We start from the raw sequence: 518,075 nt of genomic DNA, 5'->3' as shown, positions 1-518,075 counted from the left end.
CCTCAGAGGACTCTGTCTGCAGCTCAAGCGATTGTGCCTTTTTAGAGAAACTGGGGCAAAAATAGTGTGGGAGGCTTAACCTGTTTTTATCTGCCAGACCAAACAGCACCTGATGCTTGCATGCGAAGGATACGCTTATTCAAATGACAGACGTGCATTAAATGAATCCAAAACCTCTTTTTTTTTACTCTTAAACTTAAAAGGGGAAACGAAACATAAACAGTGAATGAGTGAAGAGCACACTTACAAGTGTAAAGATGGAATTTCCCCTCTCATGTGAGGGGGGGTGGGGGATACAAATAACTTCCCTAATACTTGTCACTCTTTCCAAGAAAGTGCAGGCATCTGAATGACCGGTGAGACCTGGTGTCTTTGTGTGCACGACAGCCATCCTCCTTTATCTGTATGGGTAACCGTGGCTGCACAGTCACACGCTATCTCTCAGCTGGTCACGAATCTCTTGCAAAAGACGGTTATTAAGGGTGCAATTCCTCTTTGTAACCTTTTCATAACAGGAATATGACATCAGGGTATTTTTGATCTATTTTCCCCCCTTCACTAGTTTACAGATATTATCATCACCTGTTTTTCTTGTGACCCTCACTCGGCTCTTTAGATCCGAGGTGCTCATCTGTGTTTCTGATCTCTTTATGTGTGTGTGTTTGTGCTTTTGGCGTGTCTTCTGCTCTCTCTGGACTAAGTCTGGGTCAGGCCTACAAGTCATAGGGACAGGTGAGTGTAGGATATCAAAAGAAGGTGGTGATCATTTGTTATTAAATGGATTTTGCTGCTCCGCCTCATTATTAACAGCAGGTGAATATGGTCACCTGAACTTTACAGGCATGTTCTGAGTGCTATGTGACACCAGGCATGAATCATAGGAATTGTGCAGGTCAAAAGATATGAGGATCCCCTCACTTCATCTGCACTTCTCATGACCAGGTGACACAACGTTTCATTAAATCATTGAAATATCTAAATGCTCTTCAGTCCTGAAAGATTTGGATCTGTCATGCACGCTGTGTTAAGAAGGATAACTGAAACCCAGTTGTCCCTACTTTGTAAAGTTGCCTCCAACAAACCTCCCTCTGATATAGAGACAAACTATGGCCACGCGCACATATATGGGGGGAGTATGGTTGCAAAGCTGAAACTTTGAGGAATTGACGGAAGGGCACCACCAGGAGTGGAGCCTGCGGCTTAATTTGACCCAACACGGGAAAGCCCGGACACGGAAAGGATTGACAGATTGATAGAAACAAGTGAGATTTAATCGAGTGTAGGGGAATGCATGAACTACAGTCTAAATAGAGAAACACCGGTGTGTCAAATGGCACTTCTCATGGAAGCAATGGGATGACTTTTGAGCTGCACGTACACACAAACAAAATCAACACGATCCGGGACAGGATGGTGCCTCCTCGGGCGGTTACGAAATGCTCTCTGTGATCAAGGAGCGATACGCCTTTCTGCACAGCTTATATAAATCGTGTGACCTATAGAAGTGTCTCCTCTACAAGCAGCAAATCTCAATAGTCAAATTTTAAGCTTCATGCGTCAGTCTCTTGGGTACTAAAAAAATCCAAATGCACATAAACTGTCCACTTTCTTAGTGTTTTTTTTCTTTTTGTGGCTGATTATCATCTGAAATGTGGCTACTATGAGTGTTCCTGTGTAGGAGAATATAGGACCTCCCATAGTAGTCTGGCTGGTTGCCAGTTCTTCCACTAGTCTCGGTTTCTGTGCTGATGCACCTGAGCTCTCCTGACCGGCCACTGAACCAGCACACCAGCAGGGAGGCAGGCAAACTATGTGTGGGCACTGGAGTATAGCACTGAGAACATCAGAGCCATCAACACAGCAATCGAAAGCCAGTATCCAGAGGGCCATGTATGAATTTATGCTGTGCACATTGTCAGTGCTTTTTTTTTGTATTTGAAATCATAAAGTTGTACTCTGCATCAGATAAATGAAACTTCTATGATAAAAAAAAGACAAATTTGAGGTTAATAATTGCTGCTGTTGTCTTGAATTTATATCTTTCAACCTAAACAAATGCTTAAACAACTATCTAGTCAAAATTGGTGTCAAATATATTTAGTTTATTATACGATTTTCATAAAACAATCTGTATTTAAATTCACCCTCCTAAGTGTTTACTTTTAAATCCCACATCTCCAGTTTGTAAAGCACTTTTTTTTTTTTTTTTTACTGCAAATTACTACAAATACAAAGGAAAGACACAGATCAAATCAACAGGCTCAACGTATTAAAATCTCAAAGAAAATTTCCCAATAAAATTATTTCATTTTGTACATTTTCCAGCTCATCGAGTTTTCATTTCCATGAGCTGAAAGTGATGTCATTTCCCTAACACCTATAAAGATGTTGTATTTTATTATTACGGGCCTATTAAATCAGGGACGCTTGTTTTTTTTTTGTGTATTTGTTCCTGGCAGGCCTACAAAAAAAATAAATAAAAAAATCCACCTAACGAATAATTCTCAGATTTCAGAAGAGGTGTGTTAATCTTAACAGTAAGCCCTGGACGGTGACTCCCTTCCTCGTTTCTGTTTAGGCAGGAACAAAGTCGCACGAATGACTCAGGATGTTAAAAATACACAGAAATGCTGCGTAACCGTGACTTGAAATAATCTGTGACTGCTGGTTTCACGAGAACGGCCAAGAAGTTGCAACAAACTGAAAAGTTCCCCTGCGCTGCTCTGCTGGCATGTCGCTGACATTAATTATAATGTCACATTTTTACAAGAGAGCAAAGTAAACTGCCAGCAGAGTGAACCAGCTGACATATGTTTCCATGCATCCAATTACTTTTGCTTTTCAAAATGTACATTTATGTCTCTTTAGGTGTGGTCAAAATATGGCTTTTTGTCCCATTTTTAATTATTGGAAAAATCTGATATATTTTGAGGTGACTGAGTGAGATTCAGACTCACAAAACACTAAAACTACCTCAAAATACACAATAGGTATTCCTGTTATACATTCATGTTGTGAATATAATGAATATCGTGGATATCGTGTGTGTGATGACACAGCAGTGATGCTGAATGATTCTACATCGTGTCACTGTATCCCAGTGGTGCAGTTTTTCAGACTGACTGGATGAAGACGAGATGGGGGAGGCTGGGACAGATGAGTGGATGAAGTGGATCCGAGGCTCTGATGGTTCCTTCTCACATGTGCAAGGAAAAACACAACACACATGAAACCATAGCCAGTCGCTTGTACTGCAGCTCCTGAAAAGCAATTTAATCTCTTATCAAATTATTTTTTTCTATCTAGGACTCTTTCAGTCTTATTTAGAGTTTTATAGCATTTTTATAGCACTGCTTCCAGTAAGAACGAAAGGAAAGGCTGAAAATGTAATACAACACTGGAAACAGAGTCGACTTTGTAGCCAAAAATCTGTCAACTTTAGCAGGTGATTTGCAACTCCTACTTTCCCATGTAATCTTGAAACTCTGACATCATGGGTTGTCGCACGCCATTTTCCTTGGAAAAACCCCCGGTGGGACATTTAGAAAGTTCCAATCAACTGACAGCAGTTGATTGGTGAAGTCCCATGACTTATCACAGGTTTCCGACCCATTAAAGATGATGATAAAATCTTAAAAAAATCTAATGGCCCCTATCATGACTGAGGGGTTAGATATAAGATATGTTGTGCGTTTCAAGATTCTGTTTCTTTTTGAGGTTTTCCCTAATTAGTTTTCATTTCTGGGAAATATGATTTTTTTTAAGTAAAAGTTCAGCGTTTGTTATTTTGCACCAGGGTATTTCCTCATTTTCTTCTTGTTTTGTTCTTTTTTTCTGTAAAATGTTTACTAGACATAACTTTGCAATATTATTTTCACTAATTCTAAAAACAAAATGACACGTTTGAGGAATTTGTTTGTTTGTATTTGTTGACTTTTAAAACAGATTTACAAAGCAGCACACAGAAATTGCTCCATTTCAGACAGTCGGTTACTTTTACATGGACATTAAAAACCCCATTATGAGTACTCTCCTGACTGGGAGTCATATTTGGGATCTGGCATTTACACTGAACTTGGTCAAGCAGTCTTCTGATTGTGTGACTGCCCTCAGTGTCATAACTGTAGCACGCCAGGCTGTTCCAAACCAGGATCAGGCCTTATCCAGGTTTTCTGAAACCAGCAAGCATATGGCAACACATTTTAGGATCCTCCACTCCTTTTCTTTTAAAAGGCCACTGTGGGTAAACTGAAAGCTCAGCTCAGCATATAGTAAATGATAAATGGCTTTTTTCTTGTCTTATTGCCCAATCAAAGCACTTTAACGCTGCCAAATTAATAACTTTTCTTATCGACAGCTGGAAAGCTTACAGATTAGCAAGTTATGTCATGTTTGTTTTATCTGTAAAAACCACTGAGTAAGAATTACAACATGTGGTGTTATAAGTGTTAATTATCACACACTGTAACTTTATAAAAACTTTGTGTTTTGATTTTATGGATGCTGAGAAGACAAGTAAAGTGGCCAAATGCCCTCAAAACAACCTAAATAATTATTATTGTACATGAATTAAAAAAAATAATAAAAATGTTTCAACAGAATTGGGGGCGAAACATTACCTCATGTATACACACACCACAGTGCGCTGTGTGTATAATGTGCAGGGCTCTTCTCTAATATGACAAAAAACCCGCCCCCGATCAAATCTCCCTTTCCATGCGCTCTCAAACTGGATCATCTGCTTGAAAAAAACCTGGAGGTGGAGAGAACAGATGGCGTTTAGCTGCTTGACACTTTCCATCTGATGTTTTTTTTTTCCTTCATCAGGGAGGAGTGTTGATGACATGACATGCCCCAGTGTCGTTGCAGAGGTTTTAAAAGAGGCTTCCAGATGGAAGCTCTGGCACTGACGTGGAGGAGACATGACTCTGTATGGATTTTGTGTGTCATTCCTGCCTGTCCCTGTCTATGGGCTCACTATGAGATCACCCACCAGTCGCCTCCAAACGTATGACTTTAGAGGCATGACAAATAAGCGTGTCCTCTTTCAGTATGGAATAAAAGAGTGATCATTTAAAGGAAAAGTCACAGTCTTTTTCTGTTCATTATGACTCTGTGTGTAAATTTACTTCAATGTATAAACTGAAATGAATGTAATAATCAGTGCATCAGATTGAAATAACTCATTTTGCATGTCTACGTCATGTCACAGTGAGTTGCAGAAACCTTTGTAGGTAAAATGAAAACTAAACAAATGAATTGTGGGATAATATTTTGTATAATGTGTCCCCAAATGGCACACATTACTAGTATGATGCAAAAACAGGTTGCTGTAATTTGGATTGTGCATGGAGTTGTGTTTCTTGTGCATCCTGTGCCTCGGGGATTTGGAAAAGTCTACTTTTAGCAGGGACTATATGGCTTATGTCATTACATAATTGGATCAAGTAGGTTTTGTTACCTGGGCGATGAAATCAAGCATGCTCCAAACTATACTAACCAGTTCCCATTAACACACCCCTGAAAATGCTGCTGGCAGAGACTATGTGATTTATTTCAAACTTAAATCTAAAGTACATATCAGAAGAGAAACTGTTTGCGTTTTAAAGATGCTTTTTTTGACTCGTTGGCATTAACCAAAGGTTCAAAAATGCTGGTGGGTTACATTCCACGCTCAACATCCTGTGGGTCTTTTGACAGAGCTCTCTCGTGAAGTAGGACACCAGATCTGGATAAGGGTGGTGACGGATGGCCCCCAGGAAGACTGTTAGCTGGACCCTCCTTTTATCTCACCTGGCTGGGAAGAACGAGGCCTCTGACCTTGGATGCAGAAGCTGAAGGGAGCCTTTGTTGTCAGTGTGGCATGGGAATAACGTTGGATAACAAAGAGGCCCTCTCTGCCGGGCAGCAGCCTCCTCTTTTCATCTGTAACTTCTACACTGGAGAGAGTTACACCTGTGCCTTTGTGCAGGCTGTCAATGAGGTTATACAGCAGCACTGTTTATCTGCTGTTGGCTAAAACGATTCCAGCATGTGGAGCAGAGGGATGCAGAGTCTTAAAAGAAAAAAAAGGAAATATAAAAATAAGAGATAGGAAACATGAAGCTGTGACAACAAACAAAAAGCAGCCTAGGCCTATTGCAGTGTAACAAACGGAGGACCTTATCCAGCACTAACGATATGCTTTATCAAAAAAGGAAATTTTAAATCTAATTTTAAAAGCAGGAAGGGCGTCTGTCTCCAGAATCGAAACTGGGAGCTGGTTCCACAGAAGAGGGCCCTGAAAGCTGAAGGCTCTGCCTCCCATTCTACTTTTGATATCCAATTATAAGCCCGCAGTCTGAAAGCAACGTGCTCTGTTGGGGTGATGTGGTGTTATGGGGTCTTTGTGAGGTCTTTACCAAGACCATGGTGCATTCATGATAAGCAGGGTGTAATGTGTCCTGCCAGCCAAGAGAGAAATGGATCTCCCACTTTATGTTACATGTAAACGATATTGCAACATGAATTTCCCAACACGGCCTGGAGTTCATGCGTGAACTTTAGTGGGGCGTTTTTTCTTTCTTTCTTGATGAGGCACAAAGATAAGTCTAAATAAATCCTAATGTTGCACCATGTGTGCTGGATCTGTCAGCACAGGTGATTCTGTGCTAACGTGAGAAAAAGTAAAAGCAAAAAAAAAGTAATAGAAACTAGTAATATCCAGCCTTTTTTTGGTAATCATTCGGTTTTTATCTGCCTTTAAGTGCTTCATGTTCATATTCCAGATGGGAACTGTGAACCAGCTGAAAAGCATAAGGAGTGTCTATTGGTCAAGTGGCCACAACCAATTCAGACTTGGTAGGAATGACAGTAGGACAGAGAGGCCAAAAGACATCAGTCACTATTTGAAATGAAAGCCAGTGCAGAAGTACTTTGAAATGCTTTACACATGGGCTGCCCCCACAAAAGCTTTGGCTCTATGTTAGTAAGTTTTTTCCCCCACAAGTCAATGTGACATTATGTAAATGCACTCTTCAGATCAATGTGCTGGTATTCATTTTGAAAATAATCCTATAATTAGGAAGGTTTTAAATGTTTGGGGATGTGATTGGCTTCACTGACGTGCTTGGTCTGAAGCGACTGACTGGGCACAGCAGGTCAGGAGGCTTGTTCACGGGTAAATCCAAGTCACATTCAAACAGTTTCAGTTGCAGTGTAATGTAAAGCCTGCAATCATGCGTCATCTGTTGGTGAAGTAGCCAGGAGTTTTTCCACAAACAGCTTTGCTGTTCCTTAGCAATCATTTGAATCAGCTTTCCATTCACTGTTATTATAGCTGTTAATTGTACAAACAGTCCCTCGGTGAAGTCTAATATTCATTTTTGTTTCAGTAAGTAAATGTTTGTGCATCTTACACTTTATCTACCTCAATCCCACTAACCAGAAAAGATGGCCTGACCATAAAGCTATTTTTCGAACTTTCATTTGTCTCCAATGTGTGAACCAATGCGTGCCACCATCAGACGGCTGAGATCACAGCACTTCACTTCAGAGTTTAGAAAATGAAGTGTAACCATGTTCTTGTTTTTCAGCTTGTATTAAAGAACACGAGGAGTGTCTGCTGTGTACATGGCACATTCAGCCTGTACCTGCTTTAGCGGTGACTATGCTTTGGAGAATTTTTGTATTTGTTCTCAATGATTGATGCATATCCTGAAGGTACATAAAGTACAAGCTGCAAAAGCACTTAGATCATTTTCTGTGACTAAGAAATGGTGAGTAAGCTGATAGTGATGTGTTGGGGCTTGGGTTTGTAAGGGCCGCTATCTTTGCTAGTAAGCTAATGATGACCCAGACTATGGTTACATTCCAGGAGGGATGTTAGGGACTCAAACGCCTCTGAACAGGAACACCGTGTTTGGAGCAGAGATAATTGGTAGGTCGTAAAAACATAATCCTGTTACTGGATTATGTTTCTCATGACATGAGAGTTATACTATAAATGTGTACATTTTATCAGGTTTCATTGTACCTGCATTGCCAAAAGCACTCATACATTACACGTTTATAACTGACTAGTGCATCTATAAAATAAGAAAAAGTGTCCCAGTGGACGTTTGGTCTTTTTCTTTCCCTCTCTTTATGTTATTATCACTTCACTTCTCTTTTGCTAACCTGGCCTTCACCCCCTGTCAGCTCCGGTATAATAAGCGCAGAGATAATCATAATGAATAATAGATAAAGTAAAATAAAATAATAAATAAATATAATAAAAAGAGAAGCCCATAGAAAGTCTATAGTGCTGCTATGAACTCTCTTTAGAAGCAATGAACCCTTAAGAAACAGCCCAAAGAGACCACATGGGACCGCCCTCCTGTAGGCCCACCACCTGCCGGAGGCGCCGTAGGGGACGGGTGCACTGTCAGGGGCAGAGCCTCTGGATGGCCAATCCCTGGCTATCAAGGTTGGCTATTTAATAATTTAAATCATGGAATGTTGATTTGAATTTGTAAAAATAAATATTGTAAAAAAAAAAAAAACTTTCAAAATTTAATTCACAAGGATATTTTTAAACATTTTATATTAATTACACACAAAGCAAAAATATTTCAAGGCCTTTTTTTTGAGAGATGATAATGGCTTATAGCTTATGGAAATCCCAAATCCAGTCCAGGGTCTCAAATTACTAAAGATCCCATGTAGATTTTGGACATTTCTCATTTACAATACAGAAAAGTCCAACTTGTGCATTGACTTTGGACGTGATCAAACACTGGACCAACAATGCAAGAAGATGAGATGGCACAGACTGCAAAAACGTCACACGGGATTGCAAACACTTTGGATTCAGTGCCTCTCCAATCTTTCTCTGAAATCTAGGAGAAAGACAAGTCCAGATAAGAAGCCTGCGATGCTCTAACTGGTTTAGGAGTTGGTTGACTCTTAAAACAGATATGGTTTTTGTTGCAGAGCCATTAGCCTTTCAGGGCTGTTCTGAAAGGCTAATGTTTCCCAAAAAACACATTTTTCTTAATTTGCAGTGCGTTTGACCTCTCACCATAGAAAAGACTTACTGTGCCTTTCCCTACTCATGGAGAGTGTTTATGACCGCCTGGAAAACTTTCAAGTGTTCTCCATGATCAGGGTTTTATGTATGGAATTAGACTGAGGGATACACCATGTTTATGCCTTTTGAATAGTTATAAGCTGAAACTAAAATGTTTTTCAATAATGTGAGATACTGGATTTATAGCTACAACAAATAAAGGCATGAAATATTTTACTTGAGAAAGGTTTATGGAATATACAGTCCAGACCAAAAGTTTGCGACCACTTGAAAAATGGCAAAAAAACATAATTTGCATGGCTGGATCTTAACAAGGTTCCAAGTAGAGCTTCAACATGCAACAAAAAGAAATGAGCATGCAAATTATTGAAAACCTTTTTTTTTTTGATATTCTACATTGTTGAGATGCACAAGTATTTGTGGATGAATCTTAACCCCTTACAAAATTGTATATATTTTTTTTACTTAATTACTTTTAACATCTTTTGTGCTAATTTTTAATTTAATGAATTAAAAATGCCCAAGGCTGAAGGTTCCTTCCGTCTTCCTGGTCAGTCACAGATATACAAAAAACACCTTAATGCATTTGCCTTCATGAGAAAAAATATATATGCAAGAGTGGGTAAGAAATGTGGTGTAGAAGATATTTTCCCATCCCTCCCCAAATCCAAAACCAGGAAGCTGTAAATAGTTTGATAAAAAGACTCAGACAAAATGGCACCACATTGTTGTTTACTGTACCTGGCCTGACGGTTATTTTCCGACTAAACGCCAGAGCAACAAAACTGAGCCAACTGTGCAAACACAATGGCAGCCAACAGTGAATACAAGGCAGCGATAAAAATAGAAATGTGGATATATCACGTACTGCACAGGTAGACGATCCATTTTTAGGAAATATGTCAAGTGATGCATGGGGGTAGGCGGGATATGCAGGCTGTGACACACACTGAATTTTATTCCATTATCCTCTGCCACCAGGGTTCTTCTCTCTCTTTCACAGAGAGTTCCAGTTGAGGTGCATTGCTTTCTTTCTCAGGGTGGGACAGCGGTTGCCTTAACACACTTAAGTGCTTGTAAAAACATACAGACCATAGTGACTGCCTTGTTGTGTGAAGGTGAAATCACGCCATACAGTATTTAAATGAGGTCCACTCAAACCCTCTGGTTTACAACATAATGGATCCATAAAGTAACAAACATACTGAGCACGTAGCGTTCCCATCAACACCCTAATCACACGATTCTTGGATCATTACTGGGTTTCGATATGTTGCGTGTTCTTGTGTTCCCATACACTTACACTACAGCTGAGGGATTGCAGCAGATGTTGACATCAATTAGCAACGAACAAACATGCGAAAACAAAGGTGTGTCACAAAGTTCTGAGGAAAGTGTTAAATTCAGCAGGCGCATGTAAACACTGAGACTTTACACACCACGGTGGGAAGCTGTCAGTGCCACTCTCAGCAGCCTGATAATTACCAAACACTATTTTAGTTGCACTGGCAGGAGACACCTGGCTCCACTGTCACTAAAAAGGCCTCGATGCCCAAGAGAGGCAGGGTACGTTTGAACATTTGGTAAAGATATGCAGCTGGATTATTTGTAAGAGTTACTTTAACCAAGTAGAGTAACAGTAGCAATAACAGATATTACTATTCTCTGGCAGGTATCTGCAAATTAAAGCATAAATGCACATTTTTTAAATAATTGCATAGGAGGCCTGCCTGACCTACTGGTTCAGGGGGCTCAGGGAACTTTAAAAAAACAAAAAAGAGTGGTGCCAACAAGAAACATTGATTAACTCCTTGGACATGCAAAACTGACAAAAAACGAGAGGAAGATGCCAAACAACTACTAAGAGATGAAAACAAATCCTCTGACTGAAATACACATTTACAATTATTCAAACAGGAAATTAACCTCTTAAGCCCCAACGCCCCCTGAAATGGGGGTTAACTATAAATGATGGATGCGACTAAAAAGACATTCTGTGCCTTTGTGTGTGCATGCATGCTGTTCTCTCTCCAGCTGTAGGACTGAGAGCCACTCGAATTGTGCTTCAATCTTTTTTCTTCCATGGAGCAGCAGCTTTCCGAGTTCCTGTTTCAACTAGACTGATGACTTGAATGCCTCAAGCTATACAATTGGATTCAAGTGTTGCACTTGAGTCTAGTTTTGAGGTACTTCTTCAATTTTCACACTCCAATACATTTCAAAAGGACTTGTTCCTCTGCATTTACAGGGCACCTGCAGTGCTTTAAAACAAAAGTCTAATGAATATTAAGTTAAACACTGAGAAAACTTACATGCTGGCTGATTTTTAAACACTACTGACAGACATTAACCTTATAAAATTATAGGTTTATTATTTAAGCAGCACCCGTGTCCCAGCTGTGTCCGGTAATCATTTTGCAATCAATTTTTTCTGTGTTGGGGCAATGAGGTGACTAACTTGAACTCAGGACGACAGCAAGTAAGTCCTGCTGCCTTTAAGAAGAATAAAATAGAGTAAATAATAATCAGAACCATAATCATGTGTTACTGTGCTCTCTCTTGTTTAAGCTGACATGTTTAACAGACTTGAATATCATTACTGATGATAAGTATTAAAAAAAACTTTTATGAAAGAGCAGCTTAACAAGAAAAAAATGCTAAAGAAAATCACATATTTACATAAACAAGAACAGGAACATGAACAAATAGATGTGACATTACATATCTCAGTGCATATTGACTTTACTCACTATTTTAAATAACATTGCATTGTTTGTTCCCTTAATGCACTTATTTTTCATTTATTATAGTATTTAGTTACAAGAGCTCAGACATATATATATATATATATATATATATATATATATATATATATATATATATATATATATATATATATATATATATATATATATATATGGGTGGGTGGGGGGCGGCGGCTGATGACAGGATCTAAACAACATCTTAAGGTTACTAATGAGCTTCTCTAATCTCTGGGCTTTGACCCACCAGCATCACCTAACTATGATTCGTAGCTGCTACCCTATAACAGCAGGTTGCAACTAGCCTTGATCTTGATTGCAACACAATTAGCATTTAAATCTAGTGAAGACTTATTTTACAGCATTTTATTGTTCTTTCAAAACTCTGTTTCATTTTGTACCTGTTTTTATGTGTTTGGACTGACTCATTATATTCTGTGCACTACAGCAGGTCTCTGCTCTGTGCACTGTCCCTGCCAAGTACACTAGCTGAATTTTATAAATAGATTTTATATATAAATTTTATATTCCTCCCACCGTCCAAAGACATGCAGCTTGTGGGGATAGGTTAATTGGATAATCCAAATTGTCACTAGGTATGAATGTGAGTGTGAATGGTTGTCTGTCCCTGTGTGTTAGCCCTGCGACAGACTGGCGACCTGTCCAGGGTGTACCCTGCCTCTCGCTCTATGACAGCTGGGATAGGCTCCAGCGCCCCCCGCGACCCTGAAAAGGATAAGCGGAAGAGAATGGATGGATGGATGGATTTTATATATAATGCTTCTTAATATTTCTTTTTTCGTAGATTTGCAAGCTACCATGCAGGGAGGTAATCCCTTTTGGTTAAGCAGATAATTAGAGCAGTGATAAGTTCAAACTATGCTTCACCATTCTGCTGAAACACACACATATAATGGTTTGTCATCTGCGAGTCTCCTTAATAATGTTTTTTTGCTCAGTTTTTATTCTAAACTCAATATAAACTCAGCATCGCACGTCATTTTAAAACACAGCAACCACCCGAGTACAAGAACAAAAGACTGCTGAATCTGCTTTGTGTTGTTGCCTTCAGATAATAGATAACAAATATTCGGACCAAGCCTACACCCATGAAACTCGGTGTTTGCATAACTTTAGGGAGCAAACAAAACCTCGATAAGTTCATATTTAGGCCAACTAAGAAAATATTACTTGGCCACTCATTGATCGTGCTGATCTCAGCCTCCTGTTGCCCTGTTACCCTCCTGAGGCTCACACAGACATCCCTCTGACTCACTGAGGTAAGCACTTGTAAGGCTTTTAACTAAAATCTTGATATGCATGCGAGCAGCATTCATCTGATGTCGTGGAGTCTTAATAGCTGCTTCTGAAAGATTCCTCATTAGATATCGCACCGCCCTGCAAATCCTCCCCTCCCTCGCTCGATCTTTTCGTGAGAAGAAGGCGCAACAGAGAGCTGTCAGGGCAGAGCTCCACACGTGATGGTTGCAGTGTAACAATAACTCTCCGACAGCTCATCTTACCATCTTACCTGCTCCTGTCTAGTGAGCGTAAATCAGACACAGGCTACAAGCATTTGCAAAACAGGGAGTTTGTGCTGTTAAAAGGGAATGAATGCATTTAAATATATTGTTAAAAATCCTGATGCTAATTTCAAAAGCCCTTCAAAAGTATTTGTGGCTGCAGAGCAAATGTCTCAGCGGGCGTGTTTGCGTGTATACATGAAAGCAGGAGTTGAAGATTACAGAGCATTGCGTGCTGCTGCAACCTTGTCCATCCAGTTTGGTATGTTTCATTCAGCCTGACACACACACTCAATTAGCTGGTTATAAACAGGAATGTAAACTACAAGGAATGTCGACGGAAACAAAAAAAACCCTACAGGACAGAACACAGGGACTTTTATGAATGGAAAAAAAAGCTGTTCTCACATACCATTCATAAATTTGCTTCAATGCACTCGCAAGACAATCCAAGCCTGTAGAGAGAGGCTAATACAATAAGCTGTATTGTTGTGATATTAAAATTACTCAGTGTTAGTTTTGGGGGAAATTACATCTTACAATCTAAAAGAAGTAAAAATAACCCGAAGTTGCGACAGATATTTTTCATCTGCTGATCAAGTTGCTTGTGTGCTGTAAATGCACTCATTTGAATGTTCTTCCTGCTTGTAAAAGTTATCTGAGGCTGTCACAGCACATCAAAGTCTCACTGAGACGGAGTTAATCCAGAGTGACAGGCCAGATTTTCACCTCTCTGCCAGAGTACCAAAGCCATGACAACATTTTCTCTTTTTTTTTTTTGTTCCACCGAGACAAAAGTCAAACAAACAAACAGTCCCATACAATCCTAGTGGTGCTTTATGCTCCTTGACAACCAACCGGCAGAGGTTTCGATGGGAGTTGATGCAGCAGCACAGGAAGTTATGTCACAAAGGCTCTGAAAAGATGCTTCTGCTCAACCTATTACAATTCACATGATTTTGTAAATGGAGGATTGCCAGACCTGCTTTAAGGTCTCAGTGGGAACACAACAGAAAGAAATTCTCAGTGTTCTCAGTGGATGTGCTGCAGCGCACTAGAACCAGGCACTTATTGAATAAAATGGCAGTTAGAGGTCCTTCTGTCAATCCAGACAAGAGGAGAAGATTCAGTTCAACTAAATGAGTACCAGACAACGCCACTAATTAGAGTCCAGTCTGAATTAGTAGAGCATGTCGAGAAACACTCAAACAATGTTTGACATATATATACATCAATTAGACCAATCAATCAACAGCAGTATTGTAAGTTCATCCCCGCAGTCACGAAGGTTTTACACAAAATTACGTGAACGTGTAAACTTGGTTTTTTTGAGAATAAAGGATGTTAAATGTTGAGAAGTGGTGTCTTAGAAAAACAAAACTAAGCTTGTGGTTTTACTCCAGCCTGCTCTCAGACAGGAACTAAACATCAAAGGATATTACAAGCATAAGACTGTGTTACAGTGAATTTAACCTTTAGGTAAAAAAGCAACACTGGGGGCAACAAAGCAAACACTGATAGTCATCTTGCGATGATAAGGTTGTTTTTGTTCACAAACTCTTGTCTGTCGGCACATCCAGAAGACGTGTAGTAACCCAAACACCTGACAAATGTGCTACAGACTCTCACTCGAGCCATAATCTGGCCTCCTCCACCTCTGAGGAACATCCTGTATTTTGGCTAACTGCTGTTAAGCCAACAGAATCCAGCAGTTTATTTGGGATTTCCCTCAAAAACGAGCGTGTTTTTGAAAATAACACTGATGAGCACTGTGAGACTGAACCAAACTATGAAGCACAAAGCATGTGGGTTACAGAACCAACACAACATGCTGAAAGATGCCAAAATGTTTTGTAGAGCTAAAGGTACAGCTGCAGTCATTTCATAATTATTACACATAATCGTCTGATTATTTGTTAACAGACAATAATATATTCACTCAAATAAAGTAAAGCATGCACACACACACACACACACACACACACACACACACACACACACACACACACACACACACAATGCTGATTCGGGCCCCCTCCACCCTCCACATGCTGAGGAGCTCTGGTAGTTTTGACAATGTTGTGACAACACGATGAGGACATTATGCTTGAGAGCACTGTCACCGCTGTCTCACAGTCAGTTTGGATCTTTTCTCCGTGTGTGTGGTTGTGCGTACATGTAAAAATGTTTCATCCTAATTTGTGGTACAGGGGCCAAATCCCCACTATTCTCTTATTGCTTTGACTCCCAAAGATCCGGGGTCGTGACTCTTAGTTTCAACTTTGGCTTTATTTCTACAACTTTGCTTTCCTTCTATTTAACTCCATTTACCTCATCTGCCATTAGTGAAAATACACAACAGCTAAAATGAACACAGACCTTTTTGGATAACTAAAAAAAAAGATAACTTTATCGTCATTCAGTGGTGTCTTCTCTAGCCAATTAACTTCCTTAGAGACTCTTAGACTTCCTGCCACTTAAGTAAAGAGTTTTATATTATACAGAAATTTATTAGACCACCTGTAATAAAAACAATCTTCTTTCTTAAATTAATTTTTTACTAAATTCACTGAACTGATTTCCCTTTTTTATACCCAAAGTTGAGCCGACACACAAACCAACCACTAAAATGCAAGTAATTAAATGTAATTTGCATGTTAATTAAAGAAAAAATACTGGTAGATTAACCATTTCAGAAACATTAAAAATGATTTTTGGTAAATTAACAATACTCTTAATTTAAGACAGATGTGCTGCACAATTTGTATATATTACAATACATTGAGTGGTGGGCAAATAAATCTGTTAAGCACAGTAGCTGTGAGGCTTTTGAATGATGAATTGAAGTTATCCAAACAGTAAATGTACATGTATTAAAAATAATTAAATAATGATGGCTTGATTAAGAGCTCCTTTTGTTAAATTGACCACATTACACATACAAAAAGAGAATGTGCATACGTGAACTCAGATGATGTGTTTTGCTGTGTTGCTGTTTCTGTATCCCTCCACCCTTCCTTCTCTCAATAGAATCAGATCCACTGGGACTCTATTATATTTCTGTCAGGGGTTTTTTCAGTCTAAGGGGTAGGGTGTGGGTGGAGAGGAAGTAGTTTTCAGCTTAGGAAACAAACTACTTATTGCACGGTGGTATTTATTGCTCTTTGTAGGACTTTTTTTTTTAACTTGATGTACCACCCTCATCTATAAATGTTTGTCTTGATTCTTTATGTATTTGTTATACATCAATAATTCATGACATTTCATAGAGAAGAATATAAAAACACTGCGATCAATTGAATGAAAGTGTAAACAGTTAATTTCAGTAAGAGGATTTAGGATTTAGGATATAGGATATATGTCCCAGCAATAAAAAACATCAAACAAAAGTTAAATAAAGTAAAATAATTATAAATAAATATAGCAGCGGACAGTGAAACAAAAACAAAAAACATTTAACAGAACAAATGGGCAATGAATGTACATACATGTTTCCATATACAGTACACAGGATTATTTGTAACTGCACAACGTCAAATATATGCCAGATGTCAATAATTACTTGGACGCTATTCTGTGATATTAAAAAATCTACATAAAAGAGCTGTGTTGCCTTTTTTATTTACCGTGCTGGACTTTTCTAGATTGACAGCATCTCCTGTGTTATCATGACGCCTGGATGAAAAGCTCACACATTTTAAATGAAGTGAATAAAGTGAAGTTTCAGACACAAAGAATCTGATGAGGAAAGCAGTTGTAGACAGTTCAAACACTGCACAAGCTGATGAGCGAGGCGTCTGTGCATGATCCCCTTTTTACTTTGCCCTGATTTCTTTTCTTTCTTTTCTGTTTGCTCGGTTGTTCTTCTAAATCTGCAGAAACTTGCTGCGCTGCGTGGACAGAGAACAGACACCTTAACAGAAACTAAGAATCAGTCGATAATTAATTAACTCATGAAACAAAATTCAGAGACAGAATGGCTGTTACTTAATTTTGTTTCAAAAAACAAATCCTTTCTGACCTCTAAAATTTGTATTTACTTCATTATGCATTATGCCCATGCCTGTGCTGAAGTACAGTTTGTAAGTGATGATATTCTTTGTTTTTCTCAACTGCCTGATGCCAGCAAAAAAACAACAACCCTGAACTACTTCCATATGACACTGTCTGATAGACTGTGAGTGCTGCATCAGCAGGAACTGCGGGCCCAAAGGAAATACCAATCCCCCAATGAAACAATAAGCTAAGAATATACAGTTCAGAGCTTGAGTTCAGTATAATAGAGGATCTCATGTGGCTTCTTCCTGCTAGCCTCATGGCTCGGCACTGTCCTTGATGAACTGCACACAACTGTATTTCGCATCAGCTGATTTACAGAAAATGCAACGCGATCTGTAAAATAACCTAAATTATGATCACACCAAATATTCAACATGCTCCTCACTACACCTGAATTCATGTCACTTTTATATTTACTTGCCCGAAGCATTTCAGAGTTTTGAATGTGCATATTTCAGCCGTTCACTGGTTCCATTCATAATTCTGCCAAACAGCCCAAGCAAGTTTCAGGTCTGCTTTACATGGTGTAATCATACATGTTCCTGCTTTAACCGTTGTGGGATTAATACAAGTGATGTAATGATGTTGCTAATGCCCCAAAACAAAAATCCAGCCCTACTTCCGTAAGTATTGTTCCAGTACAATCAGTGCTTTATTCGTTCCAAGCGTCATCGTGGCCAGCAATTACGAGCTAATACTTGTTCCAATTGCCATGATTGTGTAGAACCAAACTACAGAAGGGTAGAGTCACTATTTTTTAGCTGTTGGTATCCAGCAATTAGAAAGACATCGAGAATCCCAGATAAAAGTAGCAGAAGTACAGCCGAGCAGGCGACCTGTGAGACGACCTTCTGATTACACTTCTCAAAATGAACCTAGGATGTTCATCTAAAAGCACAAAATCCCCGTTTCTGTGAAACTTAAAAGCAGTTTCAAACACCAAAAAGTTTAAAAGAAGGAAGAAAAAGACAATCATTTCCACGGAAACCAATGTTCTGTCCGCACCATCCACCTTCTTGGGCACCAGATCATTTCAGTGTTGTGGCTGGGCATTTTATACACCCTTTGTTTTCACATGACTGGCAAAATATGTCACAGTTTAATGCTTCAGAGGACTGATGCTGGATTTGTTTGGGGTTTACCAGCCATGAAGACACAAACATAAGACAACAATGTAATGTGATACAAAGAATGAGAGCGTTTGCATAGCTTCAGTATACTGCATTTGTCCTTTCAAAAACCATGTTGTTAAATTGATAGGATGGAAATAAAAACCAGAGAGCATGCCATTTTATTTTTTTTAAAAGCTTGAATTTGATGTCAGCAACACTTTTGAAAAATTTTGGGATAGGGACAAGTTCATACTGTGTTACACAACTTCTTCGTGGCTGCAGGCATTAGAGACAAGGAGGGCAAATTCAGTAGTTTTGAAAAGCCATTGTTGCTTCATATTTTTCAGCTTGTTTGCAGAAGCTTTGTGGCTGCTGGATGTGATAAAGTAAATGCAGAGGAACAGATGAAATGAAGGTATGAATCAGCTCATTATTGTCACAGTAAACAATCCAAATATTAGACTGGCACATCCTTCATTTCCATGACAGAATCATATCTATTTCCATTTTCATCCAAGTCACTTGGATGAGTGACGAAATGTTTCTCCCACTGAAAACGCTACGTCCCGATAAACAGAATCAACCTTTGGAGATCTATTTTCATTATTGCTTTGACGATCAAGACTATTCACTGCTAGTTTTCAGCTTGTCCCTTCTCTACAGAGATTACCTGAATCTTTTATCACATTATGTTCTGTATATAATGATTTTTAATTTAAGAAGCTTTTTTTTTTAAAATTGTTCAACTCTTGCAGGTTTTTTTTCCAATGCATTTCCTGTCCTAGCATTTCTAAAATGATGGCACAATTCTTTTTTTCAGATAAGTAAATTAATAAATACATTTTACACTTTAACCTTATGTTATCCAGATAAATATGGGACTTTAAATGATCTGGAAATCAATTTGCTTTCCATTGTCAGCTATTATACACAGACTGTATATAAAGGATGGACAAATCTTTGGGGTCTAAAAAGTGTAGCTAATGCAGCACAGGCAAAAAGCATGACGTTTACAGAAGTCTAGAAAATTTCCCTTTTTCTCACTTTATTTATGACATCAATAATAATAATTTATATCATGTCAGTGGTAAGTGACTGACTTCACGTAACAATAAGTGACGTCAAGGTGGCTACATCAAACTTTTAGATACCGTCTATAATTACAAAGCGCCCGCTACTTTCATAAACTAATGCTATGCTAAATGTAACTCCAGTTTTTGTGTTACTTATATTTGAACTTCAATGTTAACGTCATACATCAATTATTACATACAGTAACACAAGGACAAAACTTTGGATAATTCCTTGCTTTGCATTTCTGAAAGTAACCCCTCATGATGACATTATTATGATCTCAAAGCTATGCTAAATTACAGCATTTACTGGGAAATTGGGTTTGAAAGAAACTGGTATTAGTGAGAAGGGAAGCTAAAGTGAACAGATGATTTATGTTTTGGAAATGTAGGGTCAACATTTGGTTTTGGAGCCAGATATGTGTGTGGCCATTTGTCCTCTGATTGTTTTTGCTCTGGGAGCTTTCTGCTTGGCTACTTACAGCCAACCACAGCTGCCTATTTTCTCCTCCTTCAAATATCCCTGGTCTGGTTCTTATAGTCTATAGGAGCTCTGTATGGGACAAGAGGCCACACTTCGCGTGACTTCCTCCTCTGCGGGCAACAGCCTATCGTGCGTGACTGTCCGTCATCATTAATTTCTTGTAAAAACACCAAAGACAGGACCCGGGAGGGGGTCGTAGAGAAGCGGGTTAGCTTCCCTTTGAGTGCTGCTTCACCTTTCACCTTGCACAGGGAGGAAAAGATAAACACAAGGGGGGAGACAAGTAAGCTTCAGTGACTTTTAATGACAGAGCCGGTTTGGGTTAGAATAGCAACTCTGTAATCCTGCAGAGACTAGATAAGATTAGGCCTCATCAAGCAAGTAGGAAGAAATGGCAGCCTCTCATGTTCTGTTTTCCTCTGCATTTGTCTGTATGTATTTGCACAGATTTGTGTTTTGTGCACGAGGTGGATTTAGATATACACACTGTGCACGAACATCAGAGGTCATGTGGTTATCACTTCCTGAAGGATGCAGTCGCTTGTAACAACAGCTCTACTTGGAGCAGCACTCGGTAAATGCGCTTTGGGACAAAACCCACAAAGAGCAAAAGCATGTCTTCACCAATTTTCATATCAGAGGTCTTGATCAAACTTGTCGTCAAAATGAATTTTCACATAATCCTCACCCCATTCCATTCACACAGTAATCTGCAAAAACAAAACACCTCCACATTCATTAAAAACTATTCACTTTCTATTCACTGGTTATTTTCCATGGGCTTCTTGTCAGTCTCTTCAATTAAGCCAATAAAAACAACGACTGACAACAGTTGCGAGGATGGAGGCAGGCAAGGCTGTTTTTAGTTGGCGTGGATTTGAAAAGCGCAGTCATGCGGCTGAACACGTAATAAGCTTCCCATTCTTCTCAAAGAAACACCAACAGTTCAGTCGGACTCCGCAAACTCTTGAAAAGGTTTCCACCACCAGTAACACAAAAAATCCGACATGGACGCCGATTCAGAATTCAGGGGGAAAATGCCCTTTCAGTGTGAGAATGGAGAAGAGACGCCTTCACGGGCTGCTGATTACACTTTGGCAAGGGCCTCCTTAGAACTTGGCCGGACAAGAAAAGACCGTACAGATAGAAGTACCTCAATGAGCGCTCAGTTAATCCGCAAGGTCATTAGGATACTTGAAGCACTCATTAGCATCATTCTCATGCTTTTACATGGAAAGCTGGTGCTTTTTTTTCACCGTCAGTTAAGAGAAGATAAACATGGGATTTGTGGACTTCTGGGAATTATTGGGGTGAGAGTTGGGGGGGAAGGTTGTTGTGGGACAGTTTGACATTTGGAGTCACTGAGGTCGCTCTGTTGTAATGAGGCGCTCGCGGGCGGACCAAAGTAAAGGGTTTGCCCTGGCGCTCAACTCTCCCTGTCTCATCGCAAGCCAGATGACAGTTTCGTTTGGTGTAGGAGTAGTTAGACCAATCACACGGCGGCGGGCCGATTCATCTCTAATGGAAAGTAATTAACAAGACAGGGCCATACAGACAATCCTAATGTGTGTTTTTTCTGTGTTTTTGTTAGTGTGTGTATCTGCACTTCTTGAACTTACTTTTATTTCCTCTACTAAAATCTTGCACCAACAAAGCAATAGAGAGAGTAAAGAATAGAGCTCAATAGAGCTCAACAGTGATGCTGGAAAATGCCATTTATATTCTCCATAGAAACTGTGAAATCTAAAGTAGATTTACTATGTGTGACACTGTGAGTTTTGTACTCCATTAGAAACCACAAGTCTTTATGGCATCAGACTTTTTTTTTTTAAAAAGTGCATTGTATTTGCGAAGTCGTGGAAAAAATCCTATCCATCCTGATTGGAAACAATGATGTCTTTGATTTGCAGAGGCTGCTGTGAAGTGTGTGAAACTTCAGGAAAAAACAAAGCATTGTACCATATTGCTAACTGGACTGTACTGCTATTAGTTACAATACACACTCTTCTTTATTTTCCTTTATTTTTTTATTTTTTTTTATCTAAGTCTAATCCTGTTGTGTCATGGCAACTTGTAGCTGGTTGGCTCTTTATGTAAGGATTTCTAAAATATAAAAAGTAAATAATAAATATGAAAATAAATGTGGAAATTCACTTGTGGAAATGGAGTGTTCACAGTTTTGTCCTATGGAGGCTAAGGTCAGCTAAATGCTAAATGCTTAGCATAGTAGAAGATTATAACTATTTTGGGAATTTATTGTTACTGTTGTTAGACATATTAACCAGGTAATAACTGGTAATAACTTAAATCAAAATCTTTATATTTACCTTTGGCTATTTGGAAGAATTAAAATAAAGTGATTGTGCCTTTAGCTGTTAGCATGATCATATAGCTTATTTAGCAAAACATGCTAACATCCGCTCCTTAAAGGAATCTGTAAATCTAGTTTTTAAGTTTTAGATTATACTTTTGGCCTCTTTGGGGCTGTAGAGTAATGTGTAAAAGCAACTTTAATGATGTAATTGAATAATGCCATTAACAACAGTGCTAAACAAAAGCAGTTAGCACAATACTGACCTTAATTTTGAGCATTTTTTCAATCCCTCATATATATTCATTTTCCTTTTTCTTTTTCCTCTGGGCTGATCTTTACCAACTCCTTGGAGGAAATATCTAGCAGTAATGTTTCATTATGTTCATGAGATAGCTGCTTACTTTGCCTTAGCATATATACAGTTCCTAAGAGCGTTTTCACTTATATTAGCGGCTTGCTATTCAAAGGTTTGTAAAAGTGCTAAGACTGAATCAAAATGGTAACAGGAAGTTATACTGCAAGAACAATGATGCTAAACTGCTTTATGAGCTCTGTAGGTACGTCGTTTTACACGAATACATTACAAAGTATTCATCTGAACCACTGTCTACACAAAAATATTGACTTGTGCAGCTTTTAAATAACTTTGCATACAGCTCTGAGCAAACTGTTTTGTTGTTTTGAAGCTGTTTTCTTGCTGCACTGAAAACTCAGAACAAAGTGCTGACTCAGGTAGAGTTTCTGTGGGGTTATTTTCAAGTCCACTTTCAAGAACTGCATTGTGTTCTAGTCCTTGTAGATGCCAAAGCCCCCATTGTGTTATAAATCACAGAAAACTGGCCACTGACATAATGAGTTACTGCCTTTTGAATTACTTTCAGGGTTTAATAATCAGCATAACTAATCCCTCTGTTCATTTTTATGAGAATATCTCAAAGATAACATTTATCTTAAGACCATAAATCTGATGATGTTTTAATTTAAGCATGACCTGTAAACTCTCATGGGCATGCCAAGATTGGAATAAAATATCTTTATATATTTACCAAGCCTCTGTTATATATTTACCAGCTTAGCAGCTCTTTTCTGTGCCTATCCATGACATGCAGATGGAGGGAGACCTGTGTTTAGTGAAGCTGTCAGCAGCTTTCTCTTCAGTTGTCACCCCTGTGATGAAGCACATGTGCGTGACTGCACGGCACCTTTAGAATAGCCTTGGGCAGTCCCCTCTATTCACAGCACTGATTCACAGAACACGATAAGGCCCACAAGTGCTCTAAAAGGCATTCTTTTCGTCCAAGGTCGTGCATTGCTCCACTAATAATAGACATAAATCAGTGTAATGGCCTAGTTTATTAATTATTTGTGTTTGCAGGTTATGTAATTTTCTTACCTTGATTTTCCTTGCACAAAACTATGCTCTGAATGTGAAAAATGTTGCTGGAAGTAGAACTGCTCTGTGCTGTGCTAGGCTGGAACTTTACAGTGCAACTGTACCTTTACCGTCTAAGCAAATCATCACCTGCACACACCTTTGTGAGCTCCTCCCCGAGCTCCATGCTCACTCACACGCGATGAGCAATTGAGCTGTCAGTCAAACAGGAAGGGAAACTGGTATCAGAGCTGCTAGCAAGGAGAAGCTTCGATGAAACGCTTGCAGAGTTGTGTAGGCCTGTATTTCCTTTTGCAGCTTTGAAAGGATTAACATAAATGCCATACACTAGTAAATTTCAGGTTTAAGGACTTTGTAACCCAGAGTTTATACAATATATTTGAAAATGCAGTGATACTAATAAAGATTAAAGGTTGCTTACTAAAAATATAGACTTCAAATACTGGCAACATGACGTGTTAATGAGATAGATCATTGATGAATAACTTTTTTTTTAGACAAATAAAGATTATAAAGGATGTTTCTTGATATATACTGTAATTGAAAGGCATGTTGAGAGACTGACTTGGACACTTAGGAATATTTGATTTCTTTTCCTTAAGAAGAACTCGGCTTGTTTTTCCAATATGTTTGAACTCATTGTCATTGCATTGTGAAGCAGTCTCAAGAGTTTTTATTTTAGGATTTGACTAAAAATGTAGCGCTAAACACTAAACATTATTCTGGACATTTTCACCTTGCCAATAAACACTTCCTGTTCAGTAGCTGCACTTTTTAAAAAGATGTTTAGCCTGGCTTTTTAGTTTGGTTTGAATCTTAAAGTAAACAAGTAAACTGTCTGTATTTAGATTCATGACGGCAACTTTATGCTTAAACTGTTGATTTGGCCTCCTAAAGTTCCTACTGTCTCTGTAATAGGTCCTTCTGTCTTTTTTTTTATTTTTTTATCTCCAATAGGCTTTGATTTAGTAATGTTGGTAAATTCCCTTCACTTGAAGCTGAAACCGTCACTCTTCAAAAAGGGATTCGACTCTAATATAGGCTTCAGAAGAAGGAAGTTGTAACTATGATACCCCATTTAATCCCATTTGCCTCAATTTTTTGTTGCAGAAAGAAGCGGTAACATATTATCATTTTGTATTTTAACAGCAACAGGAAATAAGCATATGCCTACAAGAGCAGATAAATGAGTCCACATTTCCTCTCACCATTCAGTGGTACAGGGTTAAACCTATAACCTGCTGAGCAAAAGAAGTCAGCAGTCCCAGTTTTTTGGATATATTGTGTTTAGAATGATTATGATGAGGTCACGTTTGGGATTATTTACACTCTGGAATAAAAGGCGGATGGACGTGCTTGGTCTAATAGCCGGATCCTGCCAGCCAAGGAGGGGGCCAGGCACTGCACTGACTTGTCCCCACCCTCGTGTATCGGTTCATTATTGGAATAAAAGATCACACACTGTCACCTTATGAGAAGTTTTTCAAGCAGCAGCAACAGCAGCAGTGGAGGGTCTCGTCTCAGTAAGTCTCTACGCCCTTTACATTCATTTCATCTGAATACATTAACATTACATTAACAACCTGCTTTTACACACTTTATTTATAACTCTGCAGCTTAACAACTTGATAATGAGAAAATGTGTGTTTTAATTAAAACACACCACATGGACTAAAGTGATTGGGGGAAATATTTTTTAAAGGCCGTCAGACCCTTTTCTAGATATCATGTTAGGCCACAGGCTCTGACAAAGTATACGCTTAATTAACGCAGAATTTTCAAGGAAATTTGAAGTGTTATTGACCCGTAATTTTCTATCCTAATGAAATTTGTTTAAATGTGGTTTTGCGTGTACTTCTATAACATAGTTTAGACATGTAAATATCTGATTACGTATATACGACCAGTATTGTAAAATCCTTTTTCTGGTCCTCGGAGAGTCCTTAATAATTTGGATTACATCTCGTCACAGGAAAAAAGGGGGAAAGAGATGGAGTTAAACTGGCCGTATTTGATGGAGTTGGATATTTCTGAATTTAATTTGAAGATACAACAAACAGTTCAAATTTGCGCCTGCAGCTTCTCTGTGAAAGTTTTGGGTCACGGGACACAAGCCATCGTCTGAGCCGCTGTCCGCGGTGCTGAAGCGGGTTTCCCGAATCACGTCATTTCAAAACCAGACCAGATGTTAGCAGGAAGGCTCGAGCGGGGCTCTGACAGTTGAACAATACTTGCTGATTCAAGAAAACTGAAAAAGATTGAAACTAAATCTACACATAATTTAATAGGAGAGCTACAAAATCAACCCGAACTCCGGATTCTATTTTTTAGAATAAATCTTAGAGGGGAACAAATATTTCTGTCATTTAAGACTTGACCAGAACCAGCTAAATATCTGGACAGTAGATCTAAAGTTCCCGTTCGTCCATACATGTTTGTCATTTGAAGATCTGAGAGAGAAACGAGGGTGTATAACCTGCTGCTGGAGCAGGGCTGGAGGGCTGTTAATTGGGGGGAATTAATGAGTCACAACACGGGGTTCGCCTCCTCCTGGTGGCTCGAGCGAAAAGCGCACCCTCACACCGTCACCCTCAAGCATCAAGAGAAGTACTCCGCCGACACACCGAGCCGTGCGCCACGGACATGTGAGCCGGGAGTTTGTAGAAACGAGAATTTTTATTCTCAAAGCCGAAACACCAAAACGAGTAAAGGAGCAGCAAACATGGATTCTACATTCCTTTAGCATTTTAAAGCGTCCCCATCACCCCGACTGCGTTTCTACATTTGCAACATACAGACTGTTTGATCACACGCGACCAGTTTGCAAAACTAAATATATTATATTATTTGATTTGATCAATATATTTATATAATATATATTAATGTATATATATTTTAAATATAATATAAAATATATTTTTAAAAACTATGTTTTCATAAAAAAGTAAAGTAGCAGTTAACAGTTAACGGGTCCGGACTATATAAATTATTTGAAAAGACTGAGACTGTGTCGGGTGTTACATAATTCCCTCAGGCAGACTCGCACGTCGTTACAAGCACTTTGACTTGAAGCCATATTCTTTAATACCGCATAGAAAGACTACTTATTCTACTTATTCCTCGTATTATTATTATCACTATTAATAATAATAATAATAATAGTAATAATAGTAATACTACTACTACTACTACTACTACTACTAATAATAATAATAATAAGAAGAAGATGGCAAACTATATTTAGGACTTGTAACTGGCAGTCCTGCTTTTATATTTTCTTAGAAGAATATCCAGTCATATAATTAACGTAGTGTTTAGGTCCCACTGCCTGGGCGTGAGCTTTCATAAGAAAGAGAGTAAAAGAAAAAGAGTCAGTGAGAGAGAGAGAGAGAGAGGTGTTGGTGGTGGGGGTGACACCCTTTTGCAACAAACCTGCCCACTGTAACAAAGCCGTGATGTTGCGCTGTGTGGGGATAAATTACTTCGCCTGGTGTTGTGGGGCTTCAAAGCATGAGCAGGCTGCGGACAGAGAGGACGGAGCTCCCACACAAGCTGCTGCACTGCCTGTGGATGCACAGCAGGCTGCTCACAGTCTGTTACTTTAAATCAGGCTGTGTGTGAGAGATATGCGCTAACCGGACTCTTTTTTTTTTTTTGGAATGATTATTTTATTTGTCGAGGTTCTAGTGCGGTCCTTCGGCTCACAGAGAAACGTGTTTGATTTTTTTTAATTTTTATTTTAAAGAACATATTTTTTTATTTTTTGGATCAGGCGCATTCAATATTTTAGAAAAAAGTTAAAATATAATATTTTGCCATGAGGGAAAATACTAGGTACTTAATTATGCCTTTTTTCTACCCCATTTAATTGGGGTATCATATTTCAAGTCTTTAATCTGCAAACATATGCCTTTAACAATGATTTTATGTCTTGCCTGCAGCATGTCTATCATGGATGTGACAGTGGAGGGAGTGAGCCCAGCGACTCCGAGGGCTCTGTTAGTGACATGCATGACTCTGCTGGTGTCCCTGCACCTGTTTCGGTGGCTGTGTCGGCAGCGGTCCCATTCCTGGCCGCCCGGCCCCCTCGCCTGGCCGGTCATCGGGAACGCACCGCAGCTTGGTAACGCACCGCACTTGTATTTTACGCGCATGGTGAAAAAATACGGCGACGTCTTCCAGATCAAGCTCGGCAATCGGACGGTGGTGGTGCTGAACGGAGGGTCAATCAAACAGGCGCTGGTCAAGCAGGGCTCCCACTTCTCCGGAAGACCGGACTTCACCTCCTTCCAGTATATCTCCAATGGGAACAGCATGGCGTTTGGCAACTCCACGGGCTGGTGGAAGGTGCACCGCAAAGTGGCCCAGTCCACAGTCCGGATGTTTTCCACAGGAAACCCCCAAACTAAGAAGACATTTGAAAATCACGTGCTCAGCGAGGGCAAAGAGCTGCTGCGGCTGTTTCTGAGGAAAACGAAGGAGGACAAATACTTCCAGCCCATGACCTACGTCGTGGTGTCCACTGCCAATATAATGAGCGCGGTTTGCTTTGGGAAGAGGTACTCCCATGAAGATGAGGAGTTTCAGCAGGTGGTGGGCAGGAACGACCAGTTCACCAAGACTGTAGGCGCAGGGAGCATAGTGGACGTTATGCCCTGGCTGCAGTACTTCCCCAACCCCATCAAAACCATCTTTGAAAATTTTAAGAAGCTCAACCTGGAGTTTAATGAATTCATTCGAGATAAAGTTGTGGAGCACAGAAAAACAATCGATTCAAGCACCATCAGAGACATGACTGATGCCTTTATAGTGGCGCTGGACCAAATACGAGATAAGATGGGACTTTCTGAGAAAGACTATGTGTCCTCCACAGTCGGGGATGTGTTTGGAGCAAGTCAAGACACACTGTCGACTGCCCTACAGTGGATCATCCTCATTCTCGTCAAGTAAGAAACATTTTTTTTTTTTATCATTTTAAAGAAGGATTTTATAGAAGGAGTTATTTATATGGATAAATAACTGCACGATGAATGACAGTTTATCCTCAACTTGTTGCTAAGGCTGCAGAATTGAGGAAGTTTAGCTGCATTTGAGTTATGTAACAGCCCACTGGAGGTGTGTGTGTTTATGTGTGTGTACGTGTACTGGCACTAATAAGCTGAAACTTCACACCAGTGAATGAAAGAGAACAAAATGCCCAGTCAGCGTTTTAAAATCTTTAGTGCCATTTAATCCGTCCTGTGCCTGATACCTTTATCAGTGGATGCCTGAATTACAGAGCCACTATTTTTTTTTTCTGCGTGAGTTGTGGCAAGGACTACTTGTGTCTATGGACTATCTAACATGATCCATTTAAGCTGTTAACAACCTACAGGTCACCAGTCATGCATCTAGGTGTAGGCAGTTTAATTAAACCTCATTTTAGTTGGAGGTGGGGGGGGGGGGGGGGGGTGGTGTTAACGGCAGAAACCATTTTCTAACGAAAAAGATTCCTCATTCCACTTTTTTCACCAAAAAGAGTGTTTAACTTCTATCCTGGCAGTAGTCACCTTAAATGTGTGTTCACCTGTGATTGCAGGCATCCAGAGATACAGGTGCGTCTCCAGCAGGAGGTGGACAAAGTGGTGGACCGGAGCCGTGTCCCTGCTATCGAGGACCAGCAGCAGCTGCCTTATGTCATAGCCTTCATCTACGAGGTGATGCGCTTCACAAGTTTCGTCCCTCTCACCATCCCCCACTCCACCACCACAGACACATCCATCATGGGCTACACCATACCAAAGAACACAGTCATCTTCATCAACCAGTGGTCCGTCAACCATGACCCAAACATTTGGTCCCAACCAGATATCTTTGACCCAGAGCGCTTCCTGGACCAGAGCGGAATGCTGAATAAAGACTTGACCAGCAACGTGCTCCTCTTCTCCCTGGGCAAGCGGCGGTGCATCGGCGAGGAGCTGTCCAAGATGCAGCTGTTCCTGCTCACGGCTCTCATAGCGCACCAGTGCAACATCACAGCCGACCCTGCAGTGCCGGTGAAACTGGACTACAACTATGGCCTGACTCTGAAGCCTCACCCTTTCTCTGTAGCCGTGTCTGTGCGCGATGATATGAAGTTGCTGGAAGCAGCTACCAGTCAGCCCTCATCAGACTCACAAACAAAAGAATAAATTAGATTCAAACTATAAGGTGCTAAAAGACATGAAGGCAGAGGAAAACGTAGAAACTTTAGCTTTTGTTTTAAGGCTGAGCACCATATTTAATGTCTGGAAATCTCAGGCCACTGCTTTTGCATTTTGATCTCATATACACTGTTTAAAATGTTTCATGTACCAGAGTCGAGACTGCTTTAACAGCCTTTGATTACTGACTTATTCTAATCAGGGCCAGAAAGAAACAGCCTTGGTATCCAAATCAAAGAAGATGTACATCTTGTAGACGCCATCTCACCTGGATCAATCTCACATCTAACTTCAAAAACAGTCTCACATGCCAGCCAGCAATTAGGCACACTCCTTTGATTCGTCAGATTAGAGGACTGCAGCACATAGCCAGCTGTGAACGGGACTTTCAAAGCAAGTCACACTGCGGTTACCTGAGTTCCAGTTTACTGAAAAGCAGAAAGTTAATGCTGTCAGTTAATTTGTTTTATTGTTGTTGTTTTTTTGCTGTTCTTTTGTGCTGTCAGTTAAAAGAAAACCAAAAAAAAAAAAAAAAAAACCCAACAAAAAACAAAATCTGATTTTCAGGAAACTCTTAAATTGTCTTTTTCTCTGTATTCTTTGTGTTTGTGTTTATTTTCCTAATTAGGGCTCCAAACCCTTTCCAGTGCAATATCGAACTTGTAAAAGCAAAAATACGTGACATTTGAAGGTAAGCACTAAAGATTGGAGTTAATCCATTTCTGTGTGACGAAATAGAAAGTGCCAAGGTCAGACATCTTGCCAATAAATAAGCTAATAGCGGAGCCTAAAGCTTCGTATCTGCTAATATTAAATACCTGACTAACACATAGTTGTTGTTGTTTTAATATAAGGTATATATGTGTAGATTCTCAGGAATAAGGCTGATAAAAGCCAAATAGTACCTTTTAAGTGCTAATGTGATACATCTATATTCTGAAACCTATTGTAGATGCTGTTTTAAAGAACGAGGCAAAGGAGGAAAACAAGGAGTACCCCGAGCAGACATGCTGAAGGGAACACTTGTCTCTTCTTGCTGCCCAGTTCATGTATGAGAAAGTTAATAAAGCTAATATTAGATCAGTGTTGAATTAGGGATTAGCTTCTCCTTTTGTTTAAATTTCAGTAATGAACCGAACCAGTTATGTCCTCTTTGGATTTCCACACTCATGTTGCCAGTAACCAAATTTCTTTTACTTTTTTTTTAATCCTATTTTTCTGTTACAGAAATGCTGTTGAAATTGGCTTTGAGACAATACAAGTACTTTATTAATTTTGTTTATAGACTCATCTAATTGCTGTGTGAGCACTGGAGACTAATAGACTGACTGTAAACTCTTGGATTTGAGCATTTGTTGGCTTGCTGCTGATGCATTTGAATGAAATTCTGGCTAAAAAACAACAACCGATTTTAGGTGTTAATGCATTTACAGCAGGCGGAAAAGCACGATGTCTGTGGACTTGTTCCACTGATGCTGTAATTCGCTTGATGAGATCAGAAAAAAGTAGTATTGAAGATTAAAGCCGAAAGCATGACGAAAGTCAAGAAATACCTCAAATCCAACAATTTACATTACCTTTACCTCAAATGCGTTTTTTAAAATAGAAATATATACATTTGTGTAGATTTTTGGCACAAACAAGACATTTAGCCCTGCTTAATGTAACAATACAGTGCTTTATGCTTCTGACTAATGCTGCAGCTGTGATGTTATCTTGAGTTAGTCTGTAATGAGATTGTACAGTTGTATAATAAAAAGATTTCTTTTTGTTTTTCACATTTGTAGTTGGCTCTGTTGTAATCAGCTTAAAGGGAGAACTGATAACATTTAAAAATCTGTATTTAAAGCTCATAAATCCGATCTGATTAATAAATCACTCTGAAAGTGAAGGACCCTTCGCCGGGTATCATGTCAGGTGGGAACAAAGGAGAAGTGTTGGCGAGGTGCCTTTCCCTTCTCAGCATTTTATCTCACTCTGTCAGAACATCCTGTCCTTGATCAGCTGGATGATTATAGAAAGCTAGCCAGTGCACGGCCAGTTCAGACAGTAGTTGATTACTGATATGCCGTTCTCCACGCAACCCTTTGTCCATTTCTAATAATACAAAGTGAAATCTGAAGACTAAATAGTGCCAGTGAAGTCATGTGTGGCAATGCTCCAAGCATAATCTTTATGAATGGGAAGGAAAACAGTGGGCTTTCTTCAGCTGAAATGAGACGACAGATGATAAATGAGTTAAAAAAGAGCAAAGAAGTGGACAATATTGTGGTTAATGCACCCAGTGCAGCTGCACAGCAACTTCAGGTATAACTGCAGGGACGGGACAAAAGCAGTAACCCACTGAAGGCTGATATCGTCTGTCACCTTGCATTTCAGGAAGCTGCAGAAGGAAGCAAATATTCTTCTGTACAGTAACAGAGAGTGAAACATACAGACAAAGTGCATGGTGACTGAATGAAGGTGACGAGAAATATCATGCCTTGCACAGATGGGCGCATGCTCTGTACAAGCTTGGTGTGCACAAACCATAATAAGAAGGGCTGTGGTGGTTTTATCCTGCTAAGAAATTCAAAATATTGCAAGAAGTGGCGCTAAGACGCATCCTATGTCATTACAGCTTAGACTTGTCAAGGCTGCATTAACAAGATTAGCATGAAAGCTTGTATCCTTCATTGGCTGAAGATAAAGCACGTACACATGCGGCCCATTCACAGAAGATCCATCTGCTGTTGATTGCAAGTTGTGTAACTTAGACATAGCTGAGCTTAGATTGTGAATGGAGGGATATATGGAGATCTGAATGAATGTGAGTGAGATTAAAACAGATGTTGTATTCAGACAGAAGGCAGCCGAACTGTTGAAGCCCGCTGCTAGTAATGGTGTGATAGAACTGTAATGACACTGCACGGTTAAGTTAAAATGATCTTAACCGAGCAAGTTATCACCAGGCTGAGCAGCAGGGGTCAAAACCTTCATAAAGGGGTTAAGTTGCGATCAAGACAAGATCAGATTGGTCAAGATATAAAGACACGAACAGAGATCAGTAGGAAGTATGAAAACAATTTAGAAATTTTTGAAGAAGGTGATACTTGCAGTGTTATATAAATGCGGTCCTCTCTTGTGGAGGGACACCTGATTTGAAGACTAATTTATGTAGGTCAAATATGGACCTATAGCTCTAAAGTAGCTGGGCCTATAACAGGGTTAAAAGAACTTACTGTAAGTTTGTTTGACTCTCTAAACAACTTCAAAATGGCATAGGTACCATTTAATGAAGATAATGAGGAGCTGGGAATGTCATACAATCACTCTGTTACTGAATGATTAAACGGACTATGTAGCTCATAACCTACAGAGGTACATAAATGTACCACATGAATTGTATGACATTTGTGTAGCTAAAATCTTTTTAGCTCTTTATGAATACATCCAGGATTCAATAGCTTGCAGAACCACCTTTAGCAGCGATGACTTAAGTAATTGTTTTCAGTCTCTCTCTATCAGTTTCTCACATAGTTGTGGTGGAATTTTGGCCCACTCTTCTTCACAGTGTTGTTTCAGTTTATCGAGGCTCGCGGTCATATTCGTTTATATGCAGCTCTCGTAAACTCTTTTGTCCAAGCTTTAGTTGTCAAACAGATGGCCTCACATTTCATTCTAGCATACGTTGGTATACACAGGAGTTCACGATTGACTCCTGTGGCGGCAAAACAAGCCCGAATCTCCACCCAACCACCACCGTGCTTGACAGTTGGTATGAGGTGTTTCTCTGAATGTGCTGTGTTTAGTTTTTGCCAAATGTGGTGCTGTGCATTATGGTCAAATATCTCTACTTTGTTTTCATCTGCCCAAAGGGCATTGCTCCAGAAATCTGGTAGTTTTTTAGGATACAATTTATAAACTTAAACCATGCTGCTGTTGGCAGGCTTCCTAAACAAGCCTGTAGACCACAAGTGTCAAACTCCAGGCCTTGAGGGATTTTAGATGTGTCCTTGATACAACACAGCTGATTTCAATGGCTAAATGACCTCCTCAACATGTCTCGAAGTTCTCCAGAAGCCTGGTAATGAACTAATCATTTGATTCAGGTGTATTGACCCAGGGTGAGATCTAAAACCTGCAGGACACTGGCCCTTGAGGCCTGGAGTTCGAGTTGTACATCTAAGGTTTGAACCTGCAGTTTGCTGAGATGTGCACTCACCAACACACACCAAATGTCCCAGATCAGCAAAAATATTAACACAACTGTTATTTTTATAGAGGTGCTCACTCTTGCTGATGATCAGTTATTTAAGTGCAATTATTAAGTATCAGCGACTGGCTGCCAATTACCCTTTTAATTCCCATGGAAGCAACAACAGCATGTACCTTGTTTTACCGTAGGACTGCAAACAGTTCTGTCAAGGTTTTATTTTTCATGACTGCACAAATAGATAGTAAATTATCCTTTGAACAACATGTAAATAAGTTGAGCACCAGATAAGTAATTGCTGTCCTTAAAAACTTGTTTGGACAAACTTGAATCTTGTGGGATGACAGGGGATCAGCAGAGAACAACTAGCCTAGCTAAGCTTGGTCACATATATACATAGAACTGCACTTATTTACATTTCAGTCATAGAAAAAAACATTAGTTTCTCTAAAAGAAAACAAACCAGCAATAAACTCTAAATAAAAATGTAACCCGTTTGACTCTTTAACTCCTCCAACCTTCTAAATGCAACACCCTGTCTGCAAAACCATTAAACAAAAAGTTTGATAAACTGCACGTCTGTTTTATGATCAAAAACATAAATGACAGCCCGTCAGTTTCCTGGATAACAAACAGGTTATAAATCTGTTATGCAACAATGGACAGCTAGTGTGTGCACACACATCCAGACCAACGTGTAAGTGATTTCTGCAGCTGTCTCAACTCAGACTTTTGATTAAAGAGCACAGGAGGCTCATAAAATCAGCCAGGAAAGGTGAAGTTTTCATTCCTGTATAAACAAACACCTGTACTCACTTGGGAGGCACCCTTTTAAAATGGCTCTACTGCGGGGGAAAAGAAAAGAAAAGTTGAAACATGACTAGGCGGGTGGGAAGTTAGCCTGAATGTGATCCAGTAACAAACTCTGAATTGCCCTGGCACAAAATGTACAGTCAAAGCAATCATGTAGGCTCCAGCAGGAGCTTGTTACACTCTGTTGATTCTGGATTAAGATCAATTTAGAGTATAAGAAAAAAGAAAAAAACTAAATAAATAAATCACTGTATAGCTTAATTATAAGTTACAGCTTACATAACTTTACTCCTCAGCAATAAAACCTCAAAAAACATAAACAAGACAGACAGGCTGGCAAATTTGATCAGGATTGCACAGATTTAATTGTAGATTCCAGTACCATCAATCATTAAACACACACTGTCTAAAATACAGCACAAGTATAATGCATAATCTCCATCCGATGCGATACAACCATGAGGAACTCGTTATGGCATTAGAAAAAAAGAAAAACATTTGTAGTGTTGGTAGAAAAATACATGAAGCGACAAATCTAAATAATTCATTTTGTAAGTAGACTTAAAAAAATACAATGAAATACAAAATAAAAGCCCTAAACTAATTTCCAGTATCAACAGCACCAACGTTTTCAATCAATATGCACGTTTTTCTTCATTGAGTGGAGATAATAATAAAAAATAACAGCTGAGAATATGTAAAAGAGTAATAAAAGGAAACATTCAAACTTCATTTCAATCTGATTGGGTCACGTTTTAGTGGCATTACGCAACCAGGAATTCACCGCTGTGTCATGATAAACAACGAGTCTGCAATCTGGCATTATTGATCGGTTTTAATGGACAGCCATCAGTCCTGTGGTTTTTGTTGTTGTTGTTTTTGTTTTTGATGGCAAAAAAACAAAAAACACAAAACACAGCCTCAAATTTCCTGTCAGTGACTCTTTTTACATGAACACCAGATTCATTTGTTTTTTTAAGTTCTGTTCAATCCTCGAATCCCAAGTCAGGTTTGGTTTTCCATAGTAACTGAAACATATCCATTTCACAGTAACCAGTACAATAAGGTGTGCTATATATGCAGTATAATGACACCTCTCTATATACATCAAACACCTTTTCGGTTTCCTGATTCATGTGGTACATGTTACATAGCTCTCAAAAAAAATGCTGACTCAGAAAAATTCCTAACATGTTTCAAACTAATCACATGTGAGTGTGTCAGAGCTCAATTTAAAAGGTTAAAAAAAAAATGAAAGCGTGGAAAATCAAATGTTTTTGGTGACCTATGAGAGGAGGAAACCTTCCAGGAATAGGAACTCTGGAGTAAAAGGCGCTTCTGTTAAAAAACAAAAACAAACCTGTTGTGTTCCTGTACAGGTGCTCTTTGAATCTATTAAGAGGAAGTCACTGACATCATTTATGGTTTCATTTTTTCCATGATCTGGCAAACATGCAAAAGGGCACATTAAATACAGGACTTCAGGTGTGTGGTGTACACACAGAACTTACTGCTGTCCAATACTACACTTCATTTGGTGGTACTGCTGTCACAGAAACTGAGGAGCAGGAGGTAAACGAGTTTGAGTCATGATCAGAGAATATATCTGTGAGAAAATCATCTCATTAAGTCTGCATGTGAATGTTAAAAGAGACTATTACTGCTGGTTTGTATCGGGAGGGTGGTGGTGGCCGTTCAGTGGTCACAGCAATGCAAAATGTTTGGCTGCGTCATTATCTGATGTGATAGGACGGAACAACAAACCCTGTTTGTCACTTTCCCAAAAGGCGACAGGTCTGTGTTATCAACCTGAGACACACTGGAATTAAGTTTCCTATCAGAGCAATCAGACCTCAGAGAATGTCTGCTACGCACTGCTATAAACTGAAGAAAGCTGGTTTAGCTCACTCATTTAGCTGGAATCCTTTATGATGATTGGTTTCTACTTTTAAAAATTTCATAATACAAATATGACTGGAAAGGTACAACAGATGATCTGGATGCAGTAGCCTTTTACACCCACGGGCGCTATCTACACTCACAGAGTGAAATAACACGATGGTCTATCACATGCAGCTGCAGTACTCGCAAACTGATTCCCAAAAACCTTTATTCTGCTGTCACACTCCAAGTGCTGGGCACAGTAAACTCAGCTCCTTTTGTGCCTCTTCATTCTGAAGGTAAAACACATGATACTGAATGAGTAACAGCTTCAAACAGTTAAATATCTTGGTTTAATTTGCATATTACAGCAGGCTATGATTAGGGATGGGTATCGATTGATATCTGGTTCCCACTCTTTCAATTCCTTGGAATTGTTTGCCATTTTCGCGAACGATTCTCGTATCGATTCCAGTCGACAACTTTTCTCCATGCCCTTGGTACACTGCGCAGAAACACTTTGCCACACACATTCCTCGTGCATATGGTACGACAACTTTTCTCCATGCCCCCGGTACACTGCTGAATGACGTCACCACATTGCGGAGCGTCATTTACCTGGCAGGAAACACGGCGCCTAAGCGGCTCAAACGCTACAAAGTTTGGTCATACTTTACGAGAACGGATGACAACAGGGCAACTTGCAATACTTGCAAGTAGATATTTCATTTAAGGGAGGAAACACTATGAATATGCAAAAGCATTTGCTCACAAAACACACGATAACCTTAAATGAATGTCGTGTTTTTAATTCTGCTCCGGACTCGTGAATCAACCCAGCAGCAGCGGTAACGTTCGCACGTCCTCTCCCGTTAATGCGGCAGGTAAATAATCAACTAACAGTGCATATTATGTTAGCGCGATCTGCCTTATTACCAAACTTGCCATTACTGTGCATTTAGGCGACCATGATGAGAGAGACAGAGTCTGGCTGGCTCAGATGGTTGCAGTTCTTGCTGCAGTCTACCGTTTACGTCTCCTTTTAGGCCAGGATAGACAAATGTCACCGAGCAGTGACTAAGTTTGTGGTCAAAGGCTTGCACCCATTTGCCACAGCAGATGCCCCCAATTTTCAGTAAGTGAATGTGTTTAATTGTAAGCAGGGACATTACTGGATATTCTTGTGTAATTGCTACAGAATACTTTATGTTACACTTTGTTATTGCTACAGAAGAATATTTATTTTATTATTTTACATTTACAATTTTTTTCCTGGGGACCCAGTGACACCCCATTGAAGAGCCATAGGCTGGATCTCTTAAGATCTCACTGTTGGGTTTGTAAGGCCATGCTACTCCTAAATTTCTATCTTGTTCAAAGAGAAGATATAAAACAAAGTTCTAAGCTAAGCGACCTTAGTGTTCTCCTTTGTTTTAAAAAGGAATCGATAAGAGAATCGATAAAGAATCGAATCGTTAAACAGAATCGAAAATGGAATCGGAATCGTGAAAATCTTAGCTATGATGCGTTCTTGCTAGCTGGATTAGATGAGGCAAAGACAAACAGATCTGAATACAGACGGTCCTGAAGTGTACCTCTTTGGATTCAGCACTCATTGAACAAGCAGCTTGACACATCTTCTTAGCCTTTTCACACTGGCCCAAGTCTTTGTAGCACTACCAAAGAAAAGACCCAGAACTGTCAAACGACTGTTTTGTCCTATTAGCATCCTGTAAAACAGTTTATATTTCACAATCCAAGTACTGATATGTCCAGTACTAACCTTAGCCAGAAACACATAGTTGAGTTTAGAATAAGCTGGATGGAGCTCCTCGACCTGGTTAAAAACACAGACAAGAAAAGTTTCACAAGACTTAGTTAGACATAGTTTTCCAACGACCGCAAAAGACGCTAACATTTGTAGCATAGAAATAAAAAGCTAAGGTGCAAGTGCAAAAAAACAAAAGAGGTTAGAAGCAGCACCAAAAGGAATTCAATCCCCAAAGACACCACATGAGCCCATGTCCAATTTCAGAGAAGAAATAAAATACTTTTAAAACCTGTTACAACAGTTTTGACCTCTTAAGTCTTTTTCTCCGTTAGCTAACCAGAGCTAGTAATCAATGAGAAGTCCCAAGAACAAACGTTGACTTCAAATACCAACATGTCTACTGTGAAAGAAACAAACAACTAAACACATGCTGGAGTCATAAATAAGGCACCACAATAAAAGTCCACAAAATAAACGTCCATGTTTTATATACAGTTTATAGATTAGGTCAAAAACATTCAGATCACAGTCTGGACCTACACCAGAACTATTACTAGATTTTGACAGACCAGACTTTATCTTTCTATTTTAATCTGTGCAGCTTTTTCGTTGTTTTTTTTTCTTATGGTAACTAACGTGTGTACACGTGTGATATTCAGCCAATCAAATCCTTTATTCAGCATATGAATACAGAAAATCCCACAAGACAGCCAGCTGTTGACTACATACAGACACTGATACAGATATAGTGATATACTGTTAAGCTACTTCAAAATATGTTGCATTGCATTAAAATGTATGCAATGCAACACAATGCAAGTTTGTTCAGTTGAGTTGAGGCGCTCCAACTCAGTTTTTAGACAAAAGCAGACATATCAGCAAATTCCTCTGAACTGAGTGTCAAGCTAATCACACAGACAGAATCACTGTCTAAAAACGATAAAAGCCATGCTGTCACGACTTTCATTCACGTCTGTAATAACAGCTTCTGTTACTAACTGAAGCGTGTGCTTTTGGACTACACATGAATATTTTGGTTTCACAGAGCTTGCTTTCATTCTGAGAATTCGATCTTCACACAGAAGGAGTAACAAGTTTAGTCTGCAGCATTAAATATGTCAAGAACGGAGCCGCATCTCTTCACTAAGCTCTAGCAAAGCTGGGGAGGTGTATAATGCTTTAGTTAAAGCTTCTCCAGGTCACTGGTGACATGTTGTAACTGTGACCACCTGAATCAAGCTTATGGTCTAGAAGACATGAAGATGAGGAATGCATAGGAATATTGGCCAAAAGCGAAAGTAATTTCCCCCACTACATAAACATTTCCAATGTAGGAACAGAGATTAAGCCTTTCTAAATACAGAGGGTTTGGGCTTTAAAAACAGGGAACAGATGCAACCTGCAGGCAAATTGCAACGTAGCACACGTTAAACAGGGGTGTGATTTATGTGTTTCATAACTGAGGTCAGAACAAGCATTCAGTTAAAAAGTACAAAAACATAAACCACTGAATAAGAAATAAGTCTCACTTCTTGGTTTGAGGACATGGACTGAATATTACATATAACCATCATGCCTACTTTATGCACTTTAGTTCAATGTGCTTAACTTTCTTGGTAAACTTTAAACCTCAGACGGCTACGCGCATCGTTTGTGTTCAGAAATGATTGTTTCATCGTGTTTCACCCCACTCTCTGACTTTGCCGCAAACACTTTATTCAGATGTGGACAGCATATTGCTTCAAGTAAATAAAAAAATAATAAATAAATAAATATATATATATATATATATATATATATATATATCGCAGAATAGCTTAAGAAAGAAAACACCAGTACCTTAAGGAAATTCTTCAGTGCGTCTTCAACTGTGGCGCTTGGTGGTTCTCCAAACAGAGTTGAAGCAACTTTCCTCTCAATCCACGATAACTGAGACACCTGAAAACAAACATCACCAATCAGAAGAAAATTGGCCACCTTGGCTTAACATTAATGGATGAGAGGGGTAATGCTACAGTCAAAGGCATCAAGTCAGTGATGAAATAGTAACAAGTTGGAGTCAGTCTAATTTCAGTTTGCAGCTGAATTGGTTGATTACAACATGACGATTAAATGTGATAAAATGGCAAATCTTTGCCACTATTCTAACAACTCATCTGCATAATGTCTCTTTGCAATAGGGGACTGAACTCTTGTTGCCAGCATGTTGTATTCTAGTTATATTTCTATGTAAAAGCAGGGTTTCTGTGGGCCGCTCTTATTTTGCAGCGATTGTGTCACTATTTGTGGATGAATTTCTGAAGTTCTGTTTCACACCTATCAGGATCCGACTAAACTCTGAATGTACAGTGATGGAAAAAGTATTTTCGCCTTTGTGATTTCTTATTTTTTTCCACATTTTCACACTTAAATGTTTCAGCTCATCTATCTTTGTCTGATTCAAAAAATTTAATGTGAAAATCTTCGCAAGAAGTGCAAAAAATTTCCATCCAGTATTGACTCGTGTGACTAAGCCATAAAAAGCAGTGCATCACCGCCCCTTGTAGCTAATATTTAAAAGCCTATTTTCTGACAGTGAATGAAAATTAAAGAACTGTTGTGAATAACAAAGACAATTAAACTTTCACAAACTTTCACACATCCTCTGACTTTTGACATAAAAAACAAACAAATAAACCCCCCAAAGAATTAGGTCTAGGTACAAACTTCTAAAGAACACTTAGTAATGTATGTATATATGTATACATGTGAGCCAATATTTATAACGTTGACCCTATGTGGATCATAGAAATCTAGAATAAAGTCAAACATGCGCACACAATTCTTAATTTTTAGAGTTATTAAAGATGAATGTTGTAGAATCTAGAGAAAGAACAGTTCTAAGAAATCATTAAAAGCCCAAAATGACCCTGACATTCATGCCAGTGATGATTGTATGTAAACGTATGACCACAGCTGTATTGCTGCCATCTCTTGAGCTGTTTAGGTAATGTTGATGTTCAGTATGTGACATCCAAAACACCCTGGATAATGTATAAAACAGCAGCATCTCAGACCAAAACAAATGGTCTAATTTGACTCTGATATATACAACATGTAATAGAAATGACATCTCTGAACAAATATGAAGAAATGTAACAGTTAAAACATAAATTCAAATAATCTGCACCCATTTACCAGCAGGACTGGTTAAATATAATTTTTCAGAACTCTTACAGCCAATTTCCTGTTATTTTACTAGTATTTCCATGACAACGGGCACCCCCGTCCACTTCTTCTCTGCTACTGACACCTTTTGCAGAAGAATGTCACTAGCCAGCAGCAGCTTGAGCCAAACATGTAATATGTTTGCCTCACACAGTCATCAGAGCCGTATCTAACTCCAGGTGTAGAATTGCTCTGGCAACATCAGGAAATTTCAAACAGAGATGCTGGCTGAACGTGAACAGTAGGTCATTGTTTAACATGAATGCCCCGTAGACAGCCCATAAAATACAACCCCTGAAAATATCAGGTGTTATGAGCAGCTCATAAAACAACAGGAACCGTCAAAAGCAGAACGTCTGGAAATTTCGATCTAAACAACAGCAATTCATCATGTTACGTGCGTTTCTGAAAAGACTAGACAGTTACAGAAACAATCACGTGCTGCATCCCAAATGACTGCAGCTACTGAGCGAACACGAGCCAAACAGAAACAGGATGAAATTATCTCCCTGGCACAATCTGATTTAAAGCTAACAATGGATGGTGTTAACCTCCCATAGCGCTCTCTGTGAATATCGCAGAGGGAAAAACAAACCTTGAGGAAACCTAAACAGTGGAAATGAATGAGGGGAAACCGTGGGTGGGTTAGCATAGGGAGGTGGGAGGCCACGCAGACACGCTAGCCTTCATAAATGTACATCATGTTGAGCAGAGATAGAGATGTGCTGCACTGGTCACATACAGCGTAGCACCAGCGGCCCAGAAGGTAGTAGGACAGCGGGTCCTGCGGCTTCAGCTCAATGGCTTTATCCAGATGATCCTGAGAAGAGAAGCAGACAGAGAGAAGATTTTCACTGTTGATTCATAGCACAGCTGCACCGCCTTCTGTTCTGACCTGATCTGTCCTGCTTCACCAACCCACAAGTATTTCACAAACACCTCTCACACACGCGATCTAGTCGAGCTACCGCACACTCCTGGCTCTCACGCACCCTCCCTCGTTCTTTCCATTCTTCTTCTGTTTTTTTTTTTTTTTTTTTAATATCTTCCCTCTCCAGGGCTCTATCTCTCACTTTCACCTGTCAAAGAGTTTTGAGGGCAAACAGTGTTTGCTAGAGGCTGCTGACAGAAGATAAAACGCTACGTGCTGCTGTTCCACACTCTATCTGATGCAACTTAATGACTGTAGGAGGGTCTTATTGGCTTAAACTGTGAAAATGACCATTCCTCTTTAGCCTAAGCACATCGAGAATGCAATGCCCAATATGCATAATAAGATGTATAATGCATTGTTTGCATTATATTATTATTTGACCATTCCAAGAATTTGCAAGGTCAAAACTAGCTCTCCGTTCACATGCCTTACCTTAAAGACGTATCCGTTCTTTATCTTGTTTTGGATGGTGTCATATTCGGCCATAATTCCACACATGATGGCATACCTGTGGGGAGACACTGCTATTAGAGGTTCAGGCCATCCTACTCTTAAACAAGCTATGTGAAGAAACAGCCCAAATAACCCTAAACAAACAAATCGTACCAAACAGCAAATTAATATTTAATGTTTTCAAGCCTGTATGATATCATTAAGGGTTCGAGGAGCTGAAGTTGCAGGAACCGTATTGGCAATTCTTTTAACCCTTCTGCTTATTTATTATTTGGCACCAAATTTGTTGTGTGCAATAAAAACCTTTGAGTTCTGGAAACATGAAAGTTCATAAAGTGCTTCCAGGTTATCCAACAATCAGACCCAAACACTTGAGGTGGTGCTGAAATAAGTTTTACAATTACCATTCTACCCTTATAAATATATTGAATGGAATGAAAACAGCCAGATCCTAGGATCCAAACTGCATATTTTTAGTAATTATATTCTGTATTTGTTTTTATTGCGTAAACCATCCATGCAACTGGGACATTTGTCACACCACCGTTCTATAACACTGCAACTTGAGCCTTGGCTCTCTGTGCTTGGTGCTTCTTCAGGCATAGTACAAGTTTCTAAACAACAGAGGGGCCATGACTAAATTCAGGTGTAAAATGTAGTTATTGTTGTAAAGGTTGTGTGGTTTATTGGCAGCAAAACTCAGTTTCTATCTATATTCTTTACCAGATTGAAAGGAAACTAGCCTTAAAAGGAAAACCTAACCTCTAACATCTTTAGCTTTTCACACAATTTGGATTTTAAGCAAAACAATGGCAGCATCAGGCATTCTCGGTTCCCCAATTCTGACAAAACAGAAGTTAAACAATGATATTTTGCTGGGGGCGGTGAGAAGCACAGAGATGGTCAGCAGCACCTCACAGTCACACCACCTTTTCTTTGGGTCACTAACAACCAAAGGGCCTCCAAAAAACCCACCATACTCAGTAGTCTGTGGAAAGACTCCTCATTAGACAGCACCAGCAAAGATAAGCTGCTCCACCTTATTCCCCCGCTCTCTAATTAATACGCTGGCCTTGGACCAGTGGGCAGGTGGAAGCGAAACAAAGGGCGATTTCAGCTCTGGGATCTGTAAGTCAGCATGACGCCGAGGGTTCGGAGAGGAGAGGCGTGAGCTGATCAAAGCCTTTTCACTGCACGGCTGCTTTAATCCTGCTGGTACTCTGTCAAACACCACCGAGCAACATAAACACCTTGTTATATGAAGGATCACTGTGTGCAAAGGTCATCTGACAGCGTCGCCTGACACGGTGGCGGTGATGGGAGATGGAATCTACAACTGTACGTGTGTACTACGGTATCTGGTATGTGTGAGTAGATTTTTTTTTAGCACAGTATAATGAAATGATGGGGGCTATGAAGTAAACTGCAGAGTATACTACACGATTAGCAGGTAATTACTAAATTAAGATCATGACGGCAGAAAGATTAATCTTATGAGCAAACGAGGAGATGTCATTCAGCTGAGAATGTTCCAACTATTATCTGATCGGTATCTGATGAAAATAAATTCCCAATCATTGTGGTTATGGTTGGATGAAACATCATAAAACATGAATCTTCACACGAACTACTCACACTTACTGGAAAATTGTCAGAGATGAGACACGTGTTAATCACATCACTTTTAAATGCTTTAAATTGGCCAAACACGGGCAGATGTAACTTTAAACAAAAAAGACGTGTTTATTTTTCTTAAGCGGAGCAGGGTGTGCCCATGCGCCCACTGGTTGGCACTTGATGAGTGGAGCGCTCTACAACATCAGAGGAGCAGAGATGCTATCTGTCTGCAGTTGTGCTGCCTGGCTTCCAATGAAAACACACAGCTGGATGTAAATGCTTTGAGCAAATCTTTGACTGGCAACTAAATATCTGCAGATATGAAACCAAGCCACGACACGGTTGGTTTGCACGTGACCGTTTCACTTTAAAAAAAAGTAAATTAGTAGCTAAAAGCTGCTCACAGTATTTAATGGTTCACTGTTAGCAAAGAGTTAAGTTTTTCGTTGGACATTGGCTGCTTTTATAGTCACTTCCAGTCCGCTCCTTATAACTGACCATTTTTTTTCTCCCTTGCTTTTTAAGATGCTCAACGGTGACCTATGAATCGTTCAGGCACAAAAAAAAAAGAATAACCCAGTGTTGAGTCTACAGATAACAGACAACTTAGCAAAGAACAATTTTAAATTGCATCTTTAGGCACTTTGTTTCTACCATCCTGTTGCAAAAACACTTAATTTGTTCCAATTTCTTTAGCTGATCATCTATAAAAAATGCCACAGAGTTTGACAGGCTTAGGATATTTATTTTACACCATTAAGATGATTCTTAAAGGGGTATTACCTGAAAACTAAACAGTAACTCAAAGTCATCTCCTTAAGAACTGGGAGACACTGACACAGGGCCTGAGAGAGCCATCTGGCCCTTCATTTTATCCATCTACTGTTGACTGAAGCCGTATCAATAAAGGTCTCAGAGGAGAAGCAGCGTTCAAAGAGTGATTCTTAACTAAAGAAAACATGGAGCAAAGGTTGAACGATGGTTAATCAAACAATAACTTGTCTTAAAATCAGTTGCAACATGTTTTATGGAGTGATGAATCCAAATATGAAGTTTTTGGTTCAAATTGTAACCAGAATAGATGGAGATGGCCAGTGGAGAGGTACAACAGTGAGTATTTACAGCTCGAAAACATAGTGGAGGCTCTGGCATGGACTAAATTATTGACAAATTTTCATCCACAATGCACAATGATTGCTTAATTTTTCCGCATGACAATGATCCCAAACAGAACAAAAAGGCAACCAACAAGACAGAGCTTTGAATGTCCTGTAAGAAATATGGAGAACTATTCCTGAAAACTACTTGAAGTACTGAAAAATAAAGGTGTGCGTGCTATGTGTGTAGATTGCTCCTGTATAAAATGTCTCAAATCTCTTGAATGGATTAAATAAATTCAACAATTTGATATTTTTTGTAAATTTATAAATAGTCATTGCTTCAGCGTCTCAACACATTAGCTGTTTTGGTGTTTGTTACCCAATCTCTGTAAATTAAATTCTGCTATGATTAAACTATAAAGCAATGTTTTGACATTGTGGCAGCAATTTTTGAAATACTTTTAGACAATAATAATTAACCATGAAAATCTATCTACAAATACGTAGATCAAAAAGTCTAATGGGCTCTAATAACGTACATGCATTATGTACGTGTTGCAATATGCTGATGTGATTAAATGCAATAAATCTAGACAGTAATAACACGAGGAGACCAAATACAACCAAAGAAGAGCAACTAAGATCAATTATTTCCCAGGTGACAGCTGTGGGAAAGATTGCCCAACATTCAGATTACTGCAAAGACATATTTCAGCCTCCCACTCAATGATTAACACCAACATTCAGCATGGAGCAATTCAAACAGTGTTTACTAACACACACGTTCCCCAAGAAAATAATTGGTACAGTAGCTAATTATTGGACCATTATTGGACCAGCAGCTGGACTGTGGGAAGTAAGCAGATGTCTGTCTGTGTTAGAATCTGAATCTCCATACAGGAGATCAAGTGTGGCATTTTGGGGTTTATTGTCACTCTGTGAAAACAGGATTGAAATGCACCAGATCCTCAGTGGAGTGTGGGCAGAGGGTAAGTGGAAGGAGTGTATGAGGAAATTAGATGCGAAGGTGTACAAAGGTGCGTTTGCCCTCAGGGCCTACCTGCTGTTGTTTATCCTTTCATTTTTACTGATAGTTGAAATTCTATCTCATATTTGAGTCTCTATGGCAAGAAAAGAAAAAGGAATCAGGAAAGAGTACAATAACAAAGCTCTTAATTGTGCAAGGTCAGCCCATGTTGTTAACAGACTCATTGACATCACCGACTATACTTGGCAAAAAGCCCAAGTCTTAGCTGCATGGAAGAAGAAGCAGATTGACTTTCACATCCAAACACACAGAGGTCATTGAACTTTACACCATCAGGCACCTGTTCAGACTAAAAGCTGTACAGAAACAGGAGGAGAAACTTGAGGAATTTAGGCTAACCTGTGTGAGAGGATGCGAGTTTGCCCAAGACAAAATTAGTTGATTTTGTTTTTCTATGCGTGGGAGACAGAATTCATGGCACGATAAGGGTTCCAACGGTGTACAAAGAGGTGTGAAGTTTAAGCAGACACAGGCTTTCCAAGGCTGCTGGGAACACAGCACAGTGCTGCCACCAATTATGAGGCACGTGTTTAAAATTAGGGTTGTCATTGCAAAGTTCAAAGTTACTCCATCCTCCTGTCCTCCTCTGTCTCCCTGCTTAATCCGTGGGTCTTTGTATCATCAGTGAGGCTCTAAAGTCGGGGATTTACTTTGGATCAATGAAAATGCACCTATATACAAAGCCAGAGATACAAGAATGCCATCACGCCTCCCGTCAGTCAGATTACACAAACCGGCCTCCACGCTCAATGTCCCCAAAGCCCCACACATATGCGTATGCATTCATCTAATGTCATACACGTGGTCAATACATTAGCCCTGTAAATAGACACAATGGCTATAGACTGAGTGCTTTTGAAAACTGAAACCTGGGAGAGGAGAAATTGAAGTATTAAGAGTTGACATGGACATAAAATTAATTTTAGCAGCTCACAGTGTGGAGTACACTGGTAGCATGCAGGGGTAGAGGTGCTCTTTGAATAAGTTAAGCGCCTCTATACACATCCAACTTCAAAAGAGTCCTTATTCACCTTCTACTCAAAGAGACTCGGCGCATGACATAGTGGGAAAGTATGTGTAATCTCTCCTAAGGTGACCACTGTTACCTCATCACTTAAAGCCTTAAACAACCATAAAACCCCAGAGAGGATGTGTTTTGTTCTTGTATGAGGTCCTACTGTCTCCAAACTTTGGTTAGTTATTATTTTTTAACAATAGTTTTAAATAAGGAAGTCATTTGTTTTTAGTATAATCCTTGTTTTTGATGTAGGTGTAATGATGACATCAACATCAATGTTATCAAACGTAGACAAATAAAAAGAGGTTTCTTGATTTCTTTTTTTAAAACAAAATGTTGTTTCTTAATTTTTTAACAATATTATTTAATTCATTATTTATATTGTACCAAATCACAACAACAGTTGCCTCAAGGTGCTTTTAGAGTATAGCTACTATAGCAAGGTCATAACTTTAGCATTAACTTTATTCTACATAACCACATGTAAATATACACACAATGAAGACCCTTTGATCTATAACTTGTTACCGACATATTCCTAACTACATTTGCTTATATACAAATATACAAAATGTATTTGCTAGCAATTTGCGAGCAACAGATATGGTTGATACACTGGTCATTCGTCATTTCATTACTGTCAGTCTCACTGCTTTAAAAAAAATGAAAACAAAACAGAAACACAAAACAGTGCTTCACTGAAACTGTGAACCAAGCTGAAACAGAAAACTAAGAGTTCAGTAAAGTTTTTCTAGTATTTCTGCAGAATGTGTCACCTCTCTTAACTCTTGGCACAATCAGTCAATGCATCATTAAAAGGCAGACCAAGCTTCCAGGTTGGATTCACTTGTCATGCCGTTTGTACCAGGTAACAAAAATCGGGAGTTTCCCTAGAAGAAGAAGAAATACTGAAGCATGCCAGCAGGTGTGACATCATTTAAGGTGGGTGACACTGACAACAGTAAGGATTTGCTTACCTCATTAATTGAAACTTTAAACATAACACAGCAAATTGTAATTTTTTTTGCATTAGATCTATTTTGATCTGGTAACATTCAGAGTATACAGTATTGGCTGGGTGTAATGAATGAAGTAACATAACGGGTGGGGTCCTATAAGGAGTAGTTCTGACTGTGGCAGTCCAAACATGTCAAAAGCTTGACCAAAAAAGATAACACCCATCTGTTGAAGATGAGACAACCAGAAGATACTGCTTATTGTCCACGTGTTAGCTGTGTAATGGATTCAGTATGTGTCCAAGTCTTGGTCATGATAGCGAAAAGTGCTGAAAAGTAAAAGGCTTGGAAGATTTTTTTGGCAAAAAATATTCAGTTATGTTTTTAAATAGTTTGAATTTGAATATACAAATATTTAATTTGAGCATCTTGACATTTTCCAATAGAAATTTGCAGCAACATTTACTTTGCATTTACGTTGGAGAATTCTCCTCACATTCTCCTCTCCGCTGTGCGTACGTTATCTGAAAGGTAAGAATGTCAAATCTTGTTATAAGAAATTGTTTTCCTCCAAGTGAAAGTGGGTATTTTCTAAGGCTTTGATGCAAGTGAGAAATGCTACTTTAATGTCCATTAAACCTTGATCACGTTTCTCAAAATAATGTCCTTTAATGACCTTGTAGTACCATATCACCCCATTAGAGCACTTCGCTCTCGCACTGCACGCTTGCTTGTTGTTCCTAGAGTATTTAAAAGTAGAATGGGAGGGAGAGCCTTCAGTTTTCAGGCCCCTCTTCTGTGGAACCAACTTCCAGTTTTGATTCGGAAGACAGACACTATCTCTACTTTTAAGATTAGGCTTCAAACTTTCCTTTCTGCTAAAGCATATAGTTAGGGCTGGACCAGGTGACCCTGAATCCTCCCTTAGTTATGGTGCAATAAGCGTAGGCTGCTGGGGGATTTCCATGATGCATTGAGTTTTTCCTTTCCAGTCATCTTTCTCACTCACTATGTGTTAATAGACCTCTCTGCACTGAATCACACTTGTTGTTAACCTCTGTCTCTCTTCCACAGCATGTCTTTATCCTGTCTTCCTTCTCTCACCCCAACCAGTAGCAACAGATGGCCGCCCCTCCCTGAGCCTGGTTCTGCCGGAGGTTTCTTCCTGTTAAAAGGGAGTTTTTCCTTCCCACTGGTCATACCATTGTTGGGTTTTTCACTGTACCTATTATTGTAGGATCTACTGTACAATATAAAGCGCCTTGAGGTGACTGTTGTTGTGATTTGGCGCTATATAAATAAAATTGAATTAGAATTGAATTATATTATGAGCAGTAAGAGATACAGTAAAGGTAACAAAATTGTTTATGTTGTCTGTTTTTGAATTATCTTCAAGTTCCCTACAATAAATGTTATGTAGTAAAGAATACTAGGGATTCCAAACATTTTCTTCCATGATCCAAACGTAATTTCCTGATGGAGAAATCATGTAATTTAGAACTGCTGTCAAGGGGAAAGGCAAAGTCCTTCGAAGTAAACTAGACAGTTGACTAGTTATTCATTTCAGTGAGCCACTGGCTCGATGTTTCGGTTAGACTTTTGAATCATTTTACCACTTAGAGTAGACCAACCAATTTGTCCCTTTCTAATCATGATGCCCTATTACACTACCTGGAATACTGTTGGCTCCAATAGACACACCCCACCGTTAAGCATATTTGGCCTAGAAAAGGCCAGGGTAGTTGCACCTTTGACAGAGACGCAGAGTATTAAGAGACTTACTTTATGTGATATGCCATGCAAACTGCAGATACAACAAAGCAGGTTTGTTTAGACAGTCCCCCTCACCCAACCTGCTCGACTGTCACTCATAGATGCAAGGGTGACAGGAGTTTACTGGCAGCCATTTATAAATCCACTGCAATTTCAATAACGATTTGGGCTTTCAATTTTCAGTTGTGCCTACACCGTTTATCGCTTTTACATCTTTGACTTCCAGGTAAATCGCAATCAATCAATTTAAACACCTTAAATGAGGTCACACGGCAGAAAAAGGTCCAAAAAGACATTCTTTCACTGGTATGTAAAGTCTATAAGTAGTTTCAGTGGCTGAGCAGAAACTGACTGGCAGCCTGTTTAATCAACATCTGTGAAACTGTGACAAGCTGAACAGCATTCAGGAAAACAGGTGACAAGTTTTCTCACGGCATCAGTACACTAAGTAAACAGTTACCTCAGACATAAACTTCCTTGCAACACTGCCTGGCACCATCCCCACTCCCTGCCTCCTCCCTTCTCAAAGTGCAGCTTTACCTACTTTGCTCTGTCCGTTCAACTTAGATGCTGTTTATGCTCGGTTTAAGAATCTTACAAATTCCATCAGTGGATACAGGATTAAGAATTAAGGTTTTTTCAAAGCTGTTCCTCTTAATTAGCTAAACAAACACAGCCTTCTTTTTCACCTGCTGTCTCGAGTGTTGCGGTATGTGCATGAGCTAATGCTAAGATTCTGGTGCAAGTGGGCAGTTTTCTGTGAGAGAACATTGTGTGCCTATACATAAAGTAACCACATAATCTCAACTACACTGGACACTCAATTATGCAATGCAAGTACCAGTAAACACTTTAAATTGGAAACGTTTTTTAGAATGGCCTCCATCAAGGACCAGTTTTAAAAAAAAAGCTAGATAAATGTGCTCGCATTTTATCGGAGCTGTGAGCGTGTGTGTTCTGAAGAAATCATAACTGTATCTAGTGCAATTTTCATCTCTCCGTTTCAGCCACAGATTCCATCAGTCAAGTTTTGACATGAGCAGTGTTTCAGATGAGGAATGCATTGGGGCCTGCACAAATACAAACGGGATGCACGCCATCAGGCCCACTATGCAGAGCTAATTAAAAGCAAGGGGATTTTTGCTTGAGTCACAGACTGACTGGGGTGGTGTACAAGTGGAGAGGAGGTATTCCTGATATCCTTTCCTTTAATTTGTCCGGGAATAATCTGTGACTGCCACTTACACTAAGGACCACAGAGGACAAATAATAGTCATTTTGAAAGGTCTGTTAGCGTCAGATTCAACAAAGGTATCATTAAATTATGCTGTTGTTTTGTGACAAGAACATGTAAAATGAAAATAAATGCCTTGGAGCGACCTGTTCAGTAGCACATCCCTAAGCGCTGAATATGTACGGCTACAAACAATGCATGTACAACTTGCACTGCTGTGAAGCAACTAACAACCTGCAGAAAAGGTTCACTGTTGCAACTTCTGCAGACACGAGTTACTCCACTATAACCGTCAGTCGAACTGAGCCAAACTGGTGTTTACATTCCTAAATTGGATGTGATGCTATCAGGTGGATGAGGGGCTGATCCGAAGGAAGGAGATGTTTGAGATGTAAGCTACTACTATCTGACAAACATGCATGCTTTCAAAGGATGCGGCAGTGCTCTGCTGAAGGACACCATTTCACTCGTATTTTACATATTGCAGGGCTTTCTGGTTGGGTGTAAAGCATAAACCAACAAATTCATATTTAAATTGCTTTTTTCATTTACCCGTGTGAGTTTTCTCTTTTCTTGTTCAAGCTGCATTTAGTAGGCTACCCAAAGGAAATGCCTGAGTCAGACGTTCATCTATTCAAACACAGAGGAACAGGCGCTCCAGGGTAACAAGTCACTCAACCCTACTGACACCTCTAATCTGGGGAAAGTACCTGCATTTGTGCTTTCATTTGGTCTCATAGCATTTAACTTAAAATTAGCTGGATTAGAAATCTGCATAACATTGATTCTCACATCTTTCATTGCGAAAATCAGAAAGAGTTTATTGAACAGAAGAAAGTTGCATTTAAATGATAACAAGCACAAGGAAACGGCTCAGACCTACCACTGATGACTTTCAGCACATGTAGGATTTAAGCTCACTGCTTCCTCGCCAACTTTCTTCCCTGAGAGGAAAGAGAAAAAGACAGATAAACAGATAATGATCCTCTGCTGAAACATAAATCTGACACACACTCTGCAACCTGGACATTCTTGTTCTACGGGACGAAAGAACAGAGACTGGATTAGTACAATCAAGGGGTGTGTTGACTAAGAAAGCACAACAGGATACACATAAATCAAGAAGCATCAATGGGCACTGGATTAAAGCAATAAAACAGAAGTTACATCAAATGCAATCCAGGAAGACAGCTCAGTTTTTAATCCTTCATCACTTAGTGGAATGCGTTTCATTTTGGCCGCTCTATTAATATCTAAAAGAATGTTAAACATGATGCTTTGCTACTTATGCTTTGAGACAGGTGCCTTAGCAGGAAGCACCTGGCTGGCTCTGATTAGAGGTACAATGATGAGAAAGGATTACAGAGAAACAGGTCAATCCAGTATGAAAACAAAAACAAACAAACAAAAACAAAACAGCCTCTGTTTGGAAAAATAAAACCCACTGTGGTCAAATGTAAATGATTAAGAATAAAGCAAATTAGGTCAAAGAACAAAGTGTTTGTTACCATTAAGTTAATATGAAAGTATCCTCTTTTTTGAACGTATTACCTATGTACACAGGACAAAGATGGCAACATAAAAGGACAATTTTCTGAACTTCAGACACAAGTATTGTAAATGCTCCTAGGGTCACCTAATCTTTTTAACACTTAAAGTAGCTCATAGGAGACATTTTGTTGTTACATTTTTTTTAATTTATAGATAAAAATACACAAATGTCAGTTTTCATCTGGAACAGTCCAATCGTCAATTGAAAAACTGTCTTTGTTTCATTTAAGTGTACAGTACCATTAGCTCCACTGAGCCTACACTCACCTGCCACCTCATGGATTACACCTTGCTAGTATTGCTGCTTTGTGGCACAGATTCAACAAGATGCTAGAAACATTCCTCACATTTTAGTCCACACAGCACTATCATACAGTGACACAGCACTATCATACACGAGTGAATCTGCTGTTCCAGGAAATCCCAAAGCCACTCTAATGGACTGAGCTCTGGTTACAGTGGAGGGTATTTTGAAGTCAGTGAACTCTGCCACGTTAGAGAAACCACTAACATCACTGAGATGACACGTTATCCTGCTGAAAGCAGCCATCCGAAGATGCACTTTGGTCATGACGGGATGGACACGGCCAACAACAATACTCAGATAGGTTGTTGCATCACACCACCGCCAACTGCCTGAACCTTTGATACAAGGCAGGATGGATCCAAGATTTTAATGTTGCTGACACCAAATTCTGACACAGCCAATCATTTTGTCAATCTTCTATTGTGTAGTTCTGGTGAGCCTCTGTGAACTGTAGCCTGACCTTTCTCTGTTTTCAGACCTAAAGATGGCTGTGTGGAACAATCCCAGTAGATCAGCAGTTTCTGAAATACTCCGACCAGCCTGTGCTACAACAACGACTACACCACATTCAAAATCACCTTCAGTACTCATTCTGATGCTGAGTTTAAACTTCAGCAGTTTGTCTTGATCATGTCTACATTACTAAATGCACTAAGTTACTGATTACCTGATTAGATATCCATGTTAATGGGCATCTGTACAGATGTATTGTATTTATTAGAATTAGAACCTAGACTTGTTGTAATTAAATAGATGAGGTACTAGACACCAATGTTTGGGGGTTTACCTTGAATAGAAATTAGAGTAAATGACTAGAATATAACACTATACAAGGATCTTTGCACTGGTCATGGCAGAAGTTGTGACTCAGTGCTGTTTAAAGAACTGAATTTTTCTAGAAGTGTTGCGTAATTAACTTAAGCAATATGCTATTATACTGAAGATACATGAACGTGTTGCATCCAAGCTAGTATGACAGATAAATACCAATCCAGGGCTATGTTTGGTCCAAGCTTGCCAAGCACTCCTGCCAATTCCCTGAAATTGCTTAAAACCACATTTGGATTTGGGTATTCCAGATGAGACACTGACTTTTGGGGGTTGGCCAGTATAACAGTCGGATTTATTATAAGATAACATCTCATATCCAGCGTAGAATGCTAGTCAAACGAGGCATGAAACAAGTTTTAGTAAATTACCAGTCTCTGCGTAGGTCTTCTTCTCCTCCAGAGTCAAGCTGATGTCATGGACGTCACAGTAAGCTCGGGTTAGCCGCCAAAGAAATGTCGAGTTTTGTCCAAACTAGAGAAGTACATGAAAGTACACAACTCCATCACACTGTTTTGTATTTATTATGGAGACAAACACGAATTAATGTATACACACCTCTTCTCTTTGTTCCAAAAGGATATTAAGACTTTCCCGTTTGTCAGACTCACAGCCCTGATGCAAACGGTCAATCTGCTCAATGAGGAGAGACAACTTGTCCACAGGATGCTCTTGATCCCTCTCTTCTGCATCACTTAGCTCATCCTCCTCTGAGTCTGTCAGCGCAGTCATGTACCTGTAAGTACAAACAAATGGCAAAAGAATGAGGTGCAGCTTCATTTTGCTGTCAGCGTGTGCAATTAAACGTTACTGATGTGGATTAGAAAGCTGTGCTGAACGCGTACATGCAGACCACACCGTCTCCATCCTGCTATCAGCAAAGTGCATACGCTGACCTCAAGAAGAATTAATAAACCGCCCTACATGTGAGGTGAACTCACCCCAGCTGAGGAGCTTTTCAGATCAATCAAAATCCTGTCATCATGAGAATTTTTACAAGCCACTCTGTGCCAGATGCTGATTATAAAGAAGCCCTATTCACTGCCTGTTTATGCACAAAAAAAAAAGGCACCAGGTTTGTTTATATAAGTTGGTCTGTTAATTGTTTAAAAATGCTAGCTCTTAAGGAATTCCTAAAGTCTAACTTTAGTTACCTGAAGGCTTTTTCACAAACACAAGGAGACTTGTTTAGCACTGTGAGGCACGCAATGCCTGTGTTAGAAGTTTTATGGTGCCCTTTCAATGACTGCACACACACACTGACTCCCTAAGCTAACACTTAAGTAGCAATGGCAGAGAAAAAAAATACCCATATTAAAAAGGCAGGTGAAAATGAAAGACAGACAAAGGTAAAAAATATGAAAGGCTTCTATTAAGTGTTGGCAGTGGCTGCATGTGCGTCATTGGTGGTTAAGAGAATGTTTTGGGCTGTGAGCCATGGTTCTGAAGGGATGTGTCGGAGCGGGCCTCAGACATAAACCCCGTGGACCCAACAGGTGCCTTGTGCCGCAGGGCTGCTTGCCAGCTCCACCCCATAACACACACACACACACCACACACACACACCATACACCACACACACACACACAGCCCTGAGTGCAGTGATTACAGGAGTAATATGAGGGCATTTGAACTGCAGAGATTTTTCTTAGCCAAGAAAGCAACTGTTGACAATAAAGTGCCACTACAGTAAAAGTCAAGTGCACAAATCGACTTATACACTGAAATTATGGGAGTTTTTCCCACTTTTCAATCTACTTTACTTCAATGAAAATGCTTTTTAACCCCTATTGTCAATAATTTTATACAAACAGTTAAGTGCATGATAGTATACACTGTAGGAAAGGTGACCAGCTACCGAGAAATATTACATGACGTGGAGGGGTTTATGTGTCCCAGGGATCCCAGAGGCTATGTTGTCGGGGGGCTTTTTCCCCGTGGTAGGCTCTCCCATGGCAAATTGCTCCTGGGTGAGGGACCAGACAAAGAGTGATTCAAAAACCCCAATGAGTGAAAGATCTAGAGAACATCTCACCCTGCCCGGGATAGGGTTACTGGGGCCCTGCCCTCGAGACAGGTGGGGAAGGTGCCCAAGGGCGAGTGCCTGGGGATGGGCCTTAGTCTAAGACACACCAGGCAGGCACATCCCAAATGAGGGACATGGGCCCACCCTGCAGTAGGCCCGCCACTCGCAAGAACTATACAGCAGTATTTATACAGGGACACTAAATGTTGATATTTTATTAAATACATTTAAATAACAGTCATTCAGTCAAATAGTCACAGCCTGACTTGAACTGACTGAAATAAATCTCAGAGAGATTGTTGAAGGTTTACAAATAATTGCTGTATAATTTATAAATGCCGACAGATTGCCAACATGTTGTCAGTCTAAATGAACACAACCTGAAGGGCGTCAACTCAGCTGGCTGCCAGCTGGATGCATCTGGTTATAGTCCTATAAAAGAGGAAGGTTCCTTAGCACAAAATGAATAACTGAATGTGAATTTCTGTTAAATGTTAATTGCTCTCTATTTAGTTTATTGCTAACTGTGCTGATATTTATTCCTGAGAAAAAAAGCATGTCTTATTTTTTGAAATAAGACATGATATTGAAATAAACTGACTAATTGTTTTTAGAACGGAGCATATTTTTCCCCATTAAGTGAATCTGGCTTTTCATGTGTTGCACATAACAAATATCCAAATATCTAAATAAATACATAATAATAAAAAATAAAATCAGATATATGTATTAAAACTTGGGTCATTAGAAACATTAGTTAGCACAGTTTAAAACAAGGTTGCAAGAGTGTTTTCAGCAAAGGTAAATCTTATAACTACAGGATTGATTTTTATTTTTTTAGCATTAGTCGGGAGTTTAAATAACTGATTCATTGGCTTGTCACATTCAGCAGCTTAGCAGGAAACAGAGAATGTCTGTAACTGCAAAAGAAACCAGACTTTGCCTCATATATATTTTAATCTCCGTTTGTTTTTATACCATCATTTTGAGATAGTCTGCCAAAGCCTTGCTACAATCTCCCTCTGCACACTAACCCCAAAGTAAACCCTAATACCTGCAGGCGAAGCTCAAATCATTTATTGGCCAATACATTTCAGCTTAAAAGAATTTGAATGTGGTGCTTTTGTGTTCTTACTTTTTTTTGGTCTAGCTGCAACACAGCATGCTGCACTAACTTTCACCAAAAAAAAAAAAAAGCCTTGCATTTATCTTTAGCCTCACTGCACTAGTCATTCATTCTCTCATTCATTCATCCTTTTGTCTTTTTAATTCATTCAACAGCCCTTTTTCCCTCCCTCACTCCCTCTCGGGTGGAGAGACAGGCAGTGGCGTACTGAGTGATCAACGCATTCCTGTCACGCCATTCCACGGCTCATGAATCACTTGAGTTGAAAGAAAAAGAAGCTAAGGATCTATTTGTATTACTGTGTGTTTATGTAATGTACATATGTTTGTACAGGAACCATTATTATGTTGGCGGTGTTACTAGCAGCGCACAGCTCTGAAAGAACAAGTCTATATATTGCCCCTACTATTTCAACATCGGCCACGAACATAACATACAGAAACTGTTACTTGCATGCAAATTAAGTTTGGGTTAGGGTGTGTGGAAAGGACCTCACAAACAAAGACAACAGTATTACAAGAGAGAGAGAGAAAGGGAGAGAGACCTTCTGTGACTATAATCATGGTGCAGATTAGTGAAAAAGAATGGCTGACTTCGATCATAATCTTTGACGCCTTGGGATGACCCTGAAAATTGACCATTTGGTCGAAGCATTTAACAGATAATGTAGCAAACATGGATAATTATGTATTAGATTTTGCACAGCATCACACAGAATGATAAATGGTAAATGCACTGGTTCTTCTATAGTGCTTTTCTAATCCACCTGAGCACCCATTCACAACCATTCATACATGCATTTTTTTCTATGCTTGAGTTCTTTCTAATTAAAATTCACACACATTCATACTCTGACGGATACATCCGAAACTAACTTGGGGTAAGTATCTTGGATATTTAGCATGCAGACTGGAGCAGCCAGGGATCAAACCACCGACGTTCTAAGTAGTAGATGCTCTACACTTGAGCTACAGCCACCCCCATATAGCGTGACAATGAGAAAAGTGAATCATGTCTTCACTTTACGATTACATCATTCAGCTCTGATTAAGAGTCCAGCCCAGGTCCAAGTGAAGTGTTACAAAGATGAATTTATAACAAATAGCTTTACAAGCTTAAATTCATGGAGATTACTGTTATATGGAAACACCTAAAGAAAATAATAACAATATACAGGGAAAAAGCAAGCGCTGCATGGCTCTAAGCAGGGGTGTCAAACTCAAATACACAGTGGGCCAAAATTCAAAACTGGAACAAAGTTGCGGGCTAACATTAATATTTATTGAAATATATTTATTCCTCCAGATATAAGAATGAATCTTTTCTTATGGACTCAAACACTTTTGCTGAAAAACTGAATATGGAACAAGCAAAGCTTAATACTAAACAATATATATATTAGCTGTATAATACCAGTAGGCCAGCTCTAATAGTAATTTGGTATGGCTTCACGGGCCAAATGTAATTAGGCCAAATTTGGCCCGCGGGCCAGAGTTTGACACCTATGCTCTAGAGGTTTATCCAACAGGTGTTTATTAGTAGTGTGAACACAAGCTCAATATAAAAAAAATTAAATTAAAAAGGAATTGCTAAATATAATTGCCAAAAATCATGTAACAAGTTTATTCTTGGTCTGTTTTGCCTGCTGAATTGCTCCAAGAATGAACTTGCTACATGATTTTACCCTAAACAGAGTGGCTCAGCAACCCCTCCTCCTCCCCTCCGCCTCCTCCCCCCCTTGTTGTTTTTTTTAAAAAAAAGTAGAGCTTTGGTAACACAGCATGGAGGTTCAAACGCTGCTAATTGAAAGAAACCCCCTAAAAATGGGTTCATAATTAATTGTATCCAGTCAGTACTGGATCCTGTAAAAAGAGAACTTCTTGCTTTGTAATCAGCACCATGCACAAAGCTGTGAACAACACTTTAACTCCCCACTGCAACGTTAATGGTTCCTGAAGCTTTACTTTCATTTTCAAACAGGCTGTGCGCTCCCTAGGGGAGATCATTCAGTGTGCAGAGCCTAAGGGGCCAAAGAAGGAACCTCTTAATAGAGCTTAGTAATGGCAGTTTCCACGGTTACCGCCTTCAAAACAAAACCCCAGTTACCATCCCAACATCACCGGGCCTAAGAGCATGCAGCTCAGCTTATTCAGAGTCTGGTGACAGGTCCAATGAAAGCCTGCTGTGAAACAATGCCCGACTGACTGGAGCAAATCCAGTTATTTATTCTCCATCCCTCCCCCTAAAAACGCTGATGTCACCTTTCACTTTCCCTACCGACCTACAAGCCAGCTGACAGCGTCACTGACTTTCTCAACATGACCCCCTGCGTTGTGTTGGAAAAAGATGTGGGTGATAAACAACGCATCATTCATTTCTCACAGTCACAAGATGACACTGCACATTAATAAAGAATAGAGCCATTCATTCCAGCCACGTTATTTTTAGCTCTACCGTGTTTCCATAAATAGCACTTCTATTAGGATATGATAAAACGTTGTTCCTGAAATAGCAGATGAATAAACAAGTTTTGACAGTGGGGATGTACACAGCTGCACATTTGACATTTAACTGCAATGTCGCCAAAAGTAAACAGGAAAGAAACACGTGTATGAGAGTCATCAATGTGACCAATAAACCTGTTAGAAGGTCACAAAGATATTTAAGATAAAATAAATTACTGCAGAGTGTTTTGCAATACACAGTAAATAAGGAACAGAGTATAGAATAAGCAATTTATCCAACAGGTTACTCTTTTTGTGTGTTTTATTACACAACTTCCTGAGTTTGATGTGTTGTGATGGATTGCTTCCATCACCTGGAACAGTTTTTAATCAGCTAGGAAAGATCATAACTCTAGTGACAGAGGATTTGACAGCAGGGTGGCAGCAGCACGTTTCTTGAGAATACCAAATGTAGCTTTGTTCTTGTAGCAAAACAAATAAGAATAGCAAAGAGTAAAGAACACAATGTAGGCCCATAAAGCCCACAGAGCAAACTGGAGGTCAGTGAATGACTAGATTTGGTATTTTTAGATATATTCACACTATGATTATATACATAATTGCTGACTTGAAATGATGACTGACCCACAGACTCTGTGCACCTTGGTCTGATTAGTTGTAATAGCTAAATCACTGTCCTGATCGACCTCTGTCTGCATTATTAATGCTGAAGCAGACTAAAATTAGTACTGGGAAGCAAACTGGAACAGTATCGGTATTCCAGTTTTTCAAGCTTGACGTGAATTTTTCAAATACTACTATACCGATGAACGGGAAAATAGACAAAACACCCACTGTGGCTTTTCAAGGGTTTCAACATACAAAATTACCGACTACCAGGAGCGTCATGGAGCAAACTCAGAGGTTCTAATTATATGACACAACAATTATTAGCAAACACTTCACTCTAAATGAGAAAACAACAAAGCAACATAAATCATTTGTTACTAGGGCCTGATTAATACAGGATTTTTAATGCCGATAACATTACTGCCCTCTATTGGGCAAACTATGCAATGTAACACTCTTTATATAGTTGAAGGGTGTTTCTGTCATTTTTTATCCGTTGTAAATTCTGACACCAATAGGTTATCAAGTAGCTAATAACAGCCAATATAATCAACTTGCTGATAAATTGACTTATTATTTTTTCATGACGACAGTAAAATTCATTATATTCTAGAAAGTCCTGAAAGGTGAATGGGCCAACTAGCAAGAGTTCTATACATCTGGAGGAGCAATTGCTGGTCAAAAGTGCTGGTGCTAATGGCCACCTGCAAAATAACCGATCTCATTAAGAAAAGTGAGCATCAACCTTTACTCTCTATACCACATCATCTGAATATAAATTAGAGATGGACCAATCCGATATTACATATCGGTCCGATACTGACCTAAATTACTGGATCCGATATCGGAGAGAAATAAAAAATGTAATCCAATCCATTAAATATCACAAAAGCACCTCACAAAACTAGCGACACAGCGTAACCTGGCTCATGACCTTAGCACGTCGGAGCAGTGTGCGTCTCGTGATAGAGTGGCGTGCGAGACCAGTTGGCGGTCTGGTTGAACATTTGGAGCCTCACTACGTACTTCTAAACCAGAATTTCATTTTGGAGAAAGCTATCCCAGAGAAGTAAAGCAAGTGTGTAAGTTCATCTCTGAATGTTCGTAAAGCATTCCCACGTTAAGCTTAACAACCGATATATGGAGCGACTGCCTCTCTCTCCCTTCCTCTCCTGCTGCTACTTCAAATTGAAACTGATCAACGATCAGCTGATCGGCTATTCTGTCGCGACCCCCATCTCTCTTGTTTGTTTATCACCCACTTTGCGCCAGAAAGAGGAAACCAGGCTGAACAACAGCAGCACGTTTAAGCTTGATAAGCTGTTGTTAGAGTTTATTTAAGATTACTTTCTACACCAGGATCTAGCAAAGTTTTGCCAGGGGGCCAGGCAGGGCATTAACAGGGAAAGGGGGGCACAAAAACATAATTTTCTTTCTAATTCTCATGTCTAGATTTGAATAAATAATTATCTGAATCTTACAACCACAGTTTTCGTCTGATGTAAAATGTATAGAAACCCATTATTGTATATAGTAACTATTAAGTCAACTTTATAACCTAGAAACCTACCCTATTTCTTTCTTCTTCTTTTTTTGCTGGCAACCCTATTAGTTAGGTTGTTTAATATTTCCACTAAGTACTCTTTAAAATACCAGAATAGGGAGGATGGTGTAGGTTTAAGTTTATTAGATTCATCAGTGTTGCTGAACTATGAAATATTTTGGATGCAGTGTATTTTTTGCACACAGGTTTAACAGACTGGCTTTAGTGGGGGGGGGGGTGGGGGGTGGGGTGGGGGGTTTAAACTCGAGTATGAACTTATACAAAATGCATATTTAAAAAAAAACATTTTATTGATTATGAAATACCCTATATCGGATTTATATTGGTATCGGCAGATATCCAAATTCATGATATCGGTATCGGACATAAAAAAGTAGTATCGTGCCATCTCTAATATAAATACGGATTAAATACTGTACAGCGAAAACTTGATTAAACAATGTTTGACTGAAAGTGTTTAACGGATTAAAATGCTAATGGAAAAAAATGCCTTTTTTGCATCACGTTTATAAGATCGGGTCTTTAAAGAAGCAACCTAAAAGGGAGACGTGGGTGGTCAAACTTAACAGATATAGGTCAGAGACCAGCCAACTTGACGAGGAATGCATCAGACAGCTGAAATGGGTGCATAGTATAAACTATTTTCCTCGAGATGTGTTTGTTTGACTAATAGCCTTTCATTGAAGAATGAATCTGAGGACATAGACGTGAATGTAGTGGATATGGACAGCTGCGAAGCAACACCTGCATGACGTCACAGGGAAGTTAGACTAAATCTTTTAATCACAAAGCAGACAATGAACTTCTTTTTCTAAACATTTCTGTGTGTTGATCAGGCTTGCCCGCCGCTAAACAAAACTCCTTCTTAAATCTGCTTAAATCAACAACTATCTGATGTCATAAATGCTTGTTTTTTTGGAAGAGGAAAAAAAGAAGTGGTAATATCCTTGAGCTACAGCGACGAGATGTGAATAAACTCAGTGGGAACTGTTCGAGGATTTACAAGTTCCTACAAGACACCTTTAAATGAGGCCTCTGACAGCTTGGCACAAAGACAGTGTGATTGATGGGTCTGCTTACCTGCAGAAAGGTAGCTTTGAGGAAGTCGCCGTGACACATGAGCAGTGAATGGAGTAAACAGCTGGAACTTTTGACCCTGTACCCGCTTTTGATCGACACTACGCCGCTCTGTAACTCTGCCGTTAAGTCAGACTAATTGTTCTCTTCTTTGAGTAAAACACATTATTGCACTCAGGTTGGAGGCAGGCTGTACTGCCAACACTGGTCACACTTGAAGTCTCTTTGTAAACAGAGGACAAAATTGATTCATAAAAATAATCTTTGCAATTATGCAAACAGAAAAGCATTACACTTGAAGGAATGACCTCCAGAAAGGTAGAAAAAAGTGCCTTTGCCTGGTCACGATGTGCACATATCATGTTTTGCAGCAGAGCTTGCTTTCGGATTGGTTGAAGGTCCTGTTTACACTTGCACGATGCCCTCTGTTGGAAACCTGCTTCTTTCTCCTCTGTGCTGTTAGTAAATCATAAAGATTAAGATAGTTTTTCTTTTTCACCCGCTTTTTCTGGAGGAGAGGTAAAATGTTAACCTGAAATGTTTATGTGAAAAAAAATGCACTAATCTTGCTAATCTTGAGGATTTGGATTTCAGCAATATCTTCTACTTAATGCTTAGAGTGTGGGTTTTACGGGGATAATTTGTGGAGATATTGTGCTTCGAGACGGCTGAAAAGACACGAAGAGGCTTTTGAAAATGGATGTGAGGATTAGAAATCTTAACTAGGAGGGGGACGCCGCTCACTCCCTAAGGGGCTGGAATTTCTTCACTCCACTGTTCCCAGCTAACCCTCACACCCTCTGCTCTTACAAATAACAGAGCGGCAGGACAGGCTCTTTAATTATAGGAGGTGTGTGCGTGATGTGATGTCTTTTAAAGCATAATAACCCCAACTGTAATTAGGAGCATTTGATGCGGCCGATGGCTGTCACTCAAAACCTGTGAACACATTTGCTAGAGGGCAGTCTGATACCTCCCAACTGTTTCTTTAGCCAATCAGGAGGGCAGTGGTAGCGACCTGAAAAGTTTATACATCATAAAAAAGGGCTCCTGGTGTCTTCTAAATAAGATCCAACTAAAGTAATTCATGCGCTACTGGCACAAGCAACAAGCACACCACTAATTAAACACTCAGAGCACGCTGGATGTTCAGTTGGCCTACTTTAAGTTGTTTTTTGAAAAATCTGCTCCAAGGCAGTACATTAATCACTGGGAGGATGGTAACAGAGATGGGGAGGAGTCATGCACCTCTGATCCAAGGCTCACTGCACACCTAAAAAGAGCGCGGCTAGGATGTGAATAGAGCTGCACCCAGTGTTGTGATGTCTCTTTGGCACTTGACATGCTTCACTTCCTCCATAAATAAAGCAGGGGGTCAATCCAGGTTAAGTGGCTGGATAAAGCGTGCTAAAATATCCTCTTTCTGGTTTGGTGCTCGCAGTTTATACAAGTTTGAGAGTTTGCGTGTTCAGATTGTCTCTGTTGGGTCCAACAAAAACTTAAGTGCACCTAACCGGTGAAAATATTAAGGCCCCGGATTAATCGTCCTTATTTAACTCCTGATAATGTTTTGATAAGATGAGATTTTAGCTGGTTGTCCATTCACAATAGACACTCCTGTTGTTTATGTTATCTATGGCTGGCATGAGTTCAAGGCATCTTGGCAGGGGGTGGAGGTGGATGACTGGGCATGCGGTGTTTGATTGGTCTGCTGTTATCTGCAGCACCTGAGGCCTTTCTACATACTGTCACATATCTAATTTAGTGCAAAAAAACAGCAAGCGGGTTTAACTGGTAAAGTAGGTGGGCCAAAAGTCTCCTAAAAGCAGATAATGATCAACAAATACGGCTGTTAACATGTAAACTAACCCGAAACTAATTTACCAGTCACCACCTGTTAAGATATTTATCTGTTTGCTTCTTTGTGATTAGAACTACTTTCAGTAAGAAATTACTACAGCCTGATGATTGTGTGGATATAGATAATTAGCATAATTATAATATAATTACATTTATTGCTCTTCAACCATAAAGTGAGGCAGATATTGTTATATTCTACAGGCTCATGGAGTGTAACTGAGTGAAGTGTGCTGGACAAACGGTGTAACAATGTCACAGATTCTTTGTGTCCATATAAAAACATATTCATACTCTATACTTTATGAAGATAAAAAAAGTTGCATTTCTCATGAGTCAAAATAAAAATACAACCTCATATGAACAGCACATATTATTGTGCACTTATTTTGGAGCAGTGTATGGAGAAACAAACGACACCCCAGGATTCAGTCACTTGTAGCACCACCTTTAGCAGCAATAAACTGAATTAATCGTTTTCTGTACAACTATCAGTGTCGTCACATCGTTGTGGAGGACTTTTGGCCCACTCTTGCTTCAGGTCAGGGAGGTTTGTGGGCATTCACTTATGCACAGCATTTTAGATTGAAATCTGGACTTTGACTGGACTGTTTTTTCAGTCACTCTGTTGCAGATTTGCTACTTTGCTTGGGATCATTGTCCGGTGGCATGGCTAATATTTAACATTCTAACTGAGGAGTTTTGTCTGAGATTCTTTGAGCACTGCAGAGCCTGACTTTGTGGTGAATTTTCTGGGATGTCCACTCCTGGGAATATTGATATTCGTCTTGAAGGTTATTCACTTGTGAATAATCCTTCTCATTGTATGAATGATGAACTCCAAATTGTTTGGAAACAACTATATAACCCTTCCCAGACTGAACAAACAGCTGATATCCGTCCTCCTCAGCAACTAACACACCTGAAGCCTCCAGACCTGCAACCTGACAAAACATCAGCGTTCAGCATATTCACAGTTGCTGATGCTCAGATAATCAAGTACATGTGATTAGCAGCAGATAACTCCTCTGGATACCTATATGATTTCACACACTGGTTCTATAGTTTGCCTTAGTTTTTGTTAAATGACACATTAATGACATTAATGGCTAAAGACCAGATGATTTTTTTATGTCTTGATACATAAAACATTAGAACTGAAAGAAGATGTACTCAGAACATCACTGAGGTTTTGGAGATCTTATTCAATTTTGTTCTGCTGAATTCCTTTCTTAATTCCTGTTATTCTAGTGATGTTGAGTTTTGAATTCTTGTGTTTTTGTTGAGTTTTTCTAATTTTTTGGCTCCTCTTTTAATGTCATATTTATTATTTATTTCTAATGCTCCAGGTGTTTTCCCGTTTGCCCTTCCTCTGTCTCATCTATGTGTTAAGAGCTCATTATAGTCACCACAATGGTTGTGTTACAGGCACAGTCACAGTTTCCACATCTGGTTCTAAACCCTAATCAGTCCCATCTTCCCCTTCATCTTTATCAAACTGTCTGTTTTGTTGTATTAAATTGGAACTCTTGATTTTTTTTGCGTGTGCTTTCTGTTTCATTTTGGGCTTTTGCTTTAGCCAGATCACAGGTTCCCTTTTTGCTCAGTGACTCACTTCACGTCACTTTAATCTAACTAGCTGTTTGGCTCCCAGGAAACCACAGAAAACCATATACTTTTCCCTTCACAGAACATGAAATAAAAGTGAGATTAGAATTCTTCTTAAGCGCCTTTTCGTTCCCACATCTTAAAACAGACCACAAGTGTGCACTATCTTTTGTTTAACTTTAATTGCAGCACATGCTTTTCTTACACCACAGATTCACTTCTGTGATAATGTTAAGATTTGTTAAGGGTGTAACAATTATGAAACCAAGCCAGAAACTGCAATAGAGAAGTCTGTAACTTAGTTATGGAGACAAACTAAGTGTTACTCACTTAATCCCTATTCTATAATTCACAAAGAAAGAACAGTGAAGGACACTATAGTCTTACTTTACAAATATGTCATTATTATTGAGCCACTGCACTTCCTGCATCAGCGTAACAGCATTAGTACCGTGATATTGGCAGATTGGCCACATGCAGTGTGTGTTCCTTAACAGCACATGAGGTGCACATAAAATAACTGAAAAGATGTATCGATTTATTAGATCTAGCGGCGTCTTCATAACTTAAAATTCAAAACTGCTGCAGCTAGTGAGGCTGGTGTAATGGGATGGAATTGTAAGTAAAAAGTAGCATTTGTTTAGGTTGGGCATAATTTTGTGTGTGAATCCTGTTAATCTGATATTTTCAGTTTAAGTCTATATGTATCTATGTGTATGTGAGCAAAAGAGCGCATCGGAGGAAGTCAAATGACTTCTATGGCTTGCTGAGAGACAGACAATTCAGGAAAGCATATTACTATCATAGAATCTGTTAATGGAAAAGATTCTGATGTTGTTGTACATTTGCTCAGACATTTTTAAGAAATCTCTAACCAGATAATAAAAAGGGAAAACTGAATTTCTCAGTTTTTAAAGTACTCACCCTCCTTCACTCTCTGCTTCCTCTGAGCTCCGGCCTGTAGCTCTGGCCTCAGCGACAGTGGCTGCAGTTCTTTTCCTTCGTGTTGGCGTAGTCCTGTGCAGAGAGCCAGTTCGCCGCGCCTCTTCACGTCCCCTGAACTCCTCTCTGACCTGGTCTTGCAGCGATGGCAGAGCGTTCTTCAGCGCCTTCATTTCATCCTTCAGCTCCGACACACACTGAATCAGGGCTTCAAGGCGATCCAGCACTTCGGCCTGACCGCTGGGCAGACCAGGACCATCCACCAGCGTGAGACCATACCCTTGCTCATTAGTGCGGTGAAATTGGAATCCTGGGCACGAGCCTCTTCGCCGAGACCTAAAACTTTGGTAACACACCACAGCCAAGCTGACACCAGCCACTCCAGCCAACGCTCCCAAAACCAGTACCTTGCTGTCTGTCTGGGCCATCCTGCAAACCTGAAGATACGCAAAGAAAAAAAACAACCTGAGGGTCACTGACTGCAGAAACCTTGCTGTGAAAGGAAGATTGTAGTTAATGGATTACTAATTCTTTTGAGGCTGCGGCCATCCCTTTTGCTTTCACACCTTTTCTTACCACACTTCTCCCTTCTAGTCAGCTTTGCATGAGTACATTTTGATACAACACTATTGCCAACAAGCAGCCATTTCAGCATTGACCTTCTGTGGCTCACCCTCCCCATGAAGGGTGTCTATAATTGTCATAAGCGCAGCTCTCATGCCAGCATTCTTCTACATGACTGTGGTTTTGTGAACTGAACTAAACTCAGAGATATATTGTATTTATACTGTTTGAACAGCCATTTCCTCAAACTCAAAATGAGTTTAATATGTTATGATAAGTTTGCTACATTTTTCGAGCTTTTAAAGTGCTTGAAACACTATAGCTTCAATGTAATGGGTTTAAAATATATTTGATTTTCACATCCTTAAAAAAAATGATGGAAAATATTGAAAATTTTCCATGATATAATTTTTTACACCATGCTAACAGAGAAAAACAAAAGCCCTTTCACTCACATGTGTCTCATGACTTGCATGAACGATCAGTGTCTGAAAGGAGCATTGTCAACACTGATTTCAATATGTACTTAGTTCTTGCAGAAAGATTTGCCTGCACAGGGTCTACTTAAAGTGAAGCAAGGACACAACAGCGAGAGTTTAACTATATGGAAAACAACATTCTCCTGTTTGGATAATAGGCTATACTTTGCTTTCTTTAAGACAAATGATCATGACATTTAAATTCACATTACACTTCCGACCAACTTCAGCATTTGAACCCCATTCTGATTAACGAAGCACCAGATATGAAACACATAAAACGAGACTCTGCCAGCACTGAAAATGTCTGACATTAGTCAGCAACAAAGTGTTTACAAAGACATATGCTAGTAGTGGCTAGCCTCAGATAATTGGATCAACACATAATCTTCAAGGGAGCGTGTCAGCCAGCAGTCAAACAGCAGCTAATGCAGCCCGAGCACATTAAGAAATTTAAAAGCTTTCACGGTTTTCTTTAGCAGTACCCTGTGAGATACCACAGCTTCACTAGAAGCACAGAAGATATTTGTGTTAATTAATTAGCTTACAATATCATGAAGTTATGCTGCTAGCTCTTAGTCGCCAGTTACCAAACGATACGTTAAAAACGTTAAAAACAGAGCGACACGCTAACGTCACACAGATACAAAAACATAAATTGATTGCTTTCAGTAACAGAGAATCATCTCGAGGTCTTATATGAACAAAATGTACGTAAAAGTAATGAAAGGTGACATTAAGATACACCTTACTGTAAGGTAAGGAAGGAGGCACTTGTCGGCTTGACAGCTATCTGGTGCGACAGCAAAAACATTCCGTGCTGGCTCAGACGCCGAAAGGAAGAGTTCCGGTTATGTGCCAAAAACAAAAATTGATTGCTGATGGTTCTGTGTGCTTATATTTGGTTAAACTGGTAAATAGAATGCTGTCGACGAGTTTATGAATGGGTTATATATATATGAAAAAAAGAAAATAATAATAATAAAGAAAGCCTGTATTGCAATGACTTTTGTCACTGTGCGGTATTGTGCCTTATCTGTGTTCTACATTATATTTTATTGAGCCCTTTTTGGCCACTTCAGATATTTAATGCATAGCTATTATAATATATCTGTTGTAATTTCTGCTACCGCTACAGTTTCTGCTGTCACAAGATTTCTCTTGAAAATCACATTTTAAATTTCAATGAGACATTTCTAAAATTATTAATTAATTTATTCATCTATCCCTTTTCTTAACCTCTTATTCTGAGGGGACAGAAGGTTCTCATGGCATAGCTGTCATAGGGTGATAAGCAAGATACTCCCTGCACAGGTCACTAATGCATCACAGGGCCACTAATGACATGTTTAGTAGAAAGAAAACTCCAAATTTACATTAGGTCTGCTTCCCTGTCTGTATTTAAGCCATTCATAAAAACAATCCTTTCTACCCTCTACCCTCAGTGCACAAGAAACTTTATTTTGTTAGTTACTGATTTCTTTTGAGTATGTTCATTTGGGAGAAGCAAGGATGTAATAGCCACTGCTTCTATTTCACCAGGCAGAATATGGGTGGACCATTTCAGTTACTCCCACTGATGCAGCTAAAACCCTGTTGGCTGTCAAATATGCTTATCTGTGCTACACTGTGCTTACATGCATAGAGCACAATGTGGCTTTGATGGAAGAGACTTCTCAGGCTCCAGCTCTAATTTTAACAGTTCTAATACTGCTTACTGTGTAGTGTGCAAAAGCATTGATCTAGCCCTGTCTTATTTTTATTTTTCTTCCCAAGAGACAGACTATATTGTTTTGAAGGCTCTCCAGATTGTCTAAAGGGCCTTCAAAGTTTTCACATAATGGAACACTATCAACCATGGATTGGCTGAGTACAGAACAAAAGGCAGCAAACACATAAAGAAGAGCTTTGACATCTTTCAAGAATCTTGGAAAACTATTTCTGAAGAATAAGAAAAGGAAATACGGTTGACTAAAGATTGTTGCACATTACTGTATATTCAGCTGAATGTGTGCTCACATATGCTCTATGTCATAGGTGTCAAACTCTGGCCTGCGGGCCAAATTTGGCCCGCAGCCTAATTACATTTGGCCCGCGAAGCCATGCCAAATTACTATTAGAGCTGGCCTACTGGTATTATACAGCTAATATATATCGTTTAGTATTAAGCTTTGCTTGTTCCATATTCAGTTTTTCAGCAAAACGTGTTTGAGTCCATAAGAAAAGATTCATTCTTATATCTGGAGGAAGATTTTTTTTTCAATAAATATTAACGTTAGCCCGTGACTTTGTTCCAGTTTTGAATTTTGGCCCACTGTGTATTTGAGTTTGACACCCCTGCTCTATGTGGTAGTACAGGGGTATGGTAGTACACTAGTGATGGGTCGGTCGCGAACGAAATGCCTCTTAGAGCTGGATGTTTGACGTGAACGACACGAGCCGGCTCCTTATCGCGAGCGGTGGGGTTTTTTTTCTTTCTCTCACCCTCTCTCTCTCGCACTTTTTTCTGCTTCACTCCGCACGCAAGCCTTGTGCTTTGCGCTGGGCAGAGGGGGGAGGGGCGGTAGTTGCACTGGCAGTAGCACAGGAACAGAGCCCGAGGGAGAGGGAGAGAGAGAGAGCCAGGGGCAACAATGTCACATTAGAAAGGTATAGTAATCATCCACAACTATTTTCAGTTGCAAATGATAAAGGATTCAGAAAGTTTATTCATGCAGGCGTATATGACAGAGAATATGCATGTTCTTTCTGTTTTCATATTTTAATTTATATTTAATTCTGTTGTGGTTTGCAGTGTTTTGTGTTGTTTCACTTTAAAAAAATTTAAAAGGAAAAACCTGAAAATTTAAATAGTTAAAAGTTGAAATGTGAATAGTTGGTTTTTGTATTATATGATTTATTTATTACATTTTATGTGGAGTGAATAAATAAAAGTATATTTACCATGGCCCCTAGAGACAAAGCACATACAAGCTTCAAAACACGTATGAACTCTGAAGCACGTACAAACCCTGAAGCACGTACAAACTCCAAAACACGTACAAAGCACGACAGAAGTGCTCCAGGATGCTAGGCTCAGTGTTGAGCTTTTGTTACCTAGTGGCTGCACAAGCCAGCAACAGGTAACAGGTAAATTAACTTTTTTTTTTAATTGTTTGAATATATATGAGTGCTTGTGTATAAATACACAAACAATACACATATGCTTTCAATTGTGTAATTTAAGTGATCTAGGTAGCTCTGTTTTGGAAGTTCAGTTAACGCTAGAAATGTGTTTTGGAGTTTGTACATGCTTTGTCTCTAGGGGCAACCGTATATATTTATATATAAACATATATAAATAAAACCACTTTTCTTTTTACATTAGTAATTCCTTTTCTGCATAATTTTATATTATTGTTAATAATTAATTAATTAAAGCAACAAAACAACCTCAAGAGCCGGTTCGGAGCCGAAAGAGCCGGCTCTTTTTAGTGAGCCGAGCCGAAAGAGCCAGTTCTCTAAAAAGAGCCAGAAATCCCATCACTAGCCTACACTCTAACAGAACAAAAACAAATCACAGAACATGCCTTTTCCTATCTTCCAACTATCTCTGTGAAACATGTCCTTCATGTCTATAAAGTGAGATTTGATATGAAATGGATAATGCACAAACAACATCCTTATATGCCATTCAGATCTTTTTCCTTCTTGTTGCACTCCAATGTTTGCACTGCAGTCACCTTTTTTAAACTTTACTTGTAGCATCTGTCAATTTATTTTTCAGTTTTTAAACATTCCTCGCTTCAATTTTTTCTCAACTTGGCTTCAACATGCGAGTTAATAATCAGGCACGGAGTGATCAAGGTCCACTACAATAGCAAATGTGCCAGAACTGCATTTAGAAAACACAGATAATAACTGCTTCAAAATGTTATGTTCTTTACAATTACAATCTCTAACGAAAGTGCAAAGGCTTTGTCATCTAACTAGTTTTTAAAAATCCTTTTATGTAAAACTAGTAGCAATTATTCTGAAATATTAAGCGCAAACAATGACTCACCGCTGTGTATGCTTCAGTCACACAAGTGTCTCTGCAGTGAGCCTGAGCAGAATGTCCTCCAGGATTTAAAAAACTGCTAAGCACACGTATTATCACTGCATAAACCTTGAACCTGCACTCTGCAATCACGGAACTGTCCTTACATGGTCTGATTAAACAGAGAAGCACTAAAGCAAAAATGATCTTTAAGGATATCAAGCTTAATCTGATAGATTTTCCCTAGTTATCTAGTTATCAACATATATCATGTCCAATATAAATCCCCAAAAATGTGACCTTGAATTATGGCAAAGGCCAAAAATCATTGAGTTTTGTATTTTTTTTAAATCATCCTTTTCTGTTTATTTACATTAGTATTAGCTGATCTTCTTCTTCCTTCATGCTTTTTTTTAAATCTGCACATAAAGACAAGTTCATGATTAATGGTTTGAGAAACATTTCATTCAGGGGAGGGAAAAGAAAACAACCACAATGTCCTTGATGACCTTACGAGCAGGTGAGTTACATAAATGACTTCTTTCTAAGTTGACTGTGTTTATTTGATTTGGAAGATGAACATGAGATCTCTAAAAGGATGTTTCCTTTAGCCTATAGAGAGGGAGGTAAGCACACTTTCTTGAAAACAGGGGTAATGAGGAGTTCCCTTGCATAATATGCCGTGGGAATCGCTACGTGCAGTTTCTTCCTTGCTCTCTGAAAGCGGTATTGTTCTTTAGCCCACAGCCTGCATCCAGTTACCACAGGGAACAAAAAGCCCACCTGAAACCCAGAGGCATGGTGGTGCAAAAAGGAGAAGAAAAAAAAAACAAAGCTTGGCCAGCAGCTCTGGGTTGGCCTCACAGATGAAGATATGGCGATAAGAGAGGCGCACCCAGCCATGGCCTTGCTCCCGTCGGGTCAAAGCTTGGAGATGAGCAGATATTGTCAGCGATTTTGTTTTATCCACTCAGCACACATCTGCCAAAACTTTCATATCGCACGGCCCCAGAATTGCCTTTGTGCACACACAGAAGCTCATCACAGCTGTCAAACAATATGTGGGAGAAATAAGACATCGCTCTCAGAACTGCACACACAAACCACAGTGTGAAGCCTCATTGTTCCCTGTCGGTCTTGTAGTAGGAGTGTTCATGCGCATGACATGCCTACCTCAGTGGGAGGAAAAACTTCTGTATCAGTTGCGTGCCGTGTTAACAGATAGTTTAAAGACTCATTCAGCCATGAAGATGTGGCTACTGTTGTGTAACAGAATGCACAACATCATGTTCGTGAGGAGCTGGGGAAGTCTAACTCATAGGTCTGCACTTGCACTACCTGATGACTATCTCAGCTGCAAGCACTCAGTGTTCTTATCCTCAGGTCTGCCAAGAGTCTCAGCTGTAGTGAATTAATGTGTACGTCCCCCCAAGGTTAGAAAACCAACAAAAATCAACACAAACCTGTGAGTTGCATCCCAGTTAAACTGAAATTCCTCCTGCTGAAAGTCATGGTCCTGCTTGTGCGGGGGCTTATGCTACGGTGTCTGGCAGGTTAACTGGGTTAACCAAAATTCGTTTTTCAGGCTTCATCTGTGGATGAAACATGAATATTTTTCCAAGACATGATCCCAGTTTAAAAGTATTCCCGTCAGTCTGCAATAGCGGCTTCCAACTGCGGTATTACTCAGCAGCATGAATAGCATTCCTGCATGTTTGCATGGCGAGCTGTCTTCCCTTTTCCCATTGCCAAATGAATCAGTGTCCGTTTCCTACATAATTTTGGCTTGAGCTGTAAAAGTATGCACAAGTAATGACTATTTTTCTAACGGAATGCAGTCAAAGTATAGACGATAACAGAGATTAAGTAAACATTAAGTGGCCTTGAACTTCTGTCTACTCATCATTTTCAAATTAATCATCTCTTCTTGCATTAATTTTTTTATGCTCTCTTTTTTTCTTTATGGCAGGTTAACCATAACCCCAGCATTTTCATGTTGATGTTGTATGGACATTTACATAAAATCCCAAGTCTGTTTTTGTCTTTTGTTGTTTGATTGGATCCCTCATAAGCTGATAAAATATGTAAAACTGCCACACAAGACATGACAAGCACAAAACCTTGTAATAAAGCAAATGTAAAAAGAAAATAAAAATGATAATAATAACAAAAAGATACCAAAAATAAGTAACTAGAAGTAATTTTTTGTGTTAGTGATAAGTGACCTGCTCTTTTTAACTTAAAGTCTTGGAGGAGATTAAAGGACTGCAGCAGAGTTTAGTCTCAAGAGTCAACAGAAACACAATGTTTTAAAAATGTTAATTCATTGTATATTCAATTATCTTCAGACAAAATGAGTATTTCAGCTGTTTCCTGTTGTTTTCTTCTTAATATATATTGGTAGAAACATAGGTTCAACAGGAAAACATCATCATCTTCGTTGTCTAATCAAACTCCTGTTCCCTTCTCTGACGGTCACTGCACCACGGCAAACAGAAATAAATACACTCTATGTTCTGAAACAAAAATGATTATAATTGCGATACCGAAAACTGTGAACATATTCTACCATAGCCAGAATATATATTTGCATCCTCTTCCAGGTTCAGAAGTGAGATCCACCCAGGTCAAGTTTGGTAATGGCGACCCTGTTACATACATGACTTTTAATTTGTAATTTATTTGCTACATCTGACGGCTTGTTTTTTAAATGCTTAAAATGCAATTTATTCAGGTTTTCGTTTCAAAATTCAACCAACAGCAGCTTTAAGGGGGATTTTGAGGTTAACAAGTTATGAATTCTAGGAAAACCTAAGACAGGCCGATTGCATCGAGAGACCTCTCTGTGACTTTTGATTGCGTAGTTTAATGATTTCTTCCTTCCTTGTATCCTCCCCTGCAGTGACAATCAGTCATGCAATCAGACACTGAGCATTCCTCCAGAAGGCGATACACATCACTCGCAAATTTGTGGGCCAGATTTCTCTTGAGATTTTTGTCCACAACAATAAAAATGTTTATCTACTCAAAACATGGAGTACTTGGTAGGACTACATGATTGCCTAACAGCACAGCCAAATACAACAGCAGCACATACAGTAGCTGTCCTTGAACTTTGATCAAACCTCCCTGTCCTCTCCATTTACTATGTAAACACACAAGGTCATGACACTTAGAGATTAATGCAGTCTATCAACAACATTTCAGCTGTCAGTATTTTACATTTATGTATAAAGGTCATCCTGTGCTGTAAAGGGGAAAAATATGTTAATTATTTATCTCATTGAAATTACTCTGCATGTATGTAGTAAGCTAAAAGTCAGTGGTAAAATGAAAGTGAAAGTGCTTTTTTTCCCTTTTTTATATGTAGGCAAGATGTGGCCAGAAGGTGGCGCCTAAAGAATTAGTGTTGAGATGCACCAGATGGACGAGCTGTGGATGAGGAGCACTGTCAGGACTGGATATTTGATGCAACGGGACACATTGCTCATCCTCAGCATCCTCCGCAAGTCTTTATTTTAATAGAACAAACTAAGTTTTATCACTAGTCTCTGCTGACTGAGACACAACAGCCCTGTGTGGCTGAGAAGAGAATAAGTCCAAGATCAAGATAATCTGCTCTTAAACACAGCCTGCACTTGATGTCGACAGCTCCAGACACATTATCCAGTCAGCATTTCTGCATGTCAAGGTGAGGACAGTATGAGTCATGTCTATCTGGTTACATTATGTCTGCTCTACTCAGGTAGACCAAAATAAGATAATTAGATATTATCAAGTGCAAATCAAGCTCCACTTACTGTCTGTACAAAACACCAAAGCCATAATGCCATGCAAGTCTGTAATGTGTTTTAAAATATCTTTTTTGAGCTTTTACGCCTATCATTACCAATATAGGAAACAGATGTCAGAATAGCACTTTCCCAGATGACCAAATAATCAAAAAATAATTCATTGTCTAATAAAATCAACTGGATTTTTAAACTGCACATCATAAAAAAATAAAAAGATATGAAGAATTTGAACATTTGGGTCGCCTGTGGATCAGGTGGAGCCATTTAGGGCGGGACCAATCAGAAGGTCAGTAGTTTGATCCCCGATTCCTACAGTCCATGTATCAAACACTCCTTGGGCAAGGTGCTAAACCCTAGAGTTTAGCATCTTGCCCAAACTTTAGCCTCTGTGCTTCTGTGTGAGAGAGCGGGGATCTTAGTTAAAAGTGTTTAGTTGGAAGTAAAAACACTGTATGAATATGTGAGTCTTTAGGTAAATAAGACTCACATTTATTCAACTGAGTAGAAAGTTGCTAAATAACCATGTTAGCTGCTAGTAAACATTACACTAACATCTAAGGTAATGTGAATGCTAACCTGCTAGCTGATGTTAACCTTGTTTGTATTACTAGCAAAAGCCCACCCAGGTTTTCAATTTATTTTTTAAGAAGTTCCAAATTCCATATTTAGTGGTGACTTAAACATAATTCCATCATCGAAATTTTGGAGAACAATTTTTTTGAAACACTTTAACTACAGTATACACCAACGAGAACATAACATGAATGAATCCCAATTTTTTTTGAACCACTAATGCGAGGCAGGATGGATCGAAGCATCTAAGCTTTTAGGTTGTTTACATCAAATCCTTAAACTAAGATCTGAATTTCACAGCAGAAATCAAGACTCTTCAGACCAGGAAACATTTTCAAAAGGATACTTAGACTGTGATGTCTATGTTACCATGTCCTCATAAAGTTTTTTGTCTCTATTACAATATCAGGGCTGAACTTCTTAAAGCTTGCCCCTAAAAATACCCCCATAATTTAATAAAGGAAAAAACCCAGTCAAACTAGTAAAATAAAAGAAAAAAGAAACTGTAAGATGTAATAACATAGCCTGACTTAAATAACATTTAATTACACTGGAATCATGCCCTCAGTTGCAGACTGTACTATAGAGTGTGAACAATGAAATGAAGTCAAATACAGCGAGAAGCTAATAATTCAGCATGTGCAGTAGTCTCAGGAGACTCTGTTGCTTCAAAGAGCAACAGAAGTTGTAGTGCTTCCTTGTTTTCTTTTAATCAATCTTTAATGATTTCATAAAAAATGGAACGGTCAATCTACTGAATTCACTATTACGGCGAGAAAGAGGTGAGTCGTACACAACATCACAGAGTTCACAGCTATTAATGTTGTCTGTCCTCAGTCGGTGTAAATCGTGCTTTTTATGCTGATGGAATGTAGACACAGTATAAAAGGTAAGAAGAAAGAAAGGAACTACAAAGAGCTTGTTTCGTGTAGTTGCAAATGTTTTATTCATCTCACATTGAACTGCTGCACCATCCGACACTTTGTCTGAAATCTTTAAATCATTGTGTTTTCTTCTTTTTCCTAAAGTGCTACTGTCAGAGGACATAGAGGTTACATTCTAGTTCGCACTGGCCAAACTCATGTCAGACTTTCTCCAACATTGATCGTCATGACAATATCATTACACACTAGCAGCTAGGACAGTAAAAACTTTGATTCTTCTGTCTTGTGAGCTCATGTCCGGCCATAGTGAGATACTTTTAACCAGAGGATATAAAATACATGAAAAGTGGCTCCCAGATGTGCACATATGCGGAAGTAGTCCAACCAAGAGTTAAAGTAGCATTATGAAGATTTTACTAGAGATCTGAACAAAGATTTAAAAATACAAATAATTCAATCAACCTCCTCAAGAGGACTTAGAGAAAATAAGAAAGTGGCTATAGACAGAAAGAGGAGCAGAGTTTATCTGTACTTGTAGTCAGTGTTGACAGTGTTAGCCAGCAGCCAGAGGAAGCCCACCCACAAAAATTCCACAACAAGCAAAGACACTTCAGTCGGAGTCAGGACAAGCTGGACCCTAGCTGGAATGCTCAGTCACAGTGTTTCTTGTTTATTGAAATGCTAGCTGTGCTTCTGCCTGTTCTTTGTCACATATACTAAGCTGAGGGTCATCCTAACCTACAGTTAAGCTGGCAATTATTCATACGCCTTCCCTGTTTTTATGTATTGTGAAACAATGTCTATCCTTTATGTTTATCTGCAAAAATATATAAGTAATGGTGATACAATAAGTATAAACACTTTTTTAGTTTTATTGACATCGATAATTATCCTCTAATTTTAAGGCGAAATACAAAAATTCTTATAAACGTCACAACTTCAAAACATTTTTGTTTTGATTAAAAATCTAAATTTCCTGCACCATGATTCTAAAATCACATGCTGCCAATATATCAAATGTTACTGTGATGAAGACTGAGGAGCTCAGTGTTGACTTGAGGTCAAGATTTTGCTAGCCCCCCATGATGCTACGTGGATTCTCTTTTATAATTATTTATTTATGTGTGTGTTTTGAAAATGTGGATGGATGATTTATTTACTGCAGACCAAAAATTCTTGTGGACGAAAGTAAGTAACCTGAACCTTGTGACTGCCCATAAAGAGGTTCAAAGCTAAAACACGGCTTCAAAACGATTCCAAGTTCACAAGGCTACTGTACAATCCATCATAGGAAGCTCAAGAACGCTCAGACACTTTGAAAGTTCCAGGTCGGAAGCTCAAAGTGTCCCCATTCTTGGCATGGAAGTCATTAGCAAGCCAATAACCACTTCCAAGGCCATCCTGAAGAATCTGTCAAACTGGATACAAATTTCAAGGGCTACACTTCAGTGAACTCTTCATTATGTTTGTGCTCAAGCCCATGCTTCTGAAAGCACATTTGGCATTTTCAAAGCAGCACTTGGAGAAGGGAGAAGCTTTCTGGTTATTTATTTTGTGGTCTTAGGAAACAAAACTTGAGCTTTCTGGACACATGGGCACAGCCTTTGTATGGAGGATAAAAGCAAGGAAGCATGGTGGTGGGAACTGTGGTCAAGGTCGAATGGATCATGATCACGACCCTTGAAGAAAGTGCAAGATATTCAACCTCTAATCTGGGTTTATGCCGTAACTTCACAGCAGTAAGTTCACCAATAATCGTGTGAAGGTTTAGAAGTGGGCATTTCAAAGTCCCGACCTCAGCGGCAATGAAAATTTGCTGAAGGAGCTGAAATTCAAGGCCTTCAACCTAACTCAGCCAGAGGTCTATGGCAAGAAGGAGTGGTTTAGGATACAGGAAGTTAAATGCAGGATCATGGTTATGAACTACAATAACAAAGTAGAAGATGTGATTAACCAAAAAGAATATTCTATTGATTGCTATCAGGGGTATGTGTAATTGTAAACACATACATTTTGCATTATTCTTAACTGTCCATGTTAAAAGTTAAAAAGCATTAAATCGTACTATTCTACTGTTATGCATTTGAGTCCTTTGGCAGATTAATTAGGTAAATGATAGACACTGCTTCACAAAAAACAAACAAGCAGGGTATGAATAACTACGGGCTTAGCTGTATATTCTGCCACTCGCATCTCGCTTCTGTGAAATACTACTTTTTATGTTTGTTTATTGTACTTTTGAAACATTAGACATGACCATATCTTGGCCCGAGACAGTTTTAATCCCAAGGATTTCACTTCCTCTTTAGGTAAACGTTAAAACAAATGCTTGTGTTGTGCGTCACATTTGAATCCCACACATCTGCATCCAGATTTACTCATGTTTTTACTACTAATTCCACATCCCCACGGATAAATCATTAAACACGAATGAGAAGAATCTCTGGCACCGCCTCCCAGTGGGAGTTCGAACAGTTCATGCTCTTGGTGACGCTGATTTATTGGCCACAGGTTCTTATATCACAGTACGATGACTTAAGAGACTATTGTGAAATGATGAGTGTATTTTTATTGCATGACAAATATTCTGACGTGACTTTTTATACTCTTTTATCAAATTTAGTCCTTTAAGTTTAATAGGAATTAGTAATAACGTTTTTAAAAGAATCTTAAAAAAATAAACTCTATGCTCATTGAATCTACTTATGGTAAAGTAGTCAGTTTTTACTGCTCACTCGCTACTATTGACTTGTGATAGCATCTGATTTGCTCATTTCCTGTGGACAGACAAGTGACCACGCCACATCCTAGAATTTTAGCTATGTTATCAGTATTTTAACAGCAGAGTAATGAAAATAAGACTCGCATAATTTAACTGTAACTTGGGCGGTGCTTCCTTTTTAAAGGATCATTCCGAGTCTTATTTTCCATCCTTCGTAAAAGCTTTAATGACACCGTACTCGCCAAGTTGATAGCTGACACTGGGAATGTGGTGATACTGTGAGCAAGAAACACGAGTGACATGAAACATGATCGCATATGTTCAAAAACTAACCATCCGGTTAGATAACCGTATCTAAAAAGAAAGCAAGTGCCCAAGCTGATGATTGCCAATCACTGATTATCATCTAACTTTGAGTTTAACTTTGACCTCCCGTACTTACCTTCTCACCTACTGAGAACAACATCATGACAGAAAAAATAAGACTTCAGTTACATAAAGCAGATTTATCCTTTAAACCTTTGGGAGATGCTCGTGCCAGCTTATTGTAAACTCCAGCAAGATGACTTTGTTTTAGCGATGCCGCAGTCCCGTAAATCAGCTCCCTAACCATATGTTGGCAAGTGGGAATTAAAAAAAAAAAACAAGATAAACAGTAAACAATGCATCTCCTCCCCCTCCTCTCCTCTACCTCCAGTTTCTCATGTTTTTCTTGCTCAGGCTTTATTTGTGTGGTTGCTGAGTGAAAGCCACCACAGTGGCAAAGAGGCCCAGAATAGCCGAGGGTGGGGAAGGCCAGTGGACTTGCATGTGGGCTGCTGAGCTGTGTGCTCTGTAGTGTCTCTAAACCATCCGCTGGCCTGTGGAATGGAGGCTGCTTCCTCATGCATGCCAGTGGTCAGAGCCGGGCCTACACACCCTCAACTATTTCTGTCCTCTTCTCTTACTCTTTTTTCACAGACTTACCTCGTCTTTCTTTTCTTCCTTTTCTGCCTTTAAGGCTTTTAAAATATGTGAAAATGCACTGGAAGCATGCACGAGGATGAAAGGTAGGAGGAAAATAGAGTCCGAGGGGGAAAATAACTAGATTGACTTTGCCCTCTACCCTAATTTCCACTTGATTTTGTGTCAGCCTGAACAGATATAAATATATATATTCCTGTTCCTATTTTATAATTTATTATGAGCTAAATAACTTTCTGCCAAAGTTATTTGGCTCATTTATTCCACATACTCTCTGTTTTCAACCAGTCCCATCTTATTTTTGGCAGCTGTGCTGTAATATAACACCAGTGACACAGGAATATTTATCTATTTTTTCCTCCTCCTGCTGTAAAATGCTCAGGAGAGGGAAACACTTAAATTTAAGTGGAAGAAAAATATAGTCACAGAGTTAAATGCACAATGCTATTTCTAGATGTTAAAGAAACAGTAAGTGCTACGGGGAAAAGGATAAACACACCCCGTAGTGCCGTTAATCACAGCGTAGGTCATCAGCGTTAACGATAACACCGACATTCCTGGGGCGTTTCTGCAGCTGATCACACAGTGATGTGGAGCTGATTAAGTCTAATTCAGTGACTAATGAATGTTTAGCTACCTCAGGGCAGCACGAGAGAAATGCAAACCATTCCTTTTTGTTTGGTATCCGAATGTGTCGGCAAAGTGCGCCTCTGGGAAATATAAATTCTAAACAATGTAATGGCAGGCTGCTGGGGAATTTTTCATGCGTACAGAGAGAGGCATTGTTTCAGGGAGGCCTTAAGTTAACATTTGTTACTCTCAGGCTTTCTTTGCTGGCCTAAATGTGCACCGTTCAGCGACACAAAAGACCATACGAGTGAAATATTGCCTGTTTGCTTAGATGCATTCCAGACACCTGGTGAAGCAGAAATGCACACACATACTCGACACACAAGAACGTGTCGACTGAAAACCTGTACAGAACTTAAATTGTTGCTATATCTCCCACTCAAACACTCTCACTCCCTCTGTCATCCTCTTTATTCACAAATGTATACACAGGCTTACTGTATTTTACTGGTCTGGATGCACGCCAGCCAGGCCCACCGTATTTCTAAAAGTAGAGGCCCACTCATTGTGGGTTAGTAACCTGAATTGCCCCTGTTGTCAAACCCAACACATTTCAACCAAGAAATGAAAAGAAATCCTGTCAGAGAATAACTGAATGTCAGGCACCAATGCCATGCCCTCACATCTCACACAAACGCTGCTTTTATATTTTCATATATAAATGTGTAACTTTGTGAATGCTTTTATTTATTTTTTCATTCTTTTCTGCAAGAAGCACACAAAGACAAAAAAACAACCAACTGTTAACTCACATTATTGTGCACATAAGAATGTCCTCGGAGTAGGATCCTTTGAAGGCCAAGTGAGTTCAAGACTGAAATACAGGCTGATCATATAATACAGCGAAATAGTAATAACAAAAACATGTGCAATAAAATATTCTCTGTTCTCTAGAAAACTGGGGTGGGCACTGAACAGAGTCTAAAGTGACTGCCATGCAAAAAATGTAGTCTTGTTGCAGTGCTCTGGGAAGAGTCCTCGGAGGAGATTTTGGGTAACCAATATCACAGAGACTTCTGGGATTAGCTGTCGGCTCTGTGTGCTGCTGTACAAATGAAAACTGTCTTCCCAGAAAGTCATAAGCTTGCAGCAACAGCAGAGACTTTTCACAGGTAGCAGAACAAAAAGAGAAACATACGACACTGAGTTGAACCCAATCGTAGAACATAGTTTTATCCCTTATAGTCCTTTTGCCAAGAACTCATCCATAATCGCCTCACCAGTATCCTTAATCCACACATCTTTAATGTGGGGAGAAGAGGCTGCCAAAGAAAAAAAGACCAAAGGACTGTGAGATTCTTCTTGTTTAGAGGGAAGCTGAATATTCAGAGACCAGCTGGGAGATCTTTTATGGTCCTCACACCCAACCGGTCGCGACAGATGATTGCCCCTCATTGAGTCTGGTTCTGCAGGAAGTTTCTTCCTGTTAAAATTCAGCTTTTCCTTCCATCTGTCACCAAAGCACTTGCTTATAGGTTTATAGGTTATAGGTTATATAGGTTATATGAATGTTGGGGCTCTCTGTTTTCTTTGCATTATTGTAAGGTCTTTATCTGACAATATAAAACGCCTTAAGGCAACTCTTTTTTTGATTTGGCGCTATATAAATAAAAATGAATTGATTCTAAAAGAATGATATTTTCAGAAAGATGTTGGATGTGAGCAACATACAAGGCAACATTTATTTGTTTGAGCTTTAGAATCTTTCCAACATGCTCTCCAAAAATATGTTTAAATCAATATTTTATTTTCTTAATAGCATTTGGGTCTTTTTTTGGATTGTTTTTGTAAATGGGCCAAACATTTTGAATGACTCAGTCATTCAGTTGACAGTTAGTCACAAAAAGATTTCCATTTATAGCGACGTACAGAGCCGCCAAAATTGATTTTCACTGAGAGAAACACATGGTCAGTTCAGACACTTCTGTATATCAGTGGCCGTAGGTTTGGATTTGATGACAAGCCCTGGCTCCAGAAACTTGGTGATAACCAAGCACAGATGGGGCAGGTCAGATATGTCTTCCCACATGATTCAGCCCTGATATTGGGATGGCGGGGACCAACACTGACCTTGCACCCCCCCCCCCCCCCCCCCCTCCCCTCCCCAATCCCATGTCAAATACATACCACATGGGAGAAGTGTAGATATTCGTTTGATCAGCCCTGTGGGGGGATTTGATTCCCAGATGGGGATGGGGTGTTTCTCTGTCTTCAGCCTTTGTATGACCCAGCTACCATGAGCAGAAGAAAGCTGTTGGCTTGGACTTGAGCCTGACTCTCATCCTTTTAGAGTTTGGTTTTCCATGACTGATTTGACTTGTAAGGTTAGGAAGGTGCTGCAGCGGAACAAAGCAGGATGAAAAATCCCTGCTAATCATAGCAGAAGAACATAAAGAGTGGCTGAGCAATGGTAACAGATGCATGTGAAATTAAATGTTTCTCTCTGCCCTGGCTGAATTAAAGGTTACTTCATCATCATCCATTATTTTGCAATAAACTGTAATAGATACAAAGTCACTGTCTGTCCGGAGACAGAAGACTGGAGTCTGATTTGATAAAAGAAATCCCAGACTGTACTGTATGCAGCTATCTCTAATATCACTATAATTTATTGCCTTCTAAATCAAAGCAACATTGTATAGGGCAAATGCTGTAGTACAGTATATTGCATAAGATTTACAGATAAGCCTCACTCATCTATCATGTCTACCTCAAAAGCTCTATAACAGAACAAAAGTCTTTACTTCTCCAGTAGCTTTCAGCCTAATTAGTCTTTAAGGTGTTCATGCCAAAAATCCTGTAAACTACTATTATAGTTTGAAGTGATTATGAGTCGTTTTAATGTGTGAGTTGCTCAAAGGTGGGAAAAGTACCAAAGAGGAAAAAGAAGTGCAATTTATCGCCAAAGACAAACTTAGTAGTAAGTAAATAAGTCAGTAAGTGCTTTACATGACTAAGGCCAGGATTATACATCAAAGTTCCCGTTGAATGAGGATATATGCATAACTGTTGTGAAACAATCTGCTCATCACCCATTGATTTGTAGCTGATGGCTGCTCATTGGTGGACAGTCCAGACAGCAGTTGCCTTTATAAGGCTTTGATCCTACAGCAACACTGGGAACCTGGGGACAAAGGTGTATTCTCTGACCGGTTAACCGACTGCAGGAGGTTACAAGCTGTTGCTGGGTGTAACTGGTCAGAACACTGACTTGTCTGCAAACACTTGCTAACTGACTGCTAAGCAGTACTGAAAGCTAAAGAAATCCAAGGAATTTGATATCAAAGTAAAATTGTCCCTTACCATGAATCCAAAAATTTGCAACTTTTATTTTGAAGGCAAATGGTCTCTATTTTCAGTTTATGTTATACTCTTTTTCGTTTCACTACAGCTGTAGTAGCTGGCGACAAACCATAGGCAACTGCAGAAATCTACCAGTGACCAAAGCAATCGCAACTAGTTTCACTTACCAATAGCCAGCAACCACTCGCCAACCAGTTGGGGAATATATATTTTTCTCTAGTGACCAGTGATTACTAGCAGAACACTGACTGGTCTCTAGGCCTGTAAAACTAGAGCTTTAGCAATAGATTTCACACCACCAGTAACCTCAAGCAACAACTTGCAAGCAGTCAAGTAATACTCGTTTTTACCTAAATACTGGTTGTTGTCAGGTGGTTACCAAGAAGTCTCTAGGCCTGTGTGGCTGGGGGCTAACCATCTGCTATCCTTCACTCTCATTGGGAGTTACTTCAATCACTTGCTTCAAAGTTGAGCAAAACTGGGGACTCACCAACTTTATATCACCATTAATTCGCCCACTTGCACTTGAAGTCACTGAATGTCACTGCCATGTCTCTGCTAGTTGGTTCCATCAGGTTTGTTGCATTTTAAGGCCCAATGAGTGTTTTTATCCAGTGCGTGTTACTATGTTGCAACAACCCTTATCTTTTCCAACTTTTCTCCTCATTATTCCAAAAGGTAAACTATTTTCAGCTGAGAGTCACGTGGTTTAAAGAGGGAAAAGAAATCTGCTCTGATGGCAAGTTTACTGAGGACTGTCAACCTCTAACCTCATCTGATTTGTTTTGAAAACAGATGCTACCAGCACAAAACTGCTGTTATAGTCAGATGTAGCAGCTAAATGCTAATGTTTCAGTGCTAACAGGCACATTAGCCAAAGTACACAGCAGAATCTTGATTAGTTCAGTTATATCAACCCTTCAAAAGAATCAAACAATTCAGTTACTATTAGCAGCTTTTCACTGAAATGTGCTGTCCTGCTATGATCATTGCTAAATTACAGCAACATAAGGTCCTTTATTTCATTACTACAAGAACCGACTTTATGTTTAGGTATTTTCTGGCTCTGAGCACTCAGATCATTCCAGGACATTCATTAACTAAACCTTTAATCGAGAATATTGGATGCTTACAGGCAACATTAGATCATAATTAGATCAGTCAAATGGGTCAGAAACTACTAATTTGTTAACTGGAAAGATGCAATTGTGAGTTAATTATCAGCGCACCTTCCAATCAGAGTCCTCTTTGATGGTCTCAGTTGATACCACACACGTTCCTGTATCCAAATGATCAAATGCCCTTCCAGCTCTTTTCTGGCCTCTGTGTCATGGCTGTTGGCACACGCTCAGTTTGACTGCACACGCTCGGTGTCTCAAACCTTCTGCACACGCTCACTGGCTCTGAATACAATAAAGGCTGAGGTATCCCTGGCATTTGTGCAGCCCCCACATCAGCTCCCTCTCTGCCTGCTTTTGACACATACTAGAGTTTCTGAGGCGCGAGCCGTTATTACAGGCCTCCAGACAATCCTTTCTGAGCTAATTTCTGTCTTTAAGCTGAGAAACACAGAGTATGATACTCTGTGCGGCATGTATTGTTACATAAAGTAAAGGGACACCTAAATAGAGGTGGAGTGGAATGTCAGTCAGAGGGATTCATTTGGTGTTTAGGTGTCAAGTTGAAATACCTGTGGTGTTCCTGCCTTCTGGCAACAGGTTTGGGCAGGCAGCCGCATCTATCACCAGACTCAGCGTTTAAACTACAGAGTCAACGTTACCTAACAGTTACAGCAGGTAGCATTTCAGAAACACAGTTTGAAAATAGACAAAATACTCATCACTGCATGTTTTCTCAATTCAACAAACAATCAATGAGATCAGCACCAACTACAATAACCACCGTCAGAGGTCAGGGGAGCAGACAAGGGGAACAAGATTATGTTAAGCTCACACCATCTCCTTCAACTAGGCTACCAAGAGCCCAAAAGAGATTTATCCTTGGTAAAGTAACATAAGGACAACTGTAACATCTCTAAAGTTGGAAGGAGAAAAATGAGAGAAGTCTGACTGCACAGGGTCACCATAACAAGCAACACTGCTTGAATCCAAAGTCCTGGGGGTTTAGTCATCCTTCTTCCTGTCATCTCTCTTTTCTTTGTTTAGCACCAGATTTTGTTGCTTTGACTTCTTAAACACAATTTATAGTGATGTTGTGCCGAGTAACTTGCTCATGGTATTTTCATGCTATGCTATTTATACAATGTGATTTTGTGGTTTATTGGAATTCAGACATTTTCTTCCAGAGTTAAATGGAAACCAAGGAAAAGCTACAAGGACAGTGGAATACTGGATCCATTATCAGATGACCAAACATGCCGTGACTCCACATCTTGATAAGAATATTCTGCTCTGTATAAATGTTGTTTGCTAACATGTTAAGAATTACTGTAGCATGTGGCCATGACTTTATCTGATGGGTTCTGGAAAAAACAAAAATAAACTACAGTGATAAATTAGGCCTATTAGGAGAGACAGGAGTTCCACGCTGACTTACATTCGCTGTTTAAAAGAATGAAATTGTCAAATTAAACCTATTTAGATAATAAGTACAGCAGATGGAGTCCTGGCTCACATCTTCCCGTGCCTTTCTGGCTTTGCGTGCTCAGCGCTAGTTTGGAGCCAGTCGTGTGCTTTGCTGCGGGATGTGCGCCATACGCGGAGCTGCCGCTAAAATGATCACCAAATGCATCGCCCCCCGCCCTAAAAAATCTCACAGGAATGTGTTTCTTATTTTTAAATAACAATAAAGCAATTTTAAAAGAAGTATGGATGCAATCAGCTCAAAGTGATTCTAAGTCAGCAGCTGGAAACCTCAAACGCCTGTAATGAACCGAGCTTTTGGAGATAATCTCACCAGATGTTACGAAGCACATTTCTGTTGCTGGAAATGAAACCATACATGCTTCTATGTAAAGCTGATGAAAAGTGGCCAACACACACACACATGCAGATGTTCTGATAATGTAAAGTTCAGAAGAAAGATTTTAGATATCATAAAAACTCATTATAATCACCTGTGTTATAACTTTTGCTAAATTTAATGAACAACATAATTATGGATCAGTGATTCATCTCATCAGTTGATGCTTCCAGTAGCAACAAATAAATTTAATGGTTCAACTTTAAACAGAAGCATTTTCCTCTTCAATCAGGGAATGTTATTTACTGAGTGAGCAGATAAGATTTTTATAAATCAAACTCAAGCGACAAATAGATTCCCAGCGGGCATCCGAAGAAGCGTGAAGAAAAACAGGAAGCAATCATTCCATCAGATTGGAGGTAGCTCAGCAATGTTGGGTTTCAGCCAATCATGTAATACACTCCACGTTCAGAAACAGAACTAAGCAGCTATTCACTTGTTATCTTACAGAAATGCTGAAGTTTTTTCCTGTTTCCCTTGTGACCCATACCACTAAAGCTTCACTGTCTGGGTTGATGCCACATAATTGCATCCAAACATCAGTTTACTGATATTATTTAATCACATTAGAATTATATAACCACTGCTGAGAGCATGCTCCAAATTCCAAGACTTTCCCAGAATCTGCCAGGAGCAAAAGAATAAAGATCTGCTGAGGACATCGTGTCTCCCAACCTATCTAAAGATCTCTAACAACACAACATGAGACATACAGTGAGTTTTGTTAGTGCTGGCATACTCCTCCCAACCCCTCACTAAAACAGGTCGGACCTTTGCTGGCCTCAGCTTGACTTTAGCTGGTATTCTATTCAGCTCATCCCTATATCATATGGGCGAGGGCAGCCTGCCAGTTCTCATAGAGTTAATAGTCCTTTGGCTGTGGATGGAGCAGGATGTATGCTGGTGGAACCACAATCTGATTGTAAGAGGGTGGCCTGTGGCACAGCTACTGGAATTCCAGTGGGAAGACTCACTCCTTGCCCTGTGATGTATCGCTTGCTCTCTTTCCACGGATACGAGCCAGACATCAACACGTTAGCGTGGACGCGGTCAGATAGCCTAATTGTAGAAGAGAGAATATGTCTCTGCAAAGTTAAGAGGAAAAAGAGAAAAAAAAAGCTCTTCAACTACTCCTACGCTATCATTAATCTGACATGTTCAGTGCATTCCTGGAGTTACTTTGTGATGAACTGTTACGTGAAAGTAAAATTACTCGTACATTTTCCCCCAGAGTGTTTTCTTGTTTCCATCTCCTGAAAGCTATCCTTCACTCTGCTGTGGTTTGTAGGACGTTGTGCTGGTGGAGAGATGCATAAAAGTAATGACCGGAGAAAATAACATTAATTTCAGAGTATTGGCAATCCAGCTAGAAAATAAAACAGTCATGCCCTTTACTCCAAATGCAGCATGACTGAAGTTGCATTGTGCAGTGGTCTGTTTATGCCCTACTATTTTAGCACCAGTAGGCCAGAAAAAAAATTCTGTAAACCTGGGGTGATGAGACTTAAATTGATATCCATTTTAAAAATGCTTACCTCCACAGCTTAAAAAAACATGTTACATATTAAAAACATTTTTGTCTCTTTAAGTCATCAAAAATGTGACTGCTCTTCTATTTGTATGGTTTGTTTTTTTTCCACAGATTACCTTTTTAATTTTTATTGCATTGCTAATTCCAGTCACTGATCTGGACCTCTGAACTACACTGTTGTCTTTGTTGGACAAAGACAAAAATTATGGTCTGTTCAAAGGTTTTTTATCAGCTACAAAGAAATAATTACTGTAAGTACGTTTAGGTAGTGCATAGCTTCAGTTATTTTACAGCAAAGGAGGCACAGATTGTACTATTTTAAGTAGCGTGTAATTACCTCTTAATTTAGCAAATAATGCACATCTTACATTGTAAATACATTGAATTTCTATTTAATGACAGGAGGATTCTGCCCCTGGTTGCACTATTATAAAGTGTTGCCATTTATTATTACTAATTAGTCAAAATCTGTGCCTCACCTTGCTAACCGAACCAAGGTACCTGATTTGGCAGGTTTTTAAAAAGGGGACCTTGGTGTAAACCACCACACTATGAAGCCTTATTAACCTTATTAAAGGTGCAGGTGTAAAACTGAAGCAAGGAGCACCCAATTAGAGCTGTGGGGAAGATTGACTGAGACTCATTGTAGGCTAGTTGTTTGAGCCTTGACTTACTGGACATAGTCATTTTACTTATTGTTGAAGCAAAAACATTGATTAGTATATTATTATAAAACACAAGATGATCGATAGAAATACAATGCCGCTTCTTATCACTGTGTTGAACATGAAGGATGGTTTCTGGAGGTGTGTTTTACATCTACAGAAGGTTATTTTTTGAAAATAGCCTGAAAATGAGTCAGACACCTCCAGCTCTGACCTGTTGCATTCCACCTTTCACCTTAAGCAAAGTTTGTACAGTTGCTAAAATAGACACAAAAGCTACCTCTGGTGTGTGTGGTCTGCTGTAATTCAGGATTGCACGTCACCCACACACACTCAGAAAAACATTTTGGGAGCTGGCCACAGAGCAAGACAGTGTTTAGACTACCCACAATCCCCTCCTCTCCTCCGCTCGGCTGCACAGCTTCTGCAGTTGGAACGCTGGCCAGTGCCCTCAGGACTGGGTCCCTCCCTTTGTCCTGCCTGTGAGGCCGAAAACATTGCGAAATGTTCTCTGTCAAGATGAAAATAATGAGGACACGAGCACCTCTGCACTTCTGAGGAAAACTATGATAAGTACATGTTTGGATTTGTTTGCAGAAGATTTTGCTCATAGTTCCGGTATTAACAGTTGTGAAATGTGTTGACAAATGCCTCTGAGATCCCCCTCGAGGACAGAAGGATGAATGATATTGTTCTAGAGAAATATTTCTACTATTTCAGAGTTGTTCCTTTTGGAAACTATCTGAGTGCTCCTTATATTTAATCAGGGAAAAGCAGACTTTCAAGTTGGCCCTGAAAACCGTATATCATATGTCTCTCATGGTTTGGATTATTATCTTACCCACAATATATGTTTCCATTTCAAATAATATTTCAAGTTATCTGCACAAAAGGAACAGAAACATATGTGAATAAATATGACCTAATGTGAACTCCTTCATCAGCCCTGCAGATCAGAGTAGCTTCACCCCTTAAATGCTGGTGCTTTCTTGACATGAACTATTGGCCTTCATGAGGATTTTTACTTTGCCATTCTCAGTGTTAGCTTTATGCTTTTTTTTAAAAATAGTTTTTAGACTATTTTTTTTTTAGCTATTCTTTGATTGGTGGGCTGAAAAACTTGTTCTTTAAATTCAGTACACCTGCAGGTGACCTGGTGAACCCTTTTGGCCTAGATTTAGCAAAACAAACAGTTACACTACCACCACGCTTCACAGACGAGATAAAGTGCTGATGCTCAAATGCATTATTTTTCCCTTCTCTAAAGACAACACTTTGCATTTAAACCGAGACGTTCTACTTTGGACTATTTAGGCCTTTTGGCTTGTCCATGTTATCATTAGCAAACTGCAGATGGGCAGCAGCATTGTTTCTCTATCTCCTGACCTTTGTGGCATTGTAAGGCAGTGCAAACCTTCAAACTCACAGCTAAATTGGACGCTCACTCCTTTTCTGAAATGTATTTGAATTTTTTTAACTCTATCTCTGAGCCTGTAACAATGATCACATCACCTGAGAAAGGAATTTTTCCCCGTTGCTTTTAAACCAGCTTTCATTAAATAACTTTTATAGAAATCAAACTTAGATGCTAATAAAGAGCAAATCACAGCCCAGAGACAGATAGTTAGTGAACTCTGACTAAATTATGATGCTAATAAGGTTTCTGTCCTATTTTACTGAAGTGCAGCGTTTGATATGACAGATCGTGAAAGACTCATTCACCATCTGGAGCACTGAGTTGTTCTTGAATTGTTTCAATCACATATCCTTGATGAGAATTCTTCACCCAAAACTCTGATGATCAATAAAGAAACTCATTCCCATTAATATTGCCCCTTTGCTTCTGTTCATCTTTCTCTGTTTGTGTTTCTGTATGATTTATTTTACTTATATATTATGTATATATCTGTAATGGGTTGCTTGTTTAAATATGACCTTTAATATACAAGTGGCCTTGTTACTTTTCTGTCTGTGAAGCTCTTTGAATCTACACGATCAGTCAAAAGTCATTCAATGTTTTTTCTTTATTTTCACTACTTTCTACATTGTAGATACAAACTGAACACATCCAATATACGAAGCAAGATATATGGAATTGAAATGAAAACTCTAAATATGTCTTATATTTTAGATTCCTCAAAGTAGCCACCCTTTGCTTTGCTGGCAGCGCTGCAACCCCTTGGCCTTCTCTCAGTGAACTTTATGATGTAGTCACCTGAAATGGTTTTCACTTCACAGGTGTGCCTTGTCAGGGTTCATTTGTGGAGTTTCTTGCCTTCTTATTGGGGAAGTCAGGTTGGTACACAGCCGAAAGCACTATGTGGCAACTGTTAGAATTTATATTATGGCAAGAACCAATCAACTAAGTAAAGAGAAACTACAGTCCATCATTGGTTTGAGAGCTAAAGATCAGTCAGTCTGGAAAATTGCTAAAAGTTGTCCTAAATGTCCCCAAGTGCAGCCAAAAAACCCATCAAGCGCTACGACAAAACTGGCTCACATAAATACCGCCCCAGGAAAGGAAGACCAAGAGTCACCTCTGCTGCTGAGGATAAATTCATCCGAGTCACCAGCCTCAGAGCTCCAGCAGCAGACACATATACTGTTCAGAGGAGACTGCGTGACTCAGGCCTTTATGATCAAATAGCTGCTAAGAAAAGCAACAAACAGAAGAGATTCATTTGGGCCAAGAAACACAAGAAATGGACACTAGGCCAGTGGAAATTTGTGCTTTGTTCTGATAAGTTCAAATTTGAAATCCTTGGTTCCACCCGCCATGTCTTTGTGCGACAAAGAAAAGGTGACTGCATCGTCTCTGCATGCATGGTTCCCACTGTGAAGCATGTAGGAGGAGGTGTGATGGTGTGATGGTGTGGGGTGTTGACACTGTTGGGGATGTAGTCAAAACTGAAGGCACACTGAACCAGCATGGCTGCCATAGCATCCCATCCAGTTTGTGTTTAATTAGACCATCATTAATTTTTCAACAGGACAATGACCCCAAACATGCCTCCAGGATGTGTAAGAGCTATTTGACCAAGAAGGAGAGTGATGGAGTGCAGTGCCAGGCTGCCTGGCCTCCACAGTCACCTGACCTAAACCCAGTCGAGATGGTTTGGGATGAGATGGACTTCAGTGTGAAGGCATATGTGATACTACGTCATACAGCTAAAATCAAATTAGAGAGCAGTGGCTTTCTCCTTGCAATCCATGCCCACCATTGTAATTTACTATCCTCTTGATGGCATCTCAAATCCACACAGGTTATTACACTCTCATTAAGTGATATTTGTATTGTCGTCCACTATTAAGGAGGTTTACTGTAATCTTCTGTGTCCCCTATTTAAACACAATCTGCCTAACTGCGTATTAATGGAATCCAAACTCATAGTTTTGTACTTTTTGTAGGCCAGTGGGCATAAACAATTCTCTTTTGAAGTCCTCAGAAACTCCATTTTTTTTCTCCCGTCCTTAAACACGTGCTCTTAAAAACCAGGTTGCCCACTTACACCTGATGCTGAAGAGCACCTGAATGTCACCTTCAGATATAATTCTGATCATGATATTATAATATTTTTTCCTTAATAAATGTTTTATTCTATTAATTGTATTCAATTTGTTGAACTCTTAACCTTAGGGGTTTTGTTAAGACTTTATGTTTTTGATCATATTTAAATATAGAACATCTCAAAGAGTTCACACACTTGTTTGGCAGCTGTAGCATCACTTTAGTGTCAGTGTTTCGAATTGCATGCCTTAGAAGCGTACCCTCCCTTATTAAGCAAGAGATAACGCTGTTGCATTTACCATAATGGGTGTGAAAATGAGTCACATAGCAGCTAGAAGAGGAAGGGTGAAGCCAGTGGATGTGTCAACAGAGTGATGTGTTAACAATCTTAAGCTGTAAGATGGAAGAAATTCATCAAACACACCCAGTGTTGAACCGTCTTACTCCTTGTGAGGTACTACAAGCAGCAGAGCGGCAGATATGTTAATATTCTGTATTCGTCTTTAAACCTTCATTCGGCAGACAAGAACAGGCTTGTTTACCTGACCTACGATCAGTACGTGGTGTGTCCGTTGGAGGAAAGTGACATCAGTGTAACCGTTCGGATAGGACAGCTAAACACAGACAGAGAAACCAAACAGGTTTCACCTCACAGAGCCTTCTTGTTGAAGAGGCCGAGACACGAGCCAAAGCAGACCGAGGAAAATTAGTCTTGAACTGGAATTTCTTAAAAGCCTAATTCCACCCACAGGGTAACCCAAAACATAACTTGTGATGGAAAAGCAAAAATAATATGACATGCATCTTCCTGGCAAATGCTGTATACTCAAACGAGCGCACTGTAGAGCACACTGTGTGCTTGTGATGCTGCCACTGGTTCGGAAGAAGACTATTTGAGAAAGGTAGAGGGGTAGAATACAGCGTTAGGTTGTGCAGTCTTTTCAAGTCTTTTTGACCAATTGTTACAGTATCCTTGGACTATATATAAAAACTATATATTTGGCTACATTTATTTATCTGGTTAGGTTTATTGGTCCTGGTATTAACCATGGTTGTCTGTGTCCCACTGTCATGACTTGCAGGAAGAGGCATTTTAGTACGCCGAAGCCTTTGTTGAAGACAAGTTTTAATGTCTGTTGTTGAAAAAAAAAGTCTTTAGGATGTCTTGCCAGAGGCTGAATTTCCCATCTCTTTGCCAATAAGAAACGTATCTTTTGTGGGAAATTACTTACTGTTTCCTTTTTCAGCATGGTTTAATGAGAAGACAGGGTTGTGTGTTCTACTTACAGATCATGTGCAGGCCACACGGATGCCGCGATGACATCACCCTGGGGCGACATGACAGCATGACGCTAACAGGGCTCCATTCACAACTGCGGTTTAACTGGTGCTAAATAACGCCTGTGTAAGTTAAATAGAGGGTGTCTTTCAAACCGTGAGCTGGTCGCAAGCAGACGCAACCCATCTGCATTTAGTCCAGTGTGAGACTTTGCAAAGAAGTATACAAGGCTAGTTATTAAAATGCTCCATCAATCATTTATAATATAGCAGCAGGGAGAAAGCAGATTAAGGAGTAATGAGCTACCCAAGCCAAATTAACCAGGAACCACAAGTGGACTGTTTGCAGAAGGATGTGCTGCTTTATATTCCAGACAAGACTGGGATTTTTTTTAAGTGCTATGACGAGATTTGAAGACAACATCAGACACACACAAGCACTGTCTGAGCCTTCAGCACCCCTTCCCTCCTCTACCTTCACCCGTTTTTCTTTTGTAATACAAGCAGAGATGCACACCTCTCCACCTCTAAGCTGTGCCAGTTACCAAGGTGATAGGGGTTTTATCCCATACATGAGTAAAACCTAAAAGAAATGGAAGCACAGGCAACAATACCTTGACTTTAGGGCATAATGTTAGAAAATGATCATACACTGCCTCATGTCTCTGTCTATGCACATTTAAAACCTTTGCAGGGAAAAAGAGCTGTCCTTGTGCTTCCTGTAAGTCTGACTGTAAATGTCCCCTGCACGTGCTGCAGTGTTGCAGCACTCTGCAGTAATTAGTTCAGTCACACGGTGATGCCTCAGCCTGCTGCAATTTTTTTTTTTTTCAAAATGTCTATGCACAACATGAACAAATTTTTTTTTAAAAGGCACTGGAGTGCAGGCTTTCAGCTTGAGAGAAAAAATTGGAGAGTATGGGTGTGCACGTGTCATAGACAGATAAGGTTAGAGAGGCTCTGGAGACAGCCAGCGTGAATCCAATCTACGTGTCTGCCGGCTATGTTAACAGAGAAGTTCTTATCAGATATGGAGAGACAGAAAAGCAGTGAGGGGAACGCAAACTCCCAGCGTATATCACGGAGGACTAATTTAGAAAGGAGACAGCCAGACATGCCCTAAGGAATTTGCTCTTCTCCACGCAGTGCTAATTTTTTTGGGACTGCGAGACCAGAGCTTGCGCTCGCTCAGCGCCGCAACTCCACCAAGAAACAGGAAGCAAGGATGATCCTCAAACACCGCAGAGCAGCCTAAAAAATCCCAGCTCGGGGGAGGAGAGAGGACAGACATGCACAGGTGCTGCTAGAGGGAGAGAGACAGCGAGAGGAGAGAGAGAGAGAGAGAGAGGAAGAAGCAGTGGGAGTCAGGGGAGGAGACTTGACTTGTTTCAGTGAGAAATCGGAGAGCAATTCCAAAACAGCTGTCCGGCAGACGTCCCAGTCGACAGAAGTGCAGCCTCGAGGCAGAGACGTTAGGGCAGTGTCAACAAGCCACAGGAGCAGCACAGCAGCACAGCAGCCGCTGAGCTCTCACACACACACACACACATACACATACAAGCACGCATATCAACCAGGAGCTGCAGCTTTCAGGAGAATCGCAGCGACACCAAGGAGACTCCAGATCTCCCCCGACAAAACATCTGAGGTGAGTGGCAGAAGGAACTTGTTTCATTTCTCACTCTCTTGCTGTACTGTAATCTGAATTGGAGAACAGTAATGGGATTTTTTTCCTCCTGCTGTCATGTAAGTGAGTTTCTTTGGGTCTGAGTGAGTATCTGTAGCAGAATGAAATATTGCTTGGTAACAGTAAAAGCGTGCATGGTAAGTTAAGCATTTGCCTGGCATACATGTAACACAAGAGCTGAACTGTTCAGAGCAACATGATACCCTTGCCGCTTTCCAAGAGAGACATTTTTAGTCCGACTACACGCTTAAGGCATGTTCCTGTGAAACGCAGAGCTGGCTTAGCCCTCATCTGTCTAGGGACGCAGATTCTTGAGGAGATTTTTATGGTTATATTGAAGAGGAAGGGGGAAAAAAAACACCTTTTCTTTGCCAGTATGTGTTTATTTTCTCTTCATGTTTCATACTTTTCCTGCTCATCTCTGCCAAGGATAACTCTAGCAAGTGTTGGCCATGCTTGCGGGTGGCACAAGGGGAGTGAAAAAGAGGGGCAGAGCAAATACTCCACCCTGCTATTCAGCCGACTCCCAGCACCACCACCAGGCCCCTCGAAAGTAAGGCCTTTGCCTATAATTGAGGGTGTTTTTTTGGTCTTTTTTTTATGTAACAAAGAGTTCGGGCTATTTTGTAAGGCTACCATTACCCTGTGTGGTATGTGCATTTGCTTTTTATAACAGCCCCAGAGTGAGGGTCTTTCTGCTATTCAAAGGCGTAACAGAAGTCAAGGCCATGGTTAGATGTCAGAGGAGTATGTGGAGACTTGAAACTTTCATGAAGTTGCTTTGTAGAGACAGTGGGAGGAACTGAGACCAGCTACAACTGCTAATAGCATGCTATTTATTTTTCAGCAGCACTGATGATATGCCAGCACGGTAATCCCATCACTGGAGGGATATTTTTGGGGATGCCAAGTTTCTATTTTAAAAACAGGTGAAGTCATATACCGGTCATATTTTAAGCAGCTGCACCCGCTCAGTTTTAGAGCACCGGTGAACCCTAAAGTGTCATCAAACTGTTGCATTTATTTAGGTCACAGTAAAGTTACACAGCCTCTCTAAATATACTGGCCCAGTTATACTGCACGTGACTTTTAGATATCCAGAAATAACCAGACAAATCACGAGCCGTTAGTTTAATTACCAGATGCCAACCCCATTTTCATCACCTCGCTCCTTCTGCTGCCCCCTTGTTTGTATCTAAGCCTCCGCCCTTGAACTGATGAGGCAAAGCTCTACTTTTAAAGAGGCTGGAGTGGCTCCAGATCACTTCATGCCCAGACAGATAGCTGTTGCTGACCCAATGACACAGTCGTTTTATCCAGCAGCTGAATGACCGGCTGCTGGGGCAAGCTATTCTGAAAGGAAGGTGCCATCGTAGCCTCACTTCCTGGGCAGTGGAAATGCTCTGATCGGCATTCTGCAGCAGTGGCGCCAGAAGGTTGTCAGACCTCTCAGCACATGCTTGCCTTGCAGCATGTTTTTGGAGTAGCTCCAAAATGAGGGTGCAAATCTAGACTTGGCTGTGAGATACACTAGAATATACCTGCTCAACTATTTACAGCCTGCCGAGTCACAAATGGATTCATTAGGTTGGGAGCCCACGAGGGTCCATCCTGGAACACCCTGAGGAGCTGCAATTGATTGATTACCACTTGGGCCAACACAAGCTTAGCCTACCATTGCTGTGATTCCCCACATACGCACAAATCAATAGTAAATTAGTCAATTTCTCATTAAGTTAACGTCCATATGGAGTTTCCACTGTAGGCATGCACAGGCAACCAATACTTGAAAGACCAACATGAGGACATTTTTTTTCCTCGTACTTTGCTGGTGGCCTTTGAAATTCCAGTCATATTTGCCATATAAGCCAACTGAGCCACCAGCAGGATGACTGATGTGAAGGTCAGACCTTCAGGCTTTCACCGTACCAGCTGACTTCTTACAGGCCACAAGTGTTGACCTTGGCTAGAACATAAAGCATATGTCTCCTTGTGAGAGTTGCAAGTGTTGATCCGCTCTGTGGCTAGACCGTTTCTGTCCATACTATTGATTTAGGCCGACATCATCATCTGCTGCAATGCACGGGCTGTCCAGAGAATAGCACAGCCAGGCATTTGGAATAATTTAATCAGAACAGTGCAATAATCAATAAGGATTTACGAGAGGAAGTTTTTCGTCCAGGAAGTGCAGCTGTGACCTCCTGCTCTTGGGAAGAGCAGTAAAAAAAAATGTATAACACATGTGGATGTGCTGTGCACTTGGAGTGCACAGGAAGCCTTTTGGCTTGGTGCTCTATTTGTTCCGCTTCCTACCCAAGCCCAGTTTCCCACTGCAGTGAGCATCAGCTGTCAAGGTCAGAAAGAACAGAGGAGAGATGCTTAAAAAAAAACTGGAAAAAAGAGAAAAGGAAGAAAACAAGATACAGTATGAGAAATGCTTGAGCTAAACAAGTACAGGATTTTGCCATGCTCCCCCTACACTGACACCCCCATTAAATACTGCAGCACATCCTCTACTCCCTCCCCTCTTGTCCTTCCCTTTCTCCCCCTTCACTATTAGCAAACAAACACGCTCTTCGCACACATGGCATGCATTCAAAAATGCTATCTCAGGCACCTCGCGCAAACACTCACTCTCACACCGGCACTCAAATAAGACAAGAACCCTCAGAGAGCAGAGCTGCCATTTAACACACTCACACATGTCATAGCTATGTATAGCTCACCAGTGGATGATGATAGATATATTTGTCTTCCAATTACAGCTTCTACAGTAAGAAGATTTAATCTTGTACTCCAAATCATATACACTTTATTAAAGATGTAGTGGAAAGATTTTGATGCTGCACCAGCTCAGCAAAACAGGTTGGAGACACAGGAAGTCATGGTCAAAACGGGTGATTTCCAGGCTGCAGTTTGGATTCAAATTCACAGCAAGTGTCTGTCTCTCTGGCTGCATGCTGATTTGCCTCCTGAATAATCACAGCCTACTTAAAGTGGCTGTGATAAGGCTGTTGCAGGGTGTCTGTATGCGTCGGTAGCAGCAGGAATGTGGATGTTTTGTCAGTGAGACGTTTCTTTTTTTCTCTCTCTCTCTCATTTTTTTAGTGGGGGTGGACTTGACCGCCCAGGCACTTTTGTGCAGCGGTGCTCTCTGTCAGACAGTCACTGCTGACAGACCTCTCATAAGTAAATATGTCTATAAATGGGCAAGCTCTCTTCTCACTGGTGCTCCCTCCCACCCCCCTCATCACCCACACACCCTTCCTTTATACTCCTTTCCCTTTCTCTTCGGTTCCTGCGTCATTTCAAATGTTCTTTTTACTTACACCAAACTACACGATAGGCAACGTGGTGATATTCTCAAAACGGCGGCATGCAATCAGGCACTTTGTAACCAATCCAAAATCTCTTTAATAGTTTCTACTCAGTCTTATGTGCTGCAACCTAACTGCTATCTCCCACTTATTAATCAGAGCCAACCTCATCAAAGCCAAATCAATTCACAGTGTGCACCATCTTCTTTCTTAACATCCACTTACAGTGTAATCCCTCGCTCTCTCCCTCATTCACACAATCCCCCCTAAACCCCTTCATCGCCCCCCACTCCCTCCTCTGGGTCTCCACCTTCTTCCATCACTCTGTGCGTGTCTGAGCAGTAGCTCGCTCCTAAAAAAAGACCGTCCGGCTCTTATCCTTCTAAAGCCTTCCTTTGCCTCTTCTCTCTCAATCTGCGGTCCAGCTGTTCCACATTAGCACGTCCAGATCTGCGGAGGCCAAAGCTGGCTCACGTGTGGAAATGCCTAGAGACCCAGCCCTCCTCTTCTTTGTGCTAGCTTGCTAAATGCAAAGTGCGGATGAGGGTCTTATTTTCTTGTAGTATTTGGTATTAGAGTTTATTTCTGGGACCGGTGTTGACTTCTTTTTGTTGAGTAGAGGTTTTGTATCGGCTGCAGTTCTCATCAAACAACTTCCTTTCATTGCTGAGCTCAAGTTTTAGAAAAATGCTGACACATACTGCTTTTGTCTCTGATTTCAGGAAAGCGCCCATTCGACCTTTCTACATTGCTGAACATCACCAGCCCTGCTTGCAAAGCCAGTTGCTGATCAATGCTGCGATCATTTTTGGAGTCCTGTGTGGAGGCGTGCAACTGAGAATGTAACTTGAGCTTCTCCCCTGGTGGATCTGCAACATCAAGAACTTATAGAGGACTTCCAACTGTTCTAACCTGCATATCTGAGATTTCCTCTTTAGAGACAGCCATGCCAGCAAAAGCACCTATATATCTTAAACCCACCAATAATAAGAAGGGAAAAAAATGTCGCCTGAGAGATATTTTGTCACCTGATATGATCAGTCCACCTCTCGGAGATTTTCGCCACACCATCCACATTGGCAAGGGCGGGGAAAGAGATGCCTTCGGAGACATGTCCTTCCTTCAGGGACAGTATGAGCTCCTACCGGGAAAAAGAGACGTCCACCCACAATACAGCGTCCAGAGTGAGTTTCTGCGAGCGAACAGCACAGGCGACGCTTCCTTCGTCGAGACTCCCTCACCAGTACTCAAGAACGCAATCTCCCTCCCAGCTATCGGTGGCTGCCAGGCCCTCACCCTTCCAGTGATCTCTTCTGCCGTGTTCTCCATGCAACCAGAGCCATTGGAGGACATCATGGGACCGGCACCTTCCACGAAACCTGACACAGCTGAAGATGTAGAGATCCTGCAGATGGATGCTCTGTTGCGCTCCATGAACATCTTCAACAATGAGCCCTCATCACCCCCCACAGATTTCCAGTCAAAGCCTGACGTGCTCTTGGATCTGCTTGAGAACACAGATAAGTCCCCTTCTAAGGAGGTTGCCAAAGCTAACAAAATAAACAAGAGTGAAAGCAGATTTGACAATCCATCATCCTATTATATCAATGGTCACAGCAACAGCATCTGTAAAGCTAATGGAAGCTTGAACAGCAACACAAGCAGCTTTGACAGCTTGAGCGGGAAAGGAGACTTCCAGGGCAAGAGCTACGATGGGAGCGGGAGTCTCATCGGCAACGGTAACTGCAACGGTTACGGACACTTTAACGATGACATTACAATTGGTTTTAAGCAGGAGCTTTCCAAGTACAATGGAGAGTGGGTGGACAGGGACAGTGGGGTGGAAGATGGCCGCATTTGTGATTTCGAGTTTGAGTTTACCAAAGAGAAGAGCACATCACAGGATTCCCTAGCCAAGATCACAGGGTCATTCCTCTCCCTCGAACTCGATCTGGGCCCATCCATCCTGGACGATGTGCTCAACATAATGGATAAACCCGCAGCAAAGAGCAGGCCTTGAGCTGCACTGAGTCCCCAAGAGGAGAATGGGAATTATTAAAATATAGCCATGAGGAGAGAAAGACTCATAAAGCAATCAAAATGGTGTCTGGATATATCATTGAGATGAAAACCAGCTACAATAGACAAAGCTGCTTATGTTTTTATTGTCAAAACATTTAAGTATTCTTAAATTCTAGCTTCTATGGAGTGTTGAGTCTTCTTCTTTGTTTTGTTTGCCATGCCAGTAGCATGTTTAAGATGCATGTGCTTTTTGAGTTACAGCTAAAACAGCCATTCTGTCTTTGATTTTAAATGACTGTAACAACGCTACATGATAGACTGACGCTCTTATGTTGAAAATATGACAGTTTTTAGGTCCTTTTTTTACACTCGGTCTCGATTCTCACACTCTCTAAGAACATACTGCATTTTGTGACTTCAAGTTTGTTAAACAAAGCACGGTTTCGTTTGTCACACAACTCATTTGCCACATTTCAAACAACCAAACACTATGCATATTTGTGTTTTTAAAACTTTAACACAAATAAATTCATTTTCCCTGTAATCTGGCTATCTTTTCTTACAGGGAATGTGTGCAGCAGCAGGAATAAGAGTAGAGTCCCAAGATGATTACATAAGGTACATTTCATGATGTACTGACAAAACATTTTGTGTCAAAAAAAAAAAAAAAAACAATTCTAGAAAAATTATATTTCTCATGACATAGTGAGCAAAGACAGCTATGCCCATAAAACAAACAACAATTAAATATGGCCTAATTAGAAAATTATTTGAGCCTTTATAATTATGACACAAAACACTGAGCTCAGAGGAGTATACATTTACTGGGGCCTTCTATAAATATATAGTTTTATTTTATTACAAGGTAGTTTATCCCCATTGAGTGATGCCTTACTGTAAATTGAAGTTACTGGGTAAATTAAAGACAGGCAGGGCTGCCTCACAGCAAAGAGGTCCTAAGTTCAAATCCAGGCCTTTTATTTTTGGAGTATGCACTTCCACAACCCAAAGACATGGATGGGTTTAGGTTAACTGGTGATTCAGAATTGGTCATAGACGTGAACGTGAGTATGGATGGTTGCAACAGGCTGGCGACCTGTCCGACCCCAGTAGTCTAATATCATTAGACGTTCTTAGAGTATGTGACACATTATAACAGAAAAGAACTGTTGTAATGTGGGTAGATCTGTTGTAGTACAGCTTCTTACGTCTTCTTTATCTTAAAATAAAGGTCAACTGATAAATCAAGTCTGAAAATCCAAGAAAAACAGGCAGACTGACTGAACCGAATGGATCTCTCTTCTTGCCTCTTCCATTCCTTACATTCTCCCTCCCTGCCCCGCTGTGGGAGTACTGGTGGGCTTTCATCTGCCCAGGCAGGCGCCTGCTCCATTTGTTTGCGTGAGGATGGGACAGGCAGAGGAGGGGGGATCTTTGAAATTCTTTGCATTCCAGCCAAAGAGCACAAGTGTCCAGGACCAGACATAAATCAGCTGTTCCGAGTAAGGGGGGGGGGGGGGGGGGGGCACTGTCTTACAACCTTCAGGCAAACCTTGAGCCAGCAGTGTTGAAGCAACAGCCTGAAAGAACAGGACATCAGTGATTACCTCTCCATGCAGTCCTTTGCAATTACCCATCAGCACTTGCCCCCACAGTTGAATTTGCTGTCTGTACAGGTCCTTGAGTGTAGACAAACAGGTCTAAGTCATAACAAGACCCTATGGAGGGCAGGTTTCCCCCAACACCCACATATCCCCGTGCCATAATATTTTAGAGAAAAACAAGTCCACCTCAATTTGGTTTGTGTTAACTCGCTAATTCCATATGCAAATAATTATCTGGCTCCAATTCTGCTTCTGTCATTTACTGAGGCAATGTGGCAAACCGTTCAGAATCCATCAAAGGCCTCAGAATGTCCACAAACAACCGCGACTGGCTCAGCCGAGGCATCCGAAGCCGCTGTGAAACCAGATGTTGTAGGAGACATGAGCATTTCCCCACGCAAGAAAAACCCATGCCATGGCAGATACCCCAACCACTGGAAAATCCCAACGCTAGTGCTGAAGCATTTGCGTATACTTAGCTGGAGTGCACAACCTCTGAAGATGAGTAATGAAAACCTTAGCTGTCAAGGTAATTGCTATGCTCGTGTCTTCACTGGTCCAACGCTAACTTGATGACAGCCTTCATTTTGACAGGTGTGGACCCCAAGCAGGCTGTTTTTACAAAACAGCTTGTAACCACAGCCCTTCAGTGTGTTGTGTAACATATTAGACATATTTCCACGTACATTCCAAAGTTCTCTCATAAAAAAAAAAAATGCCAGGAAATACCAGCATTTGATGAAATCCAACACAAATACTCAACATATGTTACACTCTGTTTATTGCTGAGAGTTCAGCACCCTACACGAGATGAACATTTCTTTAGCTCACCACCTGGGGCTCTGCCTTTAAAGTTAGACAGGCTTTGTGTCATGTGAGATTGATTTTATGTCATTTCAGAGCCTGAATAATAGTTACTGCATTTCAAGTATACAACTAGATCAGGAGTCTCTTGTGTCTTGTTTCTGGGCTTAAAGGTCTCCTGGGGCCTGAGGGCAGATGAGAAAAAAGCGGGGAGGGAAGGTGGAAGTAGTCCTGGTGGACTGTTTCTCATTACCACAAGGCCAAGGTGGAGGGTTGACCTGAAGAAACCTCAACTCCAACTGCCTCTGATATTCCGTGATAACACCACACACATGCTACGCAGCAGCACAATCAGGCAGCTCATTGTGCGACACCCACAGATGTAGTACAATATTCCACTTGTTTCGCTAGCAAGCCACTGCTTAGCATATCTTGATATTGTGTTTTTGTTTCAGTTAGTCAGACTCTCTCTTGGGCTTGATTCACAGCAATGTTCATTTTGTAAAACCTCTATACAAACATTTTTGCTCAGGCAAAACAGTGTTACAGGGAACGGAGGAGCAAATTAGCGATGTTTGCCGAGATAGGGAGGGCACGGGTGTAGCCACCTGCTGCCTTGTAATTTCCCCAACCGCTTGGTGTCTCGACAAAAACAGAAACGGACTCTGATGCTGTGCTCTAGTAGAACGGTACACCACACAAGAAAGAAAAACAGGAAAATAGGAAATATACTTTGACTGAGTCTGCTGGGGCAAATATTGTCATATAAAAAGCAAGCAAAGCTTTTTCCCTCCAAACACCTGGCCTTACATTGCGTTTCTCCACAGCAATCCCAGGGATCCGACTTCTTAGTTTCCCGGGCTAAGGTGAAGCTGTCATTTCCTAGATGAACAGGCTTTGGCCCAGAGGCCACCAGTGCCAAAGAAAGCACAGCTAAGACCAAGCAAAATTTTCCACCCTACCTCTATAACAGAGCTGTATAATGCACGCACTGTCTTCTGAACATAGAGGTGTCCCTCATAGTCGGACTTGAGCTGCGTTCAGGCAGATGAGAGCGGAAAGTTAAATAAGATGTTTCCCTATTCACGGTCCCTGGGGACATATGAGATGCAAGCATCAGGATAAAGCTTCTTATGTCTTCACCTGCTGTAACTGTCCTACAGCAGAGCCCAAACTCAAACAAAGTACTTTTCATGCGGCCCAGAGTCTGGACAGGATAAAATATCTGAGTTATGAGCACAGCTTCTCACAGAGATATTATTGTTAAATATTTCTTTTGCTTGCTGGAGAGATATCATTCAATGTTGATACACACTGTACACGTTCCAAAGCTGACTGCCATGATAATCGGGGCCTTGGTTATAGAAGTTTCTTGGGAACATTTTCTTTGGGATGCTGAGCATAGCGCTTGGACTCAAGTGTTCTGTAGATCTGCTGATTTAGCAGCGTAGTGCCGCGGCGCCCTTCCAAAAGACAACAGGAGAGAGCAAAGAAAGTTTATTCTTGCGGCTGAATAAAATGAGCTTGAGCAGGAGGTGATGCAGTGCAGATATGAGCGAGCTCACATGCAGTTTGGTCTGGCAGGCAGCGTACACTTCAGGTTCACGGCACTGTTGACTATTGTTTGGCTGACGGTAACCATAGAGAGTTGAGTTTGTATCTTTAGCACGTGAGGGCCGAGCTGAAAGGAGGGCAGAAAGAGGAGGACAGTTAAACAGAGCAGTGTCACCTCACAGGCACCAGAATGCCTCTTTGACAAACCCCAGGCAGGTTTGATTATGGTGCCAGGAGTGTACGACTCATTCATCTGCATCTTTTTTCTTCAGTGTGTAGTTACAGTAGAAGCTTCACAGGTGTCTTAATAGGACCGAGACCAAAACATACCAAGAACTGTCCAAATAACTTCAATCTGAGTTTTCATCTTTCAATATAGATATAGATATATAGAAATGTAAGCTATCTTATTGACTTTTTACAGTTAGTGTTGAAAAAGGTAAGGCCTGAGAAGTAACACAAGCTCCCAATCAAGACACGCTCCACACAAATGACACTTCCCTACTCGTGCCTCTCTATGAATGTGTTAGTTGTGTTCTATTTGTGTAGTCTTGATAAGGGTACAGTGGTAACTTTACCATCTTCAAACTTCAATTTCTGAATACTTTGAATGACTATTTTTAAAAGCTCTACATGAGGGGGGTTATTTGCTAACTGACAAATTTTAAAGCCTGCAATGTATTCTTTTTCTCTTTAGACACAACACAACAAGCATTAATCTACAAGGGTCACCATCCTTTGTCTTTGCTTAATTAGTGTATGGATACTCCAAGATATCTTCTCCATCCATCTGTTTATCCTTTTTCAGGGTCGCCAGGCAGGCTGGGGCCTATCCCAGCTGTCCTAAGGCAAGAGACAGGGTACAGCCTGGACAGGTCTGCAGTCTGTCGCAGAGCTAACACATAGACAAAGACAACCATTCACACTTACATTTACTCCTGCATTCATACCTATGGGCAATTCAGAGTTTCCAATTGTACTCTCTGGGTACTCTGGCTTCCTCCCACAATCCAAAGACATGCAGTTAGTGGGGATAGGTTAAAGGGAAATTATAAACAAACACAGACAACATGCAAACTCCACACAGAAAGTCCTTGGCCTGATGGTGGAATTGAAGTCAGGACCTTCTTTCTGTGAGACACCACTGCTAGCCACCGTGCCACCCGTCTACTTTGCAAAAGTGTCTTCTTCTACTTTATAAAAGATATCTTCTACTACAAAAAGTCTGTGCTAACCCTACAGTACAAAGTCTCTGAGTTATTCATTTTTATTCATATTTATTCCTGTCTTGGGAGACAGAGAAGGAAACTGATCCCAGACAGCAATGCATGTTGTCTTCTAAGGCTGCCAGGAAGTGAAACCAAATACAGCAAGTCTTTCTAAGATCACATGTGCCTCTATTTTTTCTCTTTTTTTATGGCATGTCCCTCAACCCAGGGCAGCAACTGCCCATAAGTGTGTTTTTCTGGGTCAGCGATCTATATTCACACATAGGTGGTATTTATATATTTGCTCTTTAATGCATATCATCCAAACAGCCCTCTGAAAAGTCCTTCAGTGTCATGTAGATGGAAGGTAGTGGGAGGGGAATGGGCTTAGAGTTATCTCCCCTTATAGATGTCAATGACATCACTTACCATCTTTTCCTATGGCAAGTCAACAACATCTGTAAGACAAATAAGACGACTGCCCCGAGTCACCATCTAGGATCCGATAATCGTGGCCTGGGAGTGGTGTTTACTGGGGAATACATAGCACTCCTAAGAATAGTTTGGAAGGTGTTTACAAGTTAGCAATTCACTTTACAGTTTGGTAATAAGTGTGCAATATCATGCCTATAAATGGTTAGTTTGAGGGGCTGCATGCTGGCTAAATTTTGATCACAATGCCACTAACCTACAAATAAATTTTCAGCATGAGACAGTGTTTTTGGTTGACCGACTAGAAAAGGAGGCTTTAAATTTTCCTGTATTTAAACTGGCTAACTGCTATCAATTGACCTACATAATACTAGCTAGCTACTTCAAAAAGTTAGTCTAACATGTGCTCAATTGAATACGTTGCTAATGTGGTGCCCAACTAATGATTCAATCTTAGTTTGTAGACAAATTTGACCTGTTTAGAACTTTTTTAGACAGGTAAGTGCATACTTACGTATGTTGTCAGGCTTCAAGATAATAGCTGATGTCCTGGTCTTTCCCATAAGCAGTATAAGCCACTGCAGAATGCATTACGTAAATCTGCATTCAGCTTCAAGTGGTCGTAGCTGTGGTCACAAAAAGACTGTATACTTTCTCAGTCTTGAATTAATTAAAGTTCAATCCAATCTCTAAATCTTGGTCATACTGAGCTTCAGAAGCCAATGGATAAAAATTTCCACCTTTTTATAATGTCTTCCCTCTTCTGCGGATCTACTTCCGGACATTGCCAAAACTCCTCACCTGGAAGGCACCCTACAAATTCCCAACTGTATGTCATAAAACACTAACAAATTGCCATTGTGAACTGGTTATGTCAATGAGATGCTACGTGCTCCTGACCAGATCAATAGATAGCTGCTGACTGTAGCATCATATTTAAGAATAATATGTATCATCTAAATCTTTATCTTTTAAAATTTTGACTGGTTGCTTCAGCTTTGCTGACACTGAACAGGGTGCTGACTGCGATGTTTCATGGCCGTTACGACCTGCCTGGCACGCATTAGCCTAGTGCCTTTAAGTCTCAGAAGACCACTGCAAAGCTCACGGCTCACAACAAGCAAATCTAAAACATTGCCAGAAAATTACATTGGATTTATAAAGTTAGTTTGCTGTTTATTGTCTCTTAAAATATCTGAATTTCCCAAATCTTGCTTGTACATAAGGGATGAGTAAAGTGCTGATCTACTTTTTGGAACTGACAGTGGTTTAGTTTTATTTTATCACGTTTATGTAGCAAAAATAAAATGTGAGAGAGAGTTACGGTTATAGAAAGAAGAGTGCATGAAATCACCAAGCCCTAAGTTTCAGGTCATAGAAACATTCCTCCCGGTATGGTCTACAGCCTTCAGGATTCTGCCTTTTAAGGTAAGATCCCTCTATGTTTTTCCTTGTCCCTGTGCAAGCTTGATCCCTCTGTCCCCCAAAGGCTCACTGGGTGCCCCCAGAGTCTCTTTTTTTAATAAGTTGTCACCAGCCAGTCATGCGATCACATCTGTAGAAAATTTCCATGCAGGTTCCTTTCCTGCAGCCCTAAATATAAACAGCAGCTGGTGGCCATTTGTTTTATGCTTTGTTTGCAGGAGCTTTTACACTTTGTCTTTGCACAGTTGAATTGCTGCTGGGCCAGTAAATGGAACAACACGCAGGGAGAGATTAAAAAAGAAAAAAGAAGAATTATGAATGAGTGCTGATCACATTCTCATGGTGTTGTGACCTCTGTCCTGCTCTCAAGAGCTGCATTGTGCTTCTACCTGAAACACACTGTGCCGCGTCTGTGAAATCCATCTCGTTTCTATTTGACTCCATGGGGAGCAAAGCAATATAACAGCTTATACTTCAGCCTTGTTTCATGGGATTGTCAATCATCTGAGTACTGGTTGTCCTCATAACCCCAGTCAGTGTTAAAAATGTCTTTGGCAGAGTCCCAGTTAGCATCAGGATCAACATTAAATGACTCGAAAGAGTCCAAAAACTGAACAATACAATAGGAGCCAGTGTCTGGATGTGTATGTCTCAGAAGATGTCTCAATAACTCAACTCTGAATAGTTTCTTCAAATATTTCCTCGTAAAAATAAACCTTAAAATCTCTTCCCCATAGGTTTGTAATTGAAGTCTATCCGTCATCGAGCTGTCAAAAGAAAAACAATAAATCTACTGGGCCAGCTTGTGCCACGGCAGTGAATTACACAGCATGTGGAATATCATTTTGAACATTTATGTTCCCACTTATCTCAGGTTTCCCACACATCACCTATAACATAGCTGACCTTTCTCAGGGATCACAGCTCAAAGGGTCTTCTCCTTTTGAAGGGGATCAGGTTCAGTGATGACCTCACCCAGTGGCAAGGTTGTTATTTGACTGGGTTTAAAGAATGTGGTATGTGTATAGGAATTTCTTTTACCTAGGTATTTAATCGCATTATTTATTGTATTAACATGTCTGACACTCATACTTGAGACAAATGGTAGGGGGTGTAGTAAGGATGTTGGGGGGAAACAGGAACTCCAGAGGACCAGTCTTTTGTCTCTTGAGGACTCTGGGAAGTAGCAAGGGAGTGTGAACCTTAAGGTGTGAAACAGCTGTGTACTGCCTTTTGTTCCTGGAGAAGGTATTTAACTGAGAGCCATGCTAGGCTCAGTGAGGACTCTGCTGACCGTCTGTCCCGCGGCCATGGAGGGCTCCACAAGCTTGTTTGTCTGTTCTTTGTGTGCATGAATTAAAGAATGTTAGCTACCGCTCACCGCTCGTCTGCAGGCTTTATTTAAGTGGAAAACTTCCACAACATATGTTTAAAGGAATGTCCATAGACTGTAAAAAAAAATGTTTTTAATTGAACTGTGGAGCAGATCACTAATCAATAATCCTTAATGATTGTAGCATGTCTTTAAGGATGAGCCAGGGGCCAATAACCATGCATACGCATAAACAGTTGAGTGCTTGCAGGTGTAGATGCTACTGCCTGCAGCCTTTCTCTCTTTTACTGTCTTCATGTGGATTACACCATTTTGTACTCACGGTTCAGGTAAATGCTGGACTGTCATTTTTTCTGTTTATTAATTATACATTAAAAAAATATATTTTTAACATTATTATAGGGGTGTGATTATCTTGATATGCTGTTTGCTAAATTGTGGGCTTGCAACAGCTTTTATCATAGGGAGAAAAATAAAGAAATGCATATAGATTATTACCCAAAACCTAATTTTCTAACAATGTTGTATTTATTTGCAGAGAGTAATCTTTATTAAATATTAATTGTTAATGTAATGTTAGAACATAATTTAGGAATTTTAGGACTATACAGGTTTTTTTTTAAATCTTTTTGTTTATAGCACTGTTTTTAGTGATTTCTGTATTGCTTAATGTTTTAATCATCTTCCTCTCTCTTTCTATTGCTTTGGCTTGACTTCACTTTTGCTATTGATATGATTTTAATTTGCAGACAAAAGTGTTGGACAGCAGGTGGGAGGTGCTCCCGTGCTGACAGCCTAATAAGAGGAAATGTGAAATGAGATAAAATGACTGCACTAAAATAAAGCTCCAAGTCAGTTTATGAGTTATTTGTTAAGCGAGTACAAAATAGTTGTAGACGTGTCATTATTTCTCTCTTCACCCTGTATCGGCATCTGTTCTAACCTGTACAACCCCAAATTTCTTCACCATGTGGTGAAACCTGTATGCAGTCTGCTACTCCAGCTGTCTAAAGGTGATGTTGTCTCTCATACAACATACAACGTATGAAAATCATTCCAAAATAACAACAGTCGGGGGGAAGTGATGTTTTGAAATGAATCCTATCAACCTGTCAACCTTTCTAATAACCTGAAGTTTTGCATTTTGCTGTGTTAAATACAAACTCTAAATTTAAAGTTCCTATTTTTCCTATAATCAAACACTGATGCTGTCATTTTACAAGTGAAAATATGACCTAGACTTTTATTCTGTGTCTGTATTGAAATCAGATGAAGGCTCTGATGTAAACAGATGAAGCTAAAAATTCAGCTGATATTCAACATTTAAAATTGCAGCATGTCAGAACTTGTCAGAATCAGAAAATGGCGAGCAGCGCCCTCTGCTGTTCAGTTTGTGTCGGATGCTCTCAATATCAAGCAAATAATCACTGTCTAAGCACAGTCACATTCACAGACACAACTCAACCTTTAACAGAAGGGTCTCTTAGGGTGTTGGCGTGAAGCCGATGGGATGTCCATGATCGCCCTGACTGATCTTACTTGTCTAGACGATCCAGTGCCGCCTTGGGACGAGTTGTTGTTGTTTCTTTTAGTTTTTGGTTTGTTTGTTTTTTAGCGCTAGATAACTGTGTTTTTAAGGTTTTATCCTAAAATATCAACATTCTTTTTTTTTGTCTCTTCACATCCAGTATTACACTTTGCACTTTAAAAAAAAATATTTATTTACCTCCTTTTGAAAGTGAATACTTAAAATACTTATTTAATTTCTTTTGTGTTATTTTGCAACATTTGTTCAATCACCAGTCAATAATATAACACAATTTTTTTCCTATTCCCAATATCTGCAGAACTCTTTATCCCAATAAAGAGGACACACAGAAGAATCTGCTCAAAGCATAATATAGGTATGACCACAAATGTGAGGCAAAAACAGAGAACTTTACAGAGATGATGGTGCCTCTGATTCCACTGTAAGCATGAGTTCATGTAGAAATACTTTAAGCCCATTCGCCTCTCATGTTGTTACCTATTGAAAAAATAAGGTTTGGCTGTTTGGTTGGCATCTACATAATGATACTTGAGCATCAGTCTGGGTCCAGGGGCCTCTCGCTGCTGACAGATTGTGTATAAAAGCATTATCTACTTTTTATCATCACATTCTTGTCCCTTGGTCCAGTAAATTAGAATCAGAGTCCATCTATTCACTCTGCAAAAAACAAAAACAAACAAACAAAAAAAACTCTCATGGGCTTGACAAAAACTCGTAAATACTGAGATTTCAGTAATTTCCATAATAAAAACATAGATGATGATACAGATAATACCTCCATAATTGAGCTGTGAGCCTGCTGGATGCTAAATTGGCCGTTGAGAGCAGGAAGATAAGTAACAAATAGAGCGTAAAGAACATAACAGGAAGATGATATAAGTTGATATATGTGAAGTGTGATATGTAGCACAGCTCTGAGCTGCCAGTCAAGGGTTACTCTAAAGCTCCTTTTGAAAAAGTTATGTTTTACTAATGAGATTATCTGCATTTGCATTTCAGGGCAGGGAGAGGAAGAATGAAAACGACTCAACTACTTTGTGGTCTGGCCTGATCCCAAGTCCTTTGCATGCAACCTGCTAATTCGACCGCCTGGCTAATGGCCCCTTTGCGTGCCACGCGATCATTAGCGCCCCATCAAAATCGGTCACCAAACATGTCACATGGGCACAACAGCTTCACCTTCTCCCCACCCACCGAGTCACCCAAGGTCCAACTGCTTTGGGGGAGGGGGGGGGGGCTGTGTGTGAAGGAGTGGTGCCCCCCCCCCCCCCCACACACACACACACACACAGGCAAAGAAAATATATTAAATTAATCTTTAATCTGAAATAACAAGACGAAACGCGAGGCTAATAGAAACACCAAGAACTAATGTTTCTGGGCCGTTTCCTTCAGTTTATTTATTCCTATGTTAAACAAATTAGCGCTCTAGGAAAGAATGACCACTCATATGTGGTAATGCTAGTCAAAGAAACAGGTGGACTGCCCATTAAACTGATTAAAAGTCATTTTTATTGATATGTCAACCACTGACCCATGTAAAAATGGGGTGAGGAATATTTCCTGTCCATCAGCGATCAAGTGAGGATCATAAATGACAGGAAGACTTTTTAAACCTCATAATACCAAATACCAATATTGTGCCACTGCCTTATCAGAGTGTGGATACAAGTGTAAAATTATTTTACTCACTGTTTATAAAGTGAAAAAAACTAAGTAAAGAAACATAAATTACCAACATGGTTTCAGAGTCTTTCAGGTAACATAAAGTGGGATCACAGTTATGGCCTGAAGTCCTACACTGCAGTGAAAGGTAACCCAAGCAATCTAAACTCAGAATACTGTGATCTGTGCTGTGCCTCTATCAGCTGGTGTGGAGCTGACAGATCAACAAGGTATTCAAAGCATGCTCTAATTTGCACGCAGTCATATGAGTGTACACTGGTGCTGTATATTTATTTTGTGTGGTCTGTACATGTGGCTGTAATCTCGGCACATACAGACAACTGGAACACATTTTGCACATTTCTGCACACAGAACAAGAAGAGAAGAGAAGGCGGGCAGTCATGATCTGATGATCGCTACGGCGTGTGCAAATCTGCTCTGCATCTCTGACGCAATGCAAAGCCGATGTCAAATATTCTGTTACTGGAAATCTTGGCAAGAGAGCCGCAATGTAAGAATGTTTACAGGAAGATTAAAAAGAAAAAGAATAGGCTTGTCATGTAATTATTATGATAAATATATAATACTTTTATTCAGTAACAACTGTTGGATAACAGCCATTTTTACACAAAGTGCCCTTTTTCAGAGTCTTGACGTGATGTCACTGTTACAATGATGGGTTATATTAAAGTTATATTAAACTTTAATGAGGTCAGTGTCTGTACAGTTCTTACCTGTTCTTGGTTTGGAATTATGTCACAGAGAGAGGGGCACCCAATCAGAGGAGAGTTCTGTTAAAAGGACCGGATGAGAATGAAAGCGTTTGTCTAAAACATAGAGCCTGAAAAAATAATTTTGAACTGTGTATTAATTATAGCGAGATATTCCAGTAGAGTGTAGTGGGCAGACGTGGCAGCTGCTGGTAAAACTGTTTTTTTGGGTGGGGGGAATCCACAGAATGGATTCTGGGAGGCACATGCAGGCAACCACACATGTTGTATGAGCAAACTGTACTTATGTGTCTTATTTTTGTAATTAAAGGTTTGTTATGGATTTTCTTCCTATTGATGAGCCCAAACTGGTGCACAGTGTCAATCTGAAGTAGCTAACCAAACAGATGAAAGACAAGTATGAGAGTAAATGGATGTTGCACTGACTCGGCTTTAACGCTATCTGTGGAACCACTGGGTGGCAGCCTGCTATCTTTGAATACTTACATGAAAGACCATCATTTCTCTGCCATTCATGGGAGCTATGACTTCCAACTAGTACATAATCCCAACTATGGCCTAAGTTTTCACAGGAATACTGGAAAATACTGGAAAAGAGCAATTTTATTCAGCATCATCCATCTTCCATCATTTATGCAAAGCAATCCTGTGTGTTCTTCAAGAGTGCTTGGCTTTCCTCCTACGCTCTGGTAATCTATCATATAAACTATGTTTAACTGGGATTTCAGTGTTTTGTAAATTATTGCAGAGTAATGTCTCAGTCAGAGGGTCAGTCAGCTGCTTTGGGTGCAACAGGAGAGGAGGCGTCAGGGTTTATTGAAAAAAACCTACCAGCGAACAGGTTAAGTTGACAGAGTTTTTAACCCTGGTTTCTGGAACAGGCCCCGACTCTCAATCAGAAGAATGCTGTGAATATGCTGCAGGAGTATAATTTTCAGGAGTGCAATACTCACCCATCTGTTTGGGAACGTGAACAATACAAATAACAAGATAGCATCTTGTGAAATAAGCTGTAAAAAAAAATGAAGCACTTATGGCCCTTCATCATAGTTCAGCTCCCAAGTGTAGATATGAACTGTAGCACCCCAACAAAGCACTTTAGAATAGGAGGTAGAGTCTTTCAGGCCCCTCTGCTCTGAAACCAGACACCAGGAGATAAACACCCTCTCTACTAGGCTTTAAAGTTTCCTCTTTGATAAAGCTTATATTTAATGTTGGATGGCGTGACCCTGAATCCTCCCTTAGTTACCCTGCAATTATTCCTAGGTTGCTTCTTCACTTGCCTCTTAACACTCTGTGTTATACACCACTCTGCATTTAATCATATATTGTTATATATGATTATCATATATTATATGTATAATTGGTTATATATAGTTATACTATTCTCTCTTCACACTGTCTTTTCTTCTGTTTTCCTACTTTCACCCTCAACTGGTCGCAGTAGAGGTTTCTTCTTCAACATGGACATTGTGGAGGACTATAAATACCTTGGAGCATACATAGACAATAAACTGGACTCGAGGTTTTAGATCTCACCCTGGGTCAACACACCTGAATCAAATGATTAGTTCATTAATAGGCTTCTGGAGAACTTCAAGACATGATGAGGAGGTAATTTAGCCTTTAAATCAGCTGTGTTTAATCAAGGACACATCCAAAACCTGTGCTTTATTCTGTTGCATGCTGGAGGAGCAGGTTGAGGGTCGCAGACACCAACAGACTTAATAAACTGATCCGCACATGCTCTTTTCTACTCAGTAATGTTGCTGTCAGTATTCTAGATATTTATTTATAATCACCTCTGTCAATCCTTGATATTTATTATTGAGTGATTTGTATATATTGTGCTATTTCTTAGAACTGTAAATCTTTAACATATTGTATTGTTAAATAGTGTAGTCTGTTTCTGTTACTGTTATTGTACTGGAGCAACTGTAACCCATATCATTTCCTTAGGGATTAATAAAGTATGTTGATTCTGATTCCTGTTAAAAAGGGAATTTTTTCTTCTGTCACCAAGTGCTTATTTATAGGGGAATAATCAGATTGTTGGGGTTTTCTCTTATTGCAGGGCTTTTACTTTTCAGTATAAATGACCATTGTGATAAATAAATAAACTGGGACACAAAAGGTAATTTGTTACATTGTTTTGTTTTTTTTTTAAAACCAGTGACTTCTTTAGTTTGCTCCAAAGGAAACATCTCCATCATGTCTGCCTCCGTCTTTCCTCTGAGACTGAAAACAGGGATAGAACCTAAAGCCGAGCGTGAGCAGAGTTGTGAACAACATAGTGCCATTTTAACGCCTTCTCATAATGAGCTGCCCTGTGTTTGTATTATGAAAAGCCTCCAGCTGACACTGAACATTAGGAGGGAATATTTCAGCAGCTTAATCCTTGCATGCTAACTTATCCATTAAAACCCTAAAATGATCCGATCCAAGTCAGCTTTTCTAAATTACATAAACCTTATTAGAAGACTTTAATAACTCAGAAAGTGGAGCGGTCACAACACGCTCGCCATATGACTGAAATCTCACTTGTGAATGCAGTAAAAATGATGTTGTTTTCGAAATCTCTGCTGTAATCACTTTGTTGAATTTGCACTGACTTAGCAAGCCATGTGGAAAGTTTTTGTTTGGTCTTAAGTGGTTAGAGTTCAGTTTTCTAGCCTGATTTCTGTTACACACTGAAGGACACCATTTTGTCACATACTCCTCGTAGCTTAATTGCTGTTCCTGTGAAGGCAGGTTGAACAAGATGTCTATAGGAAGTCTTGGAGTATGACCAAACAACAAATAGTACGGGGAAAACCCAGTAGCCTCATTCCGAGTGCAGCTGTAGGCGTGCACCACGTTTGTCCAGTCTGCTTTTTCCAGGTCAGTTAGTGTTCTCAACATGGACAATAAAGTTCTGTTAAACGCTACACTTGCCCATTACCTTGTGGATGATATGGGGTAGTGTGAGAGCCACGTAGACCACAGACTTTTTGCAACTGGGAAAACATCTGATTCTCAAATTCCCTGCCCATGTCATGGTGGATTCGTGCTGGGAAACCAAAGTTCAGAGCAAAGTGATTGAAGACCTTAACCACCACTGTTTTTGCAGATTTGTTTTTTGTTGCATAAGCTTGTGCAAAACGTGTGAAGTGGTCCATCACTACCAGTATGTACTCATATCCCTGTTTACAAGTCTCAAGGTGCAAAAAGTCTATGGACACAAGCTCAAATGGGAATGTCGTTGTAATGGTGGTCAGTGGGGCCCTGGTAATCTTACTTGGCCGTTTTCTCTTGAGGCATTCACAGGCATGCATTACAAAATGCTCCACATCGCTTTGCATTCGAGGCCAGTAGAACCTGTCCCTTATTAAACACAGAGTTCTTTCTGCCCCCAAATGTCCCATCTCTTTGTGCAGTTCCCTGAACACAGTATCACGATGCTCTTTAGGGAGAAGGAGCTGATCTCTGCCTTTCACGCTCCTATAGAGGACTCCATCATCATTTATGTGCACTCTGCTCCACAGCAAAATTCTGACATCAGGGGGTTCTGCTGTTAGGGCACGACCTTTTGGTAAGTAGTTGTTGATTTTGTGTTGTAAAAAGCGACCGATGATGGGATCTTTCTCCTGACTCACTCGGATTTCCTCTGGTGACAGAGACTTTCCAGCAGACAGTGTGACCGCGTCTTGCACTAAACTGACGGTACTCAGGCTGACAACAACAATTTCATGCAGCAGATTCTCCCTCTGCAATACTACACTTTCAACAGCAGCTCTAGTGACACCCTGTTTTACTTCTGATGGGCACTGTGCCATATACTGCTCAATGTTTAGTGGTAAGCGGGATAGGCCATCTGCATCAGCATTTTTCTTCCCTGGCCGGTATTTGATAGTAAAGTTGAAGTCAGCCAGTTCACTCACCCAGCGGTGGCCTATGGCAATCAGCTTTGCTGTCGTGAGAACATATGTCAAAGGGTTATTGTCTGTGTAGACAACAAAATGTGGGGCGTAATATAGGTAGTCCCGAAAGCGTTCACAGACTGCCCATTTTAAGGCCAAGAATTCCAGCGGCTTTATCTGGAGGCAGTGTCAGCAACTGGTACAGGGGTTTTGCCACTTTTGAAAAGTTTGGGATATAGGATCTATAGTAGGACAGGAATCCTAGGACCCAATTCAGTTCCCCCACTGTGGATGGTGGTTTGTCTCTGAGAGCTTGTACAGGGACTATTTCCGCTGGGTCCTTGGTATATCCCTCTTCGGACACCATCCGACCAAGGAAACGTACCTTTCTCTTGAAGATGTCACATTTCTGTGGGCTGAGTTTGTACCATGTTTTTGGTATCTCTGAAGGACGGCTCTGATGTGTTCAAGATGAGTATCAAATGAAGGAGAGTGGACTAAGTTGTCATCCTAGAGTATTTAAAAATAGAATGGGAGGGAGAGCCTTCAGTTTTCAGGCCCCTCTTCTGTGGAACCAGCTTCCAGTTTGGATTCGGGAGACAGACACTATCGCTACTTTTAAGATTAGGCTTAAAACTTTCCTTTTTGCTAAATCATATAGTTAGGGCTGGACCAGGTGACCCTGAATCCCCCCTTAGTTATGCTGCAATAGACGTAGGCTGCCGGGGGATTCCCATGATGCATTGAGTTTTTCCTTTCCAGTCACCTTTCTCACTCACTATGTATTAACAGACCTCTCTGCATTGAATCATATCTGTTATTAACCTCTGTCTCTCTTCCACAGCATGTCTTTTATCCTGTCTTCCTTCTCTCACCCCAACCGGTCGCAGCAGATGGCCGCCCCTCCCTGAGCCTGGTTCTGCCGGAGGTTTCTTCCTGTTAAAAGGGAGTTTTTCCTCCCCACTGTTGCCAAAGTGCTTGCTCATAGGGGGTCATATGATTGTTGGGTTTTTCTCTGTATCTATGAAGCGCCTTGAGGCGACTTTTGTTGTGATTTGGCGCTATATAAATAAAATTGAATTGAATTGAATTCAAATATGGCTGACAGATTACATCCCGCAGTCCCCTTAAACAGTCCTCCATGCTCCGCTGAAACTCTGCTGGGGCTGAGCTGAGGCCAAAGGGTATGCGGTTCCACTGGTACAAGCCCCAAGGTGTGATGAAGGCTGTCAGGGGACAACTTTCAGGGTCCAGGAACCCCTGATGGTATGCTTTCCCCTGATCAAGAACAGAGAACCAGGAGCTGCCATGAAGGAAATCTAGCATGTCCTGAATTCTGGGAATTGGGTGTCTGTCTGGTACTGACTTCCGGTTGAGTTCCCTGTAATCACAGCACAATCTCAATTCACCTGACTTCTTCCGAACGTAGACGATTGGAGATGAGTAGGGTGACCTGGACTCTGAAATCCACCCACAGTTCAGCAGGTCTTGAAGATAGTCTCTCACCTCTTGGTGCAGAGGCTTTGGCACAGATATGTAGGTCTTTCGAACAGGTGTTGTGTCATGCAATGTGATGTGCATGTTTAAACTGCACCCAACAGCTTTATCATCATAAGCAAAAGCATGACATTCCTCTCTTAACAGCTGTCTCACCGTTTGTTGTTCATTTTTACTGAGACGGTCCAACTTAACTGGAGGGTCCCACTGAGGTGGCTTATGGCTGGAGGAGGGTGTGTTCATAACCTCAGTCACCTGTATAGGAGGCTGTGACAAAATCTGCTCCACTGAGTCTTGTGTCTTTTCAGGGGTGATAGGGTACACAGCTTTTATTTCTTCCAGATGTCCCAGATCAGTGTGAGGAATTAAGTTGACATCCCGCTTGTTGGTATTAGCTATCGCGACTGGGATGTACACTGACCTGCCCTCCATTATTGTGACCAGTCCCTCTTGAATGACAAGACCCTCAGGCAACTGTGATGGTTCATTCGGAACAAACAACAGACTCTGTCCTGAAAACTGGGCTCCAATGTGTGCACGGACATATGTGGTGGTAATCTGTTCAGCAGCCAGACATAGTCCCCTCTTTCCTGCCAGTACTGTGCACACACTTTGGTTTTGGTTTGGTGACTGCAATAGTTTTAGTACTGATTTAGCAGTGTGTACTGATACTGAGAGGATTTGGCTGATTTTTCGAACGTTGCGTGATCTTGGTTGTCACTTGCTCCAATTACTCACAACTTCCTCTATTACATTCAATCCAATAATGGGCAGCTGTGCAACATTGGGGTCACTGGATACAAGCATTGGGACTAGAAGACAATTTTCAGGGTTACAGTCCAAATAGAATTCTGTCTCTACCCACCCATCATATGGGATTTCACTACCATTAGCTGCTAAAGCTACTAGAGGTTCTGTTCCCAACAGCTCAGCAAGTGGCCTGACAGTGCTGTGCGGTAGGTATTGTTCTCGCCATTCATTGTTAATAAGACTTGCCTGAGCTCCGGTGTCCCACAGGGCCTCTACTGGTGCCCTATCTAGGTGGCACTGAACTGTGCATCTTTTCCCAATGAGACTAATGAGCTTGGTTTGCCATTGTAAGGGTACATAACCATTAGATGTGTCACTTGTCAATTTGTTGCTGTTTGGCTCTTTGGGGCCAGTTTCAGTGCGGGTGGAGTCATTTTGTGGTGCTTGTTGATGCGAGGTGTTTTGCACATAGACAGGATTTACCTGGGACCTGGGTGATGAGTGGGCTACTGTGGGTCCCGGCTCAGTAGCCCCCTCCCGTTTCCCTGGGTGATCCTAGCCTGACTGCACCCTCGGGAAAGGTGACCCTCCTGACCACAGCGGTAGCAGTGTCTACACAGGTCACCAAGCTGAGCCTCTCTGCACATTTGACAACCTCTAGCACGTCTTGTTGTAGGAGAGAACCGACTGTCCATACTTGACCTTACCTTTGTTGCTTCTAAAGTCTCATTAAACATTTTCTTTACTTCAAGCACATCAGCTTTCAGGCCTTCAATCAGTTTAGCTGTCTCTGAATCCAGGCCCTTATTCTGTCCTTGCTTTTTCTTTATGGCACCTCCTTCACCCCCCTTTGTCTGAGTTTCATCCTTTCTGTCAGGTTCACTGTTCAAAGGTGGCTGAGTGTGGTTGTGCTGCTCTGTGCTCTGTGTGTACCTCATTTATCCTTGGTGTTTTTACAGTAGTATTTCTCCTCAGTTTATTTTGTCGCTCTAATTCAAGGCTGGCTGCTTCATTTATCTTCTCAATCAGAACCTCATCTGTTACTTGGTAGTTGCTAAGATAAGGCTTTAACTGAAACTTCACGGCTTCACTGAGGAGACCAGTCTCTAATGAGCGCAGGAACTTGCGCTGAATTAAGTCTGGGCTGAACTGCTCCCCTTCATCATCATCACCAGACTTGCAGAGCAATTTCTCTCTGAGTTCTATTACCCTGAACAGAAAGCACTGAGCAGATTCTTTGGGGTGTTGGGATATGCTCATGAGTTGATGAAGCAGGTCAGCTGACGAGTCTACTTTGTAATGTCCCTTTAGTATAGTTCTTAGTGTGGGAAGTGTGAGGTCCCGCTTCACTTCCAGCAAGTCTCGAAGGTGAAGGCCAGGGCTTACTGCCTTAATCACAGCTTCAATGATTTCAGTCTCTGAGTAGCCTTTCTTAAGCCCGGAATCAATTTGGTTGGTCAAGCTAGTGAAAGATAATTTGTCTTTTTGTCCTGCTTCCCCAATCTGACCCCAGATCCGAAAGTCTTTTCTCAGAGTCACTTCTGGTGTAGTAAAGGGTGCAGGCTGACTTACTTGTTTTTCACTTATCCTAGCTGCACCTCTAAACTCTGGCCCCAACGCTTCAATTTTTTCTTCCAGAACACGTCGTGCTTCTGCTTGAGCTTGTTGGAGCTGACTGTACTCTTGTTTCAGTCTCTCTATCTCACTGAGCTCTGCACGTTGTATCTCCACTTCAGTCGCAGGATGTTCTTGTAATGACTGTACGAATGACTGGAGATCATGGATGAACTACTGAAACACTTCAGATTCCTCTGCTTTTTCAATTTCGTCCAGAGTACTTTCTGCCAGCCGAATCAGATCATGCCGGGACTGTCCTTTAAAACCCACCCCTGCTAGTTCGCTGCACTTAAGATGCTGACACACCTTGGTGAGTTCTGGTTTCGCAAGTGTCCACAATGCTGTGCTGATCTCATCCTGTAGTTGTTCCATCTTTACCAGATGTTGATTTAACGTGTTCTAGGTTGTTGTCTGGAGCAGGAAATACTCCTGGCTGGCTCGCCAAATTATGTTACACACTGAAGGACGACAGCAAAACAATTCAGTGTTACTGGCGGCTTCCATTGTAATAACTGGCCTGCGTTACTTTTGTAGCATTACGTGTCATGGCCCTGTATTAATCAGCCCTTAACACACCGAGAAAATGACCAGTAAACAATAAACAACATAACATGTACTAGCTGGTCTATTTCCTATAACTTTAACTGAAACCAGCTAACAGTTTCCTTTCACATCACTGATGGAACAACACGGTTACAGAGATTAATGCAGGAGGCTAACATGACTTAGCTAGCACACAAACGTTACTAGCATTATACCACAGATGACGTGAAACAACTCCCTTATTCGCTCACATTAAACACCATATAAACAAGAATTACACTCCAAACATCAACTTTACATAAATGTATGTAGTGCTCGTATATTGCTCTCACCTGAAACACAGCAAAACGATTCAGTGTTACTGGCGACTTCCATTGTAATAACTGGCCTGCGTTACTTTTGTGAAGGATTATTTTGCCTGTTACCCGTTTGGCTGAGCCGCCACTGCCACCTACTGGCGAAACTAAATATCGCCCCAACATCACATCAGGTGGGAGCAAATGAGCTTTTCGCTCTGTGTTATGATGCAAACTATTGTCACAACAAATAGCAAAAAAGATGATGGGGGGGGGGGGGGGGGGCACGAACACATAAGGAACACATCTGAGACTTGTTCTTAATACTCAAAATACTCAGGGTGCCACATTTCTTTTGGTGGGTTTATGCCAGGTTTATGCAGGTGCTAACTCTAAATAAATATTAACACGTGTATATCTGCTCTTGCTCTTGACGAAGGCGGTCGCACTTTTCTCCTCTCCTCCTCCTCTCCCTTAGCTTCCCTGCTTAGCCTCTTATGTCCTTGTCTAGTCTCGTGTTTTTTGTATTACTTTTCCCTGGAACATTCTCTCACAGTTTATTCTCTAAAACCTATAGGAATTATGGATTTGATCAACTGGTCCCTAAATGCAATTGACACCCCTTTCTCAACGAGAAGTTTGGGCTTGGGTGAGCCTGAGTGCTGAAGATATCTACCTATTCGGAACCATGGTAACAGGGTTCTGGCTGATCGGAGCTGGCTTGGCCCTGACTTATCAAAGAATTAAGAAAGCGGAACCGGCTGTTCAAACCCCCACAAGGTTGCCCGCTGGGATTGGAACGATGGGAGAGGCGTGAGTTTCTCAAAATGGGCTCATTGAGTGCAGCACGGATAAGATCTTGGAAAGGCTACGGCTGCTGTGAATACTCAGAATAAGATCTCTGACTGCAGACTGGATACATCTCGGAAGGGCTAGCTCGGAATAACATCTCTGGGCGCAAATTGGATGACATCTCGGGGAGGCACACTGCCGTGAGTTCTCAGAATCGGCTCCTTGAGCACAAGAAATGACAACATCACAGAACGCAAGTATGGCAAAGCTCGCAGCTCTCCAACGGGAGATTGGGAGACCAGTGTTGGACTGTAGAACTGCTTTGAAATTCATATGAGCTGTTCGCACTAAAGTAAAAACCACCATCACTTATGCGGATACCCCTTTGGCGCCAGCTCCGGTCTCAAGGCTGGAGCTGAACAACAACACCCTGATAACGACTGTGTTTAGTCTGTTCCTTCCCATTCCATGCAAGGCCACCTGGGTTGGCTGGAAGACTGTTTACTTAGCCTGGCAGGGCGAAGGACACTGTCTCAGCTGAACTCTGGACACGCACACAGATACATATACACTGATATGCACACACTCATCCCCCCTCCCTTTCCAAACGCCTTCAACGCTTTTTCCCTTCCAATGCTGACGGTGGATCAAGGAGCACGCAGGCCCGGATGTACTGTCTAATTCGGCTGTCTCTCACCCTTTACCCACCCCTGTTGCTTGTCATGTGTTTCTTTGGTGTATTAAGTTTTTTTCATGTGCTATGTGCAGAGGTGTTTTTTTCTGTTCTCAAACTGATCTTCCTGTTGGAGCTCAGTCTGGGGGGAGTTATTTTTTTCTCCTTATCTTTCCTCATGTGGTGCATTTTCCATTGTTATACCTCTTTGACCTGTCTTCCCCATGTGATGTTTTGTGTAATGTATGTATGGTCGGAGGGTAAGATGGCGCCGCCATTGCGTGCAATAGGTCGGCAGCCTTATGAAATTTCTCCTTGTGGGACTAATAAAGGTATATCAAAATTTACTGAGCTGAACGGTGTCTTGAGGTGATGGATCATAGAGGAGGTTGCTTATGTAACACAGAATTTAAATGTCCACCCATAAATGTGATGAACCCATAACTTGCTTTCCATCAGATAGCTTTTCTCCAAAAGAAAAAAAAAAACAAACACTTTGTAAATCCACAAGCTGTGTGTGTCAGACAGCCTTGGTGTTTGAAGTTGTAGTTGCCTACAGTCACGCAGATTTTTCTGAGGCTGAAAAAGAGCCTGAAAATCAAAAGGAGTTAGTGATAATAAGAATGTTTTAAAAATCATTTTACACTTTGAGACCGTCTTATTAGCTAACCTCATATGCCATCTAGTGTCCAGATCAACGTGGTGCAACTAGTCTATGTTACCGGGCAGCTCACAGGCAGTAAATATGACATCTGGCAGTTATTTAAGGGTGAGAAACACAAATCTTTCATTCAGCAGGAAAAATGATGACAAAGCAACTAACTGTGACTGACATTTCAATTAAGAGCCCAGAGTTATGTACTTAATGTAATTTTTATTATGAACAACAGCTTCCATTCTTCCTGCACATCCTTTATTAAACGTCCCACTGCCACAGAATGAATGTAAGTGGGTCAGAATGTTTTAGTCAACCTATAATTCATATCTGACTCCACAGTAAAACCTGAGCTCAGTAAACTTGTGTAACTGGAGGTACTTGACTTATCAAGGGGTGGTTGCTCTGTACGCTAAGCCTCAGTCCTTGGTCTCTTCCCATGACATGGTTTACTCTGCTGATTGAGATTGGATCAGGTGTTTTGTGTCAGACTATCACCTGGTGACTTGCATTCTAATTGGCCTTGATCAATAATGACACAGAAAAGGTTGCATGGGCAGGAAAGGTAAGAGACGTGCAGCTTTGCATATAAAACAAGGAGCACTCCGACAGCACAAACCACCACAAAACAGCTCACTTACTTTTAAAGGAATAGTATTATATTTTGTATATATTCATTTTTTTCTTTGTTGGTTTTAAACAACAAAAAGAACTTTAAGAAGTTTATAGTGCAGCAAAACTCAAATACGTTTAGTGTGATGTTTACTCTGATTACACAAAGAGTACGTAGTAGGAGTAGGTCATGGATATTGAACTGGACATAATAATAACTTGAGCTTATTATATTGTATTCTACTAAGGTGTATTTCTAACTAACTTGGCAGCCCGTTCTCTTTTTCTGGACAATGCATTCTTTAAAGATATAAAGCATTTTGGGGTCAACTCGAAGAAAAAGCAGATATAAAATGTAAAAGTGAGAGCTGAGGTCAAATGTGGCATGATATTTGGATGCAAACTAATGTGACATTTAGAATCCCCATTTATCATTCTCTATATCCCATAGCTTTAATAAGTAGCTCTGTATAGCATTATTATTACTTTGACCTTCAGATCAATCAGTGGACCTTGAAGAATAGGCCAGAGGTCGAAGGCCACGTCACATTTTAAATCTTTATACAGTACACAGACACACACACACACACTTGTAAGAATATAGCTTTTTGTCAATTTTCGACCAATAAATCACTGAGTTGACCTTGAAGATCTTGGTGGATGTAAACCAGATTGAGTCTGTGGAAATGATAAGACAACAATCAAGGATTAGTTCATCATATACTGATTGCAATCAAGAGAAACAACACATTCATTTAAGATTTTTATCCATTTGATGGACCCATTTATAACCACAAACCATGAAGGTAGCTTTTATTCTCTCTTTGTATGCATCTTTCTTATTTCATCTATCTTTCAATTTTGTAGGGTTTTTATACACAGATAAGACTCATGTGTTGGTTCAAAAGAAGAACAGTTGATTTGAAAGACTTGCCAAACTGAAACGTAAATGTAAAAATAAAGTAAAAGAAATGACATAGAAGTAAACAAATAAAAAATTCTCAATGGGTTGTTGCTTTGTTGCTTGACTTGAGCGTTGCACATTTATGAAATGAACATCAAAAACCCGAAATCAGCTGTGGAGGCCCAGCTGGGTTCTGCGAGTAATGAGTAATTGTGATGCATGCAGTGAAAATTAACTGTTTTGCTCCGACTACACCCTTACACATGTACGGTTTATCTGTAGGAGGTCATTGTGAATTCATTCTGCATTACTCTAAAAAGGTCAGTAGACCTATAGCTACTTTCTCATGGGAAAAGGGGATAATGGGATGCACCAACATGTGGCTAAATTTAATTAAATGTTATTTTACAAGGCTGATAGGAGAAGGTAAAAAGCATGCCGAAACCTCGTCACTGCAAGGTCATCCATCAACATATCTGTACAAATGAGTCTGAGAAGATGTACGACTATGACCCCCAGGTACCATCTTCTGTGTTGCCCTGTGACTCAGCTGTCATAAATCACCGGTCATCAGAAATGATCCATGGCATCATTACTTTTCTTGAGGTCCTTGACCAATGAATTTATAACCGAGGATTATGCCGATTAAAAAAGACATTCTATTTCAAGGCTCTGATTCTCACAGTGGTGTCTATACTGACAGTGTGTCAGACCATTTTACAACTTTACAATGTGCAAATCACAAATGATTTAACATTATCCACTTCAGTATGTTCGTTTTTCCAATAGAATAAGATGCCATAGAAGTAATTGGACACCTAATTAGCCTCTGTAGAGTAACCATGTTCATAATATAACAGAAAATGAATCATCCCCATCATATTTTATTCAGTGGCTTTCCCTGAGTTCAGGAGTTCTGGGCGCCGTGCTACTGTCAGACAATCTCATTTTACTGACCAGAATTATTGCAGCTACATTTATCTGTTTGATACTGATTGCAGACAGTCTAAGTTGAATTGTGATTGTTTGGAGACAGGTTGCCTCCCACTACGCAACCTATGCAGCCAGCTCTTGATCAAAAGTAGTCACCCAGAGCATAGCATATTGCTGGGAATCCAGATGGTCACAACTAATTGCAATCGACCACCAAATGTGAAAAATTAAATGCAAACACCAGACGACCGCTAATTTTTTCTAGTCACAAAGAGGTTGTGTCCTTTTTTTCACTCCAGTGTGAGTGAATCATAATCTTGCTAAAAGGCAAAACTATTTTTCTTCTTTTTAATATTTGCAGTGTTTCTGTTTAGTTTCAGTGTTTTTAGATTCAACTGAAAAAACTTTCATTATAAAATCAGATGCTTGCATATTTGCATTTGGGTTCCCTGCCAATATGGCACAAAACAAAATGATACATTCTGCCAACAGCAAAGTAAACACAGCATTTCAGGCTAAACACATTTCTCCTCTAGCTTCCCCCACTTGCTGTGATTTCTATCACTGACAGGTGGAAGTGGGAATGTGGGTGGAATTGCTGATATTCATATGCACCAGCACCTCTATGCATGCAATCATATGGCGACCAGCTGCCTACCCCAAAGGGAGTCCCGCAGTGCTGCGGTGCTGCCTCTGTGATCAGCAGCTGAGATTCTCTACAGCAGAGATGAGTCAGAGAGCGGAAAATGAGGGGGAAGTTGCCCAAGTGTTAGACTCAAACACTCTTTTTTTTTACCATATTCAATTATTGTTTTACAATTAGTTAAGAAACACTATTCTGACACGTTATGGTATTAAACACTCACATGACATTCCTAACAAGAATAAGGTAAAATAAAGAAAAACAAGACAAGTAGTTGATTAATTCAGTCTCTAACCCCCTTAATCCCCAGACATGTAAACAGACATGCAGCAGCTTTAACATGTGACCATCATGACGTCTGTTAAGCACTTCTGCTGAATTCTAATCCAAGCCAGCCTCCTTTTGAGATAAATACCACTGAATCTTAATAGATGTTTAGTTGCCTGTGAAATAGCTGTTTGGAAAAGGAGTCAGATATGACTAACTGTAATTTCATGCAAAGCTAAGCAAACGAAAGCGAATACCAGCCCACGTCTAGTATGTATGTTTTACCTGCTTTCCTTCTACGTTTCGACTCAAGGCTGTTTTTAGTGACTAACACTCAGCCTCTTCCATTACAAGAGGACAGCACAAAAGAGTAATTTGTGTGTTTCTCTTGCCCCCGACCTCTCGTCTTGTATTGTGGTATTGCTCCTGATGTGCTCTTTTGGAAGCAGAGCAGCATGTAATAAGAACAAGCATTTTCAAAGTGTTCTCATATCTGGGGAGAGCTGTCAGGGATTTGAGAAGGAGACTGCACCTGAGGGTTGCAATGACAGAAACACGGACAATCAATTATCTGAACTGCTTTTCAAAGCACGCAGCAGCTCCTCATCTATACACCTGAGGTTCACTTCTAGTACTTCTGCTGAGCTGTTGTAGTAGCAGGAAAGAAAATGGGCGATGACAGACGCGACCCTCTGGGAGAGTTTGCACAAAGTCAACGTGATGCATTTAAGAGTCGACCTGCGGAGCCGTTTGGGCCAAAAAGAACAGCTCAGGCACTTAAGGTCTGATTTAGAGTCATCAGATCATTTAAAGAACAGAAGCTTCTTGGCTTTAGTAACAGACTAAAAATGTACTAGAATAATTTTCCAAACATGAAGCTTTAAGTTCTTGGTTAGCCAATCCCACACAGTAGGGTGGTTGTATTAAAATGCTCCAGAAGGCACCAACACCAACACAAAGTCGTGCTGCTGATCAGCAGATGTTGATGAGCTGCAGCTCCCACTGTCACTATACTTCATCCTTAAAGTGGGATTTGCACATCTGCGTCAAATCAACAACTGCGTTTGGCCACTTCACAATATGTCTTCCAGTCACTTTGTCAAATTCATTCATTCATTCATCCATTCATTCTTAACCAGTTCATACACCACATGTACAGCAAATATTGAATCAACAGTTAACCAAACACCAAACATTATAGTCTTTGGACTATGGGTGGAATCTGTTGTACCCATGCAGACACAGGGAGAAAGTGCAAACTTATTATGAAGACATGACAAGAAAGTTTATTACAGGTGAAAAGTGACAAACAACCAGCTTTTGCACAGCTCTTCTCCTCTGTGTAGCAGTTGTGAAGCAAAGTCTTCAGCAACAGTGACATTTTATCATGGCCTCATTAAAGGTTAGTGTTGAGCACTGGCTCACACTGTCATTACAAATCCTCCCCCCAGCCCTGACAGAGCTGCAAATGTCACAAGCATCATTTAGATGCAACACCAGAAACAGCAGAGCATGCAGTTTTCATGTCCAATTTTCAAGCCAGAGAGAAAGAAAAACCCCTGTTATTACTCAAATGAATCCAGGGTCAGGTGGCTTTATCTGTCTCTGCCTTTGATCACACTGCCGCTTAGTTAAAAAGCTGAGAGAAAGCAATCAGTTCCTTTTTTTGTTTGTTTGTTTTTTATATATATATATATATATTTAAATCCCAAACTCTCGCATGGAAGTTAGCTACTTCCCGCCTATGGCTATATACACTGCGTTCCAAATTATTATGCAAATGATATTTTTCTCTGTTTTTCCTAAATAGTCGATTCAAATGACAGTCGGCATAACGTTCGAGTCATCGACTAATAGAGTATAATTCAAATGTTACTGAACAAAACTCCCAAGGAAAAGTATGTTTTTCAAAAATAAAAAACTTAAAATGCACTGTTCCAAATTATTACACACACAGAGTTTCAAAAGATTTTATAGGTGGTAGAGAATTGAAAATGGTCATTTGTTGAATTTGCAGCATTAGTAGATTAATTTCACTGAAATCAAAAGCTATTTCGATCAAAAACATCTTAACAGGCCAAGTTACATATTAACATGCTGCTGTTTGGATGTGAACTGCCTCCCACCCTCATATTTGTTTTGCTTGAGGATGCTCCAAAGGTTGTTAATAGGATTGAAGTCAGGGAAGAATGGGGGCCACACCATGAATTCCTCTCTCTTTGCATTATCTTGCATGAAGATGGTTGTGTTGCAGAAGGCACAGTTCTTCTCTTTCTACCATGGAAGAAAGTGGTCAGTCAGAAACTCCACACGCGTTGCAGAGGTCATTTTCACACCTTCAGGGACCCTAAAGAGGCCAACGAGCTCTCTACCTGTGATTCTGGCTCAAAACATGACTCCACCACCTCCTTGCTGACGACGCAGCCTTGTTGGGACATGGTGGCCGTCCACCATTGCATCCATCTGGACCATCCAGGGTTGCACTGCACTCATCAGTGAACAAGACTGTCTGAAAATTAGTCTTCATGTAATTCTGTGCCCACTGAAGCCGTTTCTGCTTGTGAGCACTGGTTAGGGGTGGCCAAATATAAGGTTTGTGCACAACTGCAAGTCTCTGGAGGATCCTACACCTTGATGTTCGCAGGGCTCCAGAGGCACCAGCAGCTTCAAATATCTGTTTGCTGCTTTGTAATGGCCTTTTAGCAGCTGCCCCCCTGATGTATTTGTCTGGCAGAAACCTTCATCATTGTGCCTTTATCTGCACGAACCCATGTGTGCTCTGACTCAGCCACAAATCTCTTAAGATTATGGTGATCACACTTAAATCTTCGTGAAATATCTGAGGTTTTCATTACGTGCCCAAGGCATTCAACTATTTCACGCTTTTCAGCAGCAGAGAGATCATTTTTTTTCTTCCTATATTGCTTGAAAATGGTGGTCTGCTTAATAATGTGGAACATCCTTCTTTAGTAGTTTTTCCTTTAATTGAGCTCACCTGGCAAACTAATGATCACAGGTGTCCGAGATTGTTTTCAGTGATACAAAGAGTCCTGAGACACAATTCCATCCATGGGTTTAATTGAAAAACAACTAATTTAATCTTTATGACACTTAAACACAATTTGCATAATAATTTGGAATGTTTTTAAGTTAGCTACAAGACTAAAATCAGGTTTTGTATTATAAAGGAATATGGCCTCCCTACAATTGGAATTATTTACAGAAGTTCAGGAACTCTTTGATTATGTCTGTACAGTTTCTGCCTTCCAAACCAAAACAACACTGCTGAGGATACAGAGATACTACACTCTACTATACTGTTATACTGCAGATGGATTCTTGGGCTTCTTCTACAGAAGTGAATAAATTGTTATAAATATTGTAAAGTTTATTTTATATATAATATTCTAAACTACTTATGATGTCTTTGTGTAACGCATACAAATGGCACATAGTCTTTGAGTTGGTTAATAGTTCTATCCTCAGTTTTTGCTTTGCTCCTATGTTTGTGTCTCCCATGTCCTTTCTGTGAGTCTGATTCTGCTTTTTTGTTTTTCAGTTAATATCGGTTATTTTTCCTTTTTTTTTTTTTACTGATGTGACATCCTGAGACTGAGCTTTCTCCTTTTTTCTCTTTCTCCTTTTTTTTTTGTTATTGTCTTGCAAAATAGTCTTGCATATTGCACATTTCCTTTTCTTTTAGTTGATTGTATGAGCTATAGCCCAATAGATGAAGCCAGGCTTTGAAGACAGGCACCAGGTCTGTCACCACTCACAATTCAATTCAGTTCAGTTCAGTTCAGTTCAGTTCAGTTCAGTTCCATGTTATTTATATAGCACCAAATCATAACAGCAGTTGCCTCGAGGCACTTTATATTGTAATGCAAAGACCCTCAGTAATACAGAGAACACTCAAAATCAGACAGACGCCTATGAGCAAAAACTTGGTGAAGAAAAATTCCCTCTTAACAGGAAGAAACCTCCAGCAGAACCAGGCTCAGGGAGGGGCAGCTGTCTGTCCCAACCAGTTGGGGGTGAGTAGACAAAACACACTGTGAGCCACAGATTAATAATAACTAATGATTCAGTGCAGAGAGCTGTATAAGCACACAGTGCATCGTGGGAGGCCACCAGCAGCCTAGGCATAATGCAGCACAACTAATCAGGGTCACCTGATCCAGCCCCAACTATATGCTGTATAAAAAAAAAAGTTGCATGCAATATTAAGAGTAGAGAGGGATTCTGTGTCCTGAATCCAAACTGAGAACTGGTCCACAGAATAGAATAGAATAGAATAGAATAGAATAGAATAGAATAGAATAGAATAGAATAGAATAGACCTTTGTTGTACATGTACAAAGAAACTGTGGATAGGGACCTGAAAGCTTAAGGCTCTGCCTCTCATTCTACATTAAATGTCCTAGGAGCCACATTTAAAACTGCAGTCTGAGAGCAAAGTGCTCTACGTATGTAAAATGACAATTTAACTGCAGAATGACATAGGTATTCAGCAACCTTGGTTTTGTATAGGAATACCTGAATCAATTCTCCTATTGTAACGAGATGCATTGCAGATGAGTCGTGCTCATTGTCGCTGAAATGTTGGCAGTTCTGTCCTCGTTTATAAATCACACAATTATCTGCAAACCTTTGCCCGTCTGAGAGTGGTTGCAGTCAGTCCAAGTCAGACTTTAGCTGGTTGGAGACAGGTTGCTTCATTACCTTATCTAACTCCTGATAAGTAAGTAAGTGTAATTTTCAAAATGTTGAATTATCCTTTTAACTCAGCCCATTTTGGAATTGTTAAGGCGGCTGACAATGATCTATGAGCAACCCTCAACTGAACAGCAGGTAAGTTTGAAGGATCACCTGAAACACTTGCTTCTCAATAGGCCTGGTAGCTTTGTATGTACATTTCTTATTCTTTTTTATGGAGAAATACATAAAAGGTCCAACATGTGCTATCAAAGTGGGTCCTCAGAAAGGTGCCTTGCCATGTAAGGTTATACACAGTGAACAGACGTGAGTGCTCAAGAAAAAAACAAGCACCTCTAATGTATAATCAAGAAATATCCATCGAGGCTTCCATTAGAAAGGGTGTTTGGTTAAAACAAAAGGACCTTTAAGAGGCATGAATAACACATTTGATGGATTACTTTAAAGCATTTTTTATTCAGCGTTTAGCAGGAAAATGTCTCACTGAAAACAAAGAGTTTGAATATCAAGGTTACGTTAAATAGCTTACTTTCCAGCTATGTCAACATTCTGGGTAATCATTCATTGTTATTCTTGCCGAGAATGTCTTTCTGCAAATCAAAGCTTTTCATACATCAAAGGGAAAAAAAATAATGTTAGACAGGATTGTAATTTTAAAGCGCTCAGAGATAAAAACGCAGTGTTTTCTATTTTTAACTGAGCAGGATTTCATCACAAAGATACGTGTCTTTTGCAGGCATATGTGGCTTTAAATCCCTGTAAGCTTAGAACCACATCACATCTTATTTGGTTTCTCTGAGAATTGTTAATTGTGATGAAGGGGAGAAAAATAGGTGATGAAAAAGGGTAAAAGTGGCTCAAACAGTTTAACAGTCAACTTTCAAAGGATAAAATATTAAATTTAATGGTCTGTCACAGAAGGTCTGCCAAGGAGGCAGATTAGAGGGAGACTAATTTCTCTCTGCAGAGGAGTTAAATGAAGACACGTAATTTAAGGTTCAACAGCACAGGTCAAAGGTTTGCACATTTTATGGGACTAATTGGCAGCTTAAGAGGAAATTTTAAGACCTCTAAGACATTCTGCATAACATTGTAACATTGTAAATGTTAGAAAAAGATCAATATAATCTGAAATAACTTTAACATTGAAATCTAAATATCACATTTATACTATTGCCTTTCAGATTTCAGATTTTGAAGTACTCCCAAGACCATTCATGGTAGCTCAGTTTAAGGTGTCATGGATCCAGATCTTTAGCCGAGTGTTTTGTGTTTGTGGACTTTCTGAATTGTGTTTAGTTATCATTGTGTATTCCTGAAAAGTGATTTATGTTTCCTAGTTCAGTTTTCTTGTGCTGATGAGTTTCTGATTATGTTGTTTATCTCTGGTGATCAGCTTTACTTGAGATTGTTTACTTTCCTTTCTCGTTTCCCTTTCTGTCTCATCCTCAGTGCCGTTTCTCCATGCTTTTTTACCTCGCCACGTCTCTCCCTCTGTCGCTGTGTTGCTCTCACCTCCTCTGTGTCTCTGCATCTCTCTTCCTCGTCTCAGTCATGCCTCTGTGTTTTGTCTCCTTTACCTGTTTCCACCTTCTTCTCTGTGTTTTATTCCCTGTCTCTCTAGTTTTTGTGCCTGTCCCCGTCTTGTGTCTTGGTCTGAGTCTCAGTCTTCGTACTACTTCCTGTCTCATGTGCATTGTGTTCATTTTTCCAAGGAGCTTGAAAAGAAAATCGATTGGAATTTTCAAGAAACCTAAAGAAATCAAGTCTTCAAGCTCCTTAGATTATTATGACCTGGATGACTGAGAGTCTAAACAGACAAATGTGTTTAGTTTTGCTTCCCCGGTTTCATTATGTCTAATTTGTTCCTGCCGTGTTCCCACGTGTTTCCTTTCCTAATCACTCTATTGTGTACGTGTCAGTCTGCCTTTGTTGGATTGTCTGTGCTGTCCTTGAAGTTTCCTAGTGTCTGTGTGTTCCAGTTTAGTTTTCAGTTTTTAGTGTTCAATGTTCACCATTTTTTGCATCCAGTTATCAGCCTCATTAAATGACTCATCTTTTGTTAAGTCTTCTACCTCTAAGCATCTGCATGTGGGTCGTCACTCCATGCATCACTGAGTCTGCATATCTCACAGACTGACATAGGATACTTAAAAATAAAATGGGAGGCTTCAGATTTAAGGTTTCTGTGAAACCAGCTCACAGTTTGGATTTGGGAGACAGACACGTTCATTCTGGAGCTTTCCCATACTTTTGTTAGTGATTCTTTACGTGATGATGACAGACCTTCTGACCTTGTATAGAGGCCCCTACTGGCTACCTCTATGGGGCTGATTACTGCTAATAAAGTCCATTGACTGGACTGATAACACCTGGTTGCACCCTCTCTACCTTTTAGTTCTAAGATTAAGATTTAACATTTCTGTTTATTAAAGCTTGTTGTAATGGATGAAGTGCTTTTTGTCTTGTCTTCCTCCCCTCACCTCCAACCAGTCACAAAGATGGCTGCCTCTCCCTGAGCCTGAGGTTTCTTCCTGTTAAAAGAGTGTTTTTCCTTTCCACTGTCACCAAGTGCTTGCTCATATCAGGGTTGTCTGATTGTTGGGTATTTACAGTATAAAACACATATACATATTCTGTAAAACTGAATTAAATTGAATTAAATTTATACATGTGCTCTTTTCCCAGTTTAACCATGTGAATTTCAGTTCATCTTTAGTTTGATACAATAAATATTTCTAACCGAGTGTCTCCAACTCAGCCTAATAATCAGTAATAATGCCTTAATTTTACTCCACAGGCACACAACTGCATATTGCAGCTGTTTGTTTTCAATGATACTTTGCAGTGTGACAAATTCTATGAGTATTTCACCTGCGTCAGCATTAAAATACCCTCTCTCTCCTGCGTTGTGGGCGGCTGATTTGGTCACAGCAGAGAGTCACAATTCTCCTGAGGCACAGGACGGTTGAAAAATACATTGAGCATTTGCAGTGCAATTAGATACGCACTGTGAAGGCCATCTGCCATTAGTCAAGGCCACCCTGTCATAAAAGCAAGCGCATTTGCTGACACCTATACGGCATATCGGAAAGTGCAGCAGATCTCCCACAGCACTGTCCCACAGCAATCTTGGGTCATTTTAATCCTTTGGAAAAGTCTTTAAAAGATAATAACATAACATGTAAAGCTAAAATTAAACAGTTTTTGATGACAGGCATAATTCTGAATTAATACCCAGTTTGAAATAACTGAACCACTGTGGACCAAATGGATTACTGCAAAATCACTGTGTAATGGCTGGATATAAGTTTATGGACTGTTCTAGAAAAGAAGGGCTGTATGAGTAAGTGGATGTGCTCTAAACTCTAAAAGCACTGTGAGTGGTCAGTAAGACTATCAAAAATGCTGCATATTTACAAACATTTATCTGCTTTTAGCCAAAAACCTGTCCATTCATAAGCTAAACATTTATCTGCTTTCAGGAACCATTACTGTCAGGGTTTCTGTGTGTCTGCTGGACCACAAATAGTTTTATCAGCTTTAAAATATGTGCATGTTTTCATTACATGTTTCTTTTTGCAGCTTGTTTCTAGCAGATAAGCTAGGTTTAAATTTCCAAGCAGATTTAAAAACCCAGGATAGCAGGAACATTTCTCACTTACAATTTGGCATTTAATTTAAAATACGACATTGCCACATATTAATATTAATTGGAAATAAAATTAATTAACCTAAAACCCACCACTAGTAAAATCTAAGTTTGGTGAGCCTTTGCTGAAATCCGCACAGGCAGCCAGGTAGCACCGGCCAAAACTGTGTGAGTGTTTGAGATGGACTGCAGCAGAGAGCCCTCACAGGATGTAGTGCTGTGCTCTTGTTATTTCAATGTCTTTCAAGTAGGTCACTGGTGGAAAAGTGCTCGGTATTGATCTGCAAACACGGTGGGAAACAGCGTGTGTCCTCCAATACAAATGCAGGCTGCCACCTCCAGCACCACCTCCCTCTTTCTGCTGCCCATTTGCTGCCTCCTTCTCGGTCTGTTTCTATCACCCGATTGCAGGCAGGCATATTGAGGTTTGACTTCCTGTTTTTTTATGATTTCCACTTAAACTCAAAAAACTGCTCCAAGAAATACCTTTTCCTTTCTTCACCACGGCTTTGCCATATTATCAAGATGTCTCGGGTAGCAGTGGTCAAAGACATCAGAAACAATTAACTTTAGACAGAGTGTGTGGGTGCGTGTCAGTGCGCGTGTCTCGCCCCATTAAAAGTGTGAAACAGGCAGCTGCAGGAGGAGTCTGTCTCTCGTTTGTCTCAGCAGTGCTTTCCCCTGCTTGTGCCAATAGCTACCTCCGACCAGAGTGTGATGGAGGAGGAGGATCACGGGAGAAGAAAGGAGGTGGCAAATGAGAAAACTGGACTCAAAGGATAGAACGGGGGGTTGGGGGAGTAATGAATGCAGATGAAAAATCAATCTTGCCATTGCTGACTACTGTTACCCACCCACACCATCAGCACCAGTGTAAAAATAAAGGCATATGAGAGTTTGCTTTTGCTGCACTGCAGTGCAAACAGTCAAGCTTCGGTGTTGAGATTGAACTTGTACGGGGAGTAAGGAATCTTAGAGAACTCTCAGCACAAGGCTGTTGGGTAAAAAATACGCCTGTGGATAGATGTGTCAGCGCATGTACCACTTATGTTAAGCACACTGCAAGCCACTTTTCTCAATTTGACTATCTGTGCTCTGTCATCATCATCCTCCTCCTGCAGCATCTTCTACACTGACCTTGAGATACTGTACTCCCCTCACACAAGCAACCCCCTCCTAGCTGTAGCACCTCAATTCACATACACACCCATGTCTCCTTCCAGCCAACAGGATCTGCCAGGAGGACTCCTTCACATCCAATGAAGAGTAATAAATTTCATTTGCAGATAATCTGTCATGCCCCCACAGTTTAACACTCTTTTATTCTAACAGTCCAAGTTTACATGCATGTATTACGTTCAAGTGTGTGTATAAGAGGGTGTGTGTGTGTGTGTGTGTGTGTGTATATGTCCTCAAAACATTGCAGCTGTTTAGTGTGTTAGATTTATGGTCATACATTCCCTTGGCTGTAACTGAACAGTGTTGTAGTTTCTCGTACAAATGGATTGCAGAGATTTAGTGTAGCAGTAGTGTAATCCTCTCCTGAGATTACAACAGACAGTATTGTTTAGCAGCTGGGCACCATGAAAATGAGTGGGCTCCAATCAATGGCTTGTGTGATGAGAACAAACCCTTAGATAGGATTAACACAGAGGAAAAAAAGACAGGGAGACACTTATTGATCAAAGGATCTGAACTCCTTTTGGCCAAAACATTAAACCGCTGATACAAAATTCATTACAAATGCAATGTTTTCTCGGGAAGCCTTGGGCCCTGGCATTTAGATTGATTTGACTTTGACATGAATTTCCATCTTAAACACTGTTGTAGGCCAAATGAACTCCCTTTAGGCAGTCTCTACCTAAGACAACCTAATGAACATGCCACACTGCAAAAACTGCAAAGAACATGTGAAAGAGCCCAAGGCATTCACACAGCCTTCAAACTCCCCTGCTCCTAATTCAGCCAAACATCAGCAGGGTGTGCTGGAATAAGCTTGATCCCTGCAACCTACAGGAACCTAAAGATGTCATCCCAGTGTTCTTGGACCAGCCTCCAGAGGAAACCCCCAGAGATCTCACGTTCACACCCCAAAAAAGCTGTTTGGGTATCACGAAGGGCACTTATAAAATATTAACCAGGTGGTATTAAAATTCTGGCTGAACGGTGTGTCCTGGTCTTCTATTGCCAAATGCAAAATCATTGTTTATCAGCTCCAAGTGCAATACAGCAACATATTTTACTGTCTTTTCTTGTGACGAACAGTATTCAGGCACCAAATATTGATTTTTTATTTTTTTTTTAAATTAAACTTAGCTGTGAAAAACCCGTCCTCATGCAGCTGAGCTAAAACACACAAACCACAGCCGTAAGCATTTCGTTGAGATTGACATGTGTGTTGTTTGAGCAGACTATCAGAGACGTTTACATGAAGATTTAAAGCAAAACGAGGTCACTATGTCACTTGCTGATTTGTTTCCCTAGCAGCCTTGAAAATCATCAGTTCAACCACCTGCTCAGCCTAGACGATAGAGATCAGACACTGCCTACTGACCAATCACTTCTCAGGCTGATAGCTGTGAGGGGGTGGCGTTGTTTGTTTTGTTTTTATTATTTTAATTAACAAATTCTTATTTTTTCTTTTAGTTTTTTGATTCTACATGAAACCTTTTTTTCTTGAGGACACCTACTGTAGTTGTTACTAGTCAAATTTGCACACACTTTCTCTGACTGTCAAATATAAAAAAAATATGCCCAAATTGCTGACTTTAATTTAATTACATTTAAAGTTTCCATGTCATTTTGTTGCATAAGTACAATGTAAAATATTACATTTAATGGAATTTGGTCAAATGAACTTGAAATTATCGCTTCATTTTTAGTAGTTATTTATTATTTATTTATTTATTAATGGAAGTGAAAAATCTTTTTTTTATATGCATCACAGGCAGAATGAAATAAAAATTAAAACAGTCTTTTAAACATTAATTTAATGTAATAATTGATTATAATCCATTAGATTTTCCAGTGTCTCAGTAATGGGGCTTCCTTCATTAAATCAGTCAATCTGAGATCTGTTATTTGAAAGTAAACAAAGCTACGAAATTCTAATAAATGAATAGCAGCAAACGTAATGACTCGGAAAAGCACTTACAAGGTGGAACATAATTATACGTAATCATAATAGTGTGCTGCGTGGAGGTTTGGGGTGCTACTTACAACATAATCTTCACAAAAAGATTCACACTGCTACATATTACACACATTATTAATTAATTAAAGTGAGTTAACATCATTTCACTGGTTTGTCTGGTTCACTGTATTTGTCAAATTTTTCCGTGCAAGTGAACATCCTTATTTATCCCAAAGTGTGTGCACTGGGAGATATCCAGGCATGCAAAGAGCTGCATTGCTGATCTTATTTCAACTATGTCCTTTTTAAATATCCCAACGCTAGACAGCTGTTATTGCCCCTCTGTTCCAGGCGGAGGTCCTGCACGGCAGCTTGGATCAATGCTTCAGAGCTTGTAGTCCACCAGTGATGCCATTTCCCTGAGTGCCTCTCATGTCCCACTCGCAGCTGATACTGAGTGCTTGGTGTGAAGGACAGGCATGCTTCGCAAACTGATTGATTGATTGATTGATTGATTGATTGATTGATTGATTGATTGATTGATTGATTGATTGATCGATCGATCGATCGATCGATCGATTGATCAATGAATTGATGTATTTCCTAATGTTAGAAGGGATCAAAAGATCATAAACATAAAGTGTTTGTTTCACCTCATTACACCCATAGAACTCCTTCCCTGAATTCTTTTGCCCTTGGCTTTGGCTCTCACAGCTGTCACGCTACAGTAATGACATTAACTGCCACAAATGTTACATGATCCCATCACGTCATCATGTGAGAGGCGAGCAGCGTATTGATCTCAGTTTATTTTCTGTTTCGGTTGCTGTTTTCTCAGGATAATTTTCTGATGCAGGCGGCATGCCTGCTTCAGCCCTGTTTGAAACCAACGTAGGAGTCAGAGGGAACTTGGCTTGCAATAAAGCTAAGATTATTTGTGCACAAGCCACCGCTCCTAATTGTCAGTCACAGTACACTAGTCATGAAAGACTGCATGAAACTGCTGTGACAGTATCAATTGAGGCATTGCTGTGCAATGTAGATACAGATGTAGGTGGACATCAGATCATAAATGTGCATAATTTCCTACCTTAAATACTGTGTGTAGCATTATCACATTTTGTGCATCCTACACAGAGACACACACCTTTTCAACATCTGACAGAGATGCATTTAATCTCCCAGCCGAGCTCATCAACTATGATTAGAATGTCAAGGATGCAATCACATCAGGGGGTCAAACTTAACTTTTGCAAAAGTGATTCATGATATTAGATTCCTAACAAATGGGTCTCTACAGATGCACTGATGCAGTAGCAACTGCAAATGATCGTCAGTACATAACAAAAGCAATGGCTCATAGATCTGCCTGATACAGCAGGTCAACTCCCTCAGATATTCTGTTGTCTGTAATGACCAATGACCTCAATATGGTACATCTTAAATAAAATTTTGCTGTGCACGCAGTTAATGACACAATGTGCAGATTTATTGGCATCATTTTGTCACAAACATTATGAATAAAACGATAAAAAGGTTTTGTTGTTTATGTTTTCAAGTGATGTGACAGAACCAAAGCAGCATTATGAGTTTTTAGCCATAAAAAGAGAAATGTTGTTAAAAAACTCCAACATCAGCCTGGTGTTGGTTAGTCAGGACACAGAAACAGTTTAAACTTCTGTAGGAATGAAAATATACATTAAGACTGAAACATAATTATCCCACTGCTCAACACTTTATAAAAAAAAGCTTTTGGCATTTAAACCACTAGCATGTTGTTATTTTGGAGCTAGAAGTGACATTTAGATATAGAGTGTGAAAGTATGAGCTAATGATAGTAAGCTTGATACGAAGCTCTATCCACAAACTGCATGAGTGAAATGCACAGTTACAAATATTTTCTGTTTTATTATATCCTTTGAAGCTAAAGCTGGAATATCAGCCACACACAGCAGGTTGTTTTATTATTCTGCTAATTGAATAAAATGTTCCAAAAAGCAGCCGCACCACAAATAGTGGAGAGGTCTGGTTCAGTGACTCTGATGAGCGGAGGTGAGAGCAGGCGGCAGCAGACAGCTGCCATGTTTGTGTCGGCTCACTTTTCAATCAAAGCGTCTTCACGCTTCACTTTTCAGCTCGGAAGGCTCCAACTTAGCACAACACCATTAAACTTCTCACCTGATGCACTGCCTTCAGGCTTGGCTACTTACTGACACTTCCCCTGAAAGTTGCTATTATGCCTAAGGTCATAGCTGGAGACCCAGCTCTTATCACTTGCATATGAAATAAATTGCTGCTTTACTGGCCTGACACATATATAGCACTAAACTTCACCCCATTAGAGCACTTCGCTCTCGCACTGCACGCTTGCTTGTTTTTCCCAGAGTATTTAAAAGTAGAATGGGAGGGAGAGCCTTCAGTTTTCAGGCCCCTCTTCTGTGGAACCAGCTTCCAGTTTGGATTCGGGAGACAGACACTATCTCTACTTTTAAGATTAGGCTTCAAACTTTCCTTTTTGCTAAAGCATATAGTTAGGGCTGGATCAGGTGACCCTGAATCCCCCCTTAGTTATGCTGCTATAGGTGTAGGCAGCCGGGGATTCCCATGATGCACTGAGTTTTTCCTTTCCAGTCACCTTTCTCACTGAACATCTTTTAATAGACCTCTCTGCTGAATCATACTTGTTATTAATCTCTGTCTCTCTTCCACAGCATGTCTTTCATCCTGTCTTCCTTCTCTCACCCCAACCGGTCGCAGCAGATGGCCCCGCCCCTCCCTGAGCCTGGTTCTGCTGGAGGTTTCTTCCTGTTAAACGAGAGTTTGTCCTTCCCACTGTCGCCAAAGTGCTTGACCATAGGGGGTCATATGATTGTTGGGTTTTTTCTCAGTATGTATTATTGTAGGGTCTACCCATTGTGATTTGGCGCTATATAAATAAAATTGAATTGAATTAAAAAATTGAAAAAACAAACTATGTAGCCATCTCCCCCAAATGTCATGGCAACCCATCGAAGATTTTAGTCTGAACCTTGTAATGTGGACAAAAACAAGAGTGACCTGCGTCAATGAACACAGCAAACAAGGCAAATCTTGTCAAACTCTAGTCTATTTTATAAACTCAGAGTGATCACCTCTTATACAGCAACTAAAAGTGTCATTATTTCACTCAGGATTAACTGTCCAGTATTATAAAGATTCTAAAGAATATCACTGTGATATACAATAGTGCAATAGCCCCTTTGTGCCTTTGTGCAATATAGTACAAGGCTTTCGAAGGTCACAGGAACTAATCACTAAAATCAAGACCAAAAGGCCAAACCCAATATGTGGATGTGAGACAAAGCCATTACTATAGGTTTATTGGAGATGTCTGAACCTATATATCCTTCTGGACTTCTGAGATGACACCATAAAAAATATATAGGTGTTTATAAATCAAGTATGAAGTATAAATAATACGTTATACTTACAGGTGCATTTTTTTTTTTTTTTGCTTAAAAAAAGAGAAACAGCTTATTTCATAAAATTGAGACTGATATTCCTGTTTCACTTTCAACATGTTAATTACTGAGACTTTGAGGCACTGTCAGTTGTTTAAAAATGATATGACTATGATATGATGATATGACACATTATCTTTAGAACCAAGATTGGGTCAGGCTCTAATCTTATACTAATCTTTAAAGGAAATGAAAAAAAAACTTATGTTAGGTATAGATGCTGTGAGTGCTTGATCTACTTGGACACCTTTCGTGGAAATATTGCTTCAGAGAAGAAGCAATTTTAAACACCTATTTTAAAAGAGCGCTCGATCTGAACTACAAACAGACTGGAGACATTGTTGCAAAAAAAGCAAAAATGCACAAGAGGAGCTAATAGCATGCTAAGATCATGTCACCTGACATAGACATGTAACTCTGAAAGTTTAAAAACCATGTTGTACTCTGCACATTAAGTGTCTGATGTAAAAGCTCCAGTATTTGTTAACCTTTATAAACACATTAACTTATTACAAATTATAATAAGAAAAAATAATGTAGACAAAATTTGAGGTTGTTGAAAAGCTTTAAGAGCACAAACAGGTAGTCAGTACACTATTCTGATTTTTAATCAATATAAGGTTAATATAGCTGGGGAGACTACTATAAGCTGACTTTAGCTGACACACTAAGAAATATAAATTTACTTGTCAGTTTGCATCTATCCCACTTAATGACGCCATTAAGGTCTTTAAAACCTCCAGCAAGCTGTAACAAACAGGTTTCTTATTTCACACATCGAAATCAGCCTACCGATCTCTCACTCTGCTAGACGGCACATTTTTCAACCATTCGTATGCAAAAGACAGGTTTCCATGCGCTTTTAGCTAGTCATTTCACTGTTACTAATTTTAGAATAAAGGGTGCTTCCCTCATTTACAGATGAATGGATGGCAGCAGGGAGGATTGTTAAGGTGTTGCTTACTCATTCAGATATAGCATGAAGACTGCTGCCAGGAAATGAGAGACTGATGCAGCACTGAGGTTGCCTTCTTTAGCTCTGAAATTGATTTTGAACAACCATTAAACTCAAGTACCTTTGCCATGGTTATAACAGTAAATCTTTGCAAGAGAGACCGAAAAGATGTGCATTCAAAGCACCATGAGGCGAATCTAAATGAAGAGTAAAGAAAGATTATTATCAGTTTAGTTTTATTAATGCTCAGTTTTCAACACCTTTAAGACTTATGAACCACATGAGCTATTACCATGTCCTAAAACCTGAAATAAACTAGTCTGCACCCCTCTTTAAAATAACTTTCCCACTTTCATCTTTTTTCATTGCTTCAAGATTGCTCCTGTCACCATCGACATTCGTCTCTAACACAGGACTACACTACATGGGCAGGTCATTTCCAGCACAAACAACTATCCATAAAGAGAATTCATTATCCCGTCAAAGACTTTTCCTCTGAGACTCATCACTATGACACTAAACAGGGAGAAAAATTCCATCCTGCACACAGTCTAGGCCTGTAATCCCAGCAAGATGGAAACACCTGCTGTTAGTGAGTATGTCATTACCAAAACAGACACTACATTTTAGTCAAGAGAACTGTTCACTGCTGCATTACAATGTGCCAATTTAAGGGACTAGGCAAGAAAGACTGAAATAAAATGTAAAACTGCTGCTTCACCCTGGATTTTCAAATTAATAATCACAGCAAATGTTGTTGATACTACTTATAAAACTGTGTGGTTTGAAAAAAAATCTGATATTTAGGTATATTGTTGTGCTTGTGTTTGCTCCTGTGAATGAGTTCAGAAGAGATGAGTTTCCACAGTGGATCAACCTCCTGGCAAGAAACACACAATCCCCTCGATGCGAACATCAAAGAAGCATCCAAACCCGCTCCTTTAGTCTTACTCCTCACAGGCAGGCACGAGAACAGACTCAATTCCCCAAAAGCAAGCCAGTTCCTAATGAGGTTGGGAGATTTCAAACAGGGCTCAGACTCAGCTCTGCCCCTACAAAGATGAGAAGCAATGCATAAAATATGAGATGAACTGATCTTCTTTTACTTGCCGCTGTCTTCCGTTGGCACTTCGAGACACATTCATTGCTCTAGATTCACACGTTTGACCTAGATCTTTTGTGAATGATGAAAATCCTTAGAGCAGATGTTTTAAAAGATGTGCGCTTAGATTTCTACAGCTACCTCTTCCTTTATCCAGAATTATAAAATTTGGAACATTTTCTAACAGACTCAAGCAGCTTCTTAATGGATTTTTCCTACTTCATTACTCATTAACATTAACTATAAATCAAGGTGTGTAATTCCCTTATGGCAATTGCCGTTTATTAACTGATTATCTGCTGTATTATTATTGACAGGCACATGCAATGATTAATCAACCCTGGTAAAACTTTGCATGCTTGTTTAATAATGATGGGATAAAAAACAGAAGACAAAAGTCTGTAGTTTTTGTGGGGGTACAACTAATGGTCTAGTCTACATACTCTCACCAACTTACTGGAAAAAAGGGTAGTAAACACATCAAACAAGTCTTGTGGTTATTTATTTAACGTTTAAGAGAACAGGAGGTTTGTAAGAAAATATTTAAACACCACACAGAAAATTAGTGCATTAAGCTTTTTTCGATCTATTCTATATTCTAGATTTACCTTTATACACTCAAATTAATGTTGAAAGTAATAATCATCTTAAGTTGGTTTCCACTAAGATGACTTTGAATGAATGTATTCACAATTAGCATGCAAATGGCACCATTCACTTATGGCTTCTTCTTTATATGATAGCACTTTAACCTGTATTTGTGAGTGACACAGAAAACTGCATTCACATACAGTGATTTCCATGAGCCCAATAACTTCAATGACAGAATCATCCCTGTTTTATTGCCATATTCTGCGAGAGCCCAAACATCACCTGCTTCATCTGTGTGCCCTTGGTATCTGACTCGCTTGCTCCCCCTTGTATTTTAAAGAATCATTCTTTTTAGCATGACATTGTGGCGCAACCGCTTTAGTGTCTGCATTACAGACATATGGTCAGAGAATACAGCATCCTCGACATGTAAGTTACATACAGATAACCCATAAGTTACTTGACTGTGCTTTAAAAACAACAGCTAACCCCCTTCCACCATCAGAAGCTCTCGGGGCACTAAAATAAGCACAGCCAGCCGGCAGAAAAGGCACAAGTCCAAGTTTCAGTCAGACGGAGGAAACTCAACGCATGGGAAGAAAAGAAATCCTTCAAAATGAAAGTTTTGTTTGCCACCGATCTGGCATTTATTAAACCCAACCTGAGGGGAGCTGGGTCAGAGACTTCTGCGGGAGCGACTACCCGATCCACCGGTCGAAGGTTTGATTGATCCGCTCCCCACCAACGCAGATGTCGATGGGAAGGATTTAAGAGGGTTCCTCCCGATAGAGCCGACAACGGGAACCAACCGGGAGTCCACAGAGTCCAGAGCAAGTGATGGCACCAGGAGTCATGGAAAAGATTGACGAATGGAGTGAAGATTGTGGGGAAGGTAAGAAATCCAGATTCTCAGCTTAACGAGGCGACCTCCATGGGTACCCCGTATCCTGCGTCGCTTCCGCGTAGCTGGTGGCATTGGAATGGCACAACACCGGCACGATGGTTTTGCTTCCAGATAGGGAGGCAAAGAACCCTGGCTTCATCAAGCTGAACTAAAACTTTGGTGGATGAACCTGTTTTCAATAACGTCTGGCGATCATAAGACAGTGTGGAACTGACATCTTGCACAACGTTGGCTAAAAATAATAAAATGAGACAAATAAGAAAGAGTGGTAGACGGTGTGCCAAACACACAGGTGCCACCTTTACTTCAATCAGTTCATCAAATAAAATCAGTCGTTGATCGACTCAGTTTGACTGACAGGACATATGATCAGAGGTGAAGAGTTGTTACCACCCTGATTCAGATAGGGACTGAAGTATGGGTGGAGTTTGTGAGTGAAGGAGCAGCCAGTAAAGGAGTAGATCAGAGCTCCAGTACCTACATCATAGAAGGAGGCCAGACCCTCCTCATAATCCACAAACACCCCCACCTTCTCAGGGCCAGAATAAAGACAGAGACGGAATGAAGGCCCTGCACAAGCTCTGTATTCATTTCCATTCCTCAGCACTACAGTCCAGAGACCATACTGAGGTCTCAGCATAACATTTCCCTTCCTGTTGATCGACTCTCTGGCCACTCCCAAGTCCCAGTCAGTCTTTCCCTTAACCTGAACCTCAAAGTAAAATCTGCCTGAAGAGAAACTCTGCGCTCCTAAAACACAAACACAAGCAGAAAATCTCTCTGGGTTGTCTGGAACATTCATCCTCACATCACCACAGTATACTTGCTTCCCATCATCAGACAGGATGAGATTAGGATACGCTGTATCAGGATCCAGAGTCACATCCACTGCATACTGCTGGACCGTCTTCAGCTCAGCCTCAAACAGCTTCTTCAAGTCTTTCCTGAGTGTCTCCTCCAGCTGAGCCACAGCTCTCACCACAGTCCCCTCATATGATGGTGGATGGACTCTGACCTCTGTCCAGTCCTTGGTGGGTGGAGCAGCTTTCAGGGACGAGAAGCTTTGGAGGAGGTGGAGGGGGTCTTCAGAGTGTAAGAGCTGCCCCACCTCAAAGCTTCTCTTCATCAGCTCAGAGACTTCCCATTCCAGATCTTTGATGAGACCTTCAGCCTGTTTCTCTGTAGTTTCCTGTTTGTCTTCGATCTCCTTTTTGAGCTCCTTCAGGCGTCTCTCAACAGACTCCTTCAGAGCAGTGAGGACCTGAACACCTTCTGCTTTCTGTCTGTCTGCAGCACCTTTACTCGTCTTCACTGACTCTTTGATCTCTTGAATTTTCAGTCGTCTCTTCTGGATCATCTGCTGAATCACAGCCTCTGTCTTCCCCAGCTCTGCCTTCTTTCCTTCATATTCTTCTCTCAGAGGAACAAACTCGTGGTTCTTGTGCTCTAAAACAGAGCAGAGCATGCAGACACATGTCTGGTCAGTCTTACAGAACAGCTCCAGAGGTTTTTCATGCTTCTTGCACATCTTGTCTTCCAGGTTCTCCACTGCATTAATCAGCTGATGTCCTCTCAGAGCTTTCTTTGTCAGATGAGGCTCCAGGTGAGTCTGACAGTAGGAAGTCTGACACACCAGGCAGGACTTCAGGGCCTTCAGTCTGGTTCCAGTGCAGAAGTCACAGGGAACTTCTCCTGGTTTAGCAGCTTGTTGCTCTGAGCTGCTGCTGCTGGCTTTCTGCTGAGCTTCACGTCTGAACTGAGCAACCATCTCAGAGAACAAAGTGTTGATGTCTAGTTCGGGTCGTCTCTTGAACATCCTGTTACACATAGGACATTTATGTCTGCCATTAGTGTTCCAGTGCTGAGTGATGCAGTTTTTGCAGAAGTTGTGTCCACATGGTGTGCTGACTGGATCAGTGAACACATCCAGACAGATGGAGCACAGAAACTGATCTTCAGATGGCAGATTACTGGCAGCAGCCATGTCTGCACTCTGAGGGAGAAGGAAAAAAATAGAGTTTTAATTCAATTTTAATTTCATGTTTAAGAAGAAAGAAATAGGAGCGTGTCAGTTTTTAATCTTTACATGTGTCCATCAGCCGTTTTGAGTTATTGCTGTGATGAGCAGATGAAGCACTTTAACCCTCTGAATTAACAAACCTCCAGGTGAGAGTGAAAAATGTGGAAATCACCAGAATGATGCCATTTGTCAAGGCCACAACAGACATGATTGGCAGAGTTTCTACTTTGTGATGGTTCTTGGACCATAACGTTCTTGGGCAAAGTAAAGCAGCAGAAAATGTTCTAAAATTTTACCTGGTATTGAAAACAAAACGTGTTCTCAGTTAAAATTTGAGTAGAATTTGGAAACTCCAGAATATTGATCTATTGGTCTGGAGTCTGCGAGTCAGTGTTTGATGTTCTGGTTCAGTTTCTATTCTTTGATGTTAGTCATGGTTCTGTTTCCTTGCTCTTCCCAGTTTAATCATTTGTGTTTCCTGTTCGCTTATTTTATTAGTCTTTAGGTTCTTGTTACTGTGTCTCACCTGTGAAGTGTGCCACTTCCTGTTTTATTTTGACAGTCCCCTGTCTCACATGCTTTGTGTTCAGATGCTTAACTTTTGCTCTTTGTCAGGTTGTCTGTTCATCTTCCCCATGTTCCCAGTCTCTAGTTTTTTCCGCCTTCCTTGTGCGGTGCTCTGACTTGAGCTTCTCCCAGTTTACATTAGTTATTAGTTTTTCTTATTTTTGTAGCCTTGTGTATTTTGGCTAAATAAACGCCCGCCTTTTGTTAATAAGTTCCAGTCTCCCTGTGTTGTCAGTACCTGGGTCCTCACCCTCATCTTTGATGACAGTCTACTGATATTGTTGGTGTAGTGGTAAACTTGTTCACAGTAGCTCAGTTCAGAATGAAATTTGAAAGGAAAAAGTATTTTATTTATTTTTTCTAAGAAATCCATGTTAAAAGTGTTGAACATATATTGTTTGCAATATTTTGAAATTCAACTATATAGAATTAAGAAATTGTCATTTGTTGTCTTTTGCATTGTTCAGATTTTTATTAGTGTGTGTCCAAATGAGACTTTACAGGATGAGTTTGCTCAGCAGCATTAGACATGCAGTAGCCTGGCAACCTGTCCAGGGTGTATCCCGCCTCTCAGCCTGTATCATCTGGAAGCCTGAATTTGATCAGTAGTCATGAAAATGGATAGATGAGTTTTGCTGATGGTGATGCACCACCCTTTATTTAACTTCCTGTTCCTGTTTCAATTGTTCATGATGAAAATGGTGGTATGTGAGACAGCTCAGCTAACAAAACTCTCCTCACTGTGTGACAAACACACTATTTCCTCTCAATGCTTCACAATAAAAGTTTGCCTGCACTTTGCTTTTAATGTGAAAGAGCTAAAGGAAACAGAAGCACTAATAAGAAGAGGAAATGTGGAGTCAGCCTGAAGTCAAAAAGATAGAAGGTGCGTTCCAAAGAAACAAGGTCACTGAGGCACGCAAACCCTCTGACTACGTTAACTGAAAAATAAAACAACAAAAAACAAAATAAAATATTTCTCATCAGATTCTGACAACTAAAAACATGACATTTACCTTAATTGGATGGCCTATATCAAATATAACAATAACATTTCTCGCTATTGCCAATATTAAGAAAACTAAAAAAGGATTGCCATGGTAATAAAATAAATCACCATGTCTTTTCCTACATTTTTAAAATTAATGTGTAGAGCACAGCAGGTTCAGAACAGAACATTTGAACTTTTTTCGTCTTGTTTTAAGCTTGTTTGTTTTGCAAGGAACTGAACTCTGTTTGCAACTGAACAGCTCCACTCTCCTTTCTCTTCAATCCACTCTACAACAACAATCTCCTGCTTCCCTTACAGATTCATCCCTATCCAAGTTGTTTGTTTTGCTCTGCCCTGCCCTCTGAGAAACCTGACACTGGCTCATTTGCACACTAACAGTGATTGGATGTTTAGCTGCAGGGAGTGCAGCTAAACTCACACAGCACTGCGGAGTGCTGTGTGAGTCTGCGCACAAACTAGTGGTGGGAATTCTGGCTCTTTTTAGAGAGCCGACTCTTGGCTCCCAAGCGGTTGTTGAGGTTATTTTGTTGCTATAATTAATTTATTATGAACAACAATATAAAATTATGCACAAAATGAATTACTAATGTAAAAAAAAAACGTGTTTTTATTTATATATGTTTATTATACACATATACTTTTATTTATTCACTCCACATAAAATGTAAAAAATTATAAAATATTATAATTATATTATATAAATTATAAAATACAAAAACAAACTGTTTACAATTCAACTTTTAACTCTTTAAATTTTCAGCTTTTTCCTTTTAAACAAATTTAAAGTGAAACAACACAAAACACTGCAAACCACAACACAATAAAATATAGATTAAAATATGCAAAACCAAAAGAAAAAAAATACACCTCCATTAATATCACACTCAGCTGTCTGTGTGTGATCTTCCCATTGCACTGATGGGCAGACAGTTCTCAGGTGCCTGTGCAGGTTGTTTGTGGAGCCGGCTCTCTATGATATCCTTTTCTTGCAGACTCTACACTCTGCCTTTGCGTTGTCAGTAAAATTGAAATGGTTTCAGATTTTGCTTCTTTTCTTGGCGTCACTCATTTTCTTTATGATACCTCTCTAATGTGTCGATGTTGTTGTCCCTGGCTCTCTTTCCCTCTCTTCCTCCTGCTCTGTTTGTGTGCTACTGCTGCTGCCAGTGTAACTACCGCCCCTCCCCCCAGAGGGGGGTGAGAGAAAGAATAGAGATTGAAAATGTGACATCATTTCCGGGGCAAAGCTGCAAAGGATTGTAGGTACGAGTGGCAAGTGGTACTAGCCACTATTGCTGAAAACAGTCACACAGCGATAAAAAGAAACACAAAGAATGGCAAGAAGCTGTTGTATTATTAACTGCAATAGCCGGTCGCATGACAGCCACAGGAAGCCGACGGGTAAAGAGATCGGATTTAATTGGATTCCGTCGAGGAAGAGAAATTGTTCAAGCCGTGTTTCCGAAGTAACAAAGAGCCGACGGATGGCCTGGATTGCAGCCATTCGAAGACCAAATATAACGTTTCAGAACACTCCAGCTCACATGTTAGTCTGCTCCAAGCATTTCCACAAAGGTCAGTCTTCTGTTGTAGCTATTACGTATTTTATCATAACATAATTGTTGATGTAGGTTACAAATAAGACGTATATGGATTTGAATTGAATTCGTTGTGCTATGCTGCTTTGTTTACTGTGGCTTTGCAGGCTAATGTTTGTTGTGTTTTGTAGGAAAAACAGCCTACAAAATGCTGGAATGCGATCCAGACTGGGCACCCTCTATCAACCTGGGTCATACCGAGTTTAAAGCTGCTACCACAGCGAGATTTGCTCGGTTAAGAGAGAGAGCGAGATCAAAACAGCCACAAAAAGTCCTGCATATATGTGCTCAAGTGTTGTATTGAAGCAATCAAGTGATGAATAACTGTTTTCCAGTATGTTGTTTTGATATGTTTTTTTTTGTTTGTTTGTTTTGCATTGTTGATTTGTATTTCACCGAAGCAGCTAATAAAGCATCCATCCATCCATCCATCCATCCATCCGTCCATTCTCTTCCGCTTATCCTTTTCAGGGGCACGGAGGGCGCTGGACCCTATCCCAGCTGTCATAGGGCGAGAGGCGGGGTACACCCTGGACAGGTCGCCAGTCTGTCGCAGGGCCAACACACAGGAACAGACAACCATAATAAAGCATAATGGAATATAATTTTGCCTCTTTCTTGTAAGATTCTATAATAGAATGAAACAATAATGCCAGTTATAAATCAAGACAATAAATTGAATGAATTACGAAACACTTATTTTATTTCTATTGGATCTGAAAATGTTGTGTAACAGTACAACCTGAAACGACAAATAGATTGCGTTGGCCTGTACAGGAGATAAAGAAAAAGATTTAACAACAGCTGTGAAATGGACTAGTCCAAATCACCAAAGTAAACTGGACCTGAGCTTGTTGCAGGGATCTGAAGTTACTAAACATTTTATGAGTGTATGCACTCACACTTAGGACCATATAATTATAAATATGTGCATGATGCAAGTTGGGCAGCACACTAATGTCTCCTTCCGGTTATCATCAGGTTCCCCCAGTTCTCCAGTTCTGCAAGTTGTTTATGTGCCCCACCCTCCCTCCCTCCCTCCTTGTTTTCAATTCTGTAACTTCTTCATTTCTATTTAATAAATGGGGATCTGCCAGGCCCGGGAGCCATCGCCAGTCCCCTTCGAGGTCTTCCCCAAACCGCAGCTCAATTCATGTCAAAGCATTCACTTCTACTAAATGCTGTCAAACTTAAAATAAGGATGTGGGCCCAGCTAGTGAAATTTTCTTTCTCAACTTCTAAAAGCTTGACTTAAGGGGCGTTGCCTCCTCTTGTACCAGTGTAGAGCCAGCCCCGTTCATATGACTCATTTAAATGTCCTCCTGAAAGTGAAACTCTTACACACATATGGTTTAAGGCCAGCTACAAAAATACGTCTGTGCACAATTTTCAGTCTCAAACTGACTCTGAGCCTCTTCCTTAGGTTTTTGTTTGTTTTTTATGACCTCCGTAAAACACTGGTGTTTAAGTAAGATCAGTGTTTTCTAGTCTTCTGCAGTTCTCAGTGCACAGCTCTTCTCTTTTCCTAAGTCCTTATCATATCTCCTAACAACTTTTCCTTGACCTCAGTGTTTTCATTGAGGTCAAGGAAAGCAGGTTAGGAATTTGAGATAGGAGGTACTTGTGGACACCCAGAGGTTTATTCTCCTGAGCAGTGCCACAGTGAGACTCTTTCAAACAGAAGCTCCATGTTTCTACAGTAGATCAGTGGCTATATGAGCACATTTCTATTGAACCAATGTGACTGTGATGAACAGAGTGATCAGCTGCACTCACCACTGTTGCTGAGAGAAACTTGATGGACTCGGCTGAATCTTCTTTCAAAGACAAAGAGGACGCAACTGCAGCTCTGCTCCCTCATACATTCCACTTCTTGCTCCGCCTCTGCTTGTACATGTTTGCATTTCCTGCATTAGAGGATCAGCTGGTTTGTAGCCGCTAACTGGTGTAGCAGGGGGCAGGAGTGGATCCTGAATTTACACAGTAATGACGGCGTCAGGGGATCAGGAGAAACTCAGCTGTTTTCTCTGAGCTGAAATGATGCTTGAAATTTAAGATGTTAGAAATTCTCTCCTTTCAGCCTGCTGCAGGTACAGGTGACATCAGGTTAAAAGTTGTTCATCTACATTTCTGTATTTTTATTACTCAAAATATGTAAATATACTTTTATGTTCATATATATTTGTATTTTCTTATTAGTGTTCTTATGATTAATTACAGTATATTATAATTATCATTATAATGTTATCATTATTATTATCATTATTAGTAGTAGTAATCTGGATTAACCAACTAGCCTGGCTCTGGTCGTTGATGCTGTGAAGGGAAGTATGGTGTACTTCCAGCGCATCACTACTACCAGCGCGTTTCAGCCTGCCAGCCACCGTACTGGTGATGGGAATTCTCAATTCTCTTTCTCGTTCTAGAGAACCAAAAGAGCTGGCTCTTTCGACTCCCAACCGGCTCTTCAGGTTGTTTTGTTGCTTTAATTAATTTATCAACAACAATATAAAATTATGCACAAAAGGAATTACTAATGTAAAAAATGTGGTTTTATTTATATATGTTTATATATAAATATATTCAATTAAATTTTATTTATATACCACCAAATCACAACAACAGTCGCCTCAAGGCGAGTTTTGCAGTTTGTGCGGTAGCCCCTAGAGACAAAGCACCTACAAACTCTAAAACACGTATAAACTGTAAAAAGCATGTACAAACTCCAAAGCACATTGCTAACGTTAACTGAACTTCCAAAACAGAGCTACCTAGATCACTTAAATTACACAGTTGAAAGCATGTGTGTATTGTTTGTGTATTTATACACAAACACTCATATATATTCAAATAGTTTAAAAAAAAATGTTCATTTACGTGTTACTACCACACACCAAAACTGGTCGTTGGTACTTCCTGGCTTGTGTAGCCACTAGGTCACAAAAGCTCAACACTGCCCCTAGCATCCTGGAGCACTTCCGTTGTGTGCTCCAGGATGAGTTTGTACGTGTTTTGGAATTTGCATGTGTTTTGGAGTTTGTATGTGTTTTGGACTTGGTACGTGCTTTGTCTCTAGGGGCCATAGTAAATATACTTTTATTTATTCACTCCACATAAAATGTAATAAATAAATCATATAATACAAAAAACAACTATTTACATTTCGACTTTTAACTATTTAAATTTTCAGCTTTTTCCTTTTAAACAAATTTAAAGTGAAACAACACAAAACACTGCAAACCACAACACAATACAATATAAATTAAAATATGCAAAACAAAAAGAAGATGCAGATTCTCTGTCATATGGGCCTGCATGATATAATAGTTGTGGATGATTACTCTACCTTTCTAATGTGACGTTGTTGTCCTTGGCTCTATTTCTCTCTCTTTCCCTCCGCCTCTGTTCCTGTGCTACTGCGAGTGTAACTACCGCTCCTTCCCCCTCTGCTCAGCACAAGCACAAGGCTCTTGTGCAGAGTGAAGCGGAAAAAAGTGAGCAAGAGAGGGTGAGAGAAAGAAGAGAAAAAAAACACGGCTCCCAATAAGGAACGGGCTGGTGTTGTTCACATCAAAGAGTCGGCTCTAAGAGCCGTTTCGTTTGCAACTGACACATTAGTGATGGTAAATTCGATTCTTTTTACTGAATCGAGTTTGAATGAGTCACTGACCAAAATGAATCGGTTTATTTGAGTCATTTGAGTCACTGAGTCAGTTGCCCAGAGAGTGAAAAAATGTACATTTTCGCTCAAACTTAATATGTTTCTCTTTTCATGTAAATCCTACTGCTAAGATGAGTGATTGGAAAAGAAAAACAACTATTTTTATAGAGCAAAAAAATTAAGATTTCTCAAAGGGAACATTTATTTTATTTATTTTTATTTTATTTTATTAGTATTTTCCTCAAATGTGTCAAATATATATTTTCTCATCTAAATGTCGACTGAGCTGTGAGCCAAGGGGCAGCAATGCGCCTTAATATTGGTTGCCAACCAAAACGAAGAAGAAGAAGCTGTGAACCAGGAGGGAGGGGCTGAGTGAGTAAGTGGCCCTCAATTCTCAAGTACGCAAGTCAGTACTCACATTCTCGGCAAGTCCGGACTCGCCGAGAATGCAAGCACGGACTCGCAATTTGTACAATTGGAACACCAACGTACTTGATGATGTCACAGCTCCAGAGTTTTTACTGCCGTCCCCTCTTAATTTAACTGTGAGTAATATGTTATGAAGCTTTAATCACAGCCAAACCGATTTACTTAGGAACAAATAAAACACTGAAATAAACCAAACATTGACATTTTGAAGTTACCTAAGAGACTTATATATCATGTTTAACCTGAGCAGCGAAAAACAGCGGGGTGGGGGGGCTGTTGTCGCCGGCTCTAGTAATCCTCGACCTCCTGGTCTGCTATGGAGCTGGCAGGTCACAGACGTCTCCGAAAACATCGGAGCACATTTGGAAATATATCTTGATAAATCAAGCAGATATTTAAAGTTTACACCGCTACATTCTCGCTTGAAAATAACTTAAAAGTTATTTTGTGACCCAGAAAGAGTAATATTTAAAAGTTTTTAGCCGCGCTCGTCCGCCATTGCCGGGTTTGAGTTTTGGACAAAATGCATTCTGGGATATTCAGCTGTACCTAGTCCACACACGTCACCACCGATGCTTGCTCAATAAAACAGGCGGAGCGAGAACACATCCGGGAATTTTTCGCGTTTTCAGCTTGATGCGTACTTTGAATTGGAACAGTACTTGGTCTCCGACTGATGACGTATCACGAGTACACGAGAACCCAAGTACGCACAAGTACGCATATTGAGACAGGCCCAGTGATTCGTTTACGCTACAATTCAGCACAGGAAGGGAAGGGGTGAGTAACTCAAATGTGCTGTTAGCATGTTAGCAGAGCGATGCTACTGTGAACAGAGGAGCTATTGTCTTGATGTGAGCTTCTACTCAGGGTTTTTTTCTTCCAGTTCAGAGCAGAAATGTTTCTGTTAAGTAACTGGATGTTGTTTTTTCCCCACAATTTTAATTATACGCTAGATATATTTCTACTAATAAAATTTGTTTGCTAACAGCAACAGGGATGAGTCAGTGAATGAGTCAGTTGGGCTTGTGAATCATGATTCACGAGTCAGTAAAGTGATTCTCGAGCGTTGAACGATTCGTTCATGATTCGCACATCACTACGATACATCGCTAAAACAGAGACTTAACTGAAAAACACACATACAATTTCCACAAAGAATATTTTATTTTATAATATTTGATTCATTCACACAGCCAGGTTATGTGTCTTTATAACAACCTTCAACTGAATTAGATTATACACAGTGTTTTATGTGTGCTATTCTTTAGGAGTTCATTTTAATATAGAGCTTGTGAGTCATGTCCAAAAGGTAAAACGCGGCTGCTTCTGAATTTCATTGTGAATTATCCTCAAATCTTCATCCCAGTGACCCAAATTTTAAGTCTATATTTAAGACTTCTGTTTGTTTTCCAGAAGAAAATTCAGTTGGACACTGGGCTGTCTGGTGCTCTTCTGTTTCCAGTGTGCATCATGAAACCAAAAAATTAGTTCTTACATAGCTGCTGGGATCTGGGTCACATGTGTTGTGTCATATGTGGTGTTGTATACAGCATACATCGGCTCTTCCTGACCTAAAAATAAATAAACTGCTAGGCTGTGAGGGTGCAAAAATTTAATTAGAACATCTTAGTCACAAATATTACTAGAAACTTTCTCCTTCTAAAAAGCTGGTTTAGATTTGGGATATGGTGTCATAACTATCACACTGAAGCGGAATGAAAATGTGTAGGTTTTTGGGGTTTTTTGCACTCTAATGTTTTAATGAGACAAATGTCTGACTGGAAATCCAAGTATCGTATAGACTGGGAGACCTTATTGTTTGAGCCATGCTACCAAACAAATACCATAAAGCATTTGAAGAACCTTTACCTCAACTAATTTTTAAGATAATGGCATCCAACTTTCCTTTTAAGAAGCATATCTTTTCCCTTTTTTTGTTTTTTCAGGATGATCTGAAATTGGTCAGGTTAGAGGCATTTGATGAAATAAACATAGGATGACCCAGTGAAGAGCTTCCAGCTGTGAATCATAGGCACAAAGTTAAGCCTTCAGATTCAAAAAGAAACAACACTTTCCTTACGAATTTTCGTCAAATCTTTGTTCCACTGACCCAATTTTAGGCCCAAATTTAAGGCTGCTGTTGTTTTGTTTTTTTACAAGAAAACTCAGTCGGCTGGACTTTGTGCTGTGTGGCACTGTTCTGCTTCAGCTGTGCATCATGAAAACCAAAAAGGAATTCTTGTATAGCGGTAGGTATCTGGGTCACTCTGCTGCTATTTTACTTGAAAGCGCTCAAATAATCTTTTTCAGGACTTTGCTCCATATGTCTTTCCCTCATGTCTTTCCACTTTTCTATAAAATGAAGCTCACTGCTGAATAATTCACCACCACTTGGAGTTGAGTTATAGAACCAGAGAGGGAATATTGTTTTCTCATAGCTGATACCCTAACAGAGCGATCTCTTTGAGGAAACAAAGTACTCACGCATATAATATTCCAAGTTCAATATTAATATTTTAGTAATCTGACCAGCGTCTTAAAAAATAATCGAAGCTATGGCTCCCATAATACATTAAAAGAATACTAACACACACACACACACACACAATGTAGCTCAATTTAATGTGCTTTGAGGCCACACAGCAAAAATGGTACATTCTTAATCTTCATGCCAGATAAGTTTACACACAGATTTCTTTATGCTGCAAAGTTGTTTTTTGGGGTATAATAACTCAGGGCTCATTTATCTCTACAGAAATATCAAATTAATTTGTCACTTTGAAATTTGATAGCAGGTGATTAGTACTTTAAAAATGTAGGCTAAATTATTTGCAAACCTTTACTATGGTTATCATGCAAGCAGTGGTTTCTAATCTCCTACTGAGGTCTTTACGGGTTTTTACACCGTGAATAGCTTACTGTAGTATTTATGCTAGGCGAGGCTATTAGCTACCACGCTCTCCATCTAAGTGACTTGTGAAATTTTGTTGCAACTGTCTTTGTAAAAGAGCTAAAGACATTTATTTTTTAACAAAATATCAAGTTGTGGATTTAGACTATCCAGCTTTCTTCACCATGTTTGTGTTCAGGATATTTTTTTAACACACTGTAACCTGAGGGTTCACTAGATGGTTTGGAATCTCTCTGAATAATTAGAAACCGCAAGCTGGAGACGGATAACTTTTTAGCAGCCTCTTTACTCTCAGCACACAGCAACAACAACCCACACTTCCTGTGTGCCGCCCTCATGAATACTTCACTGACCTGTCAGAAGCCAGGGAATCTTATACTCAGATCAAAACAGGGAAAACAACCAGGTAGATATAACACATACTTATTACTGGTTTGAACATGCATGTCTAAACATTCAAACGTGTAAACATGTAAATATCAAAACACGTAACTACCAAATAGCTACATAACTAGCTTTATAACCTTTGTAAACACCTCTTTGTATATCAAATTAGATTTAAATTTACTTCTACACTTTACAACACTTAGCATAGCTACCTAATGCTAAAGCATGATAAAAAACTACACATTAGCATCAGTGGTTCTTGACTGCAGCCTGCAGTGTCCTAAGTAGCTACTTTCCTACAAAGGCAACTTCCCTTGATGTCATAATTTTACTGAATGGCTCCTTTTTAAGAATTGATGAGATTTAGCTGAATCGGTTTGTTGAGAGGTACAGTAATAGAGATCTGGGGGTGGGGGAATTGGCAAATTTCAATTAGTTAATGTCCAAACAGCTTCTAACCAAGCTTGCTAGTTGCCGCTGATAATTTAGAACTTTAGAATAATTTAGAAAAAGCAATATAGCAGCAGCCAAAATGCTATTAGTGAGTTCAAAACTGAATGTTTGAAAGCTTACTAACCAGGTAAACATCATTTATTTAATATGTGTCAAAAAGTGACTGAATGATCTCACATTGTCTGCACCAAAATGTACAGTCACATCTAATATCGCACCAAGATACCCAGTTTGTAAAACTGTAGGTAAAGAACTATAAATTTGATATAAATGACAGTGATTATTTAAAGCAGTGGGGTCTTAAATGACAGCATGACAGTGGGAGCTTTACATCCCAGAATGCTAAATGGCTGTTTAACTGCAGGTCCCTCCATCTCACCCACCTGCTCCAGATGGAGGTAAGGGATATCACAGTGTGTGGGCTTCACTGCTGGAAGCAGTTAATTCCACTAAGCAATGGGATGGTTTGTCAGTCTAGCTTGCATGTCTTTTGTATTTGCCTCTCAAATGGCTGCATTTAATTCAAACGTAAAAGGGGAGTGTGCGTCATTACAGAGGTCACATTTCTTCACACTGAGATGATCATTTTCTATATGTAGCGTAAACAAACAAGCCTTCAAATGTGAAAAATCAGTTCCCAATAAATTAGTTTTAATAATTACTTACTAAAATAACAATTTGCAAGTAATGAAGTGATTCTTATTTTTAAAGTATCAAAAGTAACTTTCCAGATGAGCTAGCCTAACCTTCATTCACCCCAAACCTGACCAGGACATAGCTGGAAGCCTAGTCTCATTATGAGGAGATTAGCTGTACAGCTAGGGTGACTCTAAGAGGATCGGATGGCCTCGAAATTCTCACTCTCTTCTGACTTTGTTATCTGGTTTCACCCCCACCTGTCTATCTAGGTTTTCCAACGCAGTGGGGGTCGGAAAACCTAGTTCTAGTTCTAATTTCTTTTCATTATCTATCATCAGTTTCACTGCAGGGGCCATGCTGTTATATCAACTGCCAGACTCTTCTTCTTTCTGGCTGTTGGAGGTTAATGCAATGTATTTGCCAACGGCAACAGTTGCCTCAGTGTATCCCCCATTCTGTAATGCATTTGTATTTGAGCTGGTGTACATTTTTCTCTTGTGTCAGTGTTTCTCTGCATCAAGATTGACAAAGAAAATCATTGAGCGTTCAAAGCTGGTTGTCTTTCAGGAGGTTATTTAACTGCAGCAATCAATCTGCAGTGCCAACATAATCAACCACGGGCACTGCACAGACTAATATTGAATATACCGTTCGCAGTAAAACCTGAACATCAATAGAAGTAATGAGATATTCTGCGGATAGCTCCTTTGTCAATACTTGTCGTATTCCAGTTGACGTGTGACATTTACCTGACTTTTAAATGCTGAGTGTGTTTCTATCTACTTCCTGTCCTAGTCCTCCAGAACATGAACATGAAATACAGAGTTACTATATTATCTGCCACCAACTCGCACTAATCCAGGATTTTGCAGTCCCGTTGCTTGGATGGTTCTCATCTAGTCTGTTATGACCTTTTGTCTTAGAACTCCTCACTGTTAGTGCACTGTGTTCTTACTTTGTAGCTTTAAACTTCTAATTCTTGTCTCAGACTGTTTCTTTTAAATCTTTTGCTATTATTACTCAGCACACATTGTTACTTAATATTGTCTATTTATCTGAATGCTTCAGTGCATTTCACTCTGCTTGGTCAAAGCTGGTTTACTGACCCTGCAAACTGCTGAGCAGTAGTGCAGGACCACATTGCAGCAGTGTGATGATTTTTCAGACTGAGAGTTGTTTTCCATGTGCCTGTGGGTTTGTTTTTCCTTTCTCCCATAGTCCAAAAACATGCATGTCAATTGGTGATTCTAAAGTAGCTGTAGGTGTTAGTTTTGTGTGCACTATTAAACCAAATTAATTTCGTAGATGATGTAGCAGCTTCTCCCTTCTTGAGTTAATGAATCCATTTGTGATTAACTTGAAGTGTTAGCGCTACTAAAGGTATAATTTCACAGTATATCTCCACTTGTCCATTAATGTTGTAGCATCCAAAGAAAAGTTTCTGAAGGTATTAATAAGCTGTTCTGTGTTTCCTACAGTTCAGTTGCTAAGGAAACTTATATTTACCTTCATGCTATGAGAGGTTGGGTTGATTGCTGCACTGAGGTAGTACAGAGTGTGCAGAATTGTAACAAAAACAAGTTCAAGCAGTATAGATCTACCAGTAGGTAATTATCATAAATGTTTCATGCAGCACAAAAGCACATATATAAATGTATAAGATGTCATTTGAGAAAGTATGCTAACGTTACTTGTGGCGGTAATGGAATGTGTTTTGAATTACAGTACTTTTGTGTCAACAGAAAATGAAAACAAAAAAGTATGTATGAAAATGACATTTTTTTTAGGATTTTGGAAAGCAGGGCAGCACGGTGGTTAGCACTGTTTCCTTACAGCAACAAGGTCCTGGGTTTGAATCCAACAACTGGCTTTCTGTGTGGAGATTCCCTGTTTTCCCTGTGTCTGTGCTTGTTCTCTCCAGGTACTCAAGCTTCTCCTCACAGTCCAAAGACATGCAGTTGGTGGGGTTAGGTTAATTGGTGACTCTAAATTCCCCATAGGTGCGAATGATTGTCTGTCTCTCTGTGTTAACCCTCTGACAGACTGAGGGTGTACCGTACCGCTCGCCCCATGGCACCTGGTATAGGCTCGAGCTCACATGCAACCCTGAAATGGACAAACAGAAGAAAATGGACGATGAATGGATGGTTGGACTGTTAAGTTAGTCTGCTTTTTAATCAAATATTTTCCGGCTTTCTTGGTGTGAGAAGGCAGACAATGGTAAACAGCAAGTATTACCGTGTGTGCTCGTCGACAAAGATTGACATATGTTTGTACTGGCTTATGTGGAGTTGGTTTGGTAGGGATTGGATCCTATTATTCAAAATATTGTTTTTTTATTTGTAATTCTGTGATTTTAATGCTAAAATGTGTCTAGCTAACCTCCAGACTAAAAATCCAATCCACAGTACCATGCTGGTCTGATCGGTGATACCAGATTTGATTGATCAAAAGTAACCAAGTCTAAATATGAAACTTATTTCTTAATTTTTTCTTTCATTTTGGAGGCTGATTAAAAGCAAAAATGAAAAGAAGCAGCATTTGTTATCAGTATACATCAATAACCCAACACCAGGATTTCTTTCCTATGCACTCCTTTGTATAATATGTTAAAAGGTTTCAGTCTTTGAACAGAATGAACAGTGTTAAACAAATCTGACGAGGACACCTGACCCTGTCAGAGTAAGGACACTCTGGATATTATGAAAGAAGCTTGCCCAAAATCATTTGAATATCTTAACTTTTTTATCCAAACTACAAAAAGCATGTAAAAAGCAAATAAAATTAACACAATCATTCCAAAACATGCTTTATGTGTTAAAATGAGTCAAAATAAGTAAATTTGGGGTGGAAAAACATCAAATGGGGCATTCTATCGGAGCACTAGGAGGATGTTTTTGCAGGAAAAAGTGAATCCTGATAAATATGATGAAGATATCTCAGAAAGCATCCACTAGCTCAGATGTTGAGCTAGATTCAGTGATATATAATCACCATGTTTTTGCGTTTTATCACAGACACACCAAAAAATGGTGCACACCTCTTCCTCCTCATAGGCCATTGTTTCCTCTGACAACACATTTAACATATACCATTATTAATCATGAGCAATTATTAGCTTTTGAATAAATTGCCACTCAACCTAGAACAGGCTCGCGGCCAGTAACAAAAGACCGTTGGTGTTTACTATACGTTCGCTTCACTTTGTGTTGTTTATCTGTGAGTTCACTTAATGTTCATTTGTACAAAGAAAATAAGAGTGTGTCAATCAGAAAGAAGAGTGCGTCCTTGGAGACAAGAGCAGCGTCTCCTCTGGCTAATGTGGCTTGTCACACAGCCAGCTGCACAGGCCAACGCCAGAGGAGGAGGTGAAATGAGGAGCACGGTCACTGATAAAGAGAAGAGAAAGCAGCATGAGGAAGTTTGAAAATGTAGAAGCAATTTTCCAAAAAAGAAAACTGAAACTCAAAGTATCTTTGACATGTCTGAATTAGCACAAAGACCAGCTGATTCTGTATGGATTCAACAAATATCTAGCAATGTGTTGCAATTAGGTGATGGTGTGGTTTACAGATTAACATATAATAATTAAAATATTATTTCTATAATTTCTTGCAACACTAGAACTACAGTGTGCTTCACAAATTCACAAGAGAGCAGCTTCAAAGCACCAAACAGACAAAAACCCAAAACCGAGTAGCATTATTCATAGAGACCATTTTTTAAAATGCATTACACAAATGCCGGTGTGTACAAGTAGGCTTCAAATGCTTTTCAGACTGAGTCACAAGCTGATCTGATAGTGAAGGAACAGTTAGTGTCACAGTATTGAACTAAAAGATAAAAAGCACGGTCATTAAGCTCATTAAATCAGCTTCTATCCTGTTATGTTGAATCAGTTTAACTATCAATAACCAGGTCAGCTCCAGACCCTTTCACTTCTGCACATGACGTTCAGATCACTTCTGATTGTCTGATGTAGAATCCAGTGGTCATGTACAGAGACAAATTTACAAAAATACATAACCTTTTGCCTGATAAACTATAACAGGAGCTGCTGACGCGGAGCAGAATTAAAACAGCAACTCAAACTGAAAGCTTGTCCCGAAGCAATTAATTAAGCAATTACATTTTTATGATGTTTATTCTGGATTCTTGTTCATTTTTCTGCCTCTTCATCTGCAAACAGAGCCACGTGTAGTAAGTCACCTCGAGCGGGATGTGCCGCGCTGCTGGAAGCAGTTACATAAATTATCACATCTAACCTACTGACGGGGGTGCCGTGATTTTCTGGCTTGTGAGACTGAGGGTAATTCGGATATTAATTATGCAAATCAAATGTGTGAAATTGCAGAAAATTGTTTTCAAGTAGCCATCATCTTCTCTGCGAAGCATCCTCCGGATTCCCCTGTGTGGAGTTTAGATGAAATTTTTTGGGATGAGCACCAATCCTAAAGACGCATTTTTGATAATGACGTGCACACGCCTGTGTGAGGCTGTGAACATCAATCCAATTAATGTGACGTGGACGAGCATCCTCGACATTTCTCACATGACAGCGAAGGACATCGAAGATGACACTGAGGGGTTGCTTGCAGTGCATGTTTCAAAGTGAGGTGGTAAGACATTGTTGGCAAAGATGATATTTATATAATGATGACCACTGCAGAGAAGTTAGCCTGAGACGAGCATGAGGACTTATTCTCATGGCAGATTCAGAAAACAGAGTCCAAGTGGCATGAGATCACCCAGGGATGAGGTGAGGACAGAGGCTGATGGAGACAAGCAGAAAATAGACAGCTGACACTGACAGGTCCCAGTGGGTGACTTTGTGTTTGAATGTATTTAATGTCCACAGGCTCTGAAGACAGCATCTGCAAAAAAAAAAAAAAAAACAATAACAAAAGAAAAAAACTAATTACAAAGATAAATCTTTGACACTTCTAGCATGCAGTGAGTCAGTCAGCATCTGCATTTGTGCAGGAGTAGGTGTGTGCTGACGTCAAAGCTTTTGCAGGGAAGTTGAAAGAACCGTTGGGGAGTGACGGGGGCTCAAAAGAGAGATCGGCAGAAGAAACAGACGTGCACAAAAGCGAGTGCTGATGCACCAACATTATAGCTTCAAACTGCATCTGTGAAGAGAGATTTAGGTCAAGAGTGTGTGTGCGGGATCAGAAAAATGAAGCAACATGTATTCCAGCACCTTGAAACACAAACATATTTAAATATCACTGAAAATACATAAAATTAAGGTGGAGAAACCAAGCTGAGGATGTGTACACAAACAAGCAGAAATATTTGTGAAAATAAACCAAGAATCTCTGCAAACAAAATGATTAGAGAGGATTTTTCTTCTTCTACTTAAGCAAACAAACGTTTTGGAAATAACTGAGGAAAATAAACTCTTCCATTTCCACTGACTTTGCCTGAGTCGCTTTTATGCAATTAAAATGAAATGAATACTACATTTCACATTATCTCACCCTCAACTGCCTGTGGAAGAGTCCAGCTCTTTTGCTGCTAAATTCCCCACTGTTAGCTCCGTCCCATTTAGGCACAGCCAATTCTGCCTCGGTGCCTTTTGAAAACCAGCATACGCTTCTACAGGTTAGAGAGTTGGGAGTAATGTGTTGTGATGGACCAAGTTGAAAAAACAGGAGGAGTCACAGGAATTGTTAGAAAAATAGGGTATTCATTTATTTAACCCAACAATTATATTTACAAAAGTAATAAATGTTGAACTCATAAAAGAGGTCAAAGAAACAAAACTAGACTCAGGCAAAGAACTGTGAACTCAACAAACATAACTGACCTAAACAGGGGTATATATACTGCAGAGCAGACCACTACGACACAACAGGGGTAACTAAACAAAACACAATCATAAACAACAAAAGCAATGCAGTACAGTCCAGTTTGTTAATAAACTAAACATCAAAGAAGAAACTCAAAACCACTAACCCGAAACTCAAATATTGAATTAAGTACAAAAGCGTTTTTTTTTTTAATTAAAGAAAATACACATTCTCCCCTTCAGCAGGAAGTGGTGGTGCGGTCCAATTATCCTTCTTTGTATTTAACGGCTTTAAACCCTGGCCACCACCTTTTGTCTGGCAACTCCCAGGGATCATGGCAGGTAAGAAACAGGTAAAAGAAACAAAGTAATCAACTGGTATGCATACATAAGTAAACTAAATGTGTGTGCTTACAAATAGGACAAATGTACTTGTAACGTTGGACCCAAGAAACATACGCTGGAGCGAATATGATGACAGCAGAACTTTTATTTAATACTGTGGTTTATTGACTGGGACACAGACACTCCCGCTCCCCCTCCGACTGTCACTGCCAACATATAAAGAGACACAATCACTGTCAGATCCCAGCACACCTGTTCACCCCGCCCCTGCACCGCCCCGGGAGCTCACTGCGTCACCCCTCCTCTGCAGCTGGCCAGAGACCACACCCACGCCACAAATAAAAATACACAAGAGTTACCGACTTTAGAGTCTGGCCATGGTTTTGGCCATCACTGTGTTAAAGTGGGTCCAAACAACATTTTTGCCTCCTGATCTTTCTGATAACTACAGAGATTGTACAGGTAGTCCAACTTCTCCAGGATGGCACATCATTAAAAGTCCTCAACCCATCAGCAGGACTGGTATTTGCTCCTTTGTGCAAGGAAGACGCTGGTGTGAATATCTCTTCCCAAACAATCAGAAACAGACTTCATGAGGATGGCCTGAGAATCCGATGTCCTACAGTGGACCTTGTGCTCACTGCCTGCCGTTTGCCATAGAATACCAGAACTGGCAGGTCCACCGATGGCACCCTGTGCTTTTCACAGCAGGTTCTTTCTGAGCACATGTGACAGTCGTGAAAGGGTCAGGAGAAGTCGTGGAGAACATTATGCTGTGTGTAACATCATTCAGCATGAGCTGAGTTGGTGGTGGGTCAGTAATGGTCTGGGGAGGCATATTCATGCAGAGATGAGCAATGGCGCCCCGAATGCCATTAGGTATCAGCATAAAATCCTTAATAATATATATATTTTGGTAGCTATTAATAAAATATATTTTATATATTAATAAAATATATTTTATATATTTTATTAATAGCTTTTATTTTATTTTATTTTATTATTTATTATAAAATATTATATAATAATAATAATAATAATAATAATAATAATATTATAAAATAAAATTATTTATTTTATTTTATTAATTTATATATTTATATTAATTAATAAAATATATTTTATTAATAGCCACCAGCCACCAAGTTTGGAAACATTGTGCAATATAACACGGGTGTGGCAGCTAAAACCCTTTTGGATCCATGACTCAATGAGGACACAGAGCATCCAAGAACACTCTTACTTCTCCTTTGCGGCTCTGGGACTTGCAGACCACGGAATCAACAAAGGTGTTCTATCTCTCACAATGGCATCTTATAATTTCCATTTCTGACAGCTCTGATGAAATGCTCATTCACACATGCACACGTGTCTATCTTATCCAATTACTGTGAGGACAAGCTATGGTTTACTGTAATGAATTATTCATAGCGCAATAAGGATGCACCACAGAGGATAGTGTGTCAGTCTAAAGTGTGCTCCTCAGAATCCCTTTAAAAGATTATTTCTCGAATTCAGCTGCCACAATTGCCCGCCGTAATTAAGTTGCTCTTTGCAGGGGCAGAATCGAGCCCACCAATCTGTGACTCGCTGCGATTAGAGTTTAATTCTGGCTGCCCTTGTAGCTGCACATGGACTTTGACTTGTGAAACGTTAAAATGAGATTTTAAAGGAGGAAGACTCATGACGTGTTATCACCGTGTCGCCATGCACACGTGCACATCCCTGTTCTCCAGTGACGCTAACGTTTTTATTTATTTCTGACAGAAGAGATTCTTTGGCAAATTTTCAAAGACGCTTATCCGTGGCTGTGAAGAGGCACTGAACATAAGCATGTCAATAATAATGACAGCCGCTATCCACAGAGAATTGTTTACGCAATTAAAAAGCTTATGTCCAGCAGCGAGCTTGAAAATGAACAATTATTTTAGCTGTAAGAACGAGGCTGGAAACGTGAAAAAACACACAGACAGCACACTTTTTTAAACTTGAGAATGCGCTGCATCTACAGCAATGTGTTAAAGCTGCAGTATGCTCTGTCCTCAACTTCCAAGTTCAAATCCTCTCCTCTGTTAATCCCTCGGAGAGGGCAGGGATGATGGGACATACGGCCTTTAGAGAGAACCTGGTTTTGGCCACATGCTTTATTCTGCTATTTAACAAAATGAGCAGACGCCAGCTGTTGCAGCAGTGGATGTGGGCTGAGTGTAAGTCAGGAGCCACGTCATACATGACAGCTGTTTGTGGCATCAGACGATCTGAATTTGTGACTCGTCAAATTGCCCATCTGGGTCAAAGCAATAGTAAATAAATAATCAGTGGGTTTTAGTCATGTGGTAAGTTATTATTTTAAAAAAATGAACATCATTAGTTGCAAAAGTACTGGGCTGTTTTTCTCCTCAATAATTTCACTAGATATTGTGCTTGGAGCTAAGAGCAGCAGAGGTAAATTGCTTGGCCCCACAAAACAGTCTGTGTTAACAGGTCTGTAATCCATAAATTAACCTATTATTCATGTCATGGTGAATTATTGTATTAAGCATATCCACAGTTAGATAAAATGAAATAAGTATAGCTACAAGCAATCCCTATCCACCAAGGATTCAGGCTTCAATTTCTTCCAAATGCTCTGTTTAGGACAGTTTTTCTACTCTTAGCTCTGCATGATGTCATTTAGAACGCATATCCTTAATATGATCACCTAAGACATACGCACCACTGTTCACTTATTATGTTTTAGTGTTTTAGCTCCGCTCATAAAGAGAGTGGAGCTAAAATGGTTTGTTTCAGGGAGAAACTGAGGGTCTGCACCAAGACCCAGAATAAGCTACACAAAGCTTAATAAAACTCTGAAGTATGTAAGGGAGAAAACAGGGGATTTAAAATGAGCACGTGTCTTCTTTGAATTATCTTTAAACGAGTTAATATTTGTGTGTAGATGCATATTCATCAGGGGTCCAATGTTTGCTTCCCCCTTTAGTGAAATCACATTTGGAAAACCCAAGTAGGGGTGCAGCGAGTTCATTAAGCCAAGCTGTTTCACATAAATTTTACATTCAGTTGTTTAATAACTTCAAAGAACCAAACTTAATGGCTTTGAAATTAAAAGTCTTTGAGGGAAAAAATTAAAACATAATGAAAAAAAAAGTTCTGTGTGAAAATGAACAAAGCAAAGAGAGAACATGTGAACTCACAGTCTCACATAGACGGAGCTTATATGCTGTGGCTTTGATTATTGCATTTGTACGACACTTTTATGGACAATTGTTTTTCTAGCTTACTTTGGCTGTCTTAACAATCCATCAAGTCTACCAGGTTTACACACAATTAGGTTAATCGTCTGCCGGTTTATTCTTCATATATATAATACAAACATGAGAGTATTCATTTTCTTTTTAAACTCATAGCAAGAAAGAGGAGCTTATAAGCTGCATTTCCCCCCCTCATCTCTGTATTTCAAAGGCTACAGTTTTGTGTGTTCTTCTTGTTCACCACTTCCCGCTACAGGACTTTGCTTTGTCCATTTCAGATAAGGACTGTAATTTTGAGTGAAGAATAAATTACTTGAATTGCCTTTCAGAAGGCCAAGAAGAAAAAGAAAAAGTCAGCAAGCAATCAGCTTTATTTCAGCCAAAAGCCGTGTGGCCATGCATGAAAGTAGGTGTAATGATTGAACGAGCTCATAGGGTCTGAATATCACCTCTGGAGCCCCACACGGGTTTCTCTAAAAGACACCGGAGGGTAGCCGGGTTCACCGCTGCAGCCTGACTGGAGAGAGTCAGGAAGCGTGTGTTGATGCTTATAGATGTCTGAGTGATGGTAGAACTGCCAGAGATAGAGCTCGGTCATGTTTGAAGTGCTTTAAAGTTCATTATGGAGCTAATTCCCAGCACAGTGAGAATAGCGTTACAATAATTGCATCTCCGGGGAGAAAAGCAGTGGGTGATTTTGTACATTCAAGCAGATGTGCATTGCTGAAATTTGCTCATAGATCACCTTTAGAGGGATTCCATTTAATTAAACATATGGCCTCTCGCTAAATTAAGAGAGAAGGTCTGATCGGATAGAAAAAGAGGAGAAAAAACATTAAAGACTTGTCTAAATTTAAATACTTATGGATAGCAGTAAAAGCAATAAGATTAAACCTAAAAAGGATGCCTACACAGAACAAAAACCTAACAACATATCTATATCTGAATGCTGTTGACCTATTTATTGATAATTGTTTAATTTCAAGTGCTGCTGGTCTGAACAATATATTGATGGACCACTGTTTCCCAGCATAACAGCACAATTGCATGTGCTGCATAGTGTGTTTTAAGGGGGAGATGGGTGTTAGTAATAATCACAGGCTTACGACTTACCCTCCTTTACAATATCCTTGGCAAGAAAGGAGAACATATTTTATTACAGAGTCGAGCTGTGGCATAAATCCCTGCTGTATGGAGGGGGAACATAAAGCTCCTTCTGTGCCTTGAATGAAAAACCTTTAAGTGTTGAATGAACGGCAAGTGCGTCAGTGGGTGAACGGCACAATTTAAGCACTTCCAGTCTGTGCGACATCCCCACGTCTTAAAGAGAATTCTGCTATTTTAAATCAACCTGTAGGCGCAGAGAAACGAGGTCAGACACAAACAACGTCGCCGTGGGAACCCTGCGCTTCAGCAGCACGGTGACATTTCTCTGTGGAAAAAAACGAGGTGGAGGAAGACCACCTCAAAATGTCACAGGAGGAAAATCAGAACAGTTAATGAACTGTCACCATTTGGTTTCGAGTGCACGTGAGACTGAGTGTGAGAAGTTTCCTATAGAGTTTCACAATACAGAATATAAGCATGTATGTGAAATCTCATCATTACCCCTTTTTACACTGGTAATATAAAAACAGTTGGAGAACATCCCCATCCTCTCTAATCTGTCAGGCATAAGATTACTGTTCAATCAATTACCAGCAGGTGTTAGGGACATGACTTCAGGTGTTCCTCATTAGTGTTTTGACCTTTATCTCACAATACACCCTTAGTTGACGTAGACCCAGCCACAGGATTGTGAAGTCTGGGTGTGTGTTCCTAACAACCCTCCTCATCCACAGCTCAGAAATTAATGCTAGTAGATGCTGGGCAAAGAGAAAATTTTTAAGGTCTGCATTATACTTATTGTGATATAATTAGCCTATGTGCATCACAAGAAATTTGGGGGTTTAATTGGATTACAGCAGTCCTCAATTAAAAGTCATGAATGAATTTCCATTTTAAAACATGCGGAGGCCTTAAACGGAAATAGAAGTAGGGTAAAATAAAGGCATGTAAGTAATGCTGATGTTTGCTAAATTGGTTCGTTTCATCTGCCTGTCAGGACCTGGAGATTGAGATGATATTTTCATTTCAAAATAAAAGCGGTGGATTGAAAGCACAAGTCAAATTAAAGGGTCAGCTGCATTATCTGTTAACTGTTTGAGCTATGAGGTAATTCAAGAAAGAAAGAACGCCTTTATTTCAACATGTATGTCTTTGTTTTACTTTTTATTTTATTTTATTTTTTTCGAAGTACAGCCAAACTCCTAATCTCAGTAGACCTAAATATAGACCTAAGAATACAAAAAGTCTTACTTTGAAAGTATAAAAGGATGCCTGACGTTCCTGTTGGGTCTGACTTGTCACTGGTATATTGACCTAGTTTCAGCAAACAGCAGTCTCAGGTTGGCTTTTGAATTAGCGGCGCGCGAGGACCCGGTGTCGGAGCGCCGACGAGCGCACAGCCTCTCGTGCCCAGAGACTCGCGCAGCACAATGCTGGAAACCAAGTTTCCATCCGCGAAATGAATCTCCCTAACGAAACCAGAGCCGGGAGAAGTACAGAACATTACATTTTCGCACTTGGCACCTACAAACTTCTGGCTTTTACTATTGGGACTATCGGAGTATTCGGCTTTTGCAATAACGTCTTTGTCATAATACTCTACTGTAGGTTCAAAAGACTCCGGACGCCTACCAATTTGTTGCTGGTCAACATAAGTTTGAGCGATTTTCTAGTTTCTGTCATCGGAATAAACTTTACCTTCGCTTCGTGCGTTAAAGGCGGATGGATTTGGAGCCAGTCGACGTGCATCTGGGACGGCTTCAGCAACAGCTTATTTGGTGAGAGGAGAAAAAAATTAAGTCATTTAATCGTTTATGCTAGCATTTCTTAACATTTAATGATATTTTTTATTTACAAATAAAATTATTTAACCCTGTTACATTTTTGTGTGTCTCGCACCATATGCAAGGAAATAGCGGCTCAGTGTAAATAGGCAGAAGGCGGAGAGAAGCTCATTAATAACAAAGAATGCACTACGAAGGTATGAAGGACGTTATCAGTAACATAAATCTAAATATAATTGTTGTTTTTTTATTTTTTTCAAATGACACTTTTTCTACGAGTTCTTGTGCAAATTTCCTCTCTTCACTTGTATTAAAATACAGAGTAAACCATGCAGTCCCTCCCCATGATGAGCTGTAGTAATATCTAGCTGCTATGCTGAGCTTTATATTGTGTATTTTTTCTTCCTGTATTTATACTTGCACCATACAGTGAGGAATCTTTTGACACCTCCCTGCGCCTGCCCTTCTATGTTAGCAAAAGTGTCCATTTATTTCCAGCATAAGTCTATTCAGCTGGGAAGTGTGAATAAACATTGAGGGTCATTGTCTGGGTCCCACCAGCATAGGAATTAGAGCTCAGCAGGACTCATGTGTAGTAATGAGCTCATTAGTGATAGCCTCCAAGTCTTCTTCTTTTATTTTTTTTTCTCCCGCTTCAGCAAATGAAACCCAGCGAACCGGCTGGACTTCTGTCATCCTGCTGTCCTTTAAGTGACATTGTCTTCTTTCCACATATTCCAAAGGGCACACTTGCCCGCCTGTGTCCGGTGTGCAGCACTGCAGCAGTGGTTGTGGCTTGCAATGTACATGTCACAGGAGAATTCAGAACCAAAACGCATACAAAGATAGTGTTGATATAACAGTTTATATAAGATGAAGTCTTTCATGACTAAAGTGGCATTGAAGAAAGAAGATGCTGCGTTCTGTCTCTTTGGCCCTTAGATAACCTCCCTTTCCCCCTCGTCAAAAGGGGGGGAAAGGATTCTTTGTGATATTTGATATGTGAAAAACTCAAGGTCATGCAGGTTGTCGTGGCTTGATTGGGTGTGAGCACTGCAAATCCAGAGAACCTGCTTACACTGAGCATACTGTTACAATTGAGGCATATAAAAATAACCCCCTTGGCTTGACAGTACGTGTGCCCTCCAATAATCTATGCACAAATAAGATGTCTTCTTTGCACATTACTTTAAGTGTGACTCAGTAACTGACACACAAAGGGCCACAGGAGCTGCAGCAGTAAGCGCTGGCTGTTCTGTCCAAGCACGTCCTTCCTTCAGCTGGTTTGCTGTGGCTCAAACTTAGCGCATACTATATAACGTCTCCCTTTGTAATCTGTGCATCCACCTATTGATGCTGTATCTGTCTCATTCGTATGTAACAAAAGAATAATAAACCTATCTGAGCTTACATAACTGCCTATACATGTATATAGGTTAGGGGAGTGTGTATGATGAAGTTTGACTGAAAATATTTTCCCTGGCATATTGACCTAATTTCAGCAAAGTTATCGTAGATGCTATACCAGGGCTTTAAGAGGTGCTCTTAAGATTGCATGCTTATAAGTAAAATGATGCACAGGATGAACAAAAGTGCGACAGCTATGCACACAAGCCACTTCAGTACGTGTGGTAAAAGCAGGCTGTGTAATGCAGATGCGGGTCCTAAAGGTGTGTGTGCGTAGGAGTCAAGAGCCTCTTTCTGTGCATCTTCACAGGGTTTTGCACCAAAATGATTGAATGTGATGTCCAGACACAAGATGTTCAGATTTGTGTTTACACTGAGTGCGATGTACACTCAACCCAGACACGGTGAGTAGCCACTGACCCAGATCCTGCAGTGCGCGGTCTGCATTACTCAGCGTGGTTGTCTCTCTCCCTTTGCTGCCAGGCATCGTTTCCATCATGACTCTGGCGGCCCTGGCTTATGAGCGCTATATCCGGGTGGTCCATGCACAGGTGGTGGACTTCCCCTGGGCATGGCGAGCCATCGCCCACATCTGGCTCTACTCCCTGGCCTGGACAGGTGCTCCCCTGCTTGGGTGGAACCGCTACACTCTAGAGATCCACAGGCTGGGCTGCTCTCTGGACTGGACCTCGAAGGACCCAAACGATGCCTCGTTCATCCTCTTATTCCTCCTGGCATGTTTCTTTGTGCCTGTTGGTGTCATGATCTACTGCTATGGGAACATCCTGTATACAGTGCAAAGGGTAAGGAATAAATAGGATTGTTTGGGGGTTTTTATTGCTTGCTTCTCTTAGAAACAATAAGATTAATAAACTGAATGAACAACATGGGATTGTTAATGAAGGCTAGCCTATCAAAACATTAACCACGACGGTCGAAACTTATGGTACACATCTCCACAAAAATACATCTCTATTCAAATATTAACCCCCATTTCAGATGCTTATCGATTTATTGATGTAGAGTTTTGTATGTTGTTATTTCTCACTTCCAGAATAGTAGACTTCAGCTGTTTTAAGATTTTGCACAAAACACATTTTTATTTTTGGGTCATACTTCTGAAACAGCTTTTTTTTTTTGCTGTAACTTGAATTTTCACTGCTGTTTTCTTTCCTTGTCTTATAACTGACAGCTCAACTGTGCAAGCATGTAGAATAAAAGTGAGACATCAGAGAACAATACAAAAACAAAACTCCAGCTCTTATACCCGACAACAAATTCCAGTGTGTAAACACACTCCAGCTGCTTTGAGTGCTAACACCTCAGTTCATGTGACACTTGAAGTGTCGCTGTCTTTCAGCTTACACATGAATTAGCACTGATGTGTCGCAGGACTTCCACTTCAGCTGACTTTGAGGTCAGTTCATCACATGCAGCGAAAGAACATTTCAGCGTTTTATACCACTTGCAAAGGATATTTCAATGTCATCACTTGATCTCCAAATTGACAAATCAATTGTTTAAAAGAAGAGAAAAAAGTGGAACTAAAAAGAAAAAGCTAGAGGAACAACAGGTACCTAAGCAGAAACCACTTAAGTTAAGTGGCAACAGGTAAAAAACATAACTGGGTATAAAAACACCATCTTAGGCTAAGTCCACACTAGCCCGGACAGATTTGAAAACGGCATTTTCGTCTGAAAACACTCCGCGTCCAACTATCGTTTTCATAGAGTTGTGCGTCCAGATTGAAATGGACGAAAACGCTTATGTTCCAGTACTGCACATGCGTGAAAAGCAAGACGATTCGACCTGCCTCATTTCTGTCTGCCGCTTATTTACTTTCCGGCTCTTTGAAACGTCGCGGCAAAATGTCGAGGAAAAGCGCCAAGTTTTTTAAATGGACTGACAATGAGGTGGAGTTGTTGCTGCGAGTAACACAAAAGTACAAAGTTGCAAAAGCGAATGAGAATTTAAAAATCTGAAGAAAAGCTATCTGAAGCATGTACAAACTGATATTAATCTTTAATAGGGCTGTCGAAATTGAGAGCAAACAAAACAACTGCTGTATAATGCCCTCCGCTATCTTAGTTTAATTGGTCACATGACTAAAATGTGTCATCGTTTTCGAAAAGGCTCCGGGTTCGTTGTCCACACTGCGACGTAAAAACGGCGTTTTCAAATGTATCTGCTTTGGAGAGCGTTTTCAAAATGCTGCGTCTTCCTTGACCGAAAACACCGTCTCGGTGTGGACGAAAGGCCAAAACAGAGAGAAAAAGATGCGTTTTCATTTGAAAACGTTGAAATGTTCTGTCATGTAAATTGTTACATGGGCTCAGGAAAAGTTCCAGAAATCATTATCTGTGAACATTTCACCATGCTATCCTCAAGTGCAGATTAAAGCTCTGTCATGCAAAGAAGAAACCATATGTGAACATGATCCAGAAATGCTGCTGTTTATTCTGCCCTAAATTTAATTTCAAATAGACTAAGGCAAAATGGAAAATTGTTCCGTGGTCAAGCAACCTTAAAATCTGACATTATTTTTGGAAAACATGGAAACTGTTTTCAAAAAAAGCATAAAGAGGAGGGCGTCCCTCAGTGCTTAGTTTAAAAGCCTGCCTCTGGTGTTATGGGGCTACATTAGGGAATATTGAATTAGGAGCTTGCAGATCTGAAAACACACCCCAAATCTACAGGTTTCAGAGCAACACATATACCCACCCAGATTACATCTTTTTCAGAGAAGGCCTTGCTTATTTTAGAAAGACAATGCCAAAACACATACTGCAGACATTACAACAGCGCAGCTTTGTAGTAGAAGATGCTGAACTGAACTCTGCAGACTTTACACCAATAGAACAAATGATACGCCAGACATATTCAATCAGTATCAGCTTCTATAGCAGCTGATAAATAAAAAAGTAATAAAGACAGGGGAAAACCATGTTATGAGTCTTGGCATTGCATTGTTTTTCTACCAGCTCTCTGCGACTGCACTGTTGGAAACATAACCAATATTAGGGAAATCTGTTTATGTACTTACTTTGTAAGTATTGGCTGAAATATTGGAATATCACTAAATATTTGTCTAGTTTCAGCTGAGGGGTTTCATTGAGTGAAATCTAATCTAAAAGACATCTGACAATTTAAATTTTTAGTTGGTTTAAAACAGAACATCAGTCATGTGGCTCCACCTCACAGTCTATCACACTTCACAGGTTATTGTAATGTGTGGAGTGGATTGTAGATCGACACTTTGCCGTGGTATAAGCTCACTGGGCCTTTAGTCGAATGCCCTAAAAATGGTCGGCATTTACAAACTGTGATTGGCGAATGGAACAGGAAGTCTTAGTCAAGAAGCCACAACAAACAAGTCGTCACTTCCAGACGCTAAGTAAGCATACTAGTCAATAGCTTCCCAAATTGTTAGTACTTAAACTCAGTTACTGTTGCAAAAGTCTTTTTTTTTTTTATCTCTTTGCATGATTATTTTATACCTTTAGCCAGAGACTGAAAACGCAGACTCTGCGGCGTTCATTTGAATAAAAAACACTCCTTGACCTTAAAGGGTTAAGTGCTGCCTTTCACACATTTTTCATTAACGGCTGTTTTATCATTACATTCCTCTGTGCCTTTGGGACCTGTCCTGTACGCTGGAACTCATCCAGAAAACTCACTATTGTGCTTCTTAGAAGCATTGCCTTAAATTCTTGTGGCAAAGGACAAGTGATATGAGTTCAGTTCATTTTAATAATTTCACGAAAAAATACTTTGTCTGTGAAGGACTCTGCAGTCATCATTCAGGAGATGACTGCTGAAGTGACACAGCATATTTTGTAATGAAACATGTAAATGAGAAAGGGACTAACTGATTTCCAAGCCTTCCTGCATCAGTTTCCTTTCTTAAATATGCACAAATCATGCAGGAAGTGTGAGCTGCTGCGTTCTTGGAGCACCTCAGAGGCCTGGGTGGCTTTGTCACATGTCACAGTATTTTGGGAACATCTTCAAAGAGGAATAACTCAGTACCCTGCAGACTATTTCTGGTTTGATATGAGAGCAGCTGGCCAGCTTTGCTACAGCAAGAAAATCTTATTGTAGATATGTGAAGGCCTGGAGAAACAATAGAATTTAAGCATGCAAAAGGTTGTGGATTAATAAGAAAAGAGCACAAATTGTAAAGTCATAAATATTGTATTCACGTCTACGTTCAGATGCTGTGTTCTTTTTTTGAGCGAGTCTAGAGAATAGCTATATTGTTTATCATGACATCTCGTTAGCTGAAGGGTAGGTTTGATCTGCAGTGTCATGAACCCAGCCTGTTACCAAGGCATTATCATGCTTTCACAACTTTTACGATGTTACCAACATCTTAAGATACAATTCTCAAGAGGAGAAGAGAGATAAAACGGGAAATTAATGTAATCTATCTTATTGTAACCAGTAAACTAGCCTGACAGCTGTAGAGCTTTGGTGTGTTTAAATATAAAAATAAATAGAGAGAACTCCCAATGAAAATGAAAACTAACTTTCTGTTTCTTAACTATCCTTCCATCCATCCATGTGGCTACTAAACCAATAAATTTACCACAAGAGACAGAACCGGGATGGCCACTCCAAATAACAGCCGTCCTGACACAGAGCTTAAATTGATCTGAGTCGAGAGCTGGACTCGGCAGCTGTCCAATCACCATCTTAGTGATGGCAGCCAGGAGAGAGATTGTGTCATGTCTTAGAATCAGAGGCCAATCATAACATGGGGAGCACACACTGTGCTCGCACAAAAGCTAGTGGTTAAACTATAAAGTCACAAGCTAAAGTTTTACAATGATTAACAGGCAAAGAGCTCAAAATGACTACACATTTATTGATTTCTACTTAAATGCTGCCCAAACAGTAACAGTATACACTAAATATTTCAGTGCAGGGAAACTGGATTGAATGTGCACAGAATCACAGTGTTAGAAAGAAAGACACTGCAAAGGTTTGATTCTGAGACGAGAATGAAATCCACATTGTCCACGTGCTCTGTGTCTGTCTAAAGGCAGTTGAAGATACTTCTTGGATAACAAAATAACATCTTACCAATATTTGTTTGTGGATGTACACAAGCAGCTCCTGCGAAGTTAGCAGGAGGGGAGGTTTGTTGTACAAATCCTACCGGCAAGAGGGTTAGGTTCACAAAGTCTGTTGCCATGGTAACTGACCCAGAGTTTAAATAACCGTCTCTTTGACTAAGCCTGCTTCCTGGAACAGGCCCCAAGATGAAACACAGACAAAAGCCCTAAGGATGATAAAAAATAAAACAAAGAAAAACTGAATAAAAACCACTGAAATGTGACTATCGAAGTAGAAGAGCTGCTGAGGGAACAAGACAGACAGGGGAGAATAGGGAGATCAGTAATACAGCACAGGTTGATATATATATCCCAAAGTTGAGAAATTACTTTGGTGCAGCAGGTAGAAATTAGGATTAATCCCCCCCAAAGAACATAAAATTGTCTTAAATAAGGAGAATAAACTAATGAGGCTAAGCAAACAAACAAAATCAAAGACTGTGACATAAATTTACTTTATGACAAAGTGTCACTGTGACTTGTTTGCTTGATAAAGAAATATCCCATCATGTCAGCATCCTGCTCTGTCCTGTTTCTTATAGCTGCGCTCTCTCCAAGACCTCCAAACGGGTCAAATCATCAAGATTTTGCGTTATGAGAAGAAAGTCGCCGTGATGTTTCTCCTGATGATAACCTGCTTCCTGGTTTGCTGGACACCCTACGCTGTCGTCTCCATGATGGAGGCCTTCGGCAGGAAGAGCATGGTCTCTCCCACTCTGGCCATCATCCCATCATTCTTTGCCAAGTCGAGCACGGCGTACAACCCCCTCATTTACGTCTTTATGAGCAGAAAGGTTTGTAATCAAATTATTTTTCTTTCTTTTTTTTAAATGTTTGGGGCAAGGCTACCTCTCCAGCACCAATCTCTTTGTGTTGCTGCTCGAAAATTAGCCCAGGTTAGGCTGCTGTCTAGAATACATGATATATTTCACTTGAGAGTTCTGAATAGCCGCTTGCTGTGTAGTTTGTCATCCCTCCCCCGGAGTAACCACAGCTGACCCATAATTAAATATGGACAAACACAACAAATCGATAGCATCTCAATGTGAGGGGACGGTTTCGTCTCCTGTTGTGTAACTGCTGCTTTAAGTAGCAAATTGCAGGAATATTTTCCCACAAAATGTCACTATTTTTAAAATATTTTTCCATTCCTTAATATGGTGAGCATAAGAATTAATTTTATTTTGTATGTCAGAGTGAAATGGTCTGGACCACTAGTTTTGGTTTGCTGGCTAGAGGCTGATCTCTTGTGTGTTTGACATACTAATGAGTGAAGAAAGGAGGCTGTTGTTAAATACCAGCCTTTGCTTCTGTTTCTCAGTTCCGCCGCTGTTTGCTGCAGCTGCTCTGCTCTCGGATCTCTTGGCTGCAGCGCAACCTCAAAGAGCGCCCCCTGGCTCCGATCGAGCGTCCCATCCGACCGATCGTTGTTTCCAGTGCGTGCAGCAGCGCCAAGGCGCGACCCAAGAAGAGGGTGACCTTCAATTCCTCCTCAATCGTCTTCATCATCACCAGCGATGACTTCCAGCACCTGGATGTGACCTCCAAGGCTGGAAACTCCACGCAGTTCAATGTTATCCAAGTGAGGCCACTGTGAGCCAAAAACACCGGACTTCTCACCCCACCAATCCGTATGCCTTAGGACCTAACATGCAACTCCAAGCCAAAATAATCCTGTCTGACCTCCCTGGCTGTTTCTGTGTCCACACGTTTTTACAGCCTGGTTACAGCTTCATGTATAAACCCAACTGTAAGCCCAAGTTCTCAAATAAACCAATTTGAGTAGTATGAAAGTTTGACATCCTCATCTAACATCGGCTATTGTGATATAAGTAACTTAATGTAGTAGTGGTGGTATTTTTCTCACACGTATTTGTCAGATATGCCATACAGTATATGTGACAGCTGTAGGACTTTGTTATATGAAACGCAGTTGAGGACCTGAGTTTGGCTTAACATGTGGTAGCATTTTCATTTTTTGGTTGGTACCCAACTGTGTATAATGGAATACAAGCCTTAGATTCTTAGCCATAACCCATAATGCACAAACTGACATTACTGTGTATGGATTCAATAAAGAGACCCTATTTTAAGCTATCTAGCCTGTTTTCTTAAGCTCATCTTATTTCAATGTAAATATCAAGTGAGACAAGATCAGTCACTGTGAAATTACACTTGGTAGATTTGCATGTATTAGGACGATGGGAGTAGCCCTACTTGAAGACTAAGAGGAAATGAGACTAAGACCTTAGTGACACGCTCCTTTCATTTCCTCCTGAGCTGTCAGCTATGAATAGATTTAATGAATGGTTTTCCTTAGCTGATAAAAACCCTTTTAACTGTGGATGTGAGAACAAGTGAGAGGGACTTTGTCTTTTTAGACAGTTGGAAAACTGGGACTTGGTTGATTTCTTACTGTATTTTCACTATGAAGCATATCTTATAATAAAGACTGGAAACCGGAAAAAAATAAACTTGCCTAGCTGTGTCCACAGGTGACAAAACTGGAAATTTAACATTTATGCTTTTTGCCAGAGAGTGAAAATGATCAATGAGTTTCATGAAGGGTAAATAAAAGTCCTTAAAACAAGTCATCTTCACTTGTTTTATATAGATTATAGCCTGGTGAGCATAGCAGCACATTTGAAGTGGACAAACCAGCCAAACTCCAAGCCCAAAGAGAGGAAATACTACATTGCCGGTTGGTCAGAAGTACAGGTGTAAAATTGTATCTTTGTTACCAGCAGGCTGTTGTAAAAGTTTCTTTAGTTAAATCTACAAAAAAGATAAACAGATAAAATCAAAGATAACACAGTCTGACAGGCAGAAAATACCTATCACATCTCAGAGTGGTGTGAAGTGTCTTTAAAAAAGTGGAGGCCTGGCAGATTTAAACCTATACTGCAGGTGAACAGCGTTTGATAGTCATATCCTTAATAAATAGGAAACTTTCACCTTTCTTGAAGCAGTGTGACGCGATCTTGACAGACCACAGAACAAAACATCCAAAGAGTTGTACACAATTCTGTCGTCTATATTTGCATTTATGTTTTAGCATGTTTTAATGAATCACTGCACCTATTTCCCTGCACCTATATAAAGAAATAAGGGTTGGCTCAATATATTTGCATGTAGTAATGTATGTATAAGTGAAACATTGCAAAAACATCAGGTAAAATAGCTCAGATTATTTAATGCAGCTCTAAAAACAAAAACAAATCCCAGATTTTGCATGAAGTAAATGTCACTGGGCCCAGTGGAGAAAAATAGCTGACAAGAATGATTCTTGTGTAAAAACAGTAAAAACTTCTACACACACCTAAAACTGACCCTGTGTTCTTGAATTAAACTTGCTTAATAATTAAAACAGCAGTGTTCTGCTCACCGCTGCTGATCATTATCGGTTTAACACTAATGAAATGGTGTCATTCTGATCAATCACTGTAAGTCCTTGAAGTGAGGGCAGCCATTATTGGAGTAATTTGCCATTACTGGAGTTATAGCTGTGAATTAGATAATTCAATTCAAATCAAGATTAGTCAAAATCTAATCAATATTTGGGCGCCTCTAAATTCTTTTCTAGTGTTTAACTCTAAGTCTGTACACCTGTCTGTCAGATCAGTGACGATGCCTGTGCTCAGAGCGTCCTGAGAGCCACAAGCCTGTCCCACATTTTCTCAGCAGAGATGATGAGCTTGTTGATATCTGGAGGATTTTTAATGAGCAGGTAGGAACCACCAAGAAGAGCCGCCACAGCACTGAGCAGCAGGCCACGGTTTATCACCTGTGAAGAAATTAATAGATAATTAGTTTGAATTCAGTTATTTGCTTCACAAATCACACAAAGGTTGGTAAATTGCTTCCAGTTTCATAAACATTAGTATCCCAAACATAACTGCAAAGAAAACACCCAGGCTTTGTTTCCCTGGAGATCTATGGCAGTATATGTGGCAGGAGTGTGGTCTCTGGCTCTGCTGCAGTGGAGGGATGGTGCAGTGGGCTTGAGGGGCAGTGCCAGCGAGGCTGAGGGTGGAAGGGATTTAATTAATGAACGCTCCTCTTTTTATAGTGACGCAGAGGACCAGAGATGAGGTGCAGAGATGTGCGGAGACTGGAGTTATTGAGGTGCCAACCAGCAAACTCTGTGGCTGAGCTGCCCGGAGGAAAGCATCTAGCTTTTGAAACACTGTACAAATAAAACTGTTGCAATATATGCAAAATGCTCAGATTTCAGCCATTCTCACCTGGCCTGTTAGACAAATTAGCAGTTCTTGGGAGGCTTTTATTTAAGCGGTAACATAAATTTATTTCAGCCAAGCATTGCAATCTTCTTTTTTCCCCACTGGTCTTCCCTGTCTAACTGATAACATGACATTACATCTAAATATGGCACCATTGTATATGTACATACATAACTTAATGTCAAGATGATCCCTGTTAGGTGGAGACATAACAATGGTTCCTTGAGTTATGTTATAACTGAATGATTTGTAGGTCATTTATTGTCATAGGGTTAATAAACAACGTGTTTGTTTCAAAAATTTAAAGTAAATTAAATAATTTGACAACTTTTTAAAATCTTTTTTATATGTAATTAAAATACAATAAAACTTTATTGATCCTGAAGGTTGACCCTGAAGGAAATTGGGTAATTGTTGTAGTTCAGTTGCTTACCTAAAGTGAAGCAATCCCTTCACCCAATCAGTGACCTTGCTGTTACTGACACTTTTATAATATATCCTTACACTTCACTGCCACCCTGTCTCTGACCTATATTTTTACCTGTCATTCCATATTCAGTATCACACCACATAATTGTGTTAACTGTAATGCTTCAGAGATAATATTTCTTTTCTTTCTCCCATGAAGGTCATTTCACCCTTTGCCCAAACAGCCCTACGGGTTGAATCAATTTACAAGGGAGGCTGTGAAAATCCCGGCTGTCCAACTGTCTATTAGAGCAGAAGCCGCCAGCACAGGCAAATCAGACAGTTCAACACAGAGCCAAGGACTAACAGCCTTATCTACAGCCCAGCGAGAGAAACCACAAACGTGTACGGCTGTGTTAAATGGAGAACTGTTAACTCAGAGTCGCAGCCGCCTTTAGTGCTGCTTCCGATAACACTGTCACTTTGCTAATTACAGTGCTTAGCTGTTCAAAGGTACGAAAAGTCCCATCAAAATTAAATTGCATTCATGTGTAGTGCACATTTTTCCAAGTATTTTACTTTGTTTTGCCAGTGCCACCGCTTGACTGCTTCGTGGTATCTGGTCCTAGTGAAAGTGACCTAGAGACAAGAAAACAGAAAGAATAGCAGATTTAGTTTTCAGACAAAATGATGTGGAAACAGTTACTATTCATTAGTGATACTGTATCCAACTTACCATTGTGTAAAGTGGAATCATTGTCTTTGGCATGAAGAAGTAGAGGATGTTGTCAACATATTTTCTGAAAAGGAACCATTTGGAGTTGACGTGTGCTCGCATCTATGAAACAATACAACAAATGTGTTTGTGAGCCATTTGTCCATTTTATGATATCATTAGGTAGATCTTTCAGCCATATGAGAAACTTTCTTTCTTCCTGCCTTTCGATATAATTGCAGCAGTGGAAGATCAAGAGTATTGTTAAGCCAACACGTAGTCCTGCTATCAGTTTTAATTGCTTTATCCATTACTTTTGAGAGCGAGACTTTAAATGCACAGAAGGTTAGAGAACTGTTCCGCTTCAGAAGTGATGAAGAATCAAAATATTTATAGGTTTAGAAGCCAAGCAGATTTTCTTATGCCCATCAACACCTTTTTGTTTTTCAGTTTTCAGTTCAGCGGAAATACATTTTATTGAGCAGTTTAGATTCACTTGAATAAATGGTTCTAGTGAAAGTGGTACTGCACATGCTTCTTATCAAAATGTACTTCAATGAGACATTTTTTCTAATCACCAAAATGGCTTTAAGAAGTTTCATGGGTCACTTCTGTCTCCCTCAGATGAGAGGAAATTGGTTAGGATGTTTAGGAACAACCAAAGAACCACCAAGGATCAAGCCTGCCAAAAACTGGAAACTGTTGGAACAGCAGTGTCACTGTCCACCCTTCAAGTGAGTTTTACGTCACTATGGTCTGAGACGTTGCTGACCAAGAAATAAGCCCCTGCCCCAAAACTGATACATTCAAGCTCACCTGCAATTCACAGGTTCCCAAATGGACAAGCAAAATGCCTTCTGGAGAAAATTTCTATGGTCAGATGAGACAATGATCAATGATCAAGTGGTATGTTTGAAGGTATAAAGGCGAGGCGTGCAAACCTAACAACACTGTAACAACTCTCATGCATAGTGGTGGTAGTGGGGCTGTTTTGCTGCCAGTGCTACTGGTACATTGCACAAAATGGATGGAGTAATGAAGAACAAGGGAAATTCTTCAACTTCACCTCAAACAGCTCAACAGCTGAAACTTGGACACAAGTGGATATTACAACAGGAGAATGTTTGGAAAAAGCAAACATCAAAACAGGATTTGGAACAGATAAAGCAGGCTTACATTAAGCCTTTTCTTCACAAAAACTGAAACTTCAACCCACTGTACTTAGAAGCTGTGCTGTGGCAAGAAACCAACCAATCTATGTGACATTTAACCAAATATTAGTGGGAGCATATGTCACGGTACTGGGCCTGTGACCCAGTGTTTTGGGTTTTTGGATTAAGTTATATTATTTGATTTGTTGTTTTTCGCATTTTTGGTTCTCTTTATCATTTTCTCCTTGTGCTATATTTTTAGTTTTCTGTCACTGTGCCTTCCATATTCCACGGTTAGTTACTCTTGTCTCTGTGTTTCTGGTTCCCTAGTTAGTCATGCCTCCATGTCACAGTGTCAAGTCAGTTTCTTTGTGTAGGTCTCTTGTTTCCTGTTTTACTTTGACAGTCTCAGTGTTTTCAGTTTTGCTTCCTCCCTGTCTCATTTTGTCAGATTAGTCCCAGCTGTGTTTCCCTGCCGTTTCTCATTCCTTCGTTACACCCTTGTGTATTTAAGTCCTGTGTTCTCCTCTCCCGGTTGTCGTGTCATTCCCATTTGCTGTGTATGTTTCTCCATGCTCATCATTTCCCTGGTTTCTTCAGAGTCTGCTCCTAGTTCCTTAGTTTTCTAGTTTTCCTGTTCTTGTTCCTAGTTTCCAGTTTTAGGTTTTGTTTCTTGTATTCTGTATGTTAGTTTTCTTCAGCACAATAAAGCTGCCTCCCTTAATTCATCCCTTTGTGTTTTGCGAGTCCTGTGTTTGGGTCCAATCCTGCCTGCCACACAGTGTGACATGACAGTATAAGTATATATTTGACCATTTGTGGAGTAGAGAAAATCGAAATTAAAAAATAAAAAATCTAACTTGTGCACCCAATTCTTTTTTTAAATTCATTAAAGATGTATGTTGTACAATCATCCCACTATGTAAAAAACAAAAACAAAAAACAGCTCAACAAATTCATACACTGTAAATCATATAGTGTATAAAAGTTTGACCACAACTTCCTGCTTTCATATTTAAAAAAAAAAAATATATATATATATATATATATATGTGTGTGTGGATTACTTCAATGTAGTTGTACATGGCCAAGTCAGCAATTGCGTGGTCGTCTGGAACCCGAACTCTGGTATACTCAGGCAGAACAGCACCTAGCGGGATACACAAAGGGCCGTATGGAAATTATTCTGTATGCTCAGCTTTTCTCTCTTCGTTAATCTTTGGTCATTTAAAAAGTGCTTACTGAAATCCTCATTGAATTGATCCATTATCTCGTCAAAGACAATGCAGTCCTCAAAGCCCTATAAAACATGAATAGATGAATTAGTCTCTGTCTAATTCTGCCTTTTCCTCTCCTCATTTAGTGCTACTTACAGCATTCATTCCTTGTCCATAGAAAGGCACTACTGCATGGGCTGCATCACCCATAAGGACGCACGCGTCACCAATGTGATATGGGTTGCATTTGACAGACACCATGGCCTGCGCAGGCAATCGGAAATAATCTCTCCGGAGAGTATCCCTGCAACACAAAAATTGAAATTCAAGAATTACAAACTCATTTTGCACAATTTAATCTGACAGTTGCAACAGACTGTTTTGTGTTTGCCAAAACAGCATTTATCACAAGACACAAACACAGCTATGCTCTGTCTGTCTAACTAAGCAGCTAAACTGAGAAATTAAAGCAGGCACTTAGCCGTTTATGCCTAAACACTCTGAATGAGTAACTGAATGAAAGCTTCAAGTGTTTCTGCACCTCACACAGCCCTCCACCTCTGTCACCCGCAACATATGGTTCACCTCAAATTAGAACCTCACCTCACAAAATCCATGTAACTGTAAGTCTGCAATTTCACACTTCACAGAACAGAGCTGTGGATGTGGCTGGAGCTGATGGGATGACGGGAAATAAAAGACCTTTTGAAGACACTTTGGCAGGTCGGATGAAGAGATAAAGGCAGAGATGAGAGACGGGGGATTCAGGGAAATGGGTGGGGAGGGAGAAAGTCACTTACGCTCCTATTAGTGGTATGGTGTCAGGCAAGTATTTCTGGAAAAACTCGATGACTTCATCTCCTGTGGTGATCTTCTCAAAATCTTCAAAGGGCATGAAAAGGGTACAGGTGAATGTCTTGTCCTAAATCAGAAAGTAAACAGAGTACACAGAGACGTTAGCTCCCAAATCCATCGTGACACTCTTGACCACAGGATGCTTCACATGATTAACCTTTTACCGCCCGTTGTTCCAGCAGAGATACATGAGCACTGAACTGTTAGCATCACGCCAAGTTATACATCCAAATGAAAGATTAGACTGTTGTGTGGTCTCACTAATTTTGGCACATTGGGGGGGAAAAAGGAGATTCAAACTATGCTAACAGCATACTAACTGCATACTAACAGGCCAAAATAAGTACACCTTTATTACAACATCGGTAAATGTAGGAGATTACCATAAAAACAAAGTACCCAAAGCACTTATTTTGCAGAATGGTCAGTTTCAGAATAATATCCAATTATCTTCTGTATTTATTATTTATGCTAATGCTGCTGTTAATGTGAGTTTAACTGCAGGTTTTACACTGCCAGCTATGCATTGAACTTTTTAATAATATGGCTTTAATCATCTAAATCTGGAAAATAGACCAGCTAAATAAACATAGATAATTATCGTATATTGATAGCAATAATAATGATTAACATTTAATTATCAAAAGATGTTAAAGTTTTAAGCATTAGCATAATGTGTCTCCTTATGTAACAGTACAGTTAAGGACGAATGTTATTAGTTTTACTGATATTTGGTCGTAAAGCATTAGTTAACATGTTTGTGTTTTAATCTGTGTTGTCCTCTGGGACATAGGAAGAGATGTTTCTATAAAGAAATACCATTAGTCCATAAGGATTGTTCTTTCTTTTTTCCATTCCCAGAACTCTTTCATGGATTGCCACTGAATAGTAGTTTCAGGGATATTCTACTTAAAGTGATTGGCCAATGAACCTACAAACAAGGATAAATTCTGCTACCATTTGGTGTCACCAGTTTGGTGGTGACGATTAAGTCATGCAACTGTGATATAGTTTTCTAATGTTAGCATTTTACTAATGATAATTTCATTTAGGCTTCAATAAAAGTTGAGCTATTTTTGAAGACTTTTCTAAACCAAAAGGTAAAAGTGTTGTTGCTGTTGACCCCTCTGTGACCCTGATAAGGATAAGCAGAAGAGGATGAATGGATGGACGGAATGCCAACTTTCCTGGCATGTACAAAAAAGAAAGAAAATCTTGAGTTAATGCAGAAACTGTGTAATGGGGAAAGGTAACAGCCATTGTGATTTACATGTGATGTACATGTACATATTTAGTGGGTCTCAATAAAGTTCCTGTTCCTTTTTGGAAGCAAGTTCAAGTAAAAGTAAGATCAAGAAAAACTGAAGGCCACTGTGTTCATTCCTCCTTCATCATTATCGTTCTGGTTGAAGTAAACAAAATCACTCACACATTGCATACCACACAGTACACAAATGGCAATATAATCAACACAGTTTGACTATTAAAAGCCTTAAAAACATTCATCTTAAATTCATCACAAATGTTTAATGAAAAAAAATGAATTAGGCAGATGACATATTAAAACATCAGGCAGTTAAACGGGTACCTCACACACTAAACACTTGCATAAAGTGAATCACATCAATGTCCAGATTGCAAGTGTCAGCAACTTTGTCTAAATGCTTCAGTGGGTTTCCAGAGATGCACGGCCATTCCAACGCTTGAGTACCCAAAGCGTTACCAAAAAATTAGCATCCTGGTGCATATAAGGCAGCAGGAAGCAGCATTTAAAGTTTAAATAGATTTTTTACTTGATTTTATATGTTTGATTCACATTCATATCTATGGGCAATTTAGAGTTTCCAATTAACCTATCCCCACTAACTAACTGCATGTCTTTGGACAGTGAGAGGAAGCCGGAATACCCGACGAGAATCCACGCAAACATGGGGTGAACATGCAACTCCATACAGAAAGAGCCCAGCCTGATGGTGGAAATAAACTCAGGACCTTATTGCTGTGAGGCAACACTGCTAACCACCGTGCCACAGTGCTGTATCCCGCCGCTCGCCCTAAGACAGCTGGGATAAGCTCCAACCACCCCCCACCCCCACGCGACCCTGAAAAAGGATAAGTAGAAGAGAATGGAAGGATGAATTTATATGTTTGAGAAATCTTCCCTGCTGATCATAGTTTAGAATTTTCCATCCTCAATGTCAACGTAATGCCAGACACCACTGGATGGAAGTTCACTGAGGTTGTGTATGTGCCATTATCTGTCCTTCTGAGAAGGTGTCATCTATCAACATCACAAAGTCCTCCCCGTGGACATTTTAGCACTGTTACCATGGTATCCACAGCAGGGAAGACAATTTTTTTCACAGCCATGTGAAATGTGTTTCTGGGAAATGGGGAGTGAGTGACAGTGTGAAGGAACTCAAAAGTCCGTTGCCTTAACCTAGTCTCCTTTAGGTGAGGAAAAGAGTTGTGCTGATTCAGCCACGCAGACAAATCTTTATGGGATTAACCAGATAAAGGAAAGACAGAGAGTGTGTGAGTCAGAGAAAAAGATGCAGAGGCACAGGTGGGAAGGAGTGCAACACTGCTGTGTGAAAAGTAGGGTGAACCTCAGGGTGCCAAGATACTTCTGATGAGTAAGCCTCACTTCATGGTTATGAAGTGAGGCTAATTAACTCCATGAGGACATCCCAGAGGTCAGTCAAGCTCTGAAATTTGCTAGTGTTTGTTTCCTTTAGCTTGCCACATAATATGCAGCAGTAACTTTACAAATAAACAAATCTTGAATTGCTTAATTCACTGATATAGTTTAGAAATCAGTTCACACTTACCAAGTTGGGCAGGGCGATCATCATAAATGTGTTTCGTGGCCAGATGTGTAGATAATTAGGCTTCATAGCAAACTGGGGATAATGAAGGCAGCCAGCAGAAATTAAATGAGCAGAAAGATAACTACCACTGCAGCCGAATTTTGCTGAGCCAAATACTAGAAGCGTGCTGACCTCTCCATTAATGGGTAGCATGGTGAGCTCCATGTAGCCATGAGGGATGTAGGTCTGGCTATAGTCAAAGCGGCTACGTCGAAGGAACTGCTTGCGTATGGCAGAGAAAGCCCCATCACACCCCACAATCAGGTGTGCCTTGACCTGCTCCTTGGACCCGTCCAACCTGAGAAACACATTAGCAACATGACAAGTTAACTTCATTAAAAACTAAGTAACATGGAGGTTATTTTTAAGAATTAACTGCTTTAATGATTAAGCCACAGAGTTCCTAATTACACAAAAAATACCCATAAGAATTGAATCGTGTAATGAGCAAAGGCTTACTGGAAGCAGTGTCCAATCGCGTACAGAGCTGTCACTGCTTGGCTTTATAGAAAGCCTCTCTTTTCTGATACTTGAGAAAATAAGGTAACTGCTCAGCCTCGAGGCTATTAGCTTAAGGCAGTGGTTCCCAAACTTTTTTTGCTGGGCCCCCCTTGTTTTACAAGAAAAATGTTCGCGCCCCCCCTCGCGCGCACGCACGAACACATACTCCAACCACACACGCCCATATTTTGCTCCATTGCGGTTTATTTCACACCTCAAACATTTAGTAAACAATTAAGGAAATACAAGTAATCTGCAATAAATTACAGGTAGTAAGAAAATAAACTACTAAGTCTTTTACGCTACGTCCACACCTACACGGGTATTTTTGAAAACTCAGCTGTTTCGTCCACACGTAAACGGCGTTTCGAATCACCGAGAACAGAGATTTTTTAAAACTCCTTTTTTGCGTTTACGTGTGGACGAGGAATACAGAGTTCATCACACAATGTCAAAGGTATGTGCCTTTTTTCACCTCACGCTGTGTGCACGTTATTGTTTACATGAGATGAATTGCAGAATGGCAGACAGAGACGAAATACTGTTAATCTGACTATCTACAGGTTTTACACGCAGTTACTGTCCCTCCATTTAGAAAGGCAGAGGCATCATGGTGTAATTATTTTACATGTAGTTGTTTGTTTTTTTCCTGTGTAATAATATTCAACATTGCTATCAATACATTTTTAAAAAAATCCCTCTGCAAAATGGGTTCAAAAACATAAACAACTGTTGGATGCTGTTTGTCCGTGATTTGAACCGGGGTACAAATTGTGGCAGGATGAGCCTGATGTTATTTGTATCCCACTGTAACTTTACTGTATAAAGAGCTAACATCTCCAAAATGTCAGGAGTAGTTAGTCATTACAACAAGTGTTTATGAACTACAAATCAAGAATGTGGGATACTGTTTGTCCGTGATTTAAACAGCCCAGCGCTGCTCCCAATGAAGGGAAAACCAATCCTGCAGGGAGACCTACCTCGGCACTTGTGCAGGTGAAACCAAACGGAAGATATGCTTCACCATAGAATGAAGTTGGTTTGGAAACATATTCAGCTATGCTTCATCTCCTGCTTTGCGTTCGTGTGGGCGCCCGTGCTAGCAGTGTCCAAGCGTTGTTTTTTTTGTTTTTTTTCCCTTTTCATGTCGCGCCCCCCCCTGCAATGGCTCTGCGTCCCCCCTAGGGGGCGGGCCCCACACTTTGGGAACGTCTGGCTTACGGTCTGAATGAGACACAAACGAAGTACTGACTCAAAGCCTGAGTTGACTTAAACTATCTTCTTGAATGTTCTATTAGATACAGCAGATTTATATTAAATTTACAATGTTAGAATGTCACTATTTTTATAATCAAAAGCCACATGATGATCATTTAGTGGTCATTAAAAACTTTTACTTAGATGAATGATGGTAAAGGATGGTTGCGTTTTTGCCGTCACCTATAAAAGCTGCTGTACAGAACAAGAGTCACACAGTCTGGTGTGCTATATGCAAAGATTTTTCTCTTAAGTTCCAGACCTTGCATACAATCACAGATCCGATGCTGCTCACAGGACAGCATGTGTAGGTGGATGCTGCTGCATCTGTCAAACTCAAAGTTAACTACCTCTGAATATTTTCTTGGCAACCCATCTTCATATTTAATGATGCTTGCAGAATACATGATGTGATGTTTACACACACATAAATGATGTTTAGCACTGCCAAATTGCTTGAGCACTATACACCAGTAAATAATGTGGCAGAATGTAATTTATTTGGGTGCATTTAATTATTTTTTGGCCCATATGTATTCATTTGTTTCAGGTGACTTCTTCTGTAAAGCAATGCATCATTGCTTGTGGTGGAAACATACTGAACTGCCTGCTGCCTAAATCTGAACTGGGTCTTTAAAAAACTAAAGTCTGCCTAAAATGAGTGCATGCAAGCTAAGTTAGCTGCCCAGGAGACTGGAATTGATGGGGTCCTAAAGCTAAGTTAACCTTAATCTAGTTAAAGTTTAGCAAGTTCAACTTAATGATAACACTTTATAATATATATAGCCTGGTTTGATTTAAATAGATTCCTTTGTCTGTAACTACATCTTAGAAAATCTTTCTGGCAGAAAGTTCTGAAGACAACATTTCAGTTTTTGTCCATCTATTCAGAAAAAAAACAGTTAGCTTATTACTTTATTATTAACAACACACACGACTGACAAATATTTCATGTTAGATGTGTTTTCTCAAGAATTAAAGTGCTTGACCAATCAAAGCTGAGGTGGAGTACATAAAACCTCAAAACCAAAAAAATCTTGATAATACAAGATTTCTTTTAGATATTAACAAAGCAATTTTTTTGGAAATTCATTTTTGACCATGAATGTCAACACAATATTCAGAGAGTGTGTGTGTGTGTGTGTGTGTGTGTGTGTGTGTGTGTGTGTGTGTGTGTGTGCATCCCTCTACTGCATAGCGTTGCCCTGAGGCAACAAACCACATTTCCATGCCTCACACTGGCCCTTCAAGAAAAAAACTTTTTTTTAAAAATAATGCTACCAGGCACATCTCTTTCCAATAAAATGATGAGTGTGACTTTCATTTGGGGGGGGGGACCCCTTTCCACAAGCTGCACTACATGAGAGACATCTCCATTAGGAGGCAAGATAAAGATCACTATTTTACATGTTTATAGTGAAATAAATGTATATTAAAAAAATACTTGTATGTGCATGAATATGTTAAGAAGCATATTAGAAGCAAATTTATTTATGCAGTAAAACTGTTAATTTTCATTTTCATTCATTGCCTCAAGGCAACACTGCGCAGTTAGCCCAGTTTTCTTCAGGCAATATAATGCATTAGCATGTGTGTAGAGATGAGTTTGTGTGCATTTATATGATCATAGTCAATGTTTTTTACTTTACAATCTACTCATAATTACAGGACATGGATGTAAATACCTTTTATGGAAGGAAACCAAGGGAATGTGCACTTTCTGTCCTCAGAAAGTGAGCTTTCAGGAAGTGACAATGAAGTAGAGGAGTGGATCCTTGAATGAGGTTTGAAGGACACTTAGGAGCTCAGGGGTCAGGGGTCAGTTGGTAAAGTAACTGTGTCTGTGTGTGTGTTAGTGGCCACATAGCAAGCAGGTCTGGCCAGGATCTGGTATCAAGTCGGCACTGCTGGCTGACTTCTGGCATGATAAAACGTATGTCATCCAGATATGGGCCAGGCCTGGCATAGATGGCACTATGTGATGGCATGCCATATCTGGCTTGATTGCGGCTTGGTTTATGTGGCCCAGGCCTACAGAAAACAGGTCTGGCCCAGATCTGGCACCAAGCTGGCACTTCTGACTGACTGGTGTTTTGGCAGAGTGTATGTCAACCAGATGTGTGCTAGGTCTGGCAATGACGCCACCGTTTATGCGATGGCATGCCATATCTCAGGTGGTAGAGCAGGTCACAAACTGATCGGAAGGTTAGTGGTTCGATCCCTGGCTCCTCCAGTCTGCATGTCAAGAATGTGTATGAATGTAGTAAGGAAGCACTCAGTTAAGCTAAAGTGGGTAAATGTGTCATGTTGTATAGAGCACTTTGAGTAATCTGGGAGAGTAGAAAAGCGCTATATAAAAATCAGTCCATTGTCTGAACAGAGTTTCGGCATGTTACTTTTGCATGTTCTGGCACATTTTGTTACTGCATGGCTTGATTAAGGTACAAATTAGGCTGACATCTGGGGCCAGAGCTGAAACTGTTCTGGGCCAGCACAGGGCCAGCAGTGTGTCTACAACTGGCCCGTGGCTGCACACCACCTACAGATGGCCCACATACCGCAATGAATGATGGCCCTTTGGTGGCCCAGATCAGGTTTGCCAGAGTTAATCCAAACATGGGCCAGCACAGGCCCACCAGTGTGTCTGAAACTGGCCTTGTGCTGGCCCATGTGTGGGCCACCTCTGGCAAACCAGGTCTGGGCCACCAAAGGGCCGTCATTTTTTGTGGTATGTGGGCCATGTGTAAGCACATTGTGTGAGCCTGATCCGGGCCATACCAATTTTGCTGTGTGTGTGTGTGTGTGTGTGTGTGTGTGTGTGTGTGTGTGTGTGTGTGTGTGTGGTCATGTATTACTTATTGTTGTGGGGACAAAAATTTGTGGACACACTCACATTGTGAGGTCTCGCCTACTTTATGGGGACAAATTGCAGGTTAAATCATTCAATTTTAGGGTGAAGGCTTGAGTCAGGGTTAGGGTAAGGTTCAGGCAGGGACTTGTGATGGGTAGAGTCAGGATAAGTCTCCAGGAAATGAATGTAAGTTAATGTAATGTCCTCAAAAGTGATGGAAACACAATGTGTGCGTGCGCAGGGTTAGGGTCAAATGTTGGATGCATTTTGGTGTTTTATTGTTCTGTGAAATGTTTACATTGTTTATTTGTTGTTTATTTATTTGTTCATCCTTGTTGTACTAATGCAACTTATTATAGAATAACTTGGCATTTTACTACCCTTATCGCACAGTGTTGCCTTGAAGCAACAAACCAATATCTGTTTGGAAGTGGGGAGGGGGGGGTGTCAAATTTTATGATTGATATATTATTAGGGACCCTAAAGCTCCCCCAAAATAGGGAGAATATTTTTTTCTCCAAAATTTAAAAAGTCATGCAGTAGAGGGATATGGTAGTATTACTTCCATTAGCCAACATGCTAAGTCAAGAAGAGTGAGGAGTCAGGGCTCCATTTTAGTCCTGATGCAGATGGAGTTAAAATGCTAACACTCCTAATAAAAGATCATTAAATCTTTCATTTGGTTGCCATACATACTTTGAATGCAGTTTCCAGTCTACACAGTAATGAGAGTTTAGGTCACAGGAACATCTGAATACAGATAGTTGCTTAAATGCCATTACAACACTATTACCTAAGTGGATTTATTATTGTTAATGACCAGCTATAAAGCCGTGCATAATTACCCAGTGTATAGTAAATCTAACAGCATCTGGTTTTGTAATGATGAGAGTCTGGCTTCAGATTGTTTTTAATTTACATTTGCAGCACTGCATGGCTTTAAGGGAGTTGCACTCTGTGACTAGAGGTCATCTGCATTTACGCATTTCATGCCGATGGCTTTCTGTTGTACATTTCCCACCTGGTATGGGATGATGCAACTACAGGCAGGACCAGCAGATTATTCGGGTGCTTTAAATTATATACACTTGAGAGAGCAAATACATCCTGCTGCAGTTCAGCCACAGCAGAACAGGAGAGACGTGCCCTGGATGCATAAGGTGTGTGAGACTGGGTGGCATTTGGAGCCTTTACAAAAGACTTCTTTTAATCAAAGTGGGGTTTTTTTTTTTAAGTGCAGTAACTTGACAGTGACTCATTCAAGCAGATAGGGCAGCATAGACATCAAATGTTTGTTGTTGTTGTTGCTGTTAAACACATTATAGATAAGGCTCCTTTCAATTTAGGACCCTCTGATCAGACTGAGCGGAGTTTGTGCTCGTGCATCCTGTGTTAATATTTTACAGCATGGATATGTTGATCATGACTAAAAAGATTCTGTGTCAGAGGCCAATAGGCAGATATGTGGAAGTGGACCCAAAAGCAGACTGAAGAGACAACTGACTAGCAGTTAACAGTGCTTTATTGAACACAGAGAAACTGCTGCAGGTGAGTTGAGGAAAATGTAGCATGAGCATCTCTGACGTGGGGACCACTAAAACGGGGGGGGGGGGGGGGGGGGGGGGGGGGGGGGATTCATTCCTGAAGTTTGGAAGTTTGGCTAAAAGGTGAGCAGTGAGTTAGGAGTAATGGCTTACTATTCAGGTGAAGCGAAATGAGCTCCATGGAGTGAGTGAGTGTCCCAGCTGAGAAGCGGGATGAGAGAGGTGGTTGATCCAATCCTTTATTTTCAGTAATTCACAAGGACAGGCAGGTGAGGTGGATGCTGCCGTAGCGTGAAGACTGAGTGATGGCAGATAGCCAGTGATGATTGTGCAGCCACAGAAGTGGCAGAGGACGTGCAAAGCGAGCTGCAGGTGAGTTGAGTATTGTTCCAGGAATGGCAAAACAAAAAACAAAAAAACAAAAACATAGGAGTAGTTGACAGACAGGCAATGAGTGGAAGGCTGAGCTGGTCTTAAATGAGCCAGTCTGCTGATTGCCACTGATGGACCACAGGTGTAGAAATGAACCTCCACCCCAATGTGTGGATGCTGGAATCAGCATGGCAAAACAAAACAAAACAGCATGAACCTCATGAAACTGAGGGGGTGGGGGTCAATGGCACAATCACAGGGCCTGCAAAAGTTTTCTTTAGCTCTTGAAGGCTGGAGGCTGGTGAGCAGCAGGTGTGACCTCAGAACAGAGCCCCTGAACTGCAGAAAGAATCTCCCCCTCCTTGTCATGGGTTTACATCATAGAAACTGGAGGCCCACTCGGGCCAACCGATAATGGCAACTTGTTTGGATATTGTGGTCAGAATTAGATCTGCTGGGTTCATTCTTTTAGGCCATTCTGTACTGTCAGTGGACAGAAGGCCGATACGTCGGAGTGGAGCCAAAAACAGACCCTAGAGACAACTAACGAGCAGTTGACAGTGCTTTATTGAACACAGGGAAACAAAACTGGAAACAAGGAAAATGTAATGCGAGTCTCTGACGTGTGGACCACTGGCTAAAAGTGAGTTAGGAGCAATGGCTTACTTTTCAGCTGAAGGGAAATTAACTCTGTGAAGGGAGGGAGTGTCCCGGCTGCGAAGCGGGATGAGAGAGGTGGTTGATCCAATCCTTATTTCCAGTGAGTGACAATGGAGAGGCAGGTGACGTGGATGCGGCTGTAGCGTGTAGCCTGAGTGGATGAGTAGGGATGGGTATCGTTTAGGTTTTATCCGATACCGGTGCCAACCGGTACTTAAAGAATGGAGAACACAAAATTGGTCCAAAAAACCTCATGTTCAGCTGTTTTTTTGTAAAAAGATAACAATGTTAGCCTTTTCTGCAGCTATAGGGCATATATGGTATCATTCTTGGCTGGAAGCAGTGCTTAAACAATGGAAAAAACAAACTTTGTCCAAAAACCTCTCATGTTTAACTGTTTTCCACTTTTTCTTTGGTCATTTTAGCCTTTTTGGCCAGGGTGAAGGGAGTATCTGCCATCAAACAAGAAGACAGCCGCATGTAGCTATGATGATGTTTGCTAGTTCACCTTACATACATTAATGTAATAACGTGGTTAGCCTACTCAACGTAAATTACACACGAACAACATTAAGCTACTCACGCAGAGAAGAACGGCTGCTGCTGCCATCATCATCATCATTTCTGCTTCACTGGCAGGGCTACGGCTACACACGCAGTAGATGTGCACGGTGTGAGGTCTCGCAGCAAGCTATTAAATACGGCGCATTTCTCGGCTTTAAAAAAAACCCCGCTATGCGTCGCCAGGTGTTTCATCGGATTTGAGGTGTTACCTCCTTTCCACAGTATCAGCTTAAAGCACTTGTTGCAGGCTGCTGAGTTTGCATATTTTGCTGTGAAGTACAGCCAGACTTTGACCGCTTCGCCTTGGGCGTTTTTAATCTGTAGCTCTGCTCTAAAAGAACGTACGTACCTGGACCCGCCTACTATCCTCGGAAACGTAAAATGATTGGCTAGAATTCAAAGTGTATCACAGCTCAGGAAAAAAAAGCACCGAAATAAAGCACCGAAATGTGCGCTGCTTTTCGGTCTGGTTACTACCGTTTATGTCAGAACCGGTGCCATCATGGCACCGGACACCGGTACCCATCCCTATGGATGAGTGATGGCAGATAGCCAACGATGATTGTGCAGCCACAGTAGTGGCAGAGGATGTGCAAAGCGAGCTGCAGGTGAGTTGAGTATTGTTCCACGAACGGCAAAACTAAACATAGGAGTAGCTGACAGGCAGCCAACACACACCCAAACAGCAGACACTCACTCGGATTATGACACCCAGAGGTATTTCAGTGTTAATTGAGTTGTAAATTCAGTGTCACATTTACCTCAAGCAGAACCAATTACAGAGCAACTAGAAAGTCCCACCACAAGGTTTCAAGTACAGCTTGTTTTTCACCGACTCCAGCCTTAGGCGTTTAACATGTACAGGCCCATAGTCAATAAATCCAGAGTTAAAACAAGGAATCCCAAAGTGCAGACCCCCTACTTAGGTGACCGTCTGCATGTGGCATGTGTAAGATTAGTGACTGTTTACCTGACAAAGGTCATCAGGCCCATTTCAGCATTACAGTCCTGCAGTTTGTGGTCGAAGTTCATCTTTGTGTTTGGATATGTCTCTGCCGCTGTGAGGGGAAAATGTTACAAAAACAGTTTATAGCACTGGTACAAGCATGACACAACAGCAACAGTTTAATATGACCACTCTATACTTCATTAAAACAATCAGGAAATGTTCAGCCACTGAGGGAATACGGCCTCATGGCAATTAGGATGAATCTCATGAACAACACAGCACAGCTGACAGTGGTTTTATGAAAACCTATGTTTAGACTGTCACACTTTCCAAAATCTCTCTATCTCGGCGTTCGCTCCAGAAGCTTGGATGGACCCTGATAAGAGTGACAGCTTTGTAATCAGCCTCTCTTTCAGCACGAGCAGGCAATCTAATTAAATGTAGACCCATGCTGTCGCGCATTATCTCCAAACGTACACTGAGGCTCTTCATTAAATATTAGGCAAAATCCTTTTTGGCTGAAACACTAACATATCCTCTGACGTCACGTGACGCACTCAGCCGGTTCGAAGACGTGCATAAAGCTACTGCACAGCGGGTCGAGGCTCAGCTCAATAACAATCAAACAAAATTAGGACAACTTCTGAAAGAGAGTATCCTTTAACATGAACGAATCCACTTGTTTATTTCTGCATCACATTTCATCATCAAAGCTCATTAGCCAGCACAAAGCACTTAATGACAAGACATATAGTTGGGACTCTTGTTAAATGCTGATTAATTCATGTACTCTACTTTAAGTTTGATCTGAATTTTTTGTGTCTTTTGGGATTTGCAGGTCAGGTGTGGCAAAGATGTCATTGTAACATTTATGTCTTATTTCAGTGCCTCATTTTACATCGTGGGTTGCATGCAGCCCACTTTGATCTTAAGTGGGGTGGACCGGTGAAACTCGCCTTTCTGTCATTGTAGAAAAGATTAAGTACACATTAAATCCCTGAGATGTATAAATAAAAGAAAAAAGAGAAATTTCAACAGTTCTTCTACATGATGAAAAAGTGCTGCTGTAATAACTGAAAAATGTGTCAGTATGACTGGGCTTAAATTCAGAAAGAATGTCCCTTTTTTTCCTCCAGTAATTTATTTTCATTTAATTATTTATCAATTAATCACTTTGACGTTGTGTGAATAGCTACAAGGGAGCACTTGATCATGAGGAACGGCTGTAAAACTTATGAAAATGCTATTAAAAGTCCAAAGTTAGTCCCATCCAAGTCATCCAGTCGACTGGATTGGAGTCTTTTGTGGTGTCGATTCTGGCCCTCGGGCCTTCTGTTTGACACCCCTGTATTATTTGAACCCCAACAAGTTAAACTGCCCATATAAGGCTGTATGTCGGAAAGAAGGAAAACCTATGCCCAAAAAAAAAAAATCCCATTTTGATGCATTTCTTTGTAACAAAGACTCAGCGTTTGGCTGATAAAAATTCAATTTTGGTGTGACAGTTGCTTGGTAATGTCATCTCACTTCCAGAGACACTATTTATGTTCTTACCTGTTAGCAGCTCTTTGTTCAAATTGGCTCGGTCTACCGACAGGATGTACTGAAAGGAGAACAATCTGTAATGTAGTGCAATTGTACAGCTACAGCTTATCAACTCTGCTCATTTTCATATGGGAACAGGAAGTCTCTAGGGTTTAGAATGCTTGCCTCTGCTTTCACTATCTTCACTGTATAATTTTGTTTTTTTTCCCCAACCACGAGGTGAAGAATCCTCGCCATACTGTCAGCACTCTAATCAAACAACCACTTCCAGACACCCTAAAAGTCTGCAGTCTGTAGAGGAAAACAAACTATACTGTCGTGTGACAAAAACTCAAGTCTCACTGCACAGCCTGTCACTTGTAGTCGTCATACTTTGGTGAATTCTTGTGTTACTTCACCAAACAACTACCAGTGTGTGTGTGTGTGTGTGTGTTAACACGGGCGAGATTTAGCAAGCAAAGTAAATTATTCATCTGCAGGCTGTATCTGTACACATGATGCAATTCTTACAGTATGTTTAGCAAAAACCAGACTCTTATGTAACATTATTTTTCAGCAAACTAATGATAGAAAATAATGTGCAGTCAGTTAAACAGCCCTCAAAAAGAAACAGTAATGAGCAGCATAACATATAAGTAACATATTTTCTGCTCGTTAATCAGTCTTTACAGTGTAATCTGGTTCATTTAGACTTTTTGGTTTTGTGTAAGTGTGAGACATCACAGAATTAGAAAATTCTGTACTTATCTGACAGCAGTCATGCACTTGGTAAGGTTTACCTGGCCTTTCCTGCCATAAGGGATTGGGGACTGTTTCCCATTCAGCGAATGGATCATTCTTGCGTGCATCGGGATTCCTTGGGCAACAATCTAAGAAAGAAAAAATTTGCAGAACATCTTAAATGTTAAAACTGGACCATTTGGGATAAATAATTATTTATAACGGCAGACATTTCTGCACAAAAGTTAAACAAGGGCAATCTATCGACAGCCAGCTTGTGACTCAGTGTCTGCCCTTTAGAGTATATGTGAAAACGTGGCGGAGCGGGCCTTATTCTGTCAACCTGAAAAAGTCATGCATGTGTAAAAATAAGGGACTGATGCAGAGTTTGCTCATGACGTGATCAGCGCAGCAAATTTGGAGCACCAAAAAAAGGGTCAATGACCTTAGATGCTATTATAAAGCATCCTGAGTGGACTCAAGCAAAAAAAAAAGAAAGAAAGAAAGAAAGAAAAATAGGAAAGTGGGAGATTTCCCGGAGAATGGCTTCATGCTATTTTGTTGCTAGAAATCAAAAGGAGGTTTGCCTCCGTGCACTTTGGTCTTTCATTTGGGCCAATAAACAAGTGGGAGGGGTGGGGAGTTGCAGCAGGGGGTCACCAAGCCCCCCTCCTGTAAACTTTGCCTTACCTCTGCTTTACTACTTAAAAAGTGAATGAATCGGCATACCTTCTCCTCCAGTCCAACATGTTTCAGTGCTTGCCGGCCTCGATGAGACAAGGCCAGGTTGATGCTTCTCCCCTTCACAATCTTAGCACGTCGGATATCTGACCAAGGACCACATGCACAGGTTTTACACGTTTGTGTAATGTTCTTTAGTGTGTGGGTATATTTGTCAGAGAGTAGTGTGTGATGATAGCAATTACAGAGAAAACCAAAGTTTAAAGAAAAAAAATGCTTTGACTGCTACCTTCCCGACTTTCAAAGAGTTCCACATCAAAGCCTCTTTTTGCAAAGAAGCAGGCATTCAGTGCCCCAACCTAAAGGATAGATTGCAGAAACTTTGTGCAATCCTATTCTGCATGGTCATGTATACATAATTATCTTATGGTCAAACAAGTAACAATATTAATATGTAAGCTGCATATACCCACTGCTAAACAATCTTTCCCCTTAAATGAAGCCTTTAAAATGCAAATACACTTTCTAAAGTGTGAAAGTCAAAGGCCACACGGCGTGAGAAAAAGCACATTAATAATACTTCACTTTGAGTTTCTTGTCTTACCAAACCACCTCCCACCACTGCTACAACTTTTTTCCTGCTCTGTCTGCTTGCTGGTCTCTCCATTGTGCTCAGGGTGCTCCAGCTCTCTGATCCACACGGTGTCCAGTCCAAACTGACGGGATAGCTGAGTTAAGATTTAAAAGAGGAGGAGCGTTTTACTTTCATAATCAGTTCCCCTTTTGAAAGCAAATACGTGCAACGGATAACAGGATTGTCCAAACAGTGTTGGGCACTCATCTCTGCTGACACAAAGCATCAGATGTCCCTCGGTTAAACTTATGCATGAGTTGCATAAGTTTAACTTTATGACAATTTCTACCTTATTGCGCAATATTAATCCTGAAAGTGAAAACATTCACCTTCCTCACGTCCAAAAGCCCCTTAGACTAGACTTTGCAGATTTTCCCGAGTTCAGTGAGTTCATTCGTAATAGGAGTGACCACAAATTCACAACAGACATATGTTTTTGGGGAGGACGTTACCTGAATCTTTAACGGAAAAGGTGCCTGGTGAGACGGATTAGAGCTCCTGATTAGAACAGATGATGTCAATTATAGATATATGAGGAAAGAAATCTGCTGCCATCTAGTGGCTACAGGTTCCTATATCGCTTTGGCAAAATGACCACACACATATATATATATATATATATATGATTCTAAGTTGGCCATATGTGTGGATGGACATCTGTTTCTCTGTATTTACACTGCAGTAGACTGTAAACCTGTCTAGGGTATTCACTGCCTTTCCCCCTGTGACATGGTATATGTCATATAAAAACATGGCAAATTTTTAAACTGAGTAAAAAAACTGCAATAACAAGCTTGAAAAGCAAGTCATACTAAAAAGAAATAGCTGGAAGAACACTGTGCAACTAATTAGGTAACCGGCAATAAGTCAGTAACATGACTGGATATGAAATGAGATTCTTAGAGAGGCAGAGTTTATCAGTAAACACGGGCAAAAGCTCAACCACCGTAAAAACCTGTGTTACCAACTGTGTAACAATTTCATATTAATATTCCTTAATGTAAAATGTGTTGTGCATTGAGACATGCTCTTCTACATACCTTAATGATGTCTTCCTATCAGAAGGTATCAGCAAAGCATTTTCAACCAAAGAACTGCCACTCAGTGGATGTTTTCTTTTTGGACCATTCTCTATAAACCCTACAGATTGTTCTGTGGACAAAATCAGTAATTTTAGAAATACTCAGACAGCGTGCCACATAAAGTCACTTAATTTCACCTTTCTTTCACATTCTGATGCTCAGTTTGAAATTTCGCAGGTTGTCTTGATCATGTCTACATGCCTAAATGTACTGAATTGGTTCCATGTTGTTGGCTGATTAGATATATATTTAGCTGAACGGGTGGACCTAAAGAAGTGGCCAGTGAGTGTAGAAAGGATCATGCAGAGAGAGACCCAAAGCACAGTACAGAGCAGCAATTTTTGGTTATTTAAATTCATTCTTAACGACTGAGTCATATTTTCTTCTTGTCATCCTTCAGTCTTACATTTCCACTTTAAAATATCACAGTGACACTGTAATTGTAAAATTAAAAAACACACAACAACCATAATATTATGCAAACGTATAGTCATACACAGTTTTCAAATGTATATAGGCTAATATAGTAATTTCTTTTGAGACTTTAAAATCAAATATTAACTACCGATTGCTTGTATTATACATTTAGAGGAGCTGGAGGACCACGGAGAAGCCTTGTGATTTTTTAAAATTATTATTAATAATAATATTTTTTCAGGAAAACCAAATGATAAAATTTCCTGTTTTTTTCCCTAGCAGCTTTATTCATTTTTCACTCTGACAAAGGGCTGGAAACTTGATCTGTCATGCTTAACGTAAAAGGAAATCTACACGCAGACTGTCTAATCGGTTTCCGAATCAATGACAGTGCTTAATATTCTGAACTACTCTAGCCAGTTTGGCGCTTCGTTGCCGTTTTAATCTTAAGTATTTGGCTTTCCCACTGACGCTGTCGTGGTTTAAGGCGTCAGTGGCAGAATCTATTAAATATTTGACAACCTGCCTCTATGGGGTGCGCTCTGCTCTTCTATCGATTGTTTGTGTCTAGTCAAAGATGGCGCCGTAACAGCCCAGGTTTGTTTTTCATGGGTGCAAAGTATGTTTAAGTGCATTAACCGAACGGCCCAGTTTACGAGATATCTTCAGTCAGCAGGCTACGTTTTCTGTCTTAACCGACCTTTTAGGTGAGCTCTTTTAGGTAAGTGTTGTAACTGAAAAATAGGAGAGTTATTTTTACACCGAGCAGCGAGCTGGCTAAACACCAAACTAATCTTAGCGGCTCGAGCCGGTTTTTTGACCCAGCTAACCTCACTAGCTAAAGCGAAATGTTAGCTGATCCTACATTGTGTATTTGTGTCAGGAGCTTCCGTGATCGCTTACAATACACTTTTTAGCTTTGCGGAACCAAATGTTTGCCAGCGAGTTAGACAAGACATCCCGTTTCTCACATGGTTGCTTGGTAACTTTTCTGAAGCTTTTATCCCTCATTAAATAAGCTAGCGCGACTTTGCTCTCTGCTTAATGGATTAATTTATGTCCTCTACTGAGTCACTGTAGCACACTGTAATCCCCGTTGCGCTCAGTACCAGAGAGATGTATTAATGTTTCCACACATCTACGTCGTGGCTGTCTTTTAACTGTCATTGCTGTTTAGCTTACTGTACGTAAGTAGCAATTACACCAAGGCAGTGATAATAGCTGGTTATCTAAACTGTGTTGCTGGTTTCGTTTAATTTTTTGTTGTTCAAAAACAGTGTTACCGAAAATCATTAAAGATTTCATGTAATATTTCAGTAAAACTGCAGTAAACGAGCCATGTGTTGCTTAACAGCTCTTACAGTGATGTGTGGAAACTACGTGAGTCACGGCACCTGTTAAAACACAGCTTCCTTTAATCCTTATGGGGTTTTTTTCATATTCATTCAGACAGATAATTTATTTATACACAACTATCTAGAAACACTCTACTTCTTTATGCTTCCAAGGAACCAGACTTTCTTTCATTCATTTATTTATTTATTTATTTATTTTTATTGGTCTTGAGCAGTAGTTCTCCAGGCTTTCTTACATTTTTCTGACACAAGTTTTTATTTGGACTCTGGCAGCTTTTTGAGTCGGTTTTAGCCCTTGTACATGATCATTTTCACAATGATGTTGGTTTTTAAATTTTGTTAAGACACTTAACACTAACCAGGTGATTCCCATAGAGCTATTAGCTGAAAACATATGACATATGTTAACATCTTGTGCAGTGTATCCTGCAATTTGAGGAAATCGGTTAAAAGAAGTTTTAGGCCTGTCACTTTTATCTGCCACAGATGAACCGTATCTTAAAGTCATGTCTTTAAGGAATAGGGGAAAAAACATCCTGTCAGTACTTGAAAGATGCATCTGGGACCTTCAGATGATCCATCTGCTCGTCGCTGCGCTCTCATTAGAAACATGCTCAGTGGAAGAATGGATGTCAGCATGTTTTACTTCTTAAAGAATGCAAAATTACACAAGAACAAGACTTAAAACCAGTGGAAGAACAAAATATTCTTACACAGTGATGAATCCAAATTTGAACATTTCAGTTCAAGTCGTCAGCAGTATATATGGAGGTGGTTGGGAGAGGTCCAACTGTGAGTTTCTACAGTCATCTGTGAAACATGTTGGAGGCTATGTCATGGTTTGTGACTGTGATGTTGGCAATAATGTAAAAGCTGATGAATTATTACTAACCTAATTAACAAACTGTGCAGTACTATCTGGAACGTATCTGATTGGTTCATTTTTAGCATGACCGTGTGTTTAAGAATAAAGGTGGTCATACCAAATATAGACTTCTAAGCTCACTTGCATTTAGAGGCATCTTTAGTCCTAAAATCTCCTTTGGCCATTATGTCACGTTAAATCAAAACATATTAAAAATTTTAATTGTAAGTGTCCATTTGATTTTCTTTGCTTGCAGACTGGTGTCATCCTTGTCAGTCAGAATGACCGACCCGGCTGTGAGGAGGGTGGTTAGTGATGTTATTCGCTCACCTGAGGATAAGCGGGAGTACAGGGGCCTGGAGTTTATCAATGGCCTGAAGGCAGTGCTCATCAGTGACCCGACCACAGACAAATCTTCAGCTGCTTTGGATGTCCACATAGGTAAATAGGTTTTAATTTTCTTTGTCCTGCCAGGTGACCATGATTTTTTTTCGTGTTCTATCACACCATTTGGAAAAGCAGACAATTTTCCCACATCATAATATAACTGTGCCTTGCTGACCAATATACTTTCATGCATAGAGTTGCCTCATTAGTTGCCAGATGTCTTTTAAGCTTTGGATGGGTATTTTTGATGTCTATTATCTAGTATTTCTGTTTGCAAACTAGATATGACATTATGTACTTATCTGGTTTCTCTATTATACCTTTTCACCAGCAAATAACATGTAACTGTTGTGACCCACAGCTTAAAGTTCTCACTGACTAAGCATTAGATAGTTGTTTTGAATGTCTGAGGAAGTTGTGAAATTCCTGTGACATTCTTTTTATCTGTTGAATAAAAATGATAAAGAATTTAGTCATGTACATCTCATTGTATATAAATCCTCCTGTTCTGGTGTCGTTACAGATCTGTTTTTCTCACCTGGCAAACATTAAAAGTCACAACTGTTGCATTGATGAAAGAGAAGCAGCACCATTAACTACATTTCTCTGGGAATTTCTTTCCAATTTGCAGGTTCTCTGTCTGACCCACCAAACATCTCAGGGCTTGCGCACTTTTGTGAACACATGCTGTTCCTGGGAACAGAGAAGTACCCCAAGGAGAACGAGTACAGCCAGTTCCTCAGTGAGCACGCAGGCAGCTCCAATGCCTTCACCAGCGGAGAACATACCAACTATTATTTTGATGTTTCCCATGAGCACTTGCAAGGAGCATTAGATAGGTATGTTGGTGTTCATTTGATGGTATTAATTTTGGCAGAAACATCAAAGTGATACATGATACACATTTAAAAGCTCAGTGGTCTTAAATTTCTAGTAGGTAGGTAGATAGATAGATAAAAAAATTTATATAAATTTTTTTTTTTTGGTGACATTGTCTAATTGTTCCCTTGTGCCATTCAAGCCACCTGGACTTCAGTGGTAGGAAAGAACTGTGAGGAGTGATCTGAATTATTGATGATGATTCCCTTGTGGAAAATTAAAGGATCATATAATTTAGTTAGTCAGCCTGTTTTTCCTATTCTTATTAAAAAATGTATACAGACTAGATATCTGAATATTATGGTTTTTCTTTTAAAATTATAGTTACTTAATTCAACAAACATTTCTAGGTTTTTAGGAGTTAAACTGTGAAAGATTATGAGTATTTTGGAGTGTGTATGTTAAGAATACAACATCTATTAAAATAAGTTTATGGTCCATTTCCTTTGCAATAATGTTGATTTTTTTTTTTTTTTTTTTTAAGCAGCCTCATGATGTGACAGAACTACAGTGATTACTTTTTACAGTATAATGGTTGCTGTGTACATCTTTAGATGCACACTATGAATTTTAGAGTGTGCTTAGCATTTCCTCATTTGCATGGCAGTTGCTCTGACTTTGTACTCTTGCAAAGCTTTTGTTCATTTTCCAAACGCATTTTCCAAAGTATAATCTGTATTTAATATAAACAAGATTGTACACACCAGAAAATGCTGAAAATCTGAACTCTATTAGTGTTATCACACACCTCTGTGGTTTTTCTACATGCTGAAATGTACTCCTTGATAACAGCAACTTCTGACCTTTGTAGGTTTGCCCAGTTCTTTCTGTGCCCATTGTTTGACGAGAGCTGCAAGGACCGCGAGGTGAACGCTGTGGACTCTGAGCATGAGAAAAACCTGATGAATGATGCCTGGAGGCTGTTTCAGTTGGAAAAGGCCACTGGCAACCCAAAACACCCTTTCAGTAAATTTGGAACAGGTAGAAACTGTTCTTGCCAGACTTCACTTTAAAACTATCTCATTACATCATTCATTCTGACTGCTTAGTCTATCGCATTTCAGTTGTTATAGCAGAATATTTTGACTGGAGAGCAAAACCGCCCTGCACAGAATATTTAAGCAAGAATTCCCTTCATAGGGTCGATATGATGTGTTTTAGATTTTGTATTAGACTACTAATATAGAGCAGAATCCAGTTGCATATGTGAACTCTGGCTAATATTTGATTAAATTAGGTTTACATTCATGCAGCCTACTTATTATAAGAGATGGCTGTTTTAGCCCAGCAATACTTCTTAATGGCTTTGGTTTTTTATTTTAAACATGAACTAATTTCATTTTGTTTTTTGAGAAAGCAGTTTAGGAGTTTTCTGATAGTCATTCCAGATCAGAGTGACTTATACTCAGAGCAGCTCTGAGCTCAAAATAGCCATCTGATGGCAGTCTTGAATTATACCGTCTGTATTCACATTGAGAACAAGAGAGGATCAGACGTATCTGAAAGCAGTGCACTCAGCAGACTAACATAGCTTCTCTTGACTGCTGCTTTGATGGTGTCTCTTTTAAAAAAAAAAAAAACACTTAGTTTGCCTTAGAAGTGCTTCACGTAGACTGTAGCACTTGTTTTAGGGGGTTGATTTTATAATATAGAAATTGATTATGGAATGTAATTTCACTGAATCTCACTACGGGAGTGTGTTGCCTTTTCTTAATTACATTAAAATGTACATTGCTGATCTTTTTTTTCCTTCTTCTTCTTCTTCTAGGAAATAAATTGACACTAGAGACCAGACCATCTAAAGAGGGGGTTGATGTCCGTCAGGAACTTCTGAAATTCCACTCCACGTATTACTCTTCTAACCTCATGGGACTGTGTGTGTTAGGAAGAGGTAAGATGACATTGCTCACGCATGTGATGTTTTAAATGTTGCAAAATAATCATCTGACCTGAACAATGTGCAAGTCATGCATGAATGTCGCCTGAATTCTAGTATTGCACATTTCATTGTAGAGCAAAACGATGTGTTGTTCTCAAATCAGCTGTGACAATGTGCCTTGGTGTCACTGCCAAAAACGAGAGACTTTCAAGATAACTTATCTGTTTCGTTCCATCGAATAACGTGAAAGTGATGAGAGACTTGAGTTACTGGCTTTTAGGGACATTAAACCTGTTGTCGAACATTTTTGACTTAGTGGTACCATGGACAAGTGCTGCTGCCATGCCTTAAAAAAAGAGATAATTTTGTATAAAGAAAGCTATATTAATGTATTTTCATTTATTAATAGATTTATATAAGTAATCTTAAGTTGCAAAATAACTTGAAATTAAAGCTTTAAAATGAGTAAATGAATGCTGGACTTGTAGACTTACCATCCTTCCAGTCCTTACAGGACACGTGATCCTGCATACCACAGTTCACCCACGCATGTAGTTACTAATTAGAAATAAAGATGTGTTATAAGTCATGTGGGTGTGGTATCATACAGATTTTTGTTTTTCTTTTCTTGTCCTCCTGTACTAAGCTGTATTAATCAGTGAGCGTTCTTAATATTTAAAACTTCAAGACTCAGTTTGATTTCAAAGTTGTTAGCTTCACTTTGTAGAGAAATATTTTGTAGCATTAAATCCTACTTAAAAATTGTGTTGGTTTGATAGAGTTTATATTACCTAGGAACACCTTGGGTTAATTATAAATATGACTCAAACACTACTAAAATGTATTACCTATCCAAATTAATACATTTTAGTAAGCTGAACTATTACTTCAAATACTCTTAGACAAAGAGCATGTAGATTTAAAAAAAAAAAAAAAAAACTAGATTTAAAAAAACAAAACAAAATACAAATGTTTAGTGCCAAATGTTCAGCAATATACTTTTAACTTAAAAGTTAACAGTGTCTAATTTCAAACCAGGATACACACAGTTCTTTGTGGCATTTGTTTTCCAGTCCATTATAGGCCTTTAAGAATGGCCTATAATCTGCTTTATTGTTAAAATACAGACTGCAAGCAAGGTTTACTTGAACCAGTTGGTTTGACAGCTAAAAGTTACAGGCTTGAAATGCTAATAGCTAGCCAATCAACTGTTTTGGGGTTTTGTTTTATTTTTTTTTAGGGGGGGACTTTATTGTAAATTCAGTATCTGTGATTTTTTTTTTATTTTTTATTTTTTTAAAACCCTTTGTTGGCAGAATCACTGGATGAGTTGACGGCCATGGTGGTTAAATTATTTGGAGAAGTGGAAAACAAAAACGTGCCTGTTCCAGAATTTCCCGAACACCCCTTCCAGGAACAACACCTTAAAGTCAGCTGCTTACTTCTCACTCCTTTACATTTTTACTGCATTGCAAAATGTCTGTAAACATTTTTTCCCCTAACATGTTACTGTGGGATTCATAAATTCTTCTGTTTACTACAGTCATTGACGTGTCAGATGAAAGAGCCCTTAGTAACACATTTCTGGTTGGTGGTGTTCTTCTTTTTTCCTGTTACAGCAATTCTACAAAGTGGTTCCCATCAAAGACATCAGAAATCTTTATGTGACTTTCCCCATCCCAGACCTACAGAAGTACTACAAATCAAACCCAGGACATTATCTGGGACATCTGATTGGTCACGAAGGACCTGGAAGTTTGTTATCTGAGCTGAAATCTAAAGGTAGCAGACTGCAAGCTGGTGACAAATATTATTAGAGCAAGTGATACACTTAGTAAAACCATATCCTAAAATATATGATTGGCTCCAAGGTTACTTAATTATGTGTTTTGTGACATAACAAAAAAAGTTTCATCATTGAACCATAAAATGTAACACCAGGAGACCTGTGTTCGTCTAATTTAGTGATTGGAATAGATGTAAATTTTCTTTTAGGACAGAAGCCTTCACAGTAACAGTTTCTTTTATCATAAAAATGAAAGAAACACCTTACTAAATTTTCACAATAATTACTTTCTAAGGCTGGGTGAACACACTTGTTGGAGGTCAGAAAGAGGGAGCCAGAGGATTCATGTTCTTCATCATCAATGTGGACTTGACTGAGGAGGGCCTCTGTAAGTCATGCATCTCACTACTTTACATGAATTGTACCTAGTTTGTGTGTTTTGCATGTGATTATGATCAATCCCAGTATGTGTAGGGAAAAGAAATGTAAATATTAAATCTCGGGGCATGATCTGTGTGTCACTGCAGTGCACGTTGAGGACATAATCTTCCACATGTTCCAGTACATCCAGAAACTACGTACTGAAGGGCCTCAAGAGTGGGTGTTTGAGGAGTGCAAGGTGATTTATGTTGTTAGTTCAGTGATGCTTTCTAAGAGTCGGTATAAACGGATTTCCTATTCCTCACTGTAAAAGCTAGTTTTAAAAAAGAAATTAGAATAGCATATGGATTCCATTATGTGCATCACAGTTAATAGATCTGGATCAATAAGCTAAATGAATGTAGTCATTGTATGTTTGGTGATTTCAGCTGTTACACCTTCAACCTTTTTGTCTCTCTATAGGATTTAAACAATGTTGCCTTCAGGTTCAAAGACAAGGAGCGTCCCCGTGGCTACACTTCCAAAATTGCAGGTTTACTACATGTAGGTCCCTCTTTTATCTGCAGTCATTGTTTCCAGGCAGCCTTGTCAGAATCAGGCTAGTTTTTATTTGTATCAAAATGCACACTATGTGATTGTTGCAGCAGGTGGAGTAAGGTACCAAATGTTTAATTTACTTTTGGGTTCTGGGGACAACAGTCTAAGGAGGAAACCCAAGACTTATCTCACATTAGCCAGTTTTTCCTGCTAATCCAGGGAGATAAAGAGTCCTTCTCTTGTCAGACAGGAGATCTCCAGTGAGTCTTGGGTAAGGGCATGCGGTCAAATGCATGCAAAATACCCACCCCTGCCGCTGTTTCTCACCCTAGTGCAGCTCCAAAGTGGAACAGAGTCCAGCCCTTCCCCAGGAGCTTTGTTCCAGAGCCCAAGCTATGTGTTGAGGCGAGCCCACTATATCCAGTTCATGTACCACAAGCAAGTACAGGGAAGCCGGGGATTGTGTTGGGACCTTCACCTTTGAAGGTCCCACTCAACAAGGGCCCCTACAGCCCTTTTAGACCCATGTAGGCTTCTTTGGGCAAAGGCCAGCTGGATCCCATGGGCTAAAGCACATGGCTCCAAAGTGGGGCCTTGGTCCTTTATTTTATTTATTTTATTTTTAATACAAGGGGTTGCTTTTGCATATTTAAGATGGAATACATGCACATCTCCATACATTTGGGAGCTTGCAGTCATTGTAAGATATTATGTAACAACTTTGTATATCTACTGTGCTACCAAAAACACAGTGAGGTTTTAATAGTAAATGAGATCCATCGTCGGTCCTTTTAAGTAGAAGTTTAGAATTTACTTTATGGAGGCCTTTTAAGCATTTGTGTTTTCAAGCAGTGCAATGCCAACAGCTTTCTTTGTGTGTCGTAGTACTACCCTCTCGAAGAAGTTCTAGCAGCAGAGTACCTCTTGGAAGAGTTCAGGCCAGATCTGATCGAGATGGTGCTGGACAAGCTGAGACCAGAACACGTCAGGTCAGTGTGACTTTGCAATGTGTAGTGATGCTCACTTTACCTTTTCTGTTACCAAGTAATAAACTGCACAAAACTAGAAGTAGATTGAGGCAATAACAACAGTTTTAAAAGAAGACTGTGAGTTTTGTGTTTATCAAGCGAAAAATAACCTGCTGATTAGATCATTTCTGCAGCAGTGAACTTGTTGGGCAAATTTCTGTTTGCTTCTTTTACTTTAATCTGAGTGTTTAACCGCTCAGAGGAAGATGTGGGCACATGGTGTGATAAACTTTAAGCTAAACTTTACAGCTGCAGTCCCACTTGGATAACTGGACTGAAATAAAAGTGGGCCTGGTGTAGCTTTAATTCATTTTCTGGGTTGCAGCTGCTGTGCCAAGCAAAGTCCAGACTTGTAACCGGTCCATTCCTTAATGCGTATTAAGGAGACGACAGCATGCAGTCATTGGTTGACCCTGACAGTTTGCATGCCAGTCTCTTCCTTTACTGAAGTGGCCATTTAATTCTGGGCTTTTGCCAAAACTGCTTTAAATTCATGAACGAATGCTTCTTTATTTATCCATCTCATTCCAGCTGCAAGTGAACTTACAGAGAAACACCATTTCCTTTTACACTGAGTCCTTCAACTTAAACTAAAACATACTGATGGGATAAATGTTCAAACTTAGGAAAAACCCGCACTCTGATGGTCTGACAGCTCCAGCCAAACAATGTGTCAATGGCTGTGCACCACCTGAAACATGATCGAAATGGAAAAGCACTCACATCTTGTGCAGATAACAGGCACTAAGTAGCACAGAGGGCTTTTTGTGTAGATCTATAATGTGACCTGTTGTCTTCTTACTTTTCCAGAGTTGCAGTGGTGTCAAAATCATTTGAAGGACAAACAGACATGACAGAAGAGTGGTACGGCACGCAGTACAAACAGGAGGCCATCTCTGAGGAGACCATCAAGGTGAATGATTGTGTCCAGTTTTTCTGCTGTGTAATCAGCGTATAACCGCTACATCAGTTATATAAGGCTCTGATTGTTTATCTTTTTCTGTTGTAGAAATGGGCAAATGCAGACCTCAACGGCAAATTCAAATTGCCAATGAAAAATGAGTTCATCCCTACAAACTTCGAGATCTACCCTCTTGAGAAAGACTCTCCGTCAGTTCCCACTTTAATCAAGGCAAGTGTTTTCTCTGCACAGCTCCATCATCAAAGTGTTGTCACTTTTCATTGTCTCACTGCACTGGACGGTCCCTGCTTACCTGCTTCTTCTGAAGTCTCTTATGCTTTCATATGGAAATGTGGTATTGTGATTTAGACATCAAGCATTAGTTGTTGTTATGTCAGGATCAGAGGAACTAAGCAGCTAATAAAAGCTTACATTTCCCATCTCTGTTGGAACAACTGAATAAAAGTTAGTATGGCTTTTCTTGTTTGTTGCTAAGAGACCTATTAAAGTAACACTGTTAGATTTCTGTGATTAAATGAGCGTCGTCTGCTTGTACAGTTTACCTTCTGCTTGCATTTCAATGCTTTACTTTGTTAAGACTTTCCATGAATATGAAATTAAGTTTGGTTTTCATTTCTTCCAGGACACTGCTATGAGCAAGGTGTGGTTCAAGCAGGATGACAAATTCTTCCTCCCCAAGGCTTGCCTGAACTTTGAGTTCTTCAGGTGAGTAGTAAATACAGAGGATTTGTTCTGCAGCTGGAGTGTGGACGCAAATTCTTACCAAGTAAATTGTGTCTCTTAAGATTAACTCAATAATGAGAAATAGTAAATGTACTGCTGCTACAACAGTGCATAATTAGCTTTAAAGTAATCAGATAACAAAGTGCAAAAATAATTATCAAAATATTCATTTATTAGTGTCATCAGGTTTCCCAATATGATATGGAGACACACATTTTCTCTGAAGTTGTGTCAGATGTAAAATTGCCAAAGTTACCTACTTTGGTGACCCCTTGTGACAAGGGAGCAACTAAAAGTAGCTTTTACGACTGTACCGGAGAGTAGATCTCATATTGGTTACACTTAAAATGCAGATCTTCTGGAAAATAAGTCCAGGTTTGACTGTGGATGGTCACAGGTCAGCATGTTAAAAGCAACAAAGTTAAATGAGTGCCATGTGTAACTCCACATAAATGGACACACCATTCTACTGGTTGTCTTCTTTATTCAAGGCAGGTGGCTCTTCCCTTGTTCAGTGTTGATTTAATTTAGTAGGATTAAATGCTTCTGGAATTAGCTACTGTGTAATATAGGATCGTTTGGATTAACTTGGATCAGCTTCTTGACAAACACTGCCAAACCCTTCTAGGTGGGACTGCAATTAGACAGTATTAGTCTGTAAGTAATTCCACTGTTATACTGCTGACAGCTACAGTTAATTATATGTTCATAAATTGTGAAACATGCTACACAGTAGTTGCAGTTTGCATCAGCTCGTGCAGCTTTATTTGTATGCTTTGTGTGACATTTTCTCTACAGCCCGTTTGCGTACGTGGACCCATTGCATTGTAACATGGCATATTTATACCTGGAGCTCCTCAAGGACTCCCTCAACGAGTATGCATATGCAGCCGAGCTAGCTGGCTTGAACTATGACCTCCAAAATACCGTCTATGGGATGTATGTAAGTATTCATAATCCCTCCCCATCTCCAACCTCATGCCGCCTTCCCTTTATTATCCTCAAACTGGGCTACAGTGGCTCAGGCAGGCCTGGGTCAATAGCTGACGTTAACCTTTCAATCTGACCGCGTCTGTGGCCAGACTGCAAGTTACAATAACAGGAAACTGCTGTATATTAAAAGTTAATTGTTTGTTATTGTTTGACATGCTTGATCATTTGAGACGGTTTTGTAGAGATTTTGAACCTGCGTGTGTTTTACATCACCTTCTAACCTGTACCCGGCTGGCATAGTATCTGTTTTATTTACAACTCCCTCTTTTATAACTGCTCATCAACCTCCTGTTAAAACACCATGCCTACCTGTGAGGGCTGTTATTCTCTCCATATCAAATCATCCTTTAGGTGTGCTGGGGTTAAACACACACCTGTAATTAAGGCATCAGGTTTGAAAGTCAGCCACTATTCTTCCATCAAAACGTTTTTGTCAGTCAGTGCAGAACAGAAAGCCGGTCATGTGGCTGCATATACATACTCTTCATTATCATTCTTCTCATATGTGTTTTTATTTGGTGTTGGGCAACACTTGATTCCCAACAAACATATTTATTTGTTTCATTTCTTTCTTTTTTTCCTTCCATTAGTCGCTACCTTTACGCAGACCCCCTGCACTGCAACATGACCTACTTGTTGCTCAGGTTACTGAAGGATGATTTAAAAGAGTATACATATGCAGCCCGCCTGGCTGGGCTGGTGTATGGTGTAGCCTCAGGGATGAATGCCATCCTCGTAAGTAAGCCGTTTGAAGTCTGGAGGGAAGATGGGGTGCCAGTGAAGGCTGCACTTTGAGGCTTTAACAGAGTGAAAATAACTTGGCGGTTGTGGTTTCTATACTCTTGATTGTGTGAAATCCTCCTTGTTCAGTCTGAGAGAGAAGTCTAATATGCATTTGCTTGCAAATAACAAAACTGGGAGTGACATCACTCCTTTGTTCTGAGATATGTGGAACGCGGCATTAAATTTAAAGATCTGTGCAGGTTTATCTAGGAGGTTTAACATCCTTAGGAGTGTATCACTAAATCAGGTGTTTTTCTGTTTCCTTGATTTATGAATGAGCAATTTGCTTGTGTGCGTATGTCTGAGATTTAATGTTGTACATCAAAGTAATGGCCTGAATCAATCTGGTTTGCTGTGGTGTTGTCTCTCCAGTGTTCTTTAAAACCTGTTGGCTTCTAACAACTCTTCAGCTGTCATAATGACCAACTAACCTGCATTCATTAGCTCCCTTCTCACCTGTGAATTCATGACTGTGGTGTGTCCTTACAGAGGGCTGTGTAGCTGTGTGATGGGCTGCAAGTAATTGATCTGTGTCAGCAGTATTAGTGTGGATGCTGGCCGTTTGTCAAGGTTAACAATGTTTGGAGAGATTACTTTTAACAGGTGTCACTGCAGGGGCTTGGCCACAAGGTGAGGTGAGCTGTGGGATGAAAGTGACAGTGAAGCCCTGGGAGGTTATGCTGAATCCTGAAGGGCCATTAGGTGTGCGTGATGCAGGAAAATTCATTTATGCCCAAGCACGTGCAGTAAACTCAGGCAGAACATTGACATTCTTTTTGTTTTTGAGTATCTAGAGATTCAGATTATTGTTCACCATGAGGAGTCGGTCTAATCTGGAAAGATTTTCTTCACAATAGTTTGGCCAGCCCACGATTGAATTAAATGGAGAACACATTCATGTATTCATGGTAGCAAATGAATGCAAAACCTTCAATAACAACAAATGTTAACTGTTATGCTAATAAGCTTAATGTATCCTTTTGTCTGTTGATGATGTGCCGCCTGTCTCCTGTCACTGTGTGCTGCAGCTGTCTGTTAAAGGCTACAGTGACAAACAGCACATCCTGCTGAAGAAGATCATCGAGAAGATGGCCACTTTTGAGATAGACGAGAAGCGCTTTGACATCATCAAGGAAGCCGTAAGTTCAGACTCACTGACTCAGTAATAGTTTAGCTTCCAGTCTCAGTTTTAATGGTGATCTGATTCTGCCTTCTTTCTTTCTGCAGTACATGAGGTCTTTGAATAACTTCAGAGCTGAGCAGCCTCACCAGCATGCCATGTACTACCTCCGTCTTCTAATGACCGAGGTCGCTTGGACCAAAGATGAGCTCAGAGAGGCTCTAGATGGTGAGACTCTTAATGTTTCTCTTCTGTCTCAGCAGGAATGCTTACTAGCTGCTTTTTCATCTGTGGACTAAACAGAGTTAATTGAAACACAGAATTCAGAGCATTTCTTACATTTTAAAAAAACAACTTGTTTTTGGAGTGGTAGAAAACCAAGCATGTGTGGAACTTCCACAGGCATTTTCCAGACTCACTGAAAGGTCAGTTCAGGTCCCAGGATGGTGCAGTAGTTGGCGCAACCCACTCGCAGGGAGGTTCCTGGGAAGAAGGTTCCAACTCCTTTCTGTGTGGAGTTGGCATGTTTTTCCTGTGCTCCCTGACTTCTTCCCACAGTCCAAAGACATGCATTTTTGGTAAAGTGGTGACTCTAAATTGGCCCTGAATGTGAAGTACTTGAAGCGTGTGGACTAAACCCAGTAAAGCAATCAAATTGACCTGAATTACTCTAGTCAAGTCTCAGAACAGGTCAAATTTAACCCAGACACTGTAAAGGTTAAATAACATAGCTGCAGTGAAAAATGTAAAACTATCACTGAAGGTTTCAGGTTTCTGCACACAGTAGAGGCCTCTCCTCTCACCTTGGGTCTTTTCTTCTTTTCAGTTTTTCTCCTTTAATTCTCATTTAAATGCTGAAGCTGTCCTCTAGCAGTTGCTTCCCTAGCTGCAGTCTTTCCCATGCACAGTGCCAGTCTGGAGCCTGCAGGGCAGCTTGTTTAAAAAAAATAAAAAATTCTGATTTTTAACCATGGAGCTTACACAGAGTATCCTCAGATTCACACGAGACTCAATTAACCTGCTGGGTCAGGACCTGGAGCTCAGTCACCTGGGCCTCCAGTTAGCACTGCTTGTTTTTGTTATCAGTCCCTTTAGCCCGCCGTCCTCCTCTGTCTGGAATCTCTGAGACACTGTGAGTGTCATGACTTAAATTTAAACTTTTATGCACATGTAACTGAATCTTTAGGTATGATTTTTACCACCATGCAATGTGATGTGCTGATTTCTTAATGGCAGGAAGACTGTCCGATGAAATTGCCACACTCAGCAGTTATTCTTTTAATCAGTCTGTTACCAGCCTTGGAAAATTACTCTTTGATTGATTGCTTTTGCCTGTGATCTGTATTGTAGATGTAACTCTCCCACGCCTTAAGGCCTTCATACCTCAGCTGTTGTCACGGTTACATATTGAAGCCCTTCTTCATGGCAACATCACCAAGGAGGTTTGTTTGGAGTCACTACTTATTACTACTTATTTATCCATATCGCAGAGGTTTATTGTCTCATAAGATCCTGTGAACCAGCTGCACTTCAACCTGCTCGTCGGAGAATAACACTCATAAAATGGAGGAATGATCCCTTTTGTGATCATCAAATTATAATAATGACCAGCTTCTCTAACAGCAAAAGATGAACTAACTGAAGGGTTTATGTGAGAAGGTTTGTACTCTGAGGTTTTATGATAGTTGGGAATCCAGGTAGTAAAGAAGCCATATAGACGAAAAGGAAAAGGGCCAAACAAAACTGATTTAGTTATATCAGTGGAAAAATTTATAGATAAACATAAACTACTCACCGAGAGTCAGTACGGATTCAGATCAAGCAGATCAACATCATTGGCACTATTAGATTCAATAGAATAATCACAAATTCCATAGACAAAAAGCAATATGTGGCTGGGTTATTCATAGACTTGACAAAGGCATTTGACACTATAGATCATGATATATTAATAAGAAAACTGGAACATTATGGTGTCAAAGGGGTAGCTTTAGATTGGGTCCGGAGTTATTTAGGTGACAGGAAGCAGTTTGTGAAATTAAATGGTGGTTGCTCCTTATGTATGGACATTGCTTGTGGTGTACCCCAAGGGTCAGTTTTGGGTCCAAAATTCTTCAACTTGTACATTAACAACATCTGTAAAGTGTCCAAAGTATTAAAAATGGTACTCTTTGCTGACGATACAAACAGTTTTTGCTCTGGTGAAGATCTGCAGAATTTATTGGAGGATATGACTAATGAAATAAGTAAAGTGAAGTTCTGGCTTGATAAAAACAAATTATCATTAAATTTGAATAAATCTAAACTTATGTTATTTGGAAATAGTAGTTTAAATACAAATGCAAAGATTCAAATAAATGGTCTTGATATTGAAAGAGTCAGTGAAAATAAATTTCTGGGGGTAATAATAGATGAAAAACTTAACTAGAGAGCTCACGTAAGATATTCATTCCAAAGTATCACAAAGCATTGCAATACTAAACAAGGCAAAACAGGTATTCGACAGAACATCACTTCATATTCTATACTGTTCACTGGTTTCACCATACTTAAGCTATTGTGCAGAGGTCTGGGGCAATAGCTATAAAACCACATTACATTCACTTTTTACTCTTCAAAAAAAAAGCAATTCGAATCATCCACAATGCAGGTTATAGGGAACATACAAACTCACTATTTTTGCAGTCTGAAATATATACTCTATACTCACTATACTCACTATACTCTAGTGAAATTCCAAACAGCACAAATTCTATTCAAAGCAAAAAATAAAGAACTGCCAGGTAATATTCAGAGTATGTTTTTTTTGAAAGAAGGAAGTTATAATTTAAGGGATTTTTGTAACTTCAAAACAGGGAAGGTACGTACAACAAGAAAAGGCTTTTGTTTCTGTTCATGGAGTGAAACTATGGAACAGTCTGAATATGGAATTAAAGCAATGTCCAAACATAAAACTGTTCAAAAAGAGTTATAAAAATATGATCTTCTCGAACTATAAAGAAAAGGAAAATATTGAAATTAAGTGAATGTCTCTATTTTTAAAAAAAACAAAAACAAAAATAAAACTCATGATGTGATATTATAGTATATAGTATATCAGAAATCTGTTCACTATTTTTATTACAAATTATATCAGTAAGGAAGCTGACTAAATATTAACTGATAATTTATGGCAAAGGGGTGGGATTAAATAAGTGTTTACTTCTTCCCACTCCCTTTCAACATGTAAATTAATCAGAACATTTTTTTGTGTGTATTTTGTATAGTATTTTTTCTCTCTCTTATTTTCTTTTTTAAATGTACCTGTATATTGTTCACATGTTGAAATAAATTACCAATCATATCACAATTAATGTTATAAAATATACAATGTTTAATTTTTTAAGGAAATTCCTTTGGCAAAATGTCTACACTGTATATCAGTGAAGTCAAGATGCTTACCACGCATATTGAGAATAACTTCTATCACAGTGCTCACAAGTGCTCCTAAAAAGAACCTGCTGGTTATTTTGAGTAATGTAGTAAATGGTGGTAGGTACAATAAATGTAAAATTCTTGAATCTCTAACAAATGTTTTTCTGAGAGTTCAGCTGGTGTTACTCAAGAGTTTGTGGACTGAAATGTTTGAATTTCATTTCCATCTGTCACTCCTCTAGTCTGCTCTTGGCATGATGCAAATGGTGGAGGACACGCTCATTGAGCATGCTCACACAAAGCCTCTCCTCCCGAGCCAGCTGATTCGCTACAGAGAGGTGCAGGTTCCAGACGGTAGGTCCTCTACTCCTCCAAACCACATACACAAACGCACACACACACGCACAGACACACACACACACACACACACACAGATTAAGCACTGTAAATCTTCATCTGCCAGTCATGACTGTCTCCACGGCGACCACGCAGATGGGTTCTTGTCCAACGCTCTCGCCCTCGTCATCAGTGACGCCATCGTGTGTTTGTCGAAAGAAGACCTGATTAAATTCAGCATCCCACATTTACCTCAAAGGAACATAATGGCCACTGAGTGGAAATGGACGTCATTGGCTACAATACATACACACCTTACTGTCAGCAGCTCAGACAATGAACACACACAGGCAAACCTGCACTGCCTTTCACATCACATTAGGAAAGCTGAATGATGTGGAGGAGAAAAGCAGAGCTATAAATTATACAGAAAATTATCAACAGTTTCCCTGTGACTCAACAAAGTCTACAATGAGAAACTCACATTTTCACACATCACATTAGTATTTTGAGTATTCAAAGGATGCATCCGACCGCAATGTCGAGCTATTGCTTGCTTCAGTGTGTGTGGAACTTTTGACATGTTGAGAACAATGAGTTCGGTGCTCAGGGAGCGTCAGGTCCAGAGTGCTCAGTCAGCATGTGCATAAAGACACCTGCATTACCCAGCCTGCACTCGTCCTGCATTCAGAGCAGACTCGATCACAGTGGATTTAAACAAACTAGAGTTATTGCTGTTGGCATTCAACGGGCTGTTTCTGTCTTACTGAAGTGTCCCCTGTCCTCTATCTGAACTGTGCTGGTTTTACTGTACAGTACTTATCTATGGCTCAAGCAATGTACTGAAGTTCAGCTGTAAAACTACAATGAAACAGCTCATGTGCTTTTTGTAGGAATTGCTTGTGCAAGTTTCTAATGCAGCACTGAAAGACCTGATTAAGTGTACAGCACAGCTGGTGAAATTCATTTCTAAGCTTATCAGAGTTCATGAGTCAGTGGATTTTGGGTTAATGAAAAGGATTGTGCTTTAAATGACTTCAGATGGTTTTGCTCACTCACATGCCAAGTTTAGTTCTCAGCGTATCTCAGTGAGGTCCTGTTGAACCTTCACAGACCAAAAAGCAAAGCCAGAAGAATTACAGGTGCTCATATTTTTACATCTAGTCTTTCTGTTTCCTGTTTTTAGTCTGTTTGATATTGCATGTAACTGATTAAGTACAAAAAGAAGGCGAGTAAATGGGGTCAAAGTTGATAAATGAATTTTTAAAAAAAAACCAAACTAATAAAATACATTGATGTGAAGTGTCATTCAGTTTCCCCATAAAATGAAATGGTTTTTATCGCCACATGAATGAAGGCGGTCCAGTTATTTTGCTTTGTGGGGATTTTTTGGTGATGTTTGTTTGTGGTCATCTTTTCATAGCGTGTATATGATTTGTCTTCCATGATTACAGCATAAATGTATATTCTTGTGTTCCTCTCAGGTGGCTGGTATGTTTACCAGCAAAGGAATGAGGTACACAACAATTGTGGCATCGAAATCTACTACCAAACAGACATGCAGACCACCCACGACAACATGCTGCTAGAGCTGTTCTGTCAGATCATCTCTGAGCCCTGCTTCAACACACTGAGAACCAAAGAACAGCTGGGTGAGGCTGCAAAACACACATGATAGGGCATGACACAGAACGTGGGTACCTTTTTCCAGACCATTTCAAGTTTATACAAACAGTGTCAGCTTTATCAAGTTTATAATTTATATTATTCATGCATCTAGTTGGTCCACAGTGGAATGGTTTACAAAAACCTTTCTGGAACAGTGTTTACAGCAGTCTGGAGCTCTTACCTACTTCCTCTCTTAATCCCCCAAAAGGCTACATTGTCTTCAGCGGGCCACGGCGGGCTAATGGAGTGCAAGGGCTGCGTTTCATCATCCAGTCGGAGAAGGCGCCCCACTACCTGGAGAGCCGAGTGGAAGCCTTCCTGTGTACTATGGAGAAAGCTGTGGAGGAAATGAGCGAGGAAGCCTTCCAGAAACACATCCAAGCCCTGGCCATCCGCCGCCTGGACAAACCGAAGAAGCTGTCCGCTGAGTGTGCTAAATACTGGGGAGAGATCATCTCTCAGCAGTACAATTTTGATAGAGGTGAGGCTTCCCAACAGTCCAGTTCACCTCTCTGATAACTCTTAATTATGTTTAGTTTAGTTTGCAGGCCAAATGGGTTTTTCCTGATCTACCAGCTTGTGTAACACAAAAAGACAGCAATCCGCCCAGTTGTGGCAAATGGCTGCCCCTCCCTGGGCCTGGTTCAGCCAGAGGTTTCTTCCTTTAATCGTATATAAAAGGATAATTAAAATAGCCCACCTTATTTAATCATGGATTCACTCTTGAGTCCATCTTTTAAGCATTGCAAACTGGAACTATTGTCTTTTTCTTTCTTTTCTTTTCTTTTCTTTTCTTTTCTATTTTTTTTTTTTTTTTTTTTTTTTTTATTGAATTAATTTACTTCTGTTTTTCCTGCTGTTTTGCAGACAACATTGAAGTGGCGTATCTGAAGACGTTGACAAAAGAAAACGTAATGGAGTTTTACAGAGTAAGTAGTACAGCTTTATGTCTCATGATGCCTCTTCCTTGGAAGACTTTTAACAGCATGAGACATGTCCTTGTGTCTCATGCTGGATTGCTCAGTCTGACATCTGTTTGAGACAAAACTATTTGTAGCTTTTTTTAGGGTAACTGTAGCAACTCCTAATCATAGTTTAGACACTGGCAGGTTCGTTAAGCAGGATCAATTTGTGCACTAGATGAGATTCAGTTCATTTACTCAGCTGCTACCTGCAGCTCCCTGGTCAGCATACCTGTCAAAGTGACCACGCCCCTCGCTGTAAGCCTGATGAAGTTTCAAAGGATACATTATGAATAGGGCTGCCACAAACAATTATTTTGGTAGTCGACTAGTCACAGATTATTTTTGCGATTAGTCGACTAATCAGATCATGCATCCATTGGACGTAAAACGTACAGCTTATTGCACCAGCATGCATCTGCTCTTATATAACTATCATTAGCTTACAGCTTTAAGTGTTTAACTCAGACGTCTGCTCCTTGCTATCTAAAATATAACAGGACATCGGAGTATATTCTCGAGCATCTCACACTTCTGATAATCAGTTGTCTTCTTGATGTTTATTCAGCTGTGTAAAAACTATAACTTTAATCTCAGCCAAACCGATTTACTCAGGAACAAATAAAATACTAAAAAAAAACCAAACAATAACATTTTGAAGTTATCTAAGTGACATATATATCATGTTTAACCTGAGTAGCAAAAGACGGCGGTGGGTTTGAAAACGATTTCCGTCAACTATTAAATTAGTCGTCGACAATTTTGATAGTTGATGTAATCGTGACTAGTGGACTAATCGTGGCCGCCCTAATTATGAAAAGTTTGGCCACTCAAAGAACTACAGTTTTTCATCAGCATCTTTATTTTCAAATGTCACATATCCTCGCCCCCACGTTTTGCACTGCTTAAAGAATATATGTCAGACAAAACTCCATTAGTATCTACTCAGGTTGACTCTGCTCGACATGTTTTGAGGGTATTCCATCAGGTGGTAGTACCTGGTACTAGGTACTTTTTTTAGTACCTTTTCAACCGGAGTTCATAGCTATCAGAGCTGATCTGAAAATGTCACATCAATAGACTGCATGTCATCGATTGGGTAGTCAGTAGCATCACTCGATGAGTAACGAGTGTTTTCTGTATGAAAATCATATTTACCATTTCTGAAACCCAGCATAAGAGAAATGGCTACACAGAAACAACACTGTGGTCCCCATGTCTGACAGAAAGCCACAGACTTGGCAGCAGGTATAACATCGCCTCCAGGTCCACCTCTGTTGTAGCGTTCATGTCACATACGTGACGTCACGGGATGTTCGGTTGCGTTGCTAATAATGACCCCACACACATTAGGTGGTACTCGATTGTAATGGAAAACGAGTCGAGCTGAGTTGCATAAAGCTGATCCGAGAAGGAACTAATGGGAAAAAGGACTTTATTCAGCACCACCTACTCTGTTTGTGTGTTCACACATACACAGATCCGCTGCATTCATTCTGCCCTCCTAGCTTTCATCTCATCCAGCCTCCTGCTTCTATTCATAGCTGTGGAGGTGACACTGACACAGGACGCTCACAGCATATCAGCGGCAATAATGACAGCCAGCCGGCTTGTTTCGGGGGGATAAAGAGCCCAAGGACACCTGGCCCCAGAAAGAATTGGCATTATCGGAGCCCTGCAGAAACCATTACAGCCCCCATGCAGTAAACCTAATGCATTTCTAATGTCATATCAGCAGCAATCACACAAGCTGCGTCTTTTCTTTTTTTATTATTATTTAATTTCTGGCATCCACAGTTGACGGCGTCTGACTGCAGATGAGCCAAATGTTCAGTCTAATATAATCCTCCATCCAGAGTCAGAGATGAAGCCCGACTGTGTCGCTAAATCTCCACAGGGCTGTCACAACTGATCACACACTCAGTGGGGAAACACACACAGCCATCCTGTCTGTGCTGGGTTTCTTTTCTGTGGTAGCAAAGCTCCTTCCCAAAAGTGATGAGTCATTCCATTAATGGAGGGAATAGTTTCTGGTGATGATGTTCCCTGACAACCTCCATGCATCATCCTCACCTGTCTGTCTGTCTATCCAGGAGCGACTGACGGTCGAAGCCCCAAAGAGACACAAAGTGTCGGTGCACGTGCTGTCCAGGGAGATGGACACCTGTGAGTATCTGTAGACACAAGATGATAACATGGGCTTCATGTAGACACCCCCTGAGGTCACTCACTGACAGTCTGACCTGTCTGTGTGTACATCAGGTCCAGTAGTGGGAGAGTTCCCCGCTCAGAATGATGTCAACCTGGCTCCTGCTCCTTCCCTGCCACAGGTAAGGATCAAACTTTTTCTTTTTTCTTGATATGCACTTACGAGGACATTATACTACCACTGTTCTATTGAAATATAAAAAAATGTCCTCATATGTGGATCTCATTTTTCTCAGAAACAAAAATTGGGTTAAAAAAAAAAAAATCTGGTAATTATTTGTTTCCAAGCAAAGAGAAATTAAAAATGCATGCCATGAAAGAGTTCGGGTCTTAGGAGGTTAAATGTGAAAAGGTGACAATAACCAGGACATCCCAATACATCTCATCTGTGTCTGTTAACCAATAACTGAAGGGTAGAACTGCGAGCCACACCATTAACCTGGGTTGATTTGTAGCTTGTCTGTGTCTCGCACACCAAATTGCTCAAATAGATGTTATCATCACTTTTTTTTTTTTAATATAAATTAAAATTCTTCACTCTGACATTTTTTGTTTGTTAATCATCAGCTTGTGTCAAATGAGGTGGACATACCTTTCAATTGCATCTTCTTCTTGCTATTCTAGCCATGCTCAGTGACGACATTCAGGCAGCTCCTTTAATGTCCTGGAGGCCTCTTGGCAGCCTCTTTTGATCAGTTTTTCCTTTTCTCCATTTGTTGATGACAGTATTCATTGTGTTCTGTAGTGTCTAATACTTTGTCCAAACTTATAACATGTCATTTAGAAAGAGAACACCATTTGTTTGTTTCTGGACTATTTCTGGAGTTTCTGGAGGGGGTCGTTTTTCAGCCTCCCTTTGATCTGATCTTTTTTGCAGCCCACAGTGATTCAAGACATGACGGAGTTCAAGAGGAGTCTGCCTCTGTTCCCCCTGGTCAAACCTCACATCAACTTCATGGCAGCCAAACTGTGAGCGAGGCCGGCAGGTCGACACAGCAGGGAGGCACGGAGGACGGCCCTGCTCTTTTTCACATCTAACCACTTCACCTCCTCCTGCCACTAGGAAGACCTTCATCTGACGGAGCCTGCATGAGTGTGTGTTTGTTTGCGTGGATGCATGTTGAATGCGAGGGTGTGCACGTGTAGCAGGGAGGAGCCACTCAAAGAGGAAACAAAAGAATCACAAAGTTGTTGACGTAGCTGTGATAATTATAGAGGTAACACCAGAATCACCTCATGTAACGTCTCTAATAGGAGACGTAAGCTCACGCTTCACAGCACTGTGTAGGCTGCTGTAGATGAAAAAGAAGCAAAACGACAAAAAAAAAGAAAAAAGCTGAGGGCCAGGACCCTTTAATGAGTTCAAGTGTACTGCAGAAGCTTCACAGTAGGAGGCTTTTTATTTGGATTATTCAGAGACATCCTGCTTTGAGGATGGATTGTGGGTTTATTGTGATGAGCTGTTGAGGTTAAAGACAGTAGCTCCATGAAGGTTTTTGCTTTTATTTGTTTGGACTGGTGTGTTTGTAACTCTGAGAGGAACCACAGCTCTCCTGGGGGGGAGAAATCCCAGAAGATGCACTCGGGAAAATGAAATCTTTTAAGTCAAATTTCTGAATTTTAACGTGTTTGCCTGTAAACTGCTAAAATATTGGGATCCTATGAGGAGCTGTTTTTAAATTGCTAACCACTAAACCATGCCCGTACATTTCTTCTTTTTTAATGCGTTTCACAGTAGTATGTCACTCAGACATCTCAGGGGTATGTCCATGCTGTTTTGTTTTTTATTATTCAATTTTATTAGTAATTAAAAAATAAACATTTAGTCTGTCATCTACATTAGTACGTTATTCAATTTACAGTGTGATCGGTTTCTGAAAACTGAAAAGTAACGGCTGTAGAGACATTTTGTTTCTCTCTGATAAAGCTTTGGGGAGGTCGTCAGGATCCATTCACTCTGCATGAGAGACTTTCTGCAGCTGCTGCCTTCAGATTAGTTTGTATCCTGGTCTGATTTGAGGCACAATCCTGGAGGATCCATCCTGTCCCCAGCATAATTCTGGGTGAGCATTAGCTCTTAAAGCATAGATGTCAAACAAAGCAGCTTGAACTTTTTCTCTAAAAACAAGAAAACATTTCATATTGATGTCTGAAGGCGAGAGTTTGGTAAAACGCTCCAGTCTGGATCCTTTTACCGAAATATATGCACTTCTCTCACTAAGCAATAAACTCAGTGCTGTGCAGAGGAAACAGCGTGGGCCTAAACCCCAGAGAGGACCGCCTCCTGCCTGATTGCTTTGTTGGCCCTGCATGGTGCAGTGCTAACGTGACCTGCTCTCTTGGTGCTAACCAGTTTCACAGTGTAAAAACTACTGCTGGTGGAGCCACGAATCTTAATTTATGTTTTCCCATTCCCCTAACATATCTGCTCTCAGGTAGAGTTCATGAATAGTCCTGCTTTTTCAAAAGTTTCTTAAATATTTCCCGGCATTTTACTGTCTCAATTAGATCCAAACTATTTCATTTTTTTAAGTTCAAACAAGTCCTCTTCATTATCAACTTCTACTGCTTTAAAAGGCACTATATTACCTTGTGGTGAAAACCCAAAGAACCAGCAGCAGAAGCATGCCTTAGTCTATTACTTACACAGCATGTAGCTCCACAGCGTCTCGGGAGAGCCGGTGATAAAGCAGTTTTCACACAGCATTCTAGATGAAACCAATGTTACATATCAGGCTTGGGCGGGCCGTGCACTGTTTGACGTGAATTACCTAGTGAGTGGTTTTCATTTAGAAATTCAAATTTTTAATTTTTGGATGTATTTAGCAACTCAGAATGACTGTGATTGGCTGGTGGGGGGCATGGGCAGGTGAAGAGTGCTGAGTTTGGTCTTTTTATGTTTCTTGTGTGTTTCTAATTAATAAACAGCTGAATGGAAGCTTGTCTGTCGCACTTTTCCAGTCTCAACACATGCACGTCAACATTTGGAAAATACATTTATTCACAGAGCTCATACTGTAGAAGTCTAACGTTAGAAGCATCGTGTGCAGTTCAGCCTCTTGACATAGAGGAGATCTGATGGGAAAGGTTTAGTCTGCAGATCTCACAACACCTGTACAGAAGTTGACATGTGCAGGTTAAATATTCCAGGTGGTTTGTTATACAGTGTGTTAAACAGGCTCTCTCACTCAGATTCTCATCTCAGCAATAACTTGTTAATTCAAAGCCACGTTATTTACACATGAACAAAGGAGTTTGATACATTAGGCTTCACGTCTTATAAACCAAACTGTTTTGGTCGGTTTACTCAAATCACAGAGCTCTATATTTATCCGTCCTAATATCTCAACATTTCAATACATTTGCCAGAAATTGTGGATAAACTTGAACATTACCTCACAGTATATAACTGAAACAGGAGCACTGTGATGGAGTTTGAAAATTGGAGATGACTTAGGCACCAGGGTTTTATCCTGCTCACCAAAGCCATGTGCAAAACAATTGTGATCATGCTTGTTGACAGTGTAAGTGTATTTGGACCCACCAGGTCCTCTGCAAGTTCGAGTTGACGCTGCTGAACATGAGTTTCCCTACGATGGTGGGGAAGACCAGGGCGCCGCACAGGATCCGTGTGGCCCACATATGGTCTTCCAATATCCTCTGCGGGGATCCGAGGAACTGGACAGCCGATCCCTGCACACACACGAGTATTAGTTTTATTCCTGCATAAACCTGAGGGCAGCCGATATTCACCTGATTTCGCCAACCCTGTTTTATTTTCCTTTCCAAGAACTCCAGCCCGTGTGCGTGTTTTTGCCCAAGGACCTCCCCTGCATCAATTTACATACCTCAGTAAATACAGCTGTTAAGAACAGAGCAGTGGGAGCCCACAGGAAACCAGAATATTTACTCAGAAATAAAATCAGCATAGAAAACATTTAGCATGAGCATTAGCATTTCCATGCTGCACCCTTGTGTCCTATTACAGACTTATTATGTCAAAGTGGTGCTGCACAGGAGTTTTGTGTTGTATAATTTGTGTTGTATAATTAATTGTTTTGCAAATTGTAAAAAAGTATTGAGAGTTATTTAGATTAATTTAAAGTTATAATCCTGCTTTACCACATTAATAGTTTTCAAGATGTATAATCAAAATATTATTATTATTATTATTATTATGTTTAAAAAACAAAGTAACAGTGCTCATTATGTATTATTAACGTGTTACAGAAAATGGGCCACCTGAGTTCTGTTCTCGGCTATTTGTTTGTGCCTGCTGGTGTGCCTTTCTGTATGTGCACAAGCATGCATATAAACACAAAGTTGTGCGCACATGAGCTCACAATCACTGAAAAGAGAGTGGTTGTTTTTGTTTGTTTGTTTGTTTTCCCGTTATTTTTCAGCAGCTTTTCATTTTCACCCATACAAAACGCTGAACCCCTCACACCGGCAGTGTAATCGATGTCAGATTCACTGATAGTGCGCAATATTATGAACTACTACTCTGTAGGATCTGATGCTTCCCGTCTGTTTCACCTTCAGCTATACCAGGATGTAAGTGTCAGAATTTACCGAAGACACATTTACAGAAATGTGACATCCTGCCCTGGTGAGGCGCTCGCTCTTCTGCTATCGATTGCTTGCGTCTGTTAAACGTTGACGCTACAGACATTAAGGTTTCGTTTTCTATATGCATAAATCCAAACAGTTCAAAACTGTTTTCATACTGTCTCAGGCTACAAAGTGTGTATAGGTGCATTTACCAAAAGCTCCAGTCAACAAGAGTCAGCAGGCTACTTCTTCTGTTTTAACCGAACTGTTAGGTAAGCCCTATCAGGCAATAATTGTTACTTTTATTTAAAAATAAGCGTTTTTTTTTTACACCAAACTAATCCTAGCAGCTCGTGCCGGGTTTAGCCAGCTAACCTCGCTAAAGCGAAACTGTTAGCCGTGCCTATCTTATGTGGAGGCTAGAAGCTCACATTAACAATTACACTTTTCAACATTGCGAACCTTTCTGAAGCTTCTGTCTTTAATACGATAAAATGTTTCTTTGCTGAATTAATTAATGTCCCCTAGTCAGTTACTGTAGCTAATCCCTGGCAGGTGTGTTGTTTTTCTTGTTCAGCCGGACAGTTGTCTTCATCTTCCTACGGGATTTTTCCCCTCGTCTTGACTGCCTTTACCTGTTTTTGCTGTTTCAATTACTGTACTTAGATTTTTTTTTTAAGTAGCATCTACACCCGGGGAGCCATGATAATATAATAACTGCTTTTTAAATTACTTTGTAGGCTGTATAGAAAGACTGTGCTTCAGTTCACGTCTTATAAAGCACTACAGGTGTTAGACCTTGATCATATTGTTGCGGATAGCTGGACGGCAAAGTAAATCATTTCTATTCAATAAACTGAGAGGCACACGGAAGTCCGCGAGGACTACTACTTAAAAAAATAATAGGAAAGAGTCGGCTGATAATGTGCTTCCACAGTGTAGTACTACACTGTGTGGCATACGTATGCCAGCATTTAGAGGCATGTTTAGTACTAAAATCCCCTTTGGCCATTATGTCACGTTAAATCAGAATATAACAAACTTCAAAAGTTGGTTTTCTTTGCTTGCAGGCTGGTGTCATCCTTGTCACTCAGAATGACCAACCAGGTTGTGAGGAGGGTAGTTATTGATGTCATTCGCTCACCTGAGGATAAGCGGGAGTACAGGGGCCTGGAGTTTACCAATGGCCTGAAGGCAATGCTCATCAGTGACCCGACCACAGACAAATCTTCAGCTGCTTTGGATGTCCACATAGGTAATTAGGCATTCATTGCTGTTGTCCTGCAGGTGATCATGACTTCCTTTTTTTATGTTGCTTTCTACACAAAGAACATCTGGAAAACAAATGGAAAAGGAAGTGAAATTTTCCCCATCATACTCTAACTGTGCTTTGCCGAGCAGGATAATTCCATTCATAGTTGCTCATTAGTTGCCAAACTTCCTTTAAGCTTTGGATGGCTATTTTTTTTGTATTATCTGGTATTTCTGTTTATAATGGCAAGTATATTATTATATGCTCATGCTTAAATCCGCAAGCTGCACTTCTCAAACAGTGAGTCCCTACCAGTTTGGAAACCTTATTTCATTACAGTGTGTAAATGTAACATAGTTCAGTTCTAGTTTCAGATACTAGTAAACAGCAGGTACAAACAACACCACATGTAATGCAGTAACTTTAATAATAACAGATGAAGAGCATTATAGAAACGTTAACAGTGAATACCTGTGGTATTTGCCTAAAGTAAAGAAGGTATAAAAAGCACTGTGAAGCAGATTGAATCAGTCATTGGCTACATTTTAAAACTGCCCTCACACTTTGCTAGAGCAAATAAGAAACACATTTTAAGAAGTTTATAATTGTAAAGGTAGAACATTGTAAGTTTAACATCTCCTCCATTTCACCAAACCTTCAGCTTCACAGCTCTGCCTCAGTCTGCAGGGCCTCTCCTCAGATCTGAGACTGTTTGAATCACTTGTTCTCCTCCAGCTTTCATTCTTTATTTGCTTGAAATAGGACACTACACTCTTCAGTTCAGCCGCTCAGCACAGTCAGCAACCTGTCCAATTCACTCGTCTGGTCTCATAGTCTGCCCCGAGGGCAAAGCTCAACACAGTCAGGCTTTCTTTGGCTTAGCTGGTTTAACTCCAGGTTTAACTTCCCTAAAACTCCAGTTCAAGATAACTGGTTTCTTGACTGATTATCATCTTTCTCTGTTGAGCAGGGTTTTGTGCTTCGGGCTTCAGGTTTTATGACTCTTCTTTTGCACAAAATGATCCGTATGCCTGCAAAAAAGAAATTTGGAACATAACCTGCCACCGACCAGATTATGTTCAGCAGGTTCAGCATAAGTTATTATGGTGAAAAGAGAGCAAGTTTGGTGAATGCAGAAAACTGCCTGACATAGCTCATTAAGCCATTTATCTCATTTCGCAATAAAACTGTCTGCTCATCTTTGATCTGCTGTGGCTCAACATACCATCTGTGAGCCATTCAGCTCTGCAGTACTTATCCTTTTATCAAACCACAGTCTCCTATATATTTATCAGTTGATCACATCTAGCTAGCTCTTGGTCGTGTTATAGCAGTCTTCATATCAAAATGTTTGTAAACAATACATGCTGCAAAGCAACCAGCTATGCTAGAAATGTTTTACATTGATTTCTATGGGATTGAAATGACTCCCTCAGCAGTTCTGGAGTACAAGTCTTGTTTTGTTTATTTACAGCTTACCAGCATGCATCTCATTGCTTATAAATCCTCCTGTTCTGGTGCCATTACAGATCTGTTTTTCTCACCTGGCAAAGTCACAACTGTTGCATTGAACAAATTTCACTGATCAAAGAGAAGCAGCACCATTAACTACATTTCTCTGGGAATTTCTCTTAATTTGCAGGTTCTCTGTCTGACCCACCAAACATCTCAGGGCTGGCACACTTTTGTGAACACATGCTGTTCCTGGGAACAGAGAAGTACCCCAAGGAGAACGAGTACAGCCAGTTCCTCAGTGAGCACGCAGGCAGCTCCAATGCCTTCACCAGCAGAGAACATACCAACTATTACTTTGATGTTTCCCATGAGCACTTGAAAGGAGCATTAGATAGGTACTTTGATGTTCATTTGATGGTATTAATTTTGGCAGAAACTTCAAAGTGATAGAGAATGCACTATTAAAAGCTCAGGGTTGTTTGTGTTTAGGTTGCCTTTTTACCCCTTAGCTGTAAAAGTCTGATGGGGTATTATGTTGTTGCACTGCCGGACAGGGGGGTGAGTGCCGTGGACATCTACATTTGTGAATGTGATAACTTGAGAACGAGGCGATGTAGGTGCTTTAAATTGATACCATAGGTATCAATCTCAGATGAATCTACTAAAAATCTCAGAGTAATTTGAATCTGAGTTACCTCAGCTTCAATGTCAATGTCAAGGTCAAGTTTTCTGAAAATCTTGTGAATGCGATAACTCAAGAAGGAAGTCACTTAGGATTTTCAAATTGGTACCATAGCTGCATCTACTAAAAATCTCAGATGAGTTTGAATCTCAGTGACAAAATTCTTTTTCTGAAAATCATCTGAATGTGATAACTTGAGAATAAGGCAACACAGGATTTGTAAAGTGATACCACAGGCGTGTCTACTTAGAGGCTGAGGGATAGCACTGGTAGTTACCAGTGTTTTTCAAATTATGGGAGGTGTCTAAATATCTAGTTATCAGTATACAGTGTAGCCCTTGGGACTCAAGGTTTGGAAAGGACGTTCAGGTGGTAGGAAATGAACCTACAGTATAGACTTACCTAATTAGAAATGAATGATGGTTCTAGCAAGCATCTGTTTCTGTCGCATAGGCTAATTGTTCCCTTCCACCACTGAATCGTGAAGGCCACCTGGGCTTCAGTGGTAGGAAAGAACTGTGAGGAGTGATCTGAATTATTGATGATGATTCCTTTCTGGAAAATGAAAGGATCGTATGTGTTGATTAGTTAGCCTTATTCTCTTATGCCTTTTCATAATATCTGTGTGCCTCATTTTTTGTAATCATGGCAGACTGCCTTTTTATTTGAATTTCTCCCTCTATGTTTGTAGTGTATAATCTGTATTTAAAATAAACATGATTATGCATTTTACAATACTGAGCCACAGGCTAGGCCATAAATATTATCACACCCTGTGGTTTTTCTACATGCTGAAATGTACTCCTTGATAACAGCAACTTCTGACCTTTGTAGGTTTGCCCAGTTCTTTCTGTGCCCATTGTTTGACGAGAGCTGCAAGGACCGCGAGGTGAACGCTGTGGACTCTGAGTACGAGAAGAACCTGAAGAATGATACCTGGAGGCTGTTTCAGTTGGAAAAGGCCACTGGCAACCCAAAACACCCTTTCAGTAAATTTGGAACAGGTAGAGACCGTTCTTGCCAGAATTCACTTTAAAACTATCTCATTACATCATTCATTCTGACTGCTTAGTCCATCGCATTTCAGTTGTTATAGCAGAATATTTTGACTGGGGAGCAAAACTTCCCTGCACAGAATATTTAAGCAAGGATTCCCTTCATAGGGTCGATATGATGTGTTTTAGATTTTGTATTAGACTACTAAAGAGTTTAATTTGTTAAAGTCATCCCAGATTAAAGTGACGTATACTCAGAGCAGCTGTGAACTCAAAATAGCCACCTGATGGCAGTCTTGAATTATACCATCTGTATTCACATTAAGAACAGGAGAGGATCAGACAGACCTGAAAGCAGTGCACTCAGCAGACTAACATAAGCTTCTTCTGACTGCTGCTTTGATGGTGTCTGTGTTAACAAATACAGTGCTACATGTAGACTGTAATCAAGTTTATTTACATACGCTTTAGCTTGTAGTTAATAAGCAATTTTTACTGCAACTTTGATTTGTTTGCTGACAATTTCATTTAGACTCTTTGAAAAACTATAACAACAGAAAATGATCATTAGTTAACTGTACAATTGGAAAATGTGTGTGCTTAATAAAGGGGCTGATAACCTTTTCTTATAGGTAATAAAATGACACTAGAGACAAGACCATCTAAAGAGGGGATTGATATCCGTCAGGAGCTCCTGAAGTTCCACTCCACGTATTACTCATCCAACCTCATGGGACTGTGTGTGTTAGGAAGAGGTAAGATGTCAATGCTCACATGGGTGATGGTTACACCCAACCCATGCAGCGAGTAACTGGATGCTATTAAAGAGGATGTTGTTATAGAATGGGTGAGGTCCTGGCTTCTTAAGGCCTACCATACTAACCAATGAATTGATAAATGATAAATGAGTTAAAAATGTTGTTGCCTCCACTTGGTAGAGTAACGGTGATTAGTATTAAAACCTACTAAGAAATGGCGTAATGTAATTTACTACCAGAAACAACTCTTTTAAAAATTCTTAAAACACCTTAAACGAATAGTAAATATGACTCAAAAATGCTTTTGGACAACATAATAAATAAAAATAATACATTTTAAGTTTTAATTTTATTTTAAATAAGATTTTACAAATTCTTAGTAGCATCACAACATGTTTTATATATTTACTAGCTTGCTTACCAGCCAAGGACCAGGGCACTGTGGGTAATTATGATGAGTACTAACATCCTTAAAGCTTTTCTTTGAACAGCACATCCTTACTGCTTTTTTTTAACCCTTTGCTGACAGAGTCGTTGGATGAGTTGACGGCCATGGTGGTTAAGTTATTTGGAGAAGTGGAAAACAAGAATGTGCCTATTCCCGAATTCCCTGAACACCCTTTACAAGAAGAACACCTTAAAGTGAGCTGCTTACCTATCACTCCTTTACATTTTTTTGCATTGCAAAATGACTGTCAACGTTTTTTATCATGTTACTGTGGGAATCACACACGCTTCTGTTTATTACAGAAATTCTACAAAGTGGTTCCTGTCAAAGACATTAGGAAACTTTATGTGACTTTCCCCATCCCAGACCTACAGAAGTACTACAAATCGAAGCCGGGACGTTATCTGGGGCATCTGATTGGTCACGAAGGACCTGGAAGTTTGTTATCTGAACTAAAATCTAAAGGTAGCAGACTGCAAGCTGGTGACAAATATTATAAAGAGAAAGAGATACACATAGTAAAACCATAAAATGTTTTTTAAATCCTAAAATATATGATTGACTCAGTGTTGTTTATTGCCTCAGAGGTTACTTAATTATGTGTTTTGCGACCATAAAATGTAACACAACATTACCCAGCAGAGCGGTGCGCCTCTAATTTAGTGATTGGGATAGAAGTTAATTTTCTTTTAGTACAGAAACATTCACAGTAATGGTTTCTGTCATCATAAAAATAAAAGAAACACATTACTAAATTGTAACGGTAATTACTTTCTAAGGCTGGGTGAACACACTCCTTGGAGGACACAAAGAGGGAGCCAGAGGATTCATGTTCTTCAACATCAAGATGGACTTGACTGAGGAGGGCCTCTGTAAGTCATGCATCTCACTACTTTACATGTATTGTATCTAGTTTGTGTGTTTTGCATGTGATTATGATCATTCCTCACTATGCACAAGTAAAAGAAATAAAGCAACAAGAAATATGTGAATATTAAATCTTGGGGCATGATCTGTGTGTCACTGCAGTGCACATTGAGGACATAATCTTCCACATGTTCCAGTACATCCAGAAACTCCGTTCTGAAGGGCCTCAAGAGTGGGTGTTTGAGGAGTACAAGGTGATTCATGTTGTCAGTTCAGTAATACTGTTTCTGGAGGGCAGTATAAACTTACTTTCTATTCCTCACTGTAAAAACTAGTTTAAAAAGTCATAAAAATGAGAATAGCATATAGATGGATTATTGATTGAGTTCTATTAAGGGTACATAGTTAAACTGAATGTAACAATTGTATGTTTTGTGACTTCAGCTGTTATACCATCAACCTTTCTGCCTCTCTCTCTGCAGGATTTAAAAAAAGTTGCTTTCAGGTTTAAAGACAAGGAGCGTCCTCGTGACTACACTTCCAAAATAGCAGGTTTACTACAGGTAGGTCCAACAGCCAATTTATCAGGTGTCCAGTTGAAACTAAAGATTCGATTTATGGAGGTCTTTAGAAAAATTGCAGAATTGAAGATTTGTGTTTTCAAGCAGTACAGTACTAACAAGTTTCTTTGGGTGTTGCAGCACTACCCTCTCGAAGAAGTTCTATCAGCAGAGTACTTCATGGAAGACTTCAGGCCAGATCTGATCGAGATGGTGCTGGATAAGCTGAGACCAGAACACGTCAGGTCAGTGTGACTTGGTGATGTGTAGTCAGGCTCACCTTGCTTTTTCTGTTACCAAGTATGAAGTACCTCTCAGAGGAAGATGTGGGCACACGGTGTGATAAACTTTAAGCTAAACTTTACAGCTGCAGTGAACTTGGATAACTGGGCTGAAATAAAAGTGGGCCTGGTGTAGCTTTAATTCATTTTCTGGATTGCAGCTGCTGTGCCAAGAAAAGTCCAGACTTGTAACCGGTCCATTTCTTAATGCGTATTAAGGAGACGACAGCATGCAGTCATTGGTTGACCCTGACAGTTTGCATGCCAGTCTCTTCCTTTACTGAAGTGGCCATTTAATTCTGGGCTGTTGCCAAAACTGCTTTAAATTCATGAACGAATGCTTCTTTATTTATCCATCACATTCCAGCTGCAAGTGAAGTCACCGAGAAACACCATTTCCTTTTACACTGAGTCCTTCAACTTTGTTTAACTAAAACATACTGATGGGATAAATGTTCAAACTTAGGAAAAACCCGCACTCTGATGGTCTGACAGCGCCAGCCAAACAATGTGTCAATGGCTGTGCACCACCTGAAACATGATCGAAATGGAAAAGCACTCACATCTTGTGCAGATAACAGGCACTAAGTAGCACAGAGGGCTTTTTGTGTAGATCTATAATGTGACCTGTCGTCTTCTTACTTTTCCAGAGTTATAGTTGTGTCAAAATCATTTGAAGGACAAACAGACATGACAGAAGAGTGGTACGGCACGCAGTACAAACAGGAGGCCATCTCTGAGGAGACCATCAAGGTGAATGACTGTGTCCAGTTTTTCTGCTGTGTAATCAGCATATAACCGCTACATCAGTTATATAAGGCTCTGATTGTTTATCTTTTTCTGTTGTAGAAATGGGCAAATGCAGACCTCAACGGCAAATTCAAATTGCCAATGAAAAATGAGTTCATCCCTACCAACTTCGAGATCTACCCTCTTGAGAAAGACTCTCCGTCAGTTCCCACTTTAATCAAGGCAAGTGTTTTCTCTGCACAGCTCCATCATCAAAGTGTTGTCACTTTTCATTGTCTCACTGCACTGGACGGTCCCTGCTTACCTGCTTCTTCTGAAGTCTCTTATGCTTTCATATGGAAATGTGGTATTGTGATTTAGACATCAAGCATTAGTTGTTGTTATGTCAGGATCAGAGGAACTAAGCAGCTAATAAAAGCTTACATTTCCCATCTCTGTTGGAACAACTGAATAAAAGTTAGTATGGCTTTTTTTGTTTGTTGCTAAGAGACCTATTAAAGTAACACTGTTAGATTTCTGTGATTAAATGAGCGTCGTCTGCTTGTACAGTTTACCTTCTGCTTGAAGCCTTTCTGTGAAAATGAAATTAATTTAGTGTTCATTTCTTCCAGGACACTGCTACGAGCAAGGTGTGGTTCAAGCAGGATGACAAATTCTTCCTCCCCAAGGCTTGCCTGAACTTTGAGTTCTTCAGGTGAGTAGTAAATACAGAGGATTTGTTCTGCAGCTGGAGTGTGGACGCAAATTCTTACAAAGTAAATTGTGTCTCTTAAGATTAACTCAATAATAAGAAATAGTAAATGTACTGCTGCTACAACAGTGCATAATAAGTTTTAAAGTAATCAGATAACAAAGTGCAAAAATAAATATCGAATTATGCATGAGTGTTATCAGGTTTGTAAGTCAGCAACCCCTGTAGCTGAAATGAATCCAATTCAAACCTAAATGGAATAATAACCAGTGCCAGTGCTTGTTACACATGAAGAGATGAAATATGCAAAAAGCCTCTAATAGTTGTACAGGTTGTATTTCCCAGAGAGAGAAAATACTGATAGATAACTTTAGATGTGGAGAAAGGCATAGGAAGTAAAGAAGAAAGCGAGGAAGAAGAGAGATTTCGTTTTGTTTTGTTTTACAGATGTTTAATCTATACATGAAGTGTTGAGGTTATATTTTTTCGTATTGTGAAATATATTGCAAAACATACGCAATATACTTACTTTGTGTTATACAAAGGTTTGATGAAAGTACTCAACAATTAGGTGCAGGCTACACTGGTCAGTTTGCAGTGCTGTGGTGACGATTACAGTAATGCACTATGTTGGACTGGTCCAGAGTGGCTGTAGTGTTAATAGTGAATGTTAGTTTACATCAGGGGTAGCAGACATCAAAGTAATTCAAGGTGATAATGCTAATTAGACATTTGAAACCTAGTGGTGGGAAATCTGGCATGATTGCTTGTTTGATATCCGCTTATATTTGGTGCAAGCATTTCTTTTCCCCACACTGCACCACTACAGCCAATTTTAGGGTTACCCCAAGAACTGAATCCCACTTTAGCCCTTGGCTACACTCATTTATCTGTTTGGTGTAGAGGCAAAGCCCCCATCTAAAATTTAGGCAACAGCAAATAGAGTTGTACTGTTGTACTTTTGCCACCTCAGAGGATAGGTTGGGTTAGCTTAGATCAGCCAATCCCTGCTGAAATTAGACAGTTTTAGTTTATAAGTAATTCCACTGTTACACTCCTGATAGCTACAATTAATTATATGTTCATAAATTGTGAAACATGCTATACAGTAGTTGCAGTTTGCATCAGCTCGTGCAGCTTTATTTGTATGCTTTGTGTGGCATTTTCTCTACAGCCCGTTTGCGTACGTGGACCCATTGCATTGTAACATGGCATATTTATACCTGGAGCTCCTCAAGGACTCCCTCAACGAGTATGCATATGCAGCCGAGCTAGCTGGCTTGAACTATGAACTCCAAAATACCGCCTATGGAATGCATGTAAGTATTCATAATCCCTTCCCGTCTCCGACCTCATGCTCCCTTCCCTTTATTATCCTCAGACCGGGCTACAGTGGCTCAGGCAGGCCTGGGTTGATGGGCGACTTTAACCTTCCAATCTGACCACATCTGTGGCCAGACTGCAAGTTACAATAACAGGAAACTGCTGTATATTGAATGTTTTCTCTAATGTCTCTAATGATCAATGTAACTTGATCATTAGAGACTGTTTTGTAGAGATTTTGAACCTGCGTGTGTTTTACATCACTTCAGAAAACCTTTTAACCCAGCGGTCCCCAACCCCCGGGCCACGGACCGGTATCGGTCAGTGAGTCGTTTGGTACCGGGCTGCAAGAGTTGAGGCTCCGCTGTGAAATTTATGGTTTTCTGGGATTTTATTGTTAACTCGGTTTCCCTGGGTCTTTTCCCGTGTTGTAGTTGTGTGTCTTATATTTATGCGTTACCATAGCAACCAGAGAGCATTAAGGGACAGAGAGGAGGATGTTACTCTAATTGTTGTTGGGGCATTTCAGGAGGACGCTGCTAATAAAGTTACACAATTACACAGTGAATTCTCGTTTATTATTATATTTACAAAAATACCACAGTTTTTGTTTTGCTCGTATCATTTTATATTGTTGTATTTATCCGCGATACCTTAAAGGCCGGTCCGTGAAAATATTGTCTGACATTAAACCGATCCGTGGTGCAAAAAAGGTTGGGGAGCGCTGCTGTAAAGCACCGTACTGGCATATTATCTTCATATTATCATCTAAGGATAAATCTTTGACTTCTTTCTTTTCATTTTTTAACATTTCTATGGCGTGCCAACATCTTTGTTTTAAAGTATACTGATAATAAAATGTCAAGTTTTGTGCAGACTTTAATAGTACGCAAAACCCTGCCTATGTAATTCTGTTTAGTGCCTTTTGCTGCCATTATTACGGTTATCTACACAAGTTTGCCTAACAAGCAAAAGTTCCCTAAATGAAACGGAGGTTCCCAGAGGGAGGCCCCCTTGTGAATAACAGAGCAGGCAAAAGTAGCCATCTATTTTTATTTCTTATTTTTTGGCACTTCTATTGTGAATGTAATACCAGGCAGTGAATGAGAAGGCATCTGTGCCACAGAATATAAGGGATAAGGTCAGTTGATGCAGATACCCTGTTTGTTTGTTTGTTTTTGAAGTGATATTTGCTGGTTTGCTGTGGTGTTGTCTTTCCACTGTTCTTTAAAACCTGCTGACTTCTAACAACTCTTCAGCTGTCATAATGACCAACTAACCTGCATTCATTAGCTTCTCACCTGTGAATTCATGACTGTGGTGTGTCCTTACAGAGGGCTGTGTAGCTGTGTGATGGGCTGCAAGTAATTGATCTGAGTCAGTAGTATTAGTGTGGATGCTGGCCGTTTGTCAAGGTTAACGATGTTTGGAGAGATTACTTTTAACAGGTGTCACTGCAGGGGCTTGGCCACAAGGTGAGGTGAGCTGTGGGATGAAAGTGACAGTGAAGCCCTGGGAGGTTATGCTGAATCCTGAAGGGCCATTAGGTGTGCGTGATGCAGGAAAATTGAGGGTTTAAATAACCCTAAACATTTTTTTTGCCGTTTGTTCTCTGTCTCTTTTTGAGAATCATTTAAGATATTTACAGTGTATGAGAGGAAATGATGCTTTCTCAATTTTATCATCATGCCTGACAACTCAAGCAGAGCATTGACATCGTTTTGTTTTTGAACCTCTGGAGATTCAGATTATTGTTCACCATGAGGAGTCGGTCTAATCTGGAAAGATTTTCTTCACAATAGTTTAGCCAGCCCACGACTGAATTAAATGGAGAACACATTCATGTATTCATGGTAGGAAATGAATGCAAAACCGTCAATAACAACAAATGTTAACTGTTATGCTAATACAAACAGCTTTAGTGAAGGTTACAAATGATCTTCTTATGGCCTCTGACAGTGGACTCATCTCTGTGCTTGTCCTTCTTGACCTTAGTGCAGCATTCGATACTGTTGACCATAATATCCTATTAGAGCGATTAGAACATGCTGTAGGTATTACAGGTATTGCACTGCAGTGGTTTGTATCATATCTATCTAATAGACTCCAATTTGTGCATGTAAATGGAGAGTCCTCTTCACACACTGAGGTTAATTATGGAGTTCCACAGGGTTCAGTGCTAGGACCAATTCTGTTTACATTATACATGCTTCCCCTAGGCAGCATCATTAGAAGACATAGCATACATTTTCACTGCTATGCAGATGACACCCAGCTCTATCTGTCCATGAAGCCAGATAACACACACCAATTAGTTAAACTGCAGGAATGTCTTAAAGACATAAAGACTTGGATGGCCACTAACTTTCTGCTTCTTAACTCAGATAAAACTGAGGTCATTGTACTCGGCGCTGAAAAGCTTACAAATATGGTATCTAACCAGATTCTTACTCTGGATGGCATTACCTTGGCCTCCAGTAACACTGTGAGGAACCTTGGAGTCATTTTTGACCAGGATATGTCCTTCAACGCACATATTAAACAAATATGTAAGACTGCGTTCTTCCATTTGCGCAACATCTCTAAAATTAGAAATATCCTGTCTCAGAGTGACGCTGAAAAACTAGTTCATGCATTTATTACTTCCAGGCTGGACTACTGCAATTCATTATTATCAGGATGTCCAAAAAACTCACTGAAAAGCCTTCAGTTAATCCAAAATGCTGCAGCAAGAGTACTGACAGGGACTAGAAAGAGAGAGCATATTTCTCCTGTTTTGGCTTCCCTTCATTGGCTTCCTGTTAAATCCAGAATTGAATTCAAAATCCTGCTCCTCACATACAAGGTCTTAAATAATCAGGCCCCATCTTATCTTAATGACCTTGTAGTACCATATTACCCTATTAGAGCACTTCGCTCCCACTCTGCAGGCCTACTTGTTGTTCCTAGAGTATTTAAAAGTAGAATGGGAGGGAGAGCCTTCAGTTTTCAGGCCCCTCTTCTGTGGAACCAGCTTCCAGTTTGGATTCGGGAGACAGACACTATCTCTACTTTTAAGATTAGGCTTCAAACTTTCCTTTTTGCTAAAGCATATAGTTAGGGCTGGATCAGGTGACCCTGAATCCTCCCTTAGTTATGCTGCAATAGATGTAGGCTGCCGGGGGATTCCCATGATGCATTGAGTTTTTCCTTTCCAGTCACCTTTCTCGCTCACTATGTGTTAATAGACCTCTCTGTATTGAATCATATCTGTTATTAATCTCTGTCTCTCTTCCACAGCATGTCTTTTATCCTGTCTTCCTTCTCTCACCCCAACCGGTCGCAGCAGATGGCCGCCCCTCCCTGAGCCTGGTTCTGCCGGAGGTTTCTTCCTGTTAAAAGGGAGTTTTTCCTTCCCACTGTCGCCAAAGTGCTTGCTCATAGGGGGTCATATGATTGTTGGGCTTTTCTCTGTATCTATGAAGCGCCTTGAGGCGACATTTGTTGTGATTTGGCGCTATATAAATAAAATTGAATTGAATTGAATTGAATTAATAAGCTTAATGTATCCTTTTGTTTGTTGATGATGTGCCGCCTGTCTCCTGTCACTGTGTGCTGCAGCTGTCTGTTAAAGGCTACAGTGACAAACAGCACATTCTGCTGAAGAAGATCATCGAGAAGATGGCCACTTTTGAGATAGACGAGAAGCGCTTTGACATCATCAAGGAAGCCGTAAGTTCAGACTCACTGACTCAGTAATAGTTTAGCTTCCAGTCTCAGTTTTAATGGTGATCTAATTCGGCCTTCTTTTTTTCTGCAGTACATGAGGTCTTTGAATAACTTCAGAGCTGAGAGGCCTAACTATCATGCCATGTACTACCTCCATCTTCTAATGACTGAGGTTGTTTGGACCAAAGATGAGCTCAGAGAGGCTCTAGATGGTGAGACTCTTAATGTTTCTCTTCTGTCTCAGCAGGAATGCTTACCAGCTGCTTTTTCATCTGTGGACCAAACAGAGTTAATTGAAACACAGAATAAACACATAGCCAAGCTTTACTTCAGGCCATAGCTGAGGAAATGAAAAGTGAGCCTTAAATTAATTGCGTGAGGTTAACATAATAGCCAGTGTTGGGAAGGTTACTTTTAAAATGTATTCCATTACAGATTACAGATTACATGCCCCAAAATGTATTTTGTAACGTATTCTGAATACTTTGGATTACTTAACATATTATCATGCTGTTTACAACTACATGAATGTACTATTGCTGTGATTTATTACTGTTACTGAAGGTCTGCGGCTCCGAACCGTAGTAAAGGGACCTCTGACTAATACGTCGGGTTCTGTGTCGGGCTTGTAGCCGAAAACTAGCTTTACTTTGTTGTCTGGGTCAACTTTGCTAGCGAGAGACAGAGAGAGGCGTTGAAAGGCTGCTCCAACGGAACTTATTGTTTCAGAGGAAAACACGAACACGGTGTACAGTCGAGTCTTAATAGCTTACTTACAACTGGGCTCGTCAGGCACTCTTCTTGGCTGCAGTGGTTATTATTATATTTACATGCTTCCAGCTCCCGTTTCTGCTCAATGACAGCTCGTACTTTTCCACTCAAATTTTTCTCCCTCCTCGCGCTCACAGACACATAACGGGTATGGCAGTCCATTCTCGATGTAGCACAGACTACACTGCCTATGATGCTACATTCTTTAGGGCTATGCCTGTAGCATTCTGCCTATTAGCTTAACACAACAACAACAAAAAGGCGCTCTCTCACCGAGGAAACACACAGTCGCAGAGAGAGTGCGTCACCATGGCAACCGTAACGCTGCCGCCTGGAACAACAGAACGTAGCTGTCAAACAAAACCCAAACAGTCCTGACCCGCCACAATATGAAACAGGGAAGTACCGCCGTGTAATCCATTTATTTCAACAAAGTAACTGTATTCTAAATACCACCTTTTTAAACGGTAACTGTAACGGAATACAGTTACTCATATTTTGTATTTTAAATACGTAACGGCGGTACATGTATTCCGTTACTCCCCAACACTGATAATAGCTGCAGTGAAAAATGTAAAACTATCACTGAAGTTTTCAGGTTTCTGCACACAGTAGAGGCCTCTCCTCTCACCTTGGGTCTTTTCTTCTTTTCAGTTTTTCTCCTTAAATTCTCCTTTAAATGCTGAAGCTGTCCTCTAGCAGTTGCTTCCCTAGCTGCAGTCTTTCCCGTGCACAGTGCCAGTCTGGAGCCTGCAGGGCAGCTTGTTATATTTTTAACCACAGAGCTTACACAGAGTATCCTCAGATTCACACGAGACTCAATTAACCTGCTGGGTCAGGACCTGGAGCTCAGTCACCTGGGCCTCCAATTAGCACAGCTCGTTTTTGCTATCAGTCCCTTTAGCCCGCCGTCCTTCTCTGTCTGGAATCTCTGAGACACTGCGAGTCTCCTGCTTCCTGCTGTGTTGGTGCTGCTACAGGCAACTAATCAGTGTTTGTGTGCTGATTTAGCCCATCCACCAGTTGCTTAAATTTAAACTTTTATGCACATGTAACTGAATCTTTAGGTATGATTTTTACCACCATGCAATGTGATGTGCTGATTTCTTAATGGCAGGAAGACTGTCCGATGAAATCACCACACTCAGCAGTTATTCTTTTAATCAGTCTGTTACCAGCCTTGGAAAATTACTCTTTGATTGATTGCGTTTGCCTGTGATCTGTATTGCAGATGTAACTCTCCCACGCCTTAACATCTTCATACCTCAGCTGTTGTCGCGGTTACATATCAAAGTCCTTCTTCATGGCAACATCACCAAGGAGGTTAGTTGGTGTTTGGAGTCACTACTTAATTATTTTACTACCAGTTTAAAGTTAAAAGTTTCCTAAATCTGTGGCGTCTACGTTTGTAATAATGCAGCTTTCCTTTCATACCTGCTTTAGTGATGTGTAAGAACTCATATAAGATCCTGTGATCCAGTTGCACTTTTTGTTATACAGCTCCAACATTATCATGTAATGACAGTGTCACAGTCTGCTGGAGGGAGAATTAGACTCATAAAATAGACCAATGATCCCTTCGACTAACGATCATCATTGAACTACAGTACTGACTGGTTCGGGGGTGGTCATGGAAAAATCAATGTTATATACATCTGCCATCACTGGAAATTGGTTGTATAAATGGTTCCAGTTTGGACAGAGCCAGTTGGGTTATTCTGAGTAATGTACATAGAAAATTTTTAAATTCTTGAATCTCTACAAAATGTTTTTCTGAGAGTTCAGCTGGTGTTACTCAAGAGTTTGTGGACTGAAATGTTTGAATTTCATTTCCATCTGTCACTCCTCTAGTCTGCTCTTGGCATGATGCAAATGGTGGAGGACACGCTCACTGAGCATGCTCACACAAAGCCTCTCCTCCCGAGCCAGCTGATTCGCTACAGACAGGTGCAGGTTCCAGACGGTAGGTCCTCTACTCCTACAAACCCCCCCCCCACACACACACACACACACAGGTTAAGCTCTCTAAATCTTCATCTGTCAGTCATGACTGTCTCCACGGCGACCGTGCAGATGGGTTTTTGTCCAACGCTCTCGCCCTCGTCATCAGTGGCACCATCATGCGTTTGTTGAGAAAAGACCTGATTAAATTTAGCATCCCACATTTACCTCAAAGGAACATAATGGTCACTGAGTGGAAATGGACGTCATTGGCTACAATACATACACACCTTACTGTCAGCAGCTCAGACAATGAACACACACAGGCAAACCTGCACTGCCTTTCACATCACATTAGGAAAGCTGAATGATGTGGAGGCGAAAAGCAGAGCTGTGCGAGGCCACCTGGAGAAATCCTGTGTCTCTCTGAGGGACTTTCCAGGCTGGGCTCCAGACTGCCAGTAAGACGCAGAGCAAGAGGACATACAGGACGTGAACACAAGTTTACTGTCTAAGAAACATAGTTTTACTCCCTCATCTCAAAGCTTCAAACAGAAAGTTGTCATAAATGTGGCCAGTCAGACATCCATCACTGGTAGTGGTACTGTGTAATTTAAATGCAGATAAGCAAAGCACATTGTGTAAAATTCAGACAGCTGGAGACAGCTGTCACTTTTACACTGATGGACTAAGACTAGAAAACAGCTAAATATACACATATTCTGTTTGGAGTTTTCACATTCCCTCTGGGGGGCACTCTTAACCTTGCGCATATGGGTTGCCTGCTCAACCCAGTGAGTTACTCTAGTGCTGCTGAGTAGAACTTTTGACATGTTGAGAACAATGCGAGAGGAGCTGTGGCTCGGTGCTCAGGGAGTGTCAGGTCCAGAGTGCTCAGTCAGCATGTGCATAAAGACACCTGCATTACCCAGCCTGCACTCGTCCTGCATTCAGAGCAGACTTGATCACAGTGGATTTAAACAAACTAGAGTTATTGCTGTTGGCATTCAACGGGCTGTTTCTGTCTTACTGAAGTGTCCCCTGTCCTCTATCTGAACTGTGCTGGTTTTACTGTACAGTACTTATCTATGGCTCAAGCAATGTACTGAAGTTCAGCTGTAAAACTACAATGAAACAGCTCATGTGCTTTTTGTAGGAATTGCTTGTGCAAGTTTCTAATGCAGCACTGAAAGACCTGATTAAGTGTGCAGGGATGGATTGTATTAAGTTGTACAGCACAGCTGGTGAAATTCATTTCTAAGCTTATCAGAGTTCATGAGTCAGTGGATTTTGGGTTAATGAAAAGGATTGTGCTTTAAATGACTTCAGATGGTTTTGCTCACTCACATGCCAAGTTTAGTTCTCAGCGTATCTCAGTGAGGTCCTGTTGAACCTTCACAGACCAAAAAGCAAAGCCAGAAGAATTACAGGTGCTCATATTTTTACATCTAGTCTTTCTGTTTCCTGTTTTTAGTCTTTTTAATATTACATATAACTGCACAAGTACAACAACAAGGTGAGTACATGGGGTTAAAGGCCACATGAAGCAAGCCGGCCCTTTTCTTTCTTCCTCTCTCACTGTGGATGTGCTTCTGTTTTTCATGATTGCAGGTGGCTGGTATGTTTACCAGCAAAAGAACGAGGTGCACAATGATTGTGGCATCGATATCTACTACCAAATAGACATGCAGAGTACACATGACAACATGCTGCTGGAGCTGTTCGCTCAGATCATCTCTGAGCCCTGCTATAGTACACTGAGAACCAAAGAACAGCTGGGTGAGGCTGCAAAACACAGACAATAAGGCAATATTGCCATTATATAACATGGGTACCATTTTCCAGAGATCGAGTGTTTATACAGACAGAAAAAATGTGGCAGCTGTATTAAGTTTGCTAAATTAGATGTTTTATTCCTTTTAATATTTATGCATTTTATTGAGAATTACAGTGCAATGAAATTTGCAAAGTACTGTCAGCTGTGGGAATGTTTATTAACTTTGAGAATGAATGGGTTGCACCTCTTAACCACATCTTAAGTATCACTGTAATGAGAGTTATAAAAAGCAATAAAAAAGTAGACATATTATACTCATCCTTATTCGTGTTTTTGTGTGCAGGCGTATTGTTATTAACCCTCTCAAGGCAGACGTTGCCGATTTGCAACAGTTAAAAACTAACAACCTGATTACCCCACATACATATTTTATGAGTTTTTTTTACTCAGAAGTACCACTGCAGGACTTGGTTGTGCATTAGCAACAAAAAGTTTAATTTGAGCCTGAGAGGGTTAATGATAATATAAATGTGCTTTGAATAGTTTTTTTGCACTGTGACTCCATTTCCTAAGCTCTTACATACTTTTTCTCTTAATCCCCTAAAAGGCTACAGCGTGCATAGCGGGCCACGTCGGGCTAACGGAGTGCAAGGTCTCTACTTCCTCATCCAGTCGGAGAAGGCGCCCCACTACCTGGAGAGCCGAGTGGAAGCCTTCCTGTGTACTATGGAGAAAGCTGTGGAGGAGATGAGCGAGGAAGCCATCCAGAAACACATCCAAGCCCTGGCCATCCGCCGCCTGGACAAACCGAAGAAGCTGTCTGCTGAGTGTGCTAAATATTGGGCAGAGATCATCTCTCAGCAGTACAATTTTGATAGAGGTGAGGCTTCCCAGCAGTCCTCTTCACCTCCTGAATAACTCTTAATTACGTCTGTGAAGGTTCTCAGTCATCCAGGTCATCGTAGTCAAAGGAGCTTGCAAAGAAAAGCGTCTGGACTTCTTTAAGTTACTTGAAGACGTTTCACCTCTCATCCGAGAAGCTTCTTCAGTTCTAAGGTCAAATGGTGGAGAGTCCCAGATATAAACCTAGTGGGAGTGTCCCCCCACAGAGGGACAAAAGGACCCCCTGATGATCCTCTAATCGCCTGAGCCAAGGTGTGGAACTGGGTGTGGGTCCCAATCAGCCAGAGTTTCGGGTGAGTTCATTGTGAAACCTGGCCCCACCTTATCATGCGAATTCCTGAGGTCAGATGGCCCAGGGTGTGAGTGGGCGTTAAGGCGTCTGGGAAGGGATCTCAAAACTGGATTATAGATGGCAGACAGTTGGTGTCGTAAACCACCGCCTCTGTTCAAAGATGGTCGCTCACAGTGGACATAGATGGCTTCTTTCACTCCTCTTTCAAACCATCTGTCCTCTCTGTCCAAAATGTGAACATTGGCATCCTCGAAAGAGTGTCCTTTATCCTTAAGATGCAGATAGACAGCTGAATCTTGTCCTGTGGAGGTGGCTCTTCTGTGTTGTGCCATGCGCTTGTGAAGTGGCTGTTTGGTCTCTCCAATGTAGAGGTCTGGGCATTCCTCGCTGCACTGTACGGCATACACCACATTGTTAAGTCTGTGTTTTGCCGTTTTGTCTTTAGGGTGAACCAGTTTTTGTCTGAGTGTGTTGCTGGGTCTGAAGTACACCGGGATGTCATGCTTGGAGAAAACCCTCCTGAGTTTCTCTGATACACCGGCTACATAGGGGATGACAATGTTGTTGCGTCTGTCCTTCTTATCCTCCCTCGCTGGTGTCTGATCTTCTTTTCTGTGCCTCTTTGCTGACTTTAAGAACGCGGTGGCGCAGAGGCGGTGGTTTACGACACCAACTGTCTGCCATCTATAATCCAGTTTTGAGATCCCTTCCCAGACGCCTTAACGCCCACTCACACCCTGGGCCATCTGACCTCAGGAATTCGCATGATAAGGTGGGGCCAGGTTTCACAATGAACTCACCCGAAACTCTGGCTGATTGGGACCCACACCCAGTTCCACACCTTGGCTCAGGCGATTAGAGGATCATCAGGGGGTCCTTTTGTCCCTCTGTGGGGGGACACTCCCACTAGGTTTATATCTGGGACTCTCCACCATTTGACCTTAGAACTGAAGAAGCTTCTCGGATGAGAGGTGAAACGTCTTCAAGCAACTTAAAGAAGTCCAGACGCTTTTCTTTGCAAGCTCCTTTGACAACTCTTAATTATGTTTAGTTTGCAGGCCAAATGGTTTTTTCCTGATTGCTTGCCTAAGTGTTTAAGTACAAGTTCTTATATTTCAGTATATTTCAGACACTCCCCGAGGGGAGCGGAATGTTACTTCGACAAGCACAACCTGAGATCGATTAAAGCCTGAAATAATCTGCAGCCACAGCACACCTCTCCCATCCAGCACTCTGCTGAGTGTAATGGATTATAATGGGCCTGATTCACTAGTAATCTGCCCAAAGCCCCAAGTGATGGCAACACTGTAGTGCTGCCAAGGGAGTGGTGATACTAGCTGTGTTAGAGGAGACGGGGGTGTCGGGAGAACATGCTAACAGGCTTAATACCAAGAGCTCAGAGAAACATGCAACACAATTTATGAATAAGAGCTTACACAAGGTCTGCTTCATGGAAGCGCAGAAGAGTGGCTGTTAGTTTCATGTTTCCAGTGAAATGTAATCATGAACATTTGGGCAAAAAGTTGCTCATTTGAGTTTAATTTATATGAAAGCATCCATCCACTTATCCTTTTCTGGGTCGCTGGAGCCTATCCCAGCTGTCAACCATTTACACTCACATTCATACCTAGTGATAATTTGGATTATCCAATTAACCTATCCCCACAAGCTGCATGTCTTTGGCCTGATGTTGGAATTGAACTCAGGATCTTCTTGCTGTGCGGCAACAGTGCTAACCACCGTGCCACCGTGCTGCCTATATATACGAAAGCATTTGATATCAATATGTTGCACAGGCAAAAGACTGAACTCAATTTTAAACATCCAAGTGCTGTAGTAATAACTGACACAAGTAGCTGACTTTCACCGTGATGGCTCACTCTTGAATTCTTGGTTTGGTGCTGCAGTATTTAGGATGCTGGCTGCACTCTTTAAAAAGTTTTTAAATAATTTACTTCTGTTTTTCCTGCTGTTTTGCAGACAACATTGAAGTGGCGTATCTGAAGACTCTGACAAAAGAAAACATAATGGAGTTTTACAGAGTAAGTAGTACAGCTTTATGTCTCATGATGCCTCTTCACTGGAATACGTTTTGTAGACGTTTAACAGCACAAGACAATGGTAACTATGGAAACTCATAATCAAAGACTATATGTAAAAGATAGACTTGAACATTTTGAACTTTAGCAATTTGGCTGCTGACATTTTTTTTGGGGGGGGGGGAGCCATAAGTGACCACTGTCGTAGGAGCCTGTGTTACGGCTAATTCTAGCAGGCTTGTTTAGCTGGAAGCATTTGTGCAGTGTATGAGTGCATCACGCAGACTTGGATCGCTAAATTGCAACATGTTAATAAAATATTAGACCTCGACTTCTTGGATGGGCCGTACCTCACTGCAGACCACTGTCAGATTATTCAAATCAAAAATCCTCTAAAAGGCTTAAAAGCAAAAACACAGATGAGTATCACTTCAGATCAAGGAGCTTCTATCTGCAGTTCCTTGATCAGCATACCTGTCACTCACTGTAAGCCTTGATCAAGAAAGTGTCATGAAAAAATTCACCCTACCCATCCTGTTCTCAATGTCCTTTTTTAACATGGGACTGTATGGGGGATTGAGATGCCTCAAGTGGCATGAACTGGCAGTGTTTCTAGTAAAACTGGATATACTCGACCCCGCGTGTTGCAGCGCTGAAATGATAAATGTCAGACAAATCTGAATTTGTGAGGTTATCTTATCTAACAAGAAAATTATGGTGTAAAATAAGTATAAAAACTGCTCTCAGCACCACCTACTCTGTTTGTGTGTTCACACATACACAGATCCGCTGCATTCATTCTGCCCTCCTAGCTTTCATCTCATCCAGCCTCCTGCTTCTATTCATAGCTGTGGAGGTGACACTGACACAGGACGCTCACAGCATATCAGCGGCAATAATGACAGCCAGCCGGCTTGTTTCGGGGGGATAAAGAGCCCACGGACACCTGGCCCCAGAAAGAATTGGCATTATCGGAGCCCTGCAGAAACCATTACAGCCCCCATGCAGTAAACCTAATGCATTTCTAATGTCATATCAGCAGCAATCGCACAAGCTGCGTCTTTTCTTTTTTTATTATTATTTAATTTCTGGCATCCACAGTTGACGGCGTCTGACTGCAGATGAGCCAAATGTTCAGTCTAATATAATCCTCCATCCAGAGTCAGAGATGAAGCCCGACTGTGTCGCTAAATCTCCACAGGGCTGTCACAACTGATCACACACTCAGTGGGGAAACACACACAGCCATCCTGTCTGTGCTGGGTTTCTTTTCTGTGGTAGCAAAGCTCTTTCCCAAAAGTGATGAGTCATTCCATTAATGGAGGGAATAGTTTCTGGTGATGATGTTCCCTGACAACCTCCATGCATCATCCTCACCTGTCTGTCTGTCTATCCAGGAGCGACTGACGGTCGAAGCCCCAAAGAGACACAAAGTGTCGGTGCACGTGCTGTCCAGGGAGATGGACACCTGTGAGTATCTGTAGACACAAGGTGATAACATGGGCTTCATTTAGACACCCCCTGAGGTCACTCACTGACAGTCTGACCTGTCTGTGTGTACATCAGGTCCAGTAGTGGGAGAGTTCCCCGCTCAGAATGATGTCAACCTGGCTCCTGCTCCTTCCCTGCCACAGGTAAAGATCAAACTTTTTATTTTTATTTGTTAACCTGACAGATTCCCCAGCTGCTGATATTCAGTCAGATTTTAACATTACTATAAATGCGCAGCTTAAATGTGAAACGGTGAAGGTGAAAACCCAAAGGACCTGAAACGGTGACAATAACCAGGATATCCCAATACGTCTAACCAATAACTGACTGGAATGGCAGGCTTGTTTCTCATACAAACAAAACAGCAAATAATGAACCTGTCACTCAACTCAAAAACCTTAAAATATGTTTGTGAACCAAACCTTTAAAGTGAGTTTATGTGTAATGTCTTCAGTGTCACACACACCATCCTGCTTTTTTGGCTCATGTGCAGTGTGTGTGTGTTACATTTGACTTTTATAATTCTATGCTCTTATAATTTTCTATGATCTGTTCATGTGACCAAAGTAGGCAGCTCCTAATTGGTTCATTTTGTTTTGAAAGCGATGTGTTAAAAGCCCCAGTTATGTGAAGGCATACAGAACCGGATCAGAGAAGCCTGGGTTAAATAAGAACGTTCAACCCACTCTCAGACGTTCATATCCATTACGCTGTGATAGGTTGAGCCAGCCAACTTATACAAAGTCCAGCTATGTTGAACTTGATTTGTAGAGGGGTCTTTACATTTGTCAGCCTCCCTCTGATCTCATCTTTTTCTTTTTTGCAGCCCACAGTGATTCAGGGCATAACAGAGTTCAAGAGGAGTCTGCCTCTGTTCCCCCTGGTCAAACCTCACATCAACCTCAAGGCAGCCAAACTGTGAGCGAAGCCGGCAGGTCGACACAGCACGGAGGGTAGCTCCTGCCATCAGGAAGACCTGCATAAGTGTGTTTGTTTGCGTGGATGCATGTTGAATGCGGGTGTGTGCGTGTAGCAGGGAGGAGCCACTCAAAGAGGAAACAAAAGAATCACAAAGTTGTTGACGTAGCTGTGATAATTATAGAGGTAACACCAGAATCACCTCATGTAACGTCTCTAATAGGAGACGTAAGCTCACGCTTCACAGCACTGTGTAGGCTGCTGTAGACGAAAAAGAAGCAAAAAACAAAGAGAGACCTTTTAGGTCCATGCCTGCATGGAAACGTGTTTGCCTGTAAACTGCTCAAATTTATGAGATGTTTTTAAATTTCTAACTACTAAACCATGCTCATACATCTTTCTTTTTCTACTGCATTTTACAGTAGCGTGTCACTCAGACATCTCAGGGGTATGTCCATGCCGTTTGTTTTGGGGGTTTTTTAAATTACATTTTATTAGTAAAGAAAATAAAAATATTCAATCTGTCATCTACATTAGTACGTTATTCAAGTTACAGTGTGAAAAGTAGCCGCTGTAGAGACATTTTGTTTCTCTCTGTTAAAGCTTTGGGGAGGTCGTCAGGATCCATTCACTCTGCATGAGAGACTTTCTGCAGCTGCTGCCTTCAGATTAGTTTGTATCCTGGTCTGATTTGAGACACAACCCTGGAAGATCCAAAGAACCAGCAGCAGAAGCACGCCTTAGTCTATTACTTACACAGCATGTAGCTCCACAGTGTCTCAGGAGAGCCGGTGATAAAACAGTTTTCACAGAGAGGGTTAGAAGAAACATATCAGGCTTGGGGGGGGCCGTGCACTGTTTGACGTGAAGTACCTAGTGAGTGGTTTTCATTTAGAAAATCAAATTTTTAATTTCTGGATGTATTGAATGACTGTGATTGGCTGGTGGGGATCATGGGCAGGTGAAGAGTGCTGAGTTTGGTCTTTTTATGTTGTTTTTGTGTGTTTCTAATTAATAAACAGTTTAATGGAAGCTAGTCTGTCGCACTTTTCCAGTCTCAACACATGCACGTCAACATTTGGAAAATACATTTATTCACAGAGCTCATACTGTAGAAGTCTAACGTTAGAAGCATCGTGTGCAGTTCAGCCTCTTGGCATAGAGGAGATCTGATGGGAAAGGTTTAGTCTGCAGATCTCAGAACACCAGGTTAAATATTCCAGGTGGTTGGTTATACAGTGTGTTAAACAGGCTCTCTCACTCAGATTCTCATCTCAGCAATAACTTGTTAATTCAAAGCCACGTTATTTACACATGAACAAAGGAGTTTGATACATTAGGCTTCACGTCTTATAAACCAAACTGTTTTGGTCGGTTCACTCAAATCACAGAACTCTATATTCATCTGTCCTAATATCTCAACATTTCAATACATTTGCCAGAAATTGTGGATAAACTTGAACATCTCCCTATATTTTTTTCCACCGTTTCAAACCAATAAAATCCTACTTGAAAACTAAAAATCAGAGTGTCTGTACACCACTTGGGCAGGACAATACGGCTCAGTATTTGAGTGAACTGACCCTTTAATTTCCTCAAGTGTCCATTCAGAAGTGCTGGCTGCTGCAGTGAGTCATCTTTAGTTACCAGTGTCTGAGGTCATTCAGAGAGAAGTACCTGAGTCTGACCTGAGCTGGTCCAAGCTCAGGCAACTGAAGTCCCATCATGGCAAGCCGAGGGGGTGGAGGGTATGAACTGCCTCTAAAATCTGGAGGCAACGGCTTTAACTCAAGTGTCCGTCTCCTGTAAGCGCTGCACTGAATGTTGAGTCAGGCACCCCAAGGTTTTCTAATATATGTATTATCCACACATCACGGCACAGTGCTCACCTGCACTGTGACGGGTGACAAGGCTTCAAGACACATCACATGAGAGCGTTTTGAAAAGTAGAGATGAGGAATACTGGACGAAGCACGTGAACAAAGTAAACAGCAGTGTATCAGCTTCTGATCTGCGCTCGGCATGTTAGCCGTTAGATAATCAGCTGCAGTGGCACAATGACGTGGCGAGGCTAGTTTTCTGTTCTGCGTCAGGATTCACATCACATCATTTTACTGTTTGCTCACGAGTACATTCCTTATGCTCAATATTAGTCTTCTTTGAACATAAGCCACTATCATCAGCCAATGGGGTGCTGCGGAATAAACAATATAAAACAATTTGTATTTTTATAAAACTAATTACACATGCCCCACATTTTAATTCTTTAAAATACAGTAGGTTTACAATAGTTAACGTGATTGCTGAAGCTCATCCACCCTGCAGTCGTACTCAGGAAACAGGTGTGTGTGTGTGTGTGTGTGTGTGTGTGACTGTAACTGCACATCAACTGCTAACATGCTCCAGTCCGCACGTCTCCATCTTCACTTTAAGCCAGCGTCACAAAATGTCAGCGAAGAGTCACACCGGAGCGATGAGAGGGGCGAGGTGTGGGGAGGAGGAAGAGGTGGTAATGAGGATGACACGATCAAAAGTCTGTTTCAACAGCACTTCCTGCTCACTGAGCTTTCATCCCACCCACCCACCCCCTCAAGCGGAGGCGTGTAGTTCCTCCATCCATCTGTCCTCCCTTCTGACGGCCTCCTTTAGGCCTCTTCCTGCTCGGGGAAGTTGAGGATCTTGCGGTGAGCTTGCCTCAGGTACTGCTGTTGTTTGAAGTACACCTTAAACGCCCCCTTGATGGCCACAAAGGCGATACCTCCCTGTAGGTGGAGGAAAGCAAAATGGTGTTGAAAGTGGACTTAAAGACAGATTCAGCTCAACACATCAAAGCTCTCCCCCCACAGCGGACTCTAGGAGGATTTACTTTAATTTCCCACCGACTATCACACACACGACAGCATCTCATAAACAAACATGCAGATGATTCCCGTTTCCTGCTCAGCTGTGACCAGGAATGCTAGAGCACTTACAGATATTTTGGGTAAAAAGGATCATTCAAGAGTAAAGGTGGAGGTTTCTGGAGAGTGAAGCCTTCCAACCCAAACAGGAAACTGGCTCATTTATGGCAGCCTGTCTGAACAAAGGTGTGTGGATGTCTGAACGGCCAACCTGAATGAATATTACAGCGTATCTAAATAATATTCAAGCCGGGGCTGTTCTTCCAGTATGTGCGCCTTTGAGTGCAAACAAAAAATTAATCCATTTAATCAGCAAATGTGATGACTCATTAATCGTCACAGGAAGCCTGAAAATCTTCCTTCACTTTGTTTTATATTAGTTGTGATCTTATGGCTGGACTGCTAGGGGCACTTTCACAATTTCTCGAGTACACGGTTAATAACAGAGACTAAAAAGCAATAAAAATGAATGCTTATAGTGATCGTTTACTCCAAATAAACAGTATTTACTGTTGAAAATTTAAAAGCTAAGACTGAACTTAAACCAGCGGTCCCCAACCCCCGGGCCTCGAACCAGTACCGGTCCGTGAACCGTTTGGTACCGGGCTGTGAGAGTTGAGGCTCAGGTGTGAAATGTATAGTTTTCAGGGTTTTTAATCGGTTTTCTGGGTTATTTTGTTATTGTTTTTATCATTTACTCGGTTTTCCTTGGTCTTTTCACGTGTGTTATGAATAAATTTTCTTTTTTTCGGTACCGGTACTAGTTTTATTTTGTTGTATTTATCCACGACACATTAAAGGACGGTCCATGAAAATATTGTCGGGCATAAACCGGTCCGTGGCGCAAAAAAGGTTGGGGACCGCTGACTTAAACGACAAAAATCTATTTAGAAGAAGAAAAGTGGAAACAATTTTTTGAATCCTGACCTCAATACTAACCAACCAAACCCACCAAGCTGAGGGCCTTTAAATTAGGCAGGAGTGTCCAAGCTGTCAGTGGTTGTGATTGTGTAAAACTAAACAAACATGGGCTCCGGGATAACTTCTGACACACTTGAGTTAGTAAAAGTAAACCGAGGCGTCGACACTGGCACTTTGACTAATACAGCATGTGATAAATACTGATGTGAAGTTTCAGTCGTCTCCACTCTGGCTCAACACAAGAGGAACAAAGCACCATCTTGTGGGAATATTCATTAATTGCGCTTTAAAAGTTAATTATTTACAGTGGTGTGTTTTTCTTTTTTGTCTCACAGTGATCGATCGCGCCGAGAACAAATAAAGGTTTGACTGATGATGCAGCTCATCTGTTCGCTCTCCTTCCTGCAGGTTTGCTAGGTGAGGACAGAGTGTTCAGCAGTATCAGTGCAGCCCAGATCGCATGAGCCGCTATGGTTACCTTTCTGTCCTCCCATTTAAGGTTTCTCTTATGTCTAAATGGCTCATACGATGCACAATTAGGCCAAATTAGAGGAGGTCGTTTACTCAATAGTAGGGCTAAAACAAGGGGGTGGATATACTAGTTGTTTGTACTCTGCTCATCGAACCCCCTGCAGAACTATTGCTACTGTCAGGTGAGTCATACGGTGAGTCTGGTTGGACCCACCAGGATGGTCCTCTGCAGGTTCGAGTTGACGCTGCTGAACATGAGCTTCCCCACGATGGTGGCGATGGTGGGGAAGACCAGGGCGCCGCACAGGATCCGTGTGGCTGACACATGGTCTGCCAGGGGGCTGGCCTCTGCGGGGATCCGAGGAACTGGACAGCCGATCCCTGCAGACACACAAGTATTAGTTTTATTCCTGCGTAAACCTGAGGGCGCAGCTGCTGACACAGTTGAGTTTCAGAGGCTGAGGAGTGATTTATTTATCTGTTTTGTGGCTGTGATGAAGTGAACACAGACCAGCTGCAGTGAGGATTTTTGTGATGGATGAGGAGATGGTGTTTGAGGAGTTAGTAACTCCATATTATTTGTTTTTGTCTGAAACTTTTCTGCTATCATCAGGTTGTGATAATCAAGTTTCTGACTCAGCTCCTTACATGGATTTATATTATTGTCCTTTGAAAAGACATCATGTCTGTCCAGCAGTGATGGCTGTTCTTTAGCAGCAGCAGACATTAGAGCATCATCGTTTCATACTGACAGTTAAACCGGAGTAAGGTTAGACTCACACAGTGCAGTATACAACACAATATAAAGACAGATACACATTCTCAGGATCAAACGTAAGGAGTGTGTCCTGACCGGGGAAGATGCTGTTGAGGATCTGCAGTTTGTTAGAGTACTTCCTCCACAGGCGCAGGACGTAGTCTTCCCAGCGGATCATCTTGCCGAGGATCAGCATGACAGGAATGGTAGGCAGCCCGATGAGAAGGAACAGAGGATCAGCCCGCTCCATAACATCCAGGCCCTCCTTATGGCCGACGACCTGGAGGAGACGGCACAGGAGATGGTCAGAGTGGCAAACAGCTGCACACAAGTATATACTCGTTTTATCTAGTATATCTTTACCTGCATGACAGTCACTGCTCCATATGTGACAGCGGTCCAGTAGATGGAGCCCACCATGATGCCAGCTGCAGCAAAGGGGCCAGCCTTGGAGATGAGGCGGTCAGCCAGGTCCAGCACATAAACCACAGGACCTGATGGAGGCATCATCAGACTTAAGTCACAACTAAGAAAAATATATTTACCTACAACACGTAAAACTGTTGGCTAACATAAATATAACTTATCCATAGTTTTAGAGAGCTACTTCAACCATTACTGCATTCTTCTGACTGAGAATCTGAACTTCAGGGATTATTATCCACTGATCACTTTTCATCGTCAATGCCCTGTACCAACACAGAGCAGAGCAGCTATCTGAACGCTACCCCAACAGAGGTCGATTATCTTGTTAATAATTTCACCTCCTCACTACGTACGACTCTGGATACTGTAGCTCCAGTGAAAACTAAGGTCTCTAATCAGAAGTACCTGACCCCGTGGTATAATTCTCAAACACGTACCCTAAAGCAGATGACTCGTAATCTGGAGAGGAAATGGCGTGTCACAAATTTAGAGGATCATCATTTAGCCTGGAGAAATAGTTTGTTGCTTTATAAGAAAGCCCTCCGCAAAGCCAGAACAGCTTACTACTCATCACTGATTGAAGAAAATAAGAACAACCCCAGGTTTCTCTTCAGCACTGTAGCCAGGCTGACAAAAAGTCAGAGCTCTGTTGAGCCAACCATCCCTTTAACGTTAACTAGTGATGACTTCATGAACTTCTTCACAAATAAAATTTTTATCATTAGAGAAAAAATTACCAATAATCATCCCACAGATGTAATATTATCTACAGCTACTCTTAGTTTCATTGATGTTAAGTTAGACTCTTTTTTTCCAATCGATCTTTCTGAGTTAACTTCAATAATTACTTCCTCCAAACCATCAACGTGTCTTTTAGACCCCATTCCTACAAAACTGCTCAAAGAAGTCCTGCCATTGATTAATTCTTCGATCTTATATATGATCAACCTATCTCTAATAATCGGCTATGTACCACAGGCCTTCAAGGTGGCTGCAGTTAAACCTTTACTCAAAAAGCCATCTCTAGACCCAGCAGTCTTAGCTAATTATAGGCCAATCTCCAACCTTCCTTTCATATCAAAAATCCTTGAAAGAGTAGTTGTCAAACAGCTAACAGATCATCTGCAGAGGAATGGTTTATTTGAAGAGTTTCAGTCAGGTTTCAGAGTTCATCACAGCACAGAAACAGCTTTATTGAAGGTTACAAATGATCTTCTTATGGCCTCTGACAGTGGACTCATCTCTGTGCTTGTCCTTCTTGACCTTAGTGCAGCATTCGATACTGTTGACCATAATATCCTATTAGAGCGATTAGAACATGCTGTAGGTATTACAGGTATTGCACTGCAGTGGTTTGTATCATATCTATCTAATAGACTCCAATTTGTGCATGTAAATGGAGAGTCCTCTTCACACACTGAGGTTAATTATGGAGTTCCACAGGGTTCAGTGCTAGGACCAATTCTGTTTACATTATACATGCTTCCCCTAGGCAGCATCATTAGAAGACATAGCATACATTTTCACTGCTATGCAGATGACACCCAGCTCTATCTGTCCATGAAGCCAGATAACACACACCAATTAGTTAAACTGCAGGAATGTCTTAAAGACATAAAGACTTGGATAGCCACTAACTTTCTGCTTCTTAACTCAGATAAAACTGAGGTCATTGTACTCGGCGCTGAAAAGCTTAGAAATATGGTATCTAACCAGATTCTTACTCTGGATGGCATTACCTTGGCCTCCAGTAACACTGTGAGGAACCTTGGAGTCATTTTTGACCAGGATATGTCCTTCAACGCACATATTAAACAAATATGTAAGACTGCGTTCTTCCATTTGCGCAACATCTCTAAAATTAGAAATATCCTGTCTCAGAGTGACGCTGAAAAACTAGTTCATGCATTTATTACTTCCAGGCTAGACTACTGCAATTCATTATTATCAGGATGTCCAAAAAACTCACTGAAAAGCCTTCAGTTAATCCAAAATGCTGCAGCAAGAGTACTGACAGGGACTAGAAGGAGAGAGCATATTTCTCCTGTTTTGGCTTCCCTTCATTGGCTTCCTGTTAAATCCAGAATTGAATTCAAAATCCTGCTCCTCACATACAAGGTCTTAAATAATCAGGCCCCATCTTATCTTAATGACCTTGTAGTACCATATCACCCTATTAGAGCACTTCGCTCCCGCTCTGCAGGCCTACTTGTTGTTCCTAGAGTATTTAAAAGTAGAATGGGAGGGAGAGCCTTCAGTTTTCAGGCCCCTCTTCTGTGGAACCAGCTTCCAGTTTGGATTCAGGAGACAGACACTATCTCTACTTTTAAGATTAGGCTTAAAACCTTCCTTTTTGCTAAAGCATATAGTTAGGGCTGGACCAGGTGACCCTGAATCCTCCCTTAGTTATGCTGCAATAGATGTAGGCTGCCGGGGGATTCCCATGATGCATTGAGTTTTTCCTTTCCAGTCACCTTTCTCACTCACTATGTATTAACAGACCTCTCTGTATTGAATCGTATCTGTTATTAATCTCTGTCTCTCTTCCACAGCATGTCTTTATCCTGTCTTCCTTCTCTCACCCCAACCGGTCGCAGCAGATGGCCGCCCCTCCCTGAGCCTGGTTCTGCCGGAGGTTTCTTCCTGTTAAAAGGGAGTTTTTCCTTCCCACTGTCGCCAAAGTGCTTGCTCATAGGGGGTCATATGATTGTTGGGCTTTTCTCTGTATCTATGAAGCGCCTTGAGGCGACATTTGTTGTGATTTGGCGCTATATAAATAAAATTGAATTGAATTGAATTGATCTGATAATCCTCCTAATGTAATGATCATTTTGTGCATCAAAGGTCAGGAAAATGTCCCTCATTATTTCCCCTGACAGCTCAAGTTGTCAAAATATCCTCATTTCCAACCAATTAGATGCACCTCTCTCCCCTCTACAGAAACAGGGTTACTGGGTGTGCTATGCTTGGAGGCACATTACGACAGTGCAGTGACATCAAAAGCAAACTTTCTTCCTCAGACTTTTCCTAAGTTTAAAGCAGGCTGTGTAAGGTGCACGCCTTGTTTTGCAGGTTTATTGACACTTAAGGAGGAGCTTCAAGGGCAGGGCCCACTGAGATTAAAAAGAACTGGGATGCCTCTCGACCAGCATGTAATAAGAAAGTAATCTGAAGTTCAAACTTGCCTTTGGAGTAGTGACATCCCTGTCTGACACCAGGAGCAGGACCTTAAAAAACATCTCTGCTGCATTCCCGTCTCTTGCATTCTGGGCCCACTCGAGGGAAATCATGAAATATTTACAGGAAGGCAACCTGATTTCCTCACCCAGACAGAGCCATCCACATCCTATTAATAACTAGCCCAGGAGTCAGTGGGAGGGGAGCGGGGAGGCTGCCAGAGGGACTGAGCGCAAGACAGTGCTGGGCCTCTGTGTGCGTGCTGCTTTGGCACTTGGTAAACTGCAAAATTAGATCCACAGAGCACAGCAGTTTGGGCTTCCAGGCTCTGAAAAACCTACACTCTCAAACACCTTACTATAATATCAGTGTTACACATGCACGGTTCTCATTTCCAGCAGACGGTGACTGAAATCCTACTTCAGACAGAGATACCACTGCATCTCTTCTCTAGTTTAGAAATGAAGCAGTCAAGTTGTTTCAGAAACAGTGCTGAGTCACTGCTCATTATGAAAGCAGGACTTTGTTCAAGAACACCTTTCCTCAGGCCATGTCAGCAGCTGACTGATAAATATATTGCACAGCAAGTAAAAAGAGCCTGATTGACCTTATAGCACAGAAAGCTGCCATCACTTAGAGTTAAGGACAGCTGCGGCGGTGGGTTACAGGCCGTTACTGGGAAAGGGATTACTGCCAGGTCCCAGTCAGGCACAAGGACAGATTTCAAACAAACACCTGAGCAGATACATTTTTGAAGGAAGGGAAAGTGGTGACACATCTCTAACTACAACCTTAACAACATGAGCTTAGAGTAAAAGGACTCAGCTTCCTGAAATAACTCCAGGGGTGCCGTGAGGAGTTTTACAGTTTCTGGACTGGCTTCATTAAACTGTTTGTGCAGCCTGGCCACTATGAGGCTGGTGCCCGTAAGTACCTGCCACACGCTGCATACAATCCATCCACTGTTAGCAGTGCACGTATTTCTACAGCTGAGTGCATTCACTGTGCTGGTCTGTGCTGAATGTCTTTACTGCAGCGCTGCAGTCCACTTGTTGAGGAAAGAGCTCAAAGTGAGCGAGGTGCATTTATCACTTCTAAAGAGTATCCGAGTCTGAGACAGTTTTTAATGCAGCAGCTGTCTCTTATCTGCCAGCAGCCATTTGATGCTTTCAGGCCTCCTGTTACTGCGCCCATGTTTGCCTTTGGGACTGACCTCACAATGCTCGAGAGCATTAATATGCCATATTTTGATGACAGCACTGGGATCTCTTCCGCTTTCTTCCTGCCTAAGCATTACGCCATCCTGGGCAAAGGGGACTAGACTGCCCTTAATGGCTGCTGGTAGCAGATTCCATAATTAAGATTATTAAATAAGGAGGGAGGGAGAGGAAAGTTAGGAGGGGGCCCCGTGCAACTGCAATACCTCGGTAGTGGGCACGCACATTGGCACGCTGTTCCAGCTCACTTGTTTACTCTCTGGGCTGAGTGTCAGAAAAGGAGCAGCAAGGACACGCCGTCCTCAAGAGTTATATAGCGAGCCAAATTAGCATGATGGGCTAGCTTTGGCTCTGCAGCAGCTGCTGGTGGGAGTACAGCCAGAAAAAAAGAGAAAAAAATGATGTGTATCTCAGAATCCACCCACTCATTTGCTCCAACAGCAGGCAGGGGTCCCCGCGCAGAGAGCAATACTGTGACCAAACCCTATCCAGCCTCTAGAAATGAGCTAGCCTCCGTGACCGGTCAGTGCTCCCCATCTCTACCCGTCCACAGATTTAACGCCATCCGCCCAGACTGAATGCTGTTATTGCTGAGCTGTAAAACTGATAGTATTCATTGGGTTCATTAAAACCGGAGCAAACACAGCAAAAAAGGAGTGCATCTGAGCTTTAACAGGTTTTGTGCATTAGGTGACCAAAGACACTGGGTCTCTGTACTAGACATGGCGTTGTATAATAAAGAGAACGAGGCTAGAATAAAAATTATGTGAGAGGAACACTGCAGCAATGATGCAGCAAAACCAAAAGCGCTGTACTCCTCCGCCTTGCTTTGAAGTGGACTAATGCCCAGCGTATCCTGCAGCCAGGGTCTCAAGTCCTCAGTCAGAACAAAGAAAAATCTCATGGAAATTCAAACCCTGACAAAGCAGTCGTGTGAGTAAAAACCCTGCGTAACAAATCCAAATGCTTTGCAAATTCAGTCTGACCCAAGTCTGACGTCACGCGGTGCCACAGATGCAAATCAGTGATCGCCACTTAATGTTTGCATGTGCTGCCCTGCTGGAAAGGACAACACGGCGGTACATCCTCTCCTCATCACCTAGAAACGCTGTGATTTCATGAATCCATCAGCAGCTCTGCTCATCTCCTCTGTCGCTGTGGGCCTTTGATGAGCTGCTCTGTTTGCTCTTTCCGTGACCCAATTTCACTCCCACTCCTCTCATCCAGACACATCCAACATCCCCGCACACCACCTCCGTCTGACCCTCACTAAAGGGATTTGGGGGTCGGTGGGTGGGTGGGTGGGGGTGAGGTAAACTCAACAAACACTGTGCACATAACCAACCACTGCTCTACTATCCATTTCCTATTCAAACACTTTCAGCATTTAAAAAAATAATGCAAAAGTGAAAAAACAAAACCCCTAAAAACACATTTGCCTGCTACAGTAAATTGCAGGAAAAAAACGTCTTATGACACACACACACACACACACACACACACACAGACACACACACAGACACACACACACACAGGACAGTGTGCTAACTGCAGCCTATTAATTCACTTCCAACTCTCAACCAAAAATTGGAATAAGTGGCAAAACAAAGTTTAGGCTACTTCGTCTGCAGAAATCTTCCCAAAACATCCTGAGGCTAAAACTCCACCGCACATCCTCACAGTCTGTCATCTAAACTGAAGGGAAACCAAAGAAAGTTACATCAAAGGCAACACCAACCTCAGCAAATGAAGAGTGATGGTGGCACGCTGTTTCTGTGTCATTCTCCGAGGGCAACGTCACCCAGCAGATCAGAAACGAGGAAGCTCTTTCAAAATAAACCGCTGGCCTATCCATCACCATGCTCTAAACCACTTCAGTATTTGAACACATGACTAAAGAACACAAACTGTGGAGTGGGCATCAGGAGACTGAGGGTAAACATTTAGCCACAAGTCACTTCTATGACTGGCTTTTTATAAAGAGCTGTCCAAAAATAACAAGCCATCATAATAATATGGCACAGTGTGAGAAACACTGATGCAGTCAGTCTAAAGTGTAAATTCCACTGGCGCACTGTACAGAGGCTCAATTCATAAAGTGCCTCAAAGCCAGAACATGTGAGACACTAACATTAGATAACAAACATACTTATATATACGAAATTTCAATAAACAGCGAAATCAGATCAAACAGATCCATTAGGACAATTCTGATTTCACAAACAGAATGAGCAGGGCATGTTACAGCCAACAATCCCAAAGATTGCTCAAAGAGAAGTGAAACACTATGAGAGGTTGACTTTATAACTTACTGTATGGATATTTTGTTTCACTTTTACTCAGCTGCTACATATGCTGCACATGGACAAGACGTAACCACGTCAGAGCCCCAGTGAAAGCTAAAGTATGATATCCATTTCTATCTGTATTCTTTTTATGCTTTGGGGCAGAGGTCTCAAACCTGTGGCGATTTCCTCCTCTGTCTAATGTGGCTTCCCATAAATCTAGTAACAGGAAAATGAACAATTTCCAACTGAACCTCAACAGCAGTGGCCAAGAAGCCGCAAAGAAGGATTGAGAATTTAACTGGTTTAACAATGGTTTTGCAAAGATGTCATTCTTGACTATTCCTTCCCCGTTCACATATTTTACAAAAATAAATATTCCTGAGGGAAGGGGATCAAACTTGTTTGTTATCCACTGATTATTTTGTCACAATTTCTACCAATTTCACAACCAACCTTAGTAGAAATTGCCCCATATTGGCTGCATGCTTTTGTCTGCAGAAATGTTTCAAATTTGCGAATAAATAAAACTTGGTCCATAAAACTTTGCGCTACTGAATGTTTTTGGTTTGTTTGTTTTTTTACTTCCAAGTAGGGCTGCTCGATTATGGCAAAAATGATAATCACGATTATTTTCACTGAAATTCAGATGTCGATTATTTGACGATATTTATTTAACAATAACAATGTATTGAATAATGACTTTAAAGATTGTCAAAAAAATAATATAAAATAGTGTGCAAATACTGATAACAGTGCAAATGTTTGCAATATAAGAAGTAAATGAAAAATGTAAACATCTGTTTAGTGAACTTTGCAGTGTTGCTCTGTGGTGCAGCTACGACACTGTAGCAAGGTTTACACACTATGTCTACTTGATCCACGTCTGACTCCGCGAACCCATAATGTTTCCACACCACTGAAGTTTTTTTACCTCTCTTTTCAACCAACGGCAGTCACTCTCCTCTCCAAATAACTTCTGCTTAGCTTTCCGAGCTTCCCTCGGGTCCTCTTAATCAGCGGTCCCCAACCCCCGGGCCTCGGATCGGTACCGGTCCGTGAGTCGTTGGGTAACGGGCCGCGAGAGTTGAGGCTCAGGTGTGAAATGTATAGTTTTCAGGGTTTTTATCGGTTTTCAGCATTATTTTGTTATCGTTTTTACCGTTTACTCGGTTTTCCTGGGTCTTTTCACGTGTGTTATGAATAAATTTTCTTTTTTTCGGTACCGGTACTAGTTTTATTTTGTTGTATTTATCCGCGACACCTTAAAGGCCGGTCCATGAAAATATTGTCAGGCATAAACCGGTCCGTGGCGCAAAAAAGTTTGGGGCCCGCTGCTCTTAATTGTTGTGACACGTGTTCAAAATGCAGAGAGGTGCGCTCGATTTGCCACACGGAGCAGCGCGAGAGTAAAGCACGAGGGAGGGGCTAATAATCGGCTCAGTCATTTTTAATGATCGTTGAAAGCCCAGATCGTAATCGAGATTAAAATTCGATTAATTGAGCAGCCCTACTTCCAAGTACTGATTAACTGTGCTTCTAGGAATTGAGTCAATACAAATACAAAAGGGCTGTAGACACATTCACATATACCCAGCAACCACATTCCAATAATGAGCTCGTAGATAGAGTTCAGACAAATACTTGAGGTTGGAGAAGCATGCACAGAAGCTCAGCTTAAAGCACCAAAGTGAGTGACAGCACAGCATTGGTCACTATAAATATACATGAACCTGTTTACCAGTTGGGCCGAACCTCTAACACTATGTTTGCTTCTGTCTCAAATTTCAACGTCTCACTCTCTATGAAATGGCAATGGGCCAGTGGCTGATGGGTAACCAAGTGACAAGTACACAAGTTCAAATATGCCCAAGTCTTCACATCCAGCAGCAAAAAATCTAACAGATAAAACCAACTTCCCTGTGATGCAACGGCAGTGTGTTCTGTGAGAGTCGTTCACTGTCTCAGAAAGGTATGAAGTGAGCTGTGAGCAGCTTGTGTCCAAATAAGCACAGCTCTGCATGCTGTATCTTCACTAGGTGAGTCATAGCTTTTGAGAACAATCGAAGCCCTCGCCACTCTGACGTGTCAAGTTAATTGAGGCAGCCGCTGCTGGTCAGTCAGCGAGCACGCCCGTGTTCGTCGTCACAATGAAATGAAACATTTACCCAGATCGCCACAGAACTTATGCTGGATCTGGAGTAAATAAACTGAGGCAAGACAAACTCAACAGTTCCCAGAGTTCGGATACAGTTGCAGGCAGTGACTCAAACAGGAGTTTATTTACATGGAAATGTGCTCTGTAATTCTGCTTTGATGTTGACAACTGCCAGAAAGGCTGTATGAGAGCTCAGCAATACACTATATTAAATTTAGATTTGTGAACAAGAAATTTATCTCAGCTTCTCAGCAGTGGGGCTATAAGTTAACCACCCTTATATTTTAACCATGCTGTACATCACACACTACTCTAAAGGATCTAAAGCCTTTCAATTTTAAATGATCCTGAATATACCTGATCCTCATTTTGAAAATCTATGCCACAGACATAAATCACACATAGCTTCAAAGACTGGAGTACTGCAATCACTCAAAGTTTTGCAGTAGACCTTGAAAAACATAGCTGAAGAAATAATTATCCTCTTAATTTCCTCAAGCACAGGATCCTCTCAGCCCAACAAGACAACAAAAGCTAGTGACATTTCAAGGCCATCTCATCACGCTTCCACAAGGTTTTATCTTCAGAGAAATGCAACCCACCCAGTTTGGGAAAGACAATGAGGTATTCTGCATTGCACTGTGGGCAGGCTACGCGTGCTGTGCTGTTGCCTCGCTGTTTCTCGTCCACCCAGCGTTGCAGGCAGGTCTGGTGAACCCACTTGGTGGAGCCGCGGCAGCGACACGGGCGAACCCACTCTGCCGTGCGGTCATCTTCGTCCGTGGCAAAGCACACCCAGCAGCTCCTAAAACAAACACACACGCCCAAATTCAGGATGAGACACTGAAACAAACATGGCTGCAAAAAATGAATAAAAATACTAGCAGCCACCAGCTGTACCCCTCAGTCTCCTAGTAGACAAACTTATGCCATTCATTTCAAAATCGTACGTCACCTTGTTCTCAAGTTATCGCATTCACAAGATTTTCAGAAAACTTACTCTGACCTTGAGGTGAAGGTCACTGAGATTTGAACTCGTGTGAGATTTTTAGTAGATACACCTATGGTATCAATTCGAATCTCCTACATCACCTCATTCTCTGCGCCCCATCAGCCTTGTACAGCTGAAGGGTAAAAGAAAGACATGGTTGTAAATAGAGCTGCAAATATTGATTATTTTAGTAATCGAGTAATCTTATAATCTAATAATTCAGTGTCCAACCTAACAACCCCCAGGTCAGTGGCTCAGAGTTTAATGGCTAATGGTTTGGGGTTTTTTGGTTTGTGAAAAAAACGTTTGTGTTTTTATATTTTTAAATATTAATGCAATTTAATGAATACAATGTTTTAAAATATTTTACTTTTAATCTGAAATGTTACAAAAGTCTTGAAATTAATATAGTCTAGTACACCCTGTGCCCCCCTTTAGACTCACCCCTGTTTGCTGCAGGTATCTCATGTAAAATAGGACGGCTGCTGTCAGCCTTCATTAAGATGTATCGTTTAAACATGCTATCAGACCAAGTTATCATTTCATCTGCATATTTTAATACAGCTTCTGGAGACTTGGTGCAGATTTTTCTCTGTGTAAAACAAACGGCAGATGATGGAGCAGCTACAAAGTGCTTTGATGAAGGACTCCTGCTAGCTCTTTCCCAGTAATGGTTTCAATGGTGATTATAGGAACAGAGTTGTTGTTTTAGATGCTAGAAACAGGTTTTCCTTCACTCAACCTGTCAAGACCTACCTAAATACGTTTGCATTACAGGTCTGTTTTTAGTCGGGTGAAAGGCTCATGTGTACATTATTTAACACACATTTAAAGCATCGAAACAAAGAATTTGTGTTGAGAATTTTTTGCAATCAAATGATTTGAAATACTCAAATTGTTGCAGCTCTAAAAGTAACAACAATTTATCACAACTGAATGCATGATTTAAAAATAGAAAAACTGATTAGATGTGGCTTCATAATTGTGACTGATACAAGAGACAAAATGACCAGAGTCTATGCTGAATGAAAGCTAGGATTACATTTAAGTGAACTAAACAACTGAGGCGTCACTATACAGACGAGGGTGAGCCCATGCAATGAAATCAACACAGCGCTCGCAAAATCGCTAGCCCGACGTCCCGGGGCTAGCGATTTTTCCAGTCGGGCTACCAAAATCTAACTCAGCCCTGCCCGTCGGGCTATCATAGGAAAATATATGTCAGTGTTTTTGCATTCTTTCGCCAATGTAGCTGAGTAATTATGTCATTGGCATCGATGAGCCACTGTCAATATGTGACATATTGAAATCGCATTTGAATTTGCGCTTGTTTTTTGCTTTCATTTTCATTTTGCGATCGCGCGAACGGTGTATAGAGAGCGGCAGCACTGATTGGTGAGTGACGATTAATTGCGCACCAATTCCTCTGACATCGTCTTATCACTCATTAGCTTACTATTCAAACGCGACAAGTGAAATCTGTCGCAGCAAGCTTAAACATGTGAGAGGTTGAGTGCGCAAAGAATCGCTGATCATTATGTAAGTACGTGTGTAAAAGCAGCAGGATTTACGCTGGTATTTTAGTTCTGCAGAGCCAAATAAAACAGGTCAGGGTGAAGAAGGGGCAGCCAAAGAAAAGCCGATCACAAAACGGAAAAGATATGACAAATCGAGCCCGTTCTCACTCCCGAGGCGTAACATGGCGACGTTTTGTCACGTCCCGCGGCATTCCTGAGGAACGCGAAAGGAGACTTTCGGCGTTCTTATGGTACGCGGCGGGTTATGGCTGAAATCCAGTGCAATGACGCTCCCGCGGTAATAGATGTTCCAGCCCTGTATTCCAGCCCTAACCATAAGCTTATCCCTAGCCCTAACCATAACCTTTTTCCTCACCTTAAACAGGACTTTAATGATGTTAAATAGCGTGTTTCTAAGCTATTTGAAGGAAAAGAGCGAACATGTGTAAATTGAGTCCATACGGTTCTCATTTTTCCTCATTTTTCCGAGGTCGTCATTTAGGAACGTGGTGGGTAGCCGAAAACGTAATATGTTGACGATTTGTCACCTAGCCTAAAATGTTACGCTTTGGGAGTGAGAAGATGTTGGACAAATCAGACTATGAGGCAAAAAGAAAGCGCAGCTTTTTTGGTTTCATGGACAAAAGAATTTCTGTGGCTGGAATATGACGAGCTAAATAACATGATGTTCTGCCAGGTGTGTTGTGAGTTTCATTTGATTTCTGAGTCGACAAGCGCCTTTGTTACTGGGACCAGTCATTTTAAGAAAGACCCCATCAGAACCCATGAGAAATGCAAGAAATGCATTATTGCCCAGTCTGCAATATCTTTCCCAGAACAAACACCAATTGCAAAAAAACATACTACAAATAAACCAAGCACAACAAGAACTCCTGAAAAAGCTGTTTAGAACAGCGTGCTATATTGCAAAGAGTGAACTACCATTGGCAGAATTTAGCAGTCTTTGCAAACTTCAAAAAGCAAATGGCCTAGATCTTGGTTCCACTTACTTCTTACCCGTGACTTCAGTGAAAATTTCAGATTCAGGATCTGACACAGACTAATTCATGTTCTACACGGTTCTTACAAGTTCATAGAAATTTCTGTTCAATTAGAACCAAGTATTTGAGTTGATGGTTTTAATTGTTATACAGTTGTTGTGATTTGTATTTTAACAATTTTTTTGATTAATTTTTGTTTCCGTTACAATATTATACTTTAATGTATAATATTGTAAAGGAAACAAAACGTAAAAAAAAATTCTTTTTTTATTCGGGCTACTTAAATTTATTTTGGGCTACCAAAAACTGAAGAATGCCTGCCCGAAGGGCTACCAGAGATTTTGAAATTTTGCGAGCCTTGCAACAGAGACAAAGTTAGAATATCTTGCATCTGACAATTAACAGGCTTAAAGTCATGGAGCTGTATGTGTGTGGTTGATGAGAGAAGAGTAAAAGACAAGTGAAACCAAAGTAACCTTTCACCTTTAAGAGAAAATCTCACCGAGTGTTACCACAGTCGTTTTCAGCATTCACACAAAGCTGATAGAAGTAGTTAATAAAGTCTTTCTTACAAGTCTACATTGAGTGGCCTTGATGAACACACCCGCACAAACAGCATTGCACTGTGTTGGTGTCTCTACATGAAATCAGCCAATCAATACATAAACCCTATAGGCAAACAAGCTGCAATGCTGACTGAATCAAGCATATCTGACAGGAAGTGTTCAATGGACACACAGCAGCTCAAACAAACAGGCCCTTCACCCTGCCATTAGAATACAAGACAATTTACAAGGGATTGCATTTCAGATCACATCAGTGTCAGCTTCCTTTTCTAACAAGCATTGGTAAAAGAAGCAACCTATGCTCCACATATACCGATTCTCTACTTCCGTTGATCCTAGCCATAGCTGTACATTTCTGACTTTGACGTCAGCATTATTCACAATGCTACTCATACACTGAATCAACAGGTCAGTGTTCATTTTGACAGCTGATTTTATTTTAATTCTTTTTAGTTTTACTCAAACTATAGTATTATTATCCTAAATCTAAAGTGATTCAGTTGACTAAAATATAAAGTGTAAAAGCTTGTTGTGTTTTTACTGGTGAGAGTGAATCCACACAGTTTACAAAGCATCTTATTTTCCTTGACTTCAAATGTGAAATGTGGGTATATCTCCACTCTTCTTTTCCTCCCCAAGCTTGTCTTGTTGTTGTTGTGAGAAAAAAAAAGGTCATTGATGAAAACTATGACAACGTAATTCAAGCCAAACCACATTTTATCCTGTGACATCTTCCGTCCCTGTTCCCTTACATACAGAGATGGGAGTAAACATTCTCTTTACTTAAGAAGCGCTGTACCTCTTAGGAAGGTTCTCTCGGTCTTTTACAACCTTACCCTCCTCCACTGCAAAGCAACGCAACATGTGCAAGACAATTTGATATCGAACTTCCCTGACCTTACCAAAACACATCTCCTAGTGTGACATATTGCATTTCCATAATTAATCAGCAACGTGCGACTGGCTGGATGGGTCACCACCAGGGTGTCTCACTGCATATAGCTCAGTTTGAGAATCCGCAGAACCTCACTTCAGCTGCCATCAACTCATGAAAACCTTCACAGGTTAGATCTGAATAATTGATGTAAGTAAATCAACAGCATGTCTAGAGTCTCGACTCTGCCAAGCTCAAGGGAGTTCTACTGGTTCTCCGGTTGCAACAGTATACTGGTTTTCAAGGATTAATATGATATGAAACTTGATGGCTATCATACCATGAACATTTGCCTATGAACAGTATCTTGCTGTGCGCATCTCCTTTCCTCATTGACAACCTGTCAGACAACTTGCGCCACACATGCACATCCGGAGGAGAAATGTCAGCAAGAAACAAGGCTGATGCCACCGATCTGCACTGTCCGCCTGAAAAGAACCTAAAAGCAGAGTGCAATTACTTTAGATATCCCAAAATAATCAGCTTTCGTGGATTTGTTTATCCGGGGGGGGGGGGGAGTCCTTCCAAGTTACTCATCTGTGTAATACTGTGATACTGTCTGGGGTACATATCATATCATCAAAATATACTGATTATGGTTTTCTAATCATCCATCCATCCACTTCCGCTTATCCTTTTCAGGGTCGCAGGGGGGCTGAGTCTATTCCAGCTGTCTTAGGGCGAGAGGCAGGGTACATCCTGGACAGGTTGCCATTCTGTCGCAGAGCTAACAGATAGACAAAGACTTCTATTTGGCAGTTTGCAGAAATGAAGGAAAACCACTTAAAAATGTGGTTTTAAAAACTTAAAAATGTTTTAAATTTAGGGTTTTTTTTAAACTAGCCTGTTGCTAGGCGATCCACTGGTTTGGTAGCTGACTGCTGCCTGTGACCCATTTGTGTGTGAGATTTATGATCTCATTTTCATAATTACTCTGAACCTTGAACAGCTGGCATTTCACTGGATGAATGAAAAAATTATTAGTCTACACACACCTCCCATAAATCTCTGGCATACACACAGTAGAAAAACACTGATTAAGAACCCCCCCCCCCCCGGCCCCCTTCCCACCCATAGTTTGTGATGATCTAATTTTGGTATCATTCACATTATGAATTATTTGTGCTCAGAATTCTAGCAGATTACTATTCCAAAGGTCAACCCAACAGTAAGACACCTAACCAAAGCACACCGCAGAAGAAGGTGCCTGTGTCTGACCTGCTGTAGCTACAGTTTACTCTTCCATTTCCTGTTTTTAAACCACAGGTATAACAGGAACAGGGAAAACCTCTTTACTTTCACAAGGAAGTAAAAAATGTTTCTTACACCAGGAATTTTAGAAATACCCCCACCCCAGCTCCATTTGTTGAATCCCTTCATGGCATGCAGAAGTACTATTTTTTTAAAAAGAACTTCATTGCATGCATAGCAGGGATGAAGCATGGAAACAATTTGGTGACTTTCCTTAACTTTATTCAAGAGAGGGGAAAAAAAACTGGTTAGTTTAGAGCAACATTTTCCTTGTTGACCACCACTAGCAACACTCAGCATATCCCTATGTAACACCATAATGGATGCCAAATCTGTAGGCTCCCACCACCATACTGACAGCTAGATGTGCTCCATTACTGGGGCCACAGCAGAGTATTGGGGGGGGGGGGGGGGGGTCCTCTGTCAAAGACAGCATGACCAACATTTGAATTATTTGCTCAGGTAGCTACCTCCAATGAATTATTTGTCAATACTCCCCTGGTGTTGAATAAAATATGACAACGCAGGAGAGGACACTCCAGGTCGAGGTGATCAGATGACATGTCAGTGAGAATGTGTGGTGTGATGGAAACATCACCCCCCATTCAAGATCATATCTACAGTCTTTACTGCGGTTCACCCTATAGCTGACCCCTCCCTATGTATGTGTACTGGCATCATACTCAATTTAATTCAAATAGGGTTCTCGCGTTGATCTGCAATGCAAAACTGAAAAAAACAAATATAAAAAATGCATCATAGGAATCTATGTGCGACACCACGGGATCTTCAAAGACACTGCAGACTGAAAATGAGGCTGCCGTTTAAAAAAAAAAAAAAAAAGTGATGATGAGACGCAGAGTAGAACGGTGGACAGACGTCTCCACAGAAACACAACAGCGGAGAACAAAACCCAGCTCTACCTTAGATTCACTGGCTCTTGTTCCTGTAACCCAGCCCCAGAGCATGACAGAACCTATTACAACAGCAGTGAAACACTATCTTCTGTGCGAAACCTTAATCTCTGGCTTGCCGTCGCCTCAGCCCTGTTTAACAGAACAGTCAGCCAGATAAGCCAAAATGACGACTGCATACTGAGAAATCCTGTGCAGTCTGATATATAAAAAAAAAACAAAAAAAAAACCAACCAGGCTTGTATATCAGAATGCAACAATTTTCTAAATATGTTAACCCTATATGCAATGAAAAGATCAATTTTAAATGTTGAAACGATGACGTAAAATCTGCAGATTGACATGCTGAATTATTGCTAATAAAGTTGCTGAAGGACTTTCAAGAACACAGAGACTCGATGATGGTGACGAGGCTGAAATCCACTGAAGGAAGGTGACCTCCTGTATCACCAAGTTATTTACATGTTAAACAGGCAAACTCATGTGGGTCTCTGCTGTTTTTACAATAAAGCTTTAATCCACCTAATGCACAGAGACTGCTTTGAAACTTCAAGGGCGGGCGAGCAGCAATGCATATTATCATTTTTATTTCGGCAGTTATTTTGAAAACCCTTCAAGCTCGCGGGATCAAAAGAATGTGCAGCACAGAGACACTGTGGATCCTGTCGAGCAGCGTCACTGTCACGCGTTTCACCTCAGCTGTGGATTTTATTCTGATAATAGAAGAAAGCTCCAAGCTGACACAGACATGGGGTCTTAAGGTACACTATGCAGGAATGGCCATGATGTGATTGACACTGAGATATTAAGGCCAATCTTAATATTAGTATTAAGTGTGACTTTCTCATCGTCTCACAAGCCAGGCTCCTGTCCTCAAGAAGAGCATAAGCCACCCCACAAAGGCTCCTTTAACTCAGCAATGATCATGTGACTGTGGGAAGACTGGAAGCTCCCCACTATAAAGGCAGAGCACCAGACTCTGGTCCACAAAGATCTTAAAGTAAAGTTAAGTCCTTGAATGGCTTTTATGAAATCACAATGTAGTCTTGTCCAAGCTGGTCAAATAACAGCTCAAAGCGTTAGTATTGCATTAAGCTTTGTGTGTCAGTATCAAATTAACCCTCTGGGGTCGATAGACGAGCCAGTATGTCCAAATCACATACCCAATTTAAGATTCCATAGCAACAAGATGCACGCCAAGTCTCCATTTCAACTTGTGTTGAAAGTGCAGACTTCAAACTACATGCTAGTTTTTAAAATTGTGTATGTATAAAATGCTTTTTTCTGAATACTATCGCAACGGTAAGTTGCGATAGTATTCAGTACGGTAAGACAGCAAGTTCTTGCGAGAAAAACAAAAACACACATGACGCCTTTTTCCCATTTGTGGAAAAATTTACCATGTGAACCAATCAAAAAATTAATAAGGTGACACGTGACATTTGGTTGTTTAGGAAGAATGATGGCAGTGAGAGAGCGAGTGAGAGAGTGAGGGATTTGGATAGCGATTTTTAAGACGAGAGAGATTTGTGACATTTAGTGTGTTTGGAATATTGCTGGTGTGTTTTTTTGTCTTGTGTATTTAGTGTATAGCCTATGTGCACGTTAGCATATGCTACTTCCGGTGCGGAAACTCCTGTGGGGAGCTTTGTTTCCGGTGTCCTATTCGCGCCCTGTTTACGGTCCAAAACAAGTTAAGCAAATGAATAAATCAAGCGGCGATTTACATTTCTATAGATGTCTCGGGCATTCACCCAATATATCTGTAAATGATGTCATGAATCATGATGTCATCGACTTGTCGATATTTATCCACGCGCCTCAGGGCAAAAGAGAAAAGGGATTCAAATGTTATATTTCTCAGCTGTCCCTCGTTTATCGCGGGTGTTATGTTCTAAAAATAACCAGTGATGGGTGAAATCAAGTAGCCAATTTTATTTTTTGACGGTGCAAAACGTTTCGTGGACATACAGTACTGCACTTCAGAGTCACACTGCTAGTGATCGATGCAGCGAATCTGTACTGTACAGGAGAGACGTCACGGAGGAGATCGTCTGCAGCGATCAGGACGCAGGACACAATGTGACGTAAAAAAAAAATAAGCATGCAAACTTGCACTAAAAAATCTGTGAAACAGCGAGGTGAAAGGTGAACCGCGTTATAGCGAGGGACCGCTGTAATTTTGAAGGTAAGTCACAACATACCCTTCGTAAATACTAATGTATAGAAACCGTTACCAGCAATCATTAATTTTTTGTGTGGCTTTTTTTCACGGTTCATTAACATGCTGTGTACGTGTGTACTTGACTAGCTGATCTCGACATAACGGGGAAACATCTGTTTGACTATTCTTCACCTGTAGTTTGAATGCTGAACATTTGCCTGTTTAAATCATAAGACCAGTCACTATACAGAGATACTTCTGAATGTGGACGATGTGTCTTCTGCTGCAGTAATGCAGTTCTGCTTATGTTGAGTGATGTAAACAACTGATCGATTTAAACTCTTTAAATGTCAAAATTGATCATTAGATTTTTTTATGACAACAGTGGTGAGTGTTCCCACCTTCTGCTCTTTGTAACTTAACGCGATCTTTCCGTTTTCGAGTTTTGGACATGATTTTGGAGTATATCTTCGCAGTAGCGATTGACCGCAAAGTAAAGCTACCGGAAATATACAACCCCACATCCGGTCTCAAACCAGGAAGTTAGCATTTTCTCGTGCACAGGGTCAATTGCGGTTGTTTGAGTGTCAAAACAATGAGGGCACTACTGTTTCCAGCCAAAAAGCCACCAAAGGCAGATTGCAATGTAAACACTGTTTCCAGGAGAAAAAACACGAGGTGTGTTGTCAGGTCTTCAGGTTTTAGGCCTTTCATGTGCTCTTAAATTTATCTTTTAAATTTATATTTGCATTCCAAGTTATGAAAACGATATGTTAAACATGTTTGTGGTTGAGTTCTTTGGGATTTTAGATCAACTGTGTTAATGCAGTATACCAAAACGAAAAAAACATAAGGGTAACTTCAGACATGTAAGGTTGTGCTGAAAAGAATAATATCAAACAAGGAGGGGTAAATACTTTTAAAGGTGAAATATAAATGTACTATCAAAAGTAGTGAAAAACAGCCAATTAAACCCCGGACGCCAGAGGGTTAAACAAGTCATTAGCTGGAATAATGACTCTAAAAGTCTCCATGGTTTTAGAGTGATGGGTCTTTAATAAACAAGTCTGATAACATAACACAGTGTCCTCCTTTCAATATTGTGCAACTGAATGTAGCAACTTCAGCTTCTAAAAATACCAATACCAATCAACACTTCAATGACAGTCTCTGGAAAAACATTTTAATCATTACAGCTATTTTATTAGTCTGAGGCTTATTTATATTAATATCCAGTGTGTAAGAGTCTGACATGAAACACAGCAGAATCTCAAATTTAAGTAAAGTTCAGTTCAATGAAATATCAAACAAGGAAACTATTACAACATGAGGGCACTACCTAAGGAAAGAAATGCATGTGCTTTTAGTATCGCCACAAAGCGTTGTGATCTGTGGTGTACGACAAAGTAAAAGGATGCTTTAAATAGCCTTTGAGTGGCTAGTGTCCAAAGTTAACACACACAAAAAGCCAAGTGGTGAATTACTCCACTTTATTAATAAAAACCTTTTGCAGTGACGTGCCACAGATTCAATGTTTAAATGTAATTTTTGGTGGTACATAAAAACCTATGAAGGCTCAAACAGCACTGAGAAAGCATTGATTTGGGGCAAACAACAGATACAGGATATTCTTGTTAGTTTGTGATTTAAATAACTCAAGCCTGTTATCTAAACCAGCTATCTTAAAATGTGGCATGAGCTTCCACTGGCATTAATGCTGGCTAATACAGCTTATTTATGCAAACTGTGGGTTACCAAGGAAAGACATGCTGACCAGCCACTGATTTGTTTCTTGGAACATGTCATTAATCTACTCCATGCAAACAAAATAACCAAGTCTCTGCAGTTGTTTTCCATTAAAAGGAAAAAATATCAAATCATCACTCAACTGTTTGATAAGGTCAAAAAAGAGCCTGCAGAAGCTGACAATGTTCCATATTAAAACTGCAAAATCATGACTGTAAGGTCAGTTGTTCTTAGCGCACGCACAGCACATATTTATCGACCCATTCACGCAGAGATCAATGGGGTCAGCAAGAAAAGAATAAAACATGTAGGTTCTGTATAAATAAATAAAATAAAAAAGGTAAGGCTGGATTAAAATGTGCTTCCTACTTCCATTTGTGAAACACTGCATTGCAGAGGCAGCTGGCTGTTTGTGGCAGGTCCAAATAAGAGCCTCTGGAGCCTCATGTTTGTCAGTGATAGAGGCTGGGTACACAACTGTCTAGGAGTAAGCAGACATGACATACATCTTCCTGCCTTTGGCTACTCAAACATTGCACGGGTTATTGCCTCTGCTACGCACCAGCAACACGCAGCTAAAGCACGTTTCACAATGATCATGGGCCCTTCCTTTCTTTTCTGCCACTGTACTATGTGCCTGGGAAATGATTTCAAAGTCCAATGTTCAATATTGACTCAATATTGCTGCGTTACTTGTGTGCCAAGTCTTTTACAGACAGCATACGCTATTTTAAAGGAAATGGCACACATCACCTCACCCCCAACAAACAAAGATTCAGGTCACACATGCAACATGAGAAGACTTGGAAAGGGTGTCATGTCACTGTGACATAAACAAAGAAGTTAATCATACCCATGAACGCCCGTTGTGTTTTTGCATACTGAAAAAAAACCCACAGGCAGTCTGATTAGTAATATTTAAGATTCACCAACGTCCAAATTAAAAACATAACTCCCTCCTTTCTTGAACGATAAGATTTTATCACAACTAACAATATATAGCACTCAAGGATTTGTCTGTGTCCTTTACTTTTGTGTATTGCCAATATAAACAGAGGTAACATAATAACTTGCATGACTTGGCCTTTTTCACAGACATTTTGTAACCCCAACAAAACACTCCTCCAAATCTCTGACTTGGATTACTTTGTATTTCAAAACATATCACAAAGCAAGTGCTGTTGTTGACCGATCTTTCTGGGCAGATGAGATCACAACTCTGAAATGGTGATTTAACTGAAGGCCGCGTGACGCCAACTACCCACTCAGGTTTGTTTAGCTGATTAAATTGACGCTTTTTACTAGAATTGTTGAATTGAGTGCAGTACGAATAAAGGCCACCAAGTCAGTAAACTAAAATTGAGTTTTCCCTATCGTACATATGCAGGGGCTTTTAACTAAAAACTTGGTGATGTAAGAAATCACTGCAAATGAGAAAGTTTATCTGGCAGCAGGAGCCAAACCTACACGACATCATATCAACCCACGGCCACAAACACAATGCTCCAAACACGTGCAAAATTTATACTTCTTTTGTGTCTCATTAAATGTCTCTTAGGCTACGTTCACACTGCAGGCGAAAACGCATCAAATCCGACTTTTTTGACCCTATGCGACCCATATCCGATCATGGTATGACAGTGTGAACAGCACAAATCCGATATTTTCAAATCCGACCTGGGTCACTTTTGTATGTGGTACTGAATCCGATACATATCTGATGTTTTAGAAAGCGACTGCTGTTTGAACCGTCATTTCACATGAAATCCGTCTTTTACGTCACTGACACAAGACAGACGCCAATTATCAGCGCCGGAGAAGACATCGCGAACACTTCCTGGCCATCCAGTGTAGATGTTAGGGAAACTGTTGGGAAGACAACGTTGGAGAAACGTGAACATTTTATTTGTACTGTATAATCTGCAGATTCTGACAGAAATCTGCAACTATCCTTTGAAGCACTACTCCTCTCTAAAACAGCAATAAGGATAATTATTAGGCCATATGTAAATAACAAAATAACTTTATAACTTAAAGCAAAATTGGGAAACGTAAAGTCCAAAACAAGTCTTTATATTAAGGGCCATCAGTCAAACAATACTGTTTGCTCTGGGTCTAAACATAGCGCGCTGTGTGACGTCTTCTTTTGCTCATGCGGGCCGCTTTGAGGGTTCACACTAGAGCGTTTGCTGCCACATTTTATTTGTAGTGTGAACAAGCAGACGAAAAATTTGATCAAAAAATCGGAACTGAGCATTAAGACCTGCAGTGTGAAGGTAGCCTTACAGTATATAAACCTGTTAGGTGAGTTAAGCTTTAGCCTCATTACTTAAACTACAATATGGTAGGTATTTGCAAAGCAAAAGTATAGCTGCTTTGACAGGGAAATTGTTTAACTTCTGTTTTAAGAATTGCATCATGAATTACACTTTGCCACGTAAAGTTATCTTTTCTCTTCATCCTTTATAAGCAATGACTAAAAGCAATTCGAAATGCTGAAAGTAAGATTAAACAAAAACAAAGTTGAACACAAGCTGATTAATTCTTTTCTGAAAAGGAATTTAACTTGTCGCTGCAGGAGTTTGGCAGATGACAAATATTGAAAATGCCTTCAAGGTGTGGATCTGAAGGCAAACTATAGGGAAGCTGTGTCTATACTAGAGAATAAAAGCACCTTTGATCAAGTGTAGACCTCATACAGCTTCAAGTGAACTAAAAGCTTTCTATTCTGTGGCTTTACACTCCATAACGCCACTGAGGTTCGGCCTGTTGATAAACTTCTACTCTCTGTCATGATGAAAGTGAAAGGAGACCCTTTTTGACCAGAATGCTGCCTCACAGAAACCATGGTTGAACTTCTTCTTTCTGTTGTGAAATATCCCAGCTATAACATGGTGATAAAGCATTGATGAAAATATGTTTAAGCAGACTTGCTTTGTTGCTGGCTACAGAAACAGCTTCTCATCTGCTTCCAATTACATTTGCGTCTGTTGACGCTGATTGTATAACATAAAATTATTCCCCATGATGTAAGTGTTTTGTATTCTTTTCTTATATATGAGTGTGTATAGTATATGAACTTGTGGAGTTCTGATCTTGCTCCTCGGTTACATTCACGTGTTCTCCTTTTGTTCTACTTGACCGCAAACATTTTAGAGCACCTTGTATCTGATTTTCGCTTTTGTACAAGTACGTAAAAACAAACTTTGTTCAGACATCTTACTAAAGAAAGGATTCTCCTCGAAATTAATGAACGTTTCAGCTGCCACAGAAATTACATTCAGTGTCTGATGTAACACAGATAAGCATGTTTGTTCTGAACTATGAACGTGACATTTTCAGGTATTTTACTGGACGCGGGGTCCTGCCTAAGGGTCAATAGTTAATAAGCCAAATATTTGGACATTTCTCCATGGCCTTATGAATTGTATCCAGTTTGAGAACACAAAAGAACTGGCCATAGAAAGTTAAAGTGATTACTTAACACAATATCCACCAATTCATTGGCAGAGCTAGGAGTCCAGGACTTCCTTTGTAAACTAAAAATACCCTGGCCAGGCAAACTTAATGATATCCAGAGCTGAGTTGAAAGTTCGTGTCCTGTTAAAAAATGATAGTGTCTCACTTAAAGCCTAAATTGGGGGACGGTATTCTGACAATACCATCCCCCAATTTTTCTTGACGACTGTTTTGTTTTGAAGTTTAGCTATGTGGCTTCCATTAGCATGCTAGCCCCAAACTTGAACTCACCTGTCCAAATTCTGCTGCATACCAACTGCGTTCTGTTCCGCCATTGTCGTAGAGGCCAAAAAGGTTCAGACGTTGTCTTCTTGGCGGAAATTAATTGCGTTACAGGTAAAACATTCAAAATTTAGTTCTCGTTAATTTGTTGCAGCTAAAGTCGACGTAGAAAAAACCCCACAAAAAAACAAAAAGCACCTGCTAGCAAGTTAGCTGTTGAACTAATGCTAACAAGCTACATAGGCCTTCGTCGAGATGCGGTGCAACACCCGCAAACGAACCGGTATTTTTTTAATCAAAAAAATATTCCTCCTCCTCCGACGCAGTCTACGTAACACTTATATGCGTTCGACGGGTTATTTCGGGCAAAATTCTTCTTTACATCTGCCACGGCCTCGTTTGGCGTGACCGTTTGACTCCATTGACAGGCTGTCTCTGAGGTAACGCAAAGACACCACGTCGGTGCGCATCTACGTAATCAAAACAAAGCAAGCGCCGCAAAGTCGAGCATGGGAAATGTAGTTTCACAATGTCTCTCTCTCCTCTCGCTTTATTTATCTCTTCGCCGAATGCCCAAATAAAAGCTCTGAATCATCTCCAGAGTTGCCAAGAAAGACTATTAGAGGTGTATAGCCATTACTAGTACGCACTGCGAATGTAGTTATTCCCGTTCGCACATGCGTGTACGCGAGTGTGAACCACGACAAATACAATAATGTGACAAATACGGTCCAATAATCTCAGAGAGGAAACCTTATCCATAATGTGATTGCGTGAGAACTGATTATACATATTTAGAAGACAATCTGTGAATGTGAGAACATATTTTTAAAACATAATGTTTTTCTATCTTTTGTGCTCGTTTGTTTTCCTATAATGTGTCTGTTTAAAAAAAGTATACAGTATAAGTTACACTAAATTCAATGGAACTGACAGACAGAAAGACAGACACCTTTGCTGACCGGCCACTTTATCGTTTGAAACTACAACTCCCAGCAGGCTACTCGCCAGCGTCCATGCGCCGCAGTCAATCAGCTGTTCAAGCAACTGCTGACTACCTCGGCACAAGGGTAGCTCGTTTGTCATATCTAAACCCAGACGAGGCAAACAAGAAATATCTTTATTTACAGAGTCCCCAAAAGGTGAACGATAAAGGTAAATTCAAACTTCATGTTAGGCAAAGAGAAAACCAGACTGTGTGTGCATGCTGTTTTGTCGTTTTTGTGGAGGGAGGGGGAGCATGTGGATTATACAGAGGGATTTCAAGACAAGACAGCTTGATGAAATGTATATCGGGTGCCTCGATCAGCGCGATAAACAGGCAGCTGAAGGGTCAGGTTTTGCCTTGTGTGTGTGGTAAAGAGCCGGTGAGGTGAGCCACTGTACAGCCTGCTGATTGTGCTTCTTTGATGACCTTGGAATCGGGAGATCCTGGAGGAGAAAACACGGATTAACTGGTGGGGTGGGTGAGAGTGTATCTGTAACGAATGCTGTTGCGATTAAACATGAAATTCTTACTTGTGTTGCTGTCATTATAGCACTGAAATGGTCTGTTATGTCAGTCTAGAGACTACTATTGACAGGCCTGTGTGTAGGTTGTATGTTAGCTCTCTGGAGACAGTTTCCGATCAACAGACCAGATGAGTCTGACAATGATTTGAAACCAAAGTGTCATATCTCATAGTTGTGCCTTTTGCTCCAGCTGGCAGAATATATACTCAGCTGCTTAATTTCGTTTCCCTGATCAGAGTATCTTGCTGTGTTTGACATTTCTGCTTGCCCTGCCTGCTCATTGTTGAGATTACCAGGCGTGTTTGGCACTTAATGTAATTCTAAATGTAAATTTGCTGACGGGATAATAGTGCAGGTCGTGTATGTTAATTGGGCTTTTCCAAGGCGTTGTCTCCAAATGCAAAGAGGGGATAATTTGGCATGAAAGGTAAAGCCTCTTACTTTAGACAGAGTAGACTTTCAGTTAAATTCCAGCCCTAGTTTAAAAGTTATTGACTGCAAATGCAAGGTACATATTGTACTATGTAAATGCCAACCCGTGGCTGTGTCAATGCGGACCTCGGGCAGAGTCTCTCTTTGCGCTCTAAATCCCTTCTAGGAGTCTAAAGCAGAAGCTATTATTTTCTTTATGATCGTATTTGCTCAGTAAACTTCGTCGTCTTTATTAAATGATTGTATATCCACTTTGTTTTTTTATTCTAGAGACATTGTATTTTTTTATGACAACCGATTCAATTGGTTCAGGTGCGTCACCTAATTTCTGATGCGTAAAAAAGACCGTGTGCGCCTTTTTGGGTGTTATTTAAAAATAAATTAAAAATAAAAACCCTCTGTGGTCGTGTGTGTGTGTAGGTTAAGGTAGAAGTGGCTTTAACCTTGTTGAAGGACAGCTGTATTTACTGACGTATGTAAATGAATATAGGGGAGGTCCTTGGGCAAAAACACGCACACAGGCACACACACTGAATCAGTTTCACGTTGCAGCTCCGGAGTTCCTGTGTGGAAGGGAAAAACGAGACGTGGCGAAATCTGGTGAATATCTGCTGCCATACTATGCTCCGTGTATAATTTGCGGGATTTCTGAATCATTCTGGTCTTGGGAAGTGGGGCTTTTTCCTCGTCCTCGTCTTCTTCTCCTTCTTCTTCTTTTCGTCTAAATGGGTGATCACGCATTCGCTTTGCAGCTGGCTGGTCCCTCTAACATCATATCCTTCTCGGAGTTGTCCCAGTTCATCAGATTCTACAGAAGCCCGGCAAGCCCGGTGCATGAGCTCCTGAGTTACAATAATAATAATAACTCCTCGTATCTTTTCCCCCCTGTTGCAGCTCAGCAAACCATGCAGGATGATTTACTGATGGACAAAAACAAAGCCCAGCCTCACCATCAGCAAGATCCGACACAAGCAGACCCTCCTCCCTCCACCCCGACCCCGTCATCGGAGCCCGCTTCTTCTTCATCCGAGTCGGAGAGTCCGTCGACCGGGAACAACCAAGCGGCTTCAGCGCTGAGCAGCGGCAGCAAGGACAAAGCGCCGATGGAGTCGCCGATCCTACCCGGCTTGAGCTTCCACCACCAGCCGCAGGAGACCGGCGGCCCCCTTTCCTCCCCTCCGTCATCGTTTGGGAGCACTTGGTCCACTGGAACCACAAATGCCGTGGACGATAGCTTTTTCCAGGGAATACCCTCCGTGAACGGGACGATGCTTTTCCAGAACTTCCCCCACCACGTCAACCCGGTATTCGGGGGTAATTTCTCTCCGCAGATCGGTCTGGCTCCCCAGTCGCAACAGCATCAGCAGCAAGCCCAGCAGCAGCAGCCCCAGCAGAGGAGATCCCCCGTCAGCCCCAACCAAGGGCCGTTCCCACAGAGAAACGCTTATCAGACCATCATGAATAACAGCAAGGGGACCTCGTCGTCGTCTTCTCCTTCGTCGTCCGCTTGGAATAATCACCAAAACGCGGCGTGGAGCACAGCCTCGAACCCCTGGAGCGGGCTGCAGCCAGGCAGGGACCCACGCAGAGCGGTGGGTGTCGGGGTAGGGGTCGGGGTTGGAGTCGGCGTCGGAGTGCCGTCACCCCTGAACCCAATCTCCCCAATGAAAAAGCCCTATAGCAGCAATGTTATAGCACCCCCAAAATTCCCACGACCCGGTCCACTCGGCCCCAAACCCTGGATGGAGGACGGCGCATTCAGGACTGACAACAGCAACAGCATACTGCCTTTCCAGGTAAACACTTCCCCTGGTGTAAGAGAAGGCCCAGTATAGGCCCAGGCTTTATGTTTCAGTCTGTGATTGCTCTCCCTGGCACTATAAGTGCCATGTGAGGGTCTGTTTATATATATAAATATATGTCTATCTATATAAGCCAAAAGTGCCTGAGATAGAACTACAGAAAAGTTAGATCACCCTGAGCTCAGCAGCACCACGAAGTCCTTACAGGTCATCAGCGTACGTGAATGTTTTTTAGTTATTCAAATTACTTCCCCACATCCATCATAAACGTGGTCAAATGTCTGTGGGCTTTGTTGTTGTTGTTGGTTTTAAAAAAACTGACTCCCATATCAATTTCAACGTTTACGTTAAATGCGGACAGTTTCTAAGCAGCGACTTGATGCGGTTTACTTGAAAGTCGGGTTTTGCCGGTGTTGTGCCAAAAAGTGATTGTCTGCCAAAAACTGATTTCCGGTATTTGCCAAAAACTGATTGCTTGTATTTAAACTGCTATAAGTAACTTGTTGGGCTATAATATGTGAAACATATGTCAAATGCATCGCTTATGGATGACATAAAGTCATCTTGAGCCACAAACAACATTCGTGTAACAGGGTAGAAGCCGCAATCAGTTTTTGGCAGCGACATTTATATAACCTTTATTTATGCAGTTAAAAAAAATCTCATTAACATTAAAATGTCTTTTGTAAGAGTGAGCTGGCCAAGAGGACAGCAGAAATGGCAGCAAATATTACAATAGTTCTGTAAAAATATTTTAAGTGGGGATAAAGGACCGGATTGGTTATAATGTAAGTACAATAACACAGAGTTGTAAAGATACTTGAAAAACGGATAATTTTTTAATTCTCTATATAACCCCTCTGTAAACCCTATTCACCGAAGTGTATTTACGAACATACGTAAAGATATTACACAGAAAAAATACACAGAAACATTGGAAATCAGTTTTTGGCAGACAATCACTTTTTGGCACAACACCGGTAGCTGTCAGCGTTATGTGGCTTGTATGTGCCGGGAGATTGTGTTTGTTTAAGTCGATTCACAGTCAGATACAACAGTGACCTTTAAGTATTAATCACGGATTGTTTATGCAGTCGAAAAGAAACATGCCAAATCAGTGCTAGAAATAGACACGATTCATTGGACTTAATAGTTATTTTTCCTGCGCCAGCTCACGCTCAGTGGGGTTTAAAGGACACACGATGCATTCAAGTGCTCCTCGTTACCCTCTATATTCGCATATTTACGGCAGCGCTATAGACTTTCAGTGCGGCGGGGTCGTGTCCGCTTGATCACTGAATAAGTGACATGTTGTGTTTAAGTCAGTAAATAATATGTCGTAACTAATGCTGGCAACTGAAGGCTGCATTATGTTTGAGAAAATATGTATCAGTACCGTCTTCGTTATCATGTAAGCTTCGTCATTATTGCAAACATTTTTCACAGTACTTGAAGGTAACATACAATGATTTGATTGGCCTGTGGTGGAAAAGTAGGCGGTATGAAAATGACTCGCAGGTCCAACCCGGAAGATAGCAAGAGTGTTATTCAGGGTCAAAAAATCCGCACGGGCGGGGTATACAAATTAATTAGTTCTTATGTTAAGACAGAAAGCTGTCAGTAATTGTTATTTTAAAAAGTCCAAATACAACGTACTACTACTACTTGAGGCTGTAGATTAATAGCACCAGCATCAGCCACAGTAACGGTAACAGATAAACGGGTAAAGGTATCAGGGGCATAAACACCCACATAAAGACTGTATATCTGGCTTTAAAGTGAAATGTTCCGCACTGGCATGTTAGCAGTGTTACTTCCCGTCGCTTGGCCCATACTTAAGATTGTATGTGTGAAAACTCGAGAGCAGGGTCTCTTTGAGCCGGCCTTCATTAACTTGTCTGTTGGAAGAAGAGACATTGCCAGTCCAAATACTGCATTACCTTCTCAAATGGGTAATCACGTGTCTGCCTTGTTTGTTCTTTTCCAAATAAGCCAACTTAAAATGTGATCAGATATTGTCTGTAAGGACCCTACAGCTCCCAGGCGTCTGGTAGAGGACCCGAGCTTGAAGGACCCAAGCTCAATTTGTATATATATTACATTGTTTTGGCTTAAGCTGCATCAATATAACTGTAACTGGACTCACTGTGCATATTTCCCAGTCATCCAATTTCTATATTACACTTCTACGACTCACATCTTTCATAAAATGTGGGATATTTGGAGATTCCCACAGACCGTACACAAGAGTTAGCTTAATAGGAGGTCTATACATCCTCAATCACGTAACCCATTTGTACTGAAGTTGTTTAAAATAAACAAAAACACCTACATGGTTAGGTTTAACATAAGATCATGGTTTGGATAGGAGGCAGTTTCGGTAATGTTAACCATGTATTATAAAACCTGCAAACTTGTGTATGTAAATACCAGAGCAATTAATACAGTGTGACAACTATGCCGGAGTTTGCACACTTGTATAAATTGTGTGTCTGGTAATGATGCAGATGGTGCATGCTAAGGAGTCGTGAAACATTAATTCATTACACTCTAGTTTTTAAATCCAGGCAAGGATATTAAACACGAGAAAAGACGGATAAACTCCGGAAACAACCGGTACTACAGTCCGGCCTGTGATCAAATAAATGACACGCCTAATTATGAGCAGCAAACATTTATTTGGCCTCTGTTATAGGGTTACAAAAGATTTGAAATTTTACCCAATTTGCAACTTGGCAATAAGCTGAACGACACAAAGTTGTGAGTCATGCGTATTTGCACATTATGACCGCTTATTTCAGATAAGTAGCCGCAGATGCATGTGACCTGAGTGGTACATGCAGATGAACAGAGAGGACAGATGAAATGTGACTCGACACGGGGTGAAATTCCAGCCGGCTTGAAATGTATAGGCCTTTCAGGAGATAGTGATTGTGTTTGTCAGTCCGACTCTTTAGGCTTTTTTACTCGGTTCCCTTGACCCGAGAGCCTCTGCCCGAGCTCTCTTGACTTGGCTGGATTACAGCTGGAGTTATCACCAGGAGACAAGGTCAGGGGGGCACATGTCACACTGTATGGAGTGGTCTGTTTACTGAAGTGAAACTCAGGCAGACCGCAGAGATGAAGTATAGCAGCCTTGTGCTTTCATGTGGTGCCAGATGAATAATTAGGGTAGTGACTTATATACAGTCAGCTGATTCTAGTTCGTTTTTTGTTATATTATGTATTGTGATATCTGGTCACCATGATATTGCTGTTATGATCAAGGTTTCTCTTCAGGAAACAAAACAAAATGTTTACAACTCACAGCTCCTGTGGCAGTGACTTTTATTGCACCAGTAATGTTGTTGTTTTTAAGCTATTTTGAGACATTTCTTAGTCAGACAGGCTCATTGCTCTTTCGTGTGTTTTGTTCACACTTAGCTGTTTGGCAATAACGCCATAATTGGAGAGGAGTTATCACCAGGATGCAAGGTCAGAATGCCACATGTCGACTGGCCTGTTTACCGAAGTGAAACTCAGGGAAATTGCTGCATGAGCAGCAGGCAGGGTACACACCCTGTGGTAACCACGCGGACAGCTGGTGACAGGTGTGCTTGCTGTCATAGTTTAGATCTCCCTCGGTATTACTCACATGCTCCCGATGAAGCGCAGGCTGAAGGTTCAGTCACGTGTGCGCCTGACACTGGCTGCTGCTCGGAAGGTAGGAGAATGTGTGGAATTCACTTTAATATGTCAGTGTGAACCCTGACACACACATTCACATGATCTTCCAGGGCGATACCCTGGCCTTCTGTGATTGTAATCACATACAGATTCAGAAGGGTGTTAGTAGACAGGCGGACAGGTGGAATCTTGTATTCAAATGCATCTAAAAAGGTATAGCTGGCATGGAGTTTTCCTTTTTTTTCCCATGGCAGCTTGAGCCAGATAAAAGGTTCATGCCGTTTGTTAACTGACAACTCCAAGGCCTCCACCCTAGGAACTTTCCTCCGGGATTAAGAACCTTTAAAGCAACTTTGTGCTTCGACCAAAAGGACTAGGGTCTAAATTTCTGGGGGAAATCAAAGTATCTTCTCAAAACTTCCTTCTTTTGAGTAATCAAACATTTTGATAGATCGTATTTGCTTGATTTTATTTTATTCTGTCTTAAATTCAACAATCAAATCAAAAGAATTGTAGAACAAACCGTTCAGATTAATTTATGATGGGGTATAGGTGTGCGCACACATGGCATGTAAAAACAAGTGTTCCTTTTTCATATGCCAGACAGACTTGTGAAAGAATGGCTCATCCTAAAAGACTCATCGAATTTTGAGCAGCATGGTGTAATAGGATGCCATGACTGCAACAAGTCAGTTCTTGATATTTCTTCCCTGCTTGACATTCTGTGATCGTCTGTAAGTGGTGTTATTGTAAAGTGGAAGCATTTAGGAACCACAGCAGCTCAGCCACAAAGAGTCTGACCACGTAAAGTTACAGAGTGGGGTCACCGAGTGCTGCGGCGCACAGTGCATTAAAGTCGCCAACGCTCTGCTGACTCAATAACTGCAGAGCTCCAAACCACCCCTGTCATTAACATCAGCGCAAAAACTGCACTGGGAGCTTCATGGTATTGGTTTCCACAGCCAAGCAGCTCCTACAGGTGTAATGTGTACACTTCGCTTTAGTTTTGTCTATTATAGTGCGTGTGTGTGTATACTTGTATACAGTATACTGACAGTGTACTAAGTATATATACACAGTAAAGTTTTGCTGGAAAGGGGAAATCTTTGAATCATTGTTTAACTTTCCAGTAGTGTATTGCATAAACTAGAAAGCTGCTTATCATGATGACATCATGACTCAGCAGATCCACTTGCATAAATGTGATGCTACTCTGCTGCATGTGCTGCAGACATTTAGTTCATGAATTTATTATGCCTATGTAAAATATGTTGCTCAGTGGAAAGCACATATTGAATTTAATCATTCTTAATTCAGTATTAGGAAGGCTCATTATAATGCTGTTTAAGAGAAACAGGAGCCTGTAATTTAATCATAACGATTATGCTCTCTTGTTACCTTTGGGACTTTTCTCATCGATCGCTTTCTTGCGCTATAGAGAAGACGTCGTGAAGGTCACAATGATGCATAACTTATAAAAAATATATTAATGATAAATCTGCCAGCCCTCTACCTTATGAGCACCCTTCATTTATTACAAACAAATAGTCATGCTTGGCTTTTTTCTTATCTTGATCTCCCCGATAAATGCTCTTATGTCTTATGTGTGGATCACAAGGAAAGATGAGCTGCAGCATAGTCAAGCTAGATGAAGTCGGCCCTGCATTCCACGCTCTGGGAACTCGCATAAAGAGTTCAAGAATGAGCTCTGTCTGCGATTTATAGTGCATAATATCTCACTGTTGCGAGTTCTCCGACCTGCTACCCATCACCGCGTCCATCCATATGTGTCAGAAAGGAGGGGTGGGAGAGGAAACTAAAAGCTCAGCGTTTTAAGTGTTTACGGTTTGTACCAAGTGGGCAGATTTTTATCTGTGTGGCGCTGTCAGGTCCAGAGTGAGGGGAATAACACTTTTGAATGCTCAGCCGAATGGGCAACAATAGCTGTGGTGTGCAAACAATGTAGGCCCAGCTCAGGCAGCGGACACAGGACACAGCTGCCAAGGCCGCGCCACTCTAGCTCCGGTTGGGCGCTTTCAGGCCTTACCTTTGGCACACATGTTGTTCTCATGAATTCATTCACACCTAACAGGAATACATGCACTTCATCAGCAGGGAGCTGTTTAACCTTGAGGTGTCTGATATAGTACTAAACTGACTGTTTGGGATGTAGTAGAACGACCTGCCTTACAAGATCTGAAAGTTCGAGAGGTTTCGTGAACAGTCGGGCAGAAATGCATGCCAAAAGACACACGAACAAAAGTTCTCAGTACCTCATGACAGCTGCAGCATCTAACTTTAATTATTGAGGGAAGTTTCAAAACCAGTTTTCTCAAGTGAAGCTGAGTTCCTGTCTGATTGACTTGACAAGAAGGAACAGCTTTTATAACCTTTACATAATAATCTGGGGTTCAGTTTTAGACTGCTTTAAGTCCTTGTATGCTTGATTTATTATTTAGATTTATTGGCTTTATTAGCTTTATAAACAGAGAAACAACTTCACAGTTCTTCAGTATATGGTATCCAAAAAAGTTTCACTCTAGTATGAAAGTGAAAGGTTGAAAGTTGGATCTTATCCCAGCACCAGGTCTTAATCTGTTCACAAATGATCCTGTTTGTTGAATCAAGAGCTGAGGCAAGCGTTGACTGATTTCCTAATTGGTTGTGAAAGTGAAAAAGACTAGAAGATGTGCATGTGTCACCTTGTGCAAACAAGCAATAGACAATTAAAATGAAGGAACATCTCAACAACACAATAGTGACATTTTATTTTTCTACACTGGAAACCATAGGCTGAAAACAGTAAATGTGAAATACTAAAATGCTTTAAGGATAGCCCAGCAACTGACTCATAGATCATTGCTTAGTATCACCTGTTTACTGGCATCTCCAGGGCCTACATCACCTACTTAAGATCAAGTCCAGATCCCTTATTTCCATTAAGGACTGAGTCCTGTGACTCAGAAGACACGCTGCATTTGAATGGGGAAAGCAAGAATGTTCTTTCTTTTTAACACACAAAAAAGGGAGTTGCCGACAGATGCAAGTCGTTGCTAGCGATCTGCCCTTGAGCAGGGTACCTAACCAGAAATTCAACAGCTCAACATGCCAGTTAAAGTTTGCCACGTTTTCAAGAAAGTAAAGCAGATCACGACTAGAATGCAGGGCTGTTCCCACAATGATGACGAGGCAGAAATAGAAACCTATCGTCCCTCTTCAGTGTATATATTTATTTTTAATAAGAATTATTTTTATTTCAAGTTTTATTCTAAATAACTATCTGCAAGATCTAAATCTTCTCTACATTTTAAAAATTGTCACCTCAAATCATAGTTTTTTGTTTTGTTCTTTTTTTCAGGTTTATAATTTTACTGTCTTATCATTTTCAAATGTGTGTTAAACAGGTAGTACAGTACAGGTTGTGCTCCCATTGTAGCATTACAGGATACTTTCCCATCTTTGTTTTGCGTGCGATCTACTGTGATGACTCTAATGCGAACGCTCTTCCTGTTTTGCTGTGTTGCAGGACCGGAATCGGCCCTTTGATGCTTTTAGCTTGCACTCTTTGGAGAATTCCTTAATGGATATGATAAGGACTGACCATGACAAAGGTAAACCACACCCTGCCGGTGGCCCACCAATGACTATCGCTGATATTATATGGAGGAATCATTTTGCAGGTTAGGAATATTCATACGTCCATGCTTGCAGTTTTTAGGTTGCTTAATTATTATTTTTTTTAATTTAAATTTTTGCGCTTGGGCATATGTCATCTCTGGATACATCTGTTTTTCATTTGCTCTATTTGCCGATCTCTTAACCAATCCAGTATGAATCATTACACTCTGTTTAAAATTAAAGTGAATCTGAATCATTATGAACCTTACCTGCAAAACCTCACATATGTTTTGTGTGTCTGTGTCTGTGTGTGCACTCTAAACCAGAGGTGAACCTAGTGGTCCTTTGTACAAATGTTTTGTTGTTTTCTTTTACTTCCTCTTTTTGTCTTTGTTGCCTCCTGTACATGGTGATAACAATCAATGGATAAAGAGATAATGTCACAAGACTCGTAATTTGTTGGGTAAACGTGTTGCGCAATTGAGTGTATTTGTGGTTAATGTTTTATTTGCCTGTAATTTTGGACTTAGATGTGTCATAGATGAAATAGAGACATAGCATATCAGTCGATTTGAAACACAACACAAAGATGAATTCAGACTAACATGTATTTAAAAAAAAAAAATACAATTGCATTTCTCAAAAGTATTGTCAGATTGTGAAATCAAGGTTAAAAGTTCCTCTTTGTAGAATTCTTGGGCCGTGTGGTGTATGTCAGGTCTTCTGAGTCAATATTTTTGTAGCACCAGTCACGTGTCAATTGTAAAAACTCCTGTTTCCCAGATGGGGCCCTGTCAGGTTGGGTGTAGGTTTTTTATACCCTCTCTGTCCTCCTATCTTAACAATGGAAAGGTTGGTGGGAGGGGTACATAATGAGCGGAGAATGTCATTTTCCCATGCATAAAGTCTGTTTTCCTAATCTTGTGCTGAGCGAGCATTGTTGCGCGCTCATCACATCCCCGGCTTAACTTTACTGGAAAGGTGTCGTAATGTCCTGCAGGGCTTCTCTTGGGATTGTTTGTGAAAGCACAACGGACATGTTGGAGATATGAGCAAAGTAGGGCGGGTGGATCGTGAAAATGGGTGTGTGTGTTCCTGATTCTCTCCTGGCTTGTTTGCCCCTCACATTGTCATGTAGACAGCACGGGGCTGTAGTAAACTGCAGTGCCAACCACAGAACAGCTCCACCCTGCTAGCGTACCTTCTCACTGTTTGAAAAGGGCCCTGTGCCCCGGCCCTGTCTGCTGAATAATCTGTTGCTGGTGCTTTTTTTTTCTGGCTCAGAAGGTATTTTAACTCTAATTATCTGACCCGTCCTAGATTGAAATCTTCCTGACAATGTTTAATTAGTATTGAAGTAACACTAATACAACCACATTATGTAAAGAAACCTTTTTGCAATATAATGTGTTGATAATTCAGGGCCATTTAGTTGTGTAAATCTTTCAGTTGTGTAATTTTCAAAAGTAATTCATTAAGAAATTCTGCGTCTGTGGTCATGTGCAGCATTTGTTGCAAGCAGAAGTGTAAGGGCCAGAGGGAACAGGGTAAGAGGCAGGATTTCCCAAATGGGTTGACGAGCAAAATTGCAGTAATTGAAGAAATGTTGCAAAAATGTAACTTTGGCTCATAAATTTTGAAAGCACCACTTGGTACTTGCTCCAAATATGGGGTCATGTTCAGGTCAGCGTGACAAGTTGACAGATTGCAGTTTTGTTTTTCCACCGTTTAAAAACCTCATGTTAGCTGATTTTCTGTTTTTGTTCTGTTTTTTGTTTGGTTTTGACTGGTTGGTTGCAAGCAAATGTATCTAGCCCAGAAATATCATTTTTAGTTAACAATGAAGTTGTAACGAAATTTTCAAAATTTTGCTACAACTTTAAGGTTTTGTATATCTTTTCTGGACACCAGCCAACAAAGATGTACTCATGTCAGACATTAGCTAGTTGTTAACTTCCCGGCTCACTTGTTAAAATCTGCATGTAATACTTTCTGTTTGGTTAGCTTGCAGAGTTTGGCTAATCTTACCAGTATTAGCAGCAATAGCCTTGGTTTATTTCGTGTCAGCACAAAATATGTTTACACAGTTGCTTGGTTATATTCCAATTTATTCTGACAAAGCTAACCTACACAATGTTTGTGCAATGCTTCATTCAAATTGGCCTACCTGTTAAGGAGGAAATGTGGAAATACATTTAACAGACTACTACAAGTGGGCAAAATGTGGGCTGCCTTCCATGGCTGAAACCATACTGAATATTTTAAATAGCAAACTTGGTTGTTTTCTGCTGCAATATGTGATCAAGAATAACGTTGAGAAAATACCCCAACTTGACATTACCAGAAATTAAAAGCAGCTTATGCCTTGATTAAGGCTACCTAGAAAATTAGCCATGTAGGTAGAAGATCCTAACCCTGACTGTTCAAATCTGATTGGTTGATCATTTTTGAATGGAGGAATCAATTTTCCGTAAGCACAATGCTAGACCTAAATGTGTGAAATACAGCAAAGAACATGAATAAAAGTAGTCTGTGTTTCTGGTTGGTTCACTTTTTTTTTTTTTTTTAAACTTGCCCCATATAATTATATGTAACTTTCTAAATTTGTGAAAGTTTGTGTGTGTTTGTGCACATAAGTTTTATTAGTCTGTGGATTAAGATCATCTTTCACATTTGGGTAGTGCCAGGCTAGCATGAATGGCAATAGGAACAGGAGGTTTTGTTCCAGAGGCACTGAGGCCTGACCTTTCGAACCTGATCAAACTTTCTGACACTCAAAACGAGAGTATCTCTGAAAAACTAGAAAAAATATCCACGATAACATTGTCATTCCTTAGGAATCCACATATCTGATCAGTAAATCTTAACTGAATGTACACTTATTGTTGTTTCACAGGCAAGTTACTGCTGTAGCGACTCCAACATTTTGCTCTTCACCAGCTGAAAGCCACCAGTCAAAACAAATTAACCCAGTAGGCTCAGTTTTGCATTCCCAACCGAATGGGTACCGCCCACATCAATCCCATCAAAGACATTTCTCACATAGTTCTCATTGTGCCTGGAATAGTTGTTTTTCCTTGAGTGTTTTATGAGTCCCTGCGCCGCCTTTTCTTTCTTAAGAAGAAAAAGTACTCAGTATTGTGATGTGTGTATCAGTGAGGTGTGTGGTGACCTCATCCACACACCCTTTAAAGACAGGGGTGGGACCACCTCATTTTGTTTCTTCTGAGCTCTTGTTTTGAGAAGTTTCTGCTTCAAAGACACACTCCATTACAGTCAATGTTTTAAACTTTCTAAAAGCTCTTTACTCCTGGTTGAGGGGAGCAGGGCCACAGGGACATCTGAACAAACGAACCCTTTTTGCAGACACACACACACAGGTCAGCTGAGCTCATGTGTGGAGGACTAAAGACTCACACAAACACACACACATGTGCTGGAAAAACACCACCACTCTGACAACAACCACTACCTCTGCTGCCAGTGGTAGCATTTGATGCACACATGCACACACACGTGCACGCACACACGAAGGAAACACACTTTCAAATTCTTGCTGACATGTAAATCAGCTCTGGCATTCCACGCAAAGCACTCTCACCTCATATACTCTTCTGTTGAGCTGTCACGTATTCCTGTCTATGGATCAGACAGCTCAAGAGGTGTGATGGTGTGACTGCAGCCACTCCTTAAAAACACACACAGACACACACTTCTAGATGTTGTCACTAATGAGTTGAGACACTCGAAAGTCCTTATAACCCTCGTGGAAGCCCTGTGTAGATGTCTCTCCTAATGCACACGCACACACATTGCCTCAGCTGGTCTGAATCACACGATCTTGCATCAGTTACAATTTGCATCAGTTTCAGTGTGTGTGAGCAGCCTTTAGAAGACTGGAAGTAGATTATTTTCATAACGAGGTACTATTTCAGTTGTGTATTTAAAGGGTTGGTTCAGCATTTGCTAAATGTGTTGGCTTTATTCACCTCTGAGACTTCAATAAGAAGATAGGCTCTGCTATCGAAACAGCTGCTGTAGTTTGCTCTAGTTTAGCATTAGGGTTACAAATTTATCACCTTATGATGGGAAAAACTCTGTTCAGAATCCCAAATTTGTGGTGTTTCTGTAGTTTTGAAGAGTTTTTGAACAATAAACAGGATGAAAACATAAAACTGTGCTTTCTGATTTCTCAAAACCAACCCTCAAAAAAGCCACGACCTCTGCCCTGGTACAAAAAACTGAAGAGGGCCATCTCTGAAAGGTCCGTTTCTGAGGTTTGTTGAGTTGTTTTGATTTAATAAATGCTAGCGAACATAACTTAGATGTATCTTTAGGTGCTTGAAGTTAGACTACACCCCGTTCAAAGGAAAGATCCCTATGAGGGCATGCATTACAAGCAAACACAGACAGTGACTGTGGGGTAGGTGGGGGTAAAAGTATCACATTGTAGGTTTAGCATTATTTCCACAGAGTTTAAGATAAGCTAGCTCTGGGATTATGCTACATTACAGCTACAATTTTGCCAATAACTACAAGGTCCTGGGTGAATGTGATTTCACTGCTTAAGGTTAACTCTGATGCTCCTAATAGTTTGATTTTCTTCATCCTCGGAAGGCTAATGCTATCGATACCACAATTAATTAAAAAAAATTGCTTTTGCATTGTTGTAGACATTTAAAGCATCGTGTCTAAGCCCAGTCTTGCAGTTGCAATAGCTGTAAAGAGCATGGACCATAAGGTTGTTCATGCATACCAATAAAATGTTAAGATTAGTCAGTTTTTGTGTTTATTGTGTTCTTGTTTTGTTTGAACTCTATTGAATAGCCGATACAATGTACGTTCTGGGTCCATTTCGGCACTCTTTGTTGCCATATCCTGAACAGATCCCCCTGTGTAGTTTGGCTTGGAATAGAAGAGGCAGGAGATCAATCACTACCCCTGTGGTTAGTCGCTTACATTAGTTATAGGGAGCGGAGGGTGATCCTGGGCTACGTTAGTAAGGTCCAGTCTGTGTCACCATTTTCACCCCTGATGAGTCTGGGCTTTGGAAACGTAAAAACTACCAGCTATATTATCAGGTAATTGTGATTTTGCAGAGAGTGGGAGGTGGGGTTACGTGTTCCTATGTTTGGATGTCCTTAGACTATTTAAATGATCAGCTAATTTGCACATTTGAAATGTTTTCTTGAGCATTTGTCCTAAAAAAAAAAAACTAGTTTAGACTGCGAGCAGTTTGCCACTGAGGTTTTATAGACAGTTTTGTGTTTTAGTACTGTCTATGTTATGATGGTTGATTGATTATAAACCGGATAGTAAACAATCACTGGAACGATGTTCAGTCAACATCGCTGTGTCAACTTTAACTTCACTGAATCAGCGTTGAACCCTAATGCTGGTCCTTCATTATTTTGGCACCATTTCGTTGAAATCTTGACTTAAGACTTAGTCAAGTGGAGAAAGTAATCGAGGGATAGCAAACACTAGTGCTGTTGGACTTTGTGGGCTGTGTAATGGAAAACACAAAGTAGAAACATAATACAAATGAGATGACTAACAATCTAATTGTGCATTTCTTCACTTAACTGAAGAAAAGCAGGAGACCCTTTCTCCTACTTTTCTTGAAAGCCTCTAAAGGTTGAGCCTAAATTTTGGACTTTGTTTTCTATATAAGGGGAAATTTTACTTTGAAGGACCCCAGGAAAGATAAAAGTTTGTTCTTACTTAATATCACACTGGTATGAAACAGTCATGTATGAGAATCTTCCTTTGGTTCGGGTTTGGAGAGGGGTTGAACCAAATGAACCCAAGGTTAAAGGTCTTTGCTTTGTTGGGCAACTGTTTTTCTGACAAGTTTGTTCTGACCCCTTAAACTTTTCAACCCTTCGTAACACACCAGATGATTTCAACTTAAAAGGCACAACCCTGTACTTTAAACAGTCAGTGATGACTCTATAGAGATAAGATGATGTATTTATTGGTTGTGTTAAAGGTTAGATCACACCTTGCTTCCAATAAATTGCACTGTCAGAGTGTTATGTTTTGTTATGGTGGAAAATTCATGACTCCAGCAAGCATGACTGAGCTAATCCTGCCCAGGCAACAAAACAAGCCTGGGCTTGTTTAGTTTATTAAAATTATGGTTTGCCCAGATCTCACAAACTATGAAATGGTGTTGAAAGCTTTAATTCCTCAGACAAGTAGAGCATCACATTTAACTGGATTCTGGAAATCCTCTGTTATTGCTGGAAAGGTATATCATGGTTTTATGGCTATTAATTTTATGAAACATTAATGACAGTTGGGAGCAGTTTTGACTCACTGGGTTTAACCACTAGAAACACGTTCTCACCATTTTCTTTTTGAACATTATGGCGTGATAGTTAAAGGAACTTTGGCCATGTTGCAATCATCTTGTGGATTGTTAGTGTCAGCTCGAGCTCGTGTGAAGGGGAAGAAGTAGGTTATTCTGACAGAGACACAAAATAACTCTGACTAGGTTTTCTAAGAAAAACATCCACTCCTCTCGGTCTTTTGAGTCATCTATTAAGTCAATGCATTTTTTCCCCCTTTTCCCCCCAAAGTGTTTTACTCCCTTTTTAGTACTGGTAATTGTATTTTTTTGGCATTAGTCAGCAAGAAGTGTAGATTTGGGGCACCCTCCTGCTAAGTAAATGTCTTGGCAACTGGGGGGAAAACATATCGCTTACACACAGTTAAAAATGTGCTATAAGGTAGACGAACGAGCAAAACATTAGCAAAGCAGTTGACATGTGAGACATGTGGTGATGAGCCACGTGGACTCTAGTGAAAACTTGCAGAACAGGATTCTTGTAGTTTCAGCAATGATAGCTGTTACTTTACTGTTAACCAAAATTTTCTAGGTTTCTCACCGACTTTAAACACGATGGCTCTGCTTAGGCAGAGATGCCATATACTAAATTGATGCCAACTTGCTTTTTGCTGATCTATCCACAGCCCACTCTTTATCCATTTCTACCTAAGTGGTCGATGTGAGGTAATTTTCCATTTTGCAGATCAGGTCAGGCGAGGGAATTGGAGGTGCTTTTGGAGCCGTGCCTAATGTAGTGGATCTCTCCCGAGCGGCTGGGAGAGAGGGATCGAGAATAGCTCTCTGTGAGGAAATGTCACCAGAACAGCAGTGGCAGCAGCAGCAACTCAGGGGCCCCTCTGGCCCTGCCACTCTTCTCCTAGGGGAAACAGATGGCACATGCCCAGAGTTATTTTAAGGCTTCAGAAGGGTAACTGTACCCCCATGTCACCCAAAATGACTAATCTTGGCAGAAAGGCAAGAGCCCTCAGGACTTGTTGCAACATTTGCCCTCCAATCAGCAACATTTTATTGTTTCTGTATTCTGTGTGTGTGTGCGCGCGCGCTCTAGTCTCCAGTATCTAGCGTGTATTTTTTGATCTTCTTGGCAGTATTACTAGGTGAAAGTGCACGGCCTGCTAGAAAGTAGAACTGGATCCTCTCAAGCACACATTAGTCAGCGAGACATTTGGGTTTAAACCCTGTAATTTGGTCGAAGAACTAACAAATAGACCACCCACACGTTTACCGATACATGATTCTGTGCAGCTATCCCTTGGGGCTGTTGAACTTGGATGTCAGCCTGACTTGACTGTGGGTAGGGAGATAGAGAACTTAGTGGATGATCAGAGAACTTTGTCAAGAGTTGGAAAACAAAAACACCCCCCACTGTAGGGACGCATACTAGTTTTTTTTTTTAGTGTTTACCTCTTCATGATCATTGGTTACTGACACTTGAATGTGAATGCACTGGCTTTGTTTGTCTCCAAGCTGCTAATGTCTGCTGGATTCTGGGTCTGAGGAGTGTGGAAATGCACATCTGTGAAGCTACAGGGTGGCCTCCCCCTTATCCTTCCCTCTTCTGCCTCTCTGGTTTTCAACCAGGTCTATCTGCGTCTTCCACTCTTCTTCACGAGCCAGGAAAAGTCCCCCCTCGATGTCCCCAGTATCTGTCTTTTGTGGGCACATTTTGAAACGTTTAAGAGACTGGCTATGGTGTAAGCAAGTTCACTTAACCTATAGGGACATAGTTGTTCCCTTCAACCCCAGCACTTTGCAAATTGTTGCTGAAGTGACTGAAATAACACTTTGCATAGGTGAACAATAAAGGACCAAAAGGGTATTTGCTTAATATTAATGTGTGAAATGTAAGTTTGTGAATATGTTGCTTTATTTTTCCCTTTTTCTTCAGTTTTTGCTAAAATATAGAGCTGATATTTTTGAGTTTCTGTGGCTGTCACTGTGAATGACATTGGCTGTAAGGCAACATTTTATTATTTAAAATGGGTAGGTTCTTTAGATAGTGCATTTTGTCGTTTGTTTTTTGTACAAGAAGGACGATAACCAGGAAGTCTTTCATTTAGACACCTTACTTCCAAGAAAGCAAAGATAGATGGGTTCTTGTAACATGCGCACACTGTAACCATAGCGTCTTTGATGAATTCATAGCCTTGTAGCTGGTTTTGTTTGCTCGAGCATGTGTGCATATGAGATATGTGACAACAAAAGGATGTGTGTCTCAACCTCGTTTTCCCGCATCTGTTGTCTGTGTTTGTCTTTTTATGCCATTCTACCAAGTTGTGTAAATGTGTCTGCTGTTTGTGTCATGCTCATCCTGGCTGGCATTTTCCCATTGCACACAGTACAGTGGAAGATCAAAATGAATGTCTGTCGACAGGCTGACTTTTTATCAGCAAATTCCACGTTTTCCCTTCTTTGTAAAAAGCTTGCTTTTTTTTCTTTGGCAGGACGTATGGGCCTCAACTTTCATCATCCTGGGGCGGACCACATAATGTCATTGAACAGTAAGTCACATTTTCATTGTAGGGACTGATCATTATTGCTCAAGATAAATGTCACCATTGCTTAAATGTTAAACATATGGCCTCGCCACAGGGGCCACTGACAGTATGAGCTGGGTACACCTGCCCACCCTCTACTAAGCCCTGGATTCCCTGACACCATAAACCTAAGACGAACCTTTTAACACTGTAGGAAGTGCTATTTACTGACCACTCAAAACACATCCAAAAATACCCCGAAAGGCTAGATTCAGTGTCCCAACAGATGGCAGATGACCCAACAGTGACGGGAGATGAGACAGTGAGGAAAATCAACTCTTTATCTCATATGCAGCTACTTGAATACCACAGAATTTTTCAGCCGAGGTCTTTCCTTCTAAATGGTCTTTGTTTGTCTTTGTTTGATGGGATCTGGGATGAGATTTCCTGGATTATTAAAGATATGTTTCTTTATCATTATTTTTTTTTAAAAAAGGTAAATGACCTGCATTTGTATAGCGCTTTTCTAGTCCCTAAGGACCCCAAAGCGCTTTACACTACATTCAGTCATTCACCCATTCACACACACATTCACACACTGGCGATGGCAAGCTACATTGTAGCCACAGCTGCCCTGGGGCGCACTGACAGAGGCGAGGCTGCCGGACACTGGCGCCACCGGGCCCTCTGACCACCACCAGTAGGCAAACATGGGGTTAGTATCTTGCTCAAGGATATTTGGCATGCAGCCAGGAGGCAGCCTGGGATCAAACCACCGACCTTCTGATTAGTGGCTGACCTGCTCTGCCACCTGAGCTACAGCCACCCCATTATTTATCATTAGTATCATTTTTTTTTTTTTTCCATTTTTGGGTACAAACCTTAGTAAAAAAATAAAAATACAGGATCTCTCTCATGACTGGTAATCAGAACAAATCCAAAAAGCCTTGGTTTCCTCTCTGGATATTTTCAGTCAGCCTACAGGGTGCAGAAATGGGCAAAGGCAGAAGGAAATTTCTCAGCTAAGCAGTTTTTACTGTCGCATCTTGACAACGCCGATGCTCCTTCCCCATTTTCTTCTTTTCATCATCTCTATCCTCGGAGAACATGCCTCGGATTGATGTTAAACTGTTGTGTCAAGGGATAACGCTCAGGCGAGCACAGATCTGGCCATATCTTCCTCGTCTGTCAGAGCTGACTCCGCAGCCTGTGATCGGTGTAGACAGGGGAAGCTTTGGTTTCAACTTTGAGAGTTTCACTCTGTGTTTCTCCTTCATTTCATCCCATTAGCTTTGAGGCTTCAGGTTGTAAAAACCTGCAAGGGTTCTGCTTTCTGCAGATGGCGTTGGAACTTAAAGTGAAAAACAAAAGATGGGAAAGTGATGACTGTAGGTCCTCCTTCCGGATTTATTGGTGTTGTTCACTTGACAGCTTAGCAGAAGTGTCTCTGAGGCTTTTGAAGCAGAGTAGAGAAGGATGCATCAAACTCATCATGCCCAGAGGAAACAAAGAGTTTCCTGTCAAGCATTTGCTCTCTCTCTCACTCAGATACCACACAGTTTGAAGTTTGTACGTATTCTTAACCCCTCACTCTTCTCCTTCCTCCTCTCCCTCCTTGGCTGTATTCTCTCTCAGAGAGGCATCTGACGGTTTCCCAGCACAACGTTTTTTTCATTTTGCCCTGGTTGCTAGGTGACTTTGTTTCTGCCAAGGCCAGACGGTGAGAGGGCAAAGCTGTAGAGACACTGCCCAGGTTTTTTGGATTGGTGAGCCAGATCTTTTCTTAATGAAAACATAGCGAGGAAGAAGAGGCTCAGAGACAATATATACTCCCTGAGAGGAGCCAGAGGGGCAAGTCGCATAATGGGGCTCTCACAATGCAAAGGCCCATATTGGTTTTTGAGGTCTGCTTTGTGACTGATGAGTTTATCGGGGCAGGAGGGTGTCCTGCTGTTTGTTGGCATTTGCACCACATTTTGCCCACTTTGTGCTTTGTGGTTTCAGTTTGGATCACAGCGAGATTGAAAGCTAAATTGTTTGTGGGAACTTTTCAGAGATTAAGTCCTGAAACGATTTTTTTTCTTGCATTTAAAACTTATGAAGGATATGAAGCATGAAAGTTAATTTTTGGCCTCAGATACAGTATTATATAAAGTCAGTGGCTCTCCTCCCTTTAATCTACTCCGTAGCTTTTTTGTCACTGTGTCTCAGCATCTTTATGTTCAGTATGGCCAGTATGTAAACTACAGACTTGTATGGTGAATGAAAATCAAACACAGCAGGTTGTAGACTTAGAAGCAACACTGTTAAGTGGCATTTGTACCAATGGCAATTTTTTTTCACGTTTTCAAATGTCTGACAACATATAATTGAAAATGCTACAAATGTCTACAAACTCAACCACAGAACACACGTAAAGACAACGGCTGTTTCATTAAAAGTTCATTAGTTCCACATTTAATAGGTTTGGTTGATGGAGACATTATCACATGACCTCTGATGAGTAACGAATTTTAAAATGGTTAGAAATATGACAGAAGATGCCAATTTTGTTACCGTCTTGGTGTTTTGAAACTCCATGTGACGAACAACGGGTGGCTGTGAAATCAAACACTGAAAACACTCACAGGCTGACCATTTGTGATTGACATTAGTGAGTGAACATATCCTGAATACCCCTCCCTTCTGACTCTAATAATGAATTTATTCTTAATTCAGTTTGTTAAAGGCTAAACGTGAGCAAATTCTGTTAATATCCTCCATTATCTATATTTTTACAGTTTATCATTTCACGGCAGTAAAATGAGCACTAAAGTGTAAAAAAACAATAACTGAGGTCAGTTTAAAAGCTGGCGCACGTGTCTAGCTGTGGAACGCAAGTGATCACAGTGCTGTACTTTGGCCTCTGTATATTTGGATCAATTGAGCTGTGACATCACAGCCTGCTTTCCACTGCTCCCGTCTGCATGCCATCCTTTTCAGAGCCCCAACGCTGCCGACCTCGTCCGTACACTCTTCTTATCCTGTGGGAAGTTTCCACTTGGACCTGGTCTGCAAGCCCAGACCTAAGAACACCTTTTAATATTTTACCAAGGCCATGATAATGACTAACCTGCTTTACCTGCTGTTCTGCATGCACTCCACTTTATGGCCTCATTTGTGAATATTCACAGAAGATTAGGAGGAACTCACGCCACTGCGGGTTTATTAAGCCAAGATTACAATCGCCAGCTCTGGGGCGTTGCATTATGCAGTCGGGTATCTCGGTCATTTCCATAGCCAAACCTCACCTATCGCCTTCCCTGCCTGCCGTGCAGTATCTGTCTGTTGCAAAGGCAGGTGCAGCAGGTTTACTGAAGGCTGGTGCCAGGCTGTAATAATCACTCCCGTCCCATTGCTGAAGCTTAGGTGTGGCCATCTGTGGTTTCACTGTTGCCTTAGAGATGTTCCTAGTTTGTTTTCCTTCTTCTTTTACAATACCCATGTCTCTATATCTCTTTCCTATCCTTGTTCCTGCCCCAACCCTCTGTCTCTCCTTGTGTTTCTCCCCTTCCCCCACTGTGCTGACAAGCAGCCCGGAGCTATGGCCGAAGAAGAGGTAACGTGTGGCATTTTCTCTGGGGGTTCTGCTTGCCATGTCGGCCGTGTTCTTTCTCCGAGGCTGAGGGGGGTCTTAGTGTGGTGTCACTATCTGCTTTTCACCTGTGCTGTGATGGAATGAAATCATATTAATTTCGACACAGTGTTTCCCATGTTGTGCATTTAATTAGGAAGTGGTGCAGGGGTCCATCAAATCTCTCTGTATGACTCTTATTTTGCTTGATGGTGAGAGGAAAAAAAAAATCTATCCGACAATTTTCTTTTCTCTCTATTCTGAGTCAGATTTCCATCTTTAATATTTACGATATGATCTCTAGTGAAATTATTGGTGTTGTATGCAAATGCATTCAAATTTGAAAAGAAAAGTATCAGCAGTTTTTGCTTTGGTATTATTCAAATCAAATCTTCCAGCATGTTTGGCTGAAGTGCTTCCAAAATCGATTTTAAGGGTTTCCTTACAGAGTACGCTGACTCAGAAGTAATCCAATCATCGTGATCGCAAAGATAGGTGCTTTTAGCGGGGTTCATTTCTGATTTGATGTGCATTTTAACCAATTCTGTCTTTCTTCTGGAGTAAAAAGGAAAGCTACGGTGTGACATTTGTAAGGTCACTGCAGCACAGGGCTTGGGGATTATGGGTTATAGCATTAGCATGGTGAAGCCAGTGACATGCAGTGAATCATGCCTGAATAAAATTGCTTTGTAAATGTTCCCTAAGTACAGACATGGACGCAAATAAAGGTCTGATAATGCGCTGCGAATGCTTCTCCTGAATGCCACAATTTAAAAAAATACACTAAAGTAATGCACCAGTTCCAGCTCCACCTATTCTCATTATCAGTCGTGCAGTGTGGTGTCTGAACGCTAGCAAACCTGATTGTAATAATGATTAGCATAACATTGTGATAACATGATTTTGAAACTGTTTCCAAAAGTATGTGGACACACAGACATTATAAACATATGGTGATGTTGAAGACCATTAGCATGGTTGTCCATACAGTGGGGCAAAAAAGTATTTAGTCAGCCACCGATTGTGCAAGTTCCCCCACTTAAAATGATGACAGAGGTCAGTAATTTGCACCAGAGGTACACTTCAACTGTGAGAGACAGAATGTGAAAAAAAAATCCATGAATTCACATGGTAGGATTTGTAAAGAATTTATTCGTAAATCAGGGTGGAAAATAAGTATTTGGTCACCTCAAACAAGGAAAATCCATGGCTCTCACAGACCTGTAACGTCTTTTGTAAGAAGCTTTTCTGTCCCCCACTCGTTACCTGTATGAATGGCACCTGTTTGACCTCATCATCTGTATAAAAGACACCTGTCCACAGCCTCAACCAGTCAGACTCCAAACTCCGCCATGGCCAAGACCAAAGAGCTTTCGAAGGACACCAGGAAAAGAATTGTAGACCTGCACCAGACTGGGAAGAGTGAATCTACAATAGGCAAGCAGCTTGGTGTGAAAAAATCAACTGTGGGAGCAATCATCAGAAAATGGAAGACATACAAGACCACTGATAATCTCCCTCGATCTGGGGCTCCACGCAAGATCTCATCCCGTGGGGTCAAAATGATCATGAGAACGGTGAGCAAAGATCCCAGAACCACACGGGGGGACCTGGTGAATGACCTGCAGAGAGCTGGGACCAAAGTAACAAAGGTCACCATCAGTAACACACTACAACGGCAGGGAATCAAATCCCGCAGTACCAGACGTGTTCCGCTGCTGAAGCCAGTGCATGTCCAGGCCCGTCTGAAGTTTGCCAGAGAGCACATGGATGATACAGCAGAGGATTGGGAGAATGTCATGTGGTCAGATGAAACCAAAGTAGAACTTTTTGGTATAAACTCAACTCGTCGTGTTTGGAGGAAGAAGAATACTGAGTTGCATCCCAAGAACACCATACCTACTGTGAAGCATGGGGGTGGAAACATCATGCTATGGGGCTGTTTTTCTGCCAAGGGGACAGGACGACTGATCCGTGTTAAGGACAGAATGAATGGGGCCAAGTATCGTGAGATTTTGAGCCAAAACCTCCTTCCACCAGTGAGAACTTTGAAGATGAAACGAGGCTGGGTCTTCCAACATGACAATGATCCAAAACACACCGCCCGGGCAACAAAGGAGTGGCTCCGTAAGAAGCATTTGAAAGTCCTGGAGTGGCCTAGCCAGTCTCCAGACCTCAACCCCATAGAAAATCTGTGGCGGGAGTTGAAAGTCCGTGTTGCTCGGCGACAGCCCCAAAACATCACTGCTCTTGAGAAGATCTGCATGGAGGAATGGGCCAAAATACCAGCTACTGTGTGTGCAAACCTGGTAAAGACCTATAGTAAACGTTTGACCTCTGTTATTGCCAACAAAGGTTATGTTACAAAGTATTGAGTTGTATTTTTGTTATTGACCAAATACTTATTTTCCACCCTGATTTACGAATAAATTCTTTACAAATCCTACCATGTGAATTCATGGATTTTTTTTTTCACATTCTGTCTCTCACAGTTGAAGTGTACCTCTGGTGCAAATTACTGACCTCTGTCATCATTTTAAGTGGGGGAACTTGCACAATCGGTGGCTGACTAAATACTTTTTTGCCCCACTGTATATGTCTGCCTAAATTCTCCAAAAAGCTACAATTAGCCTTTTAGGTGACACTACACCAGAATCTGAGACTTTTGCAGAATTTCTGATAGTTCAGATATAAATCTGCATGTTTATATAACGTCTTTATCACATAAGAGTCAGAGTGGACGTAATAAGAGGTGGAAGAAAACTGCCCGGCAGACAGAGCTTATAGTCAGAATTATGGTGGTAATCTCCAATATCAAAATTGCTGCTGCTACTACAAACCACATCTCTCACATCGTCCCTCTGTTTTTTCGTATTTAACACTCTCTCTTACGTTTCCATCTTCCTGTGTTTTCCCCCGTCCGTCTTCCTGGTGTCCTTCTTCTCTTCCTCTTCTCCCAGGTCGTTCCTGTCTTTTTCCCTATGAAGACGGCTTTCTTGACGACGGCCATGGTGATCCCTCCTTAACTCCAGGCCTGAACTCGCCAACCCGTGGTCAGAACGGAGAGAGGATGGAGCGCTACTCCAGGAAGGTCTTTGTTGGAGGCCTCCCTCCTGACATAGACGAAGGTAGAGGACGACTCATTTATCATTTATACATTTGGAGAAACACAATCCCTTAATGTCAGGTTCTTTTTTTTTTTCTTTGTGTGTCAGCACCACTCTGTGATATATTAAAACTTCACAAACTGCAGACTGTGTTTTTGGCTGTTTGCCACTGCAAGTTAAACTGACATATGCGAGTCGTACTTGAGGGCAATTTGACACTCCTTGTTGAGGATTATAATTTACACACCACCAGTTTGAACTTCTACTATTAAAACTTTTACAATTTCTACAATTTGACACTGTCACACTTAACCATTTCCTAACCATAGCACATACCGAGAAATGCTCTTATTGTTTAGTTTTTTTTATAAAAACATATAAAGTGCTCAAAAAATATTAAGCGAATGCCAGCAGTTTGTAAAACTAGTTTAGCAAAGAGACTAGAAAGACAATGAATTCAGCAAGGCTAACATTTGTCTTTTGTTTTTAGTCTTTGTGCTAAGCTAAGCTAACTAGCTTCCAGTCATATCATCATATTTATTGTACACACACTCTTTCCATCAAACTCCCTGTGAGAAAATGAATGAATGTATTTCCCGCAATGTATTATTTTATGGACCCGTAGAAGGTACCTGCTAAGTGTATGAATTTTAGTCCCTGTTCAGTAAAAATGCAAAATTAAATTTGCCGTATATTTAGACCCAATAAATCACTTTTTTTTTAAAAAAAAAAAAAGGAAAAAAAAGAAAAGGAATCTTACCAAAGTCGAAGTGAAAATATTGTTTCATGATCAAATGCTAAACATTAGTGAAGCTAGTTTAGCCTCTAGCATTTAACAAGTTTAGCATGATTCTCACCACTTGGCAGCCATCTTGGTTAAAGGCTTTGGGCTTTTACCAAGAAAAACAGCAGGTGCACTTACCTTTATGTTTACCATAATAAAACCTAGATACCCTTGTCACCATCAGCCTCGGTTGTTCACATGCATCACTGCAACAAAACGACTAGTTGATATGTTTTGCAGTTCGGCTACAGATTGGCTCTATAGGGGAGAGGTGGGGGACACTGCAATCCTTATCATATTTGATCTAATCTACTTTTGATTTTATTTTTTTAGTCTCTTAGTCCCAAGTTTCTCTTTTAATGATGGTGATTTCTATGTTTTAACGTCTATGACCTAACAACAACCTATTATTAATTTGGGATATTTACTTTTATGTATCCATTTTGTGTCTTTTTTTTTCTTTCGTCTGTGTCCGTATAGTGAACAAGCACACGCATATGTGCTACTGAGTTGTTGCACAATACTTTGCCCTAACCAGAATGAAAAATGCATGAGTTTCCAGTGCACATTGGATGTGCTCGGCTTCTGTTCCTGTTTAATGCAGTAGCGACTACTGCAGCAGGAATAGCGCAAAAAATAGAAAGCAGCTCTGCATACACTCCTTTACATACATTTTACATGAAACAACCATGAGAGAATCTTTCAATTTCATGTTTCCTTCTTGTCTTTTCTTTATTTTCGCAGATGAAATCACCAACAGTTTCCGTCGCTATGGGCACCTGGTGGTAGACTGGCCCCACAAAGCTGAGAGTAAATCCTACTTCCCCCCTAAAGGTAATAGTAGGTTCTCATACCATAATCTCTATTTTCCCATCAGACATCAAAGTGTAGACCAATAAATATCACCTCAGGTGCATCGCCATTTTGGAGTTTTGCAAAGATTCGTATTACGCAGAATCCACGGATCATGCTGGGCAACCTCAGAGGTGTTTGTTTATGTTAGCAACCACCTTTAGGCATTGCACAGAGAGACACATACAGCGTGTAATGACTCTATAACTGGCCACCAAGAGTTTTAAACCCAGAAGTGTTTGCTCGAGTGAGCACCTGAGGAGTGTGAAAGTTTTTCGCCTTTCTGCACAGGCTCTCGGGTGTCATTTTCTGGCAGCTGATCAGAGTCGCGCCTCCCACCTCAAAGCCTCTACATCACTCCCTCTGGCCTGGGAGCTACAGTGTGTCATATTAGGGAAGCTATTAAAGACGCTCTGGAAATAACTGACATTCCATAGGCAGATGGTAATACGCTGCATCTGGAGGACCTGCAAAAATCTCTGCCAATTTATCCCCCACTCTCATTTTTCAACATCCCCCTCTCTTTTTTAGCTTGGGAGGATTATTTTGAATAGGCTTGGGTCTACTAATATCCAAAACCACGGGGGGAAAAAATGCAGCATCCTTTTAGGGGAATGAATGAGCTTAGGATGCCGCCATGTAAGGGGAGGAGACATGTAGGACTGGGGATCTGTGTAGAATTCATCTCTTGCTCTAATTTTAAACCACACTCCCAAAACTCAGAGAGAAACGGCTAAAATATTCTGTTTATATCACACTCTCTGTATTAACTGGCAGAGGGAGCTTGGACACATGCCTGGTGACAGAGATTTTAGCACTAATAGCTCCGGGCGTGAGAGTAAGAACACACACGTGTGTGTGTGTGTGTGTGTGTGTGTGTGTGTGTGCATCTCGCTGTGCGACGAATGATTTACAAATGTGGGATTGGCGTCAAGAGGTCATCTGCCCTTTTCCCCGTGTTAAACGTCCTTCCAAGCTTGACCGAATGGAAGATGGCTGTCACTTTCCGCCTTGATTCACATTTAACTGCCGGGAGTATGTGACTACAGTTATGAAAGCGTTTTGGTTCAGGGATGACTCATATTGTGGCCGAGACTGAATTTAGGGGCTGGGTAACACTCTCTTGGTGCAAGGAGAGGGTTGGAGTAAGGACAAACATGATCTAGCTGTGCTCTTTGTTCCTATGCTGTAACGGGTCTATTATTGGCCTCTCTGTTTTTGACACTTTGGCCATGAATTACAGCACATTAATGCGTTTTAGATTTCAATTAAATTTTTAGTTTCTTTGGTCACCAGAGAAAAAACCCCAAAACAAACTGCATGTATAGAATCACCAGTTAAATCTGATCAAAAATGCTTAAAGAGTTTGAAGTTACTTTGACTACCATGTTATTCTCATGGCACTTTTATGGAGAAGGAATATTGTTGTGGTTACAGTGGATTCAGAGACTCACCGTATTTTTTGAACAATAAGGCGCACCGGATTATAAGGTGCATTAAGGGAAACAAAACAGTCAGATAAGTCAAACTTTACTCAACTCATTCTTCTTGCTTCCTCCTCTTCCGTACCATTGATCCATTAATGTAGAATTCTCTTGCAGCTGCTCTATTGCCATGTTGTTGCAGTATATTAATGACTAACCTCGTATTGTGGATGGATTATCTCAGTTGTTCTCGTAACTGAAGTTTGGTCCGTTTACAGCATCCTGCTATGCGATTGCATTTGTCCCTAACCATCGGGAACCCCCACGTTAACTGTTATCGAGTCAAAAAACGTTAGCATTCATCCTCCAGCTTCACTGTTTATGTTATGCTAACATAGCTATGTCGCTAGCGATCACATAGCACATCATTATATACCAGCTAGCCCAATTTCAGTAACCCTACAAACGTCACTGCTTTTTAATTTTCTGTCTTTATTTATTTTGGGAGTGATAGCAGAGCCGTATGTTTTAAGTTTTTCAGAAATCACTCAGTCAGAACATGCTATATCATGTTTAGGTGGAAACTAGCGAGCTAACTTCCTGCTAACTTCTAACTCTGTTAAATTGAATAAATTCTGTTTTCATGGATGCCTGGATGTTAAACTTAATTATTACATGTGGTAAAGCAGCAACGCTGATCATAAAGGATTTTAAGTGCGCCTTACAGTGCAGAAAATACGGTATGTTAAAGAGGCCTTTTTAGTTTGTTCAATTATCACCTTATTCTGGAGATCACTTATACATTGATCTCTAGGATGCTATCCTCAGTACCAGAGGACACATTTACCTACTGGTTACTATAGTGCAGTATCTGGCTCTTTAAAGACAGACATACCTTCCTTAACTTGCATTTATCAGGTGGCCAGACACAGGACCCCAAATGGTGCACTGAGTTAGCTGCATGCCTGATGTTCCACATAACAGTTTTAAATAGATAAAAGGTAAATGTTTGTGTTTATGATGCCCTTAAGCGTGCAAGCTCTTACAGCTTTATATGATACTGGTATTTTGCTTTTATGAACTAAATGGAACATCCCTGTTTGATGCCGTGTTTGTGGGAGGGGGTGTGAACAGTAAGCTCTGGTCAGTGCGGGGCTGCCGCTCACACCCTCTCCTGTCGCCTAAACACTGTCATCACTATTGTTGGCAATGAGCTTCAAATGTTAGGGAGCTATTTCTGTCTGTGACCGGGGATAAAAACAGCAGGAGGAGGAGGAGGAGGAAGGTGGTTGTTGTTTGCATGGCATAGCCTGAGCACTGCAAACATACTGCTCTGCATCCTGTAGTTACCTTGTGCCAGACTTGTTTGAATGTCATCTACACCCCCCTCCTTATCTAAATGCTGAAAGGCTGAAATAATGGCAGCAGGGAAGTGCTGCAGAGGTACGCCAATACTCAGGGCTTGATTTATCTTCTCGCACTCGTGTGGGGATTATATCCAGTGAGTGACTTCCTCAAATTGAGATGATTAGCGACGCTTCACTTCGCCGCTCCTCTGCTCTACCGCCGACTACTCTGCAATTGCTTCAGAGCCTCAGGGGCCTGTATTTGTTTTTAGGAGAGCAGATGTTTGTGTCCCCCTTCATCCATCCAGCCAAGCCCTCCTCCTCCTCCTCCTCTCCCTCTACTTATTCTTCTCCTCCTCCTCCTGCTGTCAGCGGTCTGTCTCGTTACATTTTGTGTCAGAGTCGCAGCCTTTCCTCTCTCACAGCACATATAGCGTACATGGAGGTTTAGTATCTTCTATCCTTTGCATCTCATCCAGGTCTTTGAAGTATGTGCACAAGAGCACTGTTTGTGAGAGTATTAATGATAAGCTCTGGATTTAAATGTTCCCATTAAAGCCAGAGAGGTGCACACTGTGACCACGCTCGCTCAGCTTATCTAGCCATCACGGATTGGATTTCAGCAAAGTCAACATAACTTTGAATTAATGAGATAATGGGCAGAATAGGATTGCACTGTATGACTTTGATGTAGCAGTGGAAAGATGTTGGCGCACTGCTTAAAGTCCGAGCTCACGCTATCAAATTCAAAGATACGAAAGCAGATCGAGTAGAAACTAGTTCAGAGAGCAGTCATTATGGAGCCGTTCTTTAAAAATAAGAGAGATGTCGGCATTCGTTTTCTATCGACGGCTGAAAACAACGACTGTTGTGACTTTACTAAAGGTTCCAACTACTTCTCAGCACTTTAGCGTATTCATATTAGCTGTGCAGACATGAAATTGTTATCAGTCTTCCCACCTAATCTCCCAAAAAGGTCAAACTAGCAGCTCACGTCTTTCGTTTTACTCCACAAAATGTCATCCTGTTGCCACTGACGTGACACTTTCTCTCCACATGAGTCAATCAGCTGGCTTCCTTTGCTGGAAAGACTCGGTCCTGCGTGAAGTCATCGGTTTGTCCAAGAGGGGGCCTTTTGTTTGTCTGTTAACTGCGCTCTATAGGAGGAAAGAAATGCTGCTGGTGTACATATTCTCACCCCCCACCCCCAGTCCGCTCGCTAGACAGTGCTCGGAGCTCAGCAGCAAAGCCCTATAAATCTCAGGCACGAGCCAATGCAGATCTGTGCTCTCCTCCCGCGGCATAAGCCTCTGCACTGCGCAAGGATGATGGAAAAAGAGAGAAATCCTCAGCACCATTCAGATGTCTGAGTGTTGGAGGGGGACAGAGTGGCCAGGGGAATCTGCGCAGGCCACTTTAACAAGCAGCCTTGGCTGAAGTATTATTTTGATTGTGACATGTAGAATTATGAGGCTCTTATTCTGGTGAAGCTGTCCAACCACGGAGGTCTAGTTTAGGACTCTATAAAGTTTGCATATTGTCTTGAATGTGCAGGGTTTTTTAACGGGATGTTTGCTGAGAGATTTTCCCCTCCGACAGGTGTAATGATGTGACAGGAGTTCACGTATTGGTTGCAGTGCAAAGTGGGGTGTAGCAAATAGAAATGACTGCATCACTTTTATGTCTTTTGCATCAACTCTACAACTTCGTAACCGGGCACATTAAAGCAGGAGCTTCCCATCCGCCTCAGCCGCCTCAGCTATTTTAAAACTCCCCGTTTGTAAGGCAGCCATTCATGCACCCTCTCTCCCTTCTCTTCCTACCTTTTCTCACTTTTAAAAAAAAAAAACCTCTCTCTTGCTCCTCTCCCCCTCCTCCTTCTCCCTCTCCGCCTCTCTCTTCTGTCCTGGGTCATGGAACACGTTGTTCCCTCCTTCAGACTGTATGAGCTGCTGGCTAGCTCTGCCTTTTCATGCCTCCCCCCCTCTTGTGCACGACTGCAGTTGCCTTTTTTTTTCTCTCTCTCTTCCGAGGGGGGAATGTCAGCACTAAACCACATGATTTCTCCCAATGACAAACCCTCTTTATGTAAGCCTGCAACCCAGAGACAGGGGGTCTTATGTCGGGTGATGATGAGGCACGTGCAGGAAGATGGTGATGCACAAAAATCCTCTTTATGTCATGTCTGATTGTGCATTTCCTGTGTGTGGTGCGGACGGGGATTAGCTCTGTAAGGACCAGTTACAAAAAAGACAGAGATTAGTTGGTCGCTTCAAGCAGCTGATTTTAATTAGTTTTGCATTATTGTTTTGCTCACAGTGGTACAGTTTGTTGTTGGGGAACACATCATAGCCCCGCTGAGCTTATTAGCCTGCAAAACCAACAGCTAAAACCCTTTAATTAGTGAGGTCCCCTGGGGTTATTTGCATAACGCTTAGATGCATACAGAGACTTAATGTTGTGTACTGCTGCTGTGCTAGCAAAATCTGATATTTATCTAATTGACATACTGTTAATACATATCTCATTTTTAAGAATTTGTCAGAAGACGAAATGAAAAAAAAAATCATCTGGGGTGTCTTGGAAAACTCTCCCCCCCACCTACCATCATTTAGTGATGAATTTCGAAGTGAAATTAACCTGGAATTGTATTAAGATTTGAACAAATAAACCTTAATGGATTCATCTGATTTACTTTGTAAATCCCTAAATAAGATGCAATACCAACAAGTTAACTTCAGAGGTCACGTGGATTAGTAGTATAAACCGGAGCCAAATGACTCTTTTATTAAAAGAACATGGAAAGAATATCTCACCCATATCTCAGAGATTTAACGTGGATGCGAAAGGTAATACTGATATAGTGGCAAAGTTCCACAGTGGAGATGGGAGTATCGGTCCATAGATCAGCATTAAACTGTCCATTTCATGGAGTGGATCTATATGGAAAGGTTGCCAGTATGTAAAAAACATTTGGAGTTGGAAAGGGTAAGTGGCAGATTGGAAAAAGTTTTCTGATCAGACAAGACTAAGAGCTGATTTAGACTCGTGCGGGGAATCTTTCTAGGGAGGTGCACATCAAATAGCTGTAGATCATAGCGTAGGGTTTCAGGTGGGTCTGACGTTACATTGTAGCCCACTGATTCATAAATCCCCAATAAAGCATAACTTTTCAGTTTCAGTCTGCCAGAAAGGCCAAGAGTGTCTGTTATCAGTAGGACAATGGCCTTAAACACAACTCTAATCCCACATTGGAGTGGTTTAAAGGTAAAGCTCAAACTTTAGTGCAATTGAGAATCTGTGGCATTACTTGAAGATGCTGCTTTACACCAGTACGACTCATCTGACTTGAAAGAGCCGGAGCAGTTTCACCTTGGAGAACGGGCGAAAATCCCAGTTGCCAGATGTTTTAAACTGAAAGAGACGTGCCCGGAGAACCTTGCAAGTGTACAAGGTGAATTCTTAAACACACTCAGGTTTTCACCATGAAAGTGGTAGACATGCTGTATTGCAGATCCTGAGTGTGGTGTCTACTGACCAGTTTAAGTTCCAACACAGTTTTGTGTTTGGTGGCTTCTGCAAAAATGCTGCTTTTGGGTTCTTTTCAGTATTTTCTGCGCAGTCACAGTTTTCTCGCTCTTCAGAGTCATCAGATCACAATGCTGAAGCTTCATACACTGCGTGGAAATCTGCTGCAGAGGCTGATGTCAGGAAGATGCAGTAGTCATCACTGCTAGAGGGAGAGCAGTGCCACATCACTGCGATGGCGAGACGCGTCACATGCATCAGGGCACATGCCTCACGTTCAGTCGACAAAAACCCTTTCTCCTAAGGACAAACACGCATCTGCTTACGCACCTGCTTTTTTTTCCCAACTTACCTTTGAGACTGGCGGCCGTTTTCTTTCTTGCATTGCTTTTATCCCCCCTTCCCTAATACATGCACGCAGATGCATCTACACACCACAGTGTCTGCTGAGTCAGACCTTTTTTTTTTCTCCTCCAGTTTCTGCTTATCTAAACTGTAGCAACTCTACTCAGAAATGTTGAAAGATCAAAGTCGCATTGCCACTCATGCATTTGTCCATGTCAGTGTGTATCACTGGGTTTTGCATATGTATACGTGTTAGGGTGATACGATGTCAAAGATAATTGGGTTTTCACTGGAACAAATGGCCTTTAAAGATACACAATAGCTGAAGTGACTGGAGTCGGAGTGTCCTCCGGTAGAAACCCACTCAAACTCCTCAGACAGCAGCTCGTACTCCTCTGACTCATGGGTGCCACAGGTGTTGCCGTGTCCTTTCTGGCATAAATAGAGCAATAAATGAATAAGTTAGTGTTATTCAGAGGTGACTGTGTGGCATTATCTCCTGCCTTTTTTTGACTGATGTGCTGCACTGAATATTTACCTTTATCAGTTTCAGACATGCATCCTATATTCATTATCCATCTGTCAAAAAAAGTTTTCTTTTTTTTTGTCTTTTCTCAATATATGGCGCTCATGATGCTCAGCCTATAAATCAGATCTTTGTTGCTCGTTATCCCCGTAGCACCGCGTGATGGATGTACCCTATTGGATTGGGTGCCTGAAGTGGCTTAATAGCTCTGACCTTGGATGAGGTCTCTGCTCTCCGTGCTAAATAATTCAGTAGTACAGAGTGACTGTCTGAATTGCTCATTCTTTCTTTCTGCCTCTCAAAGACATCACCAAACTCTCTCTACCTGACTCTGGAAGATCTGCAGTGCGTTAGGCTGATCAATTTTGCATGGTTCCTTTAGGAGTGAAGCACTCCGTGCCATTTAATCTGAGGCTGTGCAGGCGGCAAGGTGCCTGGAACATCTGAATGTCTCGTATATGAATGCAAGGCTGATGAGTATGGAAGAACAGGCTGCAAGGTCATCTGTGCACGTGGAGCCCTGCTTGTCTGAATCTATGAATAGTTCAAAGGAAAACAGTATGGGGCTTAGTCATGGGATTGTGACACAGTATTTAAAAAATAAAGTCTGATATCCATGAATTCTTGCCTTGAAGACAGACTTTAAAGTGTCATGGTCACAAGGTTGTGACTATTAAACACAGGAAATGTAGTTTCTGTGGAAACTCCTTTTTTCTCCCTTCCTGTAAAATCCCTGTTTTTGTTTTTCCTTTTTAGGCTATGCCTTCCTGCTTTTCCAGGAAGAATCTTCTGTTCAGGCCCTGATTGATGCCTGCATTGAGGAAGATGGAAAACTCTACCTGTGTGTATCCAGTCCCACAATCAAAGACAAACCAGTAAGTTTAAGACAAAGTTCTTGAAATGGTACAACATACTTTGACATGGCTACCACATTTCCCTCCATATTTTCCTGGGGTACATGTGTTTTCTTGAATTAATGAGAGTTCACTTCTTTAAATTGCCCAGACAGTATGCCCACGGTTCTTAAAAAAAGTTGATTCTGTTTTATTCATATAGTGCCAAATCACAAGAACAAGTGTGTAACTGTGCCTTATACTGTAAGGTAAAGACTGTGAACTATACAAAAAGCCTGAACAATCAAACAACGCCTTAGACCCTGTTAGAAAGCTCTTGGTGACAGTGGGAAGGAACAAAAGACACACTGTCTTTTATTCAAATGCAGCCCTCTTTTTAAAAAAAAAAAAAAAAAAATTTATAAAAATTTCAGCCCAACCTTAAAAGTAGAGACGGTGTTTGTCTCCTGAATCCAAATTTGGTGCTGGGTCCAGTTGATCACCAAAAAAAAATTCAAGTGCCATGCTAGTGGGCCTGTGAGGTTAACAGTAGTGCTTTGAGTCAACTGCTAAAATTAGCATGCTGTCTGGCTCTCAGTGCCAATTCCAGCATGTTTATGTGTTTAAGTTTAGCTGGTTAACCTTCTTATTTTAGCACGGACTCTCTGGCTTCTAACATTAAGCTGTGTACATTCTATATGGAAAAAATATAAGTTATGTAACATTAAGCTGTGTATATATCTATATCTATCTATATATATATATATAGAGAGAGAGATATATATCTATATCTATCTATAGATAGATATAGATATATATTATATATCTATAGATCTATAGATAGATATCTATATCTATCTATAGATATATATCTATATCTGTCTATATCTATAGAGAGATATATATCTATATCTATCTATAGATAGAGATCGATATATCTCTCTCTCTATATCTATCTATAGATAGATATAGATATATATATCTCTCTATATATATAGATAGATATAGATATATATCTCTCTATCTCTATCTATAGATAGAGATATATAGAGATGGTGATATATGTAGATATAGTTTACTTGTATCGAGATAAACTGTGTGGTGTGTTGTTCAGACGAGAGCTGTGGACCATTGATTTGTAGAAGATTGAGGGCTACTATCTTTCTAATTTACTCTGGATTAAACTAATGTATAGTTAACATAATTGATTGATACCACACTGCTATCTAGTTAAAACCAAATGCACAACCAGCTTACCACACAATGACTTCTAAGTGGGAACATTTCATTTTTCTTTTACACAAAGGTCCAGATCCGTCCCTGGAACCTGAGCGACAGTGACTTTGTCATGGATGGCTCCCAGCCTCTGGATCCCCGCAAGACCATCTTTGTTGGGGGGGTGCCACGGCCCCTGCGTGCAGGTAAGTCAGAAATATGAATGAGAGGACATCTTTTTTTTTTTTCCCCCACCAAGCTCCCAGAGCCTCTAAATTGGCTTCATAACATTGGCTGGCATGGAGCTCAGAGGCTGGTGGCTATAATGAAAGTTCTTCCTGTGAGAAAACAATCCTCTACTTGGGTTTCCAGGACGGAGGCCAAGTGGTCATCACGTTAAGAATTCATGGTGTAATGGAAGGCTCAGTCTTTCTTTTCTTGGGCTAAACATTGCTGGCTTGTCTGCAATGTGACCCCCTGCTAATTACACCAGCAGCTTGAGTTGAGACTGCTGCTCTGATGCGTAGTGTAGCAGGGCAGATTTTTATGTCAGACACTTCTTTTGCTTTTTCAAGCGTAACTGAAGGCTTTCAATTTGTAGAACAAACTAAACTCAGAACTTGCAAACTCACAGAAACTCCCGAGAGGAGTTTGCGGCACTAATCATCTCTCTCCCCGCCCCCACCTCTCTTCCCTTCCTTTCTCCGCAGTGGAGCTGGCTATGATCATGGACAGGCTGTACGGAGGTGTTTGCTATGCTGGCATCGACACGGACCCAGAGCTCAAATACCCAAAGGGAGCCGGCCGCGTGGCCTTCTCCAATCAGCAGAGCTACATCGCTGCCATCAGCGCTCGCTTCGTTCAGCTGCAGCACAATGACATCGACAAAAGGGTGAGTGAGTTCGTGAGCTTCGTTCACAGCGATCCCTCTTCTGAAAGAGAGCAGCGTCTCGACCACAAGTGAGGTTTTCACAGTCATTCCTATGGCGAGCTGTGGAGCTGAACTCTGCTTGAGTCCTCCTCCATGTATCAGAGCTTTCATTATAGCAGGGATTTCAGCCAGCTACCCAACATAGCCTACAATAACGAAAGGCCATGCCTGGATGTGTAATGACTATGGCCTTTGGCTGAGTCCGACACATAGGGATGGTTTAATTATAGTAGTTCCCTATACATGTATATCCACTGGAGCTGTGCTGCTGGGTGGTTATTTTAGGCACGCCGACCAATTGCAGCGGGACAGATCGTGACCGAGGGAGACTGGTTGTCAGCCAGGAAGCTGAACCTCTGCAGGGCGGGACTGTCCAACCCACCTCGGCTATCACCATCTATCTTCAGTCGGGGGTTTATGGTGTCTTTATTATGACTAGGACTGTGTGCCGAAAATGCCACTTACAGCATCAAAAACATTCACACGACAAAATATTTATTTTCATGTCTTTGAACCAGATACCTAGCAAAATGTCTTCCTTTTATGCGGTAAATAGATGTCCATCTTACATTTGTTTTGTTTTTTTAGGCATTAGGCTGCAACAAAAGGATTTAAGTTGAAAGAATTAAGAGTTTTGAAAGGATTTATATTCACTGCAGACCACAGACAGTGGAGCGCATTCTTGAAATTCATGTTCAGTTGTGGTGAGAAACTAGGATGCCAGCTGGTGCCATTTTCTCTTCGTCCTTTTTCTCGCCTTCATTGTCTGTGACTCACTTAACTGTAAATGGCTCTTGATGATAGCACATGTGAGCTAATTACCTCTGGTCAGCTCTGTGTCCACCGAGATGAAATTGGTGTTTAATGGCCTGGCAGCCTGGCCGTTTCTTTCTGGCTTTCTTGCTTTTTTGTCTTCCGTGAGCTCGTTGCTCTCAGCAGTGGATATTCCACTGTAGCTGCTGCAGAGTTTGGCTAAGCACGGTCTCCCACTGCTGAAGGATTTGATAACCTTTCATTTTGTGGCCACACTATAACAAGGTTAACATCCACCTCTGCCTGCTCGTACGCTGAGGCGTCTCCATGGTGACTGAGCTCTCATTTCTTGTCTCCTGGCTTCGTGGTCAAACTCATTATATTGGTGGATGTCCTGTTTTATTTTAGAAATTGTCAAACAGATCACAATGAACGGGGGTTCTGGACTATGACTTAAATGGGCAACACATCTGGAGAAAACCAGCTGTTATTCTAGCACAGTTACTGTGCAAATCACATGGCTATGTGGGTTGTTTTTTTGTTTTTTATATACACAACAACAAAAAACTGGAGGAAATGGAAAAAAAACCTGCAGCTCGCATACTTTATTTTTAATGGCCAGTAGAGGGCGCCTTCTTTGGTTGCAAAAAACCTGATAGTATAGCAGTCTATGCTAAAATGGCCCTTGAATCTTTGCTCTGTTACCTTGGTAAACATTTTCCTGACTTTATGGGCTCAATCACTACTTCACTGAATAAAACACGACATCAATTAACTGATCAACCTTTCACTAGTCTCATATGGTTTATGTTTCATGAACCAGTGGGAGATGCCATGATGGATACACCCATCTTTTATACTGGGAATCGATGCAGACTGTTTAATGGCAATGGTAGATCTGTACCAATTGTTTGACCCCACACCTGTGGAAAGGATCATGGATGTAGCCTGGAGTTATTTATTGATTGCTTAAAATCCATCAGTGACTCATAGCAGCCCTATTTTTTGATTATCATGCAATGACACCCAGAGGACATGGTAGTTTCACCGAACCGGGCTTCCGTTTCTCGTTGCTCGTTGACGGGGAGGCAGCTGCAGCTGATCTGTTTTATCAGGTTTTCTTGATTTGTCTGTCATTTCATATCTAAAAATATCTGTTCTCATTCATAGTGATTGCATTAGCTGGTTTCTTTTTCTTTAAAACATTGTTGAGGCTGAAAGATTATGGCAGCAGTCGCTGTGAATACAGTATTACTGAGGCCTTGTTTTTTGGATATGATAACCTAAAATGCTGATTTTTGTATTTTTTGGCCAGGTGGAGGTCAAGCCGTACGTCTTGGACGACCAGATGTGCGACGAGTGCCAGGGGGCACGCTGTGGGGGCAAGTTCGCCCCCTTCTTCTGTGCCAACGTCACCTGCCTGCAGTACTACTGCGAGTACTGCTGGGCCAGCATCCACTCACGAGCCGGCCGAGAGTTTCACAAGCCACTGGTGAAGGAAGGGGGCGACCGCCCTCGACACGTGTCCTTCCGCTGGAGCTGAGGGAGTTGGTTGAGTCCAAGAGCCAGCCCTGCCTAACCCCCCGCCCCTCCTCCCCAGTGAACCCACGCCAACCTGCCCCCAAAAAATCCTCCTGCAGCCCAGGACAGCGCTGGAACCCTCCTCCCCAAAGCCCCATCCATCCACCCTGCATCCCACAAACACCTCATGATAAAAAAGGCAGAAGTGATACCATCAAACACATGGGACTTTCTTCACAGCACACAGCTCTGAACTCATCGTCTAGTGTTCCCCCCGACGATGAAGCTTTGTGGGGGAATTGAAATGCGAAAGTCCATGAGCTTAGAATTTGCACTTTGGCACAAAATCTTACTAAACACACACACAAACACACACGCACACAGGATGGTATGTTAGGCCCCTGGCTACTTTTAGTTCCCTGTTCTGTTGACTAGGTGGTGCGGTACGTCCTGTTGGACCTCCCTCCCCTTTACTAACACAGAGGTGGGACCATGCAAATATTTAAAATATACATATATAAATATATATAAATATATATATTTTGTTTTGTACCTATCTATACATCTATAGATAATTTAAATTTTACGTAAAAGGAGCATGCACTTATTTTCAAAACCTGTAGTTATATTGCCCCTGATTTAAGAAGAAAAAAGAACTACCAAAGGCAAATGAAATTAATGCATACAGAGGAGCAAAATAGGTGGCATAAGATGTAGCAAGATTCAACAACTACGCAGTAGTGTGGAGTTAAAAAGAAAAAAAATAACACGGCTATATTCGCTCTCCATTTTGACTCTGAAAATATTAATACCTCATATGCGCAATCAGATCAGTTTGCTTTCTAGGTCTTTATTTTTGATAATAACATTATTTTTTAGTGTTATGTAAATGTAATGCTGCAATAGCTTTGCTGCTAAATCCATGGTATAAACAGATACCATAACTTTATTCAGGCTAGGGTGTAAAATAACAGCAGATGTAGAGAGAAGCACCTGGTGGGGTTTTTTTACGTTTTCTTTTTTTTCCTCCTAAATTAAATGAGAGCCGTGGCAGGGGGAGGGGGCGCCCCCAGGCAGAGACGGCTAACTTTTGTGTGTGTGTGTGTGTGTGTGTGTGCGTGTGTGTGCGTGTGTGGGGACCAGGCGGGGGGGATGGGGAGGGTCGCCCCCTAACTGCATGTTTATTTCAATCAGGTTGCTGCATGCAATAGACTTTTTCAATATCACGTCTATTCGATTCTGCCCATGTTTGCACAGCACACTACAGACGTTTGACTCACACCAAACTGGACAGATACAGGGAAAAGCTGGTCAGAGGAACCAGAGGGTTCCTGCACAAACAGGCATCCAGATATTATGATAAAAACCTTAATAATCACAAATCCAAAAAAAAAAATGTAGGATTACCATTAAAACAAAAAAACTGTCTGATAGGTGAAGTACTTTTTTCCCTTTTTTGCAGTGATTGTTGATAGAATTGTGCAATTTTTTATACAGTACGTAGTTAGGTCTGAGTATGCCTAGAACTGTGATTCGCTTTAACTGTCGTCAGTGTCCGACATAGAAGTCCTGTGAAATGTCATAACTAGTGTATGCACACGTATATATGTTCTCTTGTAGACACACCTACTTGCACACACGTACACACACACACACTCTTGCACCAGTACACACAGAAGTCTCTCACATGTGTACTCGGACGGCTGTCGATCTTTTTTTTTAAATTATTTTTTTAAATGCACATTAACTGGGTCCGAGGAGACGCAACCAATGTGAGCTTAGACTGAGAACTGAGTTGAAATTATCCTTTTATTTTTTCCACCATTGAGAAAAAGCGCACGTTTACGTCCCAGAGTGCAACCAAAGAGCTCACGTGTTCGACTTTGTTTAACAGAGACCACCTGACACACGGGATGAGGAAACTGGACGGTACGTGGGCGCAGCAGATCGGATGAGGAAACAAAAAAAAGAGAGAGGCGTTTAGGGGCGAGGAGTCAAACTTAACACTGAAGCTACTGGACACTTGAGAAACTGAGCCCTGCACATGCTCTCGCTAAATGGGAAGGGGTAGGGATGGGTGGGAAGGAGGAGCGTTGCCGGAACATGCAGATGTGCAAACTGGGATTACCACATTTATCCAGATTTTTATTTTCCTGCAAAGCTTGAAGTAATGGACCTGCTTAAAAAAAGAAGAAAAAAGGTGGAGATATAGATATATATTTTTGTTTTTATCAAAAGGTTATGGTGCAGTTTAAACAGGAATGGGCGGGTAGGTGGATGCAATGCATAGAAACTTTAAGTATTGACTGCTGAAGACGGGGAGGGTATGCTTTTTTTTTTTTTTTTTTTTTTGTGGGAGGGTGGGCCACATTACACTGGTTTTAGCAGTTTTGTGGACAATCTGAACGGGATCCTACATCATTGCGAGTTATCGTGTGTTACCCCTTCCCCTTAATTCCGTGAGTTGTGATTGGCGCCCCTGCAGTCCCTCTCCTCTCTTTTCATTTTACTCAGTTAAACTGTGTGTTTGTTTGTTTTTTCACCAAGAAATCGAAACTAAGCAACAATACCTTTTTTTCTTCTTAACTGAGGCTAACCATGAGTAATAATAAGCATCCCTATGAAAGTGAATTCTGGGTGTTTTTTGTGACATTTCTTTCCCCACCCAGAAAAAAAAGGTTTTCTATGTTTGTTCCTTCTCTATAATAGCTATTTGTTATGCACTACTCTTTGTATCTGACCAGTTTTCAACAGTCAGCTGTTCTTTTTGTTAAAAGACAAAAAAAAAAGAGAGATAAAGTGTGCTTTCTGACTGACAAGATCTTTTGCAATACCTCAATTTTGAAATATATTAGGAGAGAAACAGATATTTTCTAAGTAAGTTTATTCAGATGAGAAATATATATTAATTTAATTCTTCAAGAGAAATGATTTAACAGATGGTTGATTTTTCTTTTTTAAATCTTATCATGCTTTTTTTAAAGTTTGCTTTTATTTTAAGAATTAATTATTTTTATTTTTTTGGAAAAAGACAACAACTGAAGGAGCTAGAGCTTTATACTAATAATATGTAGTTAGTGAGAGTCTACTTTATTACAGTGGCAGCGAGGGTGAGCGCCCCACTGGTCGAATCAGTCGAAACATCGGAGGGAGGAGAGCTCTTTAAGGAAATCGAATATAAGGTGCTCAAAGAGGAAAACGACATATATTTCCCACCTTTTTGTATATTTATAATCAATCATTTACTATGCTGACTAGAGTTGTGAAAGAGATCTTCTGTTCGTTATTTTTTTAAGAGAAGTTTTTTATGTTTCCTAAACGTTTGTGCTCCCTTTTTTGTTTTTGTAAGAAAAAAAGAGGGAAAAAAGAGCAATCCCGATTCGTTAGCCCGACGAGAAAGACTTGTGAGAGTCACGGCTGGAGGTAGAGTGAAAAGAATGTTATTTTTACCACAAAACAGACACAAGTGTTTTCACCTGTAACTTGATCTGAAGCCCCCAAGGTGCATCAATAGACTGGTGGCCTTCTATTCTAGCAAGACTTGAATTAGTCCCTTTTTTTTTTAAAGGCTAACAACCTTGATTCTTTGTCGTAATGTGCAATACTGTTTGTACTGTTTGTAGAAAAGAAGAAAACAAGAAAAAAGAGGCATAAATCTTTACTGCAGAATTATTTTCATTGCAAGCATTGTGATTCACTAAAAATCATTTTCTACTGTGTATTTACCTACTCTACCTGCTAGTACCTTCCAGTAGTAATGTAGCCTTTGTACTGAGAAATTTTCATTATTTTTAGAAAGTTTTGCTAAAAAACAAAAGAAGAATTTAAACATATTTGCATATTTTCATTTTTATTTCATGTTTTTTCTTTACAGACTTATTTCTCAACCATTAATAATTATTTCTGGGGGAGACTTTCATATCTGGTCAATGTCATTAATATTATTTTGTATTTTTACTTGGAATAAATTAATTTTTATTATGCTAATTCTTTAAAAGTTTATTTTTTTTCCATTTGTTCACTTTTTCATTTTTTTGGAAGCTATGAAAAAAAACCCTTTGTAATATTGTTACTAAAGTGTCTCGTTTCTTGAAATGCTAAGCTTTATGTGTTATAACTTGCTGATGTTGCTTACATTAGTGTGAAAATGATCTAAAGATGAAAAAAAAACCTACTCACAAAGAAACAGATTGGTGGTTGGTGATGTTTAAGTGATTCGCAATGTAAACAGATGAATGGGCAATAAAATAAAAATGGCAGAATGGAGCATACATGTAGTATGTTGTGATGTAATTGTGGAAGATGGATGACACCACTGACCATTTACTGCTATTGCTACTCAGTGCTATGTTCCAGTAATTGCTACTCATTAGCTCACATACTTTATTCTACTCAGCAGATCCTTCTAAAAACACACCAGTGACACATGCTGTACGTGGTTCAGTCCCCACAGAGCACACCAGTGTGACTGTATTTAAGTATGAATGTAAACGTAGCTGCACTGTATGATACATATAGAAATTGGAAGGAGCATGTGTGACCTGTACAATATTAATCATTTATAGCAGGCATGGGCCTAATGTGGCTGCTCTCTATATATCTGTACTTTCACCCTTTTTCCTGCCTTGAAGGAAAGAACGGTTTGACGTTTGAATATTTTATTTGAGAAAAACTGACTCCTGTCTCTCCTGCTGTACTCATCAATAAATATGGAGGCTGTTAGCTGAACCAAGCATTTGCACATAACTGCAGAAATGAATTTGTAAAACTGCATCTCGTTCGATTTTGTTCTTTACAGATTTGTTAAGGAGATCGTATTGTAACTTGGTGAGCTTTAGTGGTCTGAGGTTAGAAGTTTTTTGGGGGCCAGTTTGCTTTAAGCTGTAGTCATTATGTAGGGCGAATCAAAAAGTTGCTTTTTTCCAGAATACAAAGAGGAAAAAGTAAGAATTTTGAGATTTAAAAAAATGATTTTTCAGAATTTTTCCGCCAAGGATGTGGATTCATGAAATCTAAAAAACAAGAACAAAAAAACAAAAACAAACAAACAAACAAACAAAAAACATAATTTTGAAAATCCAGAATTCTAAGAAAAGTCAGAATTCTCCCCTTTTTTTTCTTCAAAAATTCTAAATTTTCAGACTTCATATTAAACATTCTCACTAAATTCTCAGGATTCTGAGATTTCAAAGATTCACAATTATGAGAAAACTCTGAATTGTATAAATGTTCTTTGTTTCCTTCACTGGCCCTAATCTTCCTCCTTACAGTTACGATAAGTTAACTTTAGCTCAAAAAAAGACTGGAAGCTCAGAAATGGCAACCTTTATGTTGTCTAGAGCTAGCAGAGGCTGCATGTCTAAAGCTCACCAACATCGAGATTACGTTTTATCTCAATAAACGGCAGAAATTAAACATTACAGTGCTACGAGTACTTTCATGAACTGCTTTCTTGGCCTGAGGTATTGAGTTCCTGCAGTTGTGTGCAGGAAGTAGTCCTCCAACACGGTAACAGCTCATCACTGTGTCGGTTTAAGCATTGTAGCTTTTTAAGAGTCAAACAGGTATTGTAGCCTTCCTTAATAAGGCTCAATGTCATTGATGTAGAAATTTCTAAAAGCGATAACTCCAAAAATGATGGACTGTTATGTATGACGCCCATTTTTAGGAACACAATGACGCTTAAAAGGTTGTTTTAGGTCTGCCTACTGTACAGAAAGTGGATTACAGTCAGAAACACCTAAATCACTAAATCAGTATTGAGCAATCAAGCATGATTAACTATCATCAAAATCACATTTCAATTATGTTTGTGTACAACATAATTAATACCGTTATTTAGAATCATGTGTAATGATGGGTTGGTCACATATTTCTTATCTTTCCACATTCCTGCAGCCTACACCCAATGTCCATATTGCATCCAATTATCTTTTCTAAAATGTTTACAAAAGTATAGTCCATACACAAAGTATACACATAAAAGAACACCAACAATCAAATAATGAGCAAGCATGTGGACACAGTGGGGTGGAAAAACTCGCTCTTAACAGGATAAACCAGACCCAGTGAGGGTCAGCCATATGCCACATTGTTGGGGACACACTGGGGTGAGGGAAAAGAGAAAGTAAGAACAAAACAACCAAAGAAAGTATGGTGAATTTACAAGAAATCAAATGTGATCTTTTTTTTAAAATTAAAAACAAGGACCGCTCAACCTGACCCAAACACTTGAGCAGTGGTGTATATTGTATATTGTGTGTTGTATGTAGTTGTATCTGATCAGAATTTTGTCACCAGTTTTAAACAAAGTCGCAACATTTTAGCTCTGTCTGCAAACAAAATTGAGTTGAACAGTTCCAAGACTGACAGCAAACTCTCCCTAACTCATTCATTTTCTCATATTAGTGGCTCCTATGTGTTTACCAAATCTACATTATGCATGTTTATTAATTTGTCACACAGTGGCTCGTGGTTGCTTACAGCCTGTATCTGTACTTCACCAAAGAGGCGTCATTCAATCCTGCCAGCTGCCTATCGTAGGAGCATTTTAAGAATGACAGACTCCACCTTTGCTCATATCTATTTAACAGTCTCTTCACTGTCCTGATACTCCTATATGATCTGCTGTAATCAATAACCACGCACTATCATTAAAAACAGCTCAAACGTTTGAAGTCAGTTAGGAAAATCTTGCTCATAAGCATTTATAAACATAAATGCTTATAGATCTGTAGATTCAGGCCTTTCTTCTTGAAGACGTGCAGACTGCAACGCTGTCTCCAGGTGGAAAACAGGAGTGATACACCTGCTGTCAGGCCTGCAGCTATCAGGCTTGTGATGTTCTCGTCTGTCTTAAAGTGGACAAAAATTATTTTTTAAACTGGCACAAATAATTTGTGTGGCATCTTATTTGATGCAGAACACCTGATTGTTCGGCAAATAGCTGGAAATGGTTATTTAAAAAAACAAACAAAAAAAACCCAACAACCTTGGCTGCATTTTTAGATAAATAGCTGCAAATAACTTTCTTGCTTACAAAACTTGTGTATAGGTTTTTAAAATTTACAATTTATATTTGCATTTCAAGTTAATGATTCATGAAACATGTTTGTGGTTGTTACTTTTTTCTGCTCAGATTTTATGTTTTTTGTCTGATTTTAGATCATTTGTGTTGATACAATATGACATGTGAGGTTGTGCTACTTTTTTAAAAAAGTAACAAGTAACTATAACTAATTGCTTTTTCAAAGTAACTTGCCCAACACTGTCCCTCACATATTATCACACATTTCCATAAATTGGCAAAAATATTACATTACAAAATGCATCGAAAGAAAATAAAGTGGATTCTTACCATAGAGGCCAGCTCAAGTTATATTATGAAAAAGAAAAAAAAGAAGAAAAAAAAGAAAAAAGAAAAGAAAAGAAAAAAAGAAAAAAGAAGAATAAAAGGGAAAAAAAGAAAAAAAAGAAAAAAGAAAAAGAAAAAAAAAGAAAAAGAAAAAAGAAAAAAGAAAAAAGAAAAAAGAAGAAGAAAAGGAAAAAAAGAAAAAAAAGAAGAAAAAAAAAGAAAAAAGAAAAGAAAAAGAAAAAAGAAAAAAGAAAAAAAGAAGAAGAAAAGGAAAAAAAGAAGAAAAAAAAAGAAAAAAAAGAAAAAAGAAAAAGAAAAAAGAAGAATAAAAGGAAAAAAATAAAAAAAGAAGAAAACAGAAAAAGAAAAGAAAAAGAAAAAAGAAAAAAGAAGAATAAAAGGAAAAAAAGAAAAAAAAGAAGAATAAAAGGAAAAAAGAAAATAGAAAAAGAAAAGAAAAAAGAAAAAAGAAAAAGAAAAAAGAAAAAAGAAAAAAGAAGAATAAAAGGAAAAAAAGAAAAAAAAGAAGAAAAAAAAGAAAAAAGAAAAGAAAAAGAAAAAAGAAAAAAGAAAAAAGAAGAAGAAAAGGAAAAAAAGAAGAAAAAAGAAGAAAAAAAAAGAAAAAAGAAAAAAGAAAAAAGAAGAAAAGAAGAAGAAAAAAAAGAAAAAGAAAAGAAAAAGAAAAAAGAAGAATAAAAGGAATAAAAAAGAAGAAAAAAGAAAAATAGAAAAAAGAAAAAGAAAAAGAAAAAAGAAAAAAGAAAAAAGAAGAATAAAAGGAAAAAAAGATAAAGAAGAAGAAAAAAAGAATAAAAAGAATAAAAGGAAAAAAAGAAAAAAGAAAAAGAAAAAAGAAAAAGAAAAGGAAAAAAATTAAAAAAAGACACATTATATTAATTATTGAGAGGTTGTTCAGATTAACACAATAATAATCTAGAACAATGAAGCATTCATAATGAATATGTGCTTGAGTGTTCACTGTGTTTGTTTGGCTCATATTGAACTTTTAAAAGATGAAAAGTAAATAAACACCCAACAGCTTTCAGTCATCAATTTGCTTTACAGTCAGTTTAACTTGTGACAGCTTCATGTGATGTTTAACAGGTGATTGAGTGAAGTGTAAATGTGCAAAACTAACCTATAGGTGGCAGCAAATGGCTTGCCTTGTGCCTTCTTGCTGGGATCACTGTCAGTTATCCCATTAAAACAGAATAATCCAGGACAGAGAAACTGACACTTTTTACACTTACTCACTACATTTTTAAACAAATGTTATCTCTAATTTCTACTTCTTACATTTTCACAACAGACTCATTACTTCAGGTTCAGCAGTACAATTTATAGCAGTTATACAAAGTTGTAGTCACTGTACATGAGAATCTAGCTAGCACTCAAGAGGAGGAATCAAGAAGGGTAAGTATCAGATAATTTCACATTTCTGTCAGTTCAGAGAAAGAGAGGGAGACAGAGAGAAGGTGGGGCACTAACATAACAAGACAAGAACTATAACCAAACTAAGAAGTACACGAAAATAATATACACAGCAAATGACAGAAATGTAACTAAAAACAAGGCACTGACAAAATCAGACTGGAAGTGCACACTACAGAGATGCAACCTTAAAACACAAACAGAAGAAGAAACAAACCCAGAGACACGACTGTCTACACAAGAAGGGACATGAGACACAAGGGAGGTATGATAACAGAAACCTAAAGACTAGATAACATCCTAAGACTTGAAGATACAAATAATATCAAGGGATTACAAAAGGGAACTTATATAAACCAACAGACAGAACCAGAAACATGAAAAACAAAACTCAGATGTGCTGGAAAATATTATACTGAAAGGATGAAACACTGAAGAGCAAGAACATAAATAACTTCATAAACCCAAGGTAAATCATGAACTCACAAAACTCAAAATACTGGGTCAATGACCCAGGAATCACGACAAGGTGTGTTAAAGGTAAATGGACTAAAACTGAGCACTCAACGTGCTTTTTATACAACTTGCCTCATTCACCCAGGCACTTTTTTCTATGTAAGTGCTTTCTATCTATCATTCACACACATTCATAGTCCTACGGATCCATCCATCGAAGAGCAACTTGGAGTTAGTATCTTGCTCAAGGATCTTTGGCATGCAGACTGGAGCAGACAGGGACTGAACCACCAACCATCTGATTAGCAGGTGGCCTGCTCTACCTTTTGTTCCATCTCTCTGAGTTTTGTGAATCAAGTGTAGAACACAAACTGTTTTCTGTTGTGGAAAAATAAACTGAGCATCAAAACCAAACTGATTTTCTGAGATATACTGTATTGAAAGAAAGTTTTGTACTGTATTTGTATTGAGATTTATTGAAAGGGATCAATCCGGCCAGAGCAGGGTTCATACCAGCAATGACAAACAGGCAAAAATAATAACGGCTCCTTTATAGTGTGGGTACAATCTTTGTGTTTATCATTATAAACAGTTTATAATTAGTTTATTACAGCTAAATAACAACAGTACACTGAGGTCTAATAAGGTGAAACACAATTTTTTCTACTATATTTCCACCCTTTTAATTATTTCTAATCACTCTTGTAGTATAAAATTTGTATGCAAAATATAGCAGTAATAAGAAAAAGGAAAACCTCCAAAAAAAGAGTCATGTAGATTTTTATCCTGTGTAAAAATGATGCAAAAAGTCACACCAATACACAACACAGCTAAAATAAATGACCGAACCTCTCAAAGCGCACCATCCTATTTATTTAATCAGGTGTCGTCTGTGTTCCTTTGCTAATCCGTCGTGGATAACGCTCTTGTTGGAGGAGGGCGCTCTTTCACCCCTCACTCTTTCGTTCCAGCACAGCTGTAGGTTGAAAGGGGAGAGCACATTGTACACCCTTGTTGTCTTCTTCATCGTCAATATGGAATTTTTTTTAACCCTTTGGGTTATTACTGTGGTTCTGTAATCCTCTTGCAATGGCTGACAGGACCCAAGTGGCACAGCCTTCAACTTTGACTCCTGTCTGGATTGTCAGCAGTACCTGAAATGGGCCATTCCACCATTGCTCATTCCAGCTGGTTCTCTGGAGATCTCAGATAAGCACCCAGTCTCCTGGGCTGAAAAGGTGTAACTTTGTTTTAGGTGGAAGGGCTGCTTGAACCATATGAATATGTATATGAATGGCTCACAAGCCCATGTGATGCTAGAATGCCTTTTCAGCTGCTGCTACTGCTTGCAGTTAAAAGAAGGCCTGCTGGTCTTTGTCCTTCCCCACGTTCCTGCAACAAAACATCCACCCTTTTCATCCGCTGTGTGGGTGAATAGGTTTATCAGGATAGGGTGATCCTAAAGCAGGTGCAGTCTGCAGTGTCAGTCAAAGCTTTGTCTTCACAGCATGCTTAGGTGTCCACTGGCAGCAATATGAGCCAAAGCAGAATCAAATAATAGTAATAATAATAATCAAACAATCAAGTCACTATGATTAATGAACCTACTCTGAGCTAATGCTGAGTTTGTTTGGATGTTTTGGGAGGAGAAAGGTTGGAGAAATGTCTGTATTGATATGATCCACTAAGAGACACGGGTTTGGAAGTTCTTTTGGGTTGGCCTTTTTTTTTTTTTTTTTTTACCAGTTTATACTAATGCTTTTCACAACCCCTCTAAGTTAACTAGTCCCACAGTCCAATATTACTGAGCACCCTACCACCAAGTGTGTATCCATCTCCTGTCCCCCCCACCAGTTTCTTTGGCACTAAAAAAACCCCCTAATGACAACATTTTATATCTGTTTAAACAAGTGTACGTAAAAAAGATCATGATTTGGATGATGCCAACCATTTTATATCTATATATCTACCATCTATATATTCCTGTCTATGGATTTGCATTTCATGTCGATCTGGATAGCATACCGTATTGTCCCTGCTGTTTCATGGGCGCTCCCTGGGTAGACGAGCACTGGAGGTCTCATGTTGTGATCTTATCACATGAAGAAATATGCTCCTTTCCCCCACAAAAAAAAAAAAAAACATGCCACTGCTTTTAATGACTTTTAGTTTTAAAGTTTTTATTACCCGACTGGAGCACTGGTTCCACCTCTGTGAGGATTTGACAATTGTTGACTTGGACCTCAGTTGTCTTGATTATGTGCAGTATGACTGTGACTCAAAAACATGGAGCTCTAATGCTGCTACTGCTTACTACCGCTTCAGAGTTTGTTGCTCCAACCCCCCCCCCCCCCCCAACATGAAAAATAAAAATCTGTCAATACTAACTTTCATTACGCTCTTTGGCCCCCGCAGTAACATTTAAAGGCCTGTGCTCTTGGGCCACTTACAAATTACACTGGAAAATGTAAAGGTCAAGCTGTGAGAATGAAAAACACATTGTAACGTTAGCTTAAAAGAAACAAAACATAGCATTTTTCACAGCCTCTCACTCTTTTCACTTCCTCTGATAAAATTTCCACTTTTCTGAGCACTTTTTGTACAAGATGTCTTTAGAAAGTTACAAATTAGCATCTGACAAATTAAATTTACCCACCGATCCATTTGAACCATGCTTTCCTGTGGAGTGGTAAATTTTGCATTTACCTAGGCTCAAATTAGACCAATGTGGAAATATGTTACATGTATTCACTTCTAGTTTTTATTTTCCCTGGATGTACAACCACACCATCTACTGGCCATTGACATCCAAAGTCAAATACATAACTCAAAGGTTTGTAGAATTTATTACAATCCCAAGATCATAAACAAAAAGCAGCAATTAGACAATTATGTACAAGTCTATTCATTTTTTAAAAATACTTATGACAAGTTTCAGGTACCAGCCACAGCTTGGCCTCCTCAGTTCCATCTCTGTAAAGTTGCTTTGAAGCGCAGTGCTTTCCCAGGTCAGTCTCTTTACAGCACATGTGGAGAAGGTGGACACAGAATATAGTTTCTCAAACAGGGCCTCCCGATGACCACATTTTTTGTGAACAGACTCTTCCAGGGCATGGTCTGAAGAACGGGAGTCGTCTTGACATAACACGACCAGCTCCTGAGCTCAGCGTTGTGCTATAAAAAGCCAGTACTGTGTGACGGCATCCTGTGGCTTCTTGTTACGCTCTCCCTGTTTCCTTTTCTCTTACAAAAACATGTTTGTATCCATCAGGCAGAGAGGTGGGTATAGTGGTGCTTTAAGACTTTGTGAGAGGTGGTGGCGGTAGTAGAAGAGGGGCGCACATGAGGAAGGTGCATCTAGGTAGTAACATCTGAAGCAGTTAACACTGTTTACTCTGGCAATGTGATATGAGCAGAGGGTAGCAGGCTGTAAAAGTAGCGCCTGCTGCTGTAACTATAAATGATAACTTTACTTATGAAACACTTGAAAGAGTGGAAAAACGTTCCGCTACTGTAGACGACGTCTTTCACAGTTGTTACATCATCACATGGTTTTATTCTCTCAGGTTTGCAAAGGACCTGGGTAACTTACCTCATGAGAATAAGTTTGAGTGATGTTGCTGCATACCTATTGACTGTAGAACGACAACGATTCAGGTCTTTGGCTGTGGGTAAGTAATCGCAGTGGGAAATGTACTGAGAGTATTATCCTTCAGGGACTCCTTAAAGTTACTCTATTTAAGGTGGCGGTGTTAGGCATGTGGCTGCAGCAGTAGGGGTCTCCTCGCACTCTGACCGGGTCCTGCTCGGCCAGAGGGCGAGATGCCTGATGGAGGCTGGGTGGACTTGCACACAGTGCTACTGCAGAGAGTGCATGAAGCTGTCCAGGTTGTACTCTGAATCGTACTGCTGCTGGTCCCACAGCTCTCCCAAGCTGTCCAGCACTGACTTCATGGAAGTCTTTCCTGAGGTTGATGATGACTGCTCGCCCTTCTCAGCCTTCTCACCTTTATCCTCCTGAAACAAATTTACAGTCAAGGGAGTTCAGCCAAACACAGGGGAATGTGTTATGTGTTATGAATGCGTGCATGTGTTAGTGGAGAACATAAAAATTTGACTGTTATTAGAGATCAGTAACAATAGTACAAACACTAGAGGACAGAGCTGCTCTCACCTTGTCGAGTGTGAAGAGGTTGAGGAGCTGGTCTGTGCCCATGCTCTGCAGGCTGGCGTTCTCTTGGCTTATAACAGTGTTAGCGATGCTCATCTTGAACTTCTGCAGTCCCATGATCTTCTCCTCCAGCGTGCCTCGTGTGATCAGCCTGTACACGTTCACCACCCGTTTCTGCAAAAGACAAATGGAATATATTAAATGCTTTCATGCCAATCTAATTTCAACTGCTTCTCTTTGCATCACTAGCTTTAGACAGCAGCAGCCTCTTGATACAATCCAAGGCTGATCCAATGTGAAACTAAAAGAAAGTCAATTCTTTACGCGGGATTTGATTGTGCAATTTCAGTGTCAGAGGAAGGTTAAGAGTCATCAAAACAACCTGGACTGCCTAAATCTGTCTACACACTGATATTCTGCTGAGCAAGTGTGTTCAACAACATTACCTGTCCTATCCTATGGGCACGGTCCATGGCCTGCAGGTCCCTCATTGGGTTCCAGTCATGCTCCACAAACACCACGGTATCTGCACCAGTCAGGTTCAAACCCAGACCACCAACATGGGTGGTCAGCAATAGCACATCTATTGATGGGTCATTGTTAAACCTGAGGCACAGAAAGAAGAAATCCTAGTCTTGCATTCATTTAGCAAACTCGCATTGAGCAGACGTCTGTGTTTGACAGTGAGCAACTGTACAGATGAGCTAACCTGGAAACTATAGAGTGACGTTGGCCGGCCTGCACGCTGCCATCCAGCCTCAGGTATGTGACGGTGGGCAGTCTGGGTTTCAGCAGGTCATGTTCAACGATATCCAGCATACTCTTCAGCTGACAGAAGATTAGCACACGATGCTGGGCCACCACTGCCTCAGTGGCCCCCTCTGATCCTCCACCACCACCGAGTCCACAGTCCAACAGCAGCTGAGAGCAGAAACGTGTTAGAATGACTGAAGGCATGGGGCATCTTTGAAATCAGATACAAGTGAATGGTTGGATAACTGAATACAACAAACATCCTTATAGAATCTCTTCTTCCTACATATCTTTGTGTAAAATCAAAAAGTTATCAGGATCAAACACTTGGTCCACGGAGGACGTGAGAAAGAGGACCTGAAGAGTGATATCTCACCTGTTTGAGAGCAGATAGTTTTGGCGCGTGCTGAATGTCTCGCAAGCTTGAGTTCTGTCCTGCCAGCTGCTCAGTGATGCGTTTGTACTCTGGATGCTGAGGGGTCAAGACCAAGCTGGGGTGGTTACACAGCTTCCGCAGGTACTGCAGCGCCTTAAAGAATCAAGACATGAACCCAACTATTAACACGGGGAACCATCAGCAAAGGAAAGACGGTTAAAAACTCACATAAGGTTTTATAAGATGCAAATAATAAAAAACATTGATACAGATTTTAAGATTTCAGTCATCAGAAGGACAAATGAGTAAACCGTGTGACACTGACAAGCAAGAACTTCCTCACTGACGAGTCAAATCTCCAAATGTCAGATTTAAGAGTAAAAGGCAAAAGAGAGATTATAAGCCTACAGTTTTCATGAGCAGGCCACTGTTTTGTCTGTTTTATATTCTGCCATGGTGTGGAAAATATGTGGGGGGTATGCGGGCACCATATTCTGCTGGATGAATATTTAAGAAACATTTGCTTTTCTATTTACCAGAAAGGAACAATTCAAAGCTACACATTATGGTCAAAACAAACTTTCTTCACATATGAACCGCAAAGACCACATTTATCAAACCACACATACCTGGAAGACATGGCCTGTGGCCTTCAGCTTGGGCTTTTCCTCCTCCTCTGTAGAAGCTACAGAGATGCTGTCATCCACACTGGCCTTGGCTCTAGACTTTGCAAAGTCTTCATACAGCTGAACCTGCAGGCAGTGACGAAGCCAAAATCAATAAAACTGTGCCACTAACAAGTTTTACCACCATGAATTCCAACCAAGACTTCACAAACACACATTCCAACTACTGTTCATCATACTTATGGGTCAATACCTGTAGAGGGCTCAGGTTGCAGTAATAGTCCTGAATTATTTTAGGAGGAAGATCCTGGAGGACATCCTCCTTCATCCTCCTCAGAAGGAAGGGTAGTACCTGTCGATGTAGGGCCTCCATTGCCAGGACTCCTGCATGGAGAAGGCAACATTAATGGTAGGCCATATTCAGTAAGAGTAACCAGACAGAATGAGAGAAAATCTAATATTCTGTCTGAAAAAACAAACAAACAAAAACTAGGGGGTTCACATACCTGCCTCCTGCTCCCTCGATGAGCTTTTGGCATCTCGGCTGGCTAGGATTGGTTTACCGTAGCGTGCAGCAAACTGTCTTTCTGTTCCGAGGAAGCCCGGCATTAGGAAGTCGAACAACGACCAGAGCTCCAAGACATTATTCTGAAGTTAGAGCATTAAACATTATTCCACTCTGAGCTGCAGAAAACATGGAAAGAATGGAAATCTCCATTTCCTTTTCAGATCACAAAGGAAGCCTCACCTGAATGGGCGTTCCTGACAAAATGACTCGGAAGTTGGCAGCCAATTGTTTTATGGCTTTGGACAGTTTGGTTTTCCCATTCTTGATCACGTGACCCTCATCGAGGATACAGTAATTAAATTTTATATTTCTAGAAAAGTAAAAAGAAATAAAACTTAAAATGCAAAACAGAAAACACAAAAACAAACAGAGGAAGAAAAAAAACCTTTGGAGTAGCACTCACCTAAAAAAATCTATGTCATTTCGGACAACATCGTAAGAGGCTACTACAAGATTGTGTTTTTTCACTTGGTGTTGCAGCCTGAAAAGAAGTACATGTTTAGTTAGCTTCAAATAAATGCATTTATTTCTACCCACACACAAACTGTTCTTCCTCACTTATTCAATTTTACAAAAAAAGATGAGCATGAATCATTCTCCTGCAGTAAACTGACTAATCCTTACCGCATCCGCTCTGTAGGAGGCCCAGTGTAGTGCAGCGGGTTGAGGTACTCTTTGGCGCAGAACTTGCCCACTTCGTCCACCCAGTGGCCAGTCAGCGTGGGAGGACACACCACCAGAGAGGGCAGGGGGCTGCAGTCTGCTGCTTTAGTCTTGGCATATTCCTGTGCCCTGAAGCGCACACACACACACAGCAGACTGAGTCACAATTTGTAACACAGCGCTTCAAACATGAGACTGGATCAGAGTTTTAAAGGTCAAAGATCAAAGGCAGATTTAAGAATGCACCGAGCCTGGACAGACCACCGCTGGTATTCAAGCTGTCAAACCATATTTGACAGCTTGAATACCAGCGGTGGTGGGCAATAAGGCATGTGGACGAGTAATACCTATAAAAATTATTCTCGTGGAGGTTACTCGTGTTTTGTCTGCATTTAAACCACATTAAAAATGGGCGTAAAACAACTCACACTTATCAAGCCTCTGACAATGACTGCATAGAGTAGCATACCACTGTTTAAACAGATAATATATTTGTGCACGTACTCCATCTCTGTAACAGTGCTGTTAGTACCTGAGGTAGTGATCGCCTGCCAGAATGCAGATGGACTGCAGCGTCTTGCCGAGACCCATGTCGTCACACAGGATCCCATGCAGCTTGTATTTGTTCAGGAATGCTAACCAGTTCACTCCATCCTGCAAGATTAAACAGCCACGCTCAAATATCACAACACTGAATATCAATGTTTCACTGGTTAATCCTACTAATGATTAGACAAAAGTCATGAAAACAATCTCTTTAATGACACCCATCAGTTTCAGTGCCTATGAGTCAGTTACAGTAGTGATGCTGAGGATGTGGCAGCGATTTCAGCAGCATTTCAAACAGGATGTCTTCACTTCTGTATTACAGAGATAGATTTGTTCTCAGTAGAGCTGCTAGAAGCCAGTTCAAAGAAGAGCCAGCACATTTACTTAACCTCCATTTGACTGCTTTAAAATTTACTGTCAAGTAAACCATTTGTTGTCAGCATCTCTATCTATGTTGCCAGCCTGCCGCATTTAAGGGAACCTCACTCTTTAATGTGGCAGAAATACGGTCACACTGGAGGTGCTGAGACAGCTCAAGCACTAAAATGTTGCAGAAGTTGTTTGTGTGTCAAAATATCCACAGGGTGGGCATCCTTAAACGTGACACAAACCTGCTGGTACTTCCGGAGCTCTGCTTTAATGGGCACCGGGATTTTGTAGTTCTCCAACTTTCTGCCATCTAGCAGCTGCTCCAGGAAGTGACGTTCTCTAGCTTTCTGCCGGATCAGGTCAGCAGACATGGCAGGAGGGTCTGGTATACCCGCCTGGTAGAAAAGAGGAAAATACATCACTTAGAGTCCAAACCAGAGGTGTCAAACATAAGGCTCGGGGGCCAAAATTGGCCCAGCAAAGACTCCAATCCTGTCCACTGTACAGCTGTGGAAAATGTAAAGGTAGGTTTAAATTCTGGACTTTCATAAGTTTTACAGCTTTCTTACTGATCAGGATTCATGGCGACAGATTTACTAAAGTACTATTTCTCAGCAGAAATCTTGAGATGTAATGATGCAATTGTACTTCTTTTTCTAATATACAACTACCCCAGGAATCAAGTTTGTACTTAAACGTCTATACCCTGTATGTAGGTCACAGTGTAAAAGGAGTTTGACATCCCTGATGTAAACATCAAATAATGATTAAAACTGCACTTTAGCCTGCTGTCTGGGTGCTCGTACCTCTAGTGGCAGCAGGCGGATGAGTGTAGCAAAGCACTGTGTGGCCATGAAACGAATGCTGTCACTGGGGTCGCTCATACGGCCTAGCACTGGTACTACCAGCAGCACAATGTAGGGCACAATGTCCACATCCAGCTGCTCCATGACACCTGCAGGAGTCTTGGTCAAGGACAGTAAAATACAGCACAGGAATGCACTAAATAAAGGCACAAATAAATCAGTTCTAGAGTGCTCTTATATCAGAAAGGTTAAAAAAACTGAAAGGTAATGTCACTGAAGGATACAGGCTAAAGCCTCGATGGCGCCTTCTTGTTTGGTGCAGTCATCAATAGCAGCTAACCAGGGTAATACACACTCAAGGAAACTGTTCATGGTCTCCAGTGTGGCTATCTTGCTAAGCACACCAACACAGCGTGCTGCCATGTGACGTACTGCTGTGTATGGGTGCTGGAGGCAGGTGAACAAATGGGGCAGGTGTTCCAATAACTACAGGAAAAAAAACAGAAAAGTCCAACAATCTCCATAAGATGTCACTGATTCCAAATCCATGATAATCATAAAAAAATGATCAAAGTAAATCAGTCGAAAAGGATCAAACTTACTAAAGGCTCGAGTTCGGCAGCCATGGCTCCTGCCATGACTTCCAGTACTTGTAGAGAGTTGACCAAATCCTGAGCTGCAGCGTCGCCCCTCTCCAGCTGGGCCTGCCTATCTACAACACATGAAACACAATGATTCAGAGTAACAACTCTGTACATCTTAACGATGTGAAAACACGGAAGGATACAGAGAATCGGTTCGGTGAAATGAGGCCTTTCATCCCACTGATCACTGACTCGTGAGACTCTATACAGCTTTTAGTTTCTAAGATATCTACAATTAAATCTAAAAAAGCACAGTTTATGTTCCTAAGTGACAGTTACAGGTCTATATTGGTGAAAATCAAGGTGACGATATTTTCACCAGTGTCTATCCAAGATCAAAATCTGATCAACATAATCAACATACCAATGCACTGATTTTCTGTTGCCACTGACGTCAGTGGTCCCACCGTATTCTCCCAAAGGTATGGCAGAGACTTTGTGAGGTCTGCACCAAAGTGCCGTGCAATAGTTGTTAGGGCGAACTCTGCACCTCGTCTCTGAATAAGAAATGGCTTCCTACTCTGAAATGAAATGATAGAAAAAAAGACCAAGAACAGTAAAGACAACATGGCGTTGTTGGTTTTAAGCTCAATGTGTTGAAAATGTACTTTAGTTCTTCTGTACCTCATCATTCTCTGAGCTGATGGTGCTGCCAGGAGGAAGCTCCGTGGTTGGGTTTTTTGGGGCTTTAGGAGCTGGACCCCTCTTACTGGTGATGGCAAACGCAGCTCTTTGGTGGCGATACAGAGTGATGATACCTCGAGATTTATTGACCATGTGATGCATGCCGTCTTTCTCCAAGCCACCCCCTGAAAGCATGACAATTAAGAAAACCATCAGTGTTAACACATGATTTTTATATTCATGAGTCAAACCTTTTAAAACATCACTGAAACCCCAAATTTAAAATCCTGTTTGTAGCTGACAGACTGAAAATAGAGCCAAGCTTCAAAAGGTCTCACCTTTGGCATTTTCCTGTGTCGGAGGTACGGGGCAAGCAGATGAGGGCGTGGTTGCAGAGTCCACACAGGCTGAGGCACAGAGGTTTTTGATGATCTTAGGGTTGGGGCATGGCGAGCGTCCGGCACACTGTTGAAGCAGCTTGGCTATAAAAGAGGCAGCATAACCTTGGATCAGGGTGTTCTCCTCCCTCTTGATGGCCTCCATCAGAGGCCTGACCAGTGGGTTCAGTTTGTCGGGGAGCACCTGCAGGTTAATCACGGCACAGGCTGCGATCATGTGCACGCGCAGATGCAGCTGCTGCCATTCTGTGCTGGTCTCCATCACAGTCGCTTGAGCCTGCTGTCGTTTGCTGTCCAGGGCTGGCCACTGTTTGGACTTTACATTAAACCCTGCTGTTGACTCTGCAAAGATGGTGGTTACCTAGGGAACAAGCAGGAGGGGGATAAAGGGTGTGATTGAAAAGGGTCTGATGTGTTACAGAGTGCAATATCCATTAACCTTCGAAGCCAAGAATTGTTACAGTTTTTGATCAAAAATCATTCATGGTTTTGTTGAGACACCATACCTAGATTACAAACATGCTGCAAAATCCCAATAAAGATCACGGTGCTTCACCAATCTGATAATCGTGTGTCAAAAGTTTATCAGTGCACATGTGTGTGTACTGACTTACCAGCTCACTGGCTTGATCAATGGTGAAAACGTTACAATTGAGGCGGTCCTTGAGGTCTATGTTGGCATCAGCAAGCAGTGCAATCAGCTGCTTGCACTCATTCTGCATGCGTGTGAAGGGGATGGCGATCTCATCATAATACAGCTGCTCAGACAGAATGGCCAGAAGACGAGGCAGCACGGTGGATGACACCAACTGACAATCCTGAAAAGATACGAGAGAAAACCTTTCAGCTTCTGAAAGCCCGATTGAGAAAAAAAATTCTCAACAGCTGAATTTTACCTTCTGCAGTGCAGCCCAGTCACAAAGCACTAATGCCACTGCGATTCGCTGCAGGGCAGACTTGGAGTTGAGATGGAAGAGCAATAGCTGAGCCAAAGATTCTGCTGGTCTGATCTCCTGGGATGCAGCATTGAGTTGAGGGTCACAAATACACCGACACAAAGCCCCCAGCAATCTGGATTACACAGGTACAAAGACAGCAGTCAGTGCAAATGCAACCTTGATCACTTAGTCAGCAATTCCAGTTATTTCTTGAGAGTTAAAGATCGTTAAGTTAAAGACTTTTCTTCCCAATATAACTATGAAAACTTACTTGGCAGCCATAAGTCGAGCACGGACTACTACATAGTCCCTCGTAACTGGGTCATCTGTCACCGTCTCTGCACCCGCTATATATTCCTGAACAGTTTCCTTCGCCTGACTGCTTGCTTGACGTCCCTTTGTGCCACATTTATCCTGTTTGAACAACATGATATTAGTTAAAGTTTGTTTTATTTCAGAAGATGCCAAATCTACATGTTTGACGTGGTTTTAATTTAAGAGTGGAAAGACACCTTCTGTAGACATTTGTCTGCTTCCCTTCTTTTAACACTATTAATTCATTACATGCAAAGCAAACCTGTCCAACCCTTCTTTTTATTGTTCCTCAGTTCCACCACACGTCGTTAAACCGGCATTTAAGCCACTTGGTGGGTGGGTGCACGCTTCTGTGTGCCAGTGCATCCTCTGTCTCTTATTTCCTCCTCCAGACGGTTAAGGTTTAAGCTCCACTGGCTCAAAAATGCAGAACATGGCTGTAAGACTCTTATTGTCTGCCAGTCTGTAACCTAGCAACCACAGCAAGGTGCACTGACTTGTGTGATAGGGAATCTGCATTATTTGCATGAGCCCATTGATAAAAATAGAAGTGGAAACACTGAACCATTCCAAATTATGTCATGCTGACCTTTTGTTTAAATATATCATATTAATTCCTGTCACTGTAAAATTGCTCCTTCCTACTTCTAAAACAAAAGATACGCTGAAAATAAAAGTTTTTATGTGTATAAAGATAAAGTATACAACCTTGGAGCGGGCTTTTACTTCCAGCAGCATGTTCAGGTCTATTGGAATGTGGGAAGCTTGCATCATGAGACAGAGCCAGGCACCCATCCATGGACAGCTGGCTGCTACCACATACTGTTGGGGGGCCTGAGACAGCAGCTCCATCCACACCTGCACATAAAAGACGCAGATTAACAATACAAAAAAAATCAAAAGTCTCCCATACGTGCTATCCGAGTATAAAAAAAAATAAAATTAACATTTACATTAAAATTCGACAATACAGCATCGTCTGTATCGTTCCAGCTGTGTTTTATAACCAAAGTTGGACAGAGTTTGTCATTTAACCCAAAGTAGTTAGGTGAGTCATGTAACAAACCTTTAGGGTCAGTTCAAGGATTTCCTCATTGCTCTCTAGTATGCAAGACTGGAAGATATGCCGCAGCATATCTTGTAGGATGGGATTTATCCACGCTGCACAGCTCTGGAAAAGCAAAACCACAAAAACGCCACCTTATTATTAGGGATGCAATTCAGTTTAAAGCTGGATTAAGAGCTAAAAAAACAAAACAAAAGAAATATTTTGCTCATATTTTTGTAAATACATGTAGATATACTATCCGATTATTATTGTTAGATCTTTACCTGGTCAGCTTTAGACAGTAGTGTGTAAAGCGTTTCCAGTGCTGCTCGTCTTACTGATGATATAGTGTGTCTCAAAAATGGCCATACCCGAGGAACCAGAACAGTTAGTGACTGCTGCATGCTGGGATGAGAAAATAAAAAAGGGTCATAGCTAAAGAGTTGGCGCTCGTCTAATTTTGTGCTTGTGGTTCTGTGGGGTGTATTGTCTGTTTGTGCCCTTTTATGAAAAATTAGGTCATTTAAAAAGCGTTTAACACAAAGTACAAAGTACTGTTGTGAGTTGGCTTTCACCCCAAATTACTAATAATGTCAGGTCACTGACAAAATTCTATGACAGCACTTAATGCTCTTATGAAGACACCCTGCAAAAGCTGTGTATGGTTTGGGGTCAAGGTTTCAAATATGGAATCGCTGGAACCAATTTCTGGTATTGTGAGTCTCCTATTATTCAATAAATCAACAGTATTTTTTGATATATTACTTTATTAGTCTCTTTTTTTGCATAAGCTTGAAACTGACCTGCATTGTCGAACCTGTGGATAGGTTAGCAGCGAGGACAGCAAAGTCATAATACTATTGGTGGAAGCAGTCAGATCGTCCAGGTCTAAAAGTGCATCCCATAGTGTGTTCACTATGAAGGGTACCTGAGAGACATTATGTTTTCAGACTAAATTAAGCAACAAGGACAGCAGAAAGTTTAACTACTAACAGAATGCACATTTCACCAGAGTTCAAACTGAACTGAAAACTGAAATTGAAACTGGTTTTGTTTCACACCTTATTGGGCAGTAGCTTCACCAAGCCCCTGACCACAGGGATGAGGGCTGCAGCTGCCACGGCCCTGACATCGTCATCCAAGTCCTGTAGGCCGTCTGTGATCGCAGGGAGCACACGGGGAAGTAAAACAGCAATCAAGTCCTTCGACACAAAAGAGAAGATGAAAATCAGCATGTGTGTATACGACATCAGAAAGTGAGATAACAACGAGAACATATGCGTCCAGTCTGAAAAAAGCTTTTTGTCCAAGTATAACACCTCCTGTTCCCCACAATTCACATTCATGGCCACAAGCTACTCGAATCTAATACAATGTCAAATCTTGCTATTCTTATTCAAAGCTCATCATATGCACAGTGATAGAGAGGGTGTACCTGACGAACAGCCAAGGTATACTTGATCCCCAGCAGGCCTCCATGACGCACCTCCCACTGGTCCTCTTTCAGCAGCTTCAGTAGGACATCTACCGTCCTCGAAACACCAGATTCATTCATGTGGCGAAGGGCCACACCCAGTGTCTGAGCACACGTCTCCCTAACAGGAGCCACTACCTGTCAAAAGGAAGAGGGCAGGATTGTGATAGAAAGAGTTAAATCAAAGCCAAAGACACAGATTGAGCTGAGTGACACACATCTGACAAACATAAGTCCAAACATAAGTAAAAAGTTTGACTTCCTCCTACAGGCTAAACATGGTAACACACTGTCACAATCAGACCTCAATTCCCTGCATCTGTGAAGTCCTAGTTTATGCTAAATTAATAATTTACCGAGAATTTACTTTAATTTTTTTGAAAACCGTGATTTTGGAAAATTTTTTATAAAGAAATGTATCACCCAATCAAAAAAAATGTTTATTATATACATGTGTCACACTTAAAAACCCAGTAACCTTTAGCATTGTCCCTACACAGCCTGCATATTCCTGGAATGGAGATTGCTGAACCTTTCAGTAAGGGACGTAAAGGAATGTACAAAGAAGTGGAAAAACTCTAGGACAAATATGTTCAAAAAACATTTGTGGATAAACAAACAAACCTACCTCATCAGATACAAAATCGCCAAAGCGGTCCAAAGCAAAGACACACAGCAGCCGGATGACCACGTCTTCGATCCATTCCTGATGCTGCCGTAACATCTGCATCAAAATATCAGTACAGTCTGGGTCATGTCTGATTCTCACTCAGCTGTTAAAAAAAGCCTGAAGATGTGGTTGAGACCTACCTGTTCTGCAGTGCTTCCCACCACCTTCCCTCCCTCAGCACCATGGGACTTGAGGATTTCTCTAAGACCGGTGCCTGCACCATGACGAACCTGAGAAACAAAAATAAATAAAATAACACACACGTGGTTATTCTTTGAGCCCACTCTACCCCCTCTCATTCAACTTACATTATCAAGTGAAAATAAATATTGTGTTTTTACCTCCCACGAGGGATTGAAGAGGTCATTGCAAAGCTCCTCACAGAAGCTCTCCAGAGGCCACTCGTTCGTCTTAGGAGAAAACAATAACGCATCAGCTATCTGACACTGTCATCTATACCAGCTTCACCGACTCGTCTGATTGCTTACCTCCTCTAATAGACTGGAGTTATCCGGAACGTTGTCGACTAGGATCTTATGCTCTGTTGCTGGTTGCTCAGTGACTACGTTGGTGGTTTTTCTTCGTTTCTCCTCAGGTTCACCTTCAAAACTGTCATTACTAAAGGTTAAAGACAAATGAGAGTCACACGATATGATAACTCTCGAATTTTAAAAAACTGTAAGTACGCTGACAAAAAAAACATGTAAAATACAACACATGCACTCTTCCAAACATACAATTTTGATTAGAATCCAGAATATATAAAATAGTCCTACCTCTTTTCATTAGGATCCATGTCTCTGGATCTTTGCTTTGCTACCAACTTGGCCATCCTCTTAGCCTTATTTTTCTGACGACGGCTCATGCCTGGTCGGAACTCTGAGTCGATCAATTCAGCTGCCTGAATGGTCTAAAAAAAAAACAAAAGAGTGGTGTTAATTAAGAAATTCCTCCTCTAGTGAATCTCAAAGTGGGGATACTGTTTCAAGAAAACTTTCCAATTATAATAAACAGCAACTCTAAGCTGACAGCTGTTGAGTCTGTGTTTCCACAGGCCCCGCTCGTTTAGAGACTTATTCCTCATGAAGAACGAAAAACAAGACAGAACATCTTCAACCGGTCTTTAACTCGCTAACGAGGGAGAGCTTTGGTCAGAACCAGGTGGTGGAGCATAATGCTCATCACCTGTCTCTAGCCCAAATCCTTCAAAGAGCAGCTCTCCTTGCAGCTATTTATTGACAAACTGTTACAATACACATCACAGCACAAGCACCTCCCACTGTAAACCCCCCAATGGTTCTAAGACAAGGCACTATGTGTGTGTGTGTGTGTGTTTCTGCTCACCAAAAGGATCATAAAAGCAGGAAGCGTACAACACAAGAAACAGATCTTTCAGATACAATGTATCTACAATAAAACCCACGTCAGCCTCACCCAGCACCAAATTGGCTGGAGAGGTGGTCAGAGACAAAGGAATGTCTTTGATTCTATAGTTTGAACTAAGACTTTACAAATTTAAGAAACACAATGACAACATTCAACAATATGACTTAACAACAGCATTCCCTCTGCCTATTCATGCACAAACCATTTTAATTTCCTCATCCTGTGCTTGACTTTCTGCAAACAAGTGTTCCAGCAAATGAAGAACCATAGTGACAGTTTAAACAACTGGAAGCTGCCACGAATATTGATGAGGCAGAAAAAAAAAAAAAGAAGAATCTACTCTATTGCTATGTCATGCATACTCACAGGAAGTGTGCAGAACTTCACAAAAAGGGCCCACGGCATGAAAATCAAACCACATGACCCATTTACAAACAAAACAAAAACAAAAACAAATCTGGCACAGACATGTTTTTAATACTGCAGTGCAACAGGTGTAGTTATAAACTGCAATAGCATCTTTTAAGCCTAAAAGGTTCTGGTTACACTGAGAGGTACGTTTAGGACTTCCCTTTGACAATTCATTAAACTCAAAGAGACAAAATGTGTGCTAACATACGGTGACTCGAGAGGTCCGAGTAAGACTCACCAAGTGGTTTCCGGAGCTGGATCCAGCTGTGGCTTTGCTTCCGTGTGCTCTGAGGGCATTGGGCTGACAGGTATAGTCCAGGTCCTCGTCGTTGAACAGCTCCTCTGTGTTCATCCCAATAGCGGCACCCATATCTAGACCCAACTTCTTCTGAAGAAGCTTTCTCTGGCATGCAAGACGTTCTTTGGGGTCCATCTCACCTGAGAACAGATGACAGGAAGTTGGCCGGAAACTTTAGAAACTTTGGCTCAAATTGCATGTAGGCAACAAAAAACCCCCAAACAAACAAAAGATTTACGTTGGGGCCACATTAAATAAACGACAGACAGCATTATGAATGGTCTTGAATGTCATACTGAACTTGTTAAATTTAGTTAGGGCTGGGCGATATATCGAGTTTTTTTTAAAAATATCGATATATTTTTGTACGAGATATAAGATGTGACAATATCCTTTATATCGATATAGTCTATGTTACGTTATAATTGTAGTTGTGGAGCCACAAGTTTGCCTCTCTTTCGTCCACTTTTGTCTTTACGCAACGTACTCGGCCTTGCCCCTCCTTCAATGAACACAACTCCCCCTCCTCCCCCATCGCTTCACCTGCAGGCAGCGACAAGATGAACACGGCAAATCTCCGTTAACGAGTTACTGCGCATTGCCCCGTGCGTGGGGCTGGACGGCGTCAACGTGTTAGCGAGCTAACCACGCTAACGACATGCACGGCCTGAAATCCTTTCATTTTCTCAAAAGTTGACAGCGCGCCTTATGTGTGAATTCTGGTTGTGCTTGATGACCGCGAACCGATTTTATGTGGAACACGGCGCTCAGCAATCTGTCAAAAAATGTTTTAGTTCGACTTTGGTAAGCTACGGAGCTGCACTGGCTTGATGGATTGTCGGAGCTTTACGGCTACCGAGGAGCCTCGCGGAGTGATACTAGTGTGCTTCAACGTAATATTACCGTATTGTGTGTGTATAAGGGCCATAAATGGCACCTGTTAAGTGCCGGTTACGAAGCGGATTTCAAACTCAAGGCTGTCAGTCACGAACTTGGAAAGAGAGCAGCTGTGAAATCTGTCTATGTTATTATGCTCAGCGTCTTTTAGTTTACATTTTGACTGCACAATTGTGAGCTCTTTGTTATGCACAAAAACAACAGTTTTCTTTTATTTATGGAGCATTATTATTTAATAAATGCTCATAATTTATTTTTGAGTAGCTTTGTTCATGCACATCTATGCTGTATGTTAATAAAAGTGCAGCTGTGACATCTGGGACACAGCTTTGACTAAGAACTCTCTTTTTGTTCTTACCTATTGAGATATATATCTTATATCGCCATCCAGCTAAAAAATATCGAGATATGAATTTTGGGTCATATCGCCTAGCCCTAAATTTAGTAAACAGAAAAACGGGACCAAGAATGAGAAGTCAAATGAGGCCAAAGGGAAACGACATTACGTGCGTTACGACATACACAGGAACTTCAAATTCAAATGACCACCAAAAGATAACAACGAACAACTTTCTCCTTTCAAACTGTATTCAAATTTGTAACGAAGCAGTCTTACTGGTCAGGTTTGACCGGCATTTGTCCGAACACATTTCAACCTGTTACAATGGTCTTTGTTTTAAATCAAAAACGTATTAGATAATGTCTTTCCTCAATGGAAAAAAAACAAGTGGGAAAATACAGATTTAAAATCTTCCACCTTGGTAAACGCCACATACGATCAGACAAGAGGCCGTGCAGGTTCAGAAGTGTGCATGGGAGAGGGTGTAACAGCACAGATGTTATTGCAGCTGAAATAATATTTGAAGAGTCACTACAAACCAGTTTTGTCATCCTGCAGCTCAAACTCGGCCCCAGCAGATCCCAGCAGAGACGCCCCGTGTTTCAGCAGGCGAGAGATGTCAAAGTGGTAGAAACTCAACCGGTCGCAAGATGTTTCTTCTGGAGACAGGTCTTCACAGGACTCTTTACAGAACAAACACAAAGTTTCATAATATTAAATTGTAATTTCAAATGGTGTAGCCAAGTGAAAATGAAAGGGAAGGTGCAATATTCAAATTGTAGGTAAATTAGCACAGAGCATATAACACAGAGGAGGTTATAACTCGCAAAAACAAAAAGACAATGATGCAACATTTCACTATTTTACAAAAAATATTAATTAGTGTGAAACTAAACAGACAAAAAGGCATCAATTTGGGGCATGGACACCTACTTTAGGCATCTTTTCCAGTCCACAACAGAGGGCATCATGTGTTAAACCAGTATGTATTCAATTACACCCTTAAGCACCTAATAATTAGTACGTAAGTTTTTACACAAAACAGTCACTCTATGAACTGATATGAAACCTAAGTCAAACCTATGTGGTCTGATTTTTTTCATAAGCATGTTTGACCAAAAGAATAGATCACTTCACAAAAACAAATGATTATTGTGATGCATATACCTCCAACTCATCACTTAAACATCACTAAAAAGCACAAACGCTCACCTGCTTTAGGCTTTGGAGCCGGTTTCCATTCAGGAATATTCTTCACAATGGCCTCTACAGCTTGGCCTGCTGCTATACGGGTGTCCCAATTGGGACTCCTTAGATAGGTCAAGACCTTATAAATGACAGAAAAGAGCTTGCATTGACTCTTTGTACAATTGGCTGCAAACAGAAAGTTTTAACAGGTACAGCCAAAGAGGTGCACCCAAGATAGCCATATTTTAAGACAGCTGCTGACAAAAACATATAGAGTCTGATCTTGTGATGCACAGGAATTACTTGTACATAATCTGACATTGTTAATTGAAAATTTGCTCATGTTTAAATTGAGCATTCATCACTGCAACTTAATGTATACCTGATTGTAAACTGTGATAAGAGAAAAGCGCCCCAGTTAAACCCCATACAATCTCACAAAGCTCAAGACTATAGGATTGTTCTTCAGCTCATTAATCTGGTTGGAAATACAGACGCCTTAAGACATTATTAATATTCCACACATCTGAGTGTGAGAGCACTTATGGATACTGAGGCTGGTATAGCCAACTGGGTTGTTTAGAAAAACAAACAGACGACATTCTGATACTGTTGGGTTTTCTTTCTCTTTAAGTCCCAACTTGAAGCTGAGAAAAAGTTCACCAGCAACTACACAAAAACAGTTGCAGTCTGCATTACCAAGTCTATTTGGATGGCAAACATGCAAAGCAAATATGGCGTCAAGTCACCAGAAGCATTGCACTACCACAGACAACTTAAAAATATTGTTCTTCTTTTGCAAGAAATTCTCAAAATATTTGTAATATATGTACACCTTACAGCTATGAAGGTGTGTACACATGAATATACACAGAAAAATATTTTTTTCTGCTCGATAGCCTGTGACAACCCTCACAGCTAATCACAATTATATGAAAATACACACCTTTGATAAGAGGTTATTAAGCTCATGTGGGTGGAGTTTAACCACTTCTCCAAGCTGCTGGGCTGCTGCTTTCCTGGTTACTGGTGTGGTTCCAGTGTCGAGCAGGATAAATAATCGGTCAAGTCTAAAGACAGGTTACAAGAAGCACACACGCACACAAAAGAAAACAAATCAAGGTTGAAAGTAGTCAGTAGAACATCAGCGTGGACCTTCTTGACAGCCACTGTCCAGTCAGCAAATTACACAATGTTTAACAGTGGCAGCAGGACATTCACCTGTTGGGTCACGTAATGTTCAAAGATGATGTAATGAAGATTTAAGATACTGAAAGCATTTATTCCTAAGAATGAAACTCTCAATGTTAACCATTCATATAATAAGATAAGATAAGATAACCTTTATTAGTCTATTAGTCTAGTAAATTTGTTTTGTCAGCGCAGGAAGTGGACAGTGCAAAAGTTATGAAGCAAAAATTAGAATACAATAAGAATAAATACAGTACACGACTGTACAGAATAGAATAAAATAAAATACTATATACAGTAGAATAAAATAGAATAAAATATACAATAAGAAAAAAATAGAATACAAATGCTATATACAACTGAGTAAAAATACAACGATGATAATTGGAGTTAATTTAAAATTAATTGATTAAATCCTCATCATCCTGGAATTTTACGATCAGTCCATCAGTTTTTGATGCTCTACGGTGCAAATAATTAAAGATGTAAACTAATTAAAAGAGTCACTATTTTATTTTCTTGGCTTTGCACCCAAGTAACCTGCCTAATGATTCCAGTCTTTCACCAAGGTCATTAGCAGTCTATTAATAAAGTGAAGTGGATTAGGGATGTGCAGATATCCCTTCAGGTTCTACAAACACTTAATCTGGACAAGAGATGAACACACACTAATATACACACAACACGTGGACTCGACAAGAATTTTAGAAATTCTGTTTACAACAAGAATATTTGGAAGAAATCAGTCGTCTCTAAAAATCAGTTTTAAAATTTGGACTTTGAAGTGTGACTGTTTAGGTTTCTAATATTAACATAACTGGTTAAATATTAGAGAAGTAGCTAGCCATTGTTGGAGCCGTTTACTTTCAGAACTTTTCCAATACAGCATTTGCTTTGGAATGCAATGGGCTTTTCTTTTGTGTTTTTTAAAATCTTTCAGATGTGGGTGTGTGATTTTCATGATTCACTCTGTGTAATGAACTCTGAAGGCAGAGGAGGTATGAAGGATGCCCCCCCCCCCTTTTCCCCCTTCTGTGTGCACTGTTCCTATGTGACCCCTGTTTAGTGTGCTGTTATGAAAACTAAACTAGCCCCTGAAACACACTTAAGTCAAAATTATCCCTGCCATCTCTGTGTTTTGTTACAATGCAAAGGCATGAACTGGAGCACTTAAAAAGTTTCATAAAGGATCTTCTTGATCTATAGGGAAAACCTGCTGGGCTGGATCAGAAAACTGGACTTACATTACATCAGCTACACAGGAGCCGTGAAGTCTTCAGTACCAGAGAAACAACATAACAACAATCCCCCAGCAAACTATAGGTGGACTACACCTGAGTGTATTTACGGTTGACTTACAGGTGCAACTGTTCCGGACACTGACATTAACTGGTTGTGCATGCAGAGGCGGCTAGCCAGTGGTGGCATCTCTTGTTTGCAAAGCAGCTTTCCTGACACAACTCCACAGCAACGTTAATTAACCTGTACTTAACACCATCAGCAGAGTGTTTCAGAGCACCGGGGTGTATTTTAATGTCGCACCTGGAAGTGAACACGAGCCCAAACTTACGTTAACACTTCGAGGGCTATCACAAGAGGCGACCAATTCACACTGTAACATTACACTTGCTAACGTTTGTCAGGCGTCGCCATGCCATTCTCTTCCTAATCAAAAGCTAGCGGGTATTAGCAAGCCCGCTAGCTAATAGCTAAAAAAAACTGGGATAGATAAACAGAGCTACTACAGACGTATCTTACCTCGATACAGCCATGGTCAGTTATTGTGGGCACTTCAGCGTCCTACATTCAACAGGCACCCGACAACTTGAAACTTTTCTTGCTACGCTGTTTCCAGTGCGACAGATAACAGCAGACAGAGTCATTAGCTAGCAGCTACCGCTAGCTAGCCGAGGCCCCAACAGTGTGCTTCTGTCTACCAAAGAGAGCGAGTTCACAACCAATTCATGTCTTCAAAGTTGCCCCGGTCGTCTCTCTGCTGTCTTCTTCCACAAAATATCGCCAAGTACCATTAACATAAAGCCCAGTTCACCCCTCAGAACTCTTCGCAGATAAATATTTTAACCTGATAAGATTTAAAGAGTTATTTTGTTGCACGTTGAGGACGACCCAGAAGACTGTTTTTATATGAGGAGCCATCTTGCATTTATTCCTTCCTCCATAGCAGGCGGAGGCTGATTGGTTACAAGGGTCGGAGAGAGCCAATCAAAACACGCGTTAAAAGAGGAAACGAATCGAAAGGGAAAAAACACCCGAAAATAATACTTTTTCCTTCAGATGTGTCTATACATTGTTGCACCTTATATTGCTATAGTTATTTTTTTTTATCCTATATGTCAGCAGCTTATATCATATTAACATATTAACAGCAGAATATGTGTCATAGTTATATCATTGATTGAATTTGCATCTAGCATAAAATTATTTAAGATGGATTTTTTTTTTTTTAAATGTTTCAGTGTATTTCCACAGAAATTGCAGACATTTCTCTCAGTCGTGATGATTCAACGTCTCAACTGAGCTTGAGCTGACCATGGTCCTGAAAGGTTCATGTTCTCTGTTTCTTGCTTTTCTTGTGTCTTCTTCCTTATAGAAGCATGAAGAAACACTAAAGGGAGCTAAAACACAAACACTTTACGTCCAAGGTAGCTGTTCTCATGAATACAAGCAAAAAAGTGGCGACTATCATTTCTCAGTATGTCTTTAAATGACACCTTTCATAGCCTTTAATTCTGTCAAAAGTGTGATTATTCAGTATTCATGTGGTGTAGCCTCTATCATCCCAATATGTGGTCTTTGTTTTTCTTTGCAATGAGACATAAAGGATGAATTTAAAAAACCTCACTTGCCTTGTCTCAGACCACAGGATTCGTGAAGTGCTGTCATACAAATCAGGCTTCTTTGTTTATTTTAAGTGTAGTTTTCTAATCTATCAAGCATCTACAACAATATTCTTTGTATGAGAAAAAAAACACCAGATTGCAGATACACAAGTTGTCACGTAGACTAAGCACAGCATGCACAGTGCACAAAGAGTTTTAAGTGTCATGGATAGTATTACTGTAAAGAACTCAGGCCTTTGAAATTATTTCAATTCAGTGATTTGAATCTGAAATGATTTTTTATCACATAATGAATATCCTGTCTTTTTTCTGATTTTTTTTTGTTATGAAACATTGTTATGCAATATCTAAAATAAGCACAGGGCAGTGCGATTTGGAATGCAATCTGTGCTCACATTTAGATTGCACCAAATCCCACTTATATAGGTTTAGAGAGGATTATAAAAGTCATTTTAATTCAAATACATTTAATCTTGTTTTTTTTTTCTCCACAACATAATTAAATTAGTGAACATATTCTCTTGATTTAGTTTACTGAAACCTGAACATTTACTGTCACCATCCTCCCATCTGTTCTGTGCTGGATATCAAGTGCAGTTGATTTCACTGATTGCACAACAACACATTTATAGTTAGGCTTTTTTTAACAGGTTTAAAAAAGAATAGGAACACTTTTTAGACAAAGAATTGGAAAACTAATGTAAAAATGTGTGAAACAATATTTGTCTGAAAAAATAATATCCCAAGAGAGTTACTTCATCCATGCCTGAAGTGGATTTTCTGCAGAAATACCTGCAGCTATTTGAAATGAAGCGATCATAAATATAGGGCTGACAGTTCTCAGATCACAGCTACCAACATTCTAAAGCCACAGTCACAGTGCAACATATCAGGAGCCCACATCTCTTTTCAATTGACTGCTAAGATCTCGATGATATGTATGTATTTGTACTACCTGTACTGTCTTTCGAACGCAGTTGTGGCAAATACATAAACTAAACATGCAATATGATAGAGAATATATTTCTTAGAGCTTCACTTCTTTTATCCCTCAATGTGTGTAAAGTGTGTATGATCTCATAAATCTTGAGGAGGATCAGTTGCTGTTGAGCATTAAAATGTAACTGTTTTTTTTATTTTTCCTCTTTGTTTGTGTGTAATGTCCCAATGTGATCCTGTTTAATCTGTAAGTGGACTATCATTAAAACTAAACCACGCTTTTAACAATATTACATCAACTTTACTGAATACGTGTTAGCTCAGTACAGTAGCGTTTGTAATGCTTAGCTAGCTTGGTGACACTGGATTATAGAAACAGCGGAGCAATTTGAAGGCTTAACACTCTGTCTCACACTGAGCTTTGAAACTCTAACAGAATGATTTTACCCAACTAAAAAACGTTTTTACTGTGTCATAGAACTAATTTAGCACGCTCCATCTCATCAACAATTAGAAAGCTAATGTTAGCATGCTAATGTTAGCACCTTGTCACTTGACAACCATCTTGAAACCCCTCGAGGTTATTGCCATTTTTTTGAAGCAATATCTTAAAGATTGATTATAATTATATTGATCAATCATAGAATATATGTATATATGCACCGCATCTCCTCCTTAACAGTTTGGCCTATCTGAACAGAAGTTTGCATGATCATCACAGAGATTATTAACATCTTTTTTTTTTAAAGATTTATTATACATCCCAAATTGTTTGATTTTAGTATGTATTATATTCATCTTATCATCCTCCCACGAATTTGGTGTTATATTTGCCGTTTGTTGCATAAGTCATACTCAACCCATATCACTCATGTAGCTTAAAGATCATCAAATTTTCTGACCGCAACAGAATTTTGTTTGAGTTGCCACTAAATGCAATATGAAGAATTAGAAATAAAGTCCTTAAATATCACAGAGATACAGCTAAACAAACAACAATTCATTCAAGTAAAGTCGAAGACTTTTTGGACGATCATCAGGCCTGCACAGACCCTACAGCAAGTACTGCTAAACCTTAGGTCAAACTTCAATTTCAAAATGTTTTGTGGATGTTGGCAATCATTACTGTGTTATATACAGAATAATATAAATTAATTACAATGGAGGAAGGAGTTTGAGGTTAAATAATGACCCTGTGGGTAACTTTAGACTGACAGCCTGTATGTGAATCCAGTAGGGTACAATGTGTATTACAATTGGGACTGTAAATTATTGACCAGTCATAATGGTCATTTTTACTGGCCATACCAACATTATGACATTACATGTTAATGTCAAAACCAAGGTTTACAGATTAATTTTGGTTGTCTTCAAAACTGAACAAGTTTCTATTTAGCTTGACTATGTAGCTTGCGGGGAAAATAAACAATATACGTATGTATTTATTATCACAATATGAAGTAGTATAATTAAAGATAATAAGCAAAATGAAATAACTTAACCAGGCATGTCTGTGCCGCTCAGACACTGACAGAAATAATTCACAGTTATTACTTTACTTTTACATTACTTTTTATAAAAATAATGGACTAACACAAACATTTTGAGATAAAACTACTGACATTTTTGATACAAAATGCCTGGTACAGGCATACTGAATGACAGTTCAGGATGTCTTTAATGCCTTCTTGCCAGTATCCACTTTGCTTGTTTGAGTTTTGCTTTTGGCTAGTGCATGGAGACAAGGAGTCACTTTCACACTATACTATTCAGATGTGGGTGGACCTAAAAGTGCACCGATAAGATCCATTCTCAGCAGTGTAAGATACCCCCTGTTGGTCCTTTAAATCTTCACAGTACTGTATCTTTCTGAGGAATGCCTCAAACCAAGATAGCACTTAATTAACCAGCTGCTGACAGTCTCATGTTTCATGTCGCAACCGTGAGTCATTCTTTGACTGTGAAGTCAAGTGATAACCTCAAGGACTACAAATGAAGCTGATGCTGAAGTGCAAATAAGTTCTTCTAATCCTCTAATAGCCATTTCAAATGCTCTATATCTGACATCACTTTTAGTTTCTGGTATTAGTTATTCTATTAGACTGTGTGCAGTTGACACAGTCGGTCTGTTGCACTAGTACAGCATCTGGATTTATGTTGTTAACCAAGGTTTCTTCAGGTGATAAAAACACATTTTATGGGTCAATAAAAGTCCAAAACCAGTTGACAATGTCATAGCAGCTACATGAAAATGTTATATAGAGTCTAAGGTGAATAACGATTCTCACAGACAGTCAACTGTGACAGATGCTCTATGTTGTTAAGCTAAGTAAATCAAAAGACATGTTATTTTCTGTCTTTGTGTAGTTAAAGCAGCAGCTGGACTCCCCTGGCATCATTGTTGCTGAAGTTTGCAGGAACTGGCTAAATTTGGCCCCGGTGGTTTGATTGTTTAAAGCACAGGCTGTAAACAGTCATATACAGGAGACTTTTGAACATCTAGAAAGGTGAGAGGTTGGTGACAAGAAAACTCATGAAACATGGCACTGCGAAATAAAGTGTGACCTTCAGAAATACAAGTGGCTTGAAATAAAAATGATGAGGAGGTGGCAACACTTTTGAAGGAAGTTGCTATGAAAGAGAAAAGTCAAACTGAAGACAAAAATAAAATCCTTGAAAACATTGTGAAAATATCTTTTAAAAAAAACTTTTTTACTTGTTGTTTCATTTACTCTTTGTGTTTTATACTTTCTTACTTATTTTTTGGTTTGTTTGTTTTTTAATTTAACATTAAATACTCAGGATTCTTTAGGTGACACTTGACTGTTTTCTTCGCTGTTGATTACAGTCAGATAATTAATCACATTACCTGAAATGTAACCTGATTTAAGGCCAATTACATACTGATAACTATGTGACTTGACAAGTAAATTAAAATCTACTAGCTTCTTCTACCTCTGGTTTTCTCAAAAATGCTTTACAACTAAATGTACGGCAGCTAGGACTAGGATTTGTTTTCGCTGTGTGAACGCATTTGGGCTCATTTCAGTATAAATGACAAATCTTTCTTGTTAAACTCCTTTAGTCGTTGCGATTGTCTTTCCAAATATAAAACTCAGTTTTCAGCCAAACAACATGAATCACGGCAATGTGTTGCAACGTGTGCCTGGGAGCCTCACACTCATCTCCCCTTACTGCTGTCTTGTGAACAGAGAATGAGGAGAAACAAGAACTTTCGTCTGCCTACCCCGAGGGAGCAGATACAACTTCACAGCTAAAGAATGACTTGATTCTGAGAGGAGCTTGCTCTTTATTTTGGTTTGTCTATTTTTCTAACTTCTTCCTGTTTGCTAACCAATTTTCTAACCGCAGACTTCTACTGTTTTGGTCAAAACCAGTTAGACATTAGTCTCACCTCCATTCTGAAAGAGTTATTCTGTGCTGTTGCGCAGCATCCAGCAAGATCAGTTTTTGTTCCCCATGTTATCACACATGAACAACACCCATCTGAAAAACGTTTGTCCCGAACTCTCTGTACTGAAACTGTGGGGGCTGCTTCCCTGTTTGATTACTATAAAATATGTTTCCTTGTGATTCTTTCTGAAATCCAGTCAAGGGTAACAGGAGGCTTCTGCAGCATGGGGTTGTGAAATCACAGTGGTGTTTCTGTTTATAATACACTCTTATTATCCTTGTAGTGTAGTTAAGGAAGTAGCCACTTACTTTATCAGATTGCAGTATATTACACATGTCATACACTCACTGGCTGCTTCATCAGGTACACCTGTTTAGCTGCTTGTTAATACAAATATCTAATTAGAATTAGTCATGTGGATGTGGTTGAGACGACCTGGTTAAATTCAAATGGTAATTTACATGACTTTAAACGTGGCATAGTTGTTGAAGCCACCTCTAGGGTTTACAGAGAAAGATCTGAAAAGAGAAAATATCAAGTGACCTGCAGCTCTCTGGGGTCTCTGGCTCTTTGATACTAGATCTTAGGAATGACCAGACTGCTTCAAGCTGACAGGAACGCAATAGTAACTCGAATACTCACTTGTTAAAATCAGGATATGCTGAAGAGCATCTTTGAATGCACAACATGAACTTTGTAGCAGATGCGCTACAGCAGCAGAAAACCACACTGGGTGCTAATCTTTTCAGCTAAGAACAGGAAACTGAGACTACACATGGGATGACCAACATTGTACAAGACTGGCGAAAATGTTGTTTTCAGGTTTCAATTTGTGGTGCAACATTTAGATGGTTGGGTCAGATTTGACATAAAAAGAAATAAAAACATGGATCTACTGGGCCAACAAGCTGCTGGTTGAGCTGTAATGGCATTTATATTTTCTCAACTTTCTAAAGCTCAAAATCACCATAAACTGGTTTCTTGAACATGGCAATGAGTTCACTGTACTCAGATGGCCTCCACAGACACCCTGTTGCAATCCAGTAGAGAGGGAGATTTGCATCATGCATATGCAGCTGAGAAATCTGTGTGATAGTGTTATATCAATATGCACCAAAATCCCAGAGGAATGATTCCATCATGTAGTTGGATCAATCTATGAATCTATGTAAAATTAAGGCAGTTCTGAAAGCAAAAGAGAGTCCAACCTGGTAGCAAAATGTACCTAATAAAGTGGCCGGTAAGTATATGCAACATGCAGTAGGCAGTAGTATAACATGTAGAAGGATGAAGCCCTTCTTATGCTGTAAAAGATTCTTTTTATGCACATTATTTCTTCACTATCCAAATTATTGAATTCCGGTGTTTCAATCACTTCCATGTTCACAGATGTATGAAATCAAGCACCTAGTGATGCAGACTGCTTCTGTGAGTATTTGTGAAAGAACGGGTCACTCTCAGCTGCTTAGTGAATTCCTCTGTGGATGTACAACAAGTCCACTCGTGAAAGTTCCTCACTACTAAATATTCCACAGTCAACTGTTAGTGGTGTTACAACAAAGTGAAGTGATTGGGAAAGACAGCAAGTCAGCCATGAAGTGGTGGACAATGTAAAATCTCAGAGCAGGGTCAACAGATGCCCAGGAGCAGAGTGTGCAGATGTCGCTAACTTGCTGCAGAGTCAGTCGCTACAGACCTCCAAGCTTCATGTAAGCTTCAGATGAGCTCAAAAACAGTGCGTAGAGAACTTCATGGGTTTCACTGGCCGAGCAGCATGCATCTAAGCCTTACATCACCAAGAGCAATGCAAAGCCCTGGGTGCAGTGGTGTAAAGCATGCCACCACTGGACTCTGGGGCAGTGGACACATGTTCTCTGGAGTGATGGAACAGGCTACTCCACTGGTAATCCGATGAACGAGTCTGGATTTGTTAGCAATTTTATGCTCCCAACTTTGTGGGAACAGTTTGAGGATGACCCTCTTCCTGTTCCAACATGACTGCACACCAGTCCATAAAGCAAAGTCCATAAAGATATGGATGAGATGGTTTGGTGTGGAAGAATGTGACTGGCCTGCACAGAGTCCAGACCTCAAGTCAATGGAACACCTTTGGAATGAATTAGAGCATATAGTCACTGTAAAAGCAGACAAATACTTTTGGTTTTTTTTTGCATTTACTGTTTAACTTGTTTCTATTTCTATTCTGTTTTTCCATGACATATGTTCCTAAAAAACAAAACAAAAAAACCCAAAATGACAAAAATGACAGACTGACCGAACAAATAAACAAAGCCCAGTGGAAGATTCTTTGGTTTAGTGCCTGCTAGTGAGGTTGTTGACTTTATTTAGGCTCAACTTAAAATCTCAGACTTCAAAAGTGTTGATAGATTTGCTTTCACAATGTGCAATTTCCAATCCCAGAATTTCTGATTTAAAGACTGATTTAAAAAAGAATTGGGAGAATACCAGGCAATGTCAGACTTTATGTAAACGAACCATGTACCTCTGTTAGTCTGGTTAATTCATTAGTGGTGATATGTCTACTGCTGTTTTGAAATTTTACTACAGAAAAGTACAATAGGTCATTTAACTAACCTTTACTGCCCTTTTTTGAAATGACAAGGCCACACACCAAACACATAAAAGAAAAAAGGTGTGTGAGTTAGATGCAGCTTTTATGCCAAAATATGGGAGGATTGAATCTAAGGAGTAAGATAAAACAGAGTTGTGAACTTCTGGTGAACTTACATGCACAGATTAGTAGAGGAAGCAACATATAAAAAGCATGAACACTACGTCACTTTATGTCCTCCTCCACAGGAAGCTTTCTGCAGCCCACAGCCTAGATCGGAAATTCTATTTTTGTAGGTTTGCCACATCACGACAGGCAGGAAGACATGCTTCAGAGGTTTATTTGGAAGCGTTGTTTCAGTCAAGCTTGACCACATTGTTTTATAACAGGAACTTGCTGAAATTAGGGTTTTCTTTAAAGACCCGGGCGTTAATAAATAAAAACGTGGAAGTGGAAGGAAACCAAATTGGTTTAGAGTTTATGTAAGCAACAAGAGAGTGGTTTTTACGTCTTAAGTCTAGAGCTTAACAACTGTAGTTGCATTTTAACCACATAATTGTATAACTTTAGAGGCAGTCTAACGCACACTCAGTTGAATAGCTGGCTGACGTGTTTAGGATATTACTCGGTCAACTGTCTGATGTGATAAAGAGGATTTTATAGCTCACAAGAGAGAATACACAATAGATGTGAAGCTGAAGAGAAAAGCAGCATAAGAAATGTGGCACACACTGCCCTCTGCAGACTGTGGGTTGTCTTTTCAAAAAATGTCCTTAATGTACATATCCAACATATTGTAAAAGGTGTGAAACACAATGTAAGCATAACAGATGTAGACATAAAACAAATGCTTTCATTCACAGCTTGTCTTTTCCTTTTAGCTGCCACCAGGATGCTGTGTCAAACAAACAAATGTTAAACAAATGATAACGGAGTAGGGAAGGTACACATGTACCAAGGGTGTTATAGATCTGATTCTGATTTTGCAAAATTAAAATATGGAAAATTTCTGTATTGGATCGCAACACACTTGTCATGTTAATTGATTATTTTGATCCTACACAACATGTAACACCCACTCAGACATTTCATCAGTTTGCGCTCTTATACTGAGCCACGAGTGTCACTTAATATTCTCTTTTTACTACATTAAGAGAGCCATTTTTAAACTGTTTTTTCTCATCTTAAGTAATTTCAATTGTTTTGGTGTCAGACTGATTTTTAACTTTAACACATTTATTTGGTTGTATTCTGCTTCATTAAACTACATACCATTTCACTTATTAAATCTATTGGTTATGTGTAAGTTAAATATTTCTTCTGACTGAATGCCTAAAACAGGGGTGTAGAACTCCAGGCCTTGAGGGCCAGTGTCCTGTAGGTTTTAGATCTCACCCTGGGTCTACACACCTGAATCAAATGATTAGTTCATTACCAGGCCTCTGGAGAACTTCAAGACATGTTGAGGAGGTAATTTAGACATTTAAATCAGCTGTGTTGCATCAAGGACACATCTAAAACCTGCAGGACACTGGCCCTCGAGGCCTGGAGTTCGACACCTGTGGCCTAAAATTTAGCATGGAGCAGTCAGCTGCTAGGGACAATCAGTATAATTAAGATAAAGCCACTTGACAATGACCTATAAATCATTCATTAACCTCTGTTGTTACTGACATCTTAGCAGAGAATCCGTTTTAAATAATTTTAGGCACTTTGTTACTTGAAACCTGTTACAAATTTGTTCCAATCTCTTTAGTTGAATCTTTGGAAAATGCCAAAGACACCAGTCTGATAGACATAAATAGAATTTTTGCAGGAACAAGATGATTCTCAATCAGCTATTACAGGACCTGACACAGGACCTTCTGTTCATCCATCTACTGCTCACTGAATCATCAGAGGCTTCATCAGGAGAACCGTCACCATGTTTCTCTTCTTAAGAAATGCCAAGGTATACAAAATTACACAAGAACTGCGCTGAGAACCAGTGTAAATACAAAACAGACTTACGGAGTGATGAATCTAGATTTGATATTTTCCAATCAAATTAGGGTCATACATACAGAAGATGTCAGGAGAGATACAATAGTGAGTGTCTACAGCCATAAAACATAGTGGAAGCTGTGTCATGGTTTGAGACTGCATTTGAACCAGTCTGTTGGGGATCTTATCAAAACTGATGAAATTAAGAATGGAGAAAAGTACCATCAGATTATAATCAAATTCAGTACCATCTGGAAATCATCTGATTGCCAACCCCTTCAATTTTTAGTACAACTATGATCCCCAAACAGTGCCAATACAATAAAAGCAATGCAACACCATCAACCATTGATGGGTCTCCTTAGAGCCCAGATTATTATAGCAGTGTAGGATCATCTTGACAAAGAACAGAATAAAAGGTAGCCAACACCCAAAGAAGAGCTCCTTCCAGAAGTGTGGAAAACTATTCCAAAAGAAATCACAAGGAGAGCTCAGAATGTGTTGAAGAATAAAGCTGGTCATATTTTTCTAGCAAAGTCAGAAATGAGTTTTTCCTAGATGATTACTACACCACATGGTGAACATTAAATCAGAGAATCAGAAGTGACGGTAAGTTGCAGTCATGCAAGCAGCAGTTATACCTAATGATACATATTGCAACAAATCCGCTGGACTAGAATCACAGTTTAACACAGGTTTATATTTTATTTAAAACAGTCATTGTAGAATGCACTCTGTCCTCCATCCACATGAGAACATTTACTCTGCCAATACTGTACGTTGTGACATCTAGGGGATATATTATTTCCTTGTCTTACAAATGACATTCATCCAAACAAACAAAAATAGTTTTTGTGGAAAAACCCCACAAAGCTACAGAAACATTAACTCTCACGTCAACTACAAAACAATGTCAATCCCCTTTTGTTACTGCAGTTTTAACTTATACTAATAGTCACAATGGCTAAAGGCACAAAGTAACTGTACATATAGTATTTCTGAAATACTTTGGCTTAACTGAATACGAGACTTTTGGTCTGTAACGCAGTAACAGTGACAGTGGATACAGGGTGCAAACTGTGCCAAGAGGCAATTCACGACTACATTCTTACCTGACCCATCTTGAAAAACAAATAAGAAAACTACAGCAGACTTGGCATATTGCACATTGTGTACTGTGATTCAAAGTGCTGCACCAATCTCATCAAGACTCTTCAAATTAAAAACAAGATTTTTTTTCTCTTTTTTCCTCCCTCTTCATCTTGTTCTGATCCGGTGAAATGGATGGCAGTATCTTAACTCTACCTCTTCCAAAATGACTAAACCTTGGAAATCCATCATCTGTCAAAGCACGGAGCAGCGCAAGTATAGTGCATGCTAACTTGGAATGCCCTGTTGGGAATGTTAGACTTTGGCTCCAGCGACGTGGAGATGGTTTGGGTGTTGATGCTCTGGGGGGCGTTGGCAGTGGAGTGGCTGAGGTAGGAGGCAGGCAGGTGGTTAGGGGCTGTGACTGGCTGTGGAGCTTGCTGGGGGTACTGCGCATTTGTTCGGTTGAGGTACTGAGCTGAGGTGTGGTAAACTGTCTGACCCTGCTGCTGCTGCTGGTTGGGCTGCTGACACTTTTGCTTGTTGGCCTCTTTGACGTCACTGTCATGTGCACTGTGGAAAGAAGGGGCAAAGAGTTGCACTGTTGATTAGCGAAAAGAGTCAATGCTGCACACCGAGTGCTGATGTAAATCTCTTGTATATGTAAGGTGTGTGCTTCTGTTGTGCTTTGGCTTCTTTTGTTCTGCTGTGCCATTGTGAGGCATCAATGTTAAAACACTCTCAAACCTGAAACGCAGCACCTAACTGTCCCAAGTCATTTTAATCAACCGTGTTGAGCGTTCACTTTCATATTCAGCACATATACAAGTCAACTTTGTGCGAGGTTATTGTTAGATACGCACATGAGTAGTTTCTCTGTACACGGGATTAGGTTCTCCCATGCGTAGCCCGTGAGGCGCTGCAGTCGGGGTGGCCATGTAAGTGACAGGTGAAGGACCAGGCGTGAGGCGGCCACACACGCAGCAGCCACCAGTGAAGGTGCAAAACACAAAAAGACATGATCTGAGGAGAAAAAAAAAGCACCCCAGATTTAACACCCCAAAGACCCCAATCCTCATTTTTACATTTTTTTCTTCATGAAAACAGACATTATGTCCAAAATGAATTTAAAAACTGAGATCTACTACAGTAACTGCATTATGGCTTAACAGGAACTACACTAGTTTGCTAAACCGTCAGGCATCGATGCTACTTTCACAGACATTTCAAAAGACAAACAGATAAAGACCTAAAATATCCGTGCTAAGCTAAATACTGCAATAGCCAGCGTTTGCTAGCTTTAGCAATTGCTAGGACTGAATGGATTTTCTCAGTAACCCATTTATAACTTAAAATGCCAGACTGAAAAATTTAAATATACATAGAACCAACATGCTATAAAGTAAGTTTCTTATTCAAATCATCTAAATTATCATGTAGAATCTAATTATGACAGATAAGATAAAACTAGCTGAATTGTTGCTAACGCTACGTAGCCTTGGAAAGTAGAATTTAGACTGCTATTACTGCAGCTGTTATACTGTATTATTTTAGAATTAATTAATTTTAGAAGGATAAACACATAAAGAACAGTTATTTTCTCACTAGTCATGAATGACAATTAAAGTACATCTTCTCTTTAAAAAACTGGCCAAGCAAACTCAAAGATCAACTTTTGTGGGTGGACACTGTTATTTTCCACTTACATTTCCTTATTATTCTGAATGTGTAGGCATAAATGTGTTATTTAAAAAAAGCAGTTAGTGGATTTTTTTTAAAGGTAATATAGAAAGAGATGAGAAAGCAAACCTGTGATAAATAGTTTAATTTAACTTTCCCTCAATGTTACAAGACAACATTAAAAAAATGTTAACTTTAAGTTTGAGAATTTAGTGCTATACAAATGTTAGATTCATGCTAAAATATTGAAACCTCAAAGTGTGATATCATTGCAGACACGGACAAGAAAACTAGGAGTACTGCACATTTGTCCAGTGTAGGCGCTGAGTTGGGGTGTGGTAAACAGTGGTGAATGTTTTTGAGCTGTTGTGGCTTGGGATGTGGCGTAATTGTTGGAATTGGTTCCAGACACACTGCACAGTATATTTTGGAAAATGCTGATGTACTGGGATGTTCACATGTGACCATCTCTAAGAGGCACCAGTACTAAAATAACCGCTTGATACAACGAAGGCATGCAGAAGAGCATCTCTGAATGCAGAACACATTGAAACTGGAAACAGATGGACTACAGCAGCAGAAGACCCCACCGGGTGCCACTCCTGCTAACTGAGAACAGGAAACCAAGGCGAAGACTGAGAAAACATTCCCTTGGTTTGATGACACTCAGTTGTCGTTGCGGTGGTGATTTAATGGTGTTGCAGATATGTTCTTGGTGCAATTTGGTGCCCTTATTACTAATTTAGCATTGTTTTGCCTACTTGAGTAAAGTTGCTGACTGTACCCATGCCTTTATGGCTGCTCCCAGCTGGAACAATAGCACGTAACAAACTGGTTTCTTGGACACGACAGTGAATTTATGGTATTTATATGACCTCCACAGTCACCAGATCAGACCAGAAGAGAATTAGAACACCTTAGGAATGTGGTGGAACAAGATATTTGCACCATGGAGCAACACTGTGATGCTATCATATCAACATATCAATAACCAAAATCTCAGAGGATTGTTTTCAGCACCATGTTGAAAGCGCCACAAAGATTTGTGGCAGTGCTGAAGCCATATAATCCTACATATGAAACAATGTAGGAGTGAATTCACCAAAAAGGACTTTAAACTAAACTTCCATAAAAAAAAAAAAAAGAATAAACTCCTGCTTTAAAACAATGTAAAGTTATACATTGGTATTTACATGTTAAACCCTAATGTTTAAGGTTAGATATTTAATCGAATGTCTTCTGCAATACAATATTTCAAAATATTATTAGTAATTTGTTCTTTAATATCAGTTGAAATACCAGTGATGTCACACAGTGCTGTTTCAGTATTAACAGACGGTGCAAAACTGATAATCAACGTTGAGTCAATTAAATGTAGGTTGACAGACGAATATTGATTTAACTGTTTCAACTACTGTTTGCTGTCTGGATAGGCTCTGAGGAGCTTCTGATAACTGGAAAATCAACGTTATCAGCTCCACTAGAAACTGATAATACTGATAAGCAAGACTGCACTGCACAAATACATCCAAAATGCATGGTACCTTGCAAGGAAACCTCAAGGAAGTAATCCACATATTTGGCCATGTATAGTTTAGTCTTTTCCAGGCATGTCATAGGCCAGCCATCATGCAGATCACCCTCATGGACCGCAATAGAGAGGTAGTAGTCTGTAAAATGGGCCGCCGTAGGGAGGTACAGATTCCACTGGAAAGTTTCCAGCAGGAGCAGCTCCATATGCAGTAAGCCCTGCTTGGTCAGGACCAGGTTCATGGAGCTCATGCAACCCAGGTTGTTTAGTGTTTCCAGCTTCGGCACCCGGTCCTCCCTTTCCTCAAACTTACCTGTAAGCAAAGAACAATCACCCAATCTGTCACACCAGCGTGGACATTTACTAGTTAGATGTGTTGAAAAGTGAAGTCAGCTGCACACTTACTGGCCAGGAGAAGACACGAGAGCGAGACCATGTGAAGCTGCTGCACCGTGACGTCATAGCGGTCCATGAAGAGGTCCAACAAGTAGACGGCCAGGTGCCTGGCCGTAGGACAGAGCCTGCAGCGGTTGCTGACAATGGCTATGAGGTCTGCGAAGTATCGCCTCAAATTGAGCTGAGGGGACTGACCTTTGAAGGAAGGTAACTTGAGCTCCTATGGGACAACATGTGTTTTGAGATTTCAAAAAGACACATCTTTCATTGTAACTGAACTAGACTTTAGGTTTATTCTGCTGTAGTCCTATGAGATTACTCCAGCAGCAAGCAATTTAAAGCGAGCAAAGACAAGTTCATGCCTATTAAAATAAGGAATCAATTTCGTTTTCAAAAGTAACTCAGATTTCACTATTTACAGTTTTGCACTGCTGTTTCAGTATCAAAATGTGAAACAGCACGACAGAAGACGTTACTGATGAATGTGAAGGATGACACTTCAGGTAACTTTTCTCATAGTTTTTGCATCATTTTTAGCAGCCACCACATAAATGACCCGGTGTGACTCACTTTGTATCGCAGCGCCTGGTATATATCTGCAGCAAGTTGTCCTTTCCACCATTGGTCCTCCAGCTCCATTTAATACAGTGCTTTGGAAACCTGGCAAAGACAAAACATCGGAAAGGCAGTTAATCAACTAAAACGTGTCTCAGAAAGAGCACAGGAAAAAAAAATGCCGCACAATGACACTAAATCTCCAAACACACAGCCATGTCACTTTTCACGATAGCGGATCAGAAGTGGGAACAGTGAAGTCAATCATCTTTCAATCACTGCGTTTTTCCCTTCTTTTTCTGAGGTGAGAATGTGAAAAGAAACGCGACTCCTGTCCAACCCAAAGCGGAGACTCACCCAGAGAGCACATGTAGTGAACTATTACGGGCAGTTTCACTGAAGAAAACTTCAATTCAAACTAGCCAAACAAGCTCTGCTCGCACTCATTGTTGTAGCTGCTGAGAGTCGGCAACACGAGTCCAAACACTACTGGTGCGTTCAAGTGCTGTTCGAAAAGTCGCGATCCCTCGTGAACAACCAACCAACCGAAAGACAGCCGGGAAAACTGGAGGTGAAATATTACAACCACTACACTACACTACACTACAACCAACATAGTAGCCGATAAAGTGCAACAGATGCGTGTTTTCAATTGAAAGATGTGCATTGTAAAACATTTTGGTGCAACATCTAGCTGTTTAACACAGTTTACCTGTGAGATTTTGTTTTTGATTATCACTTGAAAGCATCATTCCATTGTCTTTACAAGTACTGCACAGGTTGCAACCAATTACGGATAAGCAACAACTGTCAACATCCAATCACTGCAAAGTCAGCTTAGCTGCTTTCCTATTGCAGCCAATGGTCAATGAATGGGAATGGCAACATCTAATTTGTGCCCACATCCCAATATTGCAGTTTCTATAGGCTATCTATATTGAACTGTAAAATGTTAAAACGGGCCAAACACAGCAAGCTAGTAAAAGAACAGTTTTCTAGCAGTTTCATTTTTTGTACTGCCCACATTTTCAGATAAACAATAAAGATGCATGAGAAGTGATTAGCTCATCATGCATTGCTTTGAAGCTGACAGCTGGGCCAGCTTGCCAACAGCCAAAAAAGGCAGGTGCTTGGGGCCCAACACCAGAAGAGGTCCCCCAAGTGCTGACAAACTTTAACCTACAGCAGTGGCAACCAGTGCCCTTGAATTAAAAGCAATCAAAAACAAAATTGCAGAGACAGTCAAAGAGACTCGACCTCTTTAGGGGGGCCTGATGTGACTCCACTGACTCCCACTGCAAGCTGGCCACAAGGCAAGAGAGGTAACTGCTTGGTGGGCCATACTAGCAGGGTCTGGTTTACAATACAGCATGGCGACATTGAAAGTTTGCAATTATACTCAGCCCATTGGTCGTGTTGTGCACAAGCAGTGACGTCGCCACAACTCTTTACCATTTATATCAGTGCTGGAGCATGAGTACTCTGTGCAGTATTCTCCTGAACGATAGGTCTTGGCACAAAAACTCTACTTAAGTACTGGTATAAAAGAGGGGAAGAAGTTAAACTACCCTAACAACAACAACAGAAGACACCTGACAAATGAAGAGTAGTTAAACAATGAAGAAAAAAGGGAAGGTGGAGAAAACCGGCAAGACAGTTGTGAGTGGAGGAGATAATGAACCTAATGATGGTTAAATATAATGTGAAATAATTAATACTGCTAGTCTAGCCTGAACAGTAGGGAGAGACACTTGAATAAAGTCAATTTTTGCCTACGGCCCCTACAGATTCTAGCATCACCACTGTTTACTGCCAGGTCATAAGTCCATCAGTGGTATCCTGTGTCATTTACAGTAGCTTCAGTTGGTCACAAGTTGTTTGAGAACCCACCCACTTCTTGTCACTAACTTTTTTCTTATTTGTGTTCTCATAAATGTTTGACATGGGTTTACTTTTTCTGTTCTCAATTATTATATTATATTATATTATATTATATTATATTATATTATATTATATTATATTATATTATATTATATTATATTAGTTTTAGAGAAACTCCTATCTGTCTTGTTTGTCTTGCTGTCTCACAGTAGTGCTGAGCCACTGTAACCATTCCTTCTAACCAGGTTGTTGGTTTCTAGGCTAGATGATACTGGTTTGTTCCATTGTCAATGGTTTGTTCCTTTCTCTCATAAAAGTGAAAATATCAAGTGAAAGTAAAAACTAAAATAGTGGGCCAATCCATCAGTGCAGCACATTCAATGAGTGAAATATGGTGAAAATCTACTAAAAAGAAAATGCTCATTGAATTTACATGTGCGTCCCGTGTGTTTGTGTACACAGCTGTGATAACAAATGTGAAAGTGATTCTTTTCTTTGTGGCTACATTTACCTAACTGAGTTTTATCTACTCTCAGGAGACTGTGATGACCTCTAAAAACTTACAATAGAAGAATAATTGTTATTCCAATATACATTTAAAAAAAATCCCTGTGCAGGCAAAGTAATTCAATCAGTCACTTTTTGCATTTAAATAATGGAAAGAGCAGTCTGGGAGTGTAGCTGCATGCAGGGGGTGAGGGTTAAGAGGATTGTTAATGCTAACCACTCTGTGGTAGATATTGCTGAGGCGGTGGGAAGCCGTCTTTATAAAGGACTGAAACTGTCTGTCAGGGGAAACGAATGGTGTCCTGGGTGGAGGGAGCCAGTGGCTTTCTTCTTCTTCTTCTTCTTCTTCTTCTTCTTCTTCTTCTTTGTTGTGTCATGCAGCTCCTACTTGGAGTGCAGCTGACAGCTATTGTCTGGCTCAGTAGTGTGACCAAGAGTCTGCAGAGTCTTTCAAAAAGCACATGGAGAGAAATGGCAGATGAATGTAAACAACCTTTAAGTTACTGATCCTATTTAAGGTTAGCATCATAAAGCTGTTTACTTCCTGGCATTGGTGTCTCAAAATAGGCAACATTCCTCTAGAGACCCAGCTAAAATCTGCAATGCTGCCCAGATGCATTCATTTAAACTCTGTTAGGGGGGCATTGTTCTGACAACTTTAAAATCTGAAAGTGATTTTTGTAAACTAATCATAAAGGACAGATGGCACAGTTTGTAATTAAAAATCCATGGATAGGTTCATGTCGGTGGTTTAGAAAGTGTGGGTCAGCTCTGAAGAGTCAGCATTCTACTGTCTCATACTTGTAATACTTAAAAGTCAGTCAGTAAAAGATGGAGTACTAATTTGTACCTACACAAAGTCACTTATTAAAATCCCTATAGTGATTATGTCCATTTACAATTCAAATTAAAGAGTCTTATTAAAGATTGTCGAAAGGTCACAAGTGCGAATGAATCTACAGCCCATTAAGTAGCTGCAATAAAGGGTGTCACATTTGCTCCACTCCAGGCCCAGTGGTCAAATTTTATAGCTGCTATTGAACTATACGAAGCCCTTCACTGTGTGTTAATTAAATTTGTGAAGTGCTCCACAAACCCAAAGGATATAGCAGGCAGAGCAGAGGCAACCTAAACTTTCACTTCTTCAGTGTTTTGCAGTATTATAAACTGCATTCAATGCTGTACCTGCCTGGAATAACAAATACAAACATCCCTGCTTGAGTCTGACTGAGGCTATCACCAGTTCAGATCTTTTTGTGTTGATTGACTACCACAGGGTTTTACTTCTTATACGAAACAAAACTGAAAGAAACAAAACCATCAGATTATACTTACATTGTGTAACATTCATAGATTTTTTTTTCAGTCACTGTTAATTGTATACACAGCACTTCATAGACATATAGACTGTCTACTGGATACTCAGTAGAAGTTAAAATCATGAATGAATCAATAATTATGATCCAGTAACACACTATATATGATCGAAGAGACCTAAATACTTAAATAAAAAATATAAAGACACAAATTTCCTACATAGTTTTTATTTTTGTAATAATCCTCACCTTGCTTTTGGTCCATCCAAAAAAAATTGATGTAGCTATCAATCAATAATTCTTAAAGTCCCATTTTAAAGACTTGAGTTGAGCATTTTCACAATTACCAACTTTCTATGTTGAAACTGGATGTGAGGAACAAGGTGTGGATGCAAGTGTGAAATTGAGGACATTGCATAACTGTTATCTAACAACGCGTGGCTGTCGAATCCTTCTAAAAATGCACAAAATAAAGTTCATAGTATTTTCACTGTATTTGACACAGTATCCAAAACCAAGAGTAATATCCAAATTTTTCATTTTTTTGTTTCAAAAAGAAACATACATGCAAAAGTTGGCACCACACTTTTGGGGCTGAAATGTAAACAATCTTTAAAACTGTGAAATTTTGCTGTGACTAGCCTGGGATTATTTCTCAATTCCTAGGGTGTCCTTGGTTTGAGTGATGTAAATGTCTTCATTGGATGGTGAGCGTGAAAGTGTGTGGAGATTAGGTTTTTTGTGACCATGTGGACCAATCTGTGAAGGTCCTATTTGGGGGCAGTTTAACAATTTGCTTCACTTTAATCCACTCCTGTAGAAAAATAATTCTAGAAATGTTCATGTTGGAAAGGACATGAACAGCTTCCTTAGAAGTTTACATTCACATAGAAACATATTGTATGAAAGCTCATAATACCATTTAAGACTACTCAGTGGAATTGTTACCGTCATACAAAACCCAGCATGCAAGCTGTAGGCTGCAGTAGTTAGCCGCGACCAGTTAATGTTGTTATTATTATTTTGCTAACAAATTTGGAAAATACGTGTTTTCATGTACGCCTTGTTATATTTCCACTATTTTCGGTTTTCTAGGCTTCTAGGCTTTTTTTTTTTACGTGGGCACATTGAGAGCTGTTTTCCCCATTAAATCAGCTCGGCGTCTGTGCTTAGCTGTAGGCCCGGGACAGGACGGAGGCACTCGGCTAAAGGCTAAAAGCAGCTCAGAGGCTGTAATCCCCGGATGAAAAACCATCATGGCTGCCACTCGCTGAGCTGTCAAGCTCTCCACAAAAGAAAAGGTAAAAAAAAGAAAAAAAAAAGAAAAAAATTCAGAGACTACTAGTTAAACAGCTACGGCTTTATTAATGATTTATTCAACCGGTTGGGTCTTTGTGCAGTAAAAAGTCGACGCGAGATGAATAAACGGATGCGGTGTAACTTTGTTGGCACGCTTTGTATCCCTCAAGTTATTCCGTCTTTGTAAGCTCTTCTGCGTCACGTTAATTCAAATCACTTAAACGCCGCCTCAGTTTTAATAGTTAGCTTGGTCGCCAAATTAAAAACACTCCTGTTTGTGCGATAGCGGAGAGACTCGGGTGCTACGGTTTTGTCTAACTTTATTCCCGAGGCGGTCGTTGTCTCTCTACAAAGCGAGTCTTGTCACTTTGTTGTGGTCAAGTCAAACTGCACAATGGCCGCGCAGCACCCCTCTGTTTAATCTGCTAAAAAGTGCTAGCTCAGTCTATTCTTGTTTATGTGCGTCATTTATTTAATTTTTTGAGTCGAGAGGGATGTTTTTAGCTGCATCGCTTAGCATAGCACATATATGCTTGGTTTATGCAGCGCATAAGAGTTCATAAATGGAGCAGGTGGGTTTCCTGCACCTGGTAGTTGCAAATAGTTTATTATTATTGATATTATTATTGTACCATATGTGTAATTTTACATCCAGGTAGACACAGTTTGAACCATGGCCAGCAACAGGTGGACTTGTGTTAAATTAGGATGCAGAGCAGGACAGTGAATGCAGCAGCTGTAAAATGATGAAGTACAGAGAATAAAGTACAGTATGACCAAATTGCTTGTGTTTTTCTGCACTTTCAGAAATCTGGAAAAAAACAAAGTAAAACCATGGATTCGGTGGGTATCTGCACAGCTACATCTGCAGGAGATAATAAACAGCGTACCAACAATAAGAACAGAGACCGCCACAAACAGCTCCACCTCAGGAAGAATGCCGTTCAGCCCCTAGCTATGCAAAATGAAGATAAGCGTGGACCAAAAAAGATATCAGAGGAGTGGGAGCAGAGCACAGTGCGGCCTTTATCAAAGAAGCCCTCGCAGGAAGTGCCGCAAAGCCAGTGCGGGACAAATAACTGTGGGAATGCGCTCCGGTTCACCTGCTCTCAGTGCAGTGACAATTTGGAATATGTTCCCAAAGACTTAATGAGACACTTTGAGGAAAAACACAGAGGGATTGCCCCATTTTTTTCCTGTCATGTATGTAGTTTTAGCACAGACAAGTTCTCCTATCTTCAGGTCCACCTATTAAGCCACAAAGACACTTTTTCTAGCTGCAGCATATGCAATGATGACATTAGACGCACATGGCCTGAATTCAGTGCTCACCTGACTGCGTATCACTGTCCAAACGGCAAATACTCATGTGAAATGTGCCAGAAATTCTCCACAGGTGATGTTAGAGTATTTTTAGAGCATGTGTACGTACATAATTTGGACCTGGAAGGAGCCGATGATCTGTTGGTGCACACAAAGGACGTGAATCAGCTATCAACTACTCAAAGGTTACACTGTCATCTCTGTGGCTTTGAGGCATCTCAGAAATGGTTGATAACTAAGCACATTAAGACTGACCATATGTGCCAGAATGGCAACCAGAAGAAAAAAAGGAAGGCGGTTCATTCTCTAGCAATACAACCAAATGATACAATCCCCAATGTGAAGCCTAGAACAAGAAGTGCAGTTAGGGAAATGCGCTGGCTGACGCCGGACTGCCTTTCTCTGCCCGGGAAAGAATTCTTGGATAAATACTGCCATCTGTCAGATCCACAAACAACACTAGAGGAGACTCAACAGTTTCTGAGGAAATCTGTCGCAGGAGAAACCGGTGACCAGAAATGGACCAAGGCCCTGAAAACTGTTCTGTCAAACATCCCGCAAGATATAAATCTTCTCCCCATGCAGGAGAACAGCATCGTGTCATCAGATCTTACTGTTCTGACGCTGAAGAACAAGATAACTGTAGCTCAGAACGGTGCTGCTTACGGCAAAAGGTTGAAAACGGTGGCATCGTCAGATAAGGAAGCTGAAAGTGCTGCTGGCGATGCTCAGTGCGTGGTCAACCAAAATGGATGTCACTCGACTTTGAACGAGTGTGCTCCGTGTCTGCATGCTGAAAATAAACTACATAATGATGTCTCGGCATCAGCCCACACTGAGCCAACGGAGTGCACTCGCATCCAGGAAAACCGAGAGAATCAGGAACTAAAGATTGTTCAGGAAACTGAAGAGCATATTAAAAAGCTGGAGGGGCCTGTTTATGGTGATGGCAATCATGTTTCCAGTGATCTGAAGTTGACAAAGGAGGCTGAGGAGCAAATGCCCAAATATAAAGTCATGCCAAAAAACAAGAGGAAATGTCGACGGCGTAAAAGGAAGACCAGGTTTAAAAAAGCAAATGAAAGGTCACCAGAGTTGTCCTTAAAGATAGTATTGAAAAAAAATCCTGTGAAGGACAAGCAGTGGGTGTCACAAACTTCTTTGTCTCCATCAGAGGGCAGTGGCCAGCATGGACTGCAATATCCTAATACGGCAATGGAGGAGACTGTACAGATTGTCCAAACCGTGTGCCCATCAGAAGTACACCAGAAGAAATGGACCAAAGGTTCAGAGACTGAACTCTATGACCAATTTGAAGCCATTAGCTCAATTCAGCAATCAAAGCCAAAAGAGGACTTCACCCCAGGATGCACTGCAAAACCAACAAGTTCTAGAAATATGACTGCAAACACGCCAGATCTACGTGAAGGTTTGATTCCGGCACATCAAGAACTGGAGGGCGATGCAGAGGAATTGCTGAACTTCAAGGAAGTTGACAAGAGCATTTCGGCCCTTTGGATGAGTCCAACAAATTCAAAGGCTGGATCAGTGACTGAAGCAAGCCTTGAGAATGTAGGGCTTGAGCCATCGCAGAATGGCAGTCACTACCCTGAGTCGAATGATGAGATGACTTCTGCTGCTGATGGAGTGACTCCTCAAATCAGCGCCCAGTCTTCCTCTATTTCCCAACCGGCTCTTCCAACACGAGGTAAAATTAGAATTTCTACTTTCTCTACATAAAATGTCTTACGATTTAATTTCCAATGGCATTTTATTCCCAATATTTGAACTTTGAGTTGTAATTTTAAGTATGCTGAGTGTTTTTTACTTTTTATTTTGCAGATAAGATGGGTTCCTGCTGTGGCCCATCTGCAAAGCTGAGTGATCGGAGCATTGAAGGGGTGAAATTTGGAGAAGTGCCTGTAGACTCCTTCACAAACATCCTCAACAAAAACCATTCACCTGCTGGTAAGGCCATCCAAGAAGAGCCCTCATCAGCCCCTGGCTGTCAGTGGCAGCCCGTTCCAAAAGATCTGGAGAGGACCTTGAAGTTGGTAGCCTTAAATCCCTCTCAGCTGGTAAAGCGTCCAACAGGAGACCAGCCTGTTGTAGTGCTAAATCATCCCGATGCTGACATTCCTGAGGTGGCCAGGATCATGGAGGTTGTGAACAGGTACAGAGGAGATGTGCAGAAGGTCATACTGTCACGCAGGACTCTGAACGCGCTCTCGGCTTTGAGCGGCGAGCTCCCTGCGGCAGACGACCTAACGGAAGCCGCGTGGAGCGGTAAAAACTCAGTGCAGGAAAGGTTCTCTTTGAAGTTCAAACTTCGCAGGCTGAGCAGGAAAAAGTACGAAATGGTGGGCGTGATGTCTCCCAGCAGAGACGTCGTGACGAAGTTTCGCTGCTGGTTTTGCGGCAGGGTCTTCACCAGTCAGGAAATGTGGCTGGCCCACCGGCAGCGGCACCTGATGGAGTGGAATAGGCCAAACTGTGAAAACTCTTAAATGTCGCACACACTGGATTTAAAAAAACAAAACAACCCAAAGCAAACTTAAAATAGTCTGGAAAAAGGTGAATTTGCAATAAGAGAACGCAATAATGGAAACTGTTTTTATTTTTACGTCTAAAAGGTTGTTGTTGTTTTTTTCTTCTTCCTTTCTTTGATAAGAATCAAGTCATGCTTCCTGGAGGGTTCACATTCTCAGGGTATTTTTACCTATTGTCTCTCCCAGTCTGAGTAGCTTGATGCACCTCTTTTTGGAGATGAGTGATTATTTGTAAAGTCACAAGGAAGTGGCGTTGATAATTTTGTTCTTTGTTTGTCTTATTGTCTACGCAATAGCTTTATTTAAGGTGACATAAGTACACTGTTGTATGAAATCTTTATAGAACACTGTAATATGTATATTTGCCATACCATCTGTTTTACGGATCAGTTTATGTACGGGTAGGCTATACAGTGTGGTAGCTGTAATATTTATGTTTTTTGGAAAGGGTCACAGGGACCCACAAGTTACTCAGATAAACCAAAACTGTGTTTAAAAAAAACAAACAAAAAAACAAAACCCCAATAAGCTGTTTTATGAAACATTTATTTATGATACTTCGGTTTAGCCTTTATGTGCTTCCTATATGCGTTTCCTCCCCAGGCCATTAGCAAAATAAGTGTATTTGCCTTTTTTCTCCCTTTTGTATAAACTCCAAATTAATTTCAAATATAGTGTTAACTGCAAGAGAATATTTTGATGCGTTCGTTCATGCAGTGGGAGCTAATACACTGAGGACTACTTTCAAAACATACCTGTGTTGTCATGTTCAGTGACAAATTGAGTTCTTAAAAAAATCAAACCTAGATTTTTGAACTTAAATAGGCCTCGATGATCTGATCATGATTTTTATTTAATGAATTTTTTTTGGTCCTCAGTACATTTCCTCTGTTTGACTTGAAATGATGATAATCTTATCCTTTGATTGCACTATGAAAGCAGGATATACATTTCCCGTTACCTCACCTTATCAGGCCGAAGCCTATGACAATCTCAACCGGTGTCCTACTGTGGCTCAACATTTCCTCGTGCAGCCGTGATCCCTCAGTATTCACAGAGAGAAAGAGAGAAACGTGTGCCTGCTGTCTTGTGTTTGTGTCTGACTATTGAATGGATGTATGTATATAAATTGTGCATGAATCTCCGTTTCATAAGTGTGAATAATTCTTTTTCAGTTTAGCTTCTGAGATTTATAATTGTACATAGTCCCGCTAGAGGTACAAAATATTATATAACCTGAGAATTTTTCACAAAGTGCCTAGGAATTATTTTTATGCAACAAATGTACACGAGTGTGATAGCATTACATGTTGAAGAGAGAATAAATGGAAGACTTTGTAAGTTCCTGGTGGCATTTTGTTGTGACTGAATATACGAGACAAGAAAAGTTTTTTTTTTATTGAAACCAAATATACAACCTTGTAGAAATTGCTCCTTGAAGTATTGCTATCATAAGCCTACTGCTTCCTGCTTCTTTCTGCTTACAGCAAAGCTGTCTCATTCCTTGATTCATTTTAAAACACTGTTTACCAACTGAGCATTAAAAAAAAGTGAATAAAACATGAGTTTAAAAGTTCTCTGTGTCTGTGCTACTTCAGCTCTGCATGGCCAGCAGTGCAGGCAGGTCCAGTGTGCAGTCCTTCCACCATTGAAGAAGGGGAAAAAGATAATGGGGCTGCTGCTCCTGCACAACATCCTAACCACAGATTAAGGGTTGGGATGGGTTTGAATTTGTGTTGTCTGGCTCACACACTTATTGAAATCCCATTGCGTGCTCCTGCAGTTTATTCTGAACCTGGTTGGTGTCCCCTGTAGAGCTCAAAGTCCAGCTCTAGACACATTCTAATATTCTGTGTACATTATTTATGCCAATTCGGCAAGTTATAATTGTAGATTTACAGTTCGAGGTGTCATTGTGGACAGTAGAAAAAGGATTGCTTTTCACACACAGTTCTTAGTTTGGCAGAAATGCATACATAAAGTCATATACAGTGTATAGAGTCAGACCACTTGATACTGCATTAGGTCAAAAGGAAAAAAAAGAATTATCACAAGTGAGGAATTCTGTCAAGATAAGTTCTCAGAAAATTGGGGAAAGACGATTCATTATCAGTGTAACACTGTGATGTCACATCACTCGCCAGGGTGTCAATCTAAATAATCTTTAACATAACACGATGGAAGCTTCCGTGTTGGTGAGGTTCTCATGCACGCCCGCACTGGGTGACTCCTGTGCTTGTTTTGAAACAATCAAGCTCTGCACTCGGGTGTGTTTCAAACCTGCCTTTTTAAGTGACAGAGCAACAGCTCCAGTGACCTCTAAAGTCTGACAGCAAACACAGTGGACCGAGTCGCTCGGCACTAATCACTCTGCTGTTTGGAGTCACCGAGGGTCGCCTAGGGCTTCACTGGGTAGCATAGCTTGGTGGCTTCTTTGGCATTGCTCTGACTGTCAATCAGCACCAGGGGGTTTCTCTGGTGGTTCTCAATGATCTTAGAGATGCTGCTGAAGTGCTGCAATGAGAAAGAAAAAAAAAACCCACAAAGGAGAATATTCTGTTAGACTAAAGGAAAATGTTTACAGCATTAGGATGAGGCCTGAGATCATTTTAACCCTGTCCACCACTCTGTAGGTCTCTGTTTTAGGACATGGCCTTGTCTTTATGCGTGCATGTTGATGCCATTTTTGAAAACGTATTTGAATATGGCACATTTTACAACGATGCTGCCTAAAGACAAAAATATATCTATTCCCAAAATGCTGACTTAAAGTAATTTAATTATATGCAGGTTTTTCATGTAGTTTTGTTACGTAAGTATAATGTGAAATGCTACATTTAATGGAATCGATTCCATTGATCAAGTGGAAGTAAAAGGTTCTTGAGGTTTGCTGGAGTTTGTTTTTTTTTTAAATTTCATGCTGTCCAGATCTCATGATGAGCAGGATTTTGGAATTTTCATAAGAGTCTCATATCATTGCTCTTTTTGGGCCACAGACTTGTGGCACTATAAATTAATGGTAAGGGTAAATGGACTGGTACTTATGTGTTGCCTTTCTACTCAATTTAAGCAATCAAAACACTTTCTACAAGTGTAATTCACTCAGTCACACACATTCATACAGCTCTTATCTATGTCTAAGAACCTTTTTCTAACATTCACACACAAACCTGATGCTTTGACTATTGGACTGCGGATTAACCTACCAACCTTCTGATTGGTAAATACTACTATCTATCTACTATGTAACCACAGCGGCCAACTTCACGAATCACTGGATGACCCTTTAGGTGAAAAAACAAGCTGATAGGTAGAAAGCGTTTTAATAATAATAATAATGTCTACAGTTTGTAGGCCCGGGGGCCAGGTGAGTTAAATGAACTTGTTAAAAAAGGCTTTAATATGGGACCTTTCATTTAGGAAGTTTATTCAAAAGGGAAATTTGCAAAAATGTGATTCATTTTTTAAGAAAACAGTCATAGTGTTGTTGTTTCTTTAATATGAGTCTAATAATTATTAATAAAGCAGAGTACCTTTCTAATTCATAACACTACTGATAAAATTGGAAAATCTTTTTGGTTCATGTAGCTTGAAAAAGGAATAATTTCTCCTAGCTTTTGCCTGACACAGAAGAGCCAAAGAGGGCTCACAAGCCAATATACCTCTGGTGCTGGTCCTAAGCCCAGATGAAAGGGTAGGGTTTCATCATCAGGTAGGACAGCCAGCACAGAACCTGTGCCAAATCAGCTAGGCAGATCATTTGCTTGGGAAAATGATATCTTGGGTAAGACACAAACCTCAAGTTGCTCTCGATGCATCCATTAGAGCATAAATGTGTGTGAACATTAGATAAAAAACACTTACGTAGGAAAACGCACAGAAAAATATGCTTGTGTGAATGAGGCAAGTTGTATTAGGTGTTTAGGTAGTGTAGAAAAACACTATATAAAAAAATCTGTCCATTTACCGTAAACGCTGTAAGTAAGCAGAAAATTTCCAAACATTTTGAAAAGTAGACGTTTAATTAACAAAATGAATTCTAACTGAATTCCCAGCCATATTTCTTTAGCATTTACTCTACTACTATTGTGCATGCTTACTATCCTCATCCTATTTAGAATTTCTTAAATGTGGCTTAAATGAATCATAAAGTATATCTGTTTTTATTCATTGTACCAAGTAGTGCAGTAAATAGTAAGTTTTGTGGTATTTGCCACATTAATGTGTTACCTGTAAAGTGTTGGGCACTTTTTGTGTCACAATTCTGACAAACAGCAGCCTAGACAGGCATAAAAGGGCTCTTACTAAAGTACAGATACACTTAAACTGAACAGATCTATCAAAGACATATATTTACCTCTTCCCCTTTCTTCTCTCTTCCCAGAGCATACTGCTGAGTGCTTGGTATATAGCGGATCGGGATGTTGTACACTCTGCCATTGTAAAACACCACTAACGTATACGGCTGCTGTGCGTCATGACCAGAGCTCTTTCTCACCATAAACGCTCCGTCCTGAAACAGAAAAAGCTCAGAGTCAAACCCAGATTACAAAAATGATGGCTCAGCAGCTCTCTCTTCTCACCAATAAGATTCTCACTTTATTTGAGCGAAACAAGGCATCGTCAGCAGTTTTTCGGTCGCACCCACTGGCATACCAGGGTTTCCTATAGATGTCTGCATCCTGAAATAAAGTGAAGGGAAATGAGGGTTACAAATGTATTACGAAAAACGTCTTTGCAGTCTACTGTTTTAAGAGCACACCTTATCTTGATCTCCTGTGTCACTTTCATGAGGCTCTGCGAAAATAAACGGTAAGAATTTACGTAATTTTACATTGAAGTGCAAAATTCCCGTGGACGTGGATGTTAAACACAAGGGGGGCCCACACTTACTTGGGGAGGTAAACTGTGGAATAGGAATTCTGCAAGACAGAGTCCACAAACAGAGCAGACGTCAGTGAGTGCACAGTACAAAGCTGTGCTTAAAGACATTTTTTACCACTTACTTTGGTCGCTGAAAGTCCAGTGTAAAGGCTTTTGGAGGAGTCTTCTGTTCATTATGAGCCAAAGGCAGTGTTTTGCCTTGAAAAATACAGACACGCTGAAATTAGTCTGCTTACTGTTTAGGTATAAGTAGAAAATAAAGATAATTTTTCAGTAATCAGCAGTTTGTAAAATTTGTCAAAAAAGCATTTTCAGTCTGTATATTTAAGTCCTTATAACAGGAATAGATTTAATGTGAAAAATCTGTAAATGACTGTAAAATCTACGACAGTCCAACTCGTCTGTCACTCTTATGCACTGTCTGTACTACTCGTGTGCTTCTGCAATTAAGTGATAATGGGAAAGCAAGTGGAAACCACAGAGGAAATGAGATGTGTGCTAAAGCTGTGCACACAATTATGGAAGCAGATTGCACTAATTGGCTGATTGTCCAGTGTTTATTAAAGGCTCAGTCAGGTGTGGCTAATAATGGGAGTTAATTAAAATACTTACTTTCAAAGTCCTTTGCTTTTAAATCTGGCCTCTGGAATGACAGTCATATTTAGTATTTCTTTCACTGTCATCAGTGAAAGTGTGTAATGTTGACAGGGATGAGTGTATTATATGAAAAACTAGACATTTAATCAGATAATTATAATATTCTAGCATTGTGTGCATTGCTTTCATTTAAATTAAATTCCTACCGGTCCTAGAGGTGGTTTTGGTGACCTCCTGTGGAAAACAATGAAATGATCACTTATTCTATTCTTTAAGCTCATAGCTTTATGTTAACTGAAATAATGTTTGGGTAAGTGATGCTTACTCTCTGGGTATAGGTTTAGGTAGACGTGGAGGACGATTCCTCCCAGGACCTAGAAGAGCAAATACAAAGCACTTATATGAGTGTATTACTGGGTACCCTATACAGTATAAATGCTAGTTATGTCAGTATTTTTGAAATTATAAATGAGTCATTCCATCGTAGAAAAGTGATTTGTCATTTGAGAGTGGCGTTCTTTACACCACTGCATCTGACGCTTTTTACTTGATCTTGACTAATACGAATGACCTGAACTGCAACCTTTGATCCTGTTTGTGGTGTAATGCTTTTTGTTGCAGTTCAATGGATTAACTTACAGATAGTAAGGATTACAGTGGTACTCCTTAAAAGGTTTGTGCTTCAACTTTGTTGAGTGAAAGTCTAGTATCATATCAGTATGTTATCGAGCACTGATCAACATTTATTTGCGTGTGTAACTGTAACATGTTTGGGTGTAGCTTTCTACTGAGCTTGCTAGTGTTAGCCAGTGTTGGGGAGTAACGGAATACATGTACCGCCGTTACGTATTTAAAATACAAAATATGAGTAACTGTATTCCGTTACAGTTACCGTTTTAAAAGGTGGTATTTAGAATACAGTTACTTTGTTGAAATAAATGGATTACACGGCGGTACTTCCCTGTTTCATATTGTGGCGGGTCAGGCCTGTTTGGGTTTTGTTTGACAGCTACGTTCTGTTGTTCCAGGCAGCGTTACGGTTGCCATGGTTACAGGGTGACGCTCTCTCTCTGCGTGTTTCCTGGGTGAGAGAGCGCTTTTTCGTTGTTGTTGTTGTGCTAAGCTAATAGGCAGAATGCTACAGGCATAGCTCTAAAGAATGTAGCATCATAGGCAGTGTAGTCCGTGCTGCAGGGAGAATGGACTGCCATACACGTTATGTGTCTGTGAGCGAGGGAGGGAGAAAAAGGAAAAGTATGAGCTGTCATGGAGCAAAAACGGGAGCTGGAAGCATGTAAATATAATAATAACCACTGCAGCCAAGAAGAGTGCCTGACGAGCCCAGTTGTAAGTAAGCTATTAAGACTCGACTGTACACCGTGTTCGTGTTTTCCTCCAAAAACAATAAGTTCCGTTGGAGCAGCCTTTCAACGCCTCTCTCTGTCTCTTGCTAGCAAAGTTGACCCAGACAACAAAGTAAAGCTAGTTTTCGGCTACGAGCCCGACACAGAACCCACCGTATTAGCCAGAGGTCCCTTTACTACGGTTCGGAGCCGCGGACCTTCAGTAACAGTAATAAATCACAGCAATAGTACATTCATGTAGTTGTAAACAGCATGATAATATATTAAGTAATCCAAAGTATTCAGAATACGTTACTCTCATTGAGTAACGTAACGGAATACGTTACAGAATACATTTTGGGGCATGTATTCTGTATTCTGTAATGGAATACATTTTAAAAGTAACCTTCCCAACACTGGTGTTAGCTTAGCACTCAAGCCACCTGTATATGGAAAGTTCTGGCCCTAAAAACCAACGTGGCAGCAGCCAAAATGCTAAAATAAAAAAATTTGTTCATAAAGGTCACAAAGACCTGAAAGCCCACTGATGACACCCAAAGTGCACATTGACAGAATTCCATGGCTAAGAAGCACCCATTATTTACACTATGTAGGCGGTGTAACATTGGAAAATTGTAAATTCAAGAGACACCTTCATTAATGCAAATACAGTGGGTTACAACAAAGTGCTAACCTTTGGCTATACTAAAGAACAAGAAGGCCAGATCATACTTGCCAGAAAACATCTAAAAGAGCCTGCATGGCACTAAAATCAGTTATTTGGACAGATTAAACTGCGATTAATTCGTATACGAAAGATCAGAAGAGAAAAGTATGAAGATGGAGAGAAACAGCTGGGATCCAAGCATGCCACATTATTTGTCACACTTGGTGGGGGCAATATTATGGCATGGTCATGCATGGCTGCCAGTGGAAATGGGTCACTAGTGTTTTTTGATGATGTGACTATAGAAGTAACAGGATGATTGTGATGTGTAGAGGACTGGCTATACTCTCAGATTGAGCCAAATGTTAAAAAACACCTCACAGTGCAAATGGATAATCACCCAAACATACTGCAAAAGCAACTCAAGAGGTTCTCAAGGCAAAAACGTGGTATATTCTTTGAATGTCAAGTGAGTTGCATGATCCCAACCTAATAAAGCATTTTTTTCAGTTACTGAAGATAGATCAGAGAGAAAAAATGAACAAATAGGCAACAAATTACAGTGGCAAAGCATCTGAAAGGAATAAACACAGCATTTGGTGATGTTTGTGGTTTCTAGCCTAATGGGAAAATTAAATTAAAGATTTTAATCCAAGTATTGAAATCAATACTTGCATATAAAAAGAGTTTTTTCCAAACAATTTTGGGTGCTTGAAAAAAATATGTATAAAAATTGCTCTAATTCTTAAATTCTTAGTTAATATATCTTTTTTGTAAAAAACCTTGAATGCACTTTAACATAATTATTGTTTGGTTTAAAATTCATTGTGGTGGTGTACAGAGGCAAAACTACAAAATGTGTTGCTCTGTCCAATAAGTTATATATACCTAACACAGTGTGCATACAGGCAGTTTGTTCGTAATGATACAGAGCAGGGGACCTTATCATAAAAGGGAACACCTAATCTAAAACTCCATCACTTTGATAAGCAGTGAAACACTTCCAAGGTCTTTCAGTTGAACCCTGCCACAGCAATAGTACTAGTACATATTACTGGCCTTTCTGAACAAATAGTTATTTTATTTCATTTCATACTCACTATCGTCTGGATCGCAAACTTCATATTCATCCCCATCAGTTGTCTCCTGGACCTGCATAATAACAACACCAATCCATTGGTATCCTTCTTAATGTCCAGTATCTTTTATGCGCCTTAAAAATTTGTAATCACTTACATGCGTGGGAGATTTCCTCATGTTCACTCTAAAAAACAACAAGAAGAAAAAGAAATCTCCAAAACATCACTATACACCAAATATTAGAATAGAATGTAATGACAAAGTATTGGTCATGCCATAATTCTTGGTAGTTTTGGTAGTTGTACCTGGGGCTGGGTTTTGGTGGTAAAGATGATGAGTGTTTTGCTGGGGTTGGACATAATCTAAAAGAAAAATCCAAGGAAATTATTAATATTTGCAGTCAAAAAAATTTCCAAATACTGTTATTTATTTGTTATTTATAACAAGTACTTTATAACAGCTTGAGTAAAATATTGGTACTTTTACTCAAGTAAAAGTACCAATATTAAATAAAAGGGGAATTAATGCTCTATATTTAACATCATATTTAAGTAAAAGTACAAGTACAATTTAAGCCATACAGTTAAATTTAGTATAAACAATTCCTTGGAGAATTAGGCATTAGTGATACATAGCAAGGTTAGGAACACTGATTTAACATTTAACCACTTGTTATAATATTAAATGCATGTTCTTAAATATATCAAGTCAATAACAAAAGTGTTACAAAAAACTACTTTCTAAGAATCTTAATATTACACTTATATATATATATATATATATATATATATATATATATATATATATATATATATATATATTTAATATAATATTACACTTATATACAGTACTTGAGTAAATTTACTTTGTTACATTCCACTGATTTGGACGTCTGTCTACATGAATGAATGTAACTCTGGAAGTATTAAACTAACCTGCTTCCTGGATGAGCTGGAGAATTGTCCTGTGAGGGTAGCATAAAATGCAAACAGCGTTCAGCTTCAAGTATTGAAGTATTCATGTAAAAAAAATGTGTAATTACATTTTACATAAACGTCCTACCTCTTTGTCAGGAACTTCATAAAAATCTGAAAAATAACCACAGCATCAATTAGGCAGGCAGCAGAACCAAAAAAGCCACCTTTTGGTGCTGGTTTACATCGGCCTCTTCGGCTGCTTTTTAACTATCCTTTGCATTTGCATGCATTTACTAATAACCTGTTAAATACAAGAGTCACGACAGAGACTTCTTTTTTGTTCTTGCCTTTAGGCTGGAAAAGCAGATTGACGCAGTTGCGTGTAGTTTGCACGGAAGGTGCCAAATAAAGCTGTGAAAAGTGTGACACTTAAGCCAGAAAAAGAATTTACCATTTACCACTGCTCAGCTACTCGTTCACGTTTGCAGACAAATCGACTTCTTACTTGCAAACTATGGGTCACCGCAGCAATCTGCTATCGACTAAATTACTCACAAGGTTTTTTGAGCAGCACTTTCTTTGTAACGCCTATCTCATCTTTACCTTGTGGGGAGTGGTTTTATTAAAACCAATATTGTGGACAACTCTGAAGCAACTACATAATGTGAGATACACGCCTCTATTCAAAGGGAATAGAGATGTGGTTGAGATGTGGTTGGTTCATTACCCTCTAAGATTTTATAACTTTTTGTCTGAATCCTCCCTTAGTTATGCTGCAATAGGTGTAGGCTGCTGGGGGATTCCCATGATGCATAGAGAGGTCTGTGCACTGAATCATCATACTTATTATCTCTGTCTCTCTTCCACAGCATGTCTTTTATCTTGTCTTCCTTCTCTCACCCAATCGGTCGCAGCAGATGGCCCCGCCCCTCCCTGAGCCTGGTTCTGCTGGAGGTTTCTTCCTGTTAAAAGGGAGTTTTTCCTTCCTATTATTGCCAAAGTGCTTGCTCATAGGGGGTCATATGATTGTTGGGTTTTTCTCTGTATATATTATTGTAGGGGCTACCTTACAATATAAAACGCCTTGAGGTGACTGTTGTTGTGATTTGGCGCTGTATAAATAAAACTGAATTGAATTGAACTGAACTGAATCTAGTGCATAGTGAGGCTCTAATTTTAATAAACTTGATAATTTAGTTTACAAAACACATGCAAAACTTATTTACTACTAAAAATAACATAGTAAGATAGAATAACAAAGCAGCCTAGCCTCTAATCGCTAACGTTTCGACAAGTGCCCAAACTAATATTTTTGCAACAAGAGGTAATAGCACACTACATGTTGTCAAGCTGACATTAGCGTTTAGCAGCAGATACTAATCAAGTACAAAATCATTTACACTTTTTGTTGCATCATCGTATGAGTAAAGTCCCATGACAATGAGGTGCACAGTTTGCACCGCTGCAACTTTACAGCTGGGCTTTGTTCACGATGTTAGTAAAGCCTAACTGCTTGCACATGTAAAATGTATTCACTCAGCAAAGAATGTACATTGCACTTGGCGCAAACCGTTTTAACCCATTAATCTTGCTTTGTAGTACAGTGGTCCCTCGGTATAAAGGGGTTCACCTTTTGCGGATTTGCTGTTTCGCAGATTTTTTTTGTGTGTAATTTTGTACGTTTTTTAAAAAAAAAATTTCTGTCTTTCTTTCTTTCTTTTTTTTACAGCACATTTTATTCTGCGTTCTGATTGGCTGTAGACCATTGTCAGTTAATCTCGTGCCGTGTCTCCTGCACAGTACAGAATGTGTTCAGCTTGTCAAATTTACATAAATCTTAATAAGCTAGCAGTGTGACTCGGAAGTGCAATACTGTATGTTTGTTTTCTCCCCAACAAACAACAATGTTGACGAGACGTTTTGCACCGTCAAAGGCAACCGTGGGTGCCTTTGGTTTCATTCTATAATACTGGACTTATTGTTCTACCAAGGTTAGAACTTTGAAAGTGTTTAAACAAGATAGAAAAATGTGAAAATGTTCATGCCCGTGTGAGAAAAGTGTATAAAGTGTGTAGTGAGGGGTTTTACAGCCTTAAAACATCTATAATAATTGTAAAAAATAAAGCTGGCTACTTCGCAGATTTCACCAATTGCAAAATTAGTTTAGAACGTAACCCCCGTGATAAACGATGGACCACTGCACACCCCTCTGGCCATGTGCTTTACCCACCGGGACTCGGAGTCCGCTGTGGTAACTTGGGAAGGTCTCTTGTAGCTTTCTTCCCACTGTTCACTGCGTATGAGGAAAAGCATAAAAAGGACTGTTATTATTTTTCCTGTAACTATTTGTATTTTATGTTGTTTTCAGGTTTAATTCAAATTCCAGCTGTTATTCAGCATATTGCAAAGCACAGATATTTTGTTTCTTCTCTATGTTTGACTTGTAGCTTACTGCTAGTAGAATTCTCTGAAGGTTCTATATAGTTGTCATTTTCCTCTGGATTTATGTAGTCCTCCTAAAAAGCAACAAAGGCAACATCCCCACATTCGTTGGAAGATATTTTAAAATATGTCGTGAAATGTAACTGAAATGACACATCAAAGTGGCCTTACTTCATCACTCCCCACGTTTGGGGGTTCAGGGGGTAGCTCTTTGAACTTAGTTGGGTGGAGGGGCTTCTTGGGTGGCCGCTTGGGCAGGCTGTCTGAAAAGGAGAAGCAGAACCAGAAAAAGGGACATCATTTGCATGGAGACAGCTTGGTGTATTGCAACTCAATGTGTGTTTGTCACACTTCTGCAGAAATGTAGGGATGACTGCAAAAGAGTGAGTTTCAAGGCTATAGAAACTTTATAAAAAGAACTCAACATTGCGTAAATTTTCAAAAGCATCATCAGTGAAACAAACAAAAAAAAAGCAAAGAAAAAAAAAAGCATGTATGTATAGTGACAAAAAAGGTCAAAGGACTACTGACCGACATACTCGCCCCTTGGGAAGGAACCAGAGAGAGGTGCGGTGAAGACTCTGTGGCTAGGAGGAGGTTCGTAGCTGTCATCATCACGTGGATCCTCATATGTGTCATTGTCCTGGAATAAACACGCTTTTAATAGCAAGCGTATCAGTAAGTGTAAGAATCATTTAAAATGAGCATTTTTCTAACTTACGTAATCAGAATCCGACAGATGATTGTCGCTTTCCCAGTGGTCATCTGTAAACACAGAGGTTTAAGGCATTTTCGTAACAAAGAGGAAGAAATCAAGATGTGGAAACGCAATCTTTGCAATTGTTGCTGTTATTAAAGCCAAATTTCTAAAAACAGCAAAACCTGGCAACCAACGAAACTCAGCAGGTGTTAGAGCACAATTTTAGAGTAAAACCTCAAAACTCAGTGTTTCTGTTGTGGAGCCAGTGATGTGTGTCTCCTCACCTCTTGAACTGTAGACTAAAGTCTCTCAGTCATTTAAAATTATGCAATTTTATTGTTCTGTATTTTTACACTTTAATGACGTTTTTGTGTAAGTTTTATGCAATTAAGCAAAGAGGTTATCAAGCCAACATCTGAAAACAGGTAATTTGACTGAGCTGCAGTTTGTTTAATAGTAAATTTGTACCTTCAAGCATGGACACGGAGGCAAAAAAATCAAAGATGTAAGTTAAAAAATAATAATCCAGCCTGATGACTTGTAATTCAAATGTAAACGTTTATGTCTATTGTGGTGATAGAGTTCAGGAGATTATTTCATAGAAAGCTAGCAGGTATCGGCAAATCAAAACTGGAGAGTGATAGCAAACTTCTCTTCTTTCAAAATGTCAAATTTGTGTTTCTAGAGTTAAAAATACACATGGTTGTATGTGTACAGATTGATTTCTTTAAAAGTTTCCCTTCCTACAGTTGCACAAAGGAGACACATGGGACAAAGTCTGAAACCCCCACGCTGTACAAAAAATAAAAATCCCGTCTAAGATCATCAGAAGTCAAAAGAAACTTTGTGAGTCTTAATGAGATGAGTCAGAAAGGTCAAAGTTTTTTTTTTTTGTAGCAAGTGTCCCATTGATGTCTCTGTACTGGGATAGGAATAACACAAGGAGCCCCCCTCAGGTGAATCTTTGTACCCTGTACAGACATGTAGATTACAGTGACCTGTAATTCCTTCAGTGTACTATTTGGGCTAATGACTCAGTTCTTACCTCTGTAGTCTCTCGCCGGTACTGTGGGCACTGGTTTGTTTGTCAGCCTGTCTCACACACACACACACACACACACACACACACACGCAGAATCATTGACCACTTAAACTTAAGCAAATGTGTGTTCACTTCATGAAGGCTGTAAAACCACAAAAGGATGACACGCACAAATGCAGTTAGCAGTCTTTTGCAAACATAAGACACGAGTTTAATAAATGGCCTTTGTGTGTCAGTTTCTATCCTTAGCGTGTTTTGAGGGGACTCATTTCAGGAAAGGAAAGTGAGAGAGATGCCATCTGTTTTAGTTATTTTTGCTTTGCGTCTCTTTTTCCAATGGTTGTGAAAGAGGAATCGACGTTCTCCACTGGTGCATGTACACAAACCGCATGGACTTTTTTTTTCTTTTGCTTTTAGATCACCAGGCTTTTTTTTTTTTCTTTGACTGAAGCAGGACAGATAAACTGAACAACTATGTAACTTTCTCAAGCAGAAAACCAAACTTTTCATTCTAAGAAACTGACCTTTTTAGTTTATTCAGGAAGCTGCCATCATTTTTCTTGATATCTTGAACGATCTTCTGAAGCTGCCTGGAACGCAAACATAAGGTTTCATACAGAAGTCATAAATAAATGCAGTTGTACATGCACATGTAATTTGTCTTGTTTCTCAGCTTAAAAAATTACTTTCCAAAGAAGCATTCACATAAGTTCCTCATTTCACTTTTCCAGCCAGAGTTTGTATACACTGAATACAAGTCTATTTGGACATTTCTGTAGTTTTACAGTGTTTTGTAATGAATTGCAGGACATAATACCAAGCAGAACATAATAAAAATACATAAAAAAATCATAGCTTTGTTTTTCTTTTTTTTGTTGCTAATTGTACATTTGAAACAAACTAAAAAAAATTGGCTTAAAGCAACAACGCTCACGCAAAAGTTACAACAAAACCCATCTTCTTACCGGATCTTTGCTGTGGCAGGAGCAGCCAGTTTACCTAACGTATCCATATTCATGTTTGATCCAAAAGTTTACATTTTTCGGGCCACATTCCTGTCATGCGGTAAAGGTCGACTGCCGAATTTTTCGCAGAATTGTAAATGAACCCTGCCTTTGTTTAGTCACGTCCTTCTCACACAGGGGAGGGAATTTGCTCGAGCCACCTCTGTCAGACAAATCACTTCTCTTTTCCACTCCCCTCACACACACACACACGCACGCACGCACGCACGCACGCACACACACACACACACACACACTCTCAAAAATAAGTTTCAGTGGCCATACTTTCAGCAGCCCTCTTACATCACATCTGTCTTGACTCACTTCAATTCCACCCTTCCAAACACTGATATTTTACCAACTGTAGATAACTTCATATATAGGAAATTTCAAGAGAATGACTTCGAGTTATTGGTATGTTATACAACAGATTGAAAGGTGACTTGGAACTTGCCACAATTACACGTACAACTCTGCTAACTTCCTCTAACAGAGTGTTTTATTATTTAACACTCTGTTTCAACTAATATATCTTTGTTAATGCATGTCTAACTTATGCTTTTAGCATTAAAAATGATTTGTTGTTAAGGTCATCGTGTCATGGAAAGTACCATGTTGTAACCCTGTCCTATAAAGAAGGAGAAGAAAAATATAAGTATGCCGCCTCTCATGTTAGCCTGGAAGGAAGTTGATTTACTACAGCATGTATGCGATCATCATGGGAATTTCTTTTCTCGGTTTTTGTTTTGCTAAAAAAACGTCTACTCTGCCTTTAATCATAGTCAGAGGAAGATGTAATATGAGGAAGTTGTGCATGGTAAGAAAATACCAAGAAGTAAAGAGACAACTTTGGACTTTTAAGGTAATATCTAAACAGATCTCGCAATGAGAACAGAAGTAGGCATACTGTATGAGGACAGTCATACCATAAGCCCCAAAGAAGCCAAGAAAATATCTGACATCATCATTACACCACCACCTCTCGCCTGAACAAGGCAGGACAGATCCATGACCGTACCATCTGAATGCACACCTTGCTTGGTACGATTTGTTAATTAAGCTACAGTTACCTTCCTATCAGCTCAAATCTCTGACCTCAGGCATTGAGTTGTTGAGTTTTCACCAAGAGAACGGCCTGTCACACAGTTGCTTTTGGACCATTCTCTGTAAACCCTGGAGATGGTTGTGTGGGAAGATCGCAGTTGAGCAGCAGTTTCTCAAATAGTCAGACCCTCCTGATCTGACACCAACAACCACAGAAACACTCAAATAACATTTCTTCCCCATTTGAATACACTAGCTGAACTTCAGCAGGATATCTTGAATACCTAAATGCTTTGAGTTGCTGCCATGCGATTGGCTGTTTCAACATTTGTGGTAGCACGCAGTTGTACCAGTGAGTGTATAAAAATACATGCGAACACAGTATGAGATATTTAGTCTGTCACTTTACCTTTGTCACTTTTTTCTTTCTATATACGGAAGCGTGTGTGCATTTCATGTTACATAACGTGTGAAAGTGTTGCAAAAAGTGGCTTTTCAGATTGGATTTCATGTACTCTGAATCATACTGTGCATAGTGTGGACCTACAAACTGCACGGTGCTGCTTTTTAAAGTAACTTTATGGTTTGACAAGTGAATGAGTGATGGGATAAAAGAAAATAAAAGACCAAGTATGGAAGTTCAGGGCTTCCAGTTTTACATTTGAATTTGTAGTTGCTATTTTTTTTACCAATTTTATTGGTAAATTGGTATTTACAGTGTGCAAATATCTGGAGACACTCTTCATTTCTTTATAGTTTGCAAGGAAAGAAGTGCACCCATTTATGGAAACAAGTGCAAACATATGGAAACACAGTATATAGGGCAAAGCAGTTTGAACAATTCTAATCGGTAATTGGTATGACCACCTTTATTTAAGAAAAAAAAGTAGGAACTCTCTTAAGAAAACTTGCATGTCATTCTTTTTAAGTAGTCTTCAAGAGTAGTTCTCCAGATGTCTTGAAGGACATTCAAAGCTCTTCTTTGGCTGCTACTTGTTTCGTTCTCTGTCAACATGATCCCACACTGTTTCAATAATGTTGAGGTCTCTGGGGAGGCCGATCCATGACTCATAGTGTGTTTTCTAACCCAGTGATGCTTCAGCGTTGGTGGACACACTGTACACTCACACAGAAATAAGCCAAGTTTTCTTTCTAGCTAATAAGTCTTTGTGAATCACCTTCTTGGTGCAAAAATACTATTTTAACCCTGTCAAACTGCGTTATTTTTGGCATTTCTTGGTATATTTCACTAAACAAATGGGAAGAAATTGTCTATTTTTGTTGCTAATGTCTAAAGAATATCTACAGACGCAGATTTAAAGTGGTTATTTGGTAAGATGTGTTTTTTTTCAGCTAATGACTTTTGTACATGCTGTCAAAATGATGAGATAAATATTTTTACATTTCACTCTAAGTACAATATGTTGTATTTATGTTACAATATTTGAATTTTCCACGCAAGAAAAGTTTCACTTAGATTTTAATAATGCATAATTTTCAAGAAACACGTAATAATTAATTTAATTTTTTATTTTCTAGTTTAATTTTTTTTTACAGAGCATGCTGGTTGAAACAAGTAATTGTAGCTTAATGGTGTCTGTTTACACACGGGAATACATTAACGGGTACATACCATACAAACAAGAACACACATGCAGCCACATGTGCAGGTGCAGTCAGACACCTTAACTTCCCCAAACACATCTGTGCATGTACACAGATCCAGTGGAAACCAGCTGTACGCAAGCACACACACAAATATTGTAATTTCATTTCTGCTCCTTCTCTTATTTACATATGAGTACAAGCAGATCTGGGGCAGTCACACTTTATCACTTGGAGTCTACTGCTTCTATAGCTCAGTCTTCTAATGTCTAATTTTGGTTGGCCTGGGTGAATTGTAACCTTGGTTTCCTGTACTTACTTACAAGAGGGGCAACCAGTGTGGTTTTCTGCTAATGTAGCCCATCTGCAATAACGTCTGATGTGCTCTGCGATCAGACACGCACTCATGCACACTTTGTAATGAGTGGTTATATTGTTGCTGTTAGCTTCCTTAATACAAATTTTATTTGTCGCATACACAGTACAACATTTATTGAACATGTAGTGAAATGCTTGTGTCCGAGCTGCAGACGTGGCCGCGCCATTCCAGGGCTTTTAGCATGGGGCTCTAGCCAGGACCCTTACTGGATACCGGGAGGGAACCGAACTTGTGTGGGAGTCACAAACAGAGATGGGCAGTAATCTGTAATCTGATTACTTTTTCCAAGTAACGAGTAAAGTAAGGGATTACTATTGCAAAAAAGGTATTTAGATTACCGTTACTTTCCCGTAAGCACACTGCGTTACTGCGTTACTACGTTACTAAAACCGTGATTCTTTTGTAATTTTCTCATGACAGTGACGTAAGCTAGTGCGACGTTCGTGGCAACAGCTGTTTGCAGATCAAGAATGGCTAATATATCGAGTGCAGGAGAGAGTATGATACATTTTGAGATTATTATATCATCTTATACCCCTAATTAAAGATTGTGAAATTATTATGTAGTTTTAGTTTGCATTATTCTCCTGACTTAGAAGAAGGGAATAACTATTACAGTTATTAAACTGATTTGTGTTACATTAGACTGCTGATTTATTGTGAATGAGTGATATTGTTTTATGATGTATAATACTGCTGCATTATAAGAAATACTGTTTTCAGAGAATCATGGCCTTATTTGTCTGATTAGAAAAGAACAGAACATACTGCACAGGAAGCCAAGGTCATAACTTAGGCTCACTGAGAGAGAAAGAATGTGGATGTTTAGGTTTTATGACGTTGAAGGGGGGCTGAAGCTATAAGAATGTGAGAAATGGTCAGACACCTCGAGATCTGCTGTTACCCTCTTCGGCACATCTCCCATCCGGATGTATTGCGCAAAAGTGTTGTATGGAATAATGAGAATTGTATGGAATAAAATGACTGTTGATTGAGCATTTATACACCGAGTGTTGTTCTTCCTTCATCCCAAAGATCAAAGAATTGGGAGGATTTAACACCATGCAGCGTTTAAAGCATGGAAGTACTGACCTTTGAGTTTGATTCGTAAAAAGTGACAAAAACATTAGCGTTCGCTGCTCACTGCGTGGGAAGAAAGCTTCTTTTTACAGCGGAAAAACCCCTTAACTTCCGAGCAAGCACCGAGTGTGCTACCACGGAATGAAAATAAATTCACAAACTCGCGGATTCTTCCACTGACCGCTGCGGCAAACCTTCACCAGGGCAAACCTCCGCCTGCCCCACTCCTGCTACAGGTAGATAGAGCAACAGAACCGCTAGTCTTTGATTTTATTTATTTTCTGCTGTGTTTTACTTGCATCTATTTGAAAGACTGAGTGTAAACACAAAAACCTATTTTTTCATTTTTTCATTTTTTATGTGCAGGAATGCACAGAAAATAGGTTTAAATGATAAACAAATTTCTTCCAGTCAGAGAATGTTGCATATAATAAAATTTTTTGCTTGATGCATAAAGTTAAAAAAAGTTAAAACCAATAAAACAAATTTTAAAAAGATACTTTTCCATTTGATTACATTTTATATGATGGATTTGGCAGAAAGTAGAATTGGGCTGAAAGATCCATTGCTTTATCACCTATTCAGTTTGTAAATCATGTTTCTAAAAAGTAACTAAGTAACTAATTACTTTCAAAAATAAGTAATCAGTAAAGTGATTACTTTTTTGGGGAAGTAATTATTAATTAGTTACTGATTACTTTTTTCAAGTAACTTGACCAACACTGGTCACAAACCTAGCCTTTAGCTGCACCTGTCCTCTAGGTGCCGAGGTTAGGAGGCTCAAACTCATAATCTCGGCAACAGTACAGTGTTCTGTCATATAAGTACCGCACGCTAACCGATTGCGCCACTGGAGCTTCCTGTCAGCTGAAAGCAGTCAGACCATTCTCTGATCTCAAGAAGATCTTTTCACTCAGAGAACATTCACTTACTGGATATTTTCTCTTTTTAAGAGAAAAAAAATGCTTATGGTTTGCAGTTTGGCACCAGCATCCATGATGCTGCCCATGCAATCAGCTAATGAGATATTAGAGTTAATGAGCAGTTGAACAGGCGTACCTAATGAAATGGCCAGCTAGTGTTGTTGTGAAATGTTTTGTAGCTCTGGACAGAGAGATCAGTCAGCCTGTGGTTTGTTTTGTCAAACTGCAGCAGCAACAGTAAAAAGAAATGAGAGAAAAGGAGAACTGAAGGACAGAGACGGGGGGGAGAGAAAAGGAGGATATGATTGAGGGGTTTGATGACAGAGGTACGAGGGTGTTACTTACGGCTGGTGGATGAGACTAAACTTGCTCATGTCACTTTCACTCAGGTTCTGAAAGAACATCAGAGAAATCAACTGTTAAAAAAATGTGACAGGATGGGAGGAAAATAAGAGACTACAGAGATCACAGATCGCTGTGATTCCTTTCAGCAGAGATGATACGGCGAGGATGTCACCTTTACTGGAGCAGAAGAGACACGAATGCATTACCTCTTTAGAAACAAAAGATGGCAGCATCTCACTTAGGGCCTTTTTGGAGGCACATGTGCTCAAACTTCACTGTAGCTCAAAAAAAGGGCACAGTTTAGCCACATTCAGACACACTGACCTAAAAGCGCTGTTGGTAACATACTCCAGTAATTTCACAGGAAATCTGTGGGCTGAGCGTCTTGCTTATGAGCCCAAATATCTACTAACACAGGAGTAACATATTTTTATTAACAGAGTGCTTTTATAAGAATGAATTCTAAACTAAAAGCTGATAGAAAATAATTTTGAAATCAACATTAAATGAACGTTGGCTGTTTTGTTTGTTGTCGCCCTTCAGGTTTGGCTCGCTCGTCTTAATACAAACAAATCCCAACCATATTATCATATTACCCAATTTTCTAAATGATCTCACATTTAAAAAAAAAAAAGTTTAGCCGACTGCGCCTGTATTACAGTTTTTTTTTTGTGTCGTATTCATAATGTCTGTGTTGCAGTAAGGCGTTTGTGATTTGTAAATGAAAGGAAAATGATTACCATAAAATATGCAACAAATTCCGCTAAATTATGTATTCCCCTCTTCATTCATAATTCATTGCTCCAGGTCGTTACTTGCTCTGTCTCTCTTCCGTTTTAAATTTGCTGTAAGGTAATGAGGATCCACGGCCACAAATGTTTGGGAAAAGTTGGGAATTTTAGTTTGCGAGACGTCACGTGACCCAACGGAGGCGTGTCATAACAGGCTGTAATATAAAGCGTCTGAATTTAACGTAAGAATGACGTATAATTGGTCCTTTATTCAATAAGTATGATGTGAAAGCTGTGTAATGATATGCTGTTAAGCTGATTAAACGGTAGCTGTTTATTTATAAGAGAAATTAAACAGGGAGGGGAGTTAGTAATTCAGCTCACACTACCTTGATGTGTGTGTTTCGGTTGAACAAAAAGCCGCATTACCTCTAGGAATAAGCCCATAGCATAGCGGAAGCACTTTAAGACCGAGATTGGGACTTAATCATCTGTAAATTTAAAAGTGAGATCACTTAATATGAAAGACTGTGCCTCCTTCAAAGCACTGATCCTTGCCCTCGCAGACTTGATCATCACGCAGTCTTACAGGAAGAAGAAAAAAACATCTGTATAAAATCAGACTTAGCCTTTTGACACCAAATGAAATATCAAATAGTCTGCCCCAGTGGATACTCAGGCACAGCTCACACAGTGAATTATTTATAGGAGTGTCTGTGCTTCTTCAAATGAGACACAACAGCTCTACAAGGTGCATCCGTTCCTTTTTTCCAGTAGGCCCAGAGTCCACGTTTTATCATTTTAAAAATGCTCATGGTTACACTGCAATGCTTTACATGCTTTTAGATCTTCCGTCAGGCCTGTTAGTAAATGTGAATGGGGCATTTTTCCTTTTCCCAGTCTTCTTTTTAACCATTTTTTCATTGTCATGATGTGACATTTTTAACCTTGACGATACTGATAGTAGCATTAGCAAGATAAAGGCTATATCTGAAATTACTTCCCTGTGCAGCCATTCATGTGTATGTTATAACCCAAAGTGAGATTTTAGCTTTCATTTGTAGAAGTAGTTTATTTTTAAACAGGGACAAGTATGTCACATGAACCAGGCAGCACACAACAGCATTTATAGTCTAACATAGTTTGTAATGGCCCTCAAAATCAATACCATTCATAATCTATATAATAATTACACAAATTAAAGAGGTGAAAGGGAAAAACTGCTAAAAAGGTGGAGAGCATGTTTAAAGCAAACAAGCCAAGCAGGCCTGGCAAAAACCAACCCTAGGGTGGGTTTTTTCTCGTAAAATAAATGAGGAAATTTTCCAACTGTTATTTAAATGTGACTCAAAACTATTGATAGTAATAAACACGTTAAAATCACAGAATATCCCACTGGAAAGTCTACACTGCGTCAGTGTGAAATCTCGGTTTCACCCTAAACCAGGTGCACAGACGACCACTATTCTTGTTTCTGTTCATGAGTGGTTTGCTGTCGGAGTGGCAAACAGCAAGGGCGAGGGTCTGACGCGCAGAACATTTGTTAATACTTCTCGTTGAAACGAGTTTCATTTCACGATAGAGAGAACAGCTTCGCAGCTACACGGCCACAAAATTACCCCTCGGTTCTTTCACGGCAGCTGCACAAGGTCTCATGACTGTCATTAGGTGAGAGACTTTCCACATGTTCACAAATCTTCACTGGATGTAGACAAGCTAATTCTGGTTTAAGGTGTTTTTCCTGCTTTGTGGCTCTGTTATCCATTACGAGGCAGCTGTGTCAAAATTCAAATTAGATTCAGTGAGACTAAAGAATTACTGCTTATTACGCTGAGGATATATTATTGCAGAGTGCCGCTGTAGATTTTTAAGGCCAACGGCAAAACAGAAATATACACTGCTTGCCCATATACAAGTCACTTTATTAGGTACACCCCACACCCAGTGTTGGGAAGGTTACTTTTAAAATGTATTCCACTACAGAATACAGAATACATGCCCCAAAATGTATTCTGTAACGTATTCCGTTACGTTACTCAATGAGAGTAACATATTCTGAATACTTTGGATTACTTAATATATTATCATGCTGTTTAAAACTACATGAATGTACTATTGCTGTGATTTATTACTGTTACTGAAGGTCCGCGGCTCCGAACCGTAGTAAAGGGACCTCTGGCTAATACGGTGGGTTCTGTGTCAGCTCGTAGCCGAAAACTAGCTTTACTTTGTTGTGTGGGTCAACTTTGCTAGCGAGAGACAGAGAGAGGCGTTGAAAGGCTGCTCCAACGGAACTTATTGTTTTTGGAGGAAAACACGAACACAGTGTACAGTCGAGTCTTAATAGCTTACTTACAACTGGGCTCGTCAGGCACTCTTCTTGGCTGCAGTGGTTATTATTATATTTACATGCTTCCAGCTCCCGTTTTTGCTCGATGACAGCTCGTACTTTTCCTTTTTCTCCCTCCCTCGCTCACAGACACATAACGGGTATGGCAGTCCATTCTCCCTGCAGTACGGACTACACTGCCTATGATGCTACATTCTTTAGAGCTATACCAGTAGCATTCTGCCTATTAGCTTAGCACAACAACAACAAAAAGGCCTCTCTCACCCAGGAAACAGAGAGAGCGTCACCCTGTAACCATGGCAACCGTAATGCTGCCACCTGGAACAACAGAACATAGCTGTCAAACAAAACCCAAACAGTCCTGACCCGCCACAATATGAAACAGGGAAGTACCGCCGTGTAATCCATTTATTTCAACAAAGTAACTGTATTCTAAATATCACCTTTTTAAACGGTAACTGTAACGGAATACAGTTACTCATATTTTGTATTTTAAATACGTAACGGCGGTACATGTATTCCGTTACTCCCCAACACTGCCCACACCTGCTCTTTAACAGGTGGAAATGGGAGCATTGCATTACGGACACGAAGCTGTGATACTATCATGTCAATATGGATTAAAATCTCTGAGGTATGTTTCCAGCACAAGACACTTCTGAATGCAAAAGGCAGTCCAACCCTGCACCTAATAAAGTGGCAACTATATGCAGATGTGCTATATGTGCTCCATAGGAAGCATCTGCAATGGAAGCATATTTTTTTATTTTTTTCGAGGGGCCTTTGTTTGTAATGTCAATGTGATACAGAGAAGCTGAAAGTGGCTTCCCCACATAGCCGCCACACACAGGCGGCATCACAGAGATGGAAGCTGACAGTCCTTTTGATCTTCTGCTTCTACATATCGCTTTTAACCTGTCTACCTGTGTGAGCGAATGTGGCATCAAAAAGACAGAGATTACCTTTATCTGCGCTGCGCTGACTGTCTGTCATTCCGCTCCGTACTATATTATACAGCCATCCACCGCTCAGACGGAATAAAACTGTTTTTCTTTTCCCACCTTTCATTCTTACCACTAAATCGTGACCACGTGTTGTGGATGCAATGGAAATAAGATGCATTCGAGCCAGGAGCTGACGATGACGTTGCCATATGAAAGCAGTTCAGATCTGTGTTGCATGCTTACACTTTTCTTTTTTTTAATGGATTTTATGACCTTTGCTCCAGCCGCTGTACATCACATGAATATGTAAAATAAGCCAAAGGCAATGCTCAGCAGAAGCATGCTCGCTGGATGACATTCAGATACCAAAGTGCAGGCCCTGCTCTGCTTCTGGACACACGCTGAGCTCCTGATGAGTCAAAAATAACTTACTACAAATGTTTCTTCTTCTTTGCTGGACTTTAAAAACCTGTAGAAGAGGCAAATAATGCCTTTAAAAATTCTCCGTTTATTAATAATTAGTTGTTTCAGTGATGTCGCTGGAGTGTTAAAACACTGCAGTTGTTGTCAAATGTGATTTTAGGTCAACACAGGCAAACACAACCCCTTCAAACAATACAAAAATGTATATTCGCATATTTTCAGAAGCACACTGATGATTCAACCACTGAATCTTTAAAAAAGGTTGCTCTTGTAAAATAAAGGAAGTGACATTACACTGCCAGGGGCGATTTCAGGATGTTTGTCAAAAATAGAAGAGGAACTGTATAGTTGCAATGAGCAGCGTCACTTGTAGTAGAGAAAGTAAAGAGCACCATCTGCTGGATTTTGTCAACTGAAAATCCAAACAAAACCTTTCTCAAAGACAGAAATGTCTTTACAGTAATGACTTTTTTCAGATATTTTCCAAATATATGTCTCTATGAAGCTATTCTGTCAAACACAGACAACTTTATACACTTTCTGTAAGCATGCTCATAAACACCAGTGAACATGTAGTGTCATAACTCTTCTGTAACTTTCCAGATCTGAAAAGTGAAGCTTCTGCATTCTTTATCTTTACCATTAGGGGGCGACCTCTCTGGTTGTATGACAAAGACTGGTTGTCTATAGGAAAAGGATTCCACTAATAACTTCAGAAAACAGTTTCCTGACTGGGCTGTAGTATAAGTTGTGAGTTAGAAATCTTCTCAGTTACATCATGGTCGTTTTGTAAATTATGGCTACTTGTGATTGACAACAGTGCCCAGATTTTTCAGTCAAGGCCCTTGCTCATCACATCCCACTTCACTGTGACAGCCAACATGCTTAAAGCCTTCACAAACTAGCAGGTGTCCATATTTTATATACAGTCAAAACAGCCTAAAATCAGCTTGCTAATATATTCCAGTAGCAATGCTAACAAGCTGATACTGATGGGAGCATTTGATTGGAGGAACAACCAGGAGGTAATCAAACCACAAATATCTGTACTGTAGAGCTTAAAATAACAGATTATATAACATGAAGTATTATATACAGTCTATGATTTGTGCAAATTGCTTGCATATGCTACACAATAGTTAAAAATGCCAACCTGCTTGTGGAGCAAATTATAAAGTCAAGAGCAAAACAAAGTCCTCTATTGACACAAAATATTTGCTGCAAATTTCATGCCCGTGTACCCAGTTGTTGCTGACAAATGTCAACCTCTTGCGGCACTGGAGAAAAAGTTAGACGTTCACAAAAGTCAGCATGATTCAGCCTCTGAAGATGCCGAACAGCAGCAGGAAATTTCATCCAAAAGCGATCCATCGAGAAGCTGGTTGGGGATTTTAGTTTATAGATCAAATCCCTTTGCTGCAGTAAAAATACTGGCTAAAAAAATAATCAACTAGACCAAAAAAAAAAGCTTAAAAGTTTGACTGGGGAATGTCTGTCAGACACCGCAACCTTGAAGCTAGTTAAACTAAAAAGCTGGGCAGCCACTCAATAAAAGCATGGGTTTACTTAAGCGTGCACTGGCTGGATCCGTAGCTAAGGAGATCTATCAATCGATACACATACCATATGTATATGTATATTTCAGATCGGTGATGTTAATGTGCACATCAAAGCCTCTGCTCTGAAGTATTAATCAATTTGACGGATAAAATCCGCATCTTTTTTTTTTTAACTATCCAGGCCAAACACTTCAGTGATGCAATATCCCACCTAAAGTGGAGTTAGCTCAGGGTCATTGAATAATGAATAGGCGACTAGGCTGCTGCTCTAATTTAGAATGTGGCAAGAAGTGTGCATAAGCGTCCACTTAAAAGATGCATATGAATGAAAGCTTCTTCAGGCTTGCCAGTGTGTGGGAGTTTTTTACTGAAGTATTATAAAGATCCCTCAAAACACCAAATATTAGGGAGTTATAAACCCTCACTTCAGTTATTTGCTGCATAAAATCCTCTTTAAACAGCGTTCCCCCTCATGACTGAAGCAGATTTAGAGATACTTACTTAAGTAAGTGGGGATTACAGCTTTATTAGCCATGAGACTCATTTCACACTCCTTACTCTCTCCCGAACAGGGGCACTCAGCTGCGCTGGCAGCCTGCTTCTCTGTAGCTATGAGAAAGGCCTCAGAGACTGTACGCACGGCGTGGATGATGGAGACAGAGCAGCGAGGGTGAAACCAAAGCAGAGGTTACAACAGATACACAGACTTCCACATTAGCAGGGCCACGGTTTACACAAAGAGCAAGTGTGGGAAGTAATGCAACCGGCTTTAGTCATGTTTTGTATCCTGTGAACTCTCCTGTCTTTCAACTTGAAACGTGCTTTTAGATTCATAGTAAAAGTGTGTTCGTCAAGCAGTGACATTTTAACAAGAAAACAATTAAAAAAAAGTCTGCCAGAGTAACAGAGAGTGAGAGTGTTACAAATAAACCAACCTCAACTGAATTTTTTTTTGTGTGTGTGTGTGTTTTCTAGCAAAATGGCATAAACAGCTCGAGGAAATGTAATTATTCTGCTGCTGTTAATGTCATAATCACAGTAATAACAACTGCTTGCCAGGATTTGACCATTTTAATTAGAATAACAAACTGAACACAACCACAACCCCGATATGATCCTGGGTGGATTAGTAGATTATGTAACTGCGTGGGAGAAAGAGCCATTTCTGGATTATTCAGGTACAAATGAGGAAAGACTCACCAGAAATCTCTGTCCATTAATGTTCAGTCTGTTTACGGTGACGGCGCATTCTTGCATATTATTCTGAGGAGAGTAAACATATCCATTCACTACTTTTAAATTACTAATTACACACACTTATTGAATCAAGCAAACATTTAACTTCCAGTCATCTAATGTCCTGGTCTTACTTTAACACTTTAGCTGCTTATGTGCATTAACATTAACATTATACATGACCCTCAGAATGAACTGGTGAATGTTTAAAGTGCGACAAAACACAAGCATCTCTCCCATTTCCAGTGGACTCACCTTATACAGTAAGAAGGCTACTCTTGCCTGGTCCCACCCCTCGCACTCCTCTCTGGACGGCAGGTTCATTTCTGTCTCTACAGGGAACCTCTGAGTACGAGTGTGCTTTTGGAAGTACAGTAATAGACTGACCCGTCACGCACCGCGGCTCTAGCGCAGCTTCAGCAGGGAGAAGTACAAACAGCAAGGTCACCTCATTAAAACCAACACACGTTTCCCGTCTCTCTCTCTCTTAACCCATAAGTGGTGTGGCAATTCATGTCTTCATAAAATTTTAAAGTTGTCCCATAGAATACAATGAGCCATTAACGAATAGGGAAGCGGGGACTTCCTCGTTCTATATCAATACTTCTGAAACAAAAGTTTCATAACAGTGGGACTTATTTTTTTACATCCTAGCTCATGCCTGCTTCATTTACAGTTAAAGGATGTAATCCACTCTGCGTTTATTTTGATTTCAGGGGGTGATCTTATTACACTCATGAGACTCTTTAGGCTGCATTATTCTATGAGGAAAGATGGCCATATATAGAGTGCATTCCTTCATTTAGCTTTTTTTTGGAAACTTTGATAAGTTTAAGTTAACCTAATTACATTTTTTGTTATATTTTTTTTTTTTTTTGGGGGGGGGGGGATGATACTTTCAGGTCAGACATCACTACTTGCCATCCTACCAATGCCATTTGACTAGAGTGCAGTTACTCTTGCAATGCAAAGTGATATCAGATGAGGACATGGACAGAACAAGTGGTGGAATGTAACTTAATAGAGCCTGCTGCTAATATTTGCTATTTGCATGATACACTGTATTGCCATATTTGTTCATCTGCCTTCACACGCATATGAACTTCATTAACATCCTATTTTTAAACCATAGGGTTTGCAGCTATGACAGCTGACCACCAAACCCAGACTCGTCCTTCAGATTGCCAGATGGAGATACGTGATTCATCACTTTAGAGAACATCTCTCCACTGCTCCGTTGGTGGCGTTCTTTGTGCCACTGCATCTGACGGTTTGCATTGGGCTTGGTAAGGCTTGGATGCAGCTGCTCGGCCATCAAAACCCACTTCCTGGAATGAAAGTGGAGCTTCCATTCCACTGTTCTTGAGCTTTTAAAGACTTTTGTAGCTTTTTCAGTAAGTTTTAACCATTTTTAACATTTTTTTGGAGCAGCAGAGCAGTGCAGTTAAAAAATTCTGGTAAACTGACTATACTGTCGTCTTAGCAGAAAGAAGTTAAAATGAGTTTTAAGCTAAATGGAGCATGTATCCCATCCTGCCTTGTACCTGGTACTCTTTGGACCCTTTAGTCCAAAGAGTACCAGGTAAAGCCTACCTGCGTATTACTGCATACGCTATCCATGCATGCACCCATGTTCTGATGGTTCTAACAATGCACATGTCACCACAAAGTGCATCATGTCAAACTGGTATCTTGAAACTTTACTATTAAGTAAAAGTTGCAAAAGGTTGCTATCTACAAATTGTCTGTCTATCTATCTGTCTGTCTGTCTGTCTAATATGTGGAGGTCTGGCTACTTTTTTATTGTATTTCTTTTGATTCCAGTATTGTACGTGAACTTTCTTTGAGCACAGCATGCGTTGTTTGAATATTTGTGTGCTTGTAATGGCTTATTATAGTCTAACAAGACTATAAAACCCCAACACAAGAGTTGTGTTGGGGTAAATTAAAAAAAAAAAAATCAAGATATGACTGTCACTTTGTCCTTTCTAAATGGAACTGAATATGCACCATAATTGTAATTATTAGACAATTTTCTCTTGCACCCACGGAGCTACTCAAGAAAGGTGGAAGAGAAATTGGATTCATTGCTCATGCACCGATTGCTGCTGGCAGTGTGAGAGCCATTTGTCTTAGTGATGTTAGAATTTCATCGGCCTCACGTTTGGATGGGGGCCAGCACCCTCATATACAACTGACTGATTGGGATGGCGGATGGGTGGGGGTAAACAGTCAAACAATTACGTGGCGTCTGCCCCGTGACACCCGTTAACCCCCAGAACTTGGCGGTAATGAGATCTGTGTAATAATTTCTGTGTAGCAGACAGAAACAAGGTGTGCTTATTAAAGTGATGAAATGAACAGAGCCTGTGGTAATTAGATGTAGAATAAAGGCCTGTAATGATTTCATCACCATCGCCTAAATCAACAAATCATTGCTGTTTGGTCTACTGAAGCAGACCCATTATTGCAGATAATTACAGCAAAGACCCGCTGAAACCTTTTCTTTTACATTCCTCACCCCCATAGCACAGGAATCATAACAACAGGAGACAACGGCTCATGCTGTAATTACCTCTTTGGAAACAAAAGGAATAGATGAATTCAGCTGATTAAATCTATTTCAGTCTGCATTTCTGTCCAATCCATATGCAGCCGTATTCCCCAGATAAACGCTCTTAATCATCAACGGCTTGCGTATACAGTACCTGTATGTGTGCAAAGGCCGTGCACGAGCTTGCGGGCTCTCTGGGGAAATGCCCACATTTTTAGGCAGTAAGCTAATTAAAGCGGCAGAGCAGATGGTGCAGGCTTGGTCCGGACATAATGAGACGGTGAGTGGCGAGACGAACTGGACATGGCAGGACAGCTGTGAGGGGTTTGTGAGGTGACCAGAATTCAGGCGTCTCCCAGGAGCGAGAGGCCTCGCTGGCAGTCGAGAGGAGCAGAATTTAAAGTCCATGAAAACTTTATGAGCAGCTTTTTAAGAAGAAGACAAAGAAGCACCTACTGGATCAGTAATTGTTTACTTCCTCCAAGTGTGTGTTTGTTGAAAATACTCCACTGGAAATGAGTAATACCACGTCAGCACAGTGTTTTTCAAAAAAAGAAAAAAAATATAATTTTTTTTCTCTCGCTCACATCCTCAATCACTTGATCTTGGCAGGTGGTTTTTGGTAAACACCAAATCCTCAACACCTGTTGCCAGAGGCTTTTTCTGTCTGCCAGCTCTCACCAACTCTGCTCCCAAATATAAAAAAAAAAAAAAGAGAGAGAGAGAGAGAGCCACAAGTGAAAAAAACAACAGCGCCATTACCAAAGTAGGTGTTTCTTTTTTTTCCTGGATGGAAGTTAAGTGGCGCACAACAACACCGACACGAACTCACAAAAGCGGCGATTCCTAGAGGTGCAGAAATACTTTGGAGAGCTCATCTCAGAGATGTTCCACACTCCTATTGTGCCTCGCGGGAGGAAGCGGTCAAGGCCGGCCGAAGCAAGCGCTCCCAGGCGTGAAGGGGTGAAGTTTGAGGATGTCAGGCTGTACCTGGTGGAGAGGAAAATGGGCCGCAGCAGGAGAAGCTTTCTGACCGAGCTGGCCAGGTCAAAGGGCTTTATTGTGGAAGACGTCCTCAGGTTTGGGAACCAAAAAAAAAGCTTGCCATTTGTGTCATTCACAGACTTAGCAGGGCTTGCCACCTAAAAGCTTTTCTCAATGTGAAGCTGAAAAGAGCTTTAGTGTAAGGGGAGGAGGGGAGTGAGTACACCTTTATTTTCTGGGTTTGTATTTCCTGGAAGCAAACAGAGTGGTTTGACCTGGCGGTTGACTTTTGAGGCCTCTAGTTTAACCCTAGAAGCATTCAGCAGAAGCATTTTCTGGCAGTCAAGCTTATGACTTCAAAATTAAATACTTTCCATGCCTACAAAAAGTTTTATTATAGTCTGAAAAAAAACCCCACAATTACAATTTTGTGGAATAATTGCCTGTTCACGGAATTTTTGACTGATTGGAGTGGGAAAAACATGCCAGGACTTCAACACTGAGACATCCAAAGTTACTTTTTGGCACTTTCCTGCAAACTTCTTTTTTTCTTAGAAGCTATGGCCCAATTAGCTAAATAGAGAGCGACTATTGTCTCATAAATAGTTAATTAAGAAGGGTTAGGGCATCCATCCTGCTTCCTCTACACCTTAGTGGATCCCCCCCCAGCCATTACTCACAGCTCCACACATAAATACGTTAAAAGCAGGGGCAAGAAATTGGCTAAACCAGCTGCAGCTTGTTGGCAGCCAGAGAACTACAAACAATAGAAGAAAGGTAACAGAGCCCATGCAAACTTTTTAATGAGTTTGGTGGAAGTTTTTTTTTTTGTTAAGTCTCACTAAAGAAGAGATGTTCTGTGAGCTTGTTCCTTGGGATGATGATTCATGTATTGCACGGTAATTACAGACGTGGCGTGCCTCCGTCGTTTTTTCTGCCTCTAATTGAAAGTATCTTTTTAAAGTCCCAAACTGTGAGCACAGCAGAAGTCCTCCGCTTGACACCAGAGATGCTTTAGAGTCAGGCTTCTTTGTTAACGCAACATCCCGTTATTTAGAAGTCGACTTTGTTTTCAGTGCTGGGCGTTAAGCTCAGAGTTTGAGCTCCTCTGGTGAGCAGGTGTTTTTGTTTGTGTTTTTCATTGCTTTGCTTTCATGTAAAGTGAGGGCAATTTCTCCTTCTAAGTTAACATTAGCTCAAGGTTGAAAAATGGTTGAAGTTGAGCATATGATGTAGGGTGTATGTACAGGGTTTAGGCAAAGGGTCCCAATGAGTATGCTATAACCAGCGTAAAAGCCTGTGTGTGTTTGTGCGTGAGACAGAGAGAGAGTGTTTAAATGCGTGTCTAAGTGGGCCTGCCAGCCGTGCACCAGCTTGGCCATGGCAGCATTCCCAGAAACACAGCTTGAGCGCTCCTACGGTTACACTTGGCTTGATACAATTGTTTGAAACCAACGACAGGAAGTAGAGCGTGCCCGCCTCAAACTGACATTAATTCTGCAAGCCGACAAAACTGCTATCAGCTGCAGTTTGATAGCAACACCTCACGTGCCTAGTCTTACACACGTTATAGGCAGGCTGCCTCCAGCATATGGTCAGATGCGCTGCCTGCTTTCCTCCGTACATACACAGAAGTTTCCACACTGTATGAATTTCAAGGCCTGCGCGCATGAACATGGATCAAAATATTGACATGTTTGTCCTGGGTGACTGATGAGCTGCATTACATGCTGTTTCGCAAATGGGAATATCACACCCACACACACACGTGCTTACCCCATAGGTTTAGGTCATAGGTACCATTTTCCAAACGCTTTGTTTTCTGAGGAATGATGTTTTATCCTTTAATTTGTCACAGCAGTATGATGTTGGATGTGACTGTGCACATGAGCCTTTGGTGCAGCTGCTGTAAAACAAAAATCAGTGGCAGAAAATTAAAAACATTTAGTTCAATATGCATCAATATTTATCGTATGCTCGTGTTCTAACATATGTTACCCGAGTTCCACTACTAACTATTCCCTCCCACTGAACCTTCATTCCCAATGAAAGCCGTACCTCGACACCCACGTCAAGCTAGCAAGCTAGCAAGCTAGCAATCACTTCGCAGGCCACCTTCACATTCTTTTTGTTACTTTTTTTGTGGACACTAACACACTTATTCATTTATTTGTTTTCACTGTACACCACCACACTGGATTTTAAATCAAACAATTTGTATGTAATTGAATTTGAGAATTTTTAACTTCAGGCAACAAAAGCGCTATATTAGCAGTGCTGTTTAAGACTTACCGCCACTTTCATAGGCTCAAAAGTAATTGGACAATGGTTTTGGCAGTTGCAACTGAGATTTACCAAAAATGGGAAAGGAGAAAGGTATGGAAAAGGAGAGAAACGTCTCATGATCTGAAGCATACCACATTATCTGTTAAAAATGGTAAGGGTATAGAAAGGGCATGTACGACTAGCATGTGGAACTGGGCCTCTAGTGTTTCTTGATGATGTGGCTGCTGATACGAGGTAGCAGGAGGAATTCTGCGGCTATACTGCAGTTTTGCAGTGCTTCCCAGTCTTTCTCTCTCCTCCTTGTGTCAAAACTACAAAAGTTGTGTCAACATCCAAAAAGATATGGACATAAACGAATGGCGGAGCATGGAGGTGGTGATGGCAGCTGGGTTGAGTGTAGTCTCTTTTTAAAAGTTATTGTCATACAACTACATATATCATGTGTGTTCTTGAAATGCACGTTGGAAGTCATGGCTTGGTCAATTACTATGCTTCTCTCCAGCTTTTATTTCAATAGGAGATATTTTTATTTATATAAAAAAAGTTGTCAGTTATTTGGAGTGATGGCAGGAGTTACTTTAGCAATACATTTAACATTTTTCACTAGTTTTTGTTTTAAGAGTAGGTCACACCTAGATCTACCGTTGGTTTTTAAAAGTGCTCTATAAATAAAGTTATTGTATTGTATTGTAGATTTGCAACAAATAGTTCTTGAATAAATAAGCTGGATTGATGCCCTGCAGTTACTATATTACTGAGCACTGTGTTTTGGATGGTTATTATATTGTCAGCTGACATTTTCAGGCCATTTTGCCATCAGAGACAGACTAGGCAAAGAGCCTCGAACAACTGCCATTGCTTGAAAAGTACTATAAAAATATCTTCCTCTTATTGCTTCCTCTCCTCATGTGCATTTCCTACATTTAAAGGTTGACACCATTCTCATGGCGTCAGGGTCCCACAGGGAATACAGTGCACGGATCTAATCTATTTATACTTTATTTAAGACTAACCTTTCAGAGCTCCAGCTTTTTAAATGTGGATTAATAAAAGAAAAATTATTTTCCTTCCAGTAGTGATCATAATTAAGATATTTGGACTTTTGGATGGAAAAAGCACACACCGTAATGGTGTAATAGTGAACTCCAAGACTATTTTCAGATTTTATTACAGATAGTTCCTTTTAGGTGGGTACAGAGACCTGCTCTGTAACTATGCCTCTGTTCATTCAGTTAAAAATAACAGTTTGTATTTTAAAAAGCGTATTTAGGCTTCTTATCAACAAACAAGTTAGATAAAACTCTAAATCAAATTAGCCAAGTCCACAGCTTATCTCTTTGGTGCATTTATTTTATCATTATAATGAAAATATATTGCACTACTGATCATGTCTATGCAAACAAAAACCTCACTGTGGTGTAAAAGTCTGTTCTGGGCATTCGCAGTCTTTGATTAGCTTGTTTTCACTTATGGAAAGGACAGAGGGAAGCTGCTGACAGGAACTGGGCACACAGATGACTCAAGAGAGTTCTCCATATCAAAGCCCATTGACTTTAGCCTGTCCTTGTGTCTGAGCTCAGAGTCCCAGTGATTTAGGGAAGAACAGTCTGGTTCTGGCTTTGCTTTCTTGCTCATTTGCATGTCAATCTGCCATTTCACATTCTGCTCAGCTACATATTAAGATAAGGATCTGAATTTTGGGGATATACAAACATATAGTTTGAAGGAAAAGAGTGTTTTTTTCTTCATAATTTTAAGTCTTGGTCCAAATAGACAATTCAAACCACTTTGATTTTTGAGAGAAAGCAACCCAAGAGCCAAATCTTGATGACTGTGGTTAGACAATCATTCACGTTGAGCCTTTGGAGATCATAGTTGTGCCGCTCAAATGTGTCTGTTTGAGAAGCTCCTTCAGCATGTCTTTGCACTGAGGACAAGGAGGATTTTTCTGCAAAACACTAACAATCAGTGGCCAGACTGCCAGTGATTTGACCAATTAGGCTTCAGTCTGAGCTCTGCTGGGACCTCCCATAAGGAGTCTTTCCACCGTCTTATCCGTGCTAAGAGAGGAGAAGAAGAGGAGGAGCATGCCGAGTGTGATTATGCACAGCTGGGCAGCCTGATTGGGTTTGGTTGTTAGATTCTGAGGCAGGAAGCACAGGGGAGGAGGCCTTGATAAAAAGCCTGTTGAGATGGTCTCGGTGGAGATGCACTGGCTGAATGAGTTCAGCTATCAAACAATCGAGAGAGGCACTGGGGGTCTGTGGTGATTGTTGTTTACCCAGTCGATCCCCAAATGACACAAGTTAGACTGCAATGCTGACATCTGAGCTGCATTTCAAAAGCTTCGCTTGCACCCCTTGCTCTTTCTAAAAGCTGCCGAGCCCTAGACGTGAACATTTTTTTGTTAAGACAAGCAGCGAAGGAAACCTTTCGATCAAATAAGATGAAGGCATCCCGTGAAGCAATCCTACTAATCCATAAAATGTCCCAGAAAGCTCCCGTGTCATTCAATTTTGACATTTGCTTTTGTGATTTTTGTTGTTGTTTGTGGTTAGAAAATGTTGGAAAATGTTTTATTTAATTTGTCAAAGATTAGCTAAAATTCATGAAAGATGATATGTCACTGGTGCTTGGTCAAATTTGGATAACATGCAAATTAGGGATATCTCAAAAACAAGCAGGATGCTGGCCCTCGAGGACCGGAGTTTGACACCCCTGGTTTAAAGTGTTGCAAAGGTCACCTGGTGGGAGGCAACCTTTCTCCAAACAGCTGCCTGTTCAATTTGAACACACTGCAACCACTCTCAGACAGATTGGCAAAGGTTTCCAAATAACAGCTATTCAGTTTTTAAACAGAGAGGCAGATTGCAATCATGTTGCAATCAGTCTGAGGCAATCTGCACTGGTGCGATGTGCTTCTTTGTAGTAGGCAACTCGTTGGTTGTATTCTGGTTGTATTCCAGTATAAAAGAAAAGTTGCAGAGTGTCCATGCCATTCTGCAGTTAAACTATTGTTGCAAGGTATTTACGTTATATTTTATATTTAACTTACCAGAGTCACGACTTCATTAAACCTGTGGTGGTGCTTAGCAATTGAATGTGATGCTAAGCTAACCTTTAGTGAAGGAGAAGAAACTCAGAGGGGCAAAAGGGCAGACAGCAGGAGAAAGCTGCCAGTAGCGTGTTGTGTTAGTATCACATTTTGAGTTAATCTTTCCACGTCCAAAAATTCACAAAGTAGTGTTTCCACTTCAAAAATGTGAAAAAAGTTGTTCAGGTCAGTTCAGTTTTAGTTTGTCTATTTCAGTTTAGCTCTTATTGTTTCAGAGTGTTCAGTTTTAGTTGAGTTTTTATTAGTTCAGTGTTAGTTTTGGCTTTTGCTAATATGATATGTTTGATGACCTGATCTACAGAAAAATACTACACAGGATCCAACAGTTTATTAGTTTTAAAACCCATTTTATTTTACATTTTTAGTCTTGAGTAAAGTGTTACTTCACTATAATAACCCTAAACACAAGAGGCTGCTTAGATTTTGATACAGTTTGCATTTCTGCATGTAATAAGGATTTCTGCAGTTCCTCTCAGCTCTCAGCATTTTAGCTTGTTTTAAATGTTTCTTTTGGTTCTGTGGTGTTTCGTTCTCACCACCACCATTATACTATTTTCAACCAACCCGGGCAAATCGTAGCATATTTTTTATCAATTGCAATCTAAAAAAAAAGGAAGAGATTTTAAGGTCTCTGAAATGAGAATATGAATATTCTTGGAGCGGAAATATATATATATATATATATATATATATATATATATATATATATATATATTATTCTGGCATTCACTGTATAGAATTTGCCAAACGTGCTCTGAAACGGTTCTTTTCCCACTTCCCCACAGCGATGTGGTGACTCACGTGGTGTCGGAGGATAGCCAGGCCTCATCTCTTTGGGCGTGGCTAAAAGGGGGGCCTGTGAAGAATCTGCCCGTCATGCACGTTTTGGACATCAGCTGGTTCACTGACAGCATGAGAGAGGGGAAACCTGTTGCTGTGGAGACCAGACACCTTATACAGGTTTGTGTGTTGAAAATCAGGCACAATGGCTAATAAGTGTTTAGCACTAGATGGCACTACAAACAAAACAGGATATGATTACGTACTGAAAAATAACTTATCGGTCCGTTGCCATGCGTTGCCATGCGTTGCCATGGGTTAACGGTCCGTTGCCATGCGTTGCCATGCGTTGCCGGTCCATTGCCATGGGTTACCGGTCCGTTGCCATGCGTTGCCATGGGTTGCCATGGGTTACCGGTCCATTGCCATGGGTTACCGGTCCGTTGCCATGCGTTGCCATGGGTTGCCATGGGTTACCGGTCCATTGCCATGCTTTGCCATGGGTTACCGGTCCGTTGCCATGCGTTGCCATGCGTTGCCATGCGTTGCCATGCGTTGCCATGCGTTGCCGGTCCATTGCCATGGGTTACCGGTCCGTTGCCATGCGTTTCCATGCGTTGCCATGGGTTACCGGTCCGTTGCCATGCGTTTCCCTGGGTTACCGGTCCGTTTTCATGCGTTGCCATGCGTTGCCATGCGTTGCCATGCGTTGCCATGCGTTGCCGGTCCATTGCCATGGGTTACCGGTCCGTTGCCATGCGTTTCCATGCGTTGCCATGGGTTACCGGTCCGTTGCCATGCGTTTCCCTGGGTTACCGGTCCGTTTTCATGCGTTGCCATGCGTTGCCATGCGTTGCCATGCATTGCTATGCGTTGCCATGGGTTACCGGTCCGTTGCCATGCGTTGCCATGCGTTGCCATGGGTTACTGGTCCATTGCCATGCGTTGCCATGCGTTGCCATGGGTTACCGGTCCGTTGTATGGGTTCAAAATGTGGTCATAAGTATTTTGTACTTGTAAATCAGGATTTGTATGTGTAAAAAGAATTTGTGTGTGTGTAAAAAAGATTTGTATGTGTAAAAAAGATTTTTGTGTGCGTAAAAAACATTTGTATGTGTAAAAAGAATTTGTGTGTGCGTAAAAAAGATTTGTATGTGTAAAAAAGATTTTTGTGTGCGTAAAAAAGATTTGTGTGTGGACTAATGTGATACATTGAAAAAAAAAGAAAAGAAATACACTTATATTGTGAAGGTATACATTGGATATATTGCATTTAGGTTTTTCCTGCCACTGCAAATCTATAACGTCAACCCCCTAACAGGGAGCTCATATAAAAAGGACACTAACTCTCCCTCTGTCTCTGCTCATATTACTGCACTTCACCTCGCTGATAGCAAGAGAAACATCCTCCATATTGCGTAGGAGTGTCAAATGAACCCATCAGCTGGGTGTCAGGGCTCAGAGCAGCCCACTAACACAGACACATACACATGCTCGCAGACGGACATATTTTCCCCCTGTGAATGGCTCTACGAGAGCTTGGCGGCATATGTATCCAAAATAAAGAAATATGCTGTCTTCTTTTCCTTCCACCGTGGAGAAGGAGGGGTAAAAAACAAAACAAAGCGAAAAAAAACCCACAGTCAAGTTCTGCCAGTTTGCCAGGCTCCATCTATGCTTTCTCCTAACAGCCTGTGACGGCCTTAATGGTCACAATGAAATCTGCCTTGTTTGTGCCTCCACGTGAGAGACTGCTGTGGCAGTGTTTCCTCGGGGCCCACGTACGCGTGGCGCATCAATGGCACGACTCTTGTCTTGCTGCGTCATTAGGAGACGGGGCTAATGATGCCACGCTGACATTTATTGACCCATCTCCCCAGGTAACCGGCGAGGCCCCGTTCCTCTTGCTTGTTTTGTGATGCAGCTCCTCTCTGAAGCAAACGAGTTAACGCGCGGTGGCATTTATGCGTGTGGTGCTTCCAGAAGATTGTTTTTTATGAGTGATAAATCCATTTAAGGAGCTACCAGGAGGAGATAAAATATTCCCCAAACAGGCTACTTCTTGGGCACATTTGCCTGCGGCTCGTCATGATAGTCTGAAGATGCAATGTGTTTTTCGCTATCATAAATATTCTGCAGCAAGTCAGGGAGGAATTTTAAGTATTGAGCCCATTGAAATGTAATATTTTCTATTACTTCCTGGCTCGCAGAGAAGCTGTTTAGTGTGTTTGAGTGGAGATGTGGTAAGATGTGAGGATACTTTGCTTCAAAAGGAATAAAAGTGGAAGCAGGTGCTAGGGAGATTGTGAACGTGTGTCTGCCTTCATGCTTAGGAGATAGGTGGGCTGGGGATGATGTCTGGGGGATAGCATGTGCGCAAAAGGCCAAGCAGTTTCCCTTATGATGTACGACCTCTTTGACCTTTGTGGTGCACGTTGGATCAAGTGGCTTTTATTAACTCACCCAAGTGGCCTCATCTGACCGTGTGACAGACGTTAACGTGGATGGGAGGAGCAGGCCCGGAAGTGTCTCTACGCTTCACAGCGTAGAGGTTCTGCAATTCTTGCCGTACCTTTTCATCTCAGCAGATGGTGTGCGAAGAAATGAGGCCCCAGTGTGCAGACTGCACACATTAGTTTAGTAACATCTAAAGCCACACAGCAAAGGTGGAGAGAACGCTGGAGAGAAAGCCAGGAGGGGATACGGCGCCTCTGAGATCAGTGTGTGAGCTTTAACTTCCACACAGTTAAAGGCCTGTGTAATAACCGAGCCCAGATGGGAGGGGGGGAACCAACCTCTGCATGCTGATGCACAGGCGCATTTTTTTTTGGGTCTCCATGGACCCACAATCTCATATTGGATTAAACGAGCTGCAGCCGAGGTGGAAAAGTGATGAAGAACACCCGTGTTGTATTTAGAAGGAAAACAGTTAGAGAGTTTCACTTTTGATTGGCAGAAAATTTTCGCCGTGAAATATATTCAAAGTTATTCAATTTTTTTTTTTTGAAGAACAGGAAAGGCTCCTGGCAGAGAATAAATGATGAACGTTTTTTTTTTAAAATCCCATAGCTGTTGATGCAGCCCAGGCGTGTGAGAGGTACTACTCCTTTTCATTATCTGTTCAAGACGCCACTGTTCCTCCTGCAGCATCGGTACCAGTCAACGCTCTGTGGTGACAATCTCCTCCATCTTTCTCTTCCTCCTCTTCCTCCCCTCTCAGTGTCACTCTCCTGCCAAATCCACAGGCAATTTTATGGACACAATGTTCCCTTTTTGTGATGTCTAATTGTCTCCAAGAATATTAATATTACATTGGTAATCCTTTTGACACATATATTACAAATGGGAAACCATTTCTTATAGAATGAAAAGGCAATTTACAGGAGGCAAATTGGATGATGGCAAGCAGATTTGTAATGCCACGGGTTAGGCAGCATAATGGATTTGGATGCCACCAGACTGTGAGATGAGTGTCATTAGCCTGTTGCCCTGGAGACACAGTCATAAAAATAACTTCTCCAAGGCAAATGGCTACGTTTTTATGTAATTCAATTTGAACTCTTGGCTCTGCGCTCGTCAGGAATAGCCTCACATACATTTACACATTTAGCCTGTCAACAATTTGGGCTGAGAAATTAACGCACTTTATGACAGTGTGTGTTTGGTTCATGCTTCTCCGGTTATTTTCTTTTGCACACAGGACACCTTGGCTGCATCGCCAGAAGCTACAACACCCACACCTGTGTCCACGGTGTCTCGATATGCCTGCCAGAGACGGACCACCACAAAGAACAACAACAAGATTTTCACGGTGGGAAATTGCTTCTCCGGCCTCACTCTGAACCACGCTTTTACATGTTGAGCCACCAGAGGCTCGTCGCTCTTACTTTGCAATGTAAAAAGCTCCCCTAATCTGTTCTGCTTTAATTGGATGGCTGGCTCGCTTCACTCTCGGGCGCTCTGACACAGCTCTCCCCCAAAATACATTAACCTGCAAATGAGTAGCATCTGCAGCTGCGGCACGTTCGAGGTGCAACAGCTGACATGCCTGCGAACCCTGGCACGGGGGCTGGCACAGACACGCCCAGAGGCGCTGCGTTACGCTGAAATGGGCAGCGGACGTGACACTCCTCACAAGCGATGATGGATCTATCCCTTCGCCATCTGGTGTGGGCGGGTGAAGGAGGGAAGGACAGAGGGGTGGGTAAATTGGGCTGCTGAAGAAGGGTTTGCTCAGGGTACCCGACAGAATGGGAAAGTAGTTAATTGGCGTAAGTGTTGATGAGTGTGAAAGGAAGAAACGATGTTGCATTAATAACAGCAATGTAGCTGAGGGTGTTGAGAGCATCAGTCAGAAAACAGAAACAAGCCAGTGTCAGCAAACATTGCGTTTACCAAACTTCGTCAGCTATTGTCGAGTGGAACGCATTTGGGGTTCTGACCCTTGCTCAGAGAAAACAGTTTAAAGAGCTTGTGTTGGGGCCTTCTAACTTCTGAGCAACATTGTCTGACATTTTGTAGGCTAAACAATGAATCTCACAAGTAATTTGCCATGTAATGAACGGCAGATTAATCCATAATGAAAATAGCAATTACTTCTAAATTTAATAGTGCTACTGTGACCTGAAGGAACTTCCTCTTTTCTTTTTTTGGGCTGTCACAGAAGCGCTTTTTTGTAACTAAAACTGGATGTGAATATGAATTTGAAGTTTTAAAATGTGCAATATTACCGTAAACTGAGTGGCTATGTGTGTGTTTATGTGGGACTGCGGAGACCCACTGATGAGTTTCCGTAAGACATATTAAGCACAGCTCGCAGAGGGCCTGTGGAGCATCTGTTTCATAATGACTCTTTACTTCCCACTGATGGCAAATGTACATAAAAGACGCACACACGTGTATGGATATTGGCCCGCATGTACGTTCATGCGTGTGCTGCAACCTTCTAACACACACGCACAAAAGCACACGTGTTTTCCCACATGGACGAGCAATTACAGATGTGCATACTCACCTGCGTCTCACCTGGGGAGCGTTGCTGTTCAATTTCTTATCTCCCCAATTCTTTCCACAGCATTAACTGCATAATTAGCAATCCCACTCAATTTCACTATCACAGGGATGAACTAATTATCTCTGCATAAGGAAGGCCGCATCAAAGCAGAATTTCTGATTAAAGTAAAAGGTTGTTCTAGCTGTGGACCTGAGAAAAACCACAGGTACAACTCCCTATAGTTAAGAAATATTTTAACTATCCAAATTGTAGAGAAATAATAATACTAATAATAAAATTTTGTCCTGTGACTGGAAACCAATCACCTGTAGTGACAGTGCTAAAGAGCAGCAAGCTATTGATCCACATTGGTGAAGTAATCCTTCAGCAGTCCTGCTGTCTGCCTGATTGCAAGGGGCAGTAATGATGTAACCTTGTGAATACCCATCTAATGAAAAAGCCTTTGAGTGTGTGAATTAGGGCTTCAGGGCTACGAACCTGACTGTGGTAACAACTACACCAGTCAGACATGACATAATGCCCACTGACAGATGACGCGAATAACACTGATTATCTCTTAATCACAGCACCTGTTAGTGGGTGGGATATATTAGGGAGAAAGCGAACATTTTGCCCTGAAAGTTGATTTGTTAGAAGCAGGAAAAATGGACAAGCATGAGGATTTGAGCACGTCTGATGAGAGCCAAACTGTGATGGCTAGACGACTGGGTCAGAGCATCTCCAAATCTCCAGCTCTTGTGGGGTGTTCCCGGTCTGCAGTGGTCAGTATTAGAGCAGGGCAATATGGCCAAAAATATTTATCACGATATATATTTGGAAATTTGCGATAACGATATAACTGACGATATAATTGGTGCGAGACAATATACAACTCCACAACTTTACTAGCGCAACAAACCCCCCCTCCCTTTATTTTCACTTAAACAAGCAGCTGTTATTTATGTGCATTAAAGCTATATAAAAATGTAACAGTGCAAATGCAAATTCCTTACTGAAAGTTTAACCAAAAGGCATTTCAAGTAGAAATAGGCTGACATATCCTGAGCATAACCATGTATAATATCCACTTGTTGTGTTTGCAGGCAATTTGGGCATCTTCAGTACAATCTGCTACCGAAGCAATTACAGGGAGGTTTTTTTGGTGAAACCTTGTTTACATTTTTGTGACCAAATTTACCTAGTGACTGCATGCAACCTTGGGGAGTAAGGTTGGTGGAGTAATGTTTTTTTTTTTTTTTTCCTATTTACTGGCTGTTACCAGGCAGTCACTAACCAGTCTCCATGCCTGTGTGACTAGTCACAAAGGGAAATTCCAATCTTCCAATCCTGAGAATCTGAGGTATTATGTTACTTAACATGTAACAATTTGCACAGTGGCATTTGTTGGTTGGCAGCCTTGGCATTAAATCGTCTGCCTTGCATTGATGGAAAGTGGCCAAAAATGGATCAATGTTGCTCCTTCATGGACGTTTTCAATAACAAGTGCTTGAAAAGTTCACTCTTACTCATTAGCGAGTTAGATGTCAGCTGGCAGCACTGTGTTGTCAAATAGTCTCAGAGGAGAAGCTTGTATAAAGGCAAGGACAATTTGTAACTCTAAAGCTTTTGTAATGTTTCTTATAAAGGGATGTTAATATGCAGAACAGCTACAGAACACACTCACATTATTATCAGATGATAAAGCAGAGGGCATGGTGGCACAGTGTTTTGCTCTGCAAGAAGGTCGCAGGAAGAAGGCCCTGGGTTCAAATCCAGTCTGGGCCTTTCTATGTGGAATTAACTGTCATTTGACTGTCGTTGTGAATCCGAGTTATTGTGTTTGGTATATACACTGCTGTGTGCCATGGCTAGCCAGTACTACCGTCACTCAGCAACATAATACCTTGTAACCAAAAATAAAAGTGAAAGACAGTCTCTACCAGTCAAGCATTTGCATGACTCTCAAAATCTGAGCTTCACTATGGCACTTTAGCAATTATTCAGAAGATTTGCATATTACATATAATATTTTAACATTATCTGACTTAATGTTTTTACCACTGTTCCCTTCAAGGTCATTTCCTTGCACAGGTTTAAACCAGTTCGAGTGCTGGTGCTATTTTCAGAGCACTCCCTGGAGGTCAAGTTCTAAAGACTGTTACACACCTCCAACTTCTGCAAATATCAGTTTCAATCTGACCCGACCTTCGAGGATTGCAACTGGTGATAAGTGCCTGGTGTCCAGCTGTGACCCAGAGACCAAACAGCAGTAAAAGAGCCCAAAGTTACCAATCCTGAAGAAGGTTAGAAGGTTAGGATCGGGGCATCACAGATTTCTGAACTTTAGATTCAAATTCTACAGTCGGACTGCCAAACTCAGTTTTACTGAATGTCCTGAAAGGCCTCAAGAGGAACACTGAGAACAGAGGACCTGAACTGTGGCATGCTGGGCTTGCTCATGGTACATATACTAGTTACAGGATTGGATCCCTAACAGTTATCCTTCCCTAAGTTGACACAATGCAGATGATAATGCCAAACGTGCCATTGGAAATGGATATAAAGGGAATTCCTGGGAGTGATCTAAGGACTTTTTCCCACCTATAATTCATTTAATTTGGTCCAAAGGCATTAATGAGTTTGTAAACTTGTAGCTTTTCCCCGTGTTTTTTTTTTTTTTTTTTTTTAACATGAATAAATCCAAGTGGCTCAAATTACATCACTAAAAGCCACATAAGAGTGTTCAGCCTGCTTATTGGCCAGATGTGTCTGGAGCAGGAGCAACAAAAGTAAATATAAGAAGAAGGTGGTGTGTAAGAAAACAGAGAGTTTGCATTCATTGTACGGCTAGTTGCCTTCCCGCACATCCCTTTGCACGTCCATAGTACCTTCTTGCATTGAGAATACAAAGCAGATGCTGTTACGGGATGTTTTTTAGCTCAAACTTGTAACATACACCTGGTAGTTAGTTCGGATCGGGGTCGGATCACGTTCACACTAAAAACAAACCACACTTGGAACTTGGAACTGCACTGAGGCTACAACCCACAAGTTCTGGGTCTATAGGTTCAATTTTACTAGCTCCACAAAATGAAGCTAACAGGATGAAGCTAACAGGCTGCAACATATCTGCGTGGATGTTTAAAAATGTTTCTAAGACTTCTAAATTCCCCTCCTGATGCATACGTGCCCGAAAAGGGTTTTTCTTCCAAGCAATCACTGAAAAACAGTCAGTACATTTTTCCTCACAAAGCATCCCAAAGTAGGTAAAACAAATCTTTCATTAAATTTGATGGATTTGGTTCATTAAGGAAGAAAAGACATATGATTATTTAACCTCGGTAGTGCAAACCAATTATAAAGTCAATTATTCTTTGGATATTTGGAAAATGTTCCAAAAGCCCAGAAATGCAATTTTGTGATATCATTACCCAGTGTAAAGTACAGACATACAGAGTATGAGGAATATAGGGCGAGTGGGTTTTCTAACTCAAATCTACAATAGGCCACACAACACAAAAGTAAACCTAGATACTGGTAAATTGTGGCTTTGGTGGGCAGTTTTCATTTAACTGAATGCATACTGTCTTTATGTCTGCCATCAGTTTGAGATATTAAATTAACTGTTGCAATCAAGCAGTAATATGGTATTAAAAAGATTAAGCATAGTGCTGAAAGCAGCAGGTGTTTGAGTGATCAGTTTAGTCTCCACAAGCAAGTCAGTCCACATAGACTACCCTGTTAAAATACCCAATTTTGCAGTGGAAACAAGTACTTTCCCAGCCTGGTACAGATGTGGTTTTGTCACAATAGGTATTTTAAAATGTTCACTTTTTTTTTTTTTTTTTAAATTAGAAAGGTTTACTCTTGTTGGGATTGTGGCCTCCTTGATTGACAGCTGGGTGCAGACACAAACTAGTACTTATAAAGCACTTGTCTTTTGAGCACTCAAAGGATTTTCCACTACAAGGTTCACTATCTTTTCCAAGGATACTTCAACACACAGACATGTGACGCGTGGAGTGTTGCATTACCACTAAATATAATGTGAAAAAATGGATAGGAAGTCATAATTTCACTTACAGATAAGTAAAAAAAAAAAAAACCCAATCATTTAAATCCCAGTTTCTGTGAGAGGGTTGGATTAATTTTTTTTTTTTTACTAAACTTTAAAACTATTGCTCACTACCCTTCTGACCACTGCAACACATGATGAGGCACACTGTGGGTGAACAACATCTGGATTTGTCTTAACATCCCCCTTTTGAAATAAAAACCCTTACTTTTTGTAGTAATACCCAAACAATAACAGAGGAAAGTTGGTCATATTTCACTATTACACAAAAGCTTTGTTTTCTTTTTTCTAATCGGACAAAACCAATTTATTTAGAAAAGATACAATGTGGTGAAGCAAATAATCAACACCCATGGGCTTTAAATGATGCAGTTTCTTCTTACAGCTCTCTATATAGGGTAATCCGTTAGACAAACAAAGGAAGTGTGGGAAAACCTGCAGTGATCTCAGGAAGCAGGGATGAAGGAGCGTATCCAGAGGAGCAGTGTATGTGTTAGTGAAGCAGGAGGAAGTGGTGGTTCAGAGTGGTGTCAGAGTCATGAAGAGAGGATGAGCATCGTCCCAGCAACAGCACCCCAGTGAGGTGTCAACCACATGCTGGCAGCAAACGGCCCTTCATTCCACAGCCATGCACTATTGATTTATTCAACCCTGCTTCCTTTTTATCTCTCACCATCTCTGCCTCAAACTCTTTTATTCCCACATTACTTCTACATGCCCTTTTCTTATGTATAACACCACCCTAGCCACCTACCCATTCTTCCTGTGCTTTCTCCCACTCTCGCTGTCTTGCTGTGACTGGGAAATTCACAGCTTACTTACACACACAAGTCAAGTTTACACTCTCTCTTTTTTCTATCTCCAATTATCTGCTGTAATATGTCCACTATAAGTCTGATGCAGAGTGTTAAAAAAAATCAACACTTATGTCTTGGGTGAGCATCGGTTATTTTTTTCTGATGGTAGCACACACTTATCGGCCCCTTTTGTGCATCGCTTGGATACTAATTGGATCGAGATATAGGGAGTTTTGGAAGCTGGATCAACACCTTGGGCTCTTTTTTGTGTTTTGGGAGCTGGTTCCCGGGCAATTTTTGTGATGTATGGGGTGAAGTTGGCTGCTGCTGTTAAAGAGTACAGTTGCCATTTAATGCTCTGGTTGACTGGTGTATAACCTCAAGCAGATATATACCAGCAAACACAGGGGAAGAGAGGCAGGGAAGCTAAACATCTTGACTTCTTTCTCTTGCAGTACAAGACCTCGAGTGCATTGATAACACTGACATGTCACAGATGAGGAGATGGTTGGAGGGGATATTGGAGCACTGAACCTTAAATGCATCACACTGAATACATCCTTTACCCGATGGAGTTCACAACTTACAGAGGAAACAAAGAAACGGCTCAGAGAGGATCAAAGCTGGAGCAAACAGCGAGGCCCTGTCTGTGCTTGGTTTTAGAGTTTTAGAGAGACTAAAGATAATAAATATTACAAAATGCCTTAAACGTCTCTTTCACAGCATGCATAAAAAGTAAATTCTTTTTTATTCATTGTTCGAACCATGAAACTTAATGTTACATGAAAAAAAAAAAAAGATGGAGGCATGTGCCCGCTACCCATTCATTAGATATGGGACAGATAAAATCCATCTCTTAGATGCTAATCGTGTTAAAACTCTTCTCAGTGGGTTCTCTGACCTTCTTTCATGGTTTCATTTTGAGCATGCGGTGAAGCGGGCTGCTGTGCGAACATGGTTTGCAGGCATGTTCATGATAGTCGGTGATGGGGGGTAAATCGGCGTGCTATATCAACGTCCCTGCACACCAAGTCTCCCTATCAGACTTAACTCCTCATTAATTAGATGAACACAATTGCAGGGTGGATTTTTAAGCCTGCAGTGCTGATTCCACACAGCTGCTTTGACAACATGACAGTTGACAGACTGGTGCCAAGGCTCCGTGCATGTTTATGTGTGTTTCTGTATATGACACTTTAAAGTTCTAGTTTTCCACAGGTGAGATGATTGTATATATAACGACTAGAAATTAGAGCCATTTTTACGCAGTTGTGGTCAAAACTTTATCATGGGCATGAATGGCTTTTTTTTTTGTGTGAACTAATCTTTTCAAGGGTGGAATAATTACTAAGCATTCATCTTTGCGGGGCGATCGTGGCTCAAGAGTTGGGAGTTCGCCTTGTAATCGGAAGGTTGCCGGTTCGAGCCCCGGCTCGGACAGTCTCGGCCGTTGTGTCCTTGGGCAAGACACTTCACCCGTTGCCTAATGGTGGTGGTCAGAGGGCCCGGTGGCGCCAGTGTCTGGCAGCCTCACCTCTGTCAGTGCGCCCCAGGGTGGCTGTGGCTACAATGTAGCTTACCATCACCAGTGTGTGAATGGGCGGATGACTGGATGTGTAAAGTGCTTTGGGGTCCTTAGGGACTAGTAAAGTGCTATACATATACAGGCCATTTACCAACAATTAAATTTAATTCTTTTATTTGTTTTATTCGGTCTCGTTCCATTAAAATTAAACTATCATAAAAGTTAGAGACATGTTTATTTGTTTTTGCAAATTCAGCAGGAGATCAAATAATTGTACATAATCTACTTACTGTACATACAGTGAGTAAATAAAGTTTATTATTAAAGCACTTTTCATAGACAAGTTGTCACAAGTGGTATACAACAAAAGAGAATAAAAGAAATTAGAAAAATGAAGTACTTTAATAGCAATACAAAGTAAAGTTAAGACATGGAATGACAGACATGAACGAGTACTTTTAAAAACAGTTTCAGTCAATAAAAAAACTTACACTAAAAAAATGGCTAAACACCGAAGTTTTAAACTGATATTTAAGATTTCACACAGTCAGCTAAATGCAGCTGTAGTGGGAGAACGTTCCAGTATCTTGGAACATTGATTAAAGACTTGTTCTTTGTAAAAGTCTTTGCAAGTACAAGTAGAGCCACTGCATTTTGTATCACTTGAAGATGTCAAATGACCCTTTTCCACTAGTACCTGCTCAGGTCAACTCTGTGTGGCTCGACACAGTCGTCAGGATTTTCCATTAGGTGGCAGTAACTGGTACCTGGTACTTTTTTAGTACCTACTCGGCAAGAGTTCCAAGATGAACCGAAAATGTGATGTCAGCAGACTGCATAACACCAAATAGCAAGTCAGTGGCTACACTAGAGTATCTCCTTTACAAAAATCAAAGCAACATTTTTGAAATGTGGAAACAAGAGAAATGGCTGCACAAAAACAACACCGTGATCCACGAGTCTGACAAAAAGCCATACACCAAGCAGCAGGTATACCATCGCCATGATGTCCTCCTTTGTTGTGGTGTTCGTGTCACATAGAAATGATGTCATGTGACATTCAGCTGCATTGCTATAACAACCCCTCGCACATTAAGTGTAATGGAAAACGAGTCAAGCCCCATCGAGATTCTTCGAGCAGATCTAATGGAAACTAGGTACTAATGAAAAAGGGCTAAAAGAGATTGTTTAACTGAACACTACAGTAATATAAACACGATAACACAGATGCACAAATAACTTTCTTGAGTTCCTTGCATGAAGGAAAGAGAGAAGTAGATTTTACATGTGAATCAACACCAATCAAATATTATGCTAATATCTCAAATGCTGGACATAGCAGTTGCATGAAAAAGAAGCAAGATCCTGACTGATTTTAGGATAAAAATTCAGGATCATTGTCTCAGTTTTGTTGGTGTTTAAGACAGGGAGCCAGTTCCTAATTCGGGTAAAGAGTGGATTCAGGTAGACAACCTATCCAGCTGGTGAAGCTTAAAGACATATACAAGTGAATGTCACTGGCATAGAAATGTAAGAAAAACACTGAATAATGCCAAATGAAAAATGTAGAAAGAAAATAATAAGGGTCCCAGGACTGAACCTTGTGGAACTCCACAGATTATGGAGGCAAAGTCAGAGAAGAACTTGTTTATCCTAAGAGAGAAAGTCCTATCAGATACACATGAAGGAAAACAGTCTAATGGACAGTCACATACCAGCCAACCTTAACCCTGTTTAGTGAAATCGTATGGTCAACAGTATCAAAGACTGTGCTGAGGTCAAGTCGAATGATATATGATGAATGTTATAGACCTTCAAAAGAATAGTCTCAATGAAGTACTGCTTTTGAAAACCAGACAAAATGGATACAAAATCTCCAATCTGTATAATAAGGCTCTGAATTGACTTTCTACAATTTTTTACAATAATTTGCAGACAAATGGAAATGACAAAATATGGTGAAAATTACCAATAGCGCAGGGATCAAGATTACATTTCTTTAGTAAAGGATTTACCTCAGCATGTTTAATATTGAAGGAAACACAGCCTTGCTTTAGGGAACTGTTAATAATAGACAGCAACAATGGACCAATGCTATTGAAAGTCCCGAAGGGAGGTCATTTCTCTAATGAGCATGATGAGGGTTTCATCTTGCCTATTACTGTGGTTAAGTCATTTAGTGCAATTAGAGAAAAAGAAGTAAATGATTCAGGGCCCTGAGGACCATTTTCAAGCTCAAATATATACATACATCTCCACCAATATTTAGTTAAATGTCCCTTAGAGAGTTGCACCTCGATCAGATACTTTTGGTAACCAATAACAAGCTTCTGGCATTAATCTGGTGGGATATTTGACCATTCTTTTTGGTGAAATTGGTAAAGTTTATTTAAATTGGTTGATGTTGATGTTGATGTTGCGAACATTTTTCTTATAATACAAAGGGGGGCCTAGTAAAAAAAGTTTGGGAACCACTAGTCTATGGTGAGCTTAAGCTCAATTCGATGTGGACAGAGATGCAGGTATTTCAGCCGTTTCCAGCTCATGACTGGTTTGAGACTTAGTAGTCCCTGGGCTGTTCCTCAACATTCTACCCAATTTCCTCTCGTCTGAGGGTGACAATTTGGATCTTCTTCCAGACCTGGGAAAGCTGGTTAAACAATTAAACAACGTATAACTTTTACTTATATACAAATGTTTGAACTGATGACTTTGGTATCTGCCGTTGTTCAGAAATAGCTTCATAAGATCTTCCTTACTTATCTAAATCTACAATTGTCCTTTATAGATCATCACTTTTCTTGACCTTACTCTTTGTTTACGTCGGTCCAGGGAGTTATTTTAAATAAATCCTTTTTATTCTAGCAAAGAAAATCTTCCACTTGCAGTCAATCATGGTGACTTACCAGAAGTTAATAGGTCTTGGCTGTGTCAAATTATGAGACACTGTGGAATCTTCAACACCACTTGTCAGAAGATTCAAATGAGTGTACGTGTATATTTAAACCTGAATGTACTTTTGACTTCATGTGAACAATAAATTCAAGCATGTAGACCCAATTTTTGTTTTTTCAAGACAATAAAAACGTGTGCTATACAACCATACCACCCGCAAACGTTTGCTCAAAAATCAGCTGAATTTGTCAAGAAATAAGAAGGGAACCTAAGAGAGCCTTTGAGTTAAAGCTGAAAGTCTACACTTCAGTCACATATTGATTGTTTGAAGTGGTGGTGTACAGAGGCAAAAATACAGAAAAGTATCCTCTTTGTTTTTAGCTCTGTTTTGGTCTCCACCAACTAAATATTTGGAAATATTTGGCTCTTTACCTGCTAAATATTTTCTGATTTAAGTCGTGTACATTTTTCCGACTATTATTGATCACTTTTTGATGCAAAATTCCTTCGAGATGTTTGAAAGCTTTCTTTGAATCCTCCCTGCTTTTCATTCGATGATGAAATGAAGGAAGAGTCTTTTCTAACTTTTGTTTACACTTTGGATAATCTGAAGTTTACCCTGTGGATTTTATGTCAAGTCTGATTCGGGTAGCCTTAGAGCACTGTTCCACACACATCTCCTTAAACTGCTAGTAACACATCCTTCTCACTAAACACTTGCACAATACCAATGTGCCCTTTCACCTATCCAGTAACAAGCTTGCTTTTCCAATTTGTCACATGCTGTGAGGAGAACCTAGCTTCGTGTGTGTGTGTGTGTGTTTGTGTGCTGTAAAGGGTCATTCTTTTTCCATGTGCTGCAGTAAACGGGTCACTGCGTCTCCTGGGTGAGCTGTGCTTAAGTCTTGCTGCTCACTGACCTGATGCTGCATGTCTGCACAGAACTGCGGGTGATGAATTGACCTCAGATAGCGCCTTGACTAGAGGAGAGGAAATGAAGGTCTGCCCTGAGCTCTGATAACACTGAGCTGCATTAAAGTTCAGGTCTAGGATTTCAAATCCCTTACTTTTCAATATCTGTCCTTGGAGGGGGGGTGGGGGGGGGGGGTGGAAGATGGATAGGCTATATGATATTAAAGTGGCATCGGCTTTTATTATTATTCTTAAACATTATTGATTCATGCACCACATAAATGGCAGTATCACAACACATTAGAGTTAGTATAATATGAAAAACTAACCTAAAATGACCCAGTTAAAAGCTTCTTATTAAAGCTGAATTGAACAATGTAATATGAAAGGATAAATTTATGGGAGTGCATAAAAAAAGGAAAACAGAAGCATCTGTGGTCCTTTTATTACACTACATACCTCTTCACAGCACTCAGAAGTGTTGTTGATAGTTCACAGGTCAGTAAAAAGAAAGATTCCAAAAGACACAGATATTTTTTTTGTGTTTTTTAAGATGCACATCAGATGGATGCGTGAGAAATTAGAAAAAAAACCAATGTGCTTGGAATGAAAAACAAAGTAAAAAAAAACTCCACGTGTGAATGTACTGAATAAAATATTCCTCTGTGCTTGCCAAGTGAATGGCATGGTGTCTGCATGCATCCTTCTTTTGAAACCTGTTTTACATAGAAAACAGCTTTGCAAGAGTTTGCCAAATTATAAATGCTACATTACATATTGTCCCAACTATACTGTTACAAGCCATTCATTATTTTTATCTAAACACACAATTTGATTTCCACCTTCCTACTTTCTCATGCAAGTAAAGTTAGTAAAGTAATAACATAATTGTGACTGTAATGTAATACTGAATTTAGTAGCAATGCGTCAGATTACTTGTTGGTGACTGAATGGCTCTTTAGCAGTTAAATATTGCAATTTCTAACAACCTTGCTCGCTTTATAGAGTAATTGGTCTAAGATATCCTGAATTGAACTTCTTTCTCACATTTGACTCTTTACAAATGTGTGAGTCACTTGGTGATAAATGAATTCAAAACTACAAGGCCCTGTCTGTCAAAAAGTGTGCCACTTTAGTCATGTGTAACCAGATCTTTTTAAGCAAACCTGGCCCTTGCTGTGGCGAAGAGAGTACTCAAATGGACAAATTTAATTGAGCACTCCAGTTTCACTCACAGTGTGCGTCAGTTCATTCAAGTCATTTGATTTGCCCTTTGTACATGCAGCTGGAAATGCATGCTGTGACATATAATAAAAGCTTTTTTTGTACAGGTAGCAGATTTGCACATTGTCTCAGTTTTGCATTACTGTCAATAGATAGACACTGACTTGATATCAAAACACAGCACTCGAGTTAGTGAGCAAGGCATTGTTTTTGGAGGTATGCACAGTAAAATAGTGACAGAACAGGGATGAGCTGAAAAACTAAACATTTTTTGTGATAACGAGGCAATTATCACATTTATATGATTTAGTAGCACATGCTTTGGGGTTTTGGCAGGAAGAATACTCAGAGGACTTTCATGCAGCAACACATTTCTATTTTGCATCTTCTGCTTCTATAAATGAGTTAATCGTGATAATTGCATCAAATAATGTTTCCTTGTCATTCTAGACAAGTTACATGATGCCTTTTTTGAGCAGCTTTAAAGCACACGGTGCTTTAAAGAATAATGCCATGTTGCTTCAATAAACTTATCTTATTTTTTCAGAAAAAGAGATGCATATTTGAAAGAAGAGTAATTCACACACAGTATTTTGAGTCCAGTCCCACCTGCTGCTCTTTTCACTCCTCACTGCACCAAACCTGCTGCATCTCTGAGTCTTTTGACATGTTTTATCATAACCCACACAACAGCATTGCTTGTTTTAGCTAATGAATGACTGCAATAATGATGATGGTCCAACTTTTCTGTGGTGACATGTTTTCCTCCGCTTGGTTCCGCAACGGTAGCCCATCACTTCAAACTGTGAAGCGGTCCAGCTGAACTTGGTGCCAAATGTACTGCTGCGTGCCAGTATACTCCAATATTAGAAAGTGTGACACTTGTTTCATGAGCTCTTTTCTCTCTCTCGTCATTCTGTTAATGTTAATTAAAGGCTTAAATCTTGAGTGTGACTAATGTAGATCAAGTGTATTTTTCCTTTTCCACCTTTTCTTTCCCTTTTTTTTTTAAACCACTATAGAGTTTCTGAGAGATTGAACCAATATAAATAATACTACTACTAATAATGAATGGCTATTTGGGATTTAGCAATGACTGTACCACCATGTGGCCATTTATTAACCACTTTCTAAGCTTTTTGAGTTAAGACGCCACAAAAAAAAAAGAAATTCTTAAAGCCCACGCATGAGCTTAAGTACTATTGCTCCAGTCAGACGAGGCACCCTATTAGTTTTAAGTAAATTATATGTTGCACAGCAGTATTTGGAAGATCTGTTTCATTTCACTTTTGCTTTCTTTATGTAGTGCCAATTCAAAACATTTCCCTCAAGGTACATTAAATGGCAAAGTAAAGACTACAATACTAAAAAAAGCTGTACAATCAAATGATCCCCTATGAGGATCACCTGGTGACAGTGGAAAGGAAAAACTCCCTTTTATATAGGAAGAGATCTCGAAAGGCACCAAGAGTCACGAAGAGCCAGACATCTGCAGCCACTGGTTGGCAGGTGATGGGAAAGAGAAGCGAGGCTTGTTAATGACACACCGTTTATAAATACAGATACAATGACTATGATTATGATTATTACTAGCAGTGATGTAATAGCACTGATAGCTGTATATGGTGTAACTATGTATAGGAACAGATAGATAAAAATAACTGTATCTATAAATGCACTATTATGGATGAGTAATGATAAACAAATGATGAGTTAAGCACATGCTAATGCTTAATAGTGTGTGGCATTATTTTAAAGTGCTACCCCTTCACTCTCGTCAGTAATTGTTTCATTAACGTCTCTGTAACTGTAGCAAGATGATTAAGATTTCCCAATAAAGTGATCAGGTAGTGTATTTTACTTTTATGAAATCATATAGGGCACTTATTGCTTTTTCTATCAGTTAATTGGAGCATTTTTCCTAGAAAAACAATAAACAGCTTGTTAATAAAATGTCAGAAAAGAGTTGTTTTGGTTCTGTATAATTAAGGGTGCAAAACTGAACTGTGCTTGGTTTCTGTAGTACAAAGTGGCCAATTATGGCATTAGAGTACTGTTGTTCCTTAAACAATTACCAGATTTTTTAAAACAGCTGTTAATAGTTTGTCTGTCTTTGAAGTGGATATGGCAAACTTGAGCATGTACAGTATATTTACCCATCATTTATGCACGTGCCTGCATCAACCTTGTTTCCTGTGTCTGCGAATAATCCTCATGAGTAAAAAACAAAACAAAAAACAACAAGATGAAAAACACTCATAGCCTCTTGATCAATTTGATTTTTAATGATGAAATAATGATTAAAACAGCTTCTGATTTCAAAAATAGAGAGCTGTAAATGTGGTAGATTCTTCCTTTCTGTCAATCCAGGGTCCAAAAATCCTGCCTTTGTACAGAGAAAGTCTGGGGCTTGCCCCATGGGAGGCTGTGGTAAACAAGTGGAAAATAACAGGCTCCTGTCTGGTGTTTGCCAGCCTCTAATGTCTCTGTCCAGTCATCTAGAAGAAAAACAACATGCAGCAGGTTTCTACTGTACAGGGACGGTGACAGGGACAGGAGCAGAGACAGCCAGTACTGATAGAGGATGGGGGGAGGAAACCTCTCTCTCTGTCTGGTTTCCTTCTACGGGTCAATGCATCTCGCATGTGAATGCACAGCTTCTCTTTTTCTTCCCAGTTTTCTCTTCCTTTATTTTCAACAATTTTGCCTTGTTATGCTTTTTAATCTACATCCTTTAGGTGTGCATAAGATCTGCTTTCTTAATTATTCCTTCACCTGTACTGCACCTGCAGGATGCATTTGAAGTGCTGGCAGAGAGCCATGAATTCAATGACATGGAGGGTCCGTGCTTGGCCTTCAGGAGGGCTGCATCTGTGCTGAAGAGTCTGCCCTGGACAGTGCAGAATTTACAGGTCACAAAAGACCTGCCCTGCCTGGGGGAACACACTATGTGTGTCATAAAGGTAAGGCCCAGTTTCACTTAATCCATAGCAGTCTAGTTAATAGCCAATGCATTTTCCCTCTGTATTTTGGTTCTGGTGTCATGTGTCACTTAAAAACTAAATATAAAGAAATGTCTAATGCCCTGAAAACTGAAACTGTTGCCCTCATTTTATCGTCTGGGTTGGATTTTCTGACAACACGTCTTTTGAATGCAACGTCGCAAAATCAAAGCTTTCAGATTAGGTGTGCAAACCATAACTCACGCAACTTCCTGGACCCTATTTATACAGTTGTGCAATGATCTAAAAGAATTTGCTGACATGAAGATACAGTTGAATATTTTGGAAACACACTTGGAAGACGTCGGCGATGATTCGAAACACACAGCATGTGATTTATGAGCTAAAGCACTCAAAACCAATGGCCATTATTAATATTTATGCTTATGTGATATGACGTGACAGAATTAACTAACACCAGCGTAAAATATTGACACTGATTGATCCTTTGCACTAGCAAATAAGGGATCAATAAAGCCATTTGTATAAAACACCTAATTGAGTAGCGCATGTTGGCAACGGCCTCAAATGAGTTCACTTCAAATACGATACGTTTTCTGGCACAACTATTACTACTCGTATTTTTTGCTCCTCTGCAAAGGAAGGCAAGAAAAAACCCAAGAATTTACTGCAGTGATCAAGACCGTGACCAACCCTCTGCGTGGCCAATAGACTGTTTACATATTGACAATATCCCCACGGACCTGTGTGTGGGGGTTTGACAGTAGTTAGGCTCTAAGCATTTGAACTGTATAACACACATGTGATCACTGAGTGTGAAGCGACAGCAGCTCACTAATGATGAGGACGAAAGCGTCGGCATTTCTTTTCCTTAATTGCAAACTTTCCAGGTTGAGTAGTTTGCTATAAATTCAATACATGGACGTGTTTTGGGGTTTGACATTACATTACTGTAAAATTAATGTTTTACCAAATGTCACCTCTGTAAACACCAGGCTCTGAAATAAATCAAAATAAAATAAAGTAAGATGCAGCACATAACGGGGAGGGGGTGTAATTTCAGTGCCGATTGATGAGGACCCGTACGATAAATCACTATCTTTATTAATGTGCTGCTGGAAATAGTTTCCAACGAATGAACTTCTCCAGCTTCATTAGATTAAAATTCACATTAAGAAAAAAAGACACATCACATCAAGAGATGGACAAATACAAAACCTGGCAAAAGCCACTCCTCATTACCTCCGCCGAGGAGGTTATATTTTTGGTTGTGTACGTGCGTGTCATTCTGTCCGTAAACACGATAGCTTGAAAAGTTTGGAATGAATTCAGGTCAAACGTTGTAGTGGTGTGTAGTGGTGTCATGTTAACAATCTATTAAATCTGGCTATGCCGCCATGGTCTTCAAAGTCAACTTAATGGTTTAGTGGTTTGAAATGGACAAAAAGCCTTATAACTATGATTCTTGCAGTGTGGTGTGTATTGTCAACATATAGAAAGTACTGTATAAATATAAAAGATTTAATATCAAGGTCAATCGATTGAATTGAAGGTCAAAGTGATAATATTGCTATATAGAGCTATTTAAAACTGTGATCTCCAAACCTACAGTCTGAAATGCTGTCATGTTCCTGGGTCTGTTGACCCAGCGTTTTAAGTTTTGGTTTATTTGGATGTTGTTTTCTGTTTAAGTTCATTAGATTAGCGAAGTTCATTTGGTTATTAGACTCCTTGTGTTTTCTTCCCCTGTATTTAAGTTTCCCTTATCTCCAAAAGTTGATTCTGTTCATCTGGACGTAGCGTTTTCTGGGAGAAACGTTTCATCACTCATCCAAGTGACTTCTTCAGTCTCAGCTGACTGCAGGTTTCCCCAATCTTAAAAACAGCACCATATAAACACCATCCCCACTGACACAGCGGCCAGGGAGGCAGAAGAACAGCACATCAAAAAGGCCCTGACTAAATGTGGTTATCCCAGCTGGACCTTTATCAAAGCTGGAAAGGCACCTAAAGAAAGCTCCAGCCGATCCAGGAGAGAAGGACAACCGCTGCCCAAGTGAAAACCTGTAGTGATCCCATATGTGTCAGGAGTATTGGAACAGTTGAGACGCCTTTTTTCGAAACACCGGGTCTCTGTGGCTTTTAAACCCCAAAACACGCTGCGCCAACAATTGGTCCACCCCAAGGATCGGGTCCCCCGACACAAACAGAGTAACATAGTGTACGCTGTTAAGTGCCAGGAGGATTGGCAGGATTTATACATCGGGGAAACCAAACAACCTCTGGCGAAGCGGATGGCACAACACAGAAGAGCTACCTCGTCAGGCCAGGACTCTGCAGTCTATTTACACCTACAGGCCAGTGGACACTCTTTCAAGGATGAGGATGTACACATCCTGGACAGGGAAGAACGCTGGTTTGAGCGTGGAGTCAAGGAGGCCAATTATGTGAAAAGGGAAAGACCATCTCTGAATCGAGGAGGGGGCCTAAGGGTACATCTTTCGCCATCTTACAATTCTGTGATTGCAGCCATTCCCCAACTCTCTGTGAATGGTACTCGTGGCCATTGATCAGTGGTCTTTGATCAGTGGGTTTTGGTCAGTGGTTGTTGATCAATGGTCATGAGAATTTGCATAATTATGATTAAGGAACTGGCCTCACAGCCCATTGTTCCTTCAGTGGGCTGGCTTCAGTCATTATGCAAATGTACTGTTTATAAGATTGAAACCTGCAGTCAGCTGAGACTGAAGAAGTCACTTAGATGAGTGACGAAATGTTTCTCCCAGAAAACGCTACGTCCAGATGAACAGAATCAACTTTTGGAGATTTATTTTCCTGGATGATTGAGAATCCATCATGACGTCTTATGTTATCAAGTTTGTATTATCATGTCTGTCTCATGTTTCCTGTTTTATTTTAAGGAGTTGTGTGTTCTTTGTTCATTGTATTTAGTTTCACTTCCCTTGTCCTGTCATTAGGCTCATGTCAGCAGTGTTGGGACTAACGCGTTATTAAGTAACGCGTTACAGTAACTACGTTATTATTGTGGTAACGAGCACGGTAACTAGTTATTATGCCAAAATCAGGAACGCGTTAGTCGTTACTGGGATTTAGATAGGGTCGTTACTCGTTACTTCGTGTGGTGGCTATCGCGGAGCTTCCACAGATTCTGTAACATTAGCAAAAGGTTAATGCAGAAGGAAAAGAGACCCAAGGCGGCCGCCGGTCCAAGTGTGAACTGAACTTCAGGTAAGAAGTTATGACCTGCAGTCTATCTGGGTCAGATATAAACCAAGTTTAGGTGGAGTTTATTTTCGTTATTCTGACTTTTTCCGTACTGCGTACTAGCTAGCATGACGGAGTTTCTATACAGCTGGGTGGGTGCTATGAAGTTAATCATGTTGAACTTTATTTTGTTCATAAGTTATTAGAGTTGCCAACCGTCCCGTCTGGTATTTAGAGAAAATATTACGCGTTTCTTATTGAGGTGAAAAGGAACAGTTTGTCCCGTAATTCAGCTACAATGAAAAAGACACAAAGCTGGAGTTATTCTGTGTCTTTTCTGCACAGCTGCCTCTTCTTCTCTCATTCTCCCCCCCCTCCCTCTCCTGTTTCTACTTCAATCATGAAAACTGATCAATGATCAGCTGATCGGCTCTCTTGTTTGTTTATCGCCCACTTTGCGCCAGAAAGAGGAAACCAGCCGATGTCGCGCTAAACAACAGCAGCACTTTTAAGCTTGATCAGCTGTTGTTAGAATTTATTTAATATTAATTTCTACTATCAGCTGATGTTTGTTGGAGCCACAGCTGCAAAAAAGCTGCTGGTCATGATATCGGTTTGGTTATCTGGTGAGAGGGAAACATGAAGATGAAACCAGGAGATGTCCTTACTGAATCATCAGAGCTGAACAGGTGATGGAGAAACAGGTTTACCTTTTAGGTGACATGAATGAGTTGAAGGGAAGTTATGAACTGTTTCTGAGAGACAAATAACACCAGGATCCTTTTTAGGTAGCTGACAGTTGGTAACTGTGCAGGTGCGGATCTAGCAAAGTTTTGCCAGGGGGGCCAGGTAGGGCATTAACAGGGAGAGGTGGGCACAAAGAAATACTTTTCTTTCTTATTCTCATTTAAAATGTCTAGCTTTTAAAAAATAATTATCTGAATCTTACAACAAAGGATTGATAGATTGATGCATATATACCATCAAGACAGTGTACATCACTGTCACAACAGCGTTTGTTTTCATTCAAAGGCTTTATGAGTTTTCCTATAATGGCGGGCCGGTCTCTAGTCAAAATGCCCGGGCCGATTTTTTGTCCCAGTCCAGCCCTGTATGCAGCTCATCTGCAGTGTGGTGTTGCCTACATCTTCCTATTCAGAAGGCAGAATTTCCGAGTTCTGAGTACAATCAAAGCACCACGACTGCAGTTTTTGTGTTGGATGTAAAAGGCGCACATGACGCTGTGACGTAGGCTAGAATCATGGCAGCAGTCAATGACGGTCCAGGCGTGGGATTTCTCTTGTGGAAATATGCACATTATCTTTTCCTTTCTATTGGTAGGTGGCACAGTGCACTTGTGGCAAGTAAGCAAGCTAGAAGACTGGCAAAGTTATGGAAGCAACACATTAACAAGAGAATTCTGAGTAAAACCAAAGTTACTTTCCCTAGTAACTAGTTACTTTGAAAGTAACGAGTAACTTGAAGTAACTGAGTTACTTTTGATAGAAGTAACTAGTAATGTAACTAAGTTACTATTTTAAAGTAACTTACCCAACACTGCATGTCAGTCAGCTGTTCCTCCATGTGTTCCCACTTCCCCTAATCACCTCCTGTGTATTTAAGTCCTCTGTTTTCAGTGTGTCATTGTCAGGTCGTCTGTTGTCCACGCCATGTTTCCTATGCCATGCCATGCTTCCAAGATTCTTGTCTAGGTTTTTCTTATTGTTTGTTTAGATTTCCCAGTTTAGGTTTGTGTTAATTTCGCTTCAGTTTGCCTTGCCCTTCGTTTGTACCTTTTTTACCAGCCATATTAAACGGCTCGCTTTTTGTTAACATTTCAAGTTCTGTTCCCTGTTCCTTGGAGTCTGCGTTTCGGTTCCTTTTGTCAACCTCTACAGTCTGCCCTCACCAGACTGTGACAGATGCAAAGAAAATCAAATTTGAATTCCTCCATAAGACCTGTTGCCAACAATTGCCATTCCACTGCTTGTGTGATGTCACATCAAACAGCCTTTTCAGCCTCTTTCCCTTCCTTAAGATCACCATTTCTGGTGAGGCTTCAGTGAACAGTAGCTGGATCAGCTGAAGGGCCAGTTGGATCTCACAGGTCCTGTGTCAGGTCTTTTCTGTTCATCTGCTGTAGTTTGTTTTTCAGACCCGCACCTTATCGTTTACCCTCTGCTTGTCCATTCTCCTCAGTTTTCTTTTTCCAAACACATACTGCACATCGTGCCAACACATTTACTGTGGACATTAAGAAATGAGGGATGGCTCAAGACTTTTGCACAGCGCTGTGTATTATTTCAGAAGGTTTTATTCCCTTTTTGTACGTATGTAGTGAGATCAGATGATCATTTTCAGCGACAGCTCTGGTTGTGAGCAAAGAATCCCCACCCACCTGTCCAAACCTTTTGCTTGCGAGGGGCAGCGAATCAGAAAAAAGTTAACTCAAAGGCTGATGAAAGGAAGTTAAAATGTCTGTTGAGAGGCTGCACGAAGGCACAGCATAGGTTTAATAAGGACTGTGAATCATGCAAAGCGTCTGCGGTGGAGTTCAAGAGTAAAAATATGGAGTTAAAAATGAATATAATAGGCCCACTTTAAATAAGGAGGCATTGATGTGACAGAAGTAGTTTAAACAGGCTGGCTCTATTGTATATGAAGCATTCCATTACTTAGAAATAGTTTTTTTTCTCTGTGCTAGCAAGAAGAATGTAGCTGAATCAGTAACCATCTGCACACATAAGCCTTTCTGGAGGAGATTCTCAATGCTGAGTTCAGTCTCTAAGAAATATATGAAAGAAAGACGTACAGACGTATGAATAAAAACTTTGCTGCACACATGCGGCACACGTTGATGGGTATCAGACAAATATATTTTGTCTCTGAGACAAAAAAAAGTCTTATTGGGTCACTACATCTCCACATATACACTCGAGCTCAGGGCAGGAATCATGGCAGGTTGTCAGGGAAAGTGCGGATGCTCGCTCTGTGAGAACGCCAGGTCCCTGTAGGATAACAAGGTGAGCTCAGCAACCCGGCTCTCTCTGACACGTTAAACCTAACATACACGCTGCGCGACTCCCAGCGCGTTTCCGAATCTGTCAAAGCTGTCAGCGCCGAGTCAGATTCATTAAACAAAATAGCATAAATGTCCCGGGGAGACCAAATTAGACTGCCTGCAAGTGACCTCTCCTTCTTGTTCTCCTTGCACAATTCAGACGCACGCCTTTCGCTGGGGTTGTCTCTTTGAACAGTTTGCTGCTCAAAACACCAAAAATGACATGACACAAAAAACAAAGTGAAACCAAACAGAGTGAAAACAAAACGCTTGATGTGCCCGTGAACATCGGAGCGACACTCTGTCAGCAGCGACTGAACTGCTCACTGCTGACTGAACATCCAAAGTGGGGAAAAGATATAAACCTACTGACATGAAAGTCTGGGAGCACTGAGGCAGCGTTGGGGGATGAATAGTCAGTATATGTGTTTGCTGTATATGTGTGTGTGTTTGTGTGAGAGAGGGAGAGGAGCCGTGCATGTAAAGTGTGTCTTTCCCGGAGCGGGGAGTGTGTTGAAGCATTATCCGTGCGTTTTGAGGTTGGCCTTAGCTGGGGGCTTGAAAAGCAGAGGTGGACGGGTGGATGCATCACTGAGCAGTGAAGGCTGCTTCAAACTGCATTGTACTCACAGTGTGGATGTTAGGTTCACTGGCTCACCGATACAGGCTGTCATTCATTCATGCACGAGCTCAAAATGCACACGGATACGTATCCCAGAGCAAAAGCATCCAGGCTCATTTCCCCCTGGCTGATATTAACCAGATAGCTGCTACCTGATTCTTTTTACGCCTTCGCATAATGAAGACAGTTAAAATGTGACCAGCAAAATTGGCGACACTCTCGCTGAGAGACGCAGGCAATTAAATGCAGAACAAAGCGGTTTTGGAGCAAACAACAGAATCTAGAGGAAAACATTACCTTGGGGTTTTTTTTATGATTGCCATAAAACAGGTATTAATCCTGGTTTCGCAACAACAAAGTCGTTATTTGTCAAAAGGAAAAGAAATGGAAATAAGGACGCCTGATATAAGTGGATGGCTTCTCAAATAAGCAGCGATTTGGGGCCCATTTGTTAATAGCCGGCTGGGGGGGAACCCAGGGGAAAACACGCCGATGCTGACACAGACATTGCTTTCCTTGATGATAATATCATCCGCCTTTGTGTTTTGCAGGAGATCCTTCAACACGGCCGCTCGTTTGAAGTCGAGAAAATACTCTCGGATGAAAGGTATCAAATACTAAAGGTCAGTGGATGAATAAGAACTCAGTCGATGGCTCGCTTTCTCCATTCTGGAGCTTTTAACTCGCTGTGGAAATGATGCGCTCTGTTGCTCCCTCTTAAGAACTCGGAGCTCTTGGAAACTTTGAATGCTTACCTCTTCTCAGAAGAACCTGTCATTTCAGAGCATGTCTCCTTGATTACATACTTACCTCGTTTCCTGCCAGCTGTTCACAAGTGTGTTTGGGGTTGGACCTAAGACAGCTGAGAAGTGGTACCGCAGAGGGCTGCGCTCATTCAGCGACGTTCTGGCGGAGCCCGGCATTCATCTCAACCGGATGCAACAAAGTGGTACATCAACATCACACCATCCTCGCTCCGCCACTTTACAAATTATAGAGGAAAAATTTCAAGTCGAGCTCGCTTCCAAGAGAGACTCAAAGGCCTAATTGTTAAATCCCTCCGGGGGGGTGGGGCTGCATGTCGTTTGGGACTTTATTTGTGCCTTTTTTTTGTTTACTCCCAAAGGATGTGAGCCTCTAGCGGTAATGTGTTTTCTCTAAAGTGAGATATGATCAGCAGGGAGTTTACTGTAAAAAAAAACACAACAGGAGAGTTTTTCTTACAAAAAAACCCAACCTAAATCAATAAGTAGTGACTCTGAAGGGGAGGCATGGTGCAGACGTCTCACCACTCAGTCACTCCAGAGCGGGCCGTCGAATTAAGTTGGTGCTAAAAAATTTCCAACAACTTACAGCCCACGGCCTCAAGAGTGGCTCTGTGAGGCTAAAAGAAAAGCAAACTGGCCAAAAGCTGACAATTCATTTTTCATTTGTGGTAGTTATTAGTTATTTTTGAGCCATTCTACAAAGATGCTTTTTCTGAGGGTGAGATATTTCATGCATTTATGCACAGAGGATGATTCTGAATGCGAGGACGCCCTGCTTTTGTTCGTAGCTCCAACAGCAGCTCAGATTCTTTACTTCTCCTGTGAAATACTTCATGGATTGACGCCTCGTCTTGTCTTGGTTTTCATAAAGCCCAGATGACGTGTTCTAAACAGTTTAACGACCACCAAACTTCACCTCCAGCAACCGTCGCCAGGCTGGTATTTGTGGTATACGACAGCATAAATTTTAGCGTATACCCCCAACTCCCCTCAATATTTATTCTGTCCACTAGTTTGGCTCGTTTGGCTTTTGAGTGAAATTACAACCGAGAGCATGTCACACGTTATTGAGATGAACAACTCTTTTATGCCACTTAAAAATCAGCAAGCACGCAGCTGGGAGACACCGCTCCATCCTGCTGCTCACTTTGCAATTTACAACAACGTTTTTTTACGGCGCGCAGATGTGTGATGTTATGAGGATTTGCCGTGCTCTTCACACGATGAGGCCTCTCGTTCATGATGAAAAAAACAGATGAAGCATCCAGGTTTTCCATGAAGGAGATAACATGCACTTATTCGACCTCTAGTACTAGTAAGAGCTGTGAAATGAGTAGGGATGGGTACCGGTATCCGGTGCCATGATGGCACCGGTTCTGACATAAACGGTAGTAACCAGACCGAAAAGCAGCGCACATTTCGGTGCTTTATTTCGGTGCTTTTTTTTCCTGAGATGTGATACACTTTGAATTCTAGCCAATCATTTTACGTTTCCGGGGATAGTAGGCGGGTCCAGGTACGTACGTTCTTTTAGAGCAGAGCTACAGATTAAAAATGCCCAAGGCGAAGCGGTCAAAAGTCTTGCTGTACTTCACAGCAAAAGATGCAAACTCAGCAGCCTGCAACAAGTGCTTTAAGGTGATACTGTGGAAAGGAGGTAACACCTGAAATCCGATGAAACACCTGGCGACGCATAGCGTTTTTTTTAAAAGCCGAAAAATGCGCCGTATTTGATAGCTTGCTGCGAGACCTCACACCGAGCGCATCTACTGCAGGTGTGGTGCCTGTTATCGGACGAAGAGTTAGCAACATCCCCCAAAAAGCTGAAGAGTAGAGTCCTGGCCCCTAGCCCTGCCAGTGTAGCAGAAATGATGAGGATGATGATGGCAGCAGCAGCCGTTCTTCTCTGCGTGAGTAGCTTAATGTTGTTCGTGTATAATTTACGTTGAGTAGGCTAACCACGTTATTACATTAATGTATGTAAGGTGAACTAGCAAACACCATCATAGCTACATGCGGCTGTCTTCTTGTTTGATGGCAGATACTCCCTTCACCCTGGCCAAAAAGGCAAAAATGACCAAATAAAAAGTGGGAAACAGTTAAACATGAAGTTTATGTTTGTTTTTTCCATTGTTAAAGCACTGCTTCCAGCCAAGAGTGATACCATATATGCCCTATAGCTGCAGAAAAGGCTAACATTGTTATCTTTTTACTAAAAAAACAGCTGAACATGAGAGGTTTTTGGACCAATTTTGTGTTCTCCATTCTTTAAGCACCGGTTCGAGCACCGTTTAAGCACCGGCACCGTTTCAAAAGTACCGGTTTGGCACCGGTATCAGATAAAACCTAAACGATACCCATCCCTAGAAATGAGCAAATTATTAGATGCTTCTGGTATTAGCGATCACACGAGGTCCCCTGGTAATTAAATATCTTGTGAATCTCCATCTTTGTGTTATAAAGCTAGCATTTGCTAATTAACATATAGAGCGCAGGTTTGTGTGGCCTTAGATGTTTTTCAGTTCAGGCGGAGCGCTGTGTTCTCGTGTGCTTCCACGACATGCTGTGACATGAACTCGGAGCCTCCGTGCAAATTTTCCGTGAGCCGTTGTCATTAATCTTAAATTCATTGTTTATTTGTGTTGGAGGAGTTTCTGACTACGAAACGCAGATTTGATGGATGCTTCACTCACAAGTGGGAGCTGAGGTCAGCCGAGGCTGATGAGAACGTCATTAATTTCCGCGGTCATAAACCGAAGTGCTCGGCGTAAAGTTTAAAATGATGACCTGATGAAAAGCGAGGGCCCGCATCAAATATAACAATCCACAGAGATGAAACCCACAAATGTGAACCTGTTGGTGGTGCTAAAGGAAAAATTTTGCTTAGGCTTCATGCTTAAGAAACCATAAACAGACAGAATTAAAGGTGTTTGGAGTGCCTCTCTTAACAATATAAAGGAAACAGATGTGATCAAATGTGAAAGGAATACGTGAGTGAGAAATATGAAGAAATATACCAAGACAGAAGCAGCCAGACATGCAGATAGCATCAGCTTTCGACAGTGACATATACCCCACAGTGCTCTCACATATGAAAAACAAAATACTGATATTCAGCTTTTCATTCGTCTGCATCATTTCTCTGCTTCCTCTGCTGGATGGTAATTCAAAACACTGTATACTGCATCGCTCACAGGTTTCCATTCACTTTCAAACTCCGTCCCATAATGTATTGTGCTGACAGACACCTTCATCAAACTGGTCGTAATCGATCACTCGGAACACTGCGGTGTCGACTCCGTGCGGAGAAATACCGTGTGAGTTTTTGACGTGGAAAATTTGTCTGAACCCTGAACCCTCCGTCGTGCTCGACGAGTCTTGAAAAAGAGCAGAAACACCAATAACCCCATTTAATTTACTTCATTGGAAGCAGAAATATCATTAAAGGTTTTCTCATTAATTGTTGGGGGAAGCTCCATTCTTCGGTGGGGGACAAAAAAAAGAAATGGATAATTAATGCTTTTCATGTAGCACAAAGACAGAAGAAAATACAAATCAATGAGATACCTATTGATCCACGAATTATAATTTTTGCACCGTTTCTGCGCTCGCCGCAGTCGTTTTGTGTCTGCAGCGGTCGAACACCGGCGGCCGTCTTCTATCAGCCAGGAGAACACATCCCATTTTTACCGTACCTTTAATTCACTCTGACTCTCCAGTTCCCCGGAGCAAATGGCTATGATTGATGGCTGGCTTCCAGACTAATAACCACGTGGTCTTTTTCCCTGCAGGTTTTCTGCATTATGGAGACATCTCCAGGGCTGTCAGTAAAGCAGAGGCCCAAGCCCTGGGGAACATTATTGACGAAGCTGTCCGTGCGATCACACCGGACGCCGTACTCACACTGACAGGTGGCTTTCGCAGGTACAAGACTTGTCTCCTCCTTTCAGTGTTGATATTTGACGATGAAATACAACGGCACCTTCAGTCTTTCCTCGCCCCTCCCCATCCCCCATTATTGTTCTGTTCATATTAGACACAGGGAAAGCAAAGACATTAGCAAAGCCTCAAGAGGTCTGCTTGATTCCCAGGTGGATCTTATTACTGTTATTATTATTATTATCTGATATCAGAGCATAGAAGTCACAGAGTGAGTGTCTGGGTAGAAGCGTCAGAGCCGCTGGTGTCTAATTGCATCTTGCAGTTTTCGAGGGTTCTTAGACAAAACGGATTAATTGGACATTTACCACCGCAGAATATTCCCCATCTCACGCCTTTGTTCTTGACAGTAAAACAGAACGCCAGATAGCACGGGTTACTAACGTTTTGCATTTACATTAAGATGCTAAAGTGAATTACATTTGTCAGTCTCAGAGTGCACAGTGAGTGCGCTTGTAAAGCTACCTACTGAGTGCCACTCGCAGCCGGTGCCTCCCTCCATTGGCACGTCTTTGTGGTGCTGTTTCATTCATTTATTTATTTGTTTATTTTGTTATGCGCAGTGCTTTGTGGCTCAGTAAGTGTGGAGCACTCCGCTCTGTGGTGTTGTAAAAATCCAGCCGTAACCAGTGGCGTGTGAGGTAAATAATTCAAAAGCAGTCTGGCAGTAAGGACGGGCGCTTGCCTCTCTACAGGGGTAACAGAGCTGCCGCGGCTTAGCTGATGGTCTTTAATAGTGTCTGGGCTGCAAACATCACATGTTACTGGAGTTATTCCTGCTCCCTTAAAACCTTATTAAAGTTTTCCTTTTCTGCATTTGCTGTATTCTGTTTGTCAGAGTTTGGTAGAAAATTACTATATGCCAACTTATATAACGGGGAAAAAAAGTCACTTTAGCTGCAGGACCGGTATCGTGGCATTATCTCACATTTGTCAGGTGTAGCCAAATAGCAAAGCATTAAGGCTTTGCTCTGAGTCCAAATTCAACACACTTTGTAATATACAACACCGATTTACATGCTGATCCTTATAGCATACTAGCTTTGCAGCAAATCACTACTTCACTATTTTATACTAGGAGGAAATATTTGCAGCACCAGATGCCGACTGCAACTCCAGAATGACACAATTGTCTAAACAAAGAGAGAGCATGGTCCTTTTCCTGAAATCTGTTTCTTACCTCAAGCCGTTTAGCCCACGTCCACTGTTCATTTTGATTTCTCTTGCTGTGAGCATTTTCTTTGCGCATTGCAAAAAAAAAATAAATAAAAAATTGTAAATCAACAGCCAAACCCTAAAATCATTTTGTAGGCCATACACATGTCCCTTCGTGGATTTTTAGACCAGTGTTAAGACTGTAAATGAAATCTATTTTATTTGCAGTTGTAGACCAATCAGAGGTTGATACAAAGTAACCTTTAACACTCAAACTAGCAGACAAGGACACCTTTATCAAAGAAATACCTGCTGCCTACACGAATCACACGAGTGTTTTATTAAAAATCACCTGTGAAAAATATGATATATACACTCAGTGGGCACTTTATTAGGGATGGCTTAACTTCATTTTATTAAGGAAATGGCATTATTTCTCTGCTCAAAACATACATTACATAAAAAACAAAACTATCCAAATCTACCTAGCCCTCTGATTCCCCCCCCTCCCCCTTGTTTAATTATGAATTAATTGTGATTGACCACATTTTTTTGGGGGAAAAACTGAGTCCAATTTCACTACCCAAACCCAGGCCTGATTACTGCCAGAACTGTTGAATCAAGAAATTACCTAAGTAGAAACTGTCCGACAAAGTGAAGTAGGTTAAAAGATTAAAAAAAAAAAAACATCATGCCACTAAAGAAACAAAATCACTGACATCGATCAGTTTGTAAAGTGTTACGAAGCTATTTCTCAGGCTTAGGGACTCCAGTGAACCACGATGTAAGCCTCACAAATGGAGAAAACTTGCAACAGTGGTGAACCTTCCCGGGAGTGTTGGGCTGACTAAAATTATTCCAAGAATCAGGAAGTCACAAAAGAACCCAGAACAACATCTAATGCACTGCAGACATCTCTTGCTTCAGTTAAGGTCATTGTTTATGATTCAACAAAAAGAAAGACGCTGGGTAAAATGGCATGCATGGGACATTTCCAAAGCAAAATCTTTTGGGAAAAAATTCTGTGGACTGACAAACCAAATACCTTTTGGACGTTCTGGAAGTTTTGAGTCCCTTTACATCTGGCACAAAACCAACACAGCATTTCATAAAAAGAGCATCATACCAGCCGTGGTGGTAGTGTGTTTTCCTGCTTTAGGACAACTTGCTGTAATTGCTGGAGCCATAAATTCTGCTTTCTACCAGGAAATCCTGAAGGAGAATGTCTGACTATCAGTTCATGCCCTGAAGCTCAAGCGCACTTGGGTTATGGAGCAGGACAATAATCCAAAACCAGTGTTGGGACTAACGCGTTATTAAGTAACGCGTTACAGTAACTACGTTATTATTGTGGTAACGAGCACGGTAACTAGTTATTATGCCAAAATCAGGAACGCGTTAGTCGTTACTGGGATTTAGATAGGGTCGTTACTCGTTACTTCGTGTGGTGGCTATCGCGGAGCTTCCACAGATTCAGTAACATTAGCAAAAGGTTAATGCAGAAGGAAAAGAGACCCGAGGCGGCCGCCGGTCCGAGTGTGAACTGAACTTCAGGTAAGAAGTTATGACCTGCAGTCTATCTGGGTCAGATATAAACCAAGTTTAGGTGGAGTTTATTTTCGTTATTCTGACTTTTTCCGTACTGCGTACTAGCTAGCATGACGGAGTTTCTATACAGCTGGGTGGGTGCTATGAAGTTAATCATGTTGAACTTTATTTTGTTCATAAGTTATTAGAGTTGCCAACCGTCCCGTCTGGTATTCAGAGAAAATATTACGCGTTTCTTATTGAGGTGAAAAGGAACAGTTTGTCCCGTAATTCAGCTACAATGAAAAAGACAAAGCTGGAGTTATTCTGTGTCTTTGCTGCACAGCTGCCTCTTCTTCTTTCATTCTCCCCCTCCCTCTCCTGTTTCTACTTCAATCATGAAAACTGATCAGTGATCAGCTGATCGGCTTTTCTCTCTTGTTTGTTTATCGCCCACTTTGCGCCAGAAAGAGGAAACCAGCCGATGTCGCGCTAAACAACAGCAGCACGTTTAAGCTTGATCAGCTGTTGTTAGAATTTATTTAATATTAATTTCTAGTATCAGCTGATGTTTGCTGGAGCCACAGCTGCAAAAAAGCTGCTGGTCATGATATCGGTTTGGTTATCTGGTGAGAGGGAAACATGAAGATGAAACCAGGAGATGTCCTTACTGAATCATCAGAGCTGAACAGGTGATGGAGAAACAGGTTTACCTTTTAGGTGACATGAATGAGTTGAAGGGAAGTTATGAACTGTTTCTGAGAGACAGATAACCCCAGGATCCTTTTTTAGGTAGCTGACAGTTGGTAACTGTGCAGGTGCGGATCTAGCAAAGTTTTGCCAGGGGGGCCAGGTAGGGCATTAACAGGGAGAGGTGGGCACAAAGAAATAATTTTCTTTCTTATTCTCATTTAAATTGTCTAGCTTTTAAAAAATAATTATCTGAATCTTACAACAAAGGATTGATAGATTGATGCATATATACCATCAGAACAGTGTACATCACTGTCACAACAGCGTTTGTTTTCATTCAAAGGCTTTATGAGTTTTCCTATAATGGCGGGCCAGTCTCTAGTCGAAATGCCCAGGCCGATTTTTTGTCCCAGTCCAGCCCTGTATGCAGCTCATCTGCAGTCTGGTGTTGCCTACATCTTCCTAGTCAGAAGGCAGAATTTCCGAGTTCTGAGTATAATCAAAGCACCACGACTGCAGTTTTTGTGTTGGATGTGAAAGGCGCACATGACGCTGTGACGTAGGCTAGAATCATGGCAGCAGTCAATGATGGTCCAGGCGTGGGATTTCTCTCGTGGAAATATGCACATTATCTTTTCCTTTCTATTGGTAGGTGGCACAGTGCACTTGTGGCAAGTAAGCAAGCTAGAAGACTGGCAAAGTTGTGGAAGCAACACATTAACAAGAGAATTCTGAGTAAAACCAAAGTTACTTTCCCTAGTAACTAGTTACTTTGAAAGTAACGAGTAACTTGAAGTAACTGAGTTACTTTTGATAGAAGTAACTAGTAATGTAACTAAGTTACTATTTTAAAGTAACTTACCCAACACTGTCCAAAACACACGAAAAGATGAAGGTTTTGGAGTGGCCTTGTCAAAGTCTGTACTTAAATCAGACTGATTTTTGGCATGATCTTAAACCCTCCAGGGTGGAAGAATTAAAACAATTCTGAAAAGAATAGTAGACCAAATTTTTTTTGTGTTCACTCAGGTTATCTTTGTCTAATATTAAATTTCGATTGATGATCTGAAGCACGTAAATGTGGCAAATATGTAAAAAACAAGAACAACCTAAGAAATCAGGAGGGGTTGGCAAATGTGTAAATGGGAAAGATTCACAAATTTCCTAAATAAGGATGTTGTGAAAATCCACAAGGAAAAAAAAACAAAAACGCTCCAATCTTCAAATAGTTAAATGACAGCTGGAATGATGTCTGATTATGTAAATAACTGCTCAGAGGGGAAATGTGGTAAGAGAGTCGAGGAAGGTGATTAGAGCATCATGGATAGTTAACTTCAAGAATGAGGGAGAGGAACAGCTCAAGATTTATGGGCCAGGAGTCTGCTGCAAAGTGTAAAGGGGCCTGCGAGAGCGCCTTTATGGCTTCAAATTCGGGGAAATGAAACACACATTTACTTCACCCCATATTTGGTGCAGACTTTGGAGAGAGAGAGAGCGAGATAGACCTAATTGGAATCATGCGGCGCTATAATTGAAGAACGATAACTTGTGCATTATCAGTAAGCAAGTAAGTAATTTACCTTTATCTTGTTGAAAGGCTGATTCTCCAGACATGGTTTAAACACAGTGGGAGGCAGTATGAGGTCTATTACACCAAAATAGTTCATATGCTTTCTAAGATGCCAGCAGTACCACTAATAATCCACTTACTCGTTTCACGGTGACATATTTGAAAATGTTCCCTTCTAAAGTCCTGTCAAAGCTCGATTTAATTACCTATAATTTTGAGCCTGGTGTAGAGTCTCTTATTAGCTTCATCTTTCTAGCCGATACCCCTTGTCAAAAATGGAAATGTGCATATCCTATATACCTCCTTAAATAGCTGCACCCGGCTCTGGTAAATCTTTCATCTCGGCAGAAGATGCACAAAAAGATACCGCGACTCCCAAAAGTTTCACAAAATAACTCGTGTGCTGGAATAAACTCAGGCTGTCATCCACTTCAGAGAGAAACAGCGTGGCGAGGATTTGTTGATGCCACTGACATTAGCCTTATTGAAAGGACAGCTGTGGAAGGCGGGTGACAAGTCTTAAAGCGGTTTTGTTGGAGGGGAGGATTAAAAATAGATTACACTTGAAAATACAGCTTCTTCCACAACTGCATGTGAAGGCTCACGCAGTGTCAGCGGAACACTGTTTATTTCAGTATGAGGCAGGCAAGTCCCCACTGAGGGACATCAAATTGTCTGGAATATGACTCAAAGTGACACTGATGAGGGGGGGCATTGGTGTCTCCTCTCAAATCCGCAAACAGCCGCCGAGTCCCACCGCACAGTTTGCCTTGAACAACAGCTGAGATAAGTATTCCTTATCGGCTTAGTTCGGGGTGTCGTGATTCTAAAACAAACCTCATTATCAGCTTGCAGGGGAGGAAAGAGCAAAACAAGCCATCTGGTCATGAAGAATAGGCCACACTTAGCTGCTTTTTCTTGTTCTCATTCCGTATCTTCCTGATTATCGCCTCGCGCTGCTGTGTTAGCAAGAAATGTGGATGGGAAGGCTGATAGAAGGGGAAAATGATGCATAGTCACAAACAAAGCCTGGTTGCTTTTTTGTGACCTAAGTTTTGCAGAGCTTAGCCTGCAGACGCCCGCAGCCTAACACTTCGCAGATCTGTATTATTCATGCGTGTCACCTTGTCGTCCACACAAAACTGTAAATAACCACGTGTATTTCATTGTCTTTGTGCAGTAACACTTAATAATTTAGCATTTTCCCTCACGCGATAAAAGACTAGATGGCCTAAATTCAAACCAGGTGTTTATCGACGTGCAGCTGTGCCCGACCGCCTATCAATTCTTCTGTTTTTACCCACATCTTCACATCCATCCATCCATCCCACTGAGCAGGAGTGGGTGTCTAATGCTAATCAGGAACAGAGCTCTGAAGTTGCACTGCTAAAGGCAGAGACGAAGAAGAAGAAGGAGAACCCCTGGTATGCTGGAAGAATGTGCACGACATGCTGTCATCCGCCTTTCCGCTGACTGCTGCTGAATTATCTGCACTGACCTGACACATACTGATGCTCAAATGGGAGGGAGCTGAAAAGCGTAAATGCTGCTTCCCCTAAAATAACCACCAGTTCCCATGTTATCCACTAACACACACACACACACACACACACACAGACACAGACACGGAAAACCACTATTTGACAAGATTAGGTCGTTCTTAAGCTCTGATAGGAGGTAAACCCAATTTATGCTGATGATCTCTCTCTGTCTCCTTCCCGCTTTGGTTTCTTTGCTATTCTCGGCACACATTTATGCAGTGCACTCGAGTGGGCTTTGCCGGCGCAGCAGAGGCTAACAGCGAGACTCACTTAACAACTTAAGCGCACTCTACGAGCTGGAAGTGTTGCGGAATCTCAGCTTTGCCAATTAAAGCTGAGTGTTGGGAGATTTCGTAGGCAAAAGTTGCTCGGTCAGCAGATGGAAATCTGTGATGCATTCTCAAGTAGCGCTGTCCTAACAGTCAACTCATTAAAGAAGTGCCAACTCTTCACATCGAGGCCTATATATGTGTATGTATATACTGCAAAGTCTAAACACGAGTGTTAAAATGAATTCACTTAACAGCTTTTGATATTTAATACAAAATAATACAGGCTCTCAAGGCAAATTGAATAAGTGTTACCAAAGACGCAGCTGCAGAGTGAACCTGTAAACCAGGTGCTCATTCTGTAAATGCCACAGGGGTACACGCTGTCTACTGCTAATGCTAACCATTAACATTATCATGCCTTCTGCAGCTCTAATGGCTGTTTTCTATTACTTCCTTGCTCCCTGAATTAGCCACAGTGACCTTTGAAGCGTTCCCGCAAGCCATTCACAGCCTCTGCACCTTTCTTCACTCTCGCTGCTGTCAAGCAGCAGCAAAGAGAGATCAAACACCGAGCCTGCAGAGGCTTCTTTAGAGCTGTATCGCCCCCAACATTCATTGTCACTTTGCTTTGTTGTTTGCTGTGACACTGGTGCTTACGTATGTAGGATTTTTCGCTCGTTGTTTTTTCAAAAGCTTTTGTGTGTGCGTGTGTAGGTGTGTGTGAGTGGGTGTCGGGCAATGATTAGGCTGCTGAAATAATGCAAGGCCGCCTGGCAGGTAGCGCTGGCATAGGCCAGAGCTAAACTTGACGACGGTCGGGGGTATCTTCTGTTATTTGAGGGCACAACTTTAGCCCTGGTTTTTTTGTTTCTGTGTATTTGTGTCTACACATTTTTCATGGCTGGTGGAAAAACCTGCCATATGAGGCAAGCTACTATAATCGCCAGAAACCCACAGTTTCTTGTCATCATTCTGTCTGACTGCTGTTTTTGAGTCATCCTGCAGCCTGTGACAGGATGCATTGTGTGAAAGGAAGGAAAACCCCTTGGACAGGTGGGCCAGTCCATCGCAGGGCTTACATTCAAACCCATTTGCAGTCATATTTACACTTCTGAGCAGCTCATCGTTTGTCTTGAAGGCTTAATTTTATTATCGTCTGGCTTGAATGCCAATGAGCACGCCAAAGTACTCTCAGAGCATCATTACTGGTAGATACACATACGTGATTGAGAATTTTAAAGGAAACCTCAAAGCAGTGAATATGCTTCTGTGAATATGATTGTAAGCACAGATGCTGCTCGTGGTGTAAGGCACACGTGGGTGTGTCCAACTGCTTTTGCGATTGTGTTGACTGGAAGCGCCTCTGAAACCCTGGCACAGCACGGACTGATCTTAACTGGCTGGAGGATGATAAATATATTGCTCGTTGGAGGAATGCATTATCAGCAGGTGGAACTGGAGTGGACCTCAGCCACAGCCACTAAATTGATCTCCTCTCAAGAGCTTCAAAGCACAGATATAAACCTCCTTTCAAGGACAGTCGTAAATTCCCATCAGTTTATGTTCTGAAACTTAAATAATAATGGATATATATGATTAAATATTACTAAATTGATATGATAAAACCCAGTTCGAAGTTCACAAGCTAGTGTATATTGCTCGTGCTGGTCCGAGCCCGGATAAATGGGAGGGTTATGTCAGGAAAGGCATCTGGTGTAAAATCTGTGCCAAATCAAATGTACATATTTGTTTGCTGTTGCGACCCCCTGGGAAATAACGGGGCAGTCCAAAGTGCCTTCTATTAAACTGATATGATAACAATATATCAGTATTATAATGTGCATGACTGCATATGTACAATGTAAATGTAATATAACTGTAATAAGATAGCATACTCGATGCAGAAATATAGTACATAAACCAGACCGCCACATCATAAAAAACACTTACAGGTGAATAACATTGATCATCCAATTATGATGCACAGTTCTGCCGGGAAGCTATGGCTCCTGGCTTTCACTCTGATATTACTTTGACACCTATCACCTACTCATATACTAATGCAGACCAGCACTCCCCATATACATTGTGAAAAGGCTGTTAGACAGATAGAACATATATATATAACAAAACAAAATACCCAATATATAGTATTGTCTTTATATATGTATAAGTAACTAAAATTTTATGTTCTGAAAGAAGAAGAAGAAACAGGCTTAAACTTATATAATCCCACATCTTCTTTCTGTCTGATGAATGGCAGCAATATACTTCCTACTTTTGTGCACGCACTTCTTTTATCCTGTCAATTTATGCAACTAATAATACATAAGCTCTATGTGTGTAACCTGTAGGCCTGCTGTGTGTATCAAATCAGTTTCACTCATAATGAAAATTTGTTGAAAATGTTTTTTAGCTTCAAGTATGAAAATCGGACAGTGGGTGGTCCTCAAACAGAAAACAGGCAACCGGGTTTTAGAAAGCAAAAATCAGCCAAAAACAAGAAAGAGATGCTAATTTCTGAAGACATTAAAACTGAAATAATTCTTGAACCGAAACTTTCTTCAGCATATCTGTGGTCACCGTATGGCTTTGATAACCAAAGATATGAATTTAGTGGTTCCTAGTAATAGCCTGTTCAATAAGTTGAGACAGTTTCCTGGAGATTAGGCAGGCGATCAGAGTAACAAATGCTCTCTGATCTCTATGTCTCTGATACGTGGGAAAATAATAAAGCCCCCTGTAAAGATTCAGAATGCCACAAGGTTGCCGTGGAAAGATGATTCCCTTCACAGGCCGGTGTCCTGTATGGCAGTTTTTTGCTAGCCAAAATTAAATTGGATTTTAATATTACAGTGAGTTATTGCTAACAAAAATCAATCAAACAAACAAAAAATAAATTATAATATAGAGACAGCAAAAATGCCAGAACTCAAGGCTTAGTCAAAGTGAACGGTGCCACCACTGTGACAACACCCTTTGGTTAGTCTCATTGTGAAACCTCACAAAGGTTGTTTGCGGTTGATAATGCACACTTACAGTCTACTGACGTGTCAGTCGCATAGTGAAGCACACCCTGCTTAATTCTGCTTTTTGCCTCAATCCTGTTATATTTAGGAAGAATTGAAACAAGCAACCGAGACTGTAGACTCATAGCTCACAGGAGAAGGTTTCCAATACGGCTCGACTCAACCAGCAGTTCTCACTGACGTCACCCCCTGCTGGCCATTACAAAAAGTGAAAATTAGTCTATAGCTGGGAGTTAGAAAACTATATGGGACTGTATGTCTGCGAAGGTTCTCAGTCATCCAGGTCATCGTAGTCTAAGGAGCTTGGAAAGAAAAGCATCTGGACCTCTTTAAGTTGCTTGAAGACGTTTCACCTCTCATCCAAGAAGCTTCTTCAGTTCGAGGGTCAAATGGTGGAGAGTTCCAGATTTAAGTCATATGGGCGTGACCCCGAAGAGGGACATGGACCTCAGGAAATCACATGATAAGTTGCGACTAGGTTTCACAGTGTGTTCACTCGAAACCTTGGCTGATTGTGAACCTCACCCGTTTTCACACCTTGGCTCGTGTGATTAGATAGAGGATCAATAGGGGGTCCGTGTCCCTTTTGGGGGACACTCCCTTAGGGGTTAAATCTGGGACTCAACATCCTTTGACCTTAGAACTGAAGAAGCTCCTCAGATGAGACGTGAAATGTCTTCAAGCAACTTAAAGAAGTCCAGATGCTTTTCTTTCCAAGCTCCTTAGACTATATGGACTGTAATTTCCGAAGAATATCTACACGCCGCATTTGCACCATCAAGCCCGGGTTTAGTACTAACTCCGAACCATTTGTATTCTGAAGAAGCCAACAACTAAGTCTAAATAAAAACAGTTTCTCAAAGTGTACACAAACTGACCAGTGATGCCAACACCCCAGTGTTTGCTTGGCTCCACATGTTTAAATTTGGTCACTCAGTCGGCCTGACAGTCCTTACTGTTTGATCAGGCTTCCCTAGTGTGGTTGGGTGTGACAGATTTACGCATAGTGCAACACGCTTATTTGACATTCAAAAGATTTTGATAAACAAATGTTGTGACGCTCACTTCTGTAGCAGGACGGTTTCCTCTGAGCGGGGTACACAGGGATAAATTTCAGTAAGTTTACAATAGATTTCTGCATATTTCTCGCGTTTCCTCTGATTAGTCTGAATAACTCGCTGCTGTGCCGTGACTTAAAAGGATAGGCTTCTAATAAAAACGCTGCAGAGAAGTGTATGATAATTTACTTTTCAAGCGACAGAAAAGTAGGGTAGGAAAAAAAAAACTACATTTGCTCCTCCTGATTAAATAATGGGGATGCTTTTGCTTTTCTTGCTCCTCTGCTCAAGTGCCTATGGATCCAGTGAGCCAGACAGAAGCTTTGATATGCCTTTTGTGCACATATCTTCTGCCCATACAGCGGTTCCGTGCAGAGCTTTTTCTTCTGCCAGATAATCACTTGATAATCACTCAGTACTGCAACATCTCTTATGTGCAGTTGTGCTGACAGAGTAAATGCATTGTGCAAACCTATTCAGGGTCCATATGGGTCCGCTTTATGACACCGATCCAAGTAGAAAATGATGATTCTCATAAAAGTTAAAGCTCTGACAGCTGAGGCAACAAAAAGGGTTTTTACACTTAGCTACTGAAGGGAAAAAAATACTTGTTTGAATAATGAAAAAAAAAAAGAGCCAGTGCCATTAGCTTGGCCTGTTCTTTTAATAGCACCGTCTGCCACCCTCCCTCTTCATCAGTTAAACGCTATGACTAAAAGATAATTCATTTCATTATTTCCAGGATACAGTGAGTGGGTAACTGTGCTATGTCTTTGTCTCCAGGGGGAAGGATTTTGGCCACGATGTAGACTTTATCGTGACCACACCACAACTGGGGAAGGAGGAGCGTCTTCTCACCAGCGTTATTGATAGACTAAAACAGCAAGTAAGTATGTTGTTTAGGTCTTTCTTAAAGCATAGTATTAGTATCCTGAATGAACACACTATAGGCTAAAGTAAATACAACGATCCAATATTCTTGAGAGGAACAATAGACTGAACAAAGCAATGCTAATATTTTTTTTGAAACCTGTGTTTGTGGAGTGCCTGTGTGTTAAATTTTTAATAAGCGGGAGTTCAGAGCAACGTTTGAACACTGCTTTGCATTTGATGTTAAATCACTGAGACTGGTTTAGGTGTCCATCTGTGTTTCTATATCCTGCATTCATAAACAATCCCTTTTTAATTAAACCCACCTTACATCCTGGGCCACGGTGGCACAGCAAGCTCGCACCACTGCACCGTGATGAGGCACATGCAAATACTGAAAACATCTTTATTGACTGCACAATGCAAGGTTGGCTTTGAGGGGGGAAAATGAGCAAATGCAAAAATTCCCAAGGATATACATGAAGGTGCTAGCGGTAGTTCAGACTACAAGGCAAGTGTTTCCAGAGCAGCACCAAAACAGTGATAGACACGGCTGAGACAAGTGCTTGTTGTTGCTGCATGCTGAGTAATAGAGATACTGAAGCCAGCTATCTGTCGGCGGTGTGGGAAATGTGAGAATGTGGAAGGCGGTTTGTTTTAACATTCTGGTGGCGTGATTCATACGTCATCGCAGACATCTGTAATTATGCTTATATTAAGTCTTAACCTAGATTGCTGAGACTATTCATAGCTCAATTCAGGTTCTGCAGTCATGTGATTTCTAACCACATGTTATCTTGTCTGCCATGATGGAAGCGTGATGCTGTAAGGTCAAAAGAATCAGCAGCTACCCAGGCCTACAGGCTGGTCTGCAACCATCTGGCAACTACTGGTCTTGAGGGAAAAACATTTATCCCCCGTTGGTAAATTGTTGTTTGATGGCAGTTGCTGTGAAATCAGTTGCTAAAGCCTGAGTCATGCAGGCCTAGAGACAAATCAGTGACCTCCTGGCAACTATTAACTGCTTAGGAAAAATGTGTATTTCCCAAGCAGTTGCTGGAAACTTCCTTGCAATTGCTATGGTTGCTAGGAGAGCTCAAACACTTGGAAACTACTCCTTCAAAGTAAAAGGTTTAGTTTTATTTTGAAGGTGAATGTTCTCTGTTTTCTGTGGCTGTATCACTTCCACTACGCTGGACAACTCTTAAGCAATGCACATATGACATCACGTGAAAAGTCTCTTAAGACAAAGTCATCAGTAATAACCTGCGTTGGTATCCAAGTTACTGCATCTGAATCCCTGCTCAGGACTGACTGCTGTCATATGTTGACGCACATTTGACACCATTTTTCAGTGTGCACGGTAAACGAACAGTACGTCAGCCACCTGTTTTCCCAGCCCTAACCAATTTGTTTCAGTGATGAAATGGAACCATGTAGTTACCAAGATGTCTAGCCAAATAGCAACAAAACTAAACATCAAAGGATATCTTGCAAATCTAAAATCAGTGGATTTTATGAAACAGCAGCATCTGATACTTTTGCAATGAGGATGGATTGTGTCCTCCAAGTTGCAATTTTTAAAACATATCTGCAAGTTTTTAAAGTTTTTAATAGTCAGGTAGTAGATGAATTATCAAAATCTGGTTTAATAAACCATGCGTTTGTGGTTGATAAACCCAATGATATCACATATTGTGGGTTCTGTTTCATGCTTACATTTGTGTATCTCATCAGACTGTTTTAACTGGCGGGCTATAGCTGGCAATGTGCTGAAAAACTCAACATGTTCGCTCATTCTCTAACACCACGTGAACATCCATCCATCCTTGTGAACATATTCATGAATTTTTGTGCTGCTTTGGAAATAGATTTGAATTGTAATCTCTGCATTTTGCAGCCTGTTGTATTATTTGTGTTTTGCCTATAGCATGGTTTCTCCTAATCGGTATGATGAGCCCCTCAAGGCTATAACAATGCTGAAAAAGAAGTACAGAAAACTCCCCCAAAGAGCTGTGCTTAGGGTGCACACAAACATCAGTGCACCAGTGTACCACGTTCAACATAACCACAGTCGTAACCATGGAGAATAACAGTAAGAGTAACAAACAAGCTTCTCATAAGATCATATTAAGCCCACTGTTATACTGGAGCTCAATACATTGCTAAATTTCAAAAGGATGCACCACAAAATCTAGGTTGAGAATAAAATAGGTTTCTTACACACCAATTTGCACATTCCTAAAATTGCCATTCCCTCTATGGCATGGTGTGTAGCATGGTGTTGCCCTCAGGCAACAAACCAAATTTTTGTTTATTACACTGTCCCTTAATCTTTTCAAATTTATTTACTTATTTTGTGACATAAAACACTTCAGTCTTCAGTTAAATGATGAGTAGCAGAGGGTTTGACTTTTGACCTAGGGGTGGAGCAATCTTTTTAGGTGCCAAAGCTACATGTGACAGAGTGCCATCTACTGAGAAGAATATCATTTTTATGCATGTTTGAATTGAAACAAAAATATATTTAAAAATTGTGCATGTTCAAAAACATCTGAAGAAGTATTTTATGTTGTTTATAGACAGATTCCGATTTAATGTATTTACTACTTTTACTACTTTACTACTATTTACTAGTTTGTTGCCTGGGATGTGTAAGCAAATCATGCACTGGAAAAGCATGCACAAAGTTGCAGGAAGTGAGGACGAGGACATTTTATGGGAGGAAAGAATTTGATTGAACAGTTAAGGTCATAAGGTCACTGCCTTGGTGAGGACAGCGAGCATGAAAGGATCCCAGAATCAGGTCTGAGGAACAGTTAGGAGATTATGGGTCAGTTAAAGGCTATACATATGTGATGTGTGTGGGGAAACAATAGTATGTTCATGTTCATGTGTGTGTGGGAATTGATAGTTTGGAGCAGACTTTATGAAGGGAGATATAAGGTACCAGGATGCAATACTACTCCAAATGACAGATATGTGACATCCACCTCTGATTCATAAAGTTCCACACAGACTAATTAGATACATTCAGACACATAGAAACACATACAATCACACATACAAACCTATATGTAATGTATGGTATGGCAGATAACACAGACACACAAACAGCAACACACACAGCTATTTGTGATTTATTACTTGGGAGTGGTTGTGGCTCACCTCCTTGACCAAAACCACACCCAACTAATTCATAAAATTCATACAAATCAGCTGCTGATTAAGTATCCTTGTAGCAAGATACTGAACCCAAGTTGCTCCCAGCGTGTTCAGGAGAGTCCGGATGTTAGATAGAAAGTACGTAGATGTAGAAAAGGGGCTTGTATGAATATGTATGCAAATAGGTGAATGCAGCATGTTGTATAAAGCGCTTTGAGCTCAGGTAGAGTAGAAAAGTGCTATATAAATGGCAGTCCATTTATCATTTATTTAGGGGATAATTTATTGATTCATATATAAACAAGGAGCCTCAAGCTCCCAAAAAGTTGGGAGAAATATTTTTTTTCTCTGAAAAACTAAAATTGATGCCATTGAGGATTAACTAGTAAATTCATTGAATTTTAAAGTTATTAGAACTTATTTACATTTTGTCAGCAAGCCTCAAAGCCTAGTGAACAGGGTGTAGTATTTCCCTTTGCTGTATTACTGCACAAAATGGTTGCATATTAATGCTGTCGTTCTTGAAGGAAAAGCACAAATTTATTTCATCTAAAGTTAAAAAAAAATGAGGCAAAATGCTATAAATAAAAAAATAAATCATTACTCAATAATCATTTGGGAATGAGCCACGATTTAATGGAATATCTTCAAATATGGGTAAAAAAGGGCTAATTCTTAGCACCCATTTGAACATTTTCCCCTGACTTTATTCCTATGCTTGTGTGACCTACATCAATTCTGTTTGACTGGGATCTGATGGTTGTGGAGGAGTCCAGTGAACTCATTTCCATTTTTAATAAACTAGTTTGAGAGGAAATGAGCTTTCCGACCAGGGACCATGCTACCTTCATTCACTACTGCTCGTAGATGACAGTAGTGGTCCCGGTTACTTCTGCTGCTTTAACCCAACTGCTTCAAGGTTTGATTTGTTGTGCATGCAGAGATGCTCTTCTGCATAAGTGGGTATAATGAGTTACTGCTAGTTACTTGAGTTACTGTTTCCTAACTATCACCTTAGGTGTCTGGCCATTCCTCTCTGACCTCTGGCATCAACAAAGGATTTTCACCCAGAGAAATCCTGCTTGTTGGATAGGTTCCCTTTTTCAGCCCATTCTCTGTAAATCCTAGAGATGAAAAATCAAGGTAGATCAGCAGTTTGTGAAATAAACAGACCATCCCATCTAACCCTATCCCTATTGTGGGCTCATAGGGTTTTTTGAATCACTCTTTGTCTGGTCCCTCACCCAGGACCAATTTGCCAAGGGAGACCGTACTAGCGGGCAAAAGCCGACAACATAGCTCCTGTGGACCCCTCCACCACCATAAGTCAAGTCACAGAGGGGACATATGCATATTCTGGCACATAATATATATATAACTGTTGCACTATATGTTGAAAAACCTTCTGAAACCAAAAGCCAGTCTTTTACTCGCGGTCGCTGTAAGATACTGAAGTTTTCAGCATGATTCAAAACTAAATCACTTAAAGGAGCTGGTCACTTTTTCATGATTCAGAGCTGTGTCCTTGGAAACACAGCTCCCTTTTTTGTGAAAATTAGAGAGAAAGAAGTTATTTAGTTGCCTGCAATGAAAAGAGATTTGGAAGATGTGAGTGATTCTAGGAACAAAAAAGTACAATTTAGCAGTTACATAAGAACTTCTTTTAGGGCTTTCAGGGACCATGGTCAGCACCGGATGCCCCATGGTGGAAAATGGAGCCTTTAATGGAAAATGGGCAAAGAAAATGAGAAGTGGCTGAGAGGGGAGAAGAAAGAGAGACAGAGAAACAGACAGTGACTGTGAGCAGAGTGAGAAAATATACGAACAAGAGATAAAACAGAGAGACACAATGTTAATGTCGGATTATGTTTACATAAACGCAGTGATTTAATTACTGACTGTACTCAAATGACAACAATTATTTCCTGCTAATATCATGGTAATGTGACAAATATCAGTGGGTTCCAGAAGTGCTCTACTTCAACTTGTTGCATAAAAGACATTTGCAATTACATGGAACTGGGGTGTTAAGCACAACAATTGAAACAAATATCCAGGGTGTTTAAATTATAGATAGACGTATGCAGTATTACACCTACCTCCTCTAGTTTTGAAGTTTTTATTCTGTGCATGGGAGGAGGAAATCAATGAAATAGGCCAGGTTTATTCACCGTCTACTAGTTCATTCAGTTATGGAACTGCTCAACAGATTGGATACATAGTTAGATAACTCTGAGAAACAGGAATAAAATTCAAATGTGATGGAAAACTTTTTTTTTCATCCATGAATAATGTCCTTGTGATTCGTGATTATTGAAGAGCAGCAGGCTTTAAAGCTGTATTTCCTATCTTTCTCTAGTGGCCTAGTTAGGCACCGTGAAAAGTCACGGTGCCAAGAGACACATGACATTTTTACTAATCTAACAGTCTTGAATAAAACTATTAACACAAGAAGACATTTTTAAATTCTGTGACTCACATTAATAACTTCTCCCACATCTCGCCTCACTGCGCCGATGTCACGAGGGCCAGATTATTTTAAAACACCTGATTATACGAGGCCAATAAACACAGGTGTTGTTTCTCACTGATCTAACAGATTTAACACGTGTCCTTGCGGGATCCTGAAGCTCTCTCCAGTCTGTACATATCTGAGAGTGTCACTTGTTTTCATGTTGTTTCTATCACTTTTGACTCTTCCTAAGACTGGACTTTTCCTTTCCTTGCCTCGTTTCCAAATTTATTGGGGGAAAGTTACTAATTAAACCAAAGCCCTGTCCTTTTGCTGCTGCAAAGTTCTTCTTTTGGAGCCAGAATTGATTTTATTTGGGGAAGAGGGTGAAGTGGTAAGTATGCAGTGAAAACAAGCTAGCTTGGTGTGCAAACTTGGATTTATAAACCGATGCACGTACAGTACAAGTTTAAAACCACTTCTCATTTCTTCATATTTTGCTTCCAATGAGCCAGACTCATAATTTTTTTAAAAGTGGTGTTGAGCAATAGTTCTGATGCCTTTTCAAGTTTTTCTTTGGGACTTGGCTGCTTTATCCTTTTAGCTCGGAAAACGCAGCTAGTTTCAGCTGGAGATATATTTTTGTGTGCTTAACGTTCAGTCATTCAATCAACTGTATACTTGTACTCAGCAGTAAACATTGTTTTAATGCTATTTAGTTAGGCACAATAACTACGGATTCACCTTTGGAGTCAGCCTCAAGTGGCCATTAAAGGAACTGCAGGTTTTGGCATTTCCTTAATGCTATATTCTGGTCAACCCCAGAGATTGCTGCTGGTTTGAAGCATAAAAGTCAAACATGTTATTGTTTTTTATCCCCCGCCAAAAACACATACATTAAGTCTATTGAGCTGAAAATGAATGAAATCCGTGGTGTTCTGTCTTGGTTTAAAAATCATGTCGAGTACATACTGTAGTCTCCTCAGTGGCTGTACATGAAGCTGAGTTAGCTGAATTGCATGTTTTGCTGCAGGTGTTTTGTCTGATACTCCCCAACAAAGAGACACTGCCCATGAAAACACCAAGAAAACATTTCCTACTAACAGGACTAAATGACATCCTAGTCATTATGCCTCCCTTCAGTGCTGCTTGCTAAAAAGTCCCTATTAGTATAATTGCAGGCAGATACCTCTCCTCTGAGCAGGGTGACACATGCAACAGAAAAACCTGATCTGTAAAAGGCCATCATGGACAGTGTTGGTTAGACTGGTTAGATAAAAACGGGCAGCACAAGAAAATGTGAATGTGGAAGGACTTTTCTTTGTCAACACTGTCTTCAACCTTGCATAAATGCATAGTTGAAGAGGGTCATGAAAAAGAGATAAGTGTTTGATAAAGAGCAGAATCACGCTGCCTATTCTAGTCTAGTCTAGCCACTGGCTTCTTTTTTGACATCGCTGGAGTTTAAAAATAAACCCTTCCAAACCCTCCAACCCTCCTCCATCCCCACCTCTGCATCTCTGCACTCCTTCAGAGGTCCATCCTGACGATAATTACCTCCTACTTATTGCATGTTATCGCGCGGAGCTCTCACCACTTGCAGCCACTTAAATCCACTATAGGCAGAGGCAGCGAGGTGAAGGTGTGAAAGGATGTGCGAATGTACGGGGATAGGGAGGCAGAATGGATGTGAGACAGTGAATTAGGCAGGTAAGGGCAGGTGTTAGAAAAGGCTTTTAGAAAGCCAAGAAGGGACGGCGTGATAAGACCGGAAGCTTTCTTCTCAGCAGGGTGGGCAGAATGGGGATGGAGAGGGGACCGTCTGGAGGGACGAGGACACAAGAGACAGTGATTAAGTGGAGGTAGCAGAGGTTGACTCTAAGTCGTGTAACCTTGTCATCTGCAATCGAGCCCCTGGGGGCAGACATGTCTTCACTCAGGCCTAATATCATAGGCAGCCCCTGGAACCCAACCCATCCCCCCTTCATCCAGCACCCCTCCACAGCCTGAAGGGAGTTAAAAATACATCCATCTCCAAACGTCCTTGTAAAAAGGGGTTCATCATTTTTTTTCCTCCCCCCCTCATTGCCCACCCCCCTTCTACTGCTGAAATTCTGAAAGCATAACTTGGGGGCAGAAGCAAGGTCAGCCACCAGCTTCTGTGGCAGACAGATGAGATTCAGCTTGGCCCCGGCTATAGCGACGAAGAGACGGAGAGGGCCATGCCTCATCCTCCGTCCATCTATCATCTCTGTCTCTAAATACTGTTTAAGCACTGCTTTGCGAAGGCTGAGGTCTGCATGCATTGCAGTCATTATGGTGCCATTCAACTAAGGCTTTATTGTTCTGTGTTTGGTCAGCATGCTTGGCAATTGGAGAGTTGGCTGTGGCTGAATCAGTGATTCAGACGGAGCTGCCCATACGGCCGAGGTTATTCGGCAGTCACGGAGGCTTAGTCACTTTGAGATCTAAATAAAATTGGAGCAGTAATGGCTCCTCCGACTGACACTGAGAGGACGCACATGCGGACAGATGAACAAACCGCTTTGCTTTCATTTCACAAATCAGTTTCTTTCATTCTGGCGAGGCCCTGTATCAAAGTCAAAGTGCATTTCAGATGGTCCTGGCTAACACGCTAATCTGCAACTTGAAGGCAGGTTTTGATGTCTCTTTTTTGCGAGTCAGAAAGAATTCAAGATGAGATCAGAGTGTGCTTGATAAGGATGCTGCTGTCCTCTGGATGCAGGTGGCTTCTGCATCCACTCATCACACTCTCAAGAAAATACCTGGTGTAAATAATCAAATAAGAAAAACACTCAACCTTCTGATCACAATTTCAAAAGTCATGTTCACTTGAACCCCCCTTCACCCAGTGCTCAGATGCAAAAGCTTTCAGGGGAAAGATTATCTCCCTGCTGTCCTCCTCTGTAATTCCCTCTGTAAACAGTTCTGGTGGAATAAGCTTACTCTCAGATGCTCGCTGACAGTACCTGCTGTGTAGGAGATGATTACAGAGCGCTATTGGGCTAAACAGCCCCCGGCGATGCTGAGATGGGGAACTTCATGACATCCTGTTTTTATGTTGGATTTGTGTGTGTCTGCGTGTCAGGATGAAAAGGGAGAGAGTGAGAGAAATCAGCGCCGCTGTACTGTACTGCATGTGTGTAGGCAGCAGGGCCGCAAACCTCATCCGGCGAAGGGCATCCGCATTCAGGTACTTAATGGTCTGTGCAACTGTCACCATAGCTCATTAATGCTTTCTCTGAAGGCATCAGCACGATTCAAAGCTGGAGAAAAAAAAGTCTTTTTTCAGGAGGGGTCGGAATCAGTGACCTACATTTGCGGCCTCCTGAATCAGATGCGCTGCAGACGTTCTCCCACAGCTCGTCTCAAGTGTGCGGCTCGGGGGGATTTTAATTTCAGATTAGTCAGTATTTAAGTGCTTTTATGCTGTCATTCTGCCCTCATTATCCAAGTGAGAACTGTCACTGCCTGTAGCTAAGCTATTACTAAATGGAAAGGGAACTTTCCTGTCCGTGCCTTTTATTAGAAGGCGAACGGTTATCTGTAATTGCACAGGGAGAGCGGTCCAGGGGTGCAGCAGCGGGTGACATCGTAGATTTCTTTTGCCTGCAGTTGCACAACACATGAGCTCACTCCTAAAGATAATTAGAGGAAAAGGGTGATTTCTTTGAGATCTGCTCCCTGGTGTGTCACCACCTCAGATACCTCAGCGCCCTCCATCTCGGTGGCCCCCGTGGGGAGAGCTGTCCTCGTCTGATAACACGTGCCGTTCGGCGGTCAGGCAGGATTGTTTAGTAACGGCTATCTGGGCTATGCTGACAAGGTGTTTAATGTTTCGTGATTAACCTCAGTCATCACTTGGACAGGCAGAGTGGCTGCTCACTGCACTCTCTTCCCCAATTATTGCTCTTTAAGGAGAGTGAAGCAAATTTATGGCCAGTGAGAGGAGAGTAGTATCCCAACAATTACTCTGGGTGCTGGAATTAAATTGACAATTTGTAATCTTAATCGCCTTAACACTGCTACACCCAGGGAGAAGCGAAATCGGCCAGGGCGAGGTCCCGGGAAATCAATTCATGGACTATCTGTCTTTTACCTCTCTTTCTTTCCCCTATCTACTCGTTTTTCTCCAACCCTCTTGCACTCACTCCATTTCACTCTCCTCTACTCTTATGGCTTTGTTTCTCATCAGTGATCCTCTCTCTTCAACTCACTGACATCTTACTTGGCAGAGATTTTCATTATCTAAGGAGTGGAGCCATTTACCAGAGAATGGGCTCCAGCCATCTACTATTGCTGACTGAAAGCTTGTTTCTCTATTGGGTCTTACACTCATCCATCCCCCGTTTTTTAGCACTCTCTAGGCCCATGACAAGTCTGAAAACATGCTCACACACTGGCCCGAGTTCTTTCCCTGGTATTCATAGCTTTACTGATGAAAGCCTGTGTGCACATTCACGACCACTGTTACCTTCTAGAGCTACTTTTTAGAGCTTTATTGAAACAGTTGAGACTTTCACACTAAGACTCTCAGTTTAACCAGTAGACATATTTCATTCTCTAGTTAGTTTAGTTTAACCTGATGGATTACCACAGCTCAAAGTCAGTGCTTTTTTTTGATTGTACAGTATAAATTTTAATAAATCAATGTAAATATTTGTATAATAATATATTTATATGGGGCGATCGTGGCTCAAGAGTTGGGAGTTCGCCTTGTAATTGGAAGGTTGCCGGTTCGAGGCCCGGCTTGGACAGTCTCGGTTGTTGTGTCCTTGGGCAAGACACTTCACCCGTTGCCTACTGGTGGTGGTCAGAGGGCCCGGTGGCGCCAGTGTCCGGCAGCCTCGCCTCTGTCAGTGCGCCCCAGGGTGGCTGTGGCTACAATGTAGCTTGCCATCACCAGTGTGTAAATGGGTGGATGACTGGATATGTAAAGCGCTTTGGGGTCCTTAGGGACTAGTAAAGCGCTATATAAATACAGGCCATTTACCATTTACCATATTTAAAAGCGGAAACAAAAGACTGAAAGAAGAAGCTTTGCAGCCTTGGTGATGATGCAGTGTTTTATTTCTTTTAACAATGACAACCAATTTCTCAGGATTTCGTCTAACGTCAGATTATACAGATTTAGAGTTCTGTTTCTTTTCCTTTTGAGATTTTTAAACATTTGATATGTAACTATTCAGATCAACAACAAAAACAGACAATCAACATGTGATGCTAGCATCCCAATGCATTAAGAATGTGCCTTGAATGAACTTTTCCCTAAGTAGGACACTTAGAAGGTACTTAGAGGGCTGACGGACAAGAACTAGTATAGATGGGCACCTCAGGTTTTCAGGATTTCTGAGGTTTTCCCAGTTATGCCATTTATTTGTGCTAAACTGCCACTACTTAATGTTTGTAATGGAAATTAGTTATTCATTTTTAAATGTTCCAGTATTATGAGTATATTTTAAATCCATAGAAGATGTATGAAAAGAGTAATCCATCAAATTGTAACCACTGAACCAATGAATTCTGTTTTTGGGGGCAAATGTGTCCTTTGGCTGCTATTTGACTTGGTCTAAGCCCTGTGAGACTATGCCTCAGCACAACATTTGACACTACATGATAATGTTGCTAACACATTTACAATAAATGACGATCTTTAGTGGGTGTAAAGATCGCACTGATGTGAATCCTTTTACAGTTTCTGAATGGAAATTACACGTAACTTCTAACTCATCACGCTGGCATCAGAAGTCAGAAAATCTCAGAGGCATTTACATTTAATTTAAGGAAATTGTGAATGACTATACCAATGTTCATGGCATTCTGTCCATTAAAACCTTAAATTAGTTTGCTCAAAACCATAGAATCAGTGTACTTCACACCCTTTACCAAATTTGTTTTAAATTGTCATTTCAGTCCGTTCTATTAGATTATTTAAAACAGACATATTTCCCACATAGCAGACAGGTCTGGCCCGGATCTGGTGTCAAACCGGTCCTGCTGGCTGGCTTCTGGCAATGTAAGTGGTATGTCATCCAGATATGGGCCAGGCCTGGCATAGATGGCGCTGTTTATGTGATGGCATGCCACATCTGGCCCGAGTGTGGTTTGTTTTATGTGGCCCAGGCTCATAGAAAACAGGTCTGGCCCAGATCCGGCATCAAGCTGGCACTTCTGACTGACTGGTGTCATGGCAGGGTGTATGTCAACCAAATGTGGGTCAGGTTTGGCAATGATGGCACTATTTATGTTCCTATTTTAATTTTAGTTAGAAGACCCAAATGCCATGTTGCAATACTATACTGCTATGGTAGCCAACTTTCAAATGCAGGTTTGACAGGTTTGTGAGTGTACACTTTATCCAAAACCTAGTGAGGGTTTACTCATGTTTAGCACTGGGGGGCTGTAGCTTATGAGTGGTTCAATCCCTGGCTCCTCCCGTCTACATCTCAAGAGTGTGAATGTGTATGAATGTAGTTAGGAAGCACTCAAGTTAGAGAAAGTGTGTGATTGGGTGACTGTGGCATGTTGTGTAGAGCACTTAATAATGATGAATAATCCATGAGATAGAAAAGCGCTATATAAGAATCAGTCCATTCACTGTCTGAACAGTTTGTTATGTTCCGGCACATGTTGTTATTACATGGCTTGATTAAGGTACACATTAGGCTGACATCTGGGGCCAGAGCTGAAACTGTTCTGGGCCAGCAGTGTGTCTGCAACTGGCCCGTGGCTGCACACAACTTACACATGGCCCACATCCCACAAAGAATGACGGTCCTTTGGTGGCCCAGATCTGGTTTGCCAGAGGTTACACACGGGCCAGCACAGAACCAGCAGCGTGTCTGCAACTGGCCTTGTGATGGCCCATGTGTGGGCCACCTCTGGCAAACCAGATCTGGGCCACCAAAGGGTCGTCATTCTTTGCGGTATGTGGGCCATGTGTAAGCACATTGCGTGGGCCAGATCTGGGCCATACCAATTTTGCTATGTGGGTTAATGCTTAACATTCAATTATTATCTCTAATTTAAGTTCCAGGTAAGAATTATTTTCTTTCAATCACTGCTGTCTTGATGTGAACGTAAGCTAATCTGATGGGGCAATTTTAAATGTTTACATTGCTGGCAATAAACTGTGAAACATGAAACACAAAGGTGTACCACTTTAAGAACATAATGTGTCATGTCAGGAAATTTTAAGTGTTTTGCATGCCTTTTCCTGTGGTTCTGTAAAGGTCAGCGGGATGATTCTTGCTTCTTATGTATTTTTTGTTTCCCCATCTTGGCTTGAGGAAGAAAATTGTATTAATGGATGTGATGGTACAGGAGAGCTCACCAAAGTCATTACGATTCGTCCTTCCTTCTATGGGGACCATATATATTTTTGCTAAATTTATGGGCCAAACAATTTTTAATAATCCGGTCTGCACAGAAATGTTTAGCCTGTCCAACAGACACTTAACAAATCAGGAGTTCATAGGTTACTTCCCTTAAAATGACAAATGCGACCCTGACATTGATCACAGTTTAGGTAAAGACCCATTAGGTGATCATTGTGTGCAAGTTTCACTACTAATAATTCTTGTGAATGACCCTTCAGTCATTTTGAATATTAACTCTTATTCTCTGGCCATCAGTTTATCACATGGCTATCATCTATATTCTTCAACACTTGTGTGTGAAATTTACATCAAGTGTGAGCATGCAGCAATTTGTCATGTCAAGAAAAATGTACTCATTCCTCAGCTCACTATTTTAAGAAGAGCAAAAATCCAGCACTGCTTAAAGAGACATTACCATGACTCAGTCTTTTCAATACCCTCAGGCCTGTGTCTAAGCAGCCTTTTATGAAGAATCAGGTTCTGAAGCAAGTCGTTCATGTAAAGCAATACTTTTTGTTAGAATTTCATTCAGATTTCAGAGAGAACTTCTTCACTCACCCTGTGCTGAACCATTTTGATAATATCAGAAATATGGTGGCGGTAAAGCATTGAAAAAATAAAAGAGTTTGGTCAATGCACAATATGGAACTCTTTAAGCTAAATAATACCGAATGAGGAAAATGTCACATCAAATACAGGATCTGATATCTTTATTTGAAGAGTTGGGAATGAAACCTGGCTCTCTTCATAGCTTCAGTATGCTTAAAGACTCAATTCTTGGTAAGACAGGGATGCGATTACTACTGTCAATGCTACACTGAGAATATCCAGCAAAATCCATCCATCCACTTCCGCTTCTCCTTTTCAGGGTGACGGGGGGTGCTGGAGCTTATCCCAGCTGTCATAGGGCGAGAGGCGGGGTACACCCTGGACAGGTCGCCAGTCTGTCACAGGGCCAACACACAGGGACAAACAACCATTCACATTCACTCACACACTCACACCTCGTGGCAATTTGGATTATCCAATTAACCTATCCCCACAAGCTGCATGTCTTTGGACGGTGAGAGGAAGCCGGAGTACCCGGAGGGAACCCACGCAAACACGGGGAGAACATGGAAACTCCACACAGAAAGACCCTGGCCTGATGTTAGAATTGAACTCAGGACCTTCTTGCTGTGCGGCAACAGTGCTAACCACCGTGCCACCGTGCTGCCCATCCAGCAAAATCTTCCAATTAAATATTTTACCAAATTATATCAACACAAATTGAACAGTTTTTTGGCAAAGATATTAGAAAACTCTCCAGCTTATCTACATTAACAGAGAAGTTTGCACGGGGAAAAAAAAAATCTGTTGGTTATTAAGAAAAAAAAACATTTCACCGTGAATTGAAGCATTTCACTCTAATTGTGCTTTTTGATCCAGGTTTAAACACTGAACAGGATTCTAGTAATTTAGTCTTATTAAAATACAAATTCGATAGCTCATGCCAGTCAGCGGACACATAATAATGGAGGCTTTTATGTCCGTGCGTCTTAATTACTGCAACGCTGACAAGATATTATTCTGGTTGACAAGAATGTGGCTTTGTATTAGGACTAAGGGGACAAAATACTACAAATGTTACATTCTTATGTCAGTCTTAGAGTTTTTAATAGTTCGGTTTCTTTCACTTCTAATCTAATCTAATCATCAGATTATTTAGAATAATACTTTATTATTTTATTTTAGTGAGCCTGCAACATGTGCAAGCGGTGCATCTTAGACATCGCCTGCACGTGTTGGTTGCTCTGAAGCCCGGGTCAACATATTAAGATATTACAGATGACATTTTATAAACTGTTTTGTACCTTTGAGAAGCAGATGGAAAAGACCGGTGAACACATCCTTATTTTATTTTCTACAGGGCATTCTTCTCTACTGTGAATACCAGGCCTCTACTTTCGATGAGTCGAAGCTTCCCAACCACAGGTTTGAGGCCATGGACCACTTTGCAAAGTGTTTCCTGATCCTGCGTCTGGAGGACAGCCAAGTAGAGGGAGGTCTCCAAACTGCTGAGGAAAACAGGAGAGGCTGGAGGGCTGTACGCGTGGACTTGGTATCTCCACCTGTGGATCGCTACGCCTTTACTCTTCTTGGCTGGAGCGGCTCCAGGGTAAGAAGGATTATAGAGAATGAATGAAAGTTAGGTAGCTGCAGGAAGAAGGTGTGAGTAGAAAGAAATGTACTAGTAGTTATTCAGTACATCTTAGAAGTGCTTGAACCACAATTTGAAACCACAATTTGGTATCTAAGGCCAAGTGTACATGATGAAAATATGATTTCGTATCAGCAAAGTCTCATATCCTAAAACCATCTTGCTAATAACAATAATGAAAAGGCATAGAAGTCCTCCAGGAATACAAAATGCATTTAGACATCACTGTTTCCTTTTAAAGTCATATGGCTGACAAGGAAAATAGGTATTTAATTTCAGACTATCGATTCTTCCTTTCACAGCAGTTTGAGAGAGACCTGAGGAGGTTTGCTCGAATGGAGCGGCGAATGCTGTTGGACAATCACGCTTTGTATGACAAAACTAAGGTAACATTTAAATTAAAACATTTCATTTTTAGCTGATAATTTTAAATTTGGGCATATTTATGATAAACGTATGATTCAACTGCATGATCAACGTAAACCTAGTAGAAGTGCTTTGCATTTATATTCATTCTATTAGTGATTTATATTTATTCATTCATTAAAACATTATTTGGTAAATAACTGTAAAAATAAGAAATTCTAACTGCACTTTACTTTTAATGTCAATAATGGGTTGGAGTAGTTAATTCACACATGTACAATATTTAGCTTTATGACTCATTGACAGTCAGCTTATTTTGCTGATCCCCTGTGAGAAGGCGTCCACTTCTTCAGCAACTCACCTTTTACTTGCGATACTACAGATGTTGAGTTTTCACAGAACATGTCTGAAATGAGGGGGAAATCCACGGATTTGCGTTTTGCAGATCAACTTTTTGCACCAACCGTTTTGAATGTGATATATTGCATGCGTCTTTTTTCTGTCACCTGCAGGTAAGTGGCATTTTACCATAAGGCAGTGTCTGTAAATCATTTATCTAAAGCATAAACAAAGAGCAGTGTCAGTATTTGTGACAGTACGTGATGTAGACATGACTGAAACCCATCCTGTGTAAGCTACAAGTCATATAATTAGAAAACAGCAGAAAGTAAGTTAAACATTTTTGGTCCTGGATATTGTCTCTTGCAAATTTCAAAAGTCTTAAATTCATTTCTGTGAAAAATTAACATTTAACTGTCCCAGAAAATAACTACCACCTCTGTCGCCTCTGTCAGTGCGCCCCGGGGTGGCTGTGGCTACAATGTAGCTTGCCATCACCAGTGTGTGAATGGGTGTGTGAATGGTGGATGACTGGATGTGTAAAGCGCTTTGGGGTCCTTAGGGACTAGAAAAGCGCTATACAAATACAGGCCATTTACCATTTACCATTACCAAGTCTTAAACTCAGAAATCAAAGGTCAAGAGATTTGAGTGTTATTCCCTTGCATTTCAAAATCGTTGTAAAGAATGGTTACCATGGAGGACATCGGCACAGAAATTAAAATTTCAATTGAATTATTTCTTATAATCAAGACAGCCCATAAAGAGGTGTCAGGTCTGATCACAGATAAAAGTTAAAGTCATGCAGACCGCACTTGAAATACGATAGTTTTAATTGTGCATACAAGGTTTTCTAAAACAGACAGCAATTTAAATATAACACTGTCAAACAAATGAGTTCAGTCAAACGTCTCTAACCTAAGACACACAGCATGTTACTATGCAATGTACTGGACAACCTAAAGTGCACTATTCAATCTACCGGTTACCAACTCTTAGCATTAGTTGTATCATAACTGCTTAATTAGCGTAACCAGTGTTGAAGATGAAACAAATTCATGTGCAGTGTTTCTGTTCTTTGTTTTAACTCATCTCAGTTTAAATGTCTTTTTAAAAATAATAATTATGTCCTAATATTCCGCATACAAAAAATCTCAGGGTGTTTTTGACATTGCCCACAATATCCATGATGAATTGCAAATTTAATTAGAAGACAACCACAAACAGCTTGTCTGCAAGTTGTTTGCAAAGAGATGTCTCAACCAAATTAATACTGCAGTGAGTAGACTTAATTACTAACCTGAAAGCCAGTGTTAAATTGTATCTTATTCTTTTCTTTTCCTTGCTTTTCTCTGTTTGACACAGATGGCTATCCTCCCTGAGCCAGGTTCCCTCTGAGGTTTCTCTCTGTTAAAAGGAAGTTTTTTTCTGTCTTTTTTGTCTCACAAAGCACTGTGCACAGGTTTTATGAACTGACAATAAGTATTGTCTTTGAAGAGGCAAAGGAATCAGTCTCAAATTTGCATGATTCAATTGAAACAAATAAAAAACCCCACACAAAACAAGGTTGGTTGATCTTCTAACAATGCACTAATATATAAATATAGGCCAAACCTATGAAGGACCAAAGAACTAAAGAAGGAAAAATGTGTTTTCATTAGGGTGAAATGATGGAGTCTGTGGAGGCTGGGCCAGGTATTCTCTGATAAAAACTCATTCAGAGAAGAGATTAAGCCTGATTAAAAACAAATTTGCTGTCTAAACCTGAAATCTGTGCAAAAGACAAACGTAAAACATTATTTCCTTTAAGACTCGAGTAAACAACATGATAATTAAGTTGCTATAACTGTGTCATGTGCACATACAAAGTGTATTTTATAAAAAAAATATTTATGTAAGTATTTATGTATGTAATAGATGTCTTAGTGAAACAATCTCAAAACACTGGAAACTGCTGAAAAAATTAACTTTACTTGTGTGCGTGCCTTGTACCTATCATGTGTTGCGCGACTATTTGTCATGAATCGCTGTGTGGCAGGCAGGCAAGCAAGCAGGAGTGGTGGACCCAAAATGCAGAACTCAGACACGGAAGTGAAACTTAAAGCGCAGCTTTATTGCTGGGAAAAACCTTGTACTAACTAAACTCACCAAAAGACAAACAAAAGTCTGAACACTGGAAAAGAAATACTAAACTGGAGCAGGAGACGAAACATGGAAGCAGAACACACAGCTAGTTGAGGGTAAGAGGATGAACAGACGTTAACGACATGACACCGAGTAGTGGAAGACACAGACACTAAATACACATAGCAGCAATCAAGGGATGAGCAACAGGATCAGAATATAATTATAATCAAAACAGTATCACCAGAGAATAAGAGCTAATCCATAATGCAAAAATAAACCAAAACATAAGAAACTCAAAATAGTGTCACGGTCCTGGGTCGAACCGACCCAGGACCGTGACACTATTTTCCACAGCCTTTAAGTTCTGCTCTGTTACATTAAATGCCAGCATAACCAAGGATCTTAAATATGGGGGGGCTTTGTTCTAGACATTCAAGGTAAGGACTCAGTGAAGGAGTACATGATGGACGCAGAGCTTTGGTGCCGCAATCTCAGCCTTGAGACGACTGCCTGCAATAGTTATGCCTTGTTCTGCTAACGTCTCCACTTAGCATTCCAGCTAAGTTAACAGTTCTAGCAACAACCGTCACAGCCATATCATTACGCAAAGTGAGATAAGCTTTTTTGGTATCAATTATCTACTTAGAAAATCAGTTTGCATGATTCATTTATATATGCAAACGCATATGCTCACAGGAAAATTCATTACGTACGTCTTGCTAGTACTGGACTGGACCCTCTTTTGCCTTAAGAGCTGCCTCAGTTCTTTGTGGCATATATTCAGCAAGTTGATGTAACTAGTTGCTGTGGTGTCATGTTCAAGAAACCAGTTTTAGATGAATTGAACTCTGACCAGGCAGAATTGTAGCTTTAACATGATTTGAGCTTTGTGACATCAGAAAATTGGTGGACGTTGGTCATAAGGGATGAGCCTGGCCAGCAACAGACAGGCTGTTTCATTTAAATGACACTCAGCTGGTACTGAAGGGAACAAAATGTGCCAGGAGAAAATATTCCCCATCATTGCACCACCCACCTGAGTGGTTCATACACGGCAACATGGATCCATTCTTTCATGTTGTTTATACCAGATTCTAAGTATACGATCTGAACATCACAGCAAAAATTGTGACTCACCAGGCAATATTTTCTCAGTCTTCTATTGTCCAATTTTGGTGAGGTCACTTGAACAGCAGCCTCAGTTTCCTGTTAGCTGACAGGAGTGGCACTTGTTTGAAGCACATCTATTTCAGTGCTCGGTTTGAACTTCAACAGGTGGTTTGGACTATGTCTAAGTGTACTGAGTTGCTACCATGTTTTATGGTGTACCAAATGTTTTGAGTTGGTGAAAGGTCTGGATTGCAGGCAGAATGTTCGGCACTTGGACTCTTTTACAACAGAGCCATGCTGTTGTGCCTTTTCAGATTTACAAGCTTCCATAGGAACTAATGCAGCACCAAGAAGTTTGTTCATACATGGCTTCTTCATTTGCATTTCTATGTGTGGATAGCAAAGCAAACTGTGTTCTGTAAGTTTTGCTGAGCCTGTGCAGTGATTGCAACAACAGAACTTCGATGACATTAAAATCTTGCCTGTTTTTTAAGCTTTAATTATTAATGTTTTAAGAACTGGAAGATTGTGGGCACTCGATATTGATATTTAACCTTGTCCCTTGCACACAAAGATTTTTTCCCAATGTTTGAATCTTTCGATGACACCTTTTTTTTTTTGCAGATTGCTGAACTTCTCTGCCTCTCCAAGATGCTCTTTATACCCCAATCATGTTACTCACCTGCTGGCAGTTAGCCTAACTAGTTACAAAACATCCCTCTTGCTGTTGTTTTTAGCACCACTTACGTTTCAGCCTTTTTTCGTCTCAGATTCCAGGAGATGTGTTGCTGCCATCAAATTCAAAATGCTACATTTTCTCAGTTGTGAACAAAATATGGCTCTATGAAATTCACAAATCATTTCATTCTGCTTTTTTTCTTACATTTTTATATTGTGCACATCAGTCAAGCTGCTTTGGAAGTGGGTTTATATATTGGCTATCATATTAACTGTAATTGTCGACACATAAAATTGAAGAAAAGGGAAATTACCTCATCGGTACGCCATAGCTTCAACATTATTTTACCATAAGCCGAATTTGATTTATTTGCCTGTAATGGGTCTTTGCTGTGTTGTGCCCGCTTTTTTATTTCAAGGGTCTGCTGCTGTGCTGGTGTAATGAGTACTTCTTGATCCTGTTTGCTAACACCAACAGAGATGTGCTTTGTCTGAAGACTTGATGTGCTTGGGTGGAAATACATGTAATGCAATTTGTGCAATTTGTGCACACAACCATGGTTTAATCTAAACTTCCATTTGAAAGCACTTTAAAATAAAAAAAAGTCAAAGTGATCAAAAGTATCATCTACACAAACAGCAACACCCAAGCTTACGGAGCAGAACACTGTATTGTAATGAGACGATGTTACACTGTTGCTCACTTCACTGGTTGACGATTTTTATTTGGATGGCGATCAGTGTGGATTATAGCTGTTGTGTTGAACAGCTACAGCGAAGAAAGCTCAAAGTTATTTACTGTAACACGAGTTTTCCTCTCCGAGCAAGAAGAAACTTAGAACAAGAGCGAGAACAACATTTTTTAATTATAGCACTGCGCTTCGTGGGAGGTGGGCAGAGTTTGGCAGGGCTCGATGCAGCACTGCGCTCCATCTCCATCACACACGCATAAACAAATGAACGCACTGCATATTCGAGTTCATCAGAGCAAGTCTAGTGAGCAAAAATATATCTTAATGTTTCAGTATACAAAAGCAAAAACCTTGTTAAAGTAAAGGTAATTGCATTTGGGAGCTCACGGTTCATTTACACATTTCCAAATTAAATAAACAGCATTATGTTTGGCACAGTCGTATGTAGGTGCACGGTGCAGAGGGAAAGCTTATTCACAGCATAACCTATGCAATTTAACAACCAATTAACTCTTTTCTTGCCTACAGCGGTAGATCTAATTAAAATTTGCTTAGGAACAACTTTTCTTTGTTGTAACTTTGTACCTAATTGGCTCTTGGGAAGAACAGAAGAGGACAGTAGGTGTGCTTCATCTTGTGAGCTGAATGTCTCATGTGGCGGTGGTAAAAGCGAGATGATAAGATGGGCTGTCATAATTAGTAACCTGTGAGAGAATCCACTTCCATCATGGCATGTGAGATATATTATAGGGTTTGTTTCACGCACGCAGAGAAGTCATTTTCCACATGTGAAAATTGGCTGTGACAACGTTTGATGAGATCGCAGGAAGGCAGTGGTGACAGACAGCTGGGTTATATTTACATTTTCCACGCCAGCAACAACAAGTGAGGATGTTTGAATACATACATAAGTGAAAACGAACCCTAAAATGACTTTGTGCCTTTAACACTGTGAACCCTGTTAACCCTAATCACATGCACGTTGTATTACCAGCAGGAATCGCGGCTTTATTTATTCACACAAACCTCGGATTTACAGCCACAGCTCAGACTGAGTTACGCTCCTAAAAAAAGTACAAGTGCCTCAGCATAATCCTAAAAAAAGAGACTGACACGACTCTTCAGCTGAAGGACTCAATTATTCAGCAGGGAAAAGTTTATAGTACTGACAAGACGACAACAAAAATTCCAGGGAACCATCAATCTTCATGACAGACGTCTTCGAAGCTCGTGTTTATCCTATCCTCGCTACTATTCATTGCATCCTGGTAGGCACACGCGGCTCATTTCCAATGCATGGGGGAGACAGGCAAGCCGTTTGAGTCGCGAGTCAAGCGGGACAAGGGTGTAAGGCGTATCAGCGGGCAGATCGACAGGGAAGACACCCTGTCACCGCAACGTCCCATCAGCTGCTCCCCGGGGAAAGAGGTCAAAGTCCCCGAGATCACTGGGTGGCAGCTTCCTGACAGATAATATACGCATCCAGCCAACTCAGATGGTGTTTATTTAAATGCAAGGGCAGAACCAGGCTTGCTGACAGTGCAGCCATCCATGCACTGGGGTGGACAGGGGAAAATCACACACACACTCACGCACGCACAGTAATTCTTGGAAAAACCTTGCATGCTGGTTTTTCTTTTTGGAGTTTGATTCGCTAAGATGGTACGTTAAACACAAAACAGAGGCTCAGATTCTAGTATGTGAGAAAGGTGAAAAAATGCATCCACAGGCCAGTGGGAACTCATCAGCCTGCTGAGGATTTAAAAGTGTGGTGAAAACAGGCCAAACACACACTCTGTCACTGAAGCCGTGTCACCACTTGCCAGGACTGTAGTTTCAAGGTCGTCACAAAGCTTAACAGGGGAACATCCGGGTGGAACTGTACAGCAGTGTGACCCGTTTTTCATTCCACGCTCCACTTTTCCACCATAATTAACGTAATGAAGATCAATTAACTGTCCCGTGTCTGTCCTGTTGCTGCCTTCACACAACGCTGACTGTTCCCTGTGTTCACGCCTTCAACTTGAGCAGGAGAGGAAAAGCATCCTCCCCCTTGTGTTATTTTGTCCACACTCACGTTGTTAATTGGTCCGATGTATGGCTGAGGACAGGGCGGTAATAGGGCTTTCATCTTTTTCCTGTCCCTTGTAATTGGCCAGCAGATTTGGAGAGGTTCTGCACCGCCAGTGTGACTGGTGTCAAGGAAACAGGGGAGCGATGAGGACTGATGTCTGATTAAAAGGGTAGACATCCGTGCTTAGGACCAAAGGCGGTCATTTAGAGGACTTTAATCTTGCGAGCTTCAGAGTGGCTCTCAGTGGACACAAGCTGGTCTCTGTCTTATTATGAAATGCTTAAAAAAAGATTAGAGGGTGAAGCTCAAGCTAATGATCTCTTCCCAATTAAGACTAAGCTCAAGGGGAATCCTTGAGTCACTGTGGGAGAGGTCTTCACAACTGTCTCAGTCATTCAGGGTTTATGTACACGACAGATGTTTCCAGGTTCAAACATTTGCCATAACAAAGTTTTATTAGACATAATGGAACAACACATTCTTTATCTGCTTTACTGATGTAAGGTGATAGATGTTGATAGCTGGAGCTCCTCATGGTTAAAAAAAGGCCTTACATAACACAGCGGGCCAAACTACACTGGAAAGAAGGGCTGAGTAGCAACTTTCTCTGCTTCTTAAAAGAAACATTGCTCTATTGAGATGTTAAGCTACATTTTCCCTTATTTTTAATCCTCTGAACTGGCAGCTTGACAGGTTTCCAAACATTTGCCCCTCTTCGTTCCCAGACAGTCCAAGGAAATAAAGAGCCCTAAGACGGAACTAATCAGTGTTTCCATCACACGACATCTGAAGAACTGTCGAGATTATGCAGCTTTAGAGGGGGAGATGCCATTTTCACACACAGTGACAGAGTTGTCATGTTGTTTTTTTTTTTTTGTGGTTTTCTGTAACTCGTTGTGACATAAGCAGTAGAGAAGTGGAGAGAGCTTCTAAACACGCCGGTCTCCTAAATAACAAGGCATGTGTGTTGTGATCAGTTTATCATTGTTATTCCTGCTTTTATTGTGCAAGAAAAGTAAATAACAAATATGAAATTTTATTTTATTTTATTTTATTTTTTTGTGTCAGTCAACATATGACAAACATTTCTTGGATCCAGCTTGAGAGATTTGTTTTCCAAGGCAGAGAAAGAAAGCACTTTAATTAAAGATGCCTTCATGAGCTTTCTGAAGAAGTGCTGGTAATATTTCACCATGCACTGACATAATACAGCCTTTTCAGCAGATATGGTGAACCGGCGTGTTAGCAAACAACTTCTTATCTCCTTATCCAGTGAGCAACAGTATCATTTATTTAAAGTTGTGTGTGTCCTATATTTACCCTTACTTAGCTTTGCTTTTTCCTGGTGGAAATGGGTAGCTTTTTAATGCTTGTTAATACTTCTAGTACCAATTTGCTTCTTTGGTTTGTTTGTAATGTTTGTTCTGAAAATAGATTTGAAAAAAATATGGGCGTGTCCTACAGGTTAATGAATCATTGTAAAGCTTGGTAGCAGTAAATGAGACATGTATGTGGCTGTTGCAGCCCCGTTTCAATCCCTAAATCAAACTGGGTGCTAACACTTGCTTATTGTGTTAACGAATGCTGTACGACTAAAGACCAGAAGGTCTATAGTTGGTGTGTCAGTGAATTTGGATGAGCAATTCCAGGAGTAGCAAACTGAAACTCCTAAGTGTAATTCAGCTATCACTACAACAGTGCAGTGGGTGTGTATCGTTATGGCTATTGTACACCTACTTTTCAAAAAAGCAGTTGTGGTTACAGGTCTTTATGTGCCTGTCTGTCAGGGGACAAGTTTTGCTGATGCAACAGTGTTGCAACAAGACAAGATACAGTGATGATATTTTTTAAGATGTGTAGTTAAACCCACTAAAACTTAAACTTAGATCTGAATAATGAAGTAGCCACATAAAGGAGTAATGAGTAACTGGTGCTTGTAATGTGTAATTAACCTACTGATTTACCATATGAGGTGTCTTTTCTCTACACACATGAAATGTTTTAGGCATTATTTTTTCATGAGAAGTCATTGATCTTTCTTCTGGTGTGATCTTTCTTCTCTTTGGTTTTCCTACTCCAAAATGTCAAAAGTCTCAGATCCTTGGCTGTCTGGTTTTCTTAGAAATGTCCCCACTGAAAAGGCCTATTTTTCCAATAAAGAAGTTGCCAAGTCAGTTGGGTTTTCTAGTAATTGGTCAGCGTGAAGGGAAATGGACAAAACACAGGAAATCTTTGGCACCCCGGCGTGATCGATATGACTGCACCTCCACTGTCAAGTTTGGGTTGCGACACCCTGCTAGCAATAACTGACATCTAGTCGTCCTCTGAAAATACTCTGCTGACTTGTACTGCCACAGGCACTTACACCCAGCATCAGTTCCTCGCCACCATAGTTGAATTTTAACTGAGGTGCAAGTCGGAGGGGGCGGTTTGGGGAGAGAAATGTGTGTGTAAGTGTTGGTCGGCGTGCGTGTCCTCTGCTGTAAGTCTGAAGGTTTGTGATAATTAATATGTGTAGTGGGTTTGATGAATGAGGACAGGTGGAGGATTTCATCATGCCTAGACAGACTGACTCCCTCCCTGGGCAGGAGGGATCTATGACCCAGCCCAACACCTCCAAAAAAAACCTCGCCCCTCTATGTGTAGCAGTATCTACCCTTGAAAATTACAGAGTGTGTGTTGTGAATGTGCGGCGTGTTTGCAGTCTCCAAACCACAGTACACCTGTTAAAAATGTGTTCATGTACATCAAACTCACTGTCGTTTATTCTGCCTTTTTGTGCGTACTTTGGCGTGTGCTCTCAAAGCGTGCTATATACTGCGAGCGTGTGTGTGTGTATCTGAATGTGTCTTTCTCAGAGGGTAATTACTCTATGTCATGTGTGGAGTGTGATTAATGAGGTTCTGGTCAAAAGGCTGGGAGCATAGATGTCCTGGCTTTGGTCCTGAAGCACATATACTGATATGAGAGGGCCATTCATATTCTCTTTCTACCTGACATCCAGCAGCTCTACACCACACTCCAGCGGACAGTAGGCCTCCACCAACCCAGTGTTAAGCGAAACGAGAAGACGGCGCCTAGGAGATATTGTACATCTCTGCTCCAGTGGGATCATTTTACTGAAATAACAGTGTTAAACATTAAAGAAAGGCTTACACCTACATAACACTCGTTTCCTTTCCGGGTGTATTTATCTTTCATCTATCAACCTCAGAAGGTACAAAATACAAAAATGAAAATTTAAATGATTTTTTTTCTGTGATGAGAGCTGTGAGGATACATACATACAATATTAATTTTTACCGGCAATTTCTGAGGTCAAAATTCATTCTATTAGAAAAACGAAGGAAATGCTTTAATTAGAAGAATATTGCACATGCTCTGACTCCAAAGAGGGTCCGTGAAGAACTTCTTTGCAGCTGTAATGTAATTGCAAATATAGCATTAACTTTGACCTCCAGGAGGGCTTTCATTCTTCAAAAGTCCTGAAGGAAACATAAAAAATTCAAATGGATTTTTTTTGGTTGTACCATTATTGGATTCCTCAAGGATAGATTTTTATGTGTTAAAAAAGGAAGGGGCTTGCCTTATGAGTGCTTGCACATGCATTGCAGCACAAACAGTAGTATAAAAGTCCACAGGAGAGTCCTTTTTAAAGTGGTTTATGTACATAAAAGAAAATATTTCGGCAGGTGGCTCTCCTAACTCTTTTTGACAAACGTAAAATGTTTAAATGCGATGATAAAATCATGATGGTTGTGTTATCTGACACATGCTTTCCTTCACCACTGGGGTGAGAGCAGAATTTAATACGAAGCTCGCCGTCAAATTACAATATCTTGGATGTAGAGTGCTCACAGCTCTTTTGACCGCCCCTCCCAACCTCCTCCACCCTGTGAGCAGTGGATGAGTGGACAATAACAGGGCAATTGCACTGGGCTTTGGGGAGCCGTGGTTTTGAAAGCTCCCCTGGCCGGATGGCTGACGCTCACAGGCAGTGTTTGCAGTGAGAACAGGCAGCTGCCTGGAAGGAGGCCCCTTTTCATGAGCAGAGAGAGGGGAAGCAGAGGTTTAATTTAGCGATGGTGGACCCTCAGGGCGGCCCGCGGTGTAATATGCACACATGCTCGAACGTGCTTTGTGACAGACAATTGAGCCGAGGAGCGGGAAGGTCTTTGTCCTCTAAACATCCCGCTGGCAGGTGAACATAGTTGGGAAACTTTCCGTTTCTAAAGGGAAGCATTTGTGGAGTGAGTGGCGGGGATGGGGGTGAGCTGTTCTCTTACCATTCACATTTGCAAATGTTTCTTGTCGACCTTGGTGGCACGTCTGTTTTTATGAATTTTAATTAACAGAGGTAGATGAATAGACCTGATAGCTGCTGTTGAAAGAACACATCAAGATGTTTTTTTTCTCCCAAGGTCAGATGTTCTAGTTCAGTTCTGTACCTGGTGTTCAGCTATTAGCTTTGATGTAAAACAGAAACCTCTTACTGGTGATGCAGACAAGTGACAATAAAACGAAGATCTTTAGGAAAAGACAGTAAACCTGAGGTGAATGTGGTTCTGAACCAATTTCTAATTTGCACACATAAAGTCCTCCTTCTCAACCTATAATGTTGAGAATGTGGCACCATTCACACTCATCTTACTGGTGTTTTCATTAAACCTTTAGATTACAATCGAATTCAGTTTTTTACAATTAAAAATATCTTAAACTATTCCTGTTTATTGCCCATATTTGTTAAAAAAAAAAACAACTAGTAGCAATAGTAGCATTTATTGAACAAGAAAAAGCTGAGGAGGATGAGTGTAGGTAAGCAACTAAGAGGAAAAGTTAATTTTTTCCTCGTCTCACACAGGTATAAACAATATGTTTATACACACTAAGAGGATTACAGGCTGCCTTATAGTCACTTGTTATTACTGCTGTGGAAACAGAGCATCCCAGGAACATTATTCCAGTAATTGCTACACTTGGTGTTCTAGTTTCAGATACAGAAATTGATTTCATTTTTTTACTTCTTTCCTTTATTTAACTTCTAGTTTGGGGATGGTCTGTTTTGTTATAAGCTGTGAGCGGGTTGCTAGTCGTTTATTTTGCAACCACTTTCATTTACTTTTAACCCTTATTCATCCAAGAACTCAGATCTGTTAGATCAAAGAGCAAGCAACATGTGTATTTATACCTTGTAAGAAAACTTGTACAAGGATAAGAAAAAATAACTGTGTTTGACTTGATGCAGGAACAGCACGTTTAGTGGTGATTAGGACTGACAGGTAAAACCTTTTATAGTTAAGTTCATTATTTCTTACAGTAATTATTAAATTGCACTAACTCCTCCTAGACACGTGAATCAATCTGGATAAAACAATAGATGAAGTACCTGTAGGTACTAGAATTATCAGTATTTATGTACATTGATCAGGAAGAAGCTGAAAAACAATCTAAAGATTTCATAAAAGAGGTGAAAAAGAAGCCGACAATCAATGTAACAGAGCCTCAGAAGTCTTGAATGAAACCTTGAACGAGACACAAACTGAACTCTAAGTATTACTAATGTAAAGAGCTGGTGAGAACATGCCTGGAAGAATGGGATATATTGCCCAAATCCACATGTGCAAAGCTTGTATAGTTAAATAGGATTTTATATTTCTTTATTAAAGCTGTTCTGCAGATATGTTGTAATCACAAACCCTTCTAAAAGCCTGTCTGAAATACAGCTCTTTAGAAGTGTTACTACACATTACCTCAACACAGCCTGCAAAGCTTTTGACTGAACGGTTTGGTGCTGTTGTTTCCTCCTACACATTTCAAGCTAGTTGCTCTTCTGCTACTATTTTTCAAATCAGCTGACAGAGAATGAATCTGTTACGGCCGAGAGGGCCAGGCTGTGGGTGTGGACTCAAATGCAGACACAGAGGGAGGCAAAACGGGCGTGAAGACAGTGCTTTATTTACAGTGCCTAGTTAACTTACAAAGCAGGAAACTATGAATGATATGAACTGTGGAAGCTATGAACTGAGAACTATGAGGTCAAACTATGAACATGAAACTCTGAGTGCTATGACTAGGTGCTAGATTTCATGGATGGATCCTGGGAATGGAAAAAGGGGCAGCGGCTTGGATGGAGGTACGGAGTCACTATAATGAGAGGAGACAAGTAGTCAGTGGCAGTCTAGTGAATCACAGCTGAAGGATTAGACTGTGGTGGTTAGGGCTTACGTGTTGCAGGTTAAAGTGTCATGCGAAGAGGGGGTGTCCAAGGGGTTCCGGGTGAGGAGTGTCCAGAATATACTTGGAGTGAGGGACTTGGCAGGGAGGCAGGCAGGTGTAGCCCAATGATGGAAAGGAAGCAACCAGATGACAGAACCAGCGTCCAGGGGAGATGTGAGTAGTTTAGCTTGGGAAGTGCGACTGCCAGGTGGGTCCTATGACAAAGAAAACACGGTGAGGAGAAAAGCAGTAGTTAAGGGCTCTCACAAGGGCTTGGCGGCCTAGCACTAACGTGAGTTAGCAGAAGATCTGGCAGAGGTCTGTTGTGAATGCTGGTCTTATATGCTGGTGACTTGATTGGAACCTGGTGTGGAAGCTCATTGGAGTCTCTGCCTGAAGGTGGAGCCCAGCAGAGTGGAAAAACCCCGTACTCACCCGGACCATGACAAAATCACCTCAAAGAGTGCGACCAAAACCCAATCAGTGTTTTGGCATTAAAACTGCAGACCAATGCATGCACACCTAGCAAAAACATCAGCCACTTGCTTAGGCGCTGTTGTAGGTTCTGCATAGATTTATTGCAGAAGTAAAAATTAAGCTTTTCCCAAGAACAAAAAACTGCCTCTTCTAAAACAGCCTTTATAAACCAGTAAGGCTGTGAATACATTTTTATATAAGAAATTTTCATTTTTGACTTTTTTCACCTTTTCATCAGTCTGAATCAGTCTCATTTATAATTATTCTGCAACACAGTAAATTTTGTTAAATTGAATAAAGTGTGAAGTGGCTCTCTAAAGCGACATACATTCTTTTTTTAATTAAAAATGAAAAAAGGAATGTGCATTCTGAAATATGTAGACACTTTACAGTAAAGCTTTTGACACTTGGAATAAGAGTAATGAAAGAAGTATCAGGACCAGATGTACACACAGCAGAAATAAAAGATATTTCAGAGACATTCTTCTGGAAAAGCTCCCATTCAGTTTTGGCAAAGGGTTATGTCTGGGTAAAGTGTGCTGGAGGCAGAACACTGGCAATCCAGTTACACATCATGATCTGACTCAACTATTAGTTTTATACCAACCCTGATTTAAAACGTATCAATAAAAATCTTTGTCACTTGAACACAATGCAGAAATGTCAAATGACCAGAAGCGTCCTCATCATGGGGGAAGTAGGTATCACTGTAGGTGGAAACACCATGTATGCAGACATAAATGTCATCACTGCGTGGAAACGTCATATTTGGCAATAAAGTACCAAGTCATTTATTGTAAATGGATGATTATCATCTGTGGAGCCAACAAAAAACGCTCTTTGATGTGACAGCACTGCCCGCAAAAAATCAGGCAGTTATAAAAAAGACTGACATACAGCATGAAGACATCTTGCAGCAGAGGAGAGCTGGATGAGGAATGGCTTCTTAAGAAGGGATCAGACTTCAGGATTTAAAAAGTCTCAACATATCTTGTATTTACAGGCCGTCTGCTGCAGATTTCTGTCATAAAACCTCGTCTTGCGCTCCAAGAGAAGCTCCCACCTATACCGGGGAGATAAGGACAGGAAATGACAGATTACAAGATGCATTCGGATTTGAAAATAGGATTTAGAAAATTGGACCGTCCCAAATATTGCACGCATGTGCATTTTTGCAGTGTGTGGTGACAAACTCAAGACAAGCATGGAGCTACAGTGGGAATACTTTTTCATAAATGTTCTTAAAGGAAGTGAATATATTTGATATTAATCAATCTTAAGGCTCAAAAGGCACAAAAATTGAAACATTCCTAATGGCCACAGAATGCCTGTAGTCACTGATCAGATTCTATGAAATGTAAAAATGGCTCAAACTGTGCACTCTTAAAAGAGACCGCTGCATGGACATGTAACTGATTAGTTTCTGCAGTGAATTTCACCAACAAGCTAGCACCTACCATTAAGACACTTGCTGACCTCTGCCAGCTGTGATGCATACTGTGCTGCATGTACTGCGGACGGTGCTGAGAGTCTTGTAAATTTTGAATAGTTGCTCTACTGTACAGACTATGTTATCACAGAATTTTTAAATAGTGCGCTTATCATTTTGCTTCAATATATTCTGTAAAACAATAAGAAAAAATATATTATATTAACATAATATAGAACAATATCAGCTATTTCATGGTCCTGGGTCAGTGACCCAGTGTTTTGGATTTGTTTTGTTATTATTAATCTGTGACTTCATGGTTTATGATTACTAGTTTTTTGGTTTCTGTTTTTATCACTCTAGTCCTTCTTTGCTCTGTTAATTCTAGTTATCAGGTTTTGTTCTGATGCCCCCATGTTTGGTGTGGGTTAGTTCTGTCCTCGTGTTTGTCTTGTTCCCAGTCAGTCGCGTCTCCTGTCGCTCCTGTCCCTGTACTCGGTGTTCCCTCTGTTCAGTGTCTTGCTGTGCGGTTTTTCCATGCTCCATGTTGCCTTGTAACTCCTAGTTTCCTGTTCCCTAGTCTTAGTTTCAAGTTTTCCGAGTTGGGTTTTGTTTGGTAGTATTTTAGTGTTTTACAGCAAAATAAAGCTGCCTTTTTGAGCTCATCCCCGTGTGTACCGAGTCCTGCATTTGGGTCCTTCCTCCTGCCTGCTACAGCTAGCCTTGACAAGGTTTCACTGGATACATTTCCATGTATGCAGATGATACCTGAACTTTCCCACTAGCGTGACCATAGCGTTCATTTATGTCCACCTCTTTATTAATTTTAACTTTGATGCAATTTTTCATAAAGTTCAATCTTTAGGTATTTTTTTTATTTAGTGTGATTTATAAACAAATACATACAGCACTTACATTTCTATCAGCTGCTTTAAATATAGTGCTAATGTGCATATGGTAGAATATTCACACGTGGCACATAGAGGCACTGTAGGTGAGTAAAATTTTAATTATATAGCACCTTTCAAGACAAGGATCACAAAATACTTTACAAAAAAATAAGAGATCCTAAAAAGAGTTAACTAAATGCAAGTCTAAAAAGATTAGTTTATAGTTGTTTGGCTATGAAGCTGTTTGAACGGTGCAGCATTTGTAATTATGAATCTAAGCACCACTTGGATGTTATCATGTTTTGGTATCTTTGCTTTGTCTTGTTTTAGATTTAAATACTAGGTAACAAAAAGGAAGGAAGTCCAACAGTCCCAGATGCATGTGCGAGCGTCAGCATTCACAGATTCTATCTAATACTAAAGAAAGGATGACTCTGCTGCTGGATTGTGTGTGCCAGAGAGGTCTGAGTGTCACAATGCAAAAGAGTTGCTTGGGAACCTTGTGGTGGCATTTGCAAAATACTGCTTCTGTGGCTGGCTGCCCTTGGAAGATGGATGTGAGAGATGGATCCAGTGGCTCAGGTCATAAGAAGTAAGATAACATCACAGTGCAGTTGTGGGATATAATAGCCAGTTTGACCTGGCCACCACACTCCTCTGATGTCAGTGCTAGCACACAACTGGGGATGAAATTGAATGAAGCAAGTGGAAAGTAGCATATGCCCATCAGATCTGATATTGTCATCATCGTTTTTAAAAACAGGGTACTCCAGGCCCTTGTCTGAGATACTACCATATCAGGTGGTGGGATATTTAAGTATGGAGCAGATTATTTACTTTGTTGGTCCCCGAGTACTTACTTATGTTTCATACGTGTCAGAATGATAAGATGTCCTTATATGTTCACTCCTATGGTACCACGACACTTCATAATTACATCTATCATTTGTTTCTGCCTAAAAACGAAAATTAAAAATCACCAAGGGTAAATTTCACTGTTAAACAAATCGCTTCTTTCTGCATGGCCTTTAATTTTGAAATGCCACTTTCTTCCTCAACATCTAACCTTTTCACCTGCCTTGCACTGTAGATGGAATACAAGTCAAACAATGGAGATGGAATAAAGATAACAGCAAATACCATCAGATTGTTCATGTTTTACTAAATCCACATCCATATGGTATTTCCTGCAGTAAACAGCATATTTCTGGGATTGTCTTTAATGCTTAGTAGTTGCTAAAAGACAATTTAGACAAAAGCTTTTGGATTGACCATGTATTGCTGCACTTTGCCTGGCTTCTTATCTTTAGTTGATATTCATTTGCTTCCAGTCTGTGTCCAGGCATTGTAATTAGGATTTCCACTAAGAGCTTCAAATTTCCTTGCTGATCCTCTGACCGTGTTAATGCCTCACACAACAAGTCTCAGTGTCTTCTTGCATTTATTCTGATTAAAAACCCTGCTCTCCTTTAAGGGAGCTGCCACTCAGCATTACAAAGACTGGGGTTTGCATGTTTGCCATAAAAGCCCAGCACATATTTCCAATTTTTTCTCTGACAGTCAAAAAGGCTTCAAAGAATTTTTCATTTCAAGGATTTACTTTGATCAGTTTGGATGTTTTCTCTGGCAAGTCCCTGAGTCGGTCGTGAAAGGTTGTGACTGTAGTGGAATGCAGACAGTTAAATCGGGGTGAATTCACCATGAATTATACAGTGGCAGCATTCAGTTAGTGTAATGTGAAGGTGTTACATTGATGTCTGATTTCATTCCAGATATTTTCTGACCAGTCCATTTGAGGATTTCTGAGAAACTGTAATACAAAACTGGAAGCAAGTTTATTTTGTGTTGATTTGTTATATTTGAAGCACATGTGGTTTGTGTTTATATACAGAGTATAAATACTGAGTTTTGATTTCTTAATCAACTAATATTTCTTGAAGAGCTGTGGAATAAAAATCATCTGTCCACCTTCTCATTGTGTAACATGGTAGACTAATGTGCCTGTGTTAATTCAAATCTTTTAGAATTTTATTGACTGTCATCTTTTTGCCCACGACTGAGACGGTGGGTCAGACCTAGAATCTTTCTTTGGGTGTGTTACAACTGGCGTTGTCGACAGGATCTGGCCACCATAATCTGTAGTGGGTAAAAGTAAGATGACTGATCAGAGTGAATCACAGTCTGGCCCAAATAGAGAAGCATCAGTTTCTAGTGCAGGGTTTAGGCCCTTTGGTATGATCCCTATGTTTAATATGGTCACAACTAAATTTAGAGGGAAGGATTCAGATATTAGTCTAGGTGAATGGAAAAGTAATTTGCAGACAACATTTGCTTTGCAAGGAGTTCCTGTAGATTTTAGAGCAGAATTAACACAGGCACATTAGTCTACCATGTTACAATTGTGAAAGGTCTTCTTTTGACCTCCTTCCCCTTGAATAAGATCCCTGTTTTCTCCAGCCACTAAATTAATGACACCCTAATGAAAAGTGAACAATGCAAATATGGACATTCATTTCAGGATGCATTGGCTATTTGATTGGGTCGTTCCACACAGAGGTCAGGGAAACAATTAAGGGACTTTAATGGGATGAACTGGGGAGTGTGGAGTGGGATGGCTGGCATAATAATGGTCCAAGCTGATGAAGATTAGTGGTGCAGAGCCAGTTAAAAAGTAGTCAACCAGTTTATGATTTTATCTGTTTTTACTCACATTACTGATGGAAGTACGGTATTAGATATTTTTGCTTTTTTTGTATGTATTTTTAAAATGTATTTTTATATCTAAATTCAGAACTTTGGTAAAGCATTTGAGAAAAGAATAAAGACTTGTGATCCTTTGAAGTGGAGCTCAGGACACTGCAAAGCTGTAAGCTAAATCCTAACAGGCTGACAGTATTTTAGAACAGGAAAAATCGCTACAGTTCTCCAGCTTAAGTTAGCAATATAACAATATGTAATACATATAAGATACAAAAAATAGCTGAAGCTGAAGTAAATGTCATTAGTTTTCATCCAAAACGGTTCTACTAAATAACTGTCAACTCCAAGTTGACACTTGATGAAAAATTGAGCCTGTTTCCAAATCAGGAAGATGGCCTTTGGTTAACCAAAGATAAAGATATTTTCACATTTTGTTAAACAATATATATTGCTCTGAGTGTCACTGCGAAGGTGTTTAACTAAATGAGAAGTTACAGAACTTATCAGGAATATTCAACATCATCGCACTGAACACAGGAGTTTAGTGATGGCGACACTGAAGTCGTGTCATGCATTGAGGAAAAAATGGCCAGCACACACATGGCGTGAATCCAGTCGCGTGTGCAAATTCTTATTTTGCCTAGTGTAGGAATGTTGCTACGCAAATATTAGTGAATGAGGCCCAAAAGTTGAGATATAAGAAAATCACAATTTGATGCGAGCCGCTATGAGTTTCATATTATTGAATCATTAGTCATTATTAACTCCAGTCCAAACACATGCAGTTAGTGGGGTTAGGTTAATTGTTGATTCTCAGTAGCCTGTGTGAATGTGAGTGAAAATGGTTGTCTGCTCCTCTACGTTAGCCCTGCGACAGACTGGCGACCTGTCCAGGGTGTACGCCGCCTCTCGCCCTATGGTAGCTCAGATCGGCTTCAGACCCCCCACGACCCTGATAATGATAAGCAGAAGAGAATGGATAGATAGTTATTATCAGTCTCTGGCTAACTTCAAAAGTGTCTCTTTTGCCCCTCACCCCCAACCAGTCACAGCAGATGGCTGTCCCTCTCTGAGCCTGGTTCTAATCCGGTCGTTAAGTCTGACGTCACTAGCCGTGTCTGGGCCTAAACTCCGCTGCAGGTCCATATATCAAACGATCACTATGGCATTACTGAGAGTTGAAAAACTGTCTAAAGTCTTTCATCTTTAATAAAATGATCAGCGTTCTGCTCTACCAGGTGTAACAATTGAGTTTAACATCCAGGCATCCATGAAAACGGAATTTATGACATTTAATGGAGTTAGAAGTTAGCAGGAAGTTAGCTCGCTAGCTTCTATCTAAATACAATATAGCATGTCCTGACTGCGGGGTTTTGGAAACAAATTAAAACGTACAGCTCTGTTATCACTTACAACATAAATGAAGACAGAAAACTAAACAGCAGTGACGTTTGTAGAGTTACTGAAGTTTGGCTAGCTGGTATATAATGATGTGCTACGTGACCGCTAGCGACACAGCTATGTTAGCATAATATGAACAAGCTAACTTTTTTTCCACTCGATAAAAGTTAACATGAGTGTTCTCGGTGGTCAGGAACAAATGTAATCGCATGGCAGGATGCTGTAAAAGGACCAAACTTCAGCCAGGAGAACAACTGAGATAATCCATCCACAATACGAGGTTAGTCATTCATATACTGCTGCATGGGCTGGGCTGTAGTTACATCCTAAGGTTTTAAAAACTGAGCTTAAATAAATGATTAGCGGTAATAAAAGTCGTGGGAGGTCAACAGTGATCATTGACTGTTTTAGGAGCTTTTTGAATAGAAGAAAATACATAACATTAAACATGTTAACAACACAAAAGCCATATTAAACACAGACTACTTTAGGCCCGGAAGTAGGATTCGTCACGTCATCACTTAACGACCAGATAGAGGCTTCTTTATTTTCCCTTCCCACTGTCTCAAATACTTGCATCTGATTGTTGCTGTTTCTCAGTCTTATTGTAGGGTCTTTACCTTACAATATTAAGCACCATGATGAGACTGTTGTTTTGATTTGGCACTATATAAATAAATCAAATTGAATATTAGTGAATTTGTAGCCATACAATGCTTGCTATAAAGGGCAACATAATGCTGAATCCTACTTTCTGGTGATGGAGTGCTTCTAAGTGCTTCTTGACAAACAGTTTGTGCTTTGGTCTTGTGTTCCAATTTATCATTTTCTGTAGATGGAGTAGAATTTGTTTATGTCTAACACCTGCAGTTTTTCTGGGGCATATAGGGCAAATCTACAGCACTGTAAAGAAAGGGAACGGGCTTCAAAAAAATCAGCTGTAATTTTCAATTTATGCGGACAGTTTTCAGAGGCTGATGTTCGACGCTAACACTCAATATGGAAATTCACTAAAGGGAAGGCAAACAGCAATGACAATGAAACAAGGGAGGAAAAAAAGCAAGAGTGACACATGAAGAGAAGGGCAGAGACAGGGCAATGCTGTTACCGTTCTTGAAGACTGTAGTCCCTGACAAGGCTGTATCAGCAGGATGGTCATCTAATCAGCCTTCACAGTAGGACAACTACATCAGTTAGCATCACTGATAAATCATATTGACAGCTACTGCTTGACAGAAGGGGGTAATGATAGAGGAGGGAATGTGGAACTGTTGAAAAATAGACTGAAATTAAGGGGAATTAGGGGTGAAACGAGTGATGGACATGTTTAGAGGAAGGAGCATTTCTAAAAGAAGAAAAGTACATCCAGGATAATTGCATGAATATTATCTGTTCACTTACTGTATTTTAATTCTCTTACCTCTCTCCCCCTGACACCCTTTTCACCACCACCACCACCACCACACCAGTGTACATCTGCCTCCACTTCTCCAGCCTCCCATCCACCCACACAGTGCCTGTTACCAGCGCTTAATTGGTGGAAAAAAGGATGGGAAGTATTTATAGATTCTATTGAGGCTGTGTTTTTGCATTACTAAAAAAAAAAAGAAAAAAAAAGAAAAATTCAATAGAAGGCTATTATCCCTGAATCCTGCAACCTGCAATCTATTTTGCTGGAATTACACAAAGAGAAGAAATGAGTTGCTCTGTAAACTTGGGAGATGGGGACAAAAAACGAGAAAATAATGAGAGATAGAGCTGATCCAGGATGTGCTGGCTCACTCAAGAGACAGATCCTCGTCCATTATTGATGAAAGTGAATGGCAGAAGGTTTCAGGAAGGCCTGGTGTTGGACCTTGTCTGCTTGTCATCTAACATTAATTGACACAGCCCTTGCGGTGGTGCAGGCACCCGTCCATTCAGGCTCTCGTTTCAGTTTACCCGATGATTTATTTACAGGGACACTTGAGTAAAAAGGCACTGGGATTCTCCAGCCTTGTCTTGTGGTTTTTGGTTCTCTAAAATATGGTTCTCTAAAATATGTATAAACATATACATACATATCATGTATATGTATGAAAAATATATTTTTCACAGTAAAGTGGCTTTGCTGAATCTCAATTATCACTAAATGAATCTGCAGTGGAGCTCCACACTAGTGGCTGAGTTACTGTCAGCTCCACCCCCTTCTAGACATGCACTCCGACAGCATGTAATCATGTCAGCTGCAGTCTGAATGTGCACCGCGGTTACTTTTCGTAACCTTGTACCATTTCTGCATCACATCCAACGGAGCATTAAGTCCCGATGCGTGCCTCACATTAATAGACTCTCACAGACTGTGCATGTGTCTCTCCAGCATCTGGAATTGTTCAGCTCGCTGAAATACAGCGTTCTTCAAGAGAACGCTCGATACGGCAACAACATGAGACCCCTGATGCCAGTCTCCCTCTCATGGTCCCGCTTGTAGTTTATCACATACCCGCAGCATCACATGCGAGTGTTTTCAAACAAGAGTTAAATGCATTCGCTGTGCTATAATAGCGGCAATGTGACAGAATGATGAAAGTAAAAATTTACTCACCCTAAATTTACATGTAGGATGACTTTGTGAATGATCAAAATAAACTTACCGTGGTAAAAAAAAAAAACCCAAAAGAAATCCCAACTTTAATCTTGCTTTGATTTACTGTCAAAAATTGCACAACGTACTACAATATTACTCATGCACTATGTCTTGTTATGTCAGTGCCGTGGGTATATCTAAATTGGGAATGTTAATATACAAGTGATCTATATTTGAATAACTGAATCACAGCATGCTGTCACTTTAAAAAAAACTGATGTAGACGGCAGTGTTATGTAGTTCAGGCTTTACTTTCAGCAGACCATCATACACAGAATAGCATGTGGTGCAATAGCATTTTTTGTGTGTTTATATGGGGTAGTTAGCTAATTGTGTATATTATCTGTTGTGGTTGTGCCAGGGTCAAGTCTACATGTTAGCAGCAAAACCATCTATTCAAATTAGCTGAACTTTGACCCGAGCTGTGCTGACTTTTGAGAGCAAAAGTGGCTCATCGTGGCTCAAAGAGTTGGCAGTTCGTCTTGTAACCGGAAGGTTGCCGGTTCGAGCCCCGGCTCAGACAGTCTCGGTCGTTGTGTCCTTGGGCAAGACACTTCACCTACCGCCTACTGGTGTTGGCCAGAGGGGCCAATGGCGCGATATGGCAGCCTCGCTTCTGTCAGTCTGCCCCAGGGCAGCTGTGGCTACAACTGTAGCTGCCTCCACCAGTGTCTGAATGTGAGAGTGAATGAATAGTGGAATTGTACAGCACGTTGAGGGCCCCGAAAAGCGCTATATAAATGCAATCCATTATTATTATTATTATTATTTTACAAGAAAAAAAATTCAAGGGTGTAGATGGACTGAATGGTTTCGCACATCTGGTTAACTTTCCATGTCTGATAAAGCTGTCCATTGCTGCCTGCTTGAGAGAAAGTGTCACCAACTTCCAGATGTTTGCTCCAGATGGAGCTGGTTTGTAAAGAACAAACGTAACAGGTAAAAAAAAAATTCTACTGACTGAATTGAAAGACATAAATGTTCTGGTATTATAGGCTGGGATGTGTTTAGGTGCCAGTGTACATTGTAAAGTGCACTGAATGGTGATATAAGTGCAAGGGTTTGAAAAACAAGGCTTAGAAATTTATGTAAAAAGTGTTAAGCAACTCTGTCGTCAGTAGATGTCGTAATGTGATGATTCAGCCTGTACCAAGTTCATGAAGGGTTATTTAGGAGCTATTCTGAGCACTGTTTGTTGATCAGAGTCCTCCTGCTCAGAGGTGATGCATTTTCTGTGTGCAGAACCAACACTTGGACAAAATATGGGGGGGGCAAAGCAAAGATGACAAGCTACAGTTCCTCCAGAGCTCCATATGTGTAATGATGTAGGAAACAGGATGTGGTGACTGATTTTTTTTTTTGTCACCTTTTGGGAACAATGACACTGTATTAGAACCAGGGTGTGATGAGGAGGAATACATTAATCTGGCCGTGCATTGGATTCAACGTGTCAAATAAGAACGCTTTCATTGCTTTTAAAATGAGTCTGCTTTGATCAATCGCACTGAGGCAGTTTTGTAATGGAGTAAAATTCTAGCACAAAAGACTCACTGCCATAAACGATTCTCCCAATGGGACTCTGAGGTACATATATGGTACTTTAAATCAAACCGCTTTTAGAGGAGATAACATATTTGGCTACATGTTCTCAGATCCCAAGAGAAGAGTAGGAAACTGTACATGAGCTGCAAGACGAAGGATGGCTCGACAGCCTATTAACTCTGGGCGTCATGATGCATAGCTCTGCATTGGATGATGAAGTGCCTTAGAATTAAACATGTTGTTTGTTAGAATCAATTGATATGCAGACTAAAGCCATGAAAATAATAGAAAATGGCTGCCTTCACTTTCATGAAACTCTGATTCTCCGTAAGCACACGATTCAAGGCTCCGACATCCAAATTACCCTGCACTGCATCATTATGACTGACACACAATATTGCACACCTTTGACTCTCCAGTGGTACATTTACCACCACAATGATTTCCCAAAATACAAAATGAGTTCTATTAACAAAATACAGCTATGGGCATCTGGGAAAAATGCACACTGTTATAAAAACAGAACCCTGTGTGCCCTCATGCCTGATTTATTTGGTCTCACCGCATCCAGAATCAGGCACTAGGGTTAATCACAGTGAATAATTACCCAACACACTCAACAGTCCAAATTTTTCATTTTAAAGTCTCAAAAGTCGCATTAAGAATGGTAAAACATTTACATTATTGTCTTATCAGCAGAACCTAGATGTAAAAAGGGTTTTTATTAAGCCTTTCTGATGATGTCCTTGATTTTATGGAAAGAACTCAATTTTATTTCAAGTTTTCTTTCAGCATAAAGGGGGTGAGTGTGCAGTAATAATAGTACGATATTAGTAATATATAGAGTACTGTGCACAAGTCTTGAGATGCACCTCTTTTCCTTTCTAGGAAAAAGGGAAATAACTGCAATGATTTATTGAAACCCACAAAAATAAATGGAAAACCAGTATGACATTTGTACATTTCTAATGAGCTTCAGAGTAAATATTTGATATGACCATATTCTTCAACACAGCTTGAAATCTCTTAGGCAAGCTTTTCTTGTAATATCTTTAAGTAGCTTCCAAAGATGAACTTTGAAGGATCTTCAGAAAGCATGGAGAACTATTACAAGACCACTCTTAGAAAGGTCTGCCGCTGCCTTTGAACCGAAAAATAAAGAGAGGACGAATAGCTCAATACTTGCATTGTACTCTACACTCACTGCCCACTTCATTAGGTACTGTTGTTATGTTAACCTAAATGTCTAAAGAACCAGTCACATGGGCGCAACTAAATGCATTTAGGCATGTAGACATGGTCAAGACAACACAGTGAAGTTTAAAATGAGCATCAGAATAGGATTTAAGTGATTTTCTTTGCAGCTGGTGCCAGACTGGCTGGTCTGGGTAATTCAGACATCCCTGATCAACTTGGATTCTCCTGCACAACCATCTCTAGAATCTAAAGAGAACAGTCCAAAAAATATCGCTGATGGGTTATAGCAGCAGAAGACAACAACATGATCAGCATTTTTGTCAGCACTAAATTTGGACAACAGAAGATTAGAAAAATAAATATTTGTTGGTCTGATGAGTCCACTGTGAAATTTAGATGGTGGGGTTAGAATTGAGAATAGATAGCATGAGACATGCTGATCCACACTGCCTTGAGTCAGTGGCTTATAGGCTTCTGGTGGTGTAATGGCATACGGCATATTTTTTGGAACATCTAGTGCATCTGTTAAACACCACAACCTACCTGAGTATTGTTGCCGACCGTGTCCATCCCCTTATGACCACAGGGTTTCCAACTTCTGATGTTTGCTACCAGCAGGATAATGCACCATGTCACAAATTGTAAATGATCTCAAACCGGTGTCTTGAACAGGACAATGAGTTCCCTGTATTTAAATGGCCTCCACCGCCATCAGATCTCAACTCAGCAGAGCACCTTTGGGATGTAATGGAACAGGAGATTAGCACCAACCCTTTATCACCTCACTAAATCTCTTCCACGAAGAATTAAAGTAACTCTGAAGACAAAAATGGACCTAATAAAGTGTAATATTGGCACTGCATAATATAAGCAAAGATGGCTTGGATGCATGTCCAAAACTGTGATTAGGTATAGAGAAGCTTACATGTCTAACCTTCAGATGTTCTCTGCTTGTATAACATTCCATTTTTTCAGTGTAGTGCCCAATGACATGATTCCTGAGCTCTCGGCTCCTATCAATGAGAAAATGTGTCATAAAAACATTCTAAACAAAGCTCATATTTCACTAATGTGCTGTTTCTAATTGACCAGAATGAGCGGAGTGCTGAGTCAGCAGCATCTGATCACACTGTCTGTAGCAGGAAGCAAATTGGTCATGCTAAACCATCCCCTCGCCAACAAACCAATTAATTATTTATGGGCTTCAGTGGAGCAGGAAAACTTAATTTATTGTTATCATTAGAAGAGGTTTCTGTTTGAGTCCACATGAGGATGAGTCAAGCTACAATTACAGGAGCTGCAAATTTGTACAGTTGTGGGAGAAATCTCCTACAATCCACAAGACTCCTGCCAAGTGATGAACTTCGTGTCAGTGGTTATGGAGCAAATGGAAATGACATGCCTGGCAGCAAATAAACATCAAGGAGTGCAAAGGTTGTTTTAAAATACTATTAGATGGACAGCAGTGTTATTATTATTTGTGTTTAAAAGAAAAATAATATTTTAAGCGTGATTCACATGTGGCTTGGCCTTGTTGGGTTTAGCTATGCATGATATTTTGAGTGCCTAACAAATGTCGAGGGGCAAACTGACAGTAGATACTGGACAGAAGAAAAGAGCAAAGAAAGAAAATTAAGGCCCAACATATGTCAGACATAGGAGTCAAACCTATCACTCAGGCAGTTGCATGAGCCCAATCTCCATTCCTAGCACCCTTGGGCAAGATCCCCTTGGCATCACACTATAGTGTCACTTCTCTGAACTCATATAAACATAATTTTTTCTCTAACCTAACTAAACAGTTTGGTTGTCAATAACTAAGACCTCAGTAGCACAGACTAGTCAGACACCCTTTGGCAATCTGCAGTCACCAGGGAAAAATGTGTATTCCCTGACTGGTTGGCAAGTGGTTGCTGAAGGTTTGCAGATAGTCAAAAATTTGGTGTAACAAAAATGTCTTTGTGATTGATATGGTCGCTTGCAGAATATCTACCTTCAAAATAAAGGCTTTAGCTTATCATGACCACAAAATCCTTCAAAAGATGCAACTTTTATTTTGAAGGTGAAGGATACTGTTTCCAGTTTGCGTTAGATTTAGTTTTATTTATTTCAATATTTTATTTATTTCAATACCGCTCAGTGGTGGTGAGTAATCATAGAGAAGTCAGCATCTTGCATAGAGACTACGGGTGAACGTGGGAATCTTCTTTTATCAGTGCAGCTCCATAAAAGTTTTTACGACCACTTTTAGCTAGCAACTACCAGTAATCTCCAACAACCACTTGCCAATTGGTCAGGTGCGTCTTTCCGTAGTGATCACTAGTCTCTATGCTAAGCAAATTCAAAACTGACAAACTGGTTTCCTGGTACGCCTCATTGTGGCTCGAGAAGTGCAAGAATAGCTGCTGTTTATTTTTTAAAAAAATATTGCAAATCACTGAATTGTACTCATGAGCTTAGTCTGACTTTAATTAGAGGTGAAGTATTTTTTAATTTAGATTTAATATGCTAACTGTAGCATAGAAAAACAAAGGATTTTCTATGACTAAGCATGTTCCCTCTGCGGCTAAGAAAATTATTTACATTACCAGATTGTCTTCGAACATTCTCTCTGTGTTCCTAGTCAGGCTTTTGTTTGTACTGCGTTCGTAACTTTTGCATATTTTTGGAATTTTGTCTCATTCGTTGCCTTTTGCCAGTACATCTGCGAGCACATTACTGTACATAAGTATTCAGTCGTCTTCCGTAATGTTAAACGCAAATATTTGGAATACTGCTATGACATGTGCTGAAGGAAATCGTGCCCACTGAAGTATCTGCAGCATATTAAAATGCCTGCTTGTAAGTAGGAGGATAAATAGACAGGTTTTATAACTCGCCTGTGCTATAGAAGTAATGCCAGCTGAATTCTGGGTGTGAATACTATCTGTACAACTTATACTATAAAATTGTCATGCTTATTTTTGCTTTAGGTTATTGTCAGTCTCCCTTTTAGCCTTCTTTGTCTCTTCCAACAGCAGGGATATTTTGTTTTTTTAGCAATTCCTTCAGTTCTTCACCCAGTCTCCATTTCAGCTACCTGTGCATAACTACCAAGGAAATCAAAAAACATCACCCTCTTCCTAGTTTGGCTGCGCTATTGATTTTTCCAGCTGGAATAGGCTCCAGCCCTCCCGCAGATGCGAATTGGATAAGCAGAAGAAAATGGAAGGATGGATTTTGTTTCTGGTGGCAGACAGAATTGTGTAATGAAAGCAAGGCTTACAGAGAGTCTGTCTAGAGGCCGATGGTGTTATTATTTCATAGCAATGCAAACAACATTTACTTTATAATGACACGTTAAAGCAAAAAAAAAAAAAAAAAAAAAGTCCTTTATTGCCACTTCAAACTATTAAAGCTCCAAGTGACCACTTCTCACTTCTCAGTCAGAGTAGAAAAGCTTTCAGTCATCTAAAAATGGGGTCTCAACATTATATCACATTATATCACTTTCATGCATATAGTATGTCGGCACTGTTCATGTGGATTTTTCTGCATACAGGCACTTGAGAATGTTTGAAGCTTGTTTTAAATGGGTAACGCTATCCATAAAAATGGGCAGGCGTTAAATGCGCTGACTAATAATTTATCTTGCATTCATGCTGAGCAAGACACAATAGTACTCAAGTGTAGCATTGTGCAAACATTTGTTAGAAACTGTCATTCCTACTTCCTTTAATCAGTGGCAAAATAGGCAAATGAAAATATAAGTTTTTAAAGTGTCAAACTGCTGCTGCTTTGGCAACATTGTCAGTGCACAGAAAAAAAAAAAAAGAATCTTATCCAACACTTCTCTCAGACTCTTTGATGTGTCTTTTCATTGCCTTTGGGCAGCCTAATCAACTAAATAACTTTGATTTGCAAATGTTTACTCCTCCACGGGAGCAGAGAGCCATAACACCAGGGACGTCGAGTGAGAGTCCCATTGTTTCTGATTAGGAATTTATTATTTTCTACCCGTCTGCCTCTCTGCCCAGTGCACGAGCTGATTAGCAAGCCGGGGAAGGATGGGTAATGACGATAACACTAAACTCAATAGCTGTTTTATAGGCAGCGGTGCTTTATGATGCTTGCACTAATTGCTGGTGTGATTAGTGAGGTGTCTGTGCCCTCTTTGGTTGCTCAGGCTGTCCTGTGCACTGAGCTCTTGCAGACCGGAGCACAGGGGAAGTGTGGGTGTGCGGATCGTTGGGGGAGGCAGACACAGGAGCGTAATCGACTTCCCACTTTTTCTGCCCCTGTCAGCCCTTTCCCTTGTGCTGCAATAAAGACAAATTAACTTAGAGGCAATCAGAGTTTTTTTTTTCTTGATCTCTTGGCAATAAAGTGATCTATTTCTAACTATTTCTAACTGTCAGAGAAAAGACGAAAGTGCAAATAAAAAAAAGCAGACTGAGAACATTAGTTGATTTCATAATCTTCAATTTATGCGGGGGGAAAAAGCTGTCCTCTTCCTTTCTGCCCTTTGAGTGTGCTTTCTCTGATGGAATCCTTGTACTCTTTATTTAAAGGTTGATGGACTCACACATTAAATACTTTACTCTGAATGTGCTCATTGTACCATTAGAGCCGCGAAAATACAACATGGTGAAACGGATGCTTTTGAAAGCTTTGTCTGTGTCTGCCATTCAGTCTGACCTCCACACTCGTGTTCTTGATACATGGTCATTGCTCCTGCGGCTGAGCAGACAGTCAGTACTGAAAGTGAGTTGACAGCACTGTCTAGTTTTGTTCAGATACATTTCCCCTCATAAAGGGCTTATACAACGTGGGTGAATTTGCATAGATTTCAGGTCGTGTTTGCATACTTGTCTGCATGACCTTTAGCTCAGTTCTCTTCTGTTTTTTTTAAAGCTATTTTTCCATCTAATAGAGTAAAGTTAGGTAAGACAATTTCCCACATATTAAATTGTTATTTATGATTTAAGTTCTTGATTGCATGTCCTAATAGCTGACATTGCTAGCTGAACAGCCATCAGTGGCTGACCAAGCACTGGGTGCAACAATCAACACCTGCACTATGAAACATTTTATGTCTGCATCAAATTTTTTTCGTCAAGTAGCTCAACAAGCTGTGAAACACTGACATGATAATGCCTGACAAGGGTTTGGTTTAAAAGCTGTGGCTTGTTTACACACTGTTTACACATTCAACTATGACATGATAGAACTCCTCTAGATGCATCTTTCTGACCATATGGTTATCCAACATCAGCTTTTTTGGGACCTGGTTTTGTATTTTTTGGTGAAGCAAACCGCACTTTTCTTTTTTTAAAGAACCAACTTGCTGCAGCACTTAAATAAGCACAGAAACTAAAACGTGGTAGTGAATTTTCAGTGAGCTCAAATAGGCTGAAGCTGAAAGGAACTGGTAGTTAAGTAGTAAAAGCTTTATTTCTATAAGCAGGTCCAGCTCTTGCAGGATCTACGTTGAACTGCAACATGTATTATTTTAAATTCCATTCAAACTCATTATTGTCTGGCAGCTGGACTGCTTTGACATATTGTCGCTCCGTATGAGACTGAACTCATGTAGTTCCACTTCACTAACTCTTGATTTTTGTGTTAATCAAAAAGCATTAGGAAAGATGAGCAGCAGGGGCTTCATTCATAAAGGGTTTGATGTAGAGCACTGTGCAAATGTCTTAGGCCACCTTTCATTTATTTTACTAGAAAAATTTAAATATGCATAAACATACATGAAAACACACTATATCAGGCAAACGCAGAGCTTACACAATTCCAATTAGCTTCATTCATCAAAACAGACTGAGCTTGCTCTGACAGCGTCATTTCTTTAAGTAGTCTTTAATAATAGCTCTCCAGGCTTCTTCAAGGACATTCAAAGCTCTTCTCTGATTGTTGGCTGCCTCTTGTTGTGTTAGCTGTCAACATGATACCACATTGTTAATCTTGATGTCCTCGTCAAGGGAGGCCAATCCATGGCTTACAGTGAGTGTGTTTTCTATCCAGGTTTGCGTTTACTCCACTGACGCTGTGTTTGGGATCATTGTGATGCCGAAAAACGAAGCCGTTGCCAGTCAGAAACTTTCCAAATGGTGTTACATGATGAATCAAACCCGATTGTGCTTTTTCACATTCAAAATTCGATCAAGTTTGACAAGATCCCCAACAATACTGGCTGAAATGGAGCCACAAATGATGACAGAGCCTGTTTTACAGATGGTGCTTCGGATAATATTTCTACCAGCTATTTTTCTGCAAAGCTAACTGGCCCTCAAGTTAAATTAATATAATAAATAATAATAAAAGAATACAATCTTATTTAAGCTCTTAATATAATTCTAATGGGGAGAATACAAGCTAAGAAAAAACTAAAAGGAAATACAAAAGAAAGCTCCGTTTACTGTTGCCTGTAATGTAGATACTTTATACTGGATGACTTTGGCTTCACACCAAACAGGAAAATAAGAATAGTCAAAGGTTAAAGTGAGATTTGGCAGGTGTGGGATCTGTAAGATTGGTTGTATAGTACTAGTGTTGTGTGGGGAAAGAAATCACTTAGAAATGGGCCACAATAATTTCTATTATGTGCTTTAATCGATTTTTTTTGTGTGTGTACAGGCTGTGATAGGTGAGCTGTACTCCTGCGCTTTGTGTAAAGAAATTCAGCAAGATATAGGCAGATGCTACACGAGCTATTGTGGCTAGTTAATCACTGCTAGACAATATAAAGCTGGTATAAAGGTGGAATTCATTGAGTTTATCTAAATATCATCTTAAACTTTAAAACTTCACTTTTCAAACACTTTTCAGACTTCAATTTGTTTTTCAGGATGTTTCACAATATGAAAAAACCCGTCTACAACACATCACATACCGATCCATTACTGTACATGATAAAAAGTAAACTCTAAAATGAAATCAGAAATTTTATGCATGCTTTAAATTTCCAGTCTATAAAATGTGACTGAGCAGTCTTTACCTTTAAAAACAAACAATTTTCCTCTTTCTCCATCGCTGAACGAATTTATGTCTCATTCTCTTATCTCCCTGTGAAATACAACAGCTATGGCTTTAGCTAGCATACACAAACTGCACATAACCCGTTTGTTTGTTTGCTGATATTTGTTGAGCCCTTTGAAAAAGCTTCATTTATTCCGGATCATTCCGGCCCATTTCAACTCCATCAGCACCATAGTGCAATAAATAATGTATAAATTAGGTATTCTGTGTCTCTTTCATCTCTGTGTCTTTTATGTCAGTCATGTGTAATAAGCCCTGATAATGGATACACCAATAGGATTGTCTTTTATGTATTATTGTTCCCTCCATTTAGGTTCAATCGATTTGATGTTTTTAAAGTGCCCAAAGTCCGGAAAAATGACTTTCATCAAATGTGTTGAATGTAAAGTAACAAGCATGTTGTAGAAATGTAAAGAGTAGAAAGTACAGATATTTGTCTGAAAATATAGGAAGTAAAACGGAAAAGTTAATATAAATATTCAAGTAAAGTTCAGATACCTCGGGCTAATATTTGTACTTTATTACTCACCACATCTGGTTTTAAGCAAACAAGATGAAGTATACATTTTAGAGCATATGCAAATGCGTTCACTTGATGAGGTAAAGTTATTGGATGTCCCTAACTTTGAATATTTTACTGCCGGTATGTTGTAGCTGTGGAGGTTTTTGATTTTTCAGTGGTGAGACTATTGTGCCAGTTTGGAGTGATATTGAGCTTCCTTCATGATGTCCTTTTGGATGCTTGCTGGCTGGGTAGGTGTGAACAGCTATCCAAGTTTTCCCTCTCGTCTCTTTGTCTCAGTGTCTCTCGGTCTCCCTTTCTCTCTTTGATATGTCAGTTGAGTAAAGCCGGAGTAGGGCAGGCAGCCATATCCATCAGCTCCATCCATCAAGCAGTGGGACGGGTGGCAGAGAGAGGATGACGGGCAGCAGAGAAGGGCCAGATGTTTTGCAGGAACTGATATGCTCTCACATCCATGAGGGATGTCATTACGCGGCCGACAGAGAAACATGTAGCTGATTAGCGCCTTATTAAGTCAAGGACACTGGCTCGCAGTAACATACACCGGTGCCATTTTGGCTTGTGGTGCTGATGGCTTGCCAGTCACTGACAACATGAGTGCCTCAGACAGATAACCTCTCTTTCTAATTAACTGCTTCTCTGTTCTTCAACTCCAAGTTCCTTTTTTTATCCATCAAGCAGCGCTGGAATAAAGCTTGCCATTTCACATATTATTTCCTTTTTCTTGCTCAAATGGAAGAACCCAGAGGTGCACGAGGCTTGTGCATTTCTCTCTGAGAACCACACTGTGTTGTGGTAAGTAAATAAAGCAACGTCTCCCTGAGGGCGTGTAAGGATTGTAGGAACTGAGAAATGTGGACAGTGCAGCTTTAGCCCTGATCCAGCACAGTGGCTAAAATGATAATGTTGAGAATCTCATCTGTGTCTTGTGTTTTCTCCTTTAGTCGGATCTTTCGAGTTGTCCTCTGTTTCCTCTCGACAATAAATCCTGCCATGTGTTGTTAGAAATATGTATTTACTTCAAATCACATTGGCTTTGTTCAGCACTCTCGTTTGTTCTCTCTTTTCTTCTCCTGCCTCTAAGTTTTTATCAGCTGTATGTTTAATACACTATAGCTTGCCACATCATAAACTGCAGCGATGTGCGTCTGCATTTCATGTGTTTTGAGTGGTTAGAGCAATAAATGGGCTCAGGGTTATGAGAACAGTGAAAAATACAGGCAATGGTGGACTAGTTAATGGGCCTCAGGATGGCTTTACTGAAATGTAATACTGTTTCACCAACAGCACACTTTTATTTGGGAAAGAGAGATAATATTTCTTTGGCCAGTGCTGATTAAATGTGTTTTGCTAGAGAAAAAATGAGTGCTACTGAAGAGACTAGCCACAGATATTAATCTAATTTTAGGAAACATGATTATTGAATCTGGACTTGTTTTGCCCATTTTTTTCAATCATCCCCAAGGTCCTGCAACATCAAGACCAACAACACAAGGAACTAAAGATGTCAGAGGATAATAGATGCTCCTACCTGACTAAAAAATGACAAATGACTAAAAAAAATGACTAAAAAGAGAAAATGTGTCTTTTTTCTTGTGCGCTTGCAGTGAAATCTGCTGATTTTGGTCTGTGTGAAGGGAGGAGGACGGCGGTTGAGGGGTCTATAACTTTCGGGGAATGGACATTACTTTTATTTTGTTGAATGCACGAAAAGACAGGTGATGCAAACTTCATCCATCACAGAAACAGCTACATTATTTTACCGTCAGGCTCAGTCACTGCTGATGAGTTCATAGTCTCAGACATTCATCTGAAGTTAGAGTCAAAAAGATGGATAATTCAGAGTATGGTTCAACATGACGAGCCTCCAGTCTGTGAATGTAAAGTTGGTGCTGTGGTGTCTTAGGTTTTAGTTGCACAGGCTTAGCACCATCTGAAACCACAGGTCATGACGGAAAAAACTTCTCACACTGGATACAAATGGTTGCTAGTAGTCACTGTGAAATCAATTGCTAATGTCCCATTTATGGAGGCCTAGACTTGTTAGTGACCCCTGGTAACCACTGGTTGATAGGGAATAAACTCTGTAGCCAGTTGGAGAGTGGTTGCTGGAGATTGCTGGCAGTCACTGGCGTAAAACTGGTTGTAATAAAGGTGACTGTTGTTGTGATTTGTTGCTATATGAATAAAATTGAAGTGACTCCACATATTTTACTTGCAGTCTATGGTTAGCTGAGGATCATAGACTGCAAACCACTTCTGAAAATTTATACTGTAGATCAGTGAAAGGCAAAAACATTGGTATACTTTTTTTAGTGCATTATTTGACAGTTGGGTAATCACAGTTGTGCTCACTGACACTTTAACTTCCAAATAGAGTGGCTAAGGTGATCTATTTAAACTGCTTGTTTCATCTTAAACTTTGCTGAACAAAGAAACCATTCCTGATAGAAATGATGGCAAAAACTGCAAGTTGAAAAAGTCCACCCAAACGTGTCATTTGCATTAACAAGCCATTATAGAGGGAGCTGTGCCTTATAGTTTTTTCCCTTCTCTTCATTTCCTACTTGCTGCTCTCAGTTATCTCTGCCTTTGGCTGGCTGTGGGAGCTGACTTGCTCTTGATTTTTCCACCATCTCTCAGCACGTGTCAGGTCCAGTTTAGCACTTGAGGGCAGAACGTGTCAGAATCACAGCTCCCTCTCTCTCCAGGCTGTCTCGAACCCAAGGTGAGTCAGGCCTTGTCACCACTCCTATAAAGACATAACCCATCACATGGTGCTGGTAGATGGCCAGTAGTTAATAGCCCTGTTGTGATTTGCCAGGGAAAATACTCATCTGCTGAAGAGAGCAATCACTTAGAGCAAGGTTGGGGTTTTATGGGTTTAGAAGGGAGGTGGATGCTCAAATGTAAATCTGCAGAATCACAGCATGTCTGAGCTTTGGCACACACTAGGCGAATAAAATCCTAAATCGAAAGACAGCTTGTGGTGGAGATATGAGTTGAAATACAAGCACAGTTGAGGCTGCGAGCGCAAGGCACAAACATTTTGTGGAATGGCACAACTTCAAGTTGAGAATCCACGGATCTGCACTGATGACTTAGAGACAAATTCCTGCACAAGTCACTGACTTTGTGTTTGTGTGTCCTCTCTCTAGAAAGAGTTCCTGGCAGCTACAACTGAAAAGGACATCTTTGCCCATCTGGGTCTCGAGTACATCGAGCCTTGGCAGAGAAATGCGTAGGCCTCCGCTCCTCCTTGGCTGGATGATACCCTGTGCATACATCAGTGTTTATCCCATCTGCTTGCCGTTATGTGGCTCTCCTGTGATTCACTTTCAAACAGCTTTTGATTTCCATACACTTTTGTGTTGTTGTTGTTGCCAATATTGTTGTTGTCTAGATTACATGACGACGTGTGATTCATAATTCTGCTTATTCACTATTGTCTGCCAGCAAATAAACATTCTCCCGTACCATTCACAGGCTCCTGTCTCTAAGTGTTGCAATCATAGGCAGGATAAAAAGACTAATCAGTCAGTATGAGTCGCCTGGGGTGCCTGTGAGGTGCAGGAGAAAGGGAGCCTGAAAGAAACAAGGCAGTAAAGGGGGTGACCACTGAGAAAAAGGGAGGGAGAGGAAGAAGACAGGAAACGATGAGAAAAGTGAGGGGGAAGGGAGCTCTTTGTCGAGCAAAATGTTGTAATCACCCTCCTCCTGGCAGGAAAGTGCTCAGTGTGAAGCTGAGCCAGGTCTCTGGGGGATTGAGAGGCGGGTAATGAGCTTCAGATAGAGGAGCGTTCCGCGTCGCCATTTAGCCTCCATTTAAGCCTACGTCCACCGGAGATCATTTAACTGGCATTCCCCTATCCAAAGACCAGTCGTCTCCTCTCTTTGTTCCCCGATGAATCCACTTCCCCAGATGCTTGGCTGAAATTAGAGGCAATCAGCTACAGTGGGAAATCAGGAAGAATTCAGATGGAAGGTAAACGAGCTTGCTGAACACACAAATGGAGTTTGGCTGCCAAAGCGATTCTGTCTCCCCAGCATCCATTATCTTATTGCTTTGACTTTGCTTATGTTTTATGTATGGCGGTTGTTTATCAGGATTTGTGTCCTTTTTTCAGGACGGTGATCCTCTAATGAAGAACCTTTATTGATCCCCGCGGGCTGTTTGGGTACGTCTGATTTGCTCCTTTAGTGATGACATGACCTGCCCTGCTGTTCATCCCCCAACCCACTTTCTTCTTGATGCTCAGCCTCCGGTTTATCCCAGGATGCTGCAACAAGAGCAGAGACAGATGAGAGCAAAGCATTCTAGTGATTCACCCTATTTAAAGATTTTTAAGTAGAACAGTCCGGCGCTTTGAGGACTCAACCCAGGCCTCCCCCTCTCCCACCTCTTTCTACTTTCTCCCTCTTGGCCTCTGTCTTTCTCTCCCGCTGAGCTGCTCTTTCAACCTTGCTGACACAAAACAAACTCTAAAGCTTCTGAGCTGCAGCGTTAACCAGATGGAACAGGCTCCCTGATCTCCAGGGTTATCTAATGTTTTCACTTTTCAAATGAAGGCGGATCCCCTCTACCCCAACCCCCACAGAAATTGTCTCTAAATTTCTCTAGAGTAAAATAAAAACCAAGCTGACCTCAATAAATGTACATTTGTTCACCTCTCTTTTTCCTAATTGTTGTTCAAGTGCAAATTGGATCTTCTGCTACTTTCACATTAAAAATTCACAAGTGTGAAGGGATTAAAAGGCTATAGTTCTCAATTTAACAACAACATTGTTGTTGTGCTCTCAGAAGACCTTAAACTGTTTGCAAAGCTGAAAAGCAAAGATTTGAGTACAGCGGGGTAATGCTGCGTGCTTCTATAAGAGTTAATTTCCTGTGGAGCAATACAAGGTTTGATTAAAAGTTTATTAAAAAAATCAAAACCCATACCTGATTTAACTTTAAAAAACAGTTTTTCATTTCTTTGCACACATATGGACGACTTCCAGTGCTTCTGTTATATTTGAAGTGCTCCCTGGAAGTCTAATCACTTGTATGAGTTCACCTGCAACTTTGCAGTGGTCCTAATCAAACAGCAGTTGCACAGTAACTGAAAGAGTCAGCAGTCATGTGATAAGAGCAGCATGAGCTAGTTGGTTTTTTTGACATGAACATTGATTTTGCACAGTAAATTTGTCCCCAGAAATCAGGCTACCTACACTCAAAAAAATGAAATTGGGTGGTTGTTACATGCACAAGATCCAAACTTGCAATTTGAACTAAATAATTCCATGTTTCTATGGTGAACGTAATTAAGTCTTGTAGCATCTGCATGAAATTCAGCAACTTAATTTGTTATTGTTGAGATGACATCATACAATCTAGTAAGAGTGGTTAGTTGCCTGGATCCAGCCACTCTTACTGGATTGTATGATGTCATCTCAACAATAACAAATTAAGTTGCTGAATTTCATGCAGATGCTACATGATTTAATTATGTTCACCATAGAAACATGGAATTATTTAGTTCAAATTACAAGTTTGGATCTTGTGCATGTAACAACCACCCAATTTCATTTTTTGAGTCGACTCACAAAATTCACAAGATCACATTAGATGTCAAATCATAGGAAAATCAGTGGGGTTACAAGAGGCAGACAACCACACCACGTGTATGCTGTTACTATTTCTTATGGTTTAACTTGTCAAGGACAATGACATAAAGCATCATCAAGCATAGCTTTCCTACTTTTGTTAAGTCTGTATTGACAGATTAATGCCATGGTTCGTGCTGTTGCCTCAGAGCAAGAAGATCCTGGGTTCAAATCCACAATGTGGCGAAGTTTGCAGTTGGTTCTCTCTGCGTACTCTGGTTTCCTCCACAGTTAAAAGTCATGCAGTTGTAAGGGTAACTGGTTATTCTAAATTACGCAAAGGTGTTGAAGTGCAAATGGTTGTTTGTCTCTGTATGATAGACTAGCGACCTGTCCAGTCTGTACCCTGCCCCTGTTACTCTATCACTTCTGCAGCCCACATAAAGATAAGAAGATGGGTGTATTGGAAGTTGCTGTAAATCTCTTGAATTTTTTTGTTGAACATTATGTAATATGAATACAACATATACTAAAGACATAAGTTACATTTCATTCATTCAACAAGATTATCATTGGTGTAACAAACAAATATTTTACTAGTTCATGTAACAAGACTGACTTTTGATGTGCCAAAGTGTTTAAACAATATAAGATGAATTTAAATAAATCTAATTAGACTAATGTGGTACAAACATGTTGATTGAACAAAAGTCAAATGAATTGAATGTTAATGTTAATATTATGTTAAACACATATATCGTGTTGACACAACACACCCAAGATGGATTAATATAACATGATTTGTTTAGATGGAATATAAGTGGCAAGATAAAATTACGTTCATCCAATGAATTATTTTTTTGAGTGTATTTTCTACCTGGAGCAAAGCAGTTCACATATGGGCCGTATTGTGGAGAGGGAGGATCGTGTGGAGCATCGTGTGTACCCTCTTACATCACTTTGACCTATCAAACATAAACGGTTTACCACCCAACCAGAAAGCATGCTTTGGTCCTCTGCGCCTTCTCTTCCTCCAAAATGATTAATCATGTCAACAACTTCCACACTGAAAAAAAGGCCATGTTGGATTTACTTGATTCAATAGTGGACATTTTGTCACGGCTGGCGGGGTGAGCCGTGTGGTGTGGAGGAAACGGAGGACCCAAAATGCAGACAGCCGATAAGATGATGAGTGTGAGGGTTTATTTACAGTATACAAATAACAGAACTGAAAGCAGGACAGAACATAACCTAAACTGGGTGAGCTAAATAACAAACCGGATCATACAAATGGGGTGGGAGGCAGAGAGACACAGACGAGGAACAGACACCATGAAACACAGACGAGCCGACAACGAACACAGACAGACACCCACTATAAATACACACACCAGGTAATCAGGAAATGGCACACAGGAGGGGACACAGCTGGAACTAATGGACATAACGAGACACAACCCTACAAAGTAAAACAGGAAACACACAGACTGTTTTACATAACACGAGGACATGAAGAGTACCGAGGGAGACGCAGGTAGGGAAGATAAACACAACCAAACACCAACAACCAATACAAGATCAGAATAAACTAGAAAGTGATAATCATCAACTGAAAGCGCTGGGTCACCGACCCAGGACCATTACAGTACCCCCCCCCCCCCCCGCAAGGGCTGGCTCCAGACAGCCCAACAGAAACACAAACCCCCCCCCCAAAACCCAAAAACGACCCGACCAGGGCGGGTGGCGGGGGACCAGGACGGAGGGACCACAACCAAACAAAAAACAAGCTCCAGTGGGCCAAACGAATTGTCCAAAACACAACACATACTGGAGTTCCTGAACAGGGTCCCAAAACATAGTTCAGGAGGCCGGCCATGCACACGGCAGCGGCGACAACGGGGAAACAGGTCAGGAGGCCGGCCATGCACACGGCAGCGGCGACGACGGGGAAACTGTTCAGGCGGCCGACCGTGCGGACGGCGGCGGCGGCGAGAAAACAGTTCAGGAGGCCGACCGTGCACGCGGCAGCGACGGGGAAACAGGTCAGGCGGCCGACCGTGCGGACAGCAACGGCGGCGACGGGGAAACAGATCAGGCGGCCGACCGTGCGGACAGCAACGGCGGCGGCGACACAAGTCCGGAGGCCGGCCGCATGGAAGGTAGCGGCGGCCTTTGGGAGGTCGTCCATATCGACGATGACGCCCAACAAGCGGCCTGGCAGACGACCGCCGATGTCGAGGCGGCAGTTTGGGACCTGAAGGTGGCGTGGCCCCTGCAGCACCAGGCGAGGCGGAAGCCGAGGCTGGACCAGGCGACGGCGTGGGTGAAGACACGGAGGCTGCA

At 40.5% G+C, this 518,075-nt stretch overlaps 15 protein-coding genes and 1 long non-coding RNA gene across 37 annotated transcripts; 8 read left to right on the top strand and 8 right to left on the bottom strand.

Annotated features, from left to right (window-relative positions):
• The first annotated feature begins 27,197 nt into the window (after positions 1 to 27,197).
• cyp1b1 (cytochrome P450, family 1, subfamily B, polypeptide 1) lies at positions 27,198 to 31,441 on the top strand. Its single transcript, XM_085182589.1, has 3 exons — positions 27,198 to 27,603; positions 27,711 to 28,715; positions 29,348 to 31,441. The coding sequence occupies exons 1-3, from the start codon at positions 27,587 to 27,589 to the stop codon at positions 29,937 to 29,939; spliced, it is 1,614 nt and encodes a 537-aa protein (XP_085038715.1). The 5' UTR covers positions 27,198 to 27,586; the 3' UTR covers positions 29,940 to 31,441.
• rmdn2 (regulator of microtubule dynamics 2) lies at positions 30,128 to 73,087 on the bottom strand. 5 transcript variants are annotated; one of them, XR_014877565.1, is made up of 12 exons: positions 69,707 to 69,845; positions 67,894 to 68,348; positions 55,196 to 55,373; positions 55,009 to 55,111; positions 52,835 to 52,895; positions 43,185 to 43,260; positions 42,561 to 42,638; positions 40,451 to 40,549; positions 38,624 to 38,677; positions 38,436 to 38,516; positions 34,201 to 37,133; positions 30,128 to 33,262 (listed from the first exon to the last, which is right to left on the bottom strand). XR_014877565.1 is itself a non-coding variant. In XM_085182592.1 (11 exons), exons 2-11 carry the CDS (start codon positions 68,337 to 68,339, stop codon positions 37,080 to 37,082), a joined length of 1,230 nt encoding a protein of 409 aa, XP_085038718.1. In that variant the 5' UTR covers positions 68,340 to 68,348; positions 72,997 to 73,087; the 3' UTR covers positions 30,128 to 37,079. The 5 variants fall into 5 exon arrangements, 4 of the variants coding, with proteins under 4 accessions (XP_085038718.1, XP_085038717.1, XP_085038716.1 ...); XM_085182592.1 differs by lacking the exon at positions 69,707 to 69,845 and adding an exon at positions 72,997 to 73,087 and having other exon boundaries at positions 30,128 to 37,133; XM_085182591.1 differs by having other exon boundaries at positions 30,128 to 37,133; positions 69,702 to 69,846.
• Positions 73,088 to 101,755: 28,668 nt separating this feature from the next.
• cdc42ep3 (CDC42 effector protein (Rho GTPase binding) 3) lies at positions 101,756 to 103,375 on the top strand. The gene has a single exon (XM_085182999.1). It carries the CDS (start codon positions 101,756 to 101,758, stop codon positions 102,827 to 102,829), a length of 1,074 nt encoding a protein of 357 aa, XP_085039125.1. The 3' UTR covers positions 102,830 to 103,375.
• A 112-nt stretch (positions 103,376 to 103,487) lies between these two features.
• LOC146505019 (uncharacterized) lies at positions 103,488 to 108,988 on the bottom strand. The gene is made up of 2 exons (XR_014877629.1): positions 106,805 to 108,988; positions 103,488 to 106,702 (listed from the first exon to the last, which is right to left on the bottom strand). It is a non-coding gene; the product is annotated as an uncharacterized LOC146505019 (long non-coding RNA).
• A 38,987-nt stretch (positions 108,989 to 147,975) lies between these two features.
• LOC146505018 (E3 ubiquitin-protein ligase TRIM21-like) lies at positions 147,976 to 155,162 on the bottom strand. Its single transcript, XM_085183181.1, has 2 exons — positions 154,745 to 155,162; positions 147,976 to 149,764 (listed from the first exon to the last, which is right to left on the bottom strand). Exon 2 carries the CDS (start codon positions 149,753 to 149,755, stop codon positions 148,100 to 148,102), a length of 1,656 nt encoding a protein of 551 aa, XP_085039307.1. The 5' UTR covers positions 149,756 to 149,764; positions 154,745 to 155,162; the 3' UTR covers positions 147,976 to 148,099.
• An 18,100-nt stretch (positions 155,163 to 173,262) lies between these two features.
• On the top strand, positions 173,263 to 183,460 carry opn3 (opsin 3). Its single transcript, XM_085183478.1, has 4 exons — positions 173,263 to 173,729; positions 175,626 to 175,945; positions 180,802 to 181,053; positions 181,581 to 183,460. Exons 1-4 carry the CDS (start codon positions 173,411 to 173,413, stop codon positions 181,854 to 181,856), a joined length of 1,167 nt encoding a protein of 388 aa, XP_085039604.1. The 5' UTR covers positions 173,263 to 173,410; the 3' UTR covers positions 181,857 to 183,460.
• kmo (kynurenine 3-monooxygenase) lies at positions 175,625 to 204,506 on the bottom strand. 2 transcript variants are annotated; one of them, XM_085183473.1, is made up of 16 exons: positions 204,447 to 204,506; positions 203,965 to 204,088; positions 203,650 to 203,719; positions 203,409 to 203,506; positions 202,739 to 202,828; positions 201,969 to 202,017; positions 200,436 to 200,523; positions 191,849 to 192,014; positions 191,678 to 191,749; positions 188,792 to 188,913; positions 188,148 to 188,295; positions 188,017 to 188,074; positions 187,842 to 187,924; positions 185,645 to 185,746; positions 185,488 to 185,547; positions 175,625 to 184,043 (listed from the first exon to the last, which is right to left on the bottom strand). In XM_085183473.1, the coding sequence occupies exons 2-16, from the start codon at positions 204,025 to 204,027 to the stop codon at positions 183,897 to 183,899; spliced, it is 1,416 nt and encodes a 471-aa protein (XP_085039599.1). In that variant the 5' UTR covers positions 204,028 to 204,088; positions 204,447 to 204,506; the 3' UTR covers positions 175,625 to 183,896. The 2 variants fall into 2 exon arrangements, with proteins under 2 accessions (XP_085039599.1, XP_085039598.1); XM_085183472.1 differs by lacking the exon at positions 204,447 to 204,506 and adding an exon at positions 204,324 to 204,430.
• Positions 204,507 to 206,067: 1,561 nt separating this feature from the next.
• Positions 206,068 to 230,657, top strand: LOC146505015 (insulin-degrading enzyme). Of its 5 annotated transcripts, none has more exons than XM_085183457.1 (25): positions 206,068 to 206,090; positions 207,970 to 208,154; positions 208,732 to 208,939; positions 209,791 to 209,960; positions 210,748 to 210,870; positions 212,175 to 212,287; positions 212,478 to 212,640; positions 212,940 to 213,032; positions 213,172 to 213,263; positions 213,488 to 213,568; positions 214,448 to 214,551; positions 215,401 to 215,503; positions 215,600 to 215,722; positions 216,135 to 216,217; positions 217,034 to 217,178; positions 219,040 to 219,150; positions 219,239 to 219,359; positions 220,482 to 220,573; positions 222,788 to 222,899; positions 224,366 to 224,533; positions 224,758 to 225,030; positions 225,417 to 225,478; positions 227,605 to 227,677; positions 227,774 to 227,841; positions 228,597 to 230,657. In XM_085183457.1, the coding sequence occupies exons 2-25, from the start codon at positions 207,995 to 207,997 to the stop codon at positions 228,690 to 228,692; spliced, it is 2,937 nt and encodes a 978-aa protein (XP_085039583.1). In that variant the 5' UTR covers positions 206,068 to 206,090; positions 207,970 to 207,994; the 3' UTR covers positions 228,693 to 230,657. The 5 variants fall into 5 exon arrangements, with proteins under 5 accessions (XP_085039583.1, XP_085039581.1, XP_085039580.1 ...); XM_085183455.1 differs by having other exon boundaries at positions 206,074 to 206,214; XM_085183454.1 differs by lacking the exon at positions 217,034 to 217,178 and adding an exon at positions 217,819 to 217,963 and having other exon boundaries at positions 206,081 to 206,200.
• Positions 230,658 to 232,002: 1,345 nt separating this feature from the next.
• On the top strand, positions 232,003 to 258,148 carry LOC146505014 (insulin-degrading enzyme-like). Of its 3 annotated transcripts, none has more exons than XM_085183459.1 (25): positions 232,003 to 232,542; positions 233,341 to 233,525; positions 235,165 to 235,372; positions 236,494 to 236,663; positions 237,287 to 237,409; positions 237,942 to 238,054; positions 238,163 to 238,325; positions 238,640 to 238,732; positions 238,890 to 238,981; positions 239,210 to 239,290; positions 239,429 to 239,532; positions 240,219 to 240,321; positions 240,418 to 240,540; positions 240,930 to 241,012; positions 242,184 to 242,328; positions 245,933 to 246,043; positions 246,132 to 246,252; positions 248,043 to 248,134; positions 248,663 to 248,774; positions 250,364 to 250,531; positions 251,137 to 251,409; positions 253,705 to 253,766; positions 255,161 to 255,233; positions 255,330 to 255,397; positions 256,081 to 258,148. In XM_085183459.1, the coding sequence occupies exons 2-25, from the start codon at positions 233,366 to 233,368 to the stop codon at positions 256,174 to 256,176; spliced, it is 2,937 nt and encodes a 978-aa protein (XP_085039585.1). In that variant the 5' UTR covers positions 232,003 to 232,542; positions 233,341 to 233,365; the 3' UTR covers positions 256,177 to 258,148. The 3 variants fall into 3 exon arrangements, with proteins under 3 accessions (XP_085039585.1, XP_085039586.1, XP_085039584.1); XM_085183460.1 differs by having other exon boundaries at positions 232,003 to 232,556; positions 240,418 to 240,551; positions 240,941 to 241,012; XM_085183458.1 differs by having other exon boundaries at positions 232,004 to 232,542; positions 240,418 to 240,551; positions 240,941 to 241,012.
• marchf5 (membrane-associated ring finger (C3HC4) 5) lies at positions 257,250 to 285,780 on the bottom strand. Its single transcript, XM_085183482.1, has 6 exons — positions 285,319 to 285,780; positions 271,087 to 271,289; positions 261,585 to 261,715; positions 261,318 to 261,501; positions 260,679 to 260,845; positions 257,250 to 258,934 (listed from the first exon to the last, which is right to left on the bottom strand). Exons 1-6 carry the CDS (start codon positions 285,360 to 285,362, stop codon positions 258,818 to 258,820), a joined length of 846 nt encoding a protein of 281 aa, XP_085039608.1. The 5' UTR covers positions 285,363 to 285,780; the 3' UTR covers positions 257,250 to 258,817.
• A 549-nt stretch (positions 285,781 to 286,329) lies between these two features.
• cpeb3 (cytoplasmic polyadenylation element binding protein 3) lies at positions 286,330 to 330,717 on the top strand. 8 transcript variants are annotated; one of them, XM_085183466.1, is made up of 11 exons: positions 286,330 to 286,464; positions 288,148 to 289,049; positions 296,248 to 296,332; positions 305,139 to 305,195; positions 308,746 to 308,769; positions 311,745 to 311,912; positions 313,420 to 313,509; positions 321,453 to 321,571; positions 322,836 to 322,950; positions 323,455 to 323,636; positions 325,744 to 330,717. In XM_085183466.1, the coding sequence occupies exons 2-11, from the start codon at positions 288,159 to 288,161 to the stop codon at positions 325,969 to 325,971; spliced, it is 1,959 nt and encodes a 652-aa protein (XP_085039592.1). In that variant the 5' UTR covers positions 286,330 to 286,464; positions 288,148 to 288,158; the 3' UTR covers positions 325,972 to 330,717. The 8 variants fall into 8 exon arrangements, with proteins under 8 accessions (XP_085039592.1, XP_085039588.1, XP_085039593.1 ...); XM_085183462.1 differs by having other exon boundaries at positions 296,248 to 296,401; XM_085183470.1 differs by lacking the exon at positions 286,330 to 286,464 and adding an exon at positions 286,511 to 286,766 and having other exon boundaries at positions 296,248 to 296,401.
• A 7,302-nt stretch (positions 330,718 to 338,019) lies between these two features.
• Positions 338,020 to 358,068, bottom strand: btaf1 (BTAF1 RNA polymerase II, B-TFIID transcription factor-associated). The gene is made up of 38 exons (XM_085183451.1): positions 357,652 to 358,068; positions 355,649 to 355,772; positions 354,727 to 354,841; positions 354,054 to 354,197; positions 352,218 to 352,417; positions 350,959 to 351,092; positions 350,671 to 350,800; positions 350,524 to 350,592; positions 350,323 to 350,412; positions 350,141 to 350,236; positions 349,474 to 349,650; positions 349,100 to 349,240; positions 348,842 to 348,966; positions 348,323 to 348,443; positions 348,057 to 348,161; positions 347,699 to 347,848; positions 346,947 to 347,089; positions 346,634 to 346,808; positions 346,352 to 346,555; positions 345,678 to 346,098; positions 345,340 to 345,524; positions 345,080 to 345,236; positions 344,674 to 344,783; positions 344,356 to 344,557; positions 344,072 to 344,220; positions 343,508 to 343,660; positions 342,880 to 343,001; positions 342,309 to 342,476; positions 342,088 to 342,165; positions 341,865 to 341,994; positions 341,623 to 341,764; positions 341,370 to 341,500; positions 341,120 to 341,242; positions 340,491 to 340,643; positions 340,071 to 340,282; positions 339,808 to 339,967; positions 339,365 to 339,535; positions 338,020 to 339,207 (listed from the first exon to the last, which is right to left on the bottom strand). The coding sequence occupies exons 1-38, from the start codon at positions 357,663 to 357,665 to the stop codon at positions 339,049 to 339,051; spliced, it is 5,583 nt and encodes a 1,860-aa protein (XP_085039577.1). The 5' UTR covers positions 357,666 to 358,068; the 3' UTR covers positions 338,020 to 339,048.
• A 10,369-nt stretch (positions 358,069 to 368,437) lies between these two features.
• On the bottom strand, positions 368,438 to 373,495 carry ccnj (cyclin J). 2 transcript variants are annotated; one of them, XM_085183446.1, is made up of 6 exons: positions 373,272 to 373,495; positions 372,930 to 373,019; positions 372,369 to 372,579; positions 371,977 to 372,276; positions 369,616 to 369,775; positions 368,438 to 369,325 (listed from the first exon to the last, which is right to left on the bottom strand). In XM_085183446.1, exons 2-6 carry the CDS (start codon positions 372,996 to 372,998, stop codon positions 369,001 to 369,003), a joined length of 1,065 nt encoding a protein of 354 aa, XP_085039572.1. In that variant the 5' UTR covers positions 372,999 to 373,019; positions 373,272 to 373,495; the 3' UTR covers positions 368,438 to 369,000. The 2 variants fall into 2 exon arrangements, with proteins under 2 accessions (XP_085039572.1, XP_085039573.1); XM_085183447.1 differs by lacking the exon at positions 373,272 to 373,495 and adding an exon at positions 373,127 to 373,254.
• Positions 373,496 to 377,739: 4,244 nt separating this feature from the next.
• Positions 377,740 to 382,308, top strand: znf518a (zinc finger protein 518A). 2 transcript variants are annotated; one of them, XM_085182850.1, is made up of 3 exons: positions 377,740 to 377,919; positions 378,725 to 380,948; positions 381,083 to 382,308. In XM_085182850.1, the coding sequence occupies exons 2-3, from the start codon at positions 378,752 to 378,754 to the stop codon at positions 381,745 to 381,747; spliced, it is 2,862 nt and encodes a 953-aa protein (XP_085038976.1). In that variant the 5' UTR covers positions 377,740 to 377,919; positions 378,725 to 378,751; the 3' UTR covers positions 381,748 to 382,308. The 2 variants fall into 2 exon arrangements, with proteins under 2 accessions (XP_085038976.1, XP_085038975.1); XM_085182849.1 differs by lacking the exon at positions 377,740 to 377,919 and adding an exon at positions 377,928 to 378,489.
• Positions 382,309 to 383,161: 853 nt separating this feature from the next.
• Positions 383,162 to 409,574, bottom strand: blnk (B cell linker). 2 transcript variants are annotated; one of them, XM_085182851.1, is made up of 24 exons: positions 409,340 to 409,574; positions 409,049 to 409,111; positions 401,842 to 401,888; positions 395,986 to 396,051; positions 395,465 to 395,511; positions 394,441 to 394,484; positions 394,251 to 394,362; positions 393,891 to 393,982; positions 393,730 to 393,793; positions 393,508 to 393,570; positions 391,423 to 391,448; positions 391,296 to 391,324; positions 390,666 to 390,722; positions 390,517 to 390,544; positions 390,381 to 390,432; positions 387,596 to 387,644; positions 387,477 to 387,504; positions 387,286 to 387,316; positions 386,796 to 386,871; positions 386,683 to 386,711; positions 386,552 to 386,586; positions 386,388 to 386,471; positions 386,147 to 386,302; positions 383,162 to 384,303 (listed from the first exon to the last, which is right to left on the bottom strand). In XM_085182851.1, the coding sequence occupies exons 1-24, from the start codon at positions 409,406 to 409,408 to the stop codon at positions 384,187 to 384,189; spliced, it is 1,464 nt and encodes a 487-aa protein (XP_085038977.1). In that variant the 5' UTR covers positions 409,409 to 409,574; the 3' UTR covers positions 383,162 to 384,186. The 2 variants fall into 2 exon arrangements, with proteins under 2 accessions (XP_085038977.1, XP_085038978.1); XM_085182852.1 differs by lacking the exons at positions 401,842 to 401,888; positions 409,049 to 409,111; positions 409,340 to 409,574 and adding an exon at positions 396,427 to 400,931.
• A 1,107-nt stretch (positions 409,575 to 410,681) lies between these two features.
• On the top strand, positions 410,682 to 516,828 carry dntt (deoxynucleotidyltransferase, terminal). The gene is made up of 11 exons (XM_085183352.1): positions 410,682 to 412,717; positions 418,809 to 418,983; positions 422,504 to 422,614; positions 438,017 to 438,187; positions 445,647 to 445,718; positions 445,921 to 446,044; positions 449,654 to 449,786; positions 461,430 to 461,532; positions 476,443 to 476,691; positions 477,036 to 477,119; positions 513,305 to 516,828. Exons 1-11 carry the CDS (start codon positions 412,524 to 412,526, stop codon positions 513,389 to 513,391), a joined length of 1,503 nt encoding a protein of 500 aa, XP_085039478.1. The 5' UTR covers positions 410,682 to 412,523; the 3' UTR covers positions 513,392 to 516,828.
• The last annotated feature ends 1,247 nt before the right edge of the window (positions 516,829 to 518,075 follow it).

Source organism: Neolamprologus multifasciatus, chromosome 13 (assembly GCF_963576455.1).
Source record: "Neolamprologus multifasciatus chromosome 13, fNeoMul1.2, whole genome shotgun sequence".
NCBI lineage: Eukaryota > Metazoa > Chordata > Actinopteri > Cichliformes > Cichlidae > Neolamprologus > Neolamprologus multifasciatus.
The sequence above is the reverse complement of the archived record's forward strand: the minus strand, read 5'-3'. Positions and strand labels throughout refer to the sequence as shown.

Coding starts and splice junctions, on each gene's coding strand:
- cpeb3 (XM_085183465.1), top strand. CDS start 287,979: ATGGGTGATCACGCATTCGCTTTGCAGCTGGCTGGTCCCTCTAACATC. Junction 289,050..296,247: donor ACAGCATACTGCCTTTCCAG/GTAAACACTTCC, acceptor GCTGTGTTGCAG/GACCGGAATCGGCCCTTTGA. Junction 305,196..308,745: donor CCACATAATGTCATTGAACA/GTAAGTCACATT, acceptor GCTGACAAGCAG/CCCGGAGCTATGGCCGAAGA.
- marchf5 (XM_085183482.1), bottom strand. CDS start 285,362: ATGGCGGAACAGAACGCAGTTGGTATGCAGCAGAATTTGGACAG. Junction 260,846..261,317: donor CCTCAACAGCATCTTCCCCG/GTCAGGACACAC, acceptor GTGTGTCTGCAG/GGATCGGCTGTCCAGTTCCT. Junction 258,935..260,678: donor ACCTGCAGAGGACCATCCTG/GTGGGTCCAACC, acceptor CTCCACCTACAG/GGAGGTATCGCCTTTGTGGC.
- LOC146505018 (XM_085183181.1), bottom strand. CDS start 149,755: ATGGCTGCTGCCAGTAATCTGCCATCTGAAGATCAGTTTCTGTGCTCC.
- znf518a (XM_085182849.1), top strand. Junction 380,949..381,082: donor ACCGGCTCTTCCAACACGAG/GTAAAATTAGAA, acceptor TTTATTTTGCAG/ATAAGATGGGTTCCTGCTGT.
- LOC146505014 (XM_085183459.1), top strand. CDS start 233,366: ATGACCAACCAGGTTGTGAGGAGGGTAGTTATTGATGTCATTCGCTCA. Junction 250,532..251,136: donor GAGAACCAAAGAACAGCTGG/GTGAGGCTGCAA, acceptor ATCCCCTAAAAG/GCTACAGCGTGCATAGCGGG. Junction 255,398..256,080: donor CTGCTCCTTCCCTGCCACAG/GTAAAGATCAAA, acceptor TCTTTTTTGCAG/CCCACAGTGATTCAGGGCAT.
- cyp1b1 (XM_085182589.1), top strand. Junction 28,716..29,347: donor ATCATCCTCATTCTCGTCAA/GTAAGAAACATT, acceptor CTGTGATTGCAG/GCATCCAGAGATACAGGTGC.
- opn3 (XM_085183478.1), top strand. CDS start 173,411: ATGAATCTCCCTAACGAAACCAGAGCCGGGAGAAGTACAGAACATTAC. Junction 173,730..175,625: donor CTTCAGCAACAGCTTATTTG/GTGAGAGGAGAA, acceptor CTTTGCTGCCAG/GCATCGTTTCCATCATGACT. Junction 181,054..181,580: donor ACGTCTTTATGAGCAGAAAG/GTTTGTAATCAA, acceptor TCTGTTTCTCAG/TTCCGCCGCTGTTTGCTGCA.
- cdc42ep3 (XM_085182999.1), top strand. CDS start 101,756: ATGCCAGCAAAAGCACCTATATATCTTAAACCCACCAATAATAAGAAG.
- rmdn2 (XM_085182592.1), bottom strand. CDS start 68,339: ATGGCCCAGACAGACAGCAAGGTACTGGTTTTGGGAGCGTTGGCTGGA. Junction 52,896..55,008: donor GAAGACCTACGCAGAGACTG/GTAATTTACTAA, acceptor CTTTCCTCTCAG/GGAAGAAAGTTGGCGAGGAA. Junction 42,639..43,184: donor AGAACGGATACGTCTTTAAG/GTAAGGCATGTG, acceptor TTCTCTTCTCAG/GATCATCTGGATAAAGCCAT.
- btaf1 (XM_085183451.1), bottom strand. Junction 352,418..354,053: donor GCTGCAGGATGACAAAACTG/GTTTGTAGTGAC, acceptor ATCTGTTCTCAG/GTGAGATGGACCCCAAAGAA. Junction 345,237..345,339: donor TCAGCTCAGAGAATGATGAG/GTACAGAAGAAC, acceptor ATTTCATTTCAG/AGTAGGAAGCCATTTCTTAT.
- ccnj (XM_085183446.1), bottom strand. CDS start 372,998: ATGGAGCTGGAGGACCAATGGTGGAAAGGACAACTTGCTGCAGATATA. Junction 372,277..372,368: donor CTCGTGTCTTCTCCTGGCCA/GTAAGTGTGCAG, acceptor CTTTGCTTACAG/GTAAGTTTGAGGAAAGGGAG. Junction 369,326..369,615: donor TGTACAGAGAAACTACTCAT/GTGCGTATCTAA, acceptor TTCTTTCCACAG/TGCACATGACAGTGACGTCA.
- LOC146505015 (XM_085183454.1), top strand. CDS start 206,115: ATGTTTAAGTGCATTAACCGAACGGCCCAGTTTACGAGATATCTTCAG. Junction 208,155..208,731: donor TGCTTTGGATGTCCACATAG/GTAAATAGGTTT, acceptor TCCAATTTGCAG/GTTCTCTGTCTGACCCACCA. Junction 215,723..216,134: donor CAGTTCCCACTTTAATCAAG/GCAAGTGTTTTC, acceptor CATTTCTTCCAG/GACACTGCTATGAGCAAGGT.
- blnk (XM_085182851.1), bottom strand. CDS start 409,408: ATGAACCTGCCGTCCAGAGAGGAGTGCGAGGGGTGGGACCAGGCAAGA. Junction 394,485..395,464: donor ACCGGCGAGAGACTACAGAG/GTAAGAACTGAG, acceptor CTGTGTTTACAG/ATGACCACTGGGAAAGCGAC. Junction 390,433..390,516: donor TGAGGAAATCTCCCACGCAT/GTAAGTGATTAC, acceptor GTTATTATGCAG/GTCCAGGAGACAACTGATGG.
- kmo (XM_085183473.1), bottom strand. CDS start 204,027: ATGGAGAGACCAGCAAGCAGACAGAGCAGGAAAAAAGTTGTAGCAGTG. Junction 202,018..202,738: donor CTTATGGCAGGAAAGGCCAG/GTAAACCTTACC, acceptor TTCTCCTTTCAG/TACATCCTGTCGGTAGACCG. Junction 191,750..191,848: donor TGCTACCCATTAATGGAGAG/GTCAGCACGCTT, acceptor CATTATCCCCAG/TTTGCTATGAAGCCTAATTA.
- dntt (XM_085183352.1), top strand. CDS start 412,524: ATGTTCCACACTCCTATTGTGCCTCGCGGGAGGAAGCGGTCAAGGCCG. Junction 445,719..445,920: donor AAAGGTATCAAATACTAAAG/GTCAGTGGATGA, acceptor GTTTCCTGCCAG/CTGTTCACAAGTGTGTTTGG. Junction 449,787..461,429: donor CTGACAGGTGGCTTTCGCAG/GTACAAGACTTG, acceptor CTTTGTCTCCAG/GGGGAAGGATTTTGGCCACG.